This window comes from Condylostylus longicornis, unplaced genomic scaffold, assembly GCF_029603195.1.
Source record: "Condylostylus longicornis isolate FDR11 unplaced genomic scaffold, ASM2960319v2 ptg000055l, whole genome shotgun sequence".
In the NCBI taxonomy this organism is placed as follows: Eukaryota; Metazoa; Arthropoda; class Insecta; order Diptera; family Dolichopodidae; genus Condylostylus; species Condylostylus longicornis.
The window spans coordinates 11,606,700-12,074,120 of NW_026578024.1; the positions used below are offsets into that span (position 1 = coordinate 11,606,700).

A 467,421-nucleotide genomic window follows, 5' to 3' on the forward strand; every position below is an offset into this window, starting at 1 on the left:
TAATATCGTAAACAAGATGTATAGAATACGATAGAATAAAATTGGAAATGGAAATTGTTTATTGTGTTGAATAATAATTTTAAAGCTTACATAATAAGCTATAAAATTAATTAAAAATATTAAATAATAAATTAAGTATATAAGTAAAGAGTATATAAGTAATTTAATATTTTTTTTTTTATTTAATGAATTCTTAAATGAATTTATTTATAAAATGAATTAAAAATATAATTTTATTTTATTTATTCATTAATTATTATTACTTTTTTTGTTATTCGTAATAAAAATATTTATTATTATTGTTATTGAAATAAATTTAATTATTAATATTTTAAAAATTCATTCAACTACCATAAATTTAATTTAATTATTTTTTTGGTTTAAATGAAAATTAATTTGAATGTTATTTTTTGAGAAATTGTTTCTGTTTCCTCCTTCAGTTTGTAATTAATTATTGTGATTTTTTATATTTTATCATTAATAAATCATTATTAATTATTCTTTAATTTCCAAATTTAATTATTACAATAAAAATGGGAATTGAATCATCTTCATACCGCATTGTTTTTTTTTTCTTTCTTTAAATATTATTAGAAATTTTTAGTTTTATACAATGTGCACATACTTATATGCTTATGATATATTAGGAATTACAATTTAACATTTATAATAATTATATGTAATAATGATTATTATATTATGTATATAGGTTATTTATAAAAAAAAAATAGTTATGGACCACAAAGAACAATAAGAATAATATAAATTTTTATTATCAATTCTCTTCATTTCACCCAACTTTTATTTTAAGGATAAAAATTATTTTATTTGATTTTCTTTAATTTGGTTCCTTATTTTTTGCTATATTTTATTATTTTCATAATAATATATTGATTGGCACAATTTACATACATACATAAAATATTTTTTAAGTTCTAGACTATTTAAATTTTTAAATTTTTATATTTAACACACTTATACATATAACATGTATTCAATTATGATTTATAATGTTAATATTGTTTTGGAAAAAATTAAAATTTTATTTCAAGTTCGAATTTGATTTTTTTTTTAGTTAAAATGAATTTAATATTGTCAAGTAGCTATGTAAATTTTATTTATGCTTTTGAAATTATATTTTATAAGAGTATTGAAATTTCTGAAATTTAAATTTAAAAAAAAATTGTTTATTAATTTTTATAAAATTAATTAAATTAAAATTGTAAAAGGAAAAAATTTAAAAATTATTAAAATTAAAATTTTATTAAATTAAAAAATTTTTAAAATCAATTACGGTATTATGGGTCAACTTTTATGAAAGTGCTCAATTAGTTTCGATATTTGCAAATAACTTGCAAATATCGAAATAATTGAAATTACAATGAAATCTTAGGAAATCTTATGAAAAACGCAATAATTAATACAAATTTGTAGCTTGTTACAGTTAAAAGTTTTGCCATTGCATCAAATGAGCTGAAATTCTGATATTCGCTATATTAACAGTAAATGTAATTCACGTGCTTTCTTTATTTTACAAACTCTTTATGAAGAAAAGAAAACATGACATATGAAAATAACTTAAAGCTTTCGAAGTGTAGACGAGTATGTCACTTGTTTAATATTATAATCTCAATGGAATCGAAAAAATTGTACAAAAATTTTGATTTCTAGGGCCCTAATGCAACAAATAATTTTACTTTACTTTTATGCGTGAGTATAGTTATAGCTTTGACTTATATAGTGAAACTTTGCAAATTATAAAGGGTAAAATTTGAAAATGAAAGATAAAATGTGGTTGGTGAAAAAAATCTTTGGTACTTATTAGAAGAAGGTGTATAAACGGTATATTTTTTACTATATAGGCACATATTTATATATGAAATGTTATTTAATCATGAATTTGAGTTCATTTTCCCCATAAAAATGGCACAATTTAATTATTCGGTGAGAATAAAACTAAACGCACGGTAATTATCGAAATAAATGGTACATTTGTACACAAATTAAATTTTTATTCGCAATCTTAAATATTTAAGATTACATTACGATTTTGCCGCAAAAAAATTAAAATATTTGAGTTAACCAATTTTTCTTTTGTACATTAAATAACGAGGCGAATAATTATTAATCCCCTAACAATTTTCAAAGGTATCTAACTCAAATTTCCTATAACAAATCTTCAAAAAATTTGTTTGCTAAACTTAACTATAAAGAATAAATAAAATTATAATAATATAGAAATATAATTTATTTCATCAAAATATTTACAATTTCTAGTCATTCAAATAATAATGTTAGTGGTGTCTATTAAACAAAATGCCATATAATGGACTATTTCCAATGTATTGAATTTCATAAAATCGATTGAATATTTTAACATAAACTATAATATTTCTGATTGATTGAACAATAAATATAAAAAAGGAAAGACTGAAATAAATTTTGAATAATTCAACAGTTCGAATCTTTAGTAAATATGACTACATATATTTCGTATTAATATTAATGTGTGGATAAATAATATAAGCTTAAATAATAAATGACAGACTATTCTAATATTTTACATAGAAAGAATGAATGACATAATATAGACTTAAAATAATACCAACCCCTTCTTATTTACCCTTAATCCTTAAAATTTCGATTTTTATTAATATATTAAATAAAATGTTGAATCAACTAAAATAGCATTGTAAAAATATTATAAAACATTTTCAAAGTAATTTGAATTGTGACTTATGGACATAATGATTTATCCATGTCCGTTTTCATGCTGAATGTGTTTAGGTCACATAGTATTTTATTGTTAGTATGTACATAGATATTACTAGGAAATTTTCGGAATTAATATGATCTTATAAAAGAAACGTGTTACGATTTTCAAAATTTTGACCTTTAGATTTAATAATGCCCACACATAGAATAATGTTTTTTATATTCTTTAATTTTAAAAATATTATCCCGACCAAGCCATTAAAACAACATAGGTTTTAAAAAAAAAAAAATTTTTTTTTTCATTTTCTCACCCAAATTAAACACTTTTTTTTTGTGCAAATTAGGATTTTTAAAATGTAGGCATACAATATGTGAGTATGTATGTACGCTCATACTTGGAAGAGTAAAAAAGGAAACGGAAGATTTTTATTTCTATAATTTAGAAGAAGATAAAAAACAGAAACCATGTTTTATTTATTCCAATATTTTTTCATGAAATTTTATGATTCCCTTTAGAAGAAATAAAAAAAAGAAAATATATCCAAGTCTGTATGTTGGTATGTAAGTAAAAAAGAGAATGAGAAAAAATGAAGCATAAAAAATACATCAGCTGTCAGTTATATTACCGTTTGGTCAGATTTTTAATTAGGTAAATTTTTCTTTTCCTTTATTTTTTTTTTTATTATAAAAACAGAAAAAAAACCGTGAAATACCTACAGAAACAATACATTTATTAATATTAAATGGGTAAAATATTTTTTCGTACATGGGATGTCCTTAAAGAACAAGGTTTTGGTTTGAATTAACCATACATAAGACGCTTGTAAGAAATTCAGATCATAATTACAAAAATGCTACAATATTTTAGTTTATTAGTTGCAATCATTGCTTGATTGTGACGGTCAAAAGTAAAATCGTCAAATTCTGAAATTGTCAATTTTGAAATTTTTACGTGTTATTATAAAAAAAAAATTTTATTCGCGCAAACCGATTCTATTCTGACGTTTCTATTGATAATAATAATGATTATAAACGAAAATTTTACTTTTCTTCTGATTCTAGAGCCTGTTGATACAGCCACATTTAAGTTTTAATCATTTAATCAAAAAATTTTGACATGAAAAAACATGAAAGACATGGAAAATTTTTGTCGTTCCGAGAGTCAAAAAACTCTAACGAACAATATTAATAAAAAAAGTACTTGGAAAATTAAAAAGTGAAAATGGTTGGCACAATGGGTCACAGGTTGGCTAAACGAAAAATTATACATACAAGAGCTTAACTGTTACTTTCTGGAAAGCATAAGATAAAAATTTTAGAAAATAATTGCGGAACAATCAAAATAAGGAAAATTTTTCGGAATAGACTCAATCTGTGAATTGGAAATGTGGTTTAAACTTCATTTTATTCTCTAATTTGTGAAAATCTTAATTATTCCAAAAAATACATAACAAGTTTTCACAAAAATTAATATTGTACAGATAAATTTGGACTCTCAATTCAAAAATGAGTTTTTATAAAAGTTTGAAATCCATATAATCCCTAATGTAATATTTCGGATTAGAATTCTTTACTCCTGAAACTCTTAAATTTTGAAGTGAAAGTATGTACACTTTCAATATTTGGAAAACAACTATGAAAAGCGTTAATAATACCTACTTCATGCAAATTCATTGAATTCGAAAAATATTATTATAGACGGACAATATAAATTTTAATTAAATAGCCGAAAAATTTTTAATAATGAAATGAAAATTTTAATGTAAAGAAGAAAAATATTAAGGTTATTAATTATAGCTGTTATTAAAAAAGTTAAAAACTTTTCTATATATGTAAGTATGAATGTACGAAATACGAAGAATTTTTCTATATAAACAAAAGTTTTGCTTATGCATGTGTTTGTTTAATAATCTAAAACATATTAATAAAAATATGTACGAAATATGTATATACAAAGGAGACGGTGATTCATTTATTAAAATATGGACACTTTCAAGGATTTAAGATTAAAATCGAAATATACATATATATACAAATTTATTTTTAGGTATATAAAAAGTATATAAAATGCGTATCATACCTTAATATAATTATGTAATCTTCTTTCTTAACGGCTTAACTTCTAAATACTTTGTACAGTTATATGGATTATGTTTTTGTTACGTTTTGTGTAACGGTGGAAGCAGAAGCAACAAACAAATACAAAATTATATTTTAAGTTAAATGTGAAAAAAAGTTAAAATTATTAAGAAGAAACCCATTTATATGAATATATGTAGTTATACGTGTTCTTTACATTTGATACCTTAAAGGATCATCATTCAACTTATAAGAATATGCAAAAAAAAAAATTAGCAGGGAAAAGAAGAAAACAACGCTCAGTATAAAATAAATATTGGCATATTTTCCTCTTTTATGTAACATTTTATATATATACATACACAAATACACACGTTACTTTGTTATCCTTCGAAGGAATGTCGTTTATGTACAATATTATTAAGGGGTTTACGTACATATTAAATCGTAAATAAATGTTCATTTTAATATTTATAGCTTTAGTTTCTTATAGCAGAAAAAAAAAATGTGTATGAAAATTTGTTAAAAATTATGTAAATAATAAATTGTTAAATAATACATACATACACATATACATTATGAATATTACAATATGGTTTATGTTTTACAATTTTGCAAAATGCAAAGTACACAACGTACCTATAAAGGGATTAAATAGGTATACACTTAACATTTTGTATATGAATTAATTATTTTAATGAATTTTAAATTAATTTTTTTTAAATTTTTATGAAATATTTTCAAAAATTTTTAAGAAAATTTTATGTTTGGATAGAATTAAATAAAAATTTTAACAGAATTTGTCAAATATTTTGTTCGTATTTAATGATTTTTAAATTTTTTGTTAAAAACAAAATATTAAAAATAATAATGTTTTCCTTAAATTTCTAATAAATATGACGCAAAAATCTAATGAAATGAAAATTAAATAATTAAATATTTTGAAAAAAATAATTATTATTAAATAAATATTGAATGTTATCATAAATTCTGACAATAAATTTTAAATTGATTAGTAAAGTTACGAATATACGCCATACTTAAGTACCTAAATTCTTATTTGGCTCGAAATCATGTAGTAATTCTGAATTGTTCAAAATATTAAAATTTGTACATTATTAATTTAAAAGAAATTCATCACATTATTGGTATAATTCGTTTGTGTTACCCAAACAAACATGCAATCGAATTCAAATGAAAGCAAGAAAGGAAATTGGTTCTATTTTAACAGCCTAATCGTGTATCTTGCTGTTTTACTCACTTCTTATTCACTTTCAACTCAAAATTATTCGTTTTTATAATGGATATTTAATTTTTCCATAATATGATTACTCAGCTTTTTCAATTGGGCTTTTGCATTCATTCTCATATTATCGACTGAATTTGAGAATGACGCAATATGTTAGAGTTTAAAAAAAGTTTTATTGTATTCTTCTTGAAATGGCTTGTAACTGAGATATCATAGAGATGCTATAAGTTTTAAAACTCTACGATACCCGGCCTAACCTTTATAGTAATTTTCAAATTCATTATACAGTTCCATTGCTTGTAAAGCTGATAACCAGTTAGAGTTAGAACGAGTAATGCAAATTACTTTAAGTTATTTTTGAAATATCTATGAATATTTAATTAATTATAAAAACAATTGGAAATTAATCATCATTACATCGCAAATTCTCGATCCACAAATTAAAATTTAAATATAACATCTTAGTGGGTTCAGAATTCATGTGTAGTTACATAATTTATTCCAATTACACTGAGCTATTTTATCAATTTTATTGCTCAATTTTCGATTTTAAAATAAAGTTTCCTTCCGTCTAGAATACCTACTAAAATACACATTTACTTTGGATTCCTTTTTCTGTTATTAAAACCAAAATACCACTAAAAATTCTAAAATTCCAATTCTTTAATTATTCGCAAAAAGAATTAAAATAAAAACAAAATTTTATTAGAAATTTCAATATTTCATTTCTGTAGGTACCTAAAACATAATTTTATACACAAAATGTGAAATTAGAATTTTCTTGCAAGAAAATTTTCTTATGGTTTTTATTCCAAAAAAAAAATTTTTGTATTTTTGCCTTTTTGAGTTTTATTTTATTCTCAAATTATTTTTTTCTCAAACACAGAATGTGTTTAAAGAATTCAAAAAATGTTTTAAGTTTTTCATTGTTTTTCTTTTATTTTCATGGTTTTTCAGAAAATTTTATTCTCAATTTTTTTTTTGTTTTCAAATTTAATATTATATTGAAAGGATAACACTTAATTCGGGTAAGTTTGTTCCCATTTTCGTTCACATTTTGTTATACGCTTCCTTTAATTTTTTTAACTTTTTCGTTTCTCTTTCAAATACATTTTTTATACTTGGTTGTAGGTCTATATTTGGTAAATAAACAAATAATAATTTATTATTTTAATATTGAAAATTTATATATGGTTCACACATACATAATCACACATATTTTTATATAATACTCATTAATTATTTAAATATACAAAAAAAAATATTTAAAGAAAAACACACTCTGTTTTTCTGCGTAAATTGCGTCCTTTATTTTTATTAAAAATTACAATCATTATTTTTTAATTTTTTTTTTATTTTATCAGAAAAAAATAGAACAGAAATATAGAAAAAAAAACAGGACATCAAATTTAAATGATTATACGACCACCGCGCGATTACACACTTGTTGTGCCCGGTTATTCTATTTGTCCTAGACTGACTATATGAATTTGAAATATAACCGAAAAATTTTGTTTTTCTTGTCTTTCTTTTTTTTTTTCCTGAATTAGAATTTTCCTTTGCTTTCATTTTTGTCAGACATTTAAATGAAAACGAAAGAAGCAACAAAAATAAACAGAAAATATAACCGAAAAGTACAGAAAAAATCGGGGAAAATATTTTCATTCGCAATATTACACTTAAAAAACGATAGAAAGAAAATTCAAAAACAAATAGAAAAAATAAGCAAAAAGTACAAAAAAAAATTTCTCGTAACATCGTGAACTTATAATGAAAATTTTCTTTTCCTTTTCGTTTTCACTTTTCTTTCCAACACATTATTATGTGAGCAATATGACAAACAGCTAATCGAGATTTTCTCTTCCATCTGTAGTAGATAGGTAATTGTTGCTTTCGTTATAAAAACTTTCATTTTAGTATGTTTGTTGTTGCCTGTATGTGGTGAAAAACTTGTATAAAAATGAAAATCAACTTGATGCGCCTCTTCACTTTTATTTTTCTTTATTTTATTAATAGGCTGAAGAACCAAAAAGTTCATAAAATAATTAAAGGTCTTGACATTGAGAGGAAAAGTATGCCTTAAGGAAAATTAGAGACTGAAATTTTTAAATAAACAATTATATGCAGATATGGTAAAATGTAAAGGTTGCAGACCAATTATGAAATTAGAAAAAGAAATTATTTCGGAAATAATATCCTGAAGAATGTCGAATAATATAGATATAATTAGCTACATATAAGGTAATATGAAAATTTTGAAAAAAGAACAATAAATTTTAAAGAAATATTCTTAAATGTAATTTTTTAGCTAAGCATAGAATAAGTGGTGAATAATAAAAAAAATAAAAATATTTTTTTATTTAATAATAAAAAAATTTGCTGAAATTGATTGAAAAAATTAGAAGGGAAAATTAGAATTCTGTAGATTCTGTAATATCGTAGTTTACGTAACGTTATTTTGTTTTTCACCACACATAATCATTATTCACCATATATATTATTATACTTAACTGAAACAGATTATCAAACTCACACAACTACACTAAATTACTTGTGAATTTTGCATCAAAATTTTATACAGATTTTCTTTGTTAATATTATTTGCCTACATAAATTTATTCTTCTATACATATACGTACAATAGTATGAACGTAATAATACCAAATGTAAAATAGCAAGTAACGGTAATTTTAATGAGGTTCTGAAATTCAATTTTGAATAATAAATTTTAAAAATTAGTTATTAAATTGCGTTGATTTTTATTAAATAAGAATTAAGAAAATAGTTTTGAAAATATGTGTGAAGACTGAAAAATATGCTTTAAAAATATATGAAAAAATTTCCATATCGAACTTGAAGTGCAACAGTGTGCAGCCATACAGAAAGAAGATACTTTTCTAAAAATTGTATTTTTCGCTTTTAGCTAGCAGGGAGAAATACTTTTCTGTTGAAAACCTTCTCCAATTGCATGTAAGGCAATCATAAACCTAGTTTTACACACCACAATTCATTGCCGACAAATCGTTTAAAAATCATATTTCACTGAGATATTAACAACCAACTCAGAAAATGTTTCAATTGCCAAATAAACTGACAAATAAGTTGAAACCAAATAAACATTGCCAAATAAACTGGCAAATTCATACCTTAAACGAAATTTTTTAAATCTTAAAACGAAATACGAGCACTATAGCAATGTCTGTATTAAAATTTCATTTAACTTGCATTTAAACGTACAAAAATCTAAAATTAGACATGATTAGGGTAGACTCCCCTAATAACTGAATTAATTGTAAAAAAAAATGTTCTTTTGTTTTTCGTACGCCCACGATTTCAGTCGTTCAGCTTAATGCGAGATTTAATAATTTTATGTATAGGTGTATTTTTAAATATTTTTATAAGGAACTCGTTGTTTACATAAATGTATGTATATATGCGTACATTACATATTTATATGCATAAATCAATAATTACCATAGTACAACATACAAATGTACATTTGATTATTGAATACGAAATTTAATCTGAAGAAAACAATAATATCTCCAAAAGAACGCTCTTTTACAGACTACGAGTATATTGAAAAATTTACCGTTATTAATAAAAGTAGTTTACCGTTATAATAATTTTATACACCAAATATATTTTTTGTTTTTTTATTTTCCCCTCTTCTGTATAATTCCCCATTGAAAACTCTGTGTAATTCAATCATCTCTTTCCTTGTTATGTACTAAGCCTGTTTATATATGCCTAGTATCCTTACAAAACATAACATTTATTGTCCTATTAAATTGCAACAGTTATCTATTTTGTGTAATTTTTGTTGGATCGTTAATAAAACAATTTCACTATATACTTTTAAATATTTTAATTACTATACATAGTTGGATATTTCTTTTAAATATTTATTCATTTATTTACTTTTTGTTATTTTAGTTATTCAACAGTTTTCTATTCGTTAGTCCTGGGCAACAAAAAAAAAAACAGCAAAAAATCGAGTTGATCTATTCTGCAGGGATTAAAATTACTAATGCAATTTTTTAAGGCAAAACAAATAGTAAAAATTTAATTATATATATAAATTTAGAAAAATATAAATACAAACGTAAATATGTGCACTCAAACACATACATGCATATGAAATTAATAAAATTGCAACTTGTTGCTTGTTGTGCATATATTAATCAATATAGAAAAAAAAAAATATGAAAATTTAAATTATTTTCTCCGCATATATTAAATCGTTGTAAAAAAAATATGTAAGTATGTATGTAGGTTAGAGTTGAATATGGAAAATATTAGAGTTGTACAGGCCCTAGGGAAAATTTTTTAAAAATAAATACTATGAAAACGAATTACTTATGTCGCTCATTTATTTTTACCGACCGTATTGTGTAAACAATAATTAGGTTATGTGATGGCAACAAATTTTGCATATCGAGTTTTCGGTGGGAACGTACTTCTCCATAGTAGGGAAGTGTAAATAAACTATTTTTAGCAACCTGTCGGTCTGTCGGTCTGTCCGTCTGTCGGTCTGTCCGTCTGTCGGTCTGTCGGTCTGTCGGTCTGTGTGTGCACGCGTGTATCTCAAGTTCGGCTGAACCGATTTTGATGAAATTTTATATGTAAGTTTGTTTCCACCATGGCACGGATCGATAAACTTTTGGTATATATCAGGCCTCGGGAACTGCACTTTTTAGCGGGCCTGTTTTACATTTTTGAAAATTTTGAAGAAAATATTCAACCGATTTACTTGAAATTTTATATATAAGCTCAGCTCGACCGTCCGCAAAAATTCGTATGTTTTGGAAGAAATCAGGCATCGGCAACTAGACGTTTACTACGGGCCAAACATACACTTTTGTGTATATAAAGAGAAATAATCAACCGATTTCATTGAAATTTAATATATGAATTCCTCATATTAAAGCAATGAACATATAACTTTTTTGGAAAGATCAGGGCTCGAGAACTGATTTGCGGGCCGATTTTACATTTTTCACCATATCCACAGAACAAATTGATGGAATTTCTTGAAATTTGATATTTGAGTTCTGGTTGTTACCGAAACTAACTGGCGAGCATTTCAGGGAATTCGGGTAGCACAAAGCGAAACTCTATTAAGAGCCAAATTTACATTTTTCTAGGTATGTTAACTACAAGCTTACTAATGTCCTAAAAATTGGAAAGAAGTATTTAACAGACATTTTTATAATATTCTGTAACACTTTCATTTAACTAGACAATACACAATGCGGTCGGTTATGTGCTGACCACATCAGATTTTTTTTTTTGAAAAGGATGTTAAACGCATTTTAATTTTATACTCCAATACATTAATATTATAAATTCTTGGAAAATTTTATGAATTTTTGAAAATTAGGAAAAAAATTTGTATACACTTTTTACATGTGACTCAATTTAAAATTCATAAAAACGTAGCGGGATGCTATTAAATTAATAAAACACTTGCGGGAAAGAGCTTTGTTCTATATACACATGTGAACATTGTTTTTTTATTATCATAGGCATTCAATACATATTTTATCGGAAGTTGATTTGGAATAAAGCCAGTTAAATAGTTTAAATGGGGTCATGAAGCGCTAATAATTTCAAATAAGACAAACTATGCTGGCAAGTCCAAAATCTCTTCTATAAGTGAATTTAATCGAACAATATCTTGTCATTTATTTCTCTTTAGAATAAAAATTTAAAATATGCACCCGTTTCATTTAAGATTATTTTTATTATTTTTATATAATAAAAATATTTTATTATATTTTATAGATATTTTTATGACTCTTATGTAAAACTTCATCTGTCCCATTTACCCTCATTTAAATTTACACTAGTTCTTGTATAAGAACTCTTTATTTAAAAGTTTCCTGTACTGCTTCTTGTTATTTTTTTCAAATTATTTTTATAAAATATTTTTTAAAGTATTCAAATTTCACTTAATAATTATTTTACTGCGTCACAAAAACAAAATAATATTATATAAAGTAAAAATCAAAAGAACAAGCATAAAAAAAAAAATAAAAGAAAAATTATTGCAATAAAACTGAAAACTGAAACGACCCTTTTTTTTTTGCATCAAAACGAATTAAAACTTTCCAACGCCAACAACAAAATCTTATGTTGAAAAATTAAACTTTTTCCATTATTTACATACACATATACCTCTATACACGTGTATATTAGATATGTGTATAATTTGTATTTTATATTAGTTTGTTTAAAGTTAAAAAATAAACACAACAAAAAAGCAAAATAAATTTACAGCGCAACCATTTATACATTAATGGATTTTTCTCTTCTATTTTTCAGTAGGAGTTAAAAAAAAAAGTAGAGCTAAACTAATTTATGTTATCTTTTATTATACCGTTTTATTTAGCTTATTGTTTTTCATATATGTGCGTGCATAGCTATTTTGTTATGAGTTTTAAATTCTATTAAAAAGAAACTGTATACAAAATTAAAAATGTACATAAAGGATTTTTTTTTCTGTTTTTTTCACAGCAATTGCAACAGGCGATGGAAGAAGTAATGGAAAATTCGTAATAATATAAAGGAGAAAGTCGGGTGTGTTTAAAATAATATGAAATAAAAATTTGGAAAAAAAAACCTTATTATTCCTTGATAGAAAATGATGAAAGAATGAAGTAATTATAGATTTTACATTTGTGAATTTATACAACCGCGGTAACAGTGCACCGCGACCACGTATAAAGATCTATTGCTACCTTCCCCTATGAGCGCGGGGTGTGCTCTACATCACTCGCTCGAGACCCACTTTCCTGACGAACTTAAGCAACTTGTGAGGCCCGGAAGAACGTAACTTCGTCGCCGTGAGAGTAAGGCGAAAGTATTTTATTTCTCCTATGAGCGAGAGCATCACACTCCTCCAGAAGGTATACTGAGGTTTACCATGCTCCCCAATGAATCTACTAGTGTCTCCACTTTCCACTCGGGGATTCTCACCTGATTCTTGCCAATCCTATATAATATTCTTAAAACGCTTCCAGCCATAATTTCCCAGAAGTTCTTTGTCTTACCCGGAAGATTTTTGCAGTGCTGCGACCATCTCCTTTAAATAATTGTAACTGTTTTCCTTGAATTTGTTTATGAACAAAAATGATTACATGGGAAGCAAGAGGCTTTATGTTGGTTATTACTTTTAATTGCTGCTTATTACTTTAAAAGTAAAGTTTCCGATTTTAAGTTCTTCAGTTTTTAAATTTAAATTCAAAATTTTTCTAGTTCTATCTATCTATGCCTATACATAAGTATGTTGTCGGAACCTAGTGGGTAAAATTGACTACAATATTGTAATTTAAATAACTTTCTTTAAAAATTTTTATAAAATTTCTACAAAAAAGTACCGTATACCGCAAATTTTATTTGAAATGCATTTTTATATGAAAAATTTCTCATATTCGATGAAAGTTCTGTATTGGAATTTTCTCACAGAGTACAATACTCCAATTTCGGTTAGCATTTATGACAGAGAGAAATTTCTCCAATTTTGGTCAGCATTTCAGTCGATGTCGAAGGTTTGGCTTTAAAAATCAAGAAAAATTCGGAAAATTTAATTTAGAAATTAAATTAGAACGTGCTTGTAAAGCGGAAACTCAATTTTCTGTTTCGACATTTTTGTTCTTGAAATCAGTAAATTATGAAACTAATATAAACCAACTGCCATTCAACTCAATGAGAATACGATCCAATAGTAATGTTTATATAACTAATATAAAATAATACAAAAAAATACCGGAACACAAACACTAAAACTTGAGATATAAATGTAAATAACGAAGGTGTACAAAAATTTACATAATTATTTTGAACTTAGCTATATAATATATAGAGATCTTTACTATACGTCTATACCCCATGTTTATTCTCCAGCACGTGTGAACTTACATTAAAATTTTATAGAAATTGTAAAATAAGCTTTCTAAAATATTTCTAGCAAATGAAAAATTTATTTCCTAAAATTCGGAATTTTTAATGTTCTTACACATTATATGTAAAAAATATACACCAACTCTAATTTACTATACACACGTAAAAATATTCTCTAAAGAAAAAAAATATGATATTGAATAATTTATTATTATTTATGCCATAAATTTTTAAAATCTTTTCATACTAAAATACTTAATTCGCATAATATTTACAAGTTCTACATTAAATCCAAACCGAATTTTAGATTCGAATTGCCAAAATTATTTAAGTACATATTAATTGTATATTTAATGTAATTTATTTAACATATTTAACTTTATTAAATTGATTAATTACGATAAAATGTTAGTATAACAGTTTTTATTCCTTAAAAACAATTTTTGATTCTGTAATCCTTAAAAATTTTGTGCCTCCACTTTAAAACACCATAGTAATTTATTTATTATTTCATATTGATATAAAGGTAGATATTTCTATTTTAAACCTGTAGAATGAATATATGTGCACATACCCTGTTCAACACCATATACAATATTATATATACAATCCTTATATTCATATCAAATGTTTTTTTGTACCTAACAGAATGGAAAATTTATAATACTCGTATGTAAGAAGAAAATAAAATGTTTAATACCTTTGCTTGACCTTTAAATGGTATGGAACTCAGAAATTGGAGAATTATTCAGTTGTTGCATTGGGTATATTTAAATATCATATGTTATTTTCAATTTTATCCCCCCCCCCCCCCCCCCTTAAAAAACAAAACTGAAAAACAAAGAAAATTTTCGACAAAACAGAAATTTTAAAAATAATTTCAACTCTATATATGAAAAAAAATTTTCTCACATTTCTCTTTTGCAGATATTCACCACAAAAAATTTTTTTTATTTTTAAAAATAAAATTTTTTCCCTGGGACTTTCATATTGAAATGAGCGCATGCTCTTCGTTAATATCAGTAAAATTTAATATTCCGCTATGTGGGTACAAAAACAATTAAAAAAAATTTTTTTCAAAATTATTTCGTATATGAGTATATATGGGTATATGAGGGTATATGTGGGTATATATGGATATATATGAATGTATAATATAAATATATGTGTTTACAACATATACACTTACAAAATGGAAGCGCAACAGGCAATTTTATCACCTGATATGAAATTTTCTTTTCTGTAAAATATATGTATAAAGAAAAAAAAAAACAATAATAAAAGCCAAAAAATAATATAGGGAACGAAAGAGAGTAGAAAAAACAAACAGAAAGTATATGATACAAAAAAAATTTTATTTTGATTTTCTTCTTTTTGTCCACAAAATCAGGTTAAAGCAGGTAACTTGAATTTACTTTTATATGTTTTAGGTCATAAGGATATTTTCCACCTATACGCTATATACGCTTCATAGTTCTCTTCAATATTATAGAATGCGACATTTCAAAATATACCTGGTAACGGAGAGCCTGTATAGTGGTAGTAATGAGGTTTGTTTTGCTTCTTCTTTTTATATATTTTGATTTTATATTTTGTTGCTTTTTATAATATTTGTGGTGATTTTATTTTTCTTCATTTTTCTTTTATTATCATTTTGAATAGGGACAAAACAAATATCCTTAGTCCTTTTTAATATGTTCTATAAAAATATTAAATTGCTATATATAATTATGTAAATATGTGAGTATGTACATTATATTAATATAAATATAAATTGTAATACAGTAAAATTTAAAGAAAAAGAAAGTTATATAAAAATAAAAAACAGGTATATTGGCTCAGGTGTATTCAACTAATTTAAGTAAAAAGTAGCGATTATTGTTCTTTTCCTTTTCTTATGTAGGTATATACAATTGTCGTTTCATAATTTCACTTTGATATTTTTATTTTAACATGTTGCTTTGGCATTCATAATGTTATTATTAAACAGAAAAAGCCTATACCTATTTACACTGCATATGCAACACAATAACGAAAAAAAAAAGGATACTGTAAGAAAAAGAAAATTCTAAAAATATAATTTTGAAGAATTGAAAAAGCATTGGAAATGGGGGTCAGAGAGAGAGAGAAGGAGAGCAGGTGAAATTTTTAGTATAAACTTTTATTGTAAACTTATACATTTAATATCATTAGTGTATGTTATGAGTTTATGACATTATATTGAAGTTTTAGGCATATGTTCCATAAAAGCACTTATTTCGAAAATACCATGTGCATATACTTAAACGTAATTGTATTTAATAAAAATGTGTTCTGTACATTTATATTTCTACAAAGAAACCTTTACATATCTATAAATATATTATGAAAGTCAAGTGTATAGACATAAAAAGTGGGGTTATCAAGGTATATTGATTATCAAAGTGCTTTGAGTCTGTCATAAAATGAAAGAAGAGTGAAAAATATAAAATGAAAACAAAATCATTTTATTATTTTTTTGTATTTCTTCTGTTACGAAAAAAAAGCAAGAGCGAAAAATATATATTTTCTTTTTTACGATTTTTTTAAGGTAAAATATTATTATGTGCATAAAAAAAATGCTATAAATCCAAACAGGGTCTCTCAGCACACATTAAGTCTATTGTAGGGGTTTTATATAACAATATCATAATAATGATCTTGCTACTCTGATTGAAAGAAATTATGGTGGATAGCAGAACACTGCAGAATTGTTATGGGAGTCCGGTCGTCTAATCGGTCAACTTAATATCGACATATACGTGCTAGTTATGGTGAGTTAAACTTTGTTTCGGGGTCCTGAAAACTGACATTTTTTGTTCTTTCTTTCTTTTGCAGACTTTCGCACTATTTTTACGGTTCATTCAAATTAACGAAGTAAAATAAGAAAATTTATACACTTAAGAAAATTTTGTTTAACACTCAAAGAAGAGCAATTAATTCGGTAACGTTATAATTTAAAAATATTTCAAATTTTTAGAGATTTAGAATTGTAAAAATACTTAAAAAATTTATTTAAGGAAAGTTAAAACTCAGTTAGTTATTAAAACGAATTTAGTTGACGACATTTCCTATTAGGCTTTATTTACAGTCAACTTGCAAATATAAGGATCCTTGTTGCAATTTCTAATTTGAAAAAAAAATTTGGTTTCAAAATATTAAAACAAAAACTGCATTTCTTTTAAAATTCATCAAAAAACTTTTGTTCGGAACATAGCGTCGAATCGGAGTCATTTTGGAGCTACAGGGATTTTAAGAAAATTTGGGAAAATTTCAACATATGTATCTAAATTTTCCGTTCCGAAAAACACATAAAACCTCAAACAAACAATTTTTAAAAAGGATATTAGGCAGCTTAAAATAAGGAATACCGCTTGACACACTAAGTTTTGTATATTTTTTTTCGGAAATACAAGCGTTCGAACCTTTGGAAAATCCCGATCTTTCTCATTTTTTATGAAATTTTTTGAAAACCAAAACTGTGTTCTGTTTTACACAATTTTCGACCGTCTGTTCGATGGTATATCGCTCGTAACTTGTTGCTAAATCATCCTGCATAAATATTTTCTTTGTCACCTATCTGTATGCAAGAATTTCTTCTTATAAACTCTTATGCAGTTAATAAGCGAGACACCTTGTTGCAATTTGTATAACGTTTACAATACCGATTCGTAAGATAAAGATGACAATATGAAATGTCATTGGAATTTGAAATCTTTAGTTTTTCTTTTTATTTTTTCATTTTTTTTTGTTTTTTTTTTTTTTAATATTTTCAATTTTTTTATTACTTTTCTTTTTTTATTCCTTCCTTTAAAGAAAACACAAAAATATTTTAACATAAGAAAATAAAATAAGAGAGAAGAAAAAAAAAATATGTCCTTCCTTTATGATGGTTTCTGAGGGATTTGAATCGAATATTTCATGGGTATTTCGTCTGTAATTCATATATATACTTCTATACTCGAATATAAACTAACAATATACATGTATATAAAGAAAATATTATATGTAAGTGTGTGCTTCTATGTATTTTAAAAAAAAAATCTGTTTCCTGTTTCCCTTTTCTGTTTTTTGTTTTATAACTTACTACTATTATTGTTGTTGGTATTTTATCATTCTATATCGGTATATTTTATTGGCATAATTTCCTTCTTAAACGAATACAACTGGACTTATCAAGATAATAAGGAATACTCCTATTTCGCTGTTGCTGCTTTTTATTATTGTTGCTATTATTATGATTATATACTTTTCTTAATATTAATAAAATATACATGAAATATAAAAATAAAAGAATGTGAAAACTGAGAAAAGCATTGGTGAAAAAGGAAGAAAATAATAATTCTTAAAAGGCCTTGAATTTTAGTGCTTCACCATTTTCGGTTGCAAAAAAGAGAAAAGAAAAACATTTTGTTTCGTTTTAGTTTTTTTTTTTTTTTGCTTTTTTAATTTCCGTAGAAGAGAAACTGTATTAGTATTTTAGTTTTCTTACAAAATGTCTAAACAAATATAGGGAGAAAAACAAGGATCTTCAATTTTACATTAAGCGGACGGTACCAGATGCAATATAATTTAAGTGTAATTTTATTATTCCGTATATCTTTATATCGTAAATGAAAACTCTGATAGATTGTTGGATATAAGAATTGCTTATTAAAATTTTTTGAAAGGATATTAGAAACAAAAACAGTTTTCATCTTATTGTTCACTGTAAATAAAAAAATATAAATATGAAAAATAATAGATTAAGTTGGTTTTTATTTAAGGATTTACATCTGTTTCATAATATTGTTGTGTAGGTTTTTGACAATGATTGATTCATTGCACTTTATTAAACCAAAACTCTAAGTTTTTATTATAGAAAAATTTTATTTTCAATTGCCATTCTTTTAAATTATAATAAAAATTTTGAATTTGAAATTGCAATAAAAAGTTGACACTAATAAGAAAAGTTGTAGTAGAAAAGCTGTCATTCGGATGGTTATAATATATATATAGTGCAAACAACTACGAAAAATGCATCAGATAGAAACAGAAGTTAGAATAGCTACATAAATAAATAAATTGAATGATTTACAAGTTGAAAATTCAAGAAAATCAAAATTTAAAAATATTGAACTAAATTTATAGACTAGCCTTGAGAGCTACACTTTACAATTTTGAGTAATATATCCAATATTATTTGACCACATAAAATATATAGTATACCTAATTGCCAATTGAATGTGCTGCTTTTTGTCTTTATTAGTACTTCTGATAAGAATAAATAATAGAATTTGCTAACAATATGGAATAACTAAAGAATAAACAACTATACACGATGTGTTATAGTAACTTGTAATATCATTAGTGTAATAAGCACTATATATCTATTTGTATGTTCTTGTGTTTCTAAATTATGTAAATTGTGTGTCTCGAATAGGAGATTGTATGTAGCAACCTTAGGTAAATAAGCACTTAGTTGGGTAATCATGTAGATTACTGAAAAGCAATGTGAAGAACAATTTGCCAGTAATTTCTTCATACGCCTAGGAAGTGGCAGATCATTAGTTCGAGTCCAGTTTGAGACAAAAAAAAATTTTAATATTTTTCTCTTGAGTCGTTCCTTTGATTTTTTTGTTCATCTTTTTTGAAGTTGCATGAAGGAATTTCCATTAGTTATTCTTATAGATTACCTTTTCCGTTCAAGATAAATGAAGCTCGATGGTTCGTTCTAGAACCCAGATAATTCAACTCCTAACATAGTTTATTTTCAAAACTCTGAAATAACATGAAATATTATTGCTCACCTTTGCTTAAATTTATTTTTAAATAAAATTGTTTCATATTTTTTTTTTTTTTGAATTTTGATGGGCTGAAAAAAATCTTCATTTTGAACTCTTCCATTCAACTAATTTTCTGGAAATATTTTAGTTAATCTCTGAAGGGAAGTCAGAAGGTCTTGACATTCAAAATAAAATAAGTTTGGCTAAGTATACAGTTTTATTTCAAGTTATAGGAAAAATGTGAAATTTATCAGCTGCAAGCGTTGGAAATTTCTCCTTTTCTTATGAATTTAATTCTAATGTTGCCTACAATTGAACTTTGCATAAGAACAAACAATTTCAGAAAAAAAAATATTAAAAAATAAATTCTGACAAATTTTTTTTTCCTTCTTCATCAACCTCATTCCATAATTATTCGAATTCATTGCCCACGAAAAAAATATTTAATAAAGTGATAATAACTAAAGTTCAACTAGACAGAAAAAAAAGGATTTTCTTTTTTGCCCCTCATAACCCTTTTTATTTTCAGGTTTTTTGTGTTTTTCTTATTTTGTTGAATAACCAAGTTAATTGTAAATCTTTAGACCTTTGTACCTTTATTTTCATAATTTTCTCCTTTTTTTTATGTGACAATAAATCTCATTTAATATTCAATTTTTCGAATCATAATTAAAGCGTTTTTAAAATAAAAGTTGGTATTTTTTTTCCAATCCTTTTTCGTTTTTTTCATTTTTTGTTTTTTACGTTTGTGAATTCTTCAATTTTAATCAATTGAGGCGAAAATAAACGTGAAAAAGTTGAAAAAAAAAATTAAAAACCAAAATCCTTTTTAAGTTTTTTCTTTGTTTTTAACTCTTATATCAACAAAAGTAGTTCCTAGACTTAAAGAAAGAAAATTTTTATATATAAAAAGAGAACAAAGAATTTGTTTAATTCTAAAAGAATAGCTTTGTAGTCAAAGTGACGGGGAAGCGTAAAAAATACTTCATTTAATAAGTGTTTTTTTTGAAAATTTGGCAGAGTGATGTTAAGAGAGAATATAAAGAGGTAATTTTGGCATAGTCCTTTGTAAACTAAATAGCAATTCACTGTTTTAAATTCCATTAAAAAATATAGAATATTCTCAGGTTTATATTTGATTTACCGGAGTGCCATCATTATTATACAAATAAATTTAAAGGCCATAGAAATGAACATCGAATATAAAAAATTGTTTTAAGAAAAATATTGTCCAAATATTTTCATAAGTCTTTTATTGAATACTTGAAAATATATTGTGATTTTGTGATTTCAAAAATACATTAATACTGTAATTCTCTGCAATTCAGCAATTAAAACTTATAAGCTGAATTGTGTAATAGTACTGCATAACAGCAATTTTTGAATCAGAGATACTAATATTAAGCAAATCATATCAATAACTTTCAAACTGCAATTATTAATGCACAATTCAGCTTATAAGTTTTAATTGCTGAATTTTATACTAGGACATGATATGTTGAAATTTAATGAAAAAGAATTCATCTGAGAGCGAAAACATTTTCCTTAATGAATTTAATTAATCATAGTTATTTCATTCGTAAGTCTATTTTCCTTAAGTCTTTTCCTTAATCGAAGTGGTGTGATTTACAAATGAAAGAAAATCTTCAATAAAAATTTTATTTGAATTATAAAAACCTTTTTCTTTTAGTAAATTGTTTTGAATTATTTTTATTGAAAATAAATACGGAAATATATTTCAAGGCCAACAATACAATAATAGACTGCGAATTGAACTATAAATTACTGACCTAAAATATCTTCAAGATTGTGAATTTCAGAGAGAGATGCTTGGTAATAGAACTCAAGTGGAAAAGAACATAATAAGATTATTCTCAATTTCATTAATGTACATTTATTTACCTGACTATTTACTTTCTTAATTTTCATCTGCCTTCAATAAGCATCTATCTTCTGTTTCACTTATCCATAAATCGTTCTCTTATTTACAAAATAATTGATTTGTTTTGTTTTTCCTTTTTTTTAAATTTCTTTAATTTAATTCCATTGAATTGTCCAGATGGGACAGCTTACTTATTTTTCATTTCTTTTCTTCCGTTCCAAAGAAAGGTGAAGAGGTGAAAAAATAAAACAAAATATGGAAATCTTCTTAAAGAAGATCTTAATAGAAAAACAAACTTTGTTCTATTAAAATGAAATAATGAAAAAAGAAAAATAAAAAATATTTTATATGAATAGAAAACTGAAGAGAAGGTTCATAGGTTTTATTGTGATAAGTTTATTTCTACTTTAACATAGAAAAATAAATTCCTAAATACACACATAGAAATTTCTCTATACATTACAATGATATTAAAAGAAAAGGTGTTGGTCCCATGATTTACATTTACCTTGAATCAGCAAAACAAAAAAAAACTTCTACTTTAAAACATACAAACAAACATTTCAAATATAAGTTGAAATAAATCGAAAGATGTTTTAAATTTTTTAACAAATTATTTACCAGATGAATTATTTTCCTTTTCCTTATTTGTACTTTCTTCTACTATACACATACGAGTATACCATCATTATTTATAAAAGAAATAGAATTGAATTTGTAAACAAAATAAAAATATCCTTTCAATTTTCACAGGAACAATTTTATTTTATATAGTATGAGAATGTTTTATGCTATTAGCCTAAATATAAAAATTTTGGACTATTGGAATTCAATTGTTAATACGTGACAACAATCTAATCGATAGTCTTGTAAATTTTTCTTCTTCTTCATTCTAGTACTAGAGTTAGATCTCGTATATAAAAATAATATAAATGATAACGGAAAATAGTAATAGAAAATGTTTGTCGAATAAAAATACCTTAATACAATATTGAAAATATCCTTGAATATAAGAAAAGTAAAATATAGAAATTGAAAATACAAGTCAACAGAAAATTTAGCTGACCTAGACATTTTCTTATTGATGCTGATTTGTTCCTTTTTTAATTTTTGTATTTGTTTTTCTTTTTTCTAAATTATATTATGTGCAGGCTATAAAATTTTAGGATAATTGAAAAAATGTTCAACAGAATTTCATTTTCAATTGAAAATTCTTATTTATATTATATTCTTATATAATATTATACACACTGTTATACATATTTGTATATGAATTTGTATTGCTTTCTGCAAGAATGTGAATATTCTTCTTTTTTATGAGAAAGCCTTAGACAATCAAGAATTCATTCATATATGATGACTTTGTTCTTAAATCTTTTATTTTGTTTATATTAGAAATAGATTTTTTGAATTGAAAAACCTTAAGAGAATAATTATATTATTGGCAATAGTTTTAGTCAATTTTATAAGAATCGATCAATTTATTCGTTCTTCATTTTGCTTTAATTAGGATTTTAATGCAATCACCACATATTTTAATGTTTTAATGTGATTACAGCCAGTTGCAATAGATTATACAAATTTAATATTTGATTTAATTTCATTATTCTTGAAATTTTAATGTGAATTTAAAAATCAATTAACTTTTATTTAAAATTTTCAATAATTTTGAATCGCAAGTCTTTATGTGCGACTTTCTATTTAATTAAATGATTTTGTGTAATAAATAATAATGCCAGACTCCTCCAGATTTCGCATCTAGTCCATAACAAAACTTTAACCCATTTTCGACCCTCTGACCAATGGTATATTTTGTTTCATACGTTTCAGTATGAGACGATTTCTGCTATGACTATGATCTCTTTGTAGTTCCACTTTTACTCTTAAAAACGAATAAAATCATAAAACCGAGAGAAAATAACAAGTAAAATAGAAGAATTTCATATAAGTTATTTTAAAATTTTCTTTGGTAATTCTGGATAATTTCCTTGAAATATTCTGCAATGTGGGTCCTTTATAGATTCAATATTTATGTATGATAAATATGATTATATATTTACGCGTTATACATAAGAATGCAGTAAATTAGATGTGAAATTATCCTTCCATTTAGAGTTATTTAAAACACTCTTTGACTTTTGAGTATCAAAACGGAAATAACAGAAACTATTCCTATAAAATTAAATATCCTTTTCATAATTTGTGATAGCACATCAATTATCATAAAAAAAAATCTACACTAACTATAACCATAAATAATAAAATTTACAAATCATTTTTTCTATCAACTTCTTTATTGTTACCCATAATATTATAAAATTCATAAGATTATGGCATCTCTTCTTCATTCTTCCAAAAAAAATTTAAGTGAAGAAAAACTTTTCTAGTATAAAAATTTTTTTTTGAAAAATAAAATTGTGTTTAATGAATATTTTCATTTTTATCATCCCTCAAATAAAGATACTAAAAATCAAAAATTTTAGATCGACTTCTTATATTTTGAAAGTCTTGAAACAACGTTAAAATGAAATTAAAAGGAAAAGGGAGCAGAGGAAAAATTTTTATACGCTGTTATTACTAGTTAATACCATCATCATGGGGAGCATAAAATTCCAGTAAATAGATAAAGAAGCATTTTGAAAAAGTTATGTGTTTTTTCTGTGTTTGTGTACCGTGTAGTAAAATAAATTATAAATATTTTCTTAAATAAGTTATAAAATGAGAAAAAATAAAAGAAATAAAAATATTTTCTTATACAACAACATAAGAAAAATTTTCTATGGCAGAAGTGGAAGACAGAAATCAAGAGTATTACACCCGAAAATTAAGTACACAAACTCATTAAGGTTAACCTTACTTTTCATATCTTTAGTATTTTTTGTTCAGTAGATTTTCTATTTAATTTTTTTATATTATCGCATTTCATTTATTACCAAATCGTAAATTTATAGAAAATTTTTCGACTTGAATTTTAGTATTTTCAAGCATAGTTTTAGAGCAAAAAATTAATATTATTAATTGTTATATTATTGATGCTCGAATATACATATACAAAATTTATAAAAGTACTGTACAAATATAATTTTTATTAAAAAACAAGTTACTACGTTAAAGCTGTTATTAATAAAGAAAGTATTTTCAATACATTTTTCTAACAAATTCTAACACTATAAGATGATTTTGGTGTTTAAACAACAGCCTATACATTGAACTAGTATAAATATTTACTTATTTTATTTAATTGTTTTGTATAGAAGGTCAATGAAGAAATGCTTATATTTCCACACAGCTACACACACATACACCCAGAATTATTCATGTTTAACAACAATATTTTAAAAATTTTTAATATTGAATTCATAGAATTCAAATTTTTTATACAAAAAATTTACTCAAGCGTTATATAAAAATATTTATTCTAAAAATGTTGTAATGATGAGGGCCAATCAATTATTTTAGTAAATCTTCCTCAATATTTTCAGAATTTTAAATTAACTTTAAGTAAATTATATTATTTTATATAATTTTGTATATAGTTAAAATAACAAATATTTATGCGTATAGTTCCGAAATATTTCATTTGTATTTTCTTGGTATGAATATTAAATTTGGCAAGGATATTCTGATTTTTTTTTCCGTTTTACAAACTACACAAGGACGAATACATTTACATATGTGGGTATATAATTTTCTTTAAACATATTTTAATAAAATTTAATATCCTTTATATGTCCTTTATATTGAATATATTTTAGTTATATGTTTTAGATAAATATTTGAATATTTGATTTTTCTTCTTTTTATTTTAAAAAATTTTACATAATTTGGAAAATTTTCCTTTTGACAGGTCACATCACATCATTTTTCTTATTTCAGGAAAAGATTATATAAGGCACAGCTATCATTGATAATACGAGTATAGTAAACATTAGCATAGTTATCATTGAAAGAGATAATATAGAGACATTCGTTATTTATATAGCTTATGTGATATGTTTCAAGAGCATCCGTTTTCAATTTACAATTATACGCAGAGTTCGTATGATAGTTTAAATTATAAAAAAGTTAAAGATTTTCCAGCCATTGTAAATTATGAGCGATTAAATATTTTAAATAAGTTGTTATGTGATCTTTTATTTATTTAATTAATTCGTTTATTTACGTTTAGTAAAAAAATATATTTGTACGTAGCACTTCTTTAAGAAATTAACAACAAGGTGAACTGTTTAGTTTAGTGAAAATACGTTAATATCTTCTTCATCAATTAAATACTTGTATATTACCAATTTTTCATGTAAATTGTATTTCAAACATACGATTTATCGTATTTCTATTATTTTTCATACAATTTGCGTTCCAGGCCGACACTTTATCGTACTGCAATTATTTTTCATATTAATAGCATTCCAGACAGGCGCTTTATTTCATTGCAATTACTTTTCATTTAAATTACGTTCCGGACAGACGCTTTTTCGTTTTTCAAAAATTTTTTATAAAAATTTCTGTTACAGGCAGATGCTTTATCGTATCTCAACAATTTTTCTATTAATATCGTTCAAGACAGATGTTTCACTATATCGTAACTATTATTCATACAAATAGTGTTCCAGATAATTATATACTCGCGCAATTTTATTTTTAAAATTTTACATATAAATTTCTTACCGGTCAAACACTTTATCGTATTTTAAGAAATTATAATGTTCCGGTCCAGACAGGTGGCTTATCATATTTCAATGAAGAACTCAATCAAATACCAAAGCATTTTTATTAAAATAATCTTAATAAGGAAACTTACCCATAATAAGATAATTTAGAGTTTCATACAACTGGCATCACAATGATTAGAGAGATATTATACGTTATTTTCTATAACACACCTATGAGTAAATAAATGTACGTACTTTCTTGTAAAGTTTCAAAAGAACTGTGTTAGAATATGAAATTAAAAATAAATATAAGTTAGAATATAAAATTTATTAAAATTCGCCTATAATAATTCCATTCGTTAGGGTTTCATTGAGTTGACACGATTGTTTTTTGAGTTGTACGAGTTGAATTCAATAAAAATTTCTATTTACTGTTTATGCAATTCGTAAATTTTAATTGTGACAAAAAAAAATTGTTAATTATCATTTTTTAATTAAGAAATCGATATTATAATTACATACATAAATTCTTATTTATTAATATTATTCTGTAATAATTTCACTATTGCAAAATAAAATTTCATATTGCAAAAATACTTTACAATTAGACTGATAGAGAAATTTCTATTTGTCACTTTATTGAAAGCTATACAATAACAAATTATAATTTTTATTTTATAAAATAATCATTACTCTCCTGACATGATGATTTTAAATAACATATTGAAATGGATAAGATCAAAAATGATAGTATGAGTTGATTAAAATTTAACAAAAAAAAAGTAGAGTAAATAAAATCCACGTTTCCTATTAAATGCATTTCGGTCACGTAGTTAATAGGAAAAAAAAAACAGGAATTTTTTTCCTCTCCTTTTTATTTTCCTTTTTTTTTTCTCTATTTTGTTTTTTTTTTTATAATTTCTATATAAAGCTAATAAATATATTTGTTTTCATATACACGGAATATGCCAGTACAGTAATAAATGCCGACTTCCAAATAAATGAAAATAGGAAAAAAAAAATTCATATTGAAAAAGCAAATAATGTCACAATAAACGAGATTTTCCTCAAAAAAAAAAAAAAAGATGTATACTAAAACTAATAGGAAATTTTTTTTTTCATTTTATTATGGTACAAGCGTATAATTTTTGAATTTTTCGATTTGCTACCCAATATTTTACTCTTCTCTCATATAAGAAGAAATAAACTTCATAAAATTTTATTCCAACAGGGTTCTGGTTACAAAATTGAAATAAATAATCAAAAAATTATGAAAGCCAATCTTAAAAATAATAGGATTTTTGTTTTCCTATTTAAAAAATTAATATTAAGTCATGAATAACCAAACCCTATAATTAAATTTAACATTTTTACATTAAATGCTCATTAAGTTTTTATTCTCTTATGTATATACTTTTCCAAGTTCTAACCCATCCCTCTTCAAACGAATTAAAAGTAAAATTCTTAAAGAGAGGAGTCTAATAATGAGTACCAATAATGAGAGAATACAAATGCAAAGAAATTAACTTGGAAGGCACCGGACTACCAAAACACTTATTTGATGGGGATCAATACTGCAACACTTAAAAAATTCAAAATTGGAAAATTGCATTCGATTAATAAATTTTAGTCGATGTGAATTGATAAATTCAAATTTTATAACATCTCAAATCAAAATTTTAACCAGATCACGGTTAGTGTCAATGAGTCATTAAATCTAAGTGACCCAATATCAAATTTTATTCAATCATTCAATTCAAAAACAAAAATATTTTTAGGTATTAAAAAAAAGTAGATATGCAAAATATTCAAAATCATTTTAATTTTATAAAAAAACAAAAAATATCTAAATTTCAATTAGAATCTGTTGGTATTATTCTTTTCTATAATGCTTTTACCACTTTTGAAAATTGAAAAAAAAAAATGGAAAAAAAGTGTTTATTTATTTCACTTTGTCCGTACGAACATCCACTCGTCCGTCTGCTCGTATATATTTTTACAAAACTTTTGTCGCCCTTTGAAATAGATAGATGGAATTTTGAACACAAATAAACCTTGAGTAAAAACTCATTTCTTTGGCAGAAAATTTTAATAAAAGAGAAGTTTTTATAAAAATTATAGACTCTCAAGACCTAAAAATGCCATTTTTCGACCATTAATTGTAACAAAACCTCAAACATCTTTTGAATTCCGGAAAGACAAACAGGTAGTAAGATGTTCCTTTTACAGTGTTACAGCACAATTGAGTATTAAATACACAAAATGGCTGTTAAAATTTACAGTACCCAAACGCTGTTTGTAAAATTTTTGATATCGTTTTTTCTTCTAGACTGTAATTTGTAGGTGACTGAAATTTGATACAGCAACTTTTAGACACTAATATATAGTTTATTTTTGTTAAAAAAAATTTACCTCCATTTCATCCACGTCTTTATTGCCTCTTGAAATTCGTAAAATTTCAATTTTCGGAGACTGTATATTCCCGGAATTCCAAGCTTTTTCCAATTTCTATTAAAGCGAAAAGCTAGCAGTTAATGTTATACCAACAAAAAGTATACATAATTATTTTTTTTTGCCCTGACTAAACTTACTCAACTGTTATGTTAAGCCATCTTTCAATATTTTTTCATTCGCTGATCCTAAAAGTATGCAATAAATTTATATACATATTTTCGCACGTATAAAAATAATTCAAATGATGGTTTTAAGAGCAGTTTATCACTTTTTCAAGGAAAAGTGCCACTCTACAAACCATTGATGTGATCCAACTTTATTATTTATTAAGTTAAACTAATTCAGCTTTTTTTTCTGTATATAAAATTCAAGAGTTTGTTCAATATTTTATTATACAAAAATATTGAGTGATGGTTTTGAATAACAAAATTTGAATTTTCATTTTCCTTTTTTTTTTCAAAATTAGAATTTCAATTTTTTTTTTTAAATTTTTACTATTCATGAATATTAAATTCATGATAACTTACACACATAGAACCCATATATTATTTTTTAAGCAAAAACATGGATAATTTGAAGGTCCTTTATAAAATCATGAAAAGAAAAAAAAAAATAACAGATTTAAAATAATAATTGAGTTACACTAAAATAAACATACAATTTATATGTAATTTGAATATTGAATTAGAAAATTACATTTTATATTTGAAAATTTTATGCATTTTTTGTTTTCATTATTTTCAGTAATTGAATTCGTTTCGTATACGCAAGTTAAATGCTCATGAAATTGAGCATTAAAATTTTATTTTGAATTAGAAGAAAAAGCAGAAAAATTCGTATTAAAAAAAATATTTTTATTAAAATTTCTAAAAATTTGTAATCAATTTTTTGTTTCATTTGTCAGTTTCCATATATGATTTACGATGCATGTGATTTTAATTCAACAAAATAATTTTTAAATTCAGGAAAATTGGAAAAAAATGCGAAAATGTTTAACTATTTGCGAATTTCTAATCAAATCATATACGGTAAATTAAATTTTTAACAAATTTATAACATGTTATTCTTCAAAAATTTATAGAATTATAAGAACTGAATTTAATTTAAACCAAATATTTTTACATATTAGAATAAATTTTCGCCCCATAATAATACTATTGTTTAGTCACTGGATAAAGTCAAAATAATAAATTCTCTATTTCAAAATCTGAAGTTTAAAAGTACGAAGAAGATTGGCTAAATATGAGGAATATTTCTTGCTTAACGAAAAACAAAGATTTATTTTTAAGAAATTGGAACGTAAAAAAAGAGCAAAGGGTCTGAAATGCATAAAAAAAAATTTACATTTTATTTTCTCACTTAATAAGTCCAGTTTTTATTCATAACATGCAAATTAGTTGATGAACACTTTCTAAAAACCTTTAATATCTTAAATTTTTAATGGTATGACTAAAAAATTTTATTTTACTAATATATTAAAGTTCTTACCCAATTTTCTTTTAAAGTTTTATCAAAAATAAATATTGATGAAAATTAAAAATCATAGAAGCGCACAATAATTATTTAAATTAATTGCATATCTAATTTGCTTTAGATGCTTGAGGTCTTAATATATGTAAAATTGAAATAGTTCTATAGGTAAGTGAAAAGTCCTTGATGCCATATGCTTAAAAATTTAAAATATACTATAAAACTTTTAGTTTTTTACGCTTGTGTTGAATCCTTTTTGCCTGTATTTTATTAAAAAATTTGGAAATAAATAAAATTTAACCACAAAATATTAAAGTTAAAATATAAAAGTAGTAAATTTTTTATAAATTTCTTACTTGTATAAAACACTACGGTATTATTAAAAACTTTTCCTTTCCATATCTCTAGAATTTTATTTTCAGTATTAAAACTTCCATACACAATAACAATGAACTATTTAAGAACATGCAATTTTTCCCAATATCTTAAACATGATTTAAAAAACCCTTAAGGTTGTTTTGGTAAAATGCTTCAAACTAAGCCCAAATTTTAGTTTGGATTTTTGACACAAACCAATTGAATTCAGTTCTCTTAAAATATTGTAATACTTACCATTCTCTTCACAGTCCTCTCCGGACCGTTAAATTACTTTCTGTCTATTTTAGAAATCCCCAATTTTTATGGATACAATTTTTAGCCGCTAAATCCAAAAAGAAATTAAAAAAAAATTAATTTATTCCCAAGTTTTTTTCTTTACTACTATTTTCAATTTAATAGAAAATTCTAAAACAAAAAAAAAGTATAAAAAGAACATTCTGTTATACATGTATGTAAGTACAATAGAAAATTAAGCTCATAGACACTATAGCCATACATTTTTTCCGTTTTCAATGTAATGCAAATTGAGGCTTTTATTATTATTTAATAGTCATCTAACAAAACAATAGATAAAAATTTCATTTTTGATGCTCGTAAATCTACCAGCTCAAATTCAATAAGTTTATGGTATATTCTCAGACTATATATGCTATACAATATGCATACATACATAAACAAAATAATATTGAATATGAAATTTACGCCTGTATGCACGTTCAATCTGAAATCCTTACAAAAAAAAAAAAAAAAAAAAAATTGAATAAAAAAAAATTTTTTTTCTTTTAATTTTATTTCTAATAACAAAAAACATAGTTAAATCATATGAAATGAAAGGATACAGAATGAAAATTAAGTAGTGTTCCAATTGAAATTTTATGATAATCAATTATTTTCATAATTTTAAAAGAACTAATTCTTTTAATTCTCGTCATAAAATGAGTCTTGTAACTCAAACTGTCAGGAATTAATTTAAAAATTTTAAAATTTTCTGTTGGCTACAGCAGAAATTGGTTTTCTTTGTCGAGAATGAAGAAGACTATAGCACCATTGAACTGAATTTACTAAGGTCATTGGCGATATACAATTAAGTAAATTTTTAAGACAAAGCAAATCAATTAAAAATTTTCTCATCAAGCCCAAATACAATTACTGTCATATCATAAATATTACATATTTCTGCAATTTCCGAAACTGTAAAACAATTTCGAAAAGAAATTGGCAGAGTATATGGATTAGAGTAGGCAAGTAGCATAATATACCAGCATCAAATTATTCGCTCATTTTTTCATTTACCCTTTTGAGTACTAGTCATTTTAAATGTCATAAGACATTCCTAAGTTTTCACTTTAAGTTTATTTCCGAGAAGAAGTTTTCAATAAGTGAAAGCAAAAATAAATAAGAAAAAATTTTCTCTTCGAAAAACTTTTTATGAAAAGAATTATTAATTCAAAAGAAAATGTCAGAAATTCTGACGTCTCAAAACTTTTACTTAATATTAATAAGATTTTCTACCAATTCGTTTGCACTTTTAAGGTCTACAATCAGTTTGATTTCTTTAAATACTAATTTGTAACAATTTTATTGATTTCTGCAGAAACAAAATTTTTGTTCCACAATTTATATAGTTTTTCCAATAACAATATTACAATACCCACTATGCAGTGCATATCCTTTGTAGAAAATTCATAAATGCACACACATGTATACACTAATACAATTTATAGTAGAAATATGGAGGGATTTTATTATTTGAACAAAAGCCAATAAAATTTTCAAAGTTTTTTTTTTCAATATTCAAAATTTTGAATATTGAACAATAAAGTTGTGCATGTATGTAAGGCACTGAATATACAAATAAGTGTAGTATACGCATAAATTTATCCAATAAGTAATTTTATATTCATCTAAAGTGTTTTCATTTTTACATTTTTAAAATATTTTTTTTTTTGTTATAAAATCAGCTGTTACGAAAAGATAAAATATTAGTTTTGAAAATTTTATCTTCTTTTTTGAATTCTTTAAATTTTAAAAATTGAACATTGAAAATTTTTCTATTGAAAATTAAAGTGAAATATTTTTTTTTAAATATTTTATTTTCTATAATAATAATATATAGATAGAGACGGAATATGTTATAAAAAATGAAAAGAAATTTTAATATGAATTGGAAGAGAAATATGAATTTTTGCATATTGTAAGCATTGAAATTATGAATAATTTTGGTTTAATATTCGATTAGGAATCTCTAATCGAAATTCTAATACTTAAACTATAATGATAGAAAAAAATTTATAACAGCTTTCGTGTAGTATTTATTGTAGAGTTATAAATTTTGCATATAAACTTCATAAATTCGGTAATGTAAACTTTATACAGTTGAATAGGGAGAATGCCAAGGGACCGAACATTTTGTTCCACTTATAAATGTTTCTAACTTTCGCAGTTTTCCATTTATTTAGAGGTTTGTTCAAAATTTTTTCGATTAAAGAGATTTTTCATAATAAACGCCTGAATCAAACCGAGTACTTAAATTACCACCAAAACTAAAAAAAGAAATGTTTATTTTTACTATAGTGTTTCTCTCTTTTCAGCATCTCTATTCATCGGGTGTAACCCTGGTATTAATTTTTCTGTCAATACTTTCCATATCTTCTTTTTTTCACAAACATTTTTCGAGAGCAATTTTTACTCAAATAAACCAAATTATTTAGAAATAAACCAAAATAAAAACAAAAATTACACTTAACTAGGTAATCATAAAAATATTTCTCAAACAGAGGTAAAAATGTACTGAAATAGTGCGCAAAAAAATCTCAAAATTTATTTCACTTGTAGAGTACACAAGAATTCCACTTGTAGAGGGAAATCCTGTTAGATTAAAGATACTGGAAAAATAATTTCATTTATAGAGGTTTTCCTATTATCCACGTATCTCTTATTTAAGTTCTACTGTATTCAGAGATTCCGGAACTTTAAGAATTGACACATAATTATTCATTACTGAAATTCGACTAAATATGCTAATTTTGTTAAAATGTAGAATGGCAGTAACTATCAAAATGTGAACAAAGAAAAATTATCAAGAAATTTTGAAGAAATATACCGCGACCAAGTAAAATCGATGCACCTCTAATTAATTTTCTTAATAATTTCCAAATTCTATAATATTGCGCATACATCCGTTTGGTTTCCCAAAGCACACAAAAATTAATGGTGTATTTTAATAAATTGAAATTTAAAAAAATTCTTATTGAATTTTTTAATAAAACTATTGCAAATGGAACAAACACAGACAAAGCAATTGCGAATATAATATGAAAGTGTTTTGAAGACTATTCAGTCTTGACTTCCGGTACTTGCTCGTATATCGTAAATAAAAATTTAAGAGAGAAACTCAATTTAGAATGCTATATATCGAAAAAATCTACTTACGATATTAATCATATTTACGATATTTTACTATCATAAGATGGCGTAATTATGATTAATCTTACTTCTTACGATATCTTTTTTATCCTAATCTCTTACGAAATTAACTGTACGTTTAATCAAGCAAATATAATATCATGAAAAGATTTTATAAAATTTAATTTCATCTTTACTTTGAAACTTTGACAATTCCTTGAAAGTAAACTAAATAATGTTTTTTAAATATATTTAAAAAACAATATCCTTGACCCACAAAAGAAAAAAATAAAAAACCAAACCTTCAAAATAGTTTTTGTCCTCACTTCCAAAAACTAACGAAAAAAATTTCTTTAAACTAGAGCAAAAAAGAAGGGAAGCACTCAGAATCACTGTTTTGACATGATTAAAATAAATAAAAATTCATTGGCTGATCTAAGATAACAAAAAAAGATACAAATTCTGTTACTAATACTGAAAAAAAAGAAAAGAATAATAAAATACAAAGGAAATATTGTAGAATAAAATTGTATGAATTTTTCTCTATGTCACACAGTATGCATTATCCTTAGAATTCAATTCCTTATTTCCAAATTCAATTTTCTTCAGAAAGAACCTGCAAAAATCAATCTTTTGATTCATATTTTTTTCACTTATCTACACAGTTTGCAATATTCTTCATTTATATGGATTCTATATAGAAAAAGATTTCTTTTAAGTTACTTTTTGTGTGCCCTTTATCACACACATCATATTTTAGGATAGCTTTTTCTGCATTTATTATCAAGATACAAAAGCTTCTATTTGCAAAATAGTGAAATATTTTTTTTTTATAATAATTTTCTATTGATATTTTTAATACCGCAGTCATCATATTATATAAGCTAAGAGAATAATAAGATTCAACTATATGCATTATGATGAAAAATTTGAGTTACACAACTCAGGTGTACAATTTTTAAAATTTTACTATTTTTCCTGTTAAAACTCTATATTTCTTGAACCGAGTAACTGTACATATATAAAATATGTACAATTTTAACTTTTAGTGATGAGACTTAGATACTAAGTATATTCTTTCGCAAATTGAATTAAATACACAAGTACAAGAATTTATGTATAGCTGCAATAAATATGCGTACGATCTAAAACTGCTCAAGATTTAGACTATTATACACACACGCACATAAGCAATAACTATTCATTTTATTCAAGTTTCAAAGAATTTCATCATTTCCTGTTCTATCTTAAGTATATAACGGGTTATTCAGTTTGTTTTTTGAGATTTAAGAGATATTGTAATTGAAATTGGATCCTTTTTAATTCCCAGACGTACTATTTCGTTCTTCAAGCCGGCTCATCGGGGTAAACGAATGAGTGGGTTCAATTCACTCTAATGAAAATTTGAAGAAAAAATAAATATTTCATTTTACGGTCATCGATGATTCATAAATTGCTCGGCTATTACCAAATTATTGCCATATTAAACTTCCATGTCGGAAAATCCTTTAAAATAGAAAACTTGTAAATAAAAATTTTCTTACTTTTCCTTTATACTATTTAAGGACGATTCAAGGAAAAGAAGGAGAAGAGAGAGAGGGAAAGAGAAAAAAAATGAAATGTCGTTTGTTGATTACATAAGCCTGAGGTCTTACTAGAATGTCGGTTTTTACTTCTCCTTTTCCTTCAGTAAATAAATGAAGAAAAATAAAAATAAATAAAAAATAAATAAAAGTAACAAAGAAAATTCTAAAATGCAATTCGTGTGAAAATATTCTTAAAATTCAATTTGTTTGTAAAAAAAAAAATGTCGAACAAAAAAACTACATGAGAAATAAAAACGGATATTGAGTTTTTTTATTTTTTTTTTCTTCTTATAGTTTTATCATGACAAACACCCCAATTGAATATAATTCGAATTTGTTATGAATTCTTATTCATATACGACAAAAGTACATTAAGATGGTTTTAGAAAGTAATAGTATCATATATGTAAGATAGAATAGCTACAAAGAAAATGAATTCATAGTAATAAAACAGGAAATCCCAGTGTTAGGTACAAAAACGATACATGGAAGCATGAAAAATTTAAGAAATTGTAAAAGAAGAGTAACAAACTTGTAGAAGACTATGTTGTTGCATTATTACAAAATTTATTATGCAGTATTGCTACTCAGTTAATCCGATGCATAAGCGCGATTTGACCTTTCTAAGCGTGTTATTTAAAATACAGTAAATGCAAAACTCTGCTAAAGTGAATAATCAAGGAACACTCTTATTAAATCTTATGAACTAAATTTTAAAACGGCTTATCCTTAAAAAGGGAGAACTCCTTTAAATAATTTTAAAAAAATTATTCCTGATTCGGCCTATATGACAATACTGATTCTATTATACATTTTTTAATTTCAATTCTTCAAAGAACAAATTCTTAATAATAATACTTTCCCATTTGCATAATGCCTTTGATTGGTGGATGATGTCTGTATTTGACGAAAAACAAAACATAAAGAGGAAGAGCCCATGCTTCTTTGATACTTTCTCATATAAATGAAGAAATAAAATATGAGGGACTTAAAACTCAGTTTATAAGAAATTTTTCAAAAAAAATTTCTACCCTGCAATGAATCAAATGTCTTAGTAAAAAAATTTAGGACGTAGAATTCATTTTTGGGGCTTGTACAGTAATATATTCCATGTAAATTTACAAAAAATTCTTTGTACACTTACAATAGTGATAAATTTAAAGAATAGAAAAATGTTGTATGCAGAATGGAACATTTACTTACTTTATACATGTTCCTTGATTTTTTTTCCCTTCTTTTCTTCATTAAGAATATAAAGAAGTACATGAGTGTTGCATTATATTTTTCATTTTAACCAATATTCTATGAGTGACAATGAATTTTAAGTAATAGTAGCTTCCTTCATAGACTAAATTGTTATACACATGTATAGACTCAAAATCTTTAATATATTGTATTAGATGAGAAATTTTTTTGAAGGAAGTTTATTTAAAGTGTAAATGTTGACTTGCTTGTATCTTTGTTGCCAAATAATCAATATGTAAATGAAATTTTTAACTACATTTTTTCGAGACAAATTTAAAAAAAAAAAAATCCAAAAATAACTTTTTAGTCATACAGTAATGGTAGCACGTCGAACGTAATTTATTTTAAATTTTATTATCTTAGTCATTGACTTTTGAAGGTTTCTTTAGTTTTGTTTAAGAAAGTTTCTCCGAAAATGATTTCTAACATGGCATGTTGTTCTTTATTCTCTTTTAAATCTTGATTCGATATTTTGTATGAAATTTATAATTTGAAATCTGCTCCTGAATTCTTGAAGAATATTTTAGTATAAGCTAATGAAAAGTTTAATAAATTTTGGCCAAACTACTGATTTTTAATGTTATGCTTGTACCTTCAACAAGTGAAAATTACTTTTATTCATATACGTAACTATTTCAAAAATTGCATATATTTAGGATGAGCAATACATGAAGTGTTTGAAATAAAGCGGAATATTTAAAGAGCTTTTAAGAAAATGCTCGATTTTTAGATTTAAGAAAAGTAATTAAATTTTTTAATGGCATGGATTTTACCGTTAGCTTTCTGCATTTATAGACATTTGAAAAAGCCTTCGGTTATTTATTAATTTTACTAATTTCGAGAGGCGATAACTTGAGAAGGGATTGAGCTGGGAAAAAATTTTCTTCTAAGGAAATGAACTATTTATTAGTATCTAAATTTCAGGCTTCTATAATCTAAGGTCTAGAAGAATTGAGGTCTGATTTTCAGCCGTTCTTAGAGATCTTTGTGTTAAATCTTTTTAAGCAAACCTTAGTTACGATTCATTATTAATAGAAAAATTAATTTTTGACTTTTCTTGGAAAATTTTTTACAATTAATTGTATTACAATTTAAGCCAAGAAAAAGACACTTAAGAAAATGACTTAAAAGTTTTCATCAAATTCAATATTCAAACCACATTACCTGGCATTCTAACCCGTTTTGTTAATATGATTTAGCTAAAATTAATTAGCAAAATTTCGCATAATAATAATCACCTCACCTATATAATATTGTATTCTTTTGAATACGAAACTCAAAAAATTCCGTTTTAAATTAAAAAGAAAAAACTAACAATGAGAACTTAATCATTCCATACATAATCGCATATACAAAACATCATTACTTATGCAAACCCTACAAATGCATATTTGACGTCATTTTAATTGAATATCGCGCAGAGAAATTTCAAAAGAAAATTTTCTTTCAATTAACATGAATCTTAAATTTCAAATGAAAAATGTAACCTGGAAATCGTCAATACTTGGTTTTATTTTAATAATTCTCTCCAGATACGTCAATAATATACGTTAGGCTTTACTTGTAATATGACACATTTCAATATGATCCGCTACCGCTACGTTATCTAATTTTGTATGTCTTTTTCTCATATTTTTCCGTTTTTACTTGTAAAACTCAAGCATATAAGGATTATCTTATTTCTTTCCACTTTTGTTCATGGTTTTGAATTATTGATGATTTTTAATCTTGTCGGTAATTTTTCAAAGGCGAAAATGAAACAGATTCTCATCACTTTTATTCAATTTTTTCTTTTTTATTCTCTTACCTGATTTGGTTGCATACATATCTATACTGCTAATATCATACAATTTTGTTTTTTAATCTTAGCAATATGTTGGTGTTGCATATTGATTTCTAATAAAATCATGTTACATTTTCCTTATTTGAATTTGTATCTTATCAAAAGATCATACAACATTTTGTTTTTTTTTTACCGTTATATAGAATTCCAATTACTATTCAAAAGGACAATCCAATTGTACATGTAGGACCAAAAAAAATTTCAAAATGTTAAAGTTTTGCTTTCAACTTTTAATTAACCACAGCTACAACCAAAAAAATTTCGATGTCTCAGTAAATTTTCTAATTATTGTCTAGCTAATTTTCTTCAATACACACATATGTATGTACATATATACCACAATATTTATGATTAATTTTTTTATTCTGAAATGAGAATAGCTATAGTGAAAATAATTTTGAGGACGCTGAAGATATTTTTAATAACTTTTATCAGACAAATTGTAATTATTGACTGCAGTATATTTTGTATAGTAAACAATTTGGAAAAACATTACACACATATACACACACATGTAAATTAATATTAAAAAAAAAATATTTTTATTTGTTCATCAAAATAATAATTAAAAATTGACAAAATTTTCATAGGCTTTTAATTAAAAGTTTTCAACTTTGATTAAAATAAAATTCTAAATATCAAATATCATTCTGTGCTTGCTTATTATTAAATAATTTCTTTGCACTGTAATAATTTTTAGTTTCATGTTTTTGAATTTGAAAGAAAAAATATAATTGAAAATATTTTTCTCTAATAACATTTTTGATAAAATTCATTTGACAGTCTCCAATATGAAAATTACAACTGGATTCAAAAATCTATCTAAATATATTTTGGGTATTGTGTTTCATGTCAAATTGTTGTCAATTCACAATCTAAATAAAAAAATCTAAAAATAATAGTATTTTACAATGCTCTAATACACTAAACGTACTATACTACAATGAATAGTTTAATAGTTTACTGGTACATATGTGTATTAGCCGAGTTTAGTAGGGTTTAATGAGTACACCTCTAAATGAGCTAAAGGTAGTAGCTGAAAATAATATTTACGTATATTCAATTCGGTAGACGGCTCTCTATATTTTCATTTATAAAGAAAATAAATGTCAAACTTTTTAATTTTAAAATTTTTTAGATTTTGGTTTTTATTTCTGTATAACAGTATTTACATATGTACATATATTCAAACTATTCATTTATTCGTATGAAATAGTTCCAAATATTCCAGAATAATCTAAATATTATAATATTCTTGTAAAAAGAACAAAAATTTAATAATCAAATAATTATCATTTATGTATATGACAATTAAGTTGTCAAATATCCTGTCATTTAGAGTTAATGCCAGAAATGACATTAATAATTTTGCGATTATAATTATAATTAAAAAATTTGTGAAATTATTGAATAGGCTTTGTTATTATTTATTCCTCAGTTCACTTCTCAAAGAAATAATTAGCCCATATTGATTTTTGTGCAATGATTGCTGAAATTCTACTGTAATTCAAATTATGAATGACAATTTTTCCATTTTATTTTTATTCTATACATATTATGTACATATACTCGTACATACATATGGGTAGTTTTCAGAAAAAAAATTTTCTGAAATTTAATATTCTTTGAATTTTTACTTCAAACATCAAAAATTAATACTATAGTTCTACCTACGTCATCGATGAATGATTGCTCTTATTATGTTTAACATTTTTCATATATATTAGTTAGATTTTCCATCAGGTTGAAGCTCGAAAACAAAAACAGAAAAAAAAAATGTCAATATCAGAATTCATACAACCATAAAATTTTTTTTTTTCTTCTACTACTCTTAGCTCTGTCTTTTTCAAAGACATAAATTTTCCTCAATTGCCTTTAATTCAATAAAAAACAAAAAAAAAATCTATTCGAAAAGGGAATTGAAGACTCCAAAGTTCATCCTATGGAATAAAAAAAAATAATTTTTTTTTTTTTTGAATTGTATGTTTTGCTTTTTTATTGTCAGCTCTTCTTGATATCTTTTAATTTTTTTGTTTCCTATACGAATGAATTTGATGCCTTCAGATATAATGTATTTATATGAGAGCACATGTATGTACAAAAATTATGCCACCTGTTATGCTTTAAGATACAAAGATTCATTTTTTGTTTTTCCACTTTTGTCTAATAATTTTTGTATTTTTCATTTTTATTTTAGATTTTCCTTAACAAGAAAAGGGTTAAAAGTTCTGAATCTAGTCACGTAAATTTTAAAACAACATGAAAACTAACAAAATGAAAAATCAGGACATATGTTTCCTCCGCTCTTTTTATTTTTCTTTTCTTTTAAAATGAAATGTAAAAATTATATTTCAAAATCATGGTCCTAGAAAAGAAGAAAACTGTTGAATTAAACTAAAGTGTATTTTAAATCCATGTGAATATACAAGGAACTTTTCTATCCCAGTGTATCAACTATTTAACTAATTTTTAGTGCGGAGATGTATGTTTGTATGCAGGTATATAATTTCAATAGAAAACATTTTTAAAAATCTGAAATTTTTTTTCTAGTGAATAAAAAAAGAATGACATTTTATTAAATGGTAGAAAAGAAAAAAAAAAGGAAATTTTTATAAAAATTGGCTATACGTACATAATGTGAAACATACGGAAAACAAATGAAATTTTCTAAGAAATTAAATTAAATTATCCTTCTTTTTTTTTTTTTAAATTGAAACTATAAAGATGATGAACTAAAATGGTATCTCTGAAACTATATGGTTAAAATTATCTTTAATAGTTTTTTAAAACAATATGAGATGATTTCTATTCAAATCAAGTTATTCAAAATTAAATTTTATTCACTTTCATTTGTACATATGTTTCATATGTGCATTTATTATACGAGCAGGTTTAAAGGTAATCATAATTATTGCATATGTCCCTGATGCTTGATAAACATAAAAAGGAATTCTGATTAATACGATTGATATGTGAAACGTTTAAACTTGTAATCCATTTGAGTTTCATTTCTTTTGATTTTAAAATGCTAAGAGAACTGATTTTAGTAGAAATGTTTAAATTCATGAAGAAGAGCGGGCTGCTTGTTGACAAGAAGCAACAAACTTCTGTTGATTTAAGAAATTTGAGAAAAGAAAATTTGAGCTAACGAGTGGTTTGCAAATATTGCGGAAACAAAGAGAAAAACCTCATTAAGGAGTCTAAAAGCGTTCACAAAATCATGAAAATTTGTGAGACTATCAAAAGTTTTTTAAACGAAAATATACTAACTAGAGCGAATTTAAGAAGAAGCTTTTAAATGTTCTATATAAACCTTGAAATGAACTTAAAGCTCAAGCTCCTTGAAATAAACTTAAATAAAATAACGGAAATTACTCTATAATTATAAACAAAATGAAGTGTGAAATCGGAAATTGGACAGTAACATAACAAAAGTTCGTCATTTCCGTGTGTTTTGAGCTGTGTCAAGTTTGGTAAACCCAATTATTTTGAAAAGGCTATTGAGGCATGCTATAATAGTAGATTTTAAGGAAGTACTCTAGGGAAAGTAATCTAGAGCAAAACGCATATTCCGCTGCTTACACACTGGAATATTCACAATAATTATTTTAGGCTCGAGAGCTTCGTAAGATCAATGATGAATATAAAATTTTAGTTGAAAATTAAATACGAATTTTAAATTTAATGGCCAATATGATATAAAAGAGGGTTACTGAAAAAAATCTCGTTTTTCACATTTTTGTAAATGATCTGAGTTATGAACCCTCCTGCAAAAAGAAAAACTATTTTTATCAGTATTTTTAATTCTGTACTCCTTAATTGAAAAATCAAATATTGTTCAAAAATTTAAAAACTTCTTTAAATACAAAGTTTTTAATCACAGTAATGCTCCTATATCTATATACGTGTATACGGAAATAAAAACGTTTCGGTATTGTTTACACGTGCTTAAATCAACGATATTAAAATGAAAACTGTTTTCATAACTAATCATAACTGAATTATCCCATAAATTTCTACACAACACAGGTTTTCCTATACTTTTATTATTTGAAGAAAAATGAATTTTCGTTAAAAACCTACATGTGTGCTTCCTTGCGGTCATATAAAATAGAAATTTTTCCAAATTTTCGTTGCAGTTTCAAAAGTAGTACCGTAGTAGATATGTAGAAGATTTGTTTTCCTTCTACCTATACAATCAGATTAGGTACGTGTAATAATAATCTAGTGATATGGTTTTCCTTTTATTTGATAAAAAACGAGTTATTAGAAAGTTAGTAAAATAAATAAAATGTGGGGAGGAAAAATAAAAGGAAATCTTCGAATAATATTTCAAATGAATAGAACGTGACTTTTCTATTAAATATAAGAAAAATGAAAAAAAAAAATCTTATATCATGTGCAAATACCTGAGATTTTTGCTTTTACACTAAAAATTGTAAAATTTTATAAAAAAAAACTGTTGTAACATAGTAAAAACATCACACAATTCTTCTACAATATACGAAGTATGAAAATATTGGGAAATGTAAAAATTTTCCACGAAAATTTCATAATATGAAAATATATTGGTTTTTTTATTCTATAAGATTCTTCACTTTCCTTGGTGGAAAAAGCAAGTAAGTAAATTTCTTTATTCTTTTAAGAATAACGGATAATATAATTCATGTACTGTTAAAAATAATAATAATTACAATATTGAAATATTACCCGAAATTCCAAGAATTCTTCTTAGAAAATTATCAAGAAAATTTTGTACTTAGTGCTATGTGCCACATTTTTTTTTCTTTATTTTAAAATTTTATAAAAGTTAAAGGAAGAAAAGGAAAAGGAAAAACAATTTTCTTTTAGTCAAAAAGTTTTTCTTCTTATTATTTTTTTTTGAAAATCCTTTCTATTATTTTTTTTTTGGGAAAATTTATTAAAATGAAATTATTTCTACACATGTTTTCATTTTTACATTAAAATATTTTTTTTTTCCTTTTTATTATTTTTCAGTTCTTCTCTATAATATGACGTGGGCGGTGGGGGATCTGTATTCATTTTTAAATTGAACATATGCAGTCATGAAAATTCTTTATGAAAAAATTTTAATTTTTAAAACAATTTCCAACACTTATCAACATTTTTTATTGTTAATATTTTGTGAAATTTTCTCGAAAAATGAAATTTCTTGTTTGCTTTTCTAATTTTTTTGATTTATTAAATTTTATTAAGAAATTATTTTTAGAAACTTTTGAATAAATTGTTTATTTGCTGTAGGAAAGAAATTTAAAAAAAAAAATCTGATATGGTCAGCACATAACCGATCACAACCAACATATAACCGATTTTAAATATTCATTTTAAATTTTAAGGACATAAGGTGTAGGTTAACATTCCAGAAAAATGTAAATTTATTTTTTAGTACAGTTTCGCAGTGTTTCGTCCGAATTCCAAAATTCAACTAAAAAAAATCTGATGTGGTCAGCACATAACCGACCGCATTGAGTATTGTCTAGTTAAATGAAAGTGTTACAGAATATTATAAAAATGTCTGTTAAATACTTCTTTCCAATTTTTAGGACATTAGTAAGCTTATAGTTAACATACTTAGAAAAATGTAAATTTGGCTCTTAGTAGAGTTTCGCTTTGTGCTACCCGAATTCCCTGAAATGCTCGCCAGTTAGTTTCGGTAACAACCAGAACTCAAATATCAAATTTCAAGAAATTCCATCAATTTGTTCTGTGGATATGGTGAAAAATGTAAAATCGGCCCGCAAATCAGTTCTCGAGCCCTGATCTTTCCAAAAAAGTTATATGTTCATTGCTTTAGTATGAGGAATTCATATATTAAATTTCAATGAAATCGGTTGATTATTTCTCTTTATATACACAAAAATGTATATTTGGCCCGTAGTAAACGTCTAGTTGCCGATGCCTGATCTTTCCAAAAAAATTTTCATGTTCATTGTTTTAATACGGAGAATTCATATATTAAATTTCAATGAAATCGGCTGATTATTTCTCTTTATATACACAAAAATATATATTTGGCCCGTAGTAAACGTCTAGTTGCCGATGCCTGATTTCTTCCAAAACATACGAATTTTTGCGGACGGTCGAGCTGAGGTTATATATAAAATTTCAAGTAAATCGGTTGAATATTTTCTTCAAAATGTTTAAAAATGTAAAACAGGCCCGCTAAAAAGTACAGTTCCCGAGGCCTGATATATACCAAAAGTTGATCGATCCGTGCCATGGTGGAAACAAACTTACATATAAAATTTCATCAAAATCGGTTCAGCCGAACTTGAGATACACGCATGCACACACAGACCGACAGACCGACAGACCGACAGGTTGCTAAAAATAGTTTATTTACACTTCCCTACTATGGAGAAGTACGTTCCCACCGAAAACTCGATATGCAAAATTTGTTGCCATCACATAACCTACCTATTGTTTACACAATACGGTCGGTAAAAAGTTTGTTAGCTATTCCAGAAGCAAACAGAACTGAAATATTTAATTTTAAAAAATTATGTTAGTTAATTCCTTAGATATGCCAAAAGCATATAATTTCAGTCGGTATTTCGGTTTCCGAACTCTGATATTCCTAAAAATTATACAATTTCATCATTTCAACACCTTAAATTTAAATATTTTCAAGGAAATATTCTCTTTATATATACGCAAAAATGTAAATTTGGCCGGTAGTAAACGTCCACTTGCTGGAATCTGATTTCTTTCAAAAGTAAGATGATTTCTCATACTATCAGACTAAGCTTATATATAATATTTCTGGAAAATACGATTATTATTTTTTTATATATGGTCAAAAACATTAAACTGGCACATAGTAAAAATCCAGTTCCAAAATCTTGACACATCACTAAAGTTAATCATTTAACATTTGATCAAAATCAGTTCCGCCGAACTTGAGTTCCATGCGTACACACACAGACTGACAGACCGATATCTTGCTAAAAATGGTTTTAGAAATTTGGTGTAATCACATATTCTCTCTTATTGTATGCACTGTGATCGGTAAATCATAAAAATATTGATCACTAGGCCTAATAGGATGGTACAATTAATAAAAGTACATAACGTTTTTTTAACGTTTGCAATTGCATGGAATATGATATTATGGCGACCAAATCAAATATTATTAAATTCTTCAGCTTTTAATGTTGTAAAAAAAATTAACATTAATTAAGACATTTGGTTAAAATTATTTTAATAAAAAAAAATTAACTCAGGCCCAACTGCCCCAATAACAATAGTAGATTCAATTTGAATTTAATCAAGATTATGCGATCAGAAATTTCTATTTATAATGTTTTCATTTGACCCTTTAACAACTTGTATCTTCAATCGTCTTCACTATTTTAACAAAAACTAATATTCCTTTATCTTTAATCATTTTTGACAAATAATTTTCATGATTCACCAAAATTTTATATAACATAAATTTCAAATTGAGAAATACTGAAAAAATTTTTCCAATTTTACTTATTCATTAGATATTACCAGTAAAATTATTTCTAACATTATAATAACATAAATAAAACTGGTATACATATGTATAACAGAAAACATGAAAAAAAAAAAAATCAAAAACAAAGAAATAAAAAAATTCTTCATAATTCTCATGAATAGGAAATCATTTTTCATTATCAAGTCAAATAAAAGAAAAAATAAAGTTGGGTCAAACCAATGGTTTGTATTGTAGCACTTTTCCCTTCATCAAGTGAAAATTCTGCTTTTAAATACAGTCTATGTATACCTATCACACATTCTAAAAATTATTTTCATTCATATACAAAACTCTTTCTAGGATTGCATATATTTAGGATGATACATATATGCAGTCTTTGAAATAAAGCAAAAATTAATATAAAGAGGGGTTAACATAATGCTCGATTTTAAGGTTTAATTATGTGAGTTAAGAAAAATAATTATATTTTTTAATGTCATGGAATTTGCCGTTAGCTTTTTGTGTTTATAGAAATTTGAAAAAGCTTGTGGTTTCGGAAATATAAGGTGTCAAAAATTCAAATTTTACAAATTTCAAGAGGCAATAACTTGAGAGGGGAAGGAGATAGAAAATTTTCTTCTAACGAAATGAACTATTTGTTAATGTCTAAAAGCCCATGAAATTTCAAGCTTCTACATGCTGGGGTCTAGAAAATAAACGACATCAAAAATTTGGAAAAAACGGACTTTAGATAACGGTAAATTTGAGCGGCCATTTTGTTTTTCTAAAGTTAACCTTAAGTATACCCCGCTAGGGGAAGCAAGTCACTGCCTTTCTGCGTTTGCAAAATTTGAAAAATCCTTATGGTTTCATTGCACTAAATAGTTAAAGAATGGCATTTTTAGGGTTTCGGGGGGGTATAACTTCTAAAGGGGGGGAGATAGATAAAAATTTTGTTCTACGAAAATAAGTTTCTAGTAAAAATCTATGTACGTGCAAAATTTCAGCTTTCTATCTTCAAGGGTGTAGAAGTTTTGTAAACAGACACACGGACAGACGGACGGACGGACGGACGGACGGACGGACGGACGGACAGAGTGAAACTAATAAGCACTTTTTTTCAAAATTTTTTTGGAAAAGTGCTAAAAAAATAGCATAATCCAATTTTCTTTCAATTTTCAAAATTTATTTTCCTTTCATATATACACAAGTTTCATATATATACTATAATATATGTATGTATGTGTACGTTTATTAAAATATTAAGTATATTAGAAATTTCAAACACAAAGCATTTCATATTATTTGTGTATTAACAATAACATATAGAGGAAAAATGTAAAATGGTATGGGGAAAAATGATATTTGCTATTAAAATATGAAGAAAGAAAATTGTCACGATTGTATTAACTGTTAATAGATTTTCAATTTTTCAATCATTTTTTTTCTCTTTTTTTTTGTTTTATTTTCTCTTTATTATCTATCTACTATAATATTAAATATTTATGAGAGGAAAATGGTGTAAAACATTTGCATGCTAATGTCGATTAAAAATTTATTAACTCAATATTAGTCGTCGCAAAAAAATGAAAAAAAAAATAATAGATAGAAAATATGAAAAAAATTTCACCTCAATTTTAGTTTTAGTTTTATTTAAGGAGTGGAAATTGGAAATAAATTATTTTCAATTTATATTTACAGCAACAGTTTATTTATTTTATTTTGATATATATATATATGTATTCATATACAATATACAAACATTTTGTATATAAAATATTGTAATTCATGGGTCGTTATACTTTTAACATAAGGTTGTCTACATGAAAGCACAATTATGTAGCAGAATTTAAAACCAATTATTTATATGTTGTAAATTTATAAAGAATTTAAAGAATTTTAACACAACATTGTGACATTTTATTTAAAATATTCGATTAAGTTATAAAATAATTTACATATAAAATTTTTAAAATTTATTATTGTCCAAAAAATATCGAAAAATTTCTGGCTAGAATATTGTAAGCAAATTGTTCTCTATTTTCGAAAACTCTACCTCAAATATAAAATTTTATATTTTGTGACTGTAATTTTATTCTTATTTTTTAATCGGCACCATTTTATTAATCGCCATTCGTCTATACGAGTATTATTCTTCATAAAAAATTATTGCTAGTTTTTGGTAGTTTTCCAAAAAAAAGTTTTGGAAGAAAGTGCTTAGTAGTTTCACTCTGTCCATCCGTCCGCGAACATGTTTACAAAACCTCTACACCCAAAACTGAAACTAAACTTAGACCTTTGCTAGAAACTTATTTTCGTAGAAGAAAATTTTTCCCTGTTCCCACTCCTCTAAAAATTATAGCGCCCGAGAACCCTAAAATTTTCATATTCCAACTAGTTATTGCAGTAAAATAAGAAACATTTTTTAAATTCTGCAAACTCAGAAAAGTAGTGGCTGCATACTGGCGGCATACCATATTTGAATTTAACAAAAACAAAATGGCTCTTGAAATTTACCGTTACTTATCGTTATTTAGCGTAATTAAATACTTATCGTTATTTAACTAATAATTTTCTTAACATATGCAATTAACCCTTAAATTCGAGTATAGTATTAACAACTCTTTAATTTTCTTTGTTTTAATTTCAGAGATTACGTACATTTGTCCTCCTAAATGTATGCAATCCTTGAAATAGTTTCGTATATGAATGAAAGTAATTTTATAATTTTAGTACATAGCTAGATTATTTTTAATACGAATATTTTGGTTGGTTTGACCTTTGGTTTGGCCCAGCTTTATTTTTTCTTGAATTAGATATTGCATAAATTTTAAAGGTCATAACTAAGTCAATTAATTTCAATTGAATCAAAAAATTAAATAAAATTCATTTTTCTTTTTCAATTTCGTATTTTACAAAATTAAACTGAGACAATTAATTTTAATTGTTCTCTAAAATATTTTCGCGCAATATTTCTTTTATATAGAAATAAAAAAAAATATTTTGGACAATTTAATTAACATTTTTATTTTTAACATTTTAAGTTAAATCACTTTTTAAAATTGTTTTCAATTTGTTTTTAATTTAAACTTTTTAACAACTAAAAAAAAAAACCCTCTTGGAGCCTGAAAAATGTAAATTTAATAACGTAATTGCCACCTGTTGATTCAACGATAAATCAAACATATGAGGGAATTTTACACAGCAGTACGTTTTTTTTTTCTTTTGGTTTTTCAATTTTCCACTTTTCCATTTACATACATACGTGTGTGCATATTAATTTTTTCTGTTTTCCTTTTTCTTCTGACATAATAATTACTTTTTTTTTCTCTCTGAATTTTTTTTTACATTGTAATTTATATTTTTTGATTAAAAATTTATAACCATGTATTTTACATTTATAGCAATTTTAAATGAAAATTCAAGAAAAAAAAATTTTTATCTCATTATCTGTTAAAATTTTCGTAAAATAAAAGTTGCATCGATTTAAATTTTCCCTGTAATACATACTTTGTACATAAATCTGTAAAGCCTAAAAGTTATAAAGATTACATTTATCAAATAAGTTACGATAATTATTATTAAATTTACAAGCAGAAAGTGACTTTTTAAGTGTTTATGGGAATAATTTAATAGTAGGTTGACATATAAGGTTACAGGAATATTACAGTTAAACAGTTGTTCCAAACAATTCATAATTTTTTAATATTATAAGGTGGCGAAAAACCTGACAGAGTATAGACATTTTATGTGATTGTGTGTAACTGCAACATATGAAATTGCAGTTCTAACTTTTGTGATAATAATTTGAAAAAGTAATGAAGATTTTAAAAAATGTTTCTTTTTTTGTAGCTTTTACCTAATCTACAGGTTCACTTAACTTCAGTGGGCAAACGGTAAATGACTATAATATATTTAATTTTATGAATTACATCATAACTATGTTACAAAAGATCTCACTTCGACTATTTTCACTGACAAGATTGCATACAATATTTGAGGTTATAAGAAGGCGCCGAGTTTTCGACGAGAATGAATTTCTTCACAATAGGAAAACTTAAATAAATTGTTTATAGAACAACGGCTGCCTGCTAGTTTTTTTGTCAGTCTGTCTCCACTATTAGGCACTCCTATATCTCAATTTCAGCTGAATCAATTCTAACGCAAATTCACATCTGTGCTGGTTGTAGGCACATAGTTTGACACATTAGTTATCCCTCAAAACATATATTCGCTGGACGAAATGTTTGAGGGGTATATGATGTGGAAACACTGGTTGCTTGCATTATTACTTGCACAAATACGAGTACATAGAACATAAATACATTATTATATATTATAAGAATATGTATTACTTATGAAATAAATCAGTCTTGAAACAGAACTCAACCAAAAAAAGATGTTTTAACAATACCTGTACTTGCTGCTATACTGGTCATATCAGTTATCGTTTACCTTTTGGATTATATCAGCCTGCAATAACTCAATTTTTGCTACAGACCAATGTTTCGTTTGTGTCAGAGACAAAATCAGCCGACTTCTTTAAAATTTAATACCTTGGTTATATGGCTGGTGGAACAGTAAACCAACAAATTTCTTTTCAATATCAAAGCTCGAAAAAAGGCTCCTTACGAAAGGATTTCACTAAGGGCCGATCTCATATTTTTAACGATATTTTAGTATTCCCTAATTTTTTAAATTCCTTTCGAATTTATTTAAAATTAATAAGTCAAATTGAAATTTTTCAAAATATTTTAAAGTTTATCATTATAGTCAACCGAACCTTATTGTATAAAATACAATAAAGGTTATGCTAGCGACCAAAAACTTCCAAGACGAACCAAATATTTTCAGTATACAATTAAAAATCTTAACATAAACTTTGATTGACAACGCGTAAAAATCAAAGTTTAAAATTTTTAACCTTTTGTAAATTTTTTTCATTTCATCATAATAAAAGATTTCCAATGTCTTTTCCACTTAATGTCCAATCCAATACGACAACTTTATTTAAGAACAAGGAATAAAATCTTTTTAATCAAATTATAAAAATTTTTTTTTTTTCGAAAAAAAAAATTTAAAAATATCATTTTTACGTTATTTTCAAATGTACCTTAAAGCTAATTCATCAAAAATAACATTTTTCATTAAATTACACACAAAATTAATACGATATCATGTCATGTTCGAATTGGTTCAAGGCAATATATGTACTTACATATTATTCGTACGAATGTATAGATACTGTCTTCACTCATCGATTCATAAGTTAATAAGGAACGTGTATGTTCGTATACATACGTACATGTATTCGTACATACATATATAGAATCTACTATCCACAATCTATTTTCGTTACTCGTTTCTTTCTTTATTTCTTATAATATTATCAGGGCTATTAACTAACTTCGTAATATACCAATTTCACATACTTTTTACGTATAAACTTACCATGTTTATATGTTTACTTATCTAGATGAAGATTATAAGTAAAAAAAAAAACAAGAAATAAATAAATGTAAGAAGAAGAAACTTTTGTAATATCTAATCTTTTATAAAAAATTATGTTAAAAAACTTTTCATTCGTATAAAATTCTTTTAATTACCACCCAAACTTTTTAATAGGATATATTTCAGTTCTAACAACCATTACACATATTCTTCTTCTTCTTCTTCTTTTTGTTCTTTTTTAACCACCATCATAATTAAAACCTTTTAACACCCTCTTCCTTTTTTCTCTGCTTTTAATAGATTTTATATTTTTTTCTTTCTTTCTTTCTTTCTTTCTTAATAAGAAAGTATAGATAGTGAAGGATATAGAAATTTATTAGAATCAAAAATCGTCAACGTTGTTTTAATTACCAAAAATAGGGTAAACATAAAAATAATTTCTTCTTAGCTTGAAATTTACTAAGCAGAATTTTGTTATTATTTTAACTGTTAGAGAAAATAAATATAGAGAAAATTATTAGCTCCTAAGTCGTAAGTCCAATTTGGCAATGGCATTCAACTGTGGGATTATATATTATATTTGGTTGTGGATGAAATTACAAAGCTCGTCTAGAACAGCATGTAAATATAGAAGTAGCTCGGCTAAACAAAGTTAGCACAGATGTAATAGTTATGATCTTTAGGACCAGTTTTATCCGTTCAGAGTTTAAATGATTTTTAGAAGTCACGCCCCCCACAAACACCAAAAATTTTGGTGTTGGTGGGTAGAAATTAACGCCGTCCTTCTTCGTCTTTCGGGATTTTTTCACCTAGTAGAAAAAAAAAACATTATCGGTGCAACAGGTCAACTGTTTCACAATTATCACAAAATTACAGTTTTCCTACCATTACCGCATGACCACTAGATTGTCATCAAATATTCGATTACAACTCCTATAAGCCTTAATTTTTTTTAGGAATCAGTAGCCGATATTGAAGATTTATGTCAATCTCCTACACCCGGTCAGCGTAATGTAGATAATGCTAGCATACGTATATTCATTTTAACAGAACCAAAACCCGTTTTGCCACAAAAATATTCATAAGCGAATCGCGCTAAGCGAATTAGTGTAGTATGAGAACAAATTTTGTTTTATACACAGCACGCTTATTAGATTAGTTCACATCTGATGAGAATTAGCAATACGAGTCAAGCTCCCGTGTCTATATACAGGCTACCACAATTGAGGAAGTGAATCAGAATTTAAACATCTGGGCACATTTTTCTTTAATTGCAATTACTTGGTCATAATCGCTTTTAGTTATATTGAAAATTCATGGATCATAATTGTCATGCACTTAACCGAATTTTATGAAGGTATTTGTTAAAATAAAGAAAGATTCACTTTAAAACTAATAATTTTTTATTAAAAAATGTTTTCTTTAATACCACAAATTTTGACAGTCAAATTTTTTTAAAACAAAAATCCTATATTTCCTTTTTGAACTTATTTTATTTTTTGTACACATTCTGGTAAATTAGTCAGAAGGAGTATTTTATCCAATCAATTGTTTAAGTTGAAACGGATACAAATTCATGTTAGATAGAAAAAAAGCACATATGGGATTTAAACCATTATTATTGTACTTATAAACTCCCAGAATCATCCCAACTTCCTTTCGAGAAACAAAACCAAAAAAACAATAACAATTTATATGTTATAAAGACAAAAAATATTTTTATATATAGAGAGAGAGCGCACATTTAAGTTATAGTTGTCTCAATCCAAATTCTATTTAGCCTTCATGAGCATTTGAAGTTGTTCCAAAGATATTTCATTTATTACACCATTTTTAAGGATATTTTTATACTACATTACCAAGAATTTGTTATCAGTTTTTTTTTTGTTTGAGGAGTGCCATAATAAACATATGTACATACGTTTTTGGTTTGCATGTGTTGTCTTCCTTTTTTTTCCTTGAATATTATTGTACTACAGTTTTTTTTTGCTTTATAACATTAAAATGATAATATCAAATCGGTATTTTAATACTGCTTGACTGTTATTTTAAATGACATGAATCTGAATAAATATTGTGTATAGATGAGCATAGAAGCCTAAAGTGATTGTTTCATCATATCAGTAACAATATTGTATTCTTATTCTTGGAATAAAAGAGAATTATGTTGGATTGCATAAAAAATTTGTAAGGCATAAACATACTGCCTAAGCTTCTGAAGAGGGAGAAAACCCGGGGATAATGTTAGTGTAACACATGGTAGCGTTACAGTATTCTATTATTTATTTATTTTTTCTTAAATCCCTAAAATATTTTCTTTTAAATTTGTAGGAGTTTCTCATAGCTTGTCTCATCATATTTTAAATACATTACATAACACAGTCATATTGATTTCAGACATATATCTGCAACTTTTATTTATTTTGTAAAAGTAATTTTATCAACTATATAGAAAAAGGGTGACTTATCAAAATGCCGAAATTGAAGAGGCATAACAGTGCTAAATTGTGTAACGAAAATAATTTCTCTAATAATACATGACAGAACTATAGAAAAGTTAGAAAATAATTCTTGGGCTTTCGCCAGAATCGGAGGCGTACCGAACACTAAAACATATTAAGATTTATAACTGAGTAAGTAGAATGGCAGCCAGCGTGACACAATCTAGGCTTGGCCTACATAATGACAAATTCAGTTCCCACACTAGAACAATAGCAGAAGTCAGACAAGGATGCATGCTGTCTTCGTTATTGTTTGTACGTAGGGGAAACACTTGCACATAATTTGAGCATCACTGGCAGTTTGCCAGTTATTATTACGAAGACTGGAATATGATACTAATGTCGTACTACTGGGTCTCTCAACTGAAGACATACAACTCATCATAAATAAATTGGCTGAAGAAGCAGAAAAATCGGTTTCAAAATAAACATAGCAAAAAGTAAGCTAGTAAGAATTAGCTGTAGGTAATTCTGTAGTTCTGTTATCGGTGAAATTCAAAACCAAGCTTTAAAATTTTGAAATTTCAACCGAATTCAATCATTAATTTGTTGAAACAAAATTTTATTTTTAAGTTGTTCTCTTTGCAATTTAATATTGCTTAAAATTTTCAGTAATCCGCAAATTTTTTCTCTTCCCTAAAAGTATGCAATAAACGACATTAAAATACTCAATTAATAAAAAGCTTATATTAAAACCCAGCCACAGTAAAATTTGTTCCAAGCCAGTGACAAATTACGGTAAACTCGTTGCTCGTAAAATTAAAATTTAATTTAGCAAGACGTTAAATAGTGTCTTGTGTTGAATCAAATCTTGAAGTAAATTTTCAAACAAATTTATTTCGTATGCCTGTATTATTAAAATTTAAAATTTGTCAAATCAACTTTAATTCAAACTGCATTGCTTAAATTCAAACTACATACGAAGGCAAATTTTTGTATTATGACCTAAAGAACATATAGTTTTCACTAAAAACTGTTATACATATATTACAATGGGTCGGATAACTCGATTCTAATACTGTAATTAATTGTTTTATTTTATTCTACTATTTTTTTTTTTGAACGTATATGTACTACAATCAGCATATTATGGCTGACTGAATAGATTGATGAGTAGATAAAGTAAAAAATTATACACAACATATTGTACAGTTACTTAACAAATATGTATGTGAAATAATTCTTATATACTTAAATATAATTTTCTGTTTATTTGTAGAAATTTTACATATAAACGAGTACATTACATAATATTTTACATATATATATGAATACATCGATATAAGAGAAGCAAATTTTCGAAAATCATGAACTAAAACAGATAGTTAGACATACACATACATGTACGTAATATTATAGCAAAGTGTTCATAAAATAAAAAGAAAATTACAAAGAAAAAAGAAAAGTTAAGAAAATCTTTTAACCAATTTTATTTGCTTTGTCATAGCTTTAGAAACTTATTTTGCAAAAATTATTTTACATATGAACAAATATGCAAACTTATGTACGTACTTTTGATAAAACATACAAAAATTCAAAGATAAAGGAGACCCCCGTTTTAATATTCCTTGATTTGTATACATTCATTATGCCTACACGTTATGCCCATATATGTACATATAGAAATGAAGTTGAAAGAAATGTGTACTAATCCCGGGAGCCGTTTAGATCCCTCATACTTACAATTTTCAATTTTTGCTTTTTCAGTGTTTTCCAGTTTTATTTTTGTTTTTGTTTCATATTTCACTTATAACTGTTTGCCATTTTGAACGCTTTTGAATATCCAAATTTGGTAAACAAGAGAAAATTAGTACCAAATATCTTTTTTTTTTCTTTTCATTGTGATCTTTTGTATGCTTTTGTCCTTTTGCTGTTCTGTTTATTTGCTCTTATCCTAAGTATATTTTTATTTTGTTAGTTTTTTTTTGTTATTTAATTTGTATTATTTTGCTTTTATTCTTGTTTAAATAACCAGCTATTCATTCAATTTGTGTACTACTATTTGACTGTAGTTGCTTTAAAAATGTTATATACATTAGGAACACCATATTAAAGAAAATTTTGAATCGTTTACATTATTGTGTTCTTTTTCTGTTAATTTATTAATTTTGTTTTCATAATGTTTTTGCACTTTATAAATTTCAGTTTTTGCTGTAACGCAGTAATTTTAAAGTTTTCCTTTAAGGAATCTAGATATTTAAATTTAGTTATGAATTAAATAATTGTATTTTTCAATTGAAAGGCGCCAATTGCAGTTTCCATTAGTAAAGATTGCAAGGTCAATGTTCACTTTAGTGCCTATGCAAGAAACAAGCTTAATATTTCATAAAATATTTGAAAATTCGTATTTTTTTTTAAAAGGTTTGTTAAATGATATTCCGGTCATAAAACCGAAATCGTAAATCCCATAATTATACCCGTACGAACGTATGTTCGAAGGGTATACTAAATTTGCTTTACCGTTTGTAACGCTATAAAAAATAATCCTCTGAGATATAGACTCAAGTGTATGTTTTTGATCAGCATCGAATTCTAAGTTGATTTAGCTTTGTTTGTCCGTCCGTCCAAGCGATAACTCAAAAACTAATTGAGCTAAGCTCACCAAATTTTCACAAATGATTTTTTATAGTAAACGCCAGAACCCATTTATATTGGATATGATTTGGGTACCGGTTCGGGTAGCTGCCATACAACTTCAAAATTTATTTGACTATATTTCAGAATATATTAGTAGTGCCAATGTATTTGATAAAAGTCTTTGAAATTGCTTGGCTTCTTCTGGTAGCTGTTGTACAACTTCGAAAGTTCTTTGGCTATATCTCAGAAACTATAAAAGCTGTATTGATATTTCACACAAGCGAATATATTATTCGGGCCGAAGTGTTTGATAAAATTCGTTAAAATTGCTTGGTTCTTTCTGGTAGCTGCTATACAACTTCAATAGTAGTTTGGCACACACAGTATTTTGAAAAACAAAGTACTGAAATTATGCATAAGCTAGTATGGTAATACAACAACTTAAAGTCATAGTCTGTCCCATAGTCAGTTATGTCAAATTTATTCGCACATAGTATAACAAATTCTTACGAGTATCACAGAGTTGACAAGGTCAACTCTATTTTTTCACGTTTTATATTAAAAATATAAACTCGTTGTTATCCTATAAAAGTATTTACATTTGTAGTTGAGTATGTATACATTCGGCACTCCTACGTTTTAAGATATTTTTATATACACGTGAACGTATACTCTTGTATTATTTACATAATAAATAGTAAAAAATTTGATTATTTCATTATATAAGACATTTTCTCAGTATTTATTTAAATTGATTGATGTTTAGAAATTGCGCAGCAAAACAAAGACATACAATATTCACAACAATATTAAAATCATTATAAAAGCCTGTGATACATGCAATATAATATATATATATAATACATACATATGTATACTTGTACACACTTATTTAAATGTATGAATAGCACTTACTATAAATAAATACACTTGATAAAGTAAACAATATAATGATTAAACAATATTTTGTTAAATATTAAAAATTTATTTTCAAATAATTTAGAGACTGTAACCTTAAATCTCATAAAAAACTTTTTATTGTCACAAAAATTAAAAATTTTTATAGCAAAAACAAAGTGGGTTTAATTCACTTTTATTTCTAATTGTAAGAATTATTTTTTTAATTTTTAATAAAACAAATAAAATATCATGGAATCCTTGAGAGTTTGAATGTATATGTATGTGCAATTTAAAAAGAATACTTTTAAATTCAATTTAAAAAATTTATTTTGGAGCTAAATTTTATTTAGATTTTTAAGTTTAACACGTTAATTGCGACAATAATGTCCACAAAATTTCCATCTGTTTACCATTGTATTACGCTATTTAAATGGCATTACGTTTACATTTCCTTTTCTTCTATAAGACTAAGCAGTAGAACTTTTTGTCGAATATGCGAACTTGTTTTCGCATATAGAAACTTCTGTCATATACAGAATTTCTTGTCCCTTATACAATTTTTGTCGCATTTTAGAACTTCTTGTGGGATGTCGTATAGAAGAACTTTTGTCACATATAAGATTTCTTATAACTTTGGTAACATGTAATGGAATTCTTGTTTGTAAACAAAACTTTTTGTTGCACATAAAAATTTGTGTCACCTAAAGAACTTTGTCTCGCATATAGAAATTTTTGTCGTATATAGAATTTCTTGTTCCTTATAGAATTTCTTGTCGCATACAAAACAACTTCTGTATCACATAATAGAACTTCTTGTTCGTATATCGAACTTTTTGTTGCACATAAGAACTTTTGTGACATACGGAACTTCTTGTCGTATATATAAGCTCCTTTCGCATACAGAATTTATTTTTGCACACAGAATATGTGCAACAAATGATTCTCTATGTAAATTTTCTTATTATTTTATTTTTTTATTTTGTCGCATATAAGAGCCTTTTGTCGCATAAAGAACCTCTTGTCGTATAATACAACTCCTATAAAAACTATTGCCACATATAAAAACAGATCTGTCATTCAAACAAATACAGAACTTATTGTCGCATATGAGATTTCTTATAACTTTGGTAACATGTAATAGAATTCTTGTTTGTAAACAAAACTTTTTGTTGCACATAAAAATTTGTGTCACCTAACGAACTTTGTAACGCATATATAGAAATTTCTGTCGTATATATAGAATTTCTTGTTCCTTATAGAATTTCTTGTCGCATACAAAACAACTTCTGTATCACATAATAGAACTTCTTGTTCGTATATCGAACTTTTTGTTGCACATAAGAACTTTTGTGACATACGGAATATATTGTCGTATATAGAAGCTCCTGTCGCATACAGAATTTATTTTTGCACACAGAATATGTGCAACAAATGATTCTCTATGTAAATTTTCTTATTATTTTATTTTTTTATTTTGTCGCATATAAGAGCTTTTTGTCGCATATAGAACTTGTTGTCGTATAATACAACTCCTTGTAGAATATAAAAACTATTGCCACATATAAAAACGGATCTGTCATTCAAACAAATACAGAACTTATTGTCGCATATGAGATTTTTATCGCATATAAAGTGACTGATGTGTCGTATAGACATATGATCTGTTTATCTGTCACGTATTAGTGATTTTCATATTTTCTTACCAATTTCATATCATTTAAAATAAGCTTAATTTAAAATATGAAATGGAATTGTGTTGTATGTCGAGAATAAATTTCGATTTTAACCTAATCCCCAATTACTTTTTGTTTTCCAAAAATTGTATGATACTCCTGAATTTCTTTAATTTCCTTCACTTTTTAAAATATCCTTATTAGGCCAAAACTCCATTATTCTTAATTTCATTTAATTAGCAATAAAAAAATTTGGCAAAATCGAAAGCTTGTGCATTCAAGGCAACGATTATAGCTAACAAATAAAATTTGTTCATATAAAAAATTATTTTATTAGCATTTTTTTTTTTTTGTTCCTCGCAACAATTTGGTTTTAGTGGTTTTCTTGAATTACTTTTATAAAACCATTCTCCTTTTATTATTTAATTTGTACTTTATTTAAACAATTTCGGTCTAATTAAATTTAATATAAAAAAAGTGTAATAATAAAATCAAAATATTTTTTTTTTAATTTAATAAAAAAAATATCAAAATAACACCAAAAATATAATTTCAATTATTTTATTTTATTTTTCATACAACCAATCCTTACACCAAAAATATTTTCCATTAAAAATTTCTATTCAAAAATAAACGAGTGTGTGTGTTTATTGTACATATATATGTATCCTTTGTATCTTGAAAGAAAAAACCACAATTTCCAATCAATGTTAAAATTTTCATATCCTGTTGCTATTTCATTTATTATTGAAAATTTTTTGAAATTATATACAAAGGTATATAGTATACATACACACTATATCTGTACATATTCAATTACAAGCATTTTATACATTATGTACTTTAAATTTGTAATAGATATATGTATATGTGTTTGCAATTTACGTGCATACACCCTATATTATTAAGTGTATTGTGTACAAACAGAGAACGCAAGAGAAAAGACCAATTTGTAAACTTAAACTAAGAAAATAAAATAAAGTGTATGAAAAAATAAAAGCATAAAGAACAGCAAGAAAAAAATTCTTGTCTCTGTTTACAAAGGATTAGGTGTGTTCAATATTTTACTTACAAATACAGTGGTAATATAATATCAGGACACTTTTTGTTTAACTTTTCCATAGTGTTATATACATTCACTTTTTTTTTCACTTTGTCATAATCTATGTCACCTGATCTAATAAAAAACGGTTCCTATATAAGTACATGAAAAGTTAAAATAAATTGAAGCTCTTCTGTAAAGCACGAGAACCAAGAAAGGTCATCATTAAAATGCTTATTTTCTTGTTATTTTTTTTTTCATTTTTAATTTTTCATTTTCACTTACTTATATTTTCATATAGAGATTGAATGTTTATAGTGTAGTAAGGACGACACAACTTGTATCGATGAAAAATTAAAATGCATAAGAGGGAAATTTGATTTTATATATATATATATATATATATATATATATGTATATGTATATAGAAAACGAGTTTAATATTTATTAGATTTTCAAGGCTTCCCATTATGTTATATCAAATTATATCCGACATATTTCTGTGTATATAAATGCGTATAACAAATATAAACAATATATATTAAAATGTTATACATATATAGAATATAACATAATACGAACTTATATATGTATGTATGGATATAAAATATTTGAAAATAATTGTATGTTATATTAGTTTGTAAAATGTACTTACATAATGTAAATAATAATATATAAAGAACACATTTTTAGAGTACCATTACTGTACATATTATTTGTTTGTGTGTAGGCATATGCAACATATCCGATTTATTAATAAACAATTTTTTTTTGGTTTTTGAAGCTTTTCAAAATCACTTTTCAATAGCGAACAAATTAACGGAAAAATTTATTTAATAATTTAATAAAATGAAATAAATAATATAACTCGTTTGTAAACTAACACTTTTAAAAAACAATTATTCAGCTAATATTACAAACATTCCTCTTATTGCATACTTTTAGGAGTACTTCCAAAATAAACCACTTTAGTGCAAAAGAAATTAAATTAGAAATGAGGTTCAATTGGTAATTTTTAGTGCCAGTAGCGAAAAACTATGTTACTTTATATTGAAATATGAAGGTTTTAATTTTCTTTTTTTAAATATGTGTTTTCGAACTTGACGGGCTATAAAATTTAAAGAAGGGAGATCGTAGAAAATATTTGTACAGAATGCATTTGTGTCTAAAAGTATAACTTTCTCGTATTAACAAATGAAGGCTCTTTTATTAATAGACACGTGAGGAGATTGGAACAAAAAAAAAACTAATAAGATGAATTCGAATCAACAAAAAATTCAAACTTATGAAGAAATCAAGTGGAGTGGTTTTGCTTATATTTGCATGTTTCAATTAAAATGCAGTTATAGCCAAGATAAGAAGGAAATCACTATTACCCAAATAATTTTCACGAACTCTTAAAATTTTTTCTTTAGAAAATACACAAATCTTCTAATAAAATTGGAAAATTAATTAAACAAACTTAAATTAAATTAAATAATTAAATTTTCATTCCCGTATTTACCGAAAATTGAAATACCCATTCATTTTCCAAAATATCCAAACATATTTCTATCGAATTCCAATTCCAAATAAAATAAAGCAATAAAAATTCAATGGAAATGGTACTTTGCGGGAAATTTTTTTTTAAAATAGAAGCATATTTTTTTTTAAATAACCTGTAATTAAGTTAGAAAATACTAGATTTATTATTTTATTTTTTTAAATTACACCACAAAATTAAAAATCCTCTTTGTCAATAATAAAAAATTAATTTGATTTTTGTTTAAAATTATTCGGAATTTTTCTTTTATTAAAATTTTAAAAGAAAACGAGCTCGAACCGATTGACATGACTGTATATAAATTTTTATAATAGTATAACTTTAAGTTAATGTCCTTTTTCTCAAAAAGAAGAAAAAATTAGAAAAATGAACATGAAAAATATACAAGAATGTTATCCTGTTTGGTATTTTTATTATTTTTGTTATATTGCGAAGAAATCTTTATGAAGATGTTGATGAATTCTACTACAACTATTCTGTAAAACACTGTACCATATTTTCGTGCTCGCTCTTTCACTTATTTGCACCTCTAAGGAATTTTATTTAATTACAATGAAAACGTGACTAAAATAAAACTTATTATTTTATAATTTAAAAGTATAAGAATGAAATTTTTCAAAACTTCTTCTCAAACCTTTTATGTAGTTGATCAAAGAATGTTAAGGTGAAAAATAAATAACGTTGACTTCTTAACACATTAGTAAGTTTTTTTTTTATAATAAACATACACAAAAAAAAGTGATTTTCAAAAATTATATTAGCAAAAATAAGAAGTGAAAAAAAAGTCTGTGTTCGCGTACGTTTTTTGTATGGCTGTGTATAATTTTTTAACTAATTTATGTGAAAATACAAATGAAAATTGTAAGAGAACGCTAAAAAAATATTTGATTTCAAATATTTTGTTGAACTTCTTACGATATTGCAAATTAATTTATTAGTTTGCAATCAATAATGATAGTTTGCAGTGCAGTTGAATTAAATAATAAATATAAACTGTTTCCCGCAGGGTTTTCCAAATATGTTTAAACAAATTTTCTTTATAAAGCTTCCCTTTGCAATATTTTAATGAGTAGAGCTCTTAAATACAAGTGACTTGAGTTTTAAGAAGAGAACTAAGTACTTTTAGGAACAAGCTGCCAGGCAGCCCTATTCAAATTTTAAGCAAGTAATTGGTGGAATTTCTTGTAACTCAATATTTTTAGATGTCAACGAAATTATCTAGGAGTTTTTCCGAGGAAATTAGATTACAGAAAGTAAACTCTTTCCAAGAGCCAAACACATTTGGTTTCCGGGTATATAACGGCTACTTTTATAGAATTAAAATCAGTAGTTAAAGGACATTTTGACTTTCTTATGCGGTTCATTAATTCGCTGTTGACTTCATATTTTCGTGCTTTAAGTTAATATTCTCATATAAAAAAATGACTCACTCAAAATTCATATAAAAGCAAGCATTTTCCATTCTGCCAAAATGCTGACTGAAAAAATCTTATCCCTATGGTATCTTACAATTAAAGGAATTCAACAACATTTTTCCTCGTCAATTTTTCCAAAAAAATATTTTTTTTACTCTCTATTCCTTTACTTTTAGTACTTCTTTTTATTTTTCCTGTTAATTTTAAATAAAACGATGTGCAAATACAAAGACGTGCCTTATTTTTCTCAACTTATAAACAGTTTCTTTCCTTTTTTTTGTTTTGGTATTCTAATTTAATTACGAGTACTCTTAATAAAAGACTGAAGGAGAGAAAGAGAAGAAAAATAAAGAAATTATGGAACCTCTTAAATAATAAACCCACCATTTCATTTCTTTTTAGAGAATTTCTTAATACCCAGAACCATAAAATCTTTTCAATTTTTTTTTGAAAAGTTTTTATTCTTTTTATTACAAATTTTATTTTTTTTATTTATTTTTTTATTTAATTTAATTTAGATAATATATTTGTCATGGCATGGTTTACATTTCAGAATAATTTTCAAGGTGAAATGAAAAAAAAAAATTGTTTTTCTAATATTCTAAAATTCGTAACTGTTATACACTATGTTTTATAGAAGTTGTATAGTCCTTAAACTTAAATCTAAAATATTTAATATAAAAGATCTCGTCCCAATCATTGTAGTTATGGATTTCTCAAGAAAAATAAAAATTACGGATAACCTATACAAAACAGTAATTCATCATATAATTAGAGGGCTTTTGATTAACATCAAAGAATTTTAGTATCAATATATTCACATTTTTTTAAGAAATATTTGAATAGTGCTACTAATAAATAAATTTTTTTACTTATTTTCCCAATTTGGAAATTAATGTAAGCACTATGAAATCAGAATTATTGTAATTTAGGTCAATAATCGCTATCGGAGGCCTTCCCCTCTAAATAATACTCGTATTGAATATTTTAATGATATTTTGCCTTAAAAATGCTTTTAAAAATCGCAATAGCTACTTTAAACTGACAAAAATTTCAAGATTGCTGATACTCGTATGTAGTACTTATTATTTTTGATTCACAATTGAATTGTGGTGATTTTAAAAGCGAAAACCCGTAATTAAATTTTACGAAGCGCAATCAAAAAAATTTTCCACGAATGCTAAATTCTTTAAAATTATTTTTTGACTAAAATAAAATTTTAGAGCATTCCGCGTTTTTCTTCTGAACTGCATTTGATTTTTACATGTAATCATAATATTTCAAATAAAAAGTAGAATGCAAATGAAGAAATTCTAAAAGATTTTCAAAACTATTTTTCATTCAAATTGCAATTACAATCGCTGAATTACTTTTGAAGTTTTACGGGCCTCACAAGTTGCTTGAGTTCATCAGGAGGGCGAATCTTGAGCATGTGTTGTAGGGCATGCTCCGAACTCATGGTGGCGGGGAAGGGGGGGGGGGGTCAACAATAGATCCTTCTACGTGGTCGCGGTGCACTGTTGCCCCGTTTTTATAAAAATACACTACTTCAATTGATTCTTTGAAAATATGAATTCAAGCCGTTTTAGTAGTTCTACTGTGCTCAAAATTAAACCAAAACCTCAACCACCACTTTTCAAAAATGCCAATTCAAACCTCAAAATTATTTTTCAAATTTTACATTTAAAAATTTTGTTTTATCAAATAACATTTTTAAAAATTCATTATAACAGTGAGTTTTGTTCATACACAGAAAAACCTGTTATACAAAAGTTTGAAAAAACTTTCTCTCTCTTTTACAGAATTCAAGTATTGCGTTATAGAACTCAAGAATCAAATGAAATTTAATTAAAATTTATCTAAAATTTTTTTAAATTTTCTTCTTTTAAAAAGCAACATAAATTTGAATTTTTTTTTCTCAATATTTTTATGTTTAAATTTTTTTATCTTCCCTTAAAAAATTTATCATACAATTACATCAACATCAAAAATAACAGATACAGGAAATTTTCCAATGTTTTAATTAGTTTTGGGTTGAACTTTCACCAAGGAAAAAAGAAAACATTTTCCACAAATTAAAAATACAAAAGAAAGGAAGGAATCAAAGAGTAGCATAATAGAGAAAAGGCAACCTTGTTTTCTAATTTTAATAAATAAACAAATTTAGTAATTATGCACACATGTATGTTTGCAAAGGTAACAGATAACTAGGGTATTTGCCAAAAAACAAAAATCTTTCACCCTCTGTTTTTAATAGTGAATCATGTACAGTATTTTCTTTTTTTTTTTTAAATAAAAGAATTTTCCCACAAATTAGAAATTTTTAAAATTAAACAAATGTTTTAAAGTAACTAAAACTTTGTTAGTCAAAAAATATATCATGCATATGCATATCCCAAATTGTATATCGAAAAAAAGGTGCTGCCTGTAAGATACATAAATAAAAACTAAACTAAATTGAAACTAAAAAAACTTTTAAGTCCTCCTAATTAAAAAGTCGAATTTTATACACTGTTCGGTGATGATATTGTTGTTAAAACAGCTTTCCTAGACTATTGAGCTTGTTGAGCCTGTTGAGCCTATTTAGCCTGTTGCGCCGGTTGAGTATTTATTTATTGTGGCCTCAAAGCTCAAGAAGTATGACGAAAAGTAATGAGTATTTCTTAAGATTTTTTGTTCATCCGGAGGCATTCTATCTCTCACTTTAATTCTCAACACCATTACTTCGGACACTCTGTGCATAATATAAATTTAAAAATTATTTTAGAAGCCAAATTAACATCTTAAAATATTTTGAATACCAGTTAAGAACGCACAGTAAAGTACGAAATGACTTGAAATAATTAAAGCAAACCATATCATAAATTTTTCTAACAGTTTCAATCTCATTTTATGTTACAACTTGTACGATAATTTAGGCAACAAGGAGTTGTAGAAAATTATTAAAACGTTACAAAATATGCTGTTCTTAATTGAAATTTAATTGCCAATATCATACATACATATATTTTTAGCGGTTTCTATCAAACCTTCTTATCTTTGAAATTAATTGGTTGTAAACTTTTTCTAAATTAAGTGTATGAGTATAGTATAATGTATGAAACCTGTACAAACATGTACACATTATGTATATGAATATTATAAGTGGAAGGTATGTTCATTGAACATATGATCATGTACAACAGCATTATATGTGAAAATATAAGGTTTGAAAAATCAAATTTTCATAAAATTAAATTACAAAAATTAATGAAATTATAATTTTAGGTGAGTGTAGGAATATGTGTAGGTAAGAGAATTTAGATCTACTTACATTCATATAGATGTACGTCAGAATGTTTGTAATATATTTTTGTTGTTGTTTTTCATTTCAATTACTTGTAGAAAAGTTTTTTTTATGTTTTCATAAATATAAAGGGGTTAAATATTATGGAATTCGAAATAAAGAAAATCATTTTCATAATTTAGGAAATCACAACTTTTCCTTATAGTTGAATTTCTAATTAGTAAACTTTTTAGATATGAGCAACAAAAATAAATTGGTAAAGAAATTGCAATTGTAATTTATTTTATCTTTTATATACTTTTTTTTTTATAGAAGTAAGGTCTTATAATATTTAAATTAATTTCAGATTCTTATTTCACTCCATTATTCCGCTACTGAACATTACCTCTACAACTTCCTCTGCTTTATGCCAGTCTATTTATTTCTGCCCACGCTTTATTGCATATAACTTTAATGCTTTCTGCACACTTCTTTCCTATGTCTCTTTTGGTCTCCCAATATTTCTTCGCCCTTGGTAGCACCATTCAAGGCTTTAATGTTCTACTAATGGTACTGGATGCTCTAATATGTTACCATCTATTTCCATTTTCTTTTTTTAATTTCAATTTATGATGGATCTTGTTTCGTCATTACCCATAGTTTAGATCATGGATTTAAAATTAAATGATTAGAAAGAGAGATAATAACTTGAAAATGGTTCTTTTACTAAACAAAGCTGTGCTTCAGTAGTAAAATTGCTCTCCATACTTCCATTTAAAAATCATCTTGATAATCAAATACATTTTATATTTATTGGTTGATTACATAACGTGATCTCTCTGGCAAGTCAGCCAAATGTATTATTTTTCTCCACGCTTAAATACAAACGTTATTGAACTTCCAATTGTAGTTTGCCTTTATATATACATACCTCCCGGTTTTTCTCAAGCAGTTGCCTAAATCATAGGTCTCAATTTTCGATAAATCAATTTTTTAAACTGAATAATAGCTTGTAAGATTGAAGGTTTTTGAAATTAGTCTTAATTCATTGAATTTATATACATAATTTAAAGCACATTTCAGAGAGTTCGTCAAAATTATAGAAGCATTCAATTTATAAACAATATTTTAATATTATTTAAATTTAACAAAATTTCATCCAAGATATCTTTAAGTCGTCTCTTTAATCCAATATAGATGCCCACTATAAGCTGCTCATATAGAAAAATATTCCATTAAAATAATTTTCATTCGAAAATTTAAAAAAAAATAGTCCTTTTTCTTAATGTCGCGTTGTCACATGAAAGCATTCAATGATTTAAAAATAACCAATTAACGGTATATATTTTTTACAATTCATAAAAAAATTTACGTTTCACCGGAAACCCGAAAATTTTTTTCAAACGAATCAAGAAAAAAAAAATAAATTTTTTTTCTGCTGGTTATAAAAATCACTATAAATCATCTTACATCATCATTTCATCGTAGGTTATATCCTTTGCTCTTCTTTTGTAATAAAATTCATTAAATATACCTACCCACATTTCTCAACATTTTTCTTTTTGGCCTTCCAATTTAAATTTTGATTCGTATAACTTTGCTAATGTTGGAGTGCACATATCATTCATTAGTTTGAAATTCAAGCCACGGTTTATTCATTAAATAACCATAATTTAAAAAATTTGGTTTCTTTTTTATATCATCTTACTTTGAGGGTAATTGCCGCTTACCCATATTGCTTAATTTTAAAGCTTCATGATGTGGAACTTTTGTTTAAGGCTTTATTGTCTTTTTCTCTTTTTTTTTTTGCTAAGCCGAAGATAGGGGGAAGAAAAGTTCTAATTGTATTGAAAGTCCCGTATTCACCAAAGTAATTTATGGTCAGTTTATTTCACCTACGGGCGTTTTTTAACAAAATAAAAAATAAAATTGTTTTTTTTTTCGTTTATATCTTTCTGGGATCTACAAAAATAATACAATTTTATTCGTCCGCAGGACATTTTTTCTTTAACTTGTTTTTGGTTTTTTTCTTTTTTAATTTTTCTGTCCGTGGTTCTATGTGTATACAAAAAAAAACTGAAAATTAAAACAAAATCCAGAATATCCTCTTTTATACAAGCATAAAAGAAAAGGCAGGACAAAAAAAAAGGAAAAATGAAAATATTTTCTCTGTTCCTGTTGTAATTTTCAACGCATTTCGATGAAATAAAAAAGAAACCTAAATTTTTTTTTTGTTTCATCATTTTGACAATTACGACAACTGTGTATTCAAAACAAGAAGAAAAAAATACTAAATTTCTTAAGATTTTATTTGAACGTTTCCCATTTTTTGTACAATTGCAACAAAGAATATACAGGGAAATTTTTATTAGGACAAAAATGTAAATAATATTTTGCCCGTGCCAAAGCTATAATATAACGATTAGGCTTGTTTGCTTGAAAATTTTAAAATGTTCAAAAATCTGAAAACTACAAATAAAATCATGGAACGTAATTTGATATTGTTTTCATCGTGAACTTGAAAATTGAATACCATAGCAATTAATGTTGTTGTCCTGTGTATTTTCACATTTTTTGGCAACTAAATTGAATAAAAATCAGCACTGTATAACAATTATTCTCAATTTCGTATATCTTTTTAAGAATCACACTAAAAAATTTTCCTTAAATTGTTTTCTCATTTTACAGCCTTTGAAAAACTCTTAAAAATTCTATGAGAACTATAAAAATTTATTAAGAAATCTAAAGCATTAAAACTATTATTTCCGACACATTTAACAATAATTGCTTAATCAACAGTTTTAATAAACAGATTAACATTCGTGATAATACTCATATGGCACACATACGAATTAACAACATTTTATGGTTTTTAAAAAATTATTATTAAAATTTCTTAAAGAAATTTTCTAGCTGGAAAAGTTAAAAATTTTAACAGGAAATTTTTAAAACTTTTAATATAACATGCACAATTTTTTTACATAACGTACATAAGAAAATTTTTACCAAATGAAAATTATAATTATAACAATTTTCAAACGTTTATTTTGTTAATGGTTTATAACTGCTATACGCAACACTTATATAAAACTATATAAACCAAACCTTCCTACGCTTACGCTATATAAGCAATTAAATTTGAAATGAATAAAAACTGTAGAAAAAAATTTCAACTATAATTTAGAAAAAAATTTTTTCATAAAGCCAAACAGTCAAACTAAATTCTTTTACTTTTATTTTTTGCGTGTTAAAATGTGGTTTTTAACGTAAACTTGAACTTGAAGAATTTTTAATTAGAAATATTAACAAAAAAACCAGAAACTTTTTAATATTCTTTTATAATGCAATCCAATTATATAAAATGTTAAATAAAAAAATCGGTTTATTTTTTAAGTTTCATAAGGTCCTTTAAATTGAAATTTTTTTATACACAATATGAGAATATGGAACATAAAATTAATAGAACAATCATATTCGTTTGGCATTTACCCTCACTCCTAAATAAATGAAATATATTTCAGAAATTTAAAAAAAAAATATTTTAATTCTTAATACCGGACTATTGTAAAAAAATTTTAAATGCAAAAGCAATTGCTCTGCATTTCGCGACTCGTATTTCAAAAAAATTTTCTATTTTCTTAATATTTTTCATACATATGAACGGATATGAATCGTATTGACTACTTGAAAACCAAAATTTTAATTTTAAATTAAATTTAGATTTGCTAATTGTAATAACGATGCACTATGCCCAACAAAAATTTATTATGAAGCTCGCCTAATTGCAAAACATCTTCTAAAGCACTTCCAGGGACCAACCAATCTTATGAACGAGAACAGCTTTTCAGGCTCAGCGGACCGTATACCCATTTCAGTAAGCATACAATGTCCTAGCGCCCTCCTCCTTCTGACCCACAAGAGTGTTCAAAGTTACATAGAATATGCACTGTAAGTCTCCACCACTTTCTTACTGAATTTTCAATCGCCATAGTTCTTTATTTCCAGGTTCTCAGGGGCCCCCTAAGGTGAAAGTGACCAGACAAAACATCGGTGAACATTCTCAAGTGGTTCCTGCCCTTCTCGCACTTCCCTCAATTCTTTCATCAATTCTTCTCCAACAGTATATACAGATGAATTCCGCAAAAAAACTCTTAACACAAAATGGTCCGACTGAACTTTCTAAACTCATTGAGTTTCTCGAGGCGACTCCTCCTTTCCCTCAGGCATGCAGCATTTACTAAATATGAAATGATAACTATTTCTTCTCTCCGATGTTCCCTCTCCAAATTGATACAAATACTTACAAAGAATTTCTGAATGCCTTCAATACCTATAAATTTTTCAATTACATTTTAAATTTTATTACAAAAATAATTGAAATATTTTGAAATTACACAAATTTACCTTAATTTTTATCTACATATGCGTGTATTCAAAATACTTTAATAAATTCCATAAAAAAAAATTTTAAATTTTTATTTAATTTATGCAACGCCCGCAAATTAAAAATTTCAATAGAAACAATTTTTTATATTATCATCAAAATAATTATCACAAACAAAATGTTGAAATATTTTCAATAAAAAAAATTTCTAATTATTATTGCTATTATTATTAAAATTAATTATGAAAAATTTTTTTGGAATTTCGAAAAAACCAGTGAAATTATAGAAATGTAGAGAAAAATGTGATAATTTTCTGTTAGATATGTGAAAACTATTTGTTAAAGAAATTATAAAACATGGTGGCATATATTAAATTTTTTATCAATATATCAGCTACTACATGAAAATTTTTTCCACTTAAGTACGCGCATATACAAAAAATGACACATATGATTACAATTTCATAATGGTAGTAAAATTAAAATTAAATTTCCAACTCGCCTGCCATCCTAATCAATTTTTAAACTTTTACCGAATAAAATTTATTTTATAACAGTAATCTCTCGCTTAAAGTCGTTTTTGTGACCGGAAATTTACGAATTCAAGCTAAAAAAACCTAAAGCGAGGTTCATAACCAGTGTTGCCAAACGCGACCCATTTTTTTGTTTGAAATCATTTTAGCCCATTTTCTAAATCATCAAGAAAAATTTAATTTTTCTCCATTTCAAAAGTTTTTTATATAAAATTTGATTATAAAAACGTAAAAAGACCTTAACATTAAGTTAAAAATTGTGAATAATGCTCTTAGTTTTGGGAATCTAATATTACCATTTCCTTATCAGATTGCGTGTTTAACTGTAAAATACTGAAGACATTGCAAAAATTTTCACATCGACATTATGTCATTTTTGTATACATAAATATGTTTTGCTAAAAATTTCACTTCAAATTTTATGCATACTCTGAAAATTTTACAAACTTCATACAATAAACAGTGTAAAATTTGAAATGCAAAAGTTGAGATTTGAATTAAAATTGTGCAAAAATTAAATTAGCATAGCACCTTTAAATACATAATTCTAATTTTACGTATCGTACCATTTTAATTATAAGTTGTATAAATAAGGGATGCAAATATTTCTTATTATTCATTATATTCGAACACAAATTTATTTTAGGTTGCTATGTCCACCTATTTTTAGTGGACATAGCAACCTAATCATAGTTCAACTTTTTTCGTTTTCTTATTTTATATATATTCCTAAATTAATACTAATTTCTATACCAGAAAACTACAGAAAGTCACTAAAATACTACGTAAGTTCCGTGACTTCAATAATAACTTCAAACTTTACAAATTATCACATTCCAAAAAGTTTAGTAAAAGCTCTTCACATTGTACACTTTTCGAAAATGCGTTCTATACGTAGTGGATACGTAAAATAAAAGTAAATTGGGTATTGAAAATATTGAGCACGCTTTTCTTATGCATATCATCTAAATGTTGCCAGAAATAACCGATTAAATAAACAAGCATTTATTTTCAACAAGAAAACACTAGTTATTAAGTTTTTTTCCTAAAATGCAACATAGAAATGCTATGGTTTTCATAATGTGATAACGTTTGTTGAAAATTAACTTTTGTACGGAACTTTAAATTGAAATTTTCAAACAAACGTCAAAATAAGCTCTGAGACTGTACTACAATCGTATTAATACCGTAGTTAAACTTTTTATAAGGCATTATTGAAGTCACGCGTCATAATCGAATAAAAATTACAACGGGCAAGCAAGGAGAAAAACAATGCTAAATACCAACAAAAGAAACAAAAGTTTATTTTATGGAAAAGAGCCCTTTATTCTGAGTTGCATTTACATACCTACTTTATCATCCTCAGATTTATTTTCTCTTTTCTCTTTTCTCTTTTCTCTTATTTTAAGTTTTTTTTAATTTTGTGAGAATGAAATGTTTGTACTTTACACGATTTAAATTTTTCACTGAATTAATTAAAGTAAACAAAGCTGTACAGTGTACTCATAAGATAATAATGTAGAAAATTTACTATTCTCACATAGTTCATTTTCTTGTTCTCTCTTGTAATTCATGGTTAGTTTTACTTCTTCGCTTGGTAATGTAATTTTGTAATGTAAATATTTTACTATTACACTTTATGAATAATAAAAATTACTGACATTTTTGTAACACTATAAGAAATTTATACATATACAGAAACACGTATACAATATTGTAATGAAGTATAAAACTTTTCAATTAAAGTTAAGAAAATCGTAGAAATCGTTAATCATATAAAGCTTCTTGTACTCTTGTTAAAAAAACAGAGATAATATTTCGCTACCATAGTATATACAGATCAATTCACCACCATACCAATTATATTTTTATTAATTGCCTAAAAGTGTATAAGAAACAGATTGAGTATGGTTTTGAAATTATGAAAGCAAAAAAATATAAAATCATTTTTCAAATTAATTGTTATTCTAAATAAACTGGAATACGAGTATACGGGAAACTAATAACTTTCAACAGGAAATAAGTAAATAAATTTACAACAATTAACTATGGCTGAACTATACGCAATGTATAGGTGTATATATACTTTTTTTATATTTTTAAATTAATTGACAGCAAAATTAATTTTATAAAAAAAAAAAACGAAATGCATACCACCCACCTATACGTAAAAGTAGCCATTTATAATACCACAACAAAAACAAAACATTTAGCAATTTTTTTTTGAAAATAGTTGAACACAATCGATGTTATATTTAGACTAGAATTCAACGATATAAATAGAACTTTCACTATTCCCCTCTTAAGAAAAGAATTTTCCCTCTTGATTGTGATAGATTTTTATATAAATATACAAAAAATATATTGAAGTTGACTAAGGAAGCGTTTAGCGGATTATGGACTAATTGAAAATCAACACAACATAAGAAGATCCAACACATGTGTGAAGGCGCTCCTGTTGTTCGAAATCGCTTTTAAACACGGCTAACCAAAATATCTAGCTTTGAAACATAACACAAATAGAGGTGACTCTAAATAGGAAATTGATAAACTGCTGCCGGGTATTCTGACTCAGACGAATAACCACCATAGACTTCTGCGTTTAAATTCACTATGAACTGATCGCAAGGATAAAAATTAAGAGAAAATGGACATAGGCTACACCTTGCAAATGCCACCTGAGAATAGTAAAGAAAGAAGTCGCCACGGAGAACATGGACAAAAGTAAAAAATATGGCGTCTAACCGATTCTGTTGGAAAAACTTTCTGAAACCCTATGGTCCCAAAGGTTTTGAAGAATATACTCCATATAAACAACCAGAGAGTGCCAACTATGAACAGTTACATCCATAAACAGTAACAATAATGACGAGTAGTAGAAGTAAGAGAGGGAGCCGCTACTGGACTAGTCCAACAAAAAGGCCCATCGGCATCCCACAACCCCCATACAATCCAATCCCAAAGACCATTTATCCGAACCAATCAACATTCCTGGCGAATCTCAAAAGCTGCGCGAGAGACTCCACATCTACGACGTATATCCGTTGTGGTGACCAAGCCTTCTGGCCATTTTCGCCAAGAGGCAATGTTCTACCAGCTTCCCCACCAGTATGCTGAGATCAGCCCTACTATACGAGTACCTCAACAGTATCCTCGTCCTCCTTTTGTCTCTCCTAGGCCACATTGCTTCTGTCACCCTGCACGTGTGAGCTTCCGGCCTTAAGAACCTACTCCTATAACAATGACTGATAACAATGGCTTATTAATTACATTTTGACACTGATCTTACTTCGAATTTCTTGTGTAAAACTTTCAAGCAGGATATTTCCATAATAAGAGAACCATGATTTTGAATAGTAAAGTTACCCTTATTTTCTTTCATTTAGTTTTTAATTTCCTTAAAATAGATAAAATTCCATTAATATTTCATTTATTCATGAAAATTATTTCAATCTGTGGTCATTTCATTTACATACTCATAAGCATACCTTTATTATACTCCAATAACCTCATGCTCATATCATATGTGCTTTTAATATTGTAATAATTTTAACTTTGTTGTTTATTAATTTTATCAGACTTCCTCAAATAAAGTCATAATTTTTAAACCCTTTTGTTTTCTTTGTTTTTTTTTTTCAAATTTAACATAAAAGCATTTTATTGAAAAAAAAACTGTTTTATGGGGAAAATGTGCATATAAATAGAAAAATTATTTAAATTATTTCATTTCCTTTGATGTTTTTTAATGCGAGTACCAATTTCACTAAACAAGCTTTCTTTCTGCTTCTTAATACATCTACCTAGCTCTATAGGTATAGCCAGCAGAGTAGAATTCTCTTAATGAAATAAAATCTGAAAAGAAAATTTTTTATACTTCACTTTTTTTACAAAAATTTTTTAAAATGCTTGTAGGTTTTCCTTTTTTTATTGTACACCTAATATAAAAAAAAAATTAACTACATTTAAACACGCAATAAATTCACAAATTCACCTTTAATTCGAGTATAACAAAAGTATAACAAATAAAATAACATTGTGTTAAAATTATAAAATTTTTAATAGCTATCGTAATCGCACGAGAGTTGATGAACTTTTCTTTAGAATTTTGCAATATAAAGCTTATTGTAATTGCATGCAGTACGTAATTGAATTTTTTTTTTAATTTATACAAGTCCAAATTTGGAATAATTTGTTATATTTTTAAAGGATTTCAATTGAAATTGAAAAAACCCAAGAGAATTGCAAGATATTTTGATTCTAATTCAAAAAAAATTTTATTTATAATTATCGAATTTGAGCAGAGTTGCAAATAATATCCAGTTACTTGTAGGTCAGTTCTTTATAGAATTCAAATCAATTTAAACTTTATGTTTAATAGAAATACGTTTGAGAACAATGAAAATATTAAGGTAATGTCACCTAGTTACCTATTAAGGTAATAGCCCATTTAAAAAAAAAATTCACTTTAGTTAAATATTAAGATTGAGAAGTCCTTCAAAAATTTCGTATCAGATAAACGTTGCATAAAATATGGGAGACTTTATTTTAAATTAATAAAAATAATTTATCTAAAAATAGGCAGCTATTAAAAAACACAATAGAAATTGATTTATTGAAATTGATTGTTACATTTGTATGTATATAGATACCCCAAGGACATCAAAATCAACTTTATACAGCGTGATTCAGAAAGTCATACAGCAATATATACCATTGGTTAGAGGAAAACCTTGTAATTTGGCACCTACTCCGTAACAAAAGTTTTACCAATTTTCGACCTTCTAATCAATGGTATATGTTGTTGAATTTCTTTCTGTTTTACACTGCATGTGTGTACATAATATGTACATATAAAAGTATTTTTTGTAAATAATTTATTCCTGATTTCGTACTGATATGTAGGGTTAGGTTAGATTTCAGATTAAAAAAAAAAAACAATATGGTTCAATAAATTTGTATAAGCTCACACAAGTTACCTTTTCTTTTGTAACAACATTTATGGAAGTGGTGAGTGAAATAATGGGAGGTGAAGAAATTTTGTTCATTTCTTTGCATTAATTTTGTTTAAATTTTCACTATAAATTTTATAGTAATAAAAGTTCTTATTCTTTTCCGGACTATAACATTTTAAATGTTTAAGTAAACACTTAAAAATAATTAAAATTTTGAAAAATATTAGAGAAGTAATTAGATTCACGACAAATGCAATTTTAAAGGGGGAAATTGAAATATTTTTCAGTTTAATTTTGGTTTTTTAATATTTATGATTATTCCCTATTGCTGAGAATTATTTTTAATCAATCTAGGAAAGGTCAAACTCTTTTTGAGTATTCTAAAACGTAAGAAATTAATTTCCAAAGAAATATTTGATAATCTTCTTAGAAATCGTACATATTCTAAGAAGATCATTTCACATTCCATAAACATGTCACGGTAAATTGGATTAATACTATATTCACATGGTTATTCATGGTATACAAAAAATTTTTTTACGGAAATCCAATTAGAAATCGTACTATAATTTAGTCAACTGGGAATTTACAAGATAATTTTTAAAATACACCATATTACGCGTACCTATACGCATGAAAATTAACAAGAACGTGAAAGAAAAAGTTATGGAATATTTTAGTAAGAATTAATTTTTATAAATTTTAACATGAATTTTTGAATTTTTGTTCATGCAGTTGTGGGAATTACTAAAAGCATGTACAAAACGGGTGCTCATTCGTTGCAAGAACCATGTTGCAAATTGTTTTTATTGTAATCATTTTACGTTTCATTAAAATGCAATGATTTAAACTATATATATACACACATGTAGAAAAATTTTTTACAAATGGCCGTTAAAATTAAAATCACAAAGACTTTTTATACATTAATTTAGATTATTGCTATTTTCATCATACCTGCATTATTAAGAGTCTGTTACTCTATGCAACATTCACCCACTTCAGTTAATGTGACTTCAAATAAACATTACCATTGTGCATATGATTTATAGTGCTATAGTGAAAACAATTTCTTCTCCATAATAAGCTACATTTAAATTACACAAGGGGAGCTATTGAGCATAAAGTTTTATAATTTAAATCAGCGCCACCGAAAAAAAAGTAGTTCTATTGTGTAAAATACAAAAATTGTCATCTGTATAGTACTATAAACTATGTGCAGAATAATATTGCTAAAGCTCCTTAACTAAGAAATTTTTATTTTAATTATAACATTGAATTTTACAAACAGAAGATAATTTTTTTCTTATATCTTTCTGCCAAGAACAAGGTATTAAGTTCAGTACACAAACGGAAAAACCTTAAAACAAATTTCAGGTCAAAAATTTTCATAATTTACTTGCATGCGCATACGTACTCGTGCATACACCTAAAACATTTTAAAATAATTTTTATATTTCATGAAATTTCAATCAGCCTACTTCTTTTTTTAGATCTTGTACAACCAACATTCCCCTTTAACTTTTAATGTTATTTTAAAGAATGTTATGTATATATACATAGTTAAAATATGGTTAAACCTACGCATGAAAAACGTACCTAATATAATTATATTATGAAGAGCGTTTGAGTCATACAAGGACTGTAGCCCCAAAAAAAATTTTCTATATTTTTCAGAAAATAAATATGACAAAGATTATTTTCATTTATTTTCGTGCTTTGAATAGAAACATGATGCCATTTTATACGCGTTCTATATTGTATATTATAAAAGAGAAATTTGAAGGTTATTTAAAAAATAAAGGAAACATGAAAATACAATTTTTGATAAGAAATCTCGAAATCCATTATGAATTTATAAAATCTTATACACATTGGCATTAACTATAAATGAAAAATTTTTTAATATCACACATATAAAAATTCTTAATATCCATAACTTCAAGGTTTCCAAGAAAATTCGATTTTATATTAAAAATAATATAGGGAAAAAGAAAACTTTCAATACTAAACCACAAAAAGAAAAAGATAAACACAATTTTTTTTTTTTACTAAATTTTTCAGGAAAAAAAAACTTTCCTTAGAATAGGAAATATCTGCAAATAAAAAAGAAAAAGAGCCTACAAAATGTTTCCTCTATCACGAAATAGAAAAAAATAACAGCATGGAATAAATGAAAAAGAAAAGTGTGAGCTCATCTCCAGTCCTATTGGTATACAAAAATTCAAATAATTTCATTAGAATATAAACTGATTTACATAATTTTTCATAGAAATTTCCTCCGGGAATTTCTTCATATTTTTTTTTTTGCTTACTTTTATTCCCTTATATCGACAAAATTTATACAAATTGTAACTTTACGCTTCCTTATCAATATTTACAGGTCTTTTTAATTTTCATAACTACTTGTACATATGTATGTACATACAATGTATATATGGATAATGAAATTCATGTATGAATTTATGTTTGTAGCCCATATGAACTTTTGATCATAGCAACTGCATAACTTTGTACAAGAACGCTAAGTTCAAAATATTTTATGTATGTATGTATATTTATGATATATGTATGCTGAATTGCAATGAATTTATTATTGAATTAAAATCATGGTGTGAACACACTTCAATAGGAGACAATAAATCAAATATTCGTATCACAAAGGCGTATATCAAATTATAGAAGAACGAATTGAAAAAAAACAAGTTAAAACGTTTCAGTCAGTATAAACCGATTGAATTATACCCTGCACCTTTCGTTCTTGCATAGCAATTACTCAAACCTGTGAAACCCCTCTATAGAAACTTCACGGATATGTCTGACTTTATAATTTTTCCAAATATTAAAATTAGCTTTTGGAGTTGTATGGCAGATACCCAAACCTGTCAAGCAATTCCACAAAAACTTCACAAATATATCTGATCTATATAATTGGAAACACAACTGCCAAGTTTCATGAATCTGACTTTATTATTTTTCCAAATATTTAAAATAAGCTTTTGGACTTGTATGAAAGCTACTCGAACCTGTCAAGCAATTCAATCAAAACTTCACAAATATATCTGATCTATAATTCGAAACACAACTGCCAAGTTTCATGAATCTGACTTTATTATTTTGCCGTATATATAAAAATTTGCTTTTGGAGTTGTGTGGCAGCCACCCGAACCGACACAGCTATCCCATTGAAATTTTTAGAACATATGTAGAATATAATTGGACACATGTATACAAAATTTTATAGTTATACCCTTATTAGTTTTTGAAATATTTAAAAAAAACTCTTTCAGTTGTATGTCAGCTACCCGAACCCGTTGTCCGAATTAGTCCAATTGCAAAAGGGTTCGTCCTTAGCACAAAAGAAACAACTTGTGAAAGATTGGTGTCGATTTCATTATTCGTTTTTGAGTTATTGTGCGATGGGACGGACGGACGGACATGTCTAGATCAACCAATTTATAACATATATCCAACTGTTCGACAAGATAACATATATCCTACTGTTCGGGGCTCGGTACCGATGAAGAATACTCACCTATGACATATAGGAGCCTCATAATATTCCCCTCTATACTATCCAGGTTTTATCATTTCTCAAGGGATTGCATGTGAGGTTTTTAATGTTGAGAAAGACCTGCCCACATCATTGTGCGTTCAGAGACCTTTAACATAATATGGACTTGTTTCTCTTTTAGATTTAAGCTTAAATTTGAACAATGTGAATATTAAATTCACATTTTCATTTAATTTTTTCATTTATGTCTTCCTAAATATGGTCAAATTTCAATTATAAATTTTCTATTGCGTAAAACTGATTAATTCAGGTGATTCGCATTACACATGAATGCATTCATAAGTATTATTACTATATGTATAACATTAAGATGTCAATGTTTGTATGTATAATATTGTATGCCCTCTTGCATTTTAAATTAACTTTCCTTGAATTTTTTCCATAATATTAAAAAAAAATTTTTCACACATTCATAAAAAAATAAAAATAATTTCCTGATTGTTGCTTTATACGGTCGGTACCTGTCAGTGTTATTTATTAACTAATAATTTACACAACTCCAAAAGGAACAAAAAAAAATTAGGTAACATTAACATACTTACACATATACCCCATGTCCCATTAAAATGAACACTTTAAAGGTTGGAAAATTAGAGAATATTAAAGAAAACAACCAAAAAAAAAGAGTAGAAAAAAGAAAAGGCTTGCCCCGCTTGTTTTACCTTTTTAAATAAAATGGAAATTTTCATTCTTTATTTATGAATTGTCTGCCGGCGAAACTTTCTAAAATTCATTTTTTATCCTTTTTTTTTTGTTTTCTTATTTTCTATTTTTTTGTTTGTATTTTTGAATTTTTTTTTCACTTCATTGAATCCAATTAAAGTATCTAAAAAATTTATTTAAAATTCTTAAAAAAAAAAGGATAAGGTCAAAATAGGTTTGAATATTTAATAATAAATCAGGACATACAAAAAAACAAAACAAAAAAAAAAGAGGTGCCTTTAAGGAAAAAGCCTTAAATAAATATTCTTTCTATACCTTTGTTAATTAAGAGATTTATAAAACCCGTTATTATAAATGTATGTCCTTATATAGGTATACGGTATTTAAGAACAAGGTGTGTCACAAGAAATAAACCATGTTCATTGAGTTCTAGTTCTTAAAAAACTTTAAAATCCAATTAAGAAGAATGTGAAATTGTTAGAGATAGCAAGCAACATTTTCCGAAAAAAATGAAAATAGAATCCTTCAACATTTTTAATTAATAAAACATTTATAGGTTACTTGACTTCAACAATATTTTTGGAATTATTCTTTAAAATTCTTATATTTCTGAACCTGTCATCAATTAACTGGAATACCTCGTAAATTATTGGTATTTATGCCAATTTTTAATTTTATATAATACAATCTTCTTAAACAACAATTTGTCTACACTCTATTAATTTTATAAATAGAAAATGTGTGTATACATGTAGCATTATCCTTATTTACATTAGAGCTCTTTGCCCACACTAAAATTATAAAACCTGAAAAAAATCAAAACTAGTAAATTTATGAGACTAGACAAGAAAAATTACAACATGAGTTAAGGGTTATTATTCTTTGAATTATATTTTTTAATTTAATTTAACAATGTTAGCAAGTTCTTAAACAGTGTAAGATACAACTACATACCAAGACAGCTCGAGTAAATTTAATACAATTTCAAAGTCAAATATACAAATCTAATTGATTAAGTAAGATAATAATATTTTCTCTTGTTTCAAATACAATTTAGAATCAGAAAAGTTGAAGATTCATTTAGGTCCAGTTTGCTTAATATTTTCAATCACATTTCGTATATTACCAAATTTGTTTCAAATCATAATTAAAATCTGAATCAACTCAATCTGTGCAGCTGTTATAACTTATTGCTAAATATTTTGTAATTTCTTGCAAATTGGGAAGATTTTAAAATTCCGTTTTACAAGCTAATAAATATTATATAATAAGTTGTTGGCTCTTGATGTCACTATTCAAGTTATGCGCCCAGTAACTAACATAAAAATAAGCGGTCTTATTTATGACATAACTCCATATTGTCACAAAATTGAATTTTAAAATTGTATTTAAAACCGTTCAAGAATAAATCAAGTCATACTCTGTTGTCAAACAAAATTGACGTTTTAAGAGTTAAGTCAATTTAAATATTAACTAAGGCATACTGGTAATACTAATTGTAAAAATTTTGCATAGGGGACCCAGAATTGTTTTCTAAAATTCATTTTATATAATTTGGAAAGTGCAAAAAATAAAAATTTTTAAGAAACAATACGGAACATGGTAAATCGTCTTTTTGCAATTCGGATTGCTATTCAATTATAGTGAGCAATATTCTATTTTTCTCATTATACAAGCTGAAGTATAGAATACTTTACAGGTAAATTAAGAAAGTAAATAGCTGTCATATTTGTTTTTAAAATTTATGCTCCTAACTCGATATTGAATGGCTGAATAGCTTTCTTCTTAAAATAAATTTCAACACTTTTAATTTTCTATTCAACAAGGAATAAGGTACGTCTTCAAAAGAAATATTTACACATATACATGCAGGCATATTTTCAAAAACACACCACATATGTAAATGATTTCATACATTAAATCTATAGAGTAAGTTACAAAGAATAGAAAATTACTTTGAATATGAAGTAATTAAAAAAAAAACAACAAAAAAATTTTTACGTTTACACATTTTTACATATAAATTTTACTTTAACATTTTTCCCTTTAATGTTAAAAATTATAATATTTAACATGGCGTATAAGTAGCATATTTTTATGAGTTGTATATGAAAATAATGTTTCTAAGCTTTAAGCTGAAGTGTTTCCCATGAAACATTTCTCTTTTTTCTTTTATATCCTTTTTTTTTTTTACTAGATTAAAACCGTTTGATGGGCATAATATTTTTAATAAGTTTATCTTTCTCTTTATATAATATTATTCGAGTATACAAGGATATGGCGTACATACACACGTTCATACATAAAATTTTTATATTAAAAATGTATAAAGAAAGGGTTTAATAAAAATTATTAAAGAATCATAAATTAAATTAAATTACAAAAACAACAAGAATAACAAGAAAAAAGCAAAAACAAAAACAAAAAAAAATTAAATGAGTAAAAAAGAAAATTCCTACAAAGAGTATTTTTTTTTTTTTTTTCATATTTTTCTCAATTTTTTCTCATTTATTATAATAATTTTTGTTTTTTTTTTTTTTGTTTCTTTGTACAATCAACGTAAATATTTTATAAAAACATAAATGGCAATTTTAATTAAATAACGTTGTAAGTCATATCCATAATAATAACTCTAGAAGAGTAGGTTGTTTTAAAACGGAATTGCCTCGAAGGAATGGAAAAAAAAAACAGAACCATTTAAATTAAAAATGATTAATAGTTTCAATATTATCATTTTGTTGTACATACATACATATTATATATAATTAATAAAAACAATAACAATAATGGGTAAATATGAAAAGTCTTTAACATAAAAAAAAATGTTAAATAAAGCCCTCGAACACCAAAATGTTACTGAAATGCAAAAGAGTTAATAATTAAAAAAATGTTTACGTTTTATTAAACCTTGTTGTTATTTTGTTTTACTTCTTTTAATTTTCCATAACAATTTACGCATACAATATCACTGAAGGATAAAATATTTCGGATAATAATTTCAGAAAAAAAAAATTTTACTTTTAATTTTTATTCACGAACTAACTACGAACATTACAAATATTTTTGTTTTCGGTAATTGTTGCACCCTAATATAGGTAACGATGATAAAAGGAATTTAAGGATGACAATAAGAAATGTGAATGAAACGGAATTATCTAGACATGCATGGAATATGTTTTGAACTACAAGGCCCCAGAGCCTCTATCATACCTTATGTTTTATTAGGCAGTAATAATATTTTTGATTTACTTTAAAGTAAGTAATTTTATTCTTAATATGAATTACATATTATTCATAAATCTTAATCCTGTGTTATGCAGGATTAAGAATTCATGAATTTTCCTAACAACCATTCAATTAGGTAAAACTTTAATAATATAAAGTTATTGTTGTGTCATAATTAAATTTACAAATTTATAACTGCAATTTAATTGTTCAATATTAATTCTATTAGAATTATTTTCTAAAATCATAAGGTTTTTAAGAAGATGGTACTTATATTGAAATGAAAATAAGGATAAATATTAGATTATCAGTAAAGCAAAATAATACAATTTAAAAAAAAATTTAAATTTTGGGTATTGCCAAAAAAAAAAACTTAATCAGCGTTCATCACCTTATGTGATGACAAACTTCTTCAATTTTGGGAACCTTCTTCATTTTAAATTTTTATTATTTTAATTTTTTACTACTAATAACATTTAATTGTAATTGTTAATTTTATTAACTGTATCAGAATGTGATTGTCACTTATATGAAGCAGGCTTATTAGAATATTGCTATGAAATCTTAATTATCATACCCGATTTAATTCAAATCAAGACTCTTTAAGCTTTTAATTCTATAAAAATAACAATATTTTTCATACATCAAATTTAAATTTACATTTGACATACGAAATAATTACATATAATATAATATATTCACAAATTATCCTAAAAAATATGTCCTATATTTAGTTATTTTTCAAATATATTTTCCATATCTCTAATGCTAGTCATGTTTTTGCATAATTAAATGATAATCTTTAATTAAAACACAACAGAAAAAAAAACTTTCTTAAAACTAATACAAATGAATATCTTGATTTTCTTAATTTATAACTTTTTTTTTGAAAAACCACAGAAAAACAACAAAAAAGAAAATAAAAACTCTTAAAAACTATTTTGTTTCTCCAATTGTATTTAAGAACCAAGAATAAAAATATCCTTCTTCCTAGTTTTAAACCAAAAAATCACATATACACAAATATAACAATTAAATTCTTTTAATATGGCAAAAATATTTGTCTCTCTTTTATTCATTTTCATTTGATATCCTTTTTTCGTCCTCCCAATTCTCTTAAAATTTCTGGTCATTATAAATTACACAATTTCATTCATTTGATTCTAAAAGAAAACAAAAAAACTAAATTTACAAGAAACTCTTTTTGCGTGCGATAAGATCATAAAGCCAAAATAATCCTTTTGTAATGAGAAATTTGATAAAGATTTTGTTTGAAAGGAAATCCTTGGTAAAAATGCAATTTTCTCACATTTCTCTCTATAATATAAACTTTATATGTATATGTACTTATATAAATGGGTGTAGATTTTTATATTATTATTTTGTTATTATTATGAGATTGAATACAAGAGAATAAGAGTATTTTTATAATACATATTATTTTATTTAAAAAAAAAAGCCAAAAATTTATAATATAATAGAATAATGATATACTTATATACAAAGTATTGACACAGCATAAAACAATACAAAGAATATGATAGAGAAATAAAAGAGCGAAAAAAAATTGTAATCCAAAAAATCAACATAACAAACATTTTTACGAGTATACTAATTTATATATAGGGAAAATTCAATATTCGAAATTTTTTTAAAATGAATCTCTCACTAGTTAAAAAAGGAATTTTAAGAGTTGACTGTTGTTTTGTATAGAGATTGACATAGTTTTGAAGAGCGTAAACACAAAATTTAAATCGATTTTTTTTTTCTTACAAAATATTTTATAAAAGGATTATTTTGCACTCGTATATTGGATAATTTATAGAGTTTTTGCGAAACCTATATCTTCCGTTTTATATTTTCTCCTTGATTCTCTTATGTTTCGTCCTTACAGGAAACGACCATCTTGTATTAGGCAGCTGTAAAACGGGATTTTATAAAAATTTGTTATTAATTTTAAGAAAATAGAATAGGGTCACTATTTATATTTCGGGTCTAGCAATAAAAAACAAACATTTATCATTGGAAATGGTTTTATTGTTTTTCAAAATATTCCCCATGAAGATCAATACACTTTTGCATGCGCTGAAACCAATTTTCGTAGCACTTTTTCCACTCCGATTGAGACACCTCCAAAACATGGTTTTTGAACGCATCGACTGCTTCTTCAGGTGTTGAAAATCGTTGTCCACGCATTTTTTTTTTGATGTGAGGGAATAAGAAGAAGTCATTGGGTGCTAAATCAGGACTGTACGGCGGATGACCCATCAATTCGACATTTTGAGTGCTCAAATAGTCCATTGTTTCAGCTGATTTGTGAGAGCTTGCATTGTCATGATGAAGAATGATTCGCCGGCGCTTGTTTGTTTTCCTTATTTCTTCGAAAACTTTCGGCAAACAGATGGTGGTGTACCATTCAGAATTGACCGTCCTACGTTCCACTAAAGGTACTGTGGCCACATGACCGGTTATACCAAAAAAAAACGCGATCATTTGCTTCGATGTGCTTCTTCCACGAACAACTTTTGTTGGATTTGGCTCGTCTTGGAACACCCATACGGTCGATTGCTGTTTCGTTTCGGGCTCATATGCATAGATCCATGATTCATCACCTGTGACTATCTTATAAACGTCTTTTGACGCACCGCGATTGAATTTTTTCAACATTTCTTTGCTCCAATCGACACGAGCCTTCTTTTGTGCAATCGTCAAATTTTTTGGGATCCATCGACAACACACCTTTTTCACGGCAAGATGTTCATGCAATATCTGGTGGAACTAATGCCCAAGGATGCCTCAATCTCACAGTATGTCACATGCCGGTCCATCATTATCATTTCGCGCACAGCATCGATGGTTTCCGGCAAAACGACCGAAATTGGCCGACCTTCACGAAATTCATCCTGGAGCGAACGGCGTCCGAAACCAAACTCTTGGTACCAGCGATTTACAGTGGTTTTTGATGGTGCTTCATCACCAAAAGTCGAAACAAGTTGATCGAGACACTCTTGTCTCGATAATCCGCGCCGAAAATCGTAAAAATCATCGCACGAAAATTTTCACGGGACAATTCCATTTTTTGACCGAGATGAATTTTTCAAGTCACTGTAAACAAAACAATTCGCGCTCGAATGACAAAACGTTCTGAGTGAAGTTGTCCTAAAAAATGTCAAACTTTCCAATGGAAGTGTCAGATTGCACCTGGCAGCACTAGTATTGCCAGGACCCGAAATATAAATAGTGACCCTCTAAAAATAGTTCAAGTAAATTTGAATTCTATAAAGTATTATTGAAAACATTACATTTTGAAAATATGGCCAGATTACGTCAGCCGATAGCATAGTAATTCAATTGTATATTGTAGTACGAGTAAATAAATAATTCTCTTTTTAATACTAGTAATCGTAACAATAACGTTAGTTTAATTTTGAGCACAATTATTTTACTAAAATTACTTGCATGACAATAACCAAAAATATTATCACTTTTTGCAATGCAAATAAAATCTCTCAAAATTACAAATAATATGAGACATGCAAATAATATGAGACAGTAATTAAAGACGGCATTTTCGAATTATTATACCCTATGGTATAAAGGTAAAATTTTACTCTCATCAAGTAGGCGCATACATATTGAACGCCACAAAATGATTTTTCCGTTCTTACCAAGAAATGCGAATCCTTATTTGTTTTGGGGATAGTTTTGGGAAAATACTTGCAAATCTTCAGTAAATTTCCTTTCAAAATTAAAGCCAAACACTTTAAAGTTCTTTTAACGCTTATTTAATATTGTTAAAATATATTTGTTAACCATCTATAGGGACCCTAGTTGTTTTAAATACTGTATCACATATCTGTACGTCTTACTCCTTTAAAAATAATATTCCGTTGTAATTCGGGAACACTATAAACTATGCACCCATATATAACACAATATTTCGTCCTTGACAAAAATTTTTATATCATGAATACACATATTATGTATATGTATGTAATGATATACATATACATTTTATGTATATTTTGTTAGAGAAGATTTGTTATGTATCTGAGTTTCTAATTTTACGCTTGATAAAACAATGAACATATATTTTGCTTTATATTGATCCCTTTATAGGCAAAAAAGGATTCGAAGATTTATTTATTGAAATATGTTGAGAACGTTCATAAAAATAAAAAAAAATAAATAAAAATAAAATAACTTATTTTTGCACTAGGATAAGGATTAAAATTGAATTTTTTAATTTATTCCTTTTCTTTTTCATGGAAAAACGGAAATTTCATAAAAATGTCATACATGTACTCATGCAATAAATAAAAAATAAAAATTTTATTTAAATACTATAATAATTTGAATAGTATGAATTAAATGAATCGAACATGAGTTTGAATAGTTAAAGCCTTCTTCTCTCTAGGATTATAGTATTAATAATGCAATACAAATCTGCTCAAGTGAATGCAATAAAAACTGGAGTAGAACTGGTAAAACTGAAGAACAATTTCACTCCACCAATAAAATTAGTTTTGTTGTTTTCTGTTCTTAATATCATTTTAGACTTTTCTGAGATTTTCTGTGATTTGTTTCATTATAGATCTTATATGGAGGCGTAAATGGGTAATTTGTTTGGGCTGTTTACGGTACCACAGATTTTTAAATAATTCTTACTAATAAGAAAATATTTCAAATATTTTATACACATTGAAATTATATTTAAAGTCTTTAGCCAATACTTTATGCAAATGTTTTTATTGCTATATATAAACTCCAATAATGTATATAAACACCAATGCAAATTCCTGAAGTTCCCAATATTGCTTCTAACAGTTAATTAAATAAAATATTGAAACATTTTATAATTAGAAAATAAATTTTAAAAGTTCATTTAAAGAAACATTTTTCCCTTGTTTTGCATGGAGGCGTTTGATATCAATAGAGTTGGGTCAAATCAATGGTTTATAATGTAGCACTTTTCCCATCAACAAGTGAAAATACTGCTTTTATAAGCAATCTAGAGTTGTACTACATTATAAAAATTACTTTCATACCAATATATTTGAAAAATTGAGTACGTTTAAGATGATTAGGGGGAGGATGGAGGTGAAAAAAAATTTTTTCTAATGAAATGAACTACTTATTAGTTTTTAAAAGTTGCTAAAATTTCAGACTCCCACAGTTAGTGGTCTAGAAGAAAAACGAAGATATCAAAAAATTGGAAAAGCGGATGTTAGATAACGAAAAATTTTGGCGGCCATTTTGTTATTTTAGAGTTCAAATATAAAATACCGCAATAGAACAAGTGCACCACTACTTTTCTGTGTTTGCAGAATGTAAAAAATGTTTGTGATGTTGTTGCAATAAATAATCGAAAAATGATATTTTTAGGTCTAAGGTTAGGTAAAAGTTTTGTTAACATGTCAATGGACGGGCAGAGAGAAACTAATAAATCCGTTTTTTCAATTTTTTTTCAGAAAAGTACTGAAAACCATTAAAATTAACATGTTATAAGAATACCCAATTGCAAACAAAAAATTCTAAGAAAGCAAAAAAAAATTGTTTATCAAGCAGAAATTTATTTAAACATTTCTAATTAAAGGCATATTGAACTCTGAACTGCCTGAAAGGTTTAAATACCTTCTGAGAAACCGCAATATTATGTAGGTGACTAAATTTTTCTTTTTCTTTTAAAATGAATTTTTAATTCCTTTAGGTGCATCTTTTAAATAAATTTTAAGTAAAATTCTAACAAAACAGCCCTATAATTTGAAAAATGCCTTCGTTCGACCGAAAAATCCCTTTATTTGTGTAATAACACAAATATATGTTATAACGCAACATTTTTTCTTACATTTTATATTTACTCAGTTCCAAATAATTATGGTAACTCTCAGCATAATTCAATTCAAACATAAATATATTCGTATTCCTTTGAGTTGAGACTTCTTGTTTTACTTTAATTTCACTCTTTAAACAACAGAAGAACTATAAATTAAAAAACGGCTGATCTTTAAAATAAAATTTCTTACCTTATTTCCATCTCTTCAAATGCAATAACATTTTCACCATTCATTTCTCTTCATTAACAACACATACATACAAGACATGACATTTAATATAATTTGTCAACTGTTTTCTTACACTGCCATTTTAAATTTAAATATACGAACAATTCACTCTTGTTTTTCAATTATTTACACGAAATCAAAGGAAATGTAAGCAGTAAATAATACGAAAGATTTAAATTCCGTACAATTAGTAAGTAAATAAAATTTCGTATTTTTTTCTCAAATAAAGAAATCCCTAAGGATTTTGTGATAACCAAATTTGATTATTTTTACGTATTAAAATAAATTTGTTTTGAATTCTTAATTTTTACTAGTATCGTGAAATGCCTACTTTATTGCGATGTAATATTGAATTTTTAATGTGAGTGTATTAACTCAATCCTCTGGAGAGTTTTAATTTTAAGTATCATATTTTTCTAATTGACTACAATATTTTCATTTAGTTGAAACTTAATTATACTACGTTCTTTAGCCCTTCCGACAGATTTGAAACTCGAATTTCCAAATTCAAGTAAAAAGGGTCCTTTAGATCTCAAAATGTTGCGAATATATACAAAAACCTGTTTTATACACCGTACAATACGGCGATATACGTCATATATAAGGCTTTCGAAACGCGTGAAAGCTATAATTATAGGAATTTCAAAGACTGGGATGTGGGTATCAAAAGGCATCACATACAAAAGGCCTTTTTATTTTATTATTTTGCATAACTGATGAATTTCGTTTTTCTATTTTGCTATAGAATTTTAAAATTCCCATATCATTTCCAGCATTAACATACTTACATGTATCAATATAATTACTTGTATAAATATTATGTATTATACCATATATATCTAATATATATTACGTATACCCAATCCTGTGAAGTACAATATATATTATTTGTTAGTAATGTAAAATTTATGTTACATATGTGAATATATTCACCACAATATGATATACAATATACCAAAACATTTTTACCACAATAAAGAAAAAATAAAATTATTTACTTATAATATTATAAATTTTCTTTTTATGTTTTTACAACCAAATATACAAAAATGTTCATGTAGAACATTTTTCTTTTTCCCTGGAATTCATTACATGAGGTATCTATCATACATCCACGCTATTATATACATATGTACATATTATATACAAAAGATTCCTTATTTTCTTTTGTTGTTGAAGTCGAGAGATTGTTTTCATCTTGGGTTTTAAATATAAATGCATATATGTATGTATATATAATTTAATATTACATACCTACTTAAAAAATGTTAAATATTAAAGTTATCAACCGTTCTTTTTTATTTCACCGGGTTCTTTTTTATTTCACATCTTATAAGCAAAAAAAAATTTAGTATATTTTTTTACTTTCAACTAAAACTCGATTTGATATTACAGCTATGAAAAATCATACCTTCGTAGATTCTAAGTGAACCGAGTGGGACAGGAGCAAACCCCCAAGCCACCGCAGCCATTTTGGACTTATTATAGCCCCCCCACTCTCCCGTCTATAATATCCCCGTCCCAACCACAAAGCCGGAGATATCCCTAAGGGAGTTGGACAACAGTTCCCGAACACTTAGGGACCCATGTCCAAGACAATTGCGGCGCCGAACAGCCAGTGCCGGACAGTCGCAGAGAATGTGCACGGCGGTCTCATCGGCACCCCCACAAAATCTGCACAGGGGGGAGCTCGACTTCCCCAGCCTATGCAGGTGGTACTTCACTGCCCCGTGAAGAAATTCGCAATAGTGCGAACCCGGCTCCTGCTCATCCCCAGCAAACTCTGCGGTGCGGTTTCTAAACCCCCTTTCTAAATTGATTCTCAAACAGATCTCTATTGCATGTATTTCGGCCTGGAACACTGTGCAATACGGGTCAAGGGTTGCATATACACGCGTGTCCGGGCGGACACCGTATACGCCCGAACCCACACCCGACTCCGTTTTGGACCCGTCCGCATACCACACGCTCGAACCCGACCTAAGTACCGGACCACCCCGATCCCACGTCCATCGATCGGGAAACAGAACCCTGTGCCTGTGGTCGATAGACAGGTATCCGACATGGTTATTCTTAGAATCGGATCGCTCTCAATGAATTCTCTGTGAGTTCTATGGGCCAACTTTAGCCCTGCCCCGTCCTCGCCAGAGAGAAGTCGGTAAGTCACTAGCCGAGCCTCCTTCAATATATGGAGATGCAGTGGCGGCAATTCGATCACCACCTCCAATGCAGCGGTGGGAGCCCCAGACACGCGCCCCGGACCCCCTGAGAGCAGCGATTAGATCATCCATTAGAATGGACCACAGGAGGGGCGAAAGAACCCCGCCCTGCGGACATCCTTTTGCAGCGGAGATGAAGAGTATTTCGTCAGCTATGGTGGACTTAATAATCCTATCCTGTAGCATCCGATTAACCCATCTGCTAGTCGTCGCATCAATCCCTCGTTTGTGCAACGACTCACAGATGACATGATATGGGGTGTTGTCAAAAGCTCCCTCTATATCAAGGAAGCAGCCAACTGCCACCTCCTGCACTTCCAGTGAGTTTTCAAGGCCAGACTCTGCAGAGCGAGTACAGTAGACCTTCCCGACTGATAGGCGTACTGATATTCATGCAAGGGATTGCTTCCCAGTGCATCGTCCCGTATAAATCTATCAATCATTTTTTCCATTGCTTTCAATAGAAAAGAAGTAAGGCTGATTGGATGGAAAGACCTTGGGTGGTTGCTTGGTCGCTTACCCACCTTCGGAATATACGTCACTTTAGCCACCCTCCATGCCTGAGGGATGTAACCCCACGCATAGCTGGCACGAAAAATTTCCAACAGATCTCTGGCGATATGTTGGAAACCCCTCTGCAAAAATGCAGGATATATCCCGTCATCACCTGGAGATTTGAAGGGCCTGAAAGAGAAAACAGCCCATCGTGAACACTAAACGGGATCGTTGCCAATCATCACTCCTGGGCCAGGATGCCCTCGGTTCAATGACCGCATTTGAGTGATTGCAAAATTTCTCCGAGTCAAGAAAGTGCGTTGACGCCATAAGCTCCAACGTCTGCTTTCCGTTCTCAGTCATGGATCCATCAGGCCGTTCCATTAAGCCCAACCCGGTAGCATACTTTTTGGAAAGCACCCTGTGAAGACGCGCACTGCTGGAGAGTTCATCAATGCCCTTGCAGAACGCCCTCCACGAGATTCTCTTCGCTTTCCTAATTTCTTTATTGTATTTTGTGAGTGAGTCTTTATCCTTCCTACGAACCCGACGCCTTGGCCTTATTGAATAGCTTTCTGGTCTTTAGTCTAAGCCTTGAAAGCTCTTCATTCCACCACGGACACTTCCTTTTGCTCCGCCTCGGCTTAGCGCGGCAGCTCCCGTGATAGACATTAGTAATAGCCGCCGTCAGGGCCTCGCTGGCCAGTTCGATATCCATCACCCTTCTCACAGAAGCAGGAACGAATCCAATCCCGTCCATGAGGAGCGTTTCGATTTGACTCCAATCTGTGGATTGGGGTACCCGATATATTTCTTCTGCCAGGCCCCCGGAGACCGTGATATCAAACCTAATCTGCCTATTATCGGACATGGATGTCTCATTTGAGACATGCCATCCACCAACCCTCATTCATAACCATTAATTTATTGTTATATATGAATTCAAGTAGGCACTCACCTCTTTTGTTTATATTGCTGCTTCCCCAGACGGTGTGGTGGGCATTGGCATCACTTCCTATTATAAGTTGGAAGTTCCTTCTTCCACAAAAGTCCACTAGATCCTTCAATTGCTCGTCCGGGTGGGCACAGTCCCCCGGGAGGTAGGATGAGCACACAATAAACTCTGTCCAGCCCCCGGAGGACTTCATCTTCACCAACGCAGCTACTTGATCCTTAGAACAGTAATCTGGAATGGGAAAATACGTTAGCCTTTTACTAAACAAAGTGCAAACCCTAGGCCTGCCCCCAATTGTATTATCATACCCTTAACCTGATCCTTCACTATGTAAGGATCTTGGATAAGGGCAATATCGAGGTGATCCTTCATAAATCTATGAGCTAGAACATCAGTAGATGCCCTAGCATGCAGTAGATTTATTTGGATGCACCTCACAGCCATATCATTTCCTCCGGCTGTTGTCTATGGGCTTTGGTCCTTTAGACAAAGGCTTTACATGAGCCTTACCTCCCATTGCCGCCTTTTTACACATCTTGGTGGGCGCCTGCCCTGCCACAGCCTCTTTTGCCGTCCCAGGTGCCACGCTAGCCCCTCCAACTGCAAATACCGAAGCAGTTCCGGGCTTCCCAATGGGCTTGAGCCCTTTTCGATGGTCGATGGTCCGTCCGATTTCCTTGCCGCCATTTTCGGAGCGACTTCAGTCTTTCCAATGAGTTTTGGCTCTTTCGGTTGGCCTGAAGTGCTCGTCGTTGTCGCGGTGGGCATTGGTTTTTTATTTTGTCCTGCCCTACCGCCAGCACCTTGAGAGGATTTTCTTCCTTTAACCCGAACGGTAACACGGAAGAAATTCAGGAAAAGTCGGAACTCCGCATTCCGTAGATCTTCCAATCCGGAATCATCCACGGAAAAGGTGATGGAGCAGCCTCCGTCCTTTTCTTTTCCGGGATTTTGCTTCCCTATCCTACTTAGAAATTTGTCCCTGGAGAGACTGACGGTTGTCTCATCCTTTGGTACGTAGGTGACGCAGACATGCTGTTTGGGCATGTCGTCGCCATCCAGTACCACGACGTCGCAACCGTCCCAAGACTTTATCTTTCTGCAGACACTGGTTATCCACTCCCTGGTGTTTTGATTGTTGCATGTTACGGATATCCATCCGTCCCTATGCAACGCTGCAGTGAATTGTGGATGAGAGTCCACAACTTTATCCATTTCATCCATGATGGCTACTTTGATTTTCCCCTTCTGAACTTCGGAAAGCCTTTCCTGTGGATGCAGTCTATGAGTGATGGCCACCTTGACCTGTGCTACTGCATCTCGATAAGAAGTCATTTTCGGGTTTTGTTGAGGAATGTTCCCAGGGACCTTTTCCTCAACATTGCCCTTCATCGACCTCTTTTTTGAGGGTCCTGCATCACGGGTGTTACTTTCCGACCTTTCCCTCTTCTGGGGATGGTCGGCCACAACACCCGATCTGCAGGCCTTCAGCTTTTCCAGCCTTTCCTTCTCATATCTGCGAGTTTCCTCTGGGGACATGCCATCCCTGATATAAGCCGCAATATGCACCAGAGAAATATTGTTTTTTTCCCCTGATGTCCAACCTTTTCAGGTCCTCCGCAATTTGTTGGATAATAGGTCCAAGAGGATCCTGATTATCCGTCTCCATCGGAAGCGCCGCCTTTTGCTCTACTGGTGTGAGGAGGACTTCCTCCTCTGCGTCAGTCGAGTGAAGCTCTGGTTCCGAAGACCCTTGAGCACTAACTGGGTTTGTATTAATGTTGTCCTTAGTATTGTTGTTGATGTTGTAATTGTCACTGTTGTTATTGTTGTTGTTGTTGTTGCAGTTGTTGTGTTTGTCACAGTTGTTGTTCTTGTGTTTGCTGTTTTTGTTGTTATTGTTTATGTTCTCCATTTTTAGTCCCACGAATAGCGCGGGATAGTAAAGTCACCCATGGCAGAGCCCGGCATATGGGAAGGCTCGTTTAAACTGGAGGGTGCCTGGTATCCAGAGTCCGCATACTAATGACTAAGCTCCCCCTTAGCCACGCAGTCATCGGCATATGGTGTTTCACCTTGACTTGTGACGCCTGTCGTCAGCTGACGTATAGTTATAGGGCTGAAACTCACAAAGTAAGAGGCTCGCCGCGAGACATGACCTCGACACGAATGTAACTTTGATCGTTTCAATCACTCCTTTATCTTCCGCCATTACCGGGGCCCACCACTAGGAAGTGACAGTGCGGTTTCGGGCCCCAAAAATAATACCTTAATAAGCCCAAACAACATGTACCTATAAGCAGGACCAACTACAATTAAATACCTGCCTTTCTGATTAATTAATCCTATTATTGCCTGATCCTAATCCTAGAAAATTTAGTTATTTCCCACTTAGGATAATTTCTTATAGATTATATCTAAAAAAAAAAAAAAGACCTTAAAACACATAATGCAATACAGTGAAACTGCAATATCTCGAACTATCTCAGAAAAGTGTATGAGTAAAAAAATATTGAATTAGAGGAACTAAACAATGTTCATAAATAAATTAAAGAAAACATGACAAAATTAATGAAAAATTTATCTTATACAAAGTACGAAATAGAGAAGTTTGACTGTATAACAAATTCTTTCTAAAATAAATTATGTTAAAATTGAAAATTTGCATGAAATCACTCAAAACAACTATGACATCAATGCTTTTCTTTTTTTTCACTATTCCCACTTTCTATTTCCTTTTTCTCAAAAAACCACTAAACTTGATATCAATGTTACACAAATTTCTAATAATTTTCGAAAATAACTGGCAACCTTAACTGACTACACATTCATAGAATTATGTTTTGTAAATGTGCCAACCCAACCAATTTTTATTTTATATTTTTTGTTTTTTCTTTTACAATAATTTTCTTTGCTTTATGCTTGCATACTCCCATATTTTTTTTCAACTTTTTCCTTTATTTTCCTCTTTATTTTTTTTTTTTAGACACATTAACATTGAAATTATAAAATATATTCTGACAGAATAAACAAATTCATATCTAATTCCCTAAAGGAATTTAACGTACATATTATTACAAAAACAGAATATTAATATTTATATTATAAGAAAAATGTACACCTCTTAATAAAAATATATTTATAATATGCTTGTACTCATGTTTGTTTAATATTATTCATAAAAATATTATGTACATATATGTATGTGAGTACACATGTATTTTATGTAATAATAAATATGTAAATAAAATATTATATAAATTTGTTGTATAATTTTTTTTTATGTATTTTTAAATAGACTCAAGAATAATATTATGCAAAAATTTACTGCGAAGGAATTTTTAACATTGAAATTTTACCAACAATGAAATAAAGTCATAACTTTTCGACTTCGAAATATTCCCAGTTTCGTATTAAAATTTTTGACAAATTCAGAAATTCTCAATCTTATAATGAAAAACACAAATCTGCGTATATTTTTAATGCTGAATGCCGAAAAACTCCAGTAGTATTTGAATTTCTGTGTAGGGCTGAGATAGAAGCCAATTTGTTTCTCATATTTTTACTAACTAGAGGCTTTGAAATATACCTATCTCTCGAATATGTGTTTTACAAAAATTCAATGCGATTGTAGCTTACTTTAAGTAATTCGATGATTAACCAATCCCTTTAACTTTCTATGCTTTAATGCCAATGTGATCTACGAAACCTGTATAATTATTTTATAATTATTGTAATTTTTATATACATATTTAATTTTATACATTATTTACACCTAAATGTTCTCGTTTAAAACATCGAATTAAATATTATGAGAGAAAGATTAAAAACATTAGCAAGTATACACGCATACGCACTTTTTTTCACTCGGCGTATCCTAAAACCAAAAGTCAAGAACAAGCAAAAAATTTTCTCTACATTCAAAATCATAATATTTTATTAACATAATTATGTACATACATATAAATATTATTACAAATCTTAATATTTTTTTTTAAGATCCCATATCCTTTTTAAGTGTAATATCCTTTACATAAAAAAAAAATGAAAACAAAACGTGTTTTGCAATTTCTTCTCAGGCCTCCAATACTCCATAAGAAATAAATTAAGTTAATAAAAATTTAAAGCAATAAATAAATTAAAAAGGAAAATTTCTGTTCAAATGAAACATTTAAACTGTTATACTAGGGAATTTACAGTTTTAAACAGCTACATAATATTTTTATTAAAAATTTAATATTAAATTAGTTTTAAGATTGTATATGACGTTGCTTCTTAATATCATCCTTAATTGCTAATATTCGCAAGTAAGTCGGAAAAAATTAAGCGCAAGTTTTTTTAAATTCAGAATTCAAGGTGGCATGAAGATAACCATAAGCTTCTGAATTTTAATTAGATAAGCTTCCGAATTTAAAAATATTTAAATTTTATTTCTCAAACTGGCCACATACATTTCTTGTACCTTTTGTGTGCTTTTCCATCCTGTAAAGTATTTTAAATTTCCAAAATAAAATATCAAATTCATTTTATTTAAGACTATGAAACATAAAAACTGGAATTTTATGAAATTTTTAATTTATAACATTTATACACATAATTATATAAAATAATTTTTTAATAAATTTTTTATTTAATTTTATTCCTAGATCTCTTATTTGAATAGCGACAGCAAGTATCACCACTACCAATACAAGCTGCATATCCCATTAAATGTGGAATTAAATTTTGCTCATATGTTCCGGAAAATAAATGTGCCCAAGGACCTGTATTATATAAAAACAATTTTAAATTATTGAATTATTTAAAAATTTTTAATATTTCGGACCTGATGCAAAAACAGGAACATCATCACCTCCATGTGTCTCAGATTTCAACGGTACATTACTGGGATATGAAAAGTCTTTATCATCTGAAATTGAGAAAATTATTTTTTTTTATAATTATTAAATAAAGTTTGATTTAAAAAGAAATCACAATACTCACTAATATCATCTTTTTCCAAATTTATTCTTGATCCATTTAGTGAACGTTTTGTATCAGGACCATTTGCATAAGATAATGTTGCATATGGTAAACCATCAATATTACTGCGTAATGAATTTAAACCTAATATATCATTATTTAGAGTTGAATATCCTGATATACTCATTGTATGAGAATGATCAGCTGTAACTACAATTAATGTATCTTTTGATGATGTCATTTCTTTGGCTATTCTTATCGCTTTTGAAAATTCAATAGTTTCATCTAAAGCTTTTCGTGTTAATGTTGAATGATGTGCGATATCTATATGCCCACCTTCAACAAACAAATAAAATCCGTTTGTTCCTTTTTGTAAAATTTCAATTGCTGATGCAGTCATTTCAGCTAAACTAGGTTCTTTCCTATCAATATTATCTAAATTAAATTTCATATGACTATCAGCAAATAATCCTAATAGATGATCTGTTTTTTGAAAATCTACATTTAATAATTGATTACGATTTGAAACATAAATAGCATTTCCATCTTTATTATTATTGTACCATTTTTGTATTAAATCTTCTCCATCTAATCTTTCACCATATCCATATGCAGTTGCTTTTTCATAACCTTCAATTGGTAAGAATTTTTGACGACCACCACCCATTATAACATTTAAATATCGTCCCGGTAAATCTTCAATTAATTGTTTTGCAATATCTTTACAATATTTATATCCTGTTATATTTTGATCTATTTGTATTATATCCAAATCACTTTCCATATTACGATTAGATATATGAGCATAATTTCCAGCTGGTGAAGCATGTGTTACACGTGTTGTTGTAACAATTCCTGTCAATTTATTTGCTTTTTGTGCCCATTCTGCTATAGAAGAAACATGATTTTGACGATTTACAGCTGATTTACAATCATTTTCTTTGACTTTTTCAGTAACACCAATTGTTCGAAAATTACCCTTAACTCCACCTAAATATGCTGTTGCAGAACAAGCTGAATCTGCTACTTGGCTATCAGCACAATATGTCTAAAATTTTAAACATTTTAATTAAAGTCATACAAAAAAAAATATACAATTTTTTATTACCTTGGACAGTCCGGAATATGAAAACTTGTCAAATTCTAATCCATCAGTATGGCCTGTTAAATTTAATCTTTGTTCAAGATGAATTCTTGCTGCTGTAACAGTTGGAACTGACATACCTGTGTTTAAATTATAACATAATCAAAAATACTTATATTTTAATTCGCCCTCATATTATTAAGTGAGCGCTAAATTTAAAGTTAAATTAATCAAGCACATTGAAAATTTCAAATAACATCTTAATAAGTTCAAATTTAATTTTAATTGAAATTTTATTTTAAACGGTCATCTTAAAGAAATTTTAATATTATCATAAATTTAAAATGAAATTAATTAAAGAAGAATTCAGAAAAACCATTGCAAGTCATTAAGAATTTTTGGTTGAACGATCACTGCTGTAACATTACTTTATTTCTCTAATGTCATTTCCGAAAATGTAAGAGTGATTTAATAGCAAAATTAATAAGACCCGATTGAAATTCAAATCTGTTTCATTCTAAAACGAATCTATACAAAATTATTGATCCCCCGTCTTGAAAGAATCTTCTCAATTTTGTGCATAATCCACTTTGGAATTTAAGTAACTTGTACTTACCATCTCCCAAAAATATTATTACATTTCGTGCCTCTTTTTTATTTTGTTTAATATTCAACTTTTCATGTAAACTATCTTGAGCATCATAAAACCATTTTGTTTGAAACTGCTCTTCTTCAAATTGAATTTCTAAAAGGAAACATTACCAAATATTCTCATATTAATAAAACATTAAAAGCTAATTAATTATACAATAACTGGTATACTACGAGTATTTACCATTTAAATAACCATAAGGTAAACAGTTAATTTCACTAAAAACTATCATAATTAATATCGTAAATTTGAACCTCTTTACTACTAACATAAATAATAATTCTTTAATATTTCGCATCATTTAAAAAGACGCGATTTCAACAATGTTAAACCTATTGACGTAAAATTCACAAAAATACTAAACAGAATGTAAAATTTTTTAACAAATTTAAATACTTTAACAGTGTATTTTTTTTTTTTTTGTTATTTTTTTTTTTAAAAATTGTGATTACACGCTTTTGTCATTAAATTGAATTTAAAGTTACTGAGCATATCTATAAAGTTAAAGTCATACCTACAAATACTCTCTTCAGCTGATTTATTACGTTTATGCTTTGTTCTTGTGATTATATTGATTTTTAATTTGGAAAATTGTTTAAAATACCTACCGCATGATAAGTGATAATTAGATGCGTACCTGAAAATATTAATTAGTAGGTAAAAACAACAAAAAATAAATTACACTTGACCATGATATTGAAATTGCGTTTTTAATAGCAATTTTGAATTTTCATTTTCATAAAACAAGGAAATTTATTTAATTTATTAATTTTTTACGCAAAATTTTTAATGGACACTTTGATCAAGTGTGCAAAACAGTCAAAGGATATTCTTTTAGCTTTTAATTTCATAATATTCTCTAAAAATTTTAGTTGACACAACACTTTATTTGGATTTTTTCTGCATTAAGAATGAGAGAAAACTTTGATTATGTTCTTCAATAAAAATACTGTCATGAGCAATTCTGATAATTTTTAAATATTGTCCCATTAAATATTATAGAAAAATTTAATTAACATGGTGTAAGTAATAAGTACATAAGTCATATACTTATGAACTCTTTCTATTAAAGAGACTTATTCTGCTTAAATCTGATTCTCATTCTAAAAACAAACTGCTCAAATAATATTTTTGCAAATTCATATTTTCATTAAATTCGTATTAATTGAAATTAGTTTCGAATTTAAGATTCAAATTTAATCTCCCTAAGTTAAATTTGACTCTTTCGTAATTTTTCACAATTTTAATGCTACATTCGAATAAATATGAATGATCTTGATTAGTTTTAAAGTTCTTTTAAGAAATTTAGATTTCACTCAAAATTTTAAATCTTAATTACTAAACTTCATTTTCTCGAAACACGATGATGCGTATAAATAACTTTTTGACACATCTGGAATTCTGGAAAAATGCCTTAAAAAGTCCGTCTGTCAACCCGTTTGTCTATCCATAAATAAATGTAATAAAATAATTTTTAATGCATCTGCTCACCTTTAGTTAATACCTTTCAGTTGTTTGCCCCAAAATCGTAAGAACAAACAATTATTAATAAATTTCAATAACCAATTTAATTTTTGCTCTTCTAATATTTTACTAAATATTATTTTATAAAACAAATATAGAATTGACTAAAACAATATGACTTTCAGAATAAACCATAAAATTGTAATTATTTGTCAAAATAAACATTCATTGCCTATATTGATTGTTACACATCTACAAATATTTAGAAATTAAATTAACAAAATTGAGGTTTTCGTTAACCGTAACCATATTTTTTTGGTATATTCCAAGTATTCCAGACTACTAGGTTGTTCATTTAACTTTCATATAGCAATCATAAAGCAATTACTGTTTGAGTAAGTCAAATACAAGACATTTATGACAGTAAATATAATATTGTTGTGATAGTAACATATAAGTGGCTTGCAAAAAGTTAATATCTTATTGTATCAATTAAATAAACTGTTATATAGCATTAAAAAAGAAAATATTTACAATATTATTTTGTGTTACACCTTAACTAAAAATAAATTGTTAAAAAATTACATTTTACGTTAAAATTTTCGTTATTTTACCACATCACAATTTATTTTTGGAATGGTATAAATACTCGTAAAGTGTAAATAATACGCGAATATTAACAACAAAAATGTTTGTGTTTATATGCTTGTGTGCTAGATATTGATGACATCCTTAATAATGTTAATTATCTTAAAAGGTTTTTACTACGTTTATAATTGCTATTTTTATTATTCAGGTAGAATTTAAATTATTTTTTCACGCAAAACCCGCAAAAAAAAAAACAAAATTCTCTTTTTTTTACTTTATTCCTTCTACAAAATATTTTTATACATTCTAATTTTAGATATAGTGTATATCACCTTTACCAACAGGTAAAAGACATTTATGAAGGGTGACAATAATAACAAAACAGTTTAAATAAAAGTATGTTACTGTCACTCTTATAAACATTTACAGATTATACATATAGGTCAACAGCAACTCTAGGATATCAACCTAAATAGCAAAATCAATTTTGCTCTATTAAAATATACTCGTAAAATGGCTTAAAATAAAGCAAGGGCTACTATATTTAATCAGTCACTACTTTAAAATAAAATATGAGATTAAAATAAGGCATAGAGCTAGGATGTGACTCAACCCTATTTGTATGATCATGTTTCAGTTCAAACGCTATCATGCAAATCAAAAGCACCATAAAAAATTCAATATGGTATAGATGTTGGTAAATATTTTGTATGACGCGTCTCAAACCAAAGTATAACATCTGCATTTAAATCATCAAAGCAACAAATTCTACATACCTAAATACTTATGTATGTCATACGCATATATTTTAATTGTAAGGGTGAAAAAAAAAATGTTATAAATTTCAATTTTCAAAATTGACCTAGTTTTAATCCTCGGTTTTAGATTATTTATACTCGCATTAATAATAATTACATATGTATAACATTATTATTATTATTACATTCATTATCATGTATAATATTTAACTAACTGCTATACAGCATGTGGTATTAACGATATGTAAGTAATTCAAATTAAATTTTATGATTAAAATATTTATACATACAAACATATGTACATGTAATCGAATAATGTTCTCTAAGTTCGGGAAAAAAAATTAATTTGAATATCTGAAATTAAATGAAATTTTATGAAGAGCAAAATGATAAAAATTGTAATTTTTGTAGGTTGAAGGTTAACTTGCATACCTACTTGGTTTTTTTTTCCAAGTAAAAACCAAATAAATATGTATATTAGTATAGATAGATAAATAAAATCAGCTGGTTTGAATTTTATATCAAAAATATGCTTAATTTTTTACGGTATTAAATAAATAAAATATAACATTGCTTTAATACTGATGTCATTACCTACATATGATTATAAATGATATATGAAGTATATAAATGAATTTTCAAGTATAAGGCAATTGTTATACCGCTTTGCTCACCTGTTTTAAGTATATAGTCCGTAATACAAATAAAACTAGAATGGCAACTTTGTGTACAAAATTTAAATTCGAGTATCCTGAAAATACAGCCGATTCAGACTAAAAATAGTAATCATAAGCTATCACTCGGTGATTACGGAGCAAGATGAGTAATATTTTGAAAAAATTCAAGAAAATTCACTATTTTTGAAATATTTTGGAATTCTTTAACTGCATTTTTTGACTTAAATTTCGTGTATCAAATTCAATTGTAGTGCCCAGTGCCAACTTCGGAAACTATGTACAGCTAAATTTTTGTTTATATTATACATGCTTACATTTGAACGTCACTTTGGTCTTTTAAAACAAACTCTTCCAGTCGTTTCCTTATAGTGATCTGAAGAAAGGAACTAGAAACCAAACTGGAAAGGAACTCTTCACAAAACAATATTGGCAACTTCACAATTATTGCCATTTCTTAAATTTTGAGCAAAAAAGCACTCTATCGTGCTATTTCTGCTAATTAATTTTCGAATTAATCAGTTTTTAAATATAAATTTTTCGTAAAAATTATACGAAAAATAATCGTAAGCATTCTCAAGATTTCGTTCCAATCGGATAACTAATATTATTTATGTATACAAAATTTAGTGACTTTGTTTTTGAAGACGTTCAGTTGAAAATTTGAGAAAAAATGCAACCAATGGAAAAAATGAGTAATCTTTTTAGAAGAATGAAATGTCCGCATTAAAACAGCTGTGGATTATGATTTGAAAGTAAATAAAAAGTGAAATGAAATTAAGAGATACACGATTAGGCTCATAATGTCGAAACTAATATAGGAAATAACAAACTAACATTCTAATAAGAATTTTTTATGTGTATGTAAATATTTTTAAATGTCAAAACAGAAATTTTACCAATCATATAAGTTTCCGGCTAAAAAATTATTTTTAAATGAAATTTTCAAAATTGACCGCCCTTCAATTCTTTATTACTCGTATTATGCACAAATAGGAAAAAGCGAAGGCCAATTTTAATAAAAAAAAAAAAAATTAAAAATTTCATTTGATTGACTTTCTTTTTTAAAAAATAAATCCGACTTTTATTTTAACTTTTATAACATTTTCTTTATATAAAAATAATTATTATTACAATTTTAATCATAATTTCTCTTATACTACGATATTATTTTAAAAAAAGAAAATAGAATATTAAGAAAACTTATTTAACAAAGAGAACGTATTCAAATTTTTCTCTCTCTTTTTCATTTTATTTTTAATATGAAAATATTTTAGAATTTTCTTACGAACGTTCTTCAGTTTCGTAAGTATAAAATCTCTTTTTTTCTACAAAAGTTTATTGTTCTTCTTTACTCCTTACTCTCTTAATATGCACTCAAAAAGAAAATATTATTCTTTTGAAAATTCTTGAACTGAATATGGCGAATTATTATTTTTTTATTCCATTTTCTTATAATTTATATAATATTATAGAGGAAGAGAAAAAAAAGAACCATAGTTGAATTCAATTATTTGTTCTTAAAAACGATATTAAAACTTTTCCGACGACCCATCTTGTATTTTTTCTTTTTTCCATTTAATTTTCTTATCAAACAAGAATTTGTTCATGCAAAAACCTTCTGAAATTTCTTTTACTATTTCTATAATTTCATATTGATTTTTGTATATGAGATAAAAAAATAAAAGGATAATAAAATTGTATTCTTGTTTCTTATCCTGTTTTTCTTGTTTCCTTACACTATTTTTATTAGATTACTCGTATTACTTATATATTTTTGTTTTTTTTTTATATTATTACTCTCTAATGCTCTAATATCCTTAACCCATTACATGATCGACAAAAATATTGGTAAAACTATCAATATAAATAATTTTAGTAACGTGTACACAAATAAATAAAAATATTTACCAATGTTCGTTGTATATACGATATAAAAAATGTACGTAAGTATTGTATGTGTGCGTTACGTTATTAGGTTGCGGTCAGAAAAATAATTTAATCATATTATATACATAATATATTTATAATATTAAAAGTTTGATGAAACGTGAGAAATTTTGCAGTTTAGGCAAAAGAATAATAAAAAAAATTATATCAAAAATCAAAAATAAATAAAAAGTATGAATATTCTAATAATTCTACGTAATTGGATTGAAACAGTGTTGGATTTTCGGATTTTCATCTTTATTTCCATTTTTCCCCATATTTTTTTATATTTTTTATCTAATTTTATAAAATCTTTATAAGATTTTTCTTTATTATCTTGTATTTTGAGAAATTAATATTTTTGTTATGGAAATGTCTAGACAGTAAAATTTTGATTTTTTTTGTTGTCAATATTTTAATTAATTAATAAAATGAATTTAATATGTTAGAAATTATCAAAAAAAAAAACAAACACAAATTTATTAACTTTGTTAATGATTCCATAGAATTTTGTCATAATATTCAAGAGAAGGAAATTTTTGAGTAATGAATTTTGGTGTTCGAGTATTGAAATTCAGAGGAAATAATTAAGTTATTGAGGATTTCTAACAGTGGCTAAATTATATTTTTTGTTGCTTCACTTTATGCCTTATTTATTTTTACTTATATTATTAGAATTCTTGATCCAAGTATTCAAATTTATTTCTAAAATTCAAATTTAAAAAAAGCTCAAACCTCAAGTATTCAAATTGAGACAATTTTACTAGACTCTATAGGAATTTGATTAAAACTTCGATAACGTGATAAGTAACGATTAAAACTCAGACGTGTATTATATTTATAATTACTCAGCATTTTCAGAATTATATCTTTATGATCTTTTCGGTATCAATATTATATTTTCCATGTTATAGAGAGTCCATAGATCTATCATTTCGTCTTCGACTTTGTTGCCAATTTTTTCAACTTCGTAAGGTTTTTCTTAAAATTTTTCGTTTAATTTTAATCTGTTTTACATGATGAAGTTTGTTTGTATGCAAATGAATTTATCAGCATTACTTTGTAAGTATATTTGCGATAAGATTTTTCAATTTCACTGATTCGATTGGAGTTCAACATCATTTTAAAATTTCATGACAATTTCGGGTCTAATTTTTGCCTTTGTCTTTTTCTCTTACAAATTCAATTTCAACTAAAAACGGAATAACTTAATGCGTCCTAGTCTACTAAACAATGACTTGTTTATGAGATATCGCTTGCATTTAAAGAATATAAAAATTTCGTGATGACTATGAATTTTTTAAATTTTCAATAAAAATTTCTATTTCACTTTTAAATTAACTTTTAAACTTTCCATATACTGCAACAAAAAAACTATGTAATATTGATACTAAGTTGTAAATTGCTAGGACAGAATTATTCTAATAAACTAAACAAAAGCTAATATAATCCGTCACTGTTGTGACATGTGACATGTCGACAGGTAAAAATAAAATTATATTGTTTCAATTTTTTCCCTTTATTTTTGGTTATCCTTTTTTATTTTCTTGTTTTGGAAATTTTCCAAAATGAAAAAACCTTTTTCAATAAGAGTTTTTTTTTTATTTTGCCAAAATATTTTCTAATATTCCCAATATCCTTATTTAAAAAGGATATTTCATTTTTCTTTGTTTTTTAATATAATATTTTTATATACAGGTAAATATAAACTAATGTGATATATTATATACATATATGTATGTGTTCGGGTACCAAGTACATGTAAAGAACTCTTCTTGTATAGTGAATGAAAGGCTCCAAAATTCTTCGCCTTTTTTTTTCTTGTTGACTCTTTAATTTTTTTCTTATTCAATTTTATTCTACTTAGCTTCTCTCTTATACTTAATCGTACTAAAAAAAACATAATTCTATTATACGACTATAGAGTAAAAACAATATTAAATAAAATAACAAAAATTTTTTATAACGATTTCTTGTTGTTTTTTTTTTATTTTTCTTATTTTCAGATTGCCAGGAAATATAAAATCACCTATCACAAATATGAATTAATATATCTGTGTAAATATGTATGTGTTTGTATGTGAGTACATGCACGAGTACTCATGGATATGGTGTGTGCCAATGTGCCTACCTAAACTGCCTATATTTACCAAATAATAGCTTGTTGTTGTTATATATATGTAAACATATATTGTATATGTATGTATGTTTGTGTTCATATTATTAATTTAATAAAAAACCAACATGGTAATAAAAAAATCGTAAAATAAACCTAAAGAGAAATATAAAATTTTATTGATTTTCCTTAAATAAAATTATAGAACGAAGAAGGAAGCGTATGAAAAACAAAATGAATATTTTCTGAACTTATGGTTGTAACACAAGAAAACAACCATATAGCAAGTAAGAACAACCTATATATGAACACGTTATATGTATACGTTCATAACGTATATATCATACTTAAGATCAATTTCTCTTCGTTTATTATTTGTAATCAAACTATAGCTATAAATATGTGAAATTTGAAATTTTATGATGAAATTTGAACAAATTTCATTATAATGATGTTTCGTTTTTTATATACCTGTACTCCTTAAATTTTAATTACTATGTTATATAGTTAATGTAAGTACTAAAACAGTATGAACTATGCCAGTAAATTTAATAATTACACGCTTACATAAAATCAAGTACACGATCATTTGACAATCGAATGAATTTAATGAGAATTTTTAGGTTTATTTTATATTCTGAACTAGATCAACAACAATAAAATGAAAGTGGTCTAACAATAATTAAAAATATTAAAAATCAATTAAATGAGTAAAACTACAATATGAAAATAGTGACTTGTTACAATTTTTCAAAATTACAAATTTCAAAAATTTTTTAATATTTTTTAAAATTATATTTAATATTAGGAGTTAAATTCTTTAACGCGCACGTGTTATCTGCTCCTCTTTAATTTATAAAGAAGCAAGGGAAATAACAAATTTATTTTAAAGTAAGTTGACAAATTAAACTTTCAAATTTCACTCATAGAAAATTTCGTTAATTGAAATTAACAGCTGCCTTGATAACCAAATTATGATCAATATTTTTTGAAAATTCTTTGGCATAATTTGTTATCAAGCTGTAAGCTGTAATATAGTAATAAATACGTTCCGTCATTATAACATAACATATTTATATGAACCGTTATATTATATAAACTTTTAACTTTCTGCCTTCTTCTCCTGCCGAATAACCATCCCTTCAATATATTAAGTAGAATTTCAATTTCCGAAAACATTTCAACTTATTTTTTCTAGACTATTCAATTTATTTTTTCTAGACAATGATCTATTTTAAAATGTACTGTTTTAACTTCTACTAGGTGTACGTGTATTTTTCTTCCAATTATCCACGTAAATTAATAAAATTTTAATTAAAAGCATCTTATACATATTATTCCTGGAATTGCAGGATTTTCCAAATTTCTGTGAAAGTAAAAATCAAACTCCAAATGCCACCCATGCCATCAAAAATGTAATATTTAATCTTAAATCATTTACTTAATCGTTAAATTCGGCCATTAAAATTAAAGTTTCTTTCTTTCTTTAGTTTTTGTTAATCCGAAATGTATGCAACAGTTTTGTTAATATATTTCAGTGTACGATTTAAATAACATAGTAAATAGTTTTTAAAAGCATTATTTTTATTTTTCGAGGGGAATGTTCTACTTTATAAAGTAATTTTTAATTCAGATTACACATACACGCATTTTGGAACAATTTTTGTTAAATTTCTCAAAAGAGTATGTCATAATTAAATTTTTAAATTTTTAAATGAATCAAACTTTCTTGCGCCTTAAAGCAATAAATTTAATAAATTGAAAAACAAATTTCCATTTAATTTTAAAAATTGCACCTATACACATTAATTGCCCCAAATTGCTTTAACCATCAGTTGGACCTTAAAAAAATTCACGATAATTCGCACATGTTTTTTTTTTTAAATCAATTTATTATTGATAACATAAAATTTAATTGCATTTATTATAATATTTTATTGATTTAAATAAAAAAAAAATTCTCCTCATTATTTTAACAATGTTTTTTAATACTGTGTTTAAAGCTTATTTTCTCATTACTCTTGATAATTGCATTTCATTGTAATTAAAATTAAATACAGCAAAAAAATATTTCTTTTATCGCATTGCATAATTGGTTTTTATAAACACAACAACTATGCCTACAATTTAAAAGAGTATATATGTGAAATAAAACAAATGTAAGGATTTTTGTACAGGATTTACTTGTAACAATAATTATAATTTTTTATTAATACATACAAACGAACAAATTTAGTACAATTTATGAGGATAACGGCAAAAATTATAATATTTCCAATTATATAATTTTCCGTTTACACAGTCATGTTTTTTCCAATAACATTAAAGTATTATATTTGTTTTTAATTGTATAATAACTGTACTGACCTTCCCCATTGAAAATTTTATGCATCACTTGATTCGTATCGGTAGACAGTAAATTTCAGCCTTTACGAATTGGATATGATACGAATATTGTGCAAAGTATCGCGTATCGCTCTCAACTTTTCATTTTTTCTTTTATTATTTTGAAACCTTGAATAAAAACTCACAGTTTATAAAAAAAAAAATTCGTAAAAGCTATGAAAAAAACATGAAAACAAACACATTTGGCAAATAGTATTTCATAATTTAAAGGATTTTTAACATCCACAAATTTTTTTCATTTTTGGCCTACCAGCAATTCTGGGAGCAATATTTTTTATGAATTATCATTAAAAAAATAAAAATTTTTAAAACCGGTTATAAATCTGCTCAGATCTCATGATTCATTTTAAAACAAAATTAAGTCCCTTTTCGGGAACAATTGTAGGGCGATGTACATCCCGCACATACATGTGTACAAATTGTATGATATAGCTGCATTGGTTTCTAATATTATTAAAGGATTTGCGTAATTTTTTTAATTTGTTGTAAGGATTTCGAGCACGAGTAATTTTTATGCGAATATATGAGTGAAGAAATATTATGAAATTACAATATGCATATGAACATGACATGGGATAAATTAATTTAAATTTAAGGTGAATTAAAAATATAAATTTTATTAACGCCTTTTCTATTTAAAGTTCAAGCAAAATGTTGTAAGCAAAATCAAAAAGCTATTTTTTTTTAAAGACAATGTGCAAACCTCAACTTTTATTTCAAAAAATTTTTAATATGGTTAATAAATGTTTTTAAAGCATTTTAAAAGTTTTCGTCAGGGACTCGTTAAACAAAGCATTTCATATAAATATCACAATCTGTAGAGAGACATTTATGTTGCAATTATTTAAATTTTATTATGTGTACGAGTATTTTCATATATGCTTATATTTAAAATCAATATTTTAAATCGCGGATATATTTTTTTTGTTCACGACTGGTACAACACCAAGATTGTAACATTTGCGACCCCACAAAGCACATAATATATTCTCAGTAGCGACTTTGACTTGTTCGGCGCCCTACGGAATTTCCCAAATATGCACCTCCCTCTCTCCCTCACCAAGCACTTTTAAAACAATGCCGTTCGCAAGATTAAGTGATGAAAATGCTTATTTTGCATATATGGCAGATCTAGGGCTTTATTTTTTTACTTAAAATCCAATTCAAAGTCAATCTATCTATGTTCGTCCATTCGTTCATCTGTTTTACTCTCTGTTTGTCGAAAATTAGCAAGATTCATACACTGGATTTGATACCTTCCAAACTTGAAAAACTGTTTATCAAGTACGGTTATACGACTTCTTTTGAGTATCGGTCATCCAGATTCTGAAAAAGGTATTTTAAAAATTAGGCAGTGTAGGTTACTAATTGTTACTATTGAATCATTGGTTACTAATAATTATGTATTTAATTCAAACTTTGCTGAGTCGAATCCAGTCTTGTATATAAAATTCTTTACTTACCCATTTGTATGTATACCGAACGTTATAAATAAAGTACAAAATTAATCACATATATTGTTAAGTTTTTATGCTATTTTATTAAAAAATTAATTTAAAAAAGCGTCTAAAATCTATAAATTTACCAATAATTGATTCTACTTACCATCCTATTCTATACTTTCATATTTACAGAAATTAAAGTTTATTATTTTCGTAGATAAGTTCAAGGATTCTTCACATAATTATTTTTTATTTGTATTTATTATTTTCCCATTATATTGTACATGCGTCAGTTATTAACTATATAGACTTTGTTAATTTGTTTTTGCCTATAAGATTAACTTTCATGAATTCAATAAGAATTAAATAATCAATTAAAGTGCTTTTTTTTTGTTGTTGGACTAAAATAAATGCTTAATGAAAGAAATCATGTAAGAACAAAGTTGAAAGTTAATAAAACTTTTTTTAATAATAATGAAAATTTATATTATGTATATTTAATTTAATTATCATTGCGGCCATATTGTATATTCTATATTAATTAACGTAAAAGTAAACACATGTACATATAATACTCGTATGTATAGGAGAAATTAAAATCGAAAAGATTTTCAATTTTATTACAATAGTCAAAGGAATTAACTCATCCTATTTGATATCATGTTTATTTTTCAAAGAAAATATTTGAAATTTCCTTTGTTTGAATAATGTCTTGTAAAAAAGAAAAAATATTTTTATTTTAGAAAAAAAAAAGTCATCAATCAATTCCATTTTCAATAATTATTTAGACTTTCTTATACACAATATTGAATGACGTTCCCGAAACAATATTAAAAATGGACATTTGATTAAATTTAATTTGAGTAAAAAAATATTCATTAATTTTTTTTTTATATTTCATTGTACTTTTGTTCTAAAGATAATTAAGAAAGCAAAGAAGAGAAAAACACATTCAATATGGCGATGCGTTTATTGGTAACTGTACCAAAGGTCTTACTTTAAAAAATATTGTGAATGAAAGCAAATTAAAAATTTGGAAATTTTGAAAATTACAAAGAAGAAAATTTCATTACATATAGGAGAAGAGTTTTTTTTACCTCTCTCACTCTCATTACCAATACCGTTGTTCAACCATCAAGCTTCCATTACGATTTGTATAATAGAATTCAAATAATCAAATTTGATTCGTGATTCAACCATATAAGGTATGGGCTCAATTATGGAGCTCAAAATATGAACGTATTTAACTTATGTAATTTTTACTTAGAGTAAACTAACGATTTTCTCGGAAATGAGGCATCGCACAAAAGAAATATTAAAAAGCAATTTGAAGACCAATTCAAAATCTTTTAAATTATGAAAAAAAAAATTGAATCGGGTAATTTTTTCAGTAATTGGCCACTTCCTGAAAAATTTGATATTTTTTTTTCTTTTTTTTTTGACTCTCCGCAATAACTTTTTAAGTAATCAGCGAAATTAAAAGAACGTAACTCAAAAACTAATTGAAAACCAAATTTTCACAAATGATTTATTGTAGTAAATGCCAGAACCCTATTTAAATTGGATATGATCAGGATGCTGGTTCGGGTAGCTGCCATACAACTTCAAAATTTATTTCGACTATATCTCAGAAACTATAAAAGTTGTTATATTGAAATTTGATACAAGCAAATATATTAGTAGGGCCAAAGTGTTTGTTAAAATTTGTGGAAATTGCTTGGTTCTTTCTGGTAGCTGCTGTACAACTTCAATAGTAGTTTGGTTATTTTTTAAAAAATATTGAAAACCCAGTACTGACATTTTCAATAAATTAATATGATAATATGGCATCTTAAAGTCATAGTCTGTCAAATATGGCAGCTATGACATATTTATTCGCACATAGGATAACAAATTCGTACGGGTATCACAGAGTCAACTCTTTTTTTTTTCGTTTTAAATTAAGATTGTCTTTTCAGCTTATCATTTCATATTAATTTTTTTTTCAAATCGATTAAGAATTATGGAAGGTATAACCAATTCATTACACATTTTTGCTGGAACAAAAAATTTCGGAGCGGGACTTTAGGAGTTAAATATTCATTTATGCCCCCTCCTCCCTCAAGGTCCTTTTCATCATAAAACTGTCCCACCATTCAGCCTCCGAGAGGTTATAGGTTCGCCCTGTTAATTATTGGATTCTATTGGGCGAAATCGTCTTCCATAATTGCATTTTCTCTTTGAATCTTACTTTATTAAAGATGATGAACCATTTTCTGTCAGATAAAATTTCAATTGAACAAATTTTATTCCTGATTCAATTAAATATATTTAATATAAAAAAAATCCTTGTTTTTTAAGGAATTTCGTCTAAATTTTGTTCTCATTTTATTTTCAACCAAAAATTTTATTAATCGCAATAATCAAATATTTTTAATTATTTCAAAAACAAAAAATAAAATTTAATCTTAAATATAATAATAAATCACCTTATTTTATCAATAAATGCCTTAAAATTTTTTACTAAAAATTTTACAAATTACCTTGAAAATTTCATCAAAAAAAACAAATCCTTTATAAGGACTAAAATACCATTTTCATGTTCAAAATAATTTTTGATTTAATTTGTTTCTTTATATAAAATTTTTTTTATTACCCGAAGATTAATTCGAACATTTTAATACATAAATCTTTAATTCCCACTATATATGAAATTCCTATAAAACTATACAATGTAATCCATGATTTTATATTACAAAAAATAAATGAAATGAAATGAAAATTTTGGAAAGTTTTATAATTGTTTGTACACTTGTACAATTGTACTTTTGTTCCTAATTCAATTTATGTATATGTTTGTGTGTATTTTGAAGGATATCGTGGTGAATATTTTTAGCATATAATATTCTCCTGATAAGAATCTAATGTGCGTGTAAAATTATAAAAAATAATTAATTTTTTTTTTTTTTTGAATTTTTCTTTTTCACTTCAATTTTTTATGATTTTTAATTTGTTATTCCCGAATTATATAAAAAGCAAAAATTCCAAAAGAATTTCTTATTTTGTTTTTGAATTCAGTATATGTACATATATTATATCCAATAAGAAATCTAAATTATACAAAGTCTGGTTCAAAAGTTTTTCATGTTCAATACAAATTAGAAGAACGCCGAAAATTTCAGCCTATGTAAGTATATGTATATGTGCATACAAACATATATTATGCATATATATATATAATTTATGTATGTATATAAATTTCCTGTTGAATAATTTTTACATAATTATTTTAGCTTTTTTTTTTACATCCTTTTTTAATTTCTTGCTAATGTTGTTTAAGAATTTACTATAATGTTTATAAAACATTAACCTACAAACATGAAATATTTTAAATAACATAGAGTTTTGCTATTTAAAATTGTATACGATCCTTAACTTAATATAAAGGTAATTTTTCTGAAATTATAAAAGGGTGGTTAAACATTTAAATTCCTTAATATTTTCTTTTTAGTTTAAATTTCAATGAATTAATGGTGTGTGAATTTAAGTTAACTAATGTGAGGCCCGATTAAAAATTATAATAAAGTAGAACACGATTTTTTTTTTGGGTTAAATGTTTATATTGTGATTACAAGTAATAAGAAAATTAATTTCATAAGTAATATATGAAGATAAAATTTTTTCATACCCTGAAAATTATTCATTCTCTCTTTGGTAATATTTCAAAAAGGGTTAAAAGCTATGGCCTTATAAATACATGTTGCATAAGGATAATTAATTGAAGTTTTATAACACAACCACAGAACAGATGAATGACGTAATCAAAATAACGAGTCAAGGCAGTGACATCAACAAGACTCGAATCAGTGACATACAGCTTTCTAGGCGGACACTCTACCAACTGAGCTATACGCACAATAACTGTTTATATGTTCTTGATATTGTATGTTTCAAATAGTAGATTGTATGTAGCATCTTATGTATATAATATTTGAAAATCATGTAGATATTATACAGTATAAAGCAATGTAAAGAACAATTTGCCGGTAATTTCTCCATACCTCTATATCTCATTTGGTAGAGCGTCCGCCTATAAAGCAGTATGTCTGGTTGGAGTTCAGTTTCCGGATACTAAATTATAGAGTAAAATCGAATATCTAGATTTCAGATCAATAGTAATCTAGAATGCTTTTAAACACATAAGAAATAAAATTAGAGTTACAAAGAATACTCATTAACTTCAGTTTGGTCTTGGTAGCCCAATAGATATAATTCATTCCAGCAATAATATGAATTTTAAAATAATATGAGGCCAGGAATGCTATAAATTTCATTTTAAATTATTTAAATTTTCTAACTTTTTCGGCCATCAAATTTAGCAATTGAATTATATTAGTCGCAAAATAAAAAATTACTTTCATACTTCCTAAAAAAATTAATTTAACAGGTTAACAAATCCTTTTATGAAAATTTCTGTATTATTTAATTTTATGCTAATGAGCAGCTAAATTATCCTTTAAAAACCTTACAAAAAAAAATTTATTTTTACAATATTGCTATATACCATTTTAAGAATTTTTCTTCTTTCCACTCTGGAAACTTCAATGCATGAAAGTTCAAGTCAAAAATTAAACTGCCCTTTCACATTACATAAAACCTTTTTGTTATTTTCCAATATAGTTTCCATATTGTATTAGCAAAATTTTATATCCTTTTTTCAACTGAAATATTTTTCCTTTTGAAATACAGGGATTGAAATTCCTTTAAATGCTTTTATACTGACATAATTTCCAATTTGCTTTTGATATTTTTATATAGTACATTTATATTGGATTGTAATATATTTATGATTATAATGTAACATTCACACATAAATATATTTTGTTAGGAATAATATCCTTTTTCATAATTTGTAATATTTTTTCTTTACATTCGTGTATACGTGTTTTTAATTTATACAAGCATATGTGTAGGCGTAAATATGTTTGCAATATATCACTTATTTCATTCAATAAGGAAGTAAAGAATCAAACAACGAAACAAAATAAAAACTTATTGAAAAAAATATGAAATTTAGAAGGATGGAAAAGTGAAGATGAAACAATAAAATAACAAGAATAAAAATAGCAGCAAATGGTAAAAATACATATACAATTTAAACCTATATCTGAAAAGACTTAAGAGAAAAATTCAAATTTGTAGATCAAATTGCATATAAACTGATATAGAAAGAGAAATGAAAAGGTTAATTTGGAATTATTTTTTTATCCTTTGAAATTGGTTAATGATAAAGTTGTAACACTTTGTTCAATAATGAACTTTAATATGTCCAAAAACTTATTATATAATTTAAAATTAACTTAAGATTTCCTCATAAAATTTTACTCTAGTTATCAAATAAGCTCGATTTAAAGCTCTTAGATGATCAAATTTAAAAAAAAAAACTGAACCAAATTGAAATTTTCGCCAAAAAGGTGGTTATTAAAATTTACTATCAAAAATTATGAAACAACCAGGGCTGTCACTCTTATTCAATTGTAAGAGTCGAACATAATAAAATAAGCTAAATCTTAACAGAAGTGGTCAAATTATAAGATCCATGAAAATAAAATAAAAAAAGCCCAAAATCCGAGCAAATTCAAGAAAAAGTTCTTCATCTAATTTTAAAACTCAATAATGCCTCTATTTGATTTAAAGCGGCTATACTAATTACAAATAATTTGTATTATGTATAACACATTCTTAAATTGACGTGACACTCATAACTCATAAAATATTTCACAAAACAAATTATCTCACTCATTCTAAATCATTAAAACTCACTCAATTTAAACTTGCACATGGTACTGTCCAAAGTACTGTCGTGCAATTTATAGATCAAATTATATTTCAATTAAAAAATGTGGCCAAACTTTTTACCTTTTCAATTTTTTAAGTCTTTTTCAAATTCTAATATAAGAGAATAAATTTTGATATTCGAAAAAAGTAAAACAAAATCCTTGTTAAGGATTTCATTTTAACATTTGCTCGTTTTTTGTTTTTCTTTTTTCTAATAATATCTATACACTTCTTATATCTTATTATTTTATTGTATTATACCTTTATTTACGTAATAGCAATAATAGATAAATATAAATACGAAGAATAATGAAATTTTTCTTTCAACCAACATAAACTGCGGTACACACCGCATACATGCACAAATTCATAACAAAGTGATGTAATAGAAAGAGACTACGTGTACTTGTTAACACTTTATTGGCAATAAAGTGCGCGAAAGAAATGGAGGAGCAAGGAGGTAAAAGTGTAATGAAAAATAAACAAAAATTGAAAATATTTACTTTTTATTTCAACTTATTACAATTACTTTCAAAATGTCTTTACATTTTTATTTGCATTGATTTAAAATATATATATATATAAAAGTGATGGAGTGAAAGTAAATTCAATTGTAATATTTAGAAATCCATAAAGGCAATTTTGTTGAATGTACAGGGAGTTTTTGATTGTATAAGAAAAACTTGTGACAATTAATAAAATTTTTGAATTCGTATGGGCTCTGCTTGCTAAATATTAATTGAAGTTCTTAGTGGATTCTTGAAATATCATATGATTAAACTGTTAAAACGCCAACAATTATTTAATATATTTCTAATTTGAATATTATAACAGAAGTCGAATCCAACTGCGAGTGAAATCATAATCTGTATACATATACTTTATATAGTCGCAAAACGTTCTTATCTGGTATTATATACGTCACGACATATTGAATATACCCCTATAAAATCAATATATAATACCAAGGCGTTATAACGCAATACATAAGAATAGAAGAATTAAACCACTAATTTTAAAATAAAGTAAAATTATTGTATACAAAATAAGAAATAACAATCCAATTTTATAACAATTTAAATAATTATCATTGTATATAACAAAATTTTATATAACAGCCAACCTAAATATAATGAACAAAGGAAAATATAGCAACAAATATGGTATACATAGAACCAATCAAGAGAAAAATAAAAACTTTATAAACAAACTAAGTGTAATGCAAAAGAAAAATTAAAACATTTTTGATAAGGGTATGAGACTGTTATACCTATTAAAAATTTTTCAATATTAATGTATATAAAAGGCCTTGATACGTATACTAACGTACCCATCATCCATAAGAACATTTTAAAGTTCTAATATATGCGTTTGTACAGAATAGAGAAAATTTTTGTCTTTGAGACAAGGAGTCTCAAATATTTTAATAATCCTATAAATATTTAGTGCATTAAAATTCCGTATTAACAATGGAATAACGATGTTGTATTCGAATATTTGCACAAGTAAAATATAATACTTTTTAATCAGTCAAAATAAGTATTACTAATTCGTAGTAGAATATTTACATTGTAAACTCTGTCATAGCTTCCGTTAGTTCACATATTTCCTGCAAACTATCATAGAAATTCATATCATTTCCAAAATTTTCTTTTCATTCACAATTTCGACAATTAGATGCTTTGTATTTATACTAAATAATATACGTATATAAATTCTTAGGACAGCTGTACATGATACACTTTTACAATTTCAACTCAAATTTTTGAGATTTAGTAGCAAGTTGAATTAATATTTACAACAATATTGATTATTTACACACTCTGTGTATCTCATAGTAATCTACATTTAAATTAACATACATATATATTTGTGTTATACACCACTCGTATATATTATAATATGCTTGTAATAATAGTAACGGTAAAAATAATAAAGATTTTCTTAAAATTTTATTATTGTTATAGATAAGAAAATAGAACTGTTTTTTTTTTTCAAGAAAATTCTTTATTCCTTTTAATATCCTTTAAATACATTATTCTTTTACACTTATATTTTATATTTATATATATACCTATACATGTATGTATATAAAAATCTTTAAATAAATATTTCTTCCTTTTATATCAAATGTTTTTATATGTAATTATAATTCTGTTTCTTTTTACCAAAAAATTTTACCTTAGTCAATTAAGGTAAATAGCGAAAAGAATATTGCAAATTTTATGTACTCGTACATAAGAATTTTGAAAATTTTCTGTATTTTTGGAAAAATTTGTTTTATATATATGTAGCTTTAAGTTTAGCATTCATTTGCCCTTGTAAATAAATTTGATTATAGTTAAAATATAAAATTTTATTTTTAATTAGCTGAAAGGAAGAATATTTAGAATTTAAGCAAATATAAGTATATACATAATAATAAGAGAGTAAATAATTTTTGTTGTGGAGGAAATTTACGTCATATTTTAAAAATTAATATCAAACATTATAATTTACGGTAATTATTTAAAAAGCATAATATACATACCTATATATTTATGTAGATTTTATTTTTATATTAAGAGATATAAAGGATAGAGGATAAAGATTTCAGTGAAATAAAATATTGTAATTAATTTGACGTCATTACATATTCATAATAGTTTTCAATAAGTCTCAGTGATTTGGCAGAAAAACAAAATAGTTTGGCAGATAATATTTTTGCATAAATTCTAATAATTTGCAAAATGTTCTGAATGACACTTCAAAATGTGACGTCATCAGAAAGAAATTTATTCGAAGTTTTCTACATCGCTGTGTATTAAATATCTCCCGGAAAACGATTCAGACTCCTGAAAAATGGCGGCGGTTATGAATATTATTCAACAGATCTTGTAAATGATTAGAAAATACTGATTTTATTTCTTGCTTCAACTGGAATTTTATATTAGCAATAATTGTGTTGTTTAGCTGTTTAACAATTTTTTTTAAATACCTTACTCACGTCACAAAGACAATAATTTGACAGTTCATGCTTAACAGTTTCATTCATTATTTTGCTTATTTATCGCCAGCCGTCCTGGATCTCAAAATTATAGGATAGCAATTATTACCAAGAAATAATGAAAGAAAAATGTCATAATTTTGGAGAACAAAAAAAATTATTTTGCAAAATACATTCACACATACAACCATTTTTAAGGTAAAGGATGTCATTTTATAAAATAGTTCTTTTTACTTTTGTTCAAATTGAAATTTAAAAAATTTCGTTCTTTATACAATTCGAATAAAATGTTCTTTAAAACATGAAAAATTCCACAAAAAAAAAGCAATTTTCCGTATTTTCTTCCACGTCCATGTTCACTTTCATACATACATAATATATGTATATAAGGCTATATTATGTATAATAAAAAATAAGTACAAAATAAGCTCATATATTTATTAAATGTCAATTGTTTTGTATGACATTTTGTTTTATATACCAAATCGAAATCAATTTGTTTTGTAAAGTATTTTTTTAATGCCTTTTGAAACTTTTTTTCCCTTAATTTTTTTTCTTATTTTACTTCGGCTCCCAGTTTTGTTTTTTCTTCTTTAATATTTTGCCAATTCTTCAATATCTATACAATGTCCTTTTTAGATTAATATGTAAGTCGTTTCAAAAAGAATAAAGAACACAAGGAAAAAGAACAAAAAACTAAAACGAAAATAAAAGAATAATGGCAACTTAAAGCTAACCATTCCCTTATGTCGTATAACAATAAACGTTAAAAGGAAAACACTACGATGCATATAAGAAAAGCAAAAACAATAATAATTCTCTCATTTCACTTTTATACTCTCTTGTTCTATTATGAAACATAAAGAATCAAACTTATTACGCCATTGAGGGGAATTAAAGAAAATAAACTACAATACAAAAAATAACAAAGAGAAATTAAAAACAAAAAAAAAATTTTTGTTTTTTTGTTTTTAATTTCTACTTTTTCTTACTTCATTGGAAAAACATTAGAAAAACATTAAAAAAAACAAAAAAAAAAAATTAAACGTTCACTTGTCACGCAATTTACAACTTAACTTAGTATATTATGCTCTATAAGAGAGTAGGAGGGTGTGAGAGGAAGAATTGAAGTCTAATATAAAACGTTAACTTATTCTAATCTTCTTTTGAAAGTTTTCACCTGTGCTTTTTCTCCAGGTAGTTCTTTTTAATTTTATCTGTTTTTTTTATTTCTTTTTTTTTGTTTTCCTTGAAATGATTTGTAGTCCTGTCCTATGCGGCATACAAAAATTTATTCATATTCTTCTTATGAAAATAGTAAGTGTCTAATTTTATTTTATTTTCTTTTATTTTTTTTTTTTTCAAAAAAGTGATTACTATAATTTTACTATGTCCGCCCATCTCTCCGTGCGTTTGCTTACAAGACTTGTACACCCTTTGTGGTAGAAATTTGAAATTTTATGTACCAGTATGTGTTTAATGGACACTTATTTTACGAGAAGAAGCGTGTCTCGCCCCCCCAGTCCTCTCTTTAGCCCATCAAATCCTAGAAATTCCATCTTATTAATATTTATATTATCTAAATCACAAAAATTTTATATTCTTAAAAAATGCAGAAAAGAAACACGAAACAGCAGAAGAAAACTGAAATTTTAGCTGTTAGGCACTGATAAATAGGTTATTTGGTTAGAGCAAAAGCTTTTTTCTACCTTTCCTAACGTTTCAAGTTATCATATCGCCTTTCGAAATTCATACACAATTTGAATTTTCGACGCTTTATGTTTTTGAGAGTGGAAGCTTTTCTAAATTTCCATAAAAGCGAAAAGTTAACGATTAATATCATGCTGTCAAAAATGTAATTTTTTATCTTAACTCACTTGCCTAACCGACCAATTTAACCATTATGTTTTTCTCTCATCCAAAATATATGCAATAACTTATCTATTTTTTGATACAGAAATATTTATTTTAAATATTGTCAGCAAATTAATTTTTGACAAATAAAATATGTTCACCTAGTCAAAGGAAAAGTGCTTCTTAACTTGATTCAGTGAAAATTTATTTGATTTTATTCAATTGTATAATAGTTTATTCATTATCAAATCGTTTTTATGTGAATTATCGAAAATTTTTTTTACAGAATGAGAAGTAATGGTTAGCTTAAGGAACTATACATAATATATATTCATACCCGTAGTCATAAGTAAGAAAATAACGCAGATTTTTAGGTAACGATTTTAGGATTTTTATGTAACGCAGGTAATTACAATAAAAACAATGCAAAAAGGCCGAGTTTCAGGGGGAATTTTAAATGCTAAGTGAGCATATTATGTAAAATATGAATGTACGTTAGAATTTGACGCGAAATTTTTCGAAAAAAAAAAATTGTTCAAGGGAATGATGCGATACAGACAATCTCTCTTATTTTTTAATGAAAAAAAACTCGAGGCTAATGAAATAGAGACCACATGTTGCCCAGTAGAATAAAACCATTACTATTTTTCTAAGTTTGTTAGACTTTTAAAAGTACGCATTTAAATTTTATTTTAAAATCCTTACTTCACTTACGATCACTTTGCTTATGCTTCATAGAATATCAATTTTTCAATAGCATATTTTCTAAATTTTTTTAAGCCCTTGTTTAACTTAACCGGCATATAATATTATTTGAACCTATAAAATTCAAGATTTAATTTTAATACTTACCACAATACAATAGTATAATATTATTTTATTTGTCGAATATACTTACGTGTACTATCCAATAAACACCTACTACTCGTTCTTGTGTGTATTCGTGTAGCTACTTATATGTAGGATTTGAATGTTTGTAATAAATATGCATATTTGTAATAAAAATGTAATGCGTACATAATATAAAAAAATTAAGGTAATAAACATCGAAATAAGTTGGTTCGTCCTTGTTATACAACTTGTTGACATTTTCAATAATTTATTTGGTATATATATAGACTTTAATACGTTACCTTTATGTTCGTGTAAGTATTTTGATTTTATCTTATTATTTTTTTTTTACTTTAGTCTCGTTAGTTTATTTTTTACGCGTATTTTTATATTTAACATAGGTAATATAACTTGTAGAGCTTTTTATTTACATATACACATATAAGATTTATTTTAGTATACTCGGCGGGGGATAGAGTCGTCACTAAATTTTTTATTTTTTTATTTCATGTTTAAATAATGCTGATTTATTTGCAAAATTTTTGAATTACATGTAATTTGAATATTTTTCCATATTACCTACATAAATATAAATTTATTTACTGAAGCAGAAAAATTATGAAATCTGAGATTTTGAAATTATACAAAGAGCTACTTACAAAATTTTATCGGAAATTTTTGGACACAAGGTTAAATTATGAAAGCATTCCTTAAAATATCAATTTTTTTTAACCATTTTCTTCATTGTTTGGTAACTTTATACTATGTAGGATTAGTAACAATCACCATGATCACAATGACCTTATATTCGCTATTTTACATTCAAGAGTAATATTACGTATATTCACGAGAATATGATGGGCCACCAATTGAAAATACAAGGTTCTTAACTTATTCGAAATTAAGGTATTATTGGCGTAACAATTAAGAGTTCCTTAAAACAAATAATTAGTGAATAGTTGTTAATTTTTGAAAACCGGATATACATATCCGGTAGCTCGTAAAAACTTCATATATGGATATACATGTAGCTCGTAAAAACTTTCTTTTGACATAGTTAGGAATCTATATTCTATAGTAGTTATGAACTAGTGTTAGCTAATTGCTTGTTGCTATTTAGAAATGAGCCTCACTATTTTTAGATTGTATATAAGAACCTCAAATCTTAAATGTAGACCATGAGAACTTTGAAGACCCCTATATTGTTAATTGAAACAAATTTACGTTTATTTTCTAATTGACAAATTTTCTTTATTATTTTAGGCTAAAATCCTATTTTATTAAAAAAAAAAATTGTTAATTAATATAAAATTAGAAATTTTGATTTTATTTAACCTTATACACATTTATTATTCTGTACACATGAATATACTTACACACAAATTAAATTATTTCTTATTATACTGAACAGTTTATATTTGACATTGGGATTAAAAACATGTAATATTTTTTTCTAAATCCTTTTTAATATACAACAATTTATATTGTATAACAATTTATTATTATTATTATTATATAAAACATATAGGCGTACATTTTAATAATAAAATTATAATTAATTCCAATTATTATCACGAAAGTACATAAAAGTTTGTTGCTCACATTTCTTATACTTTTCCTGTCTACTAAATTTATTAAAATGTATATATACATATACAGTATAACAAATATTAATTCAATTATTTTTAATTTATATATTAAATTGTAGATGTACGTGTACGCTGTCATCTTGTATAATAAATGTTTATTAAATTAATATATTAATTTACGCGGTATGTAATTATATATTTTTTTTTAGTTTCTTGAAAAATTATTTACCACAAAAAAAAATAATTAACCACGAGTTCAATGTTCTAATATTATATAATTGCTAAAGTTATGAGCTTTATTTAATAAAATGCCGTATTGACTGTCTGGTTTTGTACCTTATATAATTAATAAAAAGGTATTAAGAAAATTATGGTCCATAAAAAATTATAATTTTAATAGAAAAAATAAAATTATTTAATATGGTCGAAATTTGATCAAATTGTACTTAAACTGTCCTTTATTTATAAAACTTTGGGTTTGTCCCAATATTTTTCTTGGCATATGTGTTCAACTATTGAAGTTTTCAAGATCAACTAATATTCAAATGTAGAACTGAAAATTTTTCTTTCATATAAATCATATTTTCCTCATTTGGAATTTGTTTTAAGTCGGTTTTCAGATTGAAATTTAATTAACGTAAATAAAGATTCTTTTATCCGGAAAATAATGTTACTGCGAAAAATTGCTTTTATAAGTTGCCATAATATAATTCCCATTTTCTTTATACCTTCCATCTTTTCTAGTGTTCTGTACATTTATATCTCATAGCGTACCTGAAAATAAAATATGATGGAATCCGCGTGAAATCACATCGGATAGCATCACAATGCGCTTATTTTGAAATGTGTTTCATACAGAGTTGCATTGACATAATATATAAGGAACAAAATTGTTCTACAATGGGTTTCTTTTGTAAACGATTTTGGAGCTAGAGGCTCTATTAGAGAAAACTAGTTTTTTTCTGAAATTATTGTAAATAGGCTATAACTTTATGTGATAATTCCGTAATCTGTGTGTTATATAATTCATAATTTACATAATTAGAAATTTTCTCGAAAATGGATCGCCCATTCTCGAAGCATTCTGCACAGCATGCAGAATCTTCATTGAATTCATGTGAAATTAAAAAAATCAGGGCTATTTTCACAAAGAGTAATATCAAATGGATCTTGTTTATTTTATTAGCTCGATAAATGTCACTAAATTTTGAGTATTTTTCGATGCAATGTTAACTAGATTCTACCTTATTTTTATTTAAGGCTGATTGAAAGACAGAAGAGACAGTTATGAGTAAATTATTATGACAACGTGTAAGTTATGATAACTGAGTTACAAAGGTAAGATTACTGAAAATCACATAAATTTTTAAACTGACACGCTACTCCTGCAATAAAAATTTATTAAACTACGTCAGTTGATTTCGAAATATTAATTAAAACACTAAACTAACCTCATAAATTTACAATATAATTGTTTATATGGAACAGTTTGTAAAATTATGTAATAATTGTAGAAAAAAAATTCTAATTCAAATATTATCCTACATCCCGCACATTATTTTCAGTAACACACTTTTTACATATTGAATAAATTATAAAAGTACAAAGGATAAAATTTTTTTTTCCATTAGAATTCCAAAGACTAATTTATTTCTCATTTTTATTGTTTTATAATAATTTATTATTTATGAATATTGGAACAGATTATAAATATGAAGAATTTTAGTAATTTTTATTATTTTGTCTTTGTATTTAAAATTACCTTACACCCACAGATTATATACAATACTAAAAATTTGCTTGAAATTTTTTTTGCTTGTTCATTTTCCCCGTGTTTATCCCCATTATCCAACCAACCACTTGTAATTTCTATTGTCACTTTACTAGAATTATGTAAATAATGCCTGTTTATTTATTGGTTATTTTTTTATTTTATTTTTAATTCTCCTACCACAAAAATCATAACCAGTAATCAATTTAGAATTTTCATTTCTACAAAGAATAAAACAATGTTATTTTCATACTTGCCCCCCTAAAATCTAAAAAATTGAGTAACAAAAATATTCAAAAGAAAATAAAGAGAAATAAAGTGCTTAATAGCAGTTATTATTTTCATGAATACAAAATCAATTTACAAATAATATTAAATTTTAATAATATTCAAATTGGTAGTTTCCTTGAAAGAAATTATCCCTTTCTATAATTATTCCATTTTGTTAATATTTTGTTCTGTTTCCGATTTTCTTTGTTTTTAGCACTTTTCCAAAAATTTTTTGAAAAAAAGTGCTTATTAGTTTCACTCTGTCCGTCCGTCCGTCCGTCCGTCTGTCCGTGTGTCTGTTTACAAAACTTCTACATTCTTAAAGATGGAAAGCTGAAATTTAATACGTACATAGATCTTTACTAGAAACTTATTTTCGTACAACAAAATTTTTACCTATCTCCGCCCCTCTAGAAGTTATACCCCCCCAAAGCACTAAAAATGGCCTATTTTAACTATTTGTTGCAATGAAACCATAAGCATTTTTGAAATTTTGCAAAGGCAGAAAGGCAGTGGCTTGCTTCCCCTTGCGCGGTATACTAAAGTTAAATTTTAGAAAAACAAAATGGCCGTTCAAATTTACCGTTATCTAAAGTCCTTCTTTTTTTTTAATTTTTGATGTCGTTTTTCTTCTAGACCCCAGCCTGTAGAAGCTTGAAATTTTAGGGGCTTTTAGACATTAACAAGTAATTCATTTCGTTAGAAGAAAATTTTTTTCCATCTCCACCCCCTCTCAAGTTATGGCCTCTTGAAATTTGTAAAATTTGCATTTTTGACACCTTGTATTCCTGAAACCGCAAGTTTTTTCAAATTTCTATAAACGCAAAAAGTTAACGGTAAATTCCGTGACATTAAAAAATATAATTATTTTTCTTAACTCACACAATTAACCCTTAAAATCGAGCATTATGTTAACCCCTGTTTATATTAAATTTTGCTTTATTTCAAAGACTGCATAAATGGTTCATCCTAAATATATGCAATCCTAGAAATAGTTTCGTTTATAAATGAAAATAATTTTAATAGTGTGGTAGATATACATTGACTGTTTTTAAAAGCAGTATTTTCACTTGTTGAAGGGAAAAGTGCTACAATACAAACCATTGGTTTGACCCAACTTTATTATTTTTTGTTTTACGTTCTGATTCCATTTAGTTCAATTCAAAACAAAAAAGAAAAATAACAAAAAAAAGATAAACAAACTACAAAAGAAATGTAAAAAAAATATACAACATAACATTGTTTATTCTTTCTCTCTCCCTTTTTCTTCCCCCTCTCTTTTTCGTGTCATTTGACAAACTATAGGCAAGGCACTACTAATACATCAACTCATTATTTTATTGCCAATCAAAATGGTCTCAAATTATTATAATTTTGTACTTGATAATATTTTCTCTTTCATTGTGTTTGTTAATTTTTTTTTTCTTTTTTATTATTCTATATTGTCTTTTCGTTTGCCGTTCTTTTTTTGACATTTTAGTGGCAAGTTAATTAGTTGATTGGAAGTAGAAATGTCAACAAAAGTGAAAGAAAAAAAAATTATTAATAAAATAATTTTAATTTTTTTTTTGTTTTATTTATAAATTTATCACTTGTTGCTTTCGTTCACGTAAAAGAATTTTTTTTTTGCTTTTTATATTATAATTCAATATTTATTTGATAAACAGTGAAAGGGCGACCCAGTTTGTCATTGTGACATTCATTTTAAAATTATTTATTTTTATTATGTCAATTTCTTTGATTCGTTGTGAACTGCCATGCAACTATACAAAATTGTCAGCACTTAAGACATGTTGCATTAAATATGTAGCCCTTTATTAAAGTCATTAAAAATCGTTCTAAACTGAAATCAGACAAACTAGCTCTTTTTATAAATGCTATGAATTGTAGGAATGTGACGCTGAATTAAGTGATTTGTAAAATTCTAATCTTATATAAACTTGTTGAATTTTGTAAAGTGAATTTTTTTTTTCAAAACAACAAAAATTCTTTAAAATGTTAAAAATATTAAAAATATAATCACTGAGTTCTACTATGTATGTATGTGTGATAAGAAATCAATAATATATATTTTTTCAGCTTTTTGACCATGCTCCTTTAAATTGTTATAACATGAATTGTTTGCAATTATTATTTTTATGTGAAAATCTAATTATACTAGAATAGTGCATTTATAACACATTCAAATGTGATAATTGTTTAAAAATGAGATATACACTTTAGTTGGGTTGTGTGTGTAATGATTCGAATAAAATAATCAATTATGGTCGAATATTTTAAAGACATTGAACCAAAAAAAATTGAGAGAAGTCAGAATAAATGACTAAAATTTTTTTATCGTGGACCGGAGGGTCAATATATCATTTATGGAGACTGTGGTATAACTGCGTACCACAATATTGCTTTCTATAAACTCTTTGTTATTTAGATTTCTACCCGGTAAATCTTCCGCAATGTCAAAGGTGAATCCATAGTAACGCTCTTGATATTATTTCAGATAAATGGTCATCACACTGCAAAACAAATTTTTAAAAAATTTCTAATTTGTGATTTAAATTTTTGTTCCAAATAAATGGCCTAAGTTCTTATGTATATTCTTTATATTACATAGTATGTATGTTTTCTAAATAATGTGTATAACCATATAGTACAAACTAAGAAGTTGTATATTAGAAATTTATTTAATGTACCAAGTTTTTTCTCATTTCCCTCCAAAAAATTTTTCATGTTTCTTAATTTTATTTGACTTTTACCTTTCAATGCGCTTATTTTACTATTTTGTCGTACTAGGTCGTATACAAGTCAAAGATATACAAGGATAAATTATTAGTCTTTTTTTCTACTTCGTGTATCCTTCTCTCCTTCTGTACGTATATATGCATATGGTTTGTATAAATGGTGTATGTACAATTATATCGTCATTTCTAACGTTAGAACGAAAACCTAAAATAAATAAAAAGAGTAAAAAAAAAATTCTCTTCTTTTTTTTTCAACTTAGTTAGGAAAAGCTAATATTAGGATTTGATGGTAAATTATTAGTGACATGTCGGGCTTTTCTAAGTCAAAGCCCATAAAAGGAAAAAATATAAATATTTTTTTTTTTATCTTTTTTATTTGACTTTCGGTTTATTCTAATTTGTTTACTTTCATGAGTGAAAATTTTTCAGTGAGGTTTTTTTTTCTTAACAATTTTTTTTTTCACTTTGTTTATTTTTTTGTTTATTTGCACCGATTCATTAAATTTGTATGTAGTCCTCACCGTACATACGAGTACCTTAAAAAATGGACACAATTTTTTGAAACATTCAAAACGAAGGTGTGAGTATTAATTTTTTTTTTTAATTAAATATTTAAATGAAGTTCATTGATCTTTTTGGAATTTGATGAATTTTAATTAAATTTAATTATCAATAAATTTATTTTCGAAAAATTTTTCATCAAACGAGTTATTAATAAAAATTTAAGATTGCTTGACTTTCGAAATGCAATAATACGATATTAATATACAATTCAGCTTATTAATGTGAATTGCTGAATTATATAGTTATGCGGCAATATCGCATTTCGAAGGTAAAGGATTCTATCCTTACAAAAATCTTTATTTTTTGTGTACATTAAACAAAAACTTCTTTGAATTTGAACTCTATACTTTACTAGACGGAATATAAAAATTATTTAACAATAGTTCAAAGATGGCATATGATTTCAGTAAATAACCTCAAAAATTTTAATTGATTTTAATTTGAAAATTGGAATTTGTTTGAATAATATCCCATTCTACGTCATAACTAAACGTACAATATTTTGGCTTCGTAATTAGTTTTAGCGAATATGGGAAAGAATTTTGACTGTGATGCGCTGAATATTTTATTTCTATTATTTTGGAATTATTAAATTTGTATGCCATCACTTAATTGAAAATAATATTGTTGTTCCGCGAAAGAAAAATCAGAAAACGCGAAAGAAAAATCAGATTTGTATTCGTCCAGTTATTGCTAAAAAATCATGTGATCACAATATGACCCTTGTATAATAATTATAAACACTTGCTTATTTTACACATACCTTTCCTGCTTATTTAATATTATCCTGTTTTTTGATTTTTTTTTTTTATTAATATTTCCATTTTAAATGAAGTAACATTAATTAACGTTCTTTTAACAACAAAGAAATTTTCTTTAATTCCACGAAAAACAGATATGAAAAACATTTGTGGGAATTCTTTTTAACTTTATACCCTCTGTGTATTTATTCAAATATGTATGTATTAATGAAAATATGCATACATTACATATTTTATTATTCAAACGAGTAAATTACAATTGGTCAGTTGAAGTTTAGAATACAAAAATAGTTAAAACAAATTAATAACATTAAATTTATACAATTTAAAAACAGCCTAGCTTATACGCAAAAATTCTTAACGAATGATTGATACCATGTAAACCCTAGAGAATTGCTTTCGTAAGTGTCATATGGATCATTCATATGGTATTACAAGATCAAGATGGCCAACTCTACCATGAATAGACATTTCTTAACTCACACGTTTTATGTCTAAAAATCCGTACTCGTAAAGAAATGCATACAATCAAGTTTCATTGAATTAACTTAAACAATGTCCTATTACTTTAAAGTAATTCATAAGAATTCTCGATATTAAAAACGAAGGAAAGGATTCTTAATATATGAGAAATACTTTTGCCCTTCAATAATATTCATCCAAATGTAATAAATTAACAACATGTGAACTAAAAAACAGTAGGAAAAACTCATTAAACTTTAACATACTTATACATTCTTGTATTGCCCAAAAAAAAAAACTGAAAAAAAAACAAATTATATAAAACAAAAATTTAATTACACAATTTTCTGTCAAATTTAAATTTCTTCCTTATTATATATTCATATAATAAGAGCATATATCTACAAATATGTATGTATATACAATAAAGTAAAAAGGGAAAATTGTATTAAAATATCAAGGATATTTCTTTTGCACACGTTAATAATTTAAAGGCAAATTCAGAGACTCTAGAGGATATGTACTGCATTATAGTAGTATGGAAAAATATTAATTTGACAAACTGATTAATGAATTTCAGTTGATGAAAATCATTTTCAGAGAAATAATTTTCATTTATTATTTTTTTTTAAATTATCTACTCGTGTACAATATTGTATTAAATGGTAAAATAAAAAGGATTTTTGTACATTTCTATTAAATGAATTGAAAACGGCATTTAAAAAAATATTTTTAAAATTTATTATGATAAACTTGCAATGTCCTTTTTTTTTTGTTATTCAATAAGGATATTTAAAATTTGATTAAATTAAAAAAAATATCAATTTATTTATTAATTATTAAACCATTAATCAATAACTTTAATGGTAATATTGAGTAAAATTATATTTTTGTTGATTCTATTAGAGTCATTTTTTCGAATAAGAGTCGGTCGAATAAAGCATAATTTTGCATAGCAAATGTATTCAATGCCCAAAATATAATACCATATTAAAATTCGCAATCATTTATTGAGTTATGAGTATTTGACACACAGAAAGAGCAAAAAATTTGTAATCAAAATTTTAAAAAAAAAAACATTTAAGAATTTTCCCACCTTTTACGAAATTACAACTACAAATACGCTTTTATTTTATCAGTTGTCAACTACAACTGATAAAATAAAAGCGTTCATACAAAATATTTTTGTTTACGACCGAAATTTTCTTGAAATTAAAGAATTGTCGCGTAAAAAAAATTTTACACCAAAACCTGACTAGATTTCTAATATTGAATTTTTTTTACATTTTATACGAAAATATCGGATTTTTTACATTTCACGTAAACAATACTGGATTATTTACGTTTTATATAAAAATACTGAATTTTTTACATTTTACGTAAACAACAATGAGTTATTTACGTTTTATATGAAAATATTGAATTTTTTACATTTTACGTAAACAATACTGAATTATTTACGTTTTATGTGAAAATATTGAATTTTTTACATTTTACGTAAACAATAATGAGTTATTTACGTTTTATATGAAAATATTGACTTTTTTACATTTTACGTAAACAATACTGAATTATTTACATTTTATATAAAAATATTGAATTTTTTACATTTTACGTAAACAATACTAAATTATTTACGTTTTATATAAAAATATTGAATTTTTTACATTTTACGTAAACAATAATGAGTTATTTACGTTTTATATGAAAATATTGAATTTTTTTACATTTTACGTAAACAATAATGAGTTATTTACGTTTTATATGAAAATATTGAATTTTTTACATTTTACGTAAACAATACTGAATTATTTACATTTTATATAAAAATATTGAATTTTTTACATTTTACGTAAACAATACTGGATTATTTACGTATTATTTATATAAAAATATTAAGTTTTTTACATTTTACGTAAACAATACTGGATTATTTACGTTTAATATTGAATTTTTTACATTTTACGTAAACAATACTGGGCTATTTATGTTATATATAAAAATATTGAATTTTTTACATTTTACGTAAATAATAATGAGTTATTTACGTTTTATATAAAAATATTGAATTTTTTACATTTTACGTAAACAATATTGTGTTGTTTACCTTTTTTGTTCAAATATTGAATTTTTTTACATTTTATATGAAAATATCGGATTTTTTACATTTTACGTAAACAATACTGGATTATTTACGTTTTATCTAAAAATATTGAATTTTTACGTTTTACGTAAACAATAATGAGTTATTTACGTTTTATGTGAAAATATTGAATTTTTTACATTTTACGTAAACAATACTGAATTATTTACGTTTTGTATAAAAATATTGAATTTTTTACATTTTGCGTAAACAATATTGTGTTATTTACATTTTATATAAAAATACTGAATTTTTTCATTTTACATAAACACTATTGGATTATTTACGTTTTATATAAAAATATTGAATTTTTTACGTTTTACGCAAAATTCAATATTCAAAATTAGTTTACGTAAAATTCAATATTTTTATATAAAACTTAATCTATATTTTTTCCCAAATCCTATCTTTTCTTTAAAACACATCATGCATACCAAATTTTTTATCTAGATTTCATCAGATCCAATGGGAAGCCTTTAATATGAAATTAAATGATCATTATGGCAGAGTAAGAAGTCTACTTTGAATTTAATTCTGTAATTATGCTCTGTGTTTTTGTAAATTTTCGAAATTATTCTTTTTTATTCCACCAATCCTCGTTTATACTAATGATCTCAATTTTATTTACTTTATTGATTTACAAAAACCTTATATATTAAACTGCAAATTTTATTATTTCGAACAATTTTATTATTATTTTTTTAAAGTTTAAATTTTATACTTACAATATAGAACAATCAATTTATTCTTACCAAAAAAGCAAATTTTTATGTTATGTTTGTAACTTACCTATAGCTATATATATAAAACCAGAAGAATTAATATGTCGAACCTTAATCAAAAAATGCGAAATGTCAGGAACAATGATCACAAATATCTCTTTGACAAATGAATATAAAAAAAAAAATAAAAGGTATACAAAGAGTAAAAGCAAAAAATTTTATAAAAATAATTATTGATTTCCGATATATAAAAATTTTAAAAGATATAAATAGAAAATATTGTTACCAATTCATTTGAAATTGAAAATTTTGGCATTATTGACCAACATTTCCATATTCAACTTGAAGAAAGTCAAATTCATATTCCGTTTCGATTTCATTGTAATTTGTAATCCGCATATGTCCCATATACATACACAAATATAATATTTACAACAAAATCAAAAAATTTGTATTGCTACAATAAATTTACCCAAATTTTGATAATAAATTGCCACATTTATTGAGGTTCTTCAAAAAATTTAACCGCAAACAAAATTGTTTTTGTTCTTTTTTTTTGATACCTACCACTTTTCAACAATATTAACCTTATTTTTATTATTAATTATTATTATTTTACATGCGAAACGATATTTTGATTAATTTTTAATTTATACTAATAATTTTAATGTTGAATAGAAAAATTTTTCTTTATTATATCAAATATTTTGTTAACATGTTTTATATACATACAGAATTCTTATATATATATTGTATATATTGTTGTTTGCACACATTTTATATATGTGTGGTGAATAATAGTGAAATAATATCCTTTTGAAATTATTGAATATTATTGTTTATTTTATAAACATACTAGTAAAACTTCAAATCTATAAAATATTTATGCAACACTCATTTACATACATATATACACATATTTTACCCTAATGCATATATATATGTATATAGTATATTAAATATTCTGCTGGTTCATGTTCATAATATTTTCATTGTTATCTTTATTTACATGTTTTTTACATTAAATATGATTTCCACAAAATAATAAAAGAAAAAACAAAAAAGAATAAAAAAATTTCCTCTTGAATTGAAAACAAGAAACGACCTTCTCATGATTTTCTTAAATTTTCCAGAAATGCTGCTTGTTCATGTAACCAAGTTGTTGGATACTTTAAGAAGAGCTCATTTTGTTGTTTTGCCTTCTAAATTTTTTCCAAAAAAAAAAACAAACATTGTATGTGTATACGAAAAGAAAGTGAAGCAGAAAAACAAAAGAAAAAATAATATTTTTTTTATTTAATTTTTATTTTTATTTTTAATATTGAAATATTATTATAATTTTTAAATTTTATATACACAAATAAACACACGTAGGATAATAAAAAACGTAGGAACGTATGCAAAAACAAAAAAAAAAAATAAACCCAACAGAAACCATTTTTCATTTTATTTATTTAAATTTTCCTTTTGATTGATTAAGAGTTACAGCAAAAAAAAAAAAGAGAAAAAAATATTAAATGGAAAAACATAATATTGGTGAAGCATCATGATTCTTTGAACTTTCAAAAGAAAATACAAAAACCTATAAAAAAAAAAAATTACACATTTTGTATAATACTCGTACGAGTATCGTTGTATGTGGGCTTATAAACCAAGAAAAAAAATAAAAGAAATATGAAAAATATTATTGAAGACTAGAAAAAACGTGGTCATATTTGAATTTATGTTTAATAATTTTAAATATAACAGAAAATACGATCTGGTTAATTTAATAAACTTTAAAGGATTAGTTCGGAAACACAAAATATTTTTTTTCTTTTCTCATAAAATATTCATTGCGAAAAAAAATTGCCATGCCACAAGTTTGTAAAATAAAATTTTAAATATAATTAATTTTAACAATATTTTTTTATGAGCGCAATTTTATCGCTTATATGAGCGCTCATATATTATAGGCTCATATGAATTTATGCCGTAGTACTTGTGACACACATTGTATTTTTAAATTTCTATCATATATTTTTAATATTCCAGAGATGATCTTGGCTTCAATTTTGAAAATATTCATTATAAAAATTATCTTTTATAAATTCTTAATTATTGAAATTTTAGTTAGGCAAATAATTTCAGTAATCTTAATTCTGAATTGATTTCTAAAAATTATGAAAGATGAGATTTTTGATAACTTACTGGCTATTTCTGAAAATGCGCATCTCTTTAGGTTAGAAGTGCAAAGCTTATGTGAAAAATTTAATGTAGCTCTTTTAAGAATTTGCCGTCCTAACCTTATGAAACCGCCTTTACTTATTACCTTGATGAATAGATTTCCTGTAATGCTTGTAATCATAACTCTTTTTAAACTACATTTCGAATGAATCTCAAATAATTTCATATTAATAGATCAATTTCTATCCTACCCCAATACCCTTCCAAGTTTCTTTATATTTTATCTAGACAATAACCTTCATCAAGTTTTTTATAATTAGCAGTAATAATAATATTAACAATAATATATAAAATTTTATATCTGTTTAAGATTCCTCCTAAATTTATGCAAGAGTGTCATATGTATAAGACAATTTTTTTTAATCGAGACAAGAAATTGCTTAAATAAAATTCTACAACATTTAAAATTTCTATAGAGAAAAATTGTCTATTTTAGAAATAATTTATACATGGGTATGATGTGTAACATTTTTTGTATTAAAATACAAGTCCTTAGAATAGCTAATAATATTAAGAGATTCTTGATCATTTTACGATAAACGAAAATTTAATAGGATTTTTAGAACAAAATTTTTAAGACATTTAATTAATAATTTCAATAATAATTGATGATTCCATTACAAAATATAAAATTTATACTTTTGCATTTAGAAAATAAATTTTTCTTAAACAAATTAATTGAAAATAAAAATGAAAATTGCAAACAAAATACTAGTATGGAATACGTTTTTTTTGTGATTATATTATATAAATAAATGGGGATCTAAAATGTTGTTTCTGAACTAATGTATATACATACAAAAGGGAAATCAATTGTAACTATAATTTTATAGCAATAAATATTTAATGATTATATTTTTCTAAAATTTATTTTATAATATTGTTATTTTATGTAATAAGGAACTATATAAAATTTGGAATTTTCTAACATTGTGGATGTGGTTGGTGAGTAAATAATCTATAGAACTGATTAATCTAAGAACTGAGGATTTCGGAATATTTACTAAAATGTATAATCTAAATTTCGCATTATTTGGATTATTCGGATTTCGGATTTTTATTTTATAACATACAATTACTGATTACATATTTTATTAAAAGGAACCTACATTTTAAAATTAAATAATTAAATTTTAATTATTAATTATAAAATTAAAAATGCAACAATTTTATCATAATAATTTTTACGTTTATTACATAATTATTTTCTTAATATTTTATTCTTGTGTTTTCTCATTTTTTTTTCATTTATTTTAAATTTATTGCAAGTAGAATTCATTTTAAAACTAAAAAAAAATTATTAGAAATTACATTTTAAAATAATATTATATATAAAAAAAAATATGTAAATATAATATTGGATTCTATCAAAAATAAACTTCTTGTTTATAACATTTTAATTATGCAATAAGACAAAAAAAAAAAATAATAATAATAATTACATAATATAAAAATAATTTTCATAATTCAACAAAATTTTTTTCATTAATATCGAATTACATACTTTATTACAAATTAATTAAGGAAATTTAAGAAAAAACATATATATATATATTATTTATATTTAATTATTTTAAGGTAATATTTTTAATTTTATTGAAATTTTTTTTTAAATCAAAAATCAAATAAAACTTAAAAAATATTTTGGAATGGGATGTAATAAAAAAAAATCTTTTTTTTTTTTTTCTTTTCTATTTTCAAATTTTTAGATCTTGTGTTGTTTACTTTTTTTTATAATTTTCATTATTATAGAATCTTAAATGTAAATTTTTTTATAGTTAAATTGAAAACTCTACTGGTTGATTATACAACTATCAAAAAAACAAAAGACACTACATGACATTTATGATAATATTTTAATTATTAATAATTACTTAAAGAGTTTTTTATAATTTTTTTTTTTTTAATTTGTTTTCCTTTTAAAAATTTAACATTTACATAGTAATACAAAATATACATTATATAAGCCTTACATACATAAATTATTAAAAAATCAATATGTGTATATACCAATGTTATTTTTAAAATAAAAATTACAAATATAATTTTAATTCCAGTGTTTACATGTGTTTGTAATGTACATAATGCTTTTTCTCTCCATACTCCTAAAAATATAAGAAAATGCAATTAACTAGTAAAATGACAACTGATAAAAAGCCACTGCAATTGTAAACAAAAACAAATAAAATAAATAATAATTACAATTACAATTGATATTATGTGTAAACGTTCCGAAATTTTTTTTTTGAATTACGGGGTTAGAGAGAGATTGATGAAAAATCGTATTTTAATTCTCGATTCCCCGAATTCAAAATTTAAATTAACATAATTGAAAATTTTAATATTAATAAAAAATTATTTGTATAACAATTAAAAACAGACAATAAAATTTTGTAAATATTATAGAAATAATATTGAAAATTAATGGTTGATATTATTAATTCTCAATAAATTAATTGAAAATTAAATTATTTGAGAAAAATTAAAATCGAATATGAAATTATTTTAATAATTTTAATTAAATTACAAAATTATTTCAATTCTTGTAAGAAAATTTTTAAGAAATTAAGGAAATGTAGTTATAACTTTGTAAATTGAATACAATAACATTGGTATATAACAATAATTAATTAATTTTATGTATAATAAAAGCGTTATATATACTGTATTTGTATAATGTTTTTAATTTCTTTTACAAAAAATTTGTTTTTTATTTTTAAATTATTTTTTTTTTTTTTTAGAATATATGCTTTAATTTATTAAATTGAAATTTTTGTTTTTTCTTTCTTTTTAACTTATTTTGATATTTTTTTTTATTTTAAACATTTTTACATTGTTATTATTTTTACGTATAGTGTAATTCTCTTATATATTCTCTTTTATTACAATTATTATAGATATACATAGAATATTTATTTTATACAAAAAAAAAAAATAAATTGTACCGTTATTTTATATTAATTTTTAATATTTTATTTTATAATTATATATTTTTAAATATTATTTTTATGTATACATAGATGTTTTATGAAAAATCTACGTTTGTACGAAATCTAATTAATATTTTTAATTGTTATTTTCTTTTAATTCAACTTCAATTTTTTTGTAATTTATGTAATAAAAATTTTATGTTAAATTTTAACATTTTAATTAATTATTAAATTAATTTAATAATATTTATAATAAAAATTACAAAATATGAGCAGAATAATAATTTGAAAAAAATAAAAATAAAATATTGTGTATTTTTCAATTATTTTCTTTTATTTTTATTTTTTTTTCGTTTCTTACCATTACCATTTTCATTATTATTATTATTATTATTATTTGAGCTATTATTACTTGATTCTACAACAATAGATTTTTCTTCAGATTCTTTATTTAATAAACTACAATTATTATCATCTTTATTATCATTATCAATATTATCAGTATGTTCTTTAATTCGAGTTTTAATAACACCACTTGATAATCGTGTTGTTGTTGTGGTTGAAGTTGTAGTTGATAGTGTATCATTTGGATTTTTTGTTGTTGTAATTACTTTATAACTATCAAATGATATAGTGTCTTTTGGATGATGTTTCATTCTAGTTAATTTTAAATTAAAAAGTTCTTCACCAGTTAATTCGGTTTTCGGTGATTTTTTCTTAAAAACTTTTATTTCTTGTTTTGTTGTTGTTGTTGTTGGTGATGTTGTTGTTGGATCAATCTTTGATTCATTTAAAATATTATCACTTTCATTAATATTTTTTATTATATTTTGATTATCTGATTGATATTTAATATTACTATTATCATTTTCATCATGATTTTTAACATTTGATAAAATTTTTATATTTTTTGCTCCCGTTAAAAATTCTTGTGCTGCACGTTTTTCTTCTTCAATAAAATTTTGATTTTGTTTCTTTGTCATATCTAAATTTTCAAAATCTAGAATAATATGTTGATGATGATCTTTTTGAATTGGAATTTTCGATTGATTTTCTTTCAATTGTGATTCCGTTATAAAATCAGCACTATCCATACGACCACCACTATTTAATGAAAATAACTTATTAGTATCAGGAACAGCTGGGGCTATCAATGAAGTAATAACAGATGTCGTTGCTGGAATTTCTGAAACAAATTCTATATTTAATGGTGTACTGATTTGTTCTTGTTTCTTTTCATTGTTTCTATATTTGTCGAGATTTTTTTCTGCAGCTTCAGTAATGACAATATCTTTACGGAGTAGTTTTTGTTGAATATCATCATTATTGCTATTTGTATTATTAGTATTGCTATCAGTGGAGCTACCACGTCGCCCACTACCAACATTCAATTCAGATAATAATTTTTCTCTTAATGCTATACTTTCGGCAGTTATTTGTTGCTTCTGTTGCAATATTTGAGGTTGAATACTAGAAAATGTGGGTAGGGCTTCATCAACTGGAGTTGGTAAAGGTGTAGCTGGAATTGTAGGCTCATATACTTCCCATGTTTGCCTTAATTCGAATGATAAATCAGCATTTGGATTTTTATAGACACGGCAACCGTCAACAAATGAATTACTTATATTACTGTTATTATTACCATTACCATCTATATCATCATCGTCATCTTCTTCTACTTCACCATCACTTTCATCATCTGAATCAACTTCAAGATATTCATCGTCACCAATTGTAGCATCAGCTTTTGAAATGAAAGTATTTTCAGTGTCTTCCATTGGATCTAAACTTTTATTTTGTTCTAAACTTGAATGATCCGACAATATTGAGAACTGAATATTTTTGTTAGCTTCAAAAGGTTCAGGAGTCTGTTCAAGTTGTAAAAATTGTGCAGTTATACTTTTAATATTTTCATTTGCTGCATTGCTTTCTTGAATTTTCACATCAGAATGTTTTTGTAATTCACCCAAAATATTATCAACTTCATCTGCTGTATTTTTTGGCAATGTTTTATCATCATCTTCATCATCAGATTCTACCATACTACGTGACAAACTCAATTTAACTCTTTCATCTTCAACTAATTCCTCTAAAACATTTTTCATTTTGGCATTTAGCGATAATTCTGGTTTTTCTTGTCGTTCAAATGGTTTTTCATCTGACGATGTTTGATATGGATTTATTTCATATGATATACTGAATTCATCATCATCTTCTTCCTCTTCTTCAATAATATCTTCATATACTTGTACTTCTTCTTCATTTTCGTTTTCATCATCAGAATCTTCTTCCTCAATATCTTCATCATCTTCTTCTTCATCTTCTTCTTCTTCTTCTTGTTCTTTTTGATTAATACTATTTTCATCTTCGAATTCTTCTTCATTTTCAATTTCTTCATCTTCAAGATTAGCCACAGTGTACTGGCAGTCGGCAGTACGACCAACAGCAATTTTATTTGGCATTCCATCTCCTGATATAAGTGGATTAACTACTTCAACTATTGTTGCTATAGGGGTAGTCATTATAGTTGTTGTTGCCGTGCGTATAATCCCTTTACTAATGCCTTCTTCAAGTTTACCACGAATAGGATCAAAATCTAATGAATCTGCTTCTGTATCAGGACGGTAACCATATTGTTTTGCAATATCATCCAAAGTAATTGGACGACCAAAAGTTCCAATTATAGCTTTCTTATGAAAATCAGATTCATCTCGTGAAGAATTATTTTTTTCTTTAGTTGGATCACCATAAATTTCATATGATGTTTTCAAAAATATTTTATCTGGGTTAGTTCTTACAGTTATTATGGAAGCATTTGCTACTTCATCATTTTCATTTCTGTCATGATCATCTGATTCCATATTTTCATCACTATCACTATTTCTTGGGGTAGCTGTTGGTGGAGTTGGTAACGATGGTAATTCCAATGATGATTTGTCAGGATCTTGCAATTCTAATGATATTATTTTTTGGCGACATGTTTCCACCTAGACGTCATCATGTTTTTTTTTTTTGTATTTATTCATCATGAAAGCAAGTGAAAGTAAAATTTTCATTTAGCATAGATTTTGATGAAATGCAAATGATTCATGAATGTTGAATTAAATCCAGCGGACCATCAATTTTTTGTTTTGTTTTTGTTTAAAAATTAAAAATATTTTTTTATCATTAATAATTAAATTAAATTTTAGGGAATACAATAATAATATCGGTAATAATTACACATGCAAAATGTGATAAAAAAAATATTTTCATGCACAAGTTTTCACCACAAAAAAAAAAGAGAAAATGTTGAAATTATTTGTGTTATTTTAAAATGTGATAAAAGAGAAGCAAAAGCCAAGTTAAAAATATTTACAAAAACAAAAAATTCTTACTATTCAACAGAACTACTTTACTTTTCATAAAGAACTAATAGGAATAAAATATTTTAGAATCTATTTGAAAAGGATTTAAACCACCAACAACATGCAATAAAAATTTTATGTGATTAGAACTTTTCGTACACGTTTAGGCCGTACATCATGCATATAAATTGCAGCTAAGTAACACTATTATATATAATACATACAAATTAAAAAATATTTTAATAATTATAAAAGTGAAACACGACAGAAATTTTAAAGAATCTAGTCAATAAACCTTTTTGTTTTTTAATTCAAGATCTTACATCCATTCATATTCTCTATGACACTGAGTGTGATCTGAGGTAATGAGATATCGTATACAAAAATATTTTCTGCCGGGAACTCCAAATTTCGAAATAAATTTTATTTTGAAAATTACTAAATAGGTAACACTTAGTTTAATCAAACATGTTGCATGTATAAGTCTTATAAAACAATTTTGTGGTTTCAGTTTATTTCAATCGCGTATAAGTAATTGTAAGGATTTAAGACTCTGTTTTTAAAATATAATGAAAAATCTTAATAAAGATTTTAACATATCATAGATTCCTACAATATACAGCTTTTATATTTGAAATAAGTATAACACTGTGTCCTCAAATCATAAGCATACTCGTATAACACAAATATTTTATTAAAATAAAATAAAATACAAAATGTTATTAATATTAATCAAAAATAAAGGAGTCAAAAAATACGTACAGGATTTATTTTAAATTAAAGAATTTATATAAGTAATATATGTATAATAAAAAAGGAGTTCTTATAACAAAATATATATATATACATATACGCAATAAAGAACAGTAGTAACACGAATAATATACCGAAAAAAGGCCTTAAGGCTATGCTGTCTCATTTTCTTCCTTTCTTTTTTTTTGTATTAAATATAATCTGTCTGTACATTTTACTTTGCTATATAAAAAAATGTATATATAAGTATTATACTAGGAAATACTCAACAAAACTTCAAACATATGTACATATAGGTATACTTAATATTATTCTCTTAATATTTTTAAGAATTCTGTTTCAGGTTCAAAATTGAAATGAAGGAAATAATAAGGAAAAAGAAGAAGAATAACAAAACAAAAAGCAAAAACCATAATATTAAAGCTTCTTGAAAATTTTCTTTTGAAATTTTTTTTTTATTACTTATTACCTTGACAAGAGATTTCTTGTCACAAAGACGATGGCTTTTACTTCTTATTCGCATATCTTTTGAAAAGGATATAGAAAAACAAGCAAAATAATAAGAGAAATCGGAGAGAAAAAAATATGGAATAATTTTTGATTTCATTTTTTGCTTTCTATTTTCTGGTTTTTTTTTTTTTTTTGATGAACGGCATTATGATTTGGCTTTTGGTTTAGATATTCTTTAACACCTGTATATCCACCTGTATATTATTTGATACTACTTAGTAATTTAAATATAGTATATGATTGTGTATCATGCTTCATTTGGATTTCATTTGGCTTATTCTTGATATCCATACCATAAAACAGAGACAGAGAAAGAGAGAGAAAGAAAGATGATTATTTAATAATATTATTTTTTTTTTTTGAAGATTTTTTATTCGGAAAATTTTACATTGTATGACAGATATGTAAGAGAATGGTAATAAGTAAAGTGAGAGAAAATACAAAAACAAAAGAAAAAATTTTCATCAAATTTGAATAAATTTTTGCTTTTTCAATTGAAAAACATGAGAAGTAAATGAAAACAGTAAATAAAAAAAAAAAAATTGTTAAGAAAACTTTTCATGAAAAAAAATTTTCCTTTTCCTTATATTTTTACTCTTTTTTTTTTGTTGAATTTTTTATATATGGGATCAATATTTGTTTTTCCAATTTTTGATATTTTATTCTGTACTATAGCTATATTTATGTCTACTACTGTGAATATTTGACAAGGAATCAAATATCAAAAACAAAATAATTTTTCTTCTCTTTTTTCCAAATCGCTATTATTTCATATGGAATTTATTTATTTGCTTCATCTAATCCTTCTACACAATATTATAAGAAAATAAAAGCACTTAGGATCATTACATTTTTCCCACCATGTAAATGTATTACAAAATAGTCAATATTAAAAACAGTGTTGTCGTGTGATAATTTGATCTTTTGACAAGATTGGTAAATTTCATGTTGATTTTTATAAAATTTTAATTTTATTATATTTAAAATATTGAAAATTTTTAAAGAAATTACAGGTTTCTTTGTAAAATTTTAAATAGATTTCAGGGAGAAATTAACATGAGTACAGGAGAATTTTTTCTTAATGCCATCTTTTGTTAGAAACAAGAATATTGTTATGATTTATTAGAAATATGAATTCAAAAAAAAAAAATTGTAATTACTTTTTGTGAAAATTCGTAAAGAACATTACACATTAAAATTCACGAGAAAAATTTTCATTTGTAATTATTGAGAAATTTAAAATTTTTCCATAAAATTTCGAACACGGGTAAATTTATTGTATTCGTAGGTGGATAATATGAAAGCGGTTTTAAAATTCATTGTTTCTAAGTTTAATTAAAAATATTTAGTTGGAAAAATTATTGTAGAATATTTCATTTATATTGTTAAAATATACCACACGCTGCTCTTTGACTTTTCGCCATATTAGTTGAAAATTTTATAATAAATAAATTTCATTTGTTTCAGAAATCTCATAAATTTTATATTTTCTAAATTAAAGTTAAAAATTTTGTGAAAGAAATTTCGTAAATCATTATACTTTATTCTTACAAATATTTAAAACAAAGTATATAGCCCTGATCTTAATGTTTTTTTCACAATTTTTCAATAACAATGCAAAAAATTACAACTAAATCCGTGTAAAAATTTCATTTTTGAACACAAAATTCTTATTTAAAATAATTTATAGTCAACTATAGCATCCCGCAATAGAATGTAAGTTCCAGTATACACATAATATAAATAATATAAAATCTTTCCTTATGCCTGTATAACAATATAAATTTTCATATTATTAGAAAATTGCAACAAACAGAAATAATATTACATAAAAAAAAAGAATTAGAGTTGCCATAATAAAAATATTTTAATGTTATAGGAAAAAAAAATGAGAATGAAAAATAAGACACGTCCCTTTTACGATATTAATGAAATAAAACCGCGCCATCTACTATTAAGAGAAAATTTAATTTATTAATTATTAATTATGTAAACATTATTGTCTCGCCTTGTCCCATAACATTAAATATTTGAAAATTTTTAACTTTAAAGACAAAATTTCGATTTCTTTAATTTTTGATTTAATGACGTCCGAACATAATCTACGTTTCTTCTATATAATCCAAATTAAGACAATTAAAATTGAATAGATATAGTTTTCCCAATTTGGCAACCCCAATTTTAATAAGGAATTCTTTATATATAATAGTCGCCAATATAAATAAAAGAGTAAAATAACAAAATAACAATGACAACACTGATGACAACACTTTTGGCATTTCAATATCACGCCATTGTTTCAATCAACTAAATATTTTCTGACATATTTTTGTTTTTATTATTTTTTTCCCCGGTCTTTTTTTTTCTTTTGCAATTATTTTTAAAATATTGAGTTGAAAAACAAGAATTCATGTTTTTTCCTATATTTCAATTTGTTTGTATACAATTAAGTAAAAAAAGTTTCATATGACAATCACTGTCACAAATGCTTTTATGTAAATATATTACGTATAAACTTAAGTATATGTGGTTACATTGGTGCGAATAAGTGATAATCGAAAATTATTTGTGTTTTCGATATTAAAAATTTGTTATATGTATATGTGCAATGGTGAAATGACAACGTAAATAGTAAATATTAAATGCATATATGTACGAACGGAACGCAGTGAAACGCTCAATGCATTGACATTATATGACATTAGCGAAATTCTGATAAATAGCTGATGTTCAGATCTTTAAATAGTTTAAAATATTTTTCATTTTTTGTGAAAATCTGAATTTTATCAGATAATTTTTCATTAGATATTTCGCGCTTTATTTTTTTAAATTATATTTATTTTTCACTTTTAACTTGTCTGCATAATTTCTATATATGATGGTTTCTATTACAGTGAGGATGAGTCATTTGCAATATTAAAGATGAATTATAATTTTAATTTTAAAACTCTCTTAGATTACAGTTCAAGTAGATCAAATTCGAGTTTTAAAAATATTGAGTCTCACAAAATGACATGTCGAATTTGAATGATTACTTTGAAAATTGAAATTATATAAAGACAATATTAATATAAACCTCAGTTATAAATAATCTGTGCGAAATTCAAAAACAGCCCGAAAATTTCGTGCTCATTAATTTTATATTTTTTTTAAAATATCAAAAATTCTGTGCTTTTAGAATTATTTTGAAAGAAAGCTAAAACGTCCGTGAATAAATTACAAAATTTTCAAATTTTATATACCAAGCACCCATATCAAAGCATTTAATTAACAAAGCACTTTGATTGTATAATTCGCCCTAAATATTATAAAAAGACAAATTTTTGATTTCAAAAGCATTCTATACCTATACATATATTAAAAATTGCACCTGCACAAGTGTAAATAATTATAACAAAAAAAAATTCTTATATTCCAAAATAATTTTAAAGCAGAACAATTTTCCTCCGTTGCTGGAACATTAACAAAAAAATCTACTAAAATACAAGACGTATGTGAAAAAGACTGTGATTATTTTTTGTGAAAAAAAAATACTTAAAAGCTACTCGTGCTAAATTAAAAAAAACATTTAAAAAATATTTTGTTTGAAGAAAAACAACAACACAAACACTGAAAATTTTACTCTACCCAATTAACAGACATAGAAACAAAATAATCTAACAGCCGAGAAAAACAAAATGTTCCTTACTTACGAACATACTATAAATATGTGTATATATAATAAGAAAAAAAAGCACCAAAAAAACGTAAAATAAAAACTTTAATTTTTTTGCTATTTTTTTTTTCTAACCTCTGTTTCAATAATTTTTTCAATATATTCTACTGTTCTTAATTGAGGTTGCCCTGTTATTGGGCATGGTACCTCTTCAGTTCGCCGTATTATCCTTTCATCAAGAATTTTTTCACGTTCACGTATAACAACTGGACCAGGACTAGATTTGATTGCTATTTTTGGAAATACAATCCTCTATATATGTATATATAGAAAATACAATGAAAATTAAATGAAAAAAAATGTGAGATTTATATACATACAATATAATGCGTTTACATAAAAAGGATATAAAAAAAATTTTTTTATTTTATTTCAAACAAAACACTTTTTTCTATAGCTTTTTTTTCCCTGTAACTATAAAGCAAACAATTTTTTATTTTTTTTAATAACTAAAAATTTGAATTATAATTTTTTCTTTTGTTTAAAAACCTTGACGCGCGTTGCACAATAGATTTTCAAGTTATTCACTAAAATTAAATTTTTATCATAGAAATAATATTAAAGTTAAATAAAAATGTAAGACCTCTTGGACATTGTATATTTAAATGTATTTCTAATGAATTCAACTGGAAGCACAGTTCAATTTCAATTGCTGAGCAATATAAATTGAATGGTTTAAACTATTGCTCTTTGAGACTTTTACGTCAAACAATATTAATCCCCCAACAAAAATTGCATATGAATGTTATGAGACTTCATGATTAATTCGAAAGCAATAATTGTTTACATTGCTACGACATTGCGAAAACGAGATTAATGCGAGACGTTGTTGTAATTCCATTAAATGTCGTTGTCGTAAACCATTTCACATTGATGTGATAGCGATATTAAATCTGTTATCTTAATAATTTGTTTAATAAAATAATGATTTGTATATACCTTTGTGGTCTATTCAATTATTGCAATTTAATTATTTGGACTGTAATTTTTATTTCATAATTTTATTTTAAAAATAAAATATTATAATTTAATTAAAAATTGAATTTTCCGAAACTTTACGACTACCGGTGTCGCATATCATATACAGATGCATGTCGCACATCGAATATTGTGTCGCTTCAAGCAAATGTTACACTTGCAGTGACTCAGTTTTCAGTAATTTTCTCTCTTCGTAATTTAAATATGTGACCTACATGGTGTGTATTGTATGATAACACAATTACATTTATATTAAAACTTTAAGAATGCATTTTTGAATAAGTAATGGGTTTAGATTGAGAAATTTGAAATTTTTCAATAAATCCTATAATAATTATAAATCACATTAAAAATAAATTGTTCCCAAATTTCTATACTACTGGAAAATTATTACAATTTTACTTATTATTTTTATAATACCAAGTTATAAATTATTATAACTAAAAAATAATTAAAAACAAATATTTATTATTTAAAAAAATATTTACTCCATTTTATATTCTGCGCGTTTTACATGATTCTTTTTTAATATAATTGGCAAAATTTATCAAAATGTTGTGTAAGAATGCTTGTAATTTCACGCGATTTTGTTTTTTTTAAATAAATAGTATAGAAATAATAAAGAATAGAATTTAGTTGTCGTTGATTTAGAAAATCGATCAATTTCGAACTCGAATTTAAATCCAAAAAATTTTATAGGTAATTGGATAAATTTTTTTTTTACTATTGATTATTTTGTTACATTAAAATTTTAATTGAAATTTTTCATACTAAAATTGAAAATTTTACATTTAATAAGAAATATTTTTTAAATAGTCACGAAATACAAATATAACTGTGTAACAAATTATAAATTTTAACAATGTAGACATTATTTACATTTGTAATTTCTTTTTTTTCGAAAAGTTTTTTCAGTCATAACTTTTTTCCATCATAATATTTCATTTGTTCTAAAATCAAATGATTTTATAAGCAAAACAAAATTATATTTTGACTTCACTTAAATGTACAGGGTGTCTGAAATGTTCCCGTACATTTGGAAATACTAATTTTTCTCGTTATAATTATGGTTTTTTTTTCAATTTGGTTTCATTATTTGCATTCGTCGTGCAATTTTACCCCAAATAGTACATGTTAATTTTGTCGTTATTTTTTGTTAGCCTAGAAATAAATCGTGATAACAAGCGCATTACTATTATAGAAATACACAGGTTAAATATGAAGACAGCTTAGATTGTTACAAAAAAATTACTATTATGCCATAAAACGTTGCCAGGAGTTGGGGAACACGCCGGAGATAATAAACGTCTCTGACCAGTTAAAAATGTTAAGTTCTTGATGTTAATTTGTAGAAGCACCTAATCTATATAGTGTATATATATTTGTATATACAGTAGAAACGCTGGTACACAATTTTGAGAAATGCCAACAAAAATTAATAATAATAATTTTCCTGTTTAATAACGTATTTTATGTTGAGTTAGTAATTTCGTTAATTATTTAATTTACGAAATTAGGTTACTAATTTATGTAAAATTTCTAATACATTAATTGTACTTTAAATTTATAATTAATCTATATTTCATAACACTGAAAATGTTTGAAAAAATCAGTAGTTACCCATTGTATTCATGTGGTGTATATTCAATAAAAACTAGAAATTTAATTACAACGAGAAAAAATAGAGTTGACCTTGTAAACTCTGTGATACCCGTTCGAATTTATTGTCCTATGTGCGAATAAATATGCTATTACTGACTATGGGACAGACTATGACTTTAAGTTGACGTATTAATTTATGTAAAATTTCTGTACTGTTTTTTTCAAAATACTGTGTGTGCCAAGCTACTATTGAAGTTGTATGGCAGATACCCGAAGGAGCCAAGTAATTTCATCGATCTTTATCAGACACATTGGCCCTACTAATATATTCGTTTGTGTGAAGTTTTAATATCACAGCTTTTATAGTTTCTGAGATATAGCCATATAAATTTAGAAGTTCAAACAAAGCTAAATCAACTCAGAATTCGACGCTGATCAAAAACATATACTTGAGTCTATATCTCAGACCATTATTTCTTTACCGTTACAAACGGTAAGGCAAATTTAGTATACCTTTCGAACATACGTGTACGAGTATAAAAAGAAGTTTCCAACATAGTAAGGTATAAAATTCTACTATTTTAAGTTTCACACTAAAAAATTTTGATGTTAAAGCAGGACAAGTCCCATTCGATCGTACATTTGCTATGAAAATCTAAATCTTAAAATCAAAATAAAGCTAAACTTTGTTATTTTAGGAAACAAATATTTTATAATATTCTAAATCACAATATTTTTCAATTAAAATCATTGATATTCAATTTCCCATTTCTAGCTTTACTATAGAAATTTTAAGGCTATATTATAAAATACATTATAAACACCATCTAAAAAAATTCTAGCTATATAAGACTCAGTCCTGCCAATATTCATAAATAATTTGCAATTCCATTAATATTTGTATGTAACAAAATAATTTAATAATTTCAAATTAACGAATTTAGAATTAAAAATAAATAAATTAAATCTTTTTGCTCATATACTTTTTACCATGCCTTGCTCATCTGCTCACTCCTCAAAATATTTGGTAATTGTACGAAAATAAAGTACGAAATTCGAATCAATATTTTACCATTCTTACTTCTATTTCAATGAACAAATTGTTATACAAAAATTTTCAATCGTATAAACATGAAAAATTAGTTTGTAAAATTGTAACAGTTTTATATAGAAAGGAAATTTTCCCAGGATATTTGATAACATAAATTTTATTTTACAATTTGCAAAATTTTTCATAAAAAAAAAAGGATATAAATTATTCAATTTCATTTCCAAATGCAACATTTTTTCCCCCGTTTTTTTGCCATTTTCCTTACATTCCTTATAATCTAGTAAATTAATTTCTATAAAAGCCGGAAAACTCAAAAAAACAAACCGTATATAAAAATTAATTAAAATCAAAAGAATTCATTTTAGTTTTTCGATAAACTAAAACCCAAATAACAATAAAAAAAAGAAGAAAAATAAAACTGGGGGTAAAACTTTTCTCATTTAATTTATTCTTCTATTATTAACCGTAATTGCATTATTGATCCCAAACCTTTATTTCATTTTCACTTTACTTTAAGCTTTGCAATACAACACTATATGCCTGCGATTCTATATATACAATAATTTTGCATTATTAAAAATTTTTTTTTAAAAACAGAAAATTAAAATTATAGAAAGAAAATTAAAAATAAAATGCATTCATCCTGTCAACTACAGGCATTTGACGTCTTTATGGAAAATAATGAGCAAAAAAAAAATTATATAATTTCTGCAAGCTAAAGAAGTGTAGGTGTTTATATGAAAATGTTATTCTTAATAACACTTTTTATTATAAGAAGACTGAAAACAAAAAAAATAAAAATTAAAAAATAATTGCATTTTTTTTAATTTTTTTAAACATTGTTTAAATGTCGCCAAAGGTTATTTCTTTAACACAATTTTAATAAAAAAACTAATATTGATAGTCTCTTTTTATATATAAATTTGAAATTTTAGACACATTTTGTGCAAGAGAGGATGATTGCCAGAGAGAATGTATTTGAGATTTTACTGCAATATAAATTTACACCCTTATTGTGAATGTTACTGGTAGAATTGTGAATGTTACTGGTAACTCGTAGAGATGCAATGGCAACATTATTTTTCAGAGTGTCAGAATTGATAATTTATGATAGCTGTCAAGTGTCAATATTTAAATTTTTCAAATTTCATAATGGATATTTAAAAAAATTAAAGGCAATCCTCTTGATAATACTCGTTTTCTAGTAGAATTTTGACATTAATTTTCATTACGAGTGTGATTACTCTATTACGAATTTCGGAATACAATTCTACTACTTTGGAATTCACAATATGAAATTTGTAATTTCTTCGAATTTCAGTACTAGAAGTGAAATTTACAGTAAGAGTGGTCATTTTTCAAAAATCTTTTCTACAGGTAAGCAATTTTATTAATCGTAAACGGATTGTAGGAGGCAGTTTATTGAAAACAGTAATTTTTAACAAGTGAAGACAGTAATTTCGTAGTAGACAGTCTCTTGGTGGTCATATTATGCAAACAAACAAATACTAACGTATAAAAACTACTTCAGAAAAACTTTTGATGCAAATTAAGAATTAAACACTAATTATAAAGAAGTCTATAATTATTGTAAAATGGTGTTTACTTGCAGCTTAATTAATCAAAGTCATTGATGTGTAAAATTATTGCTATAGCATTTATGGAATTGAAATAACTTAAATTTTCATTACAAGTCTGTAATGAGTACCTACAAAAATCTCCAGTCATATTATTTGTAATTTAAATTAAAAAATTTTATATTTCTAAAATTATAAACGAAATTTTTTTTATATAATCGAAATTTTGAGTTTATTTCATATTAAATGGGGGACCTCTATAAATTTAATTTGGAAATTTCAACAATACCTACAAATATTATAAAAGTATTTACGTAAAAAACATGTCCAATTAATAAAATTGAAAATTTTTTTACAAAATAAAAAATTTTAATATTGAAAAATTAAATATCAAAAATGAAAAGTTTTATTCATTTGAATTTTATTTTGATTTCGAAAATTTACAACAAAAAACCGACAAACAAAAAAGCAATCATTTAAGAACACTGAACTTAATATTGCGTGATTTTCAACAGTTAAGCACTTTAAAAAAAAAAAAAAAAAAACAAATTTTAATTTTCTACATTTACAATCAAATTATTTAATATTTGAGTATGTATGTATAGAAAATATAATTACAAGATAAAAGTACTGTTATTGGTTGTTTTTGCACTTAATACTAAAAAATTTTTTTTTTCTTCCTTCATTTAATAGGATTACACAAATAATATGAAAAAATATTAATTTTTTAATAGCTTTTCATTTTTTATCATTATTTTCCTATACATACATACATATATATATATATAATATAATATTTACCTATATTTTGAGTAAAATATAAACATTGTATAGGTAAATTCATTTCAAATAATAATTAAATAATTTAAAGGCTATACGTTTGTATGTACGTAAGAGAGAAAGAAAAGGGAAATAAAGAGCACTTTTACTAAATCCACTTTAATTACATAGAGATTTACGAGGAACAAAAAAAAAATAATTTACCATAATTATTGTAGACAATAATTAAAAAAAAAAAAAAAACAAATATAACAAATTATGTAATTGTAAGGAATTAAAATTAAATTTTTAAAATGAATTGCGTCAATAATAAAATGGGAAAAAAAATGTGTCGAAATAAAGGATATAGTAACCATAATATTGGTCCATGACATATAATTATATTTTATAATATTAAATTAATATTAAAAACCAAAAATGGATAATATCGAGCAGAGATTAATGAATTTATAATATGAATTTTTGAGAAAGAATTGAAGCATAATAATATGTTGTTAAAGATCAATAAGTAATTAAATTTTTTTTTAATAATTATTTAAAATATTATTTATGAATTTATAGTTGAATTTTGATTTTAATTAAAATTTATTAACGTATTGTATATTCTAATCTGTATATAAATATTTTGTTCTACTAAACTTTTCTAACTTTTCAGTAAGCATTCAAAGCAATACTTTAGTAATGACGCTAACTATAACCCATATTCTGTTAGTAGCGTCACTAACATGATAAAAAAAACTATAACGTCACGTCACCTCAAATATGACTTTCTGGTAGCCGTACCTGTAGACGCGAAAAATGATATTTTTAGGTTGGTATCATTAACAGGTGACGTGATGTTACAAAATAAATTAAAACTGAATGAAATACTCCGAAAAACTTTCGTCAGCATTGTCTACCATTAATTTTATTTAGAAGCTCAACTTGCTCATATTTGTTATTCCTCTTGTTCTCCAAAAAAACACCGATTATCAATATAAAAATTAGTAGAACAAAATTTTTACTATAATATAAAATAATTTTTTATAATTAATAACTTCGCCGATTTTTACATTTCACCTAGGAAAACCATGACGTGATTGTCCATCGAATGCAAATATTTGGGTGAGTTCTAATTGGGTAATTCATTTCTAATTCATTTCTGAATTAGAAATGAATTATAATATTTTTAAAGAAACAGGATTACTAGTAATATACTTTCTATTAATGGACAGAAATCTATACGAAAAAGTAGGCTTATATTTCTTTGAACGGCAATTATACAATTTAGAGAAAAACCATTTTCAATTACAATTCATCTATAGTAATTTTAAGTCCCGACAAATTTAAAATTCAAAATTTTTTAACGCGGCAATCAAGTTATGCCAATGAAGGAAGCCTGCCTCCTTTCCAGCTTGTTATTTTTTATTTTTAAATGACTAACACAATTCCTATAAAAGTAATAAAGTAATTCTGAATCATAAACGATTCGGTATTTCAATAGTTAAGAAAATTATAATTTTCTTGAACGAACCATGAACTACAATAAAAAATCTCCTTTATATTTTGAAACTACGAGTATAAAACAAAATTCTGTTCGTTTTTCTGTTTAAATTGAAATTATTTCTTAAATTTTCTGAAAAAAAATTTTCTATAACAAAATTAAAAAATCCGTCGGATCCTTGTACACAAATTTTTAATTTTTCATTTCCATACCATGTTGCCATGATTATTCAAAACCTGTTACTATTAAATCAAAAGAAAAATTCAGTAATAATATCGATAACACATAATTTATACATACAAAACTACAGGTAAATACTTCCGTTATTTTACTCCTAAATTAACCAATAATGTTTATGTATAGGAGATATAGAATACTATAAAAATAAACAAATAAAAAAAATGTTGCTAAAACTAAAACTAATATTCATTCTAACTTTGAACGTACGATATTAGAAAATAATTTGTTATTTTACTATCACGGAAGGAAAATAATTATAGATACTCTTATATTGTTAATGAAAAGAGAAAACTTTGGTTTAAATTGTTGTTGTTATATATATAACAAATAATAGATATATACAGAGTGATTGAGTAAGCAGTGACATAACTTCATATACCATCATTAAGGGCTCAAGCCCTTTGCTACTCCTTTCAGAAACTGCTTATTTACAGCTTTTATCCCTTTCGGAATGGGAGTTTTATAACTCGAAAACAAATTGGACAAGTAAAAATTTCGTCAAAATTTTTTAAAATCTCTGTACCTTGAAAAACGTTGAAATTTGAGGTACATGGTTCTTAACAAAATATTTACTCATTTTTGATGCCCCAAAACGATTGTATATGTTATGTCACTGTTTACTGATCCACCCTGTATACGTTAGTTTTTCTTTCTCTCACACATGTAGAATAAATAATGTACGTAAATAATAATATGAACTAAGGAGAAAGTAAAAACATTAATTTGAAAAGTTTTTGTTATCCTTATGTCAAATATATAAAAAATAAATGCATGGATATCAAAAAAGTCTTAATAAAAATTAATACTTTAATTAACAGAGTTTACTAAAATTTTCTTATTTTTATAATACATGTTTATACATACATGATTTGAATATTTATAATATCACAAATCAAATATAATTTACAATTATAGTAGCTTATATAATTGAAGATTAATTTGAAAAAAAGATTTAAAGATTTTGACTTTGAAGACCTAATCCAAGGTTTTTATGTTTTCATTATTAAACTTTAAAAGTTTTATATTATAAGATCGCAATGAAACATTGTATTTTTTTTTTTGGAAACTCGTGGTATTCAAAATGGAATTTATTTAACAGCTACATGTTTTGTATACTAAATTATGAGAAAATTTTTAAAGAGAATAATTTTGCAGGATTAAATATTTCGAGCACAGGATTTTCCGAAAATGCTATTTATTCTTAAGTGATATTCTGCTAATTTTAAATTTTCAAATTTAGAAGTATAAAAATCACTTATTTCAAGCTGCCATTTCTCATAAATCAAATATTTAAAATTATTTACTTTAGAATATACAAGGTGATTCTCTTAACAAAATGCGCTGCTATATGCCATTGTATAGGCCCTCATGAGTACACAAAACTTTTGTTTTGGGACAATTTTCACAGTTCAACAGGTTCGGAGTTACAGGGGCTTACAGTCCATTTTTACAGATTTTTTTTACTTCTTACTGAAGCTTTCCCCATTTTTAGCACATCCGGCAACCTTATCAAATCAGCTTAAGTATTTGGTATATGAATCATAACGCTACCTGATCTGGTTTAGGAGTTATTGAGATAAATAGAATACTGTAAATCCTATTTTTTACCAAAATTTTTTTCTTCAATTACTTAGAAAAATGCACAACAACCGTTCAAATTGGTGTCTCCGTTCTGTTATGCAAATGTTCAATTTAACAAACTAGATTCCCTTACATTTTCTAAAGTAATAGTCCGGATCATATCATATGGCGCCTTTATTGATACAGCCCTGTAAGTCTGCTTTCATTTCAATAATCTACTCATAAAGGCCTATGCAATAGCATATAGCAGTGCACTTTGTCACGAGACACCCTGTACATTGAAATAATAAGGAAAATACAATTGAGATTATAATTTAAAAATGTTAGATCTTAGTACTAAATTTGAATTCTTACAACTAAAGAAGAAATCACTTCAAAATTTCAGTGTTAAAAGAAAATTTTCTTCGGAACTTCAAATCCCTTAAATTTACTAAATATAAAGAGAAATAATTTCAATAATTTAAATACGTAAAAAAAAACAGTATCATTATTTTTGTTCTCTTTTAAGAGCTAAAAATTTCTGTGATTTCTATTTTCATAATATATTACGGGAACAGTAAAAAGAGCAAAAGTGAAGAGAAGATTTTTTTATCTCTGGACCTTTTAAAACTTTGAGTTAAACAATAAATTTTAATTTTTCTCTGATTTTTGTAAATCTACCCTCTTCTAATGCTTTCAATTATATTAGGTAATTTTAATAAAAATATTTACTCTTAAAAATTAATTTGTCCAAAATATTAAGTAATTCAATTTATTAATTAAAAACTCTAAATATTGTATGACAACTACAAAAAAACTAATTATTAAAATTACCCTCCATTTCAATAAATTAACAAAATTTTGTTGAATTTTGTTGAATAACATTAAAAGAAAAATTAATTTTTAATAGTGTTAACACTGAATTTCATACAATAAAAAATATTCGCATAAAAATAATAATCATGGTCATAATCATGTAATTAAAAATCATTAATAATATAATTATCGTTAGTTTAAATTAGTGACAATAATTAGAAAATCAACTGAAATTTAATTAGAATTAAGTACGGATAGTTTATATTTGAAGTATTTTTTTGTTTTTATTACAAATTTAGTATATACGCAAATAATATTTTCATTATTATAATTATTTTGTGTTTTAGTATAATCATTAGTATTAAACTCATTCCTGAATAGCATTTTAATAATACCTTTATGGATTAATGATTAAAAAATAATAAGCGTTTTAAATGCCTGGTTTTCTTTTAATCTTCCTGGCACAAAACAATTATAAAGTTAGTCGTTTCTTTTTTTGGCCGGGAAAAATTAAGAATTTTTTTTTTTTTAAATGTAAAATTAATTAATCAGAGAAAAAGGTTTAATTTCAATGAATTCAATGCCTTTAACAAATTTTATTAAAATTTAATATTATTTTTGAAAAGCAGTTAAGTACATGCATGCATTTTTTTTTCTTACCTCTTTTTTAGTTTCTTCCACTAAATCATCAGCAAATTTATTCATACTTTTAATCATTTTTTGTGATTCAGCAGAATCATCTTCCAACGATTTCAATCTGGCTGCACGCCAGGCTGCTCGTTTATCAATACTGAAAGTTTGTTTTTTTGATTTTTAAATATTTAATCGTTTTAATTTAATGTTTTATTTGATTTTGAAAAATAAAACTGTTTTACCTATATATGTGATAGAAATTAAAAATTATTAAATAAGAAATGATAGTTTAATATAAAAAATTTTTCACACACAGAATAAATTCTAATATGTACGATGGGAAATTGGTGATATCCTTAGTCATTTTTGTTTGTGTATAATTTTTAATTAATTTCTCTTGCATAAATAAATTTAAACTCTGTGAAATTCAAGAGTTTACTGAAATTTTCATTATACCCATTGTATTGAAATATTGTTCAAAATCCGTGAAAACTATATATACGATATTGTAATTCGAAAATCTAAGTTATTTTTAAAATTTTCCAATATAAATTCCCTTCCAAAATCCAAAAATAGCATGGGTGTGTGAAATTCGCGTTCAAATTAGAAAATCTAAAGAAATTCAGAACGCATCCAAAAAAATTACTATACAGTAATAAGCCAATATACAAGCATTTTGCAAAACTTTTTGAATCAGACTCATGTGAACAAAATGTTGGATATTATGTGCAATTATCTTACCTACAAAAATATTGTTTCAATATAAAATTTTAATATTTTAAGGATATCACAAATTATAAATAAAAAAATTTTGAGAAAAATTTTCAATTACGTGTTCCTGACATCGGAATTATAATAATAAAGTATCAATACACAATTCAGCAATTGGTATTTATAAGCTGAATTCTGTATTAATACAGTGTTATTACATTTTCGATCTCGGAGTGTGTTGAAGCGTTAAAAATACGCTAAATAAGCACAATAACACAAAATATTATTGATTTTTTAACAAATCATACGATTTGTGTGCTTAAAGTTTTGTGTGCTAAACAGAAAACCACGTACAAACCATTTATATTATACATTAAGGTCAATTTTTATATTAATATTGCTCACATCTATCTCATACCATTATATTTGAAGAATTAAATCTTCCCAAGTTTAATCATTTGTTTATTTTCGGCAGCCCCCTTTAAAAAGCAACTTGAATTACAAAATTTTTACTCAATAAAACAAAAATCTAAATTTACAACAATAATATTGTGCAAAATGCAGTTGTAAAAGCATTTTTAAATCTAAATTTAATTCGATAAAGAATTAAATTGAAAATTTTTCTCTCAGTGTACAAAATTGAATACAACAACAAACACACAATCATTATCCATAATGAAAACTATAATAATAAAAAAAAAAATAAAACATTTTATAATTAAAAACCTTAATATAAACTTTTATTTAAAAAATTAAAAAAATATTTTTTTTAACAAAGCAAAAATAAAAAATAAATTAAAAAAAAAAAAATACACAGAGAAAAAAGTTTAGATTATAAAAATAAAATTTTTTTTTGTACAGTACCAGCCAAAAGTGCATATCTTATGTTTCTTGTTTTGTGTACAAAATATAATAAAGTGACAAGAAAAACTTAAAATCTAAAAAAATTTATAGCATTTATTTTATAAAATATAAAAAATAAATTATTAAATATTTAAAATAGAAAACTTCTCAAAACCAGAATTTAAAGAAAACAAAAATGAAATACAAAAACACAGAGAAAAGCGAAATAAAAAAAATTCTACAATTTAAAAAAAAAAAAGTTTATACACTATTTTTAATACTAAGTTTTTTCCTTATTTTATAAAGCCAACTTAATTACAAAGAAAGCATTTTATTTTTTATTTAATTAATAAATTACAATTTTATTGTATATATATATATACATCTAAATATACATGTATACATGTATGAATGTATTTGTATAAAAAGTTGCATTTTTTTTTTAAATTAAGTTTTTTTTCGATGAAAATTCAACAATTTGAGGCGCATTATGTATGTAATGTTTTTCAAACATTGAAAATGATTAATCAGAGGAAAAAAAAAACAATAAGAGAACTTACTTTAAACCACTCTGTGAATTTGGATTACCATTTGAATGGGTAGTAGTATCATTAATACTGCTACAAGCACGTTCATTTCTAATGAAATTATCTAATGATGATAATTGTTGTAATGATCCATCACTATCTTGTACAATATTATCATATGTCAGTAGTTTTAATGAATCAATCGCGCCATCATCATTCAATGGTTTTTTATTTGAATTTTTTGAATTTTTCGATCCTTTTGTTTTTGTTGTTGTTGTTGTGGTTATTACTGTAACACCACCTGGCAATTGTTTTTCACTTACATTAGTTGATGTTGTCGTTCTTACTGTTGGTGTTGGAGGAATCATTGTTGATATTGTTACACTTGGTGCTTTAAATATTGGTATACGTGATGATCTTGTTGGTGAAGTTGATGTTGGTATTGTAATTTTCGGTGGTGGTACTTTTATTTTTGGTTTTGGTAATAATGATGGTTTTTTATTTTTACGTTCCGGTGATGATGATTGTGATTGTGTACGTGATTGTGACGATGGTGATGGTGATGATATTGTTGAATTTGATTCTTGTGATTTTAATGATTTTTGCGTAACACTTATAATTGAAGAATTTAAGCTATTTTGTTTTTTAATTTTTTTTGTTTTATATTCAATATTTATAAGTGTTTATTGTAGATTTTTAAATTAAGAATCAAATAAATTCAACAATAAAGAAAAGAATACATAAAGATGTGAACAAAAATAAAAACATTTTTTTTGCCGATATTATAAAAAAATTTTTTTTTTTAATTACATAATATTGCAGTAAACAAATAATTTGGTTATTTTGACATAATCGATATTTTGTTTTTCGATACAGCATAATGTAAACATAAAATAAAAAAATAAATAAAAAAATTAATTTAAAAATTATTTTTGAAAAAAGTTTTCTAGTGATTTTCAAAAAAAAAAAGTTAGTCATCATTATTATTTTTGACAGAGTTTTTTGACATTCGATATTATATGGTGACATTCAAACATTAATAATTTTTTTAAAACTTACTGTTTATGCGAAATGCTGTTAATAACATTAATATGAAATTCGATTATTATTATAACACTAATATTAATAATGAGGTGATGATCATTCAATGTCATACATTATACACTAACACAATACTCAAAATTATTATTATATAATTACTCACAAATTCATTTTATTGCTCAATTATAAGTGATTTCTCTTTAGTATTTTCAATTAAAAATATTTTGTATACAAATTGGCTACTAAACAATTGCAGTAAAAATTTACCACAAAAATATAATATTCTCAATTTACAAAAATTTAAACAGAAATTTCTGTGGTGAATTTAAAATTTTTACGCAAAACTGTTAATATATGTACGTGTATGTTATGTATGTATAATTTGTAAATATTTTCATAGAAATATGCATTATAATTGAGCTCTTTGTAAATTGAAAAAATGTGAAATTTCCAAAAAATATTATTCTAATTATTTTTCATTACAATTAAATTCCAATTTTTATTTTTATTATTATGTAATATGACACTATAATGTTAATGTGTAAAATTACATTTAACTGTTATAAAATTTTTTAAAATATGAAACACTAAATTATTATTAATGTTGTATGAAAATGAAAATTAATTAAATAATAATGAATATTAAGGCACTGTTTTTTTTTTAATTTCGAATTTTTAATATTAATTTAATTTATGTATTTAAAATTAGTTACAATTTAATTATTATATTAATAACAATTATTACTTAGTATTTAAATTATATTTAATTTGTAAAAAAATATTTAAAAATCTGAAAATTCTAATTAAAATTATGCAGCTAGATTTATTAAAAAATGTTTAAAATAATATACTTTAAGCAATTATGAATTCTAAAAATAAAATGTCATGGCAGTAATATTATTCTATGGTAATTTTAAGTTTTAATAATTTATGAATTATATTGTAATAGAGTCAATAATGTTAAATACCTAATAAAATATCATATTATAGCATAAATACCTACAACTATTATTACAATTCTTAGAAAATTCGGGCATATAGAAATGAGTAAAGCTCTCATTTAATCGATACAACAAATTCTGACATAATGAAATACGATAACATAATGATTATTAAAAAATATTGCCTTATAAATACTCTAAATATTTAGTAGAACAATTACACACTCAATATTGTTCTTTTTGTGCTATGATCAATATATTATTACTGTACTTCGAATGTGGGGAAAAATAAAAGTGTTCATAATATGCTCTTAAATTACACTTTATGTTGAAATTATTGAAATTATGAGGAAAATATTTGGTAAGATTTTGATTTTTAGAATGGGAAAACTCTTTACGAATTGAACATTACTAAACAGATATAGATTTTAATTATATATAGACATTGAATCTTTATTTTATAATAGTCATTACAGTTTAATAAAATTAGCATATCTGTAAAAAAAAATTTACAAATTTTCAAAAAATAATACCATTACACATATTTTATGATATCAATCTGTAAGCATAAGGAGAAAACGAAACAAAATATTGAAATTATTATGAGTTCCTTTATGCTCTCACAACACACCATCAATTCCAAATTTTAAATGAGAAATTCGAATTCTTCACTTTTAAACAAAATTTTTTTTTATACTTTCAAATTATTTCCGTTTGTTTCCCTTCCTGCTTTCTTTTCTGCTCTTCAATATTTTTCTAACAAATTTGCATTTCATATTGAAAGTAAAATAAAAAAGAAGTAGAAAAAAAAGGGCCCAAGCAAATAAATGAAAATGATAAAAAATAAAAAGGACCTAAAAAAATTAAAATGACCTCTTCGATGAGGTGAATAATTTTTTATTCATTTTCTTATTGAAAATTTTTGTAATATTCTTTTCCGATTTCAATTGAAATTTATTATTTGACTTTTTTATTATTAATTTTTCTTTTTATCAAAAAAATAGAATTGAAAATAAAAAATGAAAAAAAAAAATTTTAAAATTAAATTTAATATTGTTGTTGAAGAATGCAATATTATAATTTTGATTAGAATGCAATTTATTCATTATGAAGCGAAAGAGAAAATGCGGAAGACTAAATGGAAGAATTGAAAAAAAAATAGGAAATTAATTAGGGTGGTTAAGAAAAAGTACAGTCAAAACGGTGGTATATCACAAATTTTTAAGAAAAAATATTTTTAGTACGAAAGTAAATTTAAATCATATCAAAATTTTAATGGAAGTAAAATAATAATCGGAAATTTTAGGTTATTTGTGGGTAGTGAATGCAAATCCAAAAATGAATTAAATAAAAATATTAAAAAAACTTAAAACTTTTAAATATACTCTAAAAAATTCCTTGAATATGCTTTAAAGTAATGGAGACAATAGTTATTCTTCTTTAAATTAAGTTCTTCACGTACTCCTACTCCTCTTCGGGACAGTTCCTTATTGAATAAATAACGAGAGCTACAGAGATTGCTCACTTTCTCGTCAGAACAGTGAAATACGTCACACTATCTAAATTTATTTTGAAAATTGATTTTCACAAATGTACAGATTAGCGAAAAATTAAATAACGAATAAACACATGAAGCACGTGCATGAGGACATCGTGTACTCCTGGGCCTGGACAAAACATGCATGGTAACAAATTTTTAACAAGAAGTGTCGTACACGAATATTTATTAAGAATTTCAGAAAATCAAATTAAAGACATTATAGAGAAAATTTTACCTATCCCATCAATTGTGCTCTATTTTAATAAAAATTCACACTAATTTGACTGTACTAGCTCATAACTTATTGAACTATAATTAATTCATACACGTATAGTTCTATAGAGTTTCATAAATTTTCGAATAATAATGAATAATAATATGAGAATAGATTATTTTAACAATTAAATATTTTATTTTGGGTTATGCATCTCAAATATTATAACCAGTCTCCCTACTCTCTTGGAAAAACGTAATTTCCTATTCGTTGAAGAGAGTATGAAATATTATTCTCTTTTTAGACTTCTTGGTTTATTAAATAATATGATGAAGTTCTTCAATAATCCCATAATACTAAACATTAAAACACGCATATCTACATGGAAAAAGAGCGTAAATACATTAGGGAATTTAAAGTATAACATAAGACTTTAATTTAAATAAAAAATATCACTGAAATTGAAAATTTAAAATCTACATGAAACGGCATAAAATTTAATATTAAAAGAAATTCACTCAATTTTTGGAAATTAACATGGTACGAGCCGCCACAAAGGCATGATTTCTTATTTATAATTAGTAAATAATTTTCAAAAATCTCATTATTGAAATGAACAATTTTTATAATAATGATGTTTTGTTATTAAGCCAAGCAAAGAATTTCATTAAATTTAATTTAATTATAAATGTAAAAAATAAATAAAATTAGAATATTATTTAGCTTACAAGTTAAAGAAAATTAAATTTTATAAAAAAAAGGTTTTTAGTATAAAAATAAAAATTTAGTATAAAAATTATATTAGACCATTACACCAATAACTTAATTTTAGTTCCACTTTCCATTTGGCATCAATTAAATTAAATTAATATTTTCTTAACATTAAGTTCTTAAATTAATAATCCTTAAGATCTTAACTAATTCCAAAGGGAAGAAATCAAAAAAAAAATTAAAAGAAAATACGATTTATAACATTTTAGAATTCTTTATTTTTTAAAATAAACTCGAATATTTTTTTTTTCGAATATTTATACAATATTTTTTTTTCTAAAATAATTTTGATTAAGAAAGTTATGCTAAATTGTTATAAGTATAAATAGTTAAATTTTCTCTATTGGCTCTCTTTGTTTAACATAAGCCTTTATTCTGAATCTCACACTTTTATTCACTTTTTTCAATTTATTTCAGATCAAAATTCTAATCAGAATTTTCATTTTCTAAATTAAATCAGATCTCAAAAAAAGAAGTACTTTTTCTTTGCATATTCTCACACTCTTATTTTTTAAAATGAGATATGTAAAGTGGAGGAATGCAAAATATTATTCTCATATAAAAACTTTTGCATCGCTAACGTTTTATATGAATGCACGATATTTAAAATACTTTCTTGTCCCTGAGTGAATAAAAAAATAAGATTCAGAATAAAACACTCGATCATCGTTAAGTATAACCATAAAAAATTTATTATTAACTAAATTTGTTATAAATTGTCATATATAATTATAATTAAAATATTTACTATAATATGTACTACAAGATTTAATTTATGTTAAATTTATTAAAATTAAATTTAGAATTAGAATATTGAAATCATAGCCTCCAGAATTTAAATAAACAAAAACAAACACAGTATAGAATTAAGAATATTGTAATCAGATAGAAAAATAATATACACTGGTATTATTTAAAGTGCATTTATTCAAATATAATTTAAAATATTTCGTATTTTAAAATTTCCTCTAAAAAAAATCCAAATTATTGGAATGAAGAATACAAAATAATTTAAAATCAAAAAGTTAATAATTATTATTATTATAATAATCCCTTAAGTATTATTTTAAAAAATAGTTATTATGTATAACAATATAAATCGTATTTAAAAAATATTAATTAATTAATTTAAATAAAATCTAAAAAAAAAAGAAAGGCACTTACTAATTTGCTGACCAATTCGAATTACAAATATAATTAATAAAATTTTTATAAAAATTATTCGAAAATAGAGAATGATTTTGCAATAATTTACCAAATTTCAATATTATGTCCTCGATATTTTACAGAATATGCTCAAATAATTTTTAAACAGCACGTATGTTATGTATGCTACCACGAAACGTTGATCCGAATGTTCCCGAATTCTTATCTTCTGGCATTTAATTATTAACTACTTACGAAAATTTAATAAATTTACATTAATTATATTTTTAATAATTATTATTATCGCTTATACGAACAGATAGACGAAATTAAGACTCAAAATTTCGAAACTAAGCAAGAATCAGAGTTACAAACGAAATGGCAAAATTAACACGTTAATACGGGTATAAAAACTTTAACTTCTAATCAACACCGGACCTACCATATATGCAAAGTAAGCATTCGCAATAGGCGCCAAAAAACACGGGCGCCATTAAAAATACTAAAGAACTAAAATATTTTTTTTCAATTTTTTCCGTTATGTTGGTTGTAAAAAATTTTTTCTTTCTATTTACAACGACATTAAGTTTAAAACATGTACCTAATGTGTAAACATTGCCAAACAAAAAGGTGAATGTACAATTCTAGGCTTTCATTCTATGGCTATTCTTGCATTCAACATTATAGAGTTGCAAGAAAATAATTTATTATTAGCTGTGCTAATAATGTTTATTGCTTCGAAACATTCTTCATTGCTTCGAAAACAAATTCGTAAGAGACCCCACCGCATAGGACGCCGCATTAGTCTAATTCATAATTAAGCATTAATGAAAGCACATAATTATAACAATTGAAATAATTTTTTATATAAAATTGAAAACAAAATGATGAATGTCACAATCTTACAAAATTCATATAGATAAGCGGCCTATGAACAATATCCCGAAACTCCTTGACCCTATTCGGCTCCTACACCACGGCAATGTAAATAATCCCTTAGAAGATGAAAAATATTATTAAACGAAAAATTTTCCAAATAAATTTTCGAATAGAATTTATTTTTTCCCTTAAAATTGCATAATTCTCATTAATTAATTAATAAAATTTAATTTTCATGCTAAAATATACGATTTATGACGCAAAACTCTTTACCGAAATGCCATTTTATTTACACAATTTGATTTTTTTTTATTTTAAATAATACTTAAGGATTGATTTATTAATTTAAATTTAAATTTATTTAATTAAGCATTTTCTTCATAAAAATTATAATATTAATCCTTTTTATATTTTATTAATTTTTTTTTTTTTTCAATTTTAGGAATGTATTTTTTTTTTTTGGCATAAACAAACAAAAAAAGAATTGTTAGTAAGAGCAATAAATAAATTCAGAAATTTTCATAAATCATTTTATTATTTTGTACACCAATTTTTATGTTTCAGAAATTATGTAAATTAATTTTAATTATACGTGAGCGTGAATATTTTAAAATTGAAAAAATTTAATTTAAAAAAAATAAATCTCTTTGCATCTCCATGAATTTATAAAACCTTTCAATATATTTAAATAAAATGTAGAAATTTAAAAATTTCTGAATTTAATTCTATTTTTTTTTCGCTCATTTTGAATTTATTTAGTGTTGTATTTTGATTAAAATTTTCGAAAAGAAATTTTTGTTAAAAAATATTAATAAAAAAAATTTTTCCTTTAAACCTATAATTAAAATTTTAATATTAGCTTCTAAATACTGCTTCAATTTCTTCTAGTGGATTCCTAAAAATAAAATACGAAAAAAGGGAAGAGAAAAAATAATAATAAAATAAAAGGAACAAAAACAAAACAACATAGAAAGAATAAAATTAAAAATTAGAGGAAAAAAATTATTAAAGTGTTAGAAAAAATTGTGAATAATTTGTTTTTTTTGAAATTAAAGAAAAATTTTTTCGAAAAAATTTGTTAATTAAAATATTTTATGTACAAAATAAAAGGTTGGAAGAAATTGCAGGAATAAAGCAGGTCAGCATGAATTTTGAATGAAAAAAAAAAAATATGACCAGAAAAAAAAAATATTTAAAAAAAAATTTAAACATGAATGAAAAGTTTTTTTTTTCCAAAAAAATATTATGAAACACAAAATTTTTATGTACAATATGAAACAAAAATTCTTTTAAACAAATTATGCAAAAACAAAAAATTAATGAATAATTCCCGAAATCAATTTTACAAAATCTTGTCACTTGTCTTTTACAAAAATTTGCAAGAAAATGATGGCAACACTTTTCTTGTTTTTTTTTGAATCAAAAATTACGAACAGATAGAACAATTAGTGAAAACATAATAACTATAGTGTAGGTGCCAAATAAAATTAAATATTTAATAATTATGTACGAGGTGATTAATTACAAATTTCAATTATAATAAAATTTTCCTATAATTGGCTGGATTGTGTATAATTAAAACATGAACTCTTATATATACAGACTGCAAGTATATAACTATATGTTAATTCAAAAATTCAATTTAATTCATTCATTAAATTTACATATAATACAAATATTTGTGCTAAATGTTATGCACAATTGACTACTTCCATTCAAATTTCTTATGAAATAACACGAATTTCGTATTGAATTCAAACATATACACATATTTAATCCTTTGAATCTTAAAGAAAAAACTCACTCATTTAGAAAATTTGTATCAGGATTATAAATCAATAAAAATTTCAATTCAACTTACAATTCAATTCGAAAAAGAAAGAGAAAACTATGAAGTTATACATAAGAGAAAGCTTCAACATGAACTTATACATGAAGAGAAAGCTTCAAAAAAGCAACAAATTAAGAGAATTATTTTAAATAATTGGAAAATAAATTAAAAAGAGGTAAATACAATAATTAATTGATTAATTCACCGCTCAATCTTAATTAGTGATAAGCAAAAATTTGCTCAATAAATATAAGGTGTCAGTAGATAATTACTCAATTGATATTGAGTTGAGAATAACATCAAAACTTATAATACAGAAATATTTTAGGGAACATTCATAATTATGCAACACAATTCTAATTTGCTATATACAACTGATTATAAATATCTTTTTGAAAGAAATTTTAAATAGTTATAATATTAACAGTTCATAATTATACAGGGTGATTCAGTAACTAGTTATGAGCCGTATAATATCGGATGGAGAGTCGAAAATATGTAAAATTTTTGTTAAGAGCATATAGTGTCAAATCGAAAACGTTTTCGAACTAAAGAGAGTTTAGGAAAATCAGGCGAAAATTTAACATACTTAAGTTTGTTTTCGCTTATAACTTTCGTTACAAGAAGAATAGAAGTTTCAGACAAACCGTTTTTGAAAGGACTATATTCCGTATATCTCGATCGGATATATATATGTATCCTAAATTGTTACTATATCAACATATATAAGTATAATAATAATATAACATTTCTATTACAAATCAATTTGGCGACTTCAAGCAAATCTAATATTTTATCTTACATAAATAATTCCAATAAACAATCATAGAAATCAAATAATAAAAAAAAAGAATAATAATAAAATAAATTTATTTTATTTTAATGAAGCAATTTTCACATACCTTACAAAAAAAAATTTTTTTTCTTTTTGGTGAAAAACAAAGAAATAAAATTCTATATTTTCTTCAATACACACATCATATACAACATATATACGAGTACACAATTTACTCCAATATTATTTACACAAATACATCCGACCACATCTCATATTAATAACACAAACATAAACATATAAACATTTTAATATATTATTATGAATAAGTAAAACGGAAGGAAGGAAATAGAAATATTATATAAATATATGTATGCATGTATATGTAAGTTTATAACAATAAAATCATATAACAATGTAAAATTATTATAAAACATTTTGAAACTTATATATTGTATTTCTCATTAATTTCTTGCCTCATTTCTACAAAAAAAAAAATCTCATAAAACGTTTTCTCAAAATTTATTCACTTAAAATTATTATACATATATGAAAAAGATATTTTTGAGTATAAGGAGAATAAAGACGCTTTGTCTGAAGAGAAAACAAAAGAAAAACAAAAATCATAAATACAAGAAGGAAGAGAATGTTGAAGTTGTAAAAAAATTTTGTTGTTCTCTTTTTTATTTTCTTATTTTATTTTTGTAACCCATAAGAACACAAATTTCCAACAATTCATGACTCTTATATCCGTTTTTTTTTTTTTTTGTTTTTTTTGTTTATGCATATTTTTTATTTAACTTTATTTTTTTTTATTTAAAATTATTACGATAGGTGGCAGAGATTATATGAATTTATTCCTTAATATGTTGAACAATATAATTTTTTCTTACCCAGACCCTCATTTCTTGAGAAATTTACAAATTCACAAGTTTCACAAATTTGTAGAGAATTTTTGTAGATTTATGTCAACTATGATTATAATAGGCTCCTTTTAATATAATATATTTCAAATCGTGAAATTATGAATGTTTTAAAATCGCAAGTAATTTTATATTAAACTAAAATAATGGAGTTTAAAGAAGAATTCAAGAGAGACAATAAATTTAAATGATTTATTGTTATATGTATATAAAAACACTGAAAATGCACTAAAAATAAGACAGGCAGACAGCCATCAAATTTAAGTGATTATTTGTAATCTTTCAATATTTTTGTCAATATTTGGAAATTTAATTACTTAGTTTTATCGCCATATTACTATCAAAGAAGTTTCCAAAAAAATTTAAAAAGAAATCTTTTTTAGTTTTAGGTACATTGTGGTCACGCGCCCGACGTGTCAAGCACTACGAGGCCAATGCCTCTGATAAATGAACCACTAATAGAAATATTTCAATTACAAGTGAGCACAAAATAATTTTAAGAAGTGAAAAAATAATTACTATTCACAAAACGCTTGTAATTGCTCAAAATTTACAACATATAAAAATTTTGAATTTTCAAATCATAGACTCTTCATAGATAATCTCCGTACCTTTAAATTAATTACAACAATGAATCTCATATCATGAAATATCACGAACGAAAAATATATGTAACAAAAATATGATACAATAAATTTTTCTAAATACGGCGTCAAAGTAAACTTCATTCACAATACAAAAATTACAAATCTAAAAATTTAAAGATTATAAAAGAAGTCGTCACATAAAACCTCTTCTCTTAAACTATCTATACACATTCTTAAAGAAAATAAGAAAAATATAAAAAAAGCTTCTTACAATACTAGCTACATATTACAACAATGACTAAAAACAAACAACATAAAAATTATATGAGGCCCCAACAGAGTTCTATTGGTAATATACGGTAAAATAAATTGTTAAACTCTGCGTACTTAAAAAAAAAAAAAAAGTAAAACACAGTATAAATTGGTAGCAATTTTTATTTTTTAAACATGATATAAAAAAAACGTAACATCCAGTTTATTAAAAAAAAATTTTTTTTTTTGTAAAATAACGAGCATAAATACGAGTGAAACAAACAATTACATAAATGTTAATCTGTGTGCTTTATATGGTAGCTATCTGCTTTTTTTTTATGTCACATCTTTACTACATACATTCACTTAAGCAGAAGTGAGCTCCATTTCTTGTTTTATTTTCGTTCTAATATTCTAAACTAAAAAAAAAACGGAAAACATTCTATAGATGAAAAAAACAAAAATTAAAATGAACAAAAACAACTGAAAAAAACCGAGAAATACAGCACATTTTATGGAGTCATTCCAAATATAAATTTAAAAATTTTTCTGAATTTTGCATACTTTTAGGGAGTGTAAGAATTTCTTTCAAGATTTTTCATATCATTCTCCGTTTCTCCGTTCAAGACATTTCATATCAGAATTCTCCGTTTTTCAAATGGATATTTTTCTCAAACTTTCAAATTTTTACATATTTCTGAAATTATTGGCTCAACCTGTCACCTTTAAAAACAAAGTAAGCAAATTTTGTATACATTTTACGAACAAACAAGATACGCAACACTGAAACATTCTTCTCACTCAAAAATTATATTATACAAATATAAAGATAGTTATTCAGCTTCACCCCCCTGGCGAGTAAAATAGCGAGATACACAATCACGCCTCTAATAATCATTCTTTGGACATTAATCGAATAAATCAAACGAAATTGAATTTATGATCAAAAAAGAAAATTTTTATTATAGTGATCTTTTCAAATTAGAAAATTACAACATTTATGTAACTTCTTGAAATTTTTGAATAGAATCAAGATTTTAAGTGTGTGTATAACAGTTAAATAACTGTTATACGCATTACTACATAATTGATTTGTATTTCTTTTATAAAATTTTATAATTTTTATAAGCCAGATCTATTATATTTTCAACATAAAATTCTAAATTTTTATGAAATTTAAATGGGAGTGGCTCTATTAGAGTTTATAACACTTTTAAAATTTACGTACACCAGAGTCCAACGAAACAAACAGACAAAATTTATTTATTAGAATAATTTCATTCTCAAGTTTTAGAAATAGAATGGAAAAATAACAAGAACAAAAATTTTCAGTTCAAAGAGCAAGAGACTCAAACAAAAAAAAATTATACGAAAAATATAAAAAAAAAATAAAAAGCAAAAAAAAAATTCTGGAAATCATTCTGTTTACCAGGTTGAGATTTGCTTTTCTTTATTTTACATCTACTTTTTTTTTATTTTTTTTTTTTATCTTTAACGCTTTTTGCTCATATTTATTTTTTTGTTTTATGCTTTTCTTCTTGTTTTCCCTGTTTTTTTTTCTGTGTTTTCTCCACTTACATCGTAATTTTTGAGTGTTTTTGCTAATAAAAAAAAATCACTGAACAAAAACAAAATAAACAAAATAATAAGAATAAAAAGCGAAAAAAAAAAAAGAAAATTCAGGACGAGGAAAAATTAAATGTTATGAGAATATTTTACAAGGCGGCAGACATATCGGCACCTACAAATTTTATGAAACGAACACAAAATGTAGTTTTTTTTTTTTAAAAAAAGAAAATATAAACTTTTACTATAAGAGAACGGAAAATATAAAAAAAAAAAAACAAAAGTGAAAAGAGAAGAAATGTTGTTTATTTGTTGAAATTTATTTCGAAAAGACAATTCTAGATGGCGTTATCAATATTTATTTGTAATATAGTTGTTTTTCTCATCCCAATACATTTTAAATTTTATACATAAAATATTATTCGCAAAAAAATATTTTACATTATTTTGTCAATAACCTTAATGATTATGCTCTCTAGATTCTAGAGACTGTAATACTTTCAATGAAAATTGTACTAGAATTATACAACACATTTTTTTCTATATGATCCTGTCCCCTATAAGGTGACTGTAATTAAAGTTAATTCTACGAAATCTATAATTGTGCTCCCTTATATTGTACGAATTTCAAGTAAATTGTACATTTGAATAGAATTGACAAAATTTGACAAAACCAAGTGATATTCCATACGCCATTCTATTTGACATATTAATTAAAAGTGAATGACACATTTATTCTTTATGAATGCTAGCAACACATAATTTTGCTGCTTAACTGCTAAATTGAGAAATCGATTGCATATCTATATTAATGAAGATTGAATTAGAAAAACTACAATTCCACAATTTCACTGTCCCTATGCTTAAACAATAACTGTTTTACGTAAGTGACAAAATAATTCAATTTCAAATATTTTTCTTTTATTTTAATAAATTTTCTCTAGCTTTTTTAATAAAAATTTCCGAATTAATCATTTTTGACTTTTAAAACTTTGCAACAATTTTTATACCATACAATATTTATTTAAAAAAAAAAATTTTTACAATTTTTCACGTTCAAAAATAAGAAGAAAGTATTTAAATACTCAAGTTTTCACTTACTTATCAAATATCATAAATTAAAAAAAAAAAAACCGCCCAGAATAAAATAAGAAAGAGCAAAAAAAAAACACACAAAACCTTGCCGCGTAAAATGTTAAACACAATTCCATTATCTTCCTCATTTATTTATTTCGCTCATACCATATACACTCCAAACACTCTAAACTAACAATAATATAACACCATATATAACATTTTTACAAAATGATTTTGATAAAGTAACTAACTACCTATAGCCTATACTGTATATTTTAATAATATAAAGATAAATTTCAACAAAATTTATTTTCAAGTAAAATATATTGTACATTAAGTATACAATATTGTTCACATTTTGTTTCGTCTAATCATTAATGAACATTGAAGAAAATAACAAAGTTTACATACATACAAACATAATATTATTAAAATAATAAACTGTATACTATATAATAATATGTAGGAGTTGATTATACATACATATATAGAATAATATTAAATACTTATATGAGTTGACTTGTATGTACGAAAATAAATGCCTATTTAAAAAGGTGAGAAATTTTATTTTGAATCGTTTTGCATGCAAACAACAACGAGAATTAGAAAACTTTTTTCGCGTAAAAAATTAAAAATATTAAAATATGAAAATACAACGCCTCTTTCCCTCTCTCGCACCATTCTCTTCATTTCACTTACTCTATACACTCTTTTTTTTTATAACACAAATGTAAGCATTATAAATATTTACGATGGTTTAGTGAATTTTATTTAAATTTATAGACCAGTAAAATTAGATTAACATTTTTCTTAACAGAATGTAAAAAAAAAAATAATAATAAAAAGAAATTAGAATGTCGTGCAAGGCTGAATTCTTGTTAAATAATTTAATTTTAATGTTTTACATAAATTTACAGGTACCTAGTATACCTAAAATAAATTTGTATGTAAAAAACAACTCGACATATTTAATTTTTCGGAAGAATAATTTTTAAAAAAAAAATACAGTCTATGAATTTTGTTAGCATGTAAATTGTAAAAATATTATATGTAATATTAAATTTAAGACTGTTGTATTGTATAAAAGTTAAAAGACTATTTTATTGTATAAAAGCTAACTACATTAAATTATGCTAGAGGGCAAATAATTAATTTAGTGTACGAGTATTACACAAAACCGAACAACGCAAATTTTTCATAAATAAGATTTTTAATATTATAAATTTGTTGTTAACATGAAAATCTTGTCTTTTGAATAAAGATCAACTCTTATTAATCCAGTTCTTTATTTATTGTCATATGTTACTAATTCTTATTTATCGAATCTTAACAAATTGAATCCTATTGTATGCATAAAACATGGTAAAAATTTTTTTTTTTTTCTTAAATTATAATGTAAAACCTGATTAACATTAATTACTCAAATGAAAATTCAAAAATAAAATAAAATTAAAATATTTTAGTTACATTAAACCAAGGCACATCATACAATTTTTTACCAAAAATAAATTCTAAATAATTCGAAATTTTATGCTTACAAATTTCTTATTTAAAAACTTAAGACATTTTGATTTATTTGAGCAGATAAAAGTGATTGTTTTATCCTTAAATAAATAAGATTATTAAAAAAATATTAACAGTACAAAAAAAAAATTAAAAATTTTTCTGTTTTCTTATTCAAATATTGTTTGTTTTTTCGTAAGTACAACTTAAATATATCCGACAATATTAAGGCAATCTGTTATTAAACTTGTCAGTTATCAGATTATTTATATAATCTACATGATATTTTTAACATTCTTTATAATCCCATATAATGTTAACCGATAAATGGAATTTATTAGAGATTTTCCTGCTGTAAGAATGTACGTGTAGTTCCGAAATTAGAAAATTCGTATACGAATATAAAAATATTAAGAAATATTTATATAAAATGGATTAATTTAGAAATTGTAAAAAGATTTCTTGGAAAAAAATGGAGAAAAAATAAAAAGATATTTGAGCAGGAAAATATATTGTTAATATTAGCAGGAAGACAATTGCTTAAACAATATTGTGAGAGCTTAAATTTTGTCTTTGTTTTAAAGATTCTTACATGTACGCCTAGTTGTATGCAATTTTTTTTATTTTCCCTTTAATAAGTTTAAATATTTTATTTTAAAATCAGATAGTCTTTCTGCTCTTAATGAAATCAAAAATTTTAGAAATAGCCAGCCAATCATTCGGACAATTCACAATATTTTTTTTGTTTTAACAAAAAGAAAATTAGTAATTATATATGTAAATGCGGGGGCGCAAGACGCTAGATATCACAAAAATGGTTTTGTTAGATATCACAAAAATTTACACATTCCATCTAGGTCATGTATATGTTCACGAAGAAATATCTATTTTATATTACTAGTGTATCAACTAGTTCCTTTTGTGACAATATCTTGAATGTTAAACATATTTTTATGAAATTGTCTGTTACGAGGTATGCTGCTCCATAGATTTCAATGATATTTTGCTTCCGATAACTGAGAATATCAATTTCATTTAGAGCATTTGTGATTTATTTAACATGTGGAATCTGATTTAATTCATCTTACTGTGTACTTAAATTAACTTAATATTTTTATAATAATGTTCGAAATTTTGCACTAAAACCTTTATTTTATAATAAATTAAATATAAAATTTTCAAAAATTTCAAATTTATTATGTTATTTTATAATTACAAAGTTAATTTTCAGCATATTTTTTCAAAAATTTTATATAAAATTCAAAAAGAAAAACAACGCCCTCATAAAATAACAACCATTTGTGTCAATTTAAATCCTCTTATTACACTGTTGGAAAATTCTACATAAGTAGCTACATAAAATATTCAACAAATTTTTTTATTTGCTACACTCCGAAAAAAAAACAACAGCAAACAACAATGTTTTTGTTTTTTATACTCCCTAAAATTTTTTATTTAACATAGAAGCCGAACAAATAATAAAATATAAATTTATATAAAATTTTTTTATTTAAATTGGTGTTAAAAATATTAACGGTATAATAATCATAAAATTATAAAATTTGCATTTTTTTGATACATTAAAATCGTTTTAAATAATAAAAATTTCATAGCTAAAAATTTATAAAAAAAAAGGAAGAGAATATTATATAAAATAAGTTTATTGTTTTCAATAAAGTCTTAAAATATATTTTATGGAAATTAATAAAATTTACAATAAAAAGTGAACCAACACCATTCTTAATTTCACAATTATAACACCATATTCTAAGTTATTTATGTAGTATAAAATTATAAATTGTTTAACGTTGGTAAAAGGGGTTAAATGGTGACAAAAGGAGGTAATTTATTGCTTTAATTCCAGGTTTCAAGTGAGAATTCTATATTAAAGTAAAAAGGAAGGATATTTTGAACAAGAAAATATACGTAGCTTTGAAAATATATGGGTAATAACTAGGAATATAAGAAAAGTTTTAATGCCGACATTCTTTTAATCTTGTTGTGGTTATCGTTGAAAGCTTTAATTACAAAAAACGAAATATAGAATTTCTGAATTAGAATTTAAAAATTTGTGAAAATTCAATTAGTTAGCATATTAACATTAATTAAATAGACCTAATTCGGGGTTACATTTATATTGTATTAAAAGTTTTAGGTATTTAATTTTCAATAAATTCGATTTGAACGAATTAAATTCTATGCGGCTTTAAAATTAAAATTCAAATACTTGCATTATTGTATAACTTCTAACCAGGAAATTAAAATATGGTAGTAAAACGTGTAAATTTAGTAAAGAATTAATTTCAATAAAATTGAAAATGTTAAAATTTTCCTTGGGAAAAAAACAATTTAAATTATAACAAAAAAATATTATACTCTAAGTAGATTTTTCCATAAACAAATAAATTGTAAGAAATACAATAAACATCCCTCATGATTTTATAGAATTATGAAGTCTAATACACCTGCCCGCCCACCTACATAAAGTATTTTTGATATTACTGAAATAAATTTATAATAGAATAAAAGCTATTCAAAAAACCCAAAAAAAAATATTTTTTTTAGAAAGTTTAAAATTGAAAAAAGAAAAATCAACTTTTCAGAAAAGTTCAACAAAGACGGCCTTTCAATACAAAATAAAATCATTTCTTTTTCCTGTTATAATTCTAATTTTGTTGTGAAGTACTTAATATATTGGTAAGTATGACCTTTCTAAATAAATGTTACTTAAAATTTTTAATAACTGTAAACATGAAATTTTTCAATAGAAAAATTAAAATATTCAAATTTGAGATAGCAACAACCGATTGTACAAAATTTGTGAAAAGGTCACTGAAATTCTAAAAAACAAAAAAAAAAAATAATTAAAAAAATAATGTCATAGGTGATTTTTTTTTAAATTAAAATTTTCAATAATTGCTCTTGTGTTCTGATAAGAAATTTTTAAATTATTTTTTAATTTTGTAAAGGAAAATAATCAAAGGAATTTCTAATAAAATACAAAAGGTCACTTAAAATTTAGTTAACAGAAACTGTTAAAATTCTGTTTACATTCACTAAAAATGTTATCACTTAAAAAAAAAATAAATGTGAATCGAAAACTTGTCAATAATGCTGTTGAAAATTGCAACAATTTTTTTTCTCATTTTAATAAAAATTTTAAATTAGTCTTATAATCTTACACACTCCAATACAGTATAGAGAAAGAGAGAACGTTTATATTTTAAAAACCCACCTCTGCTCATATATTATTGCTTTGTTTTTCTTTTTTGTTTATTATTTTACTCATTTTACTCGAAAATTTTTACCGATGTTGGTAATTAATTTTTACATTTTTTAATTTTTGTATATTCTTCCCCTATCTCCTTTGCCTTTTTTCTCTTTAACTGTATAATCGCTACTCTACTCAAGTGCTATACAATATTAAAGAAACAAAAAAAATTTAAGATAACTCTTTCTAAATATTTCCTGTTCTCTTCTCATCCCAGTAGCTCATTTTACCTTAGATTTGTATACATACACATTGTATGAATTTATAATTAGCACCAAGAGTTATACTAAGAGAAAAAAAAAATAAAATATGTAAGCGAAAATTATAATTGTTTATTTTTACCACATGACTCCGGTTTTATTCATTCTACATACGAGTATATATTGCTTTTTTTATTGTATTTTTACCAAACCAAACCATTTTAGAAAAAAAAAATTTAAATTGTGTTGCATTTCTTATTTAAAGAGAGTTTTGTTAACACCAAACGGTTCCGAACATACAATACGAGTAGGTAAGTAGTGAAATGAATAAATTTTTTTTTTGTATAACAATTTTCTACTTATAAAAAATATAAATAAAATATTCTTTTAAAATAAATAATTATCTACCAAATTCGAATTAATTGTATGAATTTTATAGTTGTTGTCGTCGTCATTCTCGCCTCTTGTTATAACAAAGTGAGTTTATATTTTTTATGAAATAGCTGAAAACATTTTTATTCATAAAACTAATACACATATACATATTATAATACCAACACATATACATTTATTATATTACAAAACTTAATATGAAAAAGAGGATAATGTTTTGATTATAACCATGGCATATAAATGTAGAGCGGCGACAGTAAACCAAAAATAAAAAAAAAATAAAAGCGAAATAAGTTAATAACACCAAAAACCAAGCAAATTGCAAAAATAAATAAAAAAAAAATTTTTTTTTTTTTGTTTTTTGTTTAAAAATTCCGATGAATACGAGAAATAAAAGGAATAAAAAAAAATGAATAGCAAATGAATCCTCATAAAAAATACATGAGGAAAAAAAAAATAAACATAAAGTTCCTTAGACCCAAAAAAACAAAAATAAAATAAAGCATGGAAGCAAAAATATTAAAAATAATAAAATCCTTTCAAATCCTTTATTACTACACAAATGAACAGGGAGGAGGATTTAATATAACGAAAAGAGAGAGAGAAAAAAAAAATATAACAACCAACTGAAAAAAACCAGAAAAACCAAAAACCCCAAAACAAAAAAAAAATTAAATTAAATCAACTTAACAGATAAACACATACACACATGACACACACAAATATGTATAAAATATAAATGAAAAAAAAAAAAATTCAAACGCTTACATAACATTAACTTACACCCATACAATTTCAAATAAAGTATTATTTAAGTACGTAAGTATGTATTATGATATTCCTTTCTCTTTTTTGTTTTTTTTTTTGAAATTTAAAATTTTTTAGTTTCATCTTTCTTACCTTGTATGCTCAGAATCATCATTTTCATATTCATCGTCATCTATATCATGATGTTGTTTCACAAAATGGTCATTGTCATCAATTAAAATATCATTATCATCATTAACATTAGAATCAATAGTAACAGATGTAATGGTCGGAGCTATCGTAACAGCACTATGCGGCAAAATATTATGATCAATGCCATCTCTTTTATTTTTTCTACTTCTATTATTAATGTTGCTGCTGTTACTACTACCACTAATAATATTATTACTAACATTATCAACACCATCTCTACTACTAGTTACTGTTGTAACAGTTGTTGTTTCTCTTCTTATTATATCATTATTATTGTTGTTGTTGTTATTATCATTATTTTTGTCGTTATCAATGTCGCCATTGTTTTCATCGTCATCGTCATCATCATCAACCAAAAGTCTTTTTGATTTTTTATCACGTTGTAATGTTGCAATTTTCTTTTCTTCTTCTTGTTTTAATTTTTCTACCTCATCTTTAGATAGAAAAGAGAAAACTTTATCTAGAAAAGTAAAATAAGTAAGAAAAAAAAAAATAAAATGTAAATAATCAAGAAGACAGCAGGTGATAAAAAATGAATAAAAAACAATATAATATAAAAAAAAAAAACTTCTTAAAAAAGAATTAAATGAAGAAAATTAAAAAAAAAAAACAATCATAAACGTTTAATTGTCAACAAGAAAGAAAGGAATTTTTATAAACGTGATGTCGAAACGCTTGTTATCAACCACCTTTAAAAAACCAAAACAAAACAAAAAACTAGGGAGAGATTCAGTTTTATCTCGATTTGTGTTTGATTTTCTACTTTCCCATTTCTCTATTTTTTTCTCATTTTCTTTAATAACATGAAAAATTAAAATTACCGTCAATAAATTATGCTGTCATGAGAAAAGAAAAAAACGTTTAACATTAAAATGGTAAGTATATGTTAAAATTTAAAATTAAATTTTTTCACTGCTTTGACAAAAAAAAAACAGAACTTGGTTTTTATCATCAAACTTAAATTCGCATAACATTAAAAATGTTAATATTTAATTTTGAAAAAAATTTCTTTTTAGTATTTTCTTAAGTATCAGCATTATATTAAAAAATTCGATGCAATTTTAAAGAGTTGTGCATTTACAAATGCAACCCAATCAAAATTTTTAATTGTTGGAATGATTTTATGCTCAAATCGTTTTAAAATTAAATATTTTTCTAGACACAATTTATTTCAAGCTCAGAATACAGTAACGTTACTAAAATCACCAATTTTCGTATTTCTAGAATAAAAAGATGATAAAATAGTGTACTCAATTTAAAATTCCTGTCTTTGATGCTATTCTAATGTGCTCGTATAATTATGAATAAAGTGGTAATTTTTTTCTGAATATCAATATTATCAAATCCCCAAATATCTTGGTCGTATTTGAAAGAAGACAGTAATTGGTTGAGTACAATGTGACTAATAGAACTATGCTAGAAGAAAAATTTATTTTTATTGGTATACGATTCAATGAATACTTTTAATAGATCGTTTATTGTTTTGATTTCAAAATAAAGTATTGGTAACTTCACTCAGCTGTATTCTAAAATTACAGAAACTCCGGTTTGTTCATGAACGAATGCACATTAAAATTTTCTAAATAATTTTTGTTTGTTCCCACTATTGCAATCTACAATTTGTTTTAAAAGGACCATCTTTTCAAAATTCATTACTTTCAACTTTAAACTTGTAACATGACGTATTAGAAAAATCAACATTTTTTTTTTTGGATAATTTAATTGGCCTTAGTTAAATTTTTCATTTAGATTTTATTTGATTCCCAATTTGAAAAATTTTAATTTTAATCTTCATATTTAATCAAATGGGATTCTACAATTTGTGAATTTCAATTTAAAGTTGATAACAAATGGAGCAATTTATTTGATATAATACACTTACAAATACCAAAAATGGATTCACAATATTAATTTTATGTCACCAAATATTAACATCTTCATAATACTTAATTTAAAACTACAATAATAAATTATTGTTAAACCCCACCAACCACACAATTATAATAATAATAAATATGAAGAACCAATTGAAAATTTCAATAATTTTTCACGATATTAACATATACTCAATTGTATGTAAATTATGTATAATCAATTGTACTCTTATACATATTAAATCTCGAATAAAGGCATATGAGTAATGTAATATTGAATATATTCTTGAAAATTTCAATAATTACTTGAATATTCAGTCTTTAAATGACAATAAATATGAAACCGCAATTTAATGCGGGATTAGGATAATAAAATAAAAAATAAAATTATAATAATTATTATAATTTAATAAACATCGCAACTCATATTATTTTAATAATATAAAATTATAATTTTAAGTGTTTAACAACTGCAATATTGTTATAACAACAATAAATTATTATTGTAGAACAATTAATAAAATTAAATACAATTTTCAAACAAAATAAATACTTTGTAATAATTTCCAAAATGAAAATTATTTATAAATATTTTGAAATTTCATTATTCTGCGTAGGCAGAAATTTCAGCGGCTAAATATAGAATTTCTCTTGAAAATACCACCGTTACCTAATGCTATTGTAAACAATTTCATTTTGAAAATTTCATATTAAATTTTTCTTTGAAATTTCACTTTCGAAAATTAAAAAATGTACTTTTAATACTTAGAAACAAAAGACTTTTGAAATATTAATAAAATATTAACTAAAAAAAAAAATTTTACGAAACAAATTTCATTATAAAAATAAAAAAAATATTCTTTTTCTTCTTTTTTGGAGTATTTTTAGAATTGAAAATAAAAATTAAGTACGAACACGGTTTTTATTATGATTTTAAATTAAAAATTTTTACCTTAAGGACAAAAAAGGACTAATATATACACAACTGTATATACGATATGAAATTAATAAAAAATTTTAAATGGAATTTTCATAATTCATTTCAAATTTATTAATATTTAAAAATCATGAAGGTTATACGAATGTTCAAGGACTAGACTATGATTTTTGTAATAAAGTTCCAACAAAATAATTGAAACCTTCTGTTTGTTTTAAAATTTGGTTCATTTGTAAATTAGTAAAAATTGCATATCCGTCGGGGCCCTTGTCTAAACATGCATGCATGTATAAAAATTAACATTGATAAAAACATTTTACTGCACATTAAATGTCATTTGACAACACACTCTCTGATTAAAAACTTGACTAAAAATTGCATACTTTACGGGGTGATAATGGGTTGTTTTTTGCAAAAAATTTTTTGTTTCTCTCATAATCAATACAATTCCTTTTATATAACATTTTTTTATATAAGTGGGAAAGTGACTTTACAGAATATAAGAAATATAAGAAATTAACGAAATTGACAACTCTTGTAACCTCCAATATAATTATTATATTTCATTATAATGAGTCAAGAAATTCAATATTAATTTACAATCAGTTTAATAATTTTCATTCTCAAAAATCATTAACAACTTATTCTTTTTTTTACATGAGCCAATAAAGTAAAAAAAAATTGAAAACTCTTCTTCATTTAAACTTCAAGAAGAATAAAGTTTTTCAAGGAGCTTAATATATCGAAAATTAAGCAATTTTCTACTCATTCATCTTTTATTTCTCAAACCATTGATCAAATCAAAAACTTTTACAGAAAAAAATAAAGAAATGAACAAATAAACCAGAAAATAAAAAATAAATTGAGAAAATATTTTTATTTTCAAATGAATAAAACTGAAAACCAAAACTTCGAAGAAGAAACAAAAAATTATTGAAAATACGAAGAAAAAATAATTCGTAAAAAAATAAAAAAATTTTGTTTTATTTTGGTTTTCCCTTTAACGAAAGTTCTGTGGAAAAATTAAGAAATTACCCAATTCGGTTCTTCAATCGATTATTAACAAATTGTATACAATAAGAAAATTTTTTTTATTGAACGATAAATTGAGTCAAGCAAAAATCAAATTTACTAAAACAATTTATTTATAAATGACCTTATATTGTTGTGAAGGGTAGCGATATACTCATCAAAGGATACTATACTAGTATTACTATTATGTCATATATTGAACTGAGAGTCTTCCCATACAGTCATAATTTGTTAAATTGGAAATGTGAAAGTTTCAAATTTTAATGTTCTATGGGATGAACCAGAAAGATTTCATGACGAAAAACTATTAACACAGACAATCGATTCATAAATTTAAGACGTCATATAGTCTATTATAGGAAAAGAAGCTTTTAATCCAAATTTTTCAACTATTATCAACCGTTTGTAAACGAAAATACTTTATAGTTTTTCAAAAAGAATTCATGAACCATTGAAATTACCAAGGTCATATGATAAATTGAATATTTTTCTTTCAAATAATCCATTTAGAATTATAGATGAAGAATCTTGAAATACAAAAGTCTTTTAAAAATTTGATCTTTATGTTGATAATTTATGAAATAATGATTTATTTTTGAACAAAGAAAAGTTTCGCCATTTTAATTCACCTTATCTGTTCTAAAATTAACCTTAATTAGCCCTATTTATCAATTTAAATTTTAGAGCACCATATCACATTATTCATTGTTCATAATTCTGGCAATAGAGATGTCAATAAAATATCTTCGACAATTTAGCAATCGGTACTTATTGATAATGTTTATTGAAATTATTTTGAAACAAATGCCAAAGGCGTGATAAATAAATTTTATTTCAGTAAAAAAAATCACTTATGTCGAATTTCTATTTCTTTAAAAAAGTATTGAACGTGGCTCTATTTAAAAATCTACTGGCTCTATTAAAAATCTACCGGAATATGAACTGTGGGAGAAGTTAATGAATTTAAAAATTTTAACAATTGCTGTCTAAACACATATATTTCAATATAAAGACCAACAACCAATACAACTACGTTTATTGATTATTCTAAATTGTGGATCTTAGGATTGAAAGGTAAAACGTTAATGAATTTTAATGACAAATTTATCTGTATATTTTTAATTTCTAAAAAATTTGTTTCGAAGTCATTTTGTATAATATAAAAAACTTTTCTATTCAAAAAGAAAAACCCCCACAATATTATAAAATTTTCTAAATAATTTCACTTTTTCCTATCATAATATTTTTACCCTTATTTTTACAAAAAAAATCTAAAAGAAAACCATTAAAATAAATTTAAGAAAAAATGATTGATTAATTTTTATTTAATACCAAAATATTTTCCTTTTCTCAATTCAGTAAAAATTTCACAAAATTAGATCAATAGGATTTAATCTTGCTTTCAATTAACTTAATTTCTTTTATTTCATTAAAAAATATTATTTAATATTTATTATGTTTATTATATACACAATATGTAGACGAAACTTACATGTATATGGGAGGGTGGAAGGGTAATGTTTAAGAAATTCTTATGTCCATGTAATATTCAATTCATAGGGCTTTCGTATGCCTTACAAAATACAAAATCATGTAATTGTCGTTATTTGGACATGACATATTTTCCGGCTCATTTTATTTGATTTTCTAATTTTTTTATTTTTTCTATTGATAAATAACCAAACCTGGTTCTCATCGAATTAAAATTAACTAACTTTTCGTTCAACTAATGGAACATGATGTGAATATAGTTTAACATAAAAGTTGGCAAACCTCATTCTTATATCGTAAAAATTTCTGAATGCGGAAATCAAGCAAAATTATAATATTATGATAACGTAATAAGACTAAATTGTTTTGAAAAGGTTTATTACAAGAATAAATTTAATAATTGTTATTAATTTTAAAAGGATGTGAACAAAAAATTCAAAAATTAAAGGAACCCCCTTTTCCTTCAAAGGGACTTACTTTTAACAAAAAATATAACAATCACTTTCATTTTTTGGATCACCATTTCCCAACCATTATAAATTAAAAGACAAATTACACATGTCAAAAAAAAAACACGTATATAAACACAGATTTTATATGGTCGGTAACAAAAGGAATGAAAACAAACAAAAAAACAAGTAAAAACGTTTTAGTCGACTTAATTACACCCTGCACTTTGGCAATCTCAGTATAAAAACTTGTTTATGAAATATTTAAAATAAGCTCTTGGAGTTGTATGGCAGCTACCTTTACCTGTTGTCCGAATGGGCCCAATTACAATGGCAACCGTAATTCTTGGCAAAAAAGAAACAACTTACGAAATTTCGATGTCATTTGCTTTATTCGTTTTGGTTTATTTGTTTATTAATCGATCGGCCAGACGGGCATGTCCAAATCACCGCAGAATTTTACACTAATCGAGTAAGAATATATACACATGTCCATATATTTTTTTTTAATTTCTACAGACTCTTTCAAGTGGTTAAAGATCAATACCAATGTTAATACCCCCTTCCCTAAGGTGCAAATTATAAAGGAAAACAACTGTACATATTGTTCAGAAGGAGGTTTTTACATTTATGTATTAAAATTGAGGACAAAATAATCATAATAATCATAACAATATAATCATCATCGATATAATAATCATTGTCATCATCATCATCATCATAAAGAGCAATAATGACTCAATCAAAAGCTGTTGGACCTAAAATAATGAAAGAATATAAAAAAAAAACCAATATAGCAATATAGATAAAGCTATTGACATATGATTACGAAGTCAAAACGATTTATATGCTATTTTTATTCTGTACACGCATACATTCATTCACACATCTAAGTGTTACCGTCTATGAATCCCTTTTTATTGTAATATATAGAATGGACAATAAAGAATTTGTACTTCACTCACCATTATTACTCAAATTATTCTCATTCTTCTCTTTCATTTTTCTACTCAATAACATTTTTTTTCTTTTTCTATTTTTTTTTCTCTTTCGATTGCATGATTAATTTCTATCGAATTCCTTTTCTTCGTTTTCGACTTTTTTTTTTTTGTGTTTTTTTTTTTTGTTTTTTTTATTGTCCTTTTTGTGATTTATAACTCAACATAGTTCACAAAAAGTTTTTGTATTTATATTGATTTTAAGGAATAGGGCCATATTAGTATTATGGGTAAGCGTGCGTGTGTGATTTAAGATTAAAAATGATTTTCAATTTTTGTTACTAATTTGTGAACTTTAAGTTTGACAGTCGTATAAATGACTATCCAAAAATTAATAGAAAGTTAAAAAGAAAAATTTCTATAAATATTTATATTAGAAAAGAAAGAGAAAGATTTGAAAGTTTTACGACACTCAACACGGTGTTCTCACGAAACAAAATTATTAATAAGCACCTACAAACAATTTTATTTCTCATTTTTATTAGTCTCTATAATTATAATTAGAAATATAATTTAAACATTGAGAAAAAGTTCAAATCAAAAGGTAAAAGTTTGTTATGAAAAAATATCACAAAAAAAGATTAATTAGAAGTCCTCGGAATTTAATGGCAATAACCTTTGAGCATAAAAGTAATTTTAATTTAATATGCTCATTCTAATTAATTATAAGTTGTTCTAATGCGTACTAATGCTTATACTATATAAATGCTGGTACTGAAGTCACATTCAAACATATTCACGACTGGTCAGCACTGGTTGTCACGAAAGTAAAGTTCCCCTGCTAACCAACTGGTTATCTATTGCGATTTTTCTCCTAAACAAATCATGTGTCACAGGTGGCTACAAAAAAAAAAGAGATTCACCTGGAAAAATGCCTGGTTTTATAGGGTATAAAAGTGGAACGTATCACAGGTGATTCATTGGTCCCTGGGAAAATCTTTTAGTGGTCACTGTATTTTTGTGAAAAAAAATTGTAACATGTCACGGTTGACACCTTAGTCTCGAACGTATTAAAGCTGTGGTATTTCAATTTTACCATAATTATGAGCTCAACAAATGTCCCTCAACCATGTAAGGGTTAAAAACGATTCCATATCTATTAAATTTAAAATTTAGTGCATTAAGAAACCTTTAAATCTTACCTATTTTTTTATTTACCTTGGAAATATAAGAAATGAAAACTTACCTTGCTTTTGTAACGGTTTATGTTGTTCTTCCATAGCTGACTCGAAAAATCTCTTTTTGTCGGATACGGTTTTCGGTGTTTTCGCTGATACCGGCGGGGACTATAATAAAATTTTTTTGTTTTTTTTTTGTTTTAATAAAAAATTTATTTATGAAAGTTTTTTAATCAAAAAAAAAAAAAATTTTTTTTTTTTGTGTTAAAGAGGAAAAATTAAAAAATAACCAAAGGATAGTTAAAATCATTCTCTTATTTTTAGATGATCTTAATCCGATTGGAACCTTGCATCATTTATTAATTATTGAATAAAATAAGAAAATGTTTTCATGTTATGTTAAATTTGTGTTAAAATGTTAAATTTTTATTAATAATTTTTTTAATGTAAAATCATTCCAATTTCAATAATAAAATTATAAAAAAAAATAAACCAAATATTTCACTTAAATTACAAATTTCCAAAAAAAAAATTTAAAAATTTTAAATTCAAACTCACAAAAAAAAAAAAATAATAAATATTCATGTTATGTTACTGTAATGTTATATGTTATCTGTAATACTTTTAAAATTAAAATGTTTTGATTTTTTGTTGTTAAAATATTTTTTTTTTTTTTACTCAATTATTTCAAGTGATCAGTTCATTAATTATAAATGGATTTCCGTGTCAATTTATGCTGAAATGAAATAGCAGAAAAAAAAACATTTTTTTTTACAAGTTTAATATGCCTGCAAGAAGACACTTTCATGCTCATTGATTTTTAATCACCATGTATATAACTTTCTATACGAGTATATGATGAAAATAACAAGAAATTGTTAAAGTCATTGTTAGCTTTTTACAAAACAAAAAATGTCAATTACAATTATGCGTTGAGGGAAAAGAAAATATTTTACACTGATATTAGATACACATATGAGCTAGAATAAAGCATTATATTTAATATTATATAGGTGTATAAACTTCTAAATATTGTAATATGCAAGTCATGAAATTATGAGCAGATGTTTAGGTTTGAACATATTGGAAATTCATACAGAAAATGAGGTCGTCATTTTTCTATTTTGTCTTTTACACTGTTTAAAATTTAATATTTAAATTATGAACTTCATAATACATATAGTATTCACGATTAGCAGAGAATTTATGTTGATGAAAACCTAAGGCATATTTAATACTCTAATAAATATCTTCTATAAGCTAAAAACTATGTTTGATGTTATTCTATGGGAGTAACTATACACATATAATGTAATGCTTCACAGTGATACATCAGAATTTTTTGTAAAGAATTGACTTCAATTCGTCAACAAATATTTCATATTAAAATCTCAAGATAACCAAATTTTGAAGAAGCAAAAAAATTATTATTTTTAAATATAATCAAGAAAGAAGATATTTTACAAAAACATAAAATTTTTATTGAAATTCATTTAGCACGTTTTGTTACCAATAGAAAACTTAATGAGGAAAAACGAGTAGAAATTTATTTCTAACCATTTTAAAACTTGATTTAATCAAAATAATAAAATTTCTTACAGAATTATTGAAAGCAACACATATACGGGAAAAAAAACTAACTAAAGATGACCAATGTGGAAAAAAATAACTATAATTGATTCAAATTTTTAAAGATTACAAGAAATTGAAGCAAAGAATATTGCCCTTTTGAAAAAATAGGAAAAATGTTCACCTTAATTATAGTATATAAGAATCAATTTTATGTAATTAACTATCTAGAGATAAGAGAAATTACTTTAATCACAATTAGGAGCTCAGACAAATTAAATTGAAATATTTCAAGTCAATTCCAAAAAAAAAATGTTAAGTATATAAGAATATTTTAAGATTTTCTTTTCTTGTTTTGGAAAAATACCAAATTTCCTTTTGAACATTTTTTTTTTTTTGAAACATAGTATGTTTTTCCCGAAACTATTAAATAAAATTTAAAATAAAAACATTATACTTTATTCAGACTACGGGAGAATAACATGTTTTGCTGTTCGATTAACATGTTAAACAAAATTGGATTCACACTACAGAAGCTGTTTACATTTAACAGTAAATTTGCTTTAGTTAACATTTTCTTTATTTAAAAATTTTGAAAAAATATTTTTGTATTTTGTGTAATTTTTTTTATTTTGAAATATTTTTAAACTTCAATTTAATAAAAATTATTATGGATTTAAATATTTTTGAAAAATATTTTGAAATTTCTTTCAAAATTCTCAAAAATAAAACATTCACAATATGAAAATCAGTTTTAAGACACATGTTATTTTGGAAAACATATTCTTTGAGAATAACATGTTATTTGTTGTAGTGAGAAAATAGGGTATTAAAATTATCTGAATAAATTACAAATTAAATTTCATCGGAATTTTTGCCGTAAAATCGTAAAATTTTAAATATCGTAAAATTTACATTTATTGTTTTCAGTTCATTTTGGAAGTTCTAACACTCCGCTAAAACTAAATTTCTTATTTATTTCTACATACTACATTTGTCTTTATATTTGTAAAGTTTAAAATCAACATGCCCCTAAATAATCCTTAAGAACTTAAAATAAGAAAATAAATGAAAATAAAAAAATTAATAATTAAATTATTAATATTAAAAAAAAAAAAAACAAAGAGGACAACACAAAATAAAATTCAAAAATATGAAATTTTTTTACGTAATATTTTTATTTATAAGCATTCAAAATTAATAACAAAAAAAAAAACAATAAAACTCAGAAAAACAAAAGTGTTAAATTTCGTGTTTTAAAATTATTATTTTTTTTTCTTCCAAAACAAATATTAATTATTAAAAATTATTTTTAAAATAAACAAAAGAAAAATCGCAATTTTAATTTTTCCCAACTAAAATTCAATCATTTTTCAAAACAAACAAATATGCAATAATTAAAAAAAAAAAAATACTGTATGACTTAAAAACATGACCCTTTAATGGATAACGTGCGATTTAAATTAAAATAATTTTAATTAATTAAAATAATAATGTTTTTTTTTATTTAAAATATTATTTGTGTATGTGATAAATTGCACTTCTCTCAATCCATTATTTATGGCAATAATTATACAATTATAGAGAATATACACATGTAGATAATTAGACTATATGACAGTGTTTGTAATTAATGATTCTTTATATACGATATTATGTAAAAATTAATTTATTATTATTTACTCTTAAAATCCCACATGATATTGATTAAAAAAACAAAAAAAAAAAAAAGGTTCAATCATGGTAATTGTTACTATCATTATTATTATTACTGTTATTATTATTATTATTGTTATTAATATTAAATTAAAGCTAGAGCAAGAGCAAGAAATTATCATTTAATAATAATTAAAACAAGAAATGTTTGATGGCCAATAATCCAATAATTAACATTATTATTATGTTAAAAATATAAATTCCATTAAACGAATATTTAATATTATGTATAAGAGAGAATGTCAGAATATACATTTAAACATTTAATATAATTATTTACTCACAATATAATAAAAATATAATTTAAATATAAACAAAAGAAAAAAATATTAAAAAATTTAATTAATTATTGCAAACAATACAATAATTAATAATCACTTTATTTTTTTTTTATATGGAAACAAAATTTCAATATTGTCATCGCTAAATGAAAACTCACAAAGTCCAAAGAGTGGATTTTGAGTAGTTGAGCTTTAAAGTGGACTCTGTGTTCATGCTAATAACTGTTTTGATTGGTAAAAACAAACCAGTTTAATCGCTTCCAGCTTAATTGCGTTCTCCATAATGGAGATATGAATATAATATTCAACGTCAAAGAAAGACGATTAATTGTAAGTTATAAGAAAATTAAAATTTTTCATACGAGTATTAGCTACAGCTGAAAGTCATTTCATAACATTTTTCGAATAATAGCAAAATACAAAAAAGTTGAAGGGTGAGCATTACTTGAATTATAATTAATTTGTTGCGAAAAAATTTGTTTTTCTATTTTTTTTTTCAAATTTGATCTTAAATTTCTCTCGTTGCCACGATATTCTTGAAACTTTTGGAAATATTTTGTAGAAAAATAAATGCAAATGTCTTTCATTTTGGAAAAGGAAAAGTACATGTTAATAATGCATAATACTGCGTAATAAATATTAAAAAAATTTGTGTTTCAAAAAATTTTTCCAACATTATGTTATATCAAAATGAAGGTCAGATATATAGGGCTTTTCTTCCTGTAAAAAAAAACGATAGGTTAATAACGTGAAATTGTGAGTAAACTGACTTTACACTTGAATATCTCTGAAACTAAGAAAGTCTTTGCAACCACTGGTATACCGTTAGAAGAATAATTTCTTTAGCTTTACTTGTCATATTTCCAGTTTTCGCATGTTCCAACTTTGAGACCCCATAACTCGAGAACCAGAACACAAAGAGCAAAATGTCACTAAGTGTTTTTTATTCATCTGAATGTATTCTATCACCCTGCTTCGGGAATACTATTGAGTCCCGAATATCCTGTATAATTTAGATATTTCAAATAGGGTTTTCTTTTTCGGTACACGTGGTCCACAAATATTTATTGCTCGGTAGTCGTTTTTATAATCTTATCTGTATTGAATTTTTTATAGGCGATTTTTTTTCAAATTTGAAAAATTGAAATTTTAGCCAATTACCTGATTCTTTTTTAGTATCAACTTTTCTATTTTTAATTATATTTTCCGTTATTACAGTGGCATCTAAAAAATATTTCAATTCTGTTAGCTTGTATTTAAATGGCATAATTGAATTTCAATGATGAAATTTCTTGTTTAAATAGAGCTAGTGAATTACTCTAAAGCTCTAAAAAAATTTTGACATCAAATTTGAAATTTTAGCATTAATTTGTTATATCTAACCCATTTTAGTCAAAAAAATTGACTTAGTAGAGTTCCCATTTAGCAATGACGATATTATAATTAGTCAAGTAAATTTATATAAATAATTCGATTTTAATATTGTAGTATGCGTTAAATCGATTTTTAATTCATTTTTATATAATATTGTATGATGTTTTCCGATTATCTACGTATCGTATGTGTGTGTTAGCACAACAATTACGTGAAAATATACACACTCTTCTGTAAAAATTATATACTGTTGAGGACACTATACACAAATTAAAATGTTTATGCAAGTATACGTACGTATATTTATTAGTTACAAAGACAGTAAAATATAAGAGATACAAAAAGAGAATCAGCAAACATTTCCAACTCTATATAATCTATTTTCTAACTCTATAAATCTAATGTAGACCTATATTACGAAAATCATTATAAAACCGATTTAATTTAGTTTCGACATCTTAAATTTGAAAAGTGTAATAAAGAATAATTAGAAATAAATTGTTGATAATGTATAATAACGCTCAAATGTGCTCGGTAATAGATGTGTATATACATAATTATTCCATGCATAACAGAGCACAATATTGAGCCATTTTTAAATCACCTCTTATTCACACAAATTTCATATGTTTTCTGAATAATTCCAACTCAAAATATGCTCTTTTATTGTTTCAGTTAATTGATAATTCGTTAAACTAAAGGTTTCTTCTCAACTCATTTATAATTGAAATATTGAATAATACCGTAATAATTTTTGGACAAAAATAAAATTTTATTTTACACCAATTATACTTTATTCATAATAAATTGTCATCACCACATGTGTAACGCAACAACAGAAAAAAAAAAACTTTATATTTTCTTTAATAAATTGCAATCGCCAAACCAGAAATCAAATTTTTCCCCACTATAATTTCAACTAAAATAAATTCATGTGACTCTCCTCCTTTTCCCTCCCCAACCCCTCTTCATAAACTCAACTATTTTCCTCAACATTTAAAAATTCACATTTTACTTTTCTCAACAATAAAAATAGAAATTTTTAAATTATTTTCATTTCCAACACTTTATTTTTCAAAAAATTTGTTAAAAAACAAAAGAAAGTAAGTAGCAAAAATGTGAACTTTAATTTTAAATTTTCTTTAACTTGTAAAAAGTTTTATGGTCCCGTTATATTCTTTGACATTTTAACAAAAGAAGTAACTGTTGCTAACTGGAATATTTCACGACGTATACCGCAAAACGAAAAACTGAATAATAAATTTTTATTTTATTTTTTTTTTGCTTTTTTCCGAAAAAACAAACGAATAAGTGAAAAATTTCCTGTCAACAAAACATTGTGAGTGACATATACGCCAAATGCAATATTAAAAAGAGTTAAAATAAAAATAAAGGAAGGGAAAAAATAATTCTAAAATGAAAAAATTGTTGCATTCCTGGAACAAAAATAACGAGAGAAATAAACTATGAGAAATTTAATTTATTAAAAATTCATTTCCGAAAATTTGTTTGTAACGACAACCTCCCGCACTACACACATAATTTTGCGTATACCTTACGCCGATATGTAAATGATTTACAAATTTAAGAGTTCACATACAAAAGTACCTAAATTTTCTTCGAAAATATTAAAAAGTGCGAAGAAATAGTGCCAAAATCGAAAAACAAATTTGAAAAGTGTTAAAATTGTGGAAAAATTTTCAAAATTCAAATTCAAACTAAAATTGGTAATTTTTAACTAAAATAGCTTAAATGGCCATGCTGATCACTTGCCTTTATTCTTAAGTGAATTAGCATAAATTTCTTAAATGGTTCTGTTTTCTAATTTATACACATGATTTTTATTATACATGAAATTAGTGATTAGACATTAGTCATAATGATTAAGGCTTCAAAATTTTTTAACATTAACACAATTAAATGTCATTGGAATCAAGAGAAAATTCACAGGAATTCCAAATTTCCAATGCAAGAACAAAATTTTTAAGAAAAACAATGTAGGGAAATAATAGAAAAACTTCTCATGTCCTTTTTCGAATATTTTAACTTAACTTTGATATTTTCCGACTTCTAACATTCTTTAATCAAAAAATCAACATTATCTTTCGAAATAAATTTTAGAAATTTTGCGTGGTAATAATAAAAGTCAACTAATATTTATAAAAGGAAAAAACTCCCTCATATTTCTACTTGGGTATTTTTCATTATTTAACTATAACTGCTTGTACTAAAAAAATTGGAATTGAAATTATCGTGACATTTTAAAAAACAAACTTTAACAATTTATTGTTAAAGTAAAAAATTATTACGAAAAATTTCTTTAAATATTCTGAAAAAAAAAAATAAAGAAAAATTAAGGAAATTGGAAAATTACTGAAAAAGAACAAAAAAAAAAAAACAAGAAGTTTTCTTCGTAATTACTTTTATACTCAAATTTTAAATAAAGGACATGACAATTATTTATTTATTTGTAAGACCACCATCATAAAAGTTTAAATTTATTGAAAATTTACCGACAATTTTGTAAATTTCAAATTGAATAAATTAAGAATAATATTTTAAATAATTGTCAAGAAATTTATTTTGATATGAGAAAAGTTTTCATGTATTGATTCTGTGGTTCTGAGGAAAAAATTGAACTAATAATAGTATGTACTAATAATTTAAGTAAATTAATCAAATTTTGGCAGAATTCAATATTCTTAGATTCTAGAATAGAATATTCTTAAATTTGAAGAGAATTCAAATTTGGAATAATAAAATTTCAAACTTGATTTAGGCGATTATTACTTATTACCACAGAATTATTTTAATGTATGCAATTTATATCCTGTACAATTTGAGATTTACGAGTAAATCCATTAAATTTATTATTAGAACTCTTTTTAAATTTGTTCTATAATTTTTTTCCAATACTTTTCTTTTCAAATTTTTCTTTTTTCAAATTTTCATTATATGCTTATGGTGACACAATTCAATAAATCGAAAATACTGGTTGGTAAGTCACTTTTTACATAATCCAGTTTGGCACAATACAATACTTCACCATAACATTATAATAGAATAAAAAAAAATCTGATGTGGTCAGCACATAACCGACCGCATTGTGTATTGTCTAGTTAAATGAAAGTGTTACAGAATATTATAAAAATGTCTGTTAAATACTTCTTTCCAATTTTTAGGACATTAGTAAGCTTATAGTTAACATACTTAGATAATTTATAAATGTAAATTTGGATCTTAGTAGAGTTTCGCCTTGTGCTTCCCGAATTCCCTGAAATGCTCGCCAGTTAGTTTCGGTAACAACCAGAACTCAAATATCAAATTTCAAGAAATTCCATCAATTTGTTCTGTGGATATGGTGAAAAATGTAAAATCGGCCCGCAAATCAGTTTTCGAGCCCTGATCTTTCCAAAAAATTTATATGTTCATTGTTTTAATACGAGGAGTTCATATATTAAATTTCAACGAAATCGGTTGATTATTTCTCTTTATATACACAAAAATGTATATTTGGCCCGTAGTAAACGTGTAGTTGCCGATGCCTGATTTATTCCAAAACATACGAATTTTTGCGGACAGCCGAGCTGAGCTTATATATAAAATTTCAAGTAAATCGGTTGAATATTTTCTTCAAAATGTTCAAAAATGTAAAACAGGCCCGCTAAAAAGTGCAGTTCCCGAGGCCTGATATATACCAAAAGTTGATCGATCCGTGCCATGGTGGAAACAAACTTACATATAAAATTTCATCAAAATCGGTTCAGCCGAACTTGAGATACACGCGTGCACACACAGACCGACAGACCGACAGACCGACAGACCGACAGGTTGCTAAAAATAGTTTATTTACACTTCCCTACTATGGAAAAGTACGTTCCAACCGAAAACTCGATATGCAAAATTTGTTGCCATCACATAACCTACCTATTGTTTACACAATACGGTCGATAAAAACAAAAATTTTGTGTAAAATTTCAAAAATAATTGACATTTTCAAAATCTAATTAGCTAGTACATTCTCAAAATCAAATCAACTTGAATATTCATTGAAATTTATTTTTTTTTTTTTACCAAAAATTGGATATGGTTAAATAAATCTTGTTTAAAAACCATCATATACATATACATCAAAATCAGTCACTTTGACAAAAATAAATTTAAATCTGAAAAAAAAAACTTTTCAAAAGGTATAGAAGAACTATCAATGTTAAGTACTCTAAAATGAATTGCACCTATGCAAGTACATGTGTGTATTTACTTACGTAAATCCAACATGTACAAAATGCATGAATCAGTTGAATCTCTCATTTCTAATTTTATAATTATTACCTTTAACCACATCCATCCTATTCTATATAACTATATTTTGTAAAACATACATATACACTATAATAATTAAACAGATGTTTCTTTACCCTTACTAGTTTTTGGTATTATAGGATAATCTTTTTCAACAGGTGTCGGAGCACGACTACTATTTTTACTATTATTTTGTGTGCTATTACAACTACTACTACTGAAACTTAAATTAAATTCTTCGATATCAGGTGGAAATTTAAAAATTTCACCCTCACCACTACTATTACGGTATCCTGTTGATATTTCATTTTCTGTTTTAACATTTTGGAAATTTTGATTATTTTGAAAATGAATTTTCTCCGAAATTTTAGATGATTGTGTTATAATATGTAAATTACTATTTCTATGAGCTGGTATTTCCTCATAAATATTTGTGGATGAATCAATGGTCGATTGTTTTACAGTTGATGTCAATATATTACTACTACTACTACTACTATTATTATTTAAATTATTTGAATTGTCATTATATTCTAATGATGACTGAATATTATATGCTTTCGATGTAACTGTATTAGATGTAATTGAATTTACTCTTGATACAGGTGGTGCTGGTGGTTTTTCTTGTGGACGTTTTAATTTTGTTAGAGAAGCTTGTCTATTTAAATTAGGTTTATGTGAACGTGGCGGTGCTTTTTTACGTAATGATGGAAATGAAGCTCTATTCGGTATTGTACTTATTGGTGGAGGTAATGGAGGTGGATTTTTAGGTCGTGTTAATGAATTTACAGAAATTTGCTTTTTTAAATTCCTGTTAGTTAAATGAGAAGATGTGGTTTCAAAATTAGATATGGAAGAGGAAATGATTGAAGTTTTTTCTATAGTTTTTAGGTGCTTTTCATCTTTAACTAACAATTTATTCTCTACTTGATCATCAGTTAATTGCTGTTGCAGTTTTTCTTGATTTTCATATTTATCTGATTCTGATTCTATAATTTGTGCTACAACAGTAGTAGAATTTGGTGCTAATTCAATTTGATTATTTTCACTCACCATAATACTACTACCAATACTTTCATTTCCTGTTGATGGAGATGTAGATGGCTGTATTATCGATTGTGATTGTATATTTTGGTTTAAAGTGACGACATTACTTGACGGTATATTGATAGAAGGAATTTTTGAAGAATTTATAGTACAACTACCACTTTGCATGCTGTTAATTGGTAGTTGTTCGATTAGATTATTATTAAAATTATGAATTAATAATGAACTTGGAGCACTTGAATAACCGTTAATTACTTGATGTTGAACCTGCTGCTGATGTAAATAATTACTTTGCGAATCCAAAGGATAATTAATTGTAGCTGTTGTTGGTGTTATATGAATAACACCAACACTAGTAGTTCCTACACTAGAAGTTAACTGTTGTGGAATAGGTAATGTGGTATATTGTACGGGTAAAATTTGTGCAGTTGGAAATATTTGTTGTGGTGACAAAATACGATAGCCATGTTGCTGATGATAAGCATTCAAAAATGTAGCTGAATTATCATTAACAGATGAATCCAGTTGCTGTTGTAATTGTTGTTGAAATTGTGAATGCGAAAAATTATTAAAGTCAATGTTAGTGTTATTTGTTATATCACTTGAAATGGATAAAGTTTCTAAATCATTATTAGTAGATTTTAATTGAGAAAAATTAATTTTATTATCAAAGATATTAGAAATTTTATCTTCCGTTAAATCAGAATTTTCATCAGAATCAATATTATAATCAAGAAAAGGATTTACCGATTTTACTTTGCCTTTAGATGATTTGAAAGGTTGAGAAATAGATTCACTGAAGGCCGATGAAACATCATCATCAGTATCAATTTTATTAAGTTCTTGCTCTTGCTTAAGTACAGCATTACGAAGTTCATTTTCATGCAATAGAACAGTACGATGAACCTCTTCAGAAACTAAAATGTTGTCAGGTGAATTCTCATGAACTAATTCGGGATGTTTATGAGTTGGAATGTAATCATATTTAATTGATGAAATTTCAATTATTTTACTTTCATCGAATTCAATAGGACAATTAGCAACATCACCGAGAGATGGTAAGGTTGCATAATTAATTGGAGGAGGAGGAGGACTATCTTTAGGGCTTGGTGACAATACAGAAGGAGTTGGAATTTGTGTTATTGAAGGATGTTCAATTGGTAGTTCAGGTTTTGGTAAAGGCTTTGGTATATTTGTGGATTTTGTACTTTTTGATTTTGTGTTTGAATCATTCAATTTATCATACGATGAGGATGACGATGATAACAATGAAGGAACTGGGGGTAAAGGAATGTCTTGACAGAAACTATTACGATTATTATTTCTTTCCCCAGAAATTGATGATTCATTTTCTTCTTTTACTTCTTTTTGTACTTTACTTCTAAGAGGAAAACTTGTTTTTGTTGTGGAATCAGTATTTTTTGACACATTCTTAGTTTCCTTATTATTTTGCAATTGTAATTGTTGTGCTAACAGATTTTGAGAGCCTGGAGTTGATTTTCTTTTGATTTCGCGAATTGTATTTGTTGCAATATCGTGTTCGTATTCAACAAAATCACCATGATCAAAATCGGTTTGTAAAGTTTTTAATGCAATATTTTGTACCTTTTCAGCTTGTTTTAATTGTTTTGGTTTTGGTGGAGGTGGTGGTGGAACAGGTTTAATAGGAGGTTTTTGATCAATTTTACTTAAACTGCTACCTCCTTCTGTGATCGATTTATAACCACTTGACAGTGAACTTTCATTTTTAATAAAATTTTCGGTAGCCTGCCTGACACCACCTTTTTGTTGTTCTTTATTTATAGGACTTTTTGTCAATACTCTTTGATTTTCAACTTCTGAACTAGTTGGTAATGATGATTTTTTTATATCAAGCGGTTGTAATGACGTTTTCTTTGATGGATCGCTTAATCTTTTTACAACATCAGATTTTGAATAAATTTTTGCCATTTCTTCATAAATATCTTTGGTAGGCTTTTGAAATGCTTCTCGAAATGGATTATCACGTTCAATTTCATCTGTAACTTTTTCGGATTTCCAATTTGTTTGATTTGAATCATCATCATCAGTTGTTGAAGCTAAATTTGGAATGTCATATGAAAATCTTGTACTTTGTAATGGACTTTGAGCACGTTGTGGTGTCGGTATTTCTTTTATTTTAGCAACTACAACTGGAATATTTGGTGATCTAGGTGATCTTAAAGGTTGTCTTTCTAATGTTGAATTAACTGATGATGATGAAGGACTGGCAGAACGTAATATACCTTTTAATTCACCTCGATGACGATTTGAACTGCGGTATGAATCATACTCTTGTTCAGAATCATATTGCCTTGTTTTATACGAATAAGAATCAACTGGTGATCGAAAACTTTCAACATCAGATTTTGTTCCACCACGTTCATCGCCGCTTAAATCAAAACTAACTGATTTACGGTGGGCAGTTGAAGATGGTTCTGGTGAATTACCATCAGAAATTGATTTATTCGGATGACGTAACAAACTTGTTTCATTTTCAGAATCACTAATATATTTTGGAACATTACGAAATTCAACAACATTTTCACTTTCTGATTCACTTGTATATTTTGTAATTATTTGATGTTCTTTTGGTAGTCTTATATTTTCAACATTGTATCGATTATCAGTATTTGTTTCGATATCGATATACCTAAGATCTAAATTATCTTTCAATTCTAATGAAGCTCGTTTTGGTGGGATAGGTTTTTCAATATTACAAATTTCTGTTGATATAAACGATTTTTTATTATCATGAATGGATTTGTTAGTTGGTTTTGATTTTTCAATTGGTGAAAGTGGAGTTCCAATTTTATTAAGTTTTGTTTTATCATCGGTATGATATGATAAAATGTTTAAATTATTTTCATTTTCATCGGTACCAATAATGTGAGCACTAAATGGACGAGAAGAATCTTTTCGTAATGAATCTTGAACTGATTGTGGCAATGGGCCAAATGTTTTTTCAGTTCCAGAAGTTAATTGTTGCTGCAAGAAGTATCCAGAAGTAGAAGCATATTGTAATAAATATAAAAGAAAAAAGAAGAAAAATACAAATATTTTGAAACAAAAAAAAAAAAAAAAACATGTAAATTTTGTTATTTTGTGTTTTGAAAGTTTTTTGATGAAAAAGGACAAAAACATTTTTTTTTTTCACTGTTATTTCGTATGTTTTATTCGAATTATTACAATGGTGATAAATTGTAGCACACATAAAATGAATAAATTTTATCGTAATTTTTTGTTTTGATTTTTTTTCTTTTTTTTTTTTTACAAAAATAAAAGTGGTGAGAAGAATGATGAATTTTAATTTTATTAATCTTAAATATAATTGTATTAAAAATTAAAAAAATGTTTATTATAGTGCAAATATTTGAAACAGAAAAGAATGATTTTTATTATGAAAAATAATTAATAATTATTTAATTGTTTACTATAAAAATAATATAACATAAATAAATGTATAAGAAATAAAAAATTATAAATGTAAAACAATCACTCATTTTTTTTTTTGTTTTATAAAAATTAAATTCGAAAATGAATTTAGAAATGAATTACAGTGGAACTCGTTTATAACGGCGATATTTTATATTGACTAATAATTCGTTCAAAATATCATTAACTAGTACCATTTTGGAATTTCATTTTCCCCTTTAATCTATTTCTCTTTGTCTGTTTTTAAATTTTCGAAATAACAATTTAGGAAACACAACGGACTAATAAAATATGTGAAAAATTTCAAATTTTTCTCACAGAATTAAAAATGTGAGAATTAATGTGAGAATTTGAATGATTTTCACAAAAACTCTTCCACGTTTCTGTACTTAGTTATCCTCTTTCTATTTTTTTAGGACAACTTTATTAAATCTGAAATTGAAGTATTTCGTATACTGAACTGTGTTTTTATAAAACGAAATAACTGCCCTCTCTTAAAATTTATGCAAAAAGCATACTACGGGAAGACGTTAAAACTTGTTTTTTATATGTTTGTCGAAAATAAATTTCTAACATCAAAATATCGCTAAATCGCTAAATTGCATTTATTGTTAAGATGTTTATCAAAATCGGATTTTGTGTTTTCGTTTGTAGTGACTGCGCTGAGCGCAATACTAAGTTTTAAAGCCTGATCGTGTATCTCGCTTTTTTATTAATTTTCCATTCACTTTCCAATCAGACACTTTCTCAGCATTTTCTAATGGATGTTTCATTTTTTCAATTGGATTTTTATATTTTTCTCTCAAATTTTCGACTGAACGTCTGACTTTCAAAAAACAAAGTGAATAAATTTTGTATGCATTTTAGAAAAAAACAAGATACACAATATAAAATATTTTTTCTCACTCGAAAATTACATTATACAAGTATATGATAGTTATTCACTTTCTTCTCATTTTTCGAGTAAAATAGCGAGATAGACTCCAAATAACAAAGTAGATATCAGGCACAAAATAAAAAAGTGATATTAATTTCTGCTGTTTTTCTTTATTAAACCTATACGAATAATTTAAATTGTAACAAAAATTGTGTATTACCGTGAGTTTAAAATTGTACCGGTATAAGCTAGTTCTACTGTATATGATTTTTTTTTCCTTATATTTAATATAAACATATACCTATTTTAATTTAATTTCAAATTTTCTTGAAAAACAAATTTTTTTTTCTCTATAATTATAAATGAATCCGATCACCGTGTAAATTATAGCATAATATAAAAATATACACATAAGATATTTTGATGAATAATTTTTGTTTATCATGACCATTAAAATTATATGTTCTTTGGTTGGCAGGAAGCACTGATTTTTTTTTCTATATTTTTTTTCCTGTAGTAAATATCAATGATATTTTCTATGTTCTATTTAATTGCTATCATTAATTGATGTGATTTGTAGGACACTTAGACCAATTTATTATAATTTTGCTATTTTTAAAATATAATTTTTATTTTTTATTCCATAAAATAGATTTTATTGCAAAAAAAAATTAATTTTTTTATACAAAAACAAAAACAACAAAAAAAAAAACCAATTATAGTGTTGAGTATACAAAAAACAAAGCAAAAAATGAAAAGAAAGGAAAAATTTACAATGAATTTTTCTTTTTGGTTTCATTTTATTTAATAGCAAAGCATAGCTTCTCTACTATAGCAAATCAATTATAAAAAACAAAAAAAAATTTTAATAAAAATAATTAAAAAAAAAAATTCAGAAAAACAAAATTCAAAAATTTCATAATTAAAACCAAAATATCGGGCGAAATTTAAGCTATGAAAAACTCATTATGAGATTTTTCAGGAAACACAAAAAATGAGAATGTCTTTTTTTTTTTCAAATGAGCGAGACTTTGTTCAAAATGAGATTTTAAAAACAAAACAGTTAATAACACAAAATCAATATGTAAAAAAAAAAACAAAAACAAAACAATTTTTTCTCTCAAACAAACTTCATTAAAACATTCGAAAGATCTGGAGTTTGAAAGGTCAAGAGTCGTCTGCAAAATCATTTTCTATTTCTTTAATTATCAACTAACATAATTTTATTTATAATATTTTTATAATTTAAATCAATTATATCTTTATATTCAAAAATATTTTCCATAGAAATGTTTGCAAAACAGAATTTTAAAAGCTGTAATAAGCCTTGCTTCTAGATGCACAATTACAATTTTTTATAACATTATTAATTCATTATAAATTTTAATATTAAATGTGAAAATTACTTAACTATTTCATTATTATTATTGATATTGAATTAATTTTAATATTGAAAATAAATTAAACTATTATGACATTGAATAGATTCCTATTTCGAGGTCTATTCTCGTAGGCAAGAAATGTTTATTTGTGCACAAAACTGAAAACAAAAAAATTTTTTCGCTCAAAATTAGCCTAATTTTATTTTAAATAAAATTCTCTCGTAATTAAATTCAGTTAATAAAAAAAATAGAAATTCACTGAATTCCTACATATATGATTAGAACAAAGAGCAAAAATCAAACAGGATTGAGGTTATAGAGCATTTTTCATTTAAACTAATGCTATTTTTTGCCTAAAACTTTTATTATAAATGAACAGATTCCAGGCAATAAAATGTGCTTAATTTGTATTAAATAATTAAAACTAATTTGTATTTAATTTATAATTTTACACAAAATCCTTCATTTTCCTATTAAAAATCGAAATGTGATTAAAATTTCAATAAATCACTGCAGCTTCTCTAATTGACGTAAATATTTTTCAATTATGTATTCATAATAAATTAGAAATTTCAGTGTAATTACATTTTTTTTTAGTGACATAATAGTAAATAAATTGGCTTTTCAAGAAATTGGAATAATTTCGTAGAAGACTAGCGAATTACAAAAATTTGAAATTTCATATAATCAATTTATGTAACTTGTGTATTAACTTAATATGCTTGTTTATTTACAGATATTAGAAATTTAATTAGAAACGCCTTTAAAAAAATAATGAAATATCAAATTCATGTGAAAATAAAAAAATAAATTTTAATAAATAAAAAAAATATAAAATCTAAAAATTTATTATTTAATAATCCTATTAAGAAATAATACAAATCCTCTAGAATTTTAAATATATATACAATATCCAATTCAATGAAATCAGACAATAGAACCAAGATACAATGGGAATGCCTTTGCCTTTTGCGTTATGACAAAACAAATTGAATAGAAATGTGGTACCCAATTAAAAATTTTTCTCCAGTACTTGTATTTTTCCCCGTACTTATAATCGACTTTTAAATTTAGTCAACATATTGGTTCTGAAATTACTCGACGAAGCAATTTTTTTTTTTCGATATGTTGAACAAAATAGCCTTAAAATTATCATTATTATCGGTAATGCCAATCGGTACACTAACAAAACTGTATACCCTTAAATTAGAACAACTTAATCAATTAAATTAGAGAACCCTTTGAAATAATTAAAAAATTTCCTAATATTTTTTATTTTAATTTAATTTTATTTTTTAATATTAACTTTAATGATTTTAATATTTACAGCAAAAAAAAAAAAAATTACAAATATTACATTTAGTTTTCTTTTATTTTTTTTTTATTTTTTTTTTTTTATAATTATCTATATAATTTAATTTTCTCTTTTTCTCTTTCAATTATTTGTGATAATTTTAAAAATCTATTTTTAACAAAATTTTTATAGAATTTATAAAAAATTTAATTGATTTTTTTTTTTTTTTTAGTTTAAATTTTTTTTTTTAATTATTTTTTGTATTTATAATTTTATACTTTCCTTTTTTATCTATATTAATCAAAATATTTTAAATTAAATTAATTTTTCATTAAATCTTCGCAAGAATTTAATTTGTATAAAAGAAGAAAATTACACGTACAATATTACAAATTTTAACAATGTTATTTTTAAATGAGAATTCCCACAAAATTTTAAATTTTATGGAAATCCAAAAGAATTTATCGAAATTCAATAATTGAGAATATAAAACAAAAATGTAAATTGTGGTTGAAAAGAAAAAAAACTGAGCTCAATTAAATCTTTAAAGTGCAAGAAAAAATAATTTTCTTTTTCTTGAAATTTTAATATGCGCCTGATTTTATGCAATTTTTATTTTTATTTTTTAATTATGCAGAAAATTTTCAGTGCGGAGAATTTTTTTTATACCATTAACAATACAAATTTTTATGTTAGCAATAAAATTTGAATTTTTGCAAGTGTTGTACGTTGAAAACATTTTATACGAAAGCCTCACAATATCAGTCGAACAAGCATAATATCATATAGAAAAATGTTCAAGAATTAGCGATTTTATGAAGGGAATTATAAAATCAAGTGATGCTTGAATAAATTCACATAATAGGAAATAAAGCAAGCTTAAAATAAAAGAAAATAATTTAAAAATATTCGGGCATTTTATTTAATTCATAATATATAAGGTTCCTGAAACATACAAGAATTGAAAATATAAGCCAATATAAATCGTAATTGATAGCTACATTCTTCAAAAAAATACGTTCATATTCAATAGTTTTGTTAAAACAAATTTCCAATAGATATGGTTAACAAACAAATTTACACATTTTGTTTAAAAAAGTAAGAATTGTTCTACTCTGGATTTTTTTTGTAATTTTTTTTTATCAAATTTTAATCATATGATCGAGAATTACGTGATTTTAAGAAAGTTTCTATTAAGTGAATTCGAATATGTGTAAAAGTATATGAAGATTTTTCTTGTCAAAAACTTTATGAATATTGCAACCGAGTTGTAATATTAAACATGGTTGATATTAAGCGTGTTCGACTGTAATTAATATATTTAGTTTTGATTTGCAAAATTGCATAACATAAGGCTGAATTCTTCTTTTTCATTCTTTATTCCAACTAAGTCAGGCTCATTGCATCATAAAGAATTGAAAATTTAATTTTTTATTAATATTTAAAATATACGCGAAAAAATTGGGAATAAAAAAAAAATCCTAAAAACGAAATTTTCAATAGTAATTTTGTTGTTTTTTTTTTTGTTTTATTACTAACAATTATTTTAATTAATAGAAAACATAAATAATATTTGAATATTATTTTAAATGATTTTTTTTTAATATATATATACGGCATCTATTATAAAGATAATTAAATGTTTTATTTATTATTTAGTTTTTCATTTATTTTTTTTTTAAAGTTGAGATACAAAATCTACATTTAAATATAAGAAATTTTAGGATACGAATTTTTTTAGTTTTTTCTGTAATAAGTTTTCTTTTTTTTTTTAGTATAACCTTTTTTTTTTTACATTTTTTATGAGTATTTATCATCACAATATAGAGAAACCAAATTATTACTTTATCTTATTTTTTTTTTCAGTGTATTTTCTTTTTTTTTTAGTTTTGGATTTAATCATACACACAAAATTTTCAAATTTTTCCCATTTAAAATGTATTATTCAAAATTATTTTAATTTTCGAAAATATTTTTGAAATTTTGTGTTTTATTAACAAATGAACAAAATTATTTTAACTTTCAATTATGACATACCCACTCCAAGTTTTGCCAAAATATTTAATAATTTTCCAAAAAGAAATGAAAAATGAAAAATCAGTGATACTGTTTGTGTGTTTCATAGACAGGATGCATTATTGTAAATATCTCAATATTAAAATTTATTTTAATTTACGATTTGAAATCAAAAAATATGAAATTATATTAAATATTTTAATTAATAATCAAATTTCAAAATAAAATGATTGATTGGAAAATTTATTGGAATTTCGTAACGCGAAAATGTTACAATAATAATTTCATTGAATTTAATAGAAACGGAAATATTTAATTATGAAAATCAAACAAGTGATCCTTAAATATGAGTATTTTTTAGTGTTTTGACATATTTTATTCTAAATTTAAAAATGAATTTCAGTTGAATATTTTCTTTTATAGACAAAGAAACGAAATAGATTTTAGTGGCAAAATATTTAAAGAAATTATTTCGTCCATGAATAATTCCCGTTCATTAAATATATTTACCTTAAACCAATTATATCGGTGCCGCATTCCCTTGAAAACGAAAATCTTACAGCTTAGATACTTGTACAAGGCACCTCAAAATTAACTTTTAATTTTACTTCAATTATGCAAATACACAATTTAAGCTTATTTACCACTTATTAAAAAAAAATATGGAAGTAGCCTACATACACGCTATCAAAGAATAAATACGCACGCTATCAAAGAAGCATACACGCTATAGGTTTCAGACCAAACATACCAGACAATTTTTTTAATCGTAGTGCAGATACTTGGCACTATTCAAATTTCGGAAAATGCAATTAGCTTAGGACCTTTAACACTTTAAATTTAAACTTTGATTATACCCAACTAAAAACTAAATTCATTTATTTATGAAAATATCTTCAATCAAAATCTAATTATCAATTATCTTAATATGATTTGGGTTTTTTAGTTTGAAAGTAATTAGAATTCAAAATCATATATCCCCAAAAAAAAAAAACAGTCAAACATAATAATTGGACATGTTGAAAATTCTAATATGCATTAGAATTAATGACGCAAATAACAATAATTGGACATGTTGAAAATATATTTAAATCCCATTAAGTATGTTGAATATTCCATCCACAAAAACACCCACAACAAAATGTTTATCTCTAATTATCCTTTAAAATGTAAAATGTTAACAAATTTAATTCTAATTTAATATTTAGATACGGAAATATTTTAATCACAATAACAAAAAACAAAAGATTAAATGACACAAATTGTTCAAATATTTTAAATGTGCGCCACACGTACACACACACTAATCTATTCGAAAATAAGTGAAGCAATTGGAAAAACTTTAATATGAAAATATGAAAATTCTGTGTGTATAAATAAATTTTTATATTTTGTTTTTTTTTTTTTTCCATCATAAAATCAAAAACAAAGAGTGATGAAATATTTTCAATATTAACTATTATTGACATACAAGTTTATGTGTATAGAAATAAATTCATATATATTCTATACATATACATATATACTGATATATTTTATAATATTTTACAGCTAACAGCTTGTATAATATGACAGTAAAAATTATAATTTTCAAAATTTTTGAATAATTTTTTTTTTTAATTATGATTATTAAATTTTGGTCCGAATTACAATATTTCGAATTTTATTTTCGTTTTTAACATTTTATATAGATTTCTTGTTTTTTTTTTGGTTTGTTATTGAATTGTAAGATAATTTTCATAATATTCAAAAATTAAAAACAAAAAACAAAAAATTTAAATATAGTCCTCACTTTAATATAACAAATTCTTATTTATATTTACATTATGTGTGTATGTAGTTACTGGTAGTTAATTATTAAATTTAATAAAATTTTATATATACCGCATTTTATATTATTATCTATATAGGTTTGTTTCTTCAATAAGGTTTGTTTCTTTAATAAGGTTTGTTTCTTCAATAAAATATGATATTTCGTTTTACAATATTCAAATTTTTTATTTTTAATATTAAAAAATCAAAATCTTATTAATATTTCAACAAACGAATAATATTGTAACGAAAAACAAAAAAAAAAAAAAAAATGATTAATAAATTTTAACAAGCAAAATGGTTATTTCGTAATTAAAACTGTTATACGCCGGTGCGTATATATACGCAATAAAAGGACAAATTCTTTTAATTCTGATATTTTTTATAATCACATTCAATTTTAAATTTAGTTTATTTTTTTCGATAAGAAAAAATCAAATTCGGAAGAAAATTTCGTATATCATTTGAGTGTGTACCAAAAAAAAAATATTTTTCGGTATGAAACCATATATACATACAAAATGGTAAGAAGTATATAAGATTAAAGAAATTTCCTCTTATACAAAATAAATTTCTGAAACTTTTTTTAATTCACTATTTTTTCAGAAGAAGGATTGCCCAATTTCCAGATTTTTTTAATTTTAAGCATATTCTGTAAAATGCAATCACTTAAATATATAGAATATTATTCAAAAATATTAAAATTTGCAGTCTATACAACTTCAAATTTCAAAATCATAGTTTTTAATCGAGAAAATTACAAAATTTTTAATAACATTCCATTAACTCTCAAGTATGAGACGGTGCCTTAAAGAGCACACGTGTACCTATATATCGTTGATTTTAGTCAAATATACAATGAAAATTTAGGAAATTTGTTTTTCTATTAAAGAATTCAGAAAAATTATAATTTTATTATAAGAACCTGTATATCAAAGCTTCTTAATAAAGAGATTCTAGAGATTGAGATGTTAAAGATAAATCTGATTTGTGACCAATGAAAGTACATACCGTAACAGTAAATAGGAGCATTTTCGAATTCTCAATATTGGCAGTTAAAATTTCTTTTGAATGTGTAACTAATTTGTTAATATTATAACTATTATACATATAAGTACTTTATTTCTTTTTATATAACCGTATTTAAATTTTAAACTTTAACAATTTAAACTTAACAATTATTTTATTTTTTCTTTTCCATATTTTAATTATAACGTTGAAAATTTCAATAAAATTTTTTTTTTTGCAAAAGAAAACAATTTTTAATATTATTATTTTTTTCTTCTTTCAACTTAATATAAATTTTTCGTATTGCTTAAAAAATTTGCTTTAAATGAAATTTTTCTAATTTTCTTATATAATTTTGGACATAAAAAAAATTATTTAAAAAAAAAAAACAATTTAATTTTCTAATTTTTATAAATTCATTTTTCTATTACAAAATATTTATATATATATATATATGTTTTCTTTATTAAATAGGTACATTATAAAAATCTTAAATACGATATTAATAAAATACGATTTAATGTTGTTGAAAAAAAAACAAACTGTTAAAAGTACAAATTTCAAAATTGTGTACCACTACACCTGTAAACTTAATAAATCTCAAATTTTTTATATTTTCTAAATAATTCAATATAAGAATGCAAGTTCTTGAGTACGACATGTGATTATTACTGTATGATGAAGTCAATTCTATCATATTAATTAATAATCGTATAGCTCTCACTAAATTTATGTAGAGAGTAGAAAAAAAACTATATGGAAAAAATTCTATACTCTCGTGGAAACTTCTAAGATCAACAACCGCAGATTCTTTAAATACGCTTCTCATACGTTCATTTGCTTTCGACGGAAACACGTTAGGGGTCTTTCCAAATGCTGGAACCCGTGACAGTAGGCAATTCATAATCAATTCGCACGAAGCGAAAACGGCCGATTTGATTATGAAATATTGTATCCAAAGATTAAGCTTCGACAAGAATTTTTGTGTCCAGCTTCCCTCTTGTTGCCAGTGAGTAGTTGGCTCTTTTGAGGTATTTTAAGGTGATTTTATTCACCAAAGGCTCCAAAAATGCTGGAATTTTATACTTAGCACATGAGGTATCTGAGTTGTATCGGTTCATTAGAAAGTTTTCACCATTTTGGAAGAATGAGAAATCTTAAGGGTCTCCCTGTTGTGGATAATAATATTGCAATAGTGACCGGCATTCGGATCTCGGTTGTGGTCCCAATGTCGCCTAGGGTTTTCTCGAAACTGATGGGCTAATGCTGTCGTAAGCTTCTTTGGATCCCGGTCCACCATTACATAGCGATCAGCTATTGCATTTCCGAGGCGGGACAGGATTTTGTTCGAAAATGAATGTATACTGACATAATCTATTGTCCGCCGATCGGAAGTATTATAGTACCTACAAATTACGAATTCCCATTAATTTGAAACAATTTATGATTATTCAAATATAAATATTCACTTCATTACATTTGATTTGAAATTTGCACTTAAACAGTTTAGTGAATATAAAAGATTCGAAAATTATAAATTGAAGACTCAAGTGAAAATAGTTTTGAAAAAAAAAAAAACAAATTTCAAAATCTTTTTGACGATTCCTTCAATTCAATCAACTCATTCTTTTGTGGTAAAATTTTTTTTTTGTAAATTTTTGTCTTCAATTATGAAATTTTCAAATTTTTATTAATTTTATTTTATATAAAATAATGTTTTTTTTTTCTCTTAATATTTAATGACACATTAAATTCAATAATTACATTTCAAAAATTTATATTTATAATTTGTACGCTTATAAAAAAAAAAACAAAAACAAGAAAAAAAATGACATTTATATTTTAAGGTTTTTATTACACACATTCATTTCAATAAAAAATATACATGCATACTTACATATAATATATATATATTTATATTTAAAAATTAAATAATTTTTTTTTTGTATTATTTGCTTTTTCTCAGCAGGATAAGTATAAGAAACCATTGCCATAGAGATAAACATACATTATATATGTACATGCAAGTATACATATGTATGTATGTATGAATGTATTCATATATAGTAGGTAAATGAAAAACACAACACTAATTTTAATTTTGTATTTTTTTTTGTTATATTTATTCGCGATTTTATTCTTTTGTTTTTCGTTCCTTTGCCTTTTCCTAATTTTTACAACGGTATACATTTTACAGTTAAATACATTCAAAATTATGAACATATCTATGTACATATCCTTGATATTATAATAATATACATTTAAGTATAGTACGATTTTTTAAATATTATGTGGTTATGTTCTTATACTCACTTTCATTTATATTGTTATACATTATTGTATAACACTTTATAATACTTTAATATTTAGTTATATAATTTTTTTCAGTTAATTTTTTGTATTTAGTTTGTTCTATTTTTTTTGATTTTTTCATTTTTTTTTATTTTTTCTATTTTTTGTTATTTTTTATGAATATTTTTACTACAGTAAAAGTTCAGTCTTATAATTTTTTACCGCTCGTTAAGAATTACTCTGCTGCTCACTTAACTGCTACAATATTACGGCAACGACACAAACATTAACAACAATATTATAAGTATTGTGTGTGTGTGTGAATATAACAGGGATGAATATAGAGACAAAAAGATTACAGTTTTGTTTTAAAGTTAGTTTTTTTTTTTTTTAATTTTTTTTATTTTCTTATTGTTAAGAATACAATAGATTAAAATAATAAAAAAAAAACGAATATAAAAGAAACAAAATTGGAAAGATAGCAAATTCAAAAGGAAGAAAAACAACTGAAAACAAAAGTAATTTTCCTTTTTTCAAAAAACAACTGTATTTTTTTTTTTCATATACAAACGAACATCATCTCTTTTTTAATAAATAATAAAGAGAAAATAATAGAAATTTTTATTTTAATGCAGCACCATAATAACGAACAACAACAACAACAATATTAGATTTAAAAAGAAAAAAACGCAATCATTATAAAGACTAAATAAATTCATTCCGGTCCGTTTTTTAAAATTTTTTGGAGTCGTTGTCAACTTGTAATGTGCTTTTACTAATTACTGAATTTCCCTTTTTAAATTTACTGCTTATATGGCAGAATTCCTGAAAGATCTATATTGAATTAAAATAGATTCATTCACAATAAGTTAATGACTTGACTCCATTTTTAGATTATTATAATTGAATTTCAGAAATATTCAAAATTTAATTTCAAATATTGTACCTTATTACGAATTTTTTCACAATTTCATAAACAATAAATATTTTATATTATAAAAGGAAACTGTTCTACATAATTAATAGAATAATATTTTAAAATCATATACTATTACAAGCCCACATATTCCTCACTTTTAATATGAATTTTTGATTTAAAAATTTCAAACTTAAAGAAAATCTGTAAGATTTCGAAAACGGACACGGAACAAATTATATCTGTTTAAGCCTTATATCAAATCAAAACAATGCAAAGAATATGCAAATATGCAAATGCATTAAACAACAAATTTTCATACTAATTTTGTTTTTTTTTTTTAAATTTTTACAACGCTTAAATTTTTAATATAAATTATAATAATAATTTAACATATAAATTATAACAGTATAACATTCCACATTTATATAATTTGAAATAAATTAAATAAAAATTAAAATTCATTATATATGCAATAAATACATTATGTATGTATGTATAAAATTGTATGTTAATTTCAAATAATTCAATTTATAATGAAAATAATTTTATTATTAAAAAAAAAAAAAGAAATAACCGAAGAGGTAAAATTATGTACAAATCGAAAAGGTATACCGGTCTGATAGAATAATATGAACGTATTTCAGAATGAAAAATTGATAGAAAATTTTGAAAAATTAATGGAAAAAGTAAATATGATCATAAAATGTTACTTTTAATTTAATATAACAGAATCAATTTTAAATATATATAAAAAAAATTAAAAGTACAAGAATTTTGATTATGTACTTTAAATATTTGTTTAAATATTTAAAGATTTTTAATATCTAGTTTTTTTCGAAAATTTAACAAATCATTATGGTCAGAATAATTTAATCTTAGAAAAAATGTCACGTTATTAAAAAATTAATTTGACATTAAAACGATTACAAATGGACAATATTAATAATGCTCTTTCAAATAATTCCGAGAGAACATGCATTTTAATTATTAGGTGTATACCGAATTGTATAATTTAATAGATTAGGTGTGTATCTATATACCACTAACTCCATTCATTTACATAACACAACAAAAACAACAATTAATCAGCTGAAAGATTCTTATCTTATTAACATTTTTTTTTTGTATTAAAATTTTTAAGCATTAAGTATATAAAGTACCCATTTAAATCATATTTCTATAAGAGATGCTTAAATTCTTCAAACATTTGCTTAAACCAAATAATATTAAAGAGTTTCGTTATACTTTATAAATAATTAGAATTGTGAAGCATAAAAAAAAATAGGAAATTTATGAAATTATAACAGAAAATCATGAGAAATAATTTGAACTTAAAATTTCAAATTTCAAATTTTAAATTTATTAAAAATAGAATACAGATCTATCCAATTACATTCCAATATTTTCTTTTCGTTCTAATAATATTTTTAATTACATTTAGTTTACATTTAGTTTTCTTATATAATAACAATATCAATACTGAAAACCTAAAAATATAATATTTAAAAACCATAAAACGCTGCGTATTTTTTTTTGTTTTTTGAATTAAGGCCTAAAAAATCCCAAAAACATATCCGCACACAACATTGTTAATTTATTAGAATATTAATTATTAAATAATTTTTATAAATTAAAATATTTCAACGAATTTCAACATGTAAATAAAATCTACATTTTTACAATTTTTTTATTATAGAAGGACAATTATAATTTTTAATTTTCAACATATACATTACATGTAACATAACAGAAACATCTCATAAAAAAAAAAAAACAAATTATATTCATTCCGACACAAAATTTCATTTCCATTTGTAACCCATTTTCTCATTCACATTTTCGGTTTTTATTCGGGATTTTTTTTTTTTTTTTTTGGTACATTTTTAAAAATGACAATTAATAAATGATGCTTATATTTATATTAATTACAAAATTATATAAAAAATAATAATACGTCAAATCAAAAAAAAAAAAAAATTATAAATAAATGTAGAAAAAAAAAATAAAATTGCTAAAAGGCATACATACTTTTATGTCTAAGCTCAACAAATAAAAAAATTTGCATTTGCTTAGGTCATGAAAACAAAGAAGAAAATGTGCATACACATTATGTATGATTGTATATGTTTTGAAATGACACAAAATGTTGTAAATTAAAAAAAAAAAAGAATAAATTTAAAAAATGTAAACGAAACGATTTAACGTTACGCTTATGTCAATGTCATTGAAAATTAGCCGTAAGCAAGTTGATAATTATTTTTTTATATACACATGTAATAATAATATGAATAAATGCCTTTTAAATTTAAAAAAAAAAAAAATATTTGATATGAAAATCAACAAAATTTATTGAAATCCAAAATGATTTTTTTTTCTTTTCCCCTATACAAATTAAAATATTTGCATTAAGTTAGTGAAATAAAACACAATTAAATTGCGTTTAAAATTTAATGGCTATATGAAAATTATTTTAAGAATATATGAGACCCGTAGGCTATTTTCATTACATAAGAGAATTTAATACTGTAACTTATATAGCGACATCTATATATAACCATTTTAATTATTGTTATTAAAATAATATTATTGCAGTAAATATTTGTAGTAGTACATATGCGTTTTAATAAATACTGTACATTATTATTGAATACATTTGGTCTTTCATACAATTTTAGGTATGTACATACAAGTACAAACATTTTGGATTTCACATCATACATAATTATTTTGTTGATTGAATTGTTCTGATTGTATGACATGTAAATTTATGGTTAAACACATTTACATTATGTTTATAATAAATAATATTTTTATTTACAAAAATTAAATATAAATGTAAATAATAATTAAATGAGTTTTTTTTTTTGAATAAAAAATAATAATAATAATAATTTTTAATATATTAATTTCATATTAATATTACACAAACGACATTTAATAAGAAAACACTTGAATATAAATAGCCAAGTTAATTTAAAGCTACAAAAAAAAAAAAAACAAAAAAAAGTTACACAAAAAATGACGTGATTGAATATTGTGTGACTCTGTGTCGATAATTTTTTAAAATATTTTATTCAGTAGTCATTCATATAAAATTAAAATTTATTAAATTTTACTGAAATATACATTGAATTATTATTTTATTTACACAAAAGCTTTCTATTTATTATTTAAACTGAAATTAATAAATAATTTTAAGATTTCCCCTCGAAAGTGGGCTTCCTACTGCAGTAGATTTCCTTTGTCAATATTTTGAATTCATTTTTTAAGAAACAAATCTTTTAACTGCAGCATTTATTTAAAAATTTCATTGACAAATTTCATTTGATTTTAATATTTAATATTTCAGACGAAAAGCTGTTTTGTTATAGCAGTAGCATTCGAATTTCAATATTTTGTATTGTCATAGAACTTTCAAGAAAATATTCATGTTTCAATTGAATCATTGACATTTCGCCATCAAAATAATATTAATTAAAAAAATATTTTTAATAAATCAACTACAATAGTATTTGCTTCGTTCAAGCATATTTTTTTTCTTAAACCTTCTCCAGTATTTTTAATATTTCAAATATTTTTCTCAACCGTTGATGACCGGAGAGGCCAGGTAGAGCATCATAATTAAATTTTCAGGTCACATCATTTTTCATTGTGCATCTTTCTTTTTTTTTTTTGTTTTTTTGTTATATAATTATTTACATTCAGTAAAACAATGAATGAATATTTTAAAACATTTTTAATAACATCTCAAAAATAAATTTTAAAAAAATGTTTTTTTTTTTTTTTTTTTAAATATAAACAGTATTAATTTATTAATTTGGAAAAAAAATTAACACAAGTGACAATAATATTAATTAAAAGCCAATCAATCGATTAATAAAAAAAAAAAAACAAAAACTCATTTTGTTAAAATTTTATAAAAAAAAAAAAAAGAATATTTTTAACAAAACAATAAAAAAACTTCAACATACCTGTGGAGGTACAGGATGTGTATCTAAAGTGTGAGCCGATATCACAACTGTTGTTGTTTTTTGAATTTTATCTTCGTGATGTTCAGCTGGTGATTTAGGTGGTATTGTTTCTGAAAGTGCTAAAACTTCAGCTGCTCTAACTATATCTAAAACCTATGAAATATTTTAAAATATAAATAATATTAAATATTAGTAATATTAAAATATTCTTAAATTTAATAAATTTATATTATACAATTATAAATTGATTACCTTTTCTGGCATATTTTTTTCTTTCGTACTAACTAAAGATTGCTCTGAGTTAACCAAAGCAACATCTTTCGATGTTTGTGGAACTCCAGCTGTTGTTGTTGTTGTCGTATTAACTGTTGTTAGTGTATTAATATTATTTAAATAATTATTATCTTGTGTATTAGCAGCATATATTGGCACAACTGGTGGTGATTCATTTGTATCTAATTTAAATACTTCCGAATCCTTTAAAATTTAAAATTAACAAAAAATACAATTAAAATATATTTAAAGAAAGAAAAATTAAAGCATTTACCAATCTCGTTCTACCTTCTTCATCATCACGATCTAAACTTGATACACTTTGACTTAATTCTGAACCAGTTTCAGAAGCTCTTGAACCTAAAATTTAACAAAAATAATTTTATTTTTGAATATTAATCTCGTAATAATAAATTATGTATTTTTTTCATTAATTTAATTTACTTACTTCCATGTCTTGAATTAAAACCAGTGCTCATACCACCACCTGAACCAATTGAATGAATTAAATTCGATTTATCGTATCCTTTACAAACGATTAAATGAATTTCATTTCCAGCTGCTCTTAATGTATTAACGGCATCTTGATGTGATGCGCCCAATAATGAAATGCCATTCACTTCAAGTAATCGCATTCCAACCTTTATTTTAGAAAAAGGAAAAAATTAAATTTAAAATTAAAATGCGAATAAAAATTGAAAAAAAAAAAAAATTAGTTTGCACTAGGAATTAAAATGTACATTTAATTTAATTTAATTATTTTTTGCATTTAATTTAAGAAATAAATTAAATTTCTTTATTGACTATTTGAAAATGAATTTATTCCGCCTTAAATCGTTAGGATTAAAGAAATTTTTTCCTTAAAATGTTCCTTAAAAATTCACTGAAATCGATTCTCAATTATTAAAGTATCTCTTTGTACTAAATTACTAATTATCTAGTCTATTAACCCTTAAAAATTGTCAAAATTATTTTAAAATCGTAATTTACACTAAAAGAAAATTGTCAATTACAGTTAAATAATGTTTATCAAACTATTTCTTTCAGTCCCCATTTCTATTTTCACTGTGGTGTGGTGTTGCTAGTTTTACACTTTATCTCAAAAATTCATTGCTACTTGCATATAAACTCACTGGCATTCAAAGAGAAATTGATTATGTAAGAGAAGAGATGCAGAGAATATAAAAATAAGTAAAACTTTTCTTATAAGAAATTTTATAATACCACAACCACACACTATGCTTAATTGTTTCTACGTCAATTCTACAAGTTTCTAAATAATTTTGTTTTTCGTTTTGAAAAAGTAATCATATTCCAAGTTTTAAAAACTTTTTATTGCCCATAATTAACATTAGACAATAAGAAAAGTCAAAAACTTTTAAATGTCCACCAATAGAAATAATAATTATAATAATAATTTAAAAAACAAAAACGAAGTTGAAAACTGAAAAGAATTTTATAAAATTGTTCGTTTTTTTTTTTTGTAAATAAAATTTTCATTCTAGAAAAATAAAGATTATACCGTTATATAATCATAGACAGACGTGTATGTATAAATATTTTTCTAATTTTTTATTTTTTTTTCAAGAGAACGAACATTCAGCTAAAGAACAAGAGAGGTAGGTAAGTATAAACCACAAAAAAATAAAAATTGTGATAATAAATTTGAAAAAAAAATTTTTTCTCTATAAAATGCAATTTAAACATTTTTTTTTATTGCATGTTATTTATTACACTCATTCTACTTCACATTACTTTTTATTCCTTCTAAAATCTCAACTGTAGTATAGTTTTTTTTCCAGAAAGGTTTACCAGCATGTGCATATAAAAAAAAAGTTGGTTAACAGAAATGCGGACGTGCTTCATAAATTATTAAATGAAATTTGTAAAACAGCAAGAGTCGTTCGGAAAATTTGCTAAAATAGATATAAAAAAAATCAATTATGTACAATTGAATCGCAAATGCCCTACGAATTTTCATAAGAAGAAAAATTTTGCGTGTCATTTAATAGAATAACAATAAGAGAATTAAAAAGTTTTAAATTCGATTCAATCTCGTATTCCCTTTAACCCTTTCGACCCGGTTGCTTCACATATGTACCAGTAAACTATTAAACTATTCGAAACCCGAGTCGAAAAGATTAAAAAATTTATACCTGAACATAAGCATACAGGTAAGTCTCAATAATTATTTTTTTTAAATACATTCAACTTATAATTACTATAAAACTCAAAATATTCTTTGAATAACTTTACGTAACAGAGCTTCTGGTTACGTAAAGTTTAAACCAAAAAAAAAATATACTCTAAAAAAAAGTAAATTTTTCTAATTTTTCATGGAAAACTCAGAACTTTTTAAACTCCCCTGTTATTTCCCTTTTCTCTTCTTTTTTATACTATAAAAATCTATATCTACGTGTTAGAAATATGCAGAGATGCTCGAATTCATAATATGTTCATTTGTAATTTATACTTTACGAGTACATAATACTATAAACAATAAATTACCTTTAGTCTACCGTCACGTCTGGCAGCACCGCTTGAATTTATTTTTGATACAAATACGCCTTCATCTGTTGGATCAACAGGATTTCCACGTTGACCATTTAATCCACCTTTAATGTGCATTCCAAGGCGTTCACCATCTGTTTTTTTAATAAGAATTTCCTACAAGTATATAGAAAAATAAAAATATTTAAAATAAAAATTAAAAAAAAATTAGAAGAGAAAATAAATAAATTACATAGAAGAATAAGAAAAAAACAACTATTAATAATGAAAAAAACTGGAAAAAAAATGAGAAATGAAAAATAAGAAAAAAACTACGTAATGTGTGCAGATATGTATGCACATACATATGCACATATCCATACACACACGTTTGTGTATTTTACACATATTAGAATTGTTTAATATCTTCTATTTAAAATCTTCAAGGGTATTGAAAGATTTAATTAAGAAAATAATTATAATTCGGATTAAATTCGATAAAAACATGGAAAAATTTTATTATTATAATTTTAAACTATATTTTAGTATTCAAATGGCATAAAATCATAATGGTTTTTCATTTGATTATAAGTAAAAATTAAGAATTTGAAATTAAAATATTGTTGATATGTACATAATTAAAATAATTATATATTAGATTTTCATTAAAATAATTAAATTCTAATTAAATTAGATTAAAATTTTATTTTTATAAATTGAATACAAAATAAATTCTTTGAAAACCTTTACTATTTAATTTTTTTGATATTTTTTTTACTTTGTTTTTATAATCAAAGATAATTTTTTTTTACTAATTAATTAAATTTACATAAATACGCTATATCCTAAAACTATGCTCTAAATTAAATCTGTAACCTAAAAATTTCCCACTAAATTTTTCTATTTAAAATTTCTATAGAAGATTAAAAAGGCTTTTTTACATTCTCCGTATCTGAATGTTATGGTTTGTACAAGATAAAACAAATATTTAAAGTCAAAAAATTGCTACCCACAAAAAGTTAAAATATATTAAAACTTTTATAATATTGCAGTTACTCAACTTTTATATTTGACATACAACAACACATGCATATGTGAAATCGTGTAGTGAATAATTGATACTAAATTTTTAAAGTATATAGAATATTTGAGTGATTTATAAAGTAAATATATAAAAATTTTCTAACACTTTTTGTTTCAATTAAGTTTACGACATTTTATGGTTTACTTTTCTGATTACACATAATTACGATGTTTAATAAAATGTTAAATATGGCAACTTAATTTGAAAACTTTTAGAAATTCAAGAGAAAACAAAACAATTGTGGAGTTGAACAAAAGCTCTAATCCTACCTGTTTTCACAATTTTCTTAAATTCATTAAATTCCAGCAAAATTGGAATGAGTTATATATGTAATTTACATATACGACAAAATATAAGACTAAATTTTGCGACAAAATCTGATAATTTTTTGCATATCACACTAAAACTATCTGATTAAACTCTTAACTTTTAGCCTTAAAATTTAAAACTAAAATAAAAATTTGCAAAAATGATTTCTGCCAAAAATTCTGACTAAAAATTAATTGCAGCCACTTTAATTATGAAAAAAAAAGATCTGAGAGTAAGTCTCATGATAACAGAGTAATTTTTATTACTTCTCGTTATAGACAAAGTCTATATTTACAGAGTGTTTACATTACATATACTTTATTAGACTTTCATTAGACTTAGATTAAATCTTAAAGTTTTGTCACAAAATTTTTATCGTATAGCGTAAACAATACCAGTATCACTAATATGCCCCTAACAAATTACAATTTTTAATAACTACCACAAATTATAACAGATGTCGCCTTTATAATAACGGAAAAGAAATGAAATTAAATTTACTATTTAAAAAACAACTTCAAAAAAAAAAATTTATCATCTTTGAAATCACAAATCCTTTTTATTTTGTTTTCAAATTAATAAAAAAAAAATAATAATTTTTTAAACTACAAATTAAAATAAAAAAAAATACACAGTAGGTATTTTTTTTTTTTACACATAAATTACTACAAAAAACGCTAAACAGTGATGTGTGAACTTTTAGCTTACCTCAGTTGATACGTAATCTACTTGGATATGCTTGTGAAAATTTACACAAAAAAAAGAGAGAGAGAGAAAAATCAGAAATGTAATTAAAAAACTAAAAAATAAAAAAAAAAAAAAAACAAAAATCAAGTTTTCATTTTTTTCTTGCCGTACTTTTTTTTCGTTTTTGTTTTTCATTATTTTTAAGCGTGAACAAATTGCCTGGGTTATTTATTTCTTTTTATATAACAGTACTGTATATAATAGTTAAACAAAATAAAGGCTAAAATAAATACGATATGAAAAATAGTTTCTTTTTTTTTCCATTAAAGAATTAAAGCTACTGAAATAATAACAGGAAAAAAATTAAAACAAAAAAAAGGATTTACTAATGAGAAAAGTTTGTGGTATCACTCTAGTGTTGAATAGCTAAAGCTTACAAAAACAAAAATTATGACAGAAAAGAAAAGTGTTAAAAAAAAAAGTATTCAAAATAAACCAAGTAAATTTAATTTTAATTAATTTTCACTTGTTCTATTTCGTTCGGCTCAGGTTTTATTTTTCTTTATAACACTTTATCTTATTTTTAATTAATTCTATAAATATGTAGTACAATATAACATACTATATTATTATATTGTAATGTGAATTAAGCGTGAGAATTTATTTGTTATATAATTGAAAATTTTAAGGATGTATATGTAGTAAAAAACCTTAAAATACGCATATATATACAAAACTTACAAAATTTTTGTATATACCATAATTTTGTATAATCATTTTTACAATTTAGTAAAACTTACCTGATAACCAACTGGTAAAGGATCATGTTGAATTTCTAATTTAATTTCATCACCAGGTTTTAAAAGTTCAACAACAGCTTCCTGATGTGTTGCGGTAGTTACATCTGTTCCATTAACTTTTAATATTCTATCACCCATACGTAATTTACCGCATTGTGATGCAATACCACCTGGTACGATCTACATAGCAAAAACAAAAATAAAATCATTTTAAAATAAAAAATTTCAAATGTTATAAAATTTTTGAAAATTTATGGAAATGACATTTAAAACAAAGGCACATATAAAATTATTAAATAGTTTATTGTACCTACATATATAGGATTTTTGGTTTTGTTTTACATTCAGAACGAAATAGATGAGATTTGCAAAATAAAAACTAATTGTTGTGGTGATAAAATTTTCAAAAAGAAAAAGTCATATTTTAAAATATCAAAAGGCTAACGTTTATTTACACGCCTATTATAAAATGATATTCCAATTATGGTTTTGCAGATACGATTACCAAATACGAAACATAACAGATACAATTTACAATGGAAATTTTTACGATATTCAATTTTTTTATTTTGAATTTATGTAGTAAGCAACATAATAACTACATTGATTTTGTTTTGAACGTATAGTAAATTGTCAAAAGGTTGCACTTTACAATTTTTTTAAACTTATAAAATGAAGGGGGGATGAAATGCGCCCAACATTTTGTTTAAGAAATATAAAGTCTTCATTAAGAAGTAATCGCCGCTTACGCTTTATTACAGTTTTCTTCAATGCTATTGAAAAAGAAAATTTTAGAAACAGTCGAAGAAATGAACACACAGGTCAGAAGCAATGAAACCAATAATTCTATTAGTGGCTTAAATATCAGAGCTTTTCATTTTGGTTTAGAATCGCAGACGGAACCAGTAAACTGTTACACTAATATTTGAACAAAAACGATTCTAACAAAAACGATTATCATATCGATAATCGTTTTAGTTAAAAAATTGCAATGGCCGCCCGAAATATAAAACGGTGCAAGGTTGGTTGCCAATATGAAATTTCAAAAATAAGGAATTAAGGATTTATTATAATGAAAAAGGGAATATTGCTCCTGAATATTTAAAAATTAAAAAAAATTTGAGTTGTGGGTCTAAAAATATAAGTAATTGCCTAAAAACAATTAAAATTTTACAGTTGACTTGTACATAAAAGCTCCATTTTTTTTAGATTATATAATTTTAAATTCTTACAATTCAACCTTGATAGAAGTCAATATGATTTTAAAATTTGAATATGTACACATATATAAACGTAGTAGTATAACAGAAATTTAAGAAGAACCCATAATTCAAATAGAAAAACAATCAATTCCTTTTCGTTTCACATCAAAAATTTTTTCCAATTTCGTCTAGTCTAGACAATAGCATACTCGTGCTCGTATTATCTTACTCGCTACAATTTACATAAAATCCCAATAAAATTCCAAAATTATAATATGTACAAATGTGTAGGTTCACATCCAATTTATGCATTATTATTTTTTTAATTCCATCATTTTAACAAAATTCAATATAACATACACACACACTTACATTAAATAATATTTATTATAAATTTATAAACTTACATGTGATATAAAAATCCCCGGTTGTCTAGCACCAAATGGAACACATGAATGATCAGTACCTCCAATTATACTAAAACCTAATGATCCTTTATTTTTCGGCAGAATGACTTCCTATAAAAAGATAACAATTTCCACAAGAATATGGAAAAGAAAAATGAAAAAAACAAGATTTTTTTTTTGTGTTTTCTTAAATTTTTTAAAAATATTTTAAATTTTAAAACATTTTTATTTTTTTTTTGAATTGAAAAATAAATTTACAAAAGTATACCCAAAAAACCAAAAAAAAAAATAAAACAAAACAAAAAAAAACACTTGAAAAATCGTTTACAAAAAAAAAACCACGTTTGTGATGGAGGGAAAGAGATGTATGTATAAAATAAGTAAGAGAAAGAAAATAATAAGAAAGAGAATGACATGTTGCGCAACATTAAATAAAACTAAAACTAAAAATAAAAAGTATATAAACAAAATGGAAAGTAAAACCAAAAAAAAACAAAATTAAAAAAAAAATTGCTTTCTAAATTTTCACAAAAAGCTTTAATTAGTGCATCAAAAAAAAAAAGAAAAACAAAAACTAGTTACAATAAAAAATAATAAAAACAACAAAAATTAAAAACTTAAAAGCTTAAGGGTATTATGATTCTTTTTTTTTTTTATGTACAAAACTTTTTACAAAATTTACAATCTAAAGGTCACAGTTTATGCGATCTAAATTAACACTAAAACAAAAATTATCAAAAAAAATATAATAAAAGGCAAGTTACATAAGTAGATTTTTCAATATCCTTTTACGGAACGGAAATCTGTGATTCTAGGAATAGTTTAGTGATAATTTTAAATGAAATCGAAAGACTTAAAGATGAGAATACGGCGGAGAGCAAGCTGAAAATTGCGGCATACAAGACGTTCTAAGATTGAAGGTTCGTTTTGTCCGTTTAAAATTGTTAGCATAACAAATTTTTATTGAATACTCGGAATATTGCACCTACAAAAAGACTTCTACCCCTGATTACAAGTTTGTGTAGAAAAAATTATTAAACAATATTATTGATCTTCTTGACCATACCATCTTCTACAGCATGAACACCGATTTTTATATCATGTGTAATTTTTTTCGACCATTATGGTGGGTATTTTTCAAACTATTGATATTTTTATACTTTAATAAAAATTTCTCAATTAAACAACAATTTAATAAGAATTTTTCTTACTCAATTACTGAGTAAAACTTCGACTCTAGTGAAACAAATTGAAATTGAACAATGAAAATAATTAATCATTTATTTGAACAAGACTTAATTAAGAACTTCCGAAATTTTACATATTTAAGCACACTTAAAAATTGTGGGATGCAAATATTTTGATTAATATACAATAATAACGTTTTGGATTTGATCCTTAATTCAGTATATTTTCTACTAAACAGCACTGTACATTGGAAATAAATTTTAAATATTATAAATTTTAGTATTTATAGCCAAAATTGTTATTGTGCCGATTTGTGCATATGAATTCTTCAACAACATCTTATCTTATTCTGGCACTCTTCCATTTCTTTATATTAATTTTATATTTTTACTTTTAGCTCATGAAATTTACTTGAAATTTTTAAGTAAATTCAATTAATTACGTACTGATCACTAAATACAATTTTATTTTGCCAAAAGCAGTAATCATTTTTATCTCCCCCTTATTTCCTATTATTTCAAGTTTTGAAAAACAAAATTTTTCATTAAAAATCATCATGACATCAAATTACTTTTACTATGCTTTAATTAACAAAACTTGCTCCTACTTAATTATGTTGTAAGAGAAAATAATGTTAAAATAACATTCTTTACTGTTATTTCCAACGATTTGAATTTTAAAGGAATTCCCTTCACTGTACAGCAACATTACGAATTAATTACGAATATACACAAATATTACAGATTTTTTAAAATACAATAAAGCACTTAAAGAAAGTATCGAACCATTATTAATATTTTTACTCATTCAAAAGAAAAAAAAAAGAAGAGAAAAACAAATAAAAGAGCAATAATTTCCCTCTCATTTTTTATTTATCAAAATAATTTTTTTTTATAAATATTTTCATTAATATACCAAGGGTAAACAAAAAAAAAATAAGCACAAAATTGCAAATTCATCCAATAAAAAATAAACAAAAAAAAAAAATACAAAAATCCTTATGTGATTTCAAAGTATGCATGACAGTAAATAGGAAATAAAAAATATAACTAGTTACACATAAAAACTTCTTTATGTACCCCTAACTCATTTTAGCTATACAACATAAAACGTGATAAATGTCCTTAGGATGATTTTTCAAAAAAAAAAAATTGTATACATAATAATAAAAATAACAAGAGAGGAAGAGAATAACATTAAAGGAATGGAATCATTTTCCAATATAACAATTTTATTAGTCACAAAAATTATCCTTCCCCTATACACATTTTTATAGACTGTAAAAAAAAATAAAGGCTCTGCTACCTATTCTTATATTTTTATTAATATTATTAGTGATATTACTAGTAGACTTTCGTACACTAAGATATTTTGAGATTTTTCAAATAATTTTATATTTTATTATATAAGTACTTAATTATTATGTAACCAGAAATTAAATGGTTAAAAATTTTATATTTAAATGCTGAACTTGGGATTGAATGAAAAAATAACAATTCAAAATTTTAGATTAAGTAGCATAAATTTTTAATACTTGCAATCAGGAAAGTACCGAAATTCAATTTTAATGATTGCAGTAACTTAAAATTCGTACATTAATTTCTAAAATTTTATTTAGAACTTATTGTCGTTGTGCTGATTCATTTCAAAATCAACTAAATTCTCGGGCTGAGAAACTAATAACAGTAAATAAAAGAACTAATAACAGTAATAAGTCGCTTGTAATCTAATAGTATTTATTCAAATTTTTTATAACCCCTTTCAAAACTAATTTCATATTTGAACTCTTACTGTTATTGATTAAAAGGGACTTGTCAGCAGAAATGGTTTCATATTTTCTAGCCCATTCTAATTTGTTTGCTTATACAATTTCAAACTTATTTCCAAAATTTACAATGACTCGTTTTTTTAACTACACCCGATGAACTTTTTATCAACAATTTTCATATGTGAAAAACGCGATATCGAATACAAGACATTTTTATCACAAATTTCTTTATCGACCATCACTGAAAGAAAAAAATATTTTCACCAGGCAAAAAAAATGCTACCCAACGATAGTCCTTTTTTAATCCTTTAGTTTTTTCCCCTTTCTTCTTTGAACATACAAACTTAAATAACCATAAAGGCAACTACATAAATTGAATGGGCTTCTGTATAAGAAAATCAAATCAATTTCAGTTCATGCTGAGAAGGCTAACTTGGATTCTTCTTGTTTTTCATTCCTACATTTTTATTTATACCTTCAACATCATACATGGGTCAATAGGCAAAAAAATAGAGTTATAAAATATATAAAAAGGATGAAAGGAGATGATAAAAGGAGACATGATTTTTAATTTTTTTGCTATTATCGTAGTAACAAAAATATTTTACAATACATTATATTAAGGGTATTTGTACAACCTACAAAATTAATTTTACTCAAAAATTTTCAATTCAAAATTTTAAGCTATGAATATTGGAGAAAAAATATAAAATCATAAAATTTTGTTAAGATATTCAAAATAGTAATGACAAGTTTCAATATAAAAATTAAATTCTGCAATCGAAATAACATTGGCGTCTATTCTGACTATCGGATCACGAAATAAAAATAATATTTATCGTAAAAAATTCGATATTACTAAAGTAAACAAAAAATCAAGTTAAATTTGAGTTAAAATTGATTTCATGCATTCGGTTGTAATTTGTGCCTCAATTGCACATGCATATCAAACTTCTGTAATATTTTACTTAACAGCATTATAGGCAATTGTAACAGTAATTCGAGTGTTACAAAAATATGACATCTATAAAGATTTTGAAACCTTCCAATTCAAATTGATCAATTCTACTATACCAAAAGTATAGTTTATCTAAGTAAGTGTTAAATTTAATTCAAATGGAAAATTAAACAAGTAAAACAAAAATTTCTATTACAACTAATGCAATATTCATTATATTCTCAACCTACTTCATATTATTAACGTCTAATCTAATTATTATTTACGAAATTCATTACAGAATTTTAAGAGTAAACAATTTTATTGTTTAACTAAATATTAAATAATGAAGGCTACCTATCTCTACGTGTAAGCATATTATAACATTAACAAAATACAACCGTCGTACATAAATAAAATTTTCAACTAAAATTTACTTAAATAATTGAACAAAATGATATCCAAACAAAAATATATCATTACAACTTGAATATTTTTAACATAATAAGCATAAATAACAAAACAAATAAATTGAACACATAAAAAATAATATTTGAATACTTTATAAACCATTTAAATAAATAAAAACACAACTTGAATAACATAAACACAAAAATTTATAGTACTTGTTAGTAATAGTTTAGAATTTAAGTACATATAAAAATCTTCCACATATTTCATAAAAATAGTTTTATTTTAAACGTGTCTGAGAGTGGTCCACATTAAAAGGACTGAGGAAAAATTAATTTTCTTTTTAATTATAAAATAAAAATTTATATTTTTGTCGACGAATCGAAAATTCTTTGCTAATATAAATACCCAAAAAGTATATATCATAAAATTTTTCTGTATTTGAGAATGGAAAACACTAGGAACACGTCTTATAAGAGGAATGCAATAATTAATATAAAATCTTCGTCTGTCATGAGCTTGTCATGAACTATGTATTTTGTTATTAACTAATCCAACTATGTATTTTGTTATTAACAAATAGAAACACCATTACTGTATTTCTAAACAAGTACAAGTATTTTCCAAAAATTCAATTCCAATATAACATGTAAGTCTAAATTTTAGCGCAATTCTGAAACAATACACTGCATAACACACGTTATTAATTGGCGATCAATTCATAATTTAGCGCCCTCAAAAAAGTCTATTGTAATATTCAATTTACTTACAATCTACGAAACGAAAATACGAAAATCTCCTCTGCCACCTACGATATTTATCACAATTTTTTAAGTTAACCACAAATAAATTGTTGATAATAAAGTGGAAAAATCCTTGGTCACTTAGTTTTTCTCAAATACAATAAATAATTTTCTGTATGAACACGTGTATAAATATGAAATCAAGCATTGGCCTGACTTTTAAACAATTATTATTTTCAAAAAGAATTATACAAAGAGGACTTTTTTATTTTTAAATTTTTTTATAAATTCTGTTTAAGTACTTGCATGTAGTCATACACAATATATGTATATTAAATTATGTTTGAGCTAAGGTATTCTCATTTATAAGAAAAAAATATTCAATTTCCGTGAAAAAAAAAACTTTACAATGCAAAAAAAAAACAGGCAGAAGCAGTCAAAATTCTAGAATCTTAAGTCAATCAAAATCTTAGAACCTTAAGAGTATTCAAGAAATAATAATAATAAGAGTAATAAAGAAATAAAAACTTTCAATTTATTAAATTTAATTTTGAAAAAAAAACTTTTTTTATATGAAAACATGAATTTTATAATTTAATTTTAAATCACTCTTCAAAAATGCCATTAGTAGGAAAATTCATAAATTTTGAATTTCCGTAAATAACAAAAAAAAAAGAGAGAAAGAAAATATAAGTAAAAATTGAAATGGAACTTTGAATATCCTTATCATCACCATCATTTTTAGTTTATTCAAATTAAACTGAAAGAAAATAAAAAAAAAAAACAATTTTTTCTTTTTCTTCTTTGCTTTTTAAAAGAAAATAAAAATGTCAATTTTAAAATTGTGCTTTGAAAACTTCTTAAATTTTTACACAATACACACAAACAAGTTAAAAAATGAAAAAGTAAAGAAAATCAAATAAAATAATAGTTGATTTTTTGATTTCAAAAGAATTGAAATCAAAATTTTGTTCCAAATACAAAAAAAAAATTCTTTTCTACGAAATTCAATTTATTAACGAATAATTTACGGCCTTTATTCACATTTTATTTTTATATAGAAAAAAATTTTTTTGATAATTTAAATAAATTTCTTTAAAAATTTTTTTAATAATTTGCGCGAATATTATTTGAAAATAATATACTTTTCATTACAAGTACGCAGAAATAATTTTTTAGATAGAAAATCGTCCTATCTCACACAACGAATAAAAGCGAATAATATTCTATTAAATAAGAAAGTAGGTACATATTACAAGTAAATATTTTTTTTAGAAAGGCTAGTTAGCTAAAAAAAAGTCTTTGAAAATTACCTTTTTTGAACAGTTAATAGGAAAATATGATTTCTTAATTATTAATATTATAAGGGACTAAAATTAGAGGAAAATAAGAAATGCTTTGAAATCTAAAGAAATAAAATGAATAATAAATTTAATTTTATCATAGATTTTACATCAGTAAAATTAAAACGAACAATAGGATTTTGTTAAATTAGCTTTCACTAACTTGATTATAGAATCAGATTTCAATTCGGATTTTCTATATTTTATCAATTTACTATTCATTTATTTTATATTATATTTATTAATAAAATATTTGAAGATAATTATTATCAAATTTTCTATAATAAAAAGAAATTTTTTATAAAATTTTAATTTTGATTCTCTAATTTGTTTATGAAATTAACAGTGTGCCCATAACACATAAATGTATTATACAATATTGAAAATTGTGATAGAATATTCAAAATTAAAAATCCTGATATAAAAAATTTCTTGAAAATTAAATATTTACATAAATTTCTTTTATTATTGAAAACTTTATTAATTTCTTAATTAGTTACTGATTACATATTTTATGTAGATTATGTGAGCTTTAATTGAAAAACAAATTAGACCTGAATATTTCGAATACTAAAATTTGCAATAGTATTGTATTTTTGAATGACGTTACCGCAAATACCTAATTGAATTTATCAAAAATGTAATGTTAATTAAATTCAGTATAACAGTAATGAATTATAATAATTATCCATTATTTAAAATTACTCATACTCAATAGTTACTAACTAACAAGCATTAATATTTGTTATTTAGTAATTTATTACAAAATTTTAGAGTCCTTAGTTAGAAGAAATTTTTTAGTTAGAATGAATTTAGCCTGAATCTTGAGTTCTAATGATTTGGCGCGGGCATGCACAAAAAACCTGTATGGTCGAGCTGCTTATTAGATTCGCCCCATACATAACATAACATAATATAAAATAAATTTAAAACGATAACCAATCGCTTCATAAAAATCATTACAATTGAATTTCATAAAAAAATATTATTAGTTTTATTCATGTACACATTTGAGGAATACTAAAGCAAAAGAAAATATTGCAGAAACTAAAACTAATTATAAAATTTCCAAATTTTAAATTTTGAATTATACACAAAATATTAAAACTATTACTAACTATTAATAAAATTGCATTTAAATGCAAAATTATAATATTAAACTAGAAAATTTTCGAATATTAGAGATGAAGATCTAACAACAAAACTGTTCTACTATACTATTAAGACAAATATAATCACTGAATTATAAAGTTATTCAAATATATTCATTCTACTCTGAACAAATCAAATCATATTGTTTTTAAACAAATTTTTTAAGCTATTAAGCCTTACTAATTGGATAATTAACATTTTGCTAACAATTTTTAAAAATTACTCTAAAAAATTTTTGAAAAATATTTACAATTTCTTTTTAAAATTATAAAAATATTATGAATTACAACAATTCTAATATACGAATATTTTTCTTAAATATGCCTTCATGAACTTCTTATTTCTTAGACTATTAAATATACGAGTATTAGATGACAACTTCAAATCCTAAAAAAGAAAATATTTTTTAGTAAGATCATTTAAAAACTAAGAGTTTCAAAACATTTGTTAAACAATTATTTGTACAAGATCAAATCTAATTATTTACATTGAATTTCAATCAGAAGATAATCTATATTGTATTATTCTCTACATTTCTAAAAAATTCTTATATTTAAATTCGATATTAAACTTTAAAAGTATAGTAATTCAAATAATGCAAGATAAATAGTTAATTTCATTTTTATGTCAAAGTAAAATACTCGTATGTATTACAAAACTAATTCAGGGACATTTAAATTTGAATAAATCTATCTTTTTTTGTTGCCAGCATAGTGAAAAATTTCAAAATCTTATTTTTCACTTAACTCTTTTATCTCACATTTAGTTCAATTTTTCTTATTTTCGAATTTATTTTGTGAAGATAGGCGAGGAGAATGGGCAGACATTTTATCCGATATAAAATCTATCAATAATTTTTTAAACAACAATCGTATTGCTTTTCTTGCACATATTCAATTTGCAAAAAAAAAAAGAAAACTTTTCCTATTTACAAATTTTAAGAGATAAGGAAAAAAAAACTTTTTGAAATCTTTTCTCTGTTTTTTTTTTTTTGAATTTCCTTGTCTTTTCTCCTTGTACTTTTTTTCTTAACATAATTTTTGTTTTGTCCTTCTTATTTATCCTCTTTCCATTTAAATTTTAATCTGATTCAATTCTTTTATTTTGTTATGTAACTTTGCATTTTTATATACAAAATTCTGTAAAATGTTTTATAATTTTCTATTTTTCTTTTATTATTTTGAATATTATTTGAAAAAGATGGAGATTTATTATCATCAATAATCTGCACTTTGTTATTTTTAAAAACAAGAGATCCAATGTCCACTTAATATTGAAATTTTAATCTCGTATCGTAACGTAGTATTCAAAGATTAAAATTACCCTAATAGTTTGACAAATTACTAAAAAAAATTAGTTATTTTGTAAATGAATTTAAAATATTTCGAAAATCTTCAAGTTATTTTTAAGGAAAAGTGTTGATAAGCAACAATTCTATGCATATTTTGAAAAATATTTTCTATACACTCAATGGAAATTCTGCCAAAAAAAAAGACTGATTCCATGAGCAATAAAATTCAATAATGGAAAATTGTTTTCGAAAATGATGTTCCGTTTTTTCAAATTGAAATAAACCATGACTTCATTTTCAGTTCGTGATTAAAATATTCAAAGCTGACACATTTTTTATTATTTATTTTAAATAGAAACGAAACGCCGTTTTCAAAAATTGTTTAATAAATAAATTTTAAACTTTTTTAATCTCTGATTACAATGCTCTTTTTCTTTAATTGGAAAACAATTCTAATATGAAAATATAAAATAATTCTAATGAAATGGAGAATTCATCCAGCCATATTTTACAATATTATTAAAAATATTCGGAAATTTTTATAAAAGGCGAAATTGAAATTTTTTATTTTAAAAACTCATAACATCTAAAAATTATTTTCATTTTAGAGTTCTAGTTCACAACAGAAATCAAAAGAATAAGTAATTCAACTTTCACTCTAAATAATTATTTTTCATTTTAGTTTTTTTAAGAACATTCCATTAAACTTTTATTAAACTCAGAAAAAAAAAAGGAAAAAATAAAAATTCATTATGAGAGTTGACCGAAATCTAAATGTTTTATTTTTAAAAAAAATATAAAACTTTTTCATTTTCTCTTATTTCAATTTTTTTTTATTATTGTTGTTTTAAAAATTGAAAGTCCTTTATAGTTCAAAAAGTTGACAATTAGTTAAATTCTATGAATAATCTAACCACCAAACAGGAAAATGAAAACAAAAATATCGTCACCATAATGTTTATTTTGAATTTTCCTTTTTCTCTATCTCTTATATAAAATATACGATTTTCCAAAAAAAAACAAGAACAAAAAACATTTGCATTTCTATTACGCTAAATATTGCATATTATTATATTTAGTGAATATTAAAAAGGATAAAATCTTTCTTTCTTTCTTAACCCGATTAAATTTGCAATTCAGCACCATGGGAATTCCTCTTCATTTTCTCTATATATGTATATAGAATTATGATAAACATATAATAAATGAAAACTTATGGGGCCCAAAACTGTGTGGTAACAATGAAAAATGAATAACGAAAGAAAAAAAATTATTTTAAATAGAAAAATAAGAGTTAAGAAATAGAAAAAAAATTTTTTTTTTATATTAAAATATACTGTTTTTGCAAGTACATTTTCGCTGCAGGATATTATTGAGAATAATCTTTAGCAAGAAGGAAAAACAAACAATAACAAAAAGAAAAATGTTTTAAAAGGAAAATTCTGCTATTAGTAATGCAGATTTTTTCTGTTTTTTCTTTTTTTTTTTTAATACAAACACACATAATATTCTTTTTTTTTTCTTATTTTAAATCAGTAATGATATCCTTCTTGTTATTCGTATCGTTTATCCTTTAAAATGTACAATTGAAAATTGAATTTTACTTTCTCGAGAGTTTAATAATAAGGAGAAAGAATGATTTGAACTACATATTTTTTTTTTTACATTATTTTTATTTCAAATTATCAGAGATTTAATCGTGATATTAAATACAAGGATGAAAAAACAAAAATTGTTTCACAAGTTAATAATAAGAGTAATCAACAACGAAAAAAATAAATATATTTTTTCTACTAGAATTTCAGCATTCGGATTATTTAAAATTGAAAATAGTTAAAAAAGAAACTATGGAAATAATAAAAAAAAAAAAAAATTTTATATATTGATTTATGATTTTTAAGATAATTGAACTTTATATAATCATTGGGATTTGAGATTTCAAATATTAGGATCAAGTATTAAAATAAGTATAACATGGAGAATAATAATTTCTATTTGTTTAAGAGAAATTCTAATGTATAATTCTAATATATTCGAAATTATATTCAAACTAAGTAGTATAAATAAATTTATTTACTTGAAATTAACATCATTATCTAGGTCATTATTAAATATTAACAACAAAATATAAAAAATAGTTAATGATTAGTTCATTTGAATAATTTTTTGGTTGCTTTTGTAATAGTAACAATAAAATAAACAGATAATATTCTAGTTCTTAAAAATGATAATAATTTTTATTGTAGAAGAAAATTTTAAACATTGTGTTATACTTGAATTTTACGTTTTAAATTGAAATATAGCAAAGATAATATCGCCAACAAGGTCATTTTAATGAATGAGGTTCTTCAAAATTCGAAAACATCTAAAAGTGAATAATGTAATAGGGCCTAGTTTCTAATATTAATAATAATGAATGAGACTCCTCAAAATTCTAAAAAAAATCTAAAAGTGATTAATGCGATAGGGCCAAGGTTCTAATAGTAATAATAGTAAATATGTAACAAACTAATCAATTCTATTTGAAAAATTTCTATTGATTTCTAAAATGGGCTTATTTTATAAATCTGTAGTTGTTACTAAAAGCACTATACAATACAATTATTTATTACAAAATGAATTTAGTCTTCAGTGTCTATAAAATCAAAAGGAAACAATTCATATTATGTACAACTTCTAAAAAGTTCAATCGTATTTTCATACAAACTGATCGGTTTTTCAATTAAAAAACCTTCAATATCAATAAAATAATTCGCAATTGTAATTTACAAAATGATACATTCTAGAAGATATTTGTATCATTCGAAATTACTTGAAATTTTTGAACCTTAATCAAATTAATTGTTAATAAATTTTGGAATGGTTATTAATAATTCATCTTCTAAACTGAATTCAGAAATATTTTTAAGTAAGGATCTCTTAATTAGTATAAAAATTTTAAAATACTTAAAAACTAACTTTTATACTTTTATAATAAAATCCTACACTTTTAAAATTTTCAATATTTTTTCTTTAATATTATTCTAAATATTAAATTTTAGTAATCAACCACTAAAAATCCATATACTAATGATTTATTAAATATAACACTACCATTATAAAACTACTTTGCGATAATTTATAAGTTATAAATAAAATACAAAAATTAAAATAACATGCAAGATAGTTAAAGAATTAAAATTAAATTTCAAAAAAAAAATATATCAAGCAATTAAATTTGTTTTTTTTCTCCAAAAATTAACTTTAAAATGAACCAATTAAAAAAAAATAAATAAAATGAAAAATAAAATTAAAATTTTAGTGTTAATATTTTTAACTTTTATTTACAAATAAAATTCTCAAATTTTGAAATATAAAAGTTAAATTAAATTTTAATAGAAAAAACAAAATTAAAAGATTAATACTAAAATTAAAAGTATGTGAATTTTTTTTAACGATGTGATGTTTTTTTTTTTTAATATTTTATGTAATTTTCTTATTTCCAGACAAAATTATTTAAAAAAAAAAAATAAATAATATTTAAACTATTCGAAAATATCTTATATAATACGCGAATAATTGGGATTATGGTTAATTTTCACGATATTATTTCATTAGAAAATTTTTCGAATTTTTCGACTTATCAAAACAAAATTGAATTTTAATTTTCTAAAGTATGTAATTTTGAAATATTTAGCAAATTTTAATAAATGATTGCTTTCTCATAGAAGAATTTAAATAAATATGGGAATAGAAATTGGGTATTAATTTAAATCTAATAAGTAATTGAAAAAGAAATAAAAATCAAATGATAATGGCTATTTAATGCTATTCTTTATATTATTTTTATCATGAATATTATTCAATATTTATGAAACTTTAATCAAAATAATTTTGTTAAATTCTCCTCAGTTAACTAAATCATTTTTCTTTAATTTAAAATTTGGTTTTTTCTTTGGGTTAGTTCTGGTTTTATGGTTATAGAATTAATAACCTTAAATTCTTATAAACGACAACTATCATTTAGTCTTATTTATATTATTTATGTCTGGAAATACTAAAATATTTTATATTAAAAATTAATATGTATTTCATTTCTATATTACATAATGTGTATGTAAATTATCTTCCACAATATTAAGAATGATGAATTTATATTTTTCAACTATATTAATTTTGCATTTTGAATTTTTCAGTACAAACAAAAAAAAAACAAAGGTGTTGTGAATCTTGTTATTAAATGTGCCAGACTTATAAAAAACAAAAATATTAATTATGAAAAACTTCTTTTTTTTTTCTCCTTTCAGTATTTTTTCTCTATTTATTTTCGCTTTTTTCTTTGGTTTTATATTTTCTCTTTTTAGATTTTTTTCTAATTCTTTTTCCTTTTCTTTTTTATTATTATTATTTTTGAGATGAGATGATGAATATCAAGCAATAAACTGATTTCACAAAATTGATTTTAAAATCAAATTAAAACAAAAAAAAAAAGGAAAATAAAATTTAAAAAATCAAAAATGAAAAATCAATTAAAAGCAAAATAAATCGAAAGAAAAATCAATCTCAAAACAAAAAAAAAACCAAAACGAAACAAAAAAAAAGGAGTTAACATAAATGTCATCAATCCAGCTTTTATTAATGTGCTTTAGCCGTAACACACACCTCAGAAATTAAAGGCTCCGCTAAATGATTATCAGTAATACGGGTCATAACAGTTTCTGTAAAAGTGGATTTTGTTATTGTTTCTGTAATACGACCTAATTCAGTTGGTGCCGGTGGTAACATCGGCAAATCTGGTACTGCTTTATTAACGGTGACAGTTACAGAAGGTCCTCCTAAACCATTATGACCTTCTTTAATATGTTTCTCAACATGCACATTATGTGGATGACTACCACCGCTCAAAAAATGAGCTGGTATCATTGCTTGAAAATCATCACTTGTTAATGGTCTCGGTGGTGGTTGATTTACCTGTTAGTAAAATTATACAATAATATTGATACGATCAAAAAATCAAAAAAAAAAAAACAGAAAAAAAAAGAAAGAAAAGAACATAAAAAAATCAAACTTATAAAAATAAAATAAATAAAGTAGATTTGAAAAATTAAAAGGACAATATTCTTCAATTGTTATAATTCCTTAATTAAAACAATTAACCTAAAACAAAATCAGAATTTCAAACTATACTCAAATTACATTCCAATATTTTAAATACGTAGATTAAAAATTAAAGAAATTACAACCTAAACAATTCATTTTAATTAATTCCATTACAATAACATTCAGTATTAATTATTATTAATTAATTATTGGTTTATTATTTTTTTTTTTTAATAATTAATTTCAATTCATTCTATTAGTACATACAATAAATCATAAACGACAGAGAAAAAGTGATAGCAATATTAGATTAAGCTACGAATTCTTCTTAAATTTTAAATTTTATTGTGATTTTACTCTAAAAAATTTTAATTAAATTTGAAATAATAAACAAACTATCAATAATATTTATTGAATTGTAAAATTTAATCTTGACGATTAATAGTAATTTTAATGAACTCTAATGAATAAGTTAATTAAAACTAATAACCCTAATAACTGGAGGAAAGATTTTCAATTTAAAAATCAAATAAATTTGTAATATGCAAAGTATAATGATAAAAATTTTAAATTTTTTAAGAAATATAATATTCAATTTTGCCTATGAATTCCTTATTTTTAATCTTATTAATTTTTAATGTAGAATCAATTTATAGAATAGGATTAGACTGAAAAGTCAGTTTTTACATAATGTGATAAAATACATGATACATGGACGATAATTCAATTGCATATATTTCCAACGTAATTTTAACACAAAACGATAATGCCATTGAATTCCTTTATAAAAATATTGATTTTCAAAAATTCCTTTAAGAATTTTGAATAATTTTTGTTTTTTAGTTTAAAATTTCAATAATTTTAGATGATAATCTTTAAACACTTGATTTCCTTACATTATTTTTTCTAGATTGAAATTATTTCTTTTTTTCAGCTTTTATATTATTGATAGTTATACTATCTCGCAAAAATTTATAACATTATTAATCCCTTTCTTCATTTTCTAATGAAAAACAAATTTTTCTATTTTAAATACCCCTGTAAAATTTCTTTCACAATCCCCCTCAATAATCTAAGTTATTATATTTCTAAATATTGAAATTATGTTATTACTTAAAATTTTATTTAAGACATCGCTATTTTTTGTAATGTTATTAAAATTTTCCCTTTAAAAATTTAACACAAAATAAAAATAGACAAAAACAAAATAACATACAAAATGTGAAAATTAAACAAAAAAAAAAAATAAATACATAGAAAAAAACATAAATTAAAAATTAATTAACAGAAAAAAGAAACATTTAAATAAGACACATACTTAATTTTAAAATATAAAAAATAAAAATCAATAATTAGAAAGAATTTTGAAATAAAAATTTTGAAAAGAAAAACAGTACATATATAGAGTATATAATATAGCATTTATATATGCATTTATATACCTATTTAAATAAATAACCATCACATATATAAAATTATAACAATTATCGCATCTAATTTATAAAAAAACAAATCTTTTTAATTTATTTTATAATAATATTGTGGTGTTCAATAAGTATTTTTAAAAATTTTTAAAAATTAACTTTATGTACTCATGATTTTTCACTCATGCTATTTTCTTTAATAAGTTTTTGGGTATTTTTATAAATATTTTTGATTTAAAAAACAAATAAATTACATACAGCAATTATTCTTATAAAATGTGCTTTAATCTTATTTTATTATGATTTTAAAATTTTAATTGTATTGAAATTAAAATGTGATTTAAAAACAAAAATTTCTTTTAATATCCTATATCCTCCTGTTCTCTAAGTAAACATTTTGAAATCTTTATTAAACAAATAATATGCTCAAGAAAATATAAGTTTCAATTAATAAAATATTAAATATTAATTAAATATTATATTTCGCCTTCAACTTTTTATTTTTTTTGTTTTAAAGAATCATAAAGTACAAGAATTTTAATTTTAAATGTTCCTGCTTCTATTTGAAATATGCAATTTTACATTGAAATTAAATTTGGATGCTTATTATTTTTCAATATTATTAAACATTCTTGTTTTCATTACAAATTAAATTTATTATTTTCAAAAGTATATATACTACTTTTGTATATATATACTACAAAGCAAATACAAATATATATTTGCTTGTAGTATATATACAAAAGTATATATACTACAAGCAAATACTATTTATGCTACAATTAATAATTAAATTATTCGACAAACAAAATCACATAATTACACATTTTCCAAATTACGTGAATAAATTCAATGACAATTGTATAATTTATGATTCTTTCAACTTTAAAATTTATATAAAAAAAAAATTCTTTGAAAAGTTAAAAACAAATAATTATGCACACAAAAAAAAATTTTTAACCTCAAAATTTTTTTTAAAAATAGAAAAAATACAAATATTTTAGAGGGCGAATAAATAAAATTTTGTGAAAAAATTTTAATTCAGCCATAACAAAACAAAAACTCGATAGTAGATAACAATAATTATAATATTTATTTTTTTAAAAAAGGAAAAAAAATAAAGGGAATTTAAGAACACAAAAAAAAAAATTAATATAAAACTGAATCTCTTCCCTATCACAATGTTTTTTTTTTCATCATCATCATTATTCAAAAAGAAACATTTATTTTGATGTATTCATCAGATTTGCTTCATACCTGTGTTTCGTTTTCGTTTATGCCATCTGCTGATGCTGATGATGATGTTCCATTTTGATTTGATTGTTGTAATCGAGCTGGTGGCGGTAATTGTGTTGTATCGTTTGGAATGCTTGATGACGGTGATACCCGTCTTGGTGCTGGTACAGGTTGTTGATATTGTTGTTGCTGTTGTTGCAACAATTGCTGTTGTAATTGTTGTTGATTATTTAAAATCAATGCTTGATTTAGATCGGATGCTATTGGTGGTGCAACATAATTATTATTATCAATAATATTTTGTAATTGTTGTTGTTGTTGCAGTGGTTGCTGTTGTTGTAACTGTTGTTGCTGTTGCAATTGTTGCTGTTGTTGTAATTGTTGTTGCTGTTGCAATTGTTGTTGCAATTGCAATGGAATGTTATTATTATTTGCTAAAATAGTATTATATGGCTGCTGATGCGGCTGTTGCTGTGTATTTGTTAGTATTTGCTGTTGTTGCATTATTAAAGGCTGTTGTTGCAATTGTTCAAATCCATTGGTTTTATATTCATTTGCAGTTAGTGTTGTAGTAGTTGTTGTATTTGGATAACTTAAACGATTTATTGTTTCGATATTTTGTGAATTAGTTGTACCAGTTATACCGGTAGTTGCTGGTGGTGATGTTATATAACGATTTGTTTCATCAAGTAAATCGCCAATAGACCGTTTAAAACCTAAAAAGAAATAATTTAGAATTAAAATAAATTGTTAACTTTTATATTGCAAGTGAAGATTAAGTTTCCATATATATAAAGAGCAAACATCTAATACGTTTGAAATTTTTCCTTGTTACTCATACAATTCTCTAAGTGAATTCACCATACATTTCTAAATTTTCTTCGAAACATTCCTTAACTTCTCCAAAAAAATTCAAAATGAAATTTAAATCTAATATGTTTTCAAAAATATAGAAAATTCATAGGTTCGAGTAATTAAAATTTCTTTTTTTAATATTATGTATTGTAACATGACATTATAACTTACAAACTTGTCATTTTAATGCCAAAATATAAAAATCACAAATGACATAATACAGGCAAATGGCAATATGAGCAAATGCCAGAATCTAGCATTGCCAGAATGAAATATTTTCAATTCTTAAAATTTCAATGTTGATTTCAATTTAACTTCGAAGAAATGTCGGGGAAACTTAAGAATAAAATGTACTTTTATTCTCATTAGTAAATGTTTTGGAATATTTTTTTTAAAAGCTTTAAAAGGATGTTGGAAAAATGTATTTAAGAATATTTTCAATATTAAAAAGACTTCAATTAATTGAAACATTAAAATTGACTTCGTATACCTGGTCTATTTGCCATATAACCTGACGGACTTAATGATTTTAATATTGACGGACTTCGTGGACTTTGTGGTATTTCTAATGCTCCTTTTATTTCACGTTGCAATACTAAACGTACAAAACGTTGATGATCAGTTAATGCTTGAACTGCAGTATCGTGATGTGCTGACGTCATATCGACTCCATTTATCTACAAAACAAAATAATTTCAATATTTTTATTATACATTTACTTTAAAAAAAGAAAAATAAGAAACTTAATAAATCAAAACAGAGTGATTTTTTTTTTATTAATTAGAAAGTTCACTTAAGACATATTATATTTACATTAAATACATTTATTTTAATTATTCTTTTTTACTCTAACAAAATTCTTTATACCCTTTTTTATGTATGCATGTATGTGATAAATGTACATGTACAAAACAAAATTAAAAAATAAAACACATTAAATACATTGTTAATTTACTTACAGCTAAAACACGATCGCCAACCATTATTTTACCATCACGATGTGCAAGACCACCTTCAGTAATACGTGATATAAATATACCTTCACAACCATCTTTAAATGGTGGTGAACCTTTACCGCCAACAATACTAAAACCTAATCCTTGACCAATTTGATCTCGTATCAGTGTTGCATGTAAAGTTATTTTGTGCATTAATTCTTGCTGTAATTGAAATTAAATAATTATATACATAATATTTATACACTTACATTATATATATATATATACATTAAACATAATATAAATTTATTTTAATAATAACTAAATATTTTGGTGTAAATTTCAAAAATTAATAATTATATTTTATCTAAAATATAATGAAAGCAAATATATACACAATTTAACCATAATATATCTAAAGAGATGCATTTCATTACTCATATTGTATGCATATACATATACATATACAAGTTACTCAAATATATAATAATAATATAGAAGATAAACATCTGATTCTTAATTAAGAAAATAAATATTTTCTTAGAAAGGATTTTGTTTTTATCTAGATTATGTAGCATCAAAATTTTATTTATAAATATAACAATGTTTGTTTATAAAGTATAAAACAAATATATATGTAGAGAGAGAGAGGGAGAATTTAAGAGGTAATTTAAGAAAACCGTTATCGAGTTCAAAGAAAAGCAAAAAAAAAATAGTAATTTAATAAATGAACTGAGATGATGTAAAGTAATTTAGAGAGTTTAATTAGGTTATTAAGATACTACGAGTATAACATTTTCAGTTCTCATTAGAAAAATTGAATTGTATTTCATTATGGGTTCAAAATTTTTAATGCTAATGAACTCTTAAAAATAAAAAAATTTTTTGTTTAATATTGGAAATTTAAAAATTTAAAAAGCATTTGTAATTTTTATATTTAAAAAATTTTTGGTAAAATATTAATTGAATAATTACGTAAAGCACTGGATTATTTAAGAGACTAGCCTTTTCGGGAAATTTAAATAATATTTCAAGAAAAGCGATTTACTTAATAGTGGTATTAATAATACTCAATTAAAAGAAAACTCTCGAATTATTTAATATGTACTACTAAATTTTAAAATAATGATTAAATTTCTTAATGGAGCTTGTTTGATCAGAACACAGGTCAGAGGGCAAAGTATATATTTTTGAATAATATAGTTATTCGTGATAAATTTTTGAAATTTTAAAATTAGAATTTAATATAGGTGGTATTTAGTAGCCAAGTGATTATTGCAAAGTGAAGAAAAAAAATATTTATTTTACTACTAAATTAATATCAAAGGAAGCTTCAGTTGAATGATTTTATGGAGTATTTTTTATATAAATAATTTATTTATACTTTTACTATTATAATTTTTATTAAGGGACTGCTATATTTTTAAATGAAATTGATTCTATGAAAAAGCGTTCGTTTTACATGAGCGTTCCGGGCTAGTATTTAGCAATAGCGTATGTAATTCAAGTTCTAAAACATATTTAAACAATAATAGATATTAATTTTTCCCATTAATTCTTAGAGAACATTTGTAAATTCCGACCAATTTCTGAATATGTGTTCTACTAAGCAAAAATGGACGTACATATATCCGCTTTCAATTAACGTAATAATCATTTTGTAATATAAAATTTTTACAAATGTTTCATTGTAAATTAAACAACTAACGTGAACACTTTTTTTTTCATTCATAAAAAGGGTCCCTTAAGTTAATAAAAATAGGGCAACAAAAAAACTAGATGCTGCCTTTAAAATATATATTTTAAACACACTTAAAAAGCAAATTAAATGCTTACTAATGTGAATAAAATTACTTTCAGACCATAATTAAAATTTAATAAAAAAAAAAATTCTGAAATATTGAATTTCAAAGAGGGAATAAAAATATTGCAAATCTGAATCAAAATCTATCAAAAATTTGACGATCTGTACAACACCGAACGCTTAATTTTGCAATTAATTTAAAATACTTACTAATAGGGCAATAATCTTATAGGGCAATTAATGCAAGTATAATGTGTATTCAATTGCAAAAAACAAAATTGGTGCTTTTTATTAATTCTAACTAGTTCAAAGTAAAATATCAAATTAAAATATTTAAGTGCGATTAAAGTGAGTTTCAAATACTATATTACTGTGTTTCATAATCACTAGAATTAAATGCATGTGCGGAAAACCTATATAAATATTAAAATATAAAAAATATATGTATATAAAAAATTCCAGCATTTTACCCAAAATACTTTTTACAAAATTTCTAAAAAAAGGAACAAATCGAACTAATGTTTAATAAATAATTTTATTTAATTACTTCAATTTGAAATTGTAATAAATTTTTAAGTGCATTTCAATTTTACAATATTATACAACAAAATTTATTCTATATATTACAGTAAATCTTTAGGAGGAAGAAGGGAAAAAATTCAGAATTAAAGATGTTAAATTAAAATGATATCCGATTTTATACAATAAACGTATATCAAATAATCATTTTTTATTTTATTTTTCAATTCACTCCCAAACAAAATGAAATTTACGAGTTTAAAACTTCACATATCATGCACTTATATATAAATATATTAGATTACAAGCACACACATTGTGCTGCAATGTGCATTATTTTAATTCTCTTAAATCACATTTTGGCATTCTTGAAACGAGAAAACAATTTTTTTTTTTTGAATTTTTCCACATTTTTCTTTAAAAAATTTTCCCATTTTTTTTTTTAACAAAATTCATACAGTAAAAAAAAACGCATTCTGGGTAAAATAGTAAATTGGGAGTACTTTTAAATGAAAAATTTCTCTTTAATATTTAATGAATTTCACTGAAAAGTATTATCGCTGTCTGCATGGAACAAGAATTCAAGTTTTACCATTTAAGTATAAAAATTAATAAAAAAGAAAACATTTAAAGGGAAACTCATTCATTTTACTTTCTTGTGGAAAAATTTTGGGGAAAACAAAATCGTATAATATGTGTTTCAAGAACTTGAACTCATTTCATATGCCATAAAAAGAGCATTTCCGTTTCTAAAATGAAAAAGAAAAAATAGAAGAGAACTAACAATGGTTTTATAATTCAAAAAACAGGAAAAAAAATTGAAAAAGAGAAAAAAAACTTTTTCAATCAAAAAATATGCCATGCAATAATTTTAAGAGTTGCTTTTTTTTTGAGTTTTGGTTCAAGGATCACAATGAAGTAATGGTTACAATAATAAGACAATAAGAAGAAAGTAACGAAAAAAAAAATCCTAAATTTACTTTTCTTTTTTTTTTTTTTGTGCAATTTTCATTTATTTAATTTTTATTACCTTGCCATTTTCAACAATTCCATTTGTTCCCTGTGTTGTTGCCATAGTATCTATATGATGTGATATAATTTGTTGCGGTTGAAGAATTCTACCACCACCATCAACTTGCTGTTGCTGCTGTAAAGGATAATTTTGTTGTGATGTCGTATATATAATTGCATTTTGAGGTATTTCAATTGGTGGCGGTATTATTTTTCCATGAATATCAGGATGTTGTTGTTGTTGCTGTTGTTGCGCTGATGTTATCTGTAGTTGATTATATGATGTTGGTATTATACCAGTTACACCAGGAATATTATTTGCTCCTGATGGTTGTATAATATTATGTTGTGTTTGTAAATGTTGTTGTTGTTGTACTATATTATCAATTGGTACCGTTGGTATACCAACATTTGATGATATTACTGTAGTAGCTATTGGTGCTGGTACTGTTGCAGATGATATTAAATTTAATGGACGGGTTTCAACGGATATCTACAATATAAACAAAAGAAAAATGTTGAATGAAAAGAGCAATTTAAAAAATATATTAAAAAAAATTTAACCTTAATATAAGACTCTATATTTATAACTTATATAATGTTTATATATGTAGATATGTACATTATTTTGAATTTAATATATAAAATATTTGACAACAGTATATAAAAAAAAGTAAACAGGAAATAATTTGTAAAGTGAAGCATGTAGAAAGATAAGAAAATAAATGACTCAAAATAAACACCCATATGAGAGAGCATTTAATTGAAAAAAAAACGAGAAAGAAATGCTAATAAATCAAAGAAAATGGCAATTATATTTTAGGTTTTATTTCGATTACATCGCAGCGTAACATTTTCAGGCGATTTAGTCGTAATGCCTACGACTGAAATTCTTCCGGGAAGGACTTTGTGACCCTGCGGAGGACCTCGCAATTTGATGTAGCTGATACACTGCGGTTTGTCAGGACCTAGGTGTAGGGTTTATGTACATTGGCATGGGAATCACAAAAGAACCTATGGGTCAAAGTGAGAAGAGCCTAACGACCTCGGTCAAGGCAAAAAAAAACATTACCAATATTACGAACGGTACAAACTATTTTCGGAAATTACGATTTAATTTTGTAAAATTTAATAAATCCAATTGAAAAAGGTTTAAGACATTTTCCTAAAAATACTTTCGAAATTATTTAAAATTTTAATTTATTTCTCATTTTTGTTACTACTGCAACTGCTCGATTTCCTAAAATCTTGAATAAAAATTTATGTGACTAAACACTTTGTACTAAAGTTCATTTGATAAATCACTAAAATGACAATCAACATTTACCAATAGAAATGCATATATTAAAATTGCATCCCTTTAACTCTTAACAAATAAAGTTTTAAGTAGAAATTTTTGATATTGTGCTATATGTAAGGCTTTACCCAATCTAATTCACAATGCAATTATAATATTGAAAAGAAGAAAAATGGAAACAGATAAGAAATTTTACTAGAATATTCGATGAGATTTTAATTGAATGATGTGTTAGTACTTAACAATTGACTTCTATTGCATTCTAATGATCTTTTAATTTGAAAGTGACACTTTTAGTTTGTAGGTTTGCATTTAGATCTATATCTAATGTGCCTTTAAATTTGAAAATTTTACTATTTACCTTTGTTATTTTATGTAAAGTGTCACCGAATTTTCATATTTGTCTAAAAACAAATTAAAAAATAAATAAAAAATCAACTGATTTCTAGCAATAACTTATTTTGCAAAATAATATGAAATTTTCAAATATTTTAAAAATTTACAAAATTATAATTCAAGATATTTATTAATGTTTAGTGTACACAGTAGTGTATAGCAGTGCATTCAATATAACATCCTCTTAACAATTATCATACAACCATACTCGTATGTTAAGTAATTATTCGCAAATTCACCTTGAATTTTATCGCTTGAATCTATAAAAATTAATGTTTTGATTTGCAAAAGTTACTAATTAAGGTCACATTTTTTTTGCTAATAATTTAAAAATAAAGTTGGGTCAAACCAATGGTTTGTATTGTAGCACTTTTCCCTTCAACAAGTGAAAATTCTGCTTTTAAATACAGTCTATGTATAGCTATCACACTATTAAAATTGTTTTCATTCATATACAAAACTATTTCTAGGATTGCATATATTTAGGATGACGCATATATGCAGTCTTTGAAATAAAGCAAAAATTAATATAAAAAGGGGTTAACATAATGCTCGATTTTAAGGGTTAATTGTGTGAGTTAAGAAAAATAATTATATTTTTTAATTTCATGGAATTTACCGTTAGCTTCTTGCGTTCATAAAAATTTGGAAAAGCTTGCGGTTTCGGAAATATAAGGTGTCAAAAATTCAAATTTTACGAATTTCAAGAGGTGATAACTTGAGAGGGGGTGGAGATGGAAAAAAATTTTCTTCTAACAAAATGAACTATTTATTAATATTTAGATATTAATATTTAGATAATAAGCTCCTAAAATTTCAAGCTTCTACAGGCTGGGGTCTAGAAGAAAAACGACATCAAAAATTTGGAAAAAAAAGACTTTAAATAACGGTAAATTTGAGCGGCCATTTTGTTTTTCTTAAGTTGAACTATAGTATACCGCGCAAGGGGAAGCAAGCCACTGCCTTTCTGCGTTTGCAAAATTTCAAAAATGCTTATGGTTTCATTGCAACAAATATTTAAAAAAGGCCATTTTTAGGGTTTTGGGGGGGTATAACTTCTAGAGGGGGGGAGATAGGTAAAAATTTTGTTCTACGGAAATAAGTTTCTAGTGAAGATCTATGTACGTATTAAATTTCAGCTTTCTATCTTCAAAGTTGTAGAAGTTTTGTAAACAGACACACGGACAGACGGACGGACGGACGGACGGACGGACGGACGGACGGACGGACGGACGGACGGACGGACGGACGGACAGAGTGAAACTAATAAGCACTTTTTTCAAAAAATTTTTTGGAAAAGTGCTAATAATATGAAAATATAAAAATATTTAAAAATAAGTCATGCATAACGAGCAAATAATTAAATTGGAAAAAATTGCATACCTCACGGGGCTCATATTAATTTTGTTTAATTAACCCTATAAATTTAGCCATGCTATGAAAATTTCCTCTAAGACCTCAAATTTTTACTATTTTAATTGCAATAGAAATGTATTTTAACAACAAATTATTAACAAGAACAGAATGAAGCTTCAATTCAATATTGTGCTAATACTATTTGTAAATTAATCAAAAAAAAAAGTAATAAGCTGAAATTCAGCATTTTCATATAAAAACCAAATCAAGGAATTCAATAATGATACTACTATAATATTGAGATATCTATAATTTTATTATAATATAGATTAAATTAAATTGAAACTAACCTGCGATACAGAACCATCTTCACTAAATACTGGATGTCCAATTAATTTTGTTACTTCACGACTAACTAATAAAACTAATACAGCTCCACATTGTTTTAATACTTCAACAGCTTCATAATGATCAACATCAATAACTGGTATACCATTTACTTTTAATACTTTATCACCAACTTTTAAACCAGCTAAATCAGCTGGACCACCATCAGTAACACGTGATATAAATATACCTTCATCATCACCTTTAAATGGTGTTGAACCTTTACCACCAGCTATACTTAAACCTAAACCAGCTGATGTTCTTTCAATATGTATTTCATGTTGTTCTTCTCTAAGTTCAGTAACACCATCTAAATTATCTATAAAAATGAAAGAAGAAGAAAAATATGAGAAAAATTATAAAATTATGTTTGTTTTTTTTTAAATGTAGCAAAAGTAATAAAAATGTATAGTATGCTTATAATTTGTTTTTAATATTTATAAAGCTAGTTGACAAAATATTTTATTAAATATTTTCCAACTGTAAAGTCTAGTCGTATATGCTAGTCAAAAGGTCTAGTCTTTTTCTTTTTTTCTCTCTTTCCCTCTCTGTATGATTTTGTACTAAACTTAACCCCAATATCAAATGAATTTTTAATTTTATTTTTATATATGAGTTGAATTTGTTTTTCTGTACTGAAAATGAATAATAGAAATAAAAAAAGAATGGTTTTGACTTAAAAACAAAATCTAAAATAAATAAAATATAAAAATTAGAAAATGAAATAAAACTGAGGTTTAAAAGTTAAAAATTCCAGTCACGAGTTAATTTCAAAGAAAATAAAAAAAAAATAAGAAAAACAAGTAAAACAATTGTATACAAAACAAACTTTGAGTACAAGAAATTCAGAATAAAAAAAAAAGGTTACAATCCTTTTTTCAATTTTTTTCCTTTTGGTTTTTTTGTGTACGCGAATAATAGAAGAAAATTCTTCGAAAGTAACTTTTATATTTACTTTTTTTATTTAAAATTACACTACGTTGCGATTATATTGGATCCCATAATTCTTGTTATAATTATGGGCTTAATTCTGAAGCAGTACACATTTGAAGCATTCCAAAATATTCGCGAAAACCGTTTGATTCGTAAAATAAAATTAATGTACCTACCGTCTGCGTTATGCAATCTACTAATTACACTATGATCCTAATTACAACGAAAAATTAAAATTCACTAAATAAAATATCATGGAATTCTAAATAAAAAATTTATAAGATTAATTAAAGAAAAATCTATAAATAGCTAGATGTTTTCAAATACAAAGTAATGGTAAAAAATTTTATTGGTATTTCTATACCTTCTTTCTTAGTACTCTCTACTTCAATGAACTCAATTTCAGTACTATCTTTTTTAACTGGTTGTTCACGAAATGTAACTTTCTTAGTTGATTTATAATTTTTTTCATATTTCCCTTTAAAAATTAAAAACATTATTGCGATTTTATAAATTGCGAATTATATATCAAAATTTTTGGGGTATTATAGAATAATTAGAATTTGGATTTTATATCCTGAAGCGTACTTCAAGGCATTTCAATTTTTAGAGTGATACTCCCACTTAACTAACATAACGCAAACAAGCCAATTAATAACATTATACTAAAATGTAATATTAATAATTTGCCAGTCACGGTGACAATTAAGTACAAAATTTTGAAATTTTTTGGCGCCAAATTATTTTTATAAAATTTTTAAACTTCAGGTACAATGACAGCTTCAAGATATTTTCTTATATTATCATTTGAAAATTTACCTTAGATTTTAAAAAAAAAAATTTAAATAATTTCCTTTCTGTTAATTAAAATAAAAAATCAAAGTTTTGAAATACCTTTTATATTGCGTAGTTAATTTTGTCACGACGGCAACTCTTGTCCCTTTACAAACTAATAAAAATTTACTTAATAAAATTTTTCTAATTTTCTCTTATTTACATAATATTAAAACAAATTTTTGGAATTTAAATGACAGTACTAGTCAAATCGAAATGGCAATACAAATTTGATTTCTAGTTAATTTAATTAAAAAATATTATTTTCAATAAAATTTAATATAAAAATGAATTTTAATGAAAATACTAATTGTTGGTCATAATAATTAGTCACATTTTACTCAAGGTTTACAGAAATTTCAACTAAGATTCTCTTTATTTATGCGTTTTACATGTACTACTATTTTGAAGTACGATGATATTTAAACTGTACAAAAAACTGTAGTAAAATGTACAAATTGCGGCATTATCAAAAATTAATGTACATATGAATGTATATAGATCCAACAATCAAATTAATAATATTCAGCTACTAAATGTCAATCAGTTTGCAATCAGTATAAAAATTATATATACAGTTTTTTAATGTATTACTTAAATTAAAAAACAAATAAACTACTAAGTATATCTCGCTACAATAGTGCAAAGTTTTAAAAATCATCATATATTAAGGCTATATGTGAGCTCCTGATATCTGAATCGCAGTATTAACGTTTCATTACACAATTCAGCAATTAAAACTTATAAGCTGAATTGTGTAAAAATACAATATTTCTGTAAATTTTCATGTTTACACAATTCAGCTCATGAATTCTTATTGCTGAATTAATTTGTATTATAGTATTATCATAGTTTACACACCAGAGTACACATTCATTCGAAACTTGATGTATTTACCCAATAAATTTATGTAACTACTGTACTTTTATCCTTAAAATATTAAATAAAACACAAATATACATTGACCGTATATAAATTTTTACTTAATATACTATGTGTACTTATATATAACTAAGGTTATTCATAAATGAACAAAAAATAAAGTCAAAATAACTGTTTTCTTACCATTATCATTTTCTTTAGTTATTGTTACTATTTTAACAACTTTTTTATTTTGATTTCTTTGTAAAGAATTATAAGGACTTCTACCATTACTACTATTATTACCATTAGATATTATAGAACTTCGTATACTACTATTTGTTGTATTATGTTGTGCTGTTTTATTTGAATTTGCTGTTGGTGATGAACGTTGTTTCGCTAATCTTGTTAAAGATGAATAAGGTGAACGAGATCCACCAGAACTTGATTTATCTCGTGCTTCTTTTACTTTTACTTTAACATTAAACATTTTTTTGTTTTGTTTTTTTTTTTTCTATTTCTTTGTGTTTCTTTTCAAAAATTTTTAACAATTTTTACTTTCTCTTTATTTTTATTATTATTTTTTTTTTACATCAAATTTATTTGTCTTTTTTTCTATTTTATTTTTTTATTAAAATGAAAATGGCTATTGAAATTTTTTTAACAAAACTAGAAGAGGAGAGAAATGTACTTTAAAATTTTCTATTTGGTATTTTGTGCTAAAATTAAAATGTTCTTTTCATTATTCTTTTTACCAGTTTAAGTATGAAAAAAAAATTCAAACCGTTTTATTTAAGGGTTAAAAAAATTATGTTCTTTTTGTTAGAGTAATAAAAATAGCAATAACAACAACAATATGAGTAGAAATATGTTTTTGAGTTTGTCACATTCTTTATGATGTAAGCTACTACTAAGAAGGCAAATTAAATTTTAAATCTACCAGAACTATTTTTTTACTAGCAAAATAAAAAAAAAATCATTTTAAAATTTAGAAAGAGTTGAAAGTTTTTAATAATATTTTATTAATTAGTAAAGTAGGTCTAAAGGCTATTAATTAACATTATAGAAATTCAAAATTTTAAAATTTAAAAATTTTGAAATTTATTTTAGTGAATACGAGTACTAGAGCAAAAAAATAAATTCTGATTTAATTTTCACCAATTTAATAACCAATAAAACCAATAAAAATTATTCCTATAGTAACTACTAAACCTACTCGAACTTACTAGAAAACGTATAAAATCTTATTAGAGATTAAAAATGCAAGTAGTTTGGCACATTCATTAACATTACAGGAAACAAAACAGGAAACATTGACACACAACTCCGATGCAATAAAAACAAATTTTTCCGTACCAGTATCATATAGTTTTACAATCACGTATTCAGATATATTATTATTCTCTGGCGTCTATACTTAAAATTAAATAAAACAAAAATCTGAAAATTGAATTTTGATTTGAAACATTCAAATACTACTATGTTAAATTTAAAATCAAATATCAAAATTTAGTTGAGCCCAAATTTAACTCAGTTATCTTTAACGTATTTAGGGAAAAATTCGCTCAAAACAAAAGAGGCAATAAAATCTCTAATAAATTAATTGTCTTTAGAAATCAAGTTATAATGCAATTTTATAAAATTCAATATGATTATATTAAATCAGTATAAGTATGAGCTGAGTCCTGATTATAATTAAACAAACCAGCTAAATGAGCAATTATGAGCTATTTATGGTTTTTACTTCTGACAATATTTTCTAATTCCACCTGTTATCAAATGAATCGAAATTTTAAATAAAATAATTTTTAATAATTTAATAAAAAATTAATTAAATTTTTAGCGAAATTTCTATAGAGTGAACTCATAACGCAATTTAAATTATTCTAAATATTAAAAATTAAATAACAAATTTTGGGTAAATTACCAAAAAAACATGAAAAATAACTTGAAAAAGCAATTTTTCATTCAAACACAACAAAAATTCACTTTAATTGTACAAATAGAAGTAAAATGTAAAATTAATAAGCAACTAGTAAAAATAGAGTACCGAAAAACAAAAAGAGAGAGAAATAAACAATAAAAAAAAATTTAATTTTCTCACTCATTTTATTATGCAGTGTTAAAATATCACCACCTCTTTTTTTCCTTTTTAGAATTTAATAGAAAATTTTTTAACTGTAAACAAAATGAAGGAAGAAACAAGAACAAAAGAAAAAATTTTTACTTATATTTGTTTCCTTTCTCTTTTTCCTAAACCGTTTTTCTCTTTTTTCGTAGATCAGGGAAAATTAATGAAAAAGTCTACATAAAAATTACATTTAAAACACAAAAAAACTGAGTGAATATTGTTTAAATAAAAAAAAATAAAAAAAAAATTATAAAAAAGGATACAACAAAGGCTATTCAGAAAAATTTTTTTTTATATATTTGTGTGTCTTGCTTTTTTTTCTCTCGTGGAATTCAACATTTTTAAATTTTTTTATTTTTTATTACAGTATTTTATTTTTTACTAGCTATAGCCCACGTTTAATTCTCTTACAAATATTTGTAAACCTTAATTTTCTGTTTTATTTTTTTTTTTTATTATAAAAAAAAAAAAAAATCTCAAAAGTTTTAAACTTTTATAATTTTTTTTTTTTATAAAACATTTTCTAGATAGAAAGCGCTTTTGTTCAGTGCTCATTTTTTGTTTTTCGTTCTCTCAACATTCATGTATGTAAATTTCATCGTTTTAAAGTTTAACCGCAATATGGTATAGCAGCACATAACGCGCGTATAACACAATTATAATTCTGACATTTAAGGATGCTAAAAATAAAAATTATTAATATTTGACTTTGTTTTTTTTTTTTTATGTTAGTTTTTGTAAGTTAGAGTACTGAAGCAATGAAGAGAAAAGAACTTCTTTTATAACCTTCAGCATAAATTTTTGTTCTATATTGTGAATATACGTGAAACATATTGTGGTTTTTATAATTTGCTTATGGTTATTAAATAAAATATGTATTTGATTTGTTTTCTCTCTATGTATAGTTAAATGTTTAAGAAGCAAGTGTTCATCATAAATTTTAGCATATGTTAAAAAAAAAATTTTAATGAGAATTTTTAAGTCTGTCATGTATGGAACTTTTAACTACATTGAAAGTAATGATAAAAACTCGAATTTAAAAGTATAAAATTCAATTCAATATACAAGTCAGCAACAAGAGTGTTAAATACAAAGTTAATTAAACAATAAACATATTATAGAATCGTTGAGTGCACATTTAACCAACTAAACTATTGCGTGAATTCAAACTGAATTTTATAAATAAAAATTGCGAACAATTTGTAGAAAATTACAAACTGTTTGATTGCGTGCGGCCATACAGTTTCAATCAAACAGTGGCAAAACTAAAAACCGCATGTCTACCTTAGACCTAAATTATATTTAAAAATTACTTTTTCATCGAATTTTATACCAGTTTTTGTTTTATACTACCATATTTTTCAGCTTTTTTTTTTTGCGAAATATCCCAGATTTTCTGTGAAGTCAAGCCTTTTCTCTGAAGTATGATAACGCTATATGAAAGTTGAATAATAGCACTTCTTTCATTTTAGTCATACAAACAATATTTTCATATTACATATATTTAAAGACTTATTATGTATGACAAATTCGGCGAAAAAATCCAACCAAGCTGACAGTTTTGTATTAGAGTTTTGCGAATTCCCCAGATTTCTTTGTGAATTCGACAAAAAAATTTTCGAATGAGAATATAATGTGATAAGTTCGCGAAATTTTTCTACAATAAAAAAAACATTATCGTAATAAGATATTATTAACACACATAGTTCACTTCAAAAAGAGACAAACTGCCATTTCAGTATTTTCTTAAAAAAATTTTGATTAGTCAATTCGCTGTACATATATTACAAGATCTTAGCGAATTCGCCAAATCAAGAGAATTCAATAACTCGGCGAATCCGTAATACATAAGCGTATTAATAATTTTAAACATATTCCATATAAATATGTAAAATTAAATTTTTGATATCTATCTGATCAAAGAACAGCATCAAAATCAAACAGATATTCAAACTTTTATAGAAAAAATAAAATTTACTATTTGTATGATTTCAAAGCCAAATTAAGCTAGAAAAACATTTATAGTAAATCAAACTTTACTCAATACAAATCAAACATGTCAATTACACACTCATTCAATTTAAACACTCTAAATCTCCAAAATCAAATTACAGCACCAAAATAAGTTTTAAGTAAATATTTTATCAACCAATTTGATAAAAATTTGTTAACTGATAAATAAATAACACAAATAAATAAATCACACACACCTTAAATTAATTATTTTTATAATTCGTAATGATATTTCCTTTAATAAAATGAATCGAAATGAATCATGCAAGATTTTATATAAAAATATATAGGTTTAAAAGAGAACATTAACCTCAATAGTGTAAAAGTAAAGTGATATAAATTCCAAATATGAGAGAACTCAAATTTTATTCATGTTTTAGCTTTGGTTAAATAAAAACTTCCAAATGGAATGAAGTTTCTACCATATTTATTAAATTAAATATAGAGAAAACTTGCAAAAAATATTTAAATATTAAGAGCAAAACGAGTATAAAATGAAAAAATCAAATTTCGTATCTTATTTCCATTTTATTTTATTATCATACCATTAAAATATTTAATTTAAAATAGAAAATTTTAATTTTCTAGAAATGTTCGAATAAAAATTTAATATATATTTACTGCATAAGTGTAGGTTTAACGAGTTGCAGATAAAATAATTCACCGAGTATTTTGAAAATTTTAATAAAAAAAACAAGTTTTTTTTGCACAAAATCATTATATTTTAAGCAATTTGTTGTTACGTCATTCACTGCTGCTCAACTTATCAATCTAACTAATGTGCTTAAATGATATGTGTATTTAATTTACATGTAAGCCTAAATGATTTCTTGTTTTAATAATCCATACACTAGATTTGAAAATTGTAGTAATAATTGTTATACAACATTTAAGCAATTATACAACTCGTAAGTCATAAGTTGAGAATGCTTATATTTTTTTTTTAATATTCTGCTTATATTCAATTATCCTCAATTATTCTACTTATATTATCCTCTAATTTTTCAATTAGAATGCTTATTATCCTCAATATTTCTGGTTTCACAAATTTAATTTCCGCATATATGTATGACATGTAAACTTTAAAATGGGATATCCTGATATCGGAAATCTAATAATACTTTATTAATGCAGAATTCAAATTATGATTGCCGAATTCCTGAATTGTGTATCGATACAGTATTATTAAAATTCCGATGTCAGGGATATAGTTCAATGCTTCAAATAAGTACATTTGTATACGCATAATTTAACGATAAAAATATAAAAACTAGAATATAATAAAAAACTAAATTAGTATAACAATGCCGCTGTATCTAATACCAAAAATCTTTAATTCGTGAATCTGTTAACCATATTCATGTTATTCAGTTAAAAATTATATTTTTTCATTAGAAAATCTAATTTACAGCAAATTTGATTTTAATTAAAACTTATTTTTAGAATAAACTACAAAAATTTATTTTAATAATAACGCCTGTTATTCAATTTTAGCATTTCACATTAATTTTTTCTTATACATATACCCATACGTAAAATGCTTACGATATAAACCTATAAATCAAAATTTCATTAGAAAATTTTTTCCAATTTTAAATGTTTTTTAATGCAAAATTTTCTAGCATCTATTAAAATTTTTTATTTTGCATTTTCAAGGCTCTTCAATCTCATTTTCAAATAAAAATTACAAAAATAACAATTCGCCACCCACAAGGCAAAACATCTTAAATCGTTTTCAGTAACTTTTCAGTACATATAACGAAAATAAGGTTCAATTCAATGCTGCGTAAACTCTCTCAGGGTTACAGAAGTTTCGAATACACGTAAAGAACGAAAATAGAGGACCGGTTTCATGGGTAAATAAACTTATTCCATGTTGATTCTCTCTAAAGGGCCTAAGATGCTAAAATTTTGGCAAATTGAAATTTAAGCCGACTTAAAATGTTTTCCCGTGTGGGTATTTGTGGGTATTAAGTGAATTTTTCCAAAAAATTTTTGTGAATAAAATCCTAATTTCTGTGAATGTAATTGTGAATTTTAAATAATATTCTCTCTAAAGAAATAAAGCAAAATATTTTCTATATGAAATTAAAAAGTTAAAAAAAAAACAATGAACTAAATTTTTCCTGATTGAATAACAATGTGTACGTAAATTCCATTGTTATAAACTTATTCACATACAAACAAAAAAAAATTAATATCAAAGGAAAATTTACATGTACTCGAAAAGTTAAAAATTTTAAAAGAAAAACTGTATATTATGTAAATATGTGATTACATTATAGTGCTTGCACTTAAATCACAAAAGAATATTGTATATAAAACAAATAATGTGATAAAAGTGTCATATGAAGGCCTCTTATTCCATAGCTACTGTTAACATTATAAATTTCTTTGTATATGTTTGTTTTACTTATACCTGTTGCTTGTGTACCTTGAGTTTTTGCTTTCTTTTTTAATAATGTATATGGCTTTGCATTTATAATGAACTCAAATATAAAAATTACATTATAAAAATTTGCATCTGAATTTAATATATAAATTTGGAAAGACATATAGGAACAATTTTTGGATTGATATTTTAAATTTTATAAAAAGAGAATAATTAATCATATATATACGTATGACAATGCGATTAAAATTTTAAATCGAGTGTTATGATTTAATTATAATATGTGGATAAGTTCAAGTATTTCGCCAGTTAAGGTCAAAACCAAATTTAACTGGAACAGAAACAAGAACCGGAACAGAGGCTCTTTGATTATATGTATTTTAGGAGAATACAATGACAAAAAATCTGATGTAGTCGGCAACACTTTTTTACAATTCAGTGGACACTAGTAAGTTTTTAATTTATTGCCATCACATAACTTTCCTTATTGGAATTTTTGATTCTTGTAAAGTACAATTATTTATTTTGATTACAACAATTTATTACATAAAATGTTCCTGTTGACAATTTAAATAATCTAGATCTAAATCTCAAAAAAAAAACTATTGCAAAATATTTAAGTTTAAAATCAAAAATATTAGTTAAATTGTAAAATTAAAAATTTAGTTGCTAAGCTACCAATGATGGATGTCCCTACGAATACAAAGCCTACTTGCATTATTCACCCCTAAGAGATGCACACACTTATGTACATATATACAAATAAAAGAAAATTTTTTTTTTTTTAAATTTTTAAAATAAATTTAAAAATTTGAGTGGAACAATAAAAGTATTTACAAATTTATCTGGAAAAAAGTTCCTTCTTTTGTTGGAAAACCCTCATACCGAAATTAAATATTCATAACCAGGTATGAGTACACAGAAAAATGTTTTGTATATGTATGAGTTACTTTGAGGAATAATAAATCTTTATAATATTACAAGCATACTTATATGTACATAAATCCTTCAAAAATTTAATTTTGACGAATTTTATTCTCTCCCCAACAAATGAAGCGTTCATTAATTAAAGAGCTAAAAAATAAAAGAGAAATCTCTTCAAGTTAAAATCAAAATTTCCTTTTTGCTCTCCCCTCGTCTTCCTTTAAACAAATTATTTCACATGCCTGTGTAATTTAAAATTAAAAATATGTACAAATGTACTTATGTATGTAAGGAGACGATATTTAAAAAACTTCCAAATCTTAATTACACATTAACAAAAAATTAAATTAAATTATATTCTCCAATAATTTACGGAAAATTTTAAAGAAAACACTGTATATTCAAAAAAAATTTAATTTGTCGGCCTCGCCAGGAAAGGAAAACAACGGTTCTAAGAAATTTCAGTATTTTTTTTTGCTCTTGTTTTTAAAATGCAAAAGAATTTTATTTTACTGTTAAATGAATAATAATAAAACAAAAAAAAATTAAAAATTTTGCATTCCGTCCTCATAGCTTTTAAGAAAAAAACAAAATGCGAATTCAAGAAATTCCCAAAATTTTTTCTTTTCCTTGAAAAAAACAAAAACCCAGGGATGTGCCACCTAAACCTTAAATTTTAATTTTTAAATTTAAATTTAGAAATTAGTACAAATAAAAAAAATATTATTGAAATTTATAAAATTCTTTAGAATGAAAACGGACACTTTTAAACACAAATAAAAATAAAGAGAAAAAAGCCTTTTTCTATTAAGGTTTAAATTAAAATTAGACTCTTTGAAAAAAAATTCAAAGAAAGGCGAAATTTCTTTAGATTTCCAGAAATATTAAAATTTATTGTTCAAAACTTTTTACAAAACATGTTAACTACATTTACTTTGCTCTTTATCGCATGTAACGCTAGTTACTTAATAAAACTGTAACACTAATGCACAACTATAATGCAATTATCAAAAATTTTGTTTGTTTACGAAAATGTTTCTAGTTATACAGTAAATTCTAGTTAGACAGTATAATAAATATCCACATTCCCGAATTACTGATAATTTAACTACAAATTAAATTATGATGGAAGGTAAAATTGCAACAACTAGATCCTTATTTATTTGTAAAATATTAAGTATTTCAATCTGACAAATCTATCTCATTTAGAGTGCACTAAGCTCAAATCTATGTTAATTATTAGATTCTATTCTTAAACTCCCTAATAATACAAAATTATAAATTCTTACATTTTTAAAAATTTGATTCCATAATCGCTTATTTTCTCCCTAACAATTGACCTTATATTAAAATTTCTAAAAAAAAAAATTTTTACATTGAATATAAAACCACTTCCTTCTCTTAAGCATGCCATCCCATACTTACAATTTACTTGCAAATGAAATATTTACTTAAATATTTGAGAAAAATTGAATGTCACGACTTTTTAATATATTTTAAAGTCAATTATCTTATTCATACATATATATACATACATACAATATATTCTTATTCGTACATATAAATAGTATTTAAAATTAAAATAATATTTTATGAGATTTTTTAAAATTATTGTTTTTTCCTCAATCGATACATGCTAACCAAATATAATTAAATTATCACTTTTAATACAAAATAAAAATAAAACAATTCAAATATGTATAAATAATAAATAACAATTACAATCCTAAAACAAAATAAAAAATGGTAATAGGCAAAAATGTTATATGTATAATAATATTTTGATTGTTATATAGCTAGACAAATCAAATAAAAAAATAAATTTAAATTTAAAAGAAAAACCTAATAATTTTAGTTCAATGCTCCAAGGTATACTTCTTGTCATAAAATATGAATTAAAAATTATATGTGTAATATTTTTATATAGTATCGTATATGAAAATCAGTAAAATAAAATAAAGAAAAACTAGTTCCAGCCCCCATTTCATTTTGATTGTCTGTCTCTCTATATATTGATTTTCAATAAAAACTTAAATTAAATTTTATTTCAAGTCTCACTTTCAACAGTTTTGCCTTCACATTGAATTTTTTACATATTATAACATTTATAAATATTTTGTATATAACTGTTATACGTTATAATATTTCTATAAATGCAAAGAAATTATAGCAAAAACAAAAACGATATGAAAACCTACAAAAATTCAATTTTTTTTTTTTTAAATCCAAAAAAAATATCTTGATATTTTGAAACAAGTTTAACATTCACAATACATTAAATGTTTAAATAATATCTATTGAAAAAAAAGAGAAAATAAAACAAAAAAACAAAGCCTGTATATTAAAAATTTTGCCGACATATCATAAACATACGTACATATACATATGTATGTACATATGCAGACTATGTAAAATATTAAAGATATATTAAAAAAATTTTCAATAAATTATTTATGCTACCCACGTGCTGACGCAATGATGCAACTACCATACCACTTAATATTTAATTTGAAAAAAAAACAAAAACAATAGCAAAAAACTTAATATGCGAATAAAATTTTATTCGAATAAAGCGAGCAAGTTTTTCATCAGAGAATAAATTTTGTTGTGTTCTTGCTCAATGTTAATGAAAAATTTAATTATCAAGTTTATATTTATTGTTTTGTTTTTTTTTTTATAAATTTCTATGTTGAATCATTTTTTAATGAAAAAAAAAGAAAAGAGAATAACAATATTAACACTTTGAACAGTGATGTTGTTCTACTCTTTTTCTATTATATTTTGTAGGAATTTCTTAATATTAATATTTTTACATTTTTAAATTTTCACTGAAATTTCGACTTAAAAACATATACGAGTAACACAGAATGATACTCGTACATAAAAATAACTACCATATGAACTAAATCAACCATCGACAAACTTTTTTGGATTATGGGCAAATATGTACTATGTAAGTATGAGTATGGGCCACCCGAATTTCTTACATTATTTACTAGAAGAAATGACATTTTCAACTTAACTTTATTGATTGTTTTGTTTTGTCAAATAATAAACATGTATAGAATCTGTTATCTATAACTTTTTTGAAAATTTCTAATAGTCGTAATTGAATATATTTTTTTCTTGCAAGCATAAGCCGTATTTTGAAGTTGAGTAACCCGCATTCTGCCCATAGCCCGCATTTTACCGACGACTGAACTAAATAATTACAATACTAACTACCTACCTAAAAAGAATTATGCATAATAATAAAACTATCATATTACCGAATTTCGAAGTTGCTTTAAATTTAGAACCAAAAGTACAAAATTCATTTACGCTATTGCCTTGTTTCTATATAAAAAATAATTACAAATAAAATCCGTTCTCCACAAAATATCATAAATGTAGGTATATGACAGTTTGTTTTGTAACAGCACTACTAAATACAATACATAATTTTATTGATTGTATTTAAAATTTCATTTTATATTTACAAAATTTACTGTGACCGATTAATAAAATTAACAATAAAATTTTTTACTATTGTAAATTATTTAATATAAGTATACCTGCATAGCCAATAAGTACGTACATACATACATTATAAGTAATAAAATACAAAATGAAAAATTTTGTGACAAATTGTCCACCTATTGTATAAATTTTAAATTAAAAACTTTTATTTTATTATTTTTTTTTGAATGATCAATGAATTTATCATAACGAACAACAATACAGTTATTTAATTTATCACATACATATGTTAATCCAATTACATTAATTTTGAAAATATGAGACAAAGAGGTACAAATAAAAATCCAAATTTAAAAAAATTATCTCATTTCCTCTCAATTAAAAATTATTTTGATCCCAACAAATGCCCAATATGAATTGTTTTTTTTTTCATTCTCTCTTATTTTACAATTTACTTCATTTAAATGAGAATAAAGCAGAGCAACAGGCATTCAGAATTATTAAATAAGAACGAATTCGAAAATACTTGAAAGTAACCATTAAAGTGATGTTTCATTAAAATATAATAAATGAAAAACAATTATTGAGTGATTACTTAAAAAATGAAAATTAAAAATTTTTACTCAAGTATCTTTTAAAGAATAAACGTGATAAGAGTTTAAGGTCTCTTAATTTCACAAAATTTATTATCTGTTTTACATTAGAAATCAAACAGAAGTAAATGGTGTAAGCAGTAGCAATAAAAATTAATAAAAATAAATAATAATGAGCTTCGTTTAATAGGTAAGAGGTTGGTATGAAAGGTAAAAGACAAGATTAAGAGTACAAAAAAGAATAACAACAAATCAATAAAATTAAGTGTCATTAGCATCACAATAATTGACAATCATTACTATGAAAAATGAAAATTTTTGTTCTCTTATTTAATTGTTTCATCTAGTCATTTTTCCACAAGAGTTGAAAAATTTTTTTATTTATTGTTCTTTAACATATCTTCAATAAATTAATTCTCAATTTCAATTTTCAACTCAAATTTTCATGACAATGTCTAATATATGATTCTATTGAAATTTTTTTTTTTTGCCTGGGTATACTTACAATTTACTATCATATTTACTTCATTGAAGATATTTTGTGGGAATTCATCAAATTGTTGAATGCTGACAGACAGAGTGGTTCAAAACAATAATGGCAATAAATTAGTTATACTTTATAATGCAAGTTTAAAAATTGCGAATTTTGGAGCTTGGAAAAGAGCCAAAAAAGCAAAACAAATCCACAATAAAATGCGTATACTTTTATAAATTAAAATTATTTTAAAATTTCATAAATTATAATTAAAATTTTTCCTTAATTATTATTGTATTTTTAATTGAAATAATGAAGATACCGTAAAAACAAATGAGATAAAATCATTGGTCAAAAACATTTTGCTGCCTTACTGACGGCGGAAAATACAAACAAGTTTAGCTTTTGGAAACGACTGGAAAGCTGGAGTCATACCAGCCTGTCGGGCGCGGAAATCGAAATGCCTATAAGCTGCTAGCTATCTAATTTATAAATATCTGAATATTTTATACGACATTAATAATAGGGGAAGAAGGGAGACAATAGCAGGAAATGGTCTCATATAGCGACGGAAAGGGTCCGCTCGTTTGTTTTAAAAGTTACAAATTCTCATTTAATACATTATCATTACAACTACTTTGAAATCACCCATAATTTTGTCATAAAACAGCATTGCCTAATCTAACTCAACCATAATATATATACGACCACTGCCTTCTACTCAGATTCAACTGCATATATTGATTCACCAGATATTTTCATTTTAATAACCTAAAATTTAAAATCAATTTTCTCCATTAAAAAAAAAATGAGACGAAAAATTTGCTGCTTGCTAAATAAAACAAAAGAAAAATCAAGTCGTTATTTTTATAAAATTAAAGGATTTCATAAAATTTTATAACTTTTCCATATAATAAAATCACTGTAATTACAGAAATTTACACATTCATATGTGTACATGTGCTCTATACCTGTTTAAGGGGGTCGATAAATTTTGGACATGCACACCATCTATTTAATAAAAAAAATTTTAAATTATAAAAAAATTTATATAACCTTTTCCGCTTGATTTTCTTTTTTATTACGGCTCTCTTATCTTATACAATTTTACGATCTTCCAAGTCATCAAACAATCTAATTTTCTATAATATAATATAGCTAGTAAGAGTTTTCAAGGTACACTCATACCGTTGCTTTTTTCTTTTTTTTTAAATATATATGTACATATTTGTTTTATCGTTTTTTACCATTGGATATTTTAATGAGATCATGCTTTCATCATATATTTTAAGGTAAGTAAAAGTCATATAAGTACATCCATATATATGCGTATGTGTACATATGTACGTGCAAAATTTTCTTATTACGATACTAAAATTTTGTTTTTATACTTTTTGTATGAGCTCAAAATATAAGTTATTGGAGTTACATTAGATACATTATTATTGCTATTGTTAACAATAGATATAGATACATAACGTTACTGTCATCATAACAGTAAATTATATATTCATACACGCATATCGTTTTTGATATCATGAATCCCTTCTACTTGCATGTAGGTATATTGTAGGTACTCACTTAAATTATTTTAAATATTTTTTTCGTATAATTTGTTTTGTATGTTGGTGGTACAAACACAAGATTTTTCTGTTGGTTTGACGTTTTGTTTTTTATTTTAAATTTTTAAAATATTTTTCGATAAAGAAAATTTTAAAGTATGTAATTTTGTTATTGTCTTTTTTTTTTCAAGGTAAAAATTTTTCGCTCTTCTATAATATTATTGTACCTACAATATGCATGTATGGATCGTTCTATACCTTTCATATACATATATTATTGTAATTTTCTCTGTCAGTGTCAGTTCAGTTTCCTATATTTCGTGTTTTCCAAAATATAATAGCAATAGTAGAGAGAGAGCGATATGAGCATTCTTTTTTTTTTGTTAGTAATAATTTATGTTGTTATATTGCATTAAGAGAGAAGGGGCCCAAATGATTTATTAGCATCGATAAAATATGATCCAAGTATGCTGTCGTATGTTTTTTTTTTGTTATGGTGAAATTGAGATGGAAATTTAATGATATGATTTAAAGAAAAGGAACAGAAATATACAAGAATACGCTTAAGGAAAAAAAAAATTATATTACCTATATGTAAGTACGTGCGCTACTCTAAAAAAAAAACATGTATAGAAAATTTATAGAAAATCTTAAAATATAAGAGTAAAATGGTTAAAATACGAAAATTACGAATTTTATTCAAAAATAAGTTCAAGATAATAACATGAAAATGATAAATCGATTTGCTATTAATTTCAAGAAGAAAAAAAAACAAAAAAATGTAAAGATAATAAATTATTACATATGCCAAATTGTTGATTCATAAAGTTAAAAAAGATTTTTATTGTACTACATACTTAAATTGTCAGATTTAAAAAATATTTAAATAAAATTATATTAAACAGATTTAAAATTAGAAATGATTTAAAAAGTACTTATAAATTTATTAGGTTTAAAAATATTCAAAATCAAGAAATTTTGCATAAAAATTGTGCGGATACCAAACAAATATTTTAAAATTAAATTTAAATCTGTAAGGGAATTAACATTAAAGAAATCTATAATATTTCACTTTGAAAATTTTGATTAATTACAAATAATCCTAACTCTATAATAAAAAATGTTAACCCTACCAGTACCAGATTATAAAAACATGGATAATGTTTGATGTTGCTACCCTTTTTTTTAAGTGCGGTTGGGTTGCATTAAGTTACTTGGATTAAGTGACTGTTGTGTTATGAATTTTAAAGGGGCAAAAAATGGAATGTGATGTCACGGATTTTATAGGGTTAAAAAAATAAATTCTAAATGAAATAAAACTGAAAAATTTAGACTAATGCCACTCGAAACGTTAAATCGATATCTCACCGCCTAGTAATCTCACCGTTTATTTAAAATGCGCCTGTAAAATTCTTAATTGAAACAACTAAAAATTATACTTACTGTAGGATTTGACATTTAAAATTCTATGTGAAATATTTGCATATATTTTAATTACCCATTATTATATTTGAACTGGTTTAATATTGTCTACATTCGGACAATCAAACAGCCCCCAAGAACGAAATTAATTATAATATATACAGCCAGAATTTACTACACACACAAACAAACAAAATCAATAAACTCGAACACTAGACCTATACAAAATGACAATATTTTTTAATAAGCTCAACATTAACACAATCTTTAATTATACGACATTCAATTGATATGCCAACATTTTTTTTTTTTTTTTTTTTAATTTTTCTGGTAAATCTTTCTATACAATTTTTAAATAATTAATTTATTTGCTCACCAGTCTGAACAAACAATAATAATTAACAAACGTAGCAATTTTCTCCACCCTAAACATTAAGTGCGACATCTGTATTAAAATAACTAACTTATTGGTACTTTTGTACGTATACAAAAAATAGAGTTAACATTATTAAGAAGATTTTTCCATGTATGTGTTATAAAATTTATTGCTCTCGTTATACCAGAAGACAAATTGTACACAAACATTCATCAATATAGAAATTGAGAATTGATTTTTATTAATAGCATTTGGAGTTTTCTTCATTTTCATGTAATGCTAAATGTTATACATATATATAGAGATAAAATATAAATTACAAATAGAAGTAATACTTAAGCTTAAAAGTGTATTTGTTATACAAATAAATATAATTAATTTTATGGCAATTAATATCTAATAGAGTGATAAAGAATCACAAATTTCAACAAAATCTCAAATAATTAATTTAAATTCAAATTGAATGAATTTATTTGGAAAATCACAGAAAATTTTTTATGTTATGCGTATGTACTACAGTGGGATTGCGTCAAATTGTTTTTCATTCAATATTAAAAAAACAAAATTCTTAAATTCCATTTATTTTATATTGTTATTTTTACGATTTGCTTGAACAGATTACAAAAAAAATCAATAAAAAATAACCATTAAATTTGAATTAGAAAAATTTTTTTACTTTAAATTTCTTGTTATTTTTTTCCCCGATTTACAATTTAATATCCTGTAATAATTTCTAAACAATAAAATATAAATTCCTTTCAATTTATAAAAGATTAAAAATTAAAGCAAACTGAATAGCATTGCTATTTTTTAAATTCCGAAACTTTTAGAAGAAAGTAGTGAAAATGATGTGAATTTCAAAATTGAAAATAAAGAAAATTTTCAACATTTAGAAAGTGGAAAATTCATTCTCTTCACTTTTTTTTTGTGTAAATTATTTTCTTTTCATTGCTTCTCGCCAAAAATCAATTGTGTAACTCCTTTAAAATACGCTATTTTTTTTGAAAATTACAAATTTAATCCTGGGCATATTCAATTACGGAAATAATAATGAAAGATATTTTATTGAATGTAATTCATTGGTTTCACACCTTCTTTCTTTTATTTAATACAATCCAAAAGCATCGCAGGAAACAAAATCAAGAACAAAAAAAATACCAGAAATTTTTCCTATAATTTTCTTATATTTTTTCTTTTTAATGTTTTCCAATAAAGGAAGAAAAACTTTTCATTATCTTTCAGTTGAACAAACACGGCATACACAATATGACGGCATTATAACGTAGAATAATATAGAAAAATAAATTATATAAGTTGAACTTCTCAACTATAAGATAACGCGATAAAAAATTTACAATTTACTCATATTAGTCATATTAAGGAATTATGTAGAAATTGCTTTCATACTAAAAATTTTAAATTCTTTATAGAATATGAAAGTATTGACTGAATTATAGTTAAAGAATTTTTTTCTAGATAGTATCAAATAAAATCAAAACAGCAATTTAGAATTAAACCATTATTAAAAGAATACTCGTATTTGTTAAGCGACAGATGGTGCTCTTGAAATTTAAACATGTGCATAACATATGCAATTAATACGAGATGAACATTTCATATAAATGTCTAAATTAGTCATAGATCATACAACGTTAATGAATTTCGGTGGTTTTGAGAATAGAGTAGAATAAAATTGAGGTAGTATACCGCGGACCATTTGATTTGTGGAATGACTATATGATGTGAATATGAGTATATAGCAGATCTCGAAGAGGTTATGTTTATTAATTCAGAAATCTGATCAAATCACGAAATTAACTATCAAATGAATCAAAACCAGTTTTCTCTACCGGATCAAGTTTCAATATTTCCGTAAATATTAGATTTTACACGCCTGTATGGAACGTAATGTGAAAATTACCACCATACTATAAACGAAACATTATATTTATAATACCTATAGAAAATAATTTATAGAAAATATTATAGAAAAAACATAAGTCTAATTGATTCTATCTTTAATTTTTCCTTGTGTCGAATTTCTTTTAAAAGGATAAACTTCTAAGAAGAAAAAATTAATATTACCAACAAACATACATGCATACATACAAGTATACTCGTAATAATAAAAATTTAATTCAAAAATTAAAGAAAAAGGAAAAATGAAAGAGGAAAAAATATTGTTTCCACAAAAAAACCAATTTTTCTTGTGGTTTCCCTCAATTAAATTTCATTTGTAATTAATTTTATTGCATTTAACTAAAATTTAGCAAAAAAAAATTTTTAAAATTTAAATTCAAAATCCAAAATGTAAAAGATCTATAGTTCTTAATAAAAGTTGAAACGAAAGAATTATTTAATTACTTTTCACTGCAATTTTCAAAAAATTGAAAACAGAAAATTCCAAATTAAAATTCTTTACCATTTTTTATTAATCGCCACCCGAAAAATTGGTATTTTTCCATGTTACGAAATAAATTTTCTTCACACGTGTTCTTTTCCACATAAACATATTTTTGGTAAGTACAAGTACAGGTACACTTGCTTATTTTTTATTTTAACATTAAAATATGTAGGTATTACGTAACAGAATTATACAAAATTTAATTACAGATTATCTTTTTGCGTACAGTCAGCAAAATATTTTATATATGTGACTTTTTTTGTTCTTTGAAATATTACAAAGTAACTCACAAAATATGGTGTAAAATAAAATCACAGTAGTGCTGCTAATCAACCGAATTACAAAAACAAAACACAAAAAAAAATTTTTGTTTTGCATATTTATAGGTTTTCACAAACTATTTTTTACATTGTAAAATAAAAGAAAAACAAATAAATTTCACCTATTTAACACATCAGCTCGATATACATACTTACACACCATTTATAAATACTCAATGTGCAATGAAAAATTAAAAAAAAAATACAAAGAATTCGTATAAATTTCAGTCCGAAATGTGATAATCGAAATTTTTTTGTTACATTAGTATTTTCACTTACATACGTGTACATATATATAGGTAAGTGTATTTCACTGACATTTATTCACATACATTTAAGTATAAATATTTTAAATTAATTCGTAAATTACAATAAATTATAAAATGAGTATTGCCATAGGTATGGGATTTGAATAAAAAATAATTTTGATTTTAAAAAAAATCACATTTTTTTTTCAAATTTTATATTGCAAATTTGATATTACCTCTCAAATCAATATTGAGTAATTGTATACGACATAGTTTTAATTACTCTTCTACTCGTAATACGTAAATCCATTTTTTACGACGTAAAAGTTATAAACTTGAGAACATATTGAGAAACACGAAATTAGATACTTTAAGTAAATCTGGATCAAATAGCAAAAATAGCAAAAGAAATGAAGTTTCATTTCATTGTTATCAGTATTCCAATTCTCTATGAAATGTTATACTCTATACTCTACTCCATAGACATTTTATAAATTGAAAAATTTATTTATTAATATAAATTAAAAATTTATTTTGAATATTGATCGAAGAATTTTTCTCGATTTGCAAATTAGTTTTTCCCAATCTAGTAAATTCCTAGTCAATCGCGTAAATTTTTATTCCTTTCTTTATAAATTAATCAAAATACTTAGTACTTGCTTTAAAATTCAAATATTTTACCATGATAAATTAGAAAAACTATGTTTACGAAATTTACAGAATTTATAGAAATTTTTTTAAAATCTCTACAGTATTGTTTAGGAATTCCGAAAACTTTTAAAATACATACGTAAATATTCGATAATGCAGTTTGATTTGAAATTTCTAACTTAAATTGAACTTAATGGAATGGAACATAAATAGCGTTAGTAGCAGAAAATTATTTTTAGTAAAAGAGAATATTGTTGAAGTACTATTTTATAGTTATATAGTACAGTTATATGTCATTGATATCATATTGTAATTATCTGAACAATTCTCCTAAATCTTTCGTAATTTTTAAGTTTACAACTTTTTATTTAAAGTTTTAGAATTAAAACTGCAAATTCTCTCTAAAAATATTAATATTAGAATTAAAACTATTAACTAGAGAATTCGAAATTAACTTTTAGTATTGCAATAAAACTGAATTATCCAAAATATTCTAATACAAAAAAAATTTAATATATATTTGAAATAAGTCAAAAATCATGCGTGCATTACTGAATTTTAGTACAAAGATTTCCCGTTTTCAAGTAAAAAAACATGACCAACAAATTTTATTCTTTTAAAAATTTCTTTAAAAATCAAGCAAAAAATTGAAAATTAGCAAGAAAAGGGCCCAAAAATATCTCTTTTATACTTTTTATAAAAAAATGATTGAATTCCAAAAAATTTCAATTCGAATATTTCGAAATAGACAAATAGTCATTATATTCATGAGTCATGAATTCCATAAGTGAACAATATTTTATTGTAACAAAAAATCGATGCGAAAAGAATTTCAAAACAATTAAACGTCATGATCTGTAAAATCAATTTTATTGCACATACATATATGTACGGTGTAAAAAACACTGAGAAAAAAAATTCATGGAATTTATGAATTTATTAATAAAAATAGAAAAAAAAAAAATTTTTTTCTTTATTAACGATAATTTTACAAAATCACAAAAATTCTTTAATATTCATTTTTTTTTTTTAATAAAACTTTGCAATTCAACTACAATTTTAAATTTTAAACAACAAAAACATAATGCAAGTACCATTAAGTGCCGCGGTTATTTTTTACTATTCATTTATTTTTTCACGATTTTTATTTACTTTCACTATCACCCAAAAAAAAGAACAAAAAAAAATGTGTTTTTAATTTTAAAAGTTAAAAAATTTTTAGGGTTTTTCTCATAGTCATAATTATTGTTTAAATATTTTTTTTTTTACAATTTTTACAATAAAAAACAAAAAAATAACAAACAATGAAAAATTTATTTTGGAAGTTAACACTTTTACTGTGCTTGCTGTTGTTGTTGTTCTCAAATTTTTACATATTTTACTGCCATTTTTTATCACACAGTTAGGTGTACCTAATAATAATAATTTAGAGCCAAAGGGGCAAAAACACGAACCGAAAGAAAAAAAAGTTTAATTATTATTTTCAAATCATTGGAATTTTTCATATTAAAAAAATTTACTAAGCAAACGCTTTATGAAAATTTTTATTTTTAAGATGATAAGATAAAAAGAAAAACATTAAGTACAAATACAAAATTTTTTTAAATAAATAATATTTTTATGTATTTGTATACATGTACATATATGTATGTGTTTATTATCAAATAAAAAAAAGGAATAAATAAAGTACATAAACAGAAATTGAAATAAGAACGCGCTTATACGATAAAAAAAAAACAAAAAATGTTGCTTGTTACAATAAATTATAAAAAAAAAAAAATTTAGCAACAGGTGTAATAATAAGTATCGGTACATTATAGACTCGTACAGGTATAAAAACAAATATTCATAATGTAAGTATGTATGTATGTAAAATTATTGTAAGTGAGACAGAAAATCTATAAAAGAGATATGCTTTTGATAACGTGAGTAATCAAAGTTATGAGGGAATCGTTAAAATAAAAAGAACAAAAAAAAAAAATAATATAAAAAAAAAATATTTTTTATAGAGACAAATATGAACTTTATCTCTCACACATATTTTATTTTTATAAATATACACAAATTTAAGGGAAGAAAGAGATCGATTACTCTTGTCGTAATATAAGTAAGTACCTGATCTGATATGTCAAGTCAATTTATTATACCGTAAACTTTTTTATGAAATAAATATTATTTGGCAAATACTTTATAATTTCGTAAATATACGTGTTATTTTAATGTAAAGTATTACTTATGTACACACAAACTCAAAAATTTATGAGCAAAAATAGTCTATAAAAAAAAATACTGTTCTCTCCCTTCTCCGCTTAAGGTCTGATACTGATCTAACACGAAATTTTTGAGTAAATTTCAATTTTGTTTTTTAAAGTCTTCAGAATGAGAGAAAGATGTAAGTGAATTCACAATATTTTTTTAATTGAATGTAAAGAAAAAATTGTTGTGAGTATGTGTAAATCAGATTAAATTCAAATTCAACAAGAATGAAGGCACTTCTCTATCTTGAGGAAAATATTTTATGTTTTATTTGGCATCAAAATTGGCCACTAAAAGTTTCAGTAAGATATTTAACGTTCTTCTGATATAATGTCCGCGGATATTGGAAATCGCTATTATAAGCACACCTCATATCAACTTATTTCAATCCGTGTGTTTTTATTTCTAAATATGTATGCGTTCCGGGAAATTGTAAGGCAGACGTGCTTGTAACACATGGAACAACCCTCGGTATTCTACCTTAAAAAGGAGAAGCTGGGCAGTCTTTTATGCATTCATAAACTACAGTGGGTCGCACTATCTTCAGATTGGCGAATGAAAACAGTGTGGAACACAACAACGCAGGTGTTTGCCAAAGATAAGCTTGCATCGGACAAGAGGTCTGATAGTTTTCCGATGGGGGGATATCGGAACTATAATAGGAGTTCTGACAGACAATTGTCTGATTAGCGAACATGCAAGAAGGATGGATCGTCCCATAAGCGATCTTAGTAGAAGTTGTTGTGCGGAAGAGGCGTAGGAAAGAATAACCCACTTAATATGCTCATGTTCGACGCTGGGGAACTCCTATTTAGACCTTGTTAAGACGAAAATAATTCACTTAAATGTAATTTTATGTAATCTTCTTCTTTAGTTTTCAAATAACATGTATGATAATAAATAACATTCTAACCTAAATATTTTCATCTAAATTGAACACAGGTGCTTAAGTATAACAACAAATAATAACAATGTCATGTAAATATGCAAACACCAAATAAAAATAAATTTCAAATTTTACAAAGTTTTCATTATCTACATATTCAATTTTTTTAAAATTCGACCTAATTTCATTAATAATACCCACATTATTACGAATAATTTTTAATCACAATTTTAACTACTCAATCTCTTGTATCACACACTCTACTCATATAGAATTTTACAATTTTATTCAATAAGTAAATTCTATATCACTGTTAATTTGCATTTAGTTCAAAATTTCATTGGTTGCAACATCATTTTGTGCATTATTGAAAATGCATTACTTATCACAAAGAAGCTTTATTGTCAAATGGAATTTGAATCCATTTTATTGAATTTCAACTATTTATTTGAGATTAGATCACTTTTATGATAATAAAATGAATTTTTTTGTTTATAACATTCAAATTTGTTTATTTATTGGAAATTATTGACTTATTGAATATTTTCTATTTTTTTCTATACAAAATAATTACTCATTTAAAAAAAAAAGGAAATTTGCATATTATGCACAATATAATTAAATTGAAAAAAAATAGAGAGAAAAAAAACCCAAGCAACGTGCTTTTGAATACGATATACAATTTAATTTAAAGCACACACACAATACATAAAATGTTGATGATGCATTGCTAGTTCATTTTTATAGGGTAATTAAACTAAAAATAATAATAATAATGATTTGAATTTAAAAAACAAAAAATAGTCAGAAATTGTTTGCTTGTGTTATGAATATTGAAAATTTGCTTAAATAATAATTTTAAACTAAATAATTATAGCACTATGGAATAAATATTTTACAAGACGTAGACAGAGGCAAATTAATTAAAAACCCACCAACGCGAGTAATTAAAAATTAAAACGAATATTTGATAATAAAGCAAGTATAGAGGCGAACTTAAAAACATATGATCTAAGATATAAGCCTAATTTTCCTGATAAATGCCTTAACAATATTCAATATTAAAGTAAAGGGTTAAGTTCTTCATGAAATGAGAATATGGGGATGCAAAAGACTGAGTAAGATTTATGCATATATGACAACAGTTATTTGTAAAAGAAAAATGCTTTTCTTTACATTGTATAAATAACTCTTTCACTTGTACAACCTAACTATTAAATTTGAAATAAATTTCAATACCTTTAACATTTATTCTCCATATACATATATTAAATATAAAGTAACTTGAGGGAATTAATAAGCTTGGAACCAGAAACAAAGGTTTGCCTCAATTAATAAACTTGAATTTTTAGAATAAATTTTTAAAAATATTTTTAAAATATTAAAACAGAGTAGAATTCAAAATCTCCTTCGAATGTAAAAAAAAAATTTAAGGCAAATCTGAAGGGGCCATGAAAAACCGAAGCTAAAATTACTGTAAACCTCGGCACAGCAAGAACTATAGGACGTGCAAAATATTATAAATAAAACCCATAAAATATACAGTAATACCCCGTGTTACGTACGCTCGTTTTACGTACCCTCGCACTTACGTACATCTCATTTTTGTCCCCAATTGCCCATTATACGTACAATGATTCACACTTACGTACAAGTACATTTTTTCTGGTTTTGAAATTTATGGAAAAAAAAATTATGTATACCAAATTGAGAATGTACACTTGTAACAACGTGTTTTTGTATGTCTGTACATTATTTCTATGAAACTTAAATTTTGTTATGAGTGAATGCATGTAGAAACAAGTCAAAACAAGTCAATGAAGATGAAGATGATATATCATTCTCTACATCATGGAGCAATTAAATTTGAATTACTGTTATCCTCAGGAAAGCTGTCCAAAATTATCTTCTTTTTTGTCATAGTTTTATTAAAGATCTTCTTCGCTCAGCTTTTTCCTCCTGCCGTTCCTTCCCCTCTTTATTCTCTTTAAATACTTTTCGTTATCAACATTCCTTCCTCTTTGGGAATGATGGCGGTATTAAAGGGAGGTAACTTGGACTGGTCTGGCGGCATTCTCAAACATTCCTCTCCCGGGGCTAATCCAAGCTCCAGTGTTCTGAGCTCTCGCGTAACAATTACAATATTATTTATATTTAAATTATGTATTGATGAATTTTGAAGTTTATGTTTTATATTTCAGTTTTGTTTGATATTTTTATATGTATATGAATTTGTGTTTTGTTTTGTTTTTTTAATACACGTTAAGTGTTAAATATAGTATAAAAACGTATGAAATAAAAGTATGAAACTGCATACATAATATCCCTCTTTTTCTTTTTATTTATATATTTATTGTTTTAGTTTGTTTCAAACATATTATTCATCAATAAAGTAGTAGATTCATTCTACGTACATTTTTGTTTTACGTACACGCTCCGGTCCCAAAGGGTACGTAAGTGCGGGATATTACTGTAATTGTTTTTAAATAGCTCCTGACAGAAATAATAAAAGAATTCAAATCCTAATGTTGAAATTAAAATTCTATATTGCGATTGCTATCTATGATTCAACAAAATGAATCTAGAATTTTAAGCTGAAAACAATTTCTAAAACAATTTTAATTTTACTCATTATTTTCTTTTTGATAAGAAAAATTATCGATTATCGTTTCGTTCCATAATCATTTTTATCTTTTCAATAATTTTCATATCAAAACTTTTTTTTCATGTTATAAAAATATTAATCATAAAATTTATCATAACATTATTAATGACATATAATGACGTCATCTTTCAAAATATTAACTGTTTATTTATTTGAACTCAATTATTTTGATGTGTTTAATTAACCAGGTAACAAAAACCATATTGGTGTAAAATAACAAAAGAAAAAAACAAAGTCTTATTATTCTATTTGAAATTTTCAATGTCAGATTAATGTTGACAGATTAGAAATTGAATACATCTATAGATATTATGTATAGTATGTATGTAATGTAGATATATAGATATAATTTTAACATTAAGTCAAATATAATAGATTATTTTTTTTTTTGGAATGCGTGCCTAAAATATCAAGGTGAAATAATTGAAAATTAAACATGATAACAAAAAGGTTTATATTAATAATTATTTTTTTCCTCCAAATTATGAAAAAAAAATCTTTTTTTTTGTTGGATCAAAATTAAAACGATTATATATGTAGTTGAGCTCATTTAATTCTAGCAAATACTATTAATATTGAAATTGCAACACTCCAGAAAATAATAATGGCCTAATTCAACTTTTATGCCTCTGTAAGTAATGCAGAATTATTGAAACAAAAATTATAAATCTTGATTTAAGTCTTAGTATGAAGTAAGAACTAAAATTGTGATATAAATCATTTTTTCCAAGATGCCTTACTTCCTGAACTAATTCAGTGTTTTTATAGGAACGTTATAACATTGAATAAATAACAGTAACATAACATTGTGGTACGGGAAACTAAATTTACATTAAAATTTTCACAAAATTCATTTTAACCCAGAATTCTTAAAACTTTACCAAAAATTAAATTGACAATCAAATTAATCCTTTAAATAATCACCTAAATAAAGTAAAATAAATCAATTTTCAATAAAAAATTTTAATTCATATCGTATAAAATAATAAAAAAAAAACATTTAAAATTTTAACTTTTTCAACCTTATCGTAAATTTATAAATTTCTGATAAGAGAGTTTCTTCTAATAATTTTTAATGCATGCATACAAGAACAAATTAAAAAAATATAATTTAACACATATATGTTACTTAAATGTAGCACATGTAATCTAAAATGACATAACTCAATAGTTCTATATTTTGAGTTATCATTTTAAACAGGCTGAAATTCGCTATTAGTACCAGTGCCGGTTAAAAAATTACTATTTCTATTTATATACTCGTAATTCATCATTGTCCGGAGATTGCACTGCCAAATACATTTTTTTTTTGTTATACCACTTTAGATTACACATACAATGTACTCTTATAACAAAAATTATATTTTAAACTTTTCAACTCTTTCTTTTTCAATATTTGTTAAAAAATAATAAACAAGAATGAAAGCAATTTTATTTGCTTTCAAAATAAAATTTTATTTTCATATGATTCGGCGTCTCTGAGTTTAAATTTCATTTAAATATCGCGTTGGTTCTTCATTTTTTTTACAGTTCTGAAGGTTATTTCAAATTTATAAAAAAAAAAATTTCCACTCTCAGCTAAAAATAAAAATTAAATCCACTTATTTTTAACCATTTTTTTTTAATTCATTTTTCGTCATTAGCTGGTTACTTTTTTCTTTTATTTTTTATTCATTCTTGAACACAATATAAGAATGCAATTATTCATTTCACTTGTATGGAGCGTAGCTGCTGGTAATGCTTTTTACATTTTACATTTTTTTAATCCTTTTCTCGTATTTCATTGTTTTTTTGCTTTTAAATTAAAAAAAAATCAATATTCTTTTATGTAAAAAAAAAAATAAACAGTTACTAAAAATATATAGGGAAATAACGGTATTTTAAATAAATTGCGTATAATACAAACAATTCGAATGCGTAATAAAACGGAGAAATGATTTTAAAAAGGGAAGAAAAAACAGAAACAGTTTTTAAAATTAAAATTAAAATAAATGTAGTTTTTTATTTTCTTATTTGTATTTTTAATAAATTATTTAAATGTTGTAGGTTTATGAAAAACAATTAAATCACACAATTGATTTTAAAATTAATTTTGGTTAAACATTATTTAAAATTAAAATTTCTTGTTAAATGAGATTAAAAATTAAAAATTAAAAATCGATTTAGCTATAATGGGAATTTTCAGATATACTAAAAAATTAATTATTTCCTATAAAATTTTCAATCAAACATGTTGTAAAGTAATTTAATTTACAAGTTTATAACAAAATATTAAACAGCGAGGGATTTAAAATTGTTATCATTTTAATTTTCTCTCCAATTTTTGAATAGAGAGCTCAAATAATTTAAAATTTTTCAGATATATTCATTGAATCAAACTGTTTTTAAATTGTTCAAAGTTCATTCGAACATGTTGTTCATACAATAAAAATATTTTATAATGCCACTCATGAATTTGGTGACAAATTGTTTAAATTACATTTTTTATAGTTATCTTGTTGAATCACAATTTATTATTATTTTATTTCAATTGTGAATTATTATCGTATTTAAATTTTTCATATATTTTAAATTAATTTAATCTTTTATTTATTAAATTACGATATTTAGTTGTTCATTGTCATTATTTCATTATTATTGTTATTGCTATTATAATTATTATTACTAAGATTCTAAAAATTTGAAGCAACACTACAAAAAAAAATTCAATTTAAAAAAACAACAATTATTTTAATTTTTCATTTCATTTTTAACAAATTATTATAATTTCTAAAAATACCGACTTGTTTTTTTTTTTTTGTCTGATAACGTAATAAAATCGAAATTCTTTCGTGAGAAAACAAGTGGCAAAAAAATATTTTTTACTCTCTTTGAAAATGCACAAACCATATAAAAATTTTAAAAATGTACAAATTTACTTATTAAATTTAGAAGAAGAAGAAACAAAAATAAATAAATAAAAATAGTAACGAAAAAAGTCGACAAAAACCGCGAATATATTTTTTTTTATTTTATTTTTTAATGTCAAGTAGTTATAAATCGAATGACTGTTAAATTAGAACTGAAACTGAACGTTATTATTTTGTATTTATTTACCATTATTTTTTTTTGTTTATTTTATTTATTTTTATTTTTTATTTTTTTTTTTGTAATTTACTCGCTAAAACATTTTGTACGGTACACGCTCGCTTTTATATTATTAACATATTAACGTTACTAATATTATACTCTTCAGTCTTAATAATATTCTCCAATTTTCGCTTTCTCTCTCTCTCTCACTCTCCTTGTCGGTTCGATTTCATCATCACTTTACTTCACCCATATTATAATAATATAATTTCCCGTATACTCTAGACTAGATATTAGTTCGAAAATTTGTTTAATATAAAATTGCGAGCAGAAAACGTCAAACACAACATATACAACGAGAAAACAAAATACTTTCAAACATAAAAAAAATAGGAAAAAAAAGAAAAAACATTTACATTGACCATGGAGAACAAAATATGATTATAAAATATAGGTAACAAAAATGTAGGATAGAAAATGTAGGGTAAAATAAAAACGTAGAAAAATTGTTTTTAACTATTTTTGAGAATTAAATATTATTTCCCATATTAATTTAGAAAAAAGAAAAAAATTTAACTTAATAAAATCTCAAAACATGAGAATTTGGTAATTAAAAACTCTCCCTCTCTTCTCGCTCTCCTTCCTATCTTGTTGAAGAGATTGAGATAAAAAAATTATTATTAAATAACTATTGTTAAAAGTTGTAAAAACTTTTTTAAATAAGTTATTTTTTTAACCCTTTAATTCCTTTAATATTAAAATTTATTTCGGCTTTATTTACGTTTTGTAATGTTTCGGCATTTAAATACCACTAATTCCGATTTTATTACAATAAAATTTTTAAAGCATTATTGTGGTAAGATCCATATTCGTTAGTATTTCCGAAAATTTTTGCTTGAATCATAAAAAATATAAGTTTTAAAAGATTCTAGTATAATTTGTTATATAAATTTTATACAAAGTTTGAACTATATAATACAATTATTTCTATTATAATACGATTTCGTAAAAGTTGTACAAAAATTGACAAATACATACTCCAAGAAAATTTTAGGAAAATTGATGAGCATATAATTTTAAACTTAAATCCGTTTTGAAACTCAAATCAAAGAAAATCGAATACTATCTAGCTCTATTATATCTGGATCTATTAGTACCAAATCTAGAATTAGCAAAAAAGTTCTAGTACTCTATCTTGTGATATTGTTATTAACATTAATATCGCTACTACTTTTCATAACAGGAATATCATGCGTAGTAATAGTACTAGTATCTTATAAAAATGTGAGAAACTAAAGGGTTAATATAATTATTTTAATAATATTGTATATGGAATTTTTATTCTATTCTCAATTTCAAATTCAAATAATATATTTTTTGTTATTTAATAACACTAATCAAGAAGCTTGAGTCATTCCTACAAAACATCATTTTATTGTCAAAATTTATACTTTCATAATAGTAACAACGTTGATGTAAATTGCATTAATACATGTGTAACAAACGTATTAAAAAATCTTTTATACTCGTATTAAAACTTTCATAACAGTGAAATGTTATGAATTTTGCTAATATGTGTGACGTTTTAAAATACGTAGCTTTCGTGATTATTGCTTATTATTACCTATGTACTACGCTCACATATGTTATATTTATTTGTATAATTTTTCACTATATATTTAAACGTATATAATATACAGTATAAAATTGAGAGCTCTTTATTATATTATTGGACTTTCATGAGATGATGAATATTTGTGATATTTTATAGATAGATGATTAGATAGGTGATATAAAAATATTTTCCAATAACTTTTCATAAATTCCGTTGTTTTATATAAACGCCGTGTTGTTTTATATAAACGCCACTATATTTGAGTATAGCTAGATACAATGTTGTGGTAGTGCTATGAGGTTATCATACATATAGGATGTAGGTACCGTAAATATGCATGCATATACGAGAGAATACACTGTCTATTTTAAGCGAATATGATTTATTTTTATTTATTACTGTTTACAACTACCCTAAAAACGGTACAATGTCACATTATTAATCGAAATATGGGAAACATCAAAGAGTTCTTTTTTTTATGTATGTATGTATGTAAGTATATACATTCTTTCTTCTATTTTAAAATTATTTTTATAAAAAGCGTTCCCGAAGCGTAAAAAAATTTTATAATTTTTATAATTTTTTTATAAAAATAAACAACAGATTATTAAACATTTTGTATAACAAAAAAAAAAAAAACAAAAACTCATAAAGAATAGCGGAAAAAATGACAATAAATAAATTTTATCATAATTTAATTTTTTTTTCGCTAAACACCTGAACATTAATTGTTTGTGTATCTGTAGAGTAACTGGTAGATGAAGTAATAATAAATATAAAGAACAAAAAATATAAAGACGCGCCTACAGGTATATTACTCAATAAATAAACGCACAAACACACACATAGAAGTAAATTTATTAAATTTAATATTCATCATGATTCTATATGTTTATTTACTTTAATTATTAATAATAAAAAAAAAATTTTTTTTCTACTCTTACTTTTATTAAAGAAATAACTGACAAGTAAGAAGATACTTTTATGCCGACAAAACGTAAATAAATGTAATATGTATGTACGCATGGATGTATATAGAAAATAGTATTTTTTAGGTTAATTATGTCTGTAACCTTTAGGTCTAAAAAAAAATTTCGTAATATTTTTTAACAATAAATGTGTACAGGTACTTACATATACATAACTATAAATGAGAGTACAATCTACAAGTACAATGCATTTAAACAATAACGTAGGAATGTTATAATCGGATTGAATGACTATAATAAGTTTAAAGATAGAGCTTACAAAAGTTCACGTCATCGTAAAAAAAAAATAAATCAATAAAAAAGCTGCTATTATTTATATTTTTTTATCTAATTTCGTATTAGTATGGTATTTGAAGTTTAAGACAGACAGAATATGTAATTTCGAAATTAAGAAAGACTGTGTATAACATTAACATAATATTATATAGCAGTTATCCAACCCGTCATCATATGTAAAACACGTATTTGTTCATCTATAAAGCAATTATTCAAACCAAAGCCAATACACACAATTTATAATTGAAAACACTTTCATTGACAAGTATCGATTCAATTATTTAGTAGAATTATGAGACCAGGAAATAAAAGATTTAAAATTTTGGAATCGATTACGTCCTATACACTGCAAAAACTAATCCTTCGGCGGACCGTGATAAATTTACATAATCTAATCTTATTAAGTTATTTTAATTAATTATTAAATGGAAAATGAAAATTGGCTGAATCTCGGAATTCGAAACAGAGTCGTAAGAATTGTTCTGAATGAATATTCCATAATTACTACTTAATCACTAATCAAATATCTGCCCGAAATAAATTGAAAACAAAAATACAAAAACATTTTATGTAAATAATATTTACCTAACTGTTTACATGTACGTGCTTCGCATATTTTATTGTAATAACAAAATTTAAGTATTTAATTTTTTTTTTTACATCTCAGCACATACTTAAAATTACGTAAGAGTTTATTATAGATTCCTTTCCTTATTTAAAATTGCATAAGGGTTTGAATCCATGATAAGATTTCATTTTAATTATTTTTAAAAACATTTTTTTAACTGATAAGTAATAAAAAGACAATCGTTGTTAATAGCAAAAAAAAAAAGGCAAAAAAAACAAAAATAAAACAGAATCAAGTCACTTAGTTGATAACAAAAAGATTTTTATGATAATTTTTATTGTTATAGTAATGAGAGAATACTGCGACCTCTCTTTTTTTTAAAATTTGTTTTTTTTGTTTATATTAAAATGACTCAATGTTTAAGTATACTCAATATACAAAATGTGATTGTGTTGGTAATAATAAATGTAAATGTATGTATTGGTTTTGTTTACAATTTTAATTTAATTACTTAAGAAAGTTTACTTTAATTATTAAGAAAATTAATTTTCTTTTATTTTTTAAAAATAACACAAAAATAATGTTATTTTTTTTTGATTTTATATTGAATGTACAGGAGTATTTTTATTTACATACACACATATTTAGAGAAATTTGAATGATTCAAACTACATATATGACAACATTTATTATTGAGGGCTGCAAAATTATTAAGATTTTTTGGGGTGAGAAAGTAGAAATTGTCTATCTAATTGGACATTATTATTTTGCATAACCTGTAAGATTTAGGAAATAACATTATTCAAGTTAATTAGTAATTCATATCGGGAGTAATCGCAGTAACCACGTTCCATATGATTGCAAAATTGTGAAGGGCATATTTTGGGAATTATTCACTAGATTATTAAACTCTATTTTGAATAGTTAATAATGTAGTCAATTTTATATAATCGACAATATGAACAAATGTCACTTTCATAGAAATTTCTAACAGTAATATTATCGACTTAAATCGATTTTACGGATAAAGTCGATCTTGAATAGACTTTTATTATTGTGGATTTATACCATATTCAATTTAATGTATTTTTTTAAAAAACGTCAATTTTTCGCTGTCACGACTCATACCTTACCCACATAATACAAAATTTCTAAAATCTTAAAAACCATAAAATCATCCTGTATTCACCTTGTTTTTTTCCGCTACTTTCAACTAATGAAATGTTTGTCATAATGTTTACAATTCTAATCTTAATTATTATTCATTAGATTTTCAACATAAAAATTTAGTTGTAAGGGTGTTTTCTTTTAAGTTAGTAGGGTTGGAAACGTGCGATTTTCTTTTAGTATTTTTATAAAATTTTTCTTTTTATGATTGAATGTCACGAAATTTCAAAGTAATTTTCGCTATAAATTAAATGAGTTTTAATATTTTTGTTATTGGTTTTTGTTTATTTAACAGAAAAAGAAAATTGGGGCAAAAGGTGCATCAGAGAAAGTTGATTTAACTATGGATAAATAAGAAAATATTTTTTGATTCGTTTACAAAACACAAAAACAAAAATTTTATTCTCGTGTTGTTTTAATTTAGAAAAAAAATGGTTAAAGATTTAGAAGTTTAGTGTTATTTTATAGTATAGTTGTTTTTTATTAGTTTTATACAAAATTGGATTTTCTTCATATAAATCGATAAGCTATTAATTAATTAAAAATCAATAAAAGAAAATTTATTAAGAAAATTTCGATTTATTTTACGTTCTTGCTATAAATAAGAAAAGTCGCAATGTGCAAAATATTTGAGAAACTATAATAAGTTCATAAATAAAATTTATATCATGTGAAACACCTTACTGCTAGTCACGTGCTTAAACTTGAGATGTTTAACGCGTTAAAAACTTTACACACCCTCTTTCGGAATAAAATTTATGAAAATTGTTCATCAACTATAGTCAGTTCAACAATGTATAAGTGCAATGTATAAGTACTCGTATTGCATTTTGCTGCCATATATTAAAAATTTTGCAAAAACCGCAACCGAAGCTTAAATAATTATTCATATTTGTTTGTCACATATGCATAACATTTAATTAATAATACAAATTCAAAATTCAAATTATATTCACAACTTAATCAGAACACAATCATAATCAAGTGAGCAGTCATCGAAATGTGTTCCGACATAAAATGTCATTATCATTACCATCAGAAATAAAAAGCAGAGAAGAAAAACGAAACAAATTATCAGCAATACAATCGACAAAATAGATTCAATTCAACGATTAATAATAATCGAACAAGAGTGAACGTAACAGATTTTCATTCCTCAATTTAAAATTTTAAATGAACTCTTTACAAATACAAAATGTCATCACTTATACATATGTACATTTGCATACATAAGGCAATGAACGCGGTTCTCTCACACATTAAAATTTCATGCTGTTGTTGAGATCATAAATTATAATTAACAAAATATTCAATTTTTTATACGAGTAGTATTTTCATAAAAAAGAAAATATTGTCTCGGAAATTATATTTTGGCAGGATGCCCAAAACAAAAGTGAAAGATAACAGACTAAGTGTTCATTAATATTTTATTTATAACAGCATACATAAGTCTGCTTGTGAGTATATTAAGAAAATATTTTTAAAATCTTTAAATAAAATATTATTGTAACTGAAATTTTTTTTAATAATAAAACAATTATCATTTCAGGGTTTTCATTTTAGTTCAAAAAATAAAAATCAATTGGAAATTGAAATTTAATCTGAATGCTTAAGTATTCCTGTGAAAAAATCGAAATATTTTGTGAATTCGCCGTATTCAAAGCAATTCGAACATTTCAAATTCTATCAAATCATTTGGACTGAGTACAACTCAAAAAATTTTTTAAGATATTTACAAATTCATTACAGAATATCCCTTTTTTATTAGACGATGTCACATTATTGCACTTGGTACTATTTATGCCAAAGCAAAACAAACTAAAAACTTTTAAGTTTGAATTCGGAAACTATACTAATTTCGCCTTAGACAGTTTTATCTCATTGCTTCAAATATATTCAGTGGAATTTAGCGAAAACAAAAATTCTACAAAAATCAAATTATAAAATTGAATATAAGTCAGTACAATATAGCGTTTAAATTGACAAATTAATAGTTCAGTCTGAACTATTCAGTGTATACGTTCTATTAATTTAAGCTTTTGATTTTTCACTTGAAAACATCAATTAGAATTTACATAAAAATTTATAATTTCCAATTGTTTATAGGAATCAAACTAGAACAAACTGCAAACAATAAAATTTTGGTAATGACTTTAAATTCGTGTTGCCGTCGACGAATATTACTGTAGCATGAATAATGCGAACTGATAATTCTTAGAAAAAACAGAAAATTTTTCACGTCAAGTAGTGAGGAAAAATTTGGTGTCGCAGAAATTGCAACTGGTAATTTTTTTAATATTTTTTACATGACTATAAGCTTATGACATGATGGCGGCACTTAATTTACCTAAAATACTCTTGTTTCACCTATGTTATTAAACTGACATACTGCATATTAGCACAGAATTATAAGTACCAGAAAAATTAGAATTGAATTTTCGAAAACACGAAACATAGCATTGCAAATTTTTAAGAGAAAGTTTGTGTGTTTTGCTTTTTTAATTTAAGAAATGGCACAAAAAAACAATTTTACCAAAATAATTATTAAAAAAAAAAATATAAGAAAACTTAATCACAATTAAAATCAAAAGAAATAAAAAAAATTTATTATTCTTGTTTCTAAAATAAAAAACTAAAAAACACTAAACTAAAAAAAAATTATTATTCTTGTTTCTAAAATTTCAACTTGTTATGACTTTTTTGACATTCCAAAAAAAAAAAAAATGTTCCAGAAAAAAAAAATAGGTTAATTATGTTACTTTTCTATAAAATTAGATGAAAATTTAAAATATTTTTTACCCTTTTCATTTTTTTTGTCTCTTGATTCCGCGAAAATGAACTTTATGATTCCTGCCTGTTACTCCTATTTTTTTTCTCTCTCTCTCTCTTCTGATATTTTATGTTGATATAGGCATGATTTATATTTTTAATTTTTAATTTCCTTTCTAATATTATTCTTGTGAAATCATTAAAAAAAAAATCCTTTTACTCAGAAAAACTAAAAAAAAAAAAAAAACAAGCAAAAAAAAATTTTATCAACCTCAAAATTCTCTTTTCACAATTTCTTTTTTTTATATGATGAGTGAGTGCCCTTTCATCACTAATCGAAATAAAAATGAGCAAAAGCAAAAACAAGGAAAAACAAAAAGGAATGGAATGGAAAAATTCGAGACTTGAAAATTAGAAAATCAAGACAGAAAAACAAACACCAGTTAACGAATTGGATCAAATGAAAGAATTACAACTCATTAAAAACCTTGTAACATTATCTAAGTGGGTCATCAGATCATAGAGGAGACTCCAAAAAAAAAAAAAATTTTTTTTCTATTCTCTTGTCTTGTCTTTTTTTTGTTTTATGGCATTGTATTGCAAATTAATCAGAAATATTTGCACAAAATGAAAAACCAAAAAAGAAAAGCGTTTTACTAGGTTTGTGTGTTTTTTTTTTATTTTTCTTCTTCTTAGCTAGCTAGTGCTAATACATTTTTGCTAATATATTGAAAGGTATAAGAAAGGCAAAAAAAAAAAAACAAAGTGCAACCAAAAACTTATTCTAAAAATGGGTGCGGAGACAAAGAGAAAGGAAGAAAGGAAGTAAGAAAATAAAAAATGAATTTGTTGTTTGCCGTCGCCGCCTCATTTCTCTTCACCTCATCTGCTCCATATTTTCAGAAAGATATCAATTTTCATTTATTGTTTTTGTTTTACTATATATACCTACATTGATTTTCCTTGTTTTCCTTATTATTTTTTTTTTTTATATTTTCAAACCTTTCATTCCTATACCTTTATACAGAGTGTGTCGTGTTATATTTTCCAAATGGTTATATTGCGGTTTATAAAACTCACCTACAGTTGAATTTATAGTTGAAATAAGACACGTATTAAAAATTTCATACTGTTGTTCCAATCTATGGAATTTGAATCTTTTCGAAATTATAAAAGCGCTTTTATTAGATGACATTTCGAAAACTTGCACACAATCTTGTTTGAAGGATCTGCGTACATTGCATCAATTTAATTGTTTTTTTTTTTTAAATATTTTATAAAGCACTTAAGTATCCGTAAAACCAAATCTTTCAAATTACCAAAATCACATAAATTGAAATCGAGATGTCGGGGTCAAAGTGTCAAAACGACTAAAGAAGTCAATGAGCCGATAGGTCGAAGAGTCGAGAGGTTGTGTGATCGAAGATTACCGGAATTAAAGATTAAAATAGTTACGGAGTTGAAAATAAAAGTGTCAAAAACAAAACTCGAGAAGTCGCACTCGCAGCATTTTAATGACACTATAGAAATTTAATAAATACAGCCAGACACTGCCTTTAGAAGTCGAAAATACTAAAAACAAATTTTAAGTTACAAATCTTAAGAGAGGTCAAGAGAGTTAGGAAATTGAACTTATAAAAACACTAAAGTTAAGACGAAAATAAAATTACCAAATTTCAAAATCAATTCCACCCTGTTTCTTTGGGACACACTGTATTCAATATTAAATAATTTACGTTTCGATACTTTTTTTTTTCTTTTTGGTTCCTTTTACTAAACTGAAAGAAACCTTGGAACAATAGATTTTCTATCTTTCATTTTTTTCTCATTTCTTTAACTTTCTGTTACTGATTTGGGGCTTTTGCTATATTTTGTTATGATTTTCTAATATACGTACTTAAATTTAATATCGATTGGAAAATGTATACCAATAAATATGTACATATATGTATGTGCATAGATAGAGGAAAATAAAGTTTCATTTTTCACGCAAAGCAGGTGTGTTGGCAGTAGTTTAAAAATATTTTGTGTTTTTCTTTTATTTTTGATTCTGGATCTTTTTAATTTTTTTATGTTTTTTTGAATGTTGAAGATCAAAAAAAAAAAATCAACTATTCTTTTTTTTATTGATATCTTTTGTCTATTCCATAAACAGTTATATCTTTGCATTTTTTAAATTCAATCAATTGAAATCCATGAAAAATTTGCCTCTGTATATTTTGTTATGATACCACCTTCGATTATTGTTAATAAACAATATGATGTTCTCTTAATCAATATTATATTTTATATTATTAATATTTATATATAAGTAGAAATTTGTGTATACAGAATGACGCAAAAATATACAGATTCAGTTAGAATTACGAAACTGAAATACATATTTCATAAACGGGAGTATTAGTCAGAAAGTTTGAGGATAAGAGCAAATATTTTTTTTTCTAGCAAACGAGAAAGTTTTAAGGCAACACTCAAAATAACATCAAACATAAGTACTGCAGCTTTATTTTTCATATTGTCATTTATCTTATATTTCTCATAGTATCGCCGTAAACATAATTTTCGCAAAAGTCAAAAAGCCCTCTAAATAAAAACATACATACTATTAAATGAAATTGGATTTAATTCAGAATTGAATTCAACTACTTGTAGAATTATTATATTAACATATGCAGCTGCCTTTTACGCTACCAATTATTGATTATTGATGAACTATTTATAAATCAAAGCTAACGGTATGTTTCGAAATCTCTTTTTTTTTTTAACCAAGTTGTTATACCTTGCAAATAATGATGACAACATTAAATTTTATGTATTTTGATAGTTGAGTTTAAATTGTTTTGTGCTTAAACTGCCAATTTGGGAACATATCCATTAAAAAGGCATATTTCTCGAAAAATATTTACGGTGGAACAAAAGAGCGTCTCGCTCCTTAAATCATTTGAATTTTCTACTCGAATTCTCCACTAGGAATATAAATAAAACGATAATAGGAATATAAATAAGAGTAACATTAAAAGATGTTAAGAAATCTTTTCTGTCTCCCTGTACCTTCATAAATCAAAAATTTGATAAGGCTATTAAAATATTGAAAACTTTTTATTTTTATTTTTTTTTATTGAAGTTGTTTTAAATTTCTATTTAATATTTTTTTTTTAGTAATCCTACACCCATTATCATCTTACTGTGTTACAGTTATACTTTAAAGCATAAATTTATATACATATATAATTCCATATATTAATACATACATTATGTTTATATTTCAAAATAATATTTCCGTTTACAAATATATTTTAATAAAATATTATAGAAATGAAAATATTTTATTAACAACTTCATCTCCTATAACTGTTCTGTTGAAAAAACTTGAAATTATTGTTATATGTATACCATTATTATTGTTGAAGCTGCACTGCTACTGCCACTCTTACTATTTTACTTTTAGTTCATTAAAAAAAATTGTAAAAAAATAAAAAATCAAACACAAACTGTATAAGACAAAATGATCTGACAATGATTTTTTTTGTTGTTGTTGCTGGTGTTGTTGTATACTAACCTTAAACAGAATGTCATGTTCAATTATTTCACCGGAGCCGTTATATTGTTAATATTTTTTTTTTTAATATAATAATAATAATGTTATTCTAATACCACCACATCATATGAAGAATTAGTTCAATTGAGGTTTTTTATTAATTTTTTGCTATTTTCGTATTTTGCATCTTATTTAATTTAAAAAAGAAAAAAGATATGAATAAAAGTTGGTAATTTTTCTCTTTCATCTCACGCTCTTCTCCCACAACATTTACTTACTTTTTACTTATTGCTACATTTACAACACAATCATATATTATCATGTAGCTTGTTGTGTAGTAATGTAATATCAATGACATTTCATTAGAAATTTAAAAATTTCTCATTTTAAACAATCACGTATTTATTGTTATATTTATTATTATTATATTATTATTATTACTATTATTATTGTAGGAATATGCAAATAGAAAGTATAATAATTTGCGGGTTAAAGAAAATTTAGATTGATTTTTTGACCTAATTTTTCTTAATACACTCTACTTATAATACTCTACGTATAATGATATTAAAATTACAATTGTTTACAATTCACATTATGCATACATACATACATGTGTATGTATGTGCCTTACAAAACATAAAAATTCATGCGTTTTGAAAATAATACAAAGCTATCAAATCGCCTTCTATCAGATTAAAATTTCAAATCGATCAAATTTAAATAATAATATGTAAGTATTAAAAATATATATAAAAAAAAAATAAAAATTATAAAAATCAAGTACATGTGTACAATAGTAAGTAAAGATTTTCAAATTGAATCGAATGAAAAGCAACTCAATTTGAAAACTTTCTCAAACTATTCTTGAAACATTTCAAACTTCAAATGTTTTAAAGAAAGGTAAAAAGGTCAAAGATTATTTTAAGAGAGCGTTTACAAATCGAACAAAATTGTACGATTAAGTTTGAAACGATCAAAATTTGAAAAATATTTGATTTGAAAACGTCCAATCCAATCACACTAAATCGTATGAAAAAAATAGAATTTTGCCCTATTTTCTATTAAATTTTTTGTCAGCTGAGACAATTTAATATAGTGAGTACTAAAGTCCTTGAGTTGTTGAAGTGAATGCAGCCTAAAAAGTGAATGTGTATTCTGCACATTGGGAACAAAAAATTGTTAAAACAATTATTCGCTCCCCAAGTTTCCTAATAACTGAATACCTTCATTAGTACAGGTTTCTTTATAATTAACTGAGATTTTCAAATGTAAAATTAAGTTAATTGTAAGCCAGAAACTTTATATTTCTTAATTCTTAATGATTTCTTCCGAAATTTTAATGAATTTTATCATTCAAATGCTTATTATTAGCGGTTTCATTCAATTATGTAACACTATAAAATTATAATAGGAAAAGTACTTAATTATCTCACAACGATTTTCCAAAACGATTTGCCTGTAATTTTTAAAAATTATTGAAATAAACCTTAAAATTCATTACCATACAGTCTGACTCAATACAAAAAATTGCACCAAGTTAGACTATTTATGGCAATTTTCTTATTTACAATAAATTCAAATAAATCAATGTACAAAGATACAAAGATATTTTATTTATTATCAAACAGAAAATTTCATAGAACACAATTACATATTGGTAGTTCAAAGGAATTTTTTTTTATTCAAATTTCTTTTATGACATTTTAAAAAAAAATTAATTCAAATTTTATGAAGAAAATAATAAAAACAGGAAATTTTACACTATACACACATGTTTATTTGATTTTTATTTTTATATCAGACTTTAATTAAGTTTTCATATTATAAAATCAAAAATTAAATTTCTTCCTTCCGGACACAAACAATATTTTTTTTATTAAAAAATATTATTTGTATACTCTTGTCCTTACACCCACCAGCATTTTCAAAAAGAAATAAATAAATTTCATTTTTGTTTTTTTTTTTTTTTAAATACAATATGTCTATATTATATTTTAAATTTATCATTTAATATAAGGCGTCAAGCAATAATATTTTTGCATATTTGAATAATATTACCAAGGAATAGCACCTACCAACTGGTATTATTTATGTACATACAAAATTTACTGGAAATCTTATTAAAAGCAATAGAATTGAATGATTTAGAAATCAAATGTAGAAATATTTTACTCAGAGGATTGAACTTTTAGCATTAGTAAAATTTTCTTTATATCTAACCGATTCTAGAAATTTCTATCTACTACACTACGATAGAATTCTATTGTAGCATCTAGAAATTTCTATCGTAGCATAATATGCAACTAATTTCTGAAAACTGAAAATTCAAAATAAGTTATGTGTCCAATTAAGGTGAATGAGAGAATAAAATTCTAATGAAGTGTGTACATAGAATGTGAGGACTTCTGAATGTAAACAGAGTATGAATGTTTAACTCACTTTTTATAATGGCACATAAAAATTAGTAACAAAATAAAAAACCAAATAACAAACAAAATAAACAAATTTCTTTTCTTATTTATTCCATTAAATTTTTCCAAAAAAAAAAAATTATCATGTTGTTTAAAAATTTCCAAAAAACAAAAAAGAACTCAAAAGCAAAAACTAAATTTTACTACTTCAATAAACAATGAAAATATAAAAATAAACAGGCGGTAACACTGCTATTTAAAAAATCTTAAAAATTTCTTTTTACCTAAGAAATAAAAAAAAAAAAAATAAAAAAATTTTCTTTTAAAATTAATACGTAAATTCTTTTGTTTAATTGTAGATTAAAAATCACAATAACAATTTTGAGAGAAATAAAAAAAAAATTCACAATAGCCTATACTGTATTCAGTTTATATACAGTTATTAAATTCACTATAGCCTCAGTATAGTAAAATTACTATAATTCTGTAATTAGTATTACTGGAATACGTCCCTGTTCTGTTCTATGTCAGTCATATTTTTTTTTATATTATAAATGAATAGAAATCTGGTTTTTGAGAAAAAATGCAATTTTTCGCACTTACCACTATTCAATAATGAATCTCTGTGCTCAGCATCTTCTAATATTGGTGATGTTACTTCTTTTAATGGTTGTGTTGTAACATTTTTAACATTTTGAGCTTGATTTTTAAATGCTTTTGCTAATATTTCACTAGCTTGTTTGTCAACACCATGTTGTACTCGTTTATTTTTAAGGTGATGTGGTGTATCTCTGAAAATATAGTATTAAAAACGTGTAAAAAAAATTTTCAAAATTTTAAATACTGTTGTTGATAAGCTAAATTTATTTCTCTTACACCACAGAAAAAATAAAAAATTTAAGAGAAAAAATACAAAGAAAAAAAAAGTTAAAATTTACCGCCTATGCAATTTAAGTGGCCGTTTGTAAAAATCTTCATCATCTTTGAATCTTTCATCATTCGGATCAACATTAAATCCAACACGTTTTTCACCATCATCCTGTAAATATATAGAAAACGATAAAAAATATAAATAAAAATCTTATTTTTGCTCTAAATGTCTAACAGGTATCCATTATGTACGCACATACATAAAATACCTACACAGGCAAATTTAAAAATAACAAATATAAGGTACACGTTTCTAGAATATTTTTTAAGCTCCTAATTTTTTCTAAAAATTTCGTTAATACTTCATGTTAAATTGTCTGTATTCCATGTACAATATTCTTCTAACAGAATAACATAAAAATTCTTATATGAATTTAATTTAAAATATAAAAAATTTTTACAATTTTATAGTAAGTTTTAGCGAAAATTTTTATAGCAGACCTTTTACACAAGTACATATTAAGTACAATGCGATAAATATGTAATCTAAAATCACAATAAAAAAAAATTTCCCGAGACACATACCTGTTCATCATCATCTTCATCAGCTTCATCTTTAACAATAGCTGTTGATGTCGCTTGTGTTGCCGGTGTTGTTGTTGTTGTTACTGTTGTTGATATCGTTTCAACTACAGATGGTTCTTGACTTTGATTAACTTGTGCTTCAACTACTAATGGTGGTGTTGATGTTATTATTGTTGACGATGTTATTGTGGTTGATGTAACTGCTACCATTGGAATAGTTGGTGTTGATGTTATTATTGTTGATGTTGGTGTTGTTGATATTATGGTTGGTGTTTGTGGTGGTAATAATTGTTGATCATTATGTGTCTCTGCTAAATTTTCCATTGTTGTTGAATTCATTTCGTTTTTAGCAGATGATGAAGGTTTTGATGAACTCTACATTATCGATAATTTAAAAGAAAAAACAAAAAAATAGACAAAATTTAGTTTATGTTTTTCAATATCTAAGTGAAAATGAGTGAAGAAAATTAATATGAGTGAAAAACAAATTGAGTTATTTTAAAATTGAAATGAAAAATTTTTTTTTACGAATTTTTTAAGAAGGTGTTGCCAATTTCGTTATTTTTTTAAGCGGATTATTTTTTTCCTAAGAAAGAATGAAATATGTTTGATTAAAAATGCTATATGAATACTGGGAAAGAATGAGTTTTTAATTTTTTTTTAGCGAATTTAAATTGTTATGTGTTGGATTCTGAATTCTATTAATAGAAAAACAAAATTACAGTATAGTCTGAATTCAATTTCTGAAATTTTTCAAATGAAATTGAATTTAAGGAAAACTTGACATGTACTCTACGTAATAGAGGAATAAAAAACTGTTTCTAGATATTCGAGTAAATTTTCCAGCCATTATGTTACAATACTGACTTAATTACATCACTTTATTTAAATACAAAATACACTATAAATATTTTTCGAATTTTTCTCACCTGTATTTTGAATTTTTAATTATTTTCCATTACAAAATTTCTTCATAATTAATTTTCTACCTAAATATTTTACTATTATCAACATAAAATGATTATTTTGGAAACAAAGCAACATTAAAATAATATTATGAACTTTTTTCTTGATTTTATTGCTTTATGATTTCTATCATATAGATTTTTATTTGGATATGAAATTTTATCTTATCTAATCTTTGGAAAAAAAAACGCTGAAACGAATAGTGTGTGATATTATTTAGCAATATTTCACACCTTTTATCATCACTGCGATAATGAATTTTTTTTTCTGATAAGGAAAAATGAAAATAAATAATGCTCGAGAAATAAAATGCATTTAAGAATAGTATAACAAGAGAAAATAGAAAAGTATTAAAAGTGAAAACGTAAATTGTTATAAAAACAACGGAATTTTAGATATTATTCCTCTCCTAAAACTAATGCTACGATTAATGTGGTATTGAAATGGAAAACGAGTTTCAATTGAGCCGCTCAGTGCATTAGTGGTCTACTTGCAAAAAATTACATTTTGAGTAAATTGCAATTGAAATATTAAAATATTTAATTTTTAAGAAAATTTTTAAAAACAAAAACGAACTTATGTAAAAATAGAATGAAAAGAGGAGTAAACTAAGAATTTTAAAAATATAGAACAATTCTTTAGCCTGTTTTACAGCTCTATTGAAAATAATAACTCATTTTTGCAAAAATTTTGAGTAGGCCACTTAATGCACTGAACGCCTAAATTGTCATTTGCAAAATACAGAATGATTTAAGAGAATGAATTAAGTTTAAGAGAAAAAATTAAATGTTAAAAATTTGTTCTATTAAGAATACGATGGTGATTTACTGAGAATATTATGATAAAATTACAGTAGCAAACAATAAAAATTTCGTGTTATTTATTCTTTAATATTTTCTCTTTCCATATATGTATGTAATTTGTGATCAATATTAACTTGTCACTTGTGATAAAATATGCTCTTAATCTCACAATTTATTACAGATCACTCAGTTTCAAGCAAATAAATTTGAGTTATATTTTTTGCACTCGGTGAATTTTAGATATCACAATATTTTAGTAAAATCTGAGCTGATATCACTAGTGATTTATTGGGATATTTGTTTTTTAATAACATTGTTTTTTCAGTATTTGCATTGCATACACTGAAATTGCAATCGGAATAATAATCATGTCAAATTATGCTATACGTCTCAGAAATTACAGATACACTATGATACTGCTTAACTGAATACTTAATCAGAAATAATCCATATAAATATAAAAATGGATATCATACCACAGAAACAAATTTTGATAATTTTAACATTTAATATTTCTATACCATATAGATATACTATAAACCTCCACTTTTTCAAAAATTTTGAACAATTCTTCCATTTGGAATGAATAAATAACCCGAAATTTTCAAAGGTATTTTAATAGTACACCTATATAATTTCTCTCACATTATTATAAAACATTTAGTGATAACAGCATCTTTATACACCTAATTTTAAATATTTAAATTGAGAAAAGAATTTTTTTCATTTTTCTTTCAACATAATTAATTAAAGGAAATTTAAGGATTAAACGAAAGAGAATATATCCTATATATATATACATATATATATAATTATATTAAAGTTTTATAATAAGAATGACAAAAATTAATTTGTTCTACATTTAAAAAAGAAAAGGCAAAAAAAGGAGAAAAAAAACATTCTATTAACCACTTGTTGAATAATTTTTTCATATCCTTTTTAAATTTTTTTTTCTGAAATTTTTCTCCACTTTTTTTTTTTGCAAAACTTTTTTGCCTTTTAAACACTTACCTCCTCTGATAGAGTATCCAAATTACCACCTTCTTCACCAGTTCTACTACGCTCCTTATGGAATAATTTATTTGCTTTTGCTTTTAATTCCTTTGGATGTGGTGTATTTTGTCTTACAAATGGTGTATCCTTTTCAACTGTTGAATCTTCTGAGAATTTAACAGATATTTGACGCGTTGTTTCACGTTCTTCCCAACCATCTGAATCAGATTCAACTTCACGAACAACTAAAGTTTTTTTTTTTTTGTTTTTTGTTTGTATTCGAAGAAAGTTGTTTTTTTTTTTTTTCATATGTAAAGAAAAAATAACGAGAAGAAGAAAAACAAAAAGAAGAAAAAATTTATGATTAATGACAAAATTAGTAAACTAAATTAAAAAGAAAAACAAAAATTAAGAAAAAAAAACAAAACAAATTTCTTTTTTTTTTTTGTAATTTAAAATAGAAACAGGAATAACATATACAAACTTGCATATTATAATTTATACATATAGAAAACAAACAAACCAAACATCATCAGTTAAGATTAATTTTAAAAAAACAAAAAAAATACAAAACATGCTTTTGATTATAGGCAAAATATACTTATGTACTTATAATATAAAGGTCTCATATGCATCTACACAAATTGTAACTACTAAAAATGCAAATATTGTAGAAAATTAGAAAAAAATACAAAAAATAGATGGCATTTTTTTTTTATTTTTTGTTTTCTATACTTCATGCCAATTTGACATTCGAATTCATTCATAAAATTTCCATTTTTTTTTTTTCTTATTCTTATTCTCATTTGATTCATTTCAATTAGTTAAGAATAACAAACTACAAAGAATAGATAATGAACATGCCATGCTATGAAGAATAAGAATAAGCAAATTTTATATAGGCTAAGGCAAATAAAATTTATATAATAACAATAATAAATAGCAATATTTTGCGTAATATAGTTGTTGAAAATTGCAAGTAAAATTAGAATTAGAATTTCAAAAAAAAAAAAAAATAAAATGCAAATTTTTGCATATAACGTAATTATAAAAAATTTTGTTAATTAGATATTGGAAAATCAAATAAATTAAATGAGATTTGCCTCATTTAAATTTGAAAAGGGCAAAATATAAATTCTACCCCCTTGAACTATATGCATATAAATTCTTAATTAAGTTTTATGCCTCAATTGTAATGGTCTAATTTAATATTATTAAAATTGCAGTAAAAGTTAAACTGATAAATTTCGAAGCACCTCGAAAATCTGTGCGAAATCACAATTATTTCAAGTAAATTTAATATTTAAAAAAAATAAAATAATTCATGTTGTCTAACTAGTATTTAAATTGTAGTTTAACTAGTATTTAAATTGTTGTTCTATTGATGAGCCCGACCAGTTGAAATTGACGAAACAACCTTAATTGGTTGGAATATATAACCTCTTCTTATTAAAAATTGTAAAATTAAAAAACAAAATTTATTAATCACACTGAAAAAAATGATATAGAATTCTGTTTAAAATTTTCATATTTAAAATTGATTAACTAATATCTTGAATTTTCAATACACAACAATCTGTATTAAATCGAAAGTACGTTCAGAAAAGAAACAAATATAAATGTTAATTTATATTTCAATTCGAATTAAATATGAAATAACTTCATTTTTTTCTCAGTGTATTGAAATTTTTTTTAATATCAGTAGTACTTACAATGTTAAATTGCAATACGAGATGCAGGGTTTCGATATATATATTATATCATAAGTTATTATCATACTCGTACAATAATTTGTTCAACTTAGCTTATTTTTAACATACATTCCAGGGCTGGGATGTTAAAAATATTAATTTCGAAATATAAACAATGATTTTAAATTTTCATGAAGAATAAATAATGTGGAATTGTAAAAGAAATGAAGAGAGGACAATGAGAATTAAATTTTTATTTTATCAACTCTAACATAGCCTCATCGGCTCTTGATCTATTAATATCATTATTAATTCGTAAAAATATAATATTTCGTGTAGGTTTTTCGAAAAGGGACAAAAAACCAAAACCAGTTTTATTAATTATGTCAATAAACCAAAATATAACTTTTGTTTCGCTGAATATAATTAAGAACTGCCATAGTCAACAATAACTTGACATTTAACCGAAATTTTCTATTGTGAATTAGTTAAAAATATTGTTAATGCATTTCATTTCTTTCAAAAAAATAGGTCAATTTCAAAATTCGAATTTTTCCCTTTTTCTTTTTGCTAACAATTTCTCTACATTTTTTATGTATCACAATAATTTTTGAAACTCATAATTCCTCACTAGACGGATTGAAGCATATATATTCTTTAAATTTTACAAACGCGACAACTGTTTGTGTTGGTGTAAGTATACGTGAATTTTACAAATATCACAACTCTTAATTGTAAAATGTTTTCAAATTTGTTAAAAATAAATAAAAACAATACGGTAAATAAAAACATTAAAATGATAATTTTAACAATTTTTAAAGAACAATTTTTTTCTTGTGTTTTTCTAATCAACAAATGTAAGAACAACTACAAGCAATACAATTCAATTTTTTCATATATGATAAATTACACGTAATCTTTTATAATTCAAAAGCCTGTTCAGATATCGAAAAATATTGTAAAAATTTAAAAGAAAAACAGTTAAAAATTATCTCAAGTTAATTATATTAAGTAGTTTAATTTTCGATTTTTTGTTTTTTTTTCATTAATAGAAGCTAAAATAAAAACCTGTGAAACTTCTAATGAAGTCAATATTTACATAAAATATTTTTGAATTCTTTTCTTAATTTTAGAAATTTAGACTATAAAAAAATGTTTTGTTATTAAATTTTTTTACGTGTTTTTAAATACAAAGCTCCTAATATAAATTTGTGCTGCTGTAACAAGAATACAGGTTGGAAAAAATTGAAATATTATTCGACACTTGCAGCACCAATAGAGAGCAAGTTATATGCTTAGTAAATTATAAGCGATCTAGAAATTAAAATTTACGTTAAATAATTCTAAACATAAACCTACATTTTTCACCACACTGTACAGTTATGTCAAAAATTTCAGTTTATTAAAAAAAAGTACAGAAAGTACAGTGTCATCATCAAATTTTATATTGTAATCTTAACAAGAGCATAAAAGGATTTTTGAATTACTTGTTCGAGTCAAAACTTGTCTTAGAGTCAGACGTCATTTTAGACAAACAAAACATTAATGTCATTTTCACGAGCCGTCATTTTAACATTTCACATAATATATCATAATGCAGATCGGAACACTAAATTTGAATTTAATTAAAACTATTTTTAAGGATAAATTTGGTAATCAAACAAATTACGTAAAAATTAACTGACAAACGAACTGTCATATTGGACTTGCTTCTTAACACTGAAAAAAAATTGCCCAAAATATGGAATATGCAAATTGAGCCTTATTTTCACTCAATTAGTTAATTACCTACACGAGTCAGTTACCAATAAGAGTTGAAACTAACGTTTTAACTCATTACTGTCGTACAATTTTTAATGTACCCTGTACGTAACAACAGAAATAAAGTATTTATTATAGAAGAAAATATTTTTAAACTCTTTTTTTTTTGGTTTCTCTAATATTTGTTTAGCCGTATCAACATATTTTTTTCTTCTTTTTTTTCTAATTTTTAAATATTTTCGTCTAGTTTAATTAGCATACAATCAGAAGTCTGTTTTCTAAAGCATAATTTACACTCTTCTTAATTACGTTGAATAAAATATTTTTATTACATAACTCTATTTATATACATATATATATGTACTTATATATACTTTAAATTTATGTTCACTATCATACAAATACACGTACAGGTTAAGGTGTTAAACTTAATGTTAATAATAATAATAAAAAAAAGTTTAAATAAATATTTTTAAAATTTCTGTGTTAGGCTTTTCTTTGTTATGAAATTATTTTTAAATTAAAAACGAGTTACAATAGCGGAACATTTGAGAATAGGTTGGAACATTTGAGAAAAGGTTAAAATTCTTTAATTGTCGTATGAAAAAAAATTTTATGTTTTTTGATAAAAACAATTAGAATACAAAATGTATGTAATTAAAAATTATTTTATAAGATGGCGCATCAAATGAATGTAAGTACAAAGAATTTTAAATAATAAAATGCCCAGCAAGTATGCCGAAGAAAACCTATTTAAAAATTTTCATTTCATCGGCGAAATAAAACAAATTTTTAGATATTCCTAAAAATGTTCAAAAAATAAACCTTAATGTAAGTATAGAGCAATGTTAAGGCGCGTGTTCGCCCACTCCCCTTGAAAATAAAGAAAAAAGTATCTACTCATTTTAACTTTTGAAAATTCTTGGTTGGCCTATTCTAGGGGCCGACCGCACCTAAATTTCAAGTATCAAAAAATTTTAACAAAATCAAAATCCTTCTCTTGATTCTAAACTGTGTTTATCCAGCTGACTCTAATATATTTTAAATTTAAAAAAAATCATCAAAATTTTATTTTAACATTTATTTTTCTAATTATTTTTTTAATTTAAAAAAAACTCTTCAACACTTTATTAAACTTAAAATCGCCCACAAGCAAAAATTTTCATTCCGCACACTCAAGAATTAAAATAATACAAAATTGCGTTTTAAGATGACAGCATAAATACCATAAGTCAGACACGCACAATTCTAAATTTGTAATATTGATTTTATAATTGCAAAAAAAACAACCGTTAAAATTTTGAAGCAGTCCTAACATTATGAAAAATGAAATTTTAATTCGGAATTCGGCATAACAATTTTGTTTTATGATTTTTTTACAATATTTTTCCTCTGCATACTTAAAATTATTCTAATTCCTTATGTTTAGGTCTTTCAAAAAATTTTTATTATCCTTTTTTTTTTGATTAAAATTCATTCGAATTAAAATTCTTTAATCAAAATAAAAATTTCCTTTCCGTTCCTTCATTATACCTGTTATACTTTTTTTTCTGTTTTGTTTCTTTAATAATTTTCTCTAATTATATTATTAACTTTTTTTCTTCATTGCATGATTTTATATGCACCAACACAGGGTACATAACCATATATACCTACGTAAAATTTTAACAGCATCTCATGTATATGTTATTTATATAAGAGTATATTTAACATTTTTAATGAAATAATCCTTTTATAAGTTTATTAAAATATTAAATATTCATCGTTTATTACCACATGATATTTAAGAGAAAAATAACATTGATTATTCATATAATATGTATACCAAATAATAATATAGTTAGATATATAAACTTATAATAAGATATGGTCGGAAATATTTTTTGCAAAACAAAAAAAAAAAAAAGGATATTATCGTAAAAAGGATACAAATCAGAAATCAGAAAAAAACAAGCAAAAAAAAAAAAAAATTTCAAAAAGATTTTAATCTACCTTTCAACAACAAAACAAAATGAACGTATTCATATATTTACCTACTACCCAACCCCCTGCTTCCTTTCGAGTAAAACGAATCAATAAAGCAGAAGAAATTATAAAGGAAGCAAAATATTTTCAATTTATTTAAATGTGCAATAATTTCATTTTGAAAGTTTTCAATTAAATAAAAAAAAATCTTTTAGCCAAACATCAATATAATTGTGCAGATAATTTATTTCACACATTCCTACATACACCCATTCATACCTACTTATGTATGTGCAATATACGTATGTACACAAAGCGTATATGTTGGCTTAAATAAACACAAGAAAATATTAAATTGGTATGTACGCATATTGTTAAATGGACTGGTAAGTGTATATGCATTATAAAACTTAAGTAAATAAAATGTTTAATGAATAATTAATCAAAAAGGAGATTTTATTTTTTCTTTTCAAATAAAAGGAGAATTAAGATGTTTGTGTTGTGTATTCAGTGAACACATAAATTAATATAATCACTCTAGTGATAAACTCAAGAACATAATACTAATGCTCTTTATATATACATATATTAATATTATATTAAAAGGAGAAGAGATAAAGAAAGAAAATAAATGGTATATGTAGACAATTTAAATATTTAATTAGAGAGCGTTTAAAATGACTTATCATTTGAGTTCTCAATTTGTATTTATATTGACAATGAGAAATAAATGAGCAAGAAATAGGTATTTAATGAAAATTTCCTTAATTTTATTGATATATTCAATAATATTAATTATAAATTTTACTAAAGAAATGAATCAACACAAAATATAAATAATTTTGATCAACACCAATCTAATTTGAGATGAAAATAATTTGACAAATGAATTGTAATTGTCAAATTTCTCTCAAATATGTTTGGCAATTAATGAAGCTTGGCTTAATTTTAACACATAATGGAATTTTAATAATCAAATTTATACTTTATTTATTTTAAAACTAACGGTATAAAATAGAATTTGACAGATTCATGTCAATATAAGCAGTTATTGAAAATTTTGTTTATATGTATTCACATTCTGTATCATAAAATATTATAATTACAGCTAGATTTAATTATAAGTTTTAATATAGCATAACTCTTCTCAAAGGGCGAAGCCTTTGCCGAAATACTTTCGTTCGAATAGTAGTAATAAAAAATATTGACATTCTTGGAATGAAGTTTTATAAGAATGAAAAGCAAATACTATATTACATATGTGATAGACTAATAAATCAATTTCAGTCTATTTTAGCCTGTTATAGACTCGAACAAAATTAATTTATACTATATTAAAAGACTTTTTACACACTATCACACTAGAAATATTCAAATTCATAAAAATCTTATTGACCCCCAAATTATATCCTTAATAATATTCTTTTACAATATAAAAATGATCCAATATTTGTGACATGACACATCTACTCCTTATTTATTTTAATATAATTTATTAAAATCTCAACTCATATTCACAATACTCTCATTTTTATTCAACCAACTTCATATATACATATACAAAATTGTGTACATACAATCAAAATTATTGTTCTTACAAGAAAAAAAAAAAATACCAAAAACAATTCCTAGTCCTGTGGGTTTCTCTTGACATCGTTTTATTAAAGATGTATAAAAGTATAAAGTTATGTAAACCTTGGCATACTTATAAACACATAATATACTTATATAATTACACAATTTATGCAACAAAACATGTAAAATATAAATATGTGTATATATTATTATATTATTGATATTAGAAATATATATATATATATATATAAATATATATATATATATATATATATGCACTGATTTTCTGTAATCATTAATGATCCTAAGGGAAAAATGTTATAAATTTTTACCCTGATTTCACGATTTTAATGGAAGAATGAATTATTAAGCACTCGAGTGCATATATATATATATATATATATATATATATATATATACGCATTATTCGTTGGAATTTTTTTAACATACGTATGCATGTATATGTATAAATTTTTTAAATATTTAAAATAAATATTTTAAATATTAATAAAAGTTTCTTTTGTTGCATGCATTTCCAGATATTTCTTTAAATTTGTTAGGCAAAGCGTTTGGTATAAACACATCGTCATGCGTTCTTTTTTCGTCAAAAGAATAAGTAAAGCCAGAAAGAAAATATAAATTTTAGGTCCTCAATTGAACGGAATTCAAAATTTGTAATTTTTTTGAAATTCTGTTCTAATTTTTGTATATAATTAGCCGCTTTATTAGAGATGAAGTATCGAATGCAGTTAGAATTATACTGTAACAAATTTTAATTAAAAATAGCTAAAATTCAAGACTCTCTCCAATTAAAAATTTTCTAATTTAACAAAATTTTGAAATTAAAAATCGCTACTTCTTTTGGTATTAGTTTTTAAAAAATTGCTTCTACATTATTAAAAGAAAACAAAATATTTAAAAACTAAATTACAATTTTCCCATATAGGATTATGACAATAATAACAACAATAATAGCTTTGTAAATCGATTTTCTATATAAAACAATTTTTTTTCTACAATAAAACTTTTTTATATACCCCAATTCTTTAATATTAACCATATTTTATATATGTAAGTATATTAGTAAGAATAACTACAAAGTTTTAACTGCATATTAAAATTTAACTTTAAATATAATAAATTAATTTTTCCTTTAATACAATTATAAAACTTTAATTATATATAACGTATGTACATGTGTAGTTATGTATGTAAATAAAAAGTTAGTAAATAATATATTAAATTTTATATATGACAGGCATTCTCAATTAATTATGTATATAGATATATATATAAATGAATAACTATATATAGCTTATTTGTTGTTATATATATGAAGCTTTTCACTAATGCACAGAGTGTATCCAGTTCTTTTTTACAGTATATTTATCACAGTGAGTCTTACACAATAGTAGTGGAGATTTTAATAAGAACAAGGGAATAATTTTAGAGAGTAAAAAATTTTGATTACAGCTGAATTCAGCTAAAATTAATTTTATTTACAGCATTATAAATTTTTGAAAATAATTTTCACTCTAATACTTTCGGATAAGATTCTAAATTGAATCTGATTTTACAAAATTTATGTAACATCTGAAAAAATGTTATAATAAATTTCATTGAAAATTTTTAAAATAAATGGAATATGTACAGTTAAAATTCGAAAACTCGTTAATAACTATGAACATGTTCCTTGATGAATTCTAAATTTATCAATTTTTGCTGTATAAAAATAAGGTAGCAAATAATTTCAAAGATTCTTTGCACAATAAATTAAAAAAAACAAAAACAAAAATTCTGATTTTTACGAGCTGTATCTCAAAAACTATGGCTCAAATCAAATTAACTGTAAGACTAAAAATGAAGAACAATCAATCGCCTGTAAGTTCAAAAAACAAGCTCCTTATGATACCTCTAATGATTGTATGGTTCCGAAGTTATAAGCATTTATTTATATGCAGGAAAAGTCCGATACCTTTCCTTTCAAAAGGCTGCAGCTCGAAAATGAGAATATCTGCAATCCCACCCACCCATATAATTTTTTGCTGAAAATTAATCAAAGAATTATTCTTGAAATTATTTGCCGGATTAATCAAAATTTGATAATATTAATACAAAATTTACTGTAAACGCGATTAAACAACATATTTTTAAAATGTAAGGTCTTAATTTTCAGAGTTGCCATATTAAAGTGAATTAACAAAAATTCATTTTAATATGGCAACTCCAAGTTGAAAGTAACCAAAAATTCAAACGCAACCAAATTCATTTCTTAAATTTTCATTAATTAAAAAAAAAAAACTACAACAATTTTAATGATTTAAAAAAACAAACTGAAACACTCTGTTTAAATGAAAACAATTTTAATTGTTATGTGATTATTTATGAATACTTTTAAGTAGAAAACTATATAATTTTTGTTAATACAATAATATTAATTATATATTAATAAATTATCATATACGTATGAATGAATGAATGAATTTTTATGTAAAAAAAAATATGGCTTTTATTTTTAAGTAATTAATTATTTTATGTAATTATAAATTTATTATTTTAAATAATTGCGTGCATATAAATAGTTTTTGTTTGTATTAAACGCAAACCTTCATCATTATTACTGTGCTCAAAAAGCTCTGCTGAATTAAACTTTTCATTGGATCTGTACAGCTGGCCAGGTGGGAAATCTTTTTAATTTTTTTTTTTTTGGAGTTTTTTTATAGATTTTGTTTTTTTACGAACAATACATAATTTTTTTTTTTTTTTTTAAGATTTTTGTATATAAAGATAATGGAAAAAAAAAATACAAATACATTATTTAAAAAAATTAAAAAAAAATTTAAAGTAAAAATTACACATTAAAAAAATAGAGAAAAAAAAATTTTATTTGATAATAATTAAAGTACCGTTAATAATTATAAATATATATACATACATATATACGCATAATATACAAATTGACATTTTGACAACAACAATACGAAGAAAAATTATACGAAGATTTGAAAAGACAAAAGCAAGAACAAAAAAGAAACAAAGAAACAAATAGAGATCGAAGTTTACAGAAAAGAGACAGGCATATAGATTTCTTATATAATAATTGTAGTTGTTTTCCTTTATAATTTCATTTAAAAACAATGCTATTTTATAGATGGAGCCATTTTTCGTACTAGAAACCGAAAATTAATTTAAATATCTAGTGAAAAATTTGACCCTTTTTGTGTCACCTTAAAATTGAAATAGATTAGTTAGTTTAAAGTAAGAAAATCTTAAACGTGTAGATAACAGTATTTTTTTTTTTTATGAAAAATCAAATTCCCTCAAAGCACTCTATAGAGCTTTAAAATATACAGAAATATTTAGAGAATATTCATAATTGTATTTAACCCTCAACTGTATATGCTAATATAAAATTACAGATTTCTTATATACCCATTAGACCGATGGTGAATGATCGAAAAGCGAAATTTTTAATCAGATTCCAAATTCAGTTTCTATTATAAAAGTGCACTCAAAAACTTACATTTTTTAAGTTACCTATTGAAATTCAAATATTTAAGAACATTCTCTTAAACATTTCAAAGAATATTTAACATTATAGGAGAAGAATTTTTTACAATACTTGCAAATTTTGAATTTCTGAATTTTTCTCTAAATTTAGTCATCTTTTTTGTTGTAACTTTATACTTATACGAATATATACGAACTCGAGTACACATTTCTTCATTTATGCAGATTTTCTAATCTAAAAATGTTTTTGATCTCTTTTTTCCTCTCTTTAAAATCTTACAACAACAATTTGGTTTGATTTTAAGAAATTTTGAAAGAAAACTTATATAAATAAATACTTTCGCTTATATCCTTATAAAATTATTAAAAATTAAACAAAAAGAAAACTCTTCAAGATTTTAGATAACGCACATAATTTTCCTTTTTTTCCTTACACTCACTCAATAATCGCTCAGTTTAAAATATTTACCGTTCTATAATCCAATGGAAATAATCATAAGAACAAAAAGCACAACAAATTTAAAACCACAACAGATTTTGATTAAAAAACCAAAACTAAATAAACAAGAAAAAAAATTAAGGTAACCTTTTGATGATAAAAACGCCTACCACCGCTAATTTCACCTCATCTACTAATAAGAAAACCACAATTTTATATATTTACTTTTCATCATCTTCCTTCCTTTATAAATTTTCATCGGAGAAGAATAGAAGGAATTTAAAGTTTTATTAAAAGTTTTAATTACCGCTTTTATCAAGAAATCGAAAATGGAAATTTAAAATTTTCATTTTTTTTTGTTAACCTTTTTCCAATTTAGCATGTTTTAACTATAACCCATCATAAGGGTTAAATTAGAAATTAATAATAGACTATTCTTATAAAAATTGCTTAAGCGGAAAACTAATTAAATTATTTTTCGTCATTAATTTTAAGTAAATGGTTCCATCAAATAAAAACTTTGAAATTTTTTATTTGTTTTAACCCTGCATATAGACCATGCACTTTAAATAGGATCCAGTAATTAAACACTCTTTGAGTTAGAAATTAAAAAAATTTAGTTGAGTAAAATCTTAAAATCTGTTGTGAAACTCGTGCACTTGGAAGAAAAGGGTTAAAAGACAGCAAATTTATGTAATTTTAATTTTTGCTTTTGAACTGGTTGATAAACATAATTGTAATTCAAAAGATAAAAATTGAGTTACTAAATTTGAATAAATTTTAATAAGTAATCAAAATTTAAAAGTATTTGTGGATGAACAAGTTTGGAAATTTCGGGTAATATACTCACTACACTGCACACTAATTTTTTCAAATCACAATTTTTCTTACAACTCAAAAAAATTTTCTTGAAAATTTCAATATAATTCACAAAATTTTGCATTTAATAATCGAAAATCAACAAAATTTCCACATCCGTACATAGTTATCTTAAAATTTAACATTATGCATTTGCCTTTTTAACCCACTTCCATCTACTATTCTCATTTTTTATCATTTCTAATAGAATTAAGCAAATTTATGACAAATTCGCCTTAAAGTATGCTACTATATTTTTAATTGTATGTAAACCACCACTATAAATGACTAGTTCTCACTATAATTAAAAAACAAAACTAATTATAAATTAATAATAAATTGTTAAAATTTTCAAGGTGACACAAACTTAAGGATTTTTAAAATTATAAGCATTTGCTTTTCAAAAAAAAAAAAACAAAAACGTGAGGAATAAAAATTTATTTTTATTAAAAATTCAAAATAAAATTTAATAAAAAAAAAATTTTAAGGACATTTTATAAGTGTAGAATAAAAATTTGCTTAAGAAAAAATTAATTTTTTTTTTTAATTAAATTTAAAGTGATTAAGTGCAATTTCACAATACACGCACACACACAAATAATAAAAGAAAACAAACAAAAATTATGGAGGGAGAAAAAAAAAATCCATAGAAAATGTCAAAATCTGTTTTTGACTAAAAAAAAACAATTAATTTGATTTTCTCAAATTTTTTCTTGTTCACATTTTCCATATTTAGGCAAAGGACAACCATAATATTTTTTTTATTGAAAACAATAAAAACAACAAACAAAAGAAATTTTAATTGTAATTAGAAAATAAAATTAAAAAAGCTTTAAAAAAAAATATTATTTTGAAATTTTTTTAACTCACCTGGACTAATTGGTTGATATTCTTGTTGTGGCAGTAGGAAACATGTTAAAACCTGTTGAATATAGAAAAAAAAAAACAGTGAAAAAATGAAATTATGTAAAATACAACAAATGGCATTTCTGACATCTGTTTAGAAAAAAATTACAATAGTAAATTAAAAGTATAAAAGAAAAAAATGTCTGAATGTCGGAATGTCGTAAGTAATTATCAACATAATTACTGTTAATCACCTAATTAACTCAATTTTTCTTTTCATTTTATTAATTATTAACAATTAAAGACGATCATAACAATATTTGAATGGCGTTTTGGAACGCATATTTGACGCCATTTAAAAAATATTACGATAAAAATTTTATCGTAATGGTGTAATGTTTTACACCATTATTTATGTTTCGTGACAATTAGCTCGAATAGTAATAACTATATACATATTCTAATTACAACGCACGTCTACAGTGAGACCCGCTTATAATCACAACAAAATGTTGCACGATTTTTATTACTTATCTCCTGTTTTTTCTTATAAACGACTTCAGTTAGAAGCACAGATTTTGCTTTTTATCGAGTTTCCTGCACATGTACGGAGTTTGACAGAAATTTCAAAGAGATATACAAATGAAATTATCTGGTAGATTAATTTGTTTAAGTTTATTGAAGCATAGTTTGTGAAAGCTGTACAATATCAGAATTGAGTTTAAGATGAAATGAAAAATATTTTTCTGTGATAAAAAGTACCTCGACATATAGAGGATAAGACGTATTGGTGTCAAATTTATTGCGAGTGTAAGGGTTTAAACTACGAAAATAATAAAACAGCTGAAATGAATAAAAGAAACTGTATTTTGTTAATAAAGGAATTTTGCTTTTATGTGAGTCAGACTGTATTTCTTACATTAGTCGCACATTATAAGAATTATTTTTGTTATGCAAAATTATCGAATGCACCTATTCAAAATGGAATTTAATCGAAATAATTTCATACCGTAATTTCTGATGAAGCACTTCTTATACAAATAAACAAATTCGTTTAAGGAGTCGGACTGTCATATTGAATAATTTGATCTCTAATATTCGAAAATAGTAATAATTTTATTGAATATATAATGATAGTTAATTACTATTGTAATATTTTTTAAAAAAGGTCTAAAATATATAAAAAAATATGAATTTAACTTAAAAAATTTTAATTCGCACTTACTTGTTCACCAGTTTTTTCATCGGTATCTGGTTGAAATGTTAATAATGGTTGTGCTTGATTTTCTGATAACCATACAGCTTTTAATTGTAAATTAACCAATGAATATGGTAAATATTGTAATTGATTACCAGATACATCTAATACATGTAATAAATTACAATTACCCAATTCGGGTGGTAAAATTTTTAATTTATTATCACGTAAACTTAATACACCTAAATTTGTGCATTGTCCTATTTCAACTGGTAAACTATCCAATGAATTACGATCAACATTCAAATTATTTAATTTTGTCATACGTCCAATTGATGTTGGTAATTGTGTTAAAAAATTTTCAGTTAAAATCAATTCCTGCATATTTTCACACCTGCAAAAAATTACAACAAAGAAAAAAAATTAATATTATAAATTAAAATTTAAAATCAAATTTATTTAATAAATTGTGGCAATATAAAAATATTAAGATTTTGTACACACGACTATCTACCCTTCTACACGATTATATACCTCGTCGCGGTGTAGGAGCCAAGTAGGGTCAAGGAGTCCCGGGAAACATCTCCAGATGAGACCTGAAACCAAATGATAATCAACCCTTCTCCTAACATATCCCTCCTATTGACTCCCTTCACTCCAAATTCCCCTGGGCCGAATTAAGATGTTATACGACCCGTGCCGATAATCAGCTTGGCCGGGGGCTCAGACAAATAGCCCAGTCGCGAATGGAGTATCCGAATACCTGGCGCCTTCCGGATTACTTAGCCTTGTCTAGGTACGGCGGATCTCTGTCTAGATGGACTTCCTTTCTTCGCAACTCGTGGGACCAGTATGGAGAAAAAAAACGGGGAAAACATCGATGAGTCCGGTACTCATAAAAAGCCGGAAAGGAATTTGGCCAAGCCCATTCCTTACAGTAAAACTAGGACCTTGCAGAAGGCGAATCCACTACTAAAGCAGGAGGTAACCTACAGAAATGCGGTAAGTACTGTTGCGAAACCAAAGGTGAAACAGGAACCCCAATCGGGATCAAGCAGCGGAGCACGAGGCTATGACAAAGTCAGGCAAAAAATAGGTCAGATGAAGAAAGGTCCACATACATCTCTGGGCAAAGAGTATAGTGGACAAGCACACGAGCGAGAAGGGGGTGGCTACTAAGCGTCAACGCTCCACAGAGGAACCACCTCGTGCAGCTAAGAGACCAAGGCCACCGAACAAACCTTCAAGCGTCACAAGGCCGTTCAACGAGATCCTGAAAGGCCATCTAATTGTTGCAGTGGTAGACCAGTTAAAAGATGATGGCACGATCTCAGTAGAAAACTGGCGGAAGGTGGAAAGTCGGCTTATGACAAACTTCCCTCAAATCATGAGCGAAAATCCAGACCCATATCCCTCGTGCAGACACCAAGGTTGGCACCAGGGGTGTGTGAAACTTGTTGCCTGTGCAGATAGTACTTCCCTGGACCTATACCCGAAGGCAATAGTGAGGATTGGAGAAATCTGGCCCGGCGCAAGACTCGCGGTCGTTGCAAAGGAAGCTATTCCAAGCAGACCGCGAGCTCGTACCTGGATTCCAGCTGAGCCGTCAGACATGGATACAATCTTAAAGATGATCCAGCTGGGAAACACAAACCTGCCAACTGCCAACTGGAGGGTGGCCAAGCTTGAAGATAAGAAGGGCGACTATAGACAGGTGCTCGTTATATTGAATAAAGAATCGCTGGCTCCTCTGCAGAAGCAGGGGTTTGTGATCAACTATGGATTTTCCTCTATAACACTAAAGGTGTACAAAACGGACACTAGGGCAGGGGGGACCCAGAAGCCGGAGGACGACAAAGGGCCAGTCCCGGAACGGGAGCCTGTAGTCGTCCAGAACAGGTAGGAACCCGCAAAGGCGTCTGTTCAGACACCGCTTTCATCAGAAGCAGAAATGCTGGATGGGTCGGATCTGACAGACGACGACGTCATGCATCTCGACCTGGAGGGGGCCCTGCTGGACCTGGACCTTGACGACGATGCAGAGAAAACATTGGTGGGGGTTGACGAAAACAATAATGCTTCGAATAATCCAGATCAATCTCCATCACTCTAAAACGGCATCGACTGCGCTCCTTCTCCACCTACAAAGGGGCGGAAAAGACATAGTTCTGGTCCAGGAAGCCTGGCTGGCAGGTGGAAGGATCTGCGGACTCAGGACGGCGAACTCTAAGCTGTTTTGTAGCAACAGCGACGGAACGGTAAGATCATGCATATTAATTAAAAGTGACTTAAATGCTTTTCTGTTGCCTCTTTACAGCAATGAAGATTTGACTGCAGTCAGTCTCGAGGTCGGTGGCAGGATCTCCTGGTGGGCCTCAGTATACCTGCCCTATGATTCTCAGGGGATGCTTCCACCTAGCAATCTGAGAGACCTGGTGGATAAGGCGCGGTCTCTTGACACTGGTCTCATCATTGGAAGTGATGCTAACGCACATCACGTGATCTGGGGAAGCTCGGATACCAACACTAGAGGTGAGTGTTGAGTACTAACCTCACACCATGTAATAGAGACTCAGAGCCCACATTCGTTACTAAAAATAGGCAGGAGGTTATAGACATAACCATTGCCTCACAAATTAGTTTTGGCTCGGTTACGAAATGGAAAGTATCGCAAGAGCATTCCTTTTCGGACCATCGCTATATAGAATTTGAATTCGTTGCTATAGAGAGCCATAAATGGCGCCTCTAGGGAGGCGTGCCCATTAACTCGAATAAGAAGCAACAAGAAACCACAATGGTGGTCCGATGGGTTAAACGCCCTTGGCAAAATGTAGAACTCAGTTTAACAAGGCGAAGTTCACCGGGCATCATCTGATTGGTGCGCTTATAGGGATGACCTAAGGAAGTATAAGAAGGGGTTAAGGAGAGCTCAAGGGTCGTCCTGGAGGAAAGCACCTTCATGCCCTAAGTGGGCTGATGCAGAGGGCTCTGAGCCTCGTGTCTGGTTGGGCTGTCGGCTGTGGGTTGACTATCAACCCACAAAAGACGGAACTGGTTATTTTCAATAGGAGATATAAGATACCAACAATAACTCCGCCGATACTCAACGGAATCCGCTTATCCTTTAGCAGGGAGGCTAGATTCCTGGGTCTAATTCTTGATTCAAAGTTGAACTGGAGGTCCAACGTTATGGAGAGAGTAAGGAAGGCAACTATTCCGCTTTACTCATGTGAGAAGGCCGTCGGGAAGAGGTGGGGCCTGAAACTAAGCATGGTTTATTGGCTATACACCCCAGTGGTGAGGCCGATCCTGATGTATGGCGTTCTGGTGTGGTGGCCAGCTCTCCACACAACGGGGGGCCTCAGGCTAATAAGCAAGATTCAAAGAATGGCGATGGTATGTGTTGCTGGGGTATTAGGCTCCACCCCTACTCAGGCTCTCGAGATTCTCTTCCATTTGCCGCCACTAGACGTGCTGAGTTGGCAGATGGCTGTGGGATCTGCGGTGCGCTTGCGGGCCGCACCTCACTGGTCTTATGCCCCTAGGAGGCATGCTTCCGTTCTCGTGGATTGTGGACATGCTGTGGGGCCAACTTATTATGTTCCCCCGGTGCTGTCATTCACGAGGAACTTTAGGACCTCGATTCCGCTTAGGGAAGCCTGGCTGAACGAGGGGATGTACTGACGACGATTCAGTACATTTTTACACGGACGGATCGAAACTCGATGGCAGGGTGGGCGGGGGAGTTTATTCTGAGCAATTAGATGTTGAGCTCTCCTTCCGTCTGCCGAATCAATGTAGTGTATTTCAAGCCGAGGTGGCCGCAATTTGGAAGGCTCTGCGCTGGCTTGGGTGCAACGTCGCATCGGCTGTTGGCGTCAGTATTTTCACTGAGGTCTCCACGACTAGAACAGTCCGGGACTGCAAGTCGTCTCTCAATGAGATGGCAGGGCAGTTCGAAATAAACTTGGTCCGGGTCCCCGGACCCAGAGAACTTCTGAAAAGGAGAATTGGGCATGCCTCTAAGAACCCTAGGGCTGCTGCTGCGCAACGAGGCAGTGGAGCGCACACCAACCTTAGATGGGCTAATGGAGCAACGTGTAACGCGACAAGGAATTTGTGGCCAAAGCCGGATTTACGTCGCACAAGGGATCTGATCTCTCTCAGAAGGCAGGATATCAGTGCTGTGGTAGGGGTACTGACGGGTCATTGTCTGATCGGCGAACATGCAAGGAGAAGGTTACACGGGCCTAGTTGGCCTATGCGTACCTTTCGGGGAGCCGCGACAACCTAACCTAACCTAAGATTTTGTAAATAATTTTTGTCAATTTCAAAAATGGTGACCTTAAAATGAGTGATATTAAATTTCAACACACCTCAATCAATAAATAATTTCTAATTCATATTTTCAACATTAATATTCAATATAATCATCATTCAACATGTTGAATAAGAACAGATTATCGAATTTTTAGGGGAACGGAAAATGCAAAACGAAAAGAGAAAAAAAAAACCCACCATTTTAGCATATTTCTTCAGAATATTGCAAAATCATTTTCGATATTGGTAATGTACCAATAAAAGTGGCCATAAAATTTTTTTTTAATATTACAAATTTCCATTTCCTCTCTCACACTCTATTGATTGTCTCTATCAAGCACATTTCTTTTTATGTTCATTTCCAATATTTCATTTTTATTGATTGCGGTTATCAAAATCGTATTTGTAACTTTGTAAATTATTTATTTTCTGCAATATCTGATAATTTTATTGCTTACTATAAAATAAAAAATATAATTTGTGACTAATTTTATTAATTTATTAAAAAAGCAGAATGCAGATGTATAGACTACGATAAAACCAGAAAACAAAAATTCATATTGACCCAAAACACTCACAAATATCGTAAAAAAATTAAATTTGAATAATGACAATTTGTTGTTGAAAAGAAGTTTCAGGTTTTCATTTGATTTTTAATAAGCTTTAATGTTAATACGTATAAAGCAAATAAAAATATTAACACATGTTTTGATCGACAGTATCGAAGAAATGAACGACATTTTAAAAGTAAAATCACAACATATAACTTCTATTACGTTGAAAATTTGATTTTTATCGCAATTTAAAGTCCTTCATATTTGTTCTCAATTATATAAAAACCAAGATAAAGAAAAGAATTTTAATTGAAGCTTGTCCATTTGCTTGTCCGGCATACTGTAAAATATACAGCGCGGTACAATACATTTATTGCTATAAACATATTATCTTTTCTTTTGTCAAAAATAATGAAATTAATTTTTTAATTCAAATATCGCACGCTTGGAGTTTGAAAGTTGTATCCGATGCGATTGCCGCGCAGCAATTTCAATGACAAATTTTTGTGGCGAAAATGAATGGAACAAAAATTTTTTTTTTGTTAAACTGTTTTTGTAAAACTTGATATTTGAGAGAGTAATTGAAACAATATTAAAAACTTTCAAGTAATTTTCTCATGCGAACAAAAAAAGTTTTTTTTTACAAAAATTTAGGAAATATAGGAGTAAATTATTCTTTACGTTTTTCAAAAGAAAAATTTTTTTTCAATAAAAAATTTTGACTTTCATGTCAATTAATTTTAAAAAATTTTTGTAAAGAAAAATTCAATTTGCAAAAATTTTGAAAGAGAGTCACCAATTTTTTACTCATTTCCTTTCTTTTTGAGTATTTTTTTTTTTCAAAAATAAGTCGAGTAATAAAACGCTCTTTTTTCAAAAGCTCACATACTATTCTGCTCACATACTCAACCTATTTTATTTCAATATAGTATACAACACCATTTAAACGAAAATTTATAAGTTCGACTAAACCCAAACAAAAAAAAAACAGAAACGAAATTCTCTTTATTAGCAATTTGAAAAGCCAAACTTAAATACAAACGAACTCTAGAAACAATATTAAATTTATTTAAAACCAAGATCGTAATCCACCAAAAATTTAATTTCCATAATAATAATAAAAAAAAAAATTTATTCATTTTTCAAATTTTAAAAAAAATATCGCTCGTGTGGTACTTCAAATACATATTTTTCATTAAATTCTCATTAAAAATAATGAAAGAAAAATATTCGCAAAAAAAAATTTATTTTATTCTATATGGAATATATGTACATATGTATCAGTTAATAATATATGATGTGGCTATTAATCACGTGGCATCGTTTTTTTTTTTATTTTCCTAAACCATGAAAAATAAAAACGCCACCCACACATTAACTCCTTGCTTAATTCTATATTTTATATTATAAAAAAATCAAATAAATCAATTTGTTTATATACATATACACATACATATGTGTACACACAGTCAAATATGTACATACACATGCATAACATTTTGGTCTTCATTATTCAATTATAATTGTTTTGATAGTAATCACCGTATTACTCGTATATATAGTAGACAAAATCATGTACATCACGCATTCATTTTGGTATACAAAACAAAGAAACAAAATAAAAATCTCATATACTCACAGAACAAAAAAAAAAAAAAAGAAAATAAACAAAAATGAAAAAAGCTTAAGACAACAATAAACAACAAAACGAAAGTACAAAAAGAAAAATAATAAATGAAATAAGGATTTTTACAATTTTATGGGTCACTCGTACATACACATATTTTTGTTTTGTAAATTTTTTATATTAAGGATATTATTAAGTAAATCCTTTATTAGGTGAATTTTGCTTTGTTATAAAAACTCAATATACAAATATATTATATACATACATATATGTATATATATGTATACATTTTTATGTACATTTATTTTATATTTGCACTCATATTGTGCATATACATTGACACACATACATATATAAATATATATACAAATATGACTTAATAAAGTATAGCGTGAAAATAAGTCAAATATACTACAGCAGAACAAAGGAAACCACATTTATACACACTTAAATATTTTTATATAGCCTTGAAAAAAAGAACAAGAAAAAAAAAACGAAAAAGAAAGAAAATTTTTCAACATTCCCTTAATAACGGTAGTTTTATATCCTTAACTAATATTCTTATACAAATTTACATTGAATCATTCCTTAGTTCTATACAGCTTGGAACTTATAATAAGTGTGTATATATTGTTTAAGTATAGTTAAACAAATTGCGTCTTAAAATATGCAGAAATTTTTCATATTTATAACAAATAAAAAATTTTTTACTAAACAAAAATTATTTTTAATAATGAGATTTATAAGAGTCACTCTTATCAAAAAAAAAAAAAAAAAACAGGATAATGAAAAACTCTTCAATAATAATAATAGAAATTCTTAAATAATTTTGAATAAACACAAATAAATTAGAATATAATTGTATATGAGTACAACAAAATGTGCTCATTTAAACAACTTGAACTGGAAGAAAACTTGTTTTAATTTGCATTTCTATTAAAGGAACAAACAGAATTTTTTGACTAATAAAATTTTATTTCGCCAGGATTCGGTAATATTTTTAGCAAATAAATTGAAACAACACCAATCACCTCATTTCACACATATTTCGCCTTAACTTCTCCGATTGGCTTTATATACAAAAATTATTCTACTGATTTTAATTCAATTGAACTCAACTGACTGACGCATTTTTAAGAAATGAATTCATATAATACAATTAAATCTTAAGCTTATAGTTCATTACGCCATGCATTATGTTTTGTCCTCCTATTTAACGCTCAGAACACGCTTAAAACACGCTTAGAACAAAAAAACGTTTGATACTCGTCGGTAAATATGAAATTTTAATTGCATTTTACATGTCAATTTTAACAAATTTCAAACTGAAATTTGAAATCTATTGAAATTTATAATGTCAAGTGCAAAACCAGACTGACGAAATTCTCATTATCATATTCTAAATTTTAATAAAAAGTTTGAAATTACAATAAAAGATTCTAATTTTTCATTCTCTTCTCATTCTCATTTTTCATTCGCACCATCATTTTTATAAAATTCTTTTCGAGCATTAGAAGTATGTTCTATATTACTATCTATATTCATAGTTGCATAATGTATGTTTGTAGTTATGTATTAATGTATGCACGTATGTTCATATAGATAATATAAATATACATACTTACATATTTAGATTTTTCTTTTAATTATAAAAACCATGTTGTTGTATATTTTAGATTTCATGATGGTGTTATCGAAAAAGGACACGTCATTTTATTTATTACATTGTATGTAGCTTTATGTATTCACTCTATATACAACTTTATTTAATTGTCATTAAATTTATTTTTGATCCTTATATTTTACTTTTTTGGTTTCTATATCTTTTTTTTTTTTTAAAAAGAGTTGAACCGAAAATAATCCCTGCATATATCCAAAGATTTATAATTGGAAATGAAACTAATTTATTAAAAATGTCAATTCAATTTTCATTTTAAAGCTTAAATAAACAAGTTGAAAAAATATTATTTTATAATATTTTTTCAACTTGTTTTATATTTTATAATATATATGAAAATTTTTGGGGTATAAAATAATTTGGGATTGTGGCCAAAAAGAGAATTTGTGTTTAAGATGTTATACCTAAATCATCTAAGAAATTAAAATTCAAATTAAAAATTCGAAATTTTAAGTAAGTATGAAAATAAAAAATTTGGAAAATGTGTAGTAAATTTTATTTTCATATATTATTGATTTATTTTAATGAATATTAAAAATATAGAGGAAAATAATTGTGGCATATACATAAAAAATAAAATTAGCATGTTAGTAATTATGCCAAGGTAAACAATCGATTTCTTAGCAAAAAAAAAAACACAAAAATTCACGTGCATGCATAAATCTTACCGCAATCAGAAAAAGATCACGCATAATTTATTCGACAATATTAAATCAATAAAATTTTTTTTTTTTTTTTTAGAAAAACATGTAAGGACAATCGAAAATTCTTTAACATATTTCTTAAATTTGTAAGAGTGCATTTATGCGTATTTCACTTCAATAGTACTACTAATTTAGTAACAAGAAAATTTCATTATCAACACATCTCATTCGCCCGCTTCTAATTTGTAGGCAACTTAAAAATTTATTCAACTTTCTGGAACAAATTTATGCTGACTTTATAAAATCAAGGTTTACAGTTTCGAATTTCAATAATAAAATGAAAATATTTAAGAAACACTTCCAATTATAATATTAAGAGTAAATATGGGCGAATTAACAGTGATGCTAAACTGATCAGGTTTGTCCGAATTGTTAACGAAACTTGCTAGCTGCAACTTTTTAAAAATATTTTATAAGGGTTAGTAGATAACCAACTTTAAATTGGTTCTCATTTTTCAATTCAAATTTATTCAATAATATTGTAAAGGTCGTACAATGCAAAATTCTCCTGTTTTCACATTATTTGAAGGCGGAATGAGTTTAAAATACAAAATATTTGATCTTTTAAATCTAATAGTTCCCTACCATATAACATTTAAACTTCCTTTTACAATGAACACAAAGTGATTGTTTTAACACAATTTCCTTTAAATTAAAAACTTTTTCCAATTTTTTCCAACTTATTTTAAACTCATATTTTTTTTTTTATCAACAGCTAATAGGACAATATGGGACAAAAAAAAATTCTTTTTCCACTTACTTAAAAAGCGTATATATGTATATATATAATAAAATTAATAAACTATTTTGATTTTCAACCCACACATAAAAAATTTGATATAGAATGTCCTTTTTAATTTCAATTCGTTATTCTATTTTTCTTTGCAATATATTCGAACATATTATTGTAATTATTTATTTGAACGCGTACATGTAAACGTACAGTAGTACATTGCACACGTTTTGTATAAAGAAACATATGTATGTGAATGGATATACATATATGATTTGAATCTACACGATTTATATTTTTAATAATAAATATTAATAAAAATATACGAACACGAACATATTATAAAAACAGTTAATTTGTGCAAGTTTATTAAAAAACAAAATTTGCAATGAGACAGCATATATTCGACTGCAAAGAGTACATAGCAGGTTTGAGCGATATATAATCAAATGTATATGAGGAGAATTGGTAAATTTGGTTTGTAGTTAAAGTTCGCCTGCTGACATTTCCCCACAAATTTGAGTATACTTCGGGTCCGATAAGAAAATTCACTGATTGATTTCTTAAAAATAATCAAAAACGTAAAAAAACTTCTATTCCTGAACTCAAATTTCATGAGAAATCAAACCGTTCTATCTCGTGGTGAATTCAAATATAAATTTTCAGTAAAAAAATATAAAATAAAATTTTTAATATTCAGTTCAATTTAATATACAGGAGCGCATAGACGGAAAACAGACGGAACAGTTTATTTACGCATGCAAAATTTGGTACCATCACAAGACCACCCATATTGTTTGCAATGTTTTTAGTAAAAAAAATTTTGACGTAGAGTTTTGACGTATCCTAAATATTCGTCACAAGGTATAGATACTGTTTCTGTTTTTTTTCCTGCCAGGAACTATAATGGGTGCTTCTTGTAAATATAAATATCCTTGTTTTAGTTTTCTATTTTTTTTTCTAGTACCCAAATAGATTTAACATTTATTAAATATATATGTAGCAAAAATGTTTGTTAACAACAAAAATGTGTAGAAGCAAATTTTCTCGTATACTTTTGCTACGTAGTTAAATGTTTACAGCAAAACTTATATAAATATCGTATACGATATTAAATCAATTTACTGAAATTATGCTAACAGGAAATACATATATCGATCTAAAGTAAAAAATGAAAAAAAATTAAACGAAATAAAATGTTAAAAAGTTATTTACTTTTTTTTTTCCTTTACTTGTATACAGGTGAAATACAGCAATGAGGCATGATACACAACCAACAAACAATTATAGAAGAGAATTTCTTTTTTAATTCTTTGAACTTTGTAGTTATTTAATTCAACTTAAAACTTAAAATACCAAGGTGCATCATTAAATTCCAACATTCTATCACATTTTTAAATATTGGAACTTAAAAATTAGACATTCAACTATTGATTATGGTAAAAAGCGCAAAACTTCATAAATTTTCAACAATCAGTACAAATCGTCCCTTTTCATTTTAATGTGTCGATAGATATTTCATACAAAAAACGAATTCAGTAATTTAAAAATAGGCTTTATTTCTGACAGTTTCTCAATACATGATAAAAAAACTGACTGAAATATCTGAAGTAACTCAATGAAATTATTGATTTATTATGAAAAACGTTTCATATTATTTTATACATTGATATTTAAGAAACCATATTATGATTTGTGAAAAGAATGTTTAAGCGAAGCGAAATGAATTTGACAGATTCAGAAATATTTCCAAATCACTTTCGGCGAATAATTTCTCATTCGTCGAATCCAAAATATTTCTTCTTGTTACTAAATCGCGTTGTCATAACCTCAAAACAGTTTTTTTTTAATTAATAAAATAATTCGCTTCGTTATTATTCCCTTAGTTTAGTTATTATTCGTTTAAAATTTAAGCGAATTCACCAATATCAAACGAAAATTCATACTCCCAAAAAATGTCGTTGAATTCATCAATCATGCAATAGAACCAGCGGTAGAAAAACGTATAAGTACACAAGGTATAAGTACTGTTTTAATCAACGTCATTCAAATACCATAAGGTCAATAATTTTTAAACAAACATCTGCCCATAAGCAAACTTTTAATTTATATTCGAATTTTAAAAATTTTATGTATGTATAAATAAATGATGTTAATTAATCGCATTTTAAATGCACACACTTTATTATATGTAAATTATATGTAACAATGAATGTAAAAGGATATTTTATTTAAAAAAAAAAAAAAACCGTGTGTTAATTTAACACTTGAACAACAATTTTCCGTTTTCACATTTACACAAAAACAGATAAGCAGAAAAATATTTTAAAGTTTACCTTTAAGCATTTCAAAAACACACCATTATGGTGTTACATGCATTTTTTGAATAAATTTTTGAAAAAAATTATCAGTAAACAATGCAATGCAAAATTGTTGATTTTGTGCAAAATTCTGCATTCACAATTTTTATAGAAGCGAATATGGAAACAATTTGAATAAATTATCGTCATTCAAATGTGAGACTTGTAAACTTATAGCAATTCAATTAAATTTGTTGGAAATATAATATGGTATAAGATTAACCCCCATGTTCCCATTATTCCCATTTGAGTCGGTACAAATGGGCTTAATAACGCGGCAGTTGATAAATTTCCGAAATGTTTTCTGAAATCGGGAAAAATATGAAAATATTATTAACTTTTTTTTTAAATTTTTCAAAATTAAATTTTTAAATTTTAATATTTTACTTGTCAAACTACGTAATAACAATAATATTAATGACATACATTGACTAGCATTTGACATTTTGAATGCCCTTTGATCAATTCTGTCAAAAACATATTTCAAATTATTTAATGATAATTAATCTGTTAAACTCCCTATATAAAATCAAATTAATGCTGCGCGAAATTGATTTCTAATTAATTAAAATTTACCTCATAATAATTGATTAAACAATTATAATTAATTTGAATAAATTTTTTTTTAAAAGAATTCATTCATGTATCAAATTTATAATGTTTTCAGCAAAAAAAAAACAACACTAAAATTAAATTAATTAATTCATTTATTTGAAAAATAAAAATAAAAAAGAAAAAAATTTCTACATAACAGCACACCTGTAGGCATTTTAAAGAATTAATTTTGTAATTATCATTCATAATCAATCCAATACGCACATAAACAATATACATACAACCACAACCGCATACCTTATACCTAACAATGTACTTATTTGAGCGTGTGTACGTAACAAAATAATAATTAAATTTTAAATCGATAAAATATACAAAACAAATTTCGAAATACAAAAATTTGGAAATCATTGGTCCGAAATCATAAATTAATGTAACTCGGGGATACTATAGAAATAAAAAGAAAAATTGTAATTTATACAAAATATATAAAATTTATCCTTTTCGCACCAATAATATTATAATATATTTAATACATTATCCTTTTTTACACCATTATGATTTACACAAAAAATACCGAAAATTGAAAACATTATTTTTCGATAAAAAAAAATTTTTCTCTTTTTTTTAAAATGAATTTTTGATTTTATGAGAAAATTGTTGTTTCTTTTCTTTTTCCTTGGTTTAACCACAGCGGGACATTGAGAATAAAAAAAATTGATACAAACTGTCAGTTACAATTACATTATTGTATATATATATAAAAATGGGTAGGAAGAATATTTAATTTTAAATTTAAAAGAAAAAATCAAATTGATATTCGAATATTTGAAGGTTTCTTTCACAACCACATAAATAAATTTTACAGTTATATGCACATATTTTAGACCCCTTCAATCCGATTAAATCAAAATAAAATCAAAAAAATTCGGAATTATTCTTGTATTTTTGAAAAATTTATGTGTTATCTATGAACTCAGTAGTGATTTTAAAATAAGAATCTTGTGATAGTATTGGTTCACAATTTAATTGAAAATTTGGTTTCAATAACAAATTGAAAGGACATTATTCCAATTTTGAAAAAATTTTTAAATTTTTTAATACAAAATCAAGTCAGAGTTTTAAGTAATCAATAAATGTGAGGATTTATATTATTACTAAAATTATTTCTCATAAAATTAAGATTAATAAATTTTAAAATCAATAATTTGTGAATCTTCTATAATTGTGTATCATTTAATCAATCATTATTTAAATGAATTTTGTTAAACTTATTTAATAATTCTATAGGGAAATTGCTATACTGTTTAATATAACTGTAGCTTTTAATTGCAATTAATTTATTACTTATAAACGATTACGTAATCAAGAATTTTAACACTTATCACTTGTTATTTTTAATAATTCATTAAAAAGTGCTCTAAGCTCTTTCTAAATTTCGAAAAAAAAATTTGTTTTCTCCATCAGATTTTTTTTTGTAATTTTAATATTATTGTGTCCCTTCCTGATTGCATTCAGTATTTATATCTAACTTAACTAATTAAATTCCAGACATATTTGCTATAAACTATCTGAAGTAAGTCTCAACTGTTTTAAATTTTGGCATATAGAACACTCACTTCCATTTTTCGCATGCTAAAGAATGTCATTAAGCAAATTAAAAAATTAAATATTTTACAAATCATTTCTTAAAATTTACAATATATAAAAAATAATCCTTATTATTTACGACCCCTGAAAATATGCAATTTTTTTCATTTTTTTGTTAAATACATTTTTTGTTATATCACTTAATAGAATAATTCTTTATCATTTTGAATTCTTTATTATATTGAGAATTAAATTAAAGCAGGAATAGGTAGAGTCGACCGAGTAAACTATATGATACTCTTACGAATAAATGGTTTTAAGTGATGTATGATGATTGCCACACTGTTCCATAAGTACTCCATTTTTTATTCGTTTATGCAAAATTTCAGCAGTATAATTTCAATAGTTTTCATTATATGCGACCAAATGATATGTTCAAAGTTGTGTGGCACCTAACACCCCAAGTTAAGAAATTTCAACTAATTTTATCAAATATAAGAGCCCCAATCAAAAATTACTTTTGCAGAATTTCAATACTGTAGGTTTTATAATTTCTGAGATATAGCCGAATAACTTTCGAAATTGTATGGACAGCTATGATTTTAGAAGTTGTATGGCAACTATTCTAAGAAATCGACAGATTTTAACGATTTTTATCGGACATAACAATTCTAGTAAAATACTTGCTTTTTGCAAAATTTCCACATTATAGATTCAACAATTTCTAAAATATAGTCAAATATTTTTCGCAGTAGTTGGACAGCTATACGGACTTTAATTAAATATCACTTATTCAATCATATATGCTATTCATAATGACTGTAACAACATATTTTTTCCTAGAATTCATTATTCAAAATGTGATTTGTTTCTTTAACTACGTATACAACCAGCTATTAACTAAATTTTTATACATAACATAAAATTAATATTCAATAAAATAGAAACAAATCATTATGAGTTTTTTCATCTATATTATTATAATTCAAAAATATTGAAACATATTGTTAATAAAATCTATTACAAATTCATAATAAATTTCATAAAGAAAAAAATTCCATACAAAATACAATATTTTCCAAAAAAAAACTTAATAACTTCCAAAAAAAACAAGAAAAACAATAATTCATACATATTTATAACTTGTGTCATAAATAACAACATTTTTATTGAATTTTCGTTTCTGTTTACAAATAAACTCTTCATTTCCTTATTTTATTACGCAAAATTACACTATAAAAACGAAAAGGAAAAAAACACAAAAAAAAAACCATTGTCAATATCCTTTTAATTTTATCTTCCAAAATCTAAAAACAAGCATAATAAAACCGGAACAAAAACAAAATTCTCCAAATATATTACAAAAAAAAATTAAAGGATAACAAAACGAATGATCCATAAAATATTCATAAAATACTTTTCACCACAGTTCGTCTTTCTTTCACTTATACTCGTACAATTGCATAATGATTTATATATTTGTAAGTATGTTAGTGAGTCAATGATGACGATAAACAACAAAACAACGAGGACAACACTAAGAATAATTTTCTATTGTTTTTTTTTTAAATCCTCAGGGCAGGCTTTTGGACTATCCTTTATCCTTTACAAAAAAAAAAAAAAAAATTCTATTTATTTTTTTGCTTTTCAAATTCAAGCATTTCCTTTTCTTCCACTTTATACTCACACTTTTACTAATTTGATTTTTTTTTTTTGTTTTGTTATTGTATTGTTTTTTTTTAACTACAAAATTCACTATAATTGTTTTTTCTTTCCTTTCATACACACACTATATGTGTATATACTAAATTTATATTTCATATTCTAAATAAGAAAAACTAAAAGTCCTTGGTGTACAATAACCATATTATATACAGGAAATGAAAAAAATAAAATAAATTTGGATTTCAATATTATAAAACCGGAGCATAAATGAATGACAAATAAGTGAAAATATCCTTATTGGCGGATGTGTACATTTAGTTCTTGTACGTATGTGTACGTATTTGTGTATGTTTGTAGTTTTAGGTTAGTTTTTTCCACTCCCTCATTTTCTCTGTTCAATTCTCTTATTCTTCTTCTTCACATCTCTCAACAAGTATTTTACGTTATAAATTATTGTGTTCATGTGTAAGAGTAAAAGGAAAAAATAAATAAATTTGAATACAACAAATGGTTTGTGAAGTAGCACTTTTCCCTTGAACAAGTGAAAATATTTCTATTTAACTTCTTATATTTAAACTATTTGTATTACTACAAAATTATATTAAAATTTCAAAATATTTGAAAATATTGCATATATTTAGGATGAAATTGAAAGGAGTGTTAATAATCAAATTTTTTGATGACTTGCCATTTGCTGTTATCATTTTGCTATTTGGAAAGGCTTGCAATTTAAGAAATATAAGTTCGCCGAAATTGAAGTTTCACAAATTTCGACATCTATACCCTTGGGAGATTTGTCATTTCAATATTCAACTATGCTGTGACACAATATGATGAAGCATGGAGCTACGTTTCTGCGTTTGCAGAATTTAAAAAATATTTATGACTTCCATACAAAAAATAATCAAAAAATCGCAATTTTTAGGACTTGAAGAGGCTTTAACTGTTATAGAAACGTGAGGGAGATTAGTACAAATTTTCTTGTACAGCAATAAGTTTGTAGTAAAGATCTAATTATATATAGAAATTTAGATTTATATCTTAAAGGGTATGAAAGTTTAGTAAACAGACAAACGGACGGACGAACAGAGTAAACTTAAATAATAACATTTTTTTAAATTTTTTATATAAAAGTGCTAAAAATAGGAAAATAGAGAAAAAAAATACACAAGTGGGTAAAAAAATTGATTTTGATTGATACTGGTTGTACCAATATTGGTTTGGCCTAGTTTTAAGGACACAAAAAAAAATAAAAACAACAAAATAATAAAAATATAAGGTAAAATAAATAAAATGAGGTAAAGGATAATAATTATGGTTAAAAGATTGGTTTGTCAGTTTATTCATTTGATTGTGAATAGTTTTTCTTTACAAAGTGACAATAAGAATTATTTTGCAAAATTTATAGTTGTACTGGGACCTATAAGTATATATACATTTTTCATATAATATTATAGAAAATTAGTATGATTATATTTTAATATTAAAAACGTTATATGAAAAAAAAAGAGGATATACTTGAGTCCTCTTCTCAATAACATAATGGGTACATGTTATATACCCACTTTATATATTTTTTTTATATTTAATTTTATTGTGTTTATTCCAAATAAAGGATATTAGCCAATGAATTTAATTACTTGTTGAGGAAATTGTTGAATTATATTTTTATACGATATTGCATAATTTGTTCAAGTTGATTTGATCTTTGGTTCTTTTTTTTTGTTCGCCCGGAAGAATTCGAATTTGTAATAACTCAAAAAGAATGAAATTTTTAATGAATATAGAATTTTAGGCTATTTTTAGTGTATGTATTGTGTTTAGTATAATTGTGTAATTTAAATTATCAATTACAAATAAAATAAGTTCCACTTCCTCACTATGATATCCGACTACGATTTTATTCGGTAGTTTTGAATAGAATGAGAATTTCTTTAAAGCACTAATTGTAATAACAGTTATTATATCTGATAACCGACAAAGAATTACAATTATGGTTTACTTTTCGATTTTAAGATTTGAAATGAGAAAATCAAGATTTTTCGTCATGAATGTTATATAGATTGTATTTTAAAATAAGATAAAGTTTCATTACATTTCGATTACAATTGGTTAAAGTAACTAAAGTAATTAAAATTAAAGGAATTGAATCAATTTTGTTGAATCGAATTGCAAGAATCAAATATTATTAAGAACACAAATCAATATATATATATATTTGGTTTGTGTCCATTATGAACAAGAATCCGGCCAGTATACGAACTTTACTTATAATCTCTGAAATAGATTCACATATTTTTATAGATTAACGCACAATTGTGTTCGACTATTGTAAAAAAATTTTAGTACATTTCACATAAATTTTCTCATACAAATCTAACATAAAATTTATATTTTTTGGCAAATATTCGATTTTGCTTTTACAGTGTCACATATAGTCGAAAAAATTTACGATTAAATTACGACTTCAACTTTTATTCTGCTTTTTTTTTTATAAACATATTATTTGTAAAGATTACACAGCAAAATGCACATAAATTTTATATTGATATTTAAGGTGGGTAAGTATCGATTTATTAACCATTAAATATAATACAAAAAAAAAAATTTTCATTTTCCATTCTCATTGGTATTATGGTTGATTTTCTTTCTTTTCTCTTTTCACAGTGATGCTTTAATTAATTTCCCATTCGAGAGCTCTTAATTTTTCCACCCCTTTAAGTTTTTATATATACTTATTGAAGATATTTTTATTTATTTTTGAATAAAATTATTTCCCTCGATTTAAGCGAGGTATATATTTATACAGAAAGAGAAAGAGAGAGCTATTTTATCTCATAGCTTTTATAAAGGATCTTCCAAGCAAAAAAAAAAATTTTCATTTCATTTTATTGTGATTTTGGAATTTTCCTTATATTATAGACGATGACTGTGTATAAAGGTTTGTATATTATTCAATAATAAAGTAAGTGTGGATGAAATTTTACCTTATAACAATAATAGTCTACAAAAAAAAAAACAAAAATGTAAAAAATTTTGAAAGAAAATCAATAAAAAAAAAAATAGTTTAAAAATAATCTAAAAAGGATATTTTTGGGTAAAAAAAAAATAATATTTTTAGAAGAAAATTTATTTATGTGCAAAAATTCATTTTGGTATTTTCAATATTTCGAGTCATATAGTATGTTATTCAAAATAGATTTAAGCAAGTTCTACTTATAGTATGAAATTGATTGGTTTTGCAAGAAATTGATTTATGTAATTTAATTTAGGTGAATATACTGAAATTTCGAACATTTGACACTATTAGTAAAATTTCTTTATATAAATTAAGTAATATGTAAAGTAAGTAATTCATAGAGCTAAATCCTGTGGGTATGCAATAATTATTGCTTAAAACGCTCAAAGATTTGCTAAACATTAAATCGCAAACATTTGAACAAGACATAACTTATAATATTTAGGATATATGTGTATATAAAACTAGAGAATACAAGTTATTTTATAACACAAACCAATTGTATATTACAAAAGACATTATGCCGTACGTTATATACTTATAAATGAATTTCTGGCTTGAAATTTACCTTAAGAAAAAGAAATTTAGTAATAAAAAGCTTAAAACGTGTTAATCCTTAATAGTTAATGGAATTTGAATAAAAATATATTTATATTTATTTTCAATTTTTTACAATTATTAGCTTTTATTTTCACAGAACTTTTAGTGGTATCCGAATCCGCTAAATATTTAAAGCCATTTTTATTAATATAACGAAAATAAAATATTCCTGTACGATCGATAACGAATCCTGGATTCGTTTTAAAATTAAATTATAAGAAAGCGTCTAATCTTACAATTGATAATAGCATAACAGTTTTATGTGAAATGGAGTGAAATGGAATGAACTCAAATAAGTTCTTTGGATTATTTTGAAAAAATTAATAGGCGGTCAACGTCCTTGTAATTCCTATTGCCAATGTGGTCTATTGAAACTTATTTAGATTTTTTTTTTTAAAATCAAAATTTCTAGGAATTTATAAGCAAAATCAAAAGCGAGCTTTTATTTGTCATATAAAAGCCACAATAAATTTTATAACTAATTTTTTAATTAAGGAATTAAAATTATATAACAATATTGTTCTCAATTAATTTACAACAATGAAAAATAGTAAGAATGGTAAATCTTTAAATTTACAAATTGTACGAGTATCAAAAATCTTGCCAACTTTTCTCTTTTCGTTTTATTAACAAAATTATAAAAATGTTAAACTGACATGAAAACGTAAATACCTCTTGTGTTATACTTATTGTTTTAAAACCTTATTATTAAAAAATTTTCAATTTTCTCAAGATAAAAATCACAAAACTAAAAACTTTGAACAGACAAATATACAAAAATTCTAGGATAATTGGCAAAAACCAAGGAATTGTTTTAGTACTTACCATCTATACAGAGGAAAAAATTAAAACCGTATATTATGAAGTATGACATTATTATATGACATTTCATATTTTTGGAATGACATTTGAATTGAAATGACATTTAGATGACATTAATGTTATTTTTAATTATAATAAATTTTAATATTTTTGTGCATTAATGTTAAAAATTTTTGGGATTTAAAGGATTTTAAAGGATTTTAGGGAAAGCAAAAAACTAAGACGAATTTTACGCATTTCTACATAACGAATTACAAGAACAAATTTATAGCAACTCTTTCAATTAAAATTTAACATATTTTTTAATAATAACCCAAAAAGGAATGTAAAACAAACCGTCTATATCCAATTTTTCTTTTATCTTTTTCTTTATTTTTTTAAATGTAATAGACGAACATAAAAAATAAACCTTTCAGTTATACTTATATAATTTACGGCTTTTTGAAAATTACTTAATGTTCTTAAAAAAATAATGTAAGAATATTTATAGATGACCCCATTATAATCATCATAATACACTTATGTACATTTCGAAGGATAGCAAGAGTATATGCAATTTTTTAATACACAAATCTATTTAAGAATACAATGAAGAAAATAATACATGATTCGTAGTATTTTTCTATTTTTAATGAAGTATACATTGGATAGATCCAAGAGAATGTATTTTTTCTATATAAGCAATTCGATATTTTATCCTTTTTTCAAAAAAAAAATTCAAATTTTCTTTTGCTTTGTTTTCGTTGGAGAAATGCCAAAATAAATTAAGGTTCTAAAGTATTTTAATTCTTTGTTGTCCCTCTTTGTTATATTTTTACTATATACACACCAATGAGGATGAAATTTTATATTAATTATGGGTATTTTAAACTTTGAACAAAAAACTTGCAATATAAGAAAAGTAGAGAAAAAAAAAACAAAAAAATTCTATTGAGATTTTCCATTATTCTTGCGGATATAATAAAGTATTTTCCAAATTTTGCATTTTTTTTTTTTTTTGAAAATTTTAAATATTACGAAAAGGATATAAAGAAAAACAAATAAACAATGAAAACAAAACAAAAGAAGGAGCAAGGGACTGAAAATTTTTTAAAATACCAAATCGATTTGTAAAAATAAAAAATGAAAAGTTTTGTTTAGTTGTTTTGTTTGTTTTTCGTAATTAATTAATATTTAGTGTATTCGACTGATTAAAAAACTTGTTTTTCTTTGTTATGTAAGTATATACTTAAGATAATACTAAAAATACATAAACATTGAGAGTTGAGACGCTGTAAGCTTTAAATGTAAATCAATATTTTTGTTTTTAGATTACAAAAATTTAAATTTAAATATTCGGAAAAAAAATAAGACAAAGGAAGCAGCTAGCTAGTCTGACAGAGAAATTAAAATTTTAATTGCTCTTAAATTATATAAATGAATAATTAATTGAGATAATTTCTAAGACAAAGGGGACTAAAATATTAAATATTAATGTATAATATAAAAGGATATAAAAAGGATAACAATTCAATAAAAATTTAAAATTTTAAAGGAAATCTTTTTTTTTTTCGTTTTTAATTTTTAATTCATTAAATTTTAAAGGTGGTAAAAAATAGGCTCCATTATTGATTTTTAATAAATAAAATATTTTTTTATTACATTGGAATTAATTGAAACAACAAGATTAACTGATTTTTGGTAGTTATATTTAAATTATGGGCCTCATATGAGTTTAAGGCTAGAATTTTAAATTTTGTTATAAAAAAATTTAGAAAATAATTTTTAAAATTCTTATGTGGCCCTTTCAAATACAATGAGAAGGTGAGGTTTGTTTTATTCTTTGTGTTTATTCAAAGAATTTATTTCAAGGTTGAATTTAAAGATTTCTAAAATTTGGAAATGAATTTGAAACTAAGAGACTTTTTCAAATATTTTTAAAATAATAGATGAAATTAGTTCTGCTCTAAAAGAATAATTACTGATAAATAATTGATGGTTTTCATATTTTAAAAAAAAAAACGTTTATTATAAAATATCGCCATTCAAATTGTTCAAGCAGACAATTAATCATGACAAAGCACTCAATTCCATATCGTGAATGCGCAGGGAAAAGTAAAGACCTCGAGGAAAATCTTGATGATTTTTATAAAACTTTCTGAATGCATAGTCTTACAATATTGTAGCCTTATTGGCCTTTCAAGTCTTAAATACATTCTTATTTTTGATATTTTTTGGGATTTTCTGCATTAATTTGGATTTTCTGAAAGTTGGTGGTACATAAGTTGGTAAAATGTCATATCATATAATTTTGACAATTCCAATTTCAAATTCATTTCATAATGTAAATGAATATGTTTGCTTTAAACCGAAAGTAGTATTAAACATATTACCTTGGAGCCAAATTGACAATACAATTTTCTGACGAAGTAACATGAAAATTTTTAAAATAAAAATTAAAAATATTTTTTTTTATAGAAAAAGTAAAATATTATAAAATATAACTTACATTCCAATTTTAAAATTTAAAATATGTAAACGATTTTGGTCCAATTTTAATATAGTTAAACGACTTAATTTAGCAATTCCATCTGGCAATGATTCTAATAAATTTTGTGATAAATGTAAATCAGTTAAATTATCAAGACCACCAATTTCTTCAGGCAGCTCTTCTAGTCTATAAATAAAAAATTAAAAAATAATACAAATAATTTTATTTTATAAAATTATTTATATACGTTACCTATTTTCTGATACATCAAGGCATATTAAATTTTTTAAATTACCAATTTCTGGTGGTAATTTTGTTAATTGATTATGATCTAACCATAATTCCTGTAATGATGGTAAATCACCTAAATGTGATGGTAATTCTTCAATTTCATTATCACCCAAATCTAAACGTTCTAATTTTGTTAATTTACTTATTGATTCTGGTAAATTTTTAAGTAAATTTTCACGTAATTCCAATGATTCTAATTGTGTTAAACTAAAAATATACAAAAAAAATATGAAAATTATTAATTAATTTCGTTTTGATTTATGTAATTTTGACAAATACTTTGTATTTGTAGTGTAGCATTAAAAAATTATACAGCAACTTATGAGAATATTTTAAATGAGTAAATTGTAGTGTACTACAACTATCAAAATATTAAAGTTTAAATATGAAGTTGTCAAAATTTTGTACGCATTAAAATTTACTCAAATTCAAAAGTAAATATTTGAGTATATGAACATTATTATTGTGTACATACTGTGGCACATACAATATAAATATATGAACACAAGGTGAAAGAAAGATAAGAAAGCCTTAAAAAAAATTTTGTGTACTTTTTATTTTTGTGGTCATCCAATATAAATTTTTTTTAGTTTAACTTTATTTGGATTAGTAGCGATTAGAAACAACTTGTAAAACATAATCTGTCAACAAATATTTGATAAACGACGATAAATATCTGTCATAACCTGTTTTGATAAATCTACATATTAAGTAAATGTCTATGACACTGACATACATTCATACATAAAACAAATGTTAAAATAAAAGTTTTCAAGGTTATAGACAAGAAAAAAAAAATGAATTATTTCAATTTATTAGAAAAGTTCAACTTATATAGAGGATTAAGCCCATATAATTCATTTAATATTTACTTATGGCATTATAAAATGATTGGGAGAGGAAGGAAGAGGAAAAAGATTTTCTTATATAAGAATTTCGAAATTAAATTACAAATTTGAAATTTCTTGGGACATTAATAATAAAAAATACAAGTTTTATACTGTTAAGATTTATTTATGATTTGTGAAATAAATTGGAAATATTTGCAAATATAAATGAGTAAAAAATGTAAAACTGAATAATTTTTCAGTGCCTTCAAAAATAATCTCAAACTTTTTTCTGAAAAATTGATCTAGAATTTTCAAGGACTCGGAAATTGCTTCTCGAAATAATTGAAATGATTCCGAAAACAAAAACTAATTCCAAAATAGTACAGTGCCTTCTTGCAACTAGTTAATATTTAATTAATAAATTAAACTTAAAAATTGTAAAAATTTAATTGTTATTTTAACAGTTAAAATTTTTGGTTTTAAAATCTAATACATTTTAATCGTAAAATCAATTTATCTTCAAAAAAATTTTTTTTTCAATGGTTGATCAATTTATCTTTTCAAAAATTTAATTTTGAAAATTAATTGCAACCTATACGAATAGAATCTTTCCCTCCCCAGACCATTTCATATAATTATCCTTGTATTTAAACATACTATACATTTCCTGTTTTTTATTCCTCAAAAATAATCAAACTAATGGAAAATTAATATAATAAAAATTTAGAAAAGAAAATGTTGAGCAAAGTACAGAGATTAACAAAGAAGCTTTTAACCAAACAAAAAAAAAATTTTACTTTAATCATTTAATTTTTTGTTCCCGTGCCATTAGAATCCTGCAAATTGGGTTGTAATAGTACAATAAAGAGGTGATTTCCTTTGCTAAGATATTATAATTGAAATACTGGACCGCTCATAAATTTTTTTGAGTATAGAGGGGAGAAAATGTCTGGTTTTCTCTAAATTTTAATTTTTTCATAATTATTTTTACTTTAATGCTGGTAAAAAAGTTGGTTAAAAGCTTTTCATTGTAATAAAATGTGATATTTATTTAATATGAAAAATCACTGTGAAAACAGAAACGAAGCGCCAACGGTGAGCGACACCGTTGTTAACCCCTAAAAAAGAGCGAAACGATAAAAATATTAAAATATTTTTAACTGTAAAATATTTTTAACTGTGAAATGATGGTATTTTTTATTGATTCTGGGCATTCCCATTTGAATATTTATATTCTATATGAAGTCTGACATTTCGCCATGGAAAATCACTCTTGTTCTGCTTTCAAATTAATTGATATTCTTGACATCCCCTTAAACCATTTAAGTATGGCGGATATTTCTTAAACTTTTTAAGTATTACGGTAACCACGATATTAATCGTTTCTAAAAACTTTGTTATTTTAGGCACAAATCTTTTATATTCGAATTGGTTTGTGTTTTTGATAATAACGTTTTACGACAAATCTTATTTTGATTCCTAAATTAAGCCCAAATATAAGACTTATGATCATATTTTAAGGGCATTTTTTTTGTAACTCAAAATTCTATTGTTGAATACTCTTGATGAATTTACTTTCAACATTCGGATGTACAAGTTTCCCAAGGATAACCATTGTCAACCTGTTCCTATATCTTAATTTTATCATGACTTTTCTTTTTATTATTATAATTAAATTTCTTCTTCAAAGTAAAACTGATCCATTTTGAATTGAATTAAAAAAAAAAATCAGTAAAAATAATTTTTTTTTTTTGGAAAATCCAATAAATATACAAAGCAGTAGGTAAGGTAGGTAAAATATAACTGAAAAAGGAAGGAAAAATGTTGCGAAAAATAAAACTGAATTAATTTTTTTCTCTGCTTGTCTCTCCTCTCCACACCATTCTATGTGACCCCTCTCCCTCTTTATACAAAATTTCCTCATCAACACACACATTATATTCATACTGATTTACGTGGGTACGTCAATAGAATGTCATGTTTCCAGGAAATGCTGAAAGTAATTTTATTTTTATTGTTAAAATGGAAGAAAATAAAGTAAGTATACCAGAAAAAAATAAATGAAATTAATGTAAAAAATTTTAATCATTTATATGTACATACAATATAAGGCACATTCATGTGTTTACATAGCGTATACTCAGGACACAAACAACAACAATAAAGCTTTTTGCTCAATTGTAGGTAAAATACAATTTAGTTCAATCAACGAAACTTTGTTATATTTTTTTTTAATAATCTACGATGATTTTTAAGGATGTCACAATTAAATATCAAAGTGAAGGTCGTTCTTTAACCTGTTAAAAAAATTTGCTTTTCGGTGGATGTTATTTCAATGTAATAAATGTAATGTTAAAATCTGTTACATTGTATTTAAAAAATTACAATTAAAATTATTACAATTGCAAAAAGGATGTATAGGGATGTAAACTGTCAAAAGTACAATGGAATTTGAATTTCGAGCAAAATTACTTTTAATATTGACCAAAATATTTTTTATATTTGAATTTAAATACAGATTTATTATGCTAAATTTGAATTTAAAGTAATTATGCTAACATTTGGTAATTAATTTTTAATGAGATTTTCGAATTTTATTCTTAACCAAAATAAAAACGCGTTAATTACAATTTCCTTCTCCTCATCCTCCCTACGCTTATTTCAAATAATCTTTTTTAAATGTATCTTTTGTAATACAGTCACGTACAAACAATTCTTTACCCATCCTTTAAACATTTACCTTCTATAATACATGACTTGAATATGATGTTTAAAATATGTAGGATAATTATTTAGTTTTAATGCTTTTCTACAATATTACAAATAAAATTAATGTTAAAATTTAGATTTTAAGAACAGAAGGTCTTTTCAGAAAGAAAATATTCAACATTAATACATTGACAAGACGCCATTTGACGTATTCGATTGCATTTTTTGCTTCTCTAAATACCGAAGAAAATTTTTACTAACCACATTGTATACAGCAAGAGAGGTTATATAATCACACCAAATTTCGGATGTCGAGTTTTCGGCGGGAAGGCACTTCTCCATGATAGTGAGGCGTCTATGTCGCTTCTCCATGGTAGCGTGCGTTTCTCCATGGTAGAAAAGAGCTCTGTATGTGGTCGTGCACGCGTGTATACTCGTATCTCAAATTCAACTGAACTGATTATATGTGAGTTTATTTTGGCTATGCCACGAATTGATCAACTTCTGGGATATATCTGTCCTAGAGAACTAGACCTTTTCGAAGATTGATTTTACACTAGTTGATGAATGTTTTTGAAATTTCTGGTAGATTTCTGAATATTTGAATTCTGGTTGTAACCAAAATTAGTTGACGAGCTCTTCAAGGAATTTAGATGGAACAAAACGAAACTCTACTAAAACCCAAAATCAAATTTTTTCTAGGTATGTTAACTAAAAGTGTAAAGGTGTGCTTAAATTTGGAAAGATGTGTTTAAAAGCCATTTTTATAATCTTCTGTAACACTTTTGTCAAACTATAAAATATATGTATATTGTTTGAACTATAAAATATATGTAAATATGGAAAACAAGTGTTATACTGACAATTTGCAAGGATACAATAATGCTTTTGTTCTTTAAAGGAAAATAATATGAAAATGCAATAAAAATTTAATTTATATAAAATACAATAAAAATAAAATTTTATTTCAAATAATATTTCCAATGTAATGTACGCCATTTCATTTTATTATCTATATACCAGGGCGTGTGTGATTTTAATGCAACTTGCTTACTACAATTACGAACAACGAAAAACGACTTTAGGAAGTAAAAGAAATGTAAAAATTGAACAATTTTCATACGTTAAGTAAAAGTTTTCTGAAAATTAAATCATAAAGTGCCTCATATAATAATTAGTTAGTCAAATTCAAAATAAGTATGAGTAAATTTTAGTTCACAATTTAAAGATAAACACATAGTAAGAAATTGAAGAAACGTGCATGTGCTTAGCACAAATTTCTTCGCCCCATATTCAATTCTTAAATGCCGAAAATTTTTTTGATGTGATGAATTTTTATAAGCGTAAACAAATCGTAAAGGTATTGGCGTTCCGCCAATTTAAAAATGATTGATTTTATCAAATTTCACAAGAAGTCAGGAACCTACCACGAAAATTAATTTTTTTATCCTACTGCACTCCTCCATCAACGGGACACTTCTCTACAGAATTGTTCAGGTAAATATTTTAAAAGCTTTGTGAAGTGTAATTGTTCCTTTTTTTCCATTTTTTCCAATTTTCATTTTTAATGCTTTTATAACGTTAATTTAAAAAAAAAAAAACGATTAATATGTTTAACAACTTTTATTGCATTTTACGGCGATCCTTTTTCATGTATATATGAAATAAAGGAGCTACTTAAGTGAAATGGAGCATTAAAAAACAGAACATTATGCAAACAGAATTTTGTGTAAAAATGACATAAAATTTTTTTATATATAAGCAGAGAATTATGACGTAGCGAGTATTCCTTTTGAATGAAAAATTACCAATTAATCGCATTTAAAACAAAATAATAAAAATAATAAAAGAATGCATACAGTGAAGAAAAGAAAAATTTAATTGGTTTTTAATTAAAGAATATTAAATTTTAATTAATTATATTTGGTAGCCACTTTAATATCAGGGTTTTTATAAGGGAGCGACTTGAATGGCTATGATTTTAAAGGCACAAATGAAATCGGAAATCTGTAAATAAAATCACCATTGTTCAAAACGTATTTGTTAAACTGATTAAGTGTAAACCATGAAACTATTAAAATCAAAAAATATATTTCGATTATTGAGGGTTAAGAAAAACCTACAGATGGCATATTAAGAATTTAGAATTAAATATTAAAATTGGTCGAATCGTTGAAGTGGTGGCTTACCGTTTTAAATTAAGAACAACTCTAATTAAATTAAGAACAGAAATTAAGAACAACTTTTTGGCACCATAATACAAAATTAAAAGTTGAAAATCTTTTTTCCTCCGAAAGTAAGAAAAATATTAATGGAAGCAATGAGTTCAGAACGTCCACTGCTGCTGTAGTTTTAAAGAAATACTTAATAAATCAAAAAATCCTGTAGCGCGGAATGAATTCGGAGCTCACAGTTAAAAGTCAAATAGAATCAGTCCTTTTTAGTTTTCCTATAATTTTGGAAAATAAGTTAATCTACACAAAATTTGAAATCATCCAATTCTTTTCAAATATTTCACATTTAAATTTTTAAATTGTTTTCACAATTTGCATAAAATATTTTCAAATTTAATGAATAATTTTTAAATTTTTGTAAAAAATTTCAATTGGAAAATATTTCGAACCCAATTTCTTATCAAAATGACTTGTAATTTTTTATTATTTTTGTTTCTTCAATTTTTCCCCATTTATTAACTTTATTTCACCTGTTATTTTTTTTTATATTTAATACAAAAAATGCTTAGATTCACGAAATATCAACAAAAAAAAAATTGTTAAAAACAAACCCAACCTATTTTTAAAAATTTTTTCTTGCAAAATATCAGTGTTATGCTTCTTTAATGAGAATAACAAAACACACACACACACACAAAAATTTATTCATTTACAAAATTAGAAATTGTGCAATTTACCGTTTTCAATATCATTAAAATGAACATGGATAAAGTACCGAAAAAAGAAAAAAAAAACAATAATAAGAACAACAAAAAAAAATCCTAATATAAATTTAAGCTCATGATTGGAATTTGTAAAATAAAAATGTAAAATTTAAAGAGAAAAATGGAAGAAAGGAATGGAAGAATCATAACAAAAAAAACTTAGTTGCCCGTTCTTTTGGGATATTGATGTGAAAACATTGACTCATTCACCATTTACATGACTGCAAATATACATACAACGGCAATACTATAAAACGTCCCAAACATAGCTTAATTTGGGCATGTAATCTGGTGGAACAGTGTAATCAGATAAGTGATCAGCGTAATATTCTCTGAATGGGCAGACTTAATTAAAAAAATTTCGCACTAACTTTCGTTCTCTTCCAGAAATTGTTGGAAAAAAATGTCAAGTAAATAAGGTTTTTAATAGCCTTGTTTCATTTTATGTAATCACGTTAATAAAATGTGCACATAAGCGGACTACTTATACATTTAAGAGTAAAAACAAGCAAGTCAACTGCACCTAACCGAATAATGTTTTCACAAAAATGACACCCAAAGATGGGACCAACTCACAATTAAGAATAAACATCGAATAATGTTTTAATCGAATAATGTTTTCGTAAGAACAATACGAAAATAGTGTTTTCATAACAATTCAAAAATATTTTTTTAAATTCTAATTTTACACGATTACAAATGGAACGGCAACACTATTTTGAATTTAAGCATAAAAAGAACACAAATTTTATATTACTTTTTCCTTTTTTTTTGTTTCTGAATCATTTTTTTTTTTTATATAATTTTTGCTCCTAAATGACATTCACGTTTATGGTAGTGGGTGCAATTTAAGGTTAGTTTTAATTTAAAACTGTACTACAACTCATGTTTTATATATACAATTGATTAAATCTCAACGATTAAACATCATGTTCAATGTTACCATCACAGCACGGTTTTTTTTTGTTTTTCCTTTTTTTTTTGTTTTGTTATAATTGAGTATTTAAATTGTTAAAGAAAATTAAAATAAAATGTTATACAATTTCTGATACAAACGGATATGACTTATTTTATTAATCTGATATCACTGTATGAGGTTTATATACTTGAGAAATGGAGAGAGAAAAAGAAAAAAATTTTAAAAGAATTCCCGTAATGAATATCAAACGTGACCATAAAATTAAGAGAAATTCGTAAATTCGTAATATCTCAAGTATCTTTAAGAAATATCCAAGTACATTATTTGAAAAAGAAATTCAGTTTATTAAGTTTAAAAGTTTAAGGAATAACAGAGGAATTTATGTTAAAATTTAAATGATAAATCACGCTCCGTTATAGGGTTAGAAAACATTTCATATTATTTGAATATAAAATTATTCAAATATAAATTTACAATTATTGTCAAAGAGTAAATTTAGAAATATTGGCTTATATAGTAAACTTCGAGCTCACTGAACGAACTTATAATCTAAACACTCCAAATTCATTGTCCATTACTAATTTGTCGATTTGAGTTGGTTAAAAATAAATGCTGTTTGATTAAATTATCTTAGAATTTAATTCGAAAAATTTTGTAATTATTTTAAATACTTAATACAAAATAATAATTAAATTTTGTCGTTATTTAACTCTAGGTAAAGATTACATAAGCTAAATAAGAGATCAAGTGCAACCTGTAACAACGATTTTTCCTAGAAACCGTTCAGTTTACAACCGAAATATCTCGAAAACGGGACATCGCACAAAAAAATTATGAAGAGAAAGAAAAATTATTATGAAGATTAATTTTCGATTATGAAGATTAATTTGTTGAACAAAAGTATTTCTAATTTGAAAAAATTTAATAGGGTAAATTTTTTAGTAATTGGCCACTTTGTGAAAAATTTGAGATTTATTTTTTCTCTTTTTTCATCTTATTTCCTCAATTACTTTTTAAGTAAGTACCTCAAATTACTCCCAGTTTTTTTAAATAAAGAGATGTTTTCTATTGCATATTAATTTTTTTAAATCAGTTAATAATTTATGAAGGTAAAATATTCATTTGAACAATCCCCCCCCAGCAGCGATTTTTTTCATAAAATTGCCATACCTTTTTGATTCCGAAAGACTATAACACGTTAAAGATTGATCCTGTAAACATAACTAAAGACTATACCACCTTAAAGATTCATCCTTTAAACATAACTGAATGATACTGGCAGTACTGCTTATGAAAATTTTGTAATGCAAATTTAAGTAATATTAATTACCTATATATACAGCGAATAATTTAATATAAAAGAAAATAGTTAAATTATATTCTTTGAAAATATGACATTGTAAATGGTTACAATTTATAATTTTGTTTCAAAAACAAAAATAATAATAATAAAAATTAAAGAAAATGTTAACCCTCGTTATCCCAAGATGTGTCCAATGGACGTACTTCACTATATTTTTCAAAAATTATTTTATATTCGATCTGTTTGTACATTTTATCATACAACTTAATTTAAAATTACATTGAAATTAAATTATGCAATCTACATTGACAACTACCCGAAATAGTCTAGGCCCATAAGGGTTAATTAAAAGAAAAATAACTTTAAAATAAATTAGTTTTATTCGTGACACTTATCCATTTTAGATTTTAAGTATTACAAAAAATATCAATAAAATTTTAAAAATTTATTGAAATTCTTCATTTAAACAATAAAAAATTCGCAATTTACTTTACGAAAATTAAATGGAAAAAAATTCTTTAAATAAAATTTTAACTACAATCTTAATAAACAGTTTATCGTAAAAAGTATAAAACTTAATCGTAAATTAAAATGCTCTTCAATTAAATTGCACTTTAAAAAGCAATAAAATGAAATTTTATATAAAAAGAAATTATCAAAATTACTTTGTATAAAATGACTGTTTTCATGCAACCCTTAAAATAAATCAGTAATCTAAAATCAAACTAAAGCAAAAAGTTTTTGATCCCATAAGTTTAGAACTGTTATTTTAACAATGAAACAAAAAAAAAATGCATTCCCTTTTATTATGCAAGTCAATGGTTTCTTCTTTTGATTAATAAAATAAATAATTTTTCTCTATATTCCCATGACATTATTGCTCTTCTGGTACACTCCACCAATTACTCTTTTGTACACTCAACAAAAATAATATAAAATAATATTTAAATTTTAATTTAATTTCCCTTATGAATTAAAAAAAAAAAGTTCATCAAAAAAAATTTGAATATGTCAAACTATTGCTTTAATAATTTTGTCTTTTTATTTTTCTCTTTGTTATTTTTTTGCATTCCTCTTTGTCATTCAATATATAAAATTTAATATTCATTTTATTTTTAATATTCTAAACTAGATGTCCATTTTTCTTCATCTATTCGAATACATGTTATTTTACATGACATGTATGCTCGCTCTGCTATACAATATAATAATACCACCCACAGACAGAGATAGCATTGATTTTAATTGGAACACAGAGAGAAAAAAATAAGAAAGAAAAAAACACAAATTGAAAATTTCTTATTTTCTTTTAAGAATTCCAATTTTTTATATTTTTTTTTTATTTAAATACAAAACAAAATTGTAAATGATTTTTAATCTAGGATATTTTTTTTATTTCAATTTGTTTAACAAAAGTACGAGTATGTCTGAGATTAAAATGACAGAAAAAAATTATGCTTCTCTACGCCCCTATCCATACGACCGTCTTGCATAATCTTCATATTTTTATCAATTTTTCTTAACATTTTGTTGTTTCTTGTAAAAAATTTCAAAAAACTTTTTCAATTTTGTATAATTTGAATTATTGTATGTGTTTTTTTTAAATCGAAACATTTTAATTACACTTTTATAGAAATTATTACAAGAAACAAAAAAAAGAAACAAGTCAAGAGTTGTAAAGAAGAAATTAAAGGAATTGGGGTGTCGGCAATCAACACGCCATTACAAAAACAAAAAAAAAAATTAAAAAAATAATTTGTTTCTGCATTTTAATAAACGATTTCATTGTTTTGCATTTCAAAAAAAAAAAAAAAACCAACAAAATTGAAAAACTCTAAGTACAAAACTGAATGAGAAGAAAAACCATAAAAAAATTTTTATTTTTACATTTGAACTTTTTTCCCCTCTTTTTACAGAGATTTGGTTTAGTTTTATGATTATTATGCTTTTTTTTTCAAGATTATTTTAAATAAAATTGCAAAAACAAATTTTATGCAGATCTCTGAAGTTAATTAAAAAGAACAGAAGCACTAAAAACAAAAAAAAAAAGTTTGATTAAATTTGTAACCACAATAAAAAAAAAGAAAAACTAAAAACAAATAGCTTAAGTTAATAACAAGTTAGAAATTAAAATAAGAATTTGAAAATAGCAAATTTATATAAAATTCGATTAGTGCTTAAATAACTTTAATGACTTATTTTCTCTCAGTGTACATATACCAAACTTGATCCCGGTTTTTAAGTTGCAACGAATTTTGTTTGCTGCAAAATCTTTAAATCTGTATTGAAGTCATGAATCTGTTGTATTTGATCTAGTATTTAAACATCGAGAACAATCGGGAGAGCATCGAAGTGATTGTCATCGAAAATAAAAGTAAAGGTGACATAATAAATTTTTATTACCTTTAGTTGTAATGTCTGAAAAAGATATTAAGATGGGAGCACCGGTTACAGATATTCAACTAAAAAGACTAAACAAAATATTCAAAATTTTATTCAAATAAAGCAGTTGTATTCGTGACGCCGATCCTCTAAATAAAATGCCAAAGTTTATAAAAAAATATCTTAATTATTGCTTACATACTTTATGGAGTGTACTTGATTAGTGTGAGAACTTATAATTTGAGTTGGGGGGTAAAACTGATTTTTGAAATTTTAATTTTGCACACTACGCACGTATAGATTCGTCTGCTGCTTAAATAAATTATAAGCCATTTTTTCTAAGCGTGTATCTATATCTTTAATGGCACAGATTTGATAGTTGCATTTAAAAACTTATTTTTGAATTATTCTTAGAAACAATTTTGTATTGAACAAAACTTCGAAATTTGCTTTCAAGTATTTAGTTTCGATGATATACCTATATAAAAATAAATAAACACTGAGAAAAAATAATAGTTTAATAATACGATACCAGCAACTTTTTACAAATTGTTTACACAAGATTGATAATTTTTTACAATAACAATTTTCTTAAGATCATAACTCTCACCCATTGAATTTCACACTAAATTATACAAATAAAAGAATTTTCACCGGTTGTATTAAAAATATTTCTTCAAACATTGTAAAAACAAATTTTGCTTATTTTCAAAATTGTATTCAATTCAAAAAGAAAAATTCTCAAATAATAGAAATTTAATTTTCTGCTCTCCATTCAATTTAATAATATTTTAAAATTAAGAAAAAAAAGAAAAACAGAAATACAAAATTTTACGGTATAAAAACGCGAAACAGTCAGCTTTTAATGCGTCACATAGCAACAAAAAATTTAGATGTTAATTAAATCTATCACGCTTAAAATAAAAATTAAAAACGGATTACTGTCAGCATCAATAAGTTTTTCTCTCTTTGTTTTTGTTGTTTTTTTTTTTTGTAGTGTTGGTGGCGGTGATGGTGGTGATGATGGGAATTTATGTTGCGGCATTTTTCTCCTAATTAAAAAAGTTTTACTTAAGTTTTGTAAAAAATATTAAAATGCGATGACCTATTTGAATTCTCTTCAATGTATACATTCATATACAAATTGTTATTGTTAATTTAAATGAATTTTCTTTTGATATAAATGTACATTTACTAGCTCGTATACTTATAGTTGAATATGAATGAGTCAATAAATTTTAATGAATGAATAATTATGAGAAATGAATGAATGAAATAATTGTTCTTCTTTTTTTTTTTAATTCACACTATATTAGAATATATAGAATTCCAATGATATTTAATCGGAAAAGAAATCAGAAATGAAAATGTTAAAAAATAAAATTTTGAATAAACAATTTGTAATTTAATATTTTCTTTTTTAAAATTCTTTTTTATTATTAAAATCAAGTCATGAGTTGGAGTCTTTTATTTGCTTAGACAAATGAGTTAAATGAATAATTGAGTTAACCACTCTCTAAACCAAAATTGACTAGAAAACGGGTAGTCATAACTAGCTTGAGTCACTAGATTGGAACCACTGGGAATCTAGCTCTAAATCCAGTTACTAGATTTTAGTAAAATTTTTTTACTATGGAGCTTCTAGTCATATCCTGCCAGCTTAACTGGATAATCTAGATATTATTACTAGGAGAATTTTTTACTAGAATAACCACTGTCATAGATGCTTACTATCACAAAACCTTTAAGAAACTAGCTCAAAATACTAATAACAACCCAGCTTGGTTATTAGAAATTTTATCAATCACAACCATAGTTGAAATATTGTGACTATACCACAGCGCCATTTAACTAGAATATACAGCTTTTGTGACTAGGATTCGAATGCAAGAATGCTATAAGTATGGTTATAGCTAGAATTACATGAAATTACATTTTACTTAGGTGTTTTTAGATGTTGGTCAAATTTTGAAAATTAGATATACATACTTTAATATTTAAAGAATTTTTTTAATTTTATATATAAAATTTGCGTCTATTTAAAAAAATTTAACTCTAACATTGAATAACTTTTGAAACATACCTTCCAAAATCAGCTGGTAAAAATGTTAATGACATATCATTTAATCCTAATACTGTTAAATTTTTCAATTGTGAAAAACCAGCTGGCAATCTTGGAATTGGATTAGAACTAAAATCAGCTACTTGTAAACTCTGAAGATGTTTAATGTCATCGGGAATGTCTGCGATATCTGAAATTAACATGAAAAAAAAATTTATTAATTTGAATTGTATTGAATTACTTATATTTGAGTAAATAATTTAAATATTTTTTAAATGAAACTTAATCTAAATTTAAATAAATTGATTACATTAAAAATTGTTTACTTAATCAGAATGTCATCGCTCTATAGTATCGAAATATGTGATATCGAATTTGAATTACAGCAAAATTTTGAAAGAAAATATTGTCTAGAAATATTTATATTTCTAGAAAAAATATCTAGAAATATTTATATTCTTAATCTTTTAAAAAAATTCAACAAAATTCTTACTAACACAAATCAAACAAGAAGAGATTAATTCATAACGGAACAAAAAATTAACAATTTTTATTTTAGGTCAAGAACAGCAAAATTTTCAAACATTTTTCTAATTTATATAACAATTTGAATTAATTTTCAATTTTCCATTGTATAAAATTAACCCCTTTCGATCACCATATTTTAATGATTTCATACATTAAAATTGACGTGAAACGAAACTATAAAAAAAAATACGCAATTTAATAGCAATTTGTTCTTAAATGGCAATTCAAAAAATTTGTCTGTACGTATAACATTTATAACAAATTATTACAAACAATGTAAGTATGTTATATATACTTAAAATATATTACTTAAAAAATTACCATTTTAAGAATTAACTAAGTACATAAAGTAATAGCAATTTCACATAAAAAATAAAGCCTACATAAAAAACACAATTCTCTGTCTGATCTTAATTAAATAATAGAATCTTAAATGATTTGTCAAGGCGATTTGTTATACAACGCCATCAACTTTTCAATTTATATAAATATAAAATTTATTATACATTTTGTATACTGTTCTATTTCTTATATTTTATTAATTTTTTCACTATATACACTGACTCAAAAAATTGTCCGTACGGTTATATTAAAAAAATATATTGAATAAAAAACGTATAATGCAAAATATTTTTAGATGTTATTATTTATTAATTTTAATAAATGAACATGTACAAAACTAACTCATAAAAACTTATTTTTAAATTCTTTATTAAATACGAAAAAAAAACATAAATAATTCAAAATAGTACAAAATTTAACTCAAAAAATTCTCCGTACGGTGATAACAATAATTCAAAACAAAGTTGTTAATAACTTGTGTGGTATCCTTTAGCTTTTATAACTTGAAGTAAACGGTTCTTCATTGATTTCACCAATTTTTTGGTAATGTCTGGCGAGATTGCTTGCCATTCTTCTACTATTGCGTTCTTAAGGTCATTTTTATTTTTAATGGATGTTTCTGATAACTTTTTACCCAAAACATCCCAAAGGTGTTCAATTACGTTCAGATCTGGTGATTGGAGAGGATGCGGAAGTGTCGATTTGACATTATAAAGCAGCCAGGTTTTAACTAGCAACGAGGAATGCTTCGGATCATTGTCCTGAACTAATAAAAACTCATTCGCCATTCCCAATTTTGACGCACTTTCTCGTAAATTTCTTTTCAAAATGTCCAAATATAGGTACTTGTCCATTGTAGTGTCAATAAACTCTAAGTTTCCAACTCCATTTGTCCCCATAGCTGCCCAAACCATAACATTTCCTCCCCCATGTTTAACCGTAGGTTTCAAATTTTTTTTGCCAAATTCGGTATTAGGTTTACGCCAAACAAAACGACGCCCGTCACACCCAAAAATATTAAATTTCGATTCATCTATAAATATTACATTATCCCAAAACTCATCAGGTTTATTTACATATTCCTTGGCGTAAATTAAACGTTTCGCAGCATTTTGTTTTGATATAAAGGGCTTTTTTCGAGCAATACGTGCATTATACCCTATTGAATGAAGGTAATTTCTAATTGTTTGTGGGTTTATTTCAACTTTTTCCGTCACAGAAAGCTTTGTAGCTATTTTTACAGCGCTAATTAATGGTTCTTCTTGAATATTTTTTTTAATTATTCGTTTTAAGTAGGGTGTTAAGATCGTTTTTCGGCCTCTTCCACTAACTATTTCAAAACTTTTCGTTTTTTTGTAGTTGTCTATAACATATTGCATAGATGATTTGGGTCTTCCAATTAAATTTGATATTTCTGACAAGCTTTTACCGTCTTTCTGTAACCGTATTATTAATTTTTTAGTTTCTATAGGGATTTTTTTATGAGAAGTTGACATTTTTTTTCAAGTTTCTAATTACGTTTGCTTACTTGCAAATTTGTTTTTAAATGAAACGCATATTAATAAAAACTTTGCAAACAATATTTATTGTTGCTATCAGAAAGGGGAATCACCTAATTATGCCATTCAAAAATTTTTTTCATGAGAATTTTTGTAAAAAAAATTGGCGTACGGAGAATTTTTTGAGCTAAAACTTGTACCATTTTGTGTTATTACCGTTACATTTTATGATTGGAATTAAATCTATAAAAAAATTATTATAAATAAGTTAGTATTACTTGTACTGATTAAAATACATATCAATTAATAACTGTAAACATTTGGCATCATACACTTTTTGCTTGATTTATTTTTTAAACATTACCGTACGGACAATTTTTTGAGTCAGTGTATGTATGTAAGTCTATATGTAATGTAACATGTATATAATTAGACTAAAAATTACAAGTGTTTTTTTATAGTTCATTGTTAAATTGAATGCTCTAATTTAACAATTAATTATACAAAATATCATTAAATTATATAAAATACAAAATATAACAATAAAACATAAAAAATATATTTTGTATGCATATTTATGAATTTACATACATGCATTCTTAAAACTATAAATAAATTTTTTTTATAAAACAGTTATTTTATCCGCTACAATTCACACCATTCAGGTAAGAATGGATTTATACAAAACATATATGTATGTATACAAAAAATATTTGCATATCTTTCATATACCTAAAAAAAATAAAAAGCATGTAAGCATACAAATTTAAAACCATCTAAAAAGAAGATTAATGCAAATGCTTATAAAAATAAGAAAAACTTTTGAAAATGCACAAAAATACACACAACATACGTTGCATTAATTTATGAAAAAAAATATGCTTTCACTCGGTATTATTTACGAAAATACGTATATTCATACACAGACACGTATTTATATTCAACCCAAAAAAAAATGGGGAAAAAGCAAGAGATAAAATGTCAACTTATTCTTCTAAGACACTCAATTGAAATCAGAAGATAAGTTTTAAAATAAAAACACATGGTACTCGTAATAATTTTTTTCACTTAATCAATTTGTATAACAGTTGATAATAAATTTATGGTTCAAAACCCATAATTAATCCTTAATTTTTAAGAAAATCAAATTGAAATATTCAAATTTTAAATTAAAGAGGTTTTTTGATCATTTTGAAGTAAGAATGTCACGACCAGAGTAATTTTCTAAATGTAGATACTAAAACTTGTATTGCCAAAATCTAATTGTTTTAAAGTACACATGTATTTGTATTTTTGCAAATTATGATTGTAATCAATATTAAATTACTAAATTATGATTGTCAAAATATCGTTCAGTTAATCAGACCCAGTATTTTTACCGCTCAGTAATAAATCCGGCTCAAATCATCAAATAAAATATGTATGTATAACATTGTATATTGAAAGTTTTCGTGCGAAACATAATTAATATTATATTTATTTCCCCTTACATTATTAGTAGCTTTCTTAATTATGATCGTTAATACAACTGAGAAAACTTTCATTAACAATATTAATCATACTATTCACAACAAAAATACATTTACTTATTGTGGGTAACATGATTGCTCCGCTATTATTCGAATGAATTTCTTACAGGGAGAATTCCAGTAATTTATGGTCGGTCGAGCTTTTCCATGTAAGTTTTTGATTTACAACATTTGACATATTAATTATACTACTAACATTATTATTTCTATAATTGATAACGATTTTAGTTATATCAATTAATAGACACTAAATATTTGTACGGAGCAGTCGTCTGGTATATAACACCTACTCATTTTATGATTTTTCAAACACTTTGTAACATATTGTAGTGTAATAAATTATAAATAATATAAAACGAGCAACAAACACAAATATAAGAAGAAAAACAAACAAAAACGAGAAAAAAAATAGAGTTGACCTTGTCAACTCTGTGATACCCGTACGAATTTGTTATCCTATGTGCGAATAACTAATGTGCCATAACTAACTATGGGGCAGACTATGACTTTAAGTTGCCGTATTACCATATTAATTTATGCAAAATTTCAAAATACTGTGTGTGGCAAACTGCTATTGAAGTTGTATGGCAGCTACCAGAAAGAGCCAAGCAATTTTAACGAATTTTATCAAGCACATCGGCCCCACTAATATACTCACTTGTGTGAAATCTCAATATCACAGCTTTTATAGTTTCTGAGATATAGTCAAATAACTTTTGAAGTTGTATGGCAGGTACCAGAAGGAGCCAAGTAATTTCAACGACTTTTATGAGACAAATTAGCCCTACTAATATATTCGTTTGTGTGAAATTTCAATACCATAGCTTTAATAGTTTCTGAAATATAGTCAAATAACTTTTGAAGTTGTATGGCAGGTACCAGAAGGAGCCAAGTAATTTCAACGACTTTTACCAGACACATCGGCCCTACTAATATATTCACTTGTGTGAAATCTCAATATCACAGCTTTTATAGTTTCTAAGATATAGCCAAATAACTTTTGAAGTTGTATGGCAGGTACCAGAAGGAGCCAAGTAATTTCAACGACTTTTATGGGGCATATTGGCCCTACTAATATATTCGTTTGTGTGAAATTTTAATATCATAACTTTTATAGTTTCTGAGATATAGCCAAATAAATTTTGAAGTTGTATGGCAGCTACCCGAACCGGTATCCCGATCATGTCCAATTTAAATAGGGTTCTGGCGCTTACTACAATAAATCATTTGTGAAAATTTGGTGAACTTAGCTCAATTAGTTTTTGAGTTATCGTTCGGACGGACGGACGGACGGACGGACGGACGGACGGACGGACGGACGGACGGACGGACAGACAAAGCTAAATCAACTCAGAATTTGACGCTGATCAAAAACATACACTTGAGTCTATATCTAACACCGTTATTTCTTAGCGTTACAAACGGTAAGGCAAATTTAGTATACCCTTCGAACATACGTTCGTACGGGTATAAATACAATAAGTTCTATAACACAAAGTGATAAATACATTTTTTCAATTATAAAATTATTAATTAAAATGCAATTATTTCAACTAAATGAAATATTTTATATTTATGTAAATATTTTGAACTTCAAATTTCAAATTACTTCCTTATTAATTCAAAATAGCTATATACGTGTAATATTTTATAATAAAATAAAGAAATTATACCATGGAAGTATATATATGGAAATTTACTGACATGCCAGAAAATTAATTAACAAAATAATATTGAAAAACCACCACCATGTACACAAAATATACTAAATATTCTAAGTAATAATTACAAAAGTGACCGCAAAAACAACACATAATAACAATTAATTAGAAAATTCTCCAATATATTATTATTATTGGAGAGTAAACTATAGAAAATTTATAATAATAATGAAACATTGTGAGCAACATAACATAGAAAATGTAATAAAAATTTTTGCAAGATTAAATTTAAAATTTTTTTGTTGCTTCCTTAAATTTAAATAACATTTTTTATACTATATAACATATGCAATAATATTATCGATTTATAACAGATATACATGTTAATACATATATAAATAATGTATGTATATTAAATAAGCTGCTCATGATATGTATTAGAGAATTATGTTCATTTGGTGTTCTGATTTTAAATTATTTCGTATTTTCGTATATACCATCATTAATTACTGATTATATACACAAGATATATACATGTATTTATTTAAATTTTTAATATTATATTTTTATTTTTGCAAGTTACTAACATGAGTGGGTATTTGTCTTCTTTTTTTTTTTTTTTTGAAAATATCATGGTCAAAAGTTATTCAAAAGAAGCCGAATTATATTTTTAAGCAATTGTACTTGTGTACATTATTTTTTTTTTTGTTTTGAATTTTAATGTATGAATTGTTCTCAAGGATAAATTTAAATTATATATATATATATATTCATAAGTACAAAAACTCATAAGCAAACAAGACAAACTCTTTAAAAGAAACAAGAAATGTTTTCAAAATAAATTTTTTACTTTCCAACAAATTTTTTTTTTTTTTTTTTTTGTTTTTTAACAAAAACCATAAGAACTCAGCCTTAAATAATTCTCTTTAAAAGTGGAATATTGTTGAATATTTTTAAAAATTTATAAAAATACACATGATTATGAAAGCATGCACGAATATACATACTTATTTACTTTCTTAAATTTTATGCCAATACAGACATATGTATGTATATAAATACTATATTAATGTATTATCATGACTTTATATTACATACATAATATTTTTCATTTTAAATGTGTATAATTTGATGTATTTTCTCCTAATTCACAAATTATTTACTACATAATATAATATGTATATGTTATTCACAATAACATTAACTAGCTAACTTTCAGAGTGTTATCTAGATTATTCAAAAAATACTTGTGTATGTTAAAGAATTTCAATGCTTTAATAATAATAAAACATTATGTTACGATGGATAAGAATCTAAAACGATTTTATTTCTCACTCTTCACAATAAACACACTGTGTTGTTTTTGTACACGTTCATTTATATTATATATTATTATAATATTACTTACATTTAAATTGTATAGTACAGTACAAGTTGAGTAATATTATGGACGGCTACACAAAATTATACTACACACAGAATCCCTTTCAAATATTATGTTAGAATTAGAGACGAGAAGAGAGGAGAATAGTAGTGTGCCGCTTTTTATATAATATTTTACTCCCCATAAAAAAAAATACAAACGTCAAATGAATATTTTATTACAAACAAAAAAAAAAATTCTGCTTTTTTTGTTTTGCTGTTATGTTGATGTCTTTTCTGTAATACAACAAACATTTGTTATAGTCAACTGAAAATACATTATGATTTCCTTCTTTTCAGAGAGAATGAGAGTACACAAAATAAAAAAGAAAAAAAAAAACAGAATTTCCTTTTTTTTTTATTTTTCATGTTTGTTGTTTTTATTAAAAAATTTCCACGTTATTGTTTTTTTTTTTTATTTTGCAAACTTGATGTCTTCTTGTTGTTCTGTTACGGCTCTTTTGTTTGAATTTATTTATATATATTTTTTTTATTTTATTATTATGTTTGTTTTATTTTTGTTGTTGTTTTTGTTTTTTCACCTGTATCTATATACAACATTATTTATGCATACTTAAAAATAATTTCATATGCAGATTTTTTATTTTTCCGATCTAACATGTATTAAGTTGCGGTAAAAGCAAAAAAATAACAGATGTAGAAAAAAGAAACAAAAACAAAAGCTAATAAATGTAATAATATTATAATAATAATAGTTAAGAGATTTGCCATGCTCTACTTAAGTTAAGCATCACACAGTTCCAGATAATAACTACTGTTATAGTTAGTATATTACAAAAGTTTGAAGACTGTCGCGCATTAGCTACGCCACTAATCTAATCTTGTTTGGAACAATTATATTTCTGAAATATAAATATGAGCATATTTTTTTAGAATTTATTCATTAAGGAGGAGTAGGGTTGTTTATTAAGATTATTAATTTAAAATTAATACCCTTATTATGATTGGCGAAGCAAATGGCTAGGCGAGTCGAATGGACTAGGCGAATCGAATGACATTTAAAGTAATGATCGGCGAAGTTGCTTACATTCGCCAGATTTAAAATGTTGCTACCGCAAGACATCAAATATCCTACCGAAAATAATAAGGTTAACACCACACATACATATGTACATTGTTTCATTAATTTAATTAAATGTTCAAATTGTTTTTGGTTCGTTTTTTTCAAGCTTAAACAATCCATAATTTTTACAATAATTTGTAGAATTTTATGAAGTTACTATACATATAGTTTAGATTTTTCAATTATATATACAACAATAAGTCCTATAATATTCTATAAAAATCTTATGTATTATTTCGACTTTTGGTTTGATTCGCGAAGGTTGTCACACAGAATTTTCATTAGACAGATTTGACAGCTCATTCGCCTAATCATAATATCAAAAATTCATATTGGCCAAAAATTTCATTTGCTTCGCCAATCATAATAAGGGCCTAAGGTATTTAATTTTACTATTTTTCAAAGGTGGTCAAATACGAAATCAAATGAAATTATTCGACAGGGTTAATTTAATGTTTAAAGAAATTTGTATATATTTTTTATAAGTATACTAGATTTAAATATTCTTTGGTATTTTTTGAATTAGAATAAGTATACGTAAAAATTGTTACAGAAAATTTACAAAATTTATTTCTTACATGTATCTCTAGAGTATTAACGAATTTCAAATTGATTTACTAATTTACTAATACAAAATATTTACAATATTTTAATTCAATACATATACATACATATGTAATAAATTTAATTAAAGTAGCATTATTTCTGGTTTTTGAAAATTCAAAATAGAAAATAATACTTTAGTTGTTAATTAAAAATTAGTTTCTATAATTAACTAATTTTTGAACTAAAGTCTCAATATTGACATACAATTTGAACCAATTTTGGTCGATCGTACTTAAAAGACTGTGCCGATGTCAGTATAATTGACGAGAGTTCGACAAAGATCTTAATTACGTTTAAAATTTTGAAGTTCTTGCAAGCTTTAATTAAATTTTTTAAATTAATTTTGTTATAACAACGAAATTTAAAAAAATGTTTCTATTTTAATTTGTCTCGAACCCGTTATTCTCCACTATCAAAAGGGACGGAATACCAACCCATTTACAGAAATGTAAAAAAAGTTTTGGAGAAATTGTTCTCCATACTGCCTTCTACAATTTCTAAATCAAACAAATCAAATCTAATCCATTCAATACTCATTAATATTGGTTTTATCCAAAATGGCAACACTTGCAGAATTACTTTTAGAACTTAAAAAAAAACTATTACAATCAAAAATCATAAATCAAGTTTTGTATAAAACTAACGTTAAAAAAACAAAGACAAAAGAAGAATACAAAAAAACACACACACAGAAAAAATTTAGTGTATGAGAATAAAAGAAATGTTCGAAAAATTCTTGAATTCTCTGTGATTTTTTTTTTATATAGAGTTTTGGAGCACAATTGGGTGGGTGGATTGAAATAGAGAAAAAAAAAATTATACTTACAATAATGTATAGAGAAAAAGAATGAAAATGTCAACGTACCATGGATAGGAACAAGTAGTGAAAAAAACAAAACAAAAATAGCAACTTATGAAAAACCGTACCCATTTAGAGCGCATACAAGTTTAACAGTAACAGTAAAACAAAAAAAATTGAAAATGAGAAAATTTGCATGTAAAAACAAAAAATATAAAAAATGAAAAATTCAAAAAAGGAAGCAAAGTGTACAGGTTTTATGCATAGATTTTAACACACAATACTTGCATTCATACATACATGCATACGTACAAATGTACATATGTACATACAATATATATATATATATATATATATATATATATATATATATATATATATATATATATATACACAATTATTTATATTTTAAGAAGAACATATTGCCCGTATTTATTTTTAAATTTGTATTTTTTATTAAGTATATGTGTATGTGTATGAGATTACATGCAATTAGCATAGGGAAAAAACGGTCTTATTCAAAAAAAAAAAACTGATACCGTTATTCTATTTAAAAAAAAACCGTTATTTTTTTCTCTTTTCATTTTGTTGATTGTTTCCCTTTTTGTTGCCATATCTTTAATAAATCAAAAAAAAAAAAAAAAAAAAATAAAATAAAGACAAACAGTAAAATTAAATAAAAACAAAAAAAAAAAAAAAAAAATTAAAAGTGGATCAAAAATTTTTTTATATAAAAAAAAAAGTTTTGTGCTTTTGTTGTTAAAAAACTGGGTTATAAACTTTGTTAAAAAATAAAAAAAAAAAAATTAAATCTGAGATTGATAAGGTCAAATGAGGAACTTTTCAAGTTTTCAATTTGTTCATCTTTTTTTTTTTTTGTCTTTTCATCTGATTTTCTTTTTCCGCGAAAAATTTTTCTTTTTCAATATACACAGAAAAAGAAATTACATGAAAAAATAAATATTAAAATGCCATTATTATTATGAACTTTAAATTGTCAAGCACACACACACAGACGCACACACCCAAAAGAGATTTACAATAGCGGAATTCAAGAGCAAAATGGTTTAATTGCAAAAATAACTTTTCGAGATTTTAATGTATCTTAAAATATTTCAATTTCGGACATAATTTTACGTGTTAAACACACATAATTGGCATTATTGAGTATAAATTCAAGTATTTCACCTGCATCTACTTCAATAATTAAGATTTTTGTAAATTAGTATAAAATTTCGGCAACTTTTACGAGTGAGGAATTGAATGTCCTAAAAATAATGTGAGTGAGGGATTGAAAGTCCTAAAAAATAGTCCAGCAGGTTTTTTAAATATTTTTCAATTACTATCTTAAGATAGAAAACACTAATGTGTAGGCAATTATTCTTTTAGTCGAAATGAACCCTTTGTTTCGTTTAACAATAAAATTGTTAGAACTGAACTATTTTAAATATGAATTAATAATTTTCCCATAATTGTTTTATGCAACTATTTCGAAATCACCAATTTATAAGGTGGAACATTTTGCTTCTGAACGCAACGCCAACTATATATTTTTTTCATAAACAAGATAATAAGTATTTGAAAAAAAATAAATACAAATAAAAAGAACAAGTTCTTGTCCAATTAATATAAGAAATTTTTTTTTTTTATAGAAAAAATAAAAAACTTTTATTTTATTTCCTATAAAAAAAAACAGAATGAATTTCGAGCTATGAAAATTTTTTGCAAGACAACAAAAATAAATTCAAAAAATCATTTTGTTTTTGTTATGAAAATTTCCATAATAAAAAAAAATAAAAAAAAAAAAAATTATAACAATTTTTTTTTTAAATTTTATACCATTTAAAATATTTAAATAAATTGCAAAACTATTCGTAAAAGAAGGTCTATGCGGAAATTAAATATTTTCCTTAAAAAAACAAATAAATAATAATAAAAAGGAAAATATAAAGGAAATATAAATGTCATTTATGAATATGTAATTGTCATTTTACATTCATATACACATACATACATGCGTAAACATTTACAATTTAAATAACATTTATTTTTAAATAAAAAATGCTTCAACTCACAAGAATAATTGTATAATCGAAGTGGAAGACCCTCCTCTGGTGGTTATAAAGTGTAATTATATGAAAATTCTTATTATTTATTTTGTTATTTAAAACAAATAATAATCATAAATACCCGACAATGTACTAAATTTTATGGTAAATTTAAAATTTTTATTTAATTTTTAATTCTAAACTAAAATATAAAAATTCTTATTAAAAAAATTATTTCCCTGCAAGAATCATAATAATTTTCTTTAACCTTAATAATTTATGGTAAATTTGACTAAAACTAAACATAATTATTGAATTAATAATAAAGTTTATTTGATAATTAATTTGGAAAATCGGACAAATTGAAAATGTGCAAACTAATGAAAATCCCTCAATCTAACTGCAAAACAGATAGATGACCTAATCAAAGCAAACTTAAAATCAAAGCAGAAAAATTAAGTAAAAAAAAATTTCCATTACCTAGACTCGAACCACAGAACTTCGGTTTTCTAGGCAGACACTCTGCCAACTGAGCTACTCGTACAGAGGTATGATGAAAATACGGGCAAATTGTTCTTCACATTGTTTATACAGTAATCACCATGATTGCTCAGTTTTTGTTCATATGAAATTGCTAAATACAGTGTTCTATTCGAAACACACAATACAACATAACACAACAAATCACAAAAAACGTATAAATAGGTATTGTGCCTATTACGCTAATGATATTACAGATTACTAATACAACGTCTAGTTGTTGAACTTTATTACTAATTCTTATAAGAATAACTAGTGGGAATCCTTTCATATAACCGCAGAACGGATGGATGATGTAATCAAAGGAACGAGTTAATTAAAAAATTATTGAGACTAACAACTTTAAGCTGAGAATTATAATACATACTTCAAATTTAAAGAAAATAAAATAGGTGATTATACTAAAGGATAATATTATCCTTCTACAAGTTTAACACTCGATGTGACTTAAATATTGTTATAAACAACAGTTAAATAATTAATCGCATATTTGTGTGAATTTTTATGTACTGCTTGTGCTGTAAGCCTTGAAACTTAAAAACAAGCTAAAATTAACAACTTGAAGAGTTGTGTTGAAGAATTCAATTGTGTAAACTCATTATTGAATGGTAGGGTTAGTTAAGAATAACTAAGCCTGAATAATTTGTTAACATAAAACCAACACAAAAATAGACTCCTTATGTTGGATAGGTTTTAAATTCATAAAAATTTAGAGAAATTCTTCTATAAACAACAATTAATCAAATTTAATATTTTTCTTTAATTAAATAATGAGGATCAAAATTTTTTTTTTAGATAACACAATATGTAGGTACTAGAAATTTGTAATGTTAATTTAAAATTGTTAACATTGAAATTGAAATTTCAAAAATCTCTTAAACAATTAATTGTTCAAATTAAAAAGGACAAAATTAATTAAAATAATCAAAATTGTTTTCAAACCACAAAAAATGCAAACATATATATAAAATATTTAAATGAAAAACTATTGAAAAAATTTCAAGTATATTGACCTCAAAATAATTAATTTTTTTTAATTAAATATTTTATTTACATAATGCACTTTTATTTAATAAAAACTTCAAATCAATCGTCACCTTTTCAATCAATTATTTCGATTCGATTGTTAACATAAAAATTTTTTTTAAAATTATGGCAAATTGACAATCATAATAAAATTTTTAATTAAAATATGCAATCAAAAATTGAATATAGGCAAAAAATTCAATTTTTTTTTCTATATCTATAAATCGGATATATTTGAGAAAACGTCAATTATTTCACGAAAATAAATAAATCATAATTAAGTCTTTAAAATTCTGAATTCAGACAGAATATTGTGGGCACTTAATTTGCAATATAAATTTTTCACAATTTTTATTTCAAATCCAAATTATTAGATTTCTTTTTTTTTTCGGAAAATGTTGTACTCGTATTTCTAATGAAAAATGGAAAGAAAACCACATAATATAAGCAAATAAGCAAATATTAGTGCCTTCAAGTTTTCGTTTTTCCGTCTGACAAGTTTTTCATCATTCATCATCTATCAAGCTGCCATCTATGTATTTGCTCTCTTTTAATATTCACATGCGAGCAGACAAGATTTTTTAAAAAAAATTTACTTATATTGTAGAAATATCATAGAGTACGGGTACGATTGTATTGGAAAATCCCCTAGTAAATAAGAAAATAGAAAAAGGTTTTTACATTCTTTAAATTGTAATTTTAAATGAATATTTTCGTGGAGCATTTTATTGAAAATATAAATATGTATGAAGGTATAATATAATCATTCAAGTATAATTTAATTATTAAATTGGGAAACTGAAAGCCAAAACGGCATTTTTGCTAAGCAAACACATTAATACTGCAAATTTGCAAGAAAACATCACAATATTCACAACTCTCGAAAATGAATTAAATCGACTTGAAGCTTCAAATGACTATATATGACAAAGTTTCTATATAAAATGTGAGGCAAATTATAATGTTCTCTCTACATTAAATGAAGTTGATTAAACAGGCTGGGACCGTTTTTTAAAATCATTTTTAAAAACTGAAGCACTTCTCTTCTCGCAAATGAATAACTAATTTATTTTTAATCTTTTGAACAAAAATCTTTGATAATTCACAATATTCTCTTATGTTTGTTTTTATAATGTTAAAAATCTCTCCAATTCTCCATAACATTTTTGTTTCAAAATATTCATAACAATGCACCCTAATCAAAGTATTTTTATTGCACTTTTTGTTCTGTGCATGAAAATTTTAACTAATATTTCTTATCTCTATCTCATAGTAATAAATACATAGGAAAAAATATTTCTTCTCTGTTGAATAAACATTTTGTATTCAAATTGAAATGAAGGCAAAAAACAAGCAATAAAAAAACAAAAATTTTTAATTTTTTTTTTTAAAAGACTAACAAAATTTTCTAATTCAAATTTTTTTTTGTTTTTCAAAATAAAAATTTTTTAAATATTTCAAATATCTTATGTACCATTTTATTAAAAAAAAAAAAAAAACAACAATAAAAGTCGCGTCTATTTAAATAATTTCGAAATCAAAAAAAAAGTAAAAATTTTATTGTTTTCTTTTATTATTTTCCGCAATTGAATAAAATTTATTTCCTCTATCTTAACCATCCTCATAATTATACACAACCATCATCATCATCAACTCACTCCATCATCATCAGCATATTCATAAATATTATCTTAACATCACAGTATTATTGTCATCAAAAATATTTTGTAGAATTTGAAAAAGAAAAACAATCAGCCAATTTTCTTTCATTCACAATAATTTTTTTATTTTTCTCTCTGTATTTTTTTTTTTTTCATTTTCTCAGAATTCTTATAAAAGTTTGTTTTTTTTTTCTTTCAATATCCGAACTTGGTCTTGGGATTGTAAGTATGTAGAGTAGAGAAACACCTTGAACTTCTACTTTTACATTGTCTCTTAACCTTATCCGTTACTCTTCTCTCCGTTTTCTTTTCAACTTCTTCATAAAATGTACTTCAATTAAATTAACAAAGAAAAACATAGAGAAAAAATGACAAAAATATGAGAAAATTCAAAATTGCATTTTTTTTTTCTATTCCTATTAAAATTTTTTTTCTTGATTGTATTTTTTCGTGTTTCTATTTATTTTATTTCATTTTTTCTCCGATGACAAGTTCACCTCTAAAAAAATCTTCTTTCATACTCCTGCAGTGCCACATGCAATATTCTCTCACTCAACACAACTCAATTTCAAGAGAACTCTTTTATAACAATGTCATATTAACAAAAATAGCATTGACAAGAGAATTTCAAAATTTGGTATAAGAAAAACAAAAAGAGGAATTTTTCGTAATTTCGTGTCTTTAGCAAAATTTCTTTCTTTTATTTTTATTATTTTGTTTTAATATGCATGTAATGGGAAATTCCATTAAACAATTTTCATAAAATTGCTTTTAGAAAGTATTAATCTGTATGTACATACATTTGTAAATTCTTATGTCTAGTATCATATCAATTTGAATTGTAAAAAATATTTGCATTTTGCAACGGTGCAAAATTGTTTGGCTGGACGAGAAAATTTACGAGAATTGCACAAGTAAGGTTAAGATTTCTAATTTTAAACTTCTTAAATAAAAGTAAGAATCCCAATTTAAATTGTATTTTCTATTAATTAATTCATTACCATATTTACCAAGCAATACAAACAGTTTAAGCTTATAATTTAAGTACGAAGACAGACGATTATAGTTTTAATTGGCGTAGATTGAACACGGCGATTGTTTTTCAAAAATAAATTTGGAATTTTTACGAAAAATAATTTATTAATATATCTTCAAATTTTTTGATATTAAAAAATTTTTAATTGCTTACATAACAAATTAATTATATTCTTTAAAACCTTTTTTCAATAAAATTTCCATTTTAACCAAAAAAAACCTAATAAAGCTCAAAATTGTTAAATAATCTCCATTGCTCTTTCTACTGTCGAAATTATGTAAAAATGCATTAATATTGGGATACACTAATGGTACGGTTATTAAATGATAATTGAATAAATATAACACAATATTATCAGTAAGTACATAATATATACATATATATATGTTCAGTTATTTAATAAATGAACTAACCTTGAAAGAATAATAATGCAAACCCATGTATATTAAATCACCTACAACCTTATCTCGTACTCTGCTTAATATTAAATTTTATTCTGGAACTAAAGACATAATAGATTTTTTTTTCGTACGTCATGCTGAGTAATAATTTTGGAATAATATTATTAACTCTGTAAGGATCCGAAACTAAATATACAATAATAGTATTGTTATAAATATACAAAGCAAAGTACTTAATTTAAAAATATTCATTTAGAACAATACCGAATAAAACCTTCTCGTCTCTTCCAGTAAATCGCTTCATAAGTTAGCAGTAGGATGAGTGCAGATTTGTAGTTTTGAGTCCATTTTTGTAACTTTACTAAGAAAAGTGCCCAGTCTTCGATTTTAGTTCTGCGAAAATTTACTTCGACACAGCTCTATGTTTACTTTTTTTTTGAAAATATTTACCTTGGTTGTCTTGCCATCGCGTTTAGGTTCTATAAAAGACAGTAATTCTATATAATTAATATAAGACCGGACTTGGTAAAGGCTGCAAACATTAACTTAACCATACTGAATTTATTTTCATTAAAATTCTCATAATTTAAGTGTGAAAATCGAGGTCAATACTTTTACTATAACTGAGATAAACGTCAACACTGTTTTCTATATTTTTTTAGACAATCATTTTACATTTTTTTCAATGTTTATGAACAAAACTTTTTACCCCTTGTTAATTTCAAATTATTCACTCTGCTCCTTATGAAAATAATAATAAATTAAATAGTAAATGTTTAGTTTGAAAAAAAAAACAACAAAACAAAAATATAAAAATGGAAAAAGAAATGTTGAAAATTGGTTTTAAATCGCAATGACGTACATTTTATTTAATTCTCTGGAATAATGACTTGTACAAAATAAAATATTTTTCCAAAAAAGAAATATAGAAAAAAAAGAACAAGTCTTAATGAAGAAAAATAGTTGAATTAAAAATTCTGGATATTTTCCAGACGTTTATAGGATTCGCAACGGCATTGAATAAATTACAAAATTCTAAGTCAAAGGTAACTTTTACCAATGCTCATAAAATTTTATTCATCTAAACATATTATTTAAGAGAAAGAAAATTTGTATGAAAAATTTTATTTAATTAAAATTTATGTTTAACCCTTTTATTCGCGATTTTCAAAATTTAAGTAAATATATTTAACTTGGAATTTGTACAAAAATGAGAAATCAAATTCTACGCTTGCAACGAACCCCATTGTAAGTTACTAAATTAAAATTGGATCCAAGATGAATCTAGGAAAAATAGAGTTAAAAGGAGATTAAATTTATAACATATATTCTTTGTACTCTCTTATACTCTATCCTTTATTTCTAGTTAAAAAATTTTAAAAAATTAAGAGTTCGTTTTAATAATTTGCCCTGTTTTATTAAACTTGACGGATTTTTAAACACAAATAAATCAACAAAACAAAAATACAATTTATAGCGCACGCAGTTTTGAGGAGAGAAAAACCACAAAGAGAAATTACAAATTTTTGTTTCGTTTAATTTTTCATTATACGCTGCATTTGAACATGACATAAGAGTCAAGTTTAATGTCACTTAAAAATTCAAAATTTTTATTTTTAAGTCATAATTTTAAACGAATTTACAAATTTAGAATGCAAACGCTTTTTTAATAAAATCAAAATAGCAGGGAGTACAAGACCAAAAATGTTTTTGCAAATTTTCATTTTTTTCTTTTTTTCAATTAAAATTTTCGGGTTTGCGGTTTTTGACCTATTTGTGTTGGAATTTACTGTTATGTTTCTGGATATAAAATAAATTTACATACACACACACACACATATTATAATCTATTTTATGTACATTTTTGTCAGTGAGTGTGAAAAAAAAATAAAACGAAAAAAATTTTTAATAAAAATATTTCTATTTTTCAGATACGTCGTTGAACTAAAAAAAAAAAAAAAAACAAAAAAAAATAAAAAATCAGAAACACGACGAACGATCACAGTCGAAAAAATACCACAATATTTTTGATGAAAAACACTTTTATTTTATTGTCATGTTACGAGTAGTTTAGTAGTTGAACAATGTGTGTGTGTGTGTGTATTCAATAAAATATATTATGGTAAAAATGAAAATTGTCTGATAATACTACTGCAGTATAAGGGGGTAGTCTTGTATTCTTTTTGATGAATCACCAAATTACTTTTGTTAGGGATAAGATTTTGGTAATTTTCTTTCTTCAACATAAAGATATACATATATCTACATACGTAATTTCATGTTTGGTAGAAAATTCGACATCATATTATGCTGTAAATTATTTCTTTCTCTCTCTCTTTCTTTAACATATTCTTAAAATATATAAAAAATAATGGTAATAAATTTAATTTATAGGTTAATAATATTGCTGTTCTAAAGAAAAAAATTCTGGAAGATATCAAAAAGTTTATCGAACTTTAGTAAAGATTTTGCCAATATTTCTTATATTGATTTGATTTATATAGGTTCGCATATGTAGACACCACGTCAAAGACCGACGTATATAAAAATTATTGCTAAATAAAAAGAATTTCAATGGAACATCGTAAATATGTGTTAAAATACTCGTACCGATAAAATGTTAGTATGTACAATGAAAATAAATTTAGAAAGGACTCCAATATTTCATATTATCCAAAATAAGGTATAGGTTCATACATTTGTAACACACATTTAATTCATATCTGTGGTTCAGTAGGCAATGAACAAAATTCACTGTTTCTTCATTCATAATTATCAAAAATAATCTGACATAAATTACGACACCACACTTTGCGTCAAAAAATAAAAATATAATATTATTTCAAATGTCACCTGCTACAAGTCATTGATCATCTTTTGTAATACTTACAAAAAAACATTTTAAAAACACAAAACAAAAAAAAAACAAGAAATTCTCAAGTTCATTTAAGAAAAATTAAAAAACACTTCCCGATTATTAATTGTCAAATTAAAATAAAAATTTAAATAATGTTCTCACTTTATAAGAACCAGACCACCAAAAACACAAGAAAAATATTAAAAAAAAAATTTCTCTGTACTTAAAATTTAATTTCGTTAAAAATAACAATTTTTGGCAACAAATATTTTTAACCCCCCCCCTGTTGTACCTTTCATTTTAGTCACTTTTATTCATTCTGTAGAGTGTACAGTCTACAAGAATGTTGTTCTTTGTACAATAAAATTTTATTAAAATAAAAAGAACAAAATAATTTTAAAATTTTTTTTAATAAAATTTATTATAATAATTTTAGATTAAAATTTTCAAATAAAAATAAATCGTTAAAAAATTTTGGAAATTTTCCAAATTATTTAAGGCTATAATAATGTCGAAATGGATATAGAAGAAAAAAAATTTTACACACCAATTCTGATAAAATAGAATTTCTCCTAAAGTACAATAGCACTTAAAATACATATATTTAATTAGAGTTGTTTTAGGGAAAAAATAATAATATGTTTGAATTTGCTTAATATGCATGTGGTGATAATACTATAAAGTTTGAATATCGAAAACTAACTCATTAATATATCGAACACTAAGCCGATAACTTAGATATCAAAATCGGACACATTTAAAATTTATCGGACATTTTTATAATTTATTTAAATAAAAAACTTAATTCATAATAGTTTTTAATATTATAGTAGGTTTGGAATAGGTTATCGTCCCAAGAAATTAACAGAAAAATTTAAATAATTTGCAAAACATTGAATAAACGAAAGTCTCGTAGTTAATAATATAAGTAAAGCAGATTTTTTTAACTTAGCTGGAAATTTGTTCATATAGTTAATTTTTAAAAGCAAAGAATCTATAAAACCAATATGAGCTCGTTTTCAGAAATAAAATATCGAACATTTGATTATAATCAAACTTCATTATTATACTGAAATGCGTTTGAATTATACCACGAAAGTTGTTTTAAAAATTAGTTCTAATTTTTCACAAATCTAGTATTTAAAACAAATTTTAAAAAATAAGTAAAACTCAAATTTAGTTTAATTGATTTTGTTTGCAAAATCAAAGACATACTTTAAAATATAGACAACATCAAATACTTTTAAAAAGCAAGTATTTAAAGTGCAGCATCTCATTCATTTTGGGTGCGACTTCTTATATTGTATTGGGTACAATGTACAATTAATTAAAAAATATTGTTTCTGTTGCCGTCCAAAGACAAGCATAAAATAGAAAAAATTAATAAAAATTAATGCGAAAAATGGAGGAGATAAACAGACCATGTTAAACATATAGTCCTGCAAATTTCATTAATAACATAATTTGTAAGTTGCAAGCCCAAAAAATTAACTAATAAAATTCATTTACAATCACTTAAGATTTCTTTTAAGCGCTACATAATGAGTTAGTACTGTATACAAAATCTGTTAATGTACGCATACATTATATGTACATAATATACAATATATGTATGTGAATGGCGTTCAACTAACAAGAAGAAAATAATAATAATAAAATAAAATTTAAAACATTTATTTGCAATTTTCGAGCTTTTTCTCATAAAATAATATTCTGTTTTTTTTTTTTTTTTCATTATTGCAGCACTTAAAAAATAGTAAAATAAAAATTCTCTTCCTTCTTTTTTTACAAACTTTCGAATAACAGTAAAGGAAGTACGATTGTATGCTAGTACATACATTTATACAAACACACAAGTATAGAGGAATTTTCCACTTATTTATGCATGGAAATTGTTCAAATTCGAAAACCAAATGCGTCAAGGGTAACAAGAAAGAAACTTTTACATACATATGTATACATATGTCAGATTTTTAAATTGAACCCAATAACTAAATAATTTCTTGTTTGCAAAATATTGTGGAAGTATTAGAAAAATTTCTCAGTTTTTGTGGTCCAACAATAAACAAATCTCAAATACAGCCATTTCAGTTGAATCAAACATTCTTATAAATTAAAAACTTAATATTTTTTTATTAAAATTGTTATGATACTAATAATTATCAAATAAAAAATTTATAATTTTGATTATTACATTAAAATTTTAAGATTTAACTTTGGCAATTTCAAAATGAAGGACAATATAAAATGGTTTTTTTTAAGAATATTGTAAATAATTATGGTAAATTACGAAAGTCCTTAAAATTGTTATGATTCTTCTGACTTTAAATTTAGCATTACTTTAATTACATAATTTTATTCAAGTTCCTCAAAAAATTAAGAATTATATTGGAATTAGTACATGAAATACATACTGACATAACCAAAAATTTACTATGAGACAGCAACTGCCATATTTTAATGAAATCATATTATTTTTTAATTTGCTTTTTATTTCAACTATAATTTTAAAAATATATAAAATCGTCTATTTTAACAAATTTATGATTATCTCTTGTCAAATTAACGAATTTTATGATCTTCATTTTCAGAATTTTTATGCGACACATTAAAATAAATATTCTTTTTCTTTTTATAAGTGCATATGTGCCACAAATTTATTAATTCACAAGAGTATACAAATATATGATACATATGAGAAGAGCATTATTCTTCTTTATGTAAACCAACATATCAAATTCAAACAAATTGAATAAAGATCTATGCTACAATAAGAAAAAATAAATATGTACACACACAAACTTAAAATTGTTTGAAATTTAAAATATTTTTCACACTTGGCATACAACTTCGAATTGCATATTTCACCGGAAATAAAAATTTTTATTCAGTCATCTTTATTCTTCGTTTATGTTGTTTATTGGTTTTTTTTTTCTTGTAACTAGCATCCAGACCGACGCCCAAAATTTATTTACTTTATGATAGTTAGTTTCCTTGCAATACACGTACGTGTATATAGTGAATATTGCAGCAAAGAGGATTTTTAACATAATTTAAACATAACTATGTATATGTATGTAAAATTGAAAAATAAATTGTGAATTAAACTTAACATATTTGATATATTTTAATAGTGCAGCATAGTTAGACATAGAGAAAATTTTAAAAGAAAATATTATTGTATTTTTAATTCTCTATTTCACTCATTTTATACAATTTTGTATGGTTGCCAAATTTATACTATCAATGAACTTGTAAAATTTTTAAGGATATTCCCATAAGTAATGCTTTGTAGTGTAAATTGTATCGGTGGCACAGCATCTGCTCAAATTATTCGTTATGCTCAAGTAAATGTAAGTACAGTGTTTTCTATTGTTGATGTTATTTAAATATTTTGGGAAATTTGAAAACATAATGGTTGTAAAAATCAAAAATTTTACACAAATTTTTTGTACCTTAGTAATAAATAAAAATATTGAATTTAATATATTTGGTAAGAAATTGTGATAAAATTTTTTAAATTTTTCAAAATAAATTCTGATCCATTTTTAATTATTGATTCAATATTCGATTTAAAATTTAAAAGGGGTTGGTTCTAAGAATGCAAAATATATTTCGCTGATGGTATTTGAATTTTATAAAAAAAAAAACATTTTCCTATACTATAAAACACCTTTGAATTCAAATAAAATTGAAAAATTGGCAAACATCTAAGTGACTATAATATTAAGTTACTCTACAATCTACAAAGTGACTATAATATTGCTTTAGCCTACTGTCTACAAAACAGATTTTTGTTTTCCATTTTACTGACAACGAATTTTGACTCTTCACTATCCTGACATTGGATTTCGAATATCGAATCTACGATCTATAGATTTCTTTTCTCCACTTTACTAATAATAGATCACTGTTCTTCACTCTCAATTCTGTTAACTGTCAAATTCCTTTTTCCGCTATATTGACATTAAATTTTGTTCACTATTCTCCCTTCTCCACTCTGCTCGCAACAAATTCTTGTTTCCGTTATATTGACAATAAATTTCTGCTCTCCATTCAACTGAAAATAGTTGAATAAATGTTTCCTGTTCTCTATTCTCTACTCTCCACTTGAAAACATAGATTGACAAAAAATTCCTGTTTCCGATATATTGACAATAAGATTCTGTTACCCTCTGTACTAAGAAAACATCTCTGTTTCTTCCTCTACTAACAATATATTTCTCAAATTCTGTTCTCTACTTTACTGACAATAAGTCTCCATTCTCCACTCTACATATACAGTAGATTTTCTTTTGAAGAATGCATTTTTTTAACAATCAAAATAAGTAATTATTCATTTTAATATGATTTTTAAATTCAAAATACTTCTGAATAATGTGAACTAAATAAAATTTAATTCTACATAAAATATAAAAACTAATTTAGTCAAATTAATGCTAATAAAGTTCTTTAAACAAAGAATAGGATTCTCTCTTTATTGTCATATTTTTTTTAAAATGATTGAAAATTTTATTAAGATACATACGATGTTTTCAACATTTTGTTCAAAGATTTCTGAATATAGTCTGAATTTATAAAATATCGTTTTGCATACCCAAACATACAATATGCATTTAATCATTTAAGCATGTAATGGAAGATTTTCATTATTAAAGAAGAATCTTCAATGGAAAAATTACAATTAGTTAAAACCATCTCCATTTCTGTAATAGAGGCAGAAGAGTAAAAAAAAGAAAATAAAAAAATCATTAACATTATTACTCTATAAAACCTTATTGTAGTCAAATTACGTGCTTCTCTCTCTCTCTCTCTCTCTCTCTTGCTCTCCTTACTAAGAAATTAATATTTCCGCTGTCCCAATTTCAAAAATTTCAAACAATCGCTTAAAAGAGATACTAATTTTTTTTTTGTACAGAGTAGAATAGAATGTTTACATAAATAATAATTTTCCATATTTTCATTTATAATTTTGATTTGCTTGTTTTTTTTTTCGAAAAATGAACTTTTAAATAAAACGCCAGCCAGTCACTTTGTTATTCTAAATGTCTGTCAAATGCAGATATGCTCCAATTTATTATTTTTATCTTTTTTATTCTTAATAAATATTTTCATTTTTTCAGATTCAATTCTTTAATTAAACAGTGTGAAAATATTTTGTTATTACGCTATTATAGCATTTTTCTCTTTGCCTAGTATTTAAATTTTTCCTGTGTTTTTCTCTGTAATTCCTCCCTTTATAGAATAATAAAATTCTCTATTCTATTTCTATACGAATTTTAATAATTGAAATGGAAAATTATTAAATCTCCATAAAAGTCAAAGAAAAACAAAACAGACTCTGAAGTTGATTGTTATTTTTAAATTTACAAAAAAAAAAAAAAAAATACTATAAAGGGCAGCTTGCCTCGCCCTCTTAAAATACCTTAATTTCTTTTTTTTTTAATTTTCTTCTCTTTTTGATTTTTATTTGAATTCAAATACATAAAATGATAATTGTAAATAAATTAAAAAAAATTTTTTTTTTAGAATGAAAATAGAAAAATTTTTTATGGATTTGCCCTTAACCCAGCAATCTGTAAGAGCATAACGTTCAAAATTCATTAAAAGAAAAGCCGAATGCTTTTAAGATTACCATATTAGTTTAATTGATGTAAAAAAAAAAAATTATTTAATAGTTTGTTAATGAATACGGAGAAAGTTAATAAAATTAAAAAAAAAATTTTGTAGGCAGGGCAGAGTATATGATGAGAGTATAGAAAATAGAGTAGAGTAAACAGTATAGAGTTTCTGTACATGAAATGAAATTTTTTTGCAGTTACCGTACTAATCACAATACCGAAATAACAGCTTTAGATCGATATTGTTTACTAGGTGAGATACTGTTCAATGTTCTGTAGTATAAACTCAACTCAACTTATTCCCTCTCAATTGTTTCGTTCATTTTGTTCAATAGTTTCTTACTCTATTGAGTTATTCGGTAAGAAGAGGTTTCTCTTAAATTTATAAAATTCCAAAAACAGAACAGAATGTGATTGCGATCGTAAGTTTTTGACAGAACAACAATTAGTAGAGCAATACATTTGCTTTTTAAGTGTCAGAATAGTGACAAAAACCCACATTAGTGACAAAAATTCCTTTCCCAAACTTTTCATTATCGAATTAGAATTTGGAAAAGCTATTCAAAGAAAATGCGCTTTTCTAGGTTCTAGGCGAACTCTAGGTTTTATTTATATTAAAATGTTTTTTAAAAACTCTAATTTAATATTATTTCATGGCTGCAGCGGAGGGCAATCCAAAAGAACTAATTTATAATTAATATAGTAAAGAAAATCCGGAAAAAAAATTTTTATTTAGAATTTTTTTGCGAATGGATGATTCATTTTATCTTATTTTTTTATTTCTATCTTTTTCTTATCATTTAATAATTTGTGGTAATCACTCACTTAATAACCATAAAATCTGCGACGCATAAAGAGAGAATAACAGAGTATTATAGTCCATAGAAGCGGAAAAAAAAGAGTTTATTAAGAAGAAAAATTGAAAAAGAAAATGAAAATGAAAAAAAAAAAAGTCATTTTCTTTCTTTCGAACAAAACCTTTCGTTCTTCATTCAAACACACACAATAAAAACAGAACCAAAGAGAGCAAATGCTAATCATTTCAACCTTTGATATGATCTGAAATCGTTTCTGGTTCAATTCAACCTTTTTCCGTTTTCTTTTTGTAGTTTGTTTGTTTATTTTTTTATTTATTTATTTAAATTTAAAAATTTTTTCGGAATAATCTGCCCCCGCACGAATTTTGTGTGTATGTACTTTTAGCTGAAATTAATTTTTTGTAATTTTGTGTTTTGTTGCTTTTCATTTTTCTCTTTTTTCTTTTTTTAATATTCACTCGTTTGTTTGTAAAAGGCCATTAACATGGATACTAATTTGTTTAAAATTTTTTATCCCAACTTTACTTCTCTTAGTTAACTTTTATTTTGTTCAGTTATTAACACAAAGGAATTTAAGTTTAAATTTTTTTTTAGAATTTTTCGAACTGCAAACTAACTGGCATATTAAAATTTGTATATTAAGAAAATATAAAAATAAAATGGCTATAAAAAATATAATAATAAGAATAAAATGCTTAATGGTGTACGGATTTGTGTCCTTGTGTAAAAAGTTTATTAAATTTTTGAATGAATCATTTAAAAATTAAGGTTTTGTTCATTACTGTGATTTTAATTTGAACTTTTTCCATAAGCACAAAATAGTCTATTTGAAAATTTTTCTCGTTCAAATTCATAAAACATTTTTCCATATCAATGAATTTAATATATAAATTCCCTTTGTATATTAATCAATTAACAAAAAACGATAATAATTGATAATTGATTATCAATTTAAAATAAAAAATTTTTTATTAATAAATATTGATTTGTTAATTGAATGAAAATATTCAAAGAATTTTAAGAAAAACAAAAAATGGCAATTATAAAAATTTCTTTTTAAAAAACCGAAAAAGTGCACATGGGATTTACAAAAATTTAGAATTGAGAATTAAATGAATTTACTGTTATTATACAGTTATACAAGATATAAAATTCTATAAATTGATGAACACATAGAATGACATTCAATTGACATTTTGTTACTCTATACTGAAATTTTGTACTTAATAATTTTCAAGATTACACTAAATAGATTAAAAGAGTCTAAAATTATTTATTATACTCGTATTACAGTTAATTTAAAAGGTCATTTTAAAGTTTTAATATTATTTTTCAATAAAGAAAATTGAACACAAATTACTGTCAAATTATTTAATAATCATATCGTAATATAAAATTAATATTAAAATTATATGGTCAATTTTAAATGCAAAAATTTAATAACTGTTATACTGATTAATTACTATTTATTAACTTGTTAATGACATTTTTTTAAAATAAGTGATTTGAAATTTCAAGAGGAGAATCAATAGAGAGGGTTTAGTAAAAGAATTAAAAACGTAATATTAAAATTAATCGCAATCTGCCTCTGTTGCAAATTGTTTATATCCTATATAACAGTGTTAATATTAAGTTAAAATTAATTGTACTAAAACAAGAATTGTACTTTTGTAATTTGTTAGTAGAATCGCATTTTTTTTTTTTTTTATTTAAAAAGTATAAAATCCTTTAAAGCCTAGGGTCAAAAGTAATATGCATTAAAAAAATATGTATATGAGTCTCTACACCCTGAGACTGTTCTAGCAAATTCTACTTGTTACCAACATTCATTATCACGAATAAAATTATAATATTATTGATTAGTCTTCTAATAATTCATCATCATTTCCATGTTACAACTTTCTATTCAACATATTATCGTTTATATCAAAATCGTTGACAAATTGAACACGACATCTTAATTAAATCTTTCTTTTTCAAAGTAGATTATTTTGTTTTTTCCAAATATTGAATTAAAAATATTCTTTCAACGTTTGCAGCGGAATACGATAATTCTAAAACTTCTTTTACTATTCTGCAAATATTTGAAAATTTAGATTCACTTAGTTTATTTTGTATAAATCGTATTTTTTATACTTGAACTTTCTTTTGTACTTTTGAAATCTACAATGTATCCAAAAAAAGTACAATTGTATGGGTTATTTATTAAACGTGTTATACAGCAATATTTTGGAGTACTTTTTCTCTCAAATCTCACTGCCAAAAATCTCAGAGAAATTTCTCTTAAAATTCTTAAAATATCATTAAAGAAAATTATTAATTTTCTAAAATCCAATTAGATAATAATTTTCACTTTGAATTTTTTTTTTCAATAATAAATTAATTAAAAGTTTAATGAGTACTTTAAGCAAAATTATATTTAACTATTTATTGATTATTCTAGTTTATTATTAAGAAGCAAAATTGTTTGCTTACTTTTTATAATTTTTGTTATATTTTTTATCTAACCTATCATCTCAAGTATATTTGAAAAAAATTTATAGCACCTGTAGAAGTACATTTGTTGAACATAGTATACAAACTATACTATGTTTATAAAAATAACCTCAAGTATTAGGAAAAAAATAAATAATGAAATGAGCGTTTTTTGAGCACACTCGTCCCATAAAGTTTGACTAACAAAAATGTATACTTAATTAAATAAGACCTTTATACTGCAGGAGATCTCAAATTAATTAAGTTTTGTCGGGAATGCAAAACAATTAGTATATATATATATATATATATATATATATATATATATATATATATATATATATGTATATATATATGTATATATATACAAAATTATCAACAAATTATCTCGAATTACTTGATTTATATGATTTTAAAACCGTTACTTGGATGAGATAAATTTTATCGAAACAGAAGATGTTCGATTTTATGTAGCGCTGTACTCTTTTTCGCCGTACTAGAGCAAGAGGTTAACTACAAAAAATTATGAAAACTAAATTGATTTCTTTTAATGAAATTAAGAAAAAGAGAAAGATAACGGTACCACTGATAGCACAATAAAATTTTTCTCTATAACATTTAACAATTTGACAATAATGTTACAGCCTGTATAATAAAACTCTATGCTCTGTTAGTATTGATTTGTAATTATAAATGCAATTGAATAAATTTTATTCATTTGCTCTTCAAACGTTTTGCATGTTATCTATGATAGTATGCCTGCTATCGCAAATTTTCATGCCTCTTATAATATTAAATTGGAAAAAACTTTATTAAATTTTTGGAACAAGTGATTTATTACTAAAAAAAAAAATGGTAAAAAACACAATGATATTGAATCTATTTTATGTAGAATCTCGATATTCGATACTTAAATAATCAAAGTATTTTTAAGCTTGACCTAAATATCGAAATGTATTGATTTTTTATTAATTTTTGTTGTTGTTTTATTAAATATAAGCAAAACCAAATTTTGCTATTTTTTTTTTGTTTTTTGATATTCAACTTGAAATAACAAAAAATCAATATTATTTACTTAACATTAAAGGATGGGTAACTTAGAAAAAATGAAACAAAAAAAAATCTGAAATATTTTCACTTTTTATTAAATTATCAGTTTATTTATTTTTTTTTCTAAGGATTTTCAGAATATTAAAAACTTAAAAAGGAAATTAGGTTGAATGGAGCGAGAATAAAATATAAAAAGAAAACACAAGGTAACAACAAATTTACCTTTTATTCTGTGATGTACATCATGTGAAATACATACTTGTACATATATACTTAAGTATATGTATGTATGTATATATTGAGATATGTGTGTATTATGCTCATATTCACGTGTGTATTGTTAAACTGTGTATTCAATTACTAAAAGTTAAGTAAAAATTTTCGAAGGGGTTAAAATAATGTTAAAAAGGTTTTAAGATTATTTTATTTTTTCGTATTGTAGAAAATTGAAAATTTTCAAGGTAGAAATGAATTTTTTCTTGTTGTTTTTTTTATATTTTATTTTATATGGATTGTTTTTTCCAGTAGAGGTTGAGCTAATTTTAACTATAAATGTTTGTATAATATTCACACATTTATCTTTGATCAGACAAGTATAAATTATGGGGACATATAAAATTCTTATATACATACATATATATAAAAGGTATATAAAATCTCAGAATATTTTAAAATTATAAGAAATTTTCACTTATATAACTACTATTTTTTTATGTCTTGTGTACACAAAAACTTATACCAATACCTATGACTAAATTCATGAAAATTTACATATGATTTAAATTTTTAATATATGGGATACAAAACAAAATTGAAGATTAATTTAAGGTAAAGGTTAAAATTAAGTATTCTTAAAATTTAAATATCTAATTAATTTTTATAGTGAATATACTTTTAAAATTAGAGAATAAAATATTTAAAATTTAAAATACAAAAAGCAAAACTAAACATCAAGGTTAATTTAAAATAATTTTTGAAACGAAAATAAAAAAAAAGGGTTATTCTATAATTTTCTAAAGGTATATTCTAATTCCATACCTAATTTCCTGAAAGAAATTACTCAAGATTTTAATCAATTAAAAATAAACTTCTTATTTATAAATAATTACAATGGCCTCAATATATTATAATTTTAGTTACCTACCAGTATACCAAATATGTTTGTGAAAATAAAGATAACCTTCACCCAAAACAAAAACCAATAAATATACATGGTAACATTCTCAATATTAATTTTAGACCGTAAACAGTTTTATATACTACTATTCTTCAAATAGTGTTCTAAAGAATAATATTATATAAAAATTTCGAAATACATATTAAAATAAGTAAATTTTTACTTAAAATTTGCTAAATTTTTAAAAATTATACAAAAATATACAAGAAACTGCACAAAATTGATGATAAATTTTCTGCTATTTTGCACATAATGTGGTTTTACAATAAAGAATTTCAATATACTTTAAGTATCTATCAGTAGTGTTAATTCAGTAAAATAACGCTACAGCGCCGCTTCACTAATCACTTCACTTATCATTATCCAACCTTTGTATTGAAAATATATAGAACAACAACATAGTACAGCACTGTTTTTGTTTCACTCTCTCTCCCGAATATAATTTTTATTGACCTCTCTTAATTACTCATTAAATTTAAAACTTTTAACAGAGATTACTAAAATAATTAAATTTAAAATTTGTTCTCATTAGTGGCGATTACACAGTCACAGTGATTCAGTGACAGAAAAAGTTACAGGGAATTGCAAAACCCAGTATTAACTGAAGACTTAATATCTATAAAGAAAATTTAAAAATGCTTCTTAATTTCAACATTCTTTCCTAAGACAGCAAAATACATATTATGTGACTTCAGTGAACACTTAGTTGAACACTGAGAATGTTAGGTTATGAGCTGTTGCCTCTTAATTTTTCAATATTAATTGTTCTAAATGAATCTAAATTTTTGAGAATTGAATTTGAACATTGCTTTTTCTTTAAATGCAGAGAATTATGCATAAACTCTCATTAACTTAACCGTATTCATAATTACATTGGTAATATTATGTTTTATGACAATACAAATACTTACTCATTTAAATTTTAATTCTATGCATAATTGAAAAATCTCAAACTGTTAAATAAAATTATTTTTAGCTTAAATATTTATTGGAATTTTTCTTAAGAAAAAAAAATTTTTTTTTTTTAAATTTCAATTGTTTTTCTTAATTCATAAATAAAAAATTTTCAAAAATTTTTCAATGCTTTCAACATATTAAATGACTTTTTAATAATATCGAATAAAGAGCTTGTGTGTATATGCATATGCACATAAGGTATAACGTACGTACATACACACGTAGGTAAATAAATAATTTAATTAAATAATTTTCAATATAAAAAACAATTTTTATGCATATATGATGATTTTTTTTTCATTATAATGAAAAAACATAACAGGTAAATAATAAGGTAAATTACAAATAAATGTTAACATTTAATTCATGTCACGTAAATTTTTTATAACAAAAACAAAAAATCACAAAATAACAAACCAAAAAGATTTTTTTTTCCCTACCATGAATATTTAATTATCAACAACAATACACTTATGAAATTTATAAGTATAGACAATAAGTAAAACAATAAAATTTACACATTCACACACATACATTAATTTGTACATTTGTAAGTTGTCAAAATATGAGTGAATTCAGTTTTTTGTTGTTTTTTGCGTAAATTTTTTTTTTCATATTAAATATGCATTTTATTTTACGTTAAATGAAATTTAATAACATAGAGAAATACCGTGACTTCAATAATGCGCTTACGACGTAAATTTTACAAAGTATCAAATTCCAAAAAGTTTAGTAAAATCTCTTGACATTGTACACTTTTCCTAAATGCATTTTATGCATAGTGGAGACGTAAAATAAAAGTAAATCGAGTATCGAAATAATCGAGCACGCTTTTCTTATACCTTGTCATATAAATGTTGCCATAAATAACCAATTAAATAAATTAGCATTTATTTTCAGCAATAAAAAGGTAGTTATTCAAGTTTTTTCCCTAAAATGCAGCATAAAAATGCAATGTTTTTAATGACTTGGTAACGTTTGTTAAAAATTAACATTTGCACAGAACTTTAAATTGAACTTTTCAAACAAACGTAAAAGTACGAATATTACAAAATGTACGAAAAGCTTTAGTAGTTTTTTTTTTTACAATGTAAAGATATTGAAAGCTTTGAGACGGAACTACAACCGTATTAATACCGTACTTAAATCTTTTTTACAGCATTATTGAAGTCACGGATAATGTGAGTTTGTTTGATTATAAATGAAGAGTTCACTCACAATTGTACATTTTTTTAATGTTACAATGTTATACTCATAGTATAACAAAATAGTGTAGGTAGATCGCATATCGCATAAAAATAATTTTCAAATTAGTCATATTTATTTTTTATACTGCCGCCCTACTTATGTTATGATTTTTCTTTTTCTTTTTTGTCTGATTTTTTATTACTATTTTCAATTCAACAGGTGAAATAATAGGTGTGCCATTTTTTTTTTTTCATTTTTTCTTTATACAATAAGTATCGTTATTAGTAGTTTAAAAAAAAATAATGTAATCAAAACAGTTCCCCTAAATTTATTTACTTTAATTTTACTTTTTATTGGATTTGATAGTTTTTTTTTGTTTTTTTTAAATTGTGTTTTTAATTTGAAACTATTTTTATGATTTATAGAGAAACAGACATGAAATTCTAATTACTATGTTATATTGTTGATCAGAATGCTTGTCTTGTTGCAACTATTACGTTTTACTCTATAATTCTAGTACAACGATTGAGAATTTGAGCATAGTTTCCTTCCTATAGATGTCAAAATTTCATAGTTTGAAATTTGAGCATAGTTTCCTTCTTCGTTCCTATAGATGTCAAAATTTCAACTGAAACAAAAAACCAAACAGAATCCAAAAACTGGATTCAAAAATGTCATATTCCATCAAATTACTAATTAGTTGTAAGTTATGTAAGTGCATAAAATAAATGTTATGCACATACTTCACTATCACCATCTAATATAACATAATTTAACTAAATTATTATATAATCACAAAATTTTAAAGACCATTCTGTTATGAAAACACTGCTTAAAGCAAGTACAATTCTAAGGATCAAAATTCCATTATCTACATAAATATCATAAGACGTCACCTTGTCGAGTTATCAATTAAACCATACTAAGTTACTTAGCATGCTTAACGAACTCTTGCAATAAACAAGATTTTAAATAAAAACGGCAAAATAGAATTTTTTTTTTTTTTTCGATAAAATGCTAATTCGTGTAATTGTACTAATCGTCATATTCTTATTAACATAAGTGTGACCCCAAATATTTTATTTATTACCTAGCTGTAAATAAAATACATATTAAGAAACATGTACAAAAATATTATACATTTACATATAATATTGTGACAATACGATGACATAAATGTGCAATTTACACTTCTATAATTGTAACGTTTAAAATTTTAAGCAACGTTGAAACATAGCACACTTTATAATTGAAGTTAGTCTGCACATTGTTGTTCTTTGTGTTTGCACATTACTTTTATAAAAAGTTCAAAAAAGTTACAATAATTTGTAACGAGAGAATTAAATATGCTTAGTAATATTAAAAGATTATTATACTATACTCCATAATTATCGTATATATTTGTTTATATGTATAACAATGTAGAATATAATATGGAGTATGTTCATGTATTAATGTAGCTCAAAAAATTTTTAAGTATTACTTAAATTCTTTTTCTTTTTAATTAACATATTCATATGAGAGCAATAATTTTTGAAACTATACGAAATATGCAAATAAGTTTTTTGTTAGTATGTTAAAAAACATTGTGTTTTAAGTAGATGAATTTAAATTTACGATAATATTTTTCGAAAATTGGCATAAGTAATAGGTCTTAACAAGTTTAAAGAAATACAAATTAAGAAGAGAATTTTTAAAATGTTGCATTTCTAACTGGTTAACACTAAAAAAGAGTGTTATGAGAATAAAATATATTACTTATACTCTTATTTGGTGTAACTGTTCTAATAAATTATAAATTGAAGACTCTTTTCTCTCTACGGAATTCTACTCTTAAGTTATTCTCTTTCGTTTGTTGTAGTTAGATGTTGTGATGTTGAGATATGAATAAATGAACACCTTCTCTCCGAGCACTGCAGCCAACCATGGGTTATTATAGCTCTCGCATATCCCACTTATACAACCCATATCTCACATAAACTTATACAACACCGGTTCCAAGTTAATACCCGGAGATATCCCTGATGGTCTTTTGAAGGATGTTTTTCTCAAAACTAAAATTGCTACAATAACCAAATTCAATTAAAAAAACTTTAATATTTTAAGTAAAGATTCTAATTAGATAGCAAGATTCTAAATTAGAGATAAGAGATTAGCGAACAAGTGTAAATAGGAAAAAATATTTGAAAATTTCCAAGTTTTCTTTCCAATAAATGTCAAAATTTCAATTGAAACAAAAAAAAACAATATTCTTTAATAGACGTCAAAATCAAAATTCCTGGAAAGAAACAATTGAAATGAATTCATTAGCAAAAGAATGAACTAGTTCTTGTTTTCTCTTATTAATTCAAAAAATCAAATATAGCAAGAATGTATAAATAAAATGCAAAATGATTTTCTCGAACACCTACTTTTCTCACTCGTCAATCAAAAATTCTTGTTGTATTAAAAATATCACGTAAGTATTTTGCTGTCATAAATGTCAAACTATTTTAATACTTTTTTTTTTTAATTATAATTATTTCTGTTATTTTTTTCTATTATTTCAATTTTTTTTTTGTTTTTCAGATTTAGATTGATATTTAAAATTATCATTTCATATTTATTATTTTGCTTTTATTTTTTATTTGTTTTTGCTCCCTTTTCTTATTAATGAATGAATATTGTTCTAAATAATGAATTCATTATTTTATAATAAAAATAAGTAATGCATTCACAATAAAATATTCTAAATGGAAAAAAAAAATAAATTCACAATAATCAAATTGAAAACAACAGTTACATATAATTCTGATGAGATTTACATTCAATAATAAATATTTCTTTCTATTTTATTTAAGTATTTAAAAAAAACATATATGTGTGTATTTAAAAAATATTTTATTTAAAAATTGAAGAGAAACAATATTTTGTTTTAGGGCACCCATAGTCCATTTCATATTTCCATTTAACAGACACAATACGTACATATGTAAATATTTTATACATAAATAAATCTCTGTTATACGTATGGGATGTATGTGAGTGGTTCAATTGAATGAGGAAAATAAAAGGAATAAAAATTGATTAAAATATCAGATTTAAATTCAACAAGTTTCAATAAAAATGAAATTTATTTATAAAATAAAAAAAAAAATAATTTTATTTTAAAAAAAATTTTCTTTTTTATAAAAAAAAAAAACAAAAAGAAGCAATAAAATTGAAAAATTAAATTTTAAATAAAAACTAGAATAGCATTGAATGAGATTTAAAAATAAAAATTAAAATATGGAACTAGCTGTACAAAATTTGAAAGGAATCACAAACAGGGTTAACAGAAACACAAAGAAAAGAAACAATTGACAAAACAAAATGAAATTATTGTTTATTTTTTGAATCAATTAAGATGTTCAAAAGGAACAACTTCCCTTCTTTTGTGACCTGCTACATTTTTCTCTTTCTATTGTCTTCTTAACCCTTGATTTGTTCTTTTCGTAATTAAAATCGAAATGTTAAACAATTGGAAATTGTGAATAGTTCGTTTGAGAATTTCAAATATTTTTATTTTTAATTCGAATACCTTTTTCTTTCATCCTACAAATCACAACTATACTTCGATTAGTTTTCAAATACATAGGTAAAATAATACTTTCGGAACAAAACAATTTTACAGGCAACGAAAACATTTTGTGTTCAAGAAAGGATTAAGAAATAAAATAACCATGCTTTATTACTATATACATAACAAGGTCTATAAAAATGGAAATATTTTTGAATAATTTGTTGACTATAAATTGGTTATTAACATTTTAAATTTTCATAGACTCTAACTTTTAATATTTGTTTGGATTTTGATTAATACTTGACATTTTAGAAATGCTTACATACGTACAGTTGCCATTTTCCTACAAGTGTTAGAAGTTCTAAAACATTTAAGAACCAAAGTAAATATGAATATCACAAATTCGGAAAAATACATGAATATTTTAAAAATTGAGTAAGATAGCTTACAATTGGGCCAAATTGATTGTTCCATAAATCTGAAATTATTATTATTAAAACCATGGCTTTAAAAAAATGTCCAAAAGAGTTTGATAGGTTGACTTAAACTACTAAGATTATGAGTTAAGAAAAAATGTAAGCAAAATTAAAATACAGATTTGAAACAGAAATGTGTAAAGTTGATCAGTTGGTTTCCATTTTGTAATTTATTTTTATGTTGAAAATTGAAAAGAAAAATCCATTTTTTTCCTTCCTTCTCATAGTTCGAGTAACCTCAATAAAATTTAAATTATTTTCTTTTTTTTTTTATAATTTTCACAAATTTTCATATACTGTATTAAAAATATTCATTTTTAATATTTCAAAAGAGGATTCAATAATATTCTATGTTATGAACATTTTTTTAATTAATTTTGGAAAAGGGAAAAAAATTGAATAAATTGTTAAAAATAAATCTTATTTAAAAAAGAATTCATTTTAAAAGGTTTTATATTATTTTCTCATGAAGTAGACGTTATTAAAGTTACGTACCAATTCCAATAGAACTAATTTTTCTCATTCTAACAAATATCCATACTAAATCAGTTCAGGAATTCGTTTCAGTGAAAACATAATAGAATGAGCTCATCCGGAACGTCTTATATTCTAAATACAAAAATTTAAGAACAATATTTTATTTCGAAAAATATTACAATTAAATAACCAAGAATTGGACTCAAGTAGAATCGCCTCAAATATACGAGAATTATAAAAATTACGAAACATATTGGAAATTACGAATCTTTTTAATATCATAAATTCAGTTTCATTCAAAAAAATTTTAGGGTAGTAGTTAAACATTGTACTTTCAAAAGATAACTTGGTATGAAATAACAAATATCTGATATTAACTTCTACACATTCAAACAACATACCTTAAATTGTGTGTACTAATGACTGACTATTTCCAACATTCAGATATCAAAATTTAACTACCACTTGAAATTTATGATTAGATTAACACAATCGCTATAAAAAAATTGTATATATTAATTGAGCATTACTTAATTTTCTTATATATACCAGTCAGTTACATAATACACTGCGGTTCTTATCGCAAATGTCAATGAATCACCACAAAGGTAATGAAAAAAAGAGACTTCTTTTCAATTCAAGTTCAATTAAGTCAAACGTATTTAAAATTTTATTCTATTTATTGTAAGATCTGAAATTTTTATGGATTTCATATGAAATGCAATGATAATTTGCTCATCAAAAATAAAATCGAACAAAACGGATGGTTCTTGCCAATTTAAAAAAAAGAAAATTTATTGACCATATCGCAAAAAAATTTTATTATGATTTGAATTTGATTTGAAATCATCAGACCGATAATAGAATGAAAAGAGAGAATGAGAAGAGAAAATTTCCTTTTTCCTAAAACAAATTCATTTTTTCTATCCGTCCGTACCAAAACACAATCTTAATTTTATTTTTTATTTTATGATTTTTTTCTTTGTTTTTTTTCGGAAATAAATCACGTGAATGTCAAGTACTAATTCAGGTGATTTTTTATGAATTTTATGCTACATACCAAATAACACTTTTTTTTTATTTTTTTTTTTTTTGTTTGTTTGCAGATGACGAGGATACGTGCATGGATGAACACATGAACTCAAGAATATTATGTACGTACGTGTATTTGTTTGAATTTTATGTCATAGGGAAGTGTAAGTTTTTATTGTTATTTTTTTTTTTTTGTATAATTAATTTTGTGGTATTGTTCTTGTCATCATCAGTTTCTTTAATTGACAACAGTGATTTTTTTATAAATTTTAATAACAGAAAGTTTGAAAAATATGTAATGATGACTTTATGAATAGCCGTTGCCGTTATTTCGTTGGATTTTTTTTAACCAGTGATACAAGAGTCTTACGACTCCTACCTAAAAGCCATCACCCAAATTTACAAAATTAAATGAATCAAACGCAAAACATTTTCGAGTATAACCGCTAAAAGAAATGATAGACAATATATTCATTGCAAGGAGAGCAATAGATCTAGTAGGAATGAGTAAGTATTATTGAATCAAACAAGAGTCAATTACGTGATATTAATTGCGATATATGCAAAAATATATTAAGCGAAGTTGATTCTCAAAAAAAAAAAACATTTATTAAAAATTGCGGATAATACATTAATCATTGTGTCGATAATGTACCACGACTTAAAAAAAAATATTGTGCCAGTCCAAGCTCCAAATGTCTTGTCTAGAACAATTTCTAAAGATAATACATTTTTGATGAATCCGGAATGCTTTTCAGGAAAGTTTTCCGAAACTACATTCGTACCCTCAGTGGTCAAAATTTGTCTCTTCTCTTGTGAATCAACGCACTCTACACTCATTAAGAAAGTGTATTAGATCTCTTTCCCTACCCCGTAAAACCTGAAACAACCGTCAGTCCTTAAGCCCGTTCAGCTTATCTTAAGCATATCTTAATGAAATAACTATAAAAACTATATACACTTTTTAATTTAATTTATTTTTAAAGGTTAAAAAACTCAAATCTTTATCAATTGTTTGCACAAAAGTTATACATTCTAAATTCAAATTTCATGTTCTATACACACACACACTAAGTACAATATATTCACAATAGTTTTAGCAATATTGCATGACCCATTAAATTTCATCAACAATAAAAATCTAATTTAAAATTATCAATATCAATTTTAATTCATATTGAGAAATTTTTTTTTGGAAAAAGAAAAAAATTTATGAGTTATACAGGTGTTGGTCATTTTAATATTATTAAATTGTGTACATAAACTTTTTCTTCATAAAACTCTCACGTATTTCTCATCAATTTCATTTCCTACAATATACGATACAAAAACAAAAATATAAATTTCATTCTTGACCGCTCCCTTTATTCTCATTATTATAGTCAACTTGTTTCGATTATTATAAGCACATTTAAGTATGTACATACCATTATACAACATACACTTTTGTTCGAAATATTGTTTTAAGCACAATAATAATAAAATAGTTATAATTTAGTAAACACAACATTTGATCCTTTCATATTATTTTCGAATAAAACGAACAAAACTTGTACACTGTTTGTATAAATGTTTTATTCAAAAAACGTGATTTCTACAATTTGAAAATTTTCAATAATAATTTCAATACCAATTGTTATTATTTATTCTTTTTTAATTCTATAGCCAATATAATTTGCTCCAATTCGACACATAATGAAACTTTTCTAAAAAAAATTTCATAGAACAATAAATTTTCCATAATGTATATTAGAATTTTCAATCAAGCATGGCATTGATTATACAATGAAATTAATAATCTTTGAAAAACAGAAATTTTCTAGTATGCTTTATGGTGTTTTATTACTTAAATTATATATAAAATCCAGTAATTTTGTCGTGTGGTTTACAACTTTGTGAAATTTTAAATTAAATTCATTTTCAAATTAAGAATCATAAAAAAAATGCCAAATATTGTTTGCAAGTGTTAAAATTGTCACCGAACTTTAATGGTTATAAAATGCTTAAAGTAAAATAATAGAGTAAAATTATATAAAATTTTATTAAACATTGTTAATAGCTTAAAATTAGCATATAATGAACATTAAAAATTTCTAAATGTCTGCAATTATTTTAAATTTAAATTTTTTTTAAATAATCTGGTTCGATTTTAATTTTAATTTTTTGGTTCGATTTTGATTTTAGTTCGATAACATTTTATTATACAATTATGTTCGCAAATCCGAATGTTACAATTAGTATGTATTGGAATAATTTTGGAAACTTTTGTGCAACCTTGATTTCTAATTCAATTTATAGAATTAAGAAAAATAAAATTAGAATATAAGTGCGACAATAATCAATTGATTAAATTTTTTTCTTATATATTTCACTTGGCTCACTAACCAGTTATAAAACACAGTATAAATTACAAACATTTTGATTTAAAATTTTCAAACCGATTCAATTATTTAAAGCAACTATTTTATCGATTTTAAATTTGTATCAAAGTCTCAACTAAATGATATTTCAATTACCAGAGTTATATTACGAAATATCTAACTCTGGGATACCGTACAGAAATTCCAAAAAAAAAAAATTAAAAAATATGAAATTAAACATTTCAGTTAAAGTTTCGTTAAACGTGTTTTCATATAACGACATGTATGATAGAGTTATCATACAAGTTGAACTTAAACAAATTTTTGACAAGATTACAAGTAATTGTAGAGTCATTAATTCAGTGTTGTTCAATTAAAATCAAGCTATTAACCGATTGTTCAGCTTTTTATAGAACTCACAGAATTTATTTTGAATTCAGCCCATTCTCAATTTTGAATTCAGCCCATTCAAAAGAGAAAGATATAAATGTTTTAAACGAGTCAAACCTTATCCGGATAAGCACAGTGATTTTACTTGTATTCTCTCATTTTCCTCTATTATAAATAGACCAAAAAATTTATAATATAATTCGAATACAGTTTTCATAAGAGAGTAAAGAAAAGTACTGACATTGCAATGCAATTTATTTTACCATTAGTTTTCTTTGTTTTTTTGTTTTATTTAAAGATCTTTGACAGTGGTGTTGTGTAATGAAACAAAAAGGCAAACCATGTTTTTGTCGTCAATTACAAACTTTCAGTAATTTTGTTTTTGTTCTGTTGTTCCATATTTTTTTCTATTGCTCTGTTTGTAGTGCTGTCATCAAAGTATTTACTATTACATATTTTTCTCATAACACTATTTACTGTATGAGCTTGAAACATAAAACGCAGTGGGTGGTCATTATTTAATGCATTTACATGATTTTCTTTCTAAATTGAAAGGGCTATTAGATTTAAAGTTCAACTTATACACAAAACAAAAAAAAAGACAAACTGTAATGAAAAAACTAGAAAACTGAAAGCAATTTAAACGAAATTCAATTGGGTTTCCAAAATTCCAAACAGAATTTTTCTTTTATACATTCTTAATATTCGATCATCGTACACAAAAATTAGTTTAGAACGACAGATTCCATCCATATGTAGAAAATAAGAAAAAAAAATCATTTTTTTTCATTTTTTGAAAGGACAAACTTTTATTTAATTTTTTTTTTGTTGTGTGTTTCTCCTTCAAATAAAAGTGGTTTTAATGTCATGGCATTTTATTATCATTGTCATTACTCGTTAGTCGTTAGTCTTCTTGTTGACCAAGATTGATAGACGTGTATTACTGATAATGCATGTAAAGTTAAGATTTATTGTTGGAGTTGGTTAAAATACGAAAAAAATGGAAAAAAGCCAAGTAAATGAAAACATGAAAAGTAATTTTGCAATAAAAATTTTTTAAATTCGTTTCGTTCAGTTTCGCTTTTGAAAAAGATTTTGTGAAAAATTACAATTGACTTGAAAAAAGTTGGAGCCATTTTTGACATAAAATATCAAGTAAAAAAAATATCAATAATTACTGAGGATTTTCTTGTATAACAAAAATTTAAAAATTTTTAAATATTCATGTGTTCGTTATAAGTGTTAAATAACGATTATGAGCTCAAGGAACTTAACAAAATGCAAAATACTATAGAATTGCAATTAATTTTGCATGAAATCTAGAATTAACGCTAAACTTTTAATTCACGGAATAATTTTGAAGTTAAATTCACCTTTTTTCGAGTTCCACCCTTCTAACAATTGTAATTCTTTTGTAGTATTTTACGCACTTCATTTAAAATGATGTTTCCATTCTTCTGTTTTCACTTTATCACTTTTCTGTTCATAATACCAGTAAAATAGAATACAAACTACAATATAGTTTGATTTTTCTCATATATACTGATATATTTTAGCAAAACAGTTTTAATTTCTCATTATCAGAAAAAAAGAGTTGCCTAAGGCTGTGAAAATATTCTTTAGACACTTATTTCAAATTTTACGAAAGTTAGTATCTTTCAAAATGAAAATTTTATTGTTAAAATTTTAGGTCTGCTCGAAAAGATTTTCACTTGATGTCTTCGAACAGATCTAAAATATTCAATTTAAAGAAATAAAAAATAATTAGATCCTTAGATATAGTCAAAAAAGCAAAATTGGGCCCTGTTAAAAGTTTTGTTTCCGAGTCCCGATATTCCAAAAAAAAACAATGTATATTCAAATGTAAAATGCCCTCATGTAAAATAAACTCAGATTTGAATACTCAAGTTTATCCGAAATTTGAATACAAGAATGCACCGACAGGCAAACTGATAGAATGACAGTTAAACACACATCTTTGTAAAAATAGTTATTTACGTTTCCCTAGCATGGGAAAATGCATTTCCGTTTAAAACTCAATATGCAAAATTTAGTGCCATCACATAACCTTTCTTGTTATATACATTGTGATCAGTAGTAAAATTTATGCATATTAAATGAGAATTTGAAAACAATAAAACAATGAAAAGAGACATAAAATATTAGAAATAATGTAAACGTAAAGCAAGTTTATTCTCACACACATAAATAACATAAACAAAGTAAATTATAAAGAGTGCAGTAATATATTATTATCTCTTGCTATGACAGTAACGTAATGATGACAGTAACATAATGCTAGTAGTATTTGCTACAATTTCTCTTAGTAGATATTTTTACGCATTATTGTAAATCACTTCAAATGTATCTAACCTATATTTAATACTAGGGTACGTTTAAGGTAAATAAGATTTAATCGAACTGCAATAAAATATTAAGATAGATTTGAATTTTTTTTTAAATCTCAACAAATAATAATAATGAATCAATCTTTTTAATTATTAGATCATTAAAAATACAATAATTTGATTCATTAATTTATTATTACAAAGGTATATTGAATAACGTCATTTTTGAAACATCTTAATAGCGGAAAACATAAACTACAATGAAAAATTTATTCTAAAAAGAAAATTTTTTTGTTATACTAAACAAAAAAAAATGTATTTAGAACTTAAAATTCTTATTTATAACCATAATATTTGCCTTGGAAATAATAAATTTGTAATTTTTATACCCATACGAATGAATGTTCGAAGCATATAATAAATTTGCTTCACCATTTATAATGCTGTCAAATAATGTCCTGAAATATAAACAAGTGTCAACAACGAATTTTGAGTCAATTTAACCATAAATGTCTGTCAGAAATTATTAAAGCTATAATATAGATATTTCACGCATTCGGGCTGTTAATTGCAATAAAAGTAGTTGAAATTTTGTGATTGCTTATGATAGTACATTAAAATTACAGTACTGAAGTTTTACATAAATTAATATGGTATTACAGCAACTACTTTCTCCGTGCGAGCGTATATTCGAACGGTATTATGAATTCACCAATTCGTGATTTTTGTTCCTTATTTCCCGAATAAATGGTCGAATACAGCCTAATTCAAATCGTTTAATACCACAAAGATAATTTATTTTATTTCTTGTAAAACAAGATCAGCGTAATTGAAGTTATAAACTCTGTACTATGGCATATTTGTTCGTTCGTAGATTAACAATTTCGTACGGGTGTTACAGAGTTGACATGATCAACTACTTTTTCTCGTTTTCTTGCATTTTTGTGTTTTAATTGGCGGTAATTAAGTAAATTTGAAGTTTTAATTTTTATTTTCAAAAAAAAAAAAATTTTATGTATATAATTTTTCAATATTATTTAAAAAAATTTTTTTTTATTCATTTCTAATTTCAAATTACAAACTTACCCCCCTCTAGGACTTATACAATTTTTAAAACTTTACGTAAACATTGCGAATATGTAAAATTAATTTTTAATTGTTTTTGTTGTGTGTTCTTGTGTTTAAAGATAAATCAACCGCATGTTTTCTTGTATACTTTTGGTTTTGGATTCGAAAATTATTTTTATATTTTAAACATATAGAGAGAAAAAAAGAAACTATTAAAGTTTTTACGTTTTCCAAATTTTCATTATCTAAAAATAATTTTTTTTTTAATTTATAAATATTTTAAAGTTTCTATACTCTTTTATCTTTTTCTTTTAAAATGCAAAGTGAGTAAAAGTTTAATTATTTTTTTGGTTTTCCTTATAACAATCATATTTTTCTCCGTTTTTCTCTAAATTGAGTATTAAATAATAAAAATAACCTTTTATTTGAATTTGATTTTATGCAGACGCAATACAATAACAATAATTGTCAACGTCATATCCATAAGTCTGTATGTTTGTGTTTAAAAATTACAGCAAATTATATAGAAAATTATGTTATAAATTTTGTTAATGATTGGCAGCTTAATAATTTCTTTTTAATTGACAACTAATGATTTTGCTGTTATATAATTAAAATATATGTAAATAAAAATTAATGAAATTATATTGGAATTGATTTTTAAATCAACTTCATAATTTTTAATATGAATAATTTAAATTAAGCATAGGATTACAACGAATTGTAAATCGCAGACTAATGAAACCTAACCTGGATAATCTTTGTATAATAAAGCGTTTAACAAATTGTGATCAACACAAGGCAAGAAACGCAAAATTCGCATTTTCATTGGGAAAAGAATTACAAACATTCTCTCATTTTTTATTAAAAGTGTGTAACTATATGAACGCACAGAGTGTTGATATTATTTGTGTTGCACAGTGTGTTGATATAACAGTATCGTACACTTTTTGTGTCGTGATAATAGTTTTCAATAAATTTATTCAAATACCGTTTTCACGTCAAATTATAGAAAGATTTCAGCATATAAATTACTTTCTTTTTATGCCACATATGAATCTAGATGCATAAAGTAAATTCGATTGCTTAATACGTTATTACCCGAAATTATACCATTGTACAATACAAAATGACAAAAAATGTGTTGAAAACGTCATCTTTAATTATTTTTGAAGCTCTATCTATCCCTTTCAGTGATATTGCCACCAACGATCTATTTGCAGTTGTAAATAATAATTTTATGAAATAATGGTTTTCAAAAAAATATCGGAAAATCTTCAAGTTTTTATTTTGGATCAACTTCATTCCCATACTTCCAATTTATTAGATACTACACTATCAAGGCGTTCTTCAAATTATTTTTTTTGTATATCTTGAATTAAAACTTCTAATTTTAGAGCAGACGATGTTCAAATTTTAAGTAGTCAAATGGTTCAAATTAGAAATATCACCGTTTACAAGATGTGTAGAAAAGCGTACTTCAATGTTGCCGCATAATTTACATTAGTCGCAATTATAAAATATTATAGCAAATATTGTTTTTAGAAATTATTAAAAAATTTACAAAATATTCCGTGTTCTCGAGTACGAAATCAAGAATTCATCTACGAACAAAACATTAATTTAAGAAAAAAAAAAACATATTCCAAAATAAAATCAGTGTGAAAAATTCCAAAAATACTTCGTTTCTTTTTTCTTTTAAAATTCTAAAATACAAACGTTTTCCAAATTCAAAAGGAAAAAAAAATTATAATGACGTATTTATTATAGAAGAACCATAAAGAAATATTTAAATTGCGTGACTTTGAAGTTTAAAAGAAAAAAAAAATTTAAATAAAAGCAAGTGTGTGTATGTTCAATAACAATATTTTATAGAAAAGCAATGATATTTTTATATATTTTTGATTATAAATTGAATTTAAAAAAAAAAATTTAATATGAAGGTTTTATTTATTTCTTTGATTTTCCCATACTTAATATGAAAGACGCTAATTTAAAAAATTTAGTAAGGCACTTGATTATTTGAATTGATTTCATTGAAAAATTCATTTTATAATTATGGAATCATTGATAAATTTTGGAAAATTTTAACAAATAATAAATTATTTAAAGATTTTTAAAATAAAATCAAAGAAATTTAATTTAAATTTTTTAAGAATTTTGAACTGAAATTTTAATAAGACATTTTATAGAATCTAGTAGCTTTCATATTGCAGTGATTCGAGAAATTAGACAGTTTGTTTCGCAAATTATTGATTTTAAGGTTAATTGTGATTTTGAAGTTGAGAAATGGAATTTTGAAATTATTAACAGAAATATTATGTTTATTAGATCAAAAAATGTGAGTCAAACTGACAATCAATTAAAAGGAAAATTTTGAAAATTTTTAGCCAAAATTTCTAAATTTTTTGATATTTTTATAAGCTGTAATTTTTTAAATTGAAAATTGAAACTAAACAATTAAAAAGCCTTAAAATTCAGACTGCATATTTTCATATGCATTTCGAACTCATAAGCATCATAAGTTGTAATGAATGAATCATAAATTCAATAACAGACATAAGTCCAGTAATTAATAACAATTCAAGATACAGGAATATTATGTTTCAATCATGTGATGGACACCACATACACAATTGTGTGAATAAGAATTTTATTCGAGATTAAATTTCAACAATTGAAAATTTAGTTAACAGCAACAAAATTTCTAATTTAATACTAGAACCATTTGGCAAGTTAAAAACGAGATAAGTATACCATACCAAAATTTCTTAATTATATTTATTTGAAAAATTTTAAATCATCTTAAATTTTTTTGAAATTCTAATTCTTAATTTGAACGAAATTATTTCATATTAATTCATCGGAATTCGGAAAGTATAAAACCTTATTCACATTTTAATTTCATAAAAAATACGAATTTAATTGCTCAAATCAAAATTTCAATTTACAAAATAATAAATATTTTAAGAAGATCGTCTTAATTTTAAAATAATTTAATTTGATTTTCAAATTAAGAAAAAAACATTAACCAAATACAAATTATAAACTAATTATGCATTCATTGGCATTCTTCAAAACAAACAAATAAAAAACCGGCTGAATTTTTTCTAACATATGGGATTTCCATTATTGTAATGCTTTATTTTCGTCAAACCAAAAAAAAAACACAGACATTCAATGAATATTAAAAAAATTTTAATAAGGCCACCTGTTGAATGCCATCAAAATCACAATATAAGTAAATTCAACTAATTTGAATTCCCCAGAAATCAAAGAGTTGTTGAATAACTTTTTTCCATTTAAAGAATTTAGAATATTTAAACTGCAGAAACCGAAATTGTAAATTGTTAAAGTTTAAATTTGCAGTCAATCCACATTGGCTAAATATTCTCAAATTTAATTACTTTTTCATAACTGGTTCTTAAACTTAATAACTCCGTCATAAATCATTGGAATTGGAAGTGAAATTTTATTTATCATTATTGGTAATTAAAACTAAAATAAGTACTATTAAATTAAACAATTAATTTGAATAACCATTAGGTATTGCAACGGAAAACTATGCCTTTACTCCTTTTCAAAGTTCACCCCCCTAATAAAATCTGATTTTCTAATTGAAAAGCCTTATATGTTATACTCGTATGAGGAAATTTAATTTAAGTTATCACTATAATTTAAAAACTATTAAGAGTTTTAAGCTTTTACAAATTTGCAGTTCTCACTTTAAAAACAAAAATATTGAAAACTCCGATTTATTTAAAAGGGCTCGAGATCATTGCTTATAACCTAAACTAATTAGAATTTTAAAAATATTTTATGATTCACAATAAACCCCCTGCATATATGCTAATGTTACAATAAATTCTCTTGCATATATAGAAAATTTTTATAGTTTAAAACACCTGAACGTATATTTGTATACGAGTATAATCTAAAATTTCCCACTATGATTTAATGAGGTCATTATAAAAGTTACTAGTTGAAATATTATGCTCTATATTTTGCTTCTTTGTTGAAAATTTATTTTCAATTGTTTACATTAGTTAGCAAAAATAAATTGAAATCTATTTAACAAATCATTTTAACCACAAGACATAAAAGAGAGCGTATTATATATATACGTCATAAGTATTTAATTTAAAGTAATTTAGAGAAAAAGCACACTTCCTTAAGAGAATCAGAAAAAATTCAATGTCTTACCTGTTATTTTATTTTAACACCGTACAAGGCACAATGCAATATGCAATGGTTCGGAATTGAATTGCAAAAAATCGAATTACAATGCAATTATCACTTATTTAGGCAAATCCTAGCTAATTAGAACTGCAACTTCATGGTTTCAAGAAAAATTCAATCACTCTTTTTCACACAAAATTCTTGAAATATTTTCTAATCTACTGAATTTTTCATAATTATAATTACAACATCTTCATAAGTTAGATAAATTGTGGAATTAAGTACATTTTTTCCAAATTAAAACTCAAATGCTTAAAAGTGCTAAATTTAAATTTTTTTTGTAATTAAAAAACTATTATACATTTTTTCAAATGTTTACAATGTAACATTGTATAACACAAACGAGTAAACGTAAGCAAAAACAATTAAAATTGTATAGATAAACTTTGAGGAAAAAAAACAAGTACTTATTTGCGAATTAAAACTTTAAAATTTTTCTATACATAAATAGAAAATAGGTTAAGTTAACAATAATATTTAAGTAACTTGTACATAAGCATAATCTAGCACATTTGGCGATTTGATTAGTTTATAAAGGCAAGAAAAGTAAATTTTAAATTGTAGGTCAAAATTTAAATTTTACTATCAGAATAAATTAATTATTTAATTGTATTTCGGACAATATACAGAAACTATATGCAGAATAAACCGTACAGTAATTAAACATTAAATAATTGATATACCGTGTTTTACTTTAAGGCAGTCTGTATATGAATGGCAACTAGATATAACAAGCAAAAGCATTTCAGTTTTTCCATCTGAATATAAAAAATTGTTTTTGAAATATTTAGAATTAGCTTTGATTGCTGTATGACAATTACTCGAACCTGTCATTCCATAAAAATTTCAAGAATATGTCGAATCTATAATTTGACAAACCACTGTCAAGTTTCATGAATCTAATTTTATTATTTCTCCGAATATTTAGTGTAAGCTTTTGAAGTTGTATGTCAGATACACGAGCCAGTGCAACCATTCCATTAAAATTTTAAAAATATGTGAAGTATGTAAATGGACACACCATTACAAAATTTGATATTAATAGGGGTTTAGTTTTTGAAATATTTAAAATAACCTCTTTGAGTTGTATGACAGCTACCCGGATCGGTAATCCGAATTAGTTCAGTTACAAAACAGCGGTCCTTGGGCGAAAAGAAACATTTTGTGTGTTTGTGAATTGAAAAAATTGTGTGTCAATTGAATTATTCGTTTTTGAGTTATTGCCCATTCGGACGGACCGGACGCTCAATTTTGCGCTAACCAAGAATATATATATATATTCATGTTCATACTGCAGACGATTCCTTTAAGTGGGTACAAACTCCATTCCAAAGTTAATATTCTACCTAATTGGTTATAAAAAATGAAACAACTAAATTTTAAATTAAATTTTAATTAAATCTCGAATCAAAATACATACATATACTTGTATTTGCCTATATTCGTAGCTTACATACGTTTTTAAATAAAAATGTCGTGACACCATTAAATTTTAAAAAAATTATTTGCATTTCCTACCATAAATGGCAAGCATTTTGCTCTTTAAATTATATACAAATTCTGATTCTGTGTCGAAAATTTTATTGCCACAGAATTTACTCTTAGGTAGGCAAGTAAAGAAAAAGAGAAATTTTGTAATAGTCTCCTAATAAAGGTAATTGTAAATTTAAACAGATTTTTAAGCTTTACGCTGAGCTGTGCGATTGAGTAGTTAATAACACAGCTTAATTTTTTTTTTAAATAACTGCAGTTAAGATCGGGAGGTCGACGATCAAAAGTTTTTATTTTTAAATTTATATACAGAGATCGAAGAAAAAATCACACTTGAATTAGAATTTAAAATGGAATTAAGAACTACATGCGAATCGGAGTCAAAATTTTAATATAATAGACATTCATTCAATATATGTACGTTACTCATATACATAATCATATTTATTTTACTCTAGTGTGGGGCAATAATACAGAAGACATTTGCTTACACTGTTCTTCTATTAATTTCCAGATTACAATAGCTTATATACAAATACTTTGAATTATTATTTAATAATTTTTTTCGTATTCTTAAAATTTCTTAAAATAATATTTTTAATACAATTATTATATTATTCTATTAATTTCTATAATTAATAACCATTTTAATACAATTATTATACCTACTTAAAATACCAATAATTATTATATTCTAATTAAAAATATTAAGTATACTAATTATTAAATAATTATCAAATAATTTGATATTTTCTGTATAAGTATTTTAAATTGTAACTAATTAATTTATAAATTCCTTCCGTTTCAAATCACATTTTGTAAAATGATTTTTAATGAATTAACAAGGAAAATCTAAATTTCATTTTAAAAGCTTATTAAGTTTTCAATAGAATTTTAACAGCTCACAAAATTACAAATATTTAAAAAAAAAAAAAACCAAAAAAGCAGAAAAATTAATAATCATTACTTACTAACCGCGCTCTTTAAATCATGTTTTCAGTTATGTTTTTTTTTTATACCAATATAAAGATTAAGGAATGTTGTTACCAGTCTAGCCATTCAATAATCACCTTTGCCGACTTGGTATTTTTTTATTTTAATTCTTAAATTTTTTGCTTATTCTCTTCTTTTATTTTTATTTTACTTGTTCTCTACTATTACTAAGTAGTTATCTACTTCATGCATGATAGTCAATCATCATTGATCATATAAGAACGTCCGCAGTATATCTGATGTATGTACATTATTAAATTGGCCCGCTATAATATTACTGATTGATGGACTTTTACCTACAGTACACCTGTATAACATAATAACATAGTACAAGTTAACAGGTAAATCATGTATAACTAAAAAGAAGTACAAAAAAAAATTACAATAATAATTTTTAACTAAAATGGTTAGTTTACTAATGATATTAGATTTTAAAAGCTGATATAAAATCATTATCGACAGTCGACGACACACAAAATACAAGCCAGAGTAAGTAGTACAATAGTAGCCCGAAAAAAAAATATATCTACATGTATACGTATGTATATATTCACAATGTTATACTAGACAATGGTATTGACCGGAAATAATTGAATAAGAAAGAAGAAAACATAAAATGTAAAGCATAGGGAAAAAAGAAAAAATAAGAGGAAAAATTAGTTAAAAACCAAATCGGTTGGAAACAAAAATTGTAACTGTTTATTTGTAGGCAAGATTCTGTTGGTTGGTTGGTTGCTTAAAAACGGCAAAATAATAAAAGCAGTTAAGTTCTTTGAACCCTTTAAAATTATTTTCTAATTTTATTGTGAATGTAAATTGTACTATGTAATTGTGTATGTATGTGTGTGTGAATTGATTGTAAAGATTTTTTACTATTATTTTCTTTTTCCTAAAATACTTAAAAAATATTTTAGAAATTCGTTTTCAATGATGCGTGCGATGCTGAATTAGTATAGATCTAAATTAAATGTATTGATATTTTATAAAAAGTTTGGAGAAAAAATTTGGTAAAAAAAAATGAAGAAGAATGTTACCAGAATTACCAGTTTATCTTGGTTTTTAAAATTTTTATACTCGAATTTTGTTGTCGAGTCTAAACAAACCATACCTTTAAAAAAAAATCAAGCATTGAATATTGAAAATTGAATTAAACATTCACGATAAACCTAAGCATTGTTATGATTTATTAATTCAGGCCCTCCATACTATTTTCTTTTAGAGTTTTTGATTATTTTCACATTATCGTAAAAGCTTTAATTTTTTTAATGTGTTTCATCTTTTTATTTACTCTTTTTGCTAATGCATAGCAAGTAACTATCTTAGTATGATTTTGTTGACTTGATCCCACTTTCTTTGTATTTGTTTGAGGCAGTCGTATTCATTCTGTTCAATCTGTATTTCTACAATAGCTACTAAATCCCGTTATCATTAAGCAGTATTGATTATTTGCATTTGCATAACTCCCTTAGGGATGTTTCCGGTTTCATACTTGGAACGGAGATATTGTAGATGAGGGCGTGCGGAGGCTACAATAAGTCGCGAATAGCCGCGTTGGCACGGAGGAAGCCCCACTCGGATTCCTTAGAAATCTACAAAAATCTACAATCTACTGCAACTTTGATCAATGTATTTGATTGAAATTTTTAGCTCTTATACTGGAGAATAATTATAATCGTCTTTGGCTAATCGAAACTTCCTACTTAAGAAGTAGAAAACAAACAATTTTCATACTTTCGTGCTACAAAATTTGCTTTTTAAGTCAGAACGTTTTTTACAACTTAAAATGCTAATTAACACTGTTGTCATAATTCAATATTTACATTGACCTATGTACCTACACACTTAAAAAATTTGGACTTCGGTACCCATTCAAACATTTTTGGTTGAAAACAAAAATGTGGAATGCCTAAAAAAACTTCTAATTTTGAATATTTTTAGCATGAATAACGGTTTTTTAATAATTTTCTTTTCTGTTACTGCGGTTGTTCTCACCAATGTAATTACACAGGTATTCATCCATAGACGTATACTGCTTCATAAACACTATATTTACATACATATGTACATATTTGTTTATAGAATTTTATAGTTTCAAAAGAAGAGGGAAAAAAATATTTTAAATAAGTAAAAATATTGCCATTATTATTCTTATTTATTCGAATATTTATTTGTACATATAGAAAAAAAAATTTATTGATTTTTAGAAATTAGAATTTTACAATTTTTTCTGGTCTTGTTTATAATTTTTTTTCTCTCTCTCACACTTCGACATTTTCAAATTTATATCGATGAATTGTAATAATTTTTAAAATAAATAAAATAAAATATGAAAAATAATTTAAAAAAAAAATAAGATGAATTGATGAGTTACAGATTAAATATTATTACACGAGCTCAAGAGTTTTAAGAGCATATAATTTAGCATCATACTTAATAAAAATATTTTTACTTATAGTAGATGAAATAAACGGCGTGATTCCGAAACGAATGCAATACTATAATTTTACGCATTTTCAATGCTCTATACGATGATATATGAGGGGCTCAGAAGCAGGGTGACGTAAGCCACAATGTGGGTTATACCACTTTACTTCTGAAAAATCGGAAAATTTTTATAAAAGCAAAAGTACTTTTGTGAAAAATAAATAGGAAAAAAGCTATTTCGAAACTGGAAACTAATATTACTAATTTTAGAAGATGTATACATAACCGATTGCAGCAAAAAAAAAAAATTTTTTTTTATTTGTGGCTCTGATTCCAAGACCCTCATATAATATAGTATTCTTTACTGAATCATTCTGTATAAGTAAACGGGGAAGAGGGAACAATTTTTTAAAACTGAATTTACATTTCTGTAAATAAATACTGATTTCAATTATTTACAATAAATTCTGTAAATAACTGAAATAAGTATCTCACTTTTTCACTAAAACTCGTCATAAGTAGCAAGCATAAAAATTCCGTCCAGATAAATTTAAAATTTTTTTAATCAAATTTTTCTGACAGATTCATCAGATTAAATCTCTGAAAATGTACTCGGGATTCCTGTATTTCGTTAAAATTGCACGAAAATTTTGTCTCTTAACGAGTTCTCTACTTACGTACGTAAGCACTTTATGATAACAGTAGCAGTCAGAATTTTAGATGAAATAAAAAGTATTTTCTGTAATATACAATATTTTTTTTTTTCGTTAAAAAAGGACGACGATATAGAAAAAAAGACATGTTGCCCGCAAATTTATTTGTCTTTATAAAAGAAAAACCTCTTACAAGCAAAAATACTTGCAACAGATGTATGTGTCTAAGCAAGTAAATTACGAACCAAAAAAGTACAAAAATGTATAAAATCAAATTCATTTTGCTTTTACACGAGTTGAGGTCCAACCATACATTTAGACATATTGGAAATCACACGTTTTGCTTTAAATCAACTGTTCAGAGAACTTATTTCGGAAGTAAATAATTCTGTGTTTTGTGTATAGTTCGAAAAGCTAATATCAATAATTTGAAATTTGAGGGAAATCTTTGAGGTTAATTCTCTTTAAAATAAAATTATTACGAATACATGTTCCTTTTTCTGATACCTATAATTAGCTATCGCCTTGGTTTCATGAATAAGCGGTAGCACAATCTGTTCACTCTTATTATTTCGCTATAGATGAAATAACAATGTTACTTAATTAATACAAGAAGTTCTGTCGCGGATTCTTAATATAAAATATGCCAAACAGAACGACTTTATGTTCAGAAACTAGAATAAAAAAATTTCACTCAAATATTTGAGAAAGCATTTTGAAACTTTTGTATAACATTTTAATATTAAAATTTATCTTATCGAATTCTAGAAAAACTATGTGTACAGGTACTTATGGTTTTTAAAAATACAAGAATATACTCAAAAATTTTGTTTTATAAAATTTTATTTCTGTTACGAAATATTAAAAATATAGTTGAATAGTTTTGTATATACGAGTATGTACCATTTTTTCTCAATATTACTCGTATTATACAAAATATTAAAAAGTTTTTCCAGGTTTCCTTTCTTTCTTTCCGTTTCATTTTTTCCCCCTCTTTATCATTATATTAAAAAGTTAAATAGAGCAAAAATACTCCATTTATTTTTTACTTTTTTGAAAATACTATCTAATAGTTTACCTTTACTCTATTTCTTTTTTTTTTTTTTGTTGCGTCGCAGAGAAGCGCATAATTTCTATTATAACTCAGTTTCTATTACACTTCCTTTATATATATATATACTCGTATAGTATAAATAAAGAATAAAATGTTGTTTGCATATCCTTTTTGAAAAACGTAAAAAAAGATGAATGATAAAATAAAAGGAATTGAGTAATGCACAAAAACAAACAGAGGAAAAGAAAAATTGTACAGGAATAAAATGAGAAAAAATAATAGAAAAAGAGAAAATATTTTCCAAAAGGATGTTAATTTTTTTAATTGATTGTCCTATAACTAAAATGAAAAAGTAGATGAGAAAAAAATATTTTTACTTAAAATATTTTTTAAATTTTTAATTGATGTCTCATCATTTCGATATTTGATATAACAAAATTGTTTTGGAGAAAGAATGCATTACTAAGGTTGAAATAAAACAATAACGACAAACGTCCTACTTCAATCGAATGTAGATTATTAACAGGTGGGTTGAAAAGTCCGTATCGTTTCAATGAAAAAATATTTTTTGTGACAAATTTCGCTTTTATTATTCAACACAGTTGCCTTAAAGAGCGATACAGCGATTATAACGGTCTTCAAGTTTTTTGATACCCTTCCAGTAGTAATCCTTCGGCTTGTCCTCAAAATAGGCTTCAGTTTCAGCGATGATTTCTTCGTTGGTGCGAAATTTTTTTCCAGCGAGCATTCTCTTAAGGTCCGAGAAGAGGAAAAAGTCGCTTGGGGCTAGGTCCGGAGAATACGGTGGATGGGGGAGCAAATCGAAGCCCAATTCGTGCAATTTCGACATCGTTTTCATGGACTTGTGGCACGGCGCATTGTCCTGATGAAACAAGTTTTTTTTCTTCTTCATTTGTGGCCGTTTCTTGGCGATTTCGGCCTTGAAACGCTCCAGTAACACTATACAGTAGTCGCTGTTGATAGTCTGGCCCTTTTGGAGATAGTCGATGAAAATGATTCCTCGCGCATCCCAGAAAACAGAGGCCATGACCTTGCCTGCTGACCGTTGCGTCTTTCCACGCTTCGGAGGTGGTACGAAATTTAGCAAACCATTTGCGAATGGTTGCTTAGCCCGGGGCAGAGTCCGGATAACACTCATCAAGCTATTTCTTGCATTCAACGGCACTTTTTTTCATCAAAAAATAATGTTTCATTAACACACGAAACTCTTGACTTTCCATGGTTTTCAAAAATAACAAAAGTAGCGTCACTCTTGATACGATAACTCACAAACTAATGATCCGACAGCTGTCAAATTTTGACAGGCATCTTTTGAAGGTTGGTTTTACCTAAGAAGGGTATGAATTTGATTCTGGTGGCGCCATCTCATAGAAACGATACGGACTTTTCAGCCCACTTGTTAATACAGATTAAATTCTTTAAATTCTAAAATATTTCGGTAATTTATTATTAAATGACATTATAAACGTATTATGCAGAATTTTTTTAATAGTAAAATTGTTTTATTTTCATAAGTACAATAATTTTTAAAGAAAATTATGTGACAAAGAAAATTTTTCATATAAAATTAGAAAATCCACAATTTAATCCACAATTTTCCTACCAAGTTCATATTTTAACAATTTCTCATATTAGATAAAAATTAATGTTAAACTTACCATTACGAGATACATCTAATTCTACTAAATTTTCAAAATTTTGTATATCTGGTGGTAATCTATTTATTTCATTGTCACTAAGTCCCAATTTTCTTAAACGATGAAGCCGAAAAAAATTCTGAAATTAAAAAAAAGAAATTTTTTGTTTTTAATTCAATAATTTTTATTTTAATAAATAAAGTAATAAATAAAATATGGAATCTCGCAATTATTATTCTCTGCATTATGAGTCTCTATAATCGTCAAAAGAATAGACGTACCAAAGAAAGTAGTGCAGAGAAATCAAGTTGCTATCTTGCCGGTATAATTAACAAATTTAAAAAACACTTTCCCTCACAAAACGCATTCTTATATATAATATTTGTTAATCATTAACAATTATGAAGTAAATTTCGAGCAACCGCATCACAATGCTGAAATTTCGAAGTACTCTAAAACAATTTAACGTTTCCAGATGTAATGAAGCCAACATACTCGTATGCTATTTAAAAAATTCTATAATATAATCAATAAACAAGTATTTAAAATCAAAATTTAAATTAATCCATAGAGTTCTTGAATTTCTTCCCCTTAACACTTAACGGAAGAGGCGAATCTGCTCTGTCTTTCCTAATTTCCGTGCATTTTTCAGGGGAATCAAATAAGCATTAAGCATTTATTGATCCGTTAAATCTTAAATTAAATTTTAGTATAGGAAAATCGTTGCATCATAATTAGTTAGTTAAAAAGGTCAAAACAATATTGGCATTAGACGTATTTATATACCTAGTACTTAAGGTTCAAGAAAGTAAGAAGAAAATTCGAAATTTTTTTCTTTTCGGAAAATGTTAACTCTTACCTATAAAAAATCGAGTTGTCTGCCAATTTACAAAATTTTTACATTTGATAAGAAATCAGAAAAAGTTTCCAAAAAAAAATTAATTTTAAATGAAAAATCAATTGTTTTTTCAATAGAAATTTTCTTCTAAGTACTTCTACTTCTTTCCGAACTCTCATAGTAAAAAATCTTAAAGAACTTATTGTATCAAATACAAAAGAGCTATTAAATTTTTTATGGACACCATGAACATATCCAATATATTAATTGTTTATTTTATGGCAATTTTTATGTCCCAGAAACTATTCTTTTATGCTACCATACAGTTAGAATCTGAAATATTTTAAGAAGAAAACTATGTATTCGAAAAATAAAAAATAAATTCAATTAATATTTCCTAAATTTGTGTGGTATTTTAATTTTTGTTTTTAACAAAAAGGCATTGTAAAAATTTCTCATTTTTATTTTATAAATTAAATGTAAGAAGGATTAATAATACAAAAGGGTTAAAGTAATTTATTATTTTTTAAGTAATCACAAACACTATCAAAAAAACCATAATTACTTATTTGTTGCGTTTATACACAATAAGGTTTATATGCAAAATTATGTGTTTGTATGTATATTATTAGTTAGTAAGATAAAATATTAATTTAAAACAAAATTTATATAATATTACAATAACCTTTATTTAAATTACAATATAAAATTTAAAAAGATTGTTCCTAAATTTTATATTTTTTATTATATACGTACATACATACATACATTCATTCATATTTAATACGAAAACAATGAAATAAAAATTCAATATACTTAGTGTAGAGTAGACAAAAGATGTATAAAAGACAAAACAACAAACAAACTAAAAATAATAATAAACAAGTAAATGAAATTTATACCTTTATGACAGTAATCATCATCATCATCATCATCATCGTCATCATACAACAAAATATTTACTATTATCATAATATTCTTTATTTTTCGTAAATTCAATTTACATAATCATTAAAATATTCTTATAATATTTTTATACATGTCATGCACATTATAATATAATACAATAAATGTAAACATACTGACATACATACATATACATATTCTATTGTTTACTTTTCATTTCTGTTATTGTTTCTATAATTTATAATACAGGTTGGTATATATGTAAGTATAAGTTGTTGATGTTATATTAGGCCTTAAATATCGTAAATGGCGAAATAATAAATTTTGTGCGGAGTAGTGTTAAGAAAAATAAAATATTAATATACAAAGTCACACTATATGATTATAAATGGCAGCATTTATAGTGTCAGAGAGTAATTCACAAAAATTCGTAAAATATTATGAAAAAAAAAAATTAGCATAAATTTGTGTTTCCTGAATCTTAGATTAAGCAAAAAAAATTTAAATTTAATTTGGAAGAGTTGGTAAAAAAAAAATTTAAAACAAAATCTAAGCAAATATTTTAAATTTATTCAAGTGGCTCAAAAAAAAAAAATTATGTTTTACTTCAACTTTAATATCATTTTAATTAATTGAATTAACACACATGAACTTTCATAATTTTAGAAATGTGTTCTTAACCCAACAAGCACAAACATGAAATTTAGGTATTTAAAATCACACAAAACTAGACATTGTTTTGTTCAAAAGTATTGAGTATCGAGGGCTAGGTATCCAAATTTATGATTATTACAACACAGAAATTTAACAATAGCTGTAAGACTAGAATAGAAATCATAAAATACTCTTCAAATTAAAGTGAGAAAGGCTAAAATGAAGAGCCTGTATTCAAGGAGGGAAAAAAAAATCCTGCTTTCAGAATTGTAATTTTCGTACAGACTGTAAAACATAATTTTTTTTTCGGTTTTAGTCGCAAAATGTCATGCGTTCACGTCTAAATTGCGTTAGTTTTTACTAATTTACAAAGATTCAATTTTTTGAACTAATTTTTTTGCTTTTTTGCATTCTTTGCTGCTATGTCTATACTTAATATATGATTGCAAAACACATTGATCTCTCTAACTATTAATTTGCTATGTGTCAATTTTTGCTTAACGTGTCAAATGACTAATCGTCCCGGAATCCCAAAAGGAAAAAAATATTATTACAGTTTGTTTTTATTAGAAAGAGAAATGAAATTTTTCAAAATTAATTGAAACATGATTTTTTTTTTTAGTGAAAAGTCTAATCTAATCATTCAATTAGAATATAAAAATTAATTTACCATATTACAACTTTTGTAAAATAAAATTATTTTGAGGACAACAAACAAATTTTTGCTTATTATTGTTAGCTGTTCCAATAAATTTTCCTAGAGAGAAAAATTTTTTCTATACATTTTACCATATATCGACTGTCAAATTAATTAGCTATACACTATCTCATAAAAATACACAAATTCTCATATTCCCAATATAAATATGATGGTATTCTCGAATAATATTTTATTAATAGAATCTTATGTTACATTAAAAATATGCTGATTAACTTAATAAGCATATTTTTCTAATATATTTTTTATTTTACAAGGTCTATATTGTTAAAAATAATAAATGACCTAGATTATACCTAAAGCATAAGTTGATATAGAAATTTCTTAAAAAGCTTACATACCTCCACTATTGATATGTAAAATTTTCAACTATTTTATTTCAACCAATTAAAAAATATAATAATAATAAATATTTTATCTTTTTGAAAAAAAACATCTTACATCACTAATCTAAAATTAAGAATGATTTTTAAAAACAAATTTTTCGTATTTTGTTTGTGATTTAAAATTTTTGTTATCATTTAAATCTTGTAAAAATTTAATAGCATTTTTTTTTTTCTTAACACGCAAAATAAAATACATGCTAGTTACTTATATAACAGTAACTTTGGTGAGAAAACAAGTATTGTAAACGAGAGAAGTAAAAACAAGACTAACTTGATTTTATTATTTTAGCCTAATATTGTTGAAATTAAATTTAACTAGTTAGAATTTCTTGATTTAGAAGTGCTTATTATAAAAATTTGCCTACAACGTCAAAATCTACAATATATTTTAAACAATAAATTGGTTAACAAGATGTTATGATTTGTAATAATCTTGAATAAATTTATATTAAATTTAAGTTATTAGGTAATTTTCACTAGTATTAATTACAAATACTTAGACGACAATTTAAAAGAGACCAGATATAAAGACCATTACTAACATAAGTCGATTTCTCCCAGTTGTATCAGTTGCGCGCTAAACCTAAGAGTTTATATCTCGTTGATGCCATATAAATAGTTCAACATAAAAATCATTCGCTCGTAATAATCTTATGTTCCCATGTAATCTTAAACTAAAACCGTGAAATATCGTTTTCCTTTATCGTTTAAAGCTGTCTTCCGAGAATTTGAATAGAATTTAAATTTTGATATTTAAGTAATTTGCTTTTTTGAACAATTGTAGGAAATTGGTACTAAGGAGAGTTCTGTTCTATACAGTCGACATAAAATTGTATACGAAGACAGTCTGGTTTGGATACGTTTTTTTATAAATACTTAAAGTACTCGTAATTTAAATTTTCCTATGATCTTACTTATGGCAATGTTGAAATTAATATTACCATAAGTAAGAATATAAAGAAATTTAAATTACGATAATACAATACAATCTTTTTTTGAATAATTGATTTTAATATTGTAGTAAGAAGGAGCAATGAAAATTGGATAAAAATGAGAACATAAAACGAGAACATAAAAATGAGAACATTCTCTTTAATGTGACGTTAGCTTTATATTAATGCATAGTCAATTGTTTATACATACACCAGCTTTTATATGATTATCGAATAACATATAATTAATAATATAATAATATAATAAATAATAAAGAAAAGAACAAAATAATAATAATATGAGAATGAGAGTCAATAATCTGTTAACAAATTTCTGACATTAAATTACAAAAAAAAAAAATTTAATGAGTACATTTAATGTTAATATACTAAATGTAATAATATTTACGTAGGTAAGTAAAAGAGTAAGAAGTTAAATTTAATTAATTCTAGAATTTCGAATAACAAGACAATATTCAAGTATATTGAAATAAAAAAAAAATGGAATATTAAGTAATATCGAATTTTTCTCTAGAAGCGAATTATTAGGTCTATTTTATTAAATTTGTCATAAAAATTTTGAAATCTTTATTATACTAAGTCGTAAACCATTTATATTAATTTGAGTTAATAATAATAATATCAGGCATTTAAAGACAAAAATAAAACTATTCACTCCTTCTATTCCTCCAAATTAGTCCCAATATTCTAAAGAAATTTTCGAGAATAAAATTTAATACAAAAAATTTTATTAATTTCTTTTAATTTATTTGAAATATACACAAGTACTTATAATATGAAAATGAATACTTTTGTATAATACCGAAATAAGAGAAACCAAATTTAACTGACATTAGATCAAAAAATTTTTTAAAACACTGTGTAGGTGTCAATATTTTTTCTTCATTCTACACATTTAACATTAAAAAAGAGAGAAGAGAGAGAGAAAGAGACCTTTAAATTTTATGATTTTGATTTTTTCCATTTTTTCTTCTTCTTCTATTTTAGATTTTTTTTCTTCATTTTTAAGAATTCCATTCCAATGTTGTCTACTGTTATAATACTATAAACGTTTTTTTTTTACTTAACGCGTTATAAAAAAAAAAAAAAAACAATGAATTACAAATTCATTTTAATGATGTTATTTATGATTTTTTATTATTATGATTGCTATTATAATATTTATTATTATTGTTATTATTTTGATTTTGTTTCTCTTGTCATTGTTGCTGTCATTTGATATTTTTTGTGTTCTTATAAGTGTTATTAAATTTACATATACATAGAGTTGTTGTAAATCACAAAATCAGAAGGTTTTTTTTGTACATGTAAATATTATTAAGAAATGTATGTGTATGTATGTATGTATAAATTTTTGTAATTTATATTGTATAAACATAGAAATATGTGTATGAACTACATTAGATAATATAGTATCCATATAAGTAAGGTACATTTTCACCTAAAATTTGATAATCATAATAATGCTCACTTAAATAGAGATCTGACTTCAACTGTCAGATATACGGCAAAAATAATAAGAAGCCTAGAGTTCAACATTATACCTATATGCACAAAAATTTGGAAAGTTCAATATAATTAAATGTTATACATATAAAATGTGCATACTTTTATGTGCGATTATATAGTAAAATTTATGAATGCTTGATTTTGGCATTGTAACAGCTGATGTACATAACAGTAACATAAATATATTATAAAAATAAAGAAATACTGATATAGGGTTGGCAATAATGTCAAAATATAATTTTGTTGTTGTGTTCTGTTTATATTTCCCGAAATACGCAATGTCATTAAATACAGTGCAAATACAGTGTTATACAGTACCAATGTAACCATTGATGTATAACCAAATGTGATACTTCTACAGTTATAACACATACAAATACTTACATATGTAAGTATATCTTCAAATTATTGTAACGAAAATTTTAGGAAATTTAACAAAATTTTTTAAGCTTTAAAAAGATTAATTTCTACAAAATTTATTGAAAAATTATTTTATTTACTTATACCTGTAAATTTTGATTTTGTTTCGAAACTTTGTTTCAGTACTGTAAGTCTATTATAACAAAATAAAAAACAAATAAATTTTTGATCATTTTGCTGATAATAAATAACTGTTATTATATACGCAATCTTTTGTTCGTTTCTTGGTCTCATAACCGTAAATTATAAAAAAAATCTAAAATGATTTTTATTTCTTTTTGTTTTACAGAAAATATAAAAATATTTAAAAAACCACTTTAACCTTTAAAATATATCGTACACCTCACCTATGCTTAAGGTAAGAAAATTAGAATAGGTAGAAAAATCAAAGATAAAATATACCAGACTTTTCAAGTTTTGTTTTCGTTCTTTTTTCATTCCTCGTAGTTTTTCTTTTTCACACATATAAGAATGCATACATACTAGTATATTCACCAATTATGCACATACATACATATGTAGGTAGTATTTTGTTTAAGCTTTAAAAATTTGATAGATCAATTAATTATTTTGATTTTTTTTTTAATCGAATTTTCGATAATTTTTTATGCTAATCTATTCGATATTATTAAGATTCTATTGGTCTTTTGAACCAGTTAGCACTCGATAAAAGCAGATTGATTTTTTCTGCTTTTGTTTTTTGCCCTATTGAAAGCTTTGTAAATTTATATTTTGATTTTACATCCTATAAAATTTAAAATATTATACAAGTATACACACATACTAACAGAAAGATATTACACAAACAAAATGATATCACAAAATACAAGTGAGTACAATATAAATTTTTAAATTTTTCTTAAATTTATAAGAAATTATAAGGAAATTATACAAAAACTTGAATGGCGTTGAATTATTTATGAAAATATACTAATAAATATTCATTAGTTACAAGCTTATACAAGTATACCTATACTTGTATATAATTATAATATTGTAGTTATATAAAATTAGTAAAGCAAAATAATTATACAGTAGCATTGAAGATTATTTAAATTTAATTTTTGAAAAAAAAAAAATTAATATTAGTGCAAATATTTTTATTGTTTTTTCTTTTCTCATTTTAGATGTTATATCACTTAACACTAATATATTTCAAGGCTAATCTGTTATAGCATCGTTTATTTTATTTAATATTACACTTTTACCATATGTTAATTTAAGAAATTGAGTTAAACATCAACCAGACTTTATATATATATAGCAAAAATTTAGAGTTTACCCCGGAAATACATAAAATTCGTAAGGGTTAAAGTAAGTTCGTTGTACGTATTTATTTGACAAATTTATAGCGAAAATTAATTGTCTTTTTCCATTTTGATATTTCAGCTCGAATTTCTTAAAAAGACCGCAATATTACGTAGTGAAAAAAAAACTCAAACTTTGACGATGCATGTTCTTTACTGTATTTTACAAAAAATTTTCACAATGTTACGGTTCCGAATTCTATAAAATAAATTTTCAACACGCAAAGAAAATCAAATTGTGAGCTCGAAAAATTTTGGCAAAATGGCAACAATACTTATATTTTTTAGTGTCAATTTAAAAAGAAATCAAAGGTTTTAAAATTTTCTTTTTGACAACACGGAATACTCTCGAAATACAGGGTGATTCAGCAACAAGTTAGGAGGAGTCATATACCAACGTGTAAATGATAGAATATGAATAAAATTTTTGTTCGAAACATTGTGCCAAATTGGAATCGTTTCGGATCTCCTTCTATAGTTTCACAGATATTTTAAGAAAATTTAGCGAAATTTTAACATACATTAGCTTTTTACATAAAACTTACGTTCCAAAAAAGATAGAAGCTTTAAGCAAACAGTTTTTGAAAGGGCTATTAAAGGTCTTAAGATATGAAGATGATCTCATTATTTGAAACGAAAATTGTTTATACTTATTTAATTATTTAATAAAAAAAACTTAAATCATTATTCCGGTAGATGGCTTTTACATTTACAGAAAATTAATGTCAATTGGAAGATAAATTTGTACTTATGGGTACCAATGCAAACACTTTACTTACGTTTTACTAAAAAAAAAAAAATGACGGACAAAAATTTTATTATAGATTTATTTCAATCTGTCAACACTACTTATATAAAATTGATAAAAATTCACTAAATTCTCTAATAAGTACTAACAGTTTGAAATTTTTAAATAGATAAAATTAAAATTAAATTTTAAATGGAATGCAAAACAATAAATTGCTTTATTTTCCACATGTCCCCTCTCTTATGTATGAATTTAAAAAAAACAAATACAAATTGCATTTTAAAAGAAAATATTTCATTTATTTCAAAATTTTATTTGATTAGTACTCTAAATATTATATACAAAAATTTCTATTCAAAATTATCACCTTATTTAATCGAATTATTTATTAAAAGTTTCCTCATTTCATTCAATAACAAATTCTTTAAAAGTACATAACTTTTATATTAATTCAAAATAAATTTCATTAAAATACAATTACTTATATATTGGCTTTAAAAATGGATTAAGTTTATGTATATAAAAAAGTAGTTATTTACTCACTTTATATATAATTTAAATATAATTTGAATTGATAAATTTTAAATTAAATACGTTAAGTGATTCATTGAATAGATAAGTAAAATTAAATCAGTATGCAAAAAGTGATTAAAAAAAATTTATTTCTTTTTTTTTTTTGTTTTATAAAAATAAAATTTAAATAAATAAAATTCATATAGATTTTATGCAAACAAACAAGTATTAAAATATAAGTACACTGGAGTGCAATTGCACTAATTTTTCAGTTTTTATATATGCAAATAAGTAAAAACTCGCAAAATGAGAAAAAATTAGAAATACCTTTATAATCAATTTGATTGAAGCATTTCGCATTAGTATTATTTCCTATAAAAAGTAAAGGGTTGCATAATGAATTTGCAAAAAAAAAAAAAAAAATAGAATTCACTAGCACTTTACTCAATTATTTTAAAAGCACATCACATAATTTTAAAAACAAAAATAAATTTTTTTTTAATACAAAATAATTGTACTGATATTTTGTGTACTTATTATTTTACAGATTGTTACAGTCACTACAAGCCAGTTTAATAATTATTACAATTATCTGATTCACAGATTACAATTATCTGATCAACAGATTACAATTATCTGATCCACAAATTACAATTATCTGATAAACAGATTATTGTTGTGACATTCTGTCAAAGTAACAAACAAGACCACTGAGCCACAACATGTGTCCTCGTTGTACTACTTTAGCAATATTTTTAGTACTTTTTTGCTATCGCATACATTAGACTGATGAGATGATCCGCTGCCGATATAAAATGTAAGATGAGAATTTGTTTACAACTCTAATTAAAAGGATTCCCCCGCTCTCTTTTGTTTCAGAGAATTGAATAAACAAAGAGAAGCTGAGAAAAAATAGCAACATAATTTGAATTTTACAATTAATTAAAATTTTTATTTCAAATTTATGCAGTACATAAATCAATTAATTTATCTTAATACCTAGTAAACTAAATTTTAAAATTAAATATTTGGTTTTAATTATATATATATATGTGTACTCTTCATTATATTTCAGCAAAAAATAAAAATCATTTAATCAAAAGAAACAAAAGCCCATACTTACTCAAGAAAAACTTTTTTGCAAACAAAAACAACTCTCTTCGAGTTAAAATAATAATATATGTATGTATGTACATGTACTTGTTAATATTTCGAAAACACTCTGTATTGCAATCTCTGTATTGTCGTTAGATAAAATATTAGAAACAAAAAATAATAACACCATGAAAATTATTATTGTATTGATATCATATAAACAAAAATTATGAAACATTTGTTGCTAATCAAATTGTTTACAATGTAAATGACGTAGATTTTCTTCCATGCAGCATACAGGTATTAATAATTTAAGAATTTTTCTCTATATGCCACGACGCGCCATTTGTTTTATAATATTTTTGTTTTGTTTCGCCAATTTTTCTTTTTGCTCTCGTGAAACAAATCAATTTTATTTATTTTTTCAAATATAGTTTTTGGTATTTGGGTTAAAAAAAAATTTTTTTTTTATTAATAACATTATTATTATTATTAAAAGTAATGCATAATAAATCAAGTTAAAATTTTTTTTTAAAATTTAAATTTCTCAAAATTCTTAAATAAATAAGCAAGTAGTCATTTCATGCATTTTCATAGATTATACTCAAAAATATACACAGATTATGACATTGCAACCGTATCCTATACAAGATTGATTATTAATTAAAACAAAATTTTGAATATAACAATGAAAATAAAAATGTTTATTGGCAGTTTCCATAAAAAAAAAAAAAAATCTAATATTTATCTGAATTGTGCATTGTTAATTGTACATGCACACACATAATGTCAAAATATTTATTAATAAATTATTATTTATATTCCAAAATTGAAATATGTCAAGGACGGGTTCTTAAGTGTTGATTCAATTAATAAATTTTTTGTAAAAAAAAAAATTTCCCGTAAATTTCGACATTATTTAAATTTTATAGTTAATCAATTTGAGGGAAAATTTTTTGAACTATTTTGTCCCACATTAACTTTCACACTTTCATTATTTCTTTCTAAAACGGCAACTGATGTATAATGGTCGATATAAACAAGAGATTGAATATGTACAATTAAGTAAATGAAATAAACTGAAAGTGTCATATTAAATAATTCAAGGAATTAATTAATAATTTCCGAAATATTAAATTACTTTCTTACAGGCGTTAGTTTTCGCCAAATAGAAAACTAAACTAAGACGTAAAGTGTTTAAATAATAAGTACATGTACACATACTTTCATAATATGTAATATGCATAAATAAATAAATACTTAGTGAACATTGTTAGTAAAATTCAAAACAAGATTATAGTTTCATCTTATATGAAGAAAAAGTTCAAAATATTTTCTCTCTACAATCTTATCAATACTCTCCTTACTTTAATTACTGTTAGATTTAATGAAAAACACAAGAAATCACAAGGCATTTCGTAAAAACCACAACGTATAAAAGTGAACTCTTTCCTATAACATTCTTATATACGTAAAAAATAACATATTTTCGTATTAAATTCATTATTAAAATGAATTTATTCACCACTTTATTTACTTTATTTAAAATTCTATACTTACTCTCTTTTAAACTAATCATAAATACTTTATACTTTTATTATAATTAATGTTTAAACTTTTCATTTCTACTTTCATGTTAAACCAAAAAAAAAAAAAAAATTTAATTTAAAATTAAATTTATTGTTTATTTATAATTTTATACAGAGTACATAAAGAACAAAATTAAATGAAAAACTTTCTTTCATTAAAATTTTAAAATTGTATTAAAAAATTTAATAAAATTTTGATAAAACTTTATAAAAATTCCATAATATTTTTAATTTATTTATATAAAAATATAAAAGGATAATCTACACACATATATACAAATAAGTATGTATAACAGAAATACCGAAATACACACGAACTAATATATTTATTGGTTATATAATGTGGCGTATACGTATATGTTCAATTGGATTAAATATGATGGATGAAATCATGGTTAACCGATTCCAAAAGATTCAAAAAAAAAAAAAGAAAAGAAAACCACAAGATCATTATAAAAAATATTAATAATAAAAACGTTCTCTTCTCTTCTCATGTCTAAATTTTTATTATACTCATAATTATTGTATTTATTTGGTTATAAGTATATGTGTTTGTAAATAAGTATATTTACATCATAACAGCGTATAATGTAAATTTGTTCCAGAGAGTATAAAATCAAAAAAGTACACTTATTTGTTGTAAAAAAAAAAAAAGGTTCAAATAGCATTAATGTTCTAAAAGCAACTTATATGCGGCTCTCAATAGTTGTTTAATAGGAAATTAAGAGAAAATTTTATTAAAAGTTATTCTCTCCGAACTCAAATTTGATATTACAAAATAATATCAAATTGAAATTTACAATTTCTTTTTTAAATTAACAATCAAAACTGTTGAAAGTCTGTAATTTATTAACACGTATATGGTAAGTTAGGAAAATTTTAATGTTTGAAGTAAATAATTACAATATTTTTTACGAATTCCATAAAATTCTTTGATTTTACTCAACAACATTAATTCCTCCTAAGTAATTCAAAACCATATTGTTTTAAAAAACGTCAAATTTGAACAAAATATTAAGATTGTTATATTGTCAAAATATGCGTCAAGAAACTGAAACTTCAACTATTAATGTTCTTTACTGTAAACCTCTAATAATAATTTTTGTTGAAACAATCTTAAGTTAACTATATTACAAGTGATCATTAAATATTTAAGGATGATAATTAATATTTAAGCTGAACCAAATATAGGTTTTAACCCGAGACTCCTCGGTTAAAGGAATGATGACATAATCATTATTTTATATTACGGTTATCGAGCATCAGAGATGCTTTTCAATTAAAGTAAGGATTAATAAGACTGGAGATATTATAGGCAAATGATAATAAATACAAGTAGTATACAATTGGTTCATAACCAGAATATTATAATGAATAGAAATATTAACAGATTTTTATTATTTTATTACAGGAGCATAAATTCCAAAGTCAACAAAAGTTCGAATCGATTTATTTCAAAACTTGTGGTTTTCAGTTTGGAGTTTTCTATTATTCTTACTATAATTAATGTGAAAATGTGCGTTAAAATCGCAAGTACTTATAAATATAAATTTTTGTAATAAAAATTAGATAATTTTTCAAATATTAAAATGAAAGATTTTTTTTTTTTTTAAATAATAAAAATTTTTATATTAAAATAATTTTAATTACTTTTAAAATAACTTTTTATTACTTATATTTTTTTATGTTCTAATAAAAATATTATTTGCAACAAAATATAGTGAGTATTCATGCAAAAAAAAAATCCATAGAAAATTCAATACTTTAAGTATAATATAATTAAATTTTATGATTTCTGCTAACTTTTATACTTGTGAGTTTAAAGTTTGAAACGAAGTTAAAATTCTCAGACAACATTAAAAGTCTTTGGAACCGTCTAAATGGTACCAATATATATTTATTCCATTAAAAAGTTAAACTGAGTATAAAAACACTGGAATGTTTTTATTTAATCAAAAATTTACTTTATTAAATAATTGAATTGTTTCTAAAATGTGCAGATTCTAGAGAGTACATGCTTCTTTAAAATTATTAGTTATATTTCTGGTTCAAAAAGTAAAGTGATAATATTTAAAATAGAAGAAAACCCAAAATATACATGATTAAATTATTTGTAAGAGCCCATTTAATTTATTTGAGACTTTAAAATGAATAATGGAAAATATTCATTTAAAATTTTTATTCCAGTGTATATGGACATGCAAGTGTAAACATTCTGCATAATGAAATAAACATGAGCAGAATTTGTAGAAATACTCAAGCCTTAACACATTTCGGCAACATTTTTTTTTAAGCTAATCAAAATTAAATTTTTCCACAAACAAAATTGGAACTACGAGTATCAACAATTACTTACATATTTTATTTTTTATGAGTAGAAAAAAATCAATAATCCACTCCTCTTCAGCTACCGGTGAAGTGAATAATTTCACCTTTTTCGAAAAAAAATATATACACGTCATGACAATGTGAATGAACGTTAACAGAAAAACAAAAGACACAGAAAAAAAAAAACGGACTCATAAACTTAGTGAGAGCATCTGCAAAATAAACACTTTCAGGGTTTCTTAAGAACATAAAAACATACATAAATATTGAATGTACATATTTATAGTTTCTTGTACATATTCATGTAACTATAAAAATGTATATGTGGAAGTAAATAAGTATTGACTAAGTACACAAATAAAAGAGTAAGTGTATAGTTAATATTTTTAACATGACAGTATCAAGCAATAGTTTCCCTAAGGAGAGCGATTTTTTACTGTAGCTCGAATAAATTATAAGAGTTTTGATATATCAAGAGACAAAAGACTCCAGTTTTTTGGGTACTTTTCGTATGAATGCCATTTCAAAAGGATACTTTAATTCCTCTTTATTTATTATAAGTACAGTTACGTATATATTTACATTATTGGCAAACCATCTTAATAATAAGGAATGGTGAATTTGACAATAATAATAATATTATAACATAATAATTGGCAACTTCACCATTTGGATTCATTCGCCAATTTTACGCAATGACAGTAAACTTTAAAATAAAAATTTATATTATGTGATTTAAATATCTTATCAAAATTAGAGCGAGAAACGAAAAAAATTCAAAATCTCTAATCAAAGTTAATTGAAAATCAGGGAACCCACCACTCTTAACACATTCAGTTTTATGCCAACCCTGCATATATAATTTACTTATACTTATTTAATGAGTAAATTTTATGCAGAATTCATTATCTTATTCAAAAACTTCTGTATTCGTAAATTAAAACTACGAGTATATTTAAATATTTAAGTCAATGAGCTACTTATGATACAAAGTGATTTGTTTTAAATCGCACGTTTTCATTTTTGTTTTTTACCTTTTATAGTTTATTTTATTTTATTATTCTCGATTGGATCAAATATTTATTTACTTATTCATAAAATAATGACTAAGAGATTCCGAAATAAATCCAAAATTTGAATCAGTCATTTGAATTCACAATATTGAATTTAAGCATAAAATATAAAAATCAAACAAAACGTCAGTACAAAAGGGAGAGGGAAAGAAAGAGAGAGAGTGAAAATAGCTTCGAAAATGTCATCAAATATTAATATAAGTTTTTCTTTTTATTTTTATTGTTCTTTAAAAATTTCATCTTTGTTTTTTTTGCACGTTTTACATATAATATTAAGAAAGGAAAATGAGATATAACGGTAATTCTATATATATATATATATATATATATATATACATTAGAGATATATACCCACATATAAATAGATATATTAACAAACACATGAGTATAAAAGTTTTAAACGTATCAATAGATTTTGTTTTTCTTAAATATTATAAAATTTACTGCATGAAAGTATGTACAAGTATGTACAACTTGTGTTTGTACTGTTCAATAAGTTTGAAATTTCATTTTGACATTTCATTTTAACTTTACCATTGTAAGGTGAAATAAAGTGGTGAAGTAAAAGTAATTTTTAAGAATTTACTTTATTTCATAACTTTTAAAGAAAACTTAAAAGAAAATTTTGTCAGTCTCACTTCTGATTTCTGACAAAAAATTAAACAATAAAACATTTATAATTAATTGAACACACATATGCACATATATACATACTTATTTTTAAAAATTTACCACAAATTTTTCTTCCGTTCAGAAAACTGATGACATTTCAAGAACAGATTTTTAAAATACTCTCAAACTTTGTAATGTCATCTTTCTTTCTCTCTCTCTCTCTCTAAGTATTATTGACAACATTTAACGTATGTTTACATATTGAGCATAATATTTATTATATTAAAAATTTGATTCTTAAATTTCCCAATGATTCTCGATAATATATGTATATATAATTGTATTTTGTCACCGAACGAAGTGAGAAATAGAAAAGCTTACAGATTATGCAAAAAAAAAGGAGAAAAAAATAAGTATAGTTAAGTACTTAAGTACAAATAAGTGAAAAGCACTATTCATACATACATACAAACATGTTATTTTGTAAACTATATGTATAAAAGAAAATATACTTACGCTTAATCGAATAGGTACAAAACACAAAAAAAAAAAAAAAAATAGAAGCAAAATGCAAAGTTGAATAAACTGAATTGGAAGAAAAAGGTATATGAAAACAAAATATTCAAATATAGTAGGGTCTTATAAATGGTATGAAAGGGAAGAATATCAGTAAGACAGCAGTACACATCCCTAAAAACTTAAGGATTTATTTTTATTATAAAAGAAGAAGAAAAACAAAAATTAAAATCAAATACTTTTCCCTTTTCTTTTTTTTTTTGTGTGAGTAAAACTTTTATTGAAATTTATTCTAAGCTACGAAATGTGTGAAAATAAACCAAAAAATAAAAACAAGAAAGAAACAGAAAAAAAATGCTTGAAAGATTTTTTTTGAGTTTATTTTCACTCTAAAAAATCGAAAAATTTCTCAAAACGTGTACCAGGATATTTTCTCTCATCTCTTTGTTTTTGTTTTTTGTTTTATTTTCTCTCCTTTTTTTTATGAATATTATGAATTTTTAATTCCGTGACCATTTATAATCTTTTAAATTTATTCTACCATCACGTAATGTAATATTTGTTGAATTTTATAGAATAATTTTTTTTTCGTATAAAAAATTATGTAAATTGTACTTAAATATGTAAGTGTGTTGAATTGTAATAAAAATTTATACAATGAGAAAATCACAAATTTTAAAAAAGTTGAAGCTTTTTCAGCTTACTTAAATAGTTTGAAGAAGAAAACAATTTTTTACATATACAAAAAAAAAATGCATATGTTTAGTAAATTTTTTTGAATATTTAATAAGTTCCACTAGCATGTGATCATTAATAAGAAATTAGAAAATTAAATTTAAATTATACAAAGGTTTTTTTTTCAAATATTTGTAATTTCCTTATGGTGAAAACCGTGATCTCATCATGCAAATTAATTTTATAATTTTATTTTTTAAATTTTTTAAAAAGTCGATTTGAAATGAAAGTATAACAAGATTTTTGCTATTTGAAATCCAAATTATAACAATAACGTATTTTGTTATTAATGTATTGTAACGTGGACAACTCCCCATAAATTTTGTGCATAGCTCTGTGGTTCAACTCGTATAGAGGTGATTCATTTTGCTCGTATGATTCTAGTTTGAGATGAAAACTCTTATTCAATTTTTCTGACTCGTAATTTGTGCTATAGTTAATTTTGTGATGGAGTTAAATTTAATTTGTGTATTCGTATAGGTAATTAAAGTATTCGTATAGGTAATATGTAACGAATTAGTTACATTACTTAGTATTTCAGACATTTTTATTAATCTTGAGTTGAGTACTCATAACAGCAATTAATCTATAAACTTATTTTATAATTTAATTTAAAATTCATTTGAATGTAGTTTAATACTTACTGAAAGTGAATTAGCATTCAAGGAACAATTAAATAAAATTAATAATAAATTACCATTAAGTATAAATAAAAAACAATCATTATTTTAATTTTGAAATTCGATTTTACCTTATACATAACTAAAAAAAATTAACTGAAAGGTTCATAAATCTTTGCAAAACAAATTTTCAAGTTAACAAAACACAATAAAATTAGTCGCATACTAAATTTATTAACTGCAATTAGTTTGAAATGACGAATAATTTTCTGAAGTGACTACACACATACTTTAAATACAAAAGCAACTACAAGTCGTAAAGAGAATTAACAATTTCATTGTTACTTACTACGAATGTAACAAAATATTTTAACACTAAAGTTTTAATTTTTAAAATTTTACTCATCAAATTAAAAAAAAATATTGAAAATGAATTAACCCAATAAGAACCGATGTTTCATTTTAGCAATTTTATTTCATTCAGCTTTTTTTGGGATTTATGGCTTCTAATGAGTTAAAAACGAATGTGAATATTTTTGAAAGTAAAATCTTTTGTCTTACTTAATTTTTCATTGAAATTTGTTTATCACTTTAACACTTTTTATCTAATTGAAATCAACCTACATATTTAAACTATTCATTTAGTATTTTGTGATCTTATGTGTAATACTGATACATACAAACAATCAATTATGAAAAAGCAAAATCTCATATTCTATTGAATGTGTTGAAGTGATTAAGAACAACTTTCTAGAAATTGTTTATATATTACGTTCTTTTGAAATCACAAAGTTTTGAACGTTCTTGATCTTCCTTCCCACCTGGTGTAACGTATTTTCCTAAATTTTCGGTATAAAATATTGGAAATCTTTTTGCCTCCAGGCTATGCAATAAGCCTATACAATAATATGCAATAAATGAATATTTACAATAAGTATGCAAAATTGGAAATCTGAATTCTCAATTTGCAGTTCAAATTTAAACTTTTAAGCCTTTGAAGTTGATAGACTTTAAAAACTATATAAGTAGATAAAACCTTTCAATAACGTTCCGAAATGCAGGGGCTTAAAGTCAATCTTGAACATTTTCTGGAAATATAAGTATGACTCCGTTTCCACGTCAATGAAAGACGTATGGTTAAATATGTATACTTTGGAAAGCTAAAAATTACCCAAAATCGTTTCAAATTTCGGAATCACATGGGTTTGAACAAACAAACACTGCAAAATTTCTTGTTCAAAAATACTTTACAGTTCATTACTTTTAGCAAATTTAGAATCCCTATTAACAGACATTTTATTTGGTGTATCAATAATTTTCCTACCCCCACACTGGGGATAATTAATAAAAATGAAGTTCTGAAAATATTCTTTTGTTCACCGATTTCTCTCCTTCAATAACTGATCAAAATTTATAACAACATTTTAAAATTGTATGCCTCTTTTGTTATAAAATTGTCCATAACCTATGAACTTAGTTGTACTGCGGAGTTAAAATTCTTGAGGCGAGGCGAGATAAAAATTAATAATAATTTATCAATAAAAAATTATCAATAATTCATTAATTAATATTATGGAAAAGTACAAAAAGTTTGAGTATCTACACAAGTAAATGTCCAACAACTCTCGTCAAACATCTTCATACATGCATATTGCGGTAGATTTACATTCATATGTTAAAAAAATTAAAAAAAACCTTCACATGCTATGAAAATTCATTTTCGACAGCGAATAACATAAGATAGCATTTTACAATGCAATTACATAACACGCATAGATTTTTCTATGTACATATATACAATATCGTACTTTACTGGACGTGACTGTTTATTTATTATAAAAGTCATAGGATCATCTATGGGTGTTTTTTCTTGTTACTATTGTTGTTGTTGTTGTATGGCTACCTTAAGCTTGCAATACGAATAAAAATGCATTAAAAAGTGAATTCCATCACTGATAGTCATTGAAAATATTAAAATAGTTGAAAATGAGAAACAAAAGCAAAGAACAAAAAAAAAGTACAGTCTGTCATCTTTCATTATGACCGAGCGAGCGAGAGTGAGTATGTTTTTGTTATTGTTTTATTTTTTTTTTGTATTTTCTATTTCTTTCCTATGTGGCTATGTAGTATGTCTGTAAGTATGTGTATTTTCATTTTATTTGTTTCTCTTTTATATTTGAGTTTTTTGTCTCTTTTTATTTAATTATTTAATATTAAAAAAAAACAGCATTTTGTTTTTATTTTCTTTTTGTTTTACCGGCAAATTATTCTACTATCCCGGCTTTTTTCGTTTGTTTTGCTTTTTTTTTTCTTGTTGTCTCTCTCTCCTTCTTTTATACTTTATCATAAGCAGCTTCAATAATTTTTTTTTACCTTGGTTTTATTTTTTTCTCCTATATGTACGTTTTATAATCGAATAGAATCGTAAGGTAAGGTATGTAGGTATTCGATGTGAATAAAGTGTACAAATAAAAAAGTCATGAAAAACCAGACTAGCGAGGAAAATTTAATTTTTTTTTTTCATTTTTTTTTTGATTGTTTGTCGCCTTAGTACCTATGCATGTATGCATTTACGCTTATATTTTGAAAGCAGATTAATATTTAGATCTATACAAACAATGGAGAAAAAAAGCAAAGTACGAAAAAAAAAAATAGATGAACGTACAATGTACTTATGTATACAATATATATATCCATGTATATGCAAGTAGATATATGTGTGTATATTCTAATAGAACAGGTAAAAGAGAAAAAAAAATGGCAAAATTGTAATCAAAGAAAAAATAAAATAAAGTCGGATCAAACCAATGGTTTCATAATGTAGCCCTTTTTGGTTCTATAAGTGAAAATGATGCTTTTAAAAGCAATCTATATTCTATATTATTAAAACCAGTATTTTCATTCATATACAACAATATTTCAAAGATTGCATACATTTAGGATGAGCAAAAATCCTTAACATAATGCATGAATTTAAGGGTTATTTATGTAAGTTAAGAAAAATAATTCTACATTTGTAGAAACTTGAAAAACTTGCAGTTTCCGAAATAAAAGTTGCCACAAATTTAAATTTTAGAAATTTCGAGAGGCGATAATTTGAGAGAGAGTGGAGGAGTTGGAAAAAACTTTCTCACGAAATAAATTTCAGATTCCGCCAACTTGTGGTCTAGAAGAAAAACGATATTAGAAATTTGGAAGAAGCGGATTTTAGATAATGGTAAATTTTAAGGGTATTTGGAGTTATATAAATTTTAGGGCGGGGCAGACAGGCAAAATATTTCTTCTTTAGCAATAAGTTTCGAGAAAAAATCTATATACAGATAAAATTTCAGCTCGCTATCTTCAAAAGTGTAGAAGTTGATGGATGGAGGGACGAACAAAGTAAAACTAAAAAGCATTTTTTTTTTTTCAAAAAATTTTTTGAGAAAAGTGCTAAAAAAGTAACTGATTTCACTGCAAATGTATTGAAAGTTTTATAGTTAAATCAAAACAAGCACTAAGTTATTTATATAAATAAATTCATTTATTAGCAACGTTATTGTGAATTTTGTTTGTGTGCGTATATAGATTTGTGTAAGAGACATTTAAAATTCTCATATAAACTCGAATGGAATTCATTTATACTACTGTACAAAATACATTTTTGTTTTTTGTTTTTGTAACTGAGTAATATGCACTTAAAATTCCAATTGATAATATCAGAAATGAATATTAAAAATCAAAAGTATTTTCTATTTATGCATTCATTTTGTATAGTTAAATGCGCGTTTACAATAAAAATTCACTTTTAAAGTAATACTGTTACATATAAGTATATTTATGTACTATTGTATATAAGATTGTAAAAAAAAATATTAGTAATAAGCATTGTTCATCGATTAAAGAAAGTGAATTTTAAAATTGAAATCAAATTTAAATAAGTTATTTTTCCTTTTTGTAAAATTTTTATTCAAAATTTGTTAGGATTTTCTTTAAGTATAATATAAATTTTGCTATTATGTACATGCACTTAATTCCGAAATCATTCAAAATATTTAGTTAGTTTTTTTTTAGGTGTATCAAGTCGAGTTAGCAATTACAATATTAATAAAAATTTACTAAAATTCTGATTTGGTGCAATTATTCTAACACAAATTTGATATTATTTTCACACATTTGGTACAGATACTAGAATCACCAGAATGATACAGATACCAAAACTTTCTCTTACCAGAATTCATCAATATTGGCATATCACAGATTATAAAGTGACATAAAAAATTACTTTTTAATTTCAATATAAATAATTTTAATTTATGTACCATTACTAATACACTGAGAAAAAACTGATTAATAAAAACTGTTCAACAAACAAGAAACAATTTTGCTACCGAATTCAAATGTTAATTTTCTTATTATTTTTTCAGCAGTCTTTTTTTCTATTTTAGATTCTTAGAACACATCATTTGGACATACAACTTAATTATTTAAGTTAATATGTAATTAAGTAAGAATGTAATTTATATTTAGCAGGCACCATATCATAACTGAATTCGGTAAATGTCAAATAACTTCACGGAATAGTATAAAATATTGTAGTTCTACCTAATTATTTTAATAATATAAAAGTTTCAATTCGGTCAAGTGACAAAATAGGAATAAAATCAGCGCTTATTGCAAGTACGACATTTACTTGCCAGAACACTATTATTCATAAACAACTATTTCTACCTTTATATTAATTTTGCTAAGCCATTTGTACATTATTTTAATATAAAATTAAATTATGCTAAATATAATGTTAAAATATTATGCTAAAATTCAGACAGTGCGGAAACAATTCTATAATATAAATATTTATTATAAATTAATTAAAAATGTATAAATTACTTAGTTCTCATGTTGTTTTATTATAGTTTAAGTTTAATTCATATAATATTAAAATGATTTTGAATAGAAATTAAATATTTTTTAATTGTATAATTATTACAAAATAAAAATTAAAATTGCATACACGAATGAAAATTGAACACTCCGCTACTACTCTTCAATTTTTTAAATTGTAAAGCTTTAAGTCTGTATAAAATCAGAGTAACAATGAGATTATAATAATCAGAGTAACAATGAGATTTAAAATTAAAATTTTATGAAAAAAAAAGAAAGAACTAACATAGCGTTTAAATGTGTTAAGTAAACGTAATTATATTTATTGTTATTATTATTTATTCAAATTATCCATATAACTTGCTAACAAGAAATTTTTATAATAAATTTCCTAGAAATTAAATTAAGTGTAAGAAAATTGTGAAACACGAAATACGATATTGTATACTTAATTATCTCACTCATTTATTCATTCAATCAAATGATCTCTTTCTTAATAAGTAAATTTTTCCATTTTAATTTAATTATAAAATTTAAATAAATAAATTGATTTATTACAATTAAAAGAGATAAAATTTATGATTCAATAAAAAACCAATTAAAACGAATAAAATAATTTTTTTTTGAAGTAGTCTTAATTTTACGTTAATTAAAATTTGTGATAATTAGAATTTTCACGTATAATGTGTGCATACTCGCAATCACTTAAAAGTAAATGCTAATTTATTTGAATAAATTACAAATAAATTACGAAAATTAAATAATTACTTAAGAAATTTTGAATTAAAATTTGTGAATTAAGTTTTGTTTTATGAAAAAATTTTGTAATTTTAATATAAATATTACAGAATTGGATTAAATGCAGAGTAATTAATTTATATTTATAAAATATTTAGTAATGAAATTACAAAAAGAGGGAATCGTGATATATCCAACACTTTTAATTTATTTGACTAATTATGAGGAATTTCTGTTCTATTCTTAAAAAATCATAATCTGAAATCTTGTTTAGCAAACTAATTCTTCAACTTGTTATTACACTTAAATCGCTAGAAAATTCAATTTCTTCAAAAACATTTGCAAATTTTACCAAAATTTACAAATATTACTTGCTATAAGAGTCAAACTTTTAACTTTAAAATCGCTACAATTTCACAAAATCGACATTTTAGTCAAAATATGTGGCTTGCTCTTTAATTATTATATACAAGAACTGTTGTAAGTATAATAGAAAAATAATAAACATCGAATAAATTTTTCACCTTATACAAATTATTATGAGTGTACAAAAATGACTAAGCTACATATTTTCATTAAGAAATAGAGTTTGTAAAATAGTACCAAATTTCAGTTTTCTCTGATTTTAGAATATACTCTGTGAATTTTAATAATCATCGAGAAGTGAGTCAGTGATAAAGCCTTTAAACTATATAAGTTACATGCTATTAAAGCTTTATGTGTATATATATTCTTAATGGAGTCCCCTGATAATATTATATTCCGATAATTTTGTTTCACTTGTTAAATTCATGATTTTTACAAACAAAAATATTGAATTTTAATAATTTGTGACTGCGTCTTTAAATGGAAACATAATAACATTAAAAAAAGAGTAAAATCTTTTGAAATATTGCCTAACGAAATTTTTTCCTCAATTCAATCAATCAATTAGTAAAAAATTCAATTGATTCTTCTTTAAAATTTACAAATTCTATTATTCATGCATTCGAAAAATCTCATCGTTCTACACAAAAAAATTCTTTTGTTAATTATTTGTACAAATTCGAAAAAAAAGCAATTCAAATCATTTTACATCTAGAATAGTTACACAAAAAGAGTAAAAATAAGAAATAAAAAGGTCACCTCGTTTAATTCCCCAATGTTCGTCTTACATTCTCTCTATTATTTGGTGAATCCTAAATGATAAAAAAAAAACACAGAAAAAAACTTCTTTTCTTTTTTAATATTTCGGTATTTTTCTTCTCTCTATAGTTCTGCAGTGCCGTACATCACTACCTTCTAATTCAAGTATACAACCAACCCAAATACCCAATACTTTTAGTCAAGCCTCGATGTTCCACAATTTTCAATCTCTTTTGTGTGTTAATAATTCAATTTTTAATTCTAATTTTTTTTTTTCCTTTCATATTAATAATATTAAATATTAAAAGTATTATTGTATGTATTTGAGAAAAAAACCAAAGTAAATGTTATAAAATTTTTTTTTATAAAATTAATCGTGATTCTCCAAAAAAAAATTTGTATAAGTATATATAGAAAATTTTATTAAAATATCCTAACTATATTTTAATTTTAAAGCAATTATTACATAATTGGGGTTGCCATTGTTACATTAATTTTAAGATTTACTATAAGTTCGTATCAAAAACTTGAATTCTTAAATTTCTAATTTAAAATTTTGAAACAATTGACAAGTAATTTGAATAATGAATAAGCAGCAAAAGATGTGTGAATTTTGAAGCCTCGTAAAACTCAAAAGGAAGATATACAGGGTGAAAAAATAATGCAGAATTTTTCGGGGAGATTGAAAATCAAGGGGAGAGAAAATAGAGAATTTTTGTGTTACTCGAATCGTAGAAGAGAGTATTCCAAGATTGATTGAGATAATGGTTTTAAAAATCTTTTGGAAAGGAACCTTGAAAAATGTCATATTCATGTTTAAATAAAACAAAATGAATTTTATTACCGATCACTACGAATTGGTTATTTAACAAAAACCAGTCAAATTGTGAAAAGTCAATTGGGTCCAATTCGATTTTTAGATACTAATTCTGTTTATTTTGTGTTGTAAATAGAAAAATTAAAACAAATCTATTATATTTTCTCAATCTAGTCCTCGATTGTTTATACCAGTATTGTCTAACTTTTACTTACTCATGAGCAAAATTTTATTGTGACATTTTTGGAGGGCCAAAAAAAAAATTTAAATCTTATAAATGCAAACAATTCAATTGTTCCAAAAAAAAAATTATTTCTCATTCACAATAGATATAAAGTGTTTTGTAATTTTAGTGAATGTCCTGCCCCATAATTTAAGAAGTACTTTGTAACTGCAAAGAGCCACACAATATCATCAGTTGTATTCTTAGCAAAAAAGTCTCCTGCTTCCATGTCTGTTGGACGGCACTGGATAAGAAGCTTAAATATAATAATTTTTAAAAATCATTTAAAGTCTTTCGCTGCATTTTCTTCATTTTAAAGCACCAATTGCGTAACGAAAAGATTTTTCAAATCATCAGGCTAAAACTTGTTGAAAAATTTTTCTGTTGCACAAATTTTTAAATAATTTTTTAAGAGAAGATTAAAAACTTCTTTAAAATTAATGAAGCATTCTGGTAACTCAAATCCAAAAACAAGACAAAAAAAAAACTCAATTTTGAATTTTTATTTGTTTCATATTTCATTCAGTCGCATAGTCATTGGGGGGCATTTTCAAATATGACCTTTCAATAAAAAAAAGGTACATAAATAAGCAAAGGAGTAAAAAAAAAAACACAAATTATGAAAAAACCGGATATTATCAGAAGAAGAAACGTGAAGAAAAAAACCAATTCACAATTTTCATTTTTGTTTCTCACTTTTTTTTTTCTTCTTAATTTTATTCAAAATAGTAGAAATTTATATAAGTACCTATAAGTCGATATTCTCTGACAAAAAAAAAATCCATGGCCAAAGTCAAAAATTAGAGAAAAAAAAACAATAAAATTGTGAATAATAAAAATAAATAAACGAAATAGGTAAAATAACAAAAAAAAAAAAAAAAGAAAAAACAAAACATTTAAAAAAAAGCATTCAAAATGAACAAAAAAAAAAAAGATGTGAAAAATATTCGTGTCTTTCCCACAATTAATGGAAATTCACGAAACAAGAATCAAAGCGGACCAAAAAAAAAAAAACAATAAAAAACAGAAGAAGAAAATGTCAGTTGATATTAAAATATAAAAGAAAAATTAGAAAATCAGTTAGAAAAGTTAAAAAAGTGCAAAATAAGTGGAATTTTCTCTAAACGGTAGAAATAGATTTTCTTATTTAAGCAAACAAATCGATGGGTCGAATTTGATATCGCATAAGTATACAACCTTATCATACCAATAAAATCAGAATAAAATAATTTATTTCGGATTAAAACATTTTGAACTGAAATTTAACCTAAAAAAAAAAAGAAAGACAGACAAGAAAAAATATGAAAGAAAAAATTTAAAGAAATTGAAAAAGAAAATTATTAATGTAAATTTAATAATTTACAAGAGTGTCTTTTAGAACAGTGAGTTTTTAAAAATTTATTAAGATAACAATAATAACGGTATTGTACTTATTACTGAGCACAAAAAATTTACAGCGCTGCGTTTTCTTTAATAACCATCGAATCATGCCCGTTAGAAAAGATTTTTGATATTCCAAAACAAAGATCACTTTACAAAAAAATCCAAGTGTTAAGAACTATAAGTGTAGTTATGTAAAAAAAAAAAAAAAGACTGCAATGTTACGTCACTTAGAAAATTTCGAATTTTTTAAATCTGAAATATTAAAAATTCAATTTTCTTAAGGTTCTGTAATTCCGAAATTTAGAAAATTTACAGATTAATTTATAAAAATAAACAATAATTGCTGGAGTATTCCTGAGAGAGCACTTGTCTTAAACTTTAATATGTTCACTTATACATTTAATGTACTCGCAATTGCAAAAAAAATTAAAAAAGCAGACGAATCTCATTCAAACTCACTGTTTCTTGGAACTTGTTATTCTCCTTGTTTAGGTTTAATACAAAAATTTTTATCTATACTGACTCATAAAGAGTGAGTGTATATATACAATGTATTAGATTTTAAATGGGATCATTCTGTGACATAAACCTACTACTTATGCTGAATAATTTCAGGCTCAAAGTATAACAGTTTTAAAAACAAAATATTAAAAATCGTAATCCTAATTACTAACCTAATTATTATTTGAATGTTTAATTAGTTTTCTGCACATATGACAAAAATAGAATAACATGATATCCTAAGAAGCTAGAAAATCTAGTTTTCAATTAATATTGCACGCTTATGATTAAAATATGAGAGATATTGTAAATTTAATTTTTATTATTTTGTATATTAAACAAAATTTAAATAAAATATTTGAAATGTTTCAATTTTATGGATGCTAATATTACAGGGGTGGCCAAACTCCATGACAGTATTAGCCATTTTTCAAAATTTGAAATTGTTCGCTTCAAACTTAATTTCAAATTATTCAAAATTCCAGGTACTATTAGCAAGAACAATACAAATTCTTTCCTTCAATATCGGATATAAATTTTAAAATCGGCCTGGACTGATTATATTCGAATACGCCATAGTTTATCTTTATTCGCGCAGTTTTCGATGAGTTATATTATTCTTAAATTGGACGGGAATAAAATTTGCTATGTCGTTGCACTTATTTTTTCATATTTTTTTCAGTAAGTAATTTAAAAAAACGTTTTGAAGCATATTCAAAAATTCAAATTTCGGCTCACGGGCCACTGTTTGGCCACAAAAAATTATTTAGAGAAAATAAATTAATGTCAATGCTTAATTTGAATAAATTCTTTAATTAAAAACTTAACAATTATTTTCTCTATTATTTCCTAAAGATACTTACTAATATTATGAACACATCATAGTTAGTTGGGTATGCTGCTTGCATTTTAAGAAATTCAGAGAAAAAAAATTCATTAAAAACCTTTAATTTTTTTTTTATTCTCTGATTAATTAAATTATTAACTAAAGCATAACTAAACTTGTAAATTTTTTTCGAAAAACATTGTTCTCCTTTTTTTTGCTGTGTTTTTTACGCTATTTTTTCAAATTTTTTATTACAATTTTTGTTCTTTTGTTTTTTTGAATTAATTAAAATGTTAGACCACAATTCCCTTTTATGGTGAAACGCGATAAATATTATAGAATATTTTATACACTTATACAATTATTATTTTAACGAATAGTTGAACGACCCCTTCACTATGCTAAAATACTTAGTTATATAATAATACGCGAGAAAGTAAGTAGAATTTCTATTTTAACGTAAGTATTATGTGTACAAATATTTAAAGTATAACAGAAATAAAACAGAAATATACTTATGTGTTTAAGTGAATGTTAAAGAGTTTAGAGGAATTTTCGCCGGTTTATCTTTTATATATGTATATGTATATGTACATATACCGTATGTATGCACTGTAGAAAATATTCAGTTTAAATTTCAAACCAAACAAAGCTAAAATTTTAAAATTGATAATTTAAAAATTAAATGACAAAATCAAACACATATGAAAGACCAAAAAATTTCGAAAGCCTTACATACAGTAGCAAACTATGTTATTTGCAAAGATGTCATTGCGAATGTTATGATCGCCTGTATACTTTAATAATACTTAACTCACGTTTTTCTTACTAAAATCTGGGATCGATCGAACCGGAAACGTTTTATATGAAAAGTCGATAATACACTATAAAATGCGCCACCTACTGGTGCATAAAAATGCGGTGACTCAATTTCGAAATAAAATTTTCAATTACCTGTTAAACTTGTTGTTAAATCCCGCATCTACAAATCTTCATAATATTATCTCTATAATTATAAACTATTACAAATATTTTGAGCAAAATTTTAGTAATTCGAAATTGACTATATGGCATTAGTAATTTTCTGAATTTCAGAGCTACACGAACGGAATTCATTATAAGACTGATAAGTTTTAAACCGTAAAGTTTTCAAGGGAAATACTTACATATTTGGTTTAAAAAATAAAATATTTTCTAAACGCAAAAATTTTTCGATTTAGAGTGAAGTTTTGAGTAAATAGTTGAGTAAATAATTTCTAAAACTAAGGGAATTTGAATTTTAATCTTTTAGAGTTTTAAATTTTAGAATTTTAAAAAAAAAGACTTGATGTTTTAAACTGAACAATTTTCTAAATTAAATTTTACATTTTTTACAGTGTGTATTTGTGTGTATTCAAAAATATTTAATTTACATAATACATAGAAAGTACATTGGAGTACATACAAATTTTCATGCATACAGATAATGTGCATAAGTATATCTCTGATTTTACAACATCACACGAAAAAAAAATCAAAATATTTCCGTTAAATGCACTTTAATGCATTCACTACACACATTTGTACACTGTACGTGAATGTACATATGTACGTAATAATAAATGTAAATATAGATGGTTTGTTGTACAAATGTATGTTAAAGGGAATAAAGAAGAAGAAAAAAATATTAAAGTAACTAGTTTGGAAAGTTTTATATTTCACATGAAAATTCTATTTAAATGAATATTAAAAGTACAATAACTTCAAAATAAAATAAAAAAAAAAATGATTCTTCTAATGAAAACTACTTAATAGATTTTGCTTTCGACTTATGGACAATAAAAACTTTAAATTAGAACGCTTATAAATAGTTAAACAAGTTTGTAAATTGAATTGAGAAGAGCGGCTTCTTTAGGAACATGGCATTTTGTTAATTAATAATTTTTTTTTAATTTAAGAAGTGTGTTCGAATAAAATATGTTTTTGGAATTCGAATACTCTTAGTATTAGGAGTATGTGTGACCCAATTAAAGAAATATTTTAAACGACAAAACTGTTCTTGAACATTTCTTGTATAGTAAATTTGCAATAGAATTTCGCGAAATATTGAGTAGAATTCTTAGCTTTGAACATAACAAGTTTAAAAATAACCATTAATGTTACCCAAGTTCAACCAAATTTTGTTGGAATAAATTAAAATGAACGCGTTGAGAATAAAGATTATACATGTATAAAATCTTGGTCTAAATTAGCTGGGTTTTAGTTTTGTCTTACTGTCATAGAATTAAATTCTTCAATAAGTATTACAGAAAAATTAAATTCAATTTTCCTAAATAATTGTCATACTCGCTTTTGTTATCAAAATCTAGCAAGAGGGATGCAATGCATTTAACACAAATTAAATGTATAGGTGTGCAAATCAAATAAATTTTTCTCAAAATTATAAAATTTCTTGATTGAATTCTTTAACTTGAGTTTTATACAAAGATACAAGCTTTGTCTACAAATTATAATTAAATAAAAATTTAGTTATACAAACCAAAATTTTGTGCCAAATTTTTAATAATTAAATATGAAATCATACCCTTACGCCGCAACTGTATTTTTCAAAGCATTAAGCATTTTATTCATTTAACTTGTAAGTATACTCATTCATTACAGAACTTAGTCTCTTAGCGAAGCTAAAATTCTTTGTCGCGACTTATATATACATTCCCACTAAGTATAGGAAATTATTAAAGATTCGTCGAACTGAAGCTTTAGTACATACATATAATATAGAAACCTTACAAATTAGTGTACAAAATTTACAAGTATAAAAATAATAAAAAAAAAAATCAGAAGTTATGAACTACAAATACAATAAAACCACACTTTTAAATTGTTATAAGAATGAATTGAATGATAACACTTTGATATACATTCATATACATGTATGTATGTACATATATATGTATTAACTTATAAGTATAACGTATGTATGATATTAAAAAATTCTTCTTAATAATCCGATTACCTATATTGTATTTCATAGTTCTCGTATATTTAAATCATAACCAGATCTAAGAAAATTGAATGAACACTGAAAATACACATATATACAAATATATTTATATGTAGGTTGTATGTTAATATTTCGAAATATGCATTGACATTCATTTAAGGTATTCATATTTTATTCATATATTTGTTATAAATGAAACTGTGATTGCAATAAAACCACCATATTTATTATAATGATTTAGTGAATAAAAATAATTTAGCACAGATATATGTATAAGTATGTGATATTAAAGAAAAATATATTATGTATGAATATATGTATATATGTATGTATGAGAATGAATTATGTTATTCTATTCAGTCATTAATATTATATTACTGTTTTACAGTTTATGTAGGTTTAAGTACCTTTAAAGTTATAGAATTTACAGGTTTGGTATGTGTTAAAGTACAGTCAAGAATTTTCTAATTGAAGAAAATTATGGAACTATAGTCGGAATTATACAGATTTATATGAAATATTTACAACCAAACTTTCAATCATCCAAGGCAATGATTAATTGCCTTGGATGATTGAATGCTTTAACAATTGATTTTGCAATTTAATTGTTAGAGCTCCCGCTTTGAACCACTTTGAGTTCAGTTCGAAAAGAATGTTTGTTTTCCGTTTTTTTGCCTTGACTCGTTCCCTCCATATTTGTGCAGTTGTATAATAAAATTTTCGGTGTTTACTTTGAAAAACTAAGTGTAGAAACTCATAATTCTCGTTAGAATATTCGGAATATGAAAAGTAAATCAATATGTAATCAACTATTAAGTATACAATTTTAGCCAATTTCAAAGTTCATTTACATTCAACAATTAATTTTGCTCACCTACTTTAAATTTTTTATTAAGAATCGCACAAATAAACCAAGTTCTAATAAATTTCCTACTGTTTGCATTCAACATTAAGTATAGAAATTAAAATTGATTTATTGTGCTCATTTTTTTTTATTATTAAGTAAAACAAAAAATTTATTATTTATTAAATAATTTAACATTAGGATCAAGACCCTCCTTTTCCGAAGGTAAACATTAGTTAAAGCGTTATAAAACTCATTAGAGCATAAAATAAAAACTCATGTTGAAATTCTGAAAACAAAATAAATTTATGATAGCTGAGTGTATTGAACTATGGTGAAGATGGTATTAAAAATCTTTGATTTTATTTGTAATATTTGCATCAAATGTTGTGTATTTGAAAGTGTGCTTATAAATAAATTATATCTGGTTAAATACGGACAGTTCTAAATAAGCAAATAGAATTTAGAATTCATTCAGTTCGTTAGTTCGTATATACCTTCGTTCATGTTTATATGAAAAATTTTTTCGGCAATTTAATTTGGGAAAGCAAAAATTTACAAAAACCGAACAACTGCAAGTCTTTCAAAAATTGGGTGAATTACATTACAATCTATTTTGCTTAGAGAAGGCACTGTTCAACGAAGATCGAACGATATTTCAAATGCGAGCCTTCCACTTCTAAAGAAATAAGTAAATGACTTTTATGATTTTTTAAGTAATTTAAACATTTGTTTTTACTTAGAAGAAAACTAATTACGAATTCGGCGAACAGAATTACTAAACTAATATTTTTACTCACTTTCTTAACTGAATTTATGATCATTTTAAGAAGATTTGGCTCTCCTCTCAATAACAAAGTAATAGAACAAATATTGTGCATGCCAAAATTTTTGAAATTTGCATAAGAATTTTGCTTAAGTTTTTGACCAATAAAACTTCAGCTATACATTTCCTCTAATTTAAATAATCCTTTATAAAAACATGAATAAATTTAGTCTAATTCTCAACCATTGAATTAAATATGAATTAATACTAAAAATTTCGCAAAGATAAGCCCTTAAATTCTGAATACCTTTACAAAAACTCAATACATTTTCGTTAATGTAACCTAGAGTTGACCTAATTAACTTTATCTACTTACTTCTTTAATAATATTCATGCTCGTTTGTTTTCTTTACTTTTCTTATTTTGTATATCTACAATATTAATATTAAAATAAAATTCACATGAACGTCAACCAGTCGTGTCATCTAAACAAAATGAAAAAAAATAAGAAAAAAAAGCAAAGAAGGAGCTAAGAAAAAAAAAATCATTGTTCCGTCTGATTTATTTCAATTTCTTTAACATTCTTCAAACAGAAACCGTTCAAAATTGATGAAACTGTTTCTTTATGGCCCTGAATCTAAAATGAAAAGCAAAAAACAAATTTTCAAATTCTTCTTGTTTTTCTTTTTTGCACTTTTGTCATTTTTTAACATCTTATTTTACCTTAATTCATCTATTATAAAATAAACAGTTAGTTTAGCTTAGCATTTTCTATCATCAACCGAACAACACCTTATGATTAGTAAGATAAATTAAGGGAAAAACAAAAAAAAAGAGTAAATATTCGAGGTGTTTTTTTTTTTTTCGTGTTTTTCATTATCGTCGACATTCGTTATTCCATTTCTGGTAAGTCATTACTTAAAAAAGTTTGTGTAAAATATAGAAAACATAAATTCCAACTCAACTAGTGATTAGGTTTTTGAATTTTTTGTTTTTGCATCAGTTACTTACTTCCAATTGTCCTACATTTATTATGTGAGTCAATGTGTTGTAATTTTTAGAACCATAAAGGTCGTAAGTAAAATCGAATTTTGAAAATGAATTTTATCAAGATGTGAAATTAGAAATTCGAACCACAAAATATGTACTCTTATATTTAGTTCTTAATTGAGACAAAGTTCGCAAGTTTATATAAAAAGTCTTATTTAGCTAAATTATACTTAACAATGTTTGTGATCGCCAATATAAAAGAAGTATCCAGTTCAATTAATATAAAACTTTAATCTAAATCGCAAGGATTTTCAGAAAGTATAAAAAATTTGCATAGATGAAGGCGTAAAATTATAATAATTAAACATTAATTTATGTATTAATATTTTATGATTCCTATTACAGAAACACAATGACCAGTCAAGTTTAAAATTCTTAATTCTTAAAAAAATTGTTGTCAGCACTAAATATATTTAGCCCTTTAAATTCTCCTTTAAATGGAACAGTGCGTAAATGATCGCTGAAAACCACCTGAGCCTTTATATACATGCAAAAAAATTTTTGTATCAGTAAAAACTGATACGATTTAAGCTATAAATCTAGTGTGTATTCATTAAATAGACTAATTTGATATCAGTTGATTTTTGTTCTATACTTAATACATTCTTCATAGTGGGTAGATTTGCTCGGCTTTTAAACCTACATTGCAATTAATACACCATTGGAACAGGCTATTTTGCTATCATCATCATGCCGTGAAATACCAGGTGGAATACACTTGTCTTTTAAATGTCATATTTGGGACTATTCATCAGGGCAAAACCATTTTTTTTAACGATAATTTCCCTAAATTTGCGTACAAATGATAATTTTTAAAACATTTTACGAAATTGCATATATTAAGGCACAAAGAATTTACTCAAACATTTTAAATTTTCTATTATACAAACGATATCAAATCTTACACGTATTTTTTCTAGATTTATTTTTTTTTTACAATAATTTTTTAAGTTACAAAAAAAAAAAAAAAACTTGAACTAAGATGAACTCAGAAATTAAAAGAAGATAAAAAAAATTTTTTTTTTTTATTTTCTTCTCTGCTTATTATGTGAATATTTTTTTTTGTAGTTCTCTCCAATAGGAAGAATAAGGTTTATTTTTTCTCTTGTTCTTCTGCTTTTTTTTTTTTTTGAAAATAGATAATATCACCCATGGAACATCTTCACCTTCCTTATGTAGTCATGTATAACTACACATTATTTAAGTATATGTACGGAAAATTGATACTTATACGCTATACCACGAACACATATCTTACCTACAGGGAGCTCAAAAGTAAATCAGTGTAAGTCACTTTCGAATTAAAGATGAGTTGTTGCATGCAATTAAAGCTTTATTGTTGAGTTATTCGATTAACAAAAGTACTAAGCTCGTTCCTCTTACAGTTTTAGTAATTTTGCGAAAAAATTGTTTGCCAATTATTGTTTTCTATATGAAAATTTTCAATTTATTTCAAAACTGAAATTTCCTAGCTTACACAGATTGGTTTCTGAAACCCTCTACATTATGTTTTCATATTAAATCTGTTATACTTCTATAATATGAATTCTATTTTATATGTACATACATTTGTATTTCTTCTCTAATTTTTGTTTTTTTGATATTTTTTCTTCAAAATTGTAAGTTTATTCTTGGAAGCTTTTTTAAGATCGTTAAATTAGCATTCAAAAGAAAATGAGATAAATTTGTTTTCATGTTTTTTTTTTTTTTTGTTGTGTTTTTTGTTATTTTCTCAGGTAACTATAAGTATTTTAACTGGTATTTTGCTACTACAATTTTTCTTAAACATTAAGATGAAAAAAAGAGAGAAAAAAAAATTAGAAACGGTTTTCTTTTTGGGAATTTTATGTACAAAAATTTTGTTTCTCTTTTCTTTTTTTAGTGGTTTTAACCTTAGCAAATTTGGTTAACCATGATAATATTTTTTTTTTGGTGGTATGCTTCGTTTCTTGTTCTCATTTCTTTTAAGAAAATCTTTAAAAATGTTGAAATATGTTAATTTATGTGTTGCAAATATGTAAAATTTATGTGGGTTATTTAATTTGACATAAAAGACCAGCTTGATATCATGTTTTTTTTTTTTTTTGAAAATTCTCAGGTACTTATGAAACTAAAATTGTTATTTTGTTGATTCAAAAATAATTTTTGAAAACAGAACCCTTTTTGTATTTAGGAGCAAAAAATCTAAAATTAGAACTGATCTCAGGTTTTGAAATAAAAAATTAAGGTAAAATTATAGGTTCAAATTTTTTTTGGACTCGTTCTAAAATATTTTACGAGTAATGTTGAAAACTTCGAAATAAATGTTGGATAAATTTTGAACAGTCGGAGTAGAAAATTTAGTAGAAAAATATTTTTGCTAATTGAATAGAAAAATATTTTTGATATTTTTGATTACAGACCCTAAAATTTTATACAAATTGAATTACAAGATTAATCCAATTCGAAGATTTTAAATGTAGTATTTACCTATACTACAAAATCTACAACAAATTCTGATGACTCTCCAAATATTCAGGCTGAAATTATTTGATAGAGCTCAGATATTGAAAAATCAACTGATTGCTTTTCAAAATTTCTACAAAAAATTAATTGTTGTGATTTTACCTTTGAAAAGTATTACAGTTTATCTGATGATAATAGAGTAATTTCAATTGCATATACGATTTTCACCATACTCTGATTCTTAGAATTTGTCATACTTATATGTAAACGGCTGAGATGAAAATCCCAAGTCAATTTAGTACGAACTTACTGTATTAGTACGAGCTGTATTTTTTTTCTCCCAACATGATTTATATTCTTGTAAATGGAATTTGGAGCGTTCAAATAATATCCTAAAAGTGGTTGTTTTAAAAAATTATTGTCCGGCGAACCAATTTTTTTTATCTTCGTATTTTAATTTTCATAAAATTAGAGTGACCATAATATTTTTTTTTTGAGAAATTATGGTCACCCCAATTTAATTTATTTTATTTATTAAAAAAAAAGCTCATAAAAAATAAAGTATAAGTATTGAAGCTATTTTAGTAAAAATCAAAAGTAAAGCAAAATTATGTCCAATAGTCCAATAAATTTTTATTTAAGAAAGTAATTTTAAAAAAATTTTTCTTTATCAAATTTATTGAAAAATTTTTGTGACATTTTTTTTTTTATTACATAAATTTACGCAATACTTGCTCATTTTCAAGTACATATTATCCCACATACAGATACGAAAGCGAATTCAATAAAAATAAACTCTTAAGTACTTTTGAAAATATTCATGAACTTTTGAAAATATTGCACTGAGTACATGATTATAAGTGTGTAGATATGTATATGTATGAAAAATCAGGTTTTATTTATTATGTATGACAATTCATATAAGTAAAATTATGTTGCACATATTTTGTTCAATTTGATTGCTGACGGTTCATTTATAAATTCAACAATTTTACATACCTGAATTATAACAATTATAATTATGTGAATGTTAAGTATTCAACTATAAAATATTATTAAATACTTTTTTGTAAGAGAGGTGAAAGTAGCACGTCATAATATATTAAACTAAAAATTTGTTATTATGACAATTTACTGTCACCTCAGTAAAAGTAATTTTAGTTAATCTATGCTTAGCTATGAATTGTACATCACAGTTAATTTCAAAATTTATTTCTCATATACATAAGTATATATGAGTTGATTGCTTGTTTAAACTCCGTTGTGTCGTAGCAAATAATATAAAATTTCTATGATAAATTCCCATCCAATCCCATAGTAACTATTTTACAATTTCATAAGTACTTAATAATTGAAGGCTTAAAATATTTTTATAAGAATGTCTGTGAGAGAGAAAATAAAATTATCCGGATTTTTTTTTATTAATACTTATTACTGAAAAAATGTCTAAAATATTCTTCTAATTCCTTTATACATACTTAATACTCGAAATACCATTTGAAATTTTTCAAATTTAAAGAAATATGAAAAATAATTAATTTTCTATTGATTTTATTTCGGGAAAATAAAAATCTGTTCGGGCAATTCGTGCTGTGATCTTTACATTTCGTTTCAGATTCTCTTCTATTAATTTTCATACCTGGTTTATATATTAGAAACGCGGTCAAAAACAAATGCGGAAAATTTAAAAAAATTTTGAATCGGAGAGAAATACAAAGCATATAAGTGCCACGATTCCAATAATTTAAACAAAAACTTACAATTAAGAAAGTAAACAAAGCTAAAATTTAAAACAGTTAAAAACGTTTCAGTCGACTTTAGTCAAATAAATAATACCCTATAGGCTGATGTATGGTAATCTAAAACGATATAAAATTAAAAAAAGAAACCATGGGTAAGCTTTTTCAAAATTATTCAGGCGTAAAATTATAAAGTATAAACTATAGTCCGACACTTTCTTGCCCAATTTCATGGAATTGACTCAATTAAATTTTTTCAATATTTGAAATTAGTTGCTACGGCTGTATGGCAGCTACTCTATTGAAGTAATTCACAGAAACTTTTAAAATATATCTGAGTTTTAATTGGACAAATGACTAATAAAATAAATTTTTTATAATATGTAATCTCTTTTAATTGTATGGCAGTTACCTAAACCGTAGCTAACCCAGTGACAACTACAACAGTTGTCCTTGACAGAAAAGAAACTGTTTTTGAAAATTTTGTTTTCATTCGCTCTTTTGATTTTTGAAATTTTGTGCGAACGAATTTAACATATATACATATTCACATATGACAAATGTCTCCTTCAAATGATTACAAACTCCATACCAAATTCAATACACAATTAAAAAGATGTAGGGTATAAAAAGAATAAGAAAATGCAAAGAAATAAATCGCTGAAATTTCCATACTTTTTTAAGTATCAATTAACTAAGCATTTTTATTCATAACAAAAATTCACCATGAGCTCAAAATACCGATGACGCATACTTTTTTATTATAAGAAACAACCAATTTATAAATGGACATACTTACTGTACATAGTAACTATATTTATAACCGCGCGATTAAACTTAAGACGAAGACTTTGTTGCTGGTTTGTTTTTATAACGTTTTTGAGTGAGTCTTACGAGTTTTTATACCCACAGGTTTTTTTTTAAATCAACTTATTGGTTTTGATTTTTCCCGTTTTTTTTTTTAAACGTTTTCGTAATTTGAGCTATAGAAATTCTTAATATTTTTAACTGATTTTTTATGGCGATGATATACGAATATCTAAGATATGTATGTTAGTATAAGTGTGAGTAAGCAAATAAAAAGTCATAAGAAATTACCGGTTTGCTTAATTATAAACAAACTGAAAAAAAAAAGTTGTTTTAAGAAGTTATTTAAGTTCTATCGCACTTAAAATTTAGATTTTATTAATAAAATTTCTACTTTAATTAATATTAACCCTTTCGGATTTATGAACATCAATTTGAATATTATTGGTCAATTAAGATTGAATTAATTAAATTTGAATGCTTTGAACTTTCCGTGATTTTTGTTCGATTTTGAAAACAAGTGTGACATTTTTTTTGTGGTCACACCTTATGAAGCTAAATTTCAAGCAAGTGTAGCAAAAGTCCGGTATTTTTTTTTTCAAAAGACTGTAGCTCGAAAACGAGTATATCTTCACCCCCTCTAAAATTTTCTATTGGAGACTGATCAAAGAATCATTCCTGAAATTATTTTCTACCTTATGTGAAACACCCTGTATAATCAAAACAAAAAATCGTATGTATGTTTAATAATTATAAAAATTTGCGATTGTTTTTTGAAATTTCACAACTAAATTGACATTTCTTTGTTAGAAATACGATATCTCAACAGAATCAGTAGCAAAGGAAATAAGACTGCCATTTCGAATAAATTTCTGATCATGTTGCCAGTAAATTCTTCTCTATAATTCGGAAAATATAAGCAAAAGAACTTGAACAAGCAAAAAAATTCGTTTAAATCCTAAATTCGTTGAAATTTGACACTTGATTCGGAACAAAAATTTTATCCATATTTGATCCTCTAACCAATGGTATATATTGTTCTGAATCATCCTGTATAATAATATTAATATTAATATATGACTATGTATTACATACACATGCATGCATATATACAACATACAATTATAAATAATTTTATAATTTGTTGTTTAATTGATTTTTGTGGTTGTAATTATTATTGACATAAGTAAATTTTACATACATACATAAATACTTAATGAATTAGAAGAAATAATAATAATTATTATTAAATTATTGCTTTTTCAATGAATTCATAAAACAAACATTACTTATGTGAAAAGAGAAAAAGTTGTAGGTGGTATTTTGTGTAAATTCTATATACATATATGTATATATGTATGTAGTAATATTATTTTTAAAATTTACAATAATTTTGGATAAGTGCTTTTAACTTATTTTTTAAGTAAAATGCTTATGTTAAGTAAATTGAATTCGTGAATACACAAGAAGAAGAGGTTGTGTGTTAATATACAAGAGTAAATTTTTAATTATTTAATTAAATTTAAAATTGAATTAATATTAGTAAAATTAATTAGCATAAACGTTGACTATAATTGAAATTTATAAAACAGATGGAGAAATTACGTAATGTTAGGAAAACAAAATTCTGATGTTAATGTCAGAAACTCTTAGCATCTTTATGTAAAAAGTCCACTTAAGTAGCACATCTCTAAATTACAACATATAAGCAAAATATTAAAATCAAAGTCATACCAAAATTACATAACTCGTTTCTGTTAGTTAATCATCAATTAGAGAGCTACATAAATAGGCACCTACCTACATACATAACACAATTACCAATCAAATAATTTATGCAATAAAACTCACTTATTTAATTCAAAATAATATTCAATAAGTTGGAGGCTACAAAAAATATTCATAAATCGTGTATAAAAGTTCAATAAAAACACGTGTATGGAAACACTTTAAAAAACAAAAAAATAAATTCTCATTTGAATGTGTGAAAATATTTGGTTAAATATTTAAGTGTCACCATTAAAATTCATTGAAATCGAAATCAATATACATTAAGTAAGTATAAGTAGTATAAGTCTAAGTGAGTATTAAAAGAATTTCAAAAAGAAATGAATAGAAACAATAAAAAACAAAACCAAAACTGTCCCATTAGTCCATATAAAGAGCAAAATTTGAAAATTTATCTATTCAATTGTGTTCATTTTAATGAAGAAATATATATATATATATATATACATAGACTTACTTAATTGTATTTAAATAATATGAAATAAATGAGACTATTTCCATCCCATATTCGGCGTACTAAACAATGACTTCATTTAATAAAAAAAATGGATAATAAAATATTCTTTTGAAATCGAATTTTTGTGCGGAATTCAATACAAAAAAAAAATTATAATAAAAATTTACACCACTTATAACTTCTATACACACTTATTCATTGTTATATTTTAAAAAATTAAGAAGAAGAAGAAAAAAAATACAATTAGCTTATTATAATATAAAATTGAATTCATAAGTAAGGTACTTAGTTAGTTGTATTCCAAAAAAAAAAAAACTAGAGTCTATAGACTTTACTTAATAAAATTTTATTTTTGTATTGAATACAGAAATTCAATGGCTATATTAAAAATATTTTATTGAATTCGTTTCAAGAAAACAAGAATTTATATACGATGTAAGTCAGAAAATCAAGAGTTACTATTCAAATATCTTTAACTATAAAATACACTGACAAAAATTTAAAGTTAATTTCTTGAAAATTTTGTTGTAAACCATAAACTTTTTGGTTTTTTTTTAATATCAGACATCCATTGCTTAGATCAAGCATTAAGCATATCCCAAATAGGCGCAAATAAAAATATAATTTTGTTGCAACTATGCAACTATGTTGTAACCAAACAACAGCGCAATCATTTATGGGAAAGGAAGCAAAAAAGGGGGGTATATGTAGGAAAAAAGAGGGAAGAGCATAAGGGCAAGTAAAATAAAATGACGAGCACAATTTAAAAATAATAATAACAACAAAAAACCATAACGACTAACAAAAAAAAAACCGACCACAAGGCAATATAATAGATAATATAGATAAATTAAGATGAGAGAGGAAGACAGGAACAAGAAGAAAAGAAAATTTTAATACAAATTTAAATTAGATAAAAGTCTAGATACTAATAGCAGGATCTAATACCAAAGAATTAGAATTAACAAAACGCAACATTATAGTGACCGGTTTATTCCTACCAATAATCAGTAGAGTGATTCCTTTCGTTATCCCTATAACAAACCTAATCTGCCCTAACAAACTCTATACGTGCCCTCAAGGACTGCAAATCGATCAACATCAACCTAGTCTCACACGACGGCAATCTAAAAGGATCAGATTAGCCCAAGCCCCTCAAAGCGAAACGTAAAAATTTCAACTTCTGAACAGATTCAATACGAAAAACATCCACAACACCTGACAAGCATACTCAAACCTGACAAGCATACTCAAACCTGACAAGCATACTCAAGAATTGGCCTAACATATACAAGCCTAGGACACATACAATTGCTTCGCAACATACAGATCAATGAACTATGTCTTAAATAATAAAATCCAGAAAAAATTTTAAATACTAAAATTTTAAACCCTAAAGCCGAAAATTTAGTCTTGTTATACGATTTAGAAATTATTTACTTATTTACTTACTTATTCCAAATGTTAAGTATTTCAAATTTAAACTCTCGGATTTAAAATTTAAACCCTATTCGTTTAAACCACAATTCCTGGTTTAAATCAGGAAAGTTGAACTTTTAAAATTTTGCGACTTCAAATTTAATCTATACATTTTTTTACAGTGTAAGTAAGAATTCAATTTTAATATAAAATATAAGTACATAATATTCACATATGCAAAGTAAATTTTTAAAAGTGATACTTGCAATATGGAATTGCTAGTATCACTTTTAAAAATATTTTCATTAAATAGATTTAAGTATATAGAAGTAAATACATGAGAGAGTTAAGAAAATATATAAAATTCTTTACATTGTATTGGAATATTAATAATACTAAAGATTTTAATATTGCAGCAGTAAAGCAAAAATTTTAAAATCACAGCACTTTTTTTTATGTGTTAATAATAATAGTGGAAAAGTAGTACTTATAGTAATAAAAATTGTCAAAAGATGACTAAGTAAATATTAAAACAGGTTGTGATGAAAACTTTGCTAAAATTACTATTCGCCAAATTAAAATAAATACGCAGCGCAGTTATACGTAATTGTTATACGTACAAGAGTTGTCTAAAATATGTATAATAATTAACAGGTATGTCCCTCGAACATGTTTCGAATTTTAAGCGTATTATTTAATTATCTAACGATTCTTAGATAATTATTTAACGATTTCAATAATTTCAAAGAACTTGTCAATTGTACACTCCAGTTATAGTAGTCTACAATATCACTTATTTATAGTGGTCTATGGTATTGGTCTATATTTTGTCTATAAAATAATTAGAATAATATATGTAATACAATAAATAATTACATATTGGGAAATAAACATGTTAATTACAAAATTGCAGACTGATTTTACGCCACTGCACACAATTTTATAACAGAAAATAAGCATTTTTCGCATTGTTGCCCAATTTACAAGTTTTTGTTATATGCTGTCCAAATAGTGAATATAATTATAAAAGAATGCTTAAATAAATATAAAAAAAATTTTAATTACAGTAAATATTTTAATAAATATAGAATTTACATTTTATTCTACAGTTGATCCTCTTCAATTTGAATAAAAATCACTTAGTCACTTTAATGAATTTAATTTTTTTCTTAAACAAGTAATTTTCTACTTCTTCTTTACAAGACTCATTCATTTGCCGAAAAATATTCATTAAATTCTTTAATTATGTTTCTTTCTAACTCTAAGTAACCGCTTCAGATATCGCACGTAAAAATCACTTTTATAAAAGTGCAGAAGTACAAAATATAAAATTTTTAAATTACCATCATGACAAATGCTAAAAATCTGTAAAAAAGAAAGACTATCAGCTGTAAGTACTTACACATTTTACAATAATTAAAAAAAAAAAACACATTGCGTACTGGAATTCCAAAATATACTCAAAATTATAATGTGTGCCAAGTGCATTTTAAATATCAGAATTCACAAAGTTTAAATGTAGCGAACACTTTTAAATTGCTCTCTTCAGTTCTTCCACTTAAGTAGTTTTTTTCATTCTACTTCGCTCCTTGGAGGAGCATAGGGCTGGCGCACGATATTATAGATAACCATGAACCAGTTCCGTACGTCATTAAGTTTACCAGGTAATAACGGTAGGTGGCGAACCTACCGTTAAGTAGCATATATAAGAAAATTTCTTAAAAAAACAAAATTTATAATACTTACTTGTACTTACTCGAATTTATTTCCCTCATAACTTTTAAGAGGAATAATTTTAATATCCTATTGACTAACTATAAAACTAATAATAATATTAACTAACTAAATATACATTCTCAAAGACAATTCAAAATTATTACAAATTAATAAATAACACTCTTATTAAATATTCATTTTCGAAAAATTTTTAAAATCACAATTTGAATAATTTGAGTACAAAAGATGACTGTGGTGCAATTCTCTTATAAGTAAATGGTAAGTAAGTAAAGAAAAAAAAATAATTTTTATGAATCTATAAAAGTCAATTTAACTAATGATTTTTACATAGGATAAAAAATTAAAAAAGGAAAAGGTTTCTTTTTTATTTTTATTTTGAGAGTAAGTATTGAAAATATTTTCAATTACTTAAATATCTTAAGGTTAAAATTTTCTTCCTTTTTTCCAATAATTTTATGTTTTTTTTTTTAAATCCCTTTTTTAAGAAAAATTTTTACATTTAGATAAAGTCAAATTTGATATTAAATTTTTATACTTACTTACGTACTTATTTACTTATTCAAATTCTCTAATCATCATGAATTAAGAGTAATCTGTTAAGAACTGAATTATGTATAAAAGTGAATAGATTATAGAATAATGGAATGAGGGAATCAGAAAGAAGAGATATTCACTAGCCATCCAACAACATCACCAATCAACATATTCCATTCTTTTCCCCATAAACCCGCCTCCCACCCCCCTTCTCAAATTTATTTTCTTATCCAAGTTATTGAATTTATACTAAATTTGAATATATTATTGCAATTTAATGTAATATTAATGGAAAACATATAAAAAAAAAATGAAGAGTAAAAATTAAATAAATTTGAATAGTTAAGTAATAAAAAAATTTTTTTCTTAGAATAATTTAATTAGAATTTTGCATAAAAAATCAATTAAATTTAATGAACACTATGAGATCATACGACAATTTCATTTATAAGTACGAATACATCGTTATATTACAAATAATATTTTTGAGCTATACACTCACTTCAGTAACAAGTACAAGTAGTATTTATTTAAGAGAATTTGAATATCATAATTGTTGAAATTTTGAATTTTTATAGAGAGGATTTTTTTGAAATTTGTGAAGAAAATTGACAATTTAATATTAATAAAGCACTTTAATATATAATTTGCAAGTAAGATCATCGGAGAGATACAATTTATATATGCAAAGAGTCTATTGACTTTTAATATTATAAATACTCCTTAATTACTTATACAAAATTATGATAATTTAGAAATTAAATATTGGATCAGAAATTTCTGAACAATTTTTCAATAACAATATTTCATCCTGACTTATTATTCATAAATCGTATACAGTAATTTACTATTAGTGCTGCATAGAATTGATTGAATTAATTTGTACATAGTCTTAAGAAGCTCTAAGGAGCTGAATTTAGAAATTTCATTTAAATTGTGAAACTATTTGTTCTAGAAGCAATTATACATATTCCAAATTAGATGTAACGATGCTACATTTGAACGCAATTACAGCTGTTATGAATTTAATTTGCAAGGAAAAATGTGATCAGCACATAACCAACTGCATAATTGCCATACTTTTTGAACATTTCCAATAAATTTCAATACTTAAATGTGTTCGTAACATTTTATCGAAATAAAGCAATTTAAACATGGGAAATTTCAGAGGAAATGATTAAGATTAAAAAATAATCCACGAAATTTAAGATTCGAAAATAAATGGACAATTTCTTAGATCCGATTTCCAAAAAAAAAAAAAGTAAGTTTATTCAATTTTTATTAAAACAAAACTTACTGGAATTTTAGTAATATAGTCACAGCTAACCATGTGACAATTAATAATAAGCTTATTCCCCCATTTTACTATATTTATTTCTGTAGCAACTAATTAATATAACCAGTACGCTAGTGGAAATTACGTAATAATCAATTCAGTCATAACTCACATAAAAGATAGAGAAAATAAAAAAAAAAGTTTCCAAACTATTAATTTAGAAACGGTGACCGCCAAATAGTTTCTAACACTGTAAGAACCGTGTTATTCTTTTAAATTTCAAAAAATTATTAAATTTAACACAAAAATAATGTTAAGCTTAATACTACAATATGCAATGTGATCAAAATCGAAAAATACATAACATATACGAATTTTTTGACCTTCGCAACTTTTGTTTCAAAAATTCGAAATTTCAAAATTACATTTCATATACTCCCACTATACCTTAATCAAAGAGTTATTAAATTGAAAATAAACTGGACATGGGATAATATAACATGGGATCATTTGTATGTATATAACACTTTATTTACTTATAATACAAATAAAGGGATAGTTTGAGTAATAAAAAAGAAAATTTTGTAATTTGAAATTTTCGGAAACTACGAGTATATATTAAGTTTTAGTGTATGTGTATGTAAGTTAAAATTATGCATTTAAGGGTTGTATGTTCAGTCTAGTACAACTGTCATCCTTTTTCAGGTTGATAGAATATACAAAATTATACACGTACTTATGTAAAATTCGAAACATTAAGAAAAATTGGAAAAATATTTGGAAAAGGATGACAATGAATTAAAATGAATATATGTATGTACGGCATAGGACGAAATTATATTTGTTTAGGCTGAGTTAGAGTTTGGCTGAGAGAGGGAAAATGTAGGGGGGTTTACTTTGTTTTCAAGTTGTTGTTTTTTTTTTTTTGTATTTTCCATTAAAGAAATTTGAAACTCCACTTGAAGGGTATTTTCCGGTATTTCTTCTATAGTTTTTTTTTGCCTTGCTTTACTTGTCATTTTTATTTATTTTTTTGTGCCTTGCTTTGCCTACAATGCGCAGGACTTTCAGTTGAATGTTGTTTGTTGATGTGTTCAGTTCAATGTGTTTTCGTACTAAATTTTGTTATTGTTTTTTTTTTTTGTACACTTCAAAAAAGACTTTGTTGTTTTTTTTATTGTCAATTTTTTCTGCTACTTTTACTTGAAATGTCTACAAAAGACACGTTGTGAAAGGCTTTTCTTTTCAATTTATTTTTCATTCTTATATTTTGAATTTGTTTTCATTTTTTTTTTGTATATTTTGTTTTGCTATCCTTTAGAAAATTATGTTTGAAATGTAAGTATGCATGAGCAACTAAGTATATGTATGTATGTGTGTATGGAAATTGTAATGTACAAAATGAATGTTTATTTATTCAAAGTAGGTGTTTTATTTTTTTTCATTTTAAATGTAAGTTAGTAAGTAGAGTCCCCCCCCTCTCCCTCCAAAACATGATATGGAATTTATTAGAATCGATGAGTCAAAAAGAAATTAGAAAATGAATAAATATACAAGAGTAGCTCCTTTGAAAACAAGATCGTAATGTAAAAAAAAAATATTCAAAAAATTAAAAATTTAAATAAAAAATTTTGAAAATTTGCATAAGAACGGATAAAATGTAAGATAAATGCTTTTTTGTACAATGCCTTCAAGATTTAGCTTACATCTGTTTGAGTGATTAATCATGAAAAGTGATTATCATTAAAATTTACTCGTAATTATTGTAATTGTGTCATTTTAAACTAACGTTAAAGTTAGTCAAAATCACAATTATTAAAAATTTGTTATTTAATATTTGGGAAATTTTAGTTAGCTCCCCCATAGAACTTCAGTAACAACTAAAATATTTTTATTATAAGTAAACAATTTTGTTTTACATACAAACACAATTTATTTGTTGTCAATATTTAAAAAATATTATAAAAAATTTCAAAGTTACTCACTTACCCAAAATACTTAGGGGGTAACGATAACAACAGTAAAAACAAAAAAAAAAATACCATAGAAATGATAAACTGTTCGTTTTCTTGTAACAATATTGAAGAGTTCCAAAAAGTTAAAATAAAAATTTAACCTTTTAAAGAAAATAATTTTTGTATACAGTAAGTAGCCTTGTAATAAGGGCAAATACATAAGTACAATCAATATTGTCTTTAGTTATTTAAGTAAGTAATTTGATATTTTCGAAAACAAAAAGGAACACAAAAACATGAACTTGAATTTTTTTTTTTTTTCAAGTAAACTGCTATAGCTAAATTGTGATTGTAGTTAGGGAAAACAAAGTTATTCAAAAAAAATAAATTCGTACGAAATAAACGGATAACTAAACAAAAATAAAAAAAAACAGAGAAAAATTTGATTTTTTCTAAAGTTCGAGCACTTGGTATTCCAAAAGTATATTAAATACAAAATCATGAAATCAACTTTATAAGCCATTTTCTAGCAGTGCTTAAACTGCTTGTTTAAAGCTCCTATCTATTTCGGAAGGGAAACTATAAGCAATTAAACTTGGGCAAGTAGAAATTTCGTTAAAACTATCGCCTCTTACGGAAACCGTTTGACACCTAGCTCTTAACAAAAAATTTTACTAATTTCATGGTATGTGTTATGGCACCGGTTGTCATTAAATAATTCTGTATATAATATTGCGATTATTTTCTTGATTGATAAATTAATTAGCTGATAAAATTCTAGAAAGCTAAGAACATATAGATATAATATAAATACAGTAAAATCTCTTTATATATAACTAACATTTTAATTGAAAATTGGGACGATAAATACGACAAGTTTTCTCTATTACATATGTATACAGGAATTGTAAAGTATATATGTATAAATTGCGTATTGTAAAATATTCGCTTAAGTATTTTATGATAAAAATTCAAAATTGGTCCATATAAGTAATAAGATAAATGAAACTATCTTATTGCTAAGACATGTTGTGCCTGAACAATTGATCAATTCAGATATAAGATCAGATTTCCATTCAAATTGATTAATTTTAATTGATCAATCAAAGTAGGTGATTCCAATTGAAAACCTGAGTGCTAACCTGTACAGCAGATATACTTTGGTTTTTTAACATTTGAGTACCTACATTGAAATTTTATAGTTCACACATAATTTATTCCAAATTTATTATCCCACATTCTGTATAATATAGTAATTATTTCAGGCTAGACTTTTAATATTATAAGAAAAAACAACCAACAAAAAAATTTTAAATATGTACACAATTGGAGTGACGTTATTCAAATTTAATTTTAAATTGTTTCATTCAACAATATTAATTATTTTTTAATAGCGTATTCGCAAGCTTGCATATCTCTCCATTAATTATTTATTTTTATATACTTAAGTACATATATGTTTATATTTATATATATATATACGTATACTTATTTATCTATGCAAAACCAAAAAATATAACAATAATGCATTGAAACCTTCATATGAATGTCATTAGCTAAGTATATGCGTATAACAATTAATAAATTTTCTTTTATAATAATAGCTGAGTATATTTAAGTATGTAATTATATTTTATTGAATATCTAATTATAATTTTTAATTTTTATTTAAAAAATTAAGAACATTCCGTTAGCTGCTTGTATATTCTTCGAATCACAATAATAAGGTGTGTGAAAAAAAAAAAGTAATTAGGTTTATGTCATAAACAAAATTATTAAATAATTCGCAAAAATAAAAAACAAAAATCAATACTGAAACAAAGCAGAAAAAAAATAATATTAAATATTACTCATTAAAGATTAAAATTACAATCTTATCTTTAATGATTTTATAAAATCCATTAATTAAAATGTCTGAACAATAAGCAAAAAAAAAAATCATCAGACACATGAGATTTATTAATAAAACAAAAAAAATGTTAAATATAGCGCTAGCACGAGACTCTAAAATTATAATTAAAATAAACATTAATTATGTATACATGCACATATACATATTAATAGTATAAAGCAACCGGAATCTGTTGCACATAAAGTAAATACAAAGTAAATATCATAAAAATAATTACATACAGTCGAGTACGGATATAACGTACATCATGAACACAAAAGCGGGATAAGTATGTAAAATGCTCAAAATTTCAAATTCCCTTAAGTAAGTATATCAATTGCACATACTCTTAATATAATTTGAAAATCATTGATAACCGCGAAATAACGAAGGGTCTAATTTAAAATCTCAGACGTGATACATAAGAGTTCGTAAGTGCAATCGAAATTATTTATTAAAAAAAAAAATTTTATATAAAATGACAATTGGATGCTAATTGAAAAAATATTTCACCTCGATTACACATGTAAATTGTCATATTTTTGACAGATATTTGACATAAGTCAGTACATTTTGTGAGCCTACTTTTTAGATCAAGAGTAGGTACCTTTTCAAAATTATTTTCTGTTCGAGAAATTTTAAAAATTTATAATAATAAAAAGCGTTAATAAAAGTATAAATAATTTTTGTAATACTTATGCCAAAAAAATTATAATATCAGATGCATACGGGTACATGTGTGTGCAATATTAATAGCAACTAATTTTCTAATTCCGACATCATCGTATTATTTATCCTTTCTTTACTGTATTATATGGTATTTACTCAATTATTAAGCGTGATACAAATACGAATGTAAATGACAATTTAAGATGCTGTTGTTGATTTTAGTGAATATTGATGAGAAAATTGTCAAATATTTAATTAATAAATAAAAAAAAAATTAATGCTAGGGACAAAATGCGCATCTATGGCGGGAAAGTGGTATTTTTATATTTTAATTTATTTAAATTTTTAAATAATTAATTCTGGGATGAGTTTGCGATTTAGAATGAAATGAAATCAAACTAAACTAAAAATCAATTAATCGCTTCTCTAACTTCAATTAGATCTGATTAGAACATAAGTTCTCATGTCAACCAGCGTTGACATTTAATAAATTTAATGTTGTCATGGCAACCAGTGTTAATTTTTTAATAAATTCTCTTACTCTATATCAAACATGTATTATCAAACTTTTATTAGAATCAAACATAATGAAAATTTTTGTTGTAACAATATACCTTGTAGAAACTACAAAATTCTTATGAAAAATTTTGAAGTAAGAACTATTTTGTGAAAAATTTCGACCTTACCAATTTGACATTAAAAATTTTGTGAATATAACCAATTGCCCAATTAAATTTGATTTAATCGATAACTAAAACTTGAACAATATCAAGTTTTAAATTTACGATTTTAAAAAGTTTTAACAATTTTAACAGTTTGAATTACAATTTTTTTTTTTTTAAATCTAAATAAGTACTTAAGTTTTTCCTACATAACTTAATAGTTCGTTAACAAAACCGGCTTGACATTCTGCACGTAAACAAATTGTGTATACATTGTTAAATAATAAGATTAACATATTCAGCTATATAAGGCCAATAGATATACGGTTAGGCAAGCTCTATAAAATACATAAATTATATATGTACATACATGATATTAACATACATACATATATGTATGCTTAAGTACCTACTTTTAATATTTCTATGAACGCTCATAAAACTTTAATACTTATTTTATTTATAATCTATTTCTGATAGAAATGAATTTAAAAATAGAAAATTATAATAGATTGGAACCACAAGAACAACAACAAAAAAAAAATAAAGAATGAAAATGAAGAAAATCTAAAAATATTCTTTTGGAATTAAGCTGGAATCAAAAAGAAAAAAAAAGAAACCGGTTTACTATATATAGACATATAAAGTTTTTTTTTCTTTTTGACCATTTTATAAGTAAAAATCGTGATTGCTTTTCCTTTATCTCAATATTTTATTCCACATATTTTTCTTATTCTACATAATAATAATAATTTTGAAAAAGAAACACATAACATTATCAACATTCCAAAAGTGGAAAAAAATCATAAATGAAAAATGTAAGAAAAATACCAAAACTTTAAAAAGTTACCAAGGTAAGTAGAAATGTAAGTAGGTAGTTAAATAGACAAGAATAATATCCGACTCGGTTTTTTTCCCCGAATTTTCATTTATTTGAATACATGATTCGAACGTAGGTACATAAGTGTTCCAAATATAAAATTTTGTTAAATCATGCTAGATAGAGACGCATTTGGGCAAAACATTTAAAAATAATCTTTCGCTTAAATTAATTTTCTGAAACCAACATTTGCCGAATTTTTATTCGAAATTATTTTCGAATATCGAATTCATTTTTTATATCGAAGCGACTTTATGTGAGGGATTACTGTATTTGTAATATAATAGATTGAAACGATCGACTCTTGTGTAAAGTAATAATTCTCTAAGAATTAAGAATGACAAAACTCTATTGAAAATATTAAAAAGAGGAAATAAAAACTAGCTCCCTGACAAAAATATTTTATATACATACATACATAGGTAGGCATTATTTACATCATTTCATTCATGAGTTTATAGATAACCAGGTAAATGAACAACAGTTTCCTTTACACTAAAAATTTACTGATTTCTAAAAAAAAACAGCCAAGTACTTAACAAGTTTTCCTTATATTTTGAAACTTGTCTGCTTTAAAAACTTAAATTAAAATTTTCAAATTTGTATGAACAAAATAACACTAATTAAAGAGGTAAATAGGTATACAGGTAAGTATGTTTATTTTTTTTTACCTTTGGTAAATCACGTATATGATTTGCATCCAATAATAATTCTTCAAGGCTTCTTGAATATCTTAATATTTCTTCTGGAACAGATGGCAATGAACAATGACGTTTATCAACAGACTCCACTTGTCGATTGCATCCTTTAAATATTGGAATGCACTTAAACATTTTTGTGGTGGCGTCCCTTTTTTTTTTTTTAATTTTCAATTTTCAATATAAGTAGGATTCTTATTTAAATAGTTATTTAAAATTTTTATTAAATTTTTTTTTTTCAATTTTTTCAAAATTAAAATATTTTAGAAATTATTTTTTTTGTTTTACAATATTTAGATAGGTAAAGGTAGATTCTACTTCTTAAATTTATTTTTAATATTTTCTACATTCATGCAACCACAATTATTTTTTCTGAATCATAGTAATTATTGAATTTTATTTAAGATACAAAAATTACCACGTTAATTTTTATATTTGTTTGTACACATATGTGTAGCATTTATATATATATATGTATGTATATTTTAAACTTTATGATTTATTGTCTTATTTTTTTTATTATTATTATTCTCTTGTTGTTGTTTTTGAAAAACAACAAGTTGTGTAGTGATTAAAACGTGACGATGACAACGTCAACGACAAAACCACAAAATATTTTGAGAACTTAAAACAAATATTTCTACAATTCTACACAAAATAAAAAAAAAAAAATAAAAGAAACGCACACACACTATTAAAACGACGTAGAATAAAATCCTAGAATCTAAATAATAAACAAGTTTTTTTTTCTATCTCTCAAATTATTCTTTTTAGATTTTAACAAATTGTCGTCAATAATTTCTTATTATTATTAAAAATTTTAAAATTCTCTTTTTTATTTGAATTATTAAAATTGAAACAAAACACCTTTACATTTAGATAAGTACACATGTATGTATGTATGTAGTTTGTATTATTGTTTAAAGATTTAAAAAAAAAAATTTGACATGATTGTAGTACCTAACCAGGTAGAATATTGTTTAATTCACAAAATCGTATATGATACATTTGGTATGCCTTTTATTTTATTCATTAGGTAAGTAGGTAGGTATTCTAACATTTGGAATTTTACTGCATAACATATTATTAAATTCTTAACAGAATTAAATGTATTCGGTCATGTTGTACAATTTTTAATACATACATACATAAGTATAATTCAAATGAATTGCTATGACAATATTTTTTTTCCTTTATTAATTCTTTTATCTTATATTTATTTTTAAACATAGATTTTATTTAAATTATTAAATATTATTTTAATATTTTTAAATTTCAGAATTTATTAAGTATGGGCATTATTCCCTGATTCTGTCTGTAAATATTACCACCAGTTTTGTCTCAAAAATTCTTATGTTTTTCTCGATATTAAACGTTATATTGCCACACAAGATACACAGGTATTTTATTTAAAAAAAAAAAAAAAAGTACGCGACACACGAAATATTATTTTTGACTTTATTGTCTATTAGCTACGACGAATTCAACGGCTACAGCGACGTTAATGCAACAAGACGACACGCCCAGTAAAGCGCCACTCTAAAAAAAAACTTGAATTTTTTAATACTCACGCACGTCAAAACTTCAAGCACTCATTACAAAAATTCTGTTATTTTTTTTTCTTCAAATAATATTCTATTTTTTTTTTTTATTTTTTTTTCTCTTGTATATGCTTAGACTTGTACACGTATTTTTTTTAAATTTTCGCAAATCTTTTGTAATTTTTCTTGTAAAAAAACACACTTAATTATTTAATCATCTAAATTCTAAATAAAAATTATCCGGACATACAATAAGAAAATAAAACCAATTTAAATTAAGAAAAAAAAAGCTTAAGGAATTCTTCATTCCTTAATGTGTTAATTTCACTTGAACCAAAAAAAAAAAATTCGTAGCATGCAAACGATACTGATACTCCTAAACTGAACAACACGATCTACTCAACTGAAAAAATTTAATCGTATGAGTATCGTAAAAAGTCAAAGTCAAAAATTTATTCTCTATTCTATTCTCAACACTATTTCTATCTCCTTCCTTCAACAGAACTTTGTATATATTTTATATGTCAATGTCAAATTAGGAAAGTAAATGTCAAAAGTTTTTTCTCTGTAGAGGTAGATGGAGCTAAAGATGATAAATATATATGTAATGTTAAATTGGGAATGTAAATAACAAATTTCAACCGACATCGAACCCTGGTATTAATTAATTCAAAAATTTTGGATCCGTCGCCACTTATCTGTTGATTTACTCTAAAAGTTATATACATATTGAGATTAATAATTTTGATTATCTTACAATTTTAGATTTTTAAATCACTTGATCGTAATCATTTACACATATCAAACAGAAGTAAATTGATTGATGGAAATGTCTATTTTGGAGGTTATGTTTTTATTATTGTTTTGATTTTAAATACGTCAATTTATTTTGTGTATATAAATTAGAACTTTGGAAAGCCGAAACCAAATGAATAAATTAAACACAAACACATTATTTTTACCAATATATTTTTGTAGAAAATATGCAAGTCGTGCCAAGAGAACAGTTTTACTACAAAACAGAGAAAAATTTACAGGTATAAGTTAAAAATAAGAATCATGTAATACATTATTTTAATGAAATTTATAATTGTTCAGAGCACGAGTATCGAAAGGCACCATCTATCCAGAAAAGAATATATGTTTGGGGTTTTTCTGAAACAGGTGCTTTAGGGGTGAATACACATGAAAAAGAAGCGGCTAAAAGACATAAAGGTAAGTTTTATAGTGGCTTTTTTGAATCATAGAACCTTATATATCGAATCATAGAACCTTATATATACTTTAATCCACAGCGGTTGTGCATCATCCAACGCGTTTAAATTTTGCAGATCGCAACGAAGTTAAGGACATTGCTGCCGGTTATGGCTTTTCAGCATTTGTAACGAAAGGAGGTAAACATGATGTACTTTATGGAACAGGTCTAAATAGTGACAATCAAATTGGTTTACAAGAAAGAGGCCAGATAAACGATCCAAGGAAACTTGCTCTTGTAATTTATCCAACTCCCATACATATTCCAAACAAATCCAATGAATTTAAAGTTAAATGTATATCTGCCGGTCGTGCTCATCTTGTCTTTGCCACTACAGACGATAGTTTTTTTGCACTAGGTAATAACTCTTATGGACAGTGTGGTCGTGAAATAATAAGAAATGAAAAATATCATGAAAGCTGTATAGTAAACCAAATAAATAAAGAACAATTGTTTAATAATGTGGAAGATAGTATAAAACAACTGGAATGTGGACAAGATCATACACTAATATTAACTGAAAAAGGTAAAGTATTATCATGTGGTTGGGGATCTGATGGACAAACCGGACGAGGCGATTTCTTAACAACCGGAAATATTGATTATGTTAATGGTGACATTAAAGGAGAAAATATAATAAAAATAGCCAGCACTGCAGATTGTATTTTAGCTTTAAACGACAAAGGTGAAGTATTTGGTTGGGGAAGTTCTGAGTACGGTCAATTAGATGATAATCATAATGGTTGCCAGTTTCATACACCGATCAAGCTAAAACTGACAAAGGGATTTGGAAAAATTATTGATATAGCATCAGGTGGCTCATTTTGTATGATATTAAATGATGAAGGTGACGTTTTTACTTGGGGTTACGGAATATTAGGATTTGGCCCCCACGTAGAACAAAGTAGTATACCAAAACAACTTGTACCAGTAATGTTTAATAGAAACGAATTTAATCGCAACTGCAAAGTGGAGTCTATTTATTGTGGAGTGTTTCATATGGCTGCTATTAATAGTGACAATGACTTATTTATGTGGGGAAAGAATCGTTTCGGTTGCTTAGGTTTAGGACATTCAAAGGATCAATTTTTCCCATTTAAGACAACGATTAATGCAAAAGTTAAAAAACTTAGCTGCGGAGTAGACCATAATTTAGCTTTATGCATACCATTTATTTAAGTAAATATTAGAATAATGCATTTTGTCACAATTAAAAATCTGAATAAATTTATTTTAAAAAGCTTTAATAAATTTTATTAAAAATAAGTATTTCCATTTCAAAAAAACTTGAAACAAGTACTTCAATAAAAAATGTATGCGTTTTTCAGCAAATTAAAAATTATTCAAAAAAATTTTAGTAAAAATTTGCTACTTATAAATAATTTATATCTTAAGCAAATCTTAGGCTTAGTTTATATTAACATACATGTTATATTTTAAGTTTAATGCTTGTTATTGATGCGTTGTGTAAAATCCTTTGCCCCAGTCAAAAACTATACTACGTCCATGAAAGTCCCAATAAACTGTTAAGTGGTATCCAATATTGGTTAAAACAACAATGTATTCAAAGAAAGCGAAAAGTGTATAATCTGGGGTAATAAAAGCACTATAAGTTATTGATTAATAATAAAAAAATGCTATTAAAATTTACCCATTGGTCTACAATATTGATTATGTCTTAGAAAAAAAAGCGAAGCAATGCAAATGGATATAATATTTGTTATCATTAAATATTTTTTGCATTTCAAAGAAATTCGATCCAATTCATTGATTTCCGAAAATTTTTTAAAGTTCTTATTAACTACATACGATAATATCATATAAACGTCACTAGTTATTATAAATGAAATAAAGCAAAATTTGTGAACTTCGTATTCAGCCATACTGGACGTCCATAACGTCAAGCCCATAAGTGCAAAGTTTTCAATCACATTTAAGAATACCGCAACTCTGGCGATACGTCTCCTGTTCAATCTAATTGTTTCTTCATAAAACTGAAAATACAATCGTGCTACAAGTAAACGTGGAAGAAAATGTAAGCAAATTGATGTTTGCCAAACAAATTTCTGAGGTTGAAAAGAGCCTATAGCCGCCGAAATCGATGGCAAATAATCTAAAATTTCAATGTTTTTATTTAAATATAGTTAATATAATAAATGTAATTTCTAATTAAGATTTACTTGCTACATGACAATGCGTTGAAGTTGATTCCTCAAAATTAAATAACAAACACCAAAGTACGCAAAATATAAAACTAAATAATGGAAGACATGCTACTGACACCGCAAATTTTCTTATAGAAATCTTATATACATATTTATTATCTAAATTTACATACGACGGAATCATTATAATTTTATTTTTTTACGATTGATAAACCATGACTTTATTTTAAAGAAAATTTTTTTTATAAACTATACTACTTTGTTTATTTTTGTCGCATTTATACATATGTATGTAGATACGTCAATTATGTTCAGCACAAAATGTCATATTGAATGTCATATAAGAACCAACGTTAAATTTCATTTTGCCGGACGCCGAATATTCATTTTTAATACAGCCTGATTACGTATCTCGGTTCTTCCATTTTCCTTGTTATTAATTTTCTAATGCTAATTTAAATTTTTTTTAATTGGAAAATTAAGACATTTTTCAATTACATTACTAATTTTTTTTTTAAAGTACAGACAAAACTCATCACTTTCAAAAATAAAGTGAATGAATAGTAACTAAATCTTGAATACATTTTGAAAAAAACGAAAAATTGAATATGAAACTTGCATTATGGGGTTGTTTACGTACGTATGTGTATATAATGACAAAATCTAAGTCCAAATCTGGTGAATGTTTACATATCAAATTGAAATTAAATTATGGCGCTTAGACTTTGGGTCAAAATTTAATAATTTTACTACAAAAATTACAAAATAACAAAATTCAGCTGATCGCTTCACCAAACTACTATAAAAAAAAATTAATTGCCGTCACTCTTACGCAAAGAAAGTGGAATAAACTGCTAGGCCCTATATGAAATTTTTAAACAACCATACGTCATAAGGTCATAAATAAAATGATTTCCATATGTATTTAATTTAGCATACGTGCAAGGAGACAAGCATTTAGTTTTCCAGTCATGTTGTAGGGTTGCATGTTAATGCCTCAAACCAATGAAATAATTGTTTAATAGTAAACATACTGAATTACTGAAAATAATTTTAAAATTTTATTCCATAATAATTTTATAATAATGTTTATTTTTTAATTTTAAATAGTACTTAATTTCTTAGTAATTAAAATTTTAAAGTAGGTACCTAAATAAGGTACATAGGTTTTTACCTACATACACATTCCATATTATATTTGTGTGTAACAATAATTATAACAATTACCAATATTTGGTCTATCTGTTAATGGCTTAAATAATTTCCTTTTTCCAATTCTTATTTTGCTATTAAATGATTGTAGAGGCTTTTGAATAAAATTTTGAGTTTGAACTTTTGGTTTTAAAAGAACAGGCCTACATCCAGAAAATTTAAACCCAATTCTCTTATGCATTTTTATAATTGTCTTCTCTGGAAAATGCAAATCTAAAATTTCATTTTTATTTCTTGTTAATTTTTCAATGCTTTTCAATTGTATTTTCGAATAAATTTTATATCCCGCTGGCCGTTGTTTTTCTAGCCGTTCTTTCAATAAATCTTCATGAAAATCTAAAACATATAACTTCGTAAGAATATATTTAAAATTTGTTATTTTTACTGTATTACTATAATGAAACACCATAAAAGGCTGCAACTTATCACGGCATAGCTCAACTAACCACTCATAAAAAAAGATATCTATTGGACCTCTAAGAAACACAGCTGCTAACTGAAATACAAAACATTTTTTTTATTTTTTTTAAGAATTGAATTTGAATTTACTTACTGAAAAGTCGTTGAGATAACATTCATTTATTAAATCAGGATTAATTTTTTCTAAAAATGGTAGGATTTCTCGTATTCCAGCTTCACCAAGAGCAATTAAGCCTCGAAAGCACCTGCTGATATATTGATAATCTGCAAATTCATTTTACAAACAAAATGTTCTACTAATATAAAAAGAAATCAAAGAATTATGTTAAAGTGCCTTACCATTATCATTAAATACTTCCTTAATTGCAAAAAATTTTTCCATTCTTTTTTGTATTAGATAAATGCACTCGGTTTGAAAGTAACCGTATTGGCTTCCTAAGTTACCTAATGTATCACAAACTATATCAACATTTTGAAAATCTACCATTTTTGCTTGGTACGGAGAAAATTGTAAGCTGATTGCTTCAGCTATCATTTCATCTGTTGTTTGTTCAGGAACAATATGTTCTTCGTTAACTATAGTGAATGGCTCATCCAAAATTTGGTAATTTAATGTTTCTTGAGACATTTGATCAATTGAAATAGGTTGATTTTGCAACAAATCCTCATTGATTTGTTGTTGTTGGGCTTGATCAAGTGCAATTTGTTGTTGAGATTGTTCAATTGATATATTGTGTGGGGTTTGATCAATTCCGATTGGCGGTTGAGTTTGATCCATTCCAATTGATTGTTCTACTTTAATATGTTGTTGCGATTGTATTTGATTTACAGACATTTGTGATTGAGTTTGATCACTTGAAATTGGCTGTTGGTGCTGTTGAATTGGTTCTAATTCAATATCTTGCTCAACTTTTATACCATCGCAAATGTCTACAGTAGGTCTGATATATTCTACGTTACCAACTTCTTCAAAATTATCTGGCCGTTCCTGGAATCCATCCCGTTCCATCATTTGAAACAACGCTTCATATTCCTGTCGAATATCATCCACGTCTACTGGATTTAGCGCCACAACTTCTTTTTTAATATCTGTGTCGGAATTTTCCAAATAATTTTTTACAATTTCAAAAGACGCTTCTTTTTTTTCTAATTTCGGTTCTTTCTTAATGCTAGGTTGTATAGATTTCAATGTCCCCAGCAAAAGACAGACAATTATTTCTGATAGATGAAATAAATGTTGCCTAACAAGAGCATCTCTTGCAAAAATATTTATAGAAAGTGCTTGTAAGTATTTTAAGCATCTTTCAACGATACCAAATTTTTGATCAAAAGCTAGCATTTCAATACATTTTCTAAATAAAAGTCCAAGACAGCATCCAATTTGTGGTGCAAATGCAGCAGCATCAAGACCAAATTTGTATGCATCGTTGTCACCCAAAAATATAGCTTTATTTAAACAAAAGGTAAAATCCATTAACAATTTAGAATGCTTTTTATCAAGAACCCAAGATCCAGAAATTTCTGATTTAATTGCGCATTTAGTTTCATATTCTTTTAAATATTCATCTCTTAGTTCTAAAATATTATCCTAAAAAATATGTAAATGTTGGGTAGATGTCTAGTTGATATCTGAGAAAGAAAACACTTACATTGTCGAAATAATAAGACGTCCCCTCATGCTCAATTTTCTCAAAATCCATTTCTCCCGCCCCTAATATCGGTTGAACATCAGAATCTTTAAGTACTTCGTTCACTAAATCATAGGTAACTTTTCCACCAGAATGCCGAGCATATATTTTTATATTCTAAATAAATTTGGAACTAGAATTTTTCTTTTTTAAAAATGCAAAAAATTTACCTGAACCAGTTCACAAACCTTGTATGTGGCATCTTCTGCCAAACGAGAAAATACCTCAGGCATAACATCAACTTCATGAGTATTATATTGTTCCCAAAAATTTTTAATAGATTTGGCGGTAAATGCAGACATTCGATTATTGCCATTAAATTTTTCACCTTTAGATTCTTTTGAATCTTCGGATGTGGCTGTACTAGCTGATGTTGAAGCTGTTGGCTCTTGCGGATTTACCTTAGGTGTCGCGGCCTTTTGGCTTTGGCTTGCATTATTTGCTGTTGATTTTGAATTTTTAGATCTTGACTTTGTTGATTTCTTCATCGATTTACTAAGTGAGGATTTTGCTGAAGGATTTTCATTTGCGTTTGGCTTCATAGTTTTCTTATTTATGTAAACATCTATTTTGTTATTTTTCGTTTTCCATAACAAAAAATAATAATATATTTACTAAGCACTGTCAAATAAAGCGTTCAACTTAGAAGAAAACAAAATCATAATCTGAAATAAAAATTTCGATTCTCGAAAAGTACCATTCTCAATTATGACAAGCAATGGTACTATATTAAATTGAAAGAATATTCCTGGGTTTACATAGTTTACACTTGGTTTTAACTGTTAACTGTTTATTTTCTTTCTCATTTTTTAATTTCTTCAAAAAATTACTGTAGTTGAAAATGAATTTCTTTTATTGGATCTGTTTGTTGTATTGTACTTAAATGGGTATTGTACTTAAACAATTTCATTCGTTTGTTATAAACTTCCCATGAAGTTATAATTTTTTGCTTTTAAACTTCATTAAACTTGTCGGATAACTTTGTTATTTGACAATTTTTCTATCAACTGAAAGAGATTCATTTAGAAATTCAGAACATCAAATAAAAACGAGTAAAACATGAGCCCTTTTCAGTTTCGTATTTTTATCTGGCATAGATCTGAGATAGAAAAAATAAAAAGAGGTTAGCAAGCAAACTGGACATTCACATTTGAAAGGACCCCAATCACAAGATTTTTCATTGAAATTCTGGGATAATTGAAACTACGCGGAAATACCAAAGTGTACTGAAAAATACAATTTAAATTTCAACTACAAAACAATGAAAATTTAATTGAGCAATAAAACTTTAATTAGAAATAATTAATTTTCAGAATGTCAATTTTTTGGTAGCTGACTGCTAGAAAATACATCAACTTATCAACAGTAATGTTGAGTTCATATTTGCAGCTTTAAAGTAGAACTGCAGTGGCATCTTGTTTTTGTTTTAACATGTTACAAATTGTCATTTTTGCAAAATAATATTTGATGCTTTTTTAGTTCTAAAAATAAAAGGCAAGGGCTACAAATTTAGCATACATTGTGTCGCTAGGTTGAATACAAAATAAGTATGTAGAGCGTAAAAAAAATCGAATTTCTAGAAGGAAAAACAAATAAGAAGATGTCGTAAAGGGAAGTAAATTTTATTTGATCTTATGTTGTTTCGGTTGAAAATAAGCTATACTAAGAATTTTAAAAACAAACGAAGAGTTTGAAAAAGAATTGATGGGAGATGATTAGTACAATTTTTAGTTGTAATTACTTGGGTAATTAATAAATAATTTTACTTATAAAAATTTTGATTTAAACTCTAGATAAAACACTTATTTAATAAAAAATATAAAAAACAATGGCATTTGAATTTGTCTTTATACTTTTCGATTCATTTAAATTTTATTTTATTTCATCAAAAATATTAATTTTATTATGTTGTTAATATTTGGGTATTAAGAAAAGTATTTTGACAATATTGTCTCTTTGACATATCACAAATTATATATATATAATTTTACTAATACTGCATTCATATTACTTAATGATCGAAAACTGAAAAATATTTTTATTGAAAAATTAATAAATAATATTTTTTATAATATCCTTTAATTTTTGAAAAATTTTGAATTGCAGGCATGATTTATCCGCCATGCATTAATGATGAAGCCAC

General features: G+C 24.7%; 5 protein-coding genes across 18 annotated transcripts; 1 reads left to right on the forward strand and 4 right to left on the reverse strand.

Moving 5' to 3' along the window:
- Positions 1-98,163: 98,163 nt before the first annotated feature.
- On the reverse strand, positions 98,164-100,467 carry LOC129612000 (alkaline phosphatase-like). Its single transcript, XM_055525441.1, has 6 exons — positions 100,419-100,467; positions 100,200-100,328; positions 99,608-99,723; positions 98,521-99,547; positions 98,363-98,446; positions 98,164-98,300 (listed from the first exon to the last, which is right to left on the reverse strand). The coding sequence occupies exons 1-6, from the start codon at positions 100,465-100,467 to the stop codon at positions 98,164-98,166; spliced, it is 1,542 nt and encodes a 513-aa protein (XP_055381416.1).
- A 34,446-nt stretch (positions 100,468-134,913) lies between these two features.
- LOC129612078 (protein lap4-like) lies at positions 134,914-458,926 on the reverse strand. Of its 14 annotated transcripts, XM_055525561.1 has the most exons (35): positions 456,971-458,926; positions 404,423-404,540; positions 347,894-348,062; positions 334,691-334,936; positions 334,457-334,624; positions 311,769-312,135; positions 310,568-310,619; positions 307,497-307,577; positions 297,917-298,143; positions 295,137-295,511; positions 294,620-294,720; positions 294,285-294,472; positions 249,835-250,190; positions 246,455-246,928; positions 243,123-243,323; positions 242,654-242,840; positions 241,330-242,024; positions 238,211-238,519; positions 224,737-224,847; positions 223,128-223,307; positions 222,349-222,378; positions 220,266-220,424; positions 218,206-218,398; positions 218,032-218,117; positions 217,737-217,961; positions 217,485-217,637; positions 199,774-201,466; positions 199,208-199,377; positions 198,467-198,988; positions 188,240-188,339; positions 180,213-180,732; positions 160,436-161,035; positions 158,349-158,478; positions 147,677-147,853; positions 139,502-142,263 (listed from the first exon to the last, which is right to left on the reverse strand). In XM_055525561.1, exons 1-35 carry the CDS (start codon positions 457,130-457,132, stop codon positions 139,600-139,602), a joined length of 12,189 nt encoding a protein of 4,062 aa, XP_055381536.1. In that variant the 5' UTR covers positions 457,133-458,926; the 3' UTR covers positions 139,502-139,599. The 14 variants fall into 14 exon arrangements, with proteins under 14 accessions (XP_055381544.1, XP_055381531.1, XP_055381535.1 ...); XM_055525556.1 differs by having other exon boundaries at positions 139,501-142,263; positions 199,208-201,466; XM_055525569.1 differs by lacking the exons at positions 139,502-142,263; positions 147,677-147,853 and adding an exon at positions 134,914-135,322 and having other exon boundaries at positions 199,208-201,466.
- Positions 458,927-459,440: 514 nt separating this feature from the next.
- LOC129612080 (RCC1-like G exchanging factor-like protein) lies at positions 459,441-461,038 on the forward strand. The gene is made up of 3 exons (XM_055525571.1): positions 459,441-459,575; positions 459,637-459,753; positions 459,834-461,038. Exons 1-3 carry the CDS (start codon positions 459,467-459,469, stop codon positions 460,970-460,972), a joined length of 1,365 nt encoding a protein of 454 aa, XP_055381546.1. The 5' UTR covers positions 459,441-459,466; the 3' UTR covers positions 460,973-461,038.
- Positions 461,039-461,060: 22 nt separating this feature from the next.
- Positions 461,061-462,221, reverse strand: LOC129612081 (post-GPI attachment to proteins factor 2-like). The gene is made up of 3 exons (XM_055525572.1): positions 461,974-462,221; positions 461,445-461,906; positions 461,061-461,382 (listed from the first exon to the last, which is right to left on the reverse strand). The coding sequence occupies exons 1-3, from the start codon at positions 462,140-462,142 to the stop codon at positions 461,246-461,248; spliced, it is 768 nt and encodes a 255-aa protein (XP_055381547.1). The 5' UTR covers positions 462,143-462,221; the 3' UTR covers positions 461,061-461,245.
- An 801-nt stretch (positions 462,222-463,022) lies between these two features.
- Positions 463,023-465,906, reverse strand: LOC129611855 (uncharacterized). The gene is made up of 6 exons (XM_055525259.1): positions 465,449-465,906; positions 465,240-465,395; positions 463,930-465,178; positions 463,724-463,854; positions 463,564-463,666; positions 463,023-463,506 (listed from the first exon to the last, which is right to left on the reverse strand). The coding sequence occupies exons 1-6, from the start codon at positions 465,818-465,820 to the stop codon at positions 463,151-463,153; spliced, it is 2,367 nt and encodes a 788-aa protein (XP_055381234.1). The 5' UTR covers positions 465,821-465,906; the 3' UTR covers positions 463,023-463,150.
- Positions 465,907-467,421: the final 1,515 nt, after the last annotated feature.

What these genes read in the sequence shown, in the direction of transcription:
- LOC129612000 (XM_055525441.1), bottom strand. Translation starts at nt 100,467, where the DNA reads ATGATAGTTTTTAGTGAAATTAACTGTTTACCTTATGGTTATTTAAAT. An exon ending in AATAATATTTTTGGGAGATG is followed by an intron (nt 99,724 to 100,199) that starts GTAAGTACAAGT and finishes ATTTAAACACAG; the next exon opens with GTATGTCAGTTCCAACTGTT. An exon ending in CATATTCCGGACTGTCCAAG is followed by an intron (nt 99,548 to 99,607) that starts GTAATAAAAAAT and finishes TTAAAATTTTAG; the next exon opens with ACATATTGTGCTGATAGCCA.
- LOC129612078 (XM_055525556.1), bottom strand. Translation starts at nt 457,132, where the DNA reads ATGTTTAAGTGCATTCCAATATTTAAAGGATGCAATCGACAAGTGGAG. An exon ending in TTACCAGCTGATTTTGGAAG is followed by an intron (nt 334,937 to 347,893) that starts GTATGTTTCAAA and finishes GTATATTTTTAG; the next exon opens with TTTAACACAATTAGAATCAT. An exon ending in GCACAGTAATAATGATGAAG is followed by an intron (nt 298,144 to 307,496) that starts GTTTGCGTTTAA and finishes AAAAAACTTTAG; the next exon opens with TTGTTCGTGAAGTTGAATCT.
- LOC129612080 (XM_055525571.1), top strand. Translation starts at nt 459,467, where the DNA reads ATGAATAAATTAAACACAAACACATTATTTTTACCAATATATTTTTGT. An exon ending in AAACAGAGAAAAATTTACAG is followed by an intron (nt 459,576 to 459,636) that starts GTATAAGTTAAA and finishes ATAATTGTTCAG; the next exon opens with AGCACGAGTATCGAAAGGCA. An exon ending in AGCGGCTAAAAGACATAAAG is followed by an intron (nt 459,754 to 459,833) that starts GTAAGTTTTATA and finishes TTTAATCCACAG; the next exon opens with CGGTTGTGCATCATCCAACG.
- LOC129612081 (XM_055525572.1), bottom strand. Translation starts at nt 462,142, where the DNA reads ATGATTCCGTCGTATGTAAATTTAGATAATAAATATGTATATAAGATT. An exon ending in AACGCATTGTCATGTAGCAA is followed by an intron (nt 461,907 to 461,973) that starts GTAAATCTTAAT and finishes TTGAAATTTTAG; the next exon opens with ATTATTTGCCATCGATTTCG. An exon ending in TCAATATTGTAGACCAATGG is followed by an intron (nt 461,383 to 461,444) that starts GTAAATTTTAAT and finishes TTATTACCCCAG; the next exon opens with ATTATACACTTTTCGCTTTC.
- LOC129611855 (XM_055525259.1), bottom strand. Translation starts at nt 465,820, where the DNA reads ATGAAGCCAAACGCAAATGAAAATCCTTCAGCAAAATCCTCACTTAGT. An exon ending in AGGTTTGTGAACTGGTTCAG is followed by an intron (nt 465,396 to 465,448) that starts GTAAATTTTTTG and finishes AAATTTATTTAG; the next exon opens with AATATAAAAATATATGCTCG. An exon ending in TTTTATGGTGTTTCATTATA is followed by an intron (nt 463,507 to 463,563) that starts GTAATACAGTAA and finishes TATATGTTTTAG; the next exon opens with ATTTTCATGAAGATTTATTG.